The sequence below is a fragment of the Periplaneta americana genome, chromosome 13 (genome assembly GCF_040183065.1).
Source record: "Periplaneta americana isolate PAMFEO1 chromosome 13, P.americana_PAMFEO1_priV1, whole genome shotgun sequence".
Lineage (NCBI taxonomy): Eukaryota > Metazoa > Arthropoda > Insecta > Blattodea > Blattidae > Periplaneta > Periplaneta americana.
In genome coordinates this window covers 140,895,886-141,472,601 of record NC_091129.1, presented here as the reverse complement: position 1 = coordinate 141,472,601, position 576,716 = coordinate 140,895,886, and the positions used below count along the sequence as shown (strand labels likewise).

The following is a 576,716-nucleotide window of genomic DNA, read 5'->3' as shown; positions in this document are numbered from 1 at the left end:
CGTCCATACGTGCTACATGCCCTGCCCGTCTCAAACGTCTGGATTTAATGTTCCTAATTATGTCAGGTGAAGAATACAATGCGTGCAGTTCTGTGTTGTGTAACTTTCTCCATTCTCCTGTAACTTCATCCCTCTTAGCCCGAAATATTTTCCTAAGAACCTTATTTTCAAACACCCTTAATCTCTGTTCCTCTCTCAGAGTGAGAGTCGAAGTTTCGCAACCATGCAGAACAACCGGTAATAGATTTTATAGATTATAACTTTTCGATTTTTTGACAGCAGACTAGATGACAAAAGCTTCTCAACCGAATAATAAGTGGCACTTCCCATATTTATTCTGAGTTTAATTTTCTCTCGAGTGTAATTTATATTTGTTACTGTTGCTCCAAGATATTTGAATTTTTGTCCACACCTGTGGAGTAACGGTTAGCGCGTCTAGCCGCGAAACCAGGTGGCCCGGGTTCTATTCCCGGTCGGGACAAGTTACCTGGTTGAGGTTTTTCCCGGGTTTTCCCTCAACCCAATGAGCAAATGCTGAGTAATTTTCGGTGTTGGACTCCAGACTCACTTCACCGGCATTATCACCTTCATTCATTCAGACGCTAAATAGCCTAAGATGTTGATAAAACGTCGTAAAATAAGCTATTGAAATAAAATAAAATACCGTCGCGAGGGGTGACTTTGTGCCATGAGGGTGACTTTGTGCCATTCGCGAAAAACGTATGGAAGTATTCTTTAAGACCGTGACAAGGTTTTAAAGTCTACTTCCTTACGTTTAGTAGTCTTTAAAACCTTGTGACGGTTTTAAAGACTACTTCCTTACGTTTTTTTATGAAAGGCACGAATGGCACAAAGTCACCCTCATGGCACAAACTCACCCCGGTCGACGGTATTTGAATTTTTCCACCTCTTCGAAGGATACAACTCCAATTTTTATATTTCCATTTCTTACAATATTCTGGCCACGAATCATAATCATCTTTCCCTGTCACTTGAAATTCGTGGAATGATGTTGCTCCTCCACTATTTTTTTTCTATTCGACGTACACAATGGTACACAACAATACGTCTTTTTTAATAATTTCACAGTAAATTCACATACCAGTAGAAAGAAGCGCAATATAACTAAGTATAATCGTACAAGAAACCATACACACATTCCTCAGTGAACCTTGGGAGTCAGTGCCATCTTGCAGGAATTTCATCCTATTCTCGATTACAGCTTTAAGGCAGGGATCAAAATGAATTGTCAAGGCCGGTAAAGGAGAAGCGAAGCGATCATCAAGTCGACCGTGATGGTACCATCTCATCATTACAAATATTCCGCTAGATGGTAGTAGTGTGTTATGATTAGCTGTTCCCTTGTTACCAGTTGTGCCAACTATACAATCTTTATTGAACTAAATGGACGATTACTAGTCAAGAAGGAATTGTTGATTCAGTTTTGTTTTTATTAAAACAGAGTCAATGATAGTGATTTAATAATTCAATAGGACGCAAATTTACTTTTGACACATTATGAACAAAACCTGTTACTATGTTAACCAGAACAAATGAGTATGATAAATGAATAATTCCCGCTCTTCGATACATACAAATGTGTTATCATTTTATGTATACGTCAATTTTTTAAAATGTTATATCTATTTGAAAATGTAACTTACTTTGCGTAATCCCATACATTCCCATGTATTGTGGGTCCCTATCACCACGGCATGGCGCGTCCTCAGGTTGCGGATAGAGGAGACGGCCTCCAGATATGGAGGGTAGCTGCGAATATATTGAATAAGCAGTCGTGGACAGCCGATAAGGGGTGGTCCTCCAGCTTGGGGGTTGGGCGAAGGGCTAACAACCCATCACCGTAAAAAAACAGCTTGTTACGAAACCTAACACTAAGCCTCGGAATGGGGCTGATTCTCCGGCACGACCACAGCAAAGGAATAAGGTTATAAGATTTGGTACATGAAACGTAACTAGTCTTTATAGAACAGGAGGGGTAATATTAGTAGCAAAACAACTCGCTAGATATAGAATAGACTTCGTGAGAGTACAAGAGGTTAGGTTAGATGGGAATGGCATTTCACAAATAGGCGATTACTTGTATTATGGAGAAAGAAACACATTAATCACCAATTAGGAACGGGATTCTTTGTAATGTAGCACGTATGGGCGAATCCAGAAATGCATATAGAGTGTTAGTTGGGAGGCCAGAGGGGGAAAAGACCTTTGGGGAGGCCGAGACGTAGATGGGAGGATAATATTAAAATGGATTTGAGGGAGGTGGGATATGATGGTAGAGACTGGATTAATCTTGCTCAGGATAGGGACCAATGGCGGGCTTATGTGAGGGCGGCAATGAACCTCCGGGTTCCTTAAAAGCCAGAGTGTAAGTAATCCCATACATTCGCTTTACTACTATTCTGGGTCGCGGGCTATTTTTCATTGTTGTTTTAGATAGTCACAATACTGATTTGTAACGTCTGAACACACTGTACTTCACACTACTCCTGCTACAGTTGACTTTAAATAACGGAATTACAGTCTGTGTGTCTATTGATCGGGAGCGTGAAATGTTTTCAAACAACTCGAATAAATCAAATCGTGAGGTAGCACTATAGATCTTCTGATGTATGTCCTTCATGCACTCATATATTTCTTTTGCGAAGCTAACGAGCCACAATTTACATTCCAAGTAGCCATAACGTGGCAAAATAAAATCCAATATGGCCGACCGACTCATATAACTATAATATGTTACGTGACACGACCTAACAAAGGGTGTCCAAATTAAAGAATTGCAGTGTGCGTAATTACGTGACAGCTTACAACTGTGTAAATAAACCTCGTTTTCATGTATAAAATATAATCGTAAGCGGACTCCTAATGAAAGCTAAGGTTTCGATGGAATTTTATCTTTTTAGTAGTAGCTACAAACTAGTTCGATTAATTAAAATGTGTCTCAGTGAAACATACAGCAGAGTCCGTATAGGTCAGTTTCTATCTGATGCTTTTCCAATTCACTGCGGGCTAAAGCAGGGAGATGCACTATCACCTTTACTTTTTAACTTCGCTCTAGAATATGCCATTAGGAAAGTTCAGGATAACAGGCAGGGTTTGGAATTGAACGGGTTACATCAGCTTCTTGTCTATGCGGATGACGTGAATATGTTAGGAGAAAATACACAAACGATTAGGGAAAACACGGAAATTTTACTTGAAGCAAGTAGAGCGATCGGTTTGGAAGTAAATCCCGAAAAGACAAAGTATATGATTATGTCTCGTGACCAGAATATTGTACGAAATGGAAATATAAAAATTGGAGATTTATCCTTCGAAGAGGTGGAAAAATTCAAATATCTTGGAGCAACAGTAACAAATATAAATGACACTCGGGAGGAAATTAAACACAGAATAAATATGGGAAATGCGTGTTATTATTCGGTTCAGAAGCTCTTATCATCCAGTCTGCTGTCCAAAAATCTGAAAATTAGAATTTATAAAACAGTTATATTACCGGTTCTTCTGTATGGTTGTGAAACTTGGACTCTCACTCTGAGAGAGGAACATAGGTTCAGGGTGTTTGAGAATAAGGTGCTTAGGAAAATATTTGGGGCTAAGCGGGATGAAGTTACAGGAGAATGGAGCAAGTTACACAACACAGAACTGCACGCATTGTATTCTTCACCTGACATAATTAGGAACATAAAATCGAGACGTTTGAGATGGGCAGGGCATGTAGCACGTATGGGCGAATCCAGAAATGCATATAGAGTGTTAGTTGGGAGACCGGAGGGAAAAAGACCTTTAGGGAGGCCGAGACGTAGATGGGAGGATAATATTAAAATGGATTTGAGGGAGGTGGGGTATGATGATAGAGACTGAATTAATCTTGCACAGGATAGGGACCGCTGGCGGGCTTATGTGAGGGCGGCAATGAACCTTCGGGTTCCTTAAAAGCCATTTGTAAGTAAGTAAGTAAATGGTAGCTACACTAGAAACAGTTGCATTACTACTTATACGTTTTGTGACACACTTATCTTTTAAGAAGTACTTGTTATGTCGAAGGACATTATTTTGTACTCTTTTATTATTCCTTTTATAATATAATTTTTTAGTAACATGAGCTCCTGCCAGGAAGTCAAAAAGAGGATATCAATGGCAAAGGGAGCTTTTAGTACAAAACGGAGCATCTTTTGCTGACTTCTGGAAAAAGAACTAAGGATGAGAATAGTGGAGTGCTTTGTGTGAAGTGTGGCATTGTATGGGGCAAAACAGACATTACGACGAAGTGAAGTGAAGCGACTAGAAGCATTTGAAATGTGGATGTGGAGAAGAATTAAGCCTGTGAAATGGACAGACATAATAAGAAATGAGTCCACATATGTGGAGTAACGGTTAGTGCGTCTGACCGCGAAACCAGGTGGCCCGGGTTCGATTGCCGGTCAGGACAAGTTACCTGGTTGAGGTTTTTTCCGGGGTTTTCCCTCAACCCAATATGACCAAATGCTGGGTAACTTTCCGTGCTGGACCCCGGACTCATTTCACCGGCATTAACACCTTCATCTCATTCAGACGCTAAATAACCTAAGATGTTGATAAAGCATCGTAAAATAACCTACTAAAATAAAATAAGAAATGAAGCTGTGTTGGAAAGAGTGGGTAAAGAAAGAATGATGCTGAAACTGATCAGGAAAAGGAAAAGGATTTGGTTGGGTTATTAACTGAGAAGAAATTGTCTGCTGCAGGATTCACTGGAAGGAATGGTGAACGGCAGAAGAGTTCGGCGCAGAATATATCAAATTATAGACGACATTAAGATCCTATATGGCTCATATCCGGAGGCAAAGAGAAATGTAGAAATAATTGGAAAAGTTGGATAATGCTGGGTTTGCAGTGAAAGACCTGTCCTTGAGCGGAAAACTATGAATGAAAATGAATTGGGAAAGGGAAGGGTAAATAGAAAAAAAAGGGAGGAAAACAGAGGTGAGTGACGTAATAGAAAAGTGATCAGAGTCATTTACATGTAATAGCTGGATGTTTAAAAAAGCGTAAGCACAATATGTATCCAAGGCAGTGATGGCACTGTATACAGAAATGTGAAGGACCATCACGACCGATGTAAGCTGATAGAATAAATATATCATATCATATCATATCATATCATATACGCTCACTTACATTTGCTCTGTATATGCTTCGACGTGTGAAGTTTCTCTCTTCACTCAACTTCACTGGCGAATTCTCCCAATTTATTTTGTCGACTGCTGATCGTTGCTCAATTGAGACTGTAACCTGGTTCGTTGCTGATATTGTCAATTATGAGAATAATTTATTCTTAATCTACATAATCATTTTCCCTGACACTATTTTAACCTTCCCAATAATGGTGCCATCTATTGAGAACTAGCGGAACTCTTTCAGAGTTTGTTAATTTTTTATATCTTTGGTCTGACCAGCGTATAGGTAATTATACAGTATGGACACTTCGCGTCGGTACCTTTGATGTAGCAGGACTGATTTAAATGACCTTCAAACCAGTTTGAGCGTGAAATTCTGCTTTCTCCCTGGAGTTGGCACTGACATCACACCAACTAGCAGTCGACACAGCAGAAATATAACATACAATTAGTACATCTAGGTACATTATGTACTCAAAATAAATTGGACCGATGAAATAATAAATCCGTCATTAACTGTAATGTGTAGACTCTAGAGTTCCTTTATAATGAGAGTTAACCCCAACAACAATTATAATATGCAGTGATTTGATAGCGCTGAAAATGGAGAAAACAAAACTTCTATGAGAAGTGAAACTATATACCTATATTATATTGTATACAAATATTAAACGAATTTGATACATAATTTTATAATGTATTATATTATTTTATAATATAATTTATTATATATAAAATATAAAAAATTATTATTACAACTAGTTTTTCACTGAGAAATAAGGAAAAGCTATTAAATTGAATGTATTTGAAGCAAAGCGTTACTGGATTATGCAATAAGGTAGGCGATGTTTGGATCCTGTGTCTCAATTTTATACTCAATTATTAGCTTAGCGTTTGATCGATTACACTAACCTCTAGCGCTTGAAAGTGGAACTAAACGCCGGCGCACAGAGAAACAAAACACAGGAAAATTCGCTGAGTGTCCATTTTTGTAATCCCTATTCGCTGGTCTGACCTATTCCGTGGTTTGAAAGTTCGCTTACACCAGTGGTGTCAACTGGTGCCTATAGGAGCAAGCGCGCGCTTTAGAGCCCAGGAGAGCCTGAGCGCTTTACAGCGGAAAGGAAAGAGACAGACGAAGGAGGTAGTATATGTCGCTTGGTCGAGCTATATACAGGGATGGCCAGCACTGATTCAATGGATAATGGGAAGAGAACTTATTAAAACTGTATCCATGTTAATTTTTAGATTTGTCTGAGAAGTATAAGTGCATTTTAATGTTCATTTTTCACAAGTTTGCTTTTTTATTCAAAAGGAATATTTTCTCAACTTTTTTTTTACAGAAAAGTGAAATTTTCAGATATGTTTGTTTAGTAAGCTTACAGGTACTAAAACAATGTTTTCGTAAATATAATATATCGTAAATACGTATTACTGAAATGTTTGAAAATATTCTCATGGAAAATCTTTGTAAGGAAATGAATTAATAAAGCAAATACTGTTACATCAGAAACAAAAGATATGTGCCTATGTGTTGGTAAAACGTCAGCTCTATAGCTTCAGCAGATTTCGAGATAATTTAATATTCTAATAACAGAAAGTTGCGCACCAATATCACCTAAAATCATAATGCGATAAGAGTTTTATTATGTAATACTAGTTACAGTTAAAACATATACCTAGATAACTTTGCTTTGTACGAGTACTACAAAATTGTTTTGATTACTTTTATAAGGCTAAAGATACCACCAATATCAATTTCAACTTACGTCATACTGTGTCTTTCTTTGGGATAACACTTTATGTTTAATTCACTTAGTACAGTATAGTTATAGTTATAGTTATTACGGAATTTGTGTGAATATTCCTTCTTTACTCTTTATTATGTTATTAACGTTTAAAACACAACTGCAATATTAGGCTAAGAAATAGGTGTTAGTACTTTTGTTTTACAGACAATACAGAAAATAACAAACAGAAAGAAGCCATATAAAAATAACGACATAAAATTTCACGTTCCGTTTGAAGTTTGGGCACCACTGTTTTCTTAATCCAACAGGATGCTTATTCCTCCTAGCATACCTAGCGCTTAATGTCCGCGCACGACGTCAAGGTCAGAAAAACGGGCTTTTTTTTTTAGATAGATAGATATGCTTTATTAAGTTAGGCTTGTGTTTACAGACAATCAAACTAAGTCAAGAAACAATCAACATAAATCATAGCAACACATTCTTAAGCATACCATGAAAATCACTTATTCTATAATATGGATGATTAGTAAAATGTTTTTTTTAATACAATCTTAAAATGTCTCATATCCAGAAGTTTAACGTCATTATCCAACATGTTATAAAACTTTATACTTTGTTTCATAAATGAAGAATTTGTTTTTTCAAGTCTAATCAATGGTAACTGAATATCATTACAATATCTGGTAGCGTGCTCGTGATAGTCTTTACGTAAAGGAAGCTGAGATTCATTTCTTTTAACATACAACAAACATGCATAAATATACAAAGATGGAAGTGTCATAATTTGAAATTTAATAAACAATGGTTTGCAATGTGCTACATCATTACTGCCAGATAAAATTCTAACAGCCTTCTTTTGTAACAGAAAAATGTCATTAATACGTGAACAATTTCCTCGGAGTCTAATACCATAATTCAAGTGACAATGGAATAAAGCATAATATTTTTTAACTAGCATGTCTTGTGCAATTACAGGTTTGATTCTTCGAAGCAGATACAATGTCTGAGATAATTTATTGGATAATTCATCAATATGTTTATTCCAATTTAACTTACTATCAAAAGTAAGACCAAGAAGCTTAGCATAATTAATTTCAATATTACACATTTTAAATAACACATTTTGCGTCTTATATTTGTTAACATACAAACCATTGTTATCAAACCAATTTTCAGAAGCTTGTATTGGTTCATCAACTTTCAATTGCATTTCATTTATATTCTCACCAGTTATTATGAAAGTAGTATCATCTGCAAACATAACACATTCAGAAGTAGGTGCCATAAAAGCAAGTAAATCATTTACACCAATTACAAATAATAATGGACCCATAACTGAACCCTGTGGGACACCAGTTGTCATCGTTTTAAAATCAGACCACTTTCCTTTACAATAAACAGCCTGTAATCTACCAGAAAGATAAGAGTTTATAAGCTTAAGTACAGTACCACCAACACCATATCTTTGTAGCTTACCAATAATTATCTCATGGCTCAAACAATCAAAAGCCTTAGATAAATCTATCATACTTACAGTTATATTCTTATTTTCCTCCCATGCTTCAATAATAGAAGTATACACATTCTCTAATGCATCAATAGTAGATCTATGAGGCAAAAATCCATATTGTAATGGAGAAAATAATGATTGTGACTCAATAAACTCATACAATTGTTTCTTCATAATACGTTCAATCCCGAAAAGACTAAGTATATGTACGAAATGGAACTATAAAAATTAGAGATTTATCTTTCGAAGAGGTGGAAAAATTCAAATATCTTGGAGCAACAGTAACAAATATAAATGACACTCGGGAGGAAATTAAACGCAGAATAAATATGGGAAATGCGTCTTATTATTCGGTTGAGAAGCTTTTATCATCTAGTCTGCTGTCCAAAAATCTGAAAGTTAGAATTTATAAAACAGTTATATTACCAGTTGTTCTGTATGGTTGTGAAACTTGGACTCTCACTCTGAGAGAGGAACATAGGTTAAGGGTGTTTGAGAATAAGGTGCTTAGGAAAATATTTGGGACTAAGCGGGATGAAGTTACAGGAGAATGGAGAAAGTTACACAACACAGAACTGCACGCATTGTATTCTTCACCTACAATAATTAGGAACTTAAAATCCAAACGTTTGAGATGGGCAGGGCAGTAGTAGTAGTATTTATTTATTTAACCTGGTAGAGATAAGGCCGTCAGGCCTTCTCTGCCCCTCTACCAGGAGATTCCAACTACAATATCAACAATAAAATTACATGTAGCACGTATGGGCGAATCCAGAAATGCATATAGAGTGTTAGTTGGGAGACCGGAGGGAAAAAGACCTTTAGGGAGGCCGAGACGTAGATGGGAGGATAATATTAAAATGGATTTGAGGGAGGTGGGATATGATGATAGAGACTGGATTAATCTTGCACAGGATAGGGACCGATGGCGGGCTTATGTGAGGGCGGCAATGAACCTTTGGGTTCCTTATAGGCCATTTGTAAGTAAGTAAGTAAGTATGTTCAATAACTTTAGATAAAATTGGTACCAATGACAATGGCCTATAGTTTGTTATCTCGTTTTTACTTCCCTATTTGTACAGTGGTATCATTTTAGATATTTTTCGTTCCTCAGGCTTGCTTTGACATCACTGGCTTACACGATCAAAAAATCTTAAGTTAGATATCTTTGAACACCAGTGTACAGTGCAATAGAGGTACAGAGATAAGGGTCATTTAACATTGAAAGACAATTACATATACGCACTGAATGGAAGAGAAAAGGCGGAAGAGCAGCTTTTCATTTGAATTCAGCGTACGTAGTCCGTACCATGAAATGAGGATTGTAACAAAATCTGAATTATGTAGAATTTATTTCGCAAAATAAACACTTTATATGAAACAAGGCTCTTACACTCCAACTATCTCAATGTAAACAAACGCAACCTGTAACAGAGTGTCTGAATTATTGATATTTTTTCCGGCTGATTCATTGTCGCAACACACGCTGCTGCGATATACGAATAGTTATAGTGCCGATGAATTATTCATGTGTTTTGCGGGGCTTCCAATCCTTGGGCAGGCTAGATATATATTTTTTCCATCAGTCAACCTTAATTTTCGGACAGCCTCATGCATGAAATGCAGTATTTTAGGGTGGAAGCGTCACTACCAATTTACATTCTAATCCATTACATTGGAAGAGGTAAACATGTGGGATTTTCTATATTCAGTTTCTATAATTTCGCAGATAAGCTACAGAACAGTCGAATAAAAACGAGAGATTAAACATTTATTTCATGCACACGAGTGCTGGAAAACAAATTCTTGATGTTTTTATTTCTGTCCAAACAGATTTTCATTTCACAATATTTGTGTCAACTTAAAACTATTTGATTACTGAAAATAGTTGTGATAGACGTGACTTTTACACACTGTGATATCTAGTAATGTAACTTATGAATGTTATTTTTGTCGATGTGAAAAAGGGTATAAAAATTGTATGGAATTCATATTTGAATTTGCAAATTTTACACAATAGCAAAAAATATACACAGATTATACAACGAATACATGGATTGAGAAGAAATGTTCCGTAATAACATATTTCCTATACAATGTACGAGTAATACATAAAAGAAATTATAAAATTATGCTGTACCTTTTAAGTTGGTAATTTCCAAACAAATGTATATAAACAAACCAACAAATAGAGTGGATCGGGGGAAGATGCCACACTTTTTCTTTTATTGAAAATTTAAGACACTGTTCATTTAGTTTTGAATTTCATATTGAAATATCAAAGTCTGGAAGGTATTTTGAAACTACATTTTTGGTACAAAACTGAAAACATTAATTACCTTGTTTATAGATACAGGTTTTCTTCTTACTTGCACGGTAGGCATCTTTCCCCGGTAGTCGGGTAAGATGGCAAATGCAATTAACACATTTACTGATATATATATTTTACTTGAACTTGGTTTGATACATGTATATATATATATATATATATATATATATATATATATATATATATATATATAGGGTGTTTAAAAAATACGGGGCATAATTTCAGGTATGTATTTCCCACATGTAGACAATCAAAATAGTTCATTACAACATGTGTCCGGAAATGCTTTATTTCCGAGTTATGGCCTTCACAACATTGAAATTCACCGGAACGTTTATCCTTCCGCAGGTCGTTGCCGTCAAAGGAGACATTAAGAGGGCACTCTGACAGTTCATTCCGAGGCGAAGGTTACATTCAGTGTTGTGTAGGCGTTAGACTGTGCGACATGTATTCAAATCAACAGCTGGCAGAGATACACTTCATGTAGGCCTACGGTAAGGCGGACGGCAATGCTGCGCTGGCTCGTCGTTTGTACCAGGAGAGGTACCCACAGCGACAATGTCCAGATCGGAAGACATTTGTACGTCTCCATTACCATCTATGCGAGTATGGAAAATTTAACTCTCCTGGTTTGGGAAGGGGACGACCAAGATCTACAACTCCAGAAGTACAGGAGGAGATTCTGGAGGCTGTGAACATGACTCCTTCTATCAGCACACGAAGGGTAGCGTTGCAAGTCAATGTTCCTCATACGACTGTCTGGAGAGTGTTGAAAGAGTATCAATTGTCTCCTTATCATATCTGAGGACATACGCAATACTCTGGAGTTTGGGATCGTGTTCGCAGGTCAATGAGACATCGATGTGAGGTCTGTATTCAAGCAGGAGGTGGCCATTTTGAACATCTTCTGTAATGACAACGACCTGCGGAAAGAAAAACTTTCCGGTGAATTTCAATGTTGTGAAGGCCATAACTCGGAAATGAAGCATTTCCGGACACATGTTGTAATGAACTATTTTGATTGTCTACATGTGGGAAATACATATCTGAAATTATGCCCCGTATCTTTGAAACACTCTGTATAACAAAATTGACTTAATCTAAAGCTCATGGACACTTTCTCACTCGTTTATCACTACTTACGAACACAGTCATTGCACATATTTTATTGCCGTGTGCAAGACTCGTGAAATCACTTCTTGCACACAGTGAATTCAATCCATTACATTTTTTTGTCATCATTCTTTTTTAGGGGGCGTTTAAGGGTACGGTAAGAAATCCTGCATGCTTGCGATGTTCTGAAACAGTTCATACCCTCTGTTATAACATGTTCCATCGCAAGTTGAAGACTGTCCTCAATCCATTGACTTCTGTCAGAGGGTCTTACGTAATGCTTACATATTCCCTGCAATAAAACAAAAAATAAAACTCTTGCAACAAGTTGCCATCTTACCCCGAAAAAAGTGACCATCTTCCCCAAGTGTCCGGGTAAAATGCCTAGTGCTGTGACGCAACCTAAGATGGCGGAACAAGGTCGTTGGTTGTTAACAATACAAACTTTAGAACCTTTACTACAATATCCATTACAAAGGTTTGAGAGTTATTACAAATTCAAGATTGTATTAAAATTTTAACATATCTTTGCAATTATTTTATAGCAGAAAAATGAGCTGTTTTCTTGCATTTCTTCTTCTCACAACAAGAACACGGGGCAAAATGAGTTAGCTTCCACTCTACAGACATTCAACTGTCTCAGTGATCATGAAGACATGCGCGTGGCGTTCTCTCTTGGAAGAATGTGAAACTACAAAGAAATAAGCATCTTTCCCCGGTAGTCTTCTCCCCCCAATTCACTCTAATAATAATAATAATAATAATAATAATAATAATAATAATAATAATAATAATAATAATAATATATATTGATATACAATACGTTGTTGTTTTTATATGGAAGTAATGCCATACAAATGGTTTCTGAAAATTTCCACAGAGTATTTAACAATATTATTGTGACAATTATTTCATTCTGCAGTTATCTTCCTATTTTGTATTTATTTCTCCACTTAACAAAAGGTTTTTGAATTGTTCCCCTTGAATCGAATTAGACACCTGTAACTGATTTCAACGAATAATTTTGATATCCGTACTCATAAAATAATTTTAAATACCCTCCTTTTGCAGATGATCGGGTAATTTAGTGAGAAGCGAAAATGATTTACAGACAGCCATTTATAAATTTAGCAAAGCAGCCAGTGAATAAAATATTAAAATTTCACCAACAAAAACGAAAATATTGTATTAGTGAAAAGACTAATATAAGAACAAAAATTTAATGTAATGATAACGTGATGAAACAATTGAACAATTTTTTAATTTGAAGTATGTATATGTAGGTATATCTGAAATGCAGTAGAAGTAAAGATATAGAAGAAAAGTTATTAAGGGAGCGCGCTGTTTGGCCAACTAAGGAACTATTATGAAGTTGAAGTTGTATAAAGTTATATTTTGTACCTGTTTATAAATTAATTTACAGGAGAAATCAGTCAGTACCTATAGGAAAAGTTGAGTGTCTTTCAAGTCCGGAGACCGCACTGGCCAAGTGGCAAAACCTTTCATTCCGATCCATCGAAGTGGAAAACTTTCGGTTACGAACTGTATTTCTTTTGAATCCTTATCAGATTATATTTTATAACACTATTAGAAATCGATCGTTAATAAAAGTTAATCAAAGATGAAGTGAAATCGGAACAAACCTCCTTGAAGCTACACGTTTCAGAAAGAAGAAAATAGATGAGTCGAGTAATTTTTGGGTATCGAGATACTACTTTCAAGATAACGAACTTAGATCTTTTTTGGTAACTAGAAAGATTTAGTAGCTATACTGTTCCTATTCAGTATGCAGGAAGTTGTTAGCTGTTTTCTTCTACTTTACGATTCGAGACTGTGGAGAGTGAAAACTAAATAAGAAGTGTCTGTACTTAATGTGATTGTGAGTGTAAATGAGTCATTGGGTATCAAGTCGTCCACCCACTCGAAGTAGACGTGGATGGAAATGGACTCGGTATTAATGTTAGTGGAGAGAAAAAGGTTGCACGTTAGTTATCCCGAGATGCTGTAGAGGCGCTGCTCTGCTCTTATCCTCGCATCATTAAATAAAACAAGCGAAGGAGAGCCGCTAATAAATTGCTGAGAAAGGCAACTAGCGGAAGGAGCAAAGACACGCAGATGCGGCGCGCTGCATGCAACACCACCATTAGGGCCAGCGGGCGCCCAAGTGGCTTCACACCACGTCTGCTTTTTAATCTGATACAAGAGCATCAATAACAGAAGCGTGACCTTTAAATTGGAGTGGCAACTGCGTGAGTGACTTCGTAATCGGTTCACGAAATCCGCGGTTCGCCCCTTCGACTTAAGGGTGGGTCCACTTCCTAGTTATCCCTCAAACTCGGTGCAATATCGGTCTAAGTTCGTTCTCAGTTCTTGGAAATATTTGGAACGGAAATTTATAAAGGCTGTCCTTTTCCTTGCCAAGTTTTCAATCGCCATTTAATCTGTCCGTTCGATATCGACGTAAACAATTCCCTCCTCCTTCTTCTGGTGATACAGACTAGGCAGAAATAATTCTTACATTCTACATTTGTCCGCATTCCAGTTTTGAAACTCTGTGGTTGATCGTTGATCACAAGGAAACGCACATAACTGAGGACAAATTTAGTAAAATTGTGTGCATATCCTTCGAAGGGGTGGAAAAATTCAAATATCTTGGAGCAACAGTAACAAATATAAATGACACTCGGGAGGAAATTGTCGGGATGAGCCCTATAAGAAATGGGCCACGGACCTATATGCCCTTCCCCATATATATTCCACCTTTATTATAAACGATGAATGCCCTAGTTCAGATAATATTAATAGTCTATTAAATATACGAGGTCACTCAATAAGTCGCAAATTGAAAGGACAGGGACCTCTCATATTGCGGATTAGATTTCACGGCGCTTCTTCCGACGGCCTTCACATGCTTTGTCATTGAACAACAGATGACGGCGTCTTGCCATCCTAACGGCAAACACCAGCAAACTCCTCCTCGCCCCGTTCCGTGATCAATTGATCAATCTCAGCCCCCCTCGCGTATGTGGTACCTAAGAGGTTACGTCCAATTTCGGATTCCCCTTCAAAATTTTCTAGAGCTCCTTCAGGGGAGCAGCGTAACCCGGAGTGAGACTAGTGGCCAACAGGCTTGGAGCTCACATATTTAGTTTTGTACAGCCCCCAACCCCTTGCAAGGACGCGTTTTGCGTACCTTTTAAGTTTTTCTCCCAATTCTCCTTCGATTTTTCGATTTTTTTTTTCGAATTAAACGCAGAATAAATATGGGAAATGCGTGTTATTATTCGGTTGAGAAGCTTTTATCATCTAGTCTGCTGTCCAAAAATCTGAAAGTTCGAATTTATAAAACAGTTATATTACCGGTTGTTCTGTATGGTTGTGAAACTTGGACTCTCACTCTGAGAGAGGAACATAGGTTAAGGGTGTTTGAGAATAAGGTGCTTAGGAAAATATTTGGGGCTAAGCGGGATGAAGTTACAGGAGAATTGAGAAAGTTGCACAACGCAGAACTGCACGCATTGTATTCTTCACTTGACATAATTATGAACATTAAATCCAGACGTTTGAGATGGGCAGGGCATGTAGCACGTATGGGCGAATCCAGAAATGCATATAGAGTGTTAGTTGGGAGACCGGAGGGAAAAAGACCTTTGGGGAGGTCGAGACGTAGATGGGAGGATAATATTAAAATGGATTTGAGGGAGGTGGGATATGATGATAGAGACTGGATTAATCTTGCACAGGATAGGGACCGATGGCGGGCTTATGTGAGGGCGGCAATGAACCTTCGGGTTCCTTAAAAGCCATTTGTAAGTAAGTAAGTAAGTGTACATGTCTTACGATAGTGGCTGCAACGAATGATTTTTTAATCATTGTCTTATACAGAGTATTTGAAAAGTTCTGTCTCTTCAGTAAAAATTCCTCTCGTCATTAACTCTACAACAGTTATTCTTTCTGTGCTGGCATACCGGTGTAAATAGATGTAATTTAGCCGACATAAACGTGGCCCGCCGAAATGGTGTGCAACTTGAAAATGGGTCACATTTCTGCCATCTATCCGCAGTATGCGGAACCCGAATCACGCAAAGTGAAGTCAGTAGGCATTAGACACACAAACATTTTTATGAAGTATATTAAGTACGTTCCTTCTGTTACATCATGTCAGATATGAATTACAAATGACAAGAAATTTCGGACTCTACAGCTGTTCATTTAAGGGGAGAGAATAGTATCTTTTAAAACTTTTTTCCTATTTGGTGTAAATTATTAATTTTTTGTATGTAGAGAGCTCATAGCTGTGGCAACTCAACCAAATAAAAATGTTTTGAAAAAAAATTATTTGGGGGCCCAATTTGAAAAAAAAAATATACCCAATGCAGGATTGTACTAAAACCGATATATCTAAACCATTTTTAAAGATAGATTCAAACAGTTTTTGCAATGTATTTGCAAAAGTATGTTCTATAAACTGTCTACAACAGAATTTTGATATTAGTCCCTACGTTTGTAAAATAAACAATTAAAATTTAGTAACAATTTTCTGATTTCCTTTCTTGCAAACAAACGGACGTATTTTTAAAATGAAATCAATTAACAAAATTCTGATACAGAGAAAAGTTTCGTAATAGTCTAAAGAATGTGTGTTCTAAATTTCATGCATGTATCTTTAATAGTTCAGAAATTATATTTATTTTGTCTGGCAATGTAGCAAAAACAATTAAGTTACTGGAAACCGATAAAAGCGGGCGTGTGATTTAAAAATCCATAGCGCAGGAAGTTTAAAAATGACATCTCAACATCCGATAAGGGCACAAATACCCACAAAATGTTATGGAATGCATTCCACATATATCAAAGGGTATTTTAAAGAAAAAAAAACAATTTTTTGAAAATTTAATTTACCGGAAACAACAATAAAAGTGGGCGAGTGATTTAAAAATCCATAATGTAGGAAGTTTAAAAATGGCGATCCACACATATCACAGGGTATTTTAAAGAATATTTCATTTTTGAAAATTTAGTCATTTTTCATCAAAAATACCATCCTCTCACCTTAAAATACACATTACATACATAAATAAGTATTCTGCCCATGGGCACTACAATGCACTACAAATCAAGCATTCTCCAGTCTTTCCTATTTTCTGCCTTCATCTTAGTCTCTGCATATGATCCGTATATATTAATGTCGTCTATCATCTGATATCTTCCTCTGCCCTGAACTCTTCTCCCGTTCACCATTCCTTCCAGTGCATCATTCAGAGGGCAGTTTTTTCTTAGCCAGTGACCCAACCAATTCCTTTTTTCTCTTACTGATCAGTTTCAGCATTATTATTTCTTCACCCACTCTTTCCAACACAATATCATTTCTTATTCTGTCTGTCCATTTCACACGTTCCATTCTTCTCCATATCCACATTTCAAATGCTTCTATTCGTTTCTCTTCACTTTGTCGAAACATCCACGTTTCTGCCCCATACAATACCACACTCTCCACAAAGCACTTCACTAGTCTCTTTCTTAGTCTTTTTTCAGAGGTCCACAGAAGATGCTCCTTTTCATATTAAAAGCTTTCTTGGCCAATGCTATCCTCCTTTTGACTTCCTGGCAGCAGCTCATGTTATTGCTTATATTACACCCCAAGTATTTGAAGCTGTCCACTTGCTCTACTGCGTCATTTGGAATTCGCAAGTTTACCTTCTTTATTATTTTTATTCTTCTTCTTTATTTTATTTTATTTTTGTTTTCTTTCATAATACGCATTATGTTTTGTTTAGATGGTCATAGCCATTATTAGGCAAATAATTCATTAAAAACGATGTAATATTTTATCATGTCAGAGTTATTTGTAAATGTAAAAACAAATGTAAAAAGCCTCTCTCAGATAAAAATTTCTCCAATCAAAATCTCTGTAAGCATTATTCTTGTGATGCAGATATACCAGTGTAAATATATTTATTTTAACTCAACGTTTTCCTGAAAACAAGATAAAAAACAAAAATGGAAGCAACAGAAATGAGATTCTTAAGATCAGTTAGGTCGAGTATCACCACTAGAACAAAAGATATTACATACATTAGAAAAAATATGTACAGTAGTGGAAAAACAAACCAGACCGATCCTTGTAGCTGATTTCAGAGCCTTGTTCACTCAGAGCACGATTGACTGGTAAATAAGACTTTCGTGGTTCGAATTCTGCCTGGGAAGGAAACATTTTTTTGTTCCTTATTCTTTTCGATTCCTGGTAAAATTCATGTTCTGGGAATTAATTAAGTAGTAAAATATCGCTGCAATCGAAAAGTTTTGTGAATAACTTTAAATAAGGAACAAAAAAAAAGTTTCCTTCCCAGGCAGGATTCGAACCACGATAGTCATAGTTACCAGTCTATTTTGCTCTGGAGTGATCAAGTCTCTGAAATCAGCTATAAGGGTCGGTCCGGTTTTTTTTTGCCACTACTGTACATAGTATATTTTATAAAAATGGATAAGTCGCACAATACAAAGAAAAGTGGAAAGACTTCTCTAGAGAATAAAATTTTGATATGAAAATTCTATGCTACTTTCTCAAGCTTATTAGTTCTTAATGGAGATTGTCTTTATAATCACTAAAAGTATCCTCAAGGCTACTCAACGTAATAGTACTTAACTGTATTATAAATTTTAATCCGCTTAGTTAGTAAACTTCATAGCAATATGTTAAATAAATAAGGTACAAGAGAAACTCTTTCACAGACTGCATATTATTCTGAAATTGATAGCTCACTCCGTTATTGATTGCTCCATCGAGTTTCTTCTACATCAATTTACAGAAAGTAGTAGAATTGAAGGTTGTTCTGTGCTTTTGTATTCTGAAAAGCCATTGTGCTGCTCAAGACGAAACCTTTAAAGAAATAATTCACCTTTCTTTATCGAACATTCCCAAACTTTCCTTCCACAGTACTTGTTTTCTTATTATAAAAACCGCCTCTAAACACTTTGAAGGGTACGGTTCATGCCTCTAGGCACAGTGTAATATAACGAAATATAAGTTTTTTGTACAGAGAGAATCTCAGATAAGGAAAAGTGATTTCAGCTTCTCTGCAGAAAAATGAGGCAATTAGTAGCGCTTGCTCTGCGTCAGTGAATACTCCAACGGTTCATCTTAAATTTTAGCAGTTCGCAGGCGCCTTTGCAAATATTTGCAAAGAGATAATTAGTTTCGTGTCTGTCCATCCATCCATCTGTCTTGACTTTTTGCATGAAGTAACTAAACTCCAACTTAACAGATTTTCATGCCACTTTGTGCTTAGTGACTGTAACTAAAATAAATTGATAAATTAATTCGCCCATAGTCTTTCTCACCAGCTGACTAACTATGGGATATTATTATATTTCAATTTTATCGCTATTTCCGTTAAAATATCCCTTCTGGCACAATCACTTTAGTCGACATCATTGCTTCTCAGTTTATGTTACCAGTTCTAAAGTCTGTGTGATAAATCTTGTCTCACTGTGAAAAGAGAGAGAAAGGAGATATACCTCATCTGTAATGTTATTGCGATGGGGGGAGTGAAGCGATGCCAGTGGCGGAAGGGACTAGTTGATACATTCTGTAGCGCAAAATAAAGTAACAAAATATCTCTCTTCGTATTGTATAGTTCCGTCACTGAGTTTGTCTTTCAAGAAACTGAGTTCCGGTAGCCTGTACAATAACAAGGTTTTGAAAGGAATACTGAAAATTTACAACCCTCCTATAATCTCGACCCTCATTTGAAGGGACTTGGTTTTATTGCTACTGAGAAAAGTTAAACCTTACCAGGTATAGCATCTCTAACACACTCCATCCCCAGCAGATGCTGTAAGGTTTATGATACGGCTTACAATAGGTTTTCTATAAATACAGGGCTCTTACAAAAGACCTTTCCGGTTTCAAACACCTGTAATTTACGTTCCGTGAATCTGAGATGCGTGAAAATAGCACCAATGAAAAGAGAAACTTGAACAGTTTAGTTGTGGCAGCATTGTTTTCCTAGTTGGTAGAACTGCCTCATAATAGCGCATATAAAAATATTTGTTCATTGTTGAGGCGAAATGGCTGCTATAGAGGACAGAAAAGCTTGATTTTCATGTGAACCAGTAGGTTATTAATGTCCAGCGGCATTACCGAACAAAGTTTGGTGCAGATCCGCCCAGTGTGCCTACAATCCGTAAATGGTACACTTGAGTTTACGGCGAGATTCTTCGCAAGCGGTTCCGATTTCATCCGTACCGACTACAGTTGCTGCAAGCTCTAAAACCAGAGGACAAAGTGCTACGAAGAAATTTCTGCTTACAGTAAGTATGTAGACTTTAATAATTGAAATCGATGATGAATTTATTCGTTGCGTGGTGTTTCATGTCGAAGCTACTTTTCATCTTTCTGGTAAGGTGAATAGACATAACTCAGAATCTGGGGGTCGGAAAATCCCTGGTACTTGACTATAGGTTTGATGTGTGCCGTGTTATCAAGTGGGGACACATTGAACATCTTTAAGGTAAGGAACTAAACTTTTTGATACCATTAAGTACGAGAAAAATTCGTACCGGCACCGGGAATCGAACCCAGGACCTCTCAGCTGTGCGCGCTGAGTGCTCTCTAACCAACTGAGCTATGCCGGGACCCGATTCACGACGCCGGCCGAACTCCTCTCGTAGTATCGTGTTACGGCCCTACTGCCTGCACTTGAGACGATACACGTCATATATGTACAGGAGCGCATATTACATGACCGTAACACGATACTACGAGAGGAGTTCGGCCGGCGTCGTGAATCGGGTCCCGGCATAGCTCAGTTGGTTAGAGAGCACTCAGCGCACACAGCTAAGAGGTCCTGGGTTCGATTCCCGGTGCCGGTACGAATTTTTCTCGTACTTAATGGTATAAAAACAAACTGACTAGTCATACTAGTCGAGCAAAATATAATGAGGTGGGCGAGACCTCATTCATATTTGATACATAAACTTTTTGAGTTTCTCTTTCCATTGGTACTATTTTCATGCACCTCAGATTCACAGAACGTAAATTACATGTGTTCGAAACCGGAAAGGTCTTTTGTAGGAACTCTGTATGACGTTCATTTCTGATGTGCTCACACAACATGTCTGTCTTTTCAGTTCTCGTCTTATTCCTCCCATGAAAACAGATGACTTTATTTCAGAGAAGAGCTAGAATTTTTGTTCCTTGTATATTTTTACATTGCTCATTTTTCTTCAATAGTATTACTCTGCTTACTTTGATTTGTTACGACTTCTGTTTTGTTTTGTATTATCGAATATGACTTAATAGAAATAAATGAAATAAATAAATGAATTTATTTATTTATATTGCTAGTAAGTTTGAAATGAATACAAGTTAATACAATGTAAGATAAACTAGCCCACTCCTGAATGAGTAAGACTCGTACTCAGGAGGGGATTCCAATACAAACAAAAACAAAAAAAAAAAAAAACAACAACAAAACAAATTAAAGCATGAATCCTCTTTGAAACCAGATAACTTCTCGTTAACATAAAAAATAACTTCGAATTCATATTCGTATTTTTCGACCCGCGGAAGAGAGCAACTGCGTGTAAAAGTACTCGTATGCACGAATTCTGTTTTGTGTTGCGTTAACTTCATAAGAACGATCCTGTATAAATTTTCTCTTTACAGTTTTTATAAAACAACTCTGTTCAAGTCCTCCATATAGAGAAAAGGTCAAACCATTTCCAGGAAAAAGAAAACCCTTCCTAAGTTGTTCTCATCCCCTCCCTTTTTACCACCTCTTCACGATCAAGATCCGAACTTCGAGAAGGAGAAGGAAAAAGAGGGGGCTCCATCAGGCAACACGTACAGCCCAGTAACAGCCTTAACTCGATTCTCGATATAACAGACGCTGCCCCAAAACAACTCCACCCTGCACTCTCTTTCTCTTTCTCTCTTTGTTTTAAACCTCTTCCCATTCTCCTCAACGTGGAAAATAAAGAACTCTCTTCTCTAACACAGCCGTCTTGCTGGTTGGGTAAATTCTTACTGCGAAACACAATAATGTCGTCCTCTTCCCACCGTCGCGGCGCGGCGCTGTGCTTCGGGGTCACGGTTCCTTCTAATCCAGAAGGTGAGGCAACCAGATTCTTCCCTCTCTCTCTGGCAACTTACTTTAAAAAGGATTCGGTTAGCGATGACGAGGTTTGGATGCCACTGAAGAAGCTTCCCAAGATTAAGCCTGAATTTGATCAGATCCTAATTTAGTCTGTAGTAAGGATTTTGACTTCTAAAAAGTTGTTCTGTGTTTGAAACCAGTAAGAGAGACCAGTAAAGTGTAACTGCTATAGGAGAATTGAGACAAACGCATTACATCAGATTCTTGTTGTGGTTTGAGGGTGTGAGTTGTTAGAAGCTCCATTCACATATGGGCTGAACTCTAAATGATATCAATTATAAATGTTTCGTATGTGTAAATAAAGCTATTACCAATTTTGAAAAGGTAAAATTAATCTCCTTTAGAGTCACCAAGACTAGAAGGTAGAAATGTGGACTTTTACTTACGAAATATTTTAAACTTTAAAGAGCAGTAGATGAGATGAGATGGACTCTTTAGGATGGATCGAGGAGTGAGTGAATGCGTGGACAGGTGGATGGATGAATCGATAGGCTAATAAGTGGCTGTTAAACCTACAGTATTTGAATGAAAGCTGAATGGAAGATTGGATGGATGGATGGATGGATGAATGGATGAAGCAGTTGATTAATAAAAAGACTTAAAAGATTAGTATATGCATGGAAGGATGGATAGAGAGATATATAAAAGCGTGAATAAATAAATTAATAGATGGATGATTGGAGGAATGGATGGATGAATGAAAAAATGGAGATGGAGATAAAAGGGTGAATAAATGAATGGATGGATGGATGAAGCAGTTGATTAATAAAAAGACTTAAAAGATTAGTATATGCATGGATGGATGGATAGAGAGATATATAAAAGCGTGAATAAATAAATTCATAGATGGATGATTGGAGGAATGGATGGATGAATGAAAAAATGGAGATGGAGATAAAGGGTGAATAAATGGATGGTTGGATGGATGGATGGATGAAGCAGTTGATTAATAAAAAGACTTAAAAGATTAGTATATTCATGGATGGATGGATGGATAGAGAGATATATAAAAGCGTGAATAAATAAATTAATAGATGAATGATTGGAGGAATGGATGGATGAATGAAAAAATGGAGATGGAGATAAAAGGGTGAATAAATGGATGGATGGATGGATGGATGGATGGATGGATGAAGCAGTTGATTAATAAAAAGACTTAAAAGATTAGTATATTCATGGATGGATGGATGGATAGAGAGATATATAAAAGCGTGAATAAATAAATTAATAGATGAATGATTGGAGGAATGGATGGATGAATGAAAAAATGGAGATGGAGATAAAGGGTGAATAAATGGATGGTTGGATGGATGGATGGATTGATTGTTGTATGGTTAGTTGGTTAGATGAATGGATAAATGGATGGATGGTTGAATGGTTAGATGGATGGTTGGATGGATAGATGGTTAGATGAATGGATGGTTGGTTGGTTGGATGGATAGATGGTTAGATGAATGGATGGTTGGTTGGTTGGTTGGTTGGATGGATGATTGATTGGATGGTTAGATGGATGGATGGATGGTTGTTTGGTTGGATAAATGGATGGATGGTTGTACGGTTAGATGGATGGTTGGATGGATAGTGGATGGTTGGTTGGATGGATGATTGGTTGGATAGTTAGATGGATGGATGGATTGTTGGTTTTTAGTTGGTTGGTTTCTTGGTTGGTTGGTTGGTTGGTTGGATGGATGGATGGATGGATATATGGTTAGATGGTTGGTTGGTTGGCTGGTTGGTTGGTTGGTTGGTTGGTTGGTTGGTTGGTTGGTTGGACGAATGAATGAATGACTGAATAGGCATAGAGAAAAAAGGAGATGGTTGAGGAATGAATGAAGATAGAGATAAAATGATGAGTAAATGGATGACTGGATGGATGAAAGGTTGGAACTACGAGGTGTTAGATGAATGGATGGATGGAACTGCGGAGTGTTAGATGGTAAAATGGATGGGATCATACATGAATGGATGTACAGAAGGATGGATAGGCAAGTTAATACGATGTAAGAGATTATGAATGTGAGTACTCATGGATGAATGAGAAACGTATAAACTTACATGGAGGCATACATGGATGGAAGTATGGGTGGGTAGATAACATTACAGAGTATGAAAGAATGAATGATAGATGTCAAAGAACGAGAGGAATGAAATATGGTTAGGAAGGAGTGTGGACAGAATATTAGCAATAGTCTCTACCTGCTTGGATTTCAAGAATTCACTAAGGTGAAATTATGTTAATTTTGTTGAAAAGAAAAATCGATTTTTCGCTTTTAGCATTAAGAAATTGTTTATGGTTCAGAGAACCTCTCCACAGATTTTCACGCTCTGGATTTCCTGGTGTAACTGTTTAACAAAACTTTGTATGAGGATTTTCCTTAAACCACAAGATTTTCTCTTAGCGGTCACAATTTTTTCTGTTTTTGTATTTGACTTTATAAAATATAATTTGTTGTTGGTTCTTGTAGAATAATGTGATAAACGTAAATAGCAAACTATGTTTCAGGGAATTTAAAGGTATGTGGAGCAAATTTCAAGCGAATATATTTTTTTAATTTGTAAGGGTAGTAGTGATTTTTTCAGAATATAAGCTTAATTTAAATTTACAGAGATGTTAATTCATATAATTTTGGGCCAAATGAGATTAAATATTGTACAGAAGGTATTTATATGCAGCATAATACAGGGTGCGTCAGAAAGAACGGATGGATTTCACATGGCAAGAAAATTGTAAAGATTCATCAAATCAAAAATTTATTGTTATCAACATATTCACTAATACATGCAGTTTATTTATGGAAAACAACATTATCCATATGATGTCTTTGGCTTTCAATACAGGCATCGAGGCGTTTTCTGATGTTCGCCATCACTTTCACAGTCATAGCTGGTGCAATTGCCACGATTTCTTCACGAATCGCTGTCTTCAGTTCGTCCAGTGTATGTGATCGATGTTTACAAACTTACGCCTTCAAATGGTCCCAAAGAAAGAAGTCGCAGGGCGCGAGATCTTACCGTAGCCTCGGACAATCTCAGTGCAATAGAATTTCGTCCAGGTGATTTCTTCTTTAATGTTGAACCTGTGATACGAAATTAAGCCACCCACCGCAAAATTGTATTCCGAGTTGGAATCCTAGCGTGACATCCGATGTCGAAATGAGTCCTGAGTGGCGATCACAGACTCTTCATTTTAAAAAAATGTCTCTACGATGAAAGCACGTTGTACACCAGACCAACACCATATTCTCAACTGAAACTGCATTCTATGGCTGACCCAACAGTCGTGGTCCCCCTCACTATATCTCTCTCCTTGTTGCGTATCGATAGTTTGAAATCCATCCGTTCTTTCTGACGCATCCTTTATGTTTACTGATTTTCAAATATCTAGGTAGGTCAAACGATTGAAATAATTTGTAAATTCCACGTAAGTATTAGAGTAGTGATGCTTTCCAGAACTGTTCGATAACTTAATGTTTGTAATCTTAGCTTTAAACGTTTACATTAATGAAAAATACTTCAGTTGTAACCTAAAATCTTCATTTGTGATTATTTTAATGTAGTGGAGTAGAATATTTTTAGATACCCATAAATTTCAGAACGAATAGTCGAAGAGAACGTTTTTCCAAATATTAAACCATAAAATTTGAAGCTGGATTCCAATGTTCAGTTCCGAATCTTGCAAATGCGTCTCTTGCACTGAAGGTGTCAAGCCAAATCCTGACAAACTCTTCTTTTTTCTGTCCACTAGTGTGGAGGGGTTTAATGCAGGTTGAGTTGCGAATGAAATGGGAAATCTAAACAAGCCATGCAAATGCCGCTCCTTGCCGAGCCCTCACTCATCTGATTACACACTCAGTGATTGTGTACATTTTCTGCTACGCCCGTCGCAACACGATTCCACACATCAGATAAAGTTTTCCTGAATGTGGTAGTTGGCTCGACTCTTTCGAGTCAAAGAACTTGACGCTAAGAGCACCGATGTAATAGCAACCCAACCGACCCTCTGTAATGCTGTCTCGCATTTTTTGTGCCTTACTACAGAATTAACGAAGTTGAAATCAACTTCTCCTTTACACATCTGTTACAGACAACTCGTGCTACGTTAAACTGACGACGTGTGAAAAACGTAGTATTCGTTACCGTACGTCATATTATTATTGTTCCTGTAAAACAAAGCAGCTATATGAATTATCTTTGAAGGTTACTCCTTGTTCTTGTAACCATGAAAGAACAAAATCAGATACGTCATATTCCGCGTTAATGAAGAAAGCATGCGCCGCATGGCAAGAGGATGCTTCTTTGCTTCTTCCAACTAATGATAGGTAGGGTAAACTAGGTAGTTATTGACCAATATACGGTGATTGACCGCTTCCTTTTTTCAAGTATATTGTGAATAAACCACGATCGTGATTTCACTTTTTGCTGCATATACCTCTAGTAGCAACCCTTATTTGTGGTTAGTTGTCGCTGTTCATCCCACTGAGTTAGTGTCTGTTGTCTGAGAGGACTGAAATCGATTGGAAATGCAACTGAACCTAAACAAGTGTAAGTAACTAGAGAAATTGCTAAGAATAATGCATCCAATAATTTATTTATTCTGCAAAGGATACATAAATTCTGGTGCTCGTTTTTACACTCACAGTGTGAGAAAAGGTATAAGGTTTCCGTCCACAGAATATTATTTTGTTAAAGTTTTTATATGACATAAAAATACCCCGTGGTCAATCACTATAAAGTGAATGGCCGCAAACTACAGTGATTGGTCGTTCATAAATTATTTGTTATAATAATGACCAATTTGCTCAAATTCTATATATGTTATCGGTTAAATGATGGGGATTTTTACAGGACTGATACTATATTATAATGCCTAAGCCAGGTAAAGTGCATTATACAGGGGAAGCTTTACGAAACGCTACAGAACCTGTCCACAGTGGATTTGATTTAAATGAAGCTGCCAAGAAGTTTGGTGTCCTAAAAGCAACCTTAGCGTCCAGAAGCAAATATCCCGTTGAAGGAAAAGTGTTCTTTGGTCCTCGTCCAGTGCTGGGTGAAGCCATTTGTAATAACATCAGAGAAATGACACACACTTGCTTCTGATAAGGCACAAAAGAGAAAAATGGAAGAAGAGGCAAGAGAAGGAAGGAAGCGAATAAGAAATGAAAGAAAAGACAGCGAGAAGAGTTCTTTTCTTATTTTTTTAACTTGGTTATTTAACGACACTGTATCAACTATGAGGTTATTTAGCGTCGATGGGATTGATGGTAGCGAGATGGTATTTGGCGAGATGAGGCCGAGGATTCGTCATAGATTACCTGAAATTTGCCTTACGGTTGGGCAAAACCTCGGAAAAACCCAACCAGGTAATCAGCCCAAGCTGGAATTGAACCCGCGCCCGAACGAAACTTCGGATCGGCAGGCAAACACCTTTGCCGACAGAGCTACGCCGGTGGCGAATAGTTCTTAATGAGAAAGATCAGAAGAAGAGAAACGAAACAGACAAGAAAAAAGTGAAAATTGTGAAAATGTGTTGTTCAATCACTAATAAATGAGTATTCAATAACTGTGCAGTAGACGGTCAATCACTAATAAGCGTGTGGTCAATAACTGTGCAGTAGACGGTCAATAACTGTAAAAGTGGACTTGTTGTGTTTATTTAATTTATCTTTGCATTAAAATTTTATTTTTTCTTTTGTTTATTGATTTTGATTTGTTTCTGAATCTTCACTTGACCCAATGCCTTTAAAATTCTCTCAATAAGATACCACTGTTTTCCGCTATTTCATTGTTTTATTATTCATTAGCTTAAGTGGTCAATCACTATACAGTTTACCCTATATCGCTGTCGTTTTCAACGAACAATCCACTTGGAATAATAATCCGTTGTGTTTCTGTCAGGGAAATTAGGCAGAGTGGCCTCTTTCGCTTCCATACCATCTTTTTCTAGTTTTCCCAATCTTGTTTTTCTTTGTACCTGGTAGATTATAATTTGTGTCGGTATCAAGCAGCGTAAGCAGATTCCTAGTCTCCATACGATGGCAATAAGGTTAGCGCACTCCAGAAGGAATGCTGACAATAACGGAACAAGAAGCACAGGTGCTAGAAAAAAGGCGAGTGGTGATAAAAAGAGAAACCAAGAGTCAGGAAGTGATAGGGAAGAAAGTAGTGAAAAGATTAAGGGTGCGAGTGTAAGTGGAAATCTAGGATGTGGAAGTGAAAGCGTGGGGGGAAAATAAAAGAGGAATAGAAGAAGAAGAAGAAGAAGGAAATAGAAAGAAAGGCAGAGATAGAAATAAAGCAGAGACAAGCAGTAAAGAAAGGGCAGAACCTGCGACAGCTGAGGATATAGCAATGGTATTAGATATGATTAAAAAATGTGGGGATGTGATCAAAAAGTGCTAGTAAAGGGTAATTGTAATTCTAATGATAGAGAAGTATAGGGGAGAAAGAAAGTGTATAAGCTGATGTGTAGAGAGAAATATAAGTATTTATAGGAAGTGAGAGTATTGTGAAAGGATTAGGTGTAAGTGGAATAGAGAGAAAGTTGAAAGTGAGCGCAAATAGGAATGAGTGAAAAGTGAAAAAGGGTTAAGAGAAATGAACAAGTGACAGCATAAAATTAGTACTGACATTTGAACGTTGGAACAGTAAATGAATATAAGAGAAAGATAGGAGAAAAGGTCAAAGAACAAATAAGGCAAATAATTCAATATGATAATTTGTAGAGAATAAGTGAAATTGAAATCTTAGTGAATAGTAGTTAGAGGAAAAAGGGGGCTTGAAAGGCGTATATAAATTTAGATATATTACGATTAATGATCAAATAGAGAATAGCAAACGAAATGTAGGAGAAATACTGAAAGGGAGATTGAACAAGTAATAAAAAAAAAGGTACATAGTTTAATTGGGAGAATTTGTGTAGACGTGTACTGCAAATATGTGTTACTGTAAGTGTTAATGGTGGCACCGGATACAGAAATGTGAGGTATGCCATTATATGTAAAGAAGTGCTGTGACCAAATATATCAAATATATCAAATTTGTGTCGGAATCTTAAATTTTTCATTCTATTAATATCTTCGATCCAATTTGCTCTGTATTTTTTTTTTAGATTTTCTAACATAGGAGTAACTTTCTACAGTAGTCGGCTGGTCGGCCCTGGCCCTTCGTGGGCTGTCGCGTCACGAATCTTGATTACTCATGGGAAATTTTGTCTAGAGAATATTTCGATAAGAAGATGACAAAAGTGCTGAATATCTCTACCTTCAAATTCTAGTTCACGTCTAAATGTTATCTTGCAAATTGTTATGCTTTTTTGTTTTAATTTGATTCCATTATGACCGCTACGAACAATTGGCGAATGATACCTGGAGAAGATTAAACAAATATATGCATTATTTGTGAATCTGAAAAGGCTTTTGACAGAGCTAATTGAAATAAACAGATGGGGATCCTAAAGAAAATTGGTTTGGATTGGAAGGAGAGAAGGCTGTTCAGTAATCTTTATATGAAAAATGTCAAAGTCAGGATAGAAGAAGAAATATTAGAAGGAAATGAAATAGGGATGGAAGTACATCAAGGATGCCCTTCATCACCTACCGTGTTCAACATCTACTTCAAGGATTTAGTGAAGAACAGTTTTCAGAACATGGGATGGGTGATAGTAAGAGGAAGAAGAATAAAGTGCATAAGATTTGCTGATGATTTTTATTGGGTTATTTTATGACGCTGTATCAACATCTAGGTTATTTAGCGTCTGAATGAAATGAAGGTGATAATACCGGTGAAATGAGTCCGGGTCCAGCACCGAAAGTTACCCAGCATTTGCTCGTATTGGGTTGAGGGAACACCCCGGAAAAAACCTCAACCAGGTAACTTGCCCCGACCGGGATTCGAACCCGGGCTACCTGGTTTCGCGGCCAGACGCGCTGACCGTTACTCCACAGATGTGGACTTTGCTGATGATATGGCGTTGTTAGCAGAAGAGGAGATGATACTAAGGAATATGCTACTGGAGCTAAATGACAGCTGTGAACAGTATGGATGAAGTTAAATGCAAAGAAGACGAAGACCAAGGTCATGGGAAGAAAAATAAAGAAGGTAGACTTGCGAATTCTAATTGAGTCAGTAGAGCAAGTGGACAGTTTAAAATACTTGGGGTGCACTATAAGCAGTAACATGAAGTGCTGCCAAGAAGTCAAAAAGAGAATATCAATGGCACAGGAAGCTTTTAATAGAAAAAGGAACATCTTCTGCGGACCTCTGGAAAAAGAACTAAGAAAGAGACTAGTGAAGTGCTTTGTGTGGAATGTGACATTGTATGGAGCAGAAACATGGACATTACGACGAAGTGAAGAGAAGCGACTAGAATCATGTATTTGAAATGTGGATATGGAGAAGAATGGAACGTGTGAAGTGGACAGACAGAATAAGAAATGAAGCTGTGTTGGAAAGAGTGGGTGAAGAAAGAATGATCATGAAACATCAGGAAGAGACAAAGGAATTGGCTGGGTCACTGGCTGGGAACAAACTGCCTGGTGATTGGAAGAAGAGTTCAGAACAGAAGAAGATATCAGCTACGGTAATAGACAACATTAAGATATTTGGAGGCAAAGAAAAAGGCAGAAAATAGTAAAGATTGAAGAGTGCTGGGTTTGTAGTGAAAGACCTGTCCTTGGGCAAAAGACAATGAATGATGCTTAGACTGCGCAATATATAAAGGGAATTATTCCTTACTATTGGACAATAGAAGTTTATAATGTGTGCGGCATATAATCTTTACTCATTTTATACCGTCTGCGTTAAGTAGAACTGAAAGTTCAATTATAGAATTTTATTTCAACTGTGGAATTTCATTTATGATATGTAAACGTGTTCCTCTTTCCTCCACACAAGTAATATGCAGAATAAAATATTATGAAATATAATTCCCATGTGTTATTTTGACTTTACTAGTTTTCACTTCCTAATTGGTTTTCGGGTTTTAATTACAGAGGATTCGGCATTGATGACTTTTCGATCAGAGTTATAAATGAAACGGTCCGTCGCACGCACTCGTATAATTAATATAACTATTTCTGTGGCAGAATTTTTATGACATCTTTAATTGTGTGTTTAAATAAAAGAATGAAAGGGTTGTAGAAACAAATGCTTAGCATATATTTAACACGTACAACATAATAACGTATTTAACGTAATTTTAGGGGTGTAAAAATGTAAATTAATAAATTGGTAAGCGAGGACTAACAAAAACTAGGGTGAAATGCATTTTGACGATGAAAGCAAGAGATAAAATTAATTCATGAAATAACTGTTGCATTTACATGTACAATGACTATCATTCTATAACGAGAAAGAGTATAACACCAGGAGATTAAATATTCAAACCTTTCAGTAGGGCTTTTCTATAGAGCATTAGGGGTATTTGTCGTGCTAATAGTAATTGAGCTGTCACGCTTTCGAACTGCTCTTTTATTTCACTCCTTCCTGCATACAGTTATTTTTCTATGGTACTGTTTCCATATTCATTTAGTTATTTTCTATTTAATTGCTTATTTATTATTTGTTCGTGTACCCCAGTTAATCTCTTTCCATTTTTTCTTTTTCTTTCTTTCTTTCTTTCTTTCTTTCTTTCTTTCTTTCTTTCTTTCTTTCTTTCTTTCTTTCTTTCCTACACCTTCACTTATTTATATATTGTTGTACAAGCCAACACTTTATCTGACTGAAGTTTACATATAAATTATTATTATTATTATTATTATTATTATTATTATTATTATTATTATTATTATTATTATTATTATTATTAAGTTCAGGATAACAGGCAAGGTTTGGAATTGAACGGGTTACATCAGCTTCTTGTCTATGCGGATGACGTAAATATGTTAGGAGAAAATCCACAAACGATTAGGGATAACACGGAAATTTTACTTGAAGCAAGTAAAGCGATCGGTTTGGAAGTAAATCCCGAAAAGACAAAGTATATGATTATGTCTCGTGACCAGAATATTGTACGAAATGGAAATATAAAAATTGGAGATTTATCCTTCAAATATCTTGGAGCAACAGTAACAAATATAAATGGCACTCGGGAGGAAATTAAACACAGAATAAATATGGGAAATGCGTGTTATTATTCGGTTGAGAAGCTCTTATCATCCAGTCTGCTGTCAAAAAATTTGAAAGTTAGAATTTATAAAACAGTTATATTACCGGTTGTTCTGTATGGTTGTGAAACTTGGACTCTCACTCTGAGAGAGGAACATAGGTTAAGGGTGTTTGAGAATAAGGTGCTTAGGAAAATATTTGGGGCTAAGCGGGATGAAGTTACAGGAGAATGGAGAAAGTTACACAACACAGAACTGCACGCATTGTATTCTTCACCTGACATAATTAGGAACATTAAACCCAGACGTTTGCGATGGGCAGGGCATGTAGCACGTATGGGCGAATCCAGAAATGCATATAGAGTGTTAGTTGGGAGACCGGAGGGAAAAAGACCTTTATGGAGGCCGAGACGTAGATGGGAGGATAATATTAAAATGGATTTGAGGGAGGTGGGATGTGATGATAGAGACTGGATTAATCTTGCACAGGCTAGGGACCGATGGCGGGTTTATGTGAGGGCGGCAATGAACCTTCAGGTTCCTTAAAAGCCATTTGTAAGTAAGTATTATTATTATTATTATTATTATTATTATTATTATTATTATTATTATTATTATGAAAAGGGACCATAACATAGGTGTATTAAATTCCTTAATTTTTGCATTATACCACTAATGCAGAAACAAACTTTTATTTTTTTTTTCGTTGTTGGTAATTCTATAGCATCTATTAGATGCTTTATGGTTGTGCTAATAGATGGAGTTACTTGCCAACAATGTGACGCTGAAACGTGTGTTCAGGTTACTGCCCAGCGACAGTCCTGATGTATTTTATATTTTGATGATTGGTTAATTAATATTAACCCGACATACAATCATCACAATCACACTCAGATTCATACAAATTTCCAGACTCTCGACACCCAGGTAATTTTTCTTCTTCAAGAAAAATAAGAACAAACTTTGTTTCATACTATATCGAATTTTACTTCTTTCCGGATTTGAGGCCTACCAACATATGAATATACTACGATAAACCTAGTATAAGAAGACTCAATTGTTTTTTAGCATTATTTCATGTTATATGATATACTTTCGCTATACTGGAGAATTAGCACGGTCGCTTTGAACCGTGCCGTTACGTTTATCACCAAATTTAAGTAAATACACAATGTCACCAACATAAGAACATGACATTGGTGTGTGGCGTAGTTGGCGGGAGAAATTTTTTTCTCTCTCTGTCTACCTCCTTCGTTCTGAACATTATTGAGAGATAGCGCCACTGTTAGCGACAATGTGTATTTGCGTAAATATTGCGAGTAAATTATGACGAGTGCCTTAGAGGAGAGGCTCGGGACGTGATCCTTACTTGAATTTATTTTTGCGTGTACATTGCAGATTAAATGATTGAGATCCCTTCTTGCTCCGGTTACAGGCCTTGCATTTACGAAGGTTATGTTAGGTTAGATTAGCTTAGGTTAGCTTCGGTTAGATTAGCTTAGCTTAGCTTAGCTTTGGTTAGGTTAGATTAGCTTTGGTTAGGTTAGGCTAGCTTTGGTTAGGTTAGGTTAGGTTAGGTTAGGTTAGCTTTGGTTAGGTTAGGTTAGCTTTGGTTAGGTTAGGTTAGCTTTGGTTAGGTTAGCTTGATTTCATTCGTCCATGTAGTAGTTAAAATTATATAATATGACAGTTTTTGATTCGTAATATTGATAAAAAAAATAATAGGTCTATAATGAAAGCGGTGAATAATTTCATGGTCCCTACATTTTTTTTTCGTAAAAGGCTAGGTATTTTTCTTTAGGCCAGAAATAAAACAGCAACGCCGTCATAATTACGTACTTTACGCTTTGGCGAACATTAACCGGAAATTTACTTTCCGTCATTTTAATGGTATTCCGTGAAACACACCTTTTTTCCTGTTAATTTCCTAGTGATAACCTAGTTTATGATCTTATTACATCTTCATTTTCTTTTAATGCATTCTAAAAACCGCCGTTGTACTACATAAAACCTTGAACTTGACTAATGGAGTGAATTATTTAAGAATATAGTCGCGAATTTGACTACCACCATTTCGATTATATTTTGTTTGATACGGCTCGGTACGGCCCGGTGACTAGTGGCCAGCGAGTAGGGTCGACTATCGATATTGGTCTGCCGTGGGTATTATCCAGTTGCCTATACTTTTTATTTCACGCTTTGTCATAAGTCAAACGTCGTTCCTCAAAGTAATTAATAAATTCTTTTTTGGCACACTTTTTTGGACGGGTCTATGTTATTGGATGTTATTCCTATAACCACAACTATGACTTAAATATATAATATTTAAAAGCAATGAAGTAACATAACACAAAACATATACTTCAAATCATTTCTATGAAAACACAGACATAGAAAATCTTCAGTTCAGAGCGTTGCTTACGAGATTATACAAGCTGGCGCATAGCACGATCGAGAGTAGGTCTCTGAGAGTCATGACAATTTCTGCCGCTAGGTTCGCCTCGCTGTACTAAGAAATGATGAATAGTTCCATTACTAAGCATTGTGTATCGTGAAAATAGTTTGATTAATTGTGCATTATTGATCGAGTACGAAAATTATAAATATGCCAAGCATATTACAGTCTTATTTGAGATTTATTGATGACTTGTTAAATACCAGTATGCAGATTTTCAGCGTCATTTAATGGAATTTACAATTTTGTTTCCCGAAAGTCTGAATTTGTTGAATTAAAATTTTGCTTCCAAACTACATTGTTCATATGGTTCATTTACTTTGGCAAGTTGATTGTTTTCTTGTTTTCAGTTCCGTGTTTTTTCTTCAGATTTCGTTCCCTCTAATTTGTTATAATTGCTGAAAGTGAACTACACACACGCACACGCGCACGCACGCACGCACACGCACACACGCTCTCACGCTCTCACACACTCACACTCTCACACATTCACACTCACACACACACAGATATATATAGGAAAGTTCATGAATGAATATCGAAAATTTATTAATGCTATTGAGTTAGAGAATTTATAAGGTTATAAGTGTTACAATGTTAAGTGTCAAGATATCGGTATGTTAAAAACTATCACATTTTAAACAGTCTGTACGAACATATTGAAGAGAGAAGCTTCATTGCAGTGGTCATGAGGCTTCTATCTTATGTGTTGTGCATCGGTGTATTCTATGGGTGGAGATGAATGAGGGTAGAAGTGAGTGAAAGAGGAGGTGATGACATATGAATTAGAGCTTAATGGTGAATTAAGTATGCATTGTCTATCTGTAGCAGTATCTTTGTATTTTTTTTTTTAAGTATGGGCTATTGTTGCCTATAGTGATACATTTTCAAATGACAAGATAACGGATATGTTTATTTTTCTTTTTTTATTTTCTTTTTATTTATTTATTTTTTTTGACAAAAACAATAGTTATTATCTATGAATATGAACTATAAAACTGGCCAAACATCCCGAACATGAACTATTATTACAGCATAGTATATAAATAAGATAAATATTTATAAAAACCTAATAAGAAAACCAAGGCATGTAGTATTACGCTGTGTAATGGAACATGTTGTACGATGAAATAAAAAAAAACACACACACAGACACAGACACAGATTAATATAAAAATTGCCAAAGCTTATCGGACAATCTCTTACGACGCCTCATGTATCATAGCTGGAGTACTACCAATCAATATACTCATAGAACAAACAGTACAAACCTACATTGCAACGAAAGTTCACAATGGAAAATAAGATGCACCCCTGGAATTAACATTTTGGCGACATCCTTCAGAAATTCCTGAAATTCGTGAAGTGGAAAATGGCATCAAGTATACAATTGAGGCTTACACAGACGGCAGTAAATCCGGAGACAACGTCGGTAGAGATGGGTAAAAAATAACACAACAGTTATTTTGGAACTGTTCCGGTCTCGGAACTGTTGCAAAAATGAACAGTAGGTCGGAACCTCCTGTTCCGAAATAACAGTGTTCCGACTCCGAGCTGCTCACTTGCCAACTGTTGCGGGCTCGCAGTACCGCGTGGCACAAGGTATGTTCCGACTCCCTCGGAACTGTTGCAAAAATGAACAGTAGGTCGGAACCTCCTGTTCCGAAATAACAGTGTTCCGACTCCGAGCTGCTCACTTGCCCAGCTGTTGCGGGCTCGCAGTACCGCGTTGCACAAGGTATGTTCCGACTCCGAGATAACAGTCGGAACGTCGGAGCTTGTTCCGATGAACCAACGACAGCTGCAGTTACACTGTACTTGAAACTCTCACGTGGTTGGAGGGGGGCGCATGGACATTGAAATCCTTGCGGTGGCGCGAACTTTAATATCAACATTTGTAAGACTGGCCAATCATCTGTATTGTTATAGTAAGTATTCAATAATCTGTAATATTGATTCCCGCTTTATGGTTTATTTCACCATTAGTTGACTAATTCTGTTTTATAAACATTCTACAAAGTCATAAAGTACGCATACCATTATTAATTCATTGATCAGCTGATTCTATACAAAGGTTAAAGTCGTAAATGGTAATGAGTGGTTTAGTTACAATGTCTGTATGTCGTTTGTTGAGGTTAAGTCTGACAAGCACAAGTTTTTGTGCTATCTTCTCTGTTATCAAAGAACGACAAAAATGTTGTAGCATTATTTGTTGGAAACTACCCATATAAGTACTGATTTGGAGAGCGAGGTTTAATGCGAAGTTTAAATTACACTTTGGTAAAGATGCGATTCCAACATTTTACTAACCCACTGCGGGGTTTCCAGGTTTCAGTACTGCCAATATATATATTTTTTATTTATGAAATTGTAATATATATATATTATTATTATTATTATTATTATTATTATTATTATTATTATTATTATTATTATAACTGTGCATTAAGAAAAGTAAAAATAAAAATTAATGATTTGTTTTTTTTTATTATGTAATAGAGAGAACAGAAATTACATACCATATGTTTTAAATGTTTTGTTATTTTTTTTTAGTTGGCTACCATGTCTTTATAACTTTATGTACGAAAACAAAGTGTTGTATTCTGTCCTTGTAGTCAACAGCTGTGTAATTACTAACATTAAGCTTTTGAGTTCTGTCCGCATGCACAGCAATTTTCCAAAATCGATTCGAATGTGCATTGCAGTGCCATCTATAGATAAGAATGTGTACTATGTCATGCCTATGAGTGCTCCAGTGTGAGCAGCATGGTGAAGAGGGAGTGTACTGTACCGTTCGTTTGAACGACTCAACGACTCCGACTCATCACCACTGGTGACTGTTATTTCGGAACTGTTATTTGGAACATAGTATTTTTTCGGAACCGGAACCGTCGGAACTGTTCCGGGAAAAGAACAACTTCGCCCATCACTAAACGTCGGTGCAGCAGGAATTATATACGAAAATGGCACTCTAACAACCGAACTAAAATTCAAACTCCATAGCCAGTGTTCCAACAATCAAGCGGAACAAATCGCAATATTAAAAATACTGGAAAAAATAGAAGAAATTCAGAACGAAGACAACGACAAATCTGTTGCATTATATACAGATAGTAAAATTACTTTAGATTTATTGAAAAACAACTACAAAAGAAATAGATTAATAGAACTTATTAAAACAAAAATAATTAATTTGGCACATTCGAATTGGAAATTACATTTCGGCTGGATTAAAGGACATTCAGGAATAGAGGGGAATGAAATAGCAGATAGACTTGCCAAGCAAGCAGCAGCAGAAGACCGGGAAATCGTTTACAATAGAGTACCGAAAGAGGTTATTATAACACAGGAAAAAGAAAAAGGAATCGAAATGTGGCAGCAACAATGGACAGACTCAAGGAATGGAGCAATAAGTAAGGCTTACTTCCCATCAGTGAAAAATAGACTACGACAGAAAATTCCCTTCTTCCCAGAATTCACAGCAATAGTAACTGGCCATGGAAAGCTGAGGGCATACCTTCACAGATTTAGACTTTCAGACAACCCGATATGTCCATGTGGAGAAGAACAACAAACTGCAGATCACGTCGTATTGCAATGCAAAAGATTATATAAAGAAAGAAAGGAAATGAGTAAAAGAATAAGAAACATTGGCGGAGATTGGCCTACGACTCATGACAAGCTAGTTAGCAAGTATTTGCAAATATTCGTCCGTTTCATCAGCTCGATAAACTTCAATAATCTACAATAATATGCCAATTAATCATGACAGATTGCAATTAAAATATTATATTATACGATATCATAGTATGTATGAAGATTATAGCTAAACACGTGTATATTATAATACGTTAGATACTGTAAACTGATGAATTGAAATTACAAAGCATGTAGTATTACTATGTAATGGGGCATGCAGTTAATAAAAAAAAACACACACCACGCACGCACGCACGCACGCACACACACACACACTTCTTCAGAAGTCAGGAATTTTTAATTGTTTTGTTATTGTTGCTATAACAAATGGAACAAATAAACCGCAGTTCAAACTATTCTTGAGTAAATCAATATGTAGACCTATATATTTACAAATAAAACTAAAATATATAATATATATTTAAAATATTATTTTAAATGCTTAAAACCACTCAACATGTGATGATACATTTATAACCGACCTCAGGGTATAGAGATAATTTTAATTCGTCAAATTTTTCTTTTACGATCTTGCCAAAAAAAATCATCATACACAGCTTTATGTATGGTGTCGTAGTGGTGCATTATATTATGTTTTCGTCTTTTTTTTTACTTGGTTATTTAACGACGCTCTATCAACTACGAGGTTATTTAGCGTCGATGGAATTGATGATAGCGAGATGATATTTGGCAAGATGAGGTCGACGAGGATTCGCCATAGATTGCCTGACATTGCCTTACAGTTGGGGAAAACCTCGGAAAAAACCAATCAGGTAATCAGCCCAAAGCGGAAATCGAACCCGCGCCCGAGCGCAACTCCGAATCGGCAGGCAAGCGTCTTAGCCGACTAAACTACGCCGGTGGCTATGTTTTCGTCTTTCTTTTATAATTTTCTGACATATATAAGGTACTGAGAAAAATTAACAAAAAAAAATTAACACCTTTTCCATAGCATATGAAAAGAACATGGTTGGCGATCACATTTGTTTTGTTTCCCTACGTACATAATGCACTATGGGTAATTACAGGTCAAGATACAAGAGAATATTTAAGAATTCTGAACAGTTAACTAGAGTCCTCCAATCCTCCACCGCAACGATAGGTCTACCACCCTTACTCTGCGCTCACGAGTTATTTCTTCGACTCTCCTCCTTCAGCTGAGTCAGTAGCGGTTCCTCGGGGGAGGGAAGGGAGGAAAGTAAATACCAAATAAAATATGTGCCTTAAAATTCAAGGAAGATTCAATAATTTTTAAGTTCACACCTATAAGAAAACCTCGGTTGATCCAGTTTTAAATGATGCGCGTTCATGTGCTGCTAGAAAACATTTTTATTTTATTTGGTTATTTTACGACGCTGTATCAACATCTAGGTTATTTAGCGTCTGAATGAAATTAAGGTGATAATGCCGGTGAAATGAGTCCGGGGTTCAACACCGAAAGTTACCCAGCATTTGCTCGTATTGGGTTGAGGGAAAACCCCGGAAAAAACCTCAACCAGGTAACTTGCCCCGACCGGGAATCGAACCCGGGCCACCTGCTTTCGCGGCCAGACGCTCTGACCGTTACTCCACAGGTGTGGACTGTGAGAAAGATGCGAGATTGTTTATGTGGAGGAAAGTCAATCCATTCCTCCTTTACTGCAGTTAACACACATAGACAACAGCGCACTAGCGGCCAGAGAAAGAAGCAGAGTTTTAAAGCGAGTAAATGAACGGAGAGGGAGGAGATCCTCCTCTGAATCAGCCAGTGCATGGGCGGGAAATGGAAACCGACTGGTCGTGCAGCAAGCTCGCTACCGCTGCCATCTAACGATCTTGCATTCAACCAGACTATAACACATCTAGGAGGAGGCACAGTAAAAAACAGTTTTAACGCAACGCTATGAAAGACACCATATAAACTTTTTTTTTAAATTATAAATAAAAAATATTATTCATTGCACTTTATATAAGCTACTATTCATGGTTTGAAACTTTCAAGGATAAAGTCGGGTTTATATAAAACAAAGAGGAAGTAGTTCTGCGTTAGTATTGCAGATCTTTTTGGCCCCTGAAATTCACTTCCATTCATTGTGTACTAGACAGGGCAACAGCCAAATTTTCAGTTTTGTACAAATATATTTGAAATTGAAAGTAGTACTCCAAACTACATTATTTTTAACATAAAAAAAATGAATTGGCCACCGGCAACTTTGAACAATAATGGTAATATGACTTTACAAGAACTGATATTCTGCAAAAGCAAGTGATACTGAACTTTTAAAATGTACATGTAGCAACACAGACCACGTGGGTGGGTGCAGTGTTCTCGCTTTCCTCAGATTATTTCCCATTCCCATTTCCGCGGTTTCGATTACGTGTTAGTAGCTATAGTCTCTTCCAACACGTGTGATGCTGTAGTGTGCTCGAAAAATGCTGCGAGGTGAATTTCCTTGTAATTGTTAATTTGTGCAATTATTCAACAATGAATGGAAGTGAAAACATTATCTATTTTGTAAAATTTAGGAAACTCAGTTTACAAGAACAGATTATTGCTATACAGAAGGGAAGACCAACCCTAACACTACCTAGTCTTACATGTATGCATGTTGGCTAATTTGTAGCATGTTTCATTCAAGAAGGTGTCATTTCGTCCTGTTACCTTCTTTCCTCCTCTTATGAAATACGCAGGAGCCGCCACTGAGCTGAGTGCTCACCTTCAATGAGCACCGTTTGGACAGGGTTGTTCTGAACGGACCATACTATAGTCTTTTATCAATGTTTAATTTGTTTATTCTTAATGCTAACTACCCACTTTCACTGTAAATAGTGGAACGATGTCAAAATGAACATGAAAGGTCGTCCTATTTTGTTTAGAATCTATACTAATAATAAATCTGTAGCCGAAATTTTTCTGGTAATTTTCGATTTTCCAAAAATAATTGGTCCTAACATATATAATTAACCACCCTGAAACCGAAAATCGCTTTTTTGAAATGTTTGTATGTCTGTCTGTATGTTTGTTACTTTTTCACGCGATAATGGCTGAACCGATTTCGATGAAAATTGGAATATAAATTAAGTTCGTTGTAACTTAGATTTTAGGCTATATGGCATTCAAAATACATTATTTAAAAGGGGGGTTATAAGGGGGCCTGAATTAAATAAATCGAAATATCTCTCTTATTATTTATTTTTGTGAAAAATGTTACATAACAAAAGTTTCTTTAAAAATATTTTCCGATAAGTTTTATTCCTTGAAAAATTTTGATAGGACTGATATTTAATGAGATAAATGAGTTTTAAAATTAAAATAACTGCCATCTAAGGCTGTGTAATGAATTGAAAAACAAATGACTTCGTCTATAAGGGGTCTTGGACAGCAACAATCAAAAGCTATGAAAGATAGCCTACAGAAAATGTTTTTGTGTTTGTATGAAGTAATATCGGAAGCTAAATTAACCGATTTGTATAATTAATTATTTATTCACCATTGGAAAGTGTAGTTTCTCTAGATGGACATAATGCTATAATGTTATTACAGTAACTTCTGAGTGAATCGAGGACAGGTAAGATTAAAATAGCTTCTTATGCACAGAAAACTTGATAGGCTATTCTGTACATTCGTTTCCTGTATTTCCTAAAATAATTTTTATGACCAAATGAGTGGTCTCTGGATCAAAATGATCGCATTTTAATTATGAAAATACAATTTAAATTAAGTAACATAATAAACGATTTATCCTTATATCAAACACGAATGTCCCCTGGATCAAATGTCCTTTTTTAATTATATAATTACTTTATATTTATGTCTAACGGGTGCAGCGGAGCGCACGGGTACGGCTAGTACAGAATATAATCGTTGAGGTGTGAAAAATTGTATCAATATCCTGAAATTGTTTTATAATCATATTTCTGTTCGAAATTACCCCACGTCACCCAGTTTATAGTAATTGTGGACTTTCATGTTGTGGATATAAAATTTATCTGCACTCTTTTACTACAAAGTAACAGTAATATAGTAATTTCCTAGAATGGGAACAGAGTCTTACATTAGAACATAAAACCGCGGTACAATCTACCTCTTTGTTTTTCACATGGTTTATAAACGAATATAAAGCAAAACTTGATATTTCTGTGCTCCTTTTTTTTACGCCCATCTCTCGCTCCCCTTCTCTCTTATGATTAATCGACAGCGTTTACACGCCCGCTCGCTCACAAATACACCAAAACGTTTTGTAGAATGTAGCGCTCGTTTGAGGCCAGAGTACTGCAGGATTGCGCCGAATTATCAAGGCCTTTGTCATGTAAAAGTGCTTGCAGCCGTCCCATTTGTTGCCACTCCCTCGAAACAACGCGGCGCGACGGTGCTGCCCTCGAAACTCAAGCTGGACATTAAGTGCGTATCGCTCTGTTCAGCGTTATTTCTTGATTCGTTCTTCCTCTCATGGCCCGTAACACACTTGAAGACTTTTCGCTAGCGAGAAATGTGTTGCGAGAAAATTCATATATTGATAACATGGATTCAAATGGACGTCCACACACTGGAAGAGATTCTCGTTCGAGGCAAAAACCTCGCGCGAGTTTCTCGCTGGAATCAGTAGCTCAGCGAATTTTCTTACACATTTATCAAAGATGTTTGACATTTATACTCTTTATGACGATTGAATGTAGAAAAAGATATCACAGGTGGCTATGAATTGTATTGTTTTTATTTGAAAATGAGTAAAGATGGCTGATAATTGCAGTCAGAAACTTATCGAACTTGTACGATGTCTGCATATTCACTATGCGAATACATGACATGTGTCAAGTGAACGTGTATTCAGTTGTGTGTATTGCGGTGCTCGGATGCTACCGTGTGCAAAATATCTGGCGTAACATTTAACCAATTGTATTCAATTAGAATTAGAGTCTGACTGGGCGGAAGAGAAGACCTATTGGCCTTAGCTCTTCCAGATTAAATAAATAAATAAATTATTATTATTATTATCATTATTATTATTATTATTATTATTATTATTATTATTATTATTATTATTATTATTATTATTATTTCAAGTTTAGTACACGGAACCGCAAAATGTTCCAGTATTTCTCCCAACCGTAGGTATACCAGGTTAAATCAATGTAGGATAACATAAACTACATTATCTTGAAGTATTTTACCTACTTCATGAGACATCTTTATTTATTTATTTATTTATTTATTTATTTATTTATTTATTTATTTATTTATTTATTTATTTATTTATTTAAATCCACCACCAACAGAAGCAGGCTTCCAATTACAGGTGGCTTACATAGTTCATACACAAAATACACAATAAGAAAAAAAAAACAACACAAACGAAAGAAAGAAAATACGTAACGGTAATAGATGCTAGAATATAATATTGCAGTTAACATAGTGCCAAATGTCAATATAATGATGCAAAATTATTTAAAACCTAGAGTAAAAACATTATAATACACTTCTTCATAATTTAAATATCTAAGGAAATACAATTCTTTTTAATATTGAATGAAATTTTTCAACTGTTAAACTGAAATCTAATTGAGAATCACAGTTTAAAGACAGACTGAACTCTAATTGAGAATCACAGTTTAAAGACAGAGAGTTGTAAGTATTACACATAACAAACAATGGAGAGTTCTTGAAGAAAACAGTTCTAGGAATGGGAATAACAAAAGGTTGCCTATGACGTAATTCTGTTTTTTTTTTACATTGAACTGTAGGAATTTAAGAAAATCACAGTTATTCAATATACCGTTAACATCCATTTTGAATCTTGCGTACACTACTTTTAACACTTGAATATAATTAATTGATTAACTAGTGGACTTACTCGTGTTAATTATGTAAGATTTGTGCGGCTTACAGCTGTTTCAGTGCTTCATGCACCATCCTCAGAGCCTACACACACACACCCACTATTTGACTCCACTCTTCAACACCTTTCAACAATCAAACACACCCACATAACAGGCAGAGAAGTTCGAGATGACGCCGAGATCTTGTAGGCTCTGAGGATGGTGCGTGAAGCACTGAAACAGCTGTAAGCCGCACAATTCTTACATAATTAACACGAGTAAGTCCGCTAGTTAATCAATTAATTATACAGTTAACAGTCTTATAGAGTAAATTTGACTATTTATTAATCGTCGAGATGTTAAAGTTTTATAATTAAATTCAAAAAGTAACTGATTATATGAAATTTGCTTGTCATAAGACGACACGTGATGTTTCTTGTACAGGGACATCACTTTATTTTTACCAACATTTTTAACATTAACCTGGTTATACTCGGAAACACTGTTGCCCCCTTCCATTACAGGAGTTTGATGTTACTAGTGCAATATGTAAACAAATCATTTTACTAGGTATAGGAGGAGAGAAAAGTAGTGTATCCATTTATGTTGTAGGGAAATACGATATTACGATTTTCAGTTTGATCATCACTTTTACGGAATTTATCAAAGTACAGTAGAGTAGTAACATTTTTTTTTTCAAAAAACTCAACTTTTTAGGCGGCTATGTTCGTTATGTAATGTCTACTTTATTTAGCATATTAATTATTGATGTTAACATACAATATAGTGAGTGCATTTAAATTGAGGGGCTCATAAGTAAAGGGCTGTAAGTGCACTTGTTACTTTTGAGAAAATGGGGTTTACATATTTAAGCTTTCGTAAAACCGGTGAAATTTTTATTTAAATTTTAATGTGTGATGCCATTAATATATCCCTTTGCCACTAAAATTTTAGATACTTTGGCTTACACTGGATGCACTTAACTCATGTCATTACAAATTTCACTAGCATTCCTTTGCTTCTAGCCACCTCAATTAAAAATAAGCTAATCTGAATTTTTAAACAAGTTGCTGAAAATGGTTGCCGTTCATTACAATGCAGGCTTCAATTCTTTACGCATATTATTAAAAACATTTTGAAGCATATTCTCTGAAATTTAATTTATCGTTTCTTCAATATAATTTTTAGTACGATATTATTAATATAGGTTCTTTCTTCTATGGAAAACGCAACCATATTTCTGAAACACACTATACACTGCAGTGTTTACTTCACTGCTTGAAGACTTCGAATGCAACAGCGGCCGTAAGTTTGTGTGTCTGACGGGAGCAAGGACATTAGTGAAGGGGTGAGAGTGAAGTATATTCAGAAATGCGGGTACAATAAAAATGCAAGTAAAAATAAAATGATGTCCCTGTATATAATGGTATTAAATTTTCGATTTGTACTGTTGTAAAGCCGAACTTCATTGCAGAATAGCATTACCGTAAATATTCGTAGAGAACCTCCTCTTGATGCAGACAGTTTTGAAGTGAGGCCACTAAATTGCATCCCTCTCTATTCTCAATACGGCGCGGTGCATTTTAATTTTATATCCCAAGTGCAGCTATAACGCATTGTTTTATGACATAATTCATTGCCCAGAGATCTTGCATTGGCGGGGTCAAGCTCAGAAACAAAAGTCTCGTCGAGTCTCCCTCTTATCGGGCACTGAAACAAAGGGACACAACAACGTATGGCTAATAAATATTAGGATGTGAATGCCTGTATGGGACAACAGAGATAATAAATATGGGTAAGGAGGGTTGCGACTGACTGCCCCAATAAAACTATCCTTAAGGGAGGGCGAGGGTGTTGGAACACGAAGGGGTTAGGGGTGAGAAGAAACGTATAATTGAATAGAGCTCTAATGATAGTATAAGAGAAGCAGAAAGAGGATTTGAGAACGGGTACCAGAGAAGTTGTGTTGGAGAAGAATGGAGTTTGATTTATCGACCTCAGAATACGCAGAGACGAAGACTTACGCCGTGTAGGAAGGAGCAGAACATGCACTTACACTCCGCGCCACCGGCGAGAGGCGGTTAAATCTCCTCAATGCTAATTCGTTAACGACTATTCCAGAGTACAGCTTCTATTGCACTGCAATTGTTAAGTTTCCCTACTAATAGAAACCTTCCAATGTTTCGAAACCACTTATTGTTTCCATCTTCACGGACATATACAGGGTGGAAGGAAACTACTACATTAATTCACAGTGATAGTAGATCAAGTCAAATTTCTAGGCCCTATTTTATTTTTAATATATATTAATGACTTATTTTAAAATGTGTCTCAGTGAAACGTAGAGCAGAGTCCGTAGGGTAAGGTGGTACATTATGGATATAGGTACAATACGGATGACGCTAAGATTAGCGTAATTTTCTACAAGACTTTTGTTGGTAGAACTGTTTTGAGCAGTGCATCAAAAAGGAGGATCCTTGTTGTGTTTATGGTGTGAGTTTCAGTACAACTGTGCCTTTCATTGAAGCTCTACAATTTATTTTGCATAGGAAGGTAAATACTTGCACATGGAAAATATTCAATTTATAAAACTGCACAGTATTTAAGTTCCTGGTGTAGCTTCAAACATAGCATAATCATTTTCCTTTTTACACAGTCTTATGATGCCATGAAATAGACAACTGTAGGTGCAAGTGCTGTCACCTATTGTTGCATTGTAACAATGAATGAGCCCCATACATTTAACATTACTGAAGTACAATATGGATCAGTAGTCTAGCTACAATATGGATATAGCCTAGTAGTACAAATGGGATCGGGAGAAGTTAGACGATTACTTTTTGTTGTAATTATTTTTATATATAGTCCTACGCGTATATTTTATATATTACAATTTTTTTTTCGTTTTGTTGTTGATTTTAATATTTTTTTCTTACATGTTCATGGGTAGATGTCAAGGGTAAAAACAGAACCTAAATGCAGACGAAAGTGGAAGCCATCAGTAATGAACACTGCAATTAAGGAAGGGTATTTTTTTATATGTGAGGCTTTCGAGTTACTTTTACTGCACTCCATAGAAAACTGAAGTTTGAAGAACACAGAGCTACTGGGTGAAAGCTTCGTGTAGGAGACGCAATAGACGCAATTGTCTTGGTTTAACACGTCTTCAGGTGAGGCAAGCCGCATTTAACTTTGCAGAGGGAAGTCAGGTGGAATACGGAGAATAGAGTTGCAAGGATTGATAGGTTTCTCGCATTTCTAACGAGGCATTCAAATTCGAGTGTAAGGGAACCCGAGTGTCCTCACGTGCCAGAGCTCAAGGATTAAATAGGCAATCAGTTGCGCATTTTTTCGGCAACTTGCAAGAAGTTACGGACCAATTTTAATTGTGTGATAAGCCTTATAATGTGTCCTTTATGGATGAATGTGGTTTTCCACTTAATAACAGGCCTTCTAAGATAGTATATCAAAAGGGGAAATGAAAATTTGTTGCTATTACCAACGCAGAAAGAGAGGAAAATGTAACCATCGTTGCATGTTGTAACACATCCGGTGGATTCATCCCTCCAATAGTCATTTTTGAAAGTGTTAGGAAACACCCAGAATTTCAGGACAGCTTGCCTCCAGGCTCGATAGTGGCAATGAGCGAGTCAGGGTACATAAATGAAAATCTCTCTTGGCATGGTTGAATCACTTCAATACATACAAAACCCCAGGCAGAGTCTTGATAGTTCTGGGAAATCATTCAAGCCATGTAAGTTTGCAAGCCTTGGAATATTTTCAGATGAATGAGACAACCATTAGACAGAACATTGTTTAAGTCACTGAAGACCAAATACCATAAGAATGCAATTGAATGGTTTCATCCAAATGAAAATCTGTCGAAGAAAAGATTCTGTCCCATATTCAGCATGGCTTGGAACAGCACGAATTCCGTAGGTGCAACTATTAAAACGTTTCAATGTACTGGGATGTTCCCATTCAACGATGACATTGTTCCGGAGGAAAAATTTTAACGTGCAGTCACGTCTATATAATCAAATAATGATACCGAAAATAATTCTGGTCATGCAACCGCTAGCACTAGTAGGCCCCAAACCTCTGGAGAGCCCTCAAGCAGACACACAAATGCGACCAAGCCTATAGTTTCAGAAACTGGATCATCCACCAAAACTAGCGGCAACTTCTCAAGTGACAACTTCTCAAGTCATAAAAGTTGTTTTTCGTCATCAGAGGATACAATAAAAAATTTGTTCCCTTTTCTACCTAGAAAGGAGTCGTGCCGAAAACGGAAACTGCAGACCTCTGTCCACCTTCTTTCCCCACAAAACATTGACACCACTCGTGTTAAGATATGTGGCAATGAAACCACAAATAAAACCAAAATCCAAGGCGAGAAGCGCAACAGTGCTAAAAGGAAGTGTGTTGATGTCATCAAGGAATCACCAAAAAGAAAAGATGTATGTAGATTCTGTTTGCTGAATTATTATAGTCCGAAATCCATAAAGAAAGGGGACTGGATTTGTTGTCAAGGGTGCCAAATGTGTTATCATGAAATCTGTTTAGGTGGAAAAGGTAAAAAACAGTTTATTTGTGGCAAATGTCAGTGATTCTATATGTACTATGTAGGGACCTGAATTGTACCCACTGAGGTACATTATGGCTCATTTTTTGTTAATGTAATTTATTTTTCAGTGCTTAACTTAAGTGAAGTAATTTTGTTTAAACACTTGTATCATATCAGAAAATGTCCAAAGATTATTTAAACATAAAATCATAATGCACAGACATGCATTTTGGTTGGAACAATAAAATCTGTCTTTAGTGATCCATAATGTACCACCTTACCCTATAGGTCAGTTTCTGTCAGATGCGTTTCTAATTCATTGTGGGCTAAAGCAAGGAGATGCACTATCACCTTTACTTTTTAACTTTGCTCTAGAGTATGCCATTAGGAAAGTCCAGGATAACAGAGAGGGTTTGGAATTGAACGGGTTACATCATCTGCTTGTCTGTGCGGATGGCGTGAATATGTTAGGAGAAAATCCACAAACGATTAGGGAAAATACGAGAATTTTACTTGAAGCAAGTAAAGAGATAGGTTTGGAAGTAAATCCCGAAAAGATAAAGTATATGATTATGTCTCGTGGCGAGGATATTGTACGAAATGGAAATATAAAAATTGGAAATTTATCCTTTGAAGAGGTGGAAAAATTCAAATACCTGGGAGCAACAGTAACAAATATAAATGATACTCGGGAGGAAATTAAACACAGAATAAATATGGGAAATGCCTGTTATTATTCGCTTGAGAAGTTTTTATCATCCAGACTGCTGTCAAAAAATCTGAAAGATAGAATTTATAAAACAGTTATATTACCGGTTGTTCTTTATGGTTGTGAAACTTGGACTCTCACTTTGAGACAGGAACATAGGTTAAGGGTGTTTGAGAATAAAGTGCTTAGGAAAATATTTGGGGCTAAGAGGGATGAAGTTACAGAAGAATAGAGAAAGTTACACAACACAGAATTGCACGCATTGTATTCTTCACCTGACATAATTATGAAAATTAAATCCAGACGTTTGAGATGGGCAGGGCATGTAGCACGTATGGGCGAATCCAGAAGTGCATATAGAGTGTTAGTTGGGAGGCCGGAAGGAAAAAGACCTTTGGGGAGCCCGAGACGTAGATGGGAGGATAATATTAAAATGGATTTGAGGGAGGTGGGATATGATGATAGAGACTGGATTAATCTTGCTCAGGATAGGGATCAATGGCGGGCTTATGTGAGGGGGGCAATGAACCTCCCGGTTCCTTAAAAGCCAGTAAGTAAGTATTAATGACTTATTAAAAATTGTCTTACAACAATACAATGGTGTTCAATATTCTTATGCAGATGCACAGTTTTACTTTTTGGTGGAAAAACCTGGTATGATGCATATAATAATTCAAATAATCAACTTAAATTAATACAAAAAATGGTTTGACATAAATTATCTTTCTATCAACGAAAATAAAACCATACTTATTCCATTCTCATTATTAGAAAAATGTAACAAACCTCCTACATCTATATTAAGTAATAACTCTTAATTGTTGTCTTATACAGTGTAAATGTCCAATTATTAAGGAGTCCTCTGAAGTTAAGTATTTAGGCATAATTTTCGACAATCATTTAAAATGGAACCTCCACATTAATTACCTTTGTAATAAATTACGTAAAATAATATATTAGTTTGTTTTATTGAGGAATTACTTGTCAATACGTTTATTACGCTCAATATAACATTATTTCAATCGGCAATTATGTATGGAATTATAAGATGGGGTAGCTTATTTAAATCCAATTTTAGAACACACTATTTATTATAGAAGAAAATAATTAAAATATGTCGTCATAAACCTATTGATTTTCCATCTCAAAAATTGTTTTTAGACTTTAATGTTCTTAAAACAAGAGAAATTTAATATATTATATTAATAAAAATACATAACAATCGGAATAATTTTGAATTGTATTCGCATAGTTATGAAACAAAAGGTATGAATTCTTTAAGCTTGTTTGAACCAAAATGCAACACTGTTCCAGTAGCAATTTAGGCCCAAGAATATATAACAAATTTATATTTAAATATCCTAATCTTGTCAATTCTAATAGTTCTAATATTAAATTTAAAAAGTTATGTATGGATTTTATAAAAATTGAAAAATTGTCAATTTAAATTTATATATTCTTATTGCGTAGTAGACATAAGACAAATTGTATTGTATACTTCTTAATTTCAATTCAGTAATCCGCCCCTGAGTACGAGTTCTACTCTTTCAGGGGCGAACTAAATTTTTTCTGTTTATATTATATTTTATTTCGGAATATGTATGGTAAGACTATCCTGTGTTAAATTTCAACGTACCTCGTTTACATGTTTCGACCTATTTATGGGTCATCTCAACGCACAAACAACACAAACAAATACAACCACACAGGCGTCTACAAACTCAAATGTAACACCCGCAACAACTTCTACATAGGACAGACAGGCAGATCGTTTCAAACACGTTACAAAGAACACATCACAGCCATAACAAAATTACAAAACACCTCCACATATGCAGAACACATCACAAATGCTAACCACACCCAAAGAGACATCAACACAGACATGGAAATACTACACATCCAACCAAAAAGCCAGGAACTAAACATACTAGAACAATATGAAATATACAGACACACAAAAACACACCCCAACGAAATTCTCAACACAAAACTCAACATCAAAACACACACTCTTTGACTCTACACTAAACCACAGGAACACACCCTCACAGGAACAAGAACGACCAGTTCTGAAGATGATCCATAAATAAGTCGAAACATGTAAACGAGGTACGTTGAAATTTAACACAGGAAAGTCTTACCATATATATTCCGAAGTGATACAGTGTTAAAAGTTGTGTAATCAAGATGTATTATATTTTATGTTACAATTATTAGGAAAATAAATTCTACTCTTCTTTTGATGATGATGATGATGATGATGATGATGATGATGATGATGATGATGATGATGATGATGATGATGATGATTACGACTATTATGGGGTGCCGTATTTCGAAACGTTCCTTTCCATAAACAATCGCGTGACATGTTTTGTTAGATGTGACACTCGTCGGCTTGTGTGACAAAGACTTTTGGAGCATTCTGTAGCAGTACCGGCTTTATGAAAACCCGATTCATTAATTAAATATAAGTTTGCGTGCTCAGTATGTAATTGCAAATTAACTCATCTATGGGTAATGCTAATTGTGTTTGTATGAGTGGCAGGCCATCATTTACAGCGGCTAGCAATTCCACAGAGAAGAACGTTTTATCCCACTGCAGTTCAGACTTTGCTAATAATTGATCATACTTCAGGTTAGCTTCAAACTTGTTTTAATTAGGAAAATAACAATCGAGAACAGCTTAAATAATTGATGTTAATACCTTGGAAGTAACTTATTAAAAGTTAAAACTTGCACTTTCATTTATCATAAGTAATTTCCGAACTGTTGCTCATTTTGCGTAGCAAGAATTTACATTGCAGGACCTGAACAGTAGTTCCTACTATTTTAGTGGAATAACAACAGATCTTAAGCATCTCTTCTTAAGAGAAGTCATCAAGACTCAAAATGAAAAAAATTGACATTTTTATTTTAAACTAAGAGAATGTTGTTTCTATAAATCCTTTCGCTGTAAGAAAAATCCTAATATAAACAATGGCACGTGACTGAAGTGAGGCTTCATTGGCCACTGTTTGGCGCCATAGAATCTCAGTACATGTTCCCGCCTACTGTTGTACATTCTGTTCCATGTTAAACATTTCCCGTTACTCGTCAAGTAGGCCTAACCTCACTACTATGCATTCATTTGCTTAGGAAACAGTAATTGTAATTACTGTAATTAAAACTCACATAACTTATTACCGGTATATACATTTAAGACTATTTGTTTTTCTCCGCTTTTGAGAGGGTTTCTACTTTTATGTTTAATAACCACACACACCGAGGATGCAGAAGCCCACGTGCTTAAGTGAACACCTACGAGCTCAAGTGATGCCAGCTTGTTACAAGAACAGACTACCTTGGTATTACTGTTGGTATTCATCCGCGTTCATAGTGCATAACAAAATATAAAAGTAGCTTTTCTTTTACATATCGTTTTACATATGAGTGAAGTTATATGTTTCATTGTATTTAACAACTAGAATTCAATTTTTTTATTTTCAAATAATACAAGATGATAGTTTCCAAATACGGACTATATTTTCCTGCGTCATGTGTTTCGACTGGCAGCCAATCACGGGTATGACAGCCACGTGCTTGTGTTTACAGTAGGATTTTTCTTACAGCGAAAACAGTATACGTCATATGACGTTACAGGAGCATATTTATAGTCCATGTTGAATCTTTCGTACACTACTTTTAATATAAATAATTGATTAAATGGCGCTCTTACTCGTGTTAATTGTGTAAGCATGTGCGGCTTACAGCTGTTTCGGTGCTTCTTCACACCATCCTCAGAGGCTACTAGATCTCGGCGTCATCTCTAACTTCGCTGCCTGTTGTGTGGGTGCGTTCCATTGTTTAAAAGTATTGAAATGTGGTGTCAAATAGTGTGTGTGTTCTGAAATTGATCTGTGTGTTGAGAATTTGATCAGGGTGTGTTTTAGTGTGTGTGTGTATATTTCATATTGTTCTAGTGTGTTGAGTTTTTGGTTTTTGGGTTGTATATGTAGGATTTCCATATCTGTATTTATGTTACTGTATGTGTGGTTAGCATTGGTTATGTGTTCGGCATATGTAGATGTATTGTATCCTCTGGTTAATGCTTTAATGTGTTCTTTGTATCGAGTTTGGAATGATCTGCCTGTCTGTCCAATGTAGAAACTATCGCGACTATTGCATGTGAGTTTGTATACGCCTGTGTGGTTTGTGTTGTTTGTGTGTTGAGATGTTTCTGTAGTGTGTTTTCTGTTCTGTATGCTATGTTGTATTTCTGTTTTCTGAATGAGGATGCGATCTTGTGTGCGTTTTTGTTTTCGTATGTTAGTGTGATGTATTTCTCTATTATGTTTGGGTTGTAACCATTTTCTTGTGCTATGTATTTGATTGTGTTCACTTCTTCATTGTAGTGTTGTTGGCTCATGGGTATGTTGAGTAATCTGTGTACCATTGTCCTGAATGCAGCATGTTTGTGTTGTGTGGGGTGATTAGATGTGTTGTGTATGTGTGTGGTGGTGGTGGTTATTTATTTATAGTACATTACATCATTATTATTTAATGACCACATGCGTACCTGCTTGCAATTCGACCTTTCTTACGCATCCACGTGACGAAATAGACGTAGCTACCAGAAGAAACTACTCGATCCGCTGTACGTTTGGGAACGAAAATGCGCTGCATGTTGATCAGTGAGAGAGATATCCAGAAATACTGCTACTGATGGAGTCCACCGTTTTCCAAGAATTTGGCAACGTATTGTTGACATGACAGCAGACTATATTTGACTTATATAAAGTCAAAAGTGACCTAAATAAATTTCGTGTGAAACAGTAACTATGTTGCCATTACTTTTCGAATGTCCTAGTATAATTATCAAATATTTAGATTTGTACATGTAAGTGTTTAGTTATATACTGATAACTGCTTAATTTTTCAGCGTATTTTTATTTTATGCTCGACCATGCCGAAATGTAGTAATTATACACCTGGTAGCAGCCCTTTAATGGACCTCATTAAAGTACATCTATTCATTAAAGTTCAGGTGTTCCACCAATCAGAAAACACCATTGTAGCAATATTAAAGCGCAGGTATCGATTATTCTCAGATATGCAATCGAAAGACAACTAGCGAAACGTCACGAAGGCTGGAAATCCAATACTGTCGCAGAAGGTTATGTTCTGTTACTATAATAATTAGCGTTAATTGTAAATAATATTCAAATAAATTCAATTTTTCATCTCGTTTTTCAATGTCTAAATCAATTTCAAGGTTATATCAAGATTAATGTTTATTTTACTCTCTAGATTATATCAAGGTCAATGACATTTGTTTCTCGGAAAAAATCAATACTTTCACGTCTGCGGACATCTCACAATTTACGAGATATTGCACAAGGTCATTTCCGCTCCCCAGTCAGATAAGAATAACATGAATTATAAAAAACTCGTTTGCGCTCGTTTCATAAACATACTCGCATCTTAATTACTACCATTATAGGCTCGTTGCATAATGTACTATTTACATTTATTTATCTTTTTTGTTACCTACAAGTGTCATAGGAAGAAGACCCATTTGTAGTTAATAAATATTCATTCATTCATTCATGCACCCACTCATCTACGCACCCATCCATTCACTCAGTCAATTCATTCATACATTCATTCATACATACATTCATTCATCCATACATACATTCATTCATTCATTAGTTCATCGCACCCTAGATAATTTAAATATTGCAGTAATGATGGGTAAACTTAGTAACTTAATAATTATTTCACTTTCTAAAAGGAATGTAGCTTGATTAATAAAAGTTTGAATGATTAAATTACATAAGTTAGGTCAGATGCAACAGTGTTCATGAGTAAGATACATATTTATGAATAATTTCAAGTTAGAAATATGGTCGAGCATAAAAAGTCGTATGTAACTTGCCTATAATGGTAATTAAGACGCTCGTATGAAAATTATGAAACTCGCTTGCGCTCGTTTCATGAACATACGTCTTAATTACTACCATTATAGGCTCGTTGCATAATGTACTATTTACATTTATTTATATTTTTTGTTATCTACAGTCAGTCAGTCTTCCTTAAGCCACGTTACGCGGTCGAACATCTGTATCAGCGTCGTGGTACTACCACTGAAGATGGAGGAGCATTCCTCCGAAACATGTCTGGTTTTTAACCGATTTTATTAATGTTATTCAATCATTAAAAAGTGTTCCTATAACTGTATTATATTACTTTTATTATATATAAGGTCAGTCTTCCTTAAGCTACGTTACGCGGTCGAACATCTGTATCAGCGTCGTGGTACTACCACTGAAGATGGAGGAGCATTCCTCCGAAAAATGTCTGGTTTTTAACCGATTTTATTAATGTTATTCAATCATTAAAAAGTGTTCCTATAACTGTATTATATTACTTTTATTATATATAAGGTCAGTCTTCCTTAAGCTACGTTACGCGGTCGAACATCTGTATCAGCGTCGTGGTACTACCACTGAAGATGGAGGAGCATTCCTCCGAAACATGTCTGGTTTTTAACCGATTTTATTAATGTTATTCAATCATTAAAAAGTGTTCCTATAACTGTATTATTTTACTTTTATTATATATAAGGTCAGTCTTCCTTAAGCTACGTTACGCGGTCGAACATCTGTACCAGCGTCGTGATACTACCACTGAAGATGGAGGAGCATTCCTCCGAAACATGTATGGTTTTTAACCGATTTTATTAATTTTATTCAATCATTAAAAAGTGTTCCTATAACTGTATTATATTACTTTTGTTATATATAAAAGTTTGAATGATTTAATAATAACTATGGTTAATTTTAAAGTGATGATGATTATGATGATGGTGGTAAAAGTGATTAATGTTCTCTCCTCGGAGAGTGACATCTCTCAACTTCATGAATTATAATTCACGTCCGTGCAATTATAATCATGGGGAGGACATCTTCGCATATGTTTCGCTTAATGCGTGGTATTACCTGTACATATAATGTGAGACAGCGAGCTACTTATTCATAGCCGGCGAGACTGTAATTCGAAGCATTTCACTCGGCATTAACTTGGTATTACTCCCGAAGGACGTATTCCGGGTACTTACGCCCACAGTAACTATTATGCACCATCTGCCCCGACCCATTTTACCCGCACATATATCTAACATTCTGGACATCGGCTCGTCAGTCCATAAAACTTAAATTAGGATTCACTCCTCGACTGTGTCTCAACGAACATCCCTCCATTATCCTGTATTTTGTATCTGTCTTGTTTCTCCTATTGCTTTTCTGGTTTTCAAAATAAATTTGACTGATATTTTTGCCTGCCTCAATCGTAGCTCAGCTGGAGGCGGCTTCTCGCCAAAGTGCTCCGAGATACCAGGCAAACTCAGTGAGATTTGTGGTGAACAAAGTGGTTTTAATATAGATTTCTTCTTAGTACTTTGCTCCTATCTAAGATCTTGATCAGAGATCGCCATTCTATGAAACTTAAATGGCACTGAACAAAATAAAAAATTATATATTTTTTTCCGTAAGTTGTAGACAAAAGTGAGCTGATGACAGCATTCAAAACCGAAACGCAAAATATCAAATCGTTCTCAATATGCAAGAGAAGGAATTTTGTCCACCATTTCTGCTGAAGTCACACTGCCTCACCCATGGCTTGCATTGTATAAGCTCGCAGCTGCTTAACTCTTTGTTATGAAAAAAAAATTATTTTTCAAGATTTGTATATTAACTATAGTGAATGTAAAGTGATTATCTTAAAGCAAGAATGTACTCTCTGCGGTGTGGCGTTACAGCTCACCAGTATCCACATTTAGAGGTATGTACTCGGAAACCATTAGTCGTAGAAAGGAATGGTTTGCACCATTGTGTGTATAATTAAATGCATTCTGTTTAGAATCCATCATCCCAGAATGTGATTTTTAGGTCATTATCCCTTCAAGTCTTAAATTGAGATCTTCTCCTCGACTGATTGCTAAACAAATACGGGATGGGTGTGGGAGAAAGGAGAGAATAACAGGAGGAATGTATGGCGTAATGTTAAGATGCGTTTAATTGATATCGAGAGGCAAGAGATTGAGCTCCAATGTTCGGAAAAATCCTCACTACATTTACAATCAGATCTCATGCTTAACTGGGGGAGGTGTGACTACATAAATTCTTGTAACAAAGACAGCAGAGCAGGTTTAGCGTGGCTAAGATTGGGGGCATGGAAGGGTAATAAAATTGTCAACGAAGAAGGGGAGCGTGTTTGTCCGCTTTGCAAAGAAAAGGAATCTTATAAGCATATTTTATTACTGTGTGTCGAATTGGAACAGGTGCGGAGAAAATATTTACCATCCTCGATGCTAAGTCAGAGTAGGAGTTCGCTTGCATGTCTTGACCTCATTGGGAATAGAGAATGGGAACAAAAGACGGGATTGTTCCTCTTGAAGGTGAGAAAGATTAGAGCTGCAGCTGTCGAAATTTACGACGCGAACTGAGGAAGGGCTAATAGTATCCACCCAACTGTACACTTTTATGTCTTTTAGGCTAGGATATATTGTATAATGTGTTTTATTGTGTCAGTGTCATTTCCATTTTTAATGTGTGTTCTTTTAGAGAGTAGTTGGATGTAATTATAGGTGGGGGGAGAACCTACAAAGGAGAACTTGTTTTGGGTACAAAGCACGTACGGTCAGAAGACCCGTGCATTGGATTTTAGACAAAATTATGATAATATAAAATTTGTATGTATAATATTAGTCAATAAATCTATCTATCTATCTATCTATCTATCTATCTATCTATCTATCTATCTATCTATCTATCTATCTATCTATCTATCTATCTATCTATCTATCTATCTATCTATCTATCTATCTATCTATCTATCTATCTATCTATCTATCTATCTATCTATCTATCTATCTATCTATCTATCTATCTATCTATCTATCTATCTATCTATCTATCTATCTATCTATCTATCTATCTATCTATCTATCTATCTATCTATCTATCTACCTACCTACCTACCTACCTACCTACCTGTCTGTCTGTCTGTCTGTCTGTCTGTCTAAACAAATACTTCTTAAGAACCCTTTAACATGTCTCTGTCTTATACAGCATCCGGCAGTTGCTTCTGACGAATTACAGTACGTTGTTCTAAAGTGATTGTAAGGTTTGGAAATATCAAAATAATACACAATATGACTTAAACAATACAATTTATGACATGTTATTACTTTCCGAAAATTGCACATTTCAAGTGATCCCCTTGATATCTTATGATTTGTTGTAATCTTATTTTACAGTTGGGACTTTTTTCGAGAATTTCACTAACTATAAGGCCAATGTCTGGTGACCTCATAGCGAATCATTCTCGGACTCGCCAAATACCATCTATCACCAATTCAACCAAGAAGCTTATTGATCTTATGGGTTGCGGTGCATTCTGGACATAGAAAAAAAGAATCTCTGCAGGATATAATAGCCATAAAAATTACTTTTGCAGGATCTTTTCATTTTGTCATCTTCTTCACGCTAATTATATCAGATAGACGAAAATTGTTAGTGTCCAGTCGATCAGTCCTAGTGAAATGAAGGAGTACAAGAGAGCGGAATATGCAGACCTGATTTTCAAATACGGATGAGCCAATGGGAACAGTAGACAAGCTCACAGATTGTATCGGGACAAGTACCCACTTAGGAGACATACGGCCCATACCATCTTTCCACGACTGTTCCAAAGGTTAAAGGGAAGAAGGGCACGTGGTGCGAAATTACAATTTCATTTCCACATAACTATTTTTGCTTATAACTTTCGACTCAGTCATTTCCGGACCAGGGTTCCTTATCTCAAATTGATACATGTGCCCTTCCCCATCTTCCCTCAAAGTTTGTAACACCAGCCCGGAAACACTCTGTATATTCACTCCAAACTCTTCTACCAGTAAGTTAATTTCCAAACGCTTAGGATTTCTTTCTTTCTGAATAGTCATGACCTTATTTGCTGATATGAAATCCTGAATTGATTTTGTGTGAGGTGGAACGGATGAAGAGTTGAATAATTTCGAGGGAAAAATTGTTCCGGGGCCGGGTATCGAACCCGGGACCTTTGGTTAAACGTACCAACGCTCTCCCACTGAGCTACCCGGGAACTCTAATCGACACCGATCCAATTTTTCCCTCTATATCCACAGACCTCAAAGTGGGCTGACAACAGTCAAGCAACCAACATTTGAGTGCACACTGACTCTGTGTGACTTTAAATTGTGGATATAGAGGGAAAAATTGGATCGGTGTCGGTTAGAGTTCCCGGGTAGCTCAGTGGGAGAGCGTTGGTACGTTTAACCAAAGGTCCCGGGTTCGATACCCGGCCCCGGAACAATTTTTCCCTCGAAATTATTCCAATTAACTTTACAGGGAGTTGTTCCTGAAAGCTTAATTTGCGGATGAAGAGTTGTTTATGAAGTAATAGTATCATTAAATTTGTTGTAGAGGTCGATAACTTTAATCAGCCTGAGAATCGGTTAGCTTTAGCATGAAGAAAATGCACTGAAAGAGCAACTCGGCTATCAAGATAGCCCATACTTCACTATATTAAATCAGAAGCTGATTATACTAACTCTACAGCCTTGGTGTTGAGCTATACTCTGCACACAGCTAATCTGATTCCAGTTGGTCGGTGACCAAATGCTGGGCTCTACTAATAACCTTACCACATAGACACCGTGATCAAGAAGCATCCGACACCCTAAAGTAGAGCTTTTAACCGTCCAAGGAACAGATATAGAAACTGGAAGAAAATTCAGCGTAATCCTTGATCCGTTATTTATTATTTTTACTGTCATGTTTTCAGATAATCAGCTACGACTCACCACGAGGGGGAGTGAGTGTGATCACAGAGAAGGGGGAGACCACCACCAGCTTCCTGCTCATCCAAAAGGCTCGGCCGTCGGACTCCGGCCGGTACCAATGCAACCCGTCGAACGCTCAGTCGAAAAGCATCACGGTGCACGTCCTCAATGGTAAGGCTCTACCCCGCTTCACCTTACCTTCGGAAAATTTGTACTCACGATGACATCACTGGACGCAAGCTGCAATACATTAGATCACTCCGTTCGGATCCCACTGGCGGACTCTGACGTAGACTACTGGGTGTTCAGTACAAAATGTGTCTTGGCTCGCTGTATGCCGTCATGTGGCTAGCTGATGAGCCTAGAGAATTCAATCTTCCTACACTTCCGCAGCTCAAGTGTATAATCTAAGAGGCAGAGAAGTTGGCTAGCAAGTACGGCGTTCATTCTGAAGAGTACGTGCCGATACGTACGGTAACGCCGGTAGTGGCAGGAATGTGAACTGTTTGGAAATACGTACTGTCGGGATATGGGGAGAGGGTTAAGACGATTACTTACGTATTTGTTGACATTAACTTCGACGGTCAACATGGACACGGAGCATTTGATTTGTGTTGTGGAATGTTACCGTACGCAATCGAAGATAACAAATACCCTGCGTACGACTTGCCGGCGCAAAACACAGTTCGAAAGAGGTTATGGTAGCACACAGACCGTACAGACCGCCATCTGTTGCTACGACGTTCAAGTTATACCGTACACGTTCTCAAGTTCAGATTGAAGAACGCCTTGAATAATAGGCAACTTCTCTAACATATAAACTGAAACTCGCTTCAAATCGGTGACCCAACAACAGTGACGTCACGACACACTTTGAAATGAACACCCAGTACACAGTAATGATTTGAGCCGTTCAGAGCAAAAGTGGTGTAAGTCAAAATTGGGTAATGAGGTTAAAATAAAAATTCTGTAAAATACAGCGCAAGGTAGCAATTAATATGTCCACTGACTACTAATAGTTTAAATAAATTGAATATTAATTGCTACTTTGCGCTGTATTTTACAGAATGTTTACTTTAACTCTCATTACCCATTTTTGACTTCTGCTCTGAACGGCTCATTTATTGATGGACAAGATCTTATTTTATTTCACCTTAATTTTTACTGTGTCACAGACTAGTAAAATACGTCACAATTTGCCACTCTTAATGCAACTAGTAAATTTTCGTCTGCTAGTCACGATCTTTGTTTAGATTTTACAAATTTTCATTCAGAAAACTAATTGTTCAGGAATATACTGAATGTAGAGGCAAACATAGCAGCTATGTAGGGTAGCGGCGGGCGATAGGACTGCAAATATTTTTCTATGAAGAGTATTTTAAATAAACCTAAGCCAGTCTGGTGTGTTATACAATGGTAACATTTTATGTCTTCATTTATTTCCAGCTCTCTTAATAACATGTTAGTCCGTCTAGTATACGTTTTTAAAGTCATATTTCGAGTCCCGTCTGTTACTACAGATACAAGTTGTTTACATTCAGATTCATTTGTTCTACATATTTTCTTCACGCTTGGAATAACTCTTAGCCTGTTGTATTTCCTTTAAGTGCAATGACATCGGCCAAATATTTTTATACAGAGAGATCCTTCATAACTCCGCGGGTGAACATTACCAATTCTACTGTATCAATATCTGCGTTTTCACCTGAAGAGAGAGAGAGAGATTAGATCACAGTTTGGTACATCTTTGATTTAATTTCTTGTTCAGTTAATGTCTCAATATCCCTTATTCTCTTTTGTATTGTCCGTGTGGATAATTTCATATTGTTAAAAACATCAGATTATTCGGGACAAATAATGATAGCAACTTTATTTAATGAACTGTTCTTCTTCATAGCACTTCAATGATTTTACGATTTCCAAAGCAGTAACACAACTGGCATCGAGTTCTCCTTCACGAGACATACTCATACACTTTGTCTTTTCGAAATTTAATTTCAAACCTGTCTCTTCACTTGCTCCAAATAAAGTTTCAGTGTTGTCCTTAATAGTTTGTGGATTTTCTCCTAACATACTGTACTGTCATCCTCTGAGGAATTTAGTGCTGAGAGAAATGCGGTTCCGACTAGTCTAGCACGGTACTGGAGTGGGAGGGAACAGTGACATCGCCAGTCTGGAAGGAAGTACAATCATACTGAAAACATTCGCTCAATTTACGAGAGCAGTATGCCTATTAGTTTTGTAACGTATTTTTGGCGAGATAGAGATACAAGTATTGTAAAAATGTTTATTATTTCTTTATTTATATATTTATTTAATTAATTAATTAATTAATTAATTAATTTATTTATTCTGGTGAAGTTAATGCTATCACACCACCAGAAATACAAATACAATAAAATAAAAAGAAAAATCATAATACAACTACAATAATATAAATGAAAAGAAGAATCATACTATAAAATTTAGTGATTAGTAGAATTGAATTAAATTAGTAAAGTAATCAGTTTAAATATACTGTACTGCTGAAGTCACTTGAGAAGGAAAACTGCTTGATTTGTATTTTAAGATAGCACCAACAAACGATTTTCGCATGACATTATAGGAATCTGTTTTTCACGATACCAATCGCATATATTCTAAAATTCCAATAGAATAAAACCAAACACTTTTCCGCAGCATGTTTCCTTAAAAATGACTTGTAACGGTGAAATATTTAACATGAGTAATAAATTGATATAGTATTAACATAGCTAACATCAGGGAGACGTTTGAGCAAAAATTGCAACAATATATTTAATATATTAATAACAAAACCATATACTCCTAGGTAAACAATATGTATATGAAATATTCACACACTACTACAAACTGAAGACTGCATATTTTTGGACGATTAATACTTCCCACTCCGCTCGGCTCGACTTAGCTGTAGCAACAAAAGAATCTACCTGCAACCCCCCGCACCGATGCCAAGAATACCTCAGGTCCCAGCGCTAAACTCGTCGGAGGAAGACAGATTCACGTCATCAGTTCGATTCCAAATTCTTTCTCTTTTCCTTGACTGTTCTAATGGCATATTCTAGTGCGAAGTTAAGATAGTGCAACTGCTTGCTTTAGCCCGCAGTGAATTTCTATGTGAAATTGGTGAATTTTTGGTAGGGTAAAAGTTAATTCTTCGAGAAATTTTTTATATGGAGTGATGGCAATTACTGCCCAGATTGACTTGAAAAAATGACATTTTAGCCATTTAGGTAACGATTTATTAAGTCAGCTAGAGATAAAAATAGCAACACTTTGATTTCAAACTGGAACAGAAGCTAGAAACTATGTTTCGATGCGGCATTCTTAGTACTGTATAAAGTACTGCAAGACTTTCAAGACAATATCACGTGATAAGTCCACAGCAGTTACATCCAAGTGATTTACAGGTCTTGAGATATCTCTCTGGGATACTGCCGCCGAGATATTGCTCTTGTAAAATGAAACAAATGAAGATTATTATGACATTGCTGATGACTGATGATGTAATTTGTAAAAGGGTGCCCGCCCGAATATATATATGTGCTCAAAAATAAAACTTACAACTGGAATCTGAGAAAGGGTGAAATAATACAACTTGCAAACGCTAAACCCAAAGTTGCACGCCATCTTTGTTGAATCTGTGCGTCATATGAGAATGGTGGTGCACGAAATAAGGTGGAGTATAAGGGGTGGGATGGCAAAGACACAGTGGAGAGGAAATGAGGAAGGAAGGAAAATTGCTGTAGGCCAAAGCGTCGTAAAGACTGAGCCCCTCTTTCCCAGCGGAATGGGGGAGTGTCCCACCCCTAGTCAACTTTATCAGAGATAGTAGAGACACCCCCCTCACCCTTCGCCCCCCCCCCATATCTGTAATTAGCTGGGCCGGCGGCTGTAGTGCGCATCCAAGCTAAATTCAATCTCCCTCTCTCTTTGTGTATTCATCCCACTCTCCCACTCATTTACGTTTTACTTTCTAAATCTTCTACTACATCTCATTCACTTCAACCGCTATCGAACCTTACTTTACTTGGAGTTCTTTTCCACCCAGCCTTTACTTCGCTCCTCGGGCTATCTACTCCTTGTGAAGTTACAAACAGGGTGCGTGTATGCTTGTAAGACATCCAGGGTACAAATCTCTCCGGATTGTGGTTTACCTTACTCTGCAATACAAAGATCTAGGCAGGCATAAACGAATGCATTGAATTAATTTATTTTATCTTCTGATAAGCGAAAGTAATTCGAGCAGAAGCTTTCGCTATCGTGAGAGGTAATGTGTCGTGTCTGGTTACCATTTCTGTAGCAATATGTGACGTATTAGAAAATCACAAATTAATAAGAAATAACTATTGAAAGTACTATTATATTTCTTCATTGTTCTATATTGTGTGCAATATCCAACGATACGACCAACGATCGCCGCGGCCTCATGCTTAACCTGTTCACATCATACAATAACGTGCGGTGTGCTTTAAAACATAATTTTGCAGACCGATTATTGCTCTGTAGGTTTCACTCTAAGCGTCACGTTGTCACGTCTACTTCCTCGATAAGAATAAGCACTAGTTTGTTATATTGTTAAATGGTTATTATTATTATTATTATTATTATTATTATTATTATTATTATTATTATTTCATATACGAGTACGTTGACATTCTTAACTCTTAATAATAACTCTTTACTGTATTCCAACCACGAGAAAGTCTCTGCGGAATGAGACGCATCGGGGTAATGCTGTGAATGAATGTTGATGTCATAAGCTGTCATAAGGTCACACACGTGGGTACTCGTATCTCTATTGGCTAGCTCTCACAGCACAAACAATAACATTGATACACACATATTTATACTACCCTAGTTACAAAATTAGATCATGGTTAATTTCCTGGTCTTTTAATCCCTCCATACATGAAATAACATATGCAGGAGAGCGCATGTTTTTTTGAACTTACGTTATAACGGTAATATTATCTATCTACTTCTCTCCAATAGATGATGCAATAGTAAACACATTCCTTTCACGGTTGATCTCTTGGTTGGAGAACAGTAACAATAATTTTTAATCACATACCTTAATGTTCGTCCTCAGCACAAGACATTGCAACCTCGGCTTTAGTCCACGTAGATTAGACAAGTAGGTGTCATTTAATAATGGAAGCAGCTTATTGGTTGCAATATTGAAATTTAGGCGAGTGATTGGAACGGTGACATAAGAAATTCAAACAATAATACAATTAAATTTTAAAGACCTGCCGAATGTTATGCACGAGGCCACTCAAAGACCTGCCGAATATTATGCACGAGGCCACTCAAAGACCTGCCGAATGTTATGTACGAGACCACTCATAGATCTGCCGAATGTTATGCACGAGGCCACTCATAGATCTGCCGAATGTTATGCACGAGGCCACTCATAGATCTGCCGAATGTTATGTACGAGGCCACTCATAGATCTGCCGAATGTTATGCACGAGGCCACTCATAGATCTGCCGAATGTTATGCACGAGGCCACTCATAGATCTGCCGAATGTTATGCACGAGGCCACTCATAGATCTGCCGAATGTTATGTACGAGGCCACTCATAGATCTGCCGAATGTTATGCACGAGGCCACTCATAGATCTGCCGAATGTTATGCACGAGGCCACTCAAAGACCTGCCGAATGTTATGTACGAGGCCACTCAAAGACCTGCCGAATGTTATGCACGAGGCCGCTCAAAGACCTGCCGAATGTTATGCACGAGGCCACTCAAAGACCTGCCGAATGTTATGTACGAGGCCACTCAAAGACCTGCCGAATGTTATGCACGAGGCCACTCAAAGACCTGCCGAATGTTATGCACGAGGCCGCTCAAAGACCTGCCGAATGTTATGTACGAGGCCACTCAAAGACCTGCCGAATGTTATGTACGAGGCCACTCAAAGACCTGCCGAATGTTATGTACGAGGCCACTCAAAGACCTGCCGAATGTTATGTACGAGGCCACTCAAAGACCTGCCGAATGTTATGCACGATGCCGCTCAAAGACCTGCCGAATGTTATGTACGAGGCCTCTCAAAGACCTGCCGAATGTTATGCACGAGGCCACTCAAAGACCTGCCGAATGTTATGTACGAGGCCACTCAAAGACCTGCCGAATGTTACCCATGACAGCGCGGCGATAATACATTAATCAGACTTCAGATGTAGACAAACAATTGTTCTTCCTCTCACAGATATCGTCAAGTGAGATATACTGCCTGATAATAGATGTACATATCAGCCAAAGCCTCAATCAGACGATAAGTTCAAAATTAATGTACTGAAAATATAATGAGAAAACATGGCAACATATAAAATTATGGCAAGCATTAAATTATTTCAGTTATTTCATTAAAGTACATTGAGACTTTTTCAGCATTCTTTATTTCATTGATACTTTAACAACACGTTTAATCAAAAATGTATTTGTTTGATTTGATTTACGTTGTTGGACTTCAATACGTATACTAACGTTCCGAAAACTGCTGTGATTGCCAACAATGGGGTAATTTAAAGGTCACAGAAGTGAATTACACACAGCGACTCATGTATGGAATTGAGCGGAGTTCACATTTGAATAAAAGTAAACAGGACGTAAATCCATTACATCCTTATCTGCATATATTGAATGTGGGCAAACTGAGAGCATTGTTTTTAATTCTGTTGACGTTACGCTTGACAGCACATGTATGGCTCTGATATCCAGCTATCTTAGTTTTATTATGAAGCTTAATTTAGAACTCCAGTGTCGTTAATCGTCCAATTATGGAAGCTATTTGCTATTGGCTGTTAAAAGCCCGCAATTCCGACTGCAAATACGGGTTTCCCTGAAGGCAATGAATGGCACAAACACTATTCTGTGCCATGTTGTAAATATCATCGTTTGAGGTGTATTAAAATACGGCTGCCATTGTTTGGAATTGATTTCCCAAATGTATATACACATTAATAACGAAACTATTCATTGGCACTCAAAGTATGCTACAATTTCTGCAATATGAAGCTTTATAAAGTCTTATGAATTAATCGGCAGTATGGAATTTGAATGGTGCTGTAGAAATTAGCTTAAATAACAGTTGAATTTTAAAGATTCAATCGGCATTTAATCTTTTGATTTAGGGTGAGATTAGGTACATAGAATTCGTTAATGATTCCTTAGAACAAATGATCGAAGTTAATTTAAGTTGTTTTGTTAGTGGTTTAGTTAGGTTCACTCCTATTGCTATGAAAGTGACTTTTTATTCATTGTGTTAGACCATTGGTTCCCAAAGTGGAGGTCGTTTAAAGAGCTGAGGGGTGTCGCGACCATGATTTACAAAATAAAACAAAAATACCTTATTAACGTACACTTCCTGTGTGTTTAGAAACATAAACAACATTTACTTACTTACAAATGGTTTTTCGAGAACCCGGAGGTTCATTGCCACCCTCCCATAAGCCCGCTATCGGTCCATATCCTAAGCAAGATTAATCCATTCCCTACCATCATATCCCAACTCCCATAAATCCATTTCAGTATTATCCTCCCATCTACGTCTTGGCCTCCTCAAAGGTCTTTTTCCCCTCCGACTTCCCAACTAACATTCTATATGCATTTCTGAATTCGCCCTTACATGTTACATGCCTTGTCCATCTCACACGTCTGGATATAATGTTCCTAATTATGTTAGGTGAGAAATACAATGCGTGCAGTTCTGTTCATTCATTTCATTACCTAGTGTTCTGTCCAAGCGCCAGGTCTTTCACTGCAAACCCAGCTTTCTCCAATCTTTCCTATTTTCTGCCTTCGTCTTCGTTTCCCCATATCGTAGCGTCGTCTATGATCTGATATCTTATTCTACCATGAACTCTTCCCCCGTTCACCATTCCTTCCAGTGCATCCTTCAGTAGGCAGTTTCTTCTCAAACAGTGACCCAACCAATTCCTTTTCCTCTTCCTGATCAGTTTCAGCAACATTCGTTCTTCACCCACTCTTTACAACACAGCTTCATTTCTCATTCTGTCTGTCCACTTCATACGTTCCATATCCATATCCACATTTCAAATGCTTCTATTCGCTTCTCTTCACTTCGTCGTAATGTCCACGTTTCTACTCCATACAATGTCACACTTCATACAAAGCACTTCACTAGTCTCTTCCTTAGTTCTTTTTCCAGAGATCCGCATAAGTGCTGCTTTTTCTATTAAAAGCTTCCTTGGCCATTGCTATCCTCCTTTTGACTTCCTGGCAGCAGCTCATGTTACTGCTTATAGTATACCCCAATTATTTGAAGCTACCCACTTACTCTACTGGTTCATTTAGAATTTTTAATTTTATCTTCTGTATTTTTCTTCCTATGATCATGCTCTTCGTCTTATTTGCATTTCTTTTCATCCCATAGTGCTCACAGCTGTCATTTAGCTTCAGTAGCATATCGTTTAGTATCATTTCCTCTTCTGCTAACAACGCCATAACATCAGCAAATCTTTGCCTTTTATTTTTCGTCCTCCTACTATCACTCCTCCCATGTTCTGAAAACAGTTCTTTACTGAATCCACCAAGTAGATGTTGAACGGTGTAGGTGATAAAGGACATCCTTGACGTACCCTTCTCCCAATTTCACTTCCTTCTGACATTTCTTCTCCTATCCTGGCTTCCACTCGTTGCTTCATACATAAAGATTACTGAACAGTCTTCTCTCTTTCCAATCCACGCCAATTTTCTTTAGGATCCCCATCAGTTTATTGAAATCCACTCTGTCAAAAGCCTTTTTAGGTCCACAAATACTACATACACTTCTTTATTCCTCTCTAGGTATCTTTCACCGATTGTCATTGTTCATTTTATTCTTTTATGAATAAATAATCCTGTTCCTAATTGATGATTGTTGTTTACTTCCCCATGGTGCAACAAGCAATCTCCTATTTGTGATATGCCATTCCCATCTAACCTAACATTCTGTACTCCCACAAAGTATATTCTAACTAACATTTAAATTAAATTTACTAACCTTATCTTTGTCATCACTCAGTTCAAGATATGACAATGTTACATACTCTACGTAAAGTTGATAACGACATGCCAATTAAAAATGCTAACGCATCATTGGTAGACATGTTACCGCTTCTTGTGATTGGAGCGGCATCTGAGAAGACCTAATCAATAAAGAAGCCTTTATCTTACCTCTTCAAAGGAAATCATCGTCTTTGACACCGGCTGGGCATTAAATAAACGCGGATACTATAGTAATTATGTTGTGACTTGTGTTGATAGGCACCAGAGGTCTGCATCGGACGTTTTCGCTCGAGCGCCAAGTAGTTCATAGCATAATCCGATAGGTAGCCCATATGCATGATGGGTAAAATTGTCACGAGCGATAAATCCTCGAACGGTATAAACCGAGCGTTAGACATTCGTCCTTGTTACAGTGATGAACTGTGTAGTAACATCATAGATGTTTACCATTTCAAAACTTTGCAGTGTTTAACTAACCTCTACATAGTACAACTACAAAACTTGCTTTAAAATGTAATATACTGTAAATGTTGTAGGTGAATGTTCCGCCGCCCCCCCCCCACACACACACACAGGAGTGATTTTGTTTTTGCCACATCTGTTACATGTCATTGGATGTAAATGTAATTATTATAAACGGAGAACACAATCACGATAATGCAAGAGCTGTATTGAGTTTTCTAGTAATAATAATAATAATAATAATAATAATAATAATAATAATAATAATAATAATAATCATAATCATAATAATAATAATCTCTAATAATTAGTGTATCAATCTTTGCATCTGTAACAGTAAAGTTGTGCAGCATGATTATTCGTTTTATTATATTTTCTGTGACGTTATCTCTGTACTAATATTGTTATTAATCTACTGCTATATCAATAATATTTTGTAAAACGTTTCTACATTGTCGCAGTATATAGGCGAAACACTATGTATGGACCTATCATATTATATATGCGGTAAATCAAATATTGAATAATTATTAATTAGCAATAATAACTGTATATCGAAGTTTTTCATACTATTTTATTTATAACTTCATGTTGCTGTTTTGGTACGTTCCATTGACTGTTCCATTAAACGTTTGTCATAAACGTAGAAAATAAAGCCTTATTTTTACCGTGTGAGCAAAACATATTGTGAATTTTATTAGTAACAACAATGTAATTTATTCCTCACAACAATAATTCCTTTCTACAATTCGCCTTAAACGCTCTCGGCAACAATTGGAATTTTCACTCAACACAGTATTCGTTATAGCACTCCACTGACGACAATGACAATTTACTTGGACTAGTACGAACAACAATGAACTGTTAATCTTAACTAATATTTACAAAGCACTATTTACAAATCAGAACTATCAGTTCTCAGTTCACAGTTCTTCTATCTCAGTCACTGGAGTTCACAGTATCTCGAACCACAGACCTTCAGAGACAGTTCACTGTACTCGAACTCAGGTCCCTCCAACTGCGGTCCACTGCACTCGAACTCAGGTCCCTCCAACTGCGGTCCACTGCACTCGAACTCAGGCCTTCGGATGCTGACGCAGATGCGGACGCACACTCGAGTCGAACTCCGGTACGCAAGACTGGCTTGCTTGCCCTGGCTTTCTCACTGACTGGCTGACTAATCAACTGAAAACTCTGCTGTCGTTCCTTCGCGACCGTAATTTATAACCACAGCGACGTAGCCTCGAAAATTCGCGAGTCTTCCACTTCGACGGATTTCTGGAATAGTCGGGAAGGTCGTTCCACATTCACTGCGTTAAGTAGCAGCTGCGCGCGCAGCCTCCCCTCGCGTGTAGGCCCCTTTCCCCTTTCCCCGTGAAGCCCGCGCGATATGCTCTCTCGCGGGACGCTGGTCGTGAGTTCGAATCTCACGTCGCTGTCATAATATGAAGAGTCCACTGCAAGAATGATGGATGTCACTTTCTTGTCTAAAATGAACCAAGACTGTCAGTGCATAGCTTAAGACGTATAGAATGTACATACAGAGTTATATGGCATTAATACTGATAGTCATTGTCCAGTAATGATCGGAAAATCACAGTTAAGCTTTGAGCGCTAAGCATTTCAAACTTTCAATTGCTTCTCCTGCAAAATGTATTCCAAATGACATCCATCATTCTTGCAGTGGACTCTTCATATGTGTATCTTTTCTGTCGCCTTCCATACAAGACAAGACATGTCGGCGAGATGACCTTGTACTTTTTTTTTTCGTTGTTGGTAACTCTATAGCATCTATTAGATGCTTTATGGTTGTGCTATCAGATAGAGTTACTTGTCAACAATGTGACGCTGAAACGTGTGTTCAGGTTACTGCCCAGTGACAGTCCTGATGTACTGTACATTTTTTTATATTTGTGATGATTGGTTAATTAATATTAACCCGGCACACTCACAACCACACTCACATTCATACAAATTTCCAGACTCTAGACACCCAGGGAATTCTTCTTCTTCAAAAAAAAAAAAAAAAAAAATCACCGAGAGCCGAGCCCGGGACCTCTTGATCTAGAAGCCAGCATGCTGATCAAACAGATCACGGAGGCTTGACCTTGTACTGTGCTTCTACTGTATTTATTACGAGCGTATCACGACCGATCATATCTCACTCGAGGGTGCGACACTCGACCGAGTTCAAGCGAGCGATTTAACTCCAAAGCAGCATTCAGATAGGCGTAGTTTTAATGATGATGGAGTTAGTTTTTGTTACAAAGCAAAGCGGTGATAGATGCTAAATTTCCACACTTTTTTAAAAGATAAACACACTATGGACTTTGTTTCCTAATACGCGGCAAGTAGGCCCGTAAGCTGGAGGAGACAACTAGCGGACTGTCATATTAGCGAGCTGACGTCAGCCTACAGGATACAGTAATCCGATCCTGCTGTCACCACCCGGCATGTGACGAAACTGTGCGCTTTGCTGTGTATTTGCAGTGAGGAAGGAGGTAATAGATGGAAGCATCTGTGTGTGGATTTACACATGAGGCGTGCTCTCAGGAATCAGATAGATCAACAGCACCACTTGGAACAAAGTTGGCCAGGCTCTACCAGCAATAATACTCTGAAGTGGTATCCTAGGTCTGCGATATTTCCAACGTAACAGACCAGCCCCTGACAAAACTGCCTGTTTGAGGAAATAATAACATCCTGCCAGGATATGAAGAACGCGGACCCACGACTCAGGGCTGTCCAACATCCCGTTAATGTAACAGAGTTAAATGCCGGATAGAGGTGCTCCTGTGTCACACTGTCGCTATTGTTTTCGTCACACTCCTTAGCCCAGTGATTTCCAACCTTTTGAATGTAATGGATTCGTTGAAGATCATATTTCTCAAATTTTTTTTTGTATAATTTAGGTTGGTAATCATGTTCTACTCATTAAAAATATACATACTGTAGTGAATTAAATTTCTTAATAAATTGGCTGCGATATTAAACTGCAGTTTTAGCTTTTGAATATAATTTCAATATTATATCGTCGCCTGAATGGAAGAACTAGGTAACATGATTTTTCATATTTTGTGACATTGCCTATTTATTTATTTATTTATTGCACTAAGGAATATGTCTCGTTTTCTTTTACCTATTTGTTATATTGGAAAATAGATGTCGCTGGTATCGTTCGATCAGTTACCTAGATCCTGGATTACATTTTGTGCGATTTTTGCTATGCTATAAAAGAGGTAACTAAAAAACGCAAATTTCGAGTTACCTAGTTCTTGCATTCAGGCGACGATATTATGTTATAGGTACTCGTATAATACCTTTACTTTTTAACTTTGCTCTAGAGTATGCCGTTAGGAAAGTCCAGGATAACAGAGAGGGTTTGGAATTGAACGGGTTACATCAGCTGCTTGTCTATGCGGATGACGTGAATATGTTAGGAGAAAATCCACAAACGATTAGGGAAAACAGGGAATTTTACTTGAAGCAAGTAAAGAGATAGGTTTGGAAGCAAATCCCGAAAAGACAAAGTATATGGTTATGTCTCGTGACGGGAATATTGTACGAAATGGAAATATAAAAATTGGAAATTTATCTTTTGAAGAGGTTGAGAAGTTCAGTTGGAGTAACAGTAACAAATATAAATGATCCTCAGGAGGAAATGAAACACAGAATAAATATGGGAAATACCTGTTATTATTCGGTTGAGAAGCTTTTGTCATCCAGTCTGCTCTCAAAAAAGGTGAAAGTTGGAGTTTATAAAACAGTTATATTACCGGTTGTTCTTTATGGTTGTGAAACTTGGACTCTCACTTTGAGAGAGGAACATATTATGTTAAGGGTGTTTGAGAATAAGGTTCTTAGGAAAATATTTGGGGCTAAGAGGGATGAAGTTACAGGAGAATGGAGAAAGTTACACAACACAGAACTGCACGCATTGTATTCTTCACCTGACATAATTAGGAACGTTAAATCCAGACGTTTGTAATGGGCAGGGCATGTAGCACGTATGGGCGAATCCAGAAATGCATGTAGAGTGGTGGTTAGGAGGCCGAAGGGAAAAAGACCTTTAGGGAGGCCGAGACGTAGATGGGAAGATAATATTAAAATGGATTTGAGGGAGGTGGGATATGATGATAGAGAATGGATTAATCTTGTTCAGGATAGGGACTAATGGCGGGCTTATGTGAGGGCGGCAATGAACCTCCGGGTTCCTTAAAAGCCAGTAAGTAAGTGAATTAAATATTCTTAATAAATTGACTGCGACATTAAACTGCAGTTTTAGCTTTTGAATATAATTTTAATATTATATTATGTTATACTCGTACATCTTTGCTCTGATAAATGAAACCATTTTTTTTAGAGTTACCATAAGGTTGATGTCTTTGCGTTGAAAAATTAAACCAATTTTTTAGTCTTTCATTAAGGTAATCAGTGGGAAGGACTAATGTTCTTTGCGAAGTCTGGCTCAATTGAAGACTGAACATAAAAAAATTATAATTGCCTATATTGTTGAAAATTAGTTTCTTTTAAAGTCTCTATGTCTCTGGCTCAGTGCACTAAGAAAAATGATAAGTTCCATTGTAATTATATTTAGGCCTTAGCTTCTCCCATAGATATGCAAAAGTGTGATATTACATTTTTTTTTACTAATTGCATAAGAAAACACCGTTTTTTTACGGTTGTCTCTTTGGCACTTACAGCCTTTTTATATCCAGTCTTCAATTTTATTGTAGATATTTTAAATCGCAAGTCTCTATCAATAGCCTATTAAGTTCACTTCTATGTTTGTTCTTCAACAAGATCAGATCAGAAAACGTACTCTAATACAAGTATGCTGATGCAAATGGCAATAAAGTGTTGCATGTCAATTCGAGAAACATTGGACCATATGAGTAGAGTGACCAACTCTCCCGTATTTTCCAGGAACTCCCGTTTTTCAGCTAATATTTTTTTATTCTCATGGTTCCCGCATTGGTCTCCTAATCCTACCATATTTTTATTTATCAATTATGATCACTAATTTTTTATGCCATCTGATAGTAATACCCGCCAAATATATTTGGATGTAAATTGATATTATTGTCGATAGTTTAGTAGGTACCAATTAATATAATTTTGTTCCAGTGATCCTATAATTTGGTGTAACTACCGTATATGCATATATGATTGTAAATATTTTTTTTTTCAATTTGTAAGTATATAGCAAGATAAAAAATTAAATGTTCTGCACAATCCTGTTAACAATATAATATAAATAAGTTAAAAATAAGAAAGATGCGTATTTTTAAATGTTATTGCAATTGAAGGGATCTATAAAAATCGTAAGAAACCATATCTACAGTTATATAGATTGATCTCTTTGCTATGGCGATCTGCTCACTTAAGTTGGGTCTTGCAACTAGTGCTAAATAGACGACTGTGATCACCCAATAGCTAATAGATACTAGGGAATTTTATGTTTCTTCTGGAATTAATTATGTTTTGTTTAATCTTTTCTTTTTCTTCTCTATTGTTTTCTCTTTTTTCCATTATAACAACAATTTTATGGTAAGCTTTGTCTTCTAGGCAGCCTTCACTTGGAGGAAGCTGAATAAAATTTATTCGAAATAAAAAATTATGACCTGAATCATATTTGTATAATAATTAAATTCATAATTTAAGATTATAAATATAAAGTATCCCATTAATAAATTCTGGCTTCGCACCTCAAAAAATTACGCTAAAATTTGTCATAACCAGATCTCTTGTATTTTTGTAATTAGAATGTGGTCACGCTATATATGGGTGATACATTGCAGTCAAGATTGCTACAGGGACGTTAAAGGAAACACAATTTTGAACCTCGAATAAGATAATTCTAATCATTCTAACAGTCCTCCCTCCTTTCGTCACTAAGAACAGATTTTCATAAAATTATTATTATTATTATTATTATTATTATTATTATTATTATTTATTATTTTTTTTTTTTGCTGAAAGGTTGATATTCTTTTAATGTTAATGTCAATCAGTGAAAATGTTTTTATGCTTCCAAAGATATCGGACGAGAGATCATCATGTGCTGCTAGAAAGTCACAGAGAGTGGTAAATGAGTCGAATTCTCTATTGTTAACTCAACAAAACCCCAAGTTTAATTTCCTTATCGTTGCTTCAGTCGTATTTTGAACTGTGAACACAGTTAAAGTTGGAATCCGAAGATTATAATTAAAAAAAACTAGGAACATCGGATAGACTGGGATATGATTACAGATGACTGTTTTGCGTATCTTAATGTTATATATACTCACCCTAGTATACGACGTAACTCTCCACACAGATACACATCATGCATAATGTGGCCCGCCGAAGTGGTGTGCAACTTGAAAGTGGGTCACAGTCCTGCCATCTATACGCGACATGCGGAACGTGAATCATGAATGTGAATTATGTAGGTATTAGACCAGTAGTGTCGGAGTTGTAAGCTCCAAAACCAGTTGTGGAGCTAGATCGGAGCGTGAACTTGCTTATGTCTGTGGAAACACCGGAGCACGCAACCAGTCTAGTGGAGCGCTCCGCTCCGTTTAGTCTCTGTCTGACAACGCTGCATTAGACAAACACACACACAGACACCTTTTCTCCGGAAGGAGATGTACATCTCTGCTGAAAAGTCCCTCGTCCTTTGCCCATTGAAATCACGAACCTCGGATACAATGTTGAGCATAGTAAGGACTACACCACGATGGACGACAAACCCCTGCAAGTGGTATGGAAAACCCTCCATTAATCAGTTTAAATACCAGCAGTGGAAGGAGGAGGATAACGAAACTTCCATGTTAGTCCATAAAGCTGTACTGTCCCTAGCACAATCAATGGTTACAGCCACATTGCAAGATAAAGTTTATCATGCATCTATTACAGTGAGGGTTTATGCTTTAATGACGTTGTCATTTCGTTGGCATCCGGGGTTGAGAGGAGCTGAGGGGGGAACGAACTAATTGAGGAAGGGCTTCTGGCCGACTACAGATCTTGTGTGTTTGTTTCGTGTGATTCTGAAACGAAGCGATATATCAATTCAATAAACTGAATTCGATTCAAAATTAAGAGATTTTAATGAAGTAGGTAATGAAATCACATAACGGGATAAAATAAGAACTCAGCCCTTAAATATTAATATAGGGTTGTACAGAATGAAAATGAAATTTTTTCTACCCAAGAATTTCTTGCGCACTAACTATAAACATATTAATTTTTCTCCACAAGAATTCCTTGCACACTAACTATAAACGTATTAATTTTTCCCCACAAGAATTCCTTGCACACTAACTATAAACGTATTAATTTTTCCCCACAAGAATTCCTTGCACACTAACTATAAACGTATTAATTTTTCCCCACAAGAATTCCTTGCACACTAACTATAAACATATTAATTTTTCCCCACAAGAATTCCTTGCACACTAACTATAAACGTATTAATTTTTCACCACAAGAATTCCTTGCACACTAACTATAAACGTATTAATTTTTCCCCACAAGAATTCCTTGCACACTAACTATAAACATATTAATTTTTCCCCACAAGAATTCCTTGCACACTAACTATAAACGTATTAATTTTTCCCCACAAGAATTCCTTGCACACTAACTATAAACGTATTAATTTTTCCCCACAAGAATTCCTTGCACACTAACTATAAACATATTAATTTTTCCCCACAAGAATTCCTTGCACACTAACTATAAACATATTAATTTTTCCCCACAAGAATTCCTTGCACACTAACTATAAACATATTAATTTTTCCCCACAAGAATTTCTTGCGCACTAACTATAAACATATTAATTTTTCCCCACAAGAATTCCTTGCACACTAACTATAAACGTATTAATTTTTCCCCACAAGAATTCCTTGCACACTAACTATAAACATATTAATTTTTCCCCACAAGAATTCCTTGCACACTAACTATAAACGTATTAATTTTTCCCCACAAGAATTCCTTGCACACTAACTATAAACATATTAATTTTTCCCCACAAGAATTCCTTGCACACTAACTATAAACGTATTAATTTTTCTTCACAAGAATTTCTTGCACTCTAACTATAAACATATTTACTGCAATTTAACCATTTTATTACGAAAATACACATAATATCATCTCTACTTTCAGCTACATATAGAAAGAAAATTAAGGTCTTCTTCTGAATCATTACACTGAGAAATACGGGTAAATTGAACTATATTCATTGTTTTGTGTGGTTAGAAATTTACTACGAAATTTTCTGTCTTACCGGCAACTAAGAATAGGAAGCGAAAACATGAAGACAAGCATAACAACGATTGGTGAAATACTTTAAGAGCGAGCAAGAAACGTTCACGAATTCAACAAAAACTGAAATTTCCTGAAATGGGTTAAGAGCTACCTAGTACATAATTTTATTTACTCAACTTTCAAAAGCCTTTACTACAGTACAAAAAAGTGTTCATGGTATATCATTTTTATGTTGGGATAGTCTTATATTTGATTCTTTAAGGAAATTGAAGGGGTGGATTCCAAACTGGTATAAGTCCAAATGGCAAGTTATGAGAAATTTGACAAAAACTGATAAAATAAATTTGACGTCCTTAGATCCGTTTGAAAAAAACATATGAAGAGTTCGCGGGAAAAACGATGAATGTCACATTTCTATTAAGGATTAGATAATGATGTAATTGAGTCTATAACTGCAAGATGTAATGCTGTTTCTATAGAAAATAAAGGAAAGGACTACTGGCTTCGTGGTGATAATTCTCCTTTTTACCATTTTTCATAAGAATAACATTAAATTTCGCAGTGATCCATTGAATTAGATAATGACATCAACCTTAACAAAACTGTGACATTCATCGTTTTTCCCGCGAACTCTTCATATGCATACACTAAGTCAAGACTTAGGAGAGTGTGTTAAATAAACTTACACATATATTATACAGGTTTCCATCTCCGTGTTGACTTCTCAATATACATTTTGTGGCTATGTTCGCATTATTAAGAAACTCATGCGATGGCTTAATCTGTTATTTGCTTTTCTGTCATAACTAGTATCCAGAAATTGGCATTATTTTTACTATAAAGCTTTTAAAAACGCCTATATACTTAAATGATAACCAACAGCATATACACGTAATCAATGTTGGCAACCCTCCTGTTTGAAACTACGCTACGGAAAGTTAAAATATATATATATATATATATATATATATATATATATATATATATATTTTGTCAGCAAATATACTAAGACTGTGTTGTGCATTTAATAACTGTTACAAATAATTTATTTTCATCACATCTAACATTAAAATATATCCAAACAATAAAATTATCATTGGCACACTTGGGTGGCAACACTGGTCGCAACCGCAGCAAAAGTTTCGATTATGCGCACTGTTCAAAACATACAGAGGTGAGCCTGCCCGGAGAGAAATAAAAAATAGGTTGCAGCCGCCAAATTACTCTTCAAGGAACGACCACTCTTACAAATTGAGGGAAAGAAGACAGAGGACGGACACTGGAAAGTTTTCTTTTCTCAATCGTACTATCAGGGACTGGAATGCTTTACCTGCAGACTTACTAAAGGCTTTACCAACAACCAAAAATGTATTTAAAAATAGGCTTAAGGACTGTACTAATAGACGATAATTATACACAATATTTATAGGGTGAAATTGATATTTTGTTATTGAAGTGTTCTATCAGTGAATAATTATGTTGTTTCAGTGAAGTGTGTTGTGTCAGTGAAGTGTGTTGAGTAAGTGAAACGTGTTCCTGTCAGTGAAGCTTTATAGTTTATAGTGGCAGTGCAAAGTATTTGAACAGTGAAATGTTTTTGAAGTGTTAGTGAAATCATAATAGAATCAGTGAAATATGTCGTAGTTCTAGTGCAGTGAGTGAGTTGATAGCGAAATGAGTGTAGTGTTGAAAGGTACTTGTGCAGATATGAACATATCATACTCGTGGGTTTTAGTACGAACATAGGTTTAAGGTACAAATTAGATTTACTTTAAATGTTATTTTAACCGATCGTGCTTCATTTAATTTAGGATGTTCCCTGTTATTATTATTACTATTATTATTATTATTATTATTATTATTATTATTATTATTATTATTAATTATGGTTAGTATGAATTATTAGTATTATTATTAATTCCATTTTTTATTAATTGTGTTTATTATTGTCTTTATTGAGTGTAATTAGTTACCACTGCCACCGGATATATACCCACTGCAGTGTGAAGAAATACATATACACATACACATACAAAACCGATATCAAAAATGCTGCGTCTGCAACCCTGAGAACCCTGTTCTCACGTCGCAACTTCTAAGCTGCGCGCAGCATGAAAAAGTAGCGGGCAGCAGATTCGGTAGCCGCTACTTTTCGGGTTGCACCGTTGTTCACACGTCGCAGTACGAAAGTTGCGCAGTTTTTTTGTACTGCAGCGCTGCAAAAGTAGCGACGTGTGACCGTACCTTTAGGTGGAAGGTACAGTCGAGCCGTTCTTATTTCCGGCAGCAAATCACACTACAGCTTCTGGTCAGCTGACACGCTGCTTCACTGGCAGTGGTTGTCGTCAAGGTTATGCAGACGACATACCGCTTCTGGCTCACGGTGGATATTACTGTGTTGTCAAGTCTACCCTTGTACTCTTAACGAAGTTTTAGCACATGTCTAGTCTTAAACATCGAACGAAAAATTATTTCCTACGATAAATAATTAGTAATATATGAATACATAATATTGTATATTATTGTTATTGTTGATCCCAGCATCCCAGGACACACAAGACTAACCATGTTGTGCTATAATTGGTTTTTCCGACCATTTGAAATAACGATTTTCGTAAATACAGAAACAATATTAGAAATTATTAAAAAGGGAGAAAGCTGTAAAATATAATAAATAAAAATTTTTTTATGTGAATGAATAACTAAAACCACACAACCAGTAAATTAAGTAAAATATGTTAGTATTAGAAATTTTGTCATGATAAGTCATTGCTACATAAAAAAATTACACGAAGAACCTTGCCTACCGGTATTGTTGAATTTAGAGGTGCTACGCCTAGATCGCTACAATCATTGTTGGTACCTGCCGCCGCCATTTTTCTCAGTTTATTTTCTTCTTTACCGGATTGTCCGTACTTCTCTGTCGTTATCTGAGAAACCGTACACTTGTTCACATCACACGCATCAGCTGTTCTTTGCACCACTTGCATTAAAGGCAATAAACTACCCTTATTTTCACGTTCATTTTCGAAATAATCTCTGACGCTAAGAATCATTTCTCTGCTTTGCGAATTGATGGTCTTCCGACTCCTCCGTGGCATTACTGTTCGCGCAACTTATCTAGGCACTTGGGTTCCCTAGTGCTCTCTCGCTGCCCCTCTCCTTCCCTCTCCTGCCACGCTACCGCTACAAGCAACCTCGCTACACCCCGCTACCCGATCTTTTAGCTGCCCAGATAAGTTGCGTGAACAGTACGATGCTCAAACCTCAGCGCTAACAACAATAACACTGCACTACCGACTGATTGTTCGACAACCTACTATTAGAACTGCGTTCGTTCACTATTGGCTTGCCAGAGATTTAGCAACACCGCTATTGCCTACTAGAGATGGGTAAAAAATAACACAACAGTTATTTTGGAACTGTTCCGGTCTCGGAACTGTTGCAAAAATGAACAGTAGGTCGGAACCTCCTGTTCCGAAATAACAGTGTTCCGACTCCGAGCTGCTCACTTGCCCAGCTATTGCGGGCTCGCAGTACCGCGTTGCACAAGGTATGTTCCGACTCCGAGATAACAGTCGGAACGTCGGAGCTTGTTCCGATGAACCAACGACAGCTGCAGTTACACTGTTCTCGTTGTTCTTTATGTTATACTTGGAACTTCGTTGGATGAAGTTGGTACTTGAAACTCTCACGTGGTTGGAGGGGGACGCATGGAAATTGAAATCCTTGCGGTGGCGCGAACTTTAATATCAACATTTGTAAGACTGGCCAATCATCTGTAATGTTATAGTAAGTATTTAATAATCTGTAATATTCATTCCCGCTTTATGGTTTATTTCACCATTAGTTGACTAATTCTGTTTTATAAACATTCTACAAAGTCATAAAGTACGCATACTATTATTAATTCATTGATCAGCTGATTTTATACAAAGGTTAAAGTCGTAAATGGTAATGAGTGGTTTAGTTACAATGTCTGTATGTCGTTTGTTGAGGTTAAGTCTGACAAGCACAAGTTTTTGTGCTATCTTCTCTGTTATCAAAGAACGACAAAAATGTTGTAGCATTATTTGTTGGAAACTACCCATATAAGTACTGATTTGGAGAGCGAGGTTTAATGCGAAGTTTAAATTACACTTTGGTAAAGATGCGATTCCAACATTTTACTAACCCACTGCGGGGTTTCCAGGTTTCAGTACTGCCAATATATATATTTTTTATTTATGAAATTGTAATATATATATATATATATATATTATTATTATTATTATTATTATTATTATTATTATTATTATTATTATTATTATTATTATTATTATTATAACTGTGCATTAAGAAAAGTAAAAATAAAAATTAATGATTTGTTTTTTTTTTTTATTATGTAATAGAGAGAACAGAAATTACATACCATATGTTTTAAATGTTTTGTTATTTTTTTTTTAGTTGGCTACCATGTCTTTATAACTTTATGTACGAAAACAAAGTGTTGTATTCTGTCCTTGTAGTCAACAGCTGTGTAATTACTAACATTAAGCTTTTGAGTTCTGTCCGCATGCACAGCAATTTTCCAAAATCGATTCGAATGTGCATTGCAGTGCATCTATAGATAAGAATGTGTACTATGTCATGCCTATGAGTGCTCCAGTGTGAGCAGCATGGTGAAGAGGGAGGGTACTGTACCGTTCGTTTGAACGACTCAACGACTCCGACTCATCACCACTGGTGACTGTTATTTCGGAACTGTTATTTGGAACATAGTATTTTTTCGGAACCGGAACAGTCGGAACTGTTCCGGGAAAAGAACAACTTCGCCCATCACTATTGCCTACCTTCTTCGCGCCAAAAGTGGAGAAGGCGTGGCCACGCCGGAAATAAGAACGGCTCGACTGTAGTGACGTTGCATATACTGATAATGTTAAGCTCTGGTTCCGCTATGGCAGAGGAAGATGGCTCTGGCTATGGCGATTAAATAAATGGAGCTGGATTCTTTACAACGTGCAGCGCGGACTGAAGCGATCTGCTCTGGCGTTCATCGCTCTAGATTGACTTCGCTACAAATTGACAGCATGATCGAGGTTCATTTAGAAAACAAACGAATGACGATATCACAAATATGGCTGCAAAACATCGTGTATTTGCAATTTCTCACAAATAAGTAATTAAATTTTAATTAACCATGTTTCCAATCAGCCCGCTCTGTACGATGCGAGTTCAAAAATACAGATATGCCCGTAAAAAGGAAATGTTATGGAAGGAAGTTAGTGTAATTGTAGGTAAGATTGATAATGTCTCTGTATTTCAACACAGATTAATTCTACTTATATTCCAATTCATTAGAGAAAGAATAATTAAAATATTATCTATTTTTAAAGATTGTTTTAGTCTTGTTAGAGCAGGAACGTATATATAGACTATCAAACGAATTGGCTATCTTCCCCGGAATTCCAACCTTTAATAATGACAATAATATAACCAATTATTTGAGATCATTTTAAAATCCTAATGAAGTATGTTTTACAATTAGTTTTAAGTTGAATAGCTTGAACAAAAGCTTGGATATTGTAACCACTACAATTTAGAACGAATGATGTGTTTAATTTTGACACGGATGGCTCGCTCGAAAAATCATTTAAATATACCGTACGTCTCTGTTTAAAGTGGCATAAATACGACAATGCATCGCACTGATAACATTCAGCTCTTCCTTCTTTACTAGAAAAATAAGCCTTAACGTGTCTGCAAACTTCAATGCTAAATGATTCAGCAGAATTATTGCCTCCAAACTTAGTGCTATCTAATTTTCTGATGGCATAAGTCCTAATACCAGCGTATAGATAATTATACAGTATGGACACTTCATGTAGCAGGACTGATTTCAATGACCTTCAAACCAGTTTGAGCGTGAGATTCTGCTTTCTCCCAGGAGTTGGTACTGACATCACACCAGCTATAGTCGCGACGCTGTTATTCCCGACGTGACTCCTCCTCTTAGGAAGTGAAGGCTCTATGAAGTTTAGGTAGGTAGTATCGTTCGCCATTTTTGTTCTTTCGTTGCCGAGCTGCCAGATGAGGAATCTATTTGCCACACCGTTAAACATTATCATGTAGCTTCTATGATAATAAATCAAACACACTGTAATTCAGCAAATAATTCAGCGGCAAATAACGTCCCCGTGAGCTTTCTGCTAACGCCAACGAAAGAGCCAAAATGACGGGCGATTATATTAAGTATTTATCGAGCTTTAGGAAATGCATAACGTCATCATCACCGAATCACAAGACGCACACGTTTAAATATAGCCGACCTGCAACGTGATTGGCTACCGGAAATAAGAGCGACGGGACTATAGCTGTCGACACAGCGGAAATATAACACTTACAATTAATATATCTAGGTACATTATGTACTCAAATAAAATAAATTGGATCCATAAAATAATAACTGTAATGTCTAGACTCTAGAGTTCCTTTATAATGAGAGTTGAGACGTTGACCCCAACAACAATTAAAATATGTAATGATTTGATAGCGCTGAAAATGGAAGAACATGAGAATTAAAACCATATACCTATATTATATTGCATACAAATATTAAACGAAATTGATACATAATTTTATCATGTATTATATTATTTTATAATATAATTTATTATATATAAAATATAAAAAGAAATATTATTACAACTAGTTTGTCAGTGAGAAATAAAGAAAAGCTGTTAACTTGAATTTATTTGAAGCAAAGCATTACTGGATTATGCAATAAGGTAGGCGATGTTTGGATCCTGTGTCTCTACTCTGAACTCAATTATTGCCTTAGCGTGTGCTCGATTACACTAGCCTCTAGCGCTTGAAAGTGGAACTAAACGCCGGCGCACAAAGAAACAAAAGAGGAAACGGTCAACTGAATACAGAGATTTTCCCATCCATCTGTAAATGAATACGATAAAGACAAGGAAAACTAAAAAAATCACGTAATTTCGCATTTTTTATTCAATTTCGCGTTATATCACGGATAAAAAAATACACTAATATATTTAACATGCTTTCAAACATAAAATTACTTATTTTGGCAGCATTTGGGCTCTCTTCGCATTTATAGCCATCCCGAAAATCTACCGTCTCTAATAATTATAGAAGTTTATTCATGTCATAATTAATTATATTACACATACTGTACTGTAAATAATGTGATAAGCTAAGATCATTATTGAATTGTTGTGAAACTGTTTTGTTTCTTTCTTTGTACTTTACATTAATTTTGTCTTTATACTTACATACATAAGTGTTCTGCCCACTTGCAGGTCTTTCACTGCAAACCCAGCATTCTCCAATCTTTCCTATTTTCTGCCTTCCTCTTAATCATCTGATATCTTCTTCTGCTCCGAAATTCTTCCCGTTCACCATTCCTTACAGTGCATCCATCAAAGAGCAGTTTCTTCTCAGCCAGTGGACCAACCAATTCCATTTTCTCTTTCTGATCAGTTTCAGCGTCATTGTTTCTTCACCCATTCTTTCCAACACAGCTTAATTTCTTATTCTGTCTGTCTACTTCACACGCTCCATTCTCCTCCATATCCAATTTTCAAATGCTTCTATTCGTTTCTCTTCATTTCGTCGTAATGTCCATGTTTCTGCTCCATACAATGCCACGCTTCACACAAAGCACTCCACTAGTCTCTTTCTTAGTTACTTTTCCAGAGGTCAGCAGAAGATGCTCCTTTTTCTCTTACAAGCATCCTTTGCCATTGCTATCCTCCTTTTGACTTCCTGGCTGCAGCTCATGTTACTGTTTATACAATATCTACCAAAAAGTAATTGGGCACCTACGATTTTACGTGTTAAATGCCATGTTTCGGTGGCTACTATGCAGTGGTATGCAGACAATAATGTTCACCGGTTGGACTGGCTTGCACAGAGTCCTGATCTCAATCCCATTGAGCACCTTTGAGACGAATTGGACCGGCGATTGAAGTTTCGGGAAATTCGGCCAACTTCCATTGTCCAACTGAGTGCCATATTGCAAGAGAAATGGCGACGCATTCCAGTGGATATCCTACACAAACTAGTGGAGAACATTCCTGACAGAGTGGCTGCTGTTATAGCAACAAGAGGTGGTACCACGAGGTTTAAAGGGGCAAAAACAGTGCCCAATTACTTTTTGGTAGATAGTGTAGTACACTCCAAATATTTATAGTGTAGTACACTCAAAATATTTGAAGCTGTTCACTTGCTCTACGGTCTCATTTAGAGTTCGCAAGTTTACCTTCTTTATTTTTCTTGCGACAACCATGGTCTTCGTCTTGTTTGCATTTATCTTCATCCCATACTGCTCACAGCTGTCATTTAGCACCTGTAGCTTATCCCTTAGTATCGTCTCCTCTTCTCATAACAACGCCATATCGTCAGCAATCTTATACACTTCATTCTTCTTCTTCCTCCTACTTTTACCCCTCCCATGATCTGAAAACAGTTCTTCACCAAATTCTCCCAAGTAGATGTTGAACAGGGTAGATGATAAATGGCATCCCTGTCGTACTCCTCTCCCTATTTCACTTCCTTCAAACATTTCTTTTCATATCCTGACTTTGACTCGTTGTTTTATTTATAAGTTACTGAACAGCATACTATATTTCCAATCCACACTTGTTTTCTTCAGGATGCCCAGCAGTTTGTTCCAAACCACTCTGTCAAACGCCCTTTTTAAGTCTACAAATACTATATACACTTATTTATTCTTCTCTAGGTATCTTTCGCCGATTATTCGTAGTAGTGCAATTGCGTCCCTTGCGGTTACCTTCCATATTGGATCTGGACGTAACATTGCACCTGTGTATCTGATTGTGCCACGATAAACTAGGATACACATTGTGCCATCTCCTGAAGTGTCCACAGCTCCTTCACTGTCAGATTTCAGATTTCACTAAAATTCACACCTGCAACCAAAAACGCATTTCAGCAATCCAAGAAAATTCCCATAAAAACTTTAACAGTTTCTGAATATCATGCAGAAAACAGCATCTGGATATCTTGCCTCAATAATTTGTTATTTACATCTGAATTTGTAAATATTTCATGTGGACACCCTGCATTATTAATGGCTTGAGCAGCAAATGATGCATTAATTTTCTTGCACTGGTTACATTGTTCATTAAAAGTTCAAGCTCTTTGTTCTATGATTATGCTAAATTTTAAATCACGATCACGAACCACGCAATTACAGAGATTCTACTAATTCTCTGCCATCTTTTTTGATCCTATTGGACACCTATCCTGCTATTCGTATACAAGTTGCTAGTCCAAAAGGTAAAGGTAAAGGTATCCCCGTAACATGCCATGAAGGCACTTGGTGGGGCATGGAGGTAGAGTCCCATGCTTTCCATGACCTCGGCACTAGAATGAGGTGGTGTGGTCGGCACCACGCTCTGACCGTCTTTTACCCCCGGGAAAGACTCAATTTTATAGGAGGCTGAGTGAACCTCGGGGCCGTTCTGAAAGTTTGGCAACGAGAAAAAACCTGTCACCACCTGGGATCGAACCCCGGACCTTCCCGGGAGTAAAAGGCGGTCAGAGCGTGGTGCCGACCACACCACCTTCATGCCTTCATGGCATGTTACGGGGATATCTTTACAAGTTGCTAGTCTATTTAAGATAAGTGTAAAATAACCCTTGTTTTACAATTTATACTTTCCGTTCCTTTTCCTTGTTGCAGGGGAATATCCAGCTGCCATGCAACATGGTGGACAAGCGCACCACCGCTCATCGCACCTCTACTGTTTAATATTCTGCGTGTGTCTTCTGCTCTTAAGTCCCTAACACGTAACAAGAGCGCTGGAACAGGTTGACGCTGCGTTTCTTTCGACAAGCGAATGAAAGTGTCGGAAATGCGAGACCTCTAGAGACAATGGCAGTTATAGTTTTATTTTTCAATTATTTGATTTGCTCATGTGAACACTTTCTTAATAATCAGATGAAGCCTGACATCCCAGAAGTGGCAGTGATACTGAGTTATTGTATTGTGTGCGTCTAAAATAAATATATAATAATTATATCAAACGTATTTAAAAAAAAAAACGTGAAAATGTGCAATGCTTGTTTCCAGTTGTCGATGTTACATTACAGATTCAATATATTTATTTTCTAAGGGCAAATTGAAGTAAATTATATAAAAAAAAGGAACACTTGAGTGTGGAACGATATTATTGTTTTCTTTTTAGAGAAATAAGTAATATGGTGACAAGTCTGTTGAGAACACTAAGGAAAAAGTAATTTAAAATAAAAATCCAATCATATTATTACTTGTTCTTAAAATTGTGTTACATGCTCTCTCTCACACATTCAACGTAGAAACGAAAGTAAATAAAAAGTGCATTTGGAACAGAAAGATAAATTCATTCCATTTTACCGCCATTTTGTGTTGTCCAGTGACGTCACATTTCCTTTTATTATTAAACCGAAAGGGAATATCTGTGTGACTGTGACCTTTGATCAGACTATAAAAAAACACAACTTTTTAAATAGAGAAACTTATGTTTTATACAGTGAAATAAGGAACATGAATAGTTACAATACTGGTTACTAACATGATATCAGTGTACCGCAAGACTTTTTTTAAATATTAACACAATGAGGAAGATATTGGAGTGAAACTTATATCTGGTCATACGGGCTTGTGGTAGATAATACCTGGTTAAAGGAAGATGATTGAAAAAATGTAAGGAATTAGTGTAGAATCAAAACACATTGGTGATAATGAAGTTAAAGTTTGACCTATTTGAAAGTGAATTGTCTAAATTTTTAAAAGGGCCTACAACACATTTTAAGGGATCCAAGTTTCGAAGTCACGAGCGTTTGTGAATAATAATTCAAAAGGCCTCGTCTCAAGTTAGTGACTTACACTACGCTCTTCTATTAATCAGTCCTCTTTTTTTTCTTTCTCTTTTCAAGAATGTGGAAAGAGGTATCCTGACTTCAGAGACACGGAAGGCCTAATATAGATGAAGGTTTGGGGGAGACATACATTCCGATGTTGTTACCGTCTTTTTCACCATTGAATGTTCAAGCTCGACAGTCCAGTGTAGTTACCCTTCTATAGAAATAGGACATCGTCAGGACGAATCCACACAAGTTTCAGGATAATGTAGCAACAAGCCCAACAAATCTACAACAGGTAAGACATTTCTTACCTTCTCCAGTATCTTCTATTAATATGTATTGTAAACATGTTCCTTTTGCAGACTTATTGCATACTGTTGACCTGAAAATTAATCTGGAAAAAAATATATATATGCTTACAATATTCATTATATTCTTGAAAAGAAAATACAATTCCTAAAAATACAAAACGACCTTTTTAAATGTCTTCATACTAACATATGTTTCAGCCTCAGTATAGTGATAAGTCTGCAGTGATTGGTATGCTGCATTCAAAATGGAAACTTTGTATGTGAATCGCAGTGTACGATTGTATGAAGATCAGATTATTTTGTCATTTAACTACAAATAGTGATGAAGTGTTGGAAATCTTTAGATACTGTTGGATGAATCTGAGAAGTTAACAACAATATTTCAATGATGTAAATATCGTGTCATCACTTATGTATATCACAAATCATAAAAATAAATACGAAATTAAACAATATAGCCAGTGTACAAATAATATTAATAGCAATAACACACCGAAATGTTTTAGAGTATACAAAATCCTTTATTATTATCAGAGAATGGGCTAGGTAATCCAATTATTCACCATGCATATTATGAAAATATAATTTGTACTGCGTTGCTGACTCAAAAGATGAGAAAATGAAGTTTATACACTTAAGAGCAGCTGACAATGCTTGAATACAGAATGTAACTAAAATCCCTGATCACTATATAACAGATTGCTCAGTCTTATAGCTTTGACGGCAACAACCTTTATCAAGTTTACTATACTGCCATCTAGCGACAGTGGGAGGAATCACGTCATAACTCCCATTTGAAATGCATGGAGCAACTGTACTTCCATCTAGCGGTTTTACATCGACGGTGGCGATCCTGGTGGTTGTTATCTTCCACATGCTACCGTTTTTAACATTGTGATGGCCAATCTGTTATATACGTGATCAGGACTAAAATGTATGCCTATGTCAAAATAGGGACATATTCCTCTTATATAGAGGATGAACAAAGTTAATATGAACATTGATCCTAAAACGCTTTATTTCCGTTTTATAGCCTTTTTCATACAATTCTGCTTACATTGTATGATACGGTATTTTTCAATCCGTGGCGCTACAGCCCACGAAGAACCAAGACCGACCATCCGACTGCTGGCCTCACGGCCACGTGCCGAAGCAGAGGTGGACGATCATCCAACCAGAATGGAGGTATCATGTGGTTAGCACGATAAGCCCCCCAGCCGTTATAGCTGATTTGCGAAACCGGATTTCGCTACCTATCGTAGCTCTCCAAGTGCATCACGATGCTGGGTGGGCTCCGGTCCCGTACACTGGCCGAAATTTCATGAGAAAATTTCTCCCCCCCATGAGGACTCGAACCAGCATGCATTCCGTAACGCGAGTCCTAGACATGATGCCTTAGACCACGACGCCACGGCGCGGGACATGATACGGTATATTATGAAAAAAAAATAGCATACTACATGAAATTTCAATCTTTGGCCCGAGAATTGTTGGTGACGTTTTGGTGGAACCTCATGTTCTTCCATCCAGGCTCAAGAGAGGAAAATACAAAGTGTTCTTACAGCACACCTTGCTTGTTCTGTTACAGCAGGGGTTCTTAATCTATGGGTCGCGGTCCAAACAAGGGTCGCCGTAACTTCCCGAAAAAAAAATCAAATTAAAGAAATGTTAATTAAAGTAGTTTTGAAATTATAAAACATTTCAGAACTACATTTTTGCGAAAAATAATGAAAACAAGATATTGCCTGTTAATTAAAGAGATCTAGTAGCAATTTATTGTTTTTATTGTTTTCAGTGAACGGAGAAGAGGTGGTGTGTTCATTGAAAATTATTTGTCCAACAATATGTTATTACTCATACCACAGTCTAGTATATACAGTCACGAAGCTCAATACATAGTAAAATGCATCCATAGAGAGTTGCCAACCACTAGGATCACTAATATCGCCTCATTACAGACAATGCGAAATAGTACCGGCACAGTCTATTGTTCCTAGCACCCTCACAACTCAAGCTTCGTGACTGTATATACTAGACTGTGCTCATACCGTGCCACTATTTGACTATTGGGATTATGATTATATTTTATAATTATTGTTTATTATGAAATATTACAACTCTATATTAATAAATAGACTTCGTTGAATTGCCACACGAAGCAAGCAATCAGGTTGCCGATGTACGGTAGTAAGCGACCTCCCGGTCTCGTAGTATAAGCAGTTCATGTTAAGAGTTGTGACCAGTCCAAATAGATAGAGCAGCTACAGCTAATGTAAACCTATGTAAGCACTTGATTTTGCATTACTGTGGTTGGAATAGTCAAAGCTTAACATTTGTTCAGTGCAGACAAGAATTCAATCAAACATACTACAATGAGAGTGTTGCTGTTCCAAATAATTGCCCCTGGAATACCCTTACCTCCGCAGCCAGTCTTGACCCGTTGGGGAACGTGGTTGGATGCTATTCATTATTATGCAGAACATTACGGCAAAATAATGGAGGTAATTGATGCATTGAATAGCACAGACAGTTGCGCTGTTGCAGCTGTAAAATCATTGCCTTCTGAACAGCTATTTGAAGATATTCTGTTCATTGATTCTAATTTTTAAATCGTGTCCAAAAGCATCATCCTGTTAGAATCGTCTAAACTACAACTCTCAGAAGCCCTTAATATTGTGGATAAAGTATCACAAACCGTTATCCAAAATAACAATTCACTAATTTCAGAAAAAGTGAAATGTAAGTTGAGAAACGTTATTGCTAAAAATTCTGCCTCTTCACAACTTCGTATTATAAATGATGTACTATCAGGTCACGACAATACGTCTAAAGTTGGTGTACTAAAAGTAGTGACTTTCCGTTCTTCAAATATGTACGTATTACATCGTGTGATGTTGAACGTACATTTTCCCAAAATAAAAACTGTTTAAGTGACCATCGGAGGAGATTACTTTGCAGTCGCTCAAAATGTACGTAACTCTTCACTGCAATGCACATATTCAAGGATGATGTGAGTATATTACATTTAATTTTAAGAGTTAATATATCTCACTACAAAATAGTTGTGTATTTACATGTATAGACATTTCCTACTTCAATGATCATTCATTATATTTCTTGAATGCAGGATACAGGTTTTATTGTAACCGCAGTATACTGCTCAGTGTTTACATCAGAGGCATACTCCATCCGTTGCGCGTCCCGTTCTCATACAGTCTATACCGCGTGCGAAGTAAACCTTACGATTCTCGTGGCAATTCCACGAAGTCTATTAATAAATAATAAAATTGCTACAATTACTTGTCTTTATTACAATAATATTGTTTAACCTCAAAATAGGACCATGTGTCGCGGAAGTTTATCGCCCAGTTAATTTTGGGTTTTGGCCGAAAAAGGTTAAGAACCCCTTTGTTACAGCATGCGCCATTATCAATACGAAGAAACATGTAGACTACTTCAAGCACGATGGAGCTTCTGCTCATTTCAGTGTCAATGTTCGTAGATTTTAAAATCAGAGGTTCCGTGACAGAGAGATAGGTAGAGGATGGACCAATTCCTTGGCCTGTGCGCTCTCCGGACCTAAACCCACTAGACTTTTATTCGTGGGGTAATTTAAAAGAGTTTATGTAAGGAATCTCGGTGCAAGATGGAGAGAGTCTTCGGAGTCTTCGAGCCCTTATTTTGGAAAACGAGACAATACAACATTATCCAAGGATACATTAGTGCATCCGGGATTCAGTGCGACGGCGGGTTTATGCGTATATCCGTGCTAACACGATCCTTTTTTGAGCACTTCCTGTAAGGCAGATTTTCTTGTGGTATGCTATTTTTATTTCATAATATACCGCATCATACAATGTAAGCAGAGTTCTAGAAAGAGGACTATAACAAGGAAATAAAGCGTTTCCGAATGACTTTTCATAGAATATATTTTCATCCTCTATATGATAGGATTATGCCCCTAAATTTTTTACATACATTTCATTTACACACTATATAATGAAGTTATGGGGAAAAGTAATATCCAGGGTACAGAAACCTTACGAAACACCCTGCAAGTTTTGGGACATAAAAGTAGCAAGTCCATTAATTATCAAACTGAAGTTGGTGTGGGGAAAGAAAATGCCTCACAACTTTTGGCATGTGCTTTCCATCACACCCTCATTTACTACACCCTGCATCCAGGTCAGAAGCAAATGAAGAGTCCAGCAGCTTATTCTTAGAACCAATACCCGCACTGCGTTCTTTGAAGTTGTCATGGAAACTGTTGTAGTTGCAGGCTCTTTTGTGTAAGCACTATATAGGGCATACTTCGATACGTAGGAATGATTTAAACAGAATGGCAACGCTGTTCTCTACGAACGTGTTAAACTTCGAACATTTTCTCTAACCACACGAACTGTACAACTGGAAAATTAACAGGCTATCTTGTACAAGATGAAGTTACTAAAGCTGAAAGAAAATCTTTTGGCTCTGAACAATTAATGACTAGAGAACGAAGTTTGGACACCAAAACATTGCCTACAGGCGGCTACAGGTTTAAGGAACACTGGCTATAAGATGACGTCAGTTGTATAATGATGTACCTTCAGGATCATAGACAAAATGAAAGACGTCGCGTGAAGGGAGCTCTGTTCATTCGAAGTTATTAGGATTTCACATTAAGAAAAAAGCATTGAGCATATGGGGCTGTTCCATCAAATGATCAGTTGCCATAGAAACACCTACCTACCACACAGCTGCTACAATGTACTAGGCAAGGTCCATGAAACAAATGCTCTTTTCTTAACGTGGAATCATCTCGAGTTTTGTATTTTTTACTGTATTCTAATAGGTTTTTTTTTTTTTTGACACAGCATGCCTATGTTCCGTTCAAAAAGTAAACCTTTCGTAAGGAGTTCAGTAAATTGTGATCTAGTGAAGGTACTGTGAAGCTGTATTAAAAAGTCGCCATTAAAATCTGTAACTTTGTCTATGATTGTAAAAGACTTCGGAGATGACTATTTTTCAATCAAGGAGGATAATATATTATTATGGTGTAACGTTTGTAACTTAGACATAAAAGTTAATAAGCGTCGTGATTTAGAAAACCGTAGTGACTATAAAAAGGCACATCGAACATCTGAAATTCTTTAGTGATTCGATTTCGTATCAATCCACTTTTTATTATGATTTGTGTTTGATGATGATATGTGCGAATATGCCGTTTCAAAAACTTGAGAATCCCCATTTTTAAACACTTAATTGAAAATTATAACTCAAGAAAATTGCCGACTATGCGTACACAATACTTTCAAAACGTTAGAAATTTGAAGTTTGAGGACAGTACACGGTGGAATACCCGAAAACCTAATTCTAATGTCGTTCTTCATTTGAGGGGCTCGGGCGTAAAACATGTTAAGAGTCATTTTGGTCAAAAATGAGATATGTAGCGTATAATATGGTATCTTACATTCTGCGTCTAATGCAGTAGTTAGTTTTCCAACATCTCAACAGATGGCAGAAGTATACAGATTTTACTTTTCTGCTAACTATACAAACTGTTGCATGTATGAAAATGTTTACCTATCTAATAACCAGGCTTCGAGACTTTGGACCCGATACAATAAGTTTACTGTGCATGCACTATAGGTTGTTGACTCGCTGCAGGTAGATAGAGATGTGTTGAGGTAACAACGTTGCTATTTAAAGTAGAGTACGGTAGTATGGGGAACACACACATATATACATTCTGAAAGTTTAATATACATTACACAATGATAATGTCAAAAGAATATGAAAAGCATTTATTCTCCTGTCTTTTATAAGCATTTTTGTTTAATTATACACAGTGTTAATGGTGGAAATAAGCATGTAGCAATTTTAATTTTTTCATTTATCCTATTGGTCGTCTTTAGGAAGTGCAGTTACAGTACCGAATTGCAATGTACCTACTACAAAATAGGTAGTGTCAGTGTCTCAAACGTAAATCTTTTCCGGTTATCTGCCAAAGATTGTACTGCAGAAAGCTGCGCTCTACATCGCATGACGTGGTAGGAGCAAAACGAAAAAACCTAACATCATTGCAATCTCTAAGAGACAGTCCATTATTCTCGGGTGACTCTATGTCCACTAATTTGCTGTTTATGTTACACAATGTTTCATATCCGTTATTTTTACATAAAGTTAATTTCCACTTCTGTTTTACACGTTCAGTAACCGGCGTACTTGGTGTCTCATTAATTCTCTGCATCATTTTCTAAATTAATTTGAGGGCTTCCGGCATCTCTTGCTGTGACTTTTCTAACCGTGTAATAGTTTCAAACAAAGTTTTAAAATAGGTTTGCAGGCCTATGAAAACGAAATTATTCGTCAGAACCTTCAAATCCAGAGCGTTTTCCTTTGCGTATTTGTTGGCATTCATTCTACAGTACCCCCACCCACTGTACGCTTTACCACTATACTCAGTACGCCGTTATGCGGATTTCCCACTGAACTGCTCTATCGGGTCCGAAGTCTCGAAGCCTGCTAATAACTTCAAAACACTAGAACATCATTTACAATGTTTTACTCCTGAACCCCTCAATTTTGATAAAATTATTTTTTTTATCATATGTGGTTGGAAGTGTAAGACTTTTGAATAATTAATAATAATAATAATAATAATAATAATAATAATAATAATAATAATAATAATAATAATAACCTGTAAGCAATGTGCAATTTTGGTTTTAAAGTATTGTGTTGTATAATTGACATAGTACACCTAAATGTATTACAAAATAAATATAGAGAAACAAAAATAATTAGAAAGAGAGATTGCAAGAGGAGACACTGATAAAAGTGCCATGAGGTTGAGGGTGGGCATTCTCTCTTTCTAATTTTATTGCTTGTTTCGTTCCAGTCATGAAATAATTAACATATTGTGATAGAAATTCGGGAAAAGTTATGAAAAAATGGCTTGTTCAAATCTATAGACATTTAGCATTAACGAGAGGACAATTCACTTCTACTGCAAATATTAATTTACAATTAATTTCAGGACATCGCACAGTGTGTAGTTTTCTTAATCTAGCTGGACAAAATTAATAACTTCTCTCCTATTCAACAGATTTTCATGAAAATTTATGCAGAACTTTAATGTAGCGTATTTGATTTCATTATAAACTCTGATTACGTTTGTGAAAGGAGACTATCCCTTTATAGGGGGTGAATTTAAGCAAAATTAATAACTTCTTTCCTATATAACATATTTCCGTGAAACGTTGTGCAGAACTTAAAGGATTAGGTACAGCTTACAGCAGTAAAACTTTTGGAAATATTCAACATTTTTTCCTCCATTACTGTGTCTTGTACAATAATGACAATTAGTATGTGTAAAACACTGTCCTTCTGCTATATGAAAAAAATAGTTTCACGATTTAAAAAAAAAAATATATATATATTTTTTTTCAAAATTCAAAATGGTGGCAGTTCACTGTGCAGTGATGAAGCGTTTCCGTCATAACTCATAAACTTTTTAACGTTTTCATGTTCTCTCCCTTTTATTTTATTGCTGAAACTCATGTTTACAATATCATGCTCTTTCAACTATATTCCTTAATAAATAATATTTTTTTTTTGTGTTAGAAGAACATACTGATTACTTTTTATCTTAGTATATATATATATATATATATATATATATATATATATATATATATATATATAAGGACCTGTTTTAAATAATCAATTATTGATAAATAGATATAACATATATTTCTATATAAGTAATATATATACTAATAATTTAGATTTATATTGATATAAATCATATATATACCTACCATTTTTTAAATTAATTTACTTTTATTAGACAATCTAACACCATGTATTGTGGGTCCCTATCACCACGGCATGGCGCTTCCTCAGGTTACGGATAGAGGAGACGGCCTCCAGATATGGAGGGTAGCTGCGACTATATTGAATAAGCAGTCGTGGACAGCCGATGAGTGGTGGTCCTCCAGCTTGGGGGTTGGGCGAAGGGCTAACAACCCATCACCGTAAAAAACAGCTAGTTACGAAACCTTCAAATAAGCCTCGGAATGGGACTGATTCTCTGGCACGACCACAGCAAAGGAATAAGTGAGAATAAGGTGCTTAGGAAAATATTTGGGGCTGAGAGGGATGAAGTTACAGGAGAATGGAGAAAGTTACACAACACGCATTGTATTCTTTACCTGACATAATTAGGAACATTAAATCCAGACGTTTGAGATGGGCAGGACATGTAGCACGTATGGGCGAATCCAGAAGTGCATATAGAGTGTTAGTTGGGAGGCCGGAGGGAAAAAGATCTTTAGGGAGGCCAAGACGTAGATGGTAAGATAATATTAAAATGGATTTGAGGGAGGTGGGATATGATGATAGAGAATGGATTCATCTTGCTCAGGATAGAGGCCAATGGCGGCAATGAACCTCCGGGTTCCTTAGAAGCCAGTAAGTAAGTATTATTATTATCATCAGTTATCACTATCATCATTGCTATCTCTGTTTTCTTTCTTTTTTCTTGTATTAGCTCGATGAGAGCTCTATAGTGTTCTTTTGACTCTGGTGACCCTCTATAGGGCTCTAACTTAATTTGTAATATTTTCATCAGTGTTTGTATTTCTTTTTTGTATTTATATGTGCTATCTGGTAGGATGGAGGAGAAGGCCTTACGGCCTTAATCCTGTCAGATTAAATAAATAAATTACATAAATTAAAGCATGCTCTTTCAACTACATTACTTAATAAATAATATATATTTTTTTTATTTTGTATTAGAAGAAAATACTGATATTTGACCATTTTTTAAAATGAATTTATTTTTTATCAGACAATATACCAAAGATAGAGAAATGATTTTGCAGCATATTGTAGGTATGACATGCATAAATTCACACAAAAAAGTTCATTACAGAATGTTGGATAGTTTTTGAGTTATGAGGAAAACGCTTCATCACTGCACAGTGAACTGCCACCATTTTGAATTTTGAAAAAAAATATATACTTACTTACTTACTTACTTACTTACTTACTTACTTACTTACTTACTTACTTACTTACTTACTTACTTACTTACTTACTTACTTACTTACTTACTTACTTACTGGCTTTTAAGGAACCCGGAGGTTCATTGCCGCCCTCATATAAGCCCGCCATTGGTCCCTATCCCGAGCAAGATTAATCCATTCTCTATCATCATATCCCACCTCCCTCAAATCCATTTTAATACTATCTTCCCATCTACGTCTCGGCCTCCCCAAAGGTTTTTTCCCCTCCGGCCTCCCAACTAACACTCTACATGTATTTCTGGATTCGCCCATACGTGCTACATGCCCAGCCCATCTCAAACGTCTGCATTTAATGTTCCGAATTATGTCAGGTGAAGAATACAATGCGTGCAGTTCTGTGTTGTGTAACTTTCTCCAAATAGCAAGTACAAGCTTATAAATTTCGTTAGATAATGCGCTTCCACCCTCTTGTATTAATTCTGCTGGAATTTGATCGATACCTGGAGACTTGTAATTTTTCAGATTTTCTATCGCAATTTCGACTTCAGAAAGTGTGGGTTCGGATATAAATGGCTCAGCAGTTTGTATTTCAATTTCGTCCCGATCATTTCTATTTGGCCTATGTATATTTAGTAATTGTCCAAAATAGTTTTTCCATCTGTTCAGGATTGAATGAGCGTCTGCAAGCAAGTCACCATTCTCATCCTTGATCACGTTTACCCTTGCCTGATATCCATTCTTGAATTCCTTTATGCCCTTATATAAATCTCTAATATTTTTATTTTTACTATTTGTTTCTACGTCATTCAGTTTTTCATTCAAGTAATCTCTCTTTTTATTCCTAGGCGTACGATTTGCTTCCCGTTTTTTATTGAAATAATTATCTCTATTCACCTCAACTGGATCCTGTAAGAATTTAAATTTTGCCTGTTTCCTTCTTTCTACTACCATGCAACAATCTTCATCAAACCACGGTTTCTTTTTCTTAGTTTCATAATAACCTATGCTCTGTTCAGCTGCAATTTTGATATTATCTCGGAAAAAAATATATATATACGAGTATATACAAATAATTTTTTTAAATCGTAAAAATATATTTTTCATATAGCAGAAGGATAGTGTTTTACACATACTAATTTTCATTATTGTACAGATAAGAACGAGTGAAGGAATGAAGCGGCTACCAGATATTAGTGATTGTGAGGACAGAATAGATAGGGCTTTGGAGAGGTTATTAGCGAAGAAAAAGAGTGCTAAAAAGTGAGTGCTGGAAAGTTAGGGGTGGCGAAAGTGTAAGAAAAGGAACAGAGAAAAAAGTGTTAAGTGTAAGAAGATAGTGTAAGAGTGTAATAAGAGATTATCAAACGATGAATACAAGAGAATTAAAGTGAAAAAAAAACATCTGAACAAATGTGAAGTGGAATGAGAGAGAAATTGCAAGTGTAATTAAGTGAATTAGATATTTGATGTTTTTCAATGTTATGGGTTGAGAGTAGTATGAGGGGTACTATAACTGTAGGAGTATTATAGAAATAAATATATGGAAAGAGGAATAAAATAGGAAATTTAGGAGTGAAGCCAAGAGAAAGGGATCAATACGTAAATAAACAGAGGGTAAGAAAAAAAGTGATGTAAGTGTTGTAAAATAGAGTAAACGAAAAAGTCAGCAAGTAATGAAGGAGAAAATAGCTGGAAAACAATGATTAAGAGTAGTTAGGATTTGAGGGTAGAGAAGAAAATAAATAAATAACGCAAATTATTAAGGAAGGAATATGCAATATTTAATAGGTGAGCGAGAAATGGAAGGGAGACAGTCTAGGTAGGAGGGAGAGAATAGAAGAGGATGGAGGGGGAAGGACATATAGCAATTCAGTCTTAACAGAACATTAGAAAGTAATCAAGAAATTCTCGGCAAAGAATACAGTAATAGAAAAGAGTTATATGTATTAAAGGGATGGTGGATCCAAAAACAGAAATGTGAAGGCCCACCATAACTGTAAATAATTGTAAAGTTGACTGAAAAATAAATATATCATATCATATCATATTATCATATCATATCATATCATATCATATCATATCATTATTGTACAAGATACAATAATGGAGGAAAAAGATGTTGAATATTTCCAAAATTTTACTCCTGTAAACTGTATCTAACCCCTTAAGTTACATTGGAAGGAGCTGCATAACAATTTGGATCTTTCCTTCGAAGGTTTAGACACCCCAGCTTAGATTTTACACCAATGCTGTCGGCTGAATTAATTACTTGATTTTCGATAAGCAAATGCTCATATTAATTGTAAATGCGAAAATTTCAGAACTCGCCAAATTACAGCAGCAAGAAAGACAGTACGGGTGTAATCCAGTTTACGGATTGCGAACATAAATTGCGCTTTAAACAGCGTCGCAGATATTGCTTCTTTATGAATGAACCAGGTTTCCAAATCGATCCTGCATATTTGTTTGCGAGAGGATTGAGTTATGTGACTATTATCTCTTCTTTTTTACGCGACGATGGGCTTGCCTCATAACGAGTGGTCCTTGTCTCTGTTCCGTGTTTGTTTAGAATTTCAATGAACGTATTTGAATAATTGTAAGAGAGAGCTACACAACTCTCTCTCACACAAGGGCTTCCATTTTTTGTGGTGTTCGGGCTTTGTTTCGCTGTAACTTAATCCTTTTAATATAATAAAACATTTACAATCGCATGCATAGACCTGAGCCCCGTCCTCCGTTTCTAAATGCATTAGTGTTCCTTTTTTAAACCTTAATTTATTCTACATTTTTATTATGGTCATAATTCATGCATCATGAATAAGTCAAAAGTCAAACCTCGCAGCAGTCATATTGCTAATAATGTTTTTATCTTTAAAGATACACATTTTTTCTTTCATGAAATATTGATAGTTACAGACATGTATATAGATTGCTCTTTATGCATATGTCCATTACAAAGCCTGTTGTAATATCCTTCTTTGAAAGTTTCTCATTTTGCTTTCCTGATCCTTTTATTCAAATAAGAATCATTGAACATTTTTAGGAAAGGTCGAGTTGTATCTTAGTAATTATTAACTAATAGTTTTTCATTAAATATTATTATTGAAGTTCTACACCCGGGAAATTCTGTGAGATTTTTAGAGAACAAACAAATTTGCAGAAATATTTCTCCAAATTATTCGATTATCCTCCTATTGTAATTGAGGGATTTGCCGGAAGAAAGGCGGATAGACCTCTACGCCCTTCTTCGGGAAAACGGTTTAAAATGTAGTGAATAATTCGCTAATTATAGTAGCGAAATTTTGTTTTGATTGTACTGCACATACCTGCAGGACAGGGCTGCGTGCGTGCGTGCGCGCGCGATTTAGTCAGTCAGTCTACAAGCAGAGCTAGTGCTGCCCGTTACCGCATACTGTACTGTGTGTGTTTTCTCTTGGTAGAGACTAAGCAAATATATATAGTTCAATTTAGTCAGTCCAGTTGTTTCCTTTGACTACTTTTTATGTTCATTATTGTCCTTGCTTTAAGAGTAAACAAACTTACGAAACTCATAGATTCAGACGGAAATATTTTATGTTCTATAAAGAGATTTGTTACAATATTCAGATCTTTGGGCTTATTGTTATCAGGATTATACAAAGAATAAATTTTATTTATGTTCACACAAAATGGAGATTTTCTTTTTCTGTTACCCTATATTCAGAGATTTTGCTTTGCGTACTTTATGTCTACTCAGTATATCTGAAATAATGTAACTTACTTTAGAATTAGTAGATAATAATTGTCATAAAATGTATCTTTGTTTCAATTCCGTGTGAATTTAAATCTGAAATCTACATTAAATCCCCTAAGCAAATCATTATATGGATAAAGGGCGTATAGACCGAAGTTTTATATGGTACAAATATAAGGAAATTTAATAATATAAATTGCCTAAATGCTACAAAACATTTATACTCGCTAAGATTTTTAATTTAATGTGTAATTTTGTTCACTATCTCTATAACATTTCATTCAGGTGCGTTTTAAAATCTTAGATTGCCTGTATCTCAATTCACCATATTGACGTATACGCCCTTTTTCCGGCAAACCCCTCAATTACAGAGAATATTTTAACTGTCCCGGAGAGTTCCCGCTTCCAGGCGACCTTGTAACTATAACACGCTGATGATGCAGTTCTCGGTTGGCGGTCTCAAGGCTAGACTGGCTGCCGTACAGGATGGATGCATACTTCAGTGTTCTTTAATGTCTGAGCTGTTCTTAATTATAATTATTTGTGTGAAATTAGTGATTAGTGTGTAAAGTGTTTAGTTCCAATGCCATTTTCATTACGTTAGCTTTTGTATTTTTATAATACAGTACATAAAATACAGAAAATCTTGTGCGAAAACGCAACGCAAGTTCCGACAGATATTTCCAAACAGATCCGTATCTTGTGTAAAAACAATAAAAAAAAGCTAGCTAAGGAACAGATTCAATAAGTAAATAATCGTAAAATAATTGAAATGAAGTCAATCAGTGCTGCTGAACTTGTGAAAGTTAATAATTTTATAAGAAGGTGTTGGCAATGTGTAGCAGTCAACGGGGGACATTATGAGCATAAAATATGAGCTGGGTAAATAGAAATAACTGTACATTGTTTGCCTGCCAAGCGAACAGCGTGTGCATGAATAGCGGGAGACTGTCGCTCTGCGGCCGCGACCAGGAAATTCCAACTCTCCGGGACAGTTAAAAGATATTCCCTGTATATTGTGGCAGCACTATCCATTACATGGCACGAAAAAATTAAGTTTGTTGGCAGCATTTGATTTTACACAATATAAATTCACTAATGTTAATTGTTATCTGTTAGTTTCCCGTCTATTCAAATTGTAGCTTGTAGCCAGTGTTGCCAATCAGCGGTTTTGTAGCTAAATCTGGTGTTTTTAAGACTATGGTCAGCTACAGAATTTTACCTTCAGCGGCTAGCTAGCTATTTGGCGTTTTTTTATGATTCCGATAGAAGGAGACAATATTTTTAGTTTTTTTTTTCTGTAAAGATATAATTGTTTTTATATATACTTGCGGACAACAATAATAATTAATCATAAACCAGAGTTTAATATGATATTATCACAATTTTTCATTGTGTGAGTATAAAATATCAACGTTTTATGTTAACTCGATTTCATACAAACACGTCCATTTCCTGCCTCATCCATTGTTGTTGTACAAATAAGGTATGCCGCATTTGTTAAACTCTTAGTCTAATCATGTGCATTGTTTTTGTAAATGAATTGATATATTTAATCACTAGCCGTACCCGTGCGCTCCGCTGCACCCGTTAGAAATAAATATAAAGTAATTACATAATTAAAATAGAACATTTGATCCAGGGAACATTCGTGTTTGATAGAAGGATATATCGTTTAATATTTAATTTAAATTGTATTTAAAATATTAAAATGCGATCATTTTGATCCAGAGGCCACTCATTTGGTGCAATGACAATTCCTTTAACATGTTTCTTAATTGTTATTACCAATTATTTTTGGAAAAGCGAAAATTAACAGAAAAATTTTGGCTACAGATTTATTATTACCGGTATGTTTATATTATATTATGTAAAAAGTGTGTTGATAACGGATGTACTCGAATTAGAAAGTTTTTAATTTGTTGTGGGAGCTCTTGAATCTCAGGAGGAACAAACTTTTACAACAGCGCAACATAATCTGCTTGGCTCATTACCCAATTTTTTTGCATTGCATTTATTGCATATATATTTTATGTATTTTAACACGATTCAATTGAGCATAGTTAAAATTTGAATTATAAAATAGTGCATTGCTAAGCTAACGTACTATTACTGCATACTAAATCAATACACTCTCGTTGTTCGCTAATTCTCTGAGATAAAAATGAATATGTTCATAAACATTATTTTAAGAAATATAGGAAATGAATATACAGAATAACCTATCAAGTTTTCTGTGCATAAGAAGCTATTTTAATCTTACCTGTCCTCAATTCACTCACAAGTTACTGTAATAACATTATAGCATTATGTCCATCCAACTACACTTTCCAATGATGAAATAATAATTAATTATACAAATCGGTTAATTTAGCTTCCGATATTACTTCATAAAACACAGAAACATTGTCTGTAGGCTATGTTTCATAGCTTTCGATTGTTGTGTCCAAGGCCCCTTATAGACGAAGTCATTTGTTTTTTATTTCAATACACCGCCTTAGATGGCAGTTATTTTAATTTTAAAACTCATTTATCTCATTCAATATCAGTCCTATCAAAATTTTTCAGAGAGTAAAACTTATCAGAAATCATTTTTAAGGAAACTTTTGTTATGTAATTTTTTTTTACAGAAATCAATAATAAGCGTGATACTTCGATTTATTTAATTCAGGCCCCCTTATAACCCCCCTTTTAAATAATGTATTTTGAATGCCATATAGCCTATAATCTAAGTTACAACGAACTTAATTTATATTCCAATTTTCATCGAAATCGGTTCAGCCATTATCGCGTGAAAAGGTAACAAACATACAGACAGACAGACAGACAGACAAACAAAAATTTCAAAAAAGCGATTTTCGGTTTCAGGGTGGTTAATTATATATGTTAGGACCAATTATTTTTGGAAAATCGAAAATTACCAGAAAAATTTCGGCTACAGATTTGTTATTAGGATAGATAAAGAGTAGATAATGAACTGAATTATTATTTTCATTTATGATATATTATTTAATTTGTCATTCCGCATTATAGTTCATGCAACACAGTCATACTTAAAATTTAAAACCAAACTCATTGCTGGCAGGCACGTCTCAAACTCATGTGAAATCAGTGTGCGTGTGTGTGCGCGTGCGTGCGTGCGCGTACGTGTGCGTGTTTTTTTTTTTTTTTGCTCTGGATTTAACAATGAAGTCATCATCCTTCTTGCTTCCCAATATTTTGATGGAAAGTCCACAAATGCCCTAAGAGTTTCACAATTAGCCAGGTGCTCCATCTCCATGTCCGCTTCTGGTGTGATTGTGAATGTGATTGTTTCCGAAGTGTCCAGTATATTTCATTCAATTTTGAAACACAGGGAGGAAGAAGTTGCCGGTGATAGTTGGAAAGCTCGATGTAAATGATGTAAGGTGATATTGAATGCAAAATATTCAGATTTAATTGTCCATACGATTGATTTTGCATATAACATAGAGCCTACAAAATGATATACACTTTCCATAATTGTCTACATTTTTATAAAGTTCTTCAGTTCCTAAAACTTGTAGTTTGTATTTCAAATTTGGAAGTGATGTGTTAAGAAAAATCTGGAGTTTTTCAACTACAGTTTAGCGGTTTTTTAAGCTCGTGCAGCGGTAAATGGAAATCTGAGTTGGCAACACTGCTTGTCGCGTCTGTAGCAGGCCAAGTCGACCTTCCGAAGATGTAAGTTTTGTTTTATCAATAAACACAGTAAAACCTACAAAAACAAAGCTACTAACCGGTGTCCACCAATCAGGTTGATCCGACAGAATATTGCCGTCAACGAAGCGGTGCACAGCTCGAATGTCATTGTTTTAACAACTTCTCTGTCGTACAGTAATTACTTAAATTACTTATTATAAATAATCAAGTTATAACCATTATATCAGATCTTCGAAATGTTCATCCTCTGCTCTTAAAAATGTGGAATACGTCAATATTGCCATTTGTTCATAGTTTTTATTCAGCATTTACATTAACCCTGTCATCAGACACTACAGACTAAGAATAGTCTACATGAAATATTCAACTGTCAACCAGTAATAGTCTTGATACCTTATTATAAGCACATGGTCATCTTCTAGTTGCTAATAAAATGAAGATAAATTGCAGTATTCAATATCCAGGGTGGAAGTGAAATAATCCTGCAATGAAGGCACACTGCAGACCGTTTTGTGAATGAAAAAATAATGACTGTAACATCACTGTATATTTATCAAGCCCTAAATTATGTCAAAGATAATTCACAAATGTTGGCACATAGGAATGATGTTCATCTATACAACACCAGAAACCGTGATATTTTAACGTACCTAAGTGTAGGCTAACCAAAATAATGAATATTATTTTATTGTCTTTAAAAATTGCAAATAAATTTCCGACACATCAATCTGGAAAGGAAGTCTTTTAACAGACATGTCTCTGGTTGGTTAATCAACAAAATATTTTATGATATTAATGAGTTTTTTAATGTTAATGATTTGAGTGTTTCTGATATAATTTTATTGTTCTTTATGTCTCTGTTGTTTATTTTATTATGTATTACTTGACTTTGTCAATTGCAAAAATTTGTGTTCTCTGACTGTACAATACTGAATATACTGAATATTGAAAGGGATGATAGGGAATGCTTAAATGAATAGAAAACCTATATTACGTTTTGTGATTAAATGCACGGTTAATTAGAATATTAGGTTAGAAGTTTCAGTAGGTGTGTTTCTTAACTTCCCTGATTAACCCGAGTTAACTCGGGTTGCTAACTTGTGTCAAAATTTATTAACCCGAGTTAACTCGTTTGAGTCCCATTTTCGCTGCTAAGGATTATATCCCGAATATATGTTTCCATTTTTTCATTAACCTTTTCCTCACTAGATGGCTACAGAAGTTAGTGATATTGCTATATCTGGTGGTGTTTTTTGTACTTCTTCCTTGCGAGTGGAATTCTATGCTCATATAGCATTCACACACAGTAGTGAGTAGATGCTAGTTAGTTTTGGCGGTTTCTATTTGTGTTTAGTGTTTTTTGTGCTGTTTTATGTAAAGATGGATCAAATTAGTGATTCCGAAACTTTTGATCAGGAATAGGCTATATTCCTGTAGAAGACTAGGAAATGAAACATCGGTATCAGAAGACGAAGTTATAGACCAACAAACAAATTCAGATCAGTTGATGTCGCGTCTTTTCGACAGTGGTTTGAATAGGAGACATCTGGTACCACTTCTTCTGCACCTCCGGGGTCCCCATTCCCTGAAATTTTAACATTGTTTCTGATAACGTTAATTCTCAATTTTTAAAATAATTCTTTAATAATGACCTCATCAACATTATATTCGAGGAGACGATTCGGCATGCTAATAAGTGTTCATAGAATGCTGAAAATAATTCGTGGCGGCCTACTACAGACTCTGAAATACTTGCACTTTTGGGCATAGTGATACTGCAGAACATTATTCACAAACCTGAAGAACAGATGCACTGGTACAAATATTCAATGACTGCTACACCATTCTTCCCAAAACGCTCTCATATAGGAGAGCAGATACTACTGTCCGGAATGCAATATGCCACTGTGCGTAATACCCTGCTTTCGAGTCTATCACACGACAAGCAACATTTAACGCCTTGATAACAGCACTGGTATTGTACCTCATAAATTAATCCATAAAAACATAAGTTGGTAATAGTTCAGGAGAAAATCAAAGTGGGACAACTACCAGAGCTGGAATCAAAGTGCACGAGATAACTCGGGATAATAATTCAGGTATGAATGAATGTCTATTTCATAGTGATTTTTTTAGGTATGTAAGAAAATTAGTGATGTACAGTGATTTGCAATATTAAATGGCCTCTTTACGAAAATAAAAAATATGACACTTTTTTCACAAAACTGGTAAAATATATAGTAAGGGAAGAGGTTAATCAACAGTAGAGATTTACTTTAACCCAAACACACAATGTGATCCTAACTCTTTCAAGCGAAGAGGTAAAGTGACTATTGGAACACTTGGATTTATGTTACTCCTACATCCAGTCACTTCGAGAGTTAATAGATTGGAAACAACATTATGATAACACAGGTGCAATGTTCTGACCATCATTTTAATGGGTCCTGCTTAATTACAAGAGAAGAAGATATTTGTCGCTGTTATGTATTTTCCATTCGTGGCCAATGTTATGTGTTGTACATCTCAGTGGTCATGTAGAGAGGAAACTCTCCGACATGATAACAATTTGGTTTCTATGACACGCCAACTATTTGGAGCTGAGAATACAATTCCAGAGTCGCATTCCAACCAATCTGCATACAATGACGTGATTATGGCTTACACTGTTTGTACTTAGTCAGATTTCTAAGCATAGATATTCCACTTCTCTGTTTGTAGCAATGGCTTTCCTATTTCCTACGCATACAATGTCTAAGCACTTCAACCAAGAATTATTGTCACATAAGCACGCATCATTTCTCGGCATGTCTTGAGTCATAATGTAGTGGCGCGGTTTTCGAGTAACTGAACAGGTGACTCGCCAGATGATTTTATGAAAAATATAGCTATAGACAGGGGCGGACGCAGGATTTTTTTTCGGGGAGGGATTTGAGGATATAGTAAAAATGGAGTAATGAGAAATAAGTTTATATACTCACAGTTTGTTTGTGCGAGATCGTGCGTATTTGCTTGTTTTCCGCACAGAACCAATACGCGGTAAGTGTGAAATACCACATTCAGTATTCCCAACGTAACACACATAACAATTTCCCTCTTCTTACCGCTTAAGCGCGACATTCATTTTACTGCTTTAGGCTTTTAACATATTATTTTTAGAGACGTTTAACACAGTAATAATTATAAATTGGAAACTTACCACTGCAATTTCACCTAAATTGCAATGTTAATTATTGTTTTTAAATATTTGAAAAAATTAAGTAAAGTCTACTACTCCACGAAACTTACTGCATTCCTGATACAAGTAACATTAAGGAAGCCGTGAAAAAATCAACAAGATTCCAGATGCCGATGTTATTACTGCAATATGTTATATAAATAAAATTGTTAAAGTATTAAAATGAAAAATAAATCATTACATAACCTTACCGTTCGTTTTAAGTTCGCATTTATAGACTGGGGGAAAAAAAGACAGACGTATATCACGGCCTGCTGGAGTATAGTAAACACAGAAAACATTTTATAGCAACAATGTTGAAAAAAGATATTTCTGTTTTCCGAAGTTGCCGTCATTAAACAGAAACCAAGATGGAGATTTCATTGCAACTAATTAGAAATTCGTCTTTCAGGTATGTAATAAACGATCTTCGCACAAAATAATGTACGATACACGAGCGGTATGTTTGTTTTCATGTTCTCGGAAATTAAAAGAGCTCAACTACGTTTCGCTTTTTCAATCCTTTCCTCAACCATGAAAACGTCAACATACCGCTCTTGTAACGTATATTACTATTCCGAGTCACAAACATTTACAAGTTGGCCTGAGTAGTGTAGTCGGTATAGCCTTCTGTGCTCGAAGTTGCGGGTTCTACCCCAACCCAGCTCGATGGCATTTTAAGTGTGTTTAAATGCGACAGGCCTCATATCAGTCTATTTACTGGCATGTAAAAGAAGTACTGAGGGAAAAAATTCCGGCACACCGGCGACGCTGATATAACCTCGGCAATTGCGAGCGTGTTGAATAAACCATAATTTTTTAATTTTAACATTTACAATGACTGCAATACAAAAACAATGACAGAATGGCATTTACAGAAGAAGGCGACGAGGCTTCTTAGACATTTCATCCAGTACTTCATGAGCTTTTATTTCTACATTTTTATTATATACATCAAGGCCAGTACATTTAATCTGTCTGCTCCCATCGTGCTCCTCAAGTAAGTCTTCAAATACCGCAAAGTTCCAGCGCCTTGCGAGTGCAGGGAAAAATAATTTCATTGCACCTGTTCAAAGATGATATAAAATCAGTAGGTATTAGGTGAAGATTTTTCTGATCAAGGAAATTTCTTCTCCACGTCTTCAATTCATTGAAGAAAGACTCTGGTGATGCATCAACATCATTGGGCCACTGATTTACTATAGCCTCAACAGCAGTTTCTAAATCTTCATCTGATGCTCGCACTATGTTTTTAGGCAGCAAAGTTTGTATGGACTTTAGGATTCCCTTCTGATTTAAAAAATTGTCCTTGAGCTGACTAATGAAATAGCCTAAGAAGAGAAGGAAAATTAAAAGCCTAAAATACTTTTCATGACTCTCTGTCTTGAAGTAAGAACGCTGTAATTGTCTTCCTGCAGTTCTTTGAATTTAACATTTTAGCAAAGAGAATTTACGTGGAAAACTCTCTAATTCCTATGTACATTCACGAATTAAAATTAATATTATTTTTGTTTCTTGTTTCGTATTTTTTCTCAAAATTTCGAGAGGGGATATATCCCCTTAATCCCCCCTTTGCATCCGCTCCTGGCTATAGAATACCTCTAATTTTAGTGGTGGTGATGGTAGTAGTAGTAGTAGTAGTAGTAGTAGTAGTAGTAGTAGTAGCAGCAGTAGTAACTTACAAATGGCTTTTAGAAGTTTTAGAGAACTCGAGATGCATTGCCGCCTTCACATAAGCCCGCCATCGGTCCCTATCCTAAGCAAGATTATTCCAGTCTCTACCATAATATATCCAACCTCCCTCAAATCCACTGTAATATGATCCTCTCCTCTACGTCTTGGTCACCCCAAAGATTTTTTTCCTTCAGATCTCCCAACTAACACTCTATACGCATTTCTGGATTCACTCATACGTGCTACATGCCCTACCCATCTCAAATGTCTGGATTTTATGTTCCTAATTATATTAGGTAAAGAATACAATGCTTGCAGTTCTGCGTTGTGTAATTTTCTCCATTCTTCTGTAACTTCATCCCTGTTAGCACCTTATTCTCGAACACCTTTAACCTCTGTTACTCCCTCGAAGTGAGAGTCCAAGTTTCACAAGCATACAGAACAACCGGTAACATAACTTTTTTTTAAATTCTAATAATGATACTGCAGTTAGGTTAGTCAACTTTGCCACAAGAAAAAATTTAATTGTGAAAAGTACAATATTCCCACATAAGTACATGCTTAAATATACTTGGACTTCTCCAGACGGATTGACACACAACCTGATAGATCACGTCTTGATAAATAAACGAAGACATACTAGCATAGTAAGCATTCGATCCTTCAGAGGGGCAGACTATGATTCTGACCATTATTTGGTAATTGAAAAATTAAGAGAAAGATAAGTAGCCAAGCGAGTAGAGCAACAAGTTAATATTAGGAGATACAATATTCCGAAATTAAAAGACGAGGAAACTAAACAACATTATGAGGTCGAAATTTTAAATAGGTTTGCCACTTTAGGAAGTTCCTACGAAGTTGAGAAGGAGTTAGATATTAATAGCTTGTGAGAAAATATCAGAGATAATGCAGCTGAGCAGAGCATGGGTTATTATGAAACTTAGTAATAGCAATAGTAATTTTTATTAGGAATATTCCATTATATAGTGGTTCTCCTTCAACCCAAACCAATCTGCTGTCCCAGAAATCCCTATAATATTAATAATAATATAAAAATAGTAATACATTATTAATTTTCTCGATAGTTTCATTTTTGACGTAATGACTATTACACTTTTACTACGTCTTATTACTTTTGACCAATAAAACGGTACGAAAGGACGTGTTTTAACCAATCATAGCTGTTTACCGCTACACTTCCCTAGCATTTGTTTGTTTTTATCACTTCCCTAGCATTTGTGTCTTTGTTTGTCAACATTTCAAATTGCAAATTCTTACGGTATAGGCCAGCCAAGTTCCGATTACCGAACTACTGAGCTCGTTGCATGTTTCCTGTTTGTAGCGATAGTAGCAACCTCATCTCCAATCGGAAATAAGAAGTTGGTAGGCCTATATTATACAACATACTTTGCGATCGTCATTTGTTTTCCGCATAGATAGTCAACTGAAAATGGTGGCTCCGTTCAAACCTTTTGGTGAAGCTAATATTAATGAGATAGAATTTTAGTAAGTCAATGTTTTATTGTATTAAACTACTTTATTTCTTCTAATCTTTATATACTTTTTTCTAATCGTGTAATAGTCAATTAAATCCGTCAATCTGGTTGGCAAGTTGGTATAGCGCTGGCCTTCTATGCCCAAGGTTGCGAGTTTGATCCCGGGCCAGGTCGATGGCATTTAAGTGTGCTTATGTCAGTAGATTTACTGGCATGTAAAAGAACTCCTGCGGGACAAAATTCCGGCACATCTGGCGACGCTGATATAACCTCTGCAGTTGCGAGCGTCGTTAAATAAACATAAAATTTAAAAAATTCAATTAAATCCCACTCGAGTTTTGATTTTCTCTAATTAAATCAAAACCTCTAGTGAGATTACTGTAGATAAACACCGTGAAACAGGGAATAATATCCAGGATTGGAAGTAATATTGCATTTAGGATGGAGAAGGTGGGGATGCATTTCACCAAAGTACGAGTTAACTACTGTTTTCTATTTCAAACTACTCTACTTTTTCAAAGAATGTAACTCATCTCAGTATGCTTGTTTAGCTAAAATTAGTTCAAGTATTACATAAACATTTTACTGAAAAAAAAAAAAAGAAAAAAAAAAGAAACGCCTGTGGGTTAAACCGTGGATCGCAAAACGTGATAAGAGAGGTATCCATCAGAACTTATTGAAAGAGCTATAATGCGAGGACTTGAAAAGTTATACAAATCATTATAAAATAGACTATTGTTATCATATAATATCTATATATATATAATTTGAACTGGTTATGGAAATTACGGAAAAACGGCTGAATGGATTTTAATGAGTGGCCCCTCATTTTCATGCCTGGCATCCAATGTTTTTCGGAAAAATAGTAGTTTTCAGTGAAATATTAATTTTCCTACATAATTTTCCTATTTTCCAAAATCCATCTGTTGCAGTTTTGAGAACTAATTTTATTGAATCACGGCCGACTTGATTGAATTTTTAGAACAAAACACACACTACAATAAACAATACGCTATTACACGAAGGCCATGACCTGCAGGATTGCCGACATATTTAGAGCTCAATTCAATTTGTTATTAAAAACTGATTCTGCAGTGTATAATTTTCTGAGTACAGCTGTGTATTGGATATTCAAATCTACGAAACTTGAGGTGGTTTGATGACATTATTACCATTAGAAATTAAATATTATTATAGTTAGTATCATGATGCGTCTATTCTTCATTAATTGTACATAATATCGATGCTATATTGATGACATGAAAGTGAAACGTTTTGAGGTTATGTAAGTAAATGTAGAGAATATCTTAATTTAGATCTTCATTTCTATAATTTACTGAGTGACTGCTATATATAACTACAAAACTTAAGTAAGATAATAATATTATTATTAAAAATAAAATATTTTTATACTTATTAAACCAGTGGGGTTGGGTCTTTTTCATATACTTAATGGCGGTGTAGTGTATATATTGATATGTGTCATTGTCTTCAGTATTGGCTCGAGAGAGCGCAAAAATTACAGTTCCTAAGGAAAATATATAAAAAGATATTACTTACTGATAAAATAAGAGGCCTAGAAAATGTTGTAGTCTCCAGATCATTTCAGCAAGATCTCTTAGTAGGATAAAATGATTTTACGCTCTACATTTCAAGTTCTACATGCAGCAGCTATACGAAAATGCTATTGTTCGAAAGCTTAGCAAACCTGACATTTTTTTAACTTTTGCCTACAATCCACAATGACCTGAAATACCTACTGCTATCGTCCTGACATTGATACTTGCGTTTTCGCGTTGAAACTCAAAAACTGAACTTGGATAGGTTCAAGAAAAAGTATTTGGCCTAAAAAAAATCCATTCAGAGGGAGTATGTTTCATTATTATGGAAGCAAATAACTATCAAAGAGACAAGTATTCTTCATTGAAAATAAATATGAAAAATTTTTATTTGAACGTCTAACGAACTTAGTTTGCAGCAGCATTTGTTGCACAAGCTACTAGTTAATATTATATTATACAAATTATTTATTTACAACATTTCATTTCCTTCACACTCCGATATCAGAATTCTTGTGATAGCAACAATCCAGATATATTTGCGTTCCGTCATATTTGTTTCAAGGTATAGAAATCTTTTATCAAAGATAACAAGATGCATTTACATTTTATAAAAGTTATTTTATCAAAGAAACTTTTATAAAAGAAAGCCCAGTACTCTGTCATATATTTTATAAAAGATCTTTGTCAAAGAACTTTGATAGTGTAATAGCAGCCTTACTGCATAATGATTCGCAATGCATTGCCATACATATCCGCCAATTTAATTTTAATCCTTACCCCATGCAAAGGCCTTGTATCTAGGTGATATCGGTTGAAAGATATCTCACCTAGAAATTTCTGACCGTGTAAGCGAACTTTCTAACCACGAGTTAAGTCAGAACCAACGATATAACAAATTGACAAACTTTGAAGTAGTTCCTCTAGTTCGCAATAGGTGACAATATTATTCGGAAGGGTAAAAAAGTGTTGGGGAAAATTATAATGCAGATTAAGTATAAATTATTCTCATAATTGACAGTGTCAGTGGTTTCCCACTAGTCTAGTGCTTTTAAAATCTTTAGAGAGGGATGAAATTTTAAATTCTATATTGCGGGTAATTTTATGTTACTATTGGCGACACTGACCTCTATCTTCGTCATCTATTAGTGCAAGTAAGAACTAAAGAAGTCACATTAACACGAACAATGACTATCGATTAGTAGCGGTCATATCTTTGAACGCCATGGGCCGTGAAATGGAGCAGCAATAGTTTCAGGACAAGAACACAGTATCTGCGTAGAAATTAAAAACCACGTAATAAACTGCAAAATGAAATTTATTATAAAACTCTGTATATAATCTCAGTTCATAACATACTAAGATAATATTCTAATAGCGAATAACAAAGACGTCAAAATATCGACTTCGATGGATAGGACGTCTATAAAGCAAAGAATAGACAATAACTATAGTTGAGTTGGAATGGCAACTAACTTACTTCCTCATCCCTCCTCGGCTGGACATAGCGCTCCTGGATGCGCTACGTCTCACTCTCTGAAAACGTATCATAGTGTGCGGGTGCAGGTCAATGTGTAAGTTTAAGTGGTCGATCGTGAGCGCAAGGAGAGGGTTTATGATAAGTGTAATAGACACAGGCAATACAAAATTACAAATGCATCAACTTTGAAAAAAAAATATCTCATCAACCAAGAACCGCCACTGTAAATACAATGACATTCAAAGATGCCTGATCCTATACTAATCGATTGTGAGCGATAATTTGTTCCTTTAAGTTTTGCGTCTTAAGTTATTACTTCTATAAATAAATGGCGAAGATAATAATGTTATCAATAGTACATAAATATACCTGAATTATGGAATTCCGCTCTAAACGATTTAAAAAAACACTAGGTTTAACAGTAAATCGCTAATACTGTCAATTATGAGAATAATTATTTCAAATTCAATTCAATTTAGGGCATTTCAAAACCTAAGTGGTTTTTAGCCTCATTCACGATATATCGCCATTCATCTCTGTTCTTTGCATCTTCTTGTCGTCCTCCCGCTGTACAAAGATTATCACTTGGGGTATATTTTTGTACTACTGGCAATACTGACTCTCATCTTCGCCATCTATCCATGGAAGTAATAACTAAAGAAGCCAGACTTACTCTAACAGATTATTGATCACTATCGATTAGTAGAGGTCAGGTATTTTTGAACGCCACTGTGATCGTGTAAGCGAACTTTCCAATCACGGGATGTCAGAACGAAAGATATAACAAATTGACAAACTTTGAAATAGTTCAATCACAGTCTACTAATACAGTCGCGAAGCTTGTGTTTTGAGGATGCTAGAAACAATAGATTGTGCCGGTTCTATTTCGCATTGTCTGTAATGAGGCGATATTAGCGATCTTAGTGGTGAGCAACTATCTAATGTTTGCATATTTACTACGTATTGAACTTCGTAACTGTATATACTAGACTGTGGTTCAACTAGCTATCAATATGTCCCTATTTACACTAGCTATTTGTCGCGCAACATCAAGCGCTTTCTGTCGACTAAGTATCACCATTCACTCTTAGCAGATTTCTCGTCTGCTACTCGAGGCCAGTTGTCGAGTATATAATATATATCGTCTGTATCCATTCCACTCTTTTAGACTTTTCATTTTTTTTCTCTCTCTTGGATATTGACTCCTGATGTTCTTTATTTTTGTTTTGATGTCAGACGGAATAGTATTTGGGCGAAGAGAATCCAAATTTTTACAAATAACTCCAGTGCATTTTCCCTCCAAATTCTATTGTGATAGTCCTTACTTCTGATGGACATTGCTCGTAAAGCTCGATTAATGTCATTACTTGGTTTTTGTTCCACTCTGACATGATGCTACAAAGCGCGCGGAAACAGAGAAACAGCTGATTAAAAGTTGTCTGCTACGTTATATAGTAAGTCTATGGTCTGCTACTGCTTTTTCCGAACCATGTTCGGCTCCTGTCGCGTGAATTCGGCTGGCCCACCTGCGGAAATGTCGCACAGAAACAGCTTCTACTCAGCAGATGTCGAAAGGGGAGGAACAAAATCCGTACTGCGCATGCGCCCGCGCTAAAAGTCGAATGACATGGAGCAAGTGTAAAATAGGGACTAAGACCGAGAATTTTCTGATCGTATTAGCGAACTTTCTAACCACGGATTAAGTCAGAACCAAGGATATAAACAATTTAATAAACTTTGAAATAATTTCGCTAGTTCTCAATAAGTGGCACTATTATTGGGACGGTTAAAAATGTATTTAGGAGAATGTTGATGTAGATTAAGTATAAATTAATCTCATAATAGACATTATCAGCGGTTTCCCACTAAATCTAATGTTTTGTTTAATTGAATTTTATAATGCGGGTATATTTATGTGCTACTGATGACACTGACCATTAACTTCGCCATCTATTCATAGAAGTAATAACTAAAGAAATGATACTATCGAACACTATCGATTAGTAAAGTCAGGTCTCTTTGAATGTCAGTGTACAATCTCGTAAGTTATTACTATCATCTTTGTATGTATTCTATATTATTTATATGTTCATACTCTTTGTTGTAGTGTAAATATGGCGTAAGTACTGGATGTTCTGTGTTTACCTCCTTACAAGAAATTTTGGTGCTGAATCTCGAGAAGCAGCGTGTTTCTGGCCAAAGCAGTATGAAAAGACACCAGATGCTACACTGAACACTTCAGAACTGAACCAGTATAAGAAGGCAGCACGGTGAGTATCTATGAAATTAATTCAAAAGTAGCTTCCACGCCACTCAGTAAATATCTTATTGTACGTTGTTCATGGTATAAGTAGGTTGTTGTTGTTTAGTCAACTGTCCGAAGACTGATCTCAACCTCACAAATGATACCAAGAAGGCACCACTTATGAGGTAACTAGGCCAGGAGATAATAGGTTAGGGTGGCCAGTTCCTTTCCCCCTCCATTGCATACATCACCGACTTGCATATTACACTAGTCAGACTTCAGATGCACACAAACAATTGTTCTTCCTCACATTGTTGACACATATCGTCAAGTGAGGTGTACTGCCTGATAATAGATGTACATATCAGCCAAAACCTCAATCATAGTATAGTCTAACTAGGTATAGACTCAAAATTATTGACTTGGTCAGGCGTAGCTTGAGACAGTTTTACTCGAAATTATTTACGTGGTCAGGCGCAGTTTTATCATTTTTAAGCTCTGCCAAACGGACGTCCTTGATCATCGAAGTTTTTCTTTACAATTGCGTTACCAAAAAAAATTTAGCATGCTTTTACATAGGCCTACTTGGTTTCTAGTCGAGTCATACATACCGTAAATAAAAGAGCGGCGTCGCCAATTTCGCACAGGAATAAGGGTGGAAATTTCGGTGAATGTAGAGTATCCAACGCCCACTGAACGAATATTTCACTTTTATCACTGCCATTGTTGCGCTATAATCGTATATGCAAGGTAGGCTATAACAAAAACCTAAACTAACCAAACCTAACCTATCAAAGAAGCAACAAGTTATACTAAGGCCGTGTCTCAAAGCTACATTTTCAGCTGAAGTGAACTAGATTGTTGACTAAATAGCAGGATGTGGCGTCAGAAGTTACGATCCAAAGCTACATAGTGCATAGCAATCAAGTCCGTAGTAGCTAGTCAACGAAAATACTTGTTTGATTGCTGACTTGTTCACTAAACAAACATGGATACCTCATCAGCAATTGGGGTTATGAAATCTGAAAATGCTTTCGAAGTGAAATAATGTAAATATAGTGTAGAATAACACGTTAACTTTGAACACTGACATTGTTAGTACCTTCTGTACAATGTTTTAAACATTATTGTAATATATTAAGCCCTTATATTTTCCACATAACTCGTAATGAAACTGCATTAGGACACTGCCTTCTTAATTTAGTACTGCACCGTGATGTCATTGTTTTTAGAAAAATAATCTATGAAGAAGGCCGTGTTTCAAGCATACATGTTCAAAGCTCCCTAGTGTGTAGTTTACAAGTCACCTAGTTGCTAGTCATTAGTGTATAGTGTGGACTTGAGCTTTGAGACACGGCCTTAATATGTGTAAAATTGGTCTATGTCTCTATAGTGGGCGGGACATAAGTAACATTGATATTAATTTTAATATCATAATATACATTAAAGTAATAAGTATAATTAGCCAAAATGCAACACAAATACAAATATACAAAACTTGGGACTTAATTGTAGAAAATTACAGATCAGGTCGATTTCGGTTATAAGGGCAAGAGGACTAGCCCTCTTGTATAAGGCCCGTTTGCAGTATGTCTTAAAGTCAGGACCTGTAACAGAAGAATTCCAAGAATTCGTCAACACTATAAATCAGTGGCGTAATAACAAAGTGAATAAGACCCTTTTTTGGAGCACAGATATTGGTGAAATGAGCGTTGAGTGGATTCCGCCGATTTTGGAATAGACACCGACGTACTTGAACTGCCAACATAGAAAACAAAAAATCACACTCAATCGATTTCACCTTCATCTTGACGGCATAATAAAAGCCTAAACTAACCTAACCTAACCTAAGTGCGTCGGTGTCTATTTCAAAATCGGCGGAATCCGCTCAACGCTCGTTTAACCCAGATATTTCTTTCAGGTAACTAGGCCAGTATTTATACATTTTAAGACCAATTTGAATAGAAATATTTTTATATAATGTGGTATTAAAAGGAGTTTTGTGAATATAATTTTTCTTCCTGGTATAATGGACATCTTCATTTTTTGGATATTGGTCTAAATTAGTTTTTATATACACTTCATTCATTCATTCATTCATTCATTCATTCATTCATTTAGTCAGGGCTGGGCAAAATACTGACATCCAAGTATTTCAATACAAATACAAAATACTTTTAAAAAATTAACCAAAATACATTTGTATTTCAAATACTCAAAATACATTTGTATTTCAAATACTCGATAAAATATATACGCCTAAAGAAATAAGAATATTACTGGAAATCTAAAATATTTTATTAACATTAAAAGTATTTTTACCTCGAAGTTTTATATAAACACTGTAACTGAACTTCTTCCTTTTCCCAGTCAGCAATGAAATTATGCTACATATGAATAATTACTGCTCCCTTTGAAAACAACCAGTTCTTCAAATGTTCATAAGATAAGGATCCCCTTGCTTGTGAATGAATAAATCCTGCAAAACAGAACAGTCTTTCTATAGGCGTAGAGGAACACAAACTTGTATTACATTTATAAAAGCTTGTTTCACTGTTGGGTAATTCTCTAGAGTGCACTGGGTTGTCCCTTTGCCATTGATGAATTGTATGAGCTCATACTCCACAGCAGACAAGTTCTTTTGTTTTTGCTTTTCAAAGTCTGTTTTACGTGAGTTGAAAACATAAAAATTATTTTCATCGTCTGAACTGACCAAAGATGTAGCAGACAACTGCTAGCTGATTTCACACACATATTCTGTGTCCTCTTCTTATCATTTAGTGAGGCAATGTCAGGTAGCCATCTCATCTTCAATGATGAGTGGAGCAAGCTGCCAAAATAGCTCAATTTTCTTCTGGGATCAGATCAAACATCACTTTAAATCTTGATGAAAGTGAACTTATTAGGATTGGAGTTACTTGGAATAGATGGCGTAGATTACTAGGTAACAGAATATATAATCTGTTTTTAAGGGAAATTAATGTGGACAAAAGTTGGCTGTAATAGCACGTCTTCTCATTTTGCATTAAATTAAGGGCTACGGCAATGGGTTTCAGTACTGCACAATATTCTTCAAGGTACAGAAACTCATCTTTGAAGGTTGGCAATCCCAGTTTTTCGTATATACTGTTTATATCATGTTTGAATTGCAATATTTGAGAGATTGAGTCATAAAGAGAATTCCATCGAGTTGGGCAAGGGAACTTTAATGAATATTTCAAGACATCTGATATAATTTCTGAGTATTTGATCTCCTAGACGCATTCCATAATGCTAAACATTTAGCAAGTGTTGGGTGATGGATTCTTGATGCTGTTGGAGATTTCTTCATGGCATCAAGGAAATCAGTTGTGGCAAGAAAACTATGTGTATGGCTAGCACTTCTGAAATGGGTAGGCAAATAAGACAAAAATTCATTCTTCAAATCGAAATCCAAAACTTGAAGAACAACAAGAAGAGAAAAGTATTTTGAGTATTTGAAACATAAAATACATCAATTTTATGTATTTAAATACAAAATACATCAATTTTATGTATTTAAATACAAAATACAAAATAATTTCGAAAATCCTTACAAATTACAAAATACAAATGCATTTCAAATACTGCCCAGCCCTGCATTTAGTGTTCTGCGCAAGGGCAGGTCTTTACCTGTAAACTAAGCTTTTTACAATCTTTCCTATTTTCTACCTCTTAATATCGTCTGTCATCTGATATCTTCTCCTACCCCGAACTCTTCTCCCATTCACCATTCCTTCCAGTGCATCCTTCAGTAGGCAGTTTCTTCTCAGCCAACTAATTCCCTTTCCTCTTCCTCATCATTTTCAGCATCATTCTTTCTTCACCCACACTTTCCAACACAGCTTCATTTCTTATTCTGTCTCTCCACTTCACCCGTTCCATTCTTCTCCATATCCACATTTAAAATGTATGCTTCTAGTCCTTCATCGTAATGTCCATGTTTCTGCCCAGTACAATGCCACTTCCTTAGTTCTTTTTCCAGAGGTCCGCAGAAGATGCTCCTTTTTCTATTAAAAGCTTCCTTGACCATTGTTATCCTCCTTTTGACTTCCTGGCAGCAGCTCATGTTACTGCTTACAGTAGACCCCAAGTATTTGAAGCTGTCCACTTGCTCTACTGCCTCATTTAGAATTCACAAGTTTATCTTCTGTATTTTTCTTCCTATGACCATGCTCTTTTTCTTATTTGCATTTATCTTCATTCCATAGTGCTCACAGCTGTCATTTAGCTCCAGTAGCATAGCCTTTAGTATCATTTCCTCTTCTGCTAACAACCTCATATCATCAACAACTCTTATGTTATTTATTCTTCTTCCTCCTACTATCACTGCTCCTATTTTCTTAAAACAGTTTTTTGCTAAATTCTCTAAGTAGATGTTGAACAGGGTAGGTGGTAAAGGACATCCTTGACGTACTTCTCTCCCAATTTCACTTCCTTCTGACATTTCTTCTCCTATCCTGACTTTGATTCGTTGTTTCTTATATAGGTACAATAAAGTTTCAAAAATATATGTACATGATAGAGGTAAAATGCTAGAATTTTAAAATATTCTCTACAGCTATTCTTTGATTGATTTGTACTATTGACCTAATAATTCTTTTCTGTAGTTTGAATATGGTCTTCGCATTTGGTGAATTACCCCAAAACATGTACCAGTTTAAATGTTGATCCAACCATACCCCTAGGAATTTTGTGTTCTCACTATAACTAATGGTTTTGCTTTCAAATTCTGTAACAGCACATTCAGGGTATCTATTTTGTACATGACGAAATGTTAATGCCACTGTCTTTTCTTTGTTCACTATTAACCGATTTTGTTGAAACCAATAAAGTAATTGGTTTACTGTTTCCTTTGAATTCTGGTCAGCATAGTGGTTGTTTAGAAGAACCATACTTTTTTTTCTTTCTCTATAATTACAGCACAGATATTCCACCATGCAACCACCTCTTGAGCATATATAGAGATGCCAAAGTAGCACTGTGCCTGAAGGCTTAAAAAGAACTATTTTAAATTTTATCATCAAAAGTAATTAATGAATTGTGTATCTCAACTATAAAAAGAGCAACATTTATAAATTATAGATTTGTAAAACCATTTTAAATGTCACATTATGCTATATTGGTATATTACATCTGTGGTATAGTGGCAGCTTAGAGTGACCATAATTTTTTCTTAAATTGTGTGCAGAGTTAAAATAAAAAAAAAAAAAAAAAAAAAAAATTGAAGCTTTGTTATGGTTAAGGCTATGATTTTTATGACCTATAAATCATGAAAAAATGTCCTAAAAGCAATGCATTTATGACCTAAAAATCTTTCAGAAATGCCCTTAAAAATGCCCTAAAAATTGATCTTACATTTTATTTTATTGAGTTATTTTACGACGCTGTATCAACATCTAAGTTATTTAGCATCTGAATGAAATGAAGGTGATAATGCCAGTGAAATGAGTCCGGGGTCCAGCACCGAAAGTTACCCAGCATTTACTCGTATTGGGTTGAGGGAAAACCTCGGAAAAAATCTCAACCAGGTAACTTGCCCCGACCGGGATTCGAACCCGGGCCACCTGGTTTCGCGGCCTTGATCTTACATAATTGGCTTAGTTGGATAAGAGGTTTTGTACTACTTAATATTTAGACTAGTAATTAAATTAAATTCTAGTACCAACATTTAAGTTTATTTAATTTTACATATTTTTTTCTGAGTGGTACAATTTAATTAATTATTTTACCTGATGTAGTTTCCATGTAGTCCACCACAAGGCTACTCATCCCGAATTAGCAGGTATAGAGGAGTCTTTATTGAAGGGGTGGTTTGACTGATCCATTACATGGGGTGTACTACGTTAAAATGACAATACTTGTGTAGAAAAACGATTAAAATATACAAAATAATGGGTATTAATGGACAATATGTGTAGAGAAAATATCAAAGGATATAAACATTATTTTACATTAATAATGGGGATTTATGGCCAAAATTAAATGAAAATGCCTAAAAAATGACCGAATAAAACAAAAGATGCTCTTATGAGCCGAAACAGGCAAAAAAATGGAAAAAAAAATGCCCTAACAAATATGTCTTAAAACACTCAGTTCATCACATAACATATAAATACTATAGCAGCTATGTTTCTGGCTTACTAGAAAAAAGATGCAATTTCATCAAAATCCTAACCCTAGTTATGATCCAGGATATGAAAAACATAAAAAATTTAATCTTGTTTTCATTTTTGGCTTACTGTGCTGCAGGCGGTTAAACTGAAAAATTTAATTACAGAACCGATAGCGCTAAAACATATAAATTTCTGAAGAATATTTCCAATACACAGGAAAATATTAGCCAACCTATTATTCATAATAACAAAACACTAACAGATAGTAGAGATATAGCAAATGCATTTAATAAACACTACTCAAACTCTCACAGATTACGTCCCAATATAAAAAAAAACTGACAAATTTATCAAAAGAGAATTACATAAATATAATAAAAACAATATCACAAAACCTGAAATATTTCATCAAAATTTTACTTCCAAAGAATTAAGCATAGCTATACAAAATTTAAAAACCAAGAAATCTCCTGGTCCCGACAACATTCATTCAGAATTTTTTAAACATTTGGGGGGAAAAAGCCAAGTCTGTACTTTTATCCATTTTCAATTTATCATGGAACACGTCAATTCCTGCAGCTTGGAAGAAAGCAATCATTGTACCAATTCACAAAAAAGGGAAACTTGCTCATGATGTTAATAGTTATCGACCAATAGCACTATTAAGCATGATAGCAAAAACTATGGAGTCAATGATCTCCAACAGATTAACTTGGTATTTAGAATCTCAAAATCTTTTATCACCAAGACAAGCTGGCTTTCGACAACTACACTCTACTAATGAACAAGTCATATGCCTCAGCCAAGAAATAAAAGACAGTTTTAACAAACAGAAGATACCTTGGCAATATTTATTGACTTTCAATTAGCATATGATTCTGTTTGGAGAAATAAATTATTATTAAAACTCCAGAAATTAGGTATCTCCAGCAATATGTTCAGATGGATATCAGAATTCCTTAGTCAAAGATTCGTTGCTACTAAATTCAATAGCTCACTTTCTAGTTACAGACAAACATATCGAGGTCTACCCCAGGGCGCTGTCCTCAGCACAACTTTATTCAATATTTATATAAATGACTTACCCTCTCTATTAGAAGAATCAAACATGAAAACAGCACTATTTGCAGATGATATAGTTTTGTGGACTTCCGGATCTCACAGACATGGAGACAAAATTCAAAATTCTGCTCTTAAAGCTCTAAATCAACTACATGAATGGAATACATCAAATTTGATGACACTCAATTTAGGCAAAAGTAACTACCAAATATTTTCACTTGGTAAAAAAGAAAGAGAATTCAATATCCAATACAATGGCCGACACCTGCCTAGGACTTATGAATCCAAATATCTTGGAGTTATTTTCGACAGTAAGTTAACATGGAACAACCATTTGAAATATATTTCTGAAAAAGCTCATAAAAGATTCTCCCTTCTGAAAAGACTAGCAGGAAAGATATGGGGTTGCTCTAGAAATACTTTGAACACTACATACAAAATGTTTATACAGCCAGTGCTGACGTACTGCGGAGAAATTTTAATTACTTCACCTTTCATAAACGAAATAGAACGTGTTCAAAACCAAGCTCTCAGACTCATCACTGGTGGAATCAAAACAACTCCAATAGATTCTATGAGATTCCTCACTAATATTAACAGCATCAAAATGATAATAGAAGAAAAAGCACTGATTCAATATGAAAAACTTATCAGATTACCAGGAAACAATTGGCATTCATACAGTCCTCTCCATAGATTAAAAACTCAAAAAAGTTTCATATCTATGGTTCAAGAATTAAAACAGAAAATCGACGTCCCGAATTTAAAAGAAAACTTACAAATTAAACCAAACCCTTTAACACTATTAAATATAGAGTATAATCTAAATTTAACACAAGAAATACTAAAATCAGAAGTAAACACTGAAATAATGAAACAATTGTCTTTAGAGACAATTAATATTAGGTACCCTCCACAAAATTGGCTTCATTTATACACCGATGGATCCTTGATCTCCAGGGAACAAGGTGCCGGTGCAGGTGTTACGTGCTGTCTCTTTTCACTTTATAGATCTCTTGGATATGGAACAACAAGTTTTGATGGAGAAATCACTGCAATAAGTGAAAGTCTCAGGAATCTTCTCTGCCACAACAATAAATTTAAAAATGCAGTTATATTGTCAGACTCCAAAGCAGCTATTCTATCAATAGTCTCTAGGCACACACCTTCATCTCAAATAGCAGAAATAAATAAAATGCTCTCTCAACTAATAACACTCAATAAAAGAATTGTATTCCAATTGATACCATCCCATTGTGGAATCCTGGGAAAAGAGAATGCGGATGCTTTAGCAAAGAAGGGCAGCACTGCTACTTACAGACCTGTTACTAAATCTACGTATTCCTCTGTGAAAGGATTGATTAAATCTACATACTTAGACTTCAACAAACAAAATTTGATAACACAATCTCAAAGGAAAAAATGGAACTCTCTGCATCATAATCTGATTTCCCGATTTACCACGCAAATCGTCTGTAGCTGCATTTAGATTGGCAACAGGCCATGACTGGCCAAGCATCTGCATAGAATTGGAATATATCAGTCTCCTAACTGTCCATTGTGCAACTCAAATTAAGAAATGGATTTAGAACATCTCAAAATCTGTGCGTCAGTGCCTAAACATGACAATATCTTTGAAAAATATTGGAGTGCAATGCCTGGCATTATAAAACAACAACAACAACAACAACAACAACAACAACAACAAATGAGGGGGTAAGAAGCAAAATGACATTTCTAAGAACATGAGCCCAGGGCAAGCTAAAACATTTAAAATTAATGGCAAAGAGATACTTCTTTTAACTACATTACACACTAAATTTGAAATAAAACATTTCACGGAATTTACAAAATCTTAAGTACTTTCAACTACATTTTCTCACAAATAACTTAAGTGCACTTATGTCCCATTGCTTCTGACTCCTCAAAAGTATTCAAGGCATAAATTAAGTAAATATATCACGCTTAATGCATTACATTTACATAATTCCACCCAATAAACAATTCGCATATAACAAAATCTGCGGTTCCAAAGCAAAAGGTGATACGTGAATTTGTGGCGGAAATGAGATTTTGTAATTTGTGTTTACGGTTACCAACTCTTACTTACTTACTGGCTTTTAAGGAACCTGGAGGTTCATTGCCGCCCTCACATAAGCCTGCCATTGGTCCCTATCCTGAGCAAGATTAATCCATTCTCTATCATCATATCCCACCTCCCTCAAATTAATTTTAATATTATCTTCCCATCTACGTCTCGGCCTCCCTAAAGGTATTTTTCCCCTCCAGCCTCCCAACTAACACTCTATATACATTTCTGGATTCGCCCATGGTACGTGCTACATGCCCTGTCCATCTCAAACATCTGAATTTAATGTTCCTAATTATGTCAGGTGAAGAATACAATGCGTGTAGTTCTGTATTGTGTAACTTTCTCCATTCTCCTGTAACTTCATCCCTCTTAGCCCCAAATATTTTCCTAAGCACCTTATTCACAAACACCCTTAACCTATGTTACTCTCTCAGTGAGAGTGCCAACCCTGGTAGACCTAAATAAAATTGTCGACGATTTTACACATGCTACAAGTTTGCTTGAATAAAAGTATATGAGTAACCAAAGTATAGATTAGGCTAAGGAGACATTTCCTTTTTACTGAACTATATACATACTGGTGGCATCTGTTATGAGTGATAAACATTTTTGAGAAACAACCATCTTGCTTCAGTGCTCCAAATTCACATTTTTAATTTCTATTCGGAGCTTGTTGCCATAGCTTTAAGAAATTATTTTTCTTCTACTGTAAAGTGATAAAATTCTCTTCTTCTTCTTCTTCTTCTTCTTCTTCTTCTTCTTCTTCTTCTTCTTCTTCTTCTTCTTCTTCTTCTTCTTCAGTCCCTTCTGCTGCTATGCGTTGGGTTCGCCTCTCTCCATCCATTTCATCCATTTTTCCCGGTCTCTACACATTCTCTTCATCTCTACCATTGTTTTTCCTTTCTGTTGGCCTATTCTTTCTATTGTATCCTCCCATTTAATCCTTGGTCTTCCTCTTCCCTTTCTTCCTTCCACTCTTCATTTCAACTGCCTTTCATTAATCACATCTGTTAATGCTTTTCTCATTTTAACTTCTTCTCTTATCCTATCATTCCTTATCCTATCTCTTCTGGTCTTTCCTACAGTTCTTCTAAGATATTTAATTTCCACTGCTGTTAATTTAGATAAAATTCTCCACAACTAAATTTAAAGTTTTCCATGATAACAAAATTCAGCTTTTAGTATTTTCACATTTATACAATTATTCGTCTCATATTCCATAATTTGTTATTTGTGATACTCAATACATCCTCCACATGCACTGTTGAACTACTATTCTTATTTGTGGAGATTTCTTCGAGGCACTTTTACCCTGAAATATTTGCATCTAGTGAAAGACATAATTTTTGTCAAACACTTAAAAATGATATATTTTGACATGCAGCTACACAAATGTATTGACAGTTTTTTTTAAGAGAGATATCCAGCAGAATGCTTTTGAAATGGGTATCGAAGTGCTGTCAATAACTAAACAGGGAAATAAGCGATCAGTGACAGGTTTTGTTTGGTTTGTTTAGGCTTTTGCAAATACGTTTTTGATAGATAGAAAGCCGAGTTTTTGTAAGGCCAAGAATCAATGACGGATTATATTTGGTTCGTTCAGACTTTTGATAACTTACATATGTCTTGAATGTACGTTTTTGGTAATAATTTATCCATTCATTTCATTTCCACAAGTAAGTCAATTTTTTTAAGAAATGTCTTTCTACAGTATGATTTGATTGCAAAATTTATACTGTTCATATATACTGTTCATTATCCTTTTTGTTTACTTCATGTATTTTTCATTGTTTGTATTGTATTTTTTGTAGTCTATGTGAATTTTGTGATCGCAAAAGAATCCAACAGTTACGCGACCTAAAATAAATCTTAAAAAAGGAAATAAATACATTATTTATTTATTTATTTATTAAATAAAATTATTAAAAAATGATAAATAAGCTTTCGGACGAAGGAAAAACGTAAATACTAGCCTATATTCGCCAGATTAGGCCTACAATGTATTATCATCTCTCAGGTGTAAAACGTCATTTTCTTAGGTCTATAAACAATTATACGGAGCAATATTGTTTAGAGGTGATTTTTAAATATCCTTAATAATGATGATGATAATAATAATAATAATAATAATAATAATAATAATAATAATAATAATAGTACATTGTTATACTACTTTTTAGATCTTTCCAGTAACTTTTTATATCTATAGCAATATTTCATTCTGACCAGCCTCATGGTCTAGTGGTCAGAGCTCCTGGCTGTAGTTCATGAGGTCCTGGTTAGAGCACAGGAATTTTTTGTTAAAGGGGATTATTCCTGTGTTCGTCCATGGTCTGGAATTTAGGTTAAGTTTAGATTTAAGACCTCTCCTGGCACCACATTATCATAATCATCCTATCACATCATCGGGGTAATGTAACTCCGCCTTCCAGGCGCCCCAACCTCAGAAGTGGGTTACAACTAAGCCACGGGCAGGAGAGAAGACCAGAAATGTCGAAAGACAACCTGGTGGCATTGGATAAAAAAATATTTCATTCCTTAATAAAGAATTACATAATTACCTGGCTCGAATTCAGGAAATAATGACCTCACTAGTTTCAATTTACAGACAGATATTTAACGGAAGTGATGCGTTGTGTATACAAGTTTTTTATTTTTCCTGCAATTTTTATACCAATATTAAAGCATTACACAATTACAGAGCTCGAACTCAAGAATTAATGTCCTTGCCGTGTTCAAGTTCCAAACATACTTGACGGAAGAGGTGCATTGTGTATACAAGTTTTTAGATTTTCCAATATTTTTTTGATATATATATATATATATATACATACATACTAGGTTCAAAAAGTTCCCGGAATTTGCTAGTATCATATAAACAACGTACCTTAAACATTATTCTACAGCATTCCCTTCAAAATAGTTGCCTTCCGCAACAACACACTTTTGCCAACGCGTGTAGAGTTCCTGGAAGCGGGCCTGGAAGCCATTTTGTGAAACCCTTCTTAGTGCTCTCGTCGCGTTTGCGATAACCTCTTCAGCATTGAATCTCCATCCTTTCAGATGACTTTTCAGACGGGGAAACAGAAAGTAATCAGGTGGTGAGAGATCAGGAGAGTATGGTGGGTGATCCAAAGCAGTTATGTTGTGCCTGGCTAGAAAATTCTTTACAATAATTGCGCGATGAGCAGGTGCATTGTCATGCATAAGGAACCAGTTGTTTTCTACCCACTTTTCTGGACGTTTCCTTCTCACTGCGTCCCGGAGGCGACGGAGGATTTCTACGTACAATTCTTTCGTTACAGTACGACTTTCTGGAATGAACTCATGGTGGATGAGACCCCGAGAGTCGAAGAAAACCTCCAACATAACTTTGCTTTTGGAAGTGTCCCTAGGAAATTTTTGCTTCCGAGGAGATTTTTCGATTTCCACTCAGATGACTGTCGTTTAGGAACTGGGTCGTACAAGTAGCACCAAGTTTCATCACCAGCAATAATTTTGTTTAAGAAATCACCATCTTCATCAGCCATACTGATCATGTCCCCAGCAAGAGTCATTGTTGTTTCTTTCTGTTCTGCCGACAACATTTTCGGAACTAACTTCTGAGACACGTAATGCATGTTGAGATGCTTGTGAAGAACATTGTGTACACTTCCGACTGATATTCTGACCTCTGCTGCTATCTTTTTTATGGTTTTACGTCGGTCGTCCCTCACAACATTACGCACACGCTGAGCGATTGCTTCATTTGTTGCAGTTGTTGGTCGGCCGCTGCGTACGTCATCTTTGATGCTATCGCGGCCACTAGAAAAGCGTTAATGCCAGGCATACACTTGAGTTTTTTTTCATTGCTGCTTCGCCATATGCTTCTTCCAACAATCTTAATGTCTCTGCAGGAGTTTTGTGTAACAAAACACAGAACTTGATGTTTGTACGTTGCTCTGTGGACATAATTACAAAATGCGACGAACAAACAAAACACTATGATAAACAATTACCTACAACTCAAAACCAACAATCGCCATTATCAATAAACTTTAGGGAAATGACATCATGAATGTTACCAACAAAACAAATGTATACTATCCCTTGTTATATATTAATACGAAAAATGGTAGTAAAATTCCGGGAACTTTTTGAACCCAGTAGTATATATATATATATATATATATATATATATATATATATATATATATATATATTAAAGAATTATATATTTACGGTGCCTGAACTCATGAAATAATGCCCTCAATGGCTTGGAACTACTATTAATTATAATTTTTCCACCATTGAACTCAGCAAACAACGTCGTCGGCGTTTCCATAGATGAAACCATAAACGTTACAACAGAACTGAAAGTTATCTACTAAAACTGATTAAGTGCAATGTACTGTTGCTCCTTGCTCTATCCCAGGGATACGGAATAGGGAAGAAAGGGGTGGAAGCATGGGTAAAGAGTTTGTTCCCCCGTCCACAATCCTCCGGCCTTCAACGACGTATCTGTGACGTTTGGCAAGCACACTGAATACATATTTCTTCTCCCCCTACTATATCCAATGACGCAAGGATTGAAGGGGAGGGATGTTACGTGTTTTGGCTTGTGACGTCTGTCACAATTGTAGCATAGTTTTGCATCCCTGCTCTATCTTCCCTATGGCATGTTGGCCCACTTAAGCCGGGATTACGATCGACGTTCGTTTGCGTTACGTTACGTTGAAATACGTTGAAGTTTGGAAAATACAAGCTCCGTGTATTTCATTACGGTCAACGTTAGAATGAACGAACGCATGACGGCGTTGATACAACATTGCCAAGGACAAGCTTTCACAAACACTAATGAACGTCAACCAATCACGAATCAGAAGCCCTTCATATATTTTCACCTCTTCTATCGTTGTAGATGCGCCATATTGCTACTGAAATCTATACTAATAATAAATCTGTAGCCGAAAATTTTCTGGTAATTTTCGATTTTCCAAAAATAATTGTTCCTAACATATATAATTAACCACCCTGAAACCGAAAATCGCTTTTTTGAAATTTTTGTATGTCTCTCTGTCTGTATGTTTGTTACCTTTTCACGCGATAATGGCTTAACGGATTTCGATGAAAATTGGAATATAAATTAAGTTAGTTGTAACTTAGATTTTAGGCTATATGGCATTCAAAATACATTATTTAAAAGGGGTTTTATAAGGGTGTCTGAATTAAATAAACCGAAATATCTCGCTTATTATTGATTTTTCTGAAAAATGTTACATAACAAAAGTTTCTTTAACAATAATTTGCGATAAGTTTTATTCCTTGAAACATTTTGATTGGACTGATATTTAATGAGATAAATGAGTTTTAAAATGAAAATAACTGCCATCTAAGGCCGTGTAATGAATTAAAAAACAAATGACTTCGTCTATAAGAGGCCTTGGACAGCGACAATCGAAAGCTGTGAAAGATAGCCTACAGATAATGTTTCTGCGTTTCTATGAAGTAATATCGATCAGCATAGTTAATTATACATGTTAACTCCAATTATTTTTAGAAAATCGAAAATTACCAGAAACATTTTGGCTACAGATTTATTATTAGTATAGATAATGTTAGTTTGTAAACTGACTTACGTGATTTGCATGTACCATCGTATATCGATGCACAGATATGAAATGGTTCGACTATAGTAGAAACATTTGCAGTCACATTTACGTCACGGATTTGAGGAGATATCAATCCATTTACACCATGTATATATAGGTTTGTCTACATTAAAAACATTTGAACTTGCATGAAGTCACAAGTTGGGGGGAGAGTTTAAGACATATCGGTTCACTGGGTTCACATACACTTACGCTTATCACGGGGAAAAAAACTTCAAAATATTACATTGTGTAGACCAGTGTTTCTCAAACTATAGTCCTCGGACCACCTGTGCTCCTCGAGGTCTGCCCTTGTGGTCCTTCAAAAAAGATTAAAGAAAAAATAAAATTCAACCGAATTGCGTATTAGAATTGCATTTAAAATCTCAGAGTTTTGAAATGACGCATGGCAATCGAATTTCACCTTTTCTGTCAGTACTGACATTTTATGACATCTACCCATCTATCGACTTCCCACTCTACTCTCAGCAACAAAAGGGGGATTTAAAGTACTATACACGAGGTGTTTCTCGCCACCTTTTCCCTGCACATCTGGCGCCGCGCCTGTAACACAGCCAAGGACCACCCGAATTCATGACTGGGGACCAAAGAACTGAATCTTAATTTAATTTTAGAATATAAGTATACTGGTATTAAAATATGGTAAATTTGCTTTCGAAGGGAACAAGAGAAAGGTGGTCCGCGGAATTGTTCTAACTTTAAAAAGTGGTCCCCACTTCAAAAAAGTTTCAGAAACGCTGGTGTAGACAAAGGGCAAATAATGCAAGAACACTACTAGCATCAGCGATTAATCATTTGCTACTGAAAACTGTTTCGAAAGGACGAATTCTTTCTATGATTTTTAGAGTAATCGACAGTCATATCAGATATACCATTTTGAATACTTTTGTTGGTTGTATAGAACTATCTAAAAATATTGACTGTGGTGTGTATGTATGTACTGCATGTAGCCTACTATGCATGTTAAAATATTAGGTTTAAACTTTATTTCATTTGTTATATTTTTTAAACAGATTAAATAAACTATATGTGCTATTCCATCTCAAATCGACCGAAATATAGAAAAAACTGACCTTGCAATTTTTTAAATACAATGAAACTTTTTCTGTCCGTTGACAACTGTGATACAATGCTTTGTGCAAAGTTTGAGGCATCAGAACTTCGTAGTGTTTAAATTAAAAATATTTAAATTTATCGTATTTTCATAAAATTAACAATTTTAAACTGTTATGGCTCCGAAACCCTTTGACCCAATGATCAAAATCATGGTTTATTTTGATGCTGAGAAATTAAAGTTTATATTGACATGTAAACAGTTTTTCTTGCTTTTTATGGAAATAAAGAAATTTAGATTTTTCTTCAGTAAGACGCCTATTCCCACGAAGAAAAATTTTAAAATATATAGTTGGATTCCGCATTGAAAGTACAAATAAACACATATTTTTTTTACTGGTGCACCGTTGATAAGAAAGTATTGAAATTTCAAATAAAGAAAATAAATAGTACGCGCGTGAATTAACCAGCTGACTGTGAGGCGGGAGATAGCCGAGATAAGCAAGCCAGAAGACAAAAATGTGATGTTTCGTCGAGTAGCGCATATCTGGGCAAGCTTTGTCATAAGTTTTCATAAACACAGGAGCAAACTGACGCCCAACGCTCGCTTATCTTCAGCTCTCGGCCAGTGCGTGCGGTACTGCGCCGTTCAAGTCTAGGCGTGTGAAAATAATTTATTTAATACCCTTGAAACTTAATTGCCGTGACACTAGCAAACAATGCCGAATACGCCTTAATAATGCAAGGTTTTTTTCTCACTAATTTTTTTACATTCTCAGAAATTGGCAAAAAGGCTAAAAGTAAGTAAAATCAGATTATCTGTTTCTCTGTATACAATAAAAAGAAGGATTACTTCTTAACATAACCTACCAAATGTCAGCTTCAAAATGAGCTCCCGTTCAATGTTCTGCAGTAAATGGTGCCAGAGTTCTGAGCGCTGAAAGAGGCTTGTTTTTATAAAATACGCAAAATTTGTCTCTAAATAATACGAAAACCGTTTGACGTTCGATAGTATATTTTTGAAAATGCACTGTCCTCAGCACCTTGTATAAATAGGGAAAAAATTGGAGTATTAAAAAATGCGAGGTTTTTTAGTGTTCGATTTCGTATGGAATAGCCCGTATGTTAAAAATAGCAAATCGTTATCTTAATTTCAAAACTTCGTAACTCGCTCGGATGAGGGTTTTCACTTTTTTGGGTGTTTTTGAAAGTATATCCACAGATTCATCTACTGAAAAAGCAGTGAGGCTTAATTTAAAATACTAGCGCTAACATTGAGTTACTGTCCACCGAGTCATCTCTGTGGTAGTGCTCTGCCTCCAGACTCGCCGGCCCGGGTTCGATTCCCGAAGGAATCGGAAATTTTCATGTGAAATTTCTTCCTTGGAACAAGAAGAGATGACGGCGCACAATTTCTAATCACTAAGATATGCACCGATATGCCTGGGTTAAATTCCAAAAAATATTTCCGCAGTATATGTGAAGTGAAGGCATATGCCACTGTTGATAGTATTAGTCCGTAGGATGGGGACGTTAAGCCTGGCGGCCCCCTTGGTGCTATTCGACAGCAGTAGACTACGTGCCGGCACCGGGTTTTTCCTTCTCCCTTCCTCATCATCCTCCTCACCCATTGCCTACACTACACTTACACGCAAACTTACCCATATACTCACCCTAGTACACGACGTAACTGTTTATAGATACACATCGTGCATAGCGTGGCCCGTCGAAGTGATGACATGTGCGATTTTAAAAATGGGCCACAGTCCTGCCATCTATCCGCAATATGCGGAACCGGAATCACGGAAGTTAAGTGGGTAGTCATTAAATACACACACACACACACACACTCATACACACTGGGCTACTATGAAACCACTTAATTTCCTTCTCTGTGAATACACTTTCAATGTGCGAAAAAAGTGAAAATCGGCATCTGAGCGAGTTACGAGGTTTCTGAATTAAGTCAACAATGTACAAAATAAATAAAACTTTGAAATTGATGTGAAATTAAGTTCATTAAATTCATTAGTTTGCCTTATATGAAGTAAGTGAGCAATTTATTTATCAATAATTAAGGAATTTTAAAATAACTATATCATTAAAACTGGGGAGGCCCGGTCCCCTCCGGCCCCAGACTAGAACCGCCTGTGGCACTCAACGTTGCAAATGCTCTTCCACAAGTAAGCAATTTTTTTAAGAAATGTCTTTGTACAAAATGATATGATTGCAAAATTTATACTATTCATATACACTGTTCATTATCTTTTTCTTTTTTTTGTTTACTTCATGTAATCTTCATTGTTTGTATTATATTTTTTTGTAGCCTATGTGAATAATGTGGTCGCAAAAGAACCCAACACTTACGCAATCTAAAATAAATTAAAAAAACGGAATGAATAAATAAATAAATCAATTAACTAATTTAAAATAATTAAAAAAACAATAAATAAACTTTCAGCCGAAGGAAAAAAGTAAACACTAGCCTATATTCGCCAGATTAGGCTTACAATGTATTATCGTCTCTCCGGTGTAAAACACATTTTCTTAGGACTATACACAATTGAATCGTCGGCTGGAACAACGTTGTAAGTTAAAATTTTTCATTAGGCGTGTTTCCGTGTAATAATGTCGTATGTCATATTACTTTGCTATACTCCTTGCCTTGCAACTGTCAATCAATACAGTACGTGCAATTTGTCCACTCAGAAAGTTTGCTACCCTCATAAGAACAACGTTGTACGCGTACAAATTTTTGCAGCTCCTGTAAATTTTACAAAATGTAACTTATAACGTTGTTCCAGTCGACGCTTCAATTATACGGAGCAATATTGTTTAGAGGTGATTTTTAAATATCCTTCATAATAATAATAATAATAATAATAATAATAATAATAATAATAATAATAATAATATCACATTATTATACTACTTTTTATATATTTCTAGTACAGTAACTTTTAGTATCAATAGCAAATAATTATACATTTACGGGGGTTGAAGATTAGGAAATAATAACCTCACTGGCTTAAAATGACATGTTATTTATCGAATAAGGTGTATTGTGTATACAAGTTCTTTATTTTTTCCGCAATTGGTTTACTTATAATAAAAAATTACACATTTGAGGGGCTCGACCTCACTGGCTTCAAATTACACACCATTATTTACAGTAAATGCTGCATTGTGTATAGAAGTCTTTTTTTCCAGCAACATTTCATTTCTTAATAAAGAATTACACAATTACCTGGCTCGAATTCAGCAAATAATGATCTCACTACTTTCAAATTACAGACTGATATTTAACGCAAGAGGTACATTGTGTATACAACTTTCTAAATGTTTCCAGCAATTTGTATACTTATAAGAAATAATTATATATTTACGGGGCTGGAACTCGGGAAATAATGACATCACTAACTTAAAATTAGATACTGAAATTTAACGGAAGGGATGCATTGTGTATTCAAGTTTTCAGTTTTTTGCAGGATTTTTTTTTTGCGTGTGATAACGAATTATATGTTTAGTGGTAGTAGCAGCAGCAGTTTGCTTGGCAGGGTTAAGGCCATAGGGTCTTCTCTTCCACTCAACCAGGTTTCAATAATATACATAAAATATAAAATTATGTGATAGACTACAAAACAACAGAAAAGAAAATACCTTAGAGATAACATAAAATATTGTAGAAAATTTGAAAAAGTCAAAATCAGTTACATAATAAAAGGAAAATATAAAACAAAATAGAAAACTATATATAATCAAAGTCAGTTATATTTACAGAGCTCGAACTCAGTAAATAATGCCTTCACTGTGTTCTAATTACAGCCTGATATTTAGCGGGAGAGGTTCATTGACTATATAAGTTTTCTTTATTTCTACTGTAATTTTTATGCTATAATAAGTACACATTTAGAGGACTCGAACTCAGGAAATAATGTCATCAAAGTGTTCAAATTACAGTCTGATAGCCTATTTAACGGAAGATGTGGATTGTGTATGCAAGTGTTTTGATATTTCGAGCAATTTTTATAGTTATAATAAAGAATTACACATTTACGGTGATCGAACTCAGTAAATGATGCCTTCACTGGTTTCAAGTTACAGAGAGATATTTAACGGAAGTGTTGCGTTGTGTAGACAAGTGTTTTTATTTTTCCCCAATTTTTATACCTTTATTAAAGTATTACACAATTACGGAGCTCGAACTCAAGAAATAATGTCCTTGCCGTGTTCAAGTTAGAAACATATTTGACGGAAGAGGTGCATTGTGTATACAAGTTTTTAGTTTTTTTTTTTAATGTTTTTTTCATATATACATGTAATATTAAAGAATTATATATTTACGGTGCTCGAACTCAGGAAATAATGCCCTCATTGGCTTGGAGCTACTACTAATTATAATTTTTCCACCCTCGATCTCAGCAAACGACGTCGTCGGCGTTTCATAGTTGAAACCATAAACGTTACAACAGAACTGAAAGTTACCTGCTAAAGCTGATTAAGTGCAATGTACTGTTGCTCCTTGCTCTATCCCAGGGATACGAAACTGAGGAAGAGATGGGTGGAAGCATGGGAAAAGAGATTGTTCCCCGTCCACAATCCTCCGGCCTTCAATGACGTATCTGTGACGTTTGGCAAGCACACTCTATACACATTTCTTCTCTCCCTACTATATCCAATGACACAAGGGTTGAAGGGGAGGGATGAGTTACGTATTTTGGCTTGTGACATCTGCCACAATTGTAGCACAGTTTTGCATCCCTGCTCTATCTTCCCTATGGCATGCTGGCTCACTTATCCGTGTTTCGCGCATGCGCAGCGTCACAGGATTGGACTGGGATACACAGTGCAGTTTTCTGTACTTTTGGTTATATGGTTAGGTCATTTATCTCAATGTCATTTGATAGAGAAATATATAAGCTGGATAAACGTATAAAAGTAACATACTTTATATACAATAAAAAATTTGCAACAATTGTATAATTTTTATCTCTTGCGAATAGTAAGCGTAGCCTAACATTAATATATAAACACGAATTTTTTTATTACTATATTAGTAAGCAGGGGAATCTCGGTGTGAGAGATTAGAGGGCACTGCACGACCATCTCGAGGTAACCTCGACTGAGTTACGGTATACTGTGACGGTCTGGTTTCGAGTAGGTCTGGGGATGGCCGATTGTGGTGTTAGTTACTCGAGCTCCACGCGAGATCCAGGTTGTACTTAGACCGACAAAGTGCAAAACCTCCTTGTAATTCTTTTTTTCCTTTGTTTGTGTTGGTCCTAAACAATTCCCTGTTGTGATTATTATTAATATTTATTAACCCATATATTATGCCTGTAACTTTTATTTTTGAAAAAAGTCTTCATTTTCACAAATGTTGCTTCTTTTAGTCATAGTAAGAGAATGACAATGCAAAATCTCCGCTTACTTAATCATTAGTGCCCAATTAACCGTGGATCGAAAACGACCCTGTGGGCACATGAACAACCTTTTCAAGCATATTACAGTAAAGTAATCATAACGATTATTTACTGAATCTGTTGGACATAATTAATAAAAAAAATGGCTCGTTTGCTTAATATAATTCAAAAATTTATTATTACACTTATATTTTTTGTGTATAAAAATACAAAGGGACATTATCGTATGTACAAAACTACTATGCATATAAACTATCTCTGTTACTCAGATATTCCAGGTGGGTCCTATGTAATAGGGCGTATTTACTAAGGTTGTTGCATATAATTTAGTCAACCTTTTACATGTTTGATATAATAGGAATTTTTTTATTACTGTAAGGATTCAGTTTTTACAAATAGAAAATATAAAACAATAAATTTACAAAACTACTACTAGTAATGAAAAAAAATTGTTGCACAACTATAGCATCCTAAACCAAATAAAATATACCGGTAACCACTAACCAAATAAGTGCTGCCTTCATGAACTTACAAATGAAGTGAATGTAAATTGATGTACATCACAAAAAAAAACTATTCATGAAACATCAGTCCCTCCAATTCTCCCTGATGCTTCTACAGAGGAGGCCGAGGAAGATAGTTGTATTTCTACCACGTTTTCATTTTCACAATCTTTGTTACTTACTTACAAATGGCTTTTAAGGAACCCGAAGGTTCATTGCCGCCCTCACATAAGCCAGCGAGGGTCCCTATCCTGTGCAAGATTAATCCAGTCTCTATCATCATACCCCACCTCCCTCAAATCCATTTTAATAGTATCCTCCCATCTACGTCTCGGCCTTCCTAAAGGTCTTTTTCCCTCCGGTCTCCCAACTAACACTCTATATGCATTTCTGGATTCGCCCATACGTGCTACATGCCCTGCCCATCTCAAACGTCTGGATTTAATGTTCCTAATTATGTCAGGTGAAGAATACAATGCGTGCAGTTCTGTGTTGTGTAACGTTCTCCATTCTCCTGTAACTTCATCCCGCATAGCCCCAAATATGTTCCTAAGCACCTTATTCTCAAACACCCTTAACCTATGTTCCTCTCTCAGAGTGAGAGTCCAAGTTTCACAACCATACAGAACAACCGGTAATACAACTGTTTTATAAATTCTAACTTTCAGATTTTTGGACAGCAGACTGGATGATAAGAGCTTCTCAACCGAATAATAACACGCATTTCCCATATTTATTCTTCGTTTAATTTCCTCCCGAGTGTCATTTATATTTGTTACTGTTGCTCCAAGATATTTGAATTTATATTAATATATACTATATTATGCACCGATATGCCTGGGCTAAATCCCAAAGAATATTTCCGCAGTACATGCGAAGAGAAGGCATATGTCAGTGTTGATAGTAATTCGTCCGTAAGATGGCGACGTTAAGCTTGGCAACCCCCTAGGTGCTATTCGACAGGAGTAGACTACGTGCCGGCACCGGGTTTTTCCTTCTCCCTTCCTCACCATCATTCTCCTCACCCATTCCTTACACTACACTTACACGCAAACTTACACAAATACTCACCCTAGTACACGACGTAACTGTTTATAAATACACATCATGCATAGCGTGGCCGGTGGAAGTGATGACATGTGCAACTTTAAAAATGGGTCACAGTCCTGCCATCTATCCGCAGTATGCTGAACCGGAATCACGGAAGTGAAGTGGGTAGTCACTAAACACACAGACACACACACACACACACACATACACACTGGGCTACTGTGAAACCACTTAATTTCCTTCTCTGTGAATACACTTTCAAAATGCGAGAAAAGTGAAAATCGGCATCTGAGCGAGTTACGAGGTTTCTGAATTAAGTCAACAATATACAAAATAAATAAAACTTTGAAATTGATGGGAAATTAAGTTCATGAAATTCATTAGTTTGCTTTATATGAAGTAAGTGAGTAATTTATTTATCAATAATTAAGAAATTTTAAAATAGTTCATTAAAACTGGGGAGGCCCGGTCCCCTTCGGCCCCAGACTAGAACCGCCTCTGGCACTCAACGATGCAAATGCTCTTTCACATGTAAACCATTTTTTAAAGAAATGTCTTTGTACAATTTGATTTGATTGGAAAATTTATACTGTTCATATACACTGTTCATTATCTTTTTTGTTTACTTCATGTAATCTTCATTGTTTGTATTATATTTTTTTTTGTAGCCTATGTGAATATTGTGGCTGCAAAAGAACCCAACAGTTACGCGACCAAAAATATATCTTTAAAAAAGAGGATAAATAAATAAATATATCTATATATATTTATTAAATAAAAATTATTAAAAAATCAATAAATAAACTTTCGGCAGAACGAAAAACGTAAACACTAGCCTATATTCGCCAGATTAGGCCTACAATGTATTATCATGTCTCAGGTATGAAACACATTTTCTTAATTGTATAAACAATTATACGGAGCAATATTGTTTATAGGTGATTTTTAAGTATTCTTCATAATAATAATAATAATAATAATAATAATAATAATAATAATAATAATAATAATAATAAAAGGCACATTGTTATACTACTTTTTAGATTTTTCCAGTAACTTTTTGTATCAATAGTAAATAATTATACATTTACGGGGTTCAAACATCAGAAAATAATCTCACTGGCTTCAAATTACATAATTTTATTTATGCTCGACCATGCCGAAATGTAGTAATTATACACCTGGTAGCAGACCTTTAATGCATGTCATTAAAGTACAGGTGTTTTCAGCCAATGACAACTCAGCTTACAGGTGTTCAGCCAATAACGAGTCAGCTTTGTACCGCTATAAAACCACAAGTATCGATTATTCTCGGATATGCAATCGAAAGAGTATTAGCGAAAAGTTACAGAGGCTGGAAATCCAATACTTTGGCAGAAGCTTATGTTCTGTTACTATAATAATTAGCGTTAATTGTAAATAATATTCAAATAAATTCAATTTGTCATCTCGTTTTTCAATGTCGAATTCAATAATCAAGGTTACACCAAGTTTAACGGGATTACACAAGGTCAATGACATTATTGTTCTTCGGAAAAAATCAATACTTTCGCGTCTGCGCACATCTCACAATTCTCGACCTAGAACAAGGTCACTTCCGATCTTGTCAGATACAAATAAAATGTATCTGAATAATTTCAAGTTAGGAATATGAACGAGCATTAAAAGTCGTATGAAACTCGCCTATAATGGTAATTAAGAAGCTCGTATGAAAATTATGAAAGTCGCGTGCGCTCGTTTCATAAACATCCATACTCGCTTCTTAATTACTATCATTATAGGCTGGTTGCATAATGTACTATTATCGAATAAGGTGCATTGTGTATACAAATATTTATATATTCCCAGCAATTTTTTATACCTATAATAAAGAATTATACATTTACGGGTCTCGAACTCAGGAAATTATGCTATCACTGGGTCAAAATTCCAGACTGATATCTAACGGGAGAGATACACTGAATATAGAAATTTCTACTCCGGAAATAATGGCCACATTGAGCTAAAATTGTGGACTGATACACAACGGAAGAGATTAATTGTCTATACAATTTCTTTCCAGCAATTTTGTATACTTATAACAAAGAACTATACATTTATGGGGCTCGAACTCAAGGAATAATGTCCTCACTTGGTTAAAGTTACCAACTGGTATTTAACAGAAGAGGTGCATTATGTGTAAAAATTTTAAAATTTTCCCGCAATTTTTTGTATCTATAATAAAGAATTATGCATTTGCGGGGCTCAAACTCAGGAACTAATGACCTTACTAGTTTCAAATTACAGACTGATATTTAACGGAAGAAGTGCATTATGTATAAGTTGTTTGTACCTCTAATAAAGAATTATACGTTTATAGGGCTCGAACTTAGAAAATATTGCCGTCACAGAGTTAAAATTACGGACTGTATTTAACGGAAGACTTGCTTTGTGTACTCAAGTTTTTAGAGTTCTCCAGGAATTTTTTATTTTGTAAAACAGTTATATTACCGGTTGTTCTTTATTTATTTATTTATTTATTTATTTATTTATTTATTTATTATTTTGCTAATAATTATAACATAACATATATTATACATAGAAAAATCTTTAGCTCGCCCCTGAAAGAGGATAATTCATGCTCAGGGGCTGATTCCTGAATTGAAATTAATAGTATACACTGGAATTTGTCTTATGTCTACTATGCAATTATAGAATATAAATTTAAATTTACAATTTTTCAATTTTTATAAAATCTCTACATAACTTTTTAAATTACTAGAACTATTAGCACTGACAAGATTAGGATATTTAAATATAAATTTGTTATATATTCTTGGGCCTAAATTACTACTATGATTAACTACTGTAACTGTGTTCCATTTTGGTTCAAACAATCTTAAAGAATTCATATCTTTTATTTAATAACTATGAGAATACATTTCAAAATTATTTCGATTATGGTTGTGAAACTTGTACTCTCACTTAGAGAGGAACATAGATTAAGGGTGTTCGAGAAAAAGGTGCTTTGGAAAATATTTGGGGCTAAGAGAGATGAATTTACAGGAGAATGGAGAAAGTTACAAAACAGAGAACTGCACGCATTGTATTGTTCACCTAACATAATTAGGAACATTAAATCCAGACGTTTGTGATGGGCAGGGCATATAGCACGTATGGGCGAATCCAGAAATGCATATAGAGTGTTAGTTGGGAAGCCGGAGGGAAAAGATCTTTGGGGAGGGCGAGACGTAGATGGGAGGATAATATTAAAATGGATTTGAGGGAGGTGGGATATGATGATAGAGACTGGATTAATCTTGCTTAGGATAGGGACCAACGTTGGGCTCATGTGAGGGCGGCAATGAACCTCCGGGTTCCTTAAAAGAATAAGTAAAGAATAATTTATTCACGGTGCTCGAACTCAGGAAATAGTGTTCTCACGGGGTTAAAATTACAGACCGATATTTAATGGGTAGGCTAAATTGTGTATAGAAATTTTTAGATATCTCCAGCAATTTCTTAAAACTACAACAAAGTATTGTACATTAACGGTATTCAAATTAAGGAAGGAATACCCTCACTGGGTACAAACAACAGACTCATTTTCAACAAAAGAAGTGCATTGTGTATACAGTTATTTTTTATTTTCCCAGAAATTTTTTACCAACAACAAAGAATTGCATATTTAAAAGAGGCTCGACCTCACTGGCTTCAAATTACAGCTCATTATTTACCGTAAATGCTGCATTGTGTATAGAAGTCTTTTTTTTTTTCAGCAGCATTTCATTTCTTAATAAAGAATTACACAGTTACCTGGCTCGAATTTAGGAAATAATGACCTCACTACTTTCAAATTACAGACAGATATTTAACGCAAGAGGTATTTTGTGTATACAACTTTCTAAATGTTTCCAGCAATTTGTATACTTATAAGAAAGAATTATACATTTACGGGGCACGAACTCGTGAAATAATGACATCACTGGTTTAAAATTAGAGACTGAAATTTAACGGAAGGGATGCATTGTGTATTCAAGTTTTCAGATTTTTACGGGATTTTTTTTTTGCGTATAATGAAGAATTATATATTTAGTAGTAGTAGTAGTAGTAGTAGTAGTAGTAGTAGTAGTAGTAGCAGTAGCAGTAGCAGTAGAAGCAGTTTGCTTGGCAGAATTAAGGCCATAAGCTTTCTTTTCCACTCATCCAGGCTTCAATAATATACATGAGATACAAAATTATGTGATAGAATATGAAACAACACGAAATAAAATACCTTAGAGATTATATAAAATATTGTAGAAAATTACAAATACTCAAGATCAGTTACATAATAAAAGGAAAATATAAAATAAAGTATAAAATTATATATCATCAAAATTAGTTATATTGACGGAGCTCGAACTCAGGAAATAATGCCTTGACTGGGTTCAAATGAGAGACTAATATTTAACAAAACATGTGCATTGCGTATATAAGATTTTTAGATATTCCCAGCAATTATCTATGCCTATAATAAAGAATTATACATTTACGGGACTCAAACTCAGTAAATAATGCCTTCACTGTATTCTAATTACAGCCAGATATTTAGCGAATGTGGTTCATTGGCTATATAAGTTTTCTTTATTTCTACTACAGTTTTATACTGTAATAAAAAAGTACACATTTACGGTACTCGAACTCAGGAAATAATGCCATCGAAGTGTTCAAATTAGAGACTGATATTTAACGGAAGGTGTGTATTGTGTATGGAAGTGTTTTGATATTTCGACAAATTTCTATAGTTATAATGAATTACACATTTACGGGGCTCGAACTCAAGAAATAATGTCTTTGCCGTGTTCAAGTTATATTTGACGGAAGAGGTGCATTGTGTATACAAGTTTTTAGATTTTTCTAATAGTTTTTTTCATATATATATATATATATATATATATATATATATATACGTATATATTTACGGTGCTTAAGCTCAGCAAATAATGCCCTAATTGGTTTGGAACTGTGCTACAAATTATAATTTTTCTACCATCGAACTCAGCAAACGACGTCGTCGGCGTTTCCATAGATGAAACCATAAACGTTACAACAGAACTGAAAGTTACCTACTAAAACTCACAATGTACTGTTGCTCCTTGCTCTATCCCAGGGATGCGGAACTGGGGAAGAGGGAGGTGGAAGCATGGGAAAAGTGTTGCCCCGTCCACAATCCTCCAGCCTTCAAAGACGTATCTGTGGCGTTTGGCAAGCACACTGAATACATATTTCTTCTCCCTCTACTATATCCAATGACGCAAGGGTTGAAGGGAAGGGATGAGTTACGTGTTTTGGCTTGTGACGTCTGCCACAATTGTAGAACAGTTATGCATCCCTGCTCTATCTTCCCTATGGCATGCTGGCCCACTTATCCGTGTCTCGCTCATGCTCAGCTTCATATTATTGGACAGGGATACACAGTTAAGTTTTCTCTACTTTTGGTTATATTGTTAGGCCATTTATCTCAATGTCATTTGATAGAGAAATATATAAGCTGGGTAAACGTATCAGAGAAATATACCTTATATACAATAAAAAATTTGCAACCATTGTATAATTTTTATCTCTTGCGAATAGTACGCGTAGCCTAACATTAATATATAAACAGAATTTGTGCATATTACATTATAGCAGGGGAGTCTCAGGATGTGTGAGAGATTATAGGTCCCTACACGCAGACGACCTTCTCGAGGTTACCTGGGGTAACCCCAGGTAACGTCACCTGGGGTAACCCCAGGTAACCCGTCCCCCACGCGCACGGGATCAACTCTACAGACTGAGTTACACTGTGACTGAGTCTGGTCGGAGTAGGTCCGGGGATGACCAATATTGTCGTTGTGTTTGTACCTTGAGCTCCACGCGAGAAGAGGTTGTACTTAGACCAGCAAAGTGCAACCTCTCCCTGCATAATTTTTTCTCTTTTTTTCCTTTGTTTGTATTGTTCGTAAACAATTCCCTGTTGTGATTATAATATTTATTAATAACAAAGGAAAATTTGCTTTGGCGCCGGGAATCTAACCCAGCATCCTCAGTTCTACGCACTGGATACTCTACCACTGAGCACCCAGTGCGTAGAACTGAGGGTCCTGGGTTCGAGTTTTTCTACGTTATTAATAAAAAATAATCACAATAGAGAATTCTGTAGGAAAAAGTTGAATAACATCATCACAGAGATCATTGGTCTAACAGTGCATAACTGTTTTTTCCCTGCCATGAAAGTCACTCAGTTGAGTGCTCTCCTTTATGATGACAATAATAATATCAAACATAGGAAAAAAACAAATGATAGAAGTTCGGTCCGGTATTGCGGATTCAGCCTCGGCGTAGCACAGTGGTAGAGGACTAAGTGCGTAGAACTGAGGGTCGTGGGTTCGATTCCTGGCGCCGAATCGAATTTTTCTCCGTTAATAATGAATCATAATCAAGGATGTGACTTAAAAAGTGTGTGTGTGTGTTACCAATGCCTACTCACTTCACTTTACGTGATTCGAGTCTCGCATACTGCGGATAGATGGCAGGATTGTGACCCATTTTCAAGTTGCACACCACTTCGGCGGGCCACGTTATGCATGATGTGTATCTGTGAAGAGTAATGTCGTGTACTAGGGTGAGTGTATGTCAAGTGTTCATGTAAGTGTATTGTAAGGAATTGGTGAGGATGATGATGATGATGCTAAAGAAGGGAGAAGGGGAAACCCGGTGCCGGAACGTATCCCTACTCCTGTCGAATAGCATCAAGTGGGCAGCCAGGCTTAACATGTAGAAACTATAAATTTTTCCCATCACGTTCCTTAACATTTCTGCTACTAATTTGTCTACTCTGTGCCCCCTAGAGTACTATTGTTAATGTCGTTTATAACCTCTTTACAATTATTTAGGTTACTAGCCGTACGCGTGCGTTCCTCTGCACCCGTTAGAAATAAATATAAAGTAATTACAAAATTAAAATAGGACATTTGATCCAGGGAACATTCGTGTTTGATAGAAGGATAAATCGTTTAATATGTTACTTAATTTAAATTGCATCCTGTAATTAAAATGCGATCATTTTGGTCCAGAGACCACTCATTGGTGCAACGATAATTCCTTTAACATGTTTCTAATTTTTATTACATGCAACCATAGTTTAATGAACATTGACATCATTTAGATTTAATGTGTATACCGTCGCTTAAGAACCAATACCGCGTAACTGACAAAATGTAAATTTTACAGGAGAAGGAAAAAACTGAATAAAAACCATAAAAATAACGGAATAGTCTTGAAAACTGATGTATGGCTATGAAATGGTTTAACTAATTTATAACTAAGTGAAAATGGATGATCATGGCTGTAGACATTTGGCCATGTCACTTAGGCGGTATTGGAACTCTGCCGTTGACTACATTTTGTTAGTTACGCGGTATTGTGAGACAACTTTAGCAGCTTCAAGATACATGTTGACAAACGTTTTCTTTGCGTGAAAACTGCCTTCTGGAAATATTATTCGTGCTCTTGTATATGTCAATGTGTTATCTGAATTGTTGTCCTACCATCTGACTTGAGGTCAAGGTCGGTAGGCTGTAGCTTGAATCAGCACTATATTACGTTCCAGACAATGATTGCTGCATTCTTAGTCAATCAAATGCTGAAACTATGGGAAAGGAAAAACGAAGACACAGTTCAATGTTTATTGTTATAATAATAATAATAATAATAATAATAATAATAATAATAATAATCTGTTACTAGGTACTTTATTTTCACACTAAGTATTTCAATAGATAAGTAGAATTGTTACTAAAACCAGAGCGGGTAGAAGAGAAAGTGACGTTACTTCCTCTAGTTCAGTGGTTCGTCGCCGTGTGACTCTAGCGCTGTTTTTCGTGCCCAGTTTCAGGATCGCTATTCAAGTGAATGCAAAAGGTTTTTAAAAATAACTCATTAGATAAGGATGTATTGTAGTGTAATTAGTTACAATATTTTACTTTTTCAAATATGTAATATTACTACATTAACAAACTGTGAGTTATATAACACAACCCTGAATAGTAATTATAATAATTAACCTAAAAATGGAACATTGTGCCGGCTTCAGCCAGAAATACGCAAGAAAAAGTAGGTACAGCATCGCAAAACTTAACATTTTTATGGCATTATAAAGTACGCATTGACATGAAATTATAGTTTTTATACACAAGAAAGAATGTAATATAATAAAGGAGACACTTTATTTTCACCAATAGTTTTTATCTACTATTTAGTCATTAGTTGCAGTTGTATCTGGTTTATACGTAATTCAGGGGAACAAAAAATATTACGTGCAACTTAGACTCATTAATTAAGCTTCGATATTATATCTATGCTAATGTAAGTTTTGATCTTTTGAAATACCTAGGTTATTTTGTGTTTTGTAAAATTATAACAATTTGGTGGCACTGTATTAAGTAGTTGTATGCTTACTTATTGGAGAATATTAAATTAACGACTTTTCCATGAGATCTATTACTTTCTCATATGCTCGATTAGAAATCTCTTATGATGTGGAAACGTAATAAACAAATATCATAAAATTGTAAACCAGATTAAGTTCTAGCCTAGATGCAAAGTAAAATTGATACGGTACTGTACTCGTACTTTTGTTACCGAACTAACTTTTACGTTAATTACGACTAAAGTGCTATTATTAAAAATAAAGTAATTAATAATTAAACATGCATATTTAATGAAGTAGAAGCTAGGTGCTTGGATTCAATTAGGAGTTCACAATTAGCACTTTAATACAGCACATTTTTAACCGGCACATAGATTGAAAAATGTTCAGATGTAGAAAGTCTATGGTAATCATCACATGATAATCATTTTCTAATTCCAGAATGTCGCTCTAGAGGATCCTAGTTATTTTTTTTTTCTGTCAGAATATAGGCCTATTTAAATCTGCTATAATTAATATATTTCGCTAGTGCTCTGAATTGTCACTCTAAATAATTCAAGGGTTCTTTCTTAGGCAGACGTGTTCTTTGTATTGTCAGTTACGTGTCATATATTTTCTAAAATCATGTAATGCTAGAATCCTTTGTAGAGGGCAGACGAGGGAGTCTTTGAGTTCAGCGTATCTGCAAGGTCGTTCATTCACCTTTGAATTCTTTTGTATTTTCACTTTCCTCGAACCCATCATAGTTTATGGCTCTAAAAAATGTATCGATTTTGAAAAACTCATACTAAACAGCTGAAATGCTGGTCTGGAGTTCATTCACTGGAAGGAATTACGGTCAATGTAATTAGACATAATTTTGGGCATTCAGGTGTGGAGTAACGGCACGTAAATGTATACAAGCGCATGATTAACTAAGGTGTTCTTCTGATTTTCGCGTGTCACATCCAATTATTTTTTACTCTGATATTTCTGTAATGCTCGGGAAAAGTGACACAAGTCAGTTTCCACAAACCTTTTTTGATAATTTATTGACAACTTACGGAACATCTGTTCGCTTGGAAAAAAATACATAGGTATTCCTCCCATTACAATAATTCATACAGAAAAAAATCAAATCGACATAAACCAGTTAAGTTGTCAATAAATTATCAAAAAAGATTTGTGAAAACTGACTTATGTCACTTTTCCCAAGCATTGCAGATTTAACGATGTTGTATCAACTTCTGGGTTATTTAGCGTCAATGGAATTGGTCATAGCCAGATGGTATTTGGCAAGGGTACATTGTTATGAGAAAGGATTGATGTCCTCTTCGTTGGATATTTTCTCTTCTTTTCTTTTTGTAAGATATCTAGGCAAGTTTGGGAAAATATGTGTTATGGCATACGGTTTTGGTCGCCAGTTCTTGCGTGGAAGTCCTACCTCTTTACTGGCAATAATAAATTTATCGGCTCTTACAATCAAAAGTCACCCTCGGTAGTGCAATTTGTATAGCGCTGGCTTTCTATGCTCGAGGTTGCGGGTTCGATCCCGGCCGAGATCGATGGCATTTAAGTGTGTTTAAATGCGACAGGCTCATGTCAGTAGATTTACTGGCATGTAAAAAAACTCCTGTGGGACAAAATTCCGACACACCGACGAAGCTGATATAACCTCTGCAGTTCGAGCGTCGTTAAATAAATCATAATTTTAAAAAATCACAGTAAAAACCGCAGAAAAATGGATATCACAGTATAAGAATGAGCATACAGTTTTCTGTGTTCGTGGAATTTCTCTACACCACTTCTGAAAAATAGTCTAGTCTATGGATGGATAAAAGAAACGTCTCTTCCTTACAGATTATACAGTATAATTGGATTTACATCAAGAACAAAACAATTAGGCTTATTACTACTCACTCATATAAACGGCACAATAAAAATCACCCGAGCACCACAAGAAATATCTTCTTAATTCCATAGCAGAACGAGTTCTACCTGCTCTGTCCATAGTATTAAGAGGAAAACTGCAATCTTAGAACGATCGCCACGCCAATGTTTCGCTCAGTTGCCGTGGCGACACTAGGGGGTTTAAAAGTCCCATTAGATCCTTGCCGAGTTACCACACTTTCTATTCTAAACGCTCTGCTAAAACGTTGTTCACAAGTATAATTTTATAATAAAATAATTAATAATAATAATATTATTATTATTATTATTATTATTATTATTATTATTATTATTATTATTATTATTATTATTATTGACAATGGACTTGACTGACTTGCGAATAATGAAAAGAAAATCATATAAGAATATAATAATGATGATAACTTTTCAGGCACAATATTCGTTAAACACAATAAATAATTATAGGGCTATGCTGAAATCACAAAAAGTAATCCTTGAGTAACCCTAGTGTGGAATACTATCATAAAAACTATGGCACAATCGGTTCTACATACAGTAATGTGACGGTAATTTAGACAGGCTACTGTTGCTTTTTTTTTTCTGTGCTTTTGCACGAGAACATGACTTCTTTTTACTGAAGGGGCGCCATCAGTATTATTAGCTAACCAATATCGCACAGTTCATTCTTTAATTCCCAATGTACACAGAAACATCATTTTGCAAACCTGAATTTTTTTCTCATCTACTTTTAGATTGTAGACAAATGTTCTCTTTCTTCTAGATTCAGAATTTGTACTGCCAGGTCTTTTAGTAGGAGTGAAATTCACAAGATTTGATACGTGAACGGCCCTCTGTCCCCAAGTCATAGTTTTCCAGAATGCCTGAAAGATGTGTCTTCTCTCATTAGAAATTAAATTACAGCCTCTTACTTTCGAATTTTGGCACATTTTATAACTACACTCTGGCCCCAAATTCCTTGCATCTCTTTCCGTATCATGTGTCACTTTGCCATCTTTCGACCTCTTGCAGCTAAGATAAGCTTCCTGTTCCATTGCAAGTTTTCTATTTTTCATTTTCTTCCACTTAACCTTGTGTGGCTTTGAACTTATTTTTCTCTTTTCTGTCAAATTTCCATGAAACGCTTGAAGATTCTTCTCTTTACCTTTTTTCTGACGAATGTAAAAATGTAGAATAAGTAGCACTCACAAATTCTTCGGGGTCGTCTACATCTGAAGACGCATCCGAAATCATTGACGAGGTATTGTCTTCAGTTTCTGTCCTATCCTATTTTTAGCGGTATTATTTTATTAGTGTTGCTTTAAATCATACCAGACTGCATAATGTGATCATAACCTTACCGGTAACACTGGACGGACAATGCCTGATCTGCAGCAACCCATTTTCAGAAGGACGGTTTTCTTTTGCATTTGAATTATCAGGCAGTACACCTATGAATAAGATGAGATTACTAGTGTTTATAAATGTGATATAAATTGATTAAAAAACATGTGTAGTAAATATTATCATCAATTTAGATCTTCCTCCTACCGGAGGAAATGGAAGGGACCAACCTTAGGACCACTGAATGTAGCGCAAATTATTTTAGCGGCCCATTCATGATTATTTATATTAGGCTACTTAAATTAAGTTTGCTGTTATGATTCCGTAACTGAAGAAAAATAAATCTTTAATAACTGCGATACTTCTTATGCCATACCTTTCTTAATGTTCAAAGAAGTTTCTCCCGTCTTTAATGCAGAACATAGCACAGATAGGATTTCGTTCTCGCTAAACTGACCGTCGTCTGATTCATTGTCCATTTCTTTTCTTGTATCTGTAGGCCTATATAATAAAATATTAAATGTACTATATTTCAGTGAATGAACTTGCAATAATATTCTGCGGGAATTCAGCTCAACTAACATTCAATTGACATTAGTGAAATAATTCAGTTATATTTACCTTTTAAATAATTGAAACTGAACACTTTTTAATCTTCTCAGAATATCACACACTGTTGATACAATTTTACAAGGCAGTAACGAGAACCAGCTTCCGTACTGACGGCGCGCAGGGAATAGACATAACAGCCTATCTGTTGTCAGATACGCGGTATTTCCTACAGACTTCTCATGACTTCAGATACGCGGTATTGTACCCCCCTCCTTCGCACGCAGGCCATTCACGCTATCAAATTCCCGCGCTTGTCAATGCATGCAGATGACAGTGGAGGTACCATCTGTGCAAAAAAACAGTTTTGACCAAAAATGCCAGTTACGCGGTATTGGTTCTTAAGCGACGATACTTTATTTTACTTGTTATAGATTTCCATTGAATTATGTTAATAACTTAGTTTTAACCCTTGTTTTCTACGTATTCAGTAAATGGTGTTTGGCCCACTGTGGTTCTGAACCCTTCAAATAACTTAAATTCTATTATATAATATTACATTACATATATTATATTATATTATATCAGAAGTTACTATAATAACATTATAGCATTATGTCAATCTAGAGAAACTACACTTTCCAGTGGTGCAATAATAATTAATTATAAAAATCGGTTAATTTAGCTTCCGATATTACTTCATACAAACACAGAAACATTCTCTGTAGGGTCTCTTTAATAGCTTTCGATTGTTGCTGTCCAAGGCCCCTTCTAGACGAAGTCATTTGTTTTTTATTTCATTATACGGTCTTAGATGGCAGTTATTTTAATTTTAAAACTCATTTATCTCATTACATATCAGTCCTATCAAAATTTGTCAAAGAATACAACTTATCAGAATTCATTTGTTATGTAACATTTTATACAAAAACCAATAATAAGCGAGATATTTCGATTTATTTAATTCAGGCCACCTTATAACCCCCCTTTTAAATAATGTATTTTGAATGTCATATAGCCTAAAATCTAAGTTACAACGAACTTAATTTATATTCCAGTTTTCATCGAAATCGGTTCAGCCATTATCGCGTGAAAAGGTAACAAACATACAGATAGAATTAAACAATTCGAAATATCTTGCTAATTATTGAATTTTGTGAAAAATGTTACATAACAAACATTTCTTTAAAAATCACTTCCGTTAAGTTTTATTCTGTGACATATTTTGATAGGACTGATATTTGATGAGATAAATGAGTTTCAAAATTAAAATAACTGCCATCTAAGGCGGTGTAATGAAATAAACAAATGAATTCGTCTATAAGGGGCCTTGGTCAACAACAATCGAAAGCTATGAATCATAGCCTACAGAGAATGTTTCTGTGTTTTTATGAAGTAATATCGGAAGCTAAATTAACCGATTTATGTAATTAATTATTATTTCACCATTGGAAAGTGTAGTTTCTCTATATGGACATAATGCTATAGTGTTATTACAGTAAATTCGGAGTGAATTGAGGACATGTAAGATTAAAATAGCTTCTTATGCACAAACAACTTGATAGGCTATTCTGTGTATTCGTTTCCTGTATTTCTTAAAATAATGTTTATCTCAGAGAATTAACGAACCACAAGAGTGTATTGCTTTAGTATGCAGTAATAATGTGTTAGCTTAGCAATCCATTATTTTATAATCCCAATTTTAACTATGCTCAATTGAATCGTGTTAAAATACATAAAATACACATGCATTAAATGCAATGAAAAAAAATTGGGTAATGAGCCAAGCAGATTATTTTGTAAAATAAAATTTGTTCCTCCTGAGATTCAAGAGCCCCCATAACACATTAAAAACGTACTTATCGGTGTACATCCGTTATCAACACATTTTATATAATATAATATAATATAATTTAAGTTATTTGAAGGGTTCAGAACCATAGTGGCCCAAGCGCCATTTAATGAATACATAGAAAACAAGGGTTAAAATTGTTATTATCATAATCCAATGGAAACATATAGCAAGTAAAATAAAATATACACATTAATTCTAAATGATATGTCAGTCTTCATTAAAGTATGAATGCATGTAATAAAAATTAAGAAACATGTTAAAGGAATTGTCATTGCACTAAATGCGTGGTCTCTGGACCAAAATGATCGCATTTTAATTATTTAAATACAATTTAAATTAAGTAACATATTAAACGATTTATCCTTCTATCAAACACGTATCTTCCCTGGATCAAATGTCCTATTTTATTTATGTAATTACTTTATATTTATTTCTAACGGGTGCAGCCGAGCGTACGGGTACGGCTAGTTTGAGAATATAAGTACACTGGTATTAAAATATGATAAATTTGTTCTCGAAGGGACCAAGAGTAAGGTGGTCCTCGGAACTGTTCTGACTTTAAAAAGTGGTCCCTACTTCAAAAAAGTTTGAAAAACGCTGGTTTAGACAAAACGCAACTAATGCAAGAACACTACTAGCATCAGCGATTAATAATTTGCTACTGAAAACTGTTGCGAAAGGTAATTCTTTCTGTGATTGTTAGAGTAACCGACAGTCGATACTATCAGATATACCATTTTGAATACAAAATGCATTGTTGGTTGTATAGAACTATCTAAAAATATTGGCTGTGGTGTGTATGTATGTACTGCATGTAGTCTACTGTGCATGTTAAAATATTACGTTTTAACTTTATTTCATTTGTTATATTTTTTTAACAGATTAAATAAACTATATGGGCTATTCCATCTCAAATCGACCGAAATATAGAGAAATTTGACCTTGCAATTTTTAAATAGAATAAAAATTTTTCTGTCAGTTGACAACTGTGATACAATGCTTTGTGTAAAGTTTGAGGCATCAGAACTTCATAGTGTTTAAATTTAAAATATTTAAATGTATCGTATTTTCATAAAATTAGCAACTTAAAACTGTTATGGCTCCGAAACCCTTTGACCCAATGGTCAAAATCATGGTTTATTTTGATGCTGAGAAATCAAAGTTTATATTGACATGTAAACGGTTTTTCTTACTCTTTATGGAAATGGAGAAATTTAGAATTTTCTTCATTAAGACGCCTTTGCCCACGAAAAAAATTTTTAAAATATATGGTTAGATTCCGCATTAAAAGCACAAATAAACACATATTTTTTACTGGTGCACCGTTGATAAGAAACTATTGAAAATATCAAGTAAAAAAAATAAATAGTACGCGCGTGAATTAACCAGCTGACTGTGAGGCGGGAAGCTAGCCGAGACAAGCAAGGCAAGGAGACAAACACGTGGTTTTTTCGTCTAGTAGCGCATATCTGGGCTAGCTTTATCACAAGCTTTCATAAACACAGGAGTAAAATGACGCCCAACGCTCGCTTATCTTCAGCTCTCGGCCAGTGCATGCGGTACTGCGCCGTTCGAGTCTAGGCGTGTGAAAATAATTCATTTAATACCCTTGAAACTTGCCGTAACACTAGCAAACAATGCCGAATCCCTCTTAATAATGCAAGGTTTTTTCCTCAATATATATATATATATATATATATATATATATATATATATATATATATATATATATTACATTTTTACAAATTAGCAAAAACCCTAAACGTAAGTAAAATCAGATTATCTGTTTCTCTGTATACAATAAAACTAAGGACTACTTCTTAACCTAACCTACCATATGTCAGCTCCAAAATGAGCTCCAGTTCAATGTTCTGCAGTAAATGGTTTCAGAGTTCTGAGCGCTGAAAGAGGCTTGTTTTTATAAAATACTCTAAATTTGTCGCTCAATAGTACGAAAACCGTTTGACTTTCGATAGTATATTTTTGAAAATGCACTGTCCTCAGCACCTTGTAAAAATACGGAAAAATTAGACTCTTAAAAAATGCGAGGTTTTTTACTGATCGATTTCATATATAATAGCCCGTATGTTAAAAATAGCATAACGTTATCTTAATTTCAAAATCTCTTAACTCCCTCGGATGACGATTTTCACTTTTTTGCGCGTTTTTGAAAGTATATCCACAGATGCATTTACTGGCAAAGCAGTGAAGCTTAATTTAAAATACTAGCGCTAACATTGGGTTACTGTCCACCGAGTCATCTCTGTGGTAGTGCGTCTGCCTCCAGACTCGCAGGCCCGGGTTCGATTCCCGGCGGGATCGGAAATTTTAATGTAAAAATTTTTACCTCGGAACTAGAAGAGATGACGGCGCACAATTTCTAACCACTAAATTATGCACCGATATGCCTGGTTTAAATCCCAAAAAAATATTTCCGCAGTACATATGAAGAGAAGGCATTTGCCACTGTTGATAGTAATTCGATGGGGACGTTAAGCCTGGTGGCCCCCTTGGTGCTATTCGACAGGAGTAGACTACGTGCCGGCAACCGGGGTTTTCCTTCTCCCTTTCTCACCATCATCATCCTCACCCATTCCCTACACTACACTTAAACGAACACTTACACATATACTCACCCTAGTACACGACGTAACTGTTTATAGATACACATCATGCATAGCGTGTGGCCCGTCGAAGTGATGACATGTGCAACTTTAAAATGGGTCACAGTCCTGCCATCTATCCGCAATATGCGGAACCGGAATCACGGGAGTGAAGTGGGTAGTCATTAAATACACACACACACACACACACACACACACACACACACTGGGCTACTATGAAACCACTTAATTTCCTTCTCTGTGAATACACTTTCAAAACGCGAAAAAAGTGAAAATCGGCATCTGAGCGAGTTACGAGGTTTCTGAATTAAGTCAACAATATACAGACTAAATAAAACTTTGAGGTTAATGTGAAATTAAGTTCATTAAATTCATTAGTTTGCTTTATATGAAGTAAGTGAGCAATTTATTAATCAATAATTAAGGAATTTTAAAATAACTATTTCATTAAAACTGGGGAAGCCCGGGCGTTTCCGGCCCCGGACTAGAACCGCCTCTGGTACTCAACGATGCAAATGCTGTTCCAGAAGTACGCCAATTTTTTTCAAGAAATGTCATTGTACAGTATTATTTAATTGCAAAATTTATACTGTTCATATACACAGTTCATTATCTTTTTTGTTTACTTCATGTAATCTTCATTGTTTGTATTATTTTTTTTTGTCGCCTATGTGAGTATTGTGGTCGCTAAATAACCCAACAGTTATTTACACTGCAAGTTGGCAAGCACCTGGTGGCAGTGGTGCAAACAATATAAATAATACACAATATAATTACAATACAAAATACAATTATATACATAATACAATAAGAATACACAATACAATTTTACACAATAATTAAAATTAATAATATTACATAAAATAACGTAATTAATAAGTGAACCTAATTTTACAATACAACCTATATATGTAGAGGCCCTGCGTAAGTTTCACATTGACACGGATAATAATCTTTCACTTTACTCTCATCTCACTCACTGTGCTAGAATTATGGCACATTTCACTGAAACTTTAGAACACATTTCTCTGACACTATGTAACACATTTCACTGACACTATAGAACACATTTCATTGACACTATAAATTATCACTGATCGGAACTATTCACTGCACTGTAAAACCATAACATCACTGACTCACCACGCTTCACTGATACAACAGTTCAAATAAGACAAACAATTACACCCTTATTCACACTTATATACAAAACTACATTTAAATTAAACATTTCTGGTCTAAGACCCTCTTACAAGCTATTTTTAAATAATTTACAATTCCAACCAAGGGAGTAACTCGTCAGGCTAAATAAATACATGTCATCTTAATTTTAATTTGCACTTTATACACAACTTTTTAAGCTATTCTTGAATCTCCTTAAGAAAGGACTACCCTCAAAGACCGCTGCAGGTAGATGAAGGTGAAGAAGGGAGAAGGGGAAACCCGGTGCCGGCACGTAACCTACTCCTGTCAAATAGCACCAAGCTGGCCGCCAGGCTTAAGTAGAAAGTATAAATCACGTCCTTTAATATTTCTGCTACGCTGTGCCCTCAAGGCTAATGTTGTTTATAACCTCATTATAATTCTTTAGGTTATTATGGTAATTTGCTCATGATTGACTTAGTTAAAATATAATTAGCTTTAATTTTAGGCCGTTTTTGTCTTAGTAATTTAGTTATTATGGTAATTTGCTCATGATTGACTTAGTTCAAATATAATTAGCTTTAATTTTAGGCCGTTTTTGACTTAGTTCTAAAATAATGAGATTTTATTTTAGCCCTTATTGAGTTTCAGAAAATTAAGACGAACTTGCAGGTACCGCGGATGATATTTATATCAGGACAATTAGACGGTACGCTTGTGAATTTCGAGTAACTGTAGGTTTTACGCAATGATTTTGAAATATCTGATAGTGAGATAGAGCAGAAACGAAACTATAACTTTATCTTGTTACCTTTCTGTACTTTTCCTTACAACTCCAACTATAATTACCGGTACTAATACTAATACAAGACCTATGGTAGTAATCTCTACATTAAAATAATTCCCAAATCTTACTTATTTAACTTACAAGTGAGAGGGTCAGAAGCAAATGGATATAAGTACATTTTAATCTTAAGTATATTGAATAAATTAAACAGTCTATGCTTATCTAGTATTACATTTATAGCATTAACGTTTTCAGTACGCATGTACCATTTTCAAATGCGAGTGCCTGTTACATTTAATTAGGTCTGGTTAACTGTGGAATTGGAACATTCATGAACATCATTGATGCTATTAATAAACTACATAAAAATACAACTTAAGGATAAAATAGATAAAATACATATGTTAACAACAGTTCACGTGATCACTTTGATGACATGTTGTTACAGTAGTCTTCTCTTAATGTGGATCATCGTGGTTAAACATCCATCGGGAAACAAACATCATACCCAGACCATGCACGTAAGTCATCAACTCTATCTTTGCATTTCAACATTAGTATTTATCAACAGTAATCTCACTAGACGTTTTGATTTATCTAGAGAAAATCAAAATTCGAGTGGAATTTAATTGACTATTACATGATTAGAAGAAAGTATATAAAGATTAGAAGTAACGAAGTACTCCAATACAATAAAATATTAATTTACTTACGAAAATACAACTGTCTTCAAATGTATTATTGTAACATCTCAACATTACAAATATTACGCTAGATGCATTCTAGATGGCAGTAGTGTCTTTATACAGACACTGTAATGATTACTATTCAATAAATCTTAATATTAAACAATCTCTGATACGTGACTATCCATAATATCAAATAGCAGAAGTTCTTTTTATCCTCTCAGAGCAGAAGCTATAACATAACCTAACTAATATACACAAGTGTTAGAAAAGTTTTAATTAATGACGATGACATAAAAAATAAACATGAATAATTTTAAAAGGAATAATTATTGAATATACAATTTTCAAATTTGAATGTAGTTGGTGGTTCAATTGATGTTATATTGGACGTATGCGTAATAGAAGTGGAACTCGTTGATTTAGGCCTTCATGGTGTATTCAACTTATTCAGAATTTCCGAATGAATAATTTTAAAAGGAATAATTATTGAATGTACAATTTTCAAATTTGAATGTGGTTGGCAGTTCAATTGATGTTATATTGGACGTGTGCATAATAGAAGTGGAACTCGTTGATTTAGGCCTACATGGTGTATTCAACTTATTCAGGATTTCCGAATGGTGCTCTTCATTTATTTGTAAATCGGATTTCAGAAGATGCATAGGTATGATCAGTGATTTTTATTAATTCTTGTTCTTGAATGCCATATTTGAAACTGCTGTGCATCGACTGGAGTGGTTTGTAATTTTATATATATTTTTGACGTCCAGACCAGCGCAGTTTAAAATGTTGGCAAACAAAGAAACAAATGCTAGGGACGCGATAAAATTAAACAAATGCTAGGGACGCGATAAAATTAAACAAATGCTAGGGACGCGATAAAATTGTGCCATAAGCAGCCATGATTGGTTGAAATACGTCCTTTCGTACCGTTTTATTGGTCAAAAGTAGTATGACGTAGTAAGAGTGTAATAGTCAAACGTAAATTACAATATCAAATTTAATGTTCACAGCGCACAATGGCTAGACTGAAAACCGCACGAGGTCACTAAGAATTCTGTACTTATTTAACAACTCTCCCACCAAACTATAACCAGGTAATACAAAACCTACATTACGTACGACGTATCTAATTGGAAATAGTGCAACATATAGCATATATGAACATAAATGAACATCAAAACAACTCAACAAGACTACAGTGTTTTAAAGTGATTATCAGTGCAAGTTAATTTTAACATTTACCATTTTATTGGATATTTTATAATATTTAACCACGATGATCCACATTAAGATGTCATCGAAGTGATCTCGTGAACTATTGTTAACATATGTATTTTATCTATTTTATCCTTAAGTTGTATTTTTATATAGTTTATCAATGATGTTCATGAATGTTCCAATTCCACAGTTAAGCAGACCTATTTAAATGTAACAGGCATTCGCATTTGAAAATGGTACACACGTACTGAAAACGTTAATGCTATAAATGTAATACTAGATAAGCATAGATTGTTTAATTTATTCAATATACTTAAGATTATAACTTGCTTATCGGAAACTCCATACATAATGAAAGTACATTTTAGCTTTTTCAGAGAAAATGTGGTTGAAAGTACTTAAGCTTTCGTAAATTCCGTGAAATTTTTTATTTCAATATTGATGTGTGATGTGGTTAATAGATACAGATGCCTATATTCCTTTGCCACTAAAATTTTAGATGCTTTAGCTTGCCCTGAATGCATGATCTTAAGGATACCACTTGTAACCCTTTGCTTTTGACCCCCTCAGATGGTTTTTTAGAGAACTCGGAAGTTCATTGCCGCCATTGGTATATATCCCGAACAATATTAATCCAGTCCCTACCATCATATCCCAACTCCCTGAAATTCATTTTAATATTATCTTTCCCATCTACGGTTCGGCTTCCCTAAAGGGCCTTCTCCCAACTAATGGCTGGTTCACAATAAACCGGAAACGAGAATCGGAACGAAAACGAAAACGGTAAAATTGTTAAAATGTGTACATTTAAATGTGAGCATTCTCAATTAACGAAAAGCTTGCCGGAGCCCGGGATCGGGAACGGAGAGTTGGCCAAGTTTCAACTTTGTTGTTCACGTTTCCGATCACAGCCCACTAGATTCACTCTATTGCCATCTAAAAGCTATTTTGTCGTCGTATATTTTGTAGCAAGAAGACCGTGACATAATCTATGCATTATTTTGTTCTGTGCATCATGGAGCAAGTTTTATTTCATGAGATTCTAATATTGAGTGTTGAGGAAAATCCTCACGTTTACGATAAGCGGCGCGCCTCGTATAAAGATGAGAAAATGAAGGAGAATACGTGGCTTTCAATAACTGCATCTTTGAACACCGATCGAAAGTGAATCATATTTTATTACTGTATTGGTTGTATTACACACTACATATTCATGCTTCAATTCAATAACTACTGTTGTGTTCATTTTTGTTCTATTACAAATGTTTCTTCTCTAATTATTTTACGTTATGGTAGACTTAAAATAGGTTGTGATAATAAAGATGCATGGGCATATTTATAGTACCGTACCTAATGAAATGTTTCAGTTGAAATTTCGAAGTTGGTTAACCTGTGTTTATGTTGGCCAATTATACACAAATAACATCAGAATGCGTAATATCGACTTTACATATCGTTATTGACATACATATCGATATGCATAGTCGTCTACGTTCTCGGTTTATCGTGAATAAAATATTTTCATATTCACGTCCTCTGCTTCTCGTTTTCATTCTGGTTCTCGTTCCCGGTTTATTGTGAACCAGCCTTAACACTCTATGTATTTCTGGATTCACTCATACGAGCTATATGCCCTGCCTATCTCAAGTAGACGCTCTCTCAAAGTGAGAGAACAAGTTTCACAACCATACTGAACAACCAGTAGTATAATTTTTGTTTTATAAATTATAACTTTCATTTTTTTTTTAAATCAGACTGGATGACAAAAGCTTCTCAACGAAATAATAACAAACATTTCCCACATTTATTCTGCGTTTAATTTCCTCTCGAGTGGCATTAATATTTTTTAGCGTTTTACACCTTTTTGAAAGATACATGTCAAATATTTATATTTCCATTTCATACTATGATCTGATCACAAGTGTCGTAAACTTCCTTTCTTACCAAATAAAATAATGTTTTATAAAACTTAGAGCTGTGGCACGGAGACAGATTAAGCAAATCAAGCTTGAATCTTGGCTTAACTTTTTTTCCATTCTAAACAACCAAATATCACTATATAAAGTTTGGAATGGTATCACAAAAATTAAACGAATTAATAAGAACAGACAAATTGAAGTTCTTTAAAATGATCGACATAACACAACCGACCCTCAAGAGATAGCTGACTTACTTGCAAACACTTTTTTAGAAACCTCTAATGATAGAAATTATGATGCTGTCTTCTTAACAGTTAAATATGATACTAAAATAGATAAGAATGAAATATATGCGGATAGCAATCAAGATTATAATAAATTATTCACAATGGATGAATTGATCACTAGGGAGCGGATTTTTATGTGCTAAAAATTTAAATATATTTATTTTTTATGTGTTAAAAAGTACGAAAATATTTGCTAAAAATAATTTTTTTTAATAAGATAAAAATACCTGACTTAGCTTGGAAAAAAAAAATGTTACTATATATTCACCCACCACACTTGAGTGCTAGTAGTTGGCCGAGAATTGCAGTGAACAACAAAGGTCATCTCCAAATTCTCCATCACAAATGCATGCCGATTATCTCTGAACAACGACTTATACTGTGAAAACGATCTTTCCACATCACAGGACGTCAGACATGCATATTTAAAGAGAGGAATGACACAAACACAAACACCGTCAATTTCACCTACAGGCACACCCTCCAATACTTGAGCAACTTTACACATTTTTTTATATCCACTGCTTTTCCCAAAGACATTCTGGAACTTGTCCCTTAGTACTTGTACTTCTGAACCTGTACCGAGTCTAGTTTAATTTTCACGGCACACGCATCCCTGTTTCAGACAACAGGTTTTTGGATGTTTCGAGTTTTTTATGGTGTCACACAAAAAGCTTAGATTTGCTAATAGGAAAGCCAAATCGTTTTTTAAACAACCATCTTTCAGTATATCCTGAAGGATATCGATTGACGAAGCCCAATAACAGGGAATCACAATAAGACGTATTGCCTTACTTGATGGACATGTGCGAGAGGCGAGAGATTTGTTTAAATTCAATAATATTCATACCCGAGCTCTTATCTGTTGTGTTTCACAAACAAAGAGTGGAATGAAATCAACTTCAGCAACAATAAACATTCCTAATTATGTGTTGCAAGATCTCTCCTCCTTGTCCATGTTAATTTATTCTCTAATAATAACACTGATATGCTGTCTAGCAGTTCTCAGAACTTGTGGCGATACTATTACAAAAATGGATCACGGATACACCACACAGCGCTTAGAAACACGAAGCAACCAAGAATTCTTTAAAAGATAACGTATATACTTCTGAGTGACATAATTGATTTAGTTTTAAAATGTTTAAAAGTTCTTGTAAAAAATTATTAAGTAAAAAAACTCCAAGATTTATGTGTTTATATTAGATTTCCTGAAAATATATATTTACATATTTTTTTGTGAAAATATGTGTTTTTATGTGAAATAAAATTCGGGTTTTAAACTTGAAACTTCATGTTCGGAATTTTTAACTTTGTTAATTATGTTTTATCACACGTAAAAATAATATTTAATTACATAGGAATCCGCTTCTTATTGATCACATCTTTAGATAAATGTAAAAATCATAGTCCCGGTCCAGATAATATCCCCTATGATCTACTAAAACATCTACCTGAAAGAGTTCTAAATTATCTGCTTCATATACAGACTGCAAGCTGAATTATTAGCTATTAATGAGGCACTCATATGGACTAAACTTAATAATTACAATTCTTGCATGTACATTGATTCACAAACAGCCCTCAAATCTATAGATAATAAGTTTAACTTAAATCCTCAGGCAGTGGAAATCAGAAGAAATGCAATACATTGCGACAAACACAGCTTCACATCGGTGCGAGGACACAGTGGAACTGCAGGAAATGGAAGGGCTCATGAACTGGCAAAGAGTGCTGCAGTTTCGAACTTCAATTTGAGCTATAGTCTGTGTCCTTATTCATATGCAATGAGAAAAATAAATGAACACATAATGAGTAGGTGGAACAATCAGTGGCTATGCGGTACAAAGGGTTCAGTTACGAGAGAAATCTTCTTTCCTAGCGTCGACACCCGTTTAAATAGCAACCAAATTATACCAGATTTTATACTAACGCAATTTTTATCGGGTCATGGGAAATTTGAGTCTTATCTGGAACGATTAAAATTACATAAGGACAATGGCTATTTATGTATCTGTAAGCAACAGCAAACTGTGGATCACCTTTTGTTTCATTGTCCAGTGTTCGAAAACAAAAGATTTAATTTGGTCGGACATTTACATTTTTGTAATGTAATATATAACAAACCACTATTCAATGTGTTCACAAAAACTTGCTGTTATAAAGAGTTTTGTAATTTTAGGCCTATATGTAATATATTTAAGAACTTGTAAATAATTCAAATTATTGTAGTAGATATAAGTGTTAATTTTAAGTAGCAAGATTGGGTTACCCACGTCAAATGAATTCTCATTATCTATATATATATATATAATTTGAACTGGTAATGGGAATTACGGGAAAACGGCTAAACGGATTTTAATAAATGACCCCTCATTTTGAAGCTTGGAACTCAAAGTTTTTCATAAAAATAGTAGCTTTCAGTGAAATTTCAATTTTTTAACATAATTTTCCTATTTTACAAAATCCATCTGTCGTCAGTTTTGAGAACTAGCTAATTGCATTTCAGAATAAAACAAAACACACTACAGTAAACAATATTACACGAAGGCCATGATCTGCAAGAATGCTGACATATTTAGAGCTCAAATTAAATTGGTTATTAAATACTTAACTTACTAAAAATAATTTGCAGGTTCGATTCTGTGGTGTGTAATTTTCTGGGTACAGCTGTGTATTGGATATTAAAAACTACAAAACTTGGGGTGGTTTGATGGTATTATTACCATTAGAAATGAAATATTATTGTAGTTAATGCAATCATGTGACTATTTTTCATTAATTATATACAGAGTGATTTATATAGAACTGACACATTTCTTTCATTAATTGTTTCAAAACGAATTGTGCTAGCGACAACTTATTATACCTAAAATGTAGAGGAATTCTGGGAGATTATTTACCTCTATAGCAAATGTTGAAAATGTCCTCCATCCTGCATAAGGCACAACCCAACACGTCGTTCCATGTTACTGGCCACTCGGAGGACTCTGTCGTCAATAGCTTGAATCTCCTGTGTGATGTTGTGCTTCAGATCGTCCAATGTCTGGGGACGTGTGGCGTAAAACCTGTCTTTTAAGTAACCCCATAGAAAGAAGTCCGGCGTTGTCAAATCCGGAGATCTCGGTGGCCACAGTTCCATGAATTCATTTGATGTATGGCATGTAGCGCCATCTTGCTGAAAATATCCTTGACTCAGCTCTACATCGTCCAGTTGCTCAACAAACTCCATGAAAATCAGTCGGTACTCTGCAGTGTTCACAGTCTGGTTAAAAAAAATTGGCCCCACTATTCTCTGTGCGGATATTGCGCACCAAACTCCGATTTTAATCGGGTGCATAGGTGCTTCATGGATGACATGTGGATTTTTCGATGGCCCAATGGCGTGAGTTCTGTGAGTTCACATAACCGGATAAATGGAACCATGCTTCATCTGTGAACCATGTGATGGACAATATGGCAGGATTTTGCACAATGAACGTCTGAAACCAACGACAATAATTCAATCTTTTATCCTTATCTGGTTCCTGTAGCTGATGAACAACCGTAACCCTATATGGCTTTAGGCTGCCAACAATAGGAATAAAACATAAACATCTGCGCATCTAGTGACAAGGAATCGAAACTCCAGAACATTCTGCTTAATTTGGTGCTAAAATTGGGTCATTGAATGAATTTCCAACGGAATAATTAAAGAAAGAAATGTGTCAGTTCTATATAAATCACTCTGTATATTAATGCCATATTGATGATATGAAAGTGAAACGTTTTGGAGTTATATAAGTAGATGTAGAGAATAACTTAAATTAGATTTTGATTTCTATATTTTACTGAGTGGCGGCTATATAGTATATGTTACTGAAAGCTATAAAACTTACGTACGATAATAATATTATTAAAAATCAAATATTTTTATAGTTATTAATCAAGTGGGATTGGGTCTTTTTCATATATTTAATTGTGGTGTGGTGTAGGTATTTATATGCGTGGTTCTCTTCAGTATTGGCTCGAGAGAGAGTGTCTTTCGTTATTATGGAAGCAAATAACTTTCAGAATGTCTGGTATTCTTCATTTAAAATAAATCTGAAAAATGTTTATTTGAACGTCTAATGAACTTAGTTTGCAGCATTTGCTGCACAAGCCACTAGTAATAATATAAACTCAGGTTATAACTATAACCCTAATGTACTTTCGGGTAAAATAGGGTTCAAGAAATTGTATATTCAAATATACAGACTGGAAGTGAAATAACCCTGCAGATTTTCAGAGCGAATAGCTCATGTTGTATATAACAAAAAAGTGTAGCGACACATTGGTGGAAAGTTCATACTTTTCTAAAAAAAAGTTTTATCCCAAATGTTTAACACCCTCCTAATCGGTAATTATTGCGAGTAGTATCGTAATTATTGTCCATATCAATATAAAATGTAATAATGATTTTTTCCTCTGGCGTATTTTCATAGCGTGGACAGTTTTCGTGTAAATTTAATTTAATAACACTAATTTTAAGTCACTGAACGATCCGAACAGATAGAAACATTACGAGAGAGGGAGAGGTTCACCAAGGCCAGTCTTGTCAAGGTCACTCACCACTCGAGGGTTGTGGCTCGAGTGGCAATTGTAGCAGCTGTCTCCTATGAAAAGAATCTGCCGCGAACTACAATCTTGTCATACTTAGGAATGTTACAACTTTCTTACGTTAAATATTAAGTTTATGATACTATATAATATAAAGTCCAAAACTCTATGTAGAATATGTTCGTATTGAAATAGATTCATACAAGCGAATTACTCCGGAATTATAATATTAAACATGCTTATTGAAAAATACGTAATTATAATATAGTTAATTACATTTGTTCCCCTCACATAATGAATTATAAATGCTAAACCAGAGTTCCCAACCGGTGTGTCGCGACATACCTCCTGAAGTGCGTCGCGAAATTTTAGAATTGAAACTAAATTTTATGCCATCCAGGAAGTCTCTTTACAACGCATTTTTTATTTACAAAGAAGTCTTTGATATGGTACATTTATTTTTTGAGACAGACAATGAAACGTGAACACCTACAACAATGCTCAGTTTATAATTTTTCTGAGTGGCCGTAATTCGAATGAAGGTGAACGCCTGCAACAATGCATAGTAATTAATTCACACTTCCCACCGCTAAAAATAGAGTTTAAAATTGTGAGAAAATATTTTCAGTTTCAGTATAATATATGTGTGAGCGGGTCATAGTGCGACTATTTTTTTTATCAAAAATGCTTTATATAGATTTTATCATGGGCAAATTTTTAATTCGAAAAAGACAATCTGAATTAAGTTTTGGGTTAGATGACAGCAGTGCTGATTCAAATAGGCCTAATGTTAACGAAAATTCCCTTCAGGGTTCAGAAATTGATTGATGAATACTTGCAGTATGGTTCTATATGGCGTGACGATGAATATACAGTATATAACAGTCTTGTCTGTACAGCCCTTATTTTTGTGATAATGTACGTTTTAACTGTGAAATAAGATAAAAATTTTGTTTTCTTCTTCACGTATATAATTGTGTGCAGTTTATTCATAATATTCGCTATTAGATTTAATTATAATGTATCTTTATAACACATTTGTTGCTATTTTTTTTAAATCTCCATTATTCGTTGTGTTCGATATTCAACTTTTCTGTTCGCACACTTACAAGTCTTGCCCTATCTCACTGTTTCAAAATACGCTAACCGGTTCGTGCTTGCAGCTGCTGAGTGGTGGCTTCCCTTGTTTACATTTTCACCTTGCAAGCATGACAGTAGTGTACAAGATGGCGAATCGAAAGCAGTTTTCAGTAGATATGAACAAAATGATTGTTCAAATTGTCCTTAAAGGCAAATCTTTAAGGGAAGAGGATGGTATTTTTTGGTGAAAAATGAGTAAAGTTTCAAAAAACAATTTTTTTCCTTAAAATACTCTGTGACATGTGTAGAATACATTGTATAATATTTTGTGGGTATTTGTGCCCTTATCGGTTGTTGAGACGCGATTTTTAAACTTCCTGCGCTCTGGATTTTTAAATCACACCGCCCTTTTGTTTGTTGTTTCCGGAACTTTATTTTTTTTTTTCAAAACCAAATTTTTCTTTAAAATACTCTGTGATGTGTGTGGAATACATTGTATAACATTGTGTGGGTATCTGTGCCCTTATTGGATGTTGAGACGCCATTTTTCAAGTTCCTGCGCTCTGGATTATTAAATCACACCCCTTTGCTGTTTCTGGAACTTTACTTTTTTCGCTACATAGCCAGACAAAAATCGATATAATTTTTGAACTATTAAAGATATATAAATGAAATTTAGAATACACATTCTCTAGACTACTAGGAAACTTTTCTCTGTAACGGAATTTCCCTAATTGATTTCATTTTAAAAATAAGTCTCTGTTTGCAAGAAAGAAAATAAAAAAATGTTATTAAATTTTAATTGTTTATTTTACAAATGTAGGAACTAATATCAAATTTCTGTTACAGACAGTTTGTAGAGCGTGCTTTTACAAATAAATTGTAACATAGTGTTTGAATTTATCTTTAAAAATGGCTTAGATATACCGAGTTTAGTAAAATCCTGCATTGGGTACATTTTTTTTTCAAATCTGCCTCCCAAGTAATTTATTCAAAATATTTATATTTTGTTGAGTTGCTATAGCCATGAGCTCTCTACATACAAAAAATTAATATTTTACACCAAATAAGAAAAAAGTTTTAAAAATTACTATCCTCTCCCCTTAAGGGAAATAAGTAGAATTGTTGCACATATACATTCAACACTTCAGTACATTGTATACAAATTTAATTATGAAGGGTCTTGGAAGAATTTTAGGCGATAACCAAAAGAAAGGAGATTAAATGAAAGGGACGAAAGATACATTGTACAACAAATTCGTCGTTACCCTAGGTTAAGTATTGAAAAACTGCGTTCACAAGTAGAAGACACTATAAGAAAAGAAATGTCTAACCACAACATTCGTCGTGTACTATGAAAACACGGATATCATGGCAAGATTTCACGTAAGAAAATTTTTATTAGTGAGTCAAATAGAATAAAAAGACGTCTATTTGAAAATAAACACGTTTCTAAAGAGGGGGAGTATTGGGATCGTGTAATATGGTCCGACGAGACGAAGATAAATCTTTTCGGCTCAGATGGTTGCAACAGAATGTGGAGGAAGGCAAACTCTGCCTTCAGGAAAGAAAATACTATTCCTATTGTAAAACACGGAGGTCGTTCGATCATGATATTGGCCTGTATGTCTTCCTCTGGAGTCGGAAACGAACACTTCATTGATGGAATTATGGATAAAATGACGTACAAAAGTATTATTGTGACAAATTTGAAATAAAGTGCTAAAAAATGGGCTTCCAGGGTAGTTATATATTTTAACATGATAACGACCCTAAACACACCGCCGAAATCGTCAACACCTGGCTCATTTGGAACGTCCTTCATCGACTCAAAATGCCACTTCGATCAGGGGATTTAAATTCTATCGAACATTTGTGGCCAATTTTGAAAAGGAGGGTACGAAATAGCAAGGTAACATCCATTCCGGAGCTCAGAAGAATAGTGGCAGAAGAATGGCAGAATATCACCTCAGAGATTTGCAAGAAACTTGTCTCTTCAATGAAAAGAAGATGTGTGAATACTATTAAAGCCAAAGGATATGTTACAAGATATTAATTTTGTGTAATAGTTGCCAATTAAGACTTTGAAAAGTACAAAATGATTAGATGTACGAAGAGAAAAGTTGCATAAAATGTGCACATTTCTTTGATTTTGTATGTTTATTTATACTGAGTTGAAAAATTTGATGAAGCTTATTTTATATCCTGAAAAGAAGATATTATTTTTTCAAATTTGGTTTTACCCATTAAAATTAAATTATATTTTCGTTAACAAAATTATATATTTTAATAACAATATTACTGTACGAACAAGATTGTTACATACTGTACATACAGTGGAAGCTCTTAAGTTCGACAGAAATCAAGTTCGACACCTTATAGTTCGACTGCTTACGTAGGAGAATTAGACACGCCCCTATACGGGCACTAAGAAATGGGTTTGCCATTTGAATGGGAATTGGTTCTGGTCTTGTAGTGATACTTTTGTTAAAGGAAAACAGAATATTTTATTGATTAAGACATCCATATTGATCACTGATTTTAAATTAATGAACTCTTCTTTTTCTATTTGAGAATTGTGCCGTTTGTGAGACGGAACTGTCGAAACCCACTGTGGTACTAGACGCTCATACACGTCTCAGGGCGGGCAGGCAATGCAAGTACAGTACTGTATTCGTTGATGTATAACCAATAAGAATTTGTATTCATTTCACCTGCCACACCCACTGCCTTTATTTGACTGAACTTTCAATTCTGTTTTATCGAACTTAGGAGAGTCCACTGTAATTGCCTTTATTTAATGGGTTCCTGTTTATGTGATGCTCCTGGTTGATTTGGAGCTAATGGGTTGAAACTTAAGGGGAGAGGATGGTATTTTTCCGTGAAAAATGAGTAAATTTAAAAAAAATATATATATATATATATATATATATATATATATATATATATATATATATCTTTAAAATACTCTGTGGTATGTGTGGAATGCATAGCATAATATTTTGTGGGTATTTGTGCCCTTATCGGATGATGAGTCGACATTTTTAAACTTCCTGCGTTACGGATTTTTAAATCGCCCACTTTTATTGTTGTTTCCCTGCAAATTAGATTTTCAAAAAAAAAAAATAATAATTTTTCTTTAAAATACCCTTTGATATGTGTGGAATGCATTGCATAACATTTTTTGTGTATTTGTGCCCTTATCGGATGTTGAGATGTCATTTTTAAACTTCCTGCGCTATGGATTTTTAAATCACACGCCCGCTTTTATCGGTTTCCAGTAACTTCATTTTTTTTTTACTGCATTGCCAGACAAAAATGGATATAATTTCTGAACTACCAAAGATACATGCATGAAATTTAGAACACACATTCTTTAGACTTTTAGGAAACTTTTCTCTGTAACGGAATTTTGTTAATTGATTTCATTTTAAAAATACGTCCGTTTGTTTGCAAAAAAAAAAATCAGAAAATTGTTATTAAATTTTAATTGTTTATTTTACAAACGTAGGGACAATTCTGTTACAGACAGTTTGTAGAATATGCTTTTGCAAATACATTGCAAAACATTGTTTGAATCTATCTTTAAAAAGGGTTTAGATATATCGGTTTTAGTACAACCCTGCATTGGGTATTTTTTTTTTAATTTGGGCCCCCAAATAATTTTTTGTTTCAAAATATATTTATTTGGTTGAGTTGCCACAGCTATGAGCTCTCTACATACAAAAAAAATTATGTTTTACACCAAATACGAAAAGATTTAAAAAAAATACCATCCTCTCCCCTTAACAGAACTGAAAATCAGCGAATACTATTTTCATTAAATCATGTTCCTGATGAAACTATTTCAGAAGTTAAACTACATTAGACTCAAAGCTTGCTTGGGCGGGTCACATTGGGTCGTGTAAAAGTTTATCCCGTATATTATTTTGTGCGAGATCGTGCGTATTTGCTTGTTTTCCGCACAGAACCAATACGCGGTAAGTGTGAAATACCACATTCAGTATTCCCAACGTAACACACATAACAATTTCCCTCTTCTTACCGCTTAAGCGCGACATTCATTTTACTGTTTTAGGCTTTTAACATATTATTTTTAGAGACGTTTAACATAGTAATAATTATAGATTGGAAACTTACCACTGCAATTTCACCTAAATTGCAATGTTAATTATTGTTTTCAAATATTTGCAAAAATTAAGTAAAGTCTACTACTCCACGAAACTTATTGCATTCCTGATACAAGTAACATTAAGGAAGCCGTGAAAAAATCAACAAGATTCCAGATGCCGATGTTATTACTGCAATATGTTATATAAATAATATTGTTAAAATACTAAAATGAAAAATAAATCATTACATAACCTTACCGTTTGTTTTAAGTTCGCATTTATAGACTGGGGGGAGGGGGGGAAAGACAGACGTATATCACGGCCTGCTGGAGTATAGTAAACACAGAAAACATTTTATAGCAACAATGTTGAAGAAAGATATTCTGGTTTTCCGAAGTTGCCGTCATTAAACAGAAACCAACATGGAGATTTCATTGCTACTAATTAGAAATTCGTCTTTCAGGTATGTAATAAACGATCTTCGCACAAAATAATGTACAATACACGAGCGGTATGTTTGTTTTCATGTTCTCGGAAATTAAAAAAGCTCAACTACGTTTCGCTTTTTCAATCTTTTCCTCGAACATGAAAACGTCAACATACCGCTCTTGTAACGCATATTACTATTATCTCTTGTGTAAATTAGAAGCTCTTGTATCTAGTATTTATTTCAAACAGGCCTATTACGTATTTTTTCATATTTTATTTTATTATGTTATTCATTTGTGGGGTAACGGTGCTAATGTTAACAGTGTTCTAGTTTTGCAGAAAAAAAGCATTACCAATTATTACTGGAGTCGCGTCGCTGTTATTTCCGGCGTGACTCCTCCTCTTTGCCTACGCTTTTGGAAGTGAAGGCTCTATAAAGTCTAGGTAGGTAGTATCGTACGCTATTTTTTTTTCTTTTGTTGCCGAGCTACCAGACAAGAAATCTATTTGCCGCATCATTAAACACCTCGACATTTCCCCCGTTAAAATAAGTACAGTGCATATCCCTTTCAGTTCTTCGGTAAAAAATCTTGGCATTCACATGGATAATAATCTCAACTGGGATATGCAAATCACAGAAACCTGCAGAAAAGTATATTCTATTATTCATGTGCTAAAAAGGATAAATGTTCATCTTCCCTCTTGCTTAAAAAAGTCCCTTGTGCAGACGCTTGTATTTCCCTATTTTGACTATGCTGACATTTTACTGACTGACCTTTCCAGCGACAACAAAATGAAACTTCAACGTGCTCATAATTTGTGTGTACGTTTTGTAAGCAATGTTCGTAAATATGATCATATTACCCCATCCCTGGAAGCAATAGGTTGGCTTAAACTAGATAAGAAAAGAAATTTACATTCACTTCTCTTTCTCTTCGAAATCTTGAACTCTTCTATTCCTTCGTACCTGTCGTCTCGCTTCACTTACCTTTCTTCCCACCACAATCTGAACACACGCTCTCGCCATGAAACAATACTAACAATACCATCCCATCGCACCTCCTCATACTCATCCTCTTTCACAATAGCCCTGCCAAGACTCTGGAATTCGTTACCTGCTAGCATCAGGGACTGTCGAAATAAAATTCAATTCAAACGCAAACTTACTAGGCACTTGGTCAGTAATTGAGACTCGTTCAGACATGGTTTCTTGTAAATAGTTCTTTTAATCTACCACAAAATATCTCAATATCCGGTAATTTCATCACTATAGAATTTTGTTATTGTAGGTTTAATTTGTAATTTAGTAAATACAAAAATATTCTTTGTTCTTAACTTCTATGATAAAATGTCTAGCTTTCATTAATCAGGTATTCTTGTCGTACTTTAATTTCTATCGTAATTGTAATTGTAAATTTAATATTAATTGTAATCTTATTGTTCATGTTATAGTTGTAATCCCCTGGTAGAGGGGCAGAGAAGGCCTGACGGCCTTATCTCTACCAGGTTAAATAAATAAATCTAATCTAATCTAATCTAATCTAAAATCTAAACATTATCATGTCGTAGCTCCTACGATAATAAATCAAACGCACTGTAATTGAGCATATGATTGAGCGGCAAATAACGTCCTCGTGTGCTTTCTGCGAACGTCAACGAAAGAACGAAAATGGCGCGAGATTATATCAAGTATTTATCGAGCCTTAGGAAGTGCATAACGTCATCAGCAGCGAATGAAAAGACGCACACGTTTAAATGTAGTCGACCTGCAACGTGATTGGCTCCCGGGAAATAAGAGCGGCGGGACTATAATTCATTCTTTAGTGCTAATTGTTGACCTTTATTTCGTAATGCTAATATTCTTACTGTCACTAATGAATATATTTCCGACTGTTTAGTCCATACTAAGATTAATTTAAATAGTCATCCTTCTCAATCATATCTTTACAAGTATTTTACTAGGAATAATCATATTGTAACACTTAAGGTCAGGTTGACAAAGACTGAGAAATGGTTCAATGTTATTTCTTTAGATATGTTTAACACAATGGTTCCTAAACTTTTTGACGGTGCGACCCACTTTTAGGTGAGGCATTTGATTACGACCTCCCCCCTCATTAATACAAATGCCTGTAAGATCCTGAACAACGATAATTTACTCAAAACCAGAAGATACCACCCAACTTCTAATGTGCCGATACCTGCAAAATGAGGAATTGCAATATGCAAACCTATTTTGTGCGAGATCTGCGTATTTGCTTGGTTTCCGCACAAAACTAATCCGCGGTAAGTCTAAAATTCCACATTCAGTATTCCCAACCGAACACACATAACAATTTCCCTCTTCTTACCGCTTAAGTGACATATTCATTTTACTGCTTTAGGCTTTTAACATATTTTTAGAGACGTTCAATATAGTAATAATTATAAATTGGGAACTTACCACTGCAATTTAACCTAAATTGCACTGTTTTAAATATTTGCAAAAATTAAGTAAACTCTACAACTCCACTAAAGTTACTGCATTCGTGATGCAAGTAACATTAAGGAAGCCGTTTGCTTTAAGTTCGCATTTATAGAAAGGGGAAAAAAGACAGACGTATATCACGGCCTGCTGGAGTATAGAAACACAGAACAATTTAAAGCAACAATGTTGAAGATAGATATTTTTGTTTTGCAAATTTGCCGTCATTGAACAGAAACCAAGATGGAGATTTCATTGCAACTAATTATAAATTCATCTTTCAGGTATGTAATAAAGGATCTTCGCACAAAATAATGTACGATACACGAGCGGTATGTTTTCTTTCAATTCTCGGAAATTACTACTTTCGCTTTTTCAAACTTTTCCTCGAACATGAAAACTTCAACATACCGCTCTTGTAACGCATATTACTATTACAGCTGTTGTTGTTAGGCCTTGGAAGTTATAATTCTCACACATAAACTTGTTGCTAAGGAAACCACTCATCATAGCATAAAACTATACTGAAATAGACCCCTTACCATGCACATCTTTTTGTTACTTAGTTACCATTATAGTGCAGTCCTGCGAAGGTTTGGAATAATATTGCTTTAAATTAACCCTGAAGTTGAGGAATATGAACATCCTCGAAACGTCGGTGGATCATCAACTTATGACGTGGCTGGAAGCCCGAGAAAATTTTGAGCTATCACGTCGCCAGGAAAGCTTCAGCAGTTAAGAAATAAATAATTAAACGTCTTATCTATATACATAATTTGAAATGGTAATGGAAATTACGGGAAAACGGCTGAACGTATTTTAATAAATGACCCCTCATATTGAACCTTGGAACCCAAAGTTTTTCAGAAAAATAGCAGTTTTCAGTGAAATATCAATTTTCCTACGTCATTTTCCTATTTTCCAAAATCCATCTGTCGTCAGTTTTGAGAAATGATGGCTTTTCAGAATAAAACAAAACACAAACACACTACAATAAACAATAGGATATTACACGAAGGTCATGACCTGCAGGATTGCTGACATATTTGGAGCTCAAATTCAATTGGTTATTAAAAATTTCAAGGCTTACTAAAAAATATTTTACAGGTCTGATTCTGCGGTGTGTAATTTTCTGAGTACAGTTGTGTATTGGATATTAAAATCTACAAAATTTGAGGTGGTTTGAAGACATTATTACCATTAGATATGAAATATTATTATAGATAATGTCATGATGTGACTATTTTTCATTAATTATACATATTAATACTATTTTGATGATATGAAAGTGAAATGTTTTGGGGTTCTGTGAGTAGATGTAGAGAATATCTTAAATTAGATCTTCATTTCTATAATTTACTGAGTGGCGGCTGTAAGTATATGAAATGAAATGATTAGCCTAAAAATGTCCCGTTAAGGGAGAGCTCTATTTGTCTCACGCGGTGAGCTACTCCGCGTAAGAGTGGAATTGTTCACTTGGTTCACATTCTGCACTGTTTGGTATTGTTCGCTTGTTTCTGTCGCTGTTCACTTGTCTTCTTATGTTTTTTTTTTTTTTTTTTTTTTTTTCCCCCTATGTCTTGCTTTGCTTGACCAATGGCTTCCTACTCGTTCACTGAAGAGGTCGGCCCATCTTCGTCTTGGTCTTCCGGGTGATCTCTTGCCAATGCGGGGATCCCATAGTGTGACTTTCTGCGTCCATCTTCCGTCTCTAAGTCGTGCAACATGGCCTCCACATTTCCATTTGGTGTTGGTGGTAAGTATATATAAACTACAAAACTTGCATAACATACTAATATTGTTATTTAAAATCAAATATTTTTATAGTTATTAATCAAGTGGGGTTGGGTATTTTTCATACACTTAATGGCGGTGTGGTGTAGATATTTATATGCGTCATTCTCTTCAATATTGGCTCGAGAGAGCGCAAAAATTACAGTTTCTAAGGAAAGACCAAATGGTATTACTTACTGATAAAATAAGAAGCCTACAAAATGATGTCTCCCAATCATTTCAGCAAGATCTCTTAGCAGGATAAAATGATTTTACCCTCTAAATTTCAAGCTCTACATGGAATAGCTATATCAAGATGCTATGTCTATTTTTTGAAACCTTACATTTTTTTAACTTTCACCTACAATCAACAATGACCTGAAATAGCTATTGCTTTACTCACACATGAAAAACCCACTGATCTTCCTGACATTGTTACTTGCGTTTTCGCGCTGAAACTCAAAAACTGAAGGTGGATAGATTCAAGAAAAAATATTTGGCATAAAAACATTCAGAGGGAGTTTGTTTCATTATTACGGAAGCAAATAACTTCCAAAATGTCTGGTATTCTTCTTTCAAAATACTGTAAATCTGAAAAATTTGTATTTAAACGTCTAATGAACTTAGTTTACAGCATTTGCTGCACAAGCCACTAGTCTTTTATATATTTCACATGTAAAGTCTTTTGTAAAATTTTATGATTTGTTGTTGTTGTTAAACGTCTATCGGACCATATTAATTGAAGGGTTTGCTGCAAAAAGGAGGTAGCTCCACTTTTGGTTGTTTTAGCGTTCCATGTCTCATCTTGTGCAGAAAAGAATTAACAGTTTCTTTTGGTACCAGAAAGGTGTATGTAGCTGAAAATGCTAGTTCTCGCATTACTGAAGCATCGAAAAACGACTGAGGAAAGTTGAAAGATTTTTCATACATAGTGAATATGCTCGCATCATAGAGGAGACCAGCAAGAAGTTTTCCGTAACAGAAGTGAGTCAAGGGATGATCCATAATTTTGTTGACGTGTTAAAAGATTTCTTCCTGAAAGCTCCTTTTATCGTTACTAACGGAAGTAAAAGAGAAAAATTTTTCATTACAAAATGTAAAGTTTTACTTATGAAAAGTCTCATCGATGGAGGTTACATGCTATGCAGTGAGAGTGTTGAACTTCCCTCTCCCAAAACAGTGAAAATGTTTAACCCCCAGAACAGTAAGCCTACTATTTTGACATTACATAACCTACACCGAGGATACGACGGTCCCTAACTCTCAAGGCTACCAAATATTAGGATGTGCTGGAACTAGCCCGCAAAATGAGATGTGGTTCTACAACGGACTGAAAGCAGACAACGCACCAGATGAGCCAGATGTTACAGAAGGGGAATTTGATGAGTGACAAAATTTCTGTTTTCATTTAACTAAGGAATTATTGTACTTCCATTTCAGTTTTTTCCTAATAAATATTAAAAAAGGTAAATTTGTACTTTTTTTTTTCAAAATCTTTTCCCTAGACGTTAGTACATCACTGATTTTATGACAATAAAGAGATAGTTCCAACAAACAAACATGGGCCAGATCATCTAGAAGAGATATTTTTGAGTGAACATACTACCCTAATGTGTAAGAACCCCTAAGAAATTTATTGAAACTAATTATCTTCACTCAAGTTGAAATTTCAAATTTTAAAATGTTTTTTTCTCTCCATTTCTCGTAATATTTAATACAGTGAAGCTACCTCCTTTTTACAGCCAACCCTTCAATTGTCAGGACTTTAATCTAGATAAAGAACCGTTCAATTTAGGGATCCTGAAGTCAAGGTCAAATTATTCCATGGGGTGAGACCGCATTTTTTAAGGGGACACCCTACTAGATTTCTAATCTCCACAATTTTGATTGTAAGTTTTTGAAATTTTAAAATCGAATAGATGTTGATGAGTTACACGTGCAAAATTATCTCCACAGTTTTGATTGTAAGTTTCTGAAATTCTAAAATCGAATAGATGTTGATTAGTTACATGTGCAAAATTATCTCCACAATTTTGATTGTAAGTTTTTGAAATTCTAAAATCGAATAGATGTTGATGAGTTACATGTGCAATATTATCTCCACAGTTTTGATTGTAAGTTTCTGAAATTCTAAAATCGAATAGATGTTGATGAGTTACATGTGCAAAATTATCTCCACAATTTTGATTGCAAGTTTTTGAAATTCTAAAATCGAATAGATGTTGATGAGTTACACGTGCAAAATTATCTCCACAATTTTTATTGTAAGTTTTTGAAATTCTAAAATCGAATAGATGTTGATGAGTTACATGTGCAAAATTATCTCCACAATTTTTATTGCAAGTTTCTGAAATTCTAAAATCGAATAGATGTTGATGAGTTACATGTGCAAAATTATCTCCACAATTTTGATTGTAAGTTTTTGAAATTCTAAAATCGAATAGATGTTGATGAGTTACATGTGCAAAATTATCTCCACAATTTTGATTGTAAGTTTTTGAAATTCTAAAATCGAATAGATGTTGATGAGTTACACGTGCAAAATTATCTCCACAATTTTGATTGTAAGTTTCTGAAATTCTAAAATCGAATAGATGTTGATGAGTTCAACGTGCAAAATTATCTCCACAATTTTGATTGTAAGTTTCTGAAATTTTAAAATCGAATAGATGTTGATGAGTTACATGTGCAAAATTATCTCCACAATTTTGATTGTAAGTTTCTGAAATTCTAAAATCGAATAGATGTTGATGAGTTACATGTGCAAAATTATCTCCACAATTTTTATTGTAAGTTTCTGAAATTCTAAAATCAAATAGATGTTGATGAGTTACATGTGCAAAATTATCTCCACAATTTTGATTGTAAGTTTCTGAAATTCTAAAATCGAATAGATGTTGATGAGTTACACGTGCAAAATTATCTCCACAATTTTGATTGTAAGTTTTTGAAATTCTAAAATCGAATAGATGTTGATGAGTTACACTTGCAAAATTATCTCCACAATTTTGATTGTAAGTTTTTGAAATTCTAAAATCGAATAGATGTTGATGAGTTACACGTGCAAAATTATCTCCACAATTTTGATTGTAAGTTTTTGAAATTCTAAAATCGAATAGATGTTGATGAGTTACATGTGCAAAATTATTTTCAAAATTTTATGTTGAAAAATATACTCGGAAAAAAATAAAATATAAAAAAGTGTTTATAATTTTAGTAAACAAATATCTGTGTCTCATATAAAGATAATTTGTTTCTTAAACTTTTAAAATGATGCTAAGACTGCCTACAATGAAATGGTGCATGGGTTTGTTCCTAGTCAATACAGTTCATCAGTAAAAAAAAAAATAACTTTTAACATTGACCAACATTCAATGTTGTGTCTCAGTAGCGTGTCCCCTTAAAGTGATGAAATTGAGTGAAAAGGTTTATTTTTTTTTTTTTTTTGTCTAAAATGATCGATATGAAGGGGTTTTTAGGACTTCTGTTGTATTTTGGGACTGAAAGTGGGGTTTGGAAAATAGATGATAGACCTAAATTAAGGTTCTGCCTCACCGAGTTTACGAGATGACCAATAACCGGCATATGACATCTGACACAAACAAGGTAATGCATAAGTCACTGAATTATGTTTCACTACTGGTGATTGAGATAGTATTAATTAATTGTAGACTAATTAATTGAGCGATATGTAACGCGGTCCCGTTTCTGTATTGACAATAACAATATTCATTAATGAAGCCATTTGCGATACGTTAGCATGCTATGCAGTTGTTAAAATAAGTGCGGGTGTGCAGACATATTCCACTTACGCTTTAATGAGATATTTCAGTTGCAAAACTCACCCACAAATTACTTCTTGGAAAGTTAATATAATTCTAGTAATTATGAATATCAGTTTCATGTGAGAGAATTTTGAAAAGTAATTTTATTTTTGTTAGTAGTAGAAAGCTGATAATGCTGAAATTCATCTGCGGAGGGTAAGATTATTTTTCTCCTTGTTTACAGTCAAAAGCAGTGTTAGTCTTTATAACAAAGAGAAGGCGAAGGAATATAGTTTGAAATAAGTCACATTTCCTTCGTTAACACAAATCCCACTTCTTCTTCTTCTTCTTCTACTTCTTCTTCTTCTTCTTCCCCTCCTTTCTCAATAATTCTGTTCCAATTCAGTTGCATACATAGAGTATACATATACACACATGCATAAATATATACTTGAATAAATATAATAATAATAATAATAATAATAGTAGTAATAATAATAATAATAATGATTTATTTAACCTGGCAGAGTTAAGGCCATACGGGCTTCTCTAACACTCAACCAGGAGTAAAACTGCGATACAAAAAACACTACAAATTTACAAAGTACACTACAAATTTATACACAAAACTGAATAAGATAATAATAATAAAATGTAAACAACAAGTAAGTAGAAATCAGACATAATATATAACATACAGAAAGAAAGAAAAAAGCATAATAAAATGTGAAAGGCACGTCAAATTAAATGAGACATACAAAGTATAAAAAATAATAATAATACAATTATTGATAATAATAATAATAATAAAAAATAAGAATAGTAATAATAATAATAATAATAATAATAATAATAATAATAATAATCTATACTAATAATAAATCTGTAGCCGAAATTTTTCTGGTAATTTTCGATTTTCCAAAAATAATTGATCCTAACATATATAATTAACCACCCTGAAACCGAAAATCGCATTTTTGAAATTTATGTTTGTATATCTGTCTGTATGTTTGTTACCTTTTCACGCGATAATGGCTGAACCGATTTATATGAAAATTGGAATTTAATTAAGTTCGTTGTAACTTAGATTTTAGGCTAATGGCATTCAAAATAATTTATTTAAAAGGGGGGTTATAAGGGGGTCTGAATTAAATAAATCGAAATATCTCGCTTATTATTGATTTTTGTGAAAAATGTTACATAACATAAGTTTCTTTAAAAATGATTTCCGATAAGTTTTACTCTTTACAAAATTTTGATAGGACTGATATTTAATGAGATAAATGAGTGTTAAATTTAAAATAACGCCATCTAAGACGGTGCAATGAATTAAGAACAAATGACTTCGTCTATAAGGGGCCTTGGACAACAACAATCGAAACAGGGGCCTTGGACATCAACAATCGAAAGCTATTAAACATAGCCTACAGAGAATGTTTCTGTGTTTGTATGAAGTAATATCTGAAGCTAATTTAACCGATTTGTATAATTAATTATTATTTCACCATTGGAAAGTGTAGTTTCTCTAGATGGACATAATGCTGTAATGTTATTACAGTAACGTCTGAGTAAATCGAGGACAGCTTCTTATGCACAGAAAATTTGATAGACTATTTTGTACATTCGTTTTCTGTATTTCTTAAAATAATATTTATGTACACTCATTTTAATCTCAGAGAATTAACGAACAACGAGAGTGTATTGATTTAGTATGCAGTAATAGTACATTAGCTTAGCAATCCATTATTTTATAATTCAAATTTTAACTATGCTCAATTGAATCGTGTTAAAATACATAAAATAGACTATATATGCAATAAATGCAATGCAAAAAAAAATTGGGTAATGAGCGAAGCAGATTATCTTGCGCTGTTGTAAAAGTTGTTTCCTGGATCAAACGTTCTATATTAATTATGTAACTACTTTATATTTATTTCTAATAGGTGCAGCGGAGCTAGTAATAGTAATAAAATAGTGCAGTACGAAGCATACAATATTTTTAAGTACATACAGTAAGGAAAATTATGATTAGGGCCTATATATAGCTCAACTTATCACATTATCGGAAAATATGAAAACAAAAATATAAAAAAGTTAAATATATCTAGAACATAAAAAAATGTGAATACGTGGAAACATGCAATACAACACTTGTCATAATAGTAAGTTAGTTTGGCAACTCGTCATAAGATAATTTTCTAACTTGGATTTGAAAGATTTCAATGTTCGGCAGCCCTTGACTTCAGGCGGCAGAGAGTTCCAGTGACATACATATAAGCATACATACATAATGCATATGTGCAACATATAGGCTACGTACATACATACTGTACTTGAATAAATGTATACATGCATAAATATGTACGTACTTATACGCATACATACACAATGCATATGCTCAACACATACAGTACATATATATTTTGCACGTGCATAAATATTTGCATGGATAAATATGCAAATACATATATGCATGCACACATACATACATACATACATAAAATAAAGATAAAGATAGCTTATTGTGTCCCATGAAGGGCAGAGGCCTCCTTAAATAAGGGAAAGCTCTATTTGCTAACGTGATGAGCTAGATCACGTTAGACGTGATATTTAAGTCTAGGAACTTGAATTTCTTTAGCAATGATTTTCTCACTGCCGTTCACAACTTCCTGTCTATGCACAAATGTCTGTCGAGTAGTTTCCACTTTCTTCTGTCTCTTGCCTCTCTGGACCATTGCTGACCTGCCTGTTCTTTGAAGAAGTCTGCCCATCTGCGCCGAGGTCTGCCCTGAAGTCTCCTTCCTATACGGGGGTCCCACATGGTAGCTCGGTATGTCCATCTGTCGCCTGGTAGCCTGGCCTCGTGTCCACCCCATTTCCATTTGGATGTAATGGCTGCATGTGTGATGTCCTGTGTATCTGCTAGTTGGTACAGTGTCGCATTTGGGATTTTCTCCTTCAGTGATACGCCCATAATTTTGCGCATCATTTTCCTTTGACACGTTTGTACAGGGACATCATTTTATTTTTACTTGCATTTTTATTGTTCCTCCATTTCTGAATGTACTTCACTCTCACCCCTTCGCTAATGTCCTTGCTCCCGTCAGACACACAAACTTACGGCCGCTGTTGCATTCGAAGTCTTCAAGCAGTGAAGTAAACACTGAAGTGTATAGTGTGTTTCATAAATATGATTGCGTTTTCTATAGAAGAAAGAACCTATATTAATAATATCGTACTAAAAATTATATTCAAGAAACGATCAATTCAATTTCAGAGAATATGCTTCAAAATGTTTTTAATAATATGCGTACTGAATTGAAGCCTGCATTGTAATGAACGGCAATCATTTTCAGCAACTTGTTTAAAAATTCAGATTAGCTTTTTTTGAATTGAGGTGGCTAGAAGCAAAGGAATGGTAGTGACATTTGTAATAACATGAATTAAGTGCATCCAGTGTAAGCAAATGTATCTAAAATTTTAGTGGCAAAGGGATATTTTAATCGCATCACACATTAAAATTTAAATAAAAATTTCACCGGTTTTACGAAAGCTTAAATATTTAAACCCCATTTTGTCAAAAGTAACTTAAGTGCACTTACAGCCCTTTACTTATGACCCCCTCAATTTAAATGCACTCTCTATATTGTATGTTAACATCAATAATTAATATGCTAAGTAAAGTAGACATTACATAACGAACATAGCCGCCTGAAAAGTTGAGTTTTTGAAAAAAAAAAATGTTACTACTCTACTGTATTTTGATAAATTCCGTAAAAGTGATGATCAAACTGAAAATCGTAATCGTATTTCCCTACAACATACCTAAATGGATACACTACTTTTCTCTCCTCCTATACCTAGTAAAATGATTTGTTTACATATTGCACTAGTAACATCAAACTCCTGTAATGGAAGGGGGCAACAGTGTTTCCGAGTATAGCCAGGTTAATGTTAAAAATGTTGGTAAAAATAAAGTGATGTCCCTGTAGTTTGGTCCAGTGTTTTCCTGTTAGCGACCATGTTTGGCACCCATAAAGTAATACCATACATACATACATACATACATACATACATACATACATACATACATACATACATACATACATACATACATACATACATACATACATACATACATACAGTCGCCCTCGGTAGCGTAGTTGGTATAGCGCTGGCCTTCTATTCTCGAGATTTACTGGCATGTAAAAGAACTCCTGCGGGACAAAAATTTCGGCAAACCGGCGACGCTGATAATATAACCTCTACAGTTGCGAGCGTCGTTAAATAAACCATAATACATACATACGTACATACATACATACATACATACATACATACATACATACATACATACATACATACATACATACATACATACATACATACATACATACATACATACCATGGTTCAATAACGAAGGGCACTGGTCTAAACTCAGGTATAAATATATAGTGCTTAAATTTGAAATTTGTAGGACTACCAATTCATGTTATTATGTAGTTATCTTCACACAATTGTACGCATTCGTATTAGTAAAATCTGAAAAACTTAAGACTTCCAACTTTCTTGTATTAAGATACCCCTGCTGTCCCTTTACCATTAGTTGAAGCACTGAAGGACAGTCTCGTGATGCTAAAATTATATTTCCAGATTTCAGAAAATCAGTCTCTAACCTCGCGCTAATCCCGAAAAATTTGTTTCATACATTCCGTTTTCCAGCCTCTCTGTAAGTTCTTCTGTCTGTATTAGCGATTTCTCTTGAACTATCGGACGGGAATTGTACGAGTTATGATCATTTCAGTAGACAGTAATTCTATTGAGGAATTTGTATTTAAAAAGAAATATAGTATAAATTGGAAATGTTGTCGAATTTGGTTCCAATATTTTTATATTACGAGTATTTTACCTCTTATACAACTTTCAGTAATAAATGCAAAGATCCTGGCAGCATAATCCAAACATTAAGTATTTACCATTTACTTGTACATAATTATACCTGCAATCGAAAAGTTCTACAGACAAAAACACTCTCTCTATGTCTCTGTCTCTATCTCCCTCTCTCTTCCTCCCATTCTCTCTCTTCGTCCCTAATATGCATCCGTACAAGTGGTTTTCAGAACGCATTGTAATAGCAAAAATAATAATTTCCTTCTTTGGAAACGGAAATGATATAATGGATGCATAAATTTCCAAGATTCCATTAGTTTACGATATTTCATTCATAATCCTACACGCTTCTTATTAGAATACCGGTACGGTAGCCTATATTACAGGGACATCATTTTATTTTTACTTCAATTTTTATTGTATCTGAGTTTTTGAATGCACTTCACTCCCACCTCCTCTATTAGTACACTTCCAACCGTTCTCCACACAGAACCGAGGCCGAGTATGCAGTACTAAGTTAGTGAGTACAGTACGTTCCAGAAATATGTTCGCGTTTTCCAGTGACGATAGAGCTTTCAATATTGAATCATATTTTCGCACAGATACTGTCGTCCGTTTGCCTACGTCGCATCCCGGTTTCCCCAACCTGCTTCTGTTCGCCCCTCTGTAAAGCCTAGTAGCTGGGCTGTCTTAGCTTTTTTCTGAAAACATTAATTTCTGTTAGGAATTGGACGTCTACGTAATATTATACAACTGTTTAAAATAACTTAAATAAAAGGGCCTTACTTACAAATGGCTTTTAAGGAACCCGAAGGTTCATTGCCGCCCTCACATAAGCCCGCCATCGGTCCCTATCCTGTGCAAGATTAATCCAGTCTCTATCATCATATCCCACCTCCCTCAAATCCATTTTAATATTATCCTCCCATCTAAGTCTCGACCTCCCTAAAGGTCTTTTTCCCTCCGGTCTCCCAACTAACACTCTATATGCATTTCTGGAATCACCCATACGTGTTGTAGGGATTCGTAACAAGCTGTTTTTTACGGGCCTCGTTAAGTAATTAATTGTCACATGATTTCCTCCCCCCTTTCTACGACCCTGCGACAAAACCACTTGAACGGACAGTAGATAGCATTTCTGAGTAATTTTATCTTTTCGGATCGGCCAGAAGTGAAGATTAAATTTACAGTACGTAAGGTACTATTTTATAGAGTAGGTAAAGAATTATTTCAACATGAGTTACTCGTACGAAGGACGAAACTGGTACTAGTAAATGGAATTAGGTACAATAGTCTAGAGTGCGATAATATGCACAAAAGAACTGAAGCCTGTATCGAAATGAACTGCCACCATTTTCAAAAATGTGTTTAAATAACCATATTATGATTATTTTTCAATTTAACTTCATTCTCTATATTGTACGCTAATGTGCTGTAACACTACAATATACACTGCATAATTAACACGTCCGAATGGATATCTCAATTCGTGAGTAAAAACACTAAGTGTTAATACAGTACTGTATTTTGATTAAACAAAAACCTAATGAAAATTATCAAACTCAAAATTGCGATATTTCTCAGTTTACATAAATGGATGAACTACTTTTCTTCCCTCCTATACCTAGTAAAGTGATTTGTTTGGTTGTATTTTACGCCAGTATCATCTATCACCTTTACTTTTTAACTTCGCTCTAGAATATGCCATTAGGAAAGTTCAGGATAACAGGCAGGGTTTGGAATTGAACGGGTTACATCAGCTTCTTGTCTATGCGGATGACGTGAATATGTTAGGAGAAAATACACAAACGATTAGGGAAAACACGGAAATTTTACTTGAAGCAAGTAGAGCGATCGGTTTGGAAGTAAATCCCGAAAAGACAAAGTATATGATTATGTCTCGTGACCAGAATATTGTACGAAATGGAAATATAAAAATTGGAGATTTATCCTTCGAAGAGGTGGAAAAATTCAAATATCTTGGAGCAACAGTAACAAATATAAATGACACTCGGGAGGAAATTAAACGCAGAATAAATATGGGAAATGCGTGTTATTATTCGGTTGAGAAGCTCTTATCATCCAGTCTGCTGTCGAAAAATCTGAAAGTTAGAATTTATAAAACAGTTATATTACCGGTTGTTCTGTATGGTTGTGAAACTTTGACTCTCACTCTGAGAGAGGAACATAGGTTCAGGGTGTTTGAGAATAAGGTGCTAAGGAAAATATTTGGGGCTAAGCGGGATGAAGTTACAGGAGAATGGAGAAAGTTACACAACACAGAACTGCACGCATTGTATTCTTCACCTGACATAATTAGGAACATTAAATCCAGACGTTTGAGATGGGCAGGGCATGTAGCACGTATGGGCGAATCCAGAAATGCATATAGAGTGTTAGTTGGGAGACCGGAGGGAAAAAGACCTTTAGGGAGGCCGAGACGTAGATGGGAGGATAATATTAAAATGGATTTGAGGGAGGTGGGGTATGATGATAGAGACTGGATTAATCTTGCACAGGATAGGGACCGCTGGCGGGCGTATGTGAGGGCGGCAATGAACCTTCGGGTTCCTTAAAAGCCATTTGTAAGTAAGTAAGTAAGTAAGTATCATCGAACTCCAGTCTTGAAGGGGGAGCAAGCGGTGTTTCCGGTTCTAGACCTTTAATCCAAAGATATAGCCAGGTTGATATTAAAAATGTTAGTAAAAATAAAATGATGTCCCTGTAGAAATAACAATATACCGTACATTGTAATTAAGATAATTCTCCGACATGGATTATATGCACCGTAAATGTCGACTTAGGAATATCAGAATAACACTGGCATCATGATTAATTTCTTTCAAATGTAGCCTCATTTGCCCCACCAGTAAGCCGTGTTATGACGCCACTAGTTGCTGGCGGCAATGTGCTACACAGCACAACACCCTTGCATAATAATATGACAATCTGGTTTTCTTGTTGATCCGCCATTGAATCACACGCGCGGAGCCATGTTACATTTAGACACAGCTGCAGTCCTTAACGTACGTTGCAAAAACAGTCCATTATTTCGTTAACATCTCCGCCATGTCAGCTGATTGGAAGTTACAGGAATTGGAGTCAAACAATTTTCAAATAAAATTGTGATTTGTTTCATAATTACGTATTTACTTTTTTACACACACTAACCTTCCTTGTCAGAAATCAATTAAACTACACCGTGTCCCAAAAGTCATGGTGGCGTTTCAAAGGATTATACTTTTTGAATGAATACTTACTTACTTACTTACAAATGGCTTTTAATGAACCCGAAGGTTCATTGCCGCCCTCACATAAGCCCGCCATCGGTCCCTATCCTGTGCAAGATTAATCCAGTCTCTATCATCACACCCCACCTCCCTCAAATCCATTTTAATATTATTCTCCCATCTACGTCTCGGCCTCCCCAAAGGTCTTTTTCCCTCCGATCTCCCAGCTAACACTCTATATGCATTTATGTATTCGCCCATACGTGCTACATGTCCTGCCCATCTCAAACGTCTGGATTTAATGTTCCTAATTATGTCAGGTGAAGAATACAATGCGTGCAGTTCTGCGTTGTGTAACTTTCTCCATTCTCCTGTAACTTCATCCCGCTTAGCCCCAAATATTTTCCTAAGCACCTTATTCTCAAACACCCTTAACCTATGTTCCTCTCTCAGAGTGAGAGTTCAAGTTTCACAACCATACCGAACAACCGGTAATATAATTGTTTTATAAATTCTAACTTTCAGATTTTTTGACAGCAGACTAGATGATAAAAGCTTCTCAATCGAATAATAACACGCATTTCCCATATTTATTCTGCGTTTAATTTCCTCCCGAGTGTCATTTATATTTGTTACTGTTGCTCCAAGATATTTGAATTTTTCCACCTCTTCGAAGGATAAATCTCCAATTTTTATATTTCCATTTCGTATAATATTCTGGTCACGAGACATAATCATATACTTTGTCTTTTCGGGATTTACTTCCAAACCGATCGCTTTACTTGCTTCAAGTAAAATTTCCATGTTTTCCCTAATCGTTTGTGGATTTTCTCCTAACATATTCACGTCATCCGCATAGACAAGAAGCTGATGTAACCCGTTCAATTCCAAACCCTGCCTGATTTTTTGAATGAATAGTGGCATAAATGTAATATTGATGCCAAAAGGAAAATAAAAGTCTCTACGTTTTTCGTCTGTAAGTTTGAGGCACTAAAGCAGACGTCTCCAAAAGCGTACTCGCGAGTAAGCCCCTGAACGGAACCGAAGCCATTACGTAATGATTGCGCTCCGCCTCACCCATCTCCACCTGTACTGTACTCAGTGTTTATGCGCAAACGAAGAGCAGTGGCGAACTGCCATTATCACGTTGTTGGTCGGCGTGTTCCACCGTTTCACAATGTCTTCTAATCATGGACGTAGTACATTCAAGGATGAATAGGAAGAGACTTTTTTGAGTTAGGGGAAGAATGTGAAATGCTTAATTTGTTCGAACATTTTTAAGGATGTGTTAAAATTCAACATGCGACGACTCTTCACAAAGAATATGATACAATTACAGGCATGCTGGACATGTGAAAATAATTTATTTTGGGGCTAACTATATAACTTTTGGTTATACATAATGATCAGTATATTACAAAACGTTTCCACTGAGTTCCGTATGACATACATAGCCTATAGTTTTTCGTATAATTTTAGGTGAAGTGCGTAGGCCTACAAATATTTTGATAAATATAAAATAAGAAAATACAAACACAAATCATACACGTGTCCTCAGTCTTAAACAATAAAAGCCTCTTTCTAGTTGTGTTCTAGCTTGGAATATTGGAAAATCAATGAAGCCCTTTACAGAAGCATAATTTGTAAAATCGCGCATACACGACGTTACTAAAATACTGTGTCCAGAACAAAGTCAAAGTTTAAGAAAATTAAAATGTTTCCAATTACAGTTCAGAGAAGAAATTTCAAGATCGCAAATGTAATTGAATCTGAAGTCGAAACCACAATCAACCAGTTTGTAGCTTACTCACTTGCATTGGACGAAAGCGCAGATAGAAATGACAAAGCTCACCTAGCCATTTTTATCCGAAGAATTGAAGAACATTTTAATGTGTCTGAATGTCTTCTAGATGTAATTACAAAATATAACTGGAGAAGATTTTTTCCAGGCACTGAAAGGCACCATAGAACAGAAGAGGTTGAATTTGCAATGACTTGTGTCAATAGCAACAGACGGGGCTCCAGCTTCATATATATACAAACGTATGATATTTCTTATTCTTTTGATGTTATTATTTTTAAACATAAGCAGACTGTTGCCGCCATCCCCCACTGTTGAGGTACGAGCCTCTTGCCCTTTTCTAGCCTTACAGCACACTGTGTTCGGCGGGTAGCATCGAGAGCACGAATGACGATACGCTTTTTGGAGACCTCTGCACTAAAGGAAACACAAGACGGCAACAATCGAACAAATGCAATAATTTTCATTGTTACAATTAATTATAGAAGGTGGACGTTCAAAGAAAAATGCAATGTGTTTTGTGGCTGGCAAAATATGAATCTGTGACTCGTGTACGACGTGAATTTTGTCGCGTATTTAACGAAAAACCATCAAACGAGAATAACATTCGTCTTTGGGATTGACAGTTAAAAAAGACTGGAAGGAAATCAGTTCGTAAATGTGCCTACAATCAGGACTTCCGGAAACAACAGTTTATAGAGCAGACTCATACAGTAGCGTGCAAATTAATCCGAACACGACATATTTTTACATTTTCTGTCATTGTTGGCCTCACAGCTGCCCATACCGCTTTAATTGACATCTGTAGTACGTGTAATTCCATTGTTGAAGGTCTGTCGTTATTATTTTTTTATAATATGTGACATTTTGCCTGTCGTTTTGTACTTACAAGCATTTCAGTTGTGTTGAAGACTTAATACTGCAATCCTGTGTACATTCTGTCGTCTTCACAAATGGATACAACTCCACGAAAACGGTGTAAAATTATAACATTAGCAGAGCATTCTTCTATGACACAGAGGCAAATTGCTGCAGAATGTCACATCGGTTTGGCTACTGTTAATTCGATCATAAAACGATACAGGGAGACTGGATCCATCACACCCCAGAAAAAAGGAAACTGTGGCCGGAAAAGGAAGACCACCTGCAGATGATCGTTTAATTGTCAGGAAAAGTAAATTAAATCCTAGACTAACTGCTGTCGACTTAACCCGCGAGTTAATGGCTACCACTGGGGCGAATATTCACGTCACAACAGTGCGGCGTAGGCTTTTGGAAGCTGGACGAAGGGCTCTGTAAGCCTATTAAGAAGCAACTGCTAACCCCTGTTATGTGCAAAAAACGCTTAATGTGGGCAAAATTACATCAACACTGGACAGTGAATGACTGGAAGAATGTATGTACTTTTTTCCGATGAGTCTCATTTCGAGGTCCACGGCCACCGTGTTTCTTACGTACGGAAAGGATCCGAAAAAGTTACAGCAGCTCATCTCCAACAAGCACCCAAATACCCCCCTAAAGTAATGTTTTGGGGTTGTTTTGCACATGAAGGGCCTGGAGCATTAATACCTATGAAGGGAATGATGAATTCTGACAAATATATTCATTTATTGGAAACCAGAATCGTACCCCAGCAGCAAAAATCATTTCCGGATGGCAGAGGTGTGTTCCAACAAGACCTGGCACCATGCCATACGTCTCGAAAAACTACAGAATTCTTCAACAAGAAGAATATTCAGGTACTCCCCTGGCCAGGCAACTCACCCGACATCAACCCCGTTGAGAACTTGTGGTCAATTTGCAAAAGAAGAATGCAAAAAATGGATTGTTCTACAAAGGAGAAGATGATTTCTGCCCTTTGGTGTATGGTTTCGCGATGAAGAAATGAAGAATATTTGTGGGAAATTAGTGGAATCCATGCCAAATCGTCTCAGAGCTGTTATTAGGAACAAGGGAGGCCACATAGATTACTGAGGTATGTCTTAGATCCTTTTTTTTTATCCCGTTTGAGTGTTTTTGCATAAGTAATTACGTTGTTCGGGTTAATTTGCACGCTACTGTATCTTTTCTGATAATCATTTGGATGAAGTGCATGTAACAATTGAAGTTTTTAAGGAGACAGATGAAGACATTTTTACAGCTCTATGGACTGTTTACGGAAGTCCTAATTGCCCGGGCACATTATTTACGAACTGATTTCTTTGTACTCTGAACAAATGCTCTTCGGATGGCTTCCATCAGTACGCTTTTTCTCCAATAGGCTTCCAGTCTCTTTTAACTGTCTGTCTCAACGACGAATGTTATTCTCCTTTGGTGGTTCTTCATTAAATACGGACGAAATTCACTTCGTACATTAGCACAGATTCAAATTTTGCCAGCCACAAAACACATTGCACTTCTCTTTGGACAGCCATCTTGTATAAATAATTGTAACAATTCAAATTAATACATTTGTTCGGTTGTTACCGCCTTTTGTTTCCTTCAGTGACTGAAACTTACAGACGAAAAACTTCGAGAGTTTTATTTTCATCTGGCACCAAGGAAGAACCTAAGAAAGACTACTTATAAATTCATAATAAAGGGTGCGGAAAAACATCCTCCCTAATTTAAAGTTTAAATAAAAAACAGATGGATCAAAATAAGGAAACTGTATTAATATGAACTGTATCTAAACAGTGGGAAATTTAGGTTTACATGCGTTGCCATAGAGATATCAAATGACATGTGCAAATCAACAAGAATTGAATAGGACATTGAATACACGGAATTGACATTCAATTACTGCAAATTGTAATATGTAACGAATTCCAACTATGCCGTGGACGGGTGAAGAACGTGCTTACGCTGTGGTATCGTTTCTCGTAAGTGGTAATTCCGTTGTCGCTGCTAAGACGTTTCCCGGACGCTTAATTTCTTCACGTGGCGACGTCCCCTGGCCAGCACGATCACCAGACCTTGCACCCTGCGATTTTTTTTCTATGGGGACATCTTAAGGCTGAGGTGTTAAAACATCGGCCAAGGACTTTGCCAGACCTAAGAAATGCAATACAGGAAGAGATTGGTCTCATTCCTCACGAAATGCTAGTTAGAGTGATTCAGAATTTCCGAAGTCGCATTCAACAATGCATTGATAGTGAAGGACACCACTTGAGATACACGTTATTCAAAAAATGAAAAATTCCCACCGTTATGATACCAGTTTTATTAATAAAGTTTCCTTATTTTGATCCATCTGTTCTTTATTTAAACTTTAAATTAGGGAGGATGTTTTGCCGCACCCATTACTTCGAAATTTTATCACTAAGGAGGCATTGAGAATAATATTTTAGCTTTGGTACAATCATTAATACAGTATGGTATAATAAATTGGAGTGGAGTAGCATCGTCTGTACTTAATCCATTAATTTTATTACACAAAAGATTAATAAAAATTTGTCTCACCAAAAATATAGATTACCCAACAAATTTAATTTATATAGATTTTAATTTATTAACTATTGAAGAAATTTATAAATATAGTTTGCTAACTTACTACCACAGAAATCAAATAAAACATAAATCTAATCGACATGAATATCGTACTCGAAGACAAAAGTCTACTTTCCCATTAATTGAGCCTAAATGCCATACAAGTGCAGCTCTTAAACATGGTGCTAGTTTCGACCCGAGACTTTATAATAAAATTACAAACCATTTTCCAAATTTGAAATATTTTAAAATTTAAGCTTTTAAAAAATAAATTTATAAAATTATTCATGATATATAATATTAACAGATGTATTTTTTTTTACCTTTTATTTCTGTCGACTATATTCATGTTTTTATTGAATATCACTGGCTTCTGTCTGATTGTCAATTTATATTAAATATGTATTTTTCTCTCTTTTTCTCTGTCTTCTTTTTTTCTCTTGTGTGTTATTTATTGGTTTGAATTAAGTTACTTACTGTATTTAGAAAAGTATCCTTGTAAATTTTATTTGTATTATTGGCTAAGACCACACCGTACACGAGCCTGGCTCTTACGGTAGTGGCTAGAAACATTTTTGTTTTATGAATTTAATTTGTACTCACTAGCTAGCTAGTTAAGTAGGCCTACCGTACCTCTGTTGATTCAAAAATGCAGTCTTCTGAAACCTTTCCATGACTTTTGGGACACAGTGTATTTATTTCCCTCCACTTCAGATAAATTAAGAAAGGGATATTTCATCATGCATGTTGCGAACAAATAAAAATTTCAAAAGGAAAGAAAATAATGTATTTTGTAAGAAGTGAAATACGAGTAAGTGCACAAGTAAATGCTTTTTTTTACTAAGTTTAAGTAATATCATAGTAATTGTACCTAATCCAAAAATTAAAAAAAAAAATACACATTATTAGTGGGTGCTCCTGTTATGGCCATGTTCCTGATATGGCCTCCCCCCTATTGTGAGTTAGTTAACCAAAAAATCCGCTAAATTGCAGCAGCATCCAGTGAAAGGGCATCCTGGTATGTTACTTGATCGTTTTCCATCCAGTCAGGTTGAGCAATATGCCGTCAGTTGCCTGTTTTGCGGTTTTCATGTGACCTCTTCTTATTTTTCTCTGGTAGGTCTCCTTTGTTTTATGCATGTTTTTCAAAGACTTGTTTCATGAAAAACATCGTACTCCATTCACTTTTTAATGTTCTGTTGATTGGTGTTGTAATTGATGGCGTATCTTTTACGAGTTGTTCATAATCAAACGATTTTCGTCAAAGCTTACCTGCTCCTGATATGGCCACATCAAATGCACCATGGCCATTTCAAGTTCATTTCACTTTTATTTTTTCACCTGAAAAATTTACATGCCTCATAGCTGGGATTACGCAAAAATTTTGTATTTTAAGAAAAAAAACTTAATTTTTTATGGAAAAACCTGTTTTGACTACACTTTTAAATTATAAAAAAGATTATTAAGTGTCATGTTTATTCATTTTACACCAAAATTATGTAATTTTAGCACAACTGCGCCATCAAACTGAAAACAATCACGATTTGTAGAACATGGAACAAGGGTGGCCATATCATGTGCACATGTTCCTGACATGGCCATTAGGTAGACTTTTGGAATTTGGGACTTTTTGGATAATTAAAGCTATTTTTATGGGGAAAGGAAATTGTTTTAAGAAAGTCCATTAGACTGAGAACGAGTAAGAAAAAAGTGGTTTACATTTTTTTCATAATGGCGGCTAGAAAAATTCTCAAACATTAGCATGGCCATATCAGGGACACCTACCTTACTTATCTTGTTTCTAATCAGATGGAAACTTTATTGTACTTATAACAAATTAATGAATTTCTTAATTATTTAAGAGAATTGTTACGTCCTATTATGAAATAAACAATCAATTATAAAAAAATTAACACAAATTTCGTCGTAATGGTAGGAATTAAATGATTAACTTATTATATACTGTAGTTAATTATTAGCACGTAAATAAAACAAGTTAATACATTATGCAAAGTAAGTCGTAAATGGGTTTAAAAGCTTCATATGTGTGTTTCTGAACACAAAATAGGCTAATAAATAATTCTATAAACCTGGAGCAGCCAATATTTCTTCAACAGAATAATGACACAAATAATTTTCAATATTGACCTAGACGTACATCTATTAAAAAAGTCCACACCTGTGGAGTAACGGTCAGCGCGTCTGGCTGCGAAACCAGGTGGCCCGGGTTCGAATCCCGGTCGGGGAAAGTTACCTGGTTGAGGTTTTTTCCGTGGTTTTCCCTCAACCCAATACGAGCAAATGCTGGGTAACTTTCGGTGCTGGACCCTGGACTCATTTCACCGGCATTATCACCTTCATATCATTCAGACGCTAAATAACCTAGATGTTGATACAGTGTTGTAAAATAACCCAATAAAATAAAATAAATTAAAAAATACCACTTAATTGACACTAAAATGTTTTGACAAACTGTGAGAGAAGCGACAAATATTGAAGTAAATAAAAAAGATCATATTAATGAGATTGTTTCTCAAAATGGTTTAATTTTAAGTGATAAAAACATATTGCAACAGAATTTAATTCCTATTTTACAAACATTGGTTTGGATATTGTATCTTCTATAAAAAATAATTTTCTTAGCAATGTAACTTCATCAAATTTTTGTATGTATTTTTATTCCATAACAGATGACGAAATAATTAATATAGCCAAAACTTAAAAAAGCAATGTATCACCTGGTCCTGAAAACACAAGTGATAAAATAGCTACTTAAGATGGTTATAGGCCCTAAATTATATTGCCAAACCTCTAACTCATATTTTTAATTTATGTTTTCTAAATTAATGGCAAATACGAAAATAAATTAAGAAATCCAATTGTGTAACCTATTTTTAAAACAGGAGACAAAATAAATATGAGCAATTGTATACAAATATCGTTACTTTCATGTATTTCAAAATCTAGAAAAATATATTAAAGTTAGATTAATGAATAATTATCCTGATAAACATAGTGCTGTATATTAAGTGATAACCAATTTTGTTTTGACAAAAAAATCAGTATACAGATAATGCAATATATCAAGTTACTAAAAAATTTGTTACAGAATTTGACCAAGATAACAAATGTATTAGTATTTTCCTGGATATAAAAAAACTTTTGAAACAAGATATCTTAATTGACTTATTAGGAATCAAGAGTAATTCTTTAAACTTAATAAAATCGTATGTCAACGACAGAATTCAAATAATGAAAATTGACAATTATTCAAGTGAACTTTCATTAATTAATATACTTGTTCTCCAAGGCACAGTTCTTGGCCCTATTTTATTTTTAATCTATATTAATGACTTATTAAAAATTGACTTACAAAAATACAATAACGTTCATTATTCTTATGCAGATGACACAGTTTTACTTATTGGTAAAAAACAACTTGATATGATACCTGTATTAATTCAAATAATGGACTTAACTTAATAAATAATACGAGATAGTAGCAATAAAAAATGTTAGATTTAGTTGTAATTGCACGAAATTAATTTAAATTATGTCGATCATAATTCTTGTTAGGCATATAAACAAATGCTTTGACATAAGTTATCTTTCTATCAACAAAAATAAAACCATAATTATTCCATTCTCATTATCTGAAAAATGTAACGAACCTCCTCATTTGTATTGTGTAAAAATTACATATTGATTGCTGCCTTATACAATGTAAATATCCGATTAATAAGGAGTCCTCTGAAGCAGGCCTCTGAGCCGCTTCGTTCTTCTTGTGTAGAAAAAAGTCTATTTTGGAAGGTCAAAATGACCATTTTTTTTTAAATTTGCCGGCTTCTCCCGTGCAAATGCGCTGGGATAGAGACCTGTCCTTTATACTGAACATAGAGTTCGACGAGCTGTATACAACGCACTCATCGGCTGTGTTCTAGCTATAAGTACTGCGGATTTACGGCGGCTAGAATGTCGGCGGAATAGTGGTTTAAACCCTTCCCCTTTTTTTCTCGAAAATCAGAAAGTGTTCGCGATTGCCATTTTGATGCTATCGTGTAAGAGGTAAGTCAAGGGGGAAAACAGGGCCGCATCCCGTTCCTCGGTATGGCCATTATTTCCGGAATTAGAGACTCAAATATTTTAGGTACCCAAAAATTGGGGCTAGAAAAAAGTGCGACGGAATTGCTGGATTTTTGCTGTGATTACTAGAGAAGATGCGGGGATGCTACAGTTAAAAGGGCGGGCCTCTGAGCCGCTTCGTTCTTCTTGTGTAGAAAAAAGTCTGTTTTGGAAGGTCTAAATGACCATTTTTTGAAACTTTGCCGGCCTCTCCCGTCCAAACGCGCGGGGATAGGGATTTGTCCTTTATACTGAAGATAGAGTTCGACGAGCTGTATTCAACGCACTCATCGGCTTTGTTCTAGCTATAAGTACTGCGGAGTTACGGCGGCTAGAATGTGGTTTAAACCCTTCCCCTTTTTTTCTCGAAAATCAGAAAGTGTTCGCGATTGCCATTTTGATGCTATCGTGTAAGAGGTAAGTCAAGGGGGAAAACAGGGCCGCATCCCGTTCCTCGGTATGGCCATTATTTCCGGAATTAGAGACTCAAATATTTTAGGTACCCAAAAATTGGGGCTAGAAAAAAGTGCGACGGAATTGCTGGATTTTTGCTGTGATTACTAGAGAAGATGCGGGGATGCTACAGTTAAAAGGGCGGGCCTCTGAGCCGCTTCGTTCTTCTTGTGTAGAAAAAAGTCTGTTTTGGAAGGTCAAAATGACCATTTTTTGAAACTTTGCCGGCCTCTCCCGTCCAAACGCGCGGGGATAGGGATTTGTCCTTTATACTGAAGATAGAGTTCGACGAGCTGTATTCAACGCACTCATCGGCTTTGTTCTAGCTATAAATACTGCGGAGTTACGGCGGCTAGAATGTCGGCGGAATAGTGGTTTAAACACCTCCCCTTTTTTTCTCGAAAATCAGAAAGTGTTCGCGATTGCCATTTTGATGCTATCGTGTAAGAGGTAAGTCAAGGGGGAAAACAGGGCCGCATCCCGTTCCTCGGTATGGCCATTATTTCCGGAATTAGAGACTCAAATATTTTAGGTACCCAAAAATTGGGGCTAGAAGAAAGTGCGACGGAATTGCTGGATTTTTGCTGTGATTACTAGAGAAGATGCGGGGATCCTACAGTTAAAAGGGCGGGCCTCTGAGCCGCTTCGTTCTTCTTGTGTAGAAAAAAGTCTGTTTTGGAAGGTCAAAATGACCATATTTTGAAACTTTGCCGGCCTCTCCCGTCCAAACGCGCGGGGATAGGGATTTGTCCTTTATACTGAAGATAGAGTTCGAGGAGCTGTATTCAACGCAAATCAGAAAGTGTTCGCGATTGCCATTTTGATGCTATCGTGTAAGAGGTAAGTCAAGGGGGAAAACAGGGCCGCATCCCGTTCCTCGGTATGGCCATTATTTCCGGAATTAGAGACTCAAATATTTTAGGTACCCAAAAATTGGGGCTAGAAAAAAGTGCGACGGAATTGCTGGATTTTTGCTGTGATTACTAGAGAAGATGCGGGGATGCTACAGTTAAAAGGGCGGGCCTCTGAGCCGCTTCGTTCTTCTTGTGTAGAAAAAAGTCTGTTTTGGAAGGTCAAAATGACCATTTTTTGAAACTTCGCCGGCCTCTCCCGTCCAAACGCGCGGGGATAGGGATTTGTCCTTTATACTGAAGATAGAGTTCGACGAGCTGTATTCAACGCACTCATCCGCTTTGTTCTAGCTATAAGTACTGCGGAGTTACGGCGGCTAGAATGTCGGCGGAATAGTGGTTTTTCTCGAAAATCAGAAAGTGTTCGCGATTGCCATTTTGATGCTATCGTGTAAGAGGTAAGTCAAGGGGGAAAACAGGGCCGCATCCCGTTCCTCGGTATGGCCATTATTTCCGGAATTAGAGACTCAAATATTTTACGTATCCAAAAATTGGGGCTAGAAAAAAGTGCGACGGAATTGCTGGATTTTTGCTGTGATTACTAGAGAAGATGCGGGGATGCTACAGTTAAAAGGGCGGGCCTCTGAGCCGCTTCGTTCTTCTTGTGTAGAAAAAAGTCTGTTTTGGAAGGTCAAAATGACCATTTTTTTTTAATTTTGCCGGCCTCTCCCGTCCAAACGCGCGGGGATAGGGATTTGTCCTTTATACTGAAGATAGAGTTCGACGAGCTGTATTCAACGCACTCATCGGCTTTGTTCTAGCTATAAGTACTGCGGAGTTACGGCGGCTAGAATGTCGGCGGAATAGTGGTTTAAACCCTTCCCCTTTTTTTCTCGAAAATCAGAAAGTGTTCGCGATTCCCATTTTGATGCTATCGTGTAAGAGGTAAGTCAAGAGGGAAAACAGGGCCGCATCCCGTTCCTCGGTATGGCCATTATTTCCGGAATTAGAGACTCAAATATTTTAGGTACCCAAAAATTGGGGCTAGAAAAAAGTGCGACGGAATTGCTGGATTTTTGCTGTGATTACTAGAGAAGATGCGGGGATGCTACAGTTAAAAGGGCGGGCCTCTGAGCCGCTTCGTTCTTCTCGTGTAGATAAAAGTCTGTTTTGGAAGGTCAAAATGACCATTTTTTGAAAATTTGCCGGCCTCTCCCGTCCGAACATGCGCGGATAGGGATTTGTCCTTTATACTGAAGATAGAGTTCGACGAGCTGTATTCAACGCACTCATCGGCGTTGTTCTAGCTATAAGTACTGCGGAGTTACGGCGGCTAGAATGTCGGCGGAATAGTGGTTTAAACCCTTCCCCTTTTTTTCTCGAAAATCAGAAAGTGTTCGCGATTGCCATTTTGATGCTATCGTGTAAGATGTAAGACAAGGGGGAAAACAGGGCCGCATCCCGTTCCTCGGTATGGCCATTATTTCCGGAATTAGAGACTCAAATATTTTAGGTACCCAAAAATTGGGGCTAGAAGAAAGTGCGACGGAATTGCTGGATTTTTGCTGTGATTACTAGAGAAGATGCGGGGATGCTACAGTTAAAAGGGCGGGCCTCTGAGCCGCTTCGTTCTTCTCGTGTAGAAAAAAGTATGTTTTGGAAGGTCAAAATGACCATTTTTTGAAAATTTGCCGGCCTCTCCCGTCCGAACGCGCGGGGATAGTGATTTGTCCTTTATACTGAAGATAGAGTTCGACGAGCTGTATTCAACGCACTCATCGGCTTTGTTCTAGCTATAAGTACTGCGGAGTTACGGCTGCTAGAATGTCGGCGGAATAGTGGTTTTCCCTTTTTTTCTCGAAAATCAGAAAGTGTTCGCGATTGCCATTTTGATGCTATCGTGTAAGAGGTAAGTCAAGGGGGAAAACAGGGCCGCATCCCGTTCCTCGGTATGGCCATTATTTCCGGAATTAGAGACTCAAATATTTTAGGTACCCAAAAATTGGGGCTAGAAAAAAGTGCCACGGAATTGCTGGATTTTTGCTGTGATTACTAGAGAAGATGCGGGGATGCTACAGTTAAAAGCGCGGGCCTCTGAGCCGCTTCGTTCTTCTTGTGTAGAAAAAAGTCTGTTTTAGAAGGTCAAAATGACCATTTTTTTAACTTTGCCGGCCTCTCCCGTCCAAACGCGCGGGGATAGGGATTTGTCCTTTATACTGAAGATAGAGTTCGACGAGCTGTATTCAACGCACTCATCGGCTTTGTTCTAGCTATAAGTACTGCGGAGTTACGGCGGCTAGAATGTCGGCGGAATAGTGGTTCCCTTTTTTTCTCGAAAATCAGAAAGTATTCGCGATTGCCATTTTGATGCTATCGTGTAAGAGGTAAGACAAGAGGGAAAGCAGGGCCGCATCCCGTTCCTCGGTATGGCCATTATTTCCGGAATTAGAGACTCAAATATTTTAGGTACCCAAAAATTGGGGCTAGAAAAGAGCTAGACGGAATTGCTGGATTTTTGCTGTGATTACTAGAGAAGATGCGGGGATGCTACAGTTAAAAGGGCGGGCCTCTGAGCCGCTTCGTTCTTCTTGTGTAGAAAAAAGTCTGTTTTGGAAGGTCAAAATGACCATTTTTTGTACATTTGCCGGCCTCTCCCGTCCAAACGCGCGGGGATAGGGATTTGTCCTTTATACTGAAGATAGAGTTCGACGAGCTGTATTCAACGCACTCATCGGCTTAGTTCTAGCTATAAATACTGCGGACTTACGGCGGCTAGAATGTCGGCGGAATAGTGGTTTAAACACCTCCCCTTTTTTTCTCGAAAATCAGAAAGTGTTCGCGATTGCCATTTTGATGCTATCGTGTAAGAGGTAAGTCAAGGGGGAAAACAGGGCCGCATCCCGTTCCTCGGTATGGCCATTATTTCCGGAATTAGAGACTCAAATATTTTAGGTACCCAAAAATTGGGGCTAGAAGAAAGTGCGACGGAATTGCTGGATTTTTGCTGTGATTACTAGAGAAGATGCGGGGATGCTACAGTTAAAAGGGCGGGCCTCTGAGCCGCTTCGTTCTTCTTGTGTAGAAAAAAGTCTGTTTTGGAAGGTCAAAATGACCATTTTTTGAAACTTTGCCGGCCTCTCCCGTCCAAACGCGCGGGGATAGGGATTTGTCCTTTATACTGAAGATAGAGTTCGACGAGCTGTATTCAACGCACTCATCGGCTTTGTTCTAGCTATAAGTGTTGCGGAGTTACGGCGGCTAGAATGTCGGCGGAATAGTGGTTTTTCTCGAAAATCAGAAAGTGTTCGCGATTGCCATTTTGATTCTATCGTGTAAGAGGTAAGTCAAGGGGGAAAACAGGGCCGCATCCCGTTCCTCGGTATGGCCATTATTTCCGGAATTAGAGACTCAAATATTTTAGGTACCCAAAAATTGGGGCTAGAAAAAAGTGCGGCGGAATTGCTGGATTTTTGCTGTGATTACTAGAGAAGATGCGGGGATGCTACAGTTAAAAGGGCGGGCCTCTGAGCCGCTTCGTTCTTCTTGTGTAGAAAAAAGTCTGTTTTGGAAGGTCAAAATGACCATTTTTTGAAACTTTGCCGGCCTCTCCCGTCCAAACGCGCGGGGATAGGGATTTGTCCTTTATACTGAAGATAGAGTTCGACGAGCTGTATTCAACGCACTCATCGGCTTTGTTCTAGCTATAAGTACTGCGGAGTTACGGCGGCTAGAATGTCGGCGGAATAGTGGTTTAAACCCTTCCCCTTTTTTTCTCGAAAATCAGAAAGTGTTCGCGATTGCCGTTTTGATGCTATCGTGTAAGAGGTAAGTCAAGGGGGAAAACAGGGCCGCATCCCGTTCCTCGGTATGGCCATTATTTCCGGAATTAGAGACTCAAATATTTTAGGTACCCAAAAATTGGGGCTAGAAAAAAGTGCGGCGGAATTGCTGGATTTTTGCTGTGATTACTAGAGAAGATGCGGGGATGCTACAGTTAAAAGGGCGGGCCTCTGAGCCGCTTCGTTCTTCTTGTGTAGGAAAAAGTCTGTTTTGGAAGGTCAAAATGACCATTTTTTGAAACTTTGCCGGCCTCTCCCGTCCAAACGCGCGGGGATAGGGATTTGTCCTTTATACTGAAGATAGAGTTCGACGAGCTGTATTCAACGCACTCATCGGCTTTGTTCTGGCTATAAGTACTGCGGAGTTACGGCGGCTAGAATGTCGGCGGAATAGTGGTTTAAACCCTTCCCCTTTTTTTCTCGAAAATCAGAAAGTGTTCGCGATTGCCATTTTGATGCTATCGTGTAAGAGGTAAGTCAAGGGGGAAAACAGGGCCGCATCCCGTTCCTCGGTATGGCCATTATTTCCGGAATTAGAGACTCAAATATTTTAGGTACCCAAAAATTGGGGCTAGAAAAAAGTGCGACGGAATTGCTGGATTTTTGCTGTGATTACTAGAGAAGATGCGGGGATGCTACAGTTAAAAGGGCGGGCCTCTGAGCCGCTTCGTTCTTCTTGTGTAGAAAAAAGTCTGTTTTGGAAGGTCAAAATGACCATTTTTTGAAACTTTGCCGGCCTCTCCCGTCCAAACGCGCGGGGATAGGGATTTGTCCTTTATACTGAAGATAGAGTTCGACGAGCTGTATTCAACGCACTCATCGGCTTTGTTCTAGCTATAAGTACTGCGGAGTTACGGCGGCTAGAATGTCGGCGGAATAACCCTTCCCCTTTTTTTCTCGAAAATCAGAAAGTGTTCGCGATTGCCATTTTGATGCTATCGTGTAAGAGGTAAGTCAAGGGGGAAAACAGGGCCGCATCCCGTTCCTCGGTATGGCCATTATTTCCGGAATTAGAGACTCAAATATTTTAGGTACCCAAAAATTGGGGCTAGAAAAAAGTGCGGCGGAATTGCTGGATTTTTGCTGTGATTACTAGAGAAGATGCGGGGATGCTACAGTTAAAAGGGCGGCCCTCTGAGCCGCTTCGTTCTTCTTGTGTAGAAAAAAGTCTGTTTTGGAAGGTCAAAATGACCATTTTTTTAACTTTGCCGGCCTCTCCCGTCCAAACGCGCGGGGATAGGGATTTGTCCTTTATACTGAAGATAGAGTTCGACGAGCTGTATTCAACGCACTCATCGGCTTTGTTCTAGCTATAAGTACTGCGGAGTTACGGCGGCTAGAATGTCGGCGGAATAACCCTTCCCCTTTTTTTCTCGAAAATCAGAAAGTGTTCGCGATTGCCATTTTGATGCTATCGTGTAAGAGGTAAGTCAAGGGGGAAAACAGGGCCGCATCCCGTTCCTCGGTATGGCCATTATTTCCGGAATTAGAGACTCAAATATTTTAGGTACCCAAAAATTGGGGCTAGAAAAAAGTGCGGCGGAATTGCTGGATTTTTGCTGTGATTACTAGAGAAGATGCGGGGATGCTACAGTTAAAAGGGCGGGCCTCTGAGCCGCTTCGTTCTTCTTGTGTAGAAAAAAGTCTGTTTTGGAAGGTCAAAATGACCATTTTTTGAAACTTTGCCGGCCTCTCCCGTCCAAACGCGCGGGGATAGGGATTTGTCCTTTATACTGAAGATAGAGTTCGACGAGCTGTATTCAACGCACTCATCGGCTTTGTTCTAGCTATAAGTACTGCGGAGTTACGGCGGCTAGAATGTCGGCGGAATAACCCTTCCCCTTTTTTTCTCGAAAATCAGAAAGTGTTCGCGATTGCCATTTTGATGCTATCGTGTAAGAGGTAAGTCAAGGGGGAAAACAGGGCCGCATCCCGTTCCTCGGTATGGCCATTATTTCCGGAATTAGAGACTCAAATATTTTAGGTACCCAAAAATTGGGGCTAGAAAAAAGTGCGGCGGAATTGCTGGATTTTTGCTGTGATTACTAGAGAAGATGCGGGGATGCTACAGTTAAAAGGGCGGCCCTCTGAGCCGCTTCGTTCTTCTTGTGTAGAAAAAAGTCTGTTTTGGAAGGTCAAAATGACCATTTTTTTAACTTTGCCGGCCTCTCCCGTCCAAACGCGCGGGGATAGGGATTTGTCCTTTATACTGAAGATAGAGTTCGACGAGCTGTATTCAACGCACTCATCGGCTTTGTTCTAGCTATAAGTACTGCGGAGTTACGGCGGCTAGAATGTCGGCGGAATAACCCTTCCCCTTTTTTTCTCGAAAATCAGAAAGTGTTCGCGATTGCCATTTTGATGCTATCGTGTAAGAGGTAAGTCAAGGGGGAAAACAGGGCCGCATCCCGTTCCTCGGTATGGCCATTATTTCCGGAATTAGAGACTCAAATATTTTAGGTACCCAAAAATTGGGGCTAGAAAAAAGTGCGGCGGAATTGCTGGATTTTTGCTGTGATTACTAGAGAAGATGCGGGGATGCTACAGTTAAAAGGGCGGGCCTCTGAGCCGCTTCGTTCTTCTTGTGTAGAAAAAAGTCTGTTTTGGAAGGTCAAAATGACCATTTTTTTAACTTTGCCGGCCTCTCCCGTCCAAACGCGCGGGGATAGGGATTTGTCCTTTATACTGAAGATAGAGTTCGACGAGCTGTATTCAACGCACTCATCGGCTTTGTTCTAGCTATAAGTACTGCGGAGTTACGGCGGCTAGAATGTCGGCGGAATAACCCTTCCCCTTTTTTTCTCGAAAATCAGAAAGTGTTCGCGATTGCCATTTTGATGCTATCGTGTAAGAGGTAAGTCAAGGGGGAAAACAGGGCCGCATCCCGTTCCTCGGTATGGCCATTATTTCCGGAATTAGAGACTCAAATATTTTAGGTACCCAAAAATTGGGGCTAGAAAAAAGTGCGGCGGAATTGCTGGATTTTTGCTGTGATTACTAGAGAAGATGCGGGGATGCTACAGTTAAAAGGGCGGGCCTCTGAGCCGCTTCGTTCTTCTTGTGTAGGAAAAAGTCTGTTTTGGAAGGTCAAAATGACCATTTTTTGAAACTTTGCCGGCCTCTCCCGTCCAAACGCGCGGGGATAGGGATTTGTCCTTTATACTGAAGATAGAGTTCGACGAGCTGTATTCAACGCACTCATCGGCTTTGTTCTGGCTATAAGTACTGCGGAGTTACGGCGGCTAGAATGTCGGCGGAATAGTGGTTTAAACCCTTCCCCTTTTTTTCTCGAAAATCAGAAAGTGTTCGCGATTGCCATTTTGATGCTATCGTGTAAGAGGTAAGTCAAGGGGGAAAACAGGGCCGCATCCCGTTCCTCGGTATGGCCATTATTTCCGGAATTAGAGACTCAAATATTTTAGGTACCCAAAAATTGGGGCTAGAAAAAAGTGCGACGGAATTGCTGGATTTTTGCTGTGATTACTAGAGAAGATGCGGGGATGCTACAGTTAAAAGGGCGGGCCTCTGAGCCGCTTCGTTCTTCTTGTGTAGAAAAAAGTCTGTTTTGGAAGGTCAAAATGACCATTTTTTGAAACTTTGCCGGCCTCTCCCGTCCAAACGCGCGGGGATAGGGATTTGTCCTTTATACTGAAGATAGAGTTCGACGAGCTGTATTCAACGCACTCATCGGCTTTGTTCTAGCTATAAGTACTGCGACGTTACGGCGGCTAGAATGTCGGCGGAATAACCCTTCCCCTTTTTTTCTCGAAAATCAGAAAGTGTTCGCGATTGCCATTTTGATGCTATCGTGTAAGAGGTAAGTCAAGGGGGAAAACAGGGCCGCATCCCGTTCCTCGGTATGGCCATTATTTCCGGAATTAGAGACCCAAATATTTTAGGTACCCAAAAATTGGGGCTAGAAAAAAGTGCGACGGAATTGCTGGATTTTTGCTGTGATTACTAGAGAAGATGCGGGGATGCTACAGTTAAAAGGGCGGGCCTCTGAGCCGCTTCGTTCTTCTTGTGTAGAAAAAAGTCTGTTTTGGAAGGTCAAAATGACCATTTTTTGAAACTTTGCCGGCCTCTCCCGTCCAAACGCGCGGGGATAGGGATTTGTCCTTTATACTGCAGATAGAGTTCGACGAGCTGTATTCAACGCACTCATCGGCTTTGTTCTAGCTATAAGTACTGCGGAGTTACGGCGGCTAGAATGTCGGCGGAATAACCCTTCCCCTTTTTTTCTCGAAAATCAGAAAGTGTTCCCGATTGCCATTTTGATGCTATCGTGTAAGAGGTAAGTCAAGGGGGAAAACAGGGCCGCATCCCGTTCCTCGGTATGGCCATTATTTCCGGAATTAGAGACTCAAATATTTTAGGTACCCAAAAATTGGGGCTAGAAAAAAGTGCGGCGGAAATGCTGGATTTTTGCTGTGATTACTAGAGAAGATGCGGGGATGCTACAGTTAAAAGGGCGGGCCTCTGAGCCGCTTCGTTCTTCTTGTGTAGAAAAAAATCTGTTTTGGAAGGTCAAAATGACCATTTTTTGAAACTTTGCCGGCCTCTCCCGTCCAAACGCGCGGGGATAGGGATTTGTCCTTTATACTGAAGATAGAGTTCGACGAGCTGTATTCAACGCACTCATCGGCTTTGTTCTAGCTATAAGTACTGCGGAGTTACGGCGGCTAGAATGTCGGCGGAATAACCCTTCCCCTTTTTTTCTCGAAAATCAGAAAGTGTTCGCGATTGCCATTTTGATGCTATCGTGTAAGAGGTAAGTCAAGAGGGAAAACAGGGCCGCATCCCGTTCCTCGGTATGGCCATTATTTCCGGAATTAGAGACTCAAATATTTTAGGTACCCAAAAATTGGGGCTAGAAAAAAGTGCGACGGAATTGCTGGATTTTTGCTGTGATTACTAGAGAAGATGCGGGGATGCTACAGTTAAAAGGGCGGGCCTCTGAGCCGCTTCGTTCTTCTTGTGTAGAAAAAAGTCTGTTTTGGAAGGTCAAAATGACCATTTTTTGAAACTTTGCCGGCCTCTCCCGTCCAAACGCGCGGGGATAGGGATTTGTCCTTTATACTGAAGATAGAGTTCGACGAGCTGTATTCAACGCACTCATCGGCTTTGTTCTAGCTATAAGTACTGCGGAGTTACGGCGGCTAGAATGTCGGCGGAATAACCCTTCCCCTTTTTTTCTCGAAAATCAGAAAGTGTTCGCGATTGCCATTTTGATGCTATCGTGTAAGAGGTAAGTCAAGGGGGAAAACAGGGCCGCATCCCGTTCCTCGGTATGGCCATTATTTCCGGAATTAGAGACTCAAATATTTTAGGTACCCAAAAATTGGGGCTAGAAAAAAGTGCGGCGGAATTGCTGGATTTTTGCTGTGATTACTAGAGAAGATGCGGGGATGCTACAGTTAAAAGGGCGGCCCTCTGAGCCGCTTCGTTCTTCTTGTGTAGGAAAAAGTCTGTTTTGGAAGGTCAAAATGACCATTTTTTGAAACTTTGCCGGCCTCTCCCGTCCAAACGAGCGGGGATAGGGATTTGTCCTTTATACTGAAGATAGAGTTCGACGAGCTGTATTCAACGCACTCATCGGCTTTGTTCTAGCTATAAGTACTGCGGAGTTACGGCGGCTAGAATGTCGGCGGAATAACCCTTCCCCTTTTTTTCTCGAAAATCAGAAAGTGTTCGCGATTGCCATTTTGATGCTATCGTGTAAGAGGTAAGTCAAGGGGGAAAACAGGGCCGCATCCCGTTCCTCGGTATGGCCATTATTTCCGGAATTAGAGACTCAAATATTTTAGGTATCCAAAAATTGGGGCTAGAAAAAAGTGCGGCGGAATTGCTGGAAAGGGCGGCCCTCTGAGCCGCTTCGTTCTTCTTGTGTAGAAAAAAGTCTGTTTTGGAAGGTCAAAATGACCATTTTTTCAAACTTTGCCGGCCTCTCCCGTCCAAACGCGCGGGGATAGGGATTTGTCCTTTATACTGAAGATAGAGTTCGACGAGCTGTATTCAACGCACTCATCGGCTTTGTTCTACCTATAAGTACTGCGGTGTTACGGCGGCTAGAATGTCGGCGGAATAACCCTTCCCCTTTTTTTCTCGAAAATCAGAAAGTGTTCCCGATTGCCATTTTGATGCTATCGTGTAAGAGGTAAGTCAAGGGGGAAAACAGGGCCGCATCCCGTTCCTCGGTATGGCCATTATTTCCGGAATTAGAGACTCAAATATTTTAGGTACCCAAAAATTGGGGCTAGAAAAAAGTGCGGCGGAATTGCTGGATTTTTGCTGTGATTACTAGAGAAGATGCGGGGATGCTACAGTTAAAAGAGCGGGCCTCTGAGCCGCTTCGTTCTTCTTGTGTAGAAAAAAATCTGTTTTGGAAGGTCAAAATGACCATTTTTTGAAACTTTGCCGGCCTCTCCCGTCCAAACGCGCGGGGATAGGGATTTGTCCTTTATACTGAAGATAGAGTTCGACGAGCTGTATTCAACGCACTCATCGGCTTTGTTCTAGCTATAAGTACTGCGGAGTTACGGCGGCTAGAATGTCGGCGGAATAACCCTTCCCCTTTTTTTCTCGAAAATCAGAAAGTGTTCGCGATTGCCATTTTGATGCTATCGTGTAAGAGGTAAGTCAAGAGGGAAAACAGGGCCGCATCCCGTTCCTCGGTATGGCCATTATTTCCGGAATTAGAGACTCAAATATTTTAGGTACCCAAAAATTGGGGCTAGAAAAAAGTGCGACGGAATTGCTGGATTTTTGCTGTGATTACTAGAGAAGATGCGGGGATGCTACAGTTAAAAGGGCGGGCCTCTGAGCCGCTTCGTTCTTCTTGTGTAGAAAAAAGTCTGTTTTGGAAGGTCAAAATGACCATTTTTTGAAACTTTGCCGGCCTCTCCCGTCCAAACGCGCGGGGATAGGGATTTGTCCTTTATACTGAAGATAGAGTTCGACGAGCTGTATTCAACGCACTCATCGGCTTTGTTCTAGCTATAAGTACTGCGGAGTTACGGCGGCTAGAATGTCGGCGGAATAACCCTTCCCCTTTTTTTCTCGAAAATCAGAAAGTGTTCGCGATTGCCATTTTGATGCTATCGTGTAAGAGGTAAGTCAAGAGGGAAAACAGGGCCGCATCCCGTTCCTCGGTATGGCCATTATTTCCGGAATTAGAGACTCAAATATTTTAGGTACCCAAAAATTGGGGCTAGAAAAAAGTGCGACGGAATTGCTGGATTTTTGCTGTGATTACTAGAGAAGATGCGGGGATGCTACAGTTAAAAGGGCGGGCCTCTGAGCCGCTTCGTTCTTCTTGTGTAGAAAAAAGTCTGTTTTGGAAGGTCAAAATGACCATTTTTTGAAACTTTGCCGGCCTCTCCCGTCCAAACGCGCGGGGATAGGGATTTGTCCTTTATACTGAAGATAGAGTTCGACGAGCTGTATTCAACGCACTCATCGGCTTTGTTCTAGCTATAAGTACTGCGGAGTTACGGCGGCTAGAATGTCGGCGGAATAACCCTTCCCCTTTTTTTCTCGAAAATCAGAAAGTGTTCGCGATTGCCATTTTGATGCTATCGTGTAAGAGGTAAGTCAAGGGGGAAAACAGGGCCGCATCCCGTTCCTCGGTATGGCCATTATTTCCGGAATTAGAGACTCAAATATTTTAGGTACCCAAAAATTGGGGCTAGAAAAAAGTGCGGCGGAATTGCTGGATTTTTGCTGTGATTACTAGAGAAGATGCGGGGATGCTACAGTTAAAAGGGCGGGCCTCTGAGCCGCTTCGTTCTTCTTGTGTAGGAAAAAGTCTGTTTTGGAAGGTCAAAATGACCATTTTTTGAAACTTTGCCGGCCTCTCCCGTCCAAACGAGCGGGGATAGGGATTTGTCCTTTATACTGAAGATAGAGTTCGACGAGCTGTATTCAACGCACTCATCGGCTTTGTTCTAGCTATAAGTACTGCGGAGTTACGGCGGCTAGAATGTCGGCGGAATAACCCTTCCCCTTTTTTTCTCGAAAATCAGAAAGTGTTCGCGATTGCCATTTTGATGCTATCGTGTAAGAGGTAAGTCAAGGGGGAAAACAGGGCCGCATCCCGTTCCTCGGTATGGCCATTATTTCCGGAATTAGAGACTCAAATATTTTAGGTACCCAAAAATTGGGGCTAGAAAAAAGTGCGGCGGAATTGCTGGATTTTTGCTGTGATTACTAGAGAAGATGCGGGGATGCTACAGTTAAAAGGGCGGGCCTCTGAGCCGCTTCGTTCTTCTTGTGTAGGAAAAAGTCTGTTTTGGAAGGTCAAAATGACCATTTTTTGAAACTTTGCCGGCCTCTCCCGTCCAAACGAGCGGGGATAGGGATTTGTCCTTTATACTGAAGATAGAGTTCGACGAGCTGTATTCAACGCACTCATCGGCTTTGTTCTAGCTATAAGTACTGCGGAGTTACGGCGGCTAGAATGTCGGCGGAATAACCCTTCCCCTTTTTTTCTCGAAAATCAGAAAGTGTTCGCGATTGCCATTTTGATGCTATCGTGTAAGAGGTAAGTCAAGGGGGAAAACAGGGCCGCATCCCGTTCCTCGGTATGGCCATTATTTCCGGAATTAGAGACTCAAATATTTTAGGTACCCAAAAATTGGGGCTAGAAAAAAGTGCGGCGGAATTGCTGGAAAGGGCGGCCCTCTGAGCCGCTTCGTTCTTCTTGTGTAGAAAAAAGTCTGTTTTGGAAGGTCAAAATGACCATTTTTTGAAACTTTGCCGGCCTCTCCCGTCCAAACGCGCGGGGATAGGGATTTGTCCTTTATACTGAAGATAGAGTTCGACGAGCTGTATTCAACGCACTCATCGGCTTTGTTCTAGCTATAAGTACTGCGGAGTTACGGCGGCTAGAATGTCGGCGGAATAACCCTTCCCCTTTTTTTCTCGAAAATCAGAAAGTGTTCGCGATTGCCATTTTGATGCTATCGTGTAAGAGGTAAGTCAAGGGGGAAAACAGGGCCGCATCCCGTTCCTCGGTATGGCCATTATTTCCGGAATTAGAGACTCAAATATTTTAGGTACCCAAAAATTGGGGCTAGAAAAAAGTGCGGCGGAATTGCTGGATTTTTGCTGTGATTACTAGAGAAGATGCGGGGATGCTACAGTTAAAAGGGCGGGCCTCTGAGCCGCTTCGTTCTTCTTGTGTAGAAAAAAGTCTGTTTTGGAAGGTCAAAATGACCATTTTTTGAAACTTTGCCGGCCTCTCCCGTCCAAACGCGCGGGGATAGGGATTTGTCCTTTATACTGAAGATAGAGTTCGACGAGCTGTATTCAACGCACTCATCGGCTTTGTTCTAGCTATAAGTACTGCGGAGTTACGGCGGCTAGAATGTCGGCGGAATAACCCTTCCCCTTTTTTTCTCGAAAATCAGAAAGTGTTCGCGATTGCCATTTTGATGCTATCGTGTAAGAGGTAAGTCAAGGGGGAAAACAGGGCCGCATCCCGTTCCTCGGTATGGCCATTATTTCCGGAATTAGAGACTCAAATATTTTAGGTACCCAAAAATTGGGGCTAGAAAAAAGTGCGGCGGAATTGCTGGATTTTTGCTGTGATTACTAGAGAAGATGCGGGGATGCTACAGTTAAAAGGGCGGCCCTCTGAGCCGCTTCGTTCTTCTTGTGTAGAAAAAAGTCTGTTTTGGATGGTCAAAATGACCATTTTTTGAAACTTTGCCGGCCTCTCCCGTCCAAACGCGCGGGGATAGGGATTTGTCCTTTATACTGCAGATAGAGTTCGACGAGCTGTATTCAACGCACTCATCGGCTTTGTTCTAGCTATAAGTACTGCGGAGTTACGGCGGCTAGAATGTCGGCGGAATAGTGGTTTAAACCCTTCCCCTTTTTTTCTCGAAAATCAGAAAGTGTTCGCGATTGCCATTTTGATGCTATCGTGTAAGAGGTAAGTCAAGGGGGAAAACAGGGCCGCATCCCGTTCCTCGGTATGGCCATTATTTCCGGAATTAGAGACCCAAATATTTTAGGTACCCAAAAATTGGGGCTAGAAAAAAGTGCGACGGAATTGCTGGATTTTTGCTGTGATTACTAGAGAAGATGCGGGGATGCTACAGTTAAAAGGGCGGGCCTCTGAGCCGCTTCGTTCTTCTTGTGTAGAAAAAAGTCTGTTTTGGAAGGTCAAAATGACCATTTTTTGAAACTTTGCCGGCCTCTCCCGTCCAAACGCGCGGGGATAGGGATTTGTCCTTTATACTGCAGATAGAGTTCGACGAGCTGTATTCAACGCACTCATCGGCTTTGTTCTAGCTATAAGTACTGCGGAGTTACGGCGGCTAGAATGTCGGCGGAATAGTGGGGGAGAATAGAGAAGATGCGGGGATGCTACAGTTAAAAGGGCGGCCCTCTGAGCCGCTTCGTTCTTCTTGTGTAGAAAAAAGTCTGTTTTGGAAGGTCAAAATGACCATTTTTTCAAACTTTGCCGGCCTCTCCCGTCCAAACGCGCGGGGATAGGGATTTGTCCTTTATACTGAAGATAGAGTTCGACGAGCTGTATTCAACGCACTCATCGGCTTTGTTCTACCTATAAGTACTGCGGTGTTACGGCGGCTAGAATGTCGGCGGAATAACCCTTCCCCTTTTTTTCTCGAAAATCAGAAAGTGTTCGCGATTGCCATTTTGATGCTATCGTGTAAGAGGTAAGTCAAGGGGGAAAACAGGGCCGCATCCCGTTCCTCGGTATGGCCATTATTTCCGGAATTAGAGACTCAAATATTTTAGGTACCCAAAAATTGGGGCTAGAAAAAAGTGCGGCGGAATTGCTGGATTTTTGCTGTGATTACTAGAGAAGATGCGGGGATGCTACAGTTAAAAGGGCGGGCCTCTGAGCCGCTTCGTTCTTCTTGTGTAGAAAAAAATCTGTTTTGGAAGGTCAAAATGACCATTTTTTGAAACTTTGCCGGCCTCTCCCGTCCAAACGCGCGGGGATAGGGATTTGTCCTTTATACTGAAGATAGAGTTCGACGAGCTGTATTCAACGCACTCATCGGCTTTGTTCTAGCTATAAGTACTGCGGAGTTACGGCGGCTAGAATGTCGGCGGAATAACCCTTCCCCTTTTTTTCTCGAAAATCAGAAAGTGTTCGCGATTGCCATTTTGATGCTATCGTGTAAGAGGTAAGTCAAGAGGGAAAACAGGGCCGCATCCCGTTCCTCGGTATGGCCATTATTTCCGGAATTAGAGACTCAAATATTTTAGGTACCCAAAAATTGGGGCTAGAAAAAAGTGCGACGGAATTGCTGGATTTTTGCTGTGATTACTAGAGAAGATGCGGGGATGCTACAGTTAAAAGGGCGGGCCTCTGAGCCGCTTCGTTCTTCTTGTGTAGAAAAAAGTCTGTTTTGGAAGGTCAAAATGACCATTTTTTGAAACTTTGCCGGCCTCTCCCGTCCAAACGCGCGGGGATAGGGATTTGTCCTTTATACTGAAGATAGAGTTCGACGAGCTGTATTCAACGCACTCATCGGCTTTGTTCTAGCTATAAGTACTGCGGAGTTACGGCGGCTAGAATGTCGGCGGAATAACCCTTCCCCTTTTTTTCTCGAAAATCAGAAAGTGTTCGCGATTGCCATTTTGATGCTATCGTGTAAGAGGTAAGTCAAGAGGGAAAACAGGGCCGCATCCCGTTCCTCGGTATGGCCATTATTTCCGGAATTAGAGACTCAAATATTTTAGGTACCCAAAAATTGGGGCTAGAAAAAAGTGCGACGGAATTGCTGGATTTTTGCTGTGATTACTAGAGAAGATGCGGGGATGCTACAGTTAAAAGGGCGGGCCTCTGAGCCGCTTCGTTCTTCTTGTGTAGAAAAAAGTCTGTTTTGGAAGGTCAAAATGACCATTTTTTGAAACTTTGCCGGCCTCTCCCGTCCAAACGCGCGGGGATAGGGATTTGTCCTTTATACTGAAGATAGAGTTCGACGAGCTGTATTCAACGCACTCATCGGCTTTGTTCTAGCTATAAGTACTGCGGAGTTACGGCGGCTAGAATGTCGGCGGAATAACCCTTCCCCTTTTTTTCTCGAAAATCAGAAAGTGTTCGCGATTGCCATTTTGATGCTATCGTGTAAGAGGTAAGTCAAGGGGGAAAACAGGGCCGCATCCCGTTCCTCGGTATGGCCATTATTTCCGGAATTAGAGACTCAAATATTTTAGGTACCCAAAAATTGGGGCTAGAAAAAAGTGCGGCGGAATTGCTGGATTTTTGCTGTGATTACTAGAGAAGATGCGGGGATGCTACAGTTAAAAGGGCGGGCCTCTGAGCCGCTTCGTTCTTCTTGTGTAGGAAAAAGTCTGTTTTGGAAGGTCAAAATGACCATTTTTTGAAACTTTGCCGGCCTCTCCCGTCCAAACGAGCGGGGATAGGGATTTGTCCTTTATACTGAAGATAGAGTTCGACGAGCTGTATTCAACGCACTCATCGGCTTTGTTCTAGCTATAAGTACTGCGGAGTTACGGCGGCTAGAATGTCGGCGGAATAACCCTTCCCCTTTTTTTCTCGAAAATCAGAAAGTGTTCGCGATTGCCATTTTGATGCTATCGTGTAAGAGGTAAGTCAAGGGGGAAAACAGGGCCGCATCCCGTTCCTCGGTATGGCCATTATTTCCGGAATTAGAGACTCAAATATTTTAGGTACCCAAAAATTGGGGCTAGAAAAAAGTGCGACGGAATTGCTGGATTTTTGCTGTGATTACTAGAGAAGATGCGGGGATGCTACAGTTAAAAGGGCGGGCCTCTGAGCCGCTTCGTTCTTCTTGTGTAGAAAAAAGTCTGTTTTGGAAGGTCAAAATGACCATTTTTTGAAACTTTGCCGGCCTCTCCCGTCCAAACGCGCGGGGATAGGGATTTGTCCTTTATACTGAAGATAGAGTTCGACGAGCTGTATTCAACGCACTCATCGGCTTTGTTCTAGCTATAAGTACTGCGACGTTACGGCGGCTAGAATGTCGGCGGAATAGTGGTTTAAACCCTTCCCCTTTTTTTCTCGAAAATCAGAAAGTGTTCGCGATTGCCATTTTGATGCTATCGTGTAAGAGGTAAGTCAAGGGGGAAAACAGGGCCGCATCCCGTTCCTCGGTATGGCCATTATTTCCGGAATTAGAGACTCAAATATTTTAGGTACCCAAAAATTGGGGCTAGAAAAAAGTGCGGCGGAATTGCTGGATTTTTGCTGTGATTACTAGAGAAGATGCGGGGATGCTACAGTTAAAAGGGCGGGCCTCTGAGCCGCTTCGTTCTTCTTGTGTAGAAAAAAGTCTGTTTTGGAAGGTCAAAATGACCATTTTTTGAAACTTTGCCGGCCTCTCCCGTCCAAACGCGCGGGGATAGGGATTTGTCCTTTATACTGAAGATAGAGTTCGACGAGCTGTATTCAACGCACTCATCGGCTTTGTTCTAGCTATAAGTACTGCGGAGTTACGGCGGCTAGAATGTCGGCGGAATAACCCTTCCCCTTTTTTTCTCGAAAATCAGAAAGTGTTCGCGATTGCCATTTTGATGCTATCGTGTAAGAGGTAAGTCAAGGGGGAAAACAGGGCCGCATCCCGTTCCTCGGTATGGCCATTATTTCCGGAATTAGAGACTCAAATAGGTACCCAAAAATTGGGGCTAGAAAAAAGTGCGGCGGAATTGCTGGATTTTTGCTGTGATTACTAGAGAAGATGCGGGGATGCTACAGTTAAAAGGGCGGCCCTCTGAGCCGCTTCGTTCTTCTTGTGTAGAAAAAAGTCTGTTTTGGATGGTCAAAATGACCATTTTTTGAAACTTTGCCGGCCTCTCCCGTCCAAACGCGCGGGGATAGGGATTTGTCCTTTATACTGCAGATAGAGTTCGACGAGCTGTATTCAACGCACTCATCGGCTTTGTTCTAGCTATAAGTACTGCGGAGTTACGGCGGCTAGAATGTCGGCGGAATAGTGGTTTAAACCCTTCCCCTTTTTTTCTCGAAAATCAGAAAGTGTTCGCGATTGCCATTTTGATGCTATCGTGTAAGAGGTAAGTCAAGGGGGAAAACAGGGCCGCATCCCGTTCCTCGGTATGGCCATTATTTCCGGAATTAGAGACCCAAATATTTTAGGTACCCAAAAATTGGGGCTAGAAAAAAGTGCGACGGAATTGCTGGATTTTTGCTGTGATTACTAGAGAAGATGCGGGGATGCTACAGTTAAAAGGGCGGGCCTCTGAGCCGCTTCGTTCTTCTTCTGTAGAAAAAAGTCTGTTTTGGAAGGTCAAAATGACCATTTTTTGAAACTTTGCCGGCCTCTCCCGTCCAAACGCGCGGGGATAGGGATTTGTCCTTTATACTGCAGATAGAGTTCGACGAGCTGTATTCAACGCACTCATCGGCTTTGTTCTAGCTATAAGTACTGCGGAGTTACGGCGGCTAGAATGTCGGCGGAATAGTGGGGGAGAATAGAGAAGATGCGGGGATGCTACAGTTAAAAGGGCGGCCCTCTGAGCCGCTTCGTTCTTCTTGTGTAGAAAGAAGTCTGTTTTGGAAGGTCAAAATGACCATTTTTTCAAACTTTGCCGGCCTCTCCCGTCCAAACGCGCGGGGATAGGGATTTGTCCTTTATACTGAAGATAGAGTTCGACGAGCTGTATTCAACGCACTCATCGGCTTTGTTCTAGCTATAAGTACTGCGGAGTTACGGCGGCTAGAATGTCGGCGGAATAACCCTTCCCCTTTTTTTCTCGAAAATCAGAAAGTGTTCCCGATTGCCATTTTGATGCTATCGTGTAAGAGGTAAGTCAAGGGGGAAAACAGGGCCGCATCCCGTTCCTCGGTATGGCCATTATTTCCGGAATTAGAGACTCAAATATTTTAGGTACCCAAAAATTGGGGCTAGAAAAAAGTGCGGCGGAATTGCTGGATTTTTGCTGTGATTACTAGAGAAGATGCGGGGATGCTACAGTTAATAGGGCGGGCCTCTGAGCCGCTTCGTTCTTCTTGTGTAGAAAAAAATCTGTTTTGGAAGGTCAAAATGACCATTTTTTGAAACTTTGCCGGCCTCTCCCGTCCAAACGCGCGGGGATAGGGATTTGTCCTTTATACTGAAGATAGAGTTCGACGAGCTGTATTCAACGCACTCATCGGCTTTGTTCTAGCTATAAGTACTGCGGAGTTACGGCGGCTAGAATGTCGGCGGAATAACCCTTCCCCTTTTTTTCTCGAAAATCAGAAAGTGTTCGCGATTGCCATTTTGATGCTATCGTGTAAGAGGTAAGTCAAGAGGGAAAACAGGGCCGCATCCCGTTCCTCGGTATGGCCATTATTTCCGGAATTAGAGACTCAAATATTTTAGGTACCCAAAAATTGGGGCTAGAAAAAAGTGCGACGGAATTGCTGGATTTTTGCTGTGATTACTAGAGAAGATGCGGGGATGCTACAGTTAAAAGGGCGGGCCTCTGAGCCGCTTCGTTCTTCTTGTGTAGAAAAAAGTCTGTTTTGGAAGGTCAAAATGACCATTTTTTGAAACTTTGCCGGCCTCTCCCGTCCAAACGCGCGGGGATAGGGATTTGTCCTTTATACTGAAGATAGAGTTCGACGAGCTGTATTCAACGCACTCATCGGCTTTGTTCTAGCTATAAGTACTGCGGAGTTACGGCGGCTAGAATGTCGGCGAAATAACCCTTCCCCTTTTTTTCTCGAAAATCAGAAAGTGTTCGCGATTGCCATTTTGATGCTATCGTGTAAGAGGTAAGTCAAGGGGGAAAACAGGGCCGCATCCCGTTCCTCGGTATGGCCATTATTTCCGGAATTAGAGACTCAAATATTTTAGGTACCCAAAAATTGGGGCTAGAAAAAAGTGTGGCGGAATTGCTGGATTTTTGCTGTGATTACTAGAGAAGATGCGGGGATGCTACAGTTAAAAGGGCGGGCCTCTGAGCCGCTTCGTTCTTCTTGTGTAGGAAAAAGTCTGTTTTGGAAGGTCAAAATGACCATTTTTTGAAACTTTGCCGGCCTCTCCCGTCCAAACGAGCGGGGATAGGGATTTGTCCTTTATACTGAAGATAGAGTTCGACGAGCTGTATTCAACGCACTCATCGGCTTTGTTCTAGCTATAAGTACTGCGGAGTTACGGCGGCTAGAATGTCGGCGGAATAACCCTTCCCCTTTTTTTCTCGAAAATCAGAAAGTGTTCGCGATTGCCATTTTGATGCTATCGTGTAAGAGGTAAGTCAAGGGGGAAAACAGGGCCGCATCCCGTTCCTCGGTATGGCCATTATTTCCGGAATTAGAGACTCAAATATTTTAGGTACCCAAAAATTGGGGCTAGAAAAAAGTGCGGCGGAATTGCTGGATTTTTGCTGTGATTACTAGAGAAGATGCGGGGATGCTACAGTTAAAAGGGCGGGCCTCTGAGCCGCTTCGTTCTTCTTGTGTAGGAAAAAGTCTGTTTTGCAAGGTCAAAATGGCCATTTTTTGAAACTTTGCCGGCCTCTCCCGTCCAAACGCGCGGGGATAGGGATTTGTCCTTTATACTGAAGATAGAGTTCGACGAGCTGTATTCAACGCACTCATCGGCTTTGTTCTAGCTATAAGTACTGCGGAGTTACGGCAGCTAGAATGTTGGCGGAATAGTGGTTTAAACCCTTCCCCTTTTTTTCTCGAAAATCAGAAAGTGTTCGCGATTGCCATTTTGATGCTATCGTGTAAGAGGTAAGTCAAGGGGGAAAACAGGGCCGCATCCCGTTCCTCGGTATGGCCATTATTTCCGGAATTAGAGACTCAAATATTTTAGGTACCCAAAAATTGGGGCTAGAAAAAAGTGCGGCGGAATTGCTGGATTTTTGCTGTGATTACTAGAGAAGATGCGGGGATGCTACAGTTAAAAGGGCGGGCCTCTGAGCCGCTTCGTTCTTCTTGTGTAGGAAAAAGTCTGTTTTGGAAGGTCAAAATGACCATTTTTTGAAACTTTGCTGGCCTCTCCCGTCCAAACGCGCGGGGATAGGGATTTGTCCTTTATACTGAAGATAGAGTTCGACGAGCTGTATTCAACGCACTCATCGGCTTTGTTCTAGCTATAAGTACTGCGGAGTTACGGCGGCTAGAATGTCGGCGGAATAGTGGTTTAAACCCTTCCCCTTTTTTTCTCGAAAATCAGAAAGTGTTCGCGATTGCCATTTTGATGCTATCGTGTAAGAGGTAAGTCAAGGGGGAAAACAGGGCCGCATCCCGTTCCTCGGTATGGCCATTATTTCCGGAATTAGAGACTCAAATATTTTAGGTACCCAAAAATTGGGGCTAGAAAAAAGTGCGGCGGAATTGCTGGATTTTTGCTGTGATTACTAGAGAAGATGCGGGGATGCTACAGTTAAAAGGGCGGGCCTCTGAGCCGCTTCGTTCTTCTTGTGTAGGAAAAAGTCTGTTTTGGAAGGTCAAAATGACCATTTTTTGAAACTTTGCCGGCCTCTCCCGTCCAAACGCGCGGGGATAGGGATTTGTCCTTTATACTGAAGATAGAGTTCGACGAGCTGTATTCAACGCACTCATCGGCTTTGTTCTAGCTATAAGTACTGCGGAGTTACGGCGGCTAGAATGTCGGCGGAATAGTGGTTTAAACCCTTCCCCTTTTTTTCTCGAAAATCAGAAAGTGTTCGCGATTGCCATTTTGATGCTATCGTGTAAGAGGTAAGTCAAGGGGGGAAACAGGGCCGCATCCCGTTCCTCGGTATGGCCATTATTTCCGGAATTAGAGACTCAAATATTTTAGGTACCCAAAAATTGGGGCTAGAAAAAAGTGCGGCGGAATTGCTGGATTTTTGCTGTGATTACTAGAGAAGATGCGGGGATGCTACAGTTAAAAGGGCGGCCCTCTGAGCCGCTTCGTTCTTCTTGTGTAGAAAAAAGTCTGTTTTGGAAGGTCAAAATGACCATTTTTTTAACTTTGCCGGCCTCTCCCGTCCAAACGCGCGGGGATAGGGATTTGTCCTTTATACTGAAGATAGAGTTCGACGAGCTGTATTCAACGCACTCATCGGCTTTGTTCTAGCTATAAGTACTGCGGAGTTACGGCGGCTAGAATGTCGGCGGAATAACCCTTCCCCTTTTTTTCTCGAAAATCAGAAAGTGTTCCCGATTGCCATTTTGATGCTATCGTGTAAGAGGTAAGTCAAGGGGGAAAACAGGGCCGCATCCCGTTCCTCGGTATGGCCATTATTTCCGGAATTAGAGACTCAAATATTTTAGGTACCCAAAAATTGGGGCTAGAAAAAAGTGCGGCGGAATTGCTGGATTTTTGCTGTGATTACTAGAGAAGATGCGGGGATGCTACAGTTAATAGGGCGGGCCTCTGAGCCGCTTCGTTCTTCTTGTGTAGAAAAAAATCTGTTTTGGAAGGTCAAAATGACCATTTTTTGAAACTTTGCCGGCCTCTCCCGTCCAAACGCGCGGGGATAGGGATTTGTCCTTTATACTGAAGATAGAGTTCGACGAGCTGTATTCAACGCACTCATCGGCTTTGTTCTAGCTATAAGTACTGCGGAGTTACGGCGGCTAGAATGTCGGCGGAATAACCCTTCCCCTTTTTTTCTCGAAAATCAGAAAGTGTTCGCGATTGCCATTTTGATGCTATCGTGTAAGAGGTAAGTCAAGAGGGAAAACAGGGCCGCATCCCGTTCCTCGGTATGGCCATTATTTCCGGAATTAGAGACTCAAATATTTTAGGTACCCAAAAATTGGGGCTAGAAAAAAGTGCGACGGAATTGCTGGATTTTTGCTGTGATTACTAGAGAAGATGCGGGGATGCTACAGTTAAAAGGGCGGGCCTCTGAGCCGCTTCGTTCTTCTTGTGTAGAAAAAAGTCTGTTTTGGAAGGTCAAAATGACCATTTTTTGAAACTTTGCCGGCCTCTCCCGTCCAAACGCGCGGGGATAGGGATTTGTCCTTTATACTGAAGATAGAGTTCGACGAGCTGTATTCAACGCACTCATCGGCTTTGTTCTAGCTATAAGTACTGCGGAGTTACGGCGGCTAGAATGTCGGCGAAATAACCCTTCCCCTTTTTTTCTCGAAAATCAGAAAGTGTTCGCGATTGCCATTTTGATGCTATCGTGTAAGAGGTAAGTCAAGGGGGAAAACAGGGCCGCATCCCGTTCCTCGGTATGGCCATTATTTCCGGAATTAGAGACTCAAATATTTTAGGTACCCAAAAATTGGGGCTAGAAAAAAGTGTGGCGGAATTGCTGGATTTTTGCTGTGATTACTAGAGAAGATGCGGGGATGCTACAGTTAAAAGGGCGGGCCTCTGAGCCGCTTCGTTCTTCTTGTGTAGGAAAAAGTCTGTTTTGGAAGGTCAAAATGACCATTTTTTGAAACTTTGCCGGCCTCTCCCGTCCAAACGAGCGGGGATAGGGATTTGTCCTTTATACTGAAGATAGAGTTCGACGAGCTGTATTCAACGCACTCATCGGCTTTGTTCTAGCTATAAGTACTGCGGAGTTACGGCGGCTAGAATGTCGGCGGAATAACCCTTCCCCTTTTTTTCTCGAAAATCAGAAAGTGTTCGCGATTGCCATTTTGATGCTATCGTGTAAGAGGTAAGTCAAGGGGGAAAACAGGGCCGCATCCCGTTCCTCGGTATGGCCATTATTTCCGGAATTAGAGACTCAAATATTTTAGGTACCCAAAAATTGGGGCTAGAAAAAAGTGCGGCGGAATTGCTGGATTTTTGCTGTGATTACTAGAGAAGATGCGGGGATGCTACAGTTAAAAGGGCGGGCCTCTGAGCCGCTTCGTTCTTCTTGTGTAGGAAAAAGTCTGTTTTGCAAGGTCAAAATGGCCATTTTTTGAAACTTTGCCGGCCTCTCCCGTCCAAACGCGCGGGGATAGGGATTTGTCCTTTATACTGAAGATAGAGTTCGACGAGCTGTATTCAACGCACTCATCGGCTTTGTTCTAGCTATAAGTACTGCGGAGTTACGGCAGCTAGAATGTTGGCGGAATAGTGGTTTAAACCCTTCCCCTTTTTTTCTCGAAAATCAGAAAGTGTTCGCGATTGCCATTTTGATGCTATCGTGTAAGAGGTAAGTCAAGGGGGAAAACAGGGCCGCATCCCGTTCCTCGGTATGGCCATTATTTCCGGAATTAGAGACTCAAATATTTTAGGTACCCAAAAATTGGGGCTAGAAAAAAGTGCGGCGGAATTGCTGGATTTTTGCTGTGATTACTAGAGAAGATGCGGGGATGCTACAGTTAAAAGGGCGGGCCTCTGAGCCGCTTCGTTCTTCTTGTGTAGGAAAAAGTCTGTTTTGGAAGGTCAAAATGACCATTTTTTGAAACTTTGCTGGCCTCTCCCGTCCAAACGCGCGGGGATAGGGATTTGTCCTTTATACTGAAGATAGAGTTCGACGAGCTGTATTCAACGCACTCATCGGCTTTGTTCTAGCTATAAGTACTGCGGAGTTACGGCGGCTAGAATGTCGGCGGAATAGTGGTTTAAACCCTTCCCCTTTTTTTCTCGAAAATCAGAAAGTGTTCGCGATTGCCATTTTGATGCTATCGTGTAAGAGGTAAGTCAAGGGGGAAAACAGGGCCGCATCCCGTTCCTCGGTATGGCCATTATTTCCGGAATTAGAGACTCAAATATTTTAGGTACCCAAAAATTGGGGCTAGAAAAAAGTGCGGCGGAATTGCTGGATTTTTGCTGTGATTACTAGAGAAGATGCGGGGATGCTACAGTTAAAAGGGCGGGCCTCTGAGCCGCTTCGTTCTTCTTGTGTAGGAAAAAGTCTGTTTTGGAAGGTCAAAATGACCATTTTTTGAAACTTTGCCGGCCTCTCCCGTCCAAACGCGCGGGGATAGGGATTTGTCCTTTATACTGAAGATAGAGTTCGACGAGCTGTATTCAACGCACTCATCGGCTTTGTTCTAGCTATAAGTACTGCGGAGTTACGGCGGCTAGAATGTCGGCGGAATAGTGGTTTAAACCCTTCCCCTTTTTTTCTCGAAAATCAGAAAGTGTTCGCGATTGCCATTTTGATGCTATCGTGTAAGAGGTAAGTCAAGGGGGGAAACAGGGCCGCATCCCGTTCCTCGGTATGGCCATTATTTCCGGAATTAGAGACTCAAATATTTTAGGTACCCAAAAATTGGGGCTAGAAAAAAGTGCGGCGGAATTGCTGGATTTTTGCTGTGATTACTAGAGAAGATGCGGGGATGCTACAGTTAAAAGGGCGGCCCTCTGAGCCGCTTCGTTCTTCTTGTGTAGAAAAAAGTCTGTTTTGGAAGGTCAAAATGACCATTTTTTTAACTTTGCCGGCCTCTCCCGTCCAAACGCGCGGGGATAGGGATTTGTCCTTTATACTGAAGATAGAGTTCGACGAGCTGTATTCAACGCACTCATCGGCTTTGTTCTAGCTATAAGTACTGCGGAGTTACGGCGGCTAGAATGTCGGCGGAATAACCCTTCCCCTTTTTTTCTCGAAAATCAGAAAGTGTTCCCGATTGCCATTTTGATGCTATCGTGTAAGAGGTAAGTCAAGGGGGAAAACAGGGCCGCATCCCGTTCCTCGGTATGGCCATTATTTCCGGAATTAGAGACTCAAATATTTTAGGTACCCAAAAATTGGGGCTAGAAAAAAGTGCGGCGGAATTGCTGGATTTTTGCTGTGATTACTAGAGAAGATGCGGGGATGCTACAGTTAAAAGGGCGGGCCTCTGAGCCGCTTCGTTCTTCTTGTGTAGAAAAAAATCTGTTTTGGAAGGTCAAAATGACCATTTTTTGAAACTTTGCCGGCCTCTCCCGTCCAAACGCGCGGGGATAGGGATTTGTCCTTTATACTGAAGATAGAGTTCGACGAGCTGTATTCAACGCACTCATCGGCTTTGTTCTAGCTATAAGTACTGCGGAGTTACGGCGGCTAGAATGTCGGCGGAATAACCCTTCCCCTTTTTTTCTCGAAAATCAGAAAGTGTTCGCGATTGCCATTTTGATGCTATCGTGTAAGAGGTAAGTCAAGAGGGAAAACAGGGCCGCATCCCGTTCCTCGGTATGGCCATTATTTCCGGAATTAGAGACTCAAATATTTTAGGTACCCAAAAATTGGGGCTAGAAAAAAGTGCGACGGAATTGCTGGATTTTTGCTGTGATTACTAGAGAAGATGCGGGGATGCTACAGTTAAAAGGGCGGGCCTCTGAGCCGCTTCGTTCTTCTTGTGTAGAAAAAAGTCTGTTTTGGAAGGTCAAAATGACCATTTTTTGAAACTTTGCCGGCCTCTCCCGTCCAAACGCGCGGGGATAGGGATTTGTCCTTTATACTGAAGATAGAGTTCGACGAGCTGTATTCAACGCACTCATCGGCTTTGTTCTAGCTATAAGTACTGCGGAGTTACGGCGGCTAGAATGTCGGCGAAATAACCCTTCCCCTTTTTTTCTCGAAAATCAGAAAGTGTTCGCGATTGCCATTTTGATGCTATCGTGTAAGAGGTAAGTCAAGGGGGAAAACAGGGCCGCATCCCGTTCCTCGGTATGGCCATTATTTCCGGAATTAGAGACTCAAATATTTTAGGTACCCAAAAATTGGGGCTAGAAAAAAGTGCGGCGGAATTGCTGGATTTTTGCTGTGATTACTAGAGAAGATGCGGGGATGCTACAGTTAAAAGGGCGGGCCTCTGAGCCGCTTCGTTCTTCTTGTGTAGGAAAAAGTCTGTTTTGGAAGGTCAAAATGACCATTTTTTGAAACTTTGCCGGCCTCTCCCGTCCAAACGAGCGGGGATAGGGATTTGTCCTTTATACTGAAGATAGAGTTCGACGAGCTGTATTCAACGCACTCATCGGCTTTGTTCTAGCTATAAGTACTGCGGAGTTACGGCGGCTAGAATGTCGGCGGAATAACCCTTCCCCTTTTTTTCTCGAAAATCAGGAAGTGTTCGCGATTGCCATTTTGATGCTATCGTGTAAGAGGTAAGTCAAGGGGGAAAACAGGGCCGCATCCCGTTCCTCGGTATGGCCATTATTTCCGGAATTAGAGACTCAAATATTTTAGGTACCCAAAAATTGGGGCTAGAAAAAAGTGCGGCGGAATTGCTGGATTTTTGCTGTGATTACTAGAGAAGATGCGGGGATGCTACAGTTAAAAGGGCGGGCCTCTGAGCCGCTTCGTTCTTCTTGTGTAGGAAAAAGTCTGTTTTGGAAGGTCAAAATGGCCATTTTTTGAAACTTTGCCGGCCTCTCCCGTCCAAACGCGCGGGGATAGGGATTTGTCCTTTATACTGAAGATAGAGTTCGACGAGCTGTATTCAACGCTCTCATCGGCTTTGTTCTAGCTATAAGTACTGCGGAGTTACGGCAGCTAGAATGTTGGCGGAATAGTGGTTTAAACCCTTCCCCTTTTTTTCTCGAAAATCAGAAAGTGTTCGCGATTGCCATTTTGATGCTATCGTGTAAGAGGTAAGTCAAGGGGGAAAACAGGGCCGCATCCCGTTCCTCGGTATGGCCATTATTTCCGGAATTAGAGACTCAAATATTTTAGGTACCCAAAAATTGGGGCTAGAAAAAAGTGCGGCGGAATTGCTGGATTTTTGCTGTGATTACTAGAGAAGATGCGGGGATGCTACAGTTAAAAGGGCGGGCCTCTGAGCCGCTTCGTTCTTCTTGTGTAGGAAAAAGTCTGTTTTGGAAGGTCAAAATGACCATTTTTTGAAACTTTGCCGGCCTCTCCCGTCCAAACGCGCGGGGATAGGGATTTGTCCTTTATACTGAAGATAGAGTTCGACGAGCTGTATTCAACGCACTCATCGGCTTTGTTCTAGCTATAAGTACTGCGGAGTTACGGCGGCTAGAATGTCGGCGGAATAGTGGTTTAAACCCTTCCCCTTTTTTTCTCGAAAATCAGAAAGTGTTCGCGATTGCCATTTTGATGCTATCGTGTAAGAGGTAAGTCAAGGGGGAAAACAGGGCCGCATCCCGTTCCTCGGTATGGCCATTATTTCCGGAATTAGAGACTCAAATATTTTAGGTACCCAAAAATTGGGGCTAGAAAAAAGTGCGGCGGAATTGCTGGATTTTTGCTGTGATTACTAGAGAAGATGCGGGGATGCTACAGTTAAAAGGGCGGCCCTCTGAGCCGCTTCGTTCTTCTTGTGTAGAAAAAAGTCTGTTTTGGAAGGTCAAAATGACCATTTTTTTAACTTTGCCGGCCTCTCCCGTCCAAACGCGCGGGGATAGGGATTTGTCCTTTATACTGAAGATAGAGTTCGACGAGCTGTATTCAACGCACTCATCGGCTTTGTTCTAGCTATAAGTACTGCGGAGTTACGGCGGCTAGAATGTCGGCGGAATAACCCTTCCCCTTTTTTTCTCGAAAATCAGAAAGTGTTCCCGATTGCCATTTTGATGCTATCGTGTAAGAGGTAAGTCAAGGGGGAAAACAGGGCCGCATCCGGTTCCTCGGTATGGCCATTATTTCCGGAATTAGAGACTCAAATATTTTAGGTACCCAAAAATTGGGGCTAGAAAAAAGTGCGGCGGAATTGCTGGATTTTTGCTGTGATTACTAGAGAAGATGCGGGGATGCTACAGTTAAAAGGGCGGGCCTCTGAGCCGCTTCGTTCTTCTTGTGTAGAAAAAAATCTGTTTTGGAAGGTCAAAATGACCATTTTTTGAAACTTTGCCGGCCTCTCCCGTCCAAACGCGCGGGGATAGGGATTTGTCCTTTATACTGAAGATAGAGTTCGACGAGCTGTATTCAACGCACTCATCGGCTTTGTTCTAGCTATAAGTACTGCGGAGTTACGGCGGCTAGAATGTCGGCGGAATAACCCTTCCCCTTTTTTTCTCGAAAATCAGAAAGTGTTCGCGATTGCCATTTTGATGCTATCGTGTAAGAGCTAAGTCAAGAGGGAAAACAGGGCCGCATCCCGTTCCTCGGTATGGCCATTATTTCCGGAATTAGAGACTCAAATATTTTAGGTACCCAAAAATTGGGGCTAGAAAAAAGTGCGACGGAATTGCTGGATTTTTGCTGTGATTACTAGAGAAGATGCGGGGATGCTACAGTTAAAAGGGCGGGCCTCTGAGCCGCTTCGTTCTTCTTGTGTAGAAAAAAGTCTGTTTTGGAAGGTCAAAATGACCATTTTTTGAAACTTTGCCGGCCTCTCCCGTCCAAACGCGCGGGGATAGGGATTTGTCCTTTATACTGAAGATAGAGTTCGACGAGCTGTATTCAACGCACTCATCGGCTTTGTTCTAGCTATAAGTACTGCGGAGTTACGGCGGCTAGAATGTCGGCGAAATAACCCTTCCCCTTTTTTTCTCGAAAATCAGAAAGTGTTCGCGATTGCCATTTTGATGCTATCGTGTAAGAGGTAAGTCAAGGGGGAAAACAGGGCCGCATCCCGTTCCTCGGTATGGCCATTATTTCCGGAATTAGAGACTCAAATATTTTAGGTACCCAAAAATTGGGGCTAGAAAAAAGTGCGGCGGAATTGCTGGATTTTTGCTGTGATTACTAGAGAAGATGCGGGGATGCTACAGTTAAAAGGGCGGGCCTCTGAGCCGCTGCGTTCTTCTTGTGTAGGAAAAAGTCTGTTTTGGAAGGTCAAAATGACCATTTTTTGAAACTTTGCCGGCCTCTCCCGTCCAAACGAGCGGGGATAGGGATTTGTCCTTTATACTGAAGATAGAGTTCGACGAGCTGTATTCAACGCACTCATCGGCTTTGTTCTAGCTATAAGTACTGCGGAGTTACGGCGGCTAGAATGTCGGCGGAATAACCCTTCCCCTTTTTTTCTCGAAAATCAGAAAGTGTTCGCGATTGCCATTTTGATGCTATCGTGTAAGAGGTAAGTCAAGGGGGAAAACAGGGCCGCATCCCGTTCCTCGGTATGGCCATTATTTCCGGAATTAGAGACTCAAATATTTTAGGTACCCAAAAATTGGGGCTAGAAAAAAGTGCGGCGGAATTGCTGGATTTTTGCTGTGATTACTAGAGAAGATGCGGGGATGCTACAGTTAAAAGGGCGGGCCTCTGAGCCGCTTCGTTCTTCTTGTGTAGGAAAAAGTCTGTTTTGGAAGGTCAAAATGACCATTTTTTGAAACTTTGCCGGCCTCTCCCGTCCAAACGCGCGGGGATAGGGATTTGTCCTTTATGCTGAAGATAGAGTTCGACGAGCTGTATTCAACGCACTCATCGGCTTTGTTCTAGCTATAAGTACTGCGGAGTTACGGCGGCTAGAATGTCGGCGGAATAGTGGTTTAAACCCTTCCCCTTTTTTTCTCGAAAATCAGAAAGTGTTCGCGATTGCCATTTTGATGCTATCGTGTAAGAGGTAAGTCAAGGGGGAAAACAGGGCCGCATCCCGTTCCTCGGTATGGCCATTATTTCCGGAATTAGAGACTCAAATATTTTAGGTACCCAAAAATTGGGGCTAGAAAAAAGTGCGGCGGAATTGCTGGATTTTTGCTGTGATTACTAGAGAAGATGCGGGGATGCTACAGTTAAAAGGGCGGCCCTCTGAGCCGCTTCGTTCTTCTTGTGTAGAAAAAAGTCTGTTTTGGAAGGTCAAAATGACCATTTTTTTAACTTTGCCGGCCTCTCCCGTCCAAACGCGCGGGGATAGGGATTTGTCCTTTATACTGAAGATAGAGTTCGACGAGCTGTATTCAACGCACTCATCGGCTTTGTTCTAGCTATAAGTACTGCGGAGTTACGGCGGCTAGAATGTCGGCGGAATAACCCTTCCCCTTTTTTTCTCGAAAATCAGAAAGTGTTCCCGATTGCCATTTTGATGCTATCGTGTAAGAGGTAAGTCAAGGGGGAAAACAGGGCCGCATCCCGTTCCTCGGTATGGCCATTATTTCCGGAATTAGAGACTCAAATATTTTAGGTACCCAAAAATTGGGGCTAGAAAAAAGTGCGGCGGAATTGCTGGATTTTTGCTGTGATTACTAGAGAAGATGCGGGGATGCTACAGTTAAAAGGGCGGGCCTCTGAGCCGCTTCGTTCTTCTTGTGTAGAAAAAAATCTGTTTTGGAAGGTCAAAATGACCATTTTTTGAAACTTTGCCGGCCTCTCCCGTCCAAACGCGCGGGGATAGGGATTTGTCCTTTATACTGAAGATAGAGTTCGACGAGCTGTATTCAACGCACTCATCGGCTTTGTTCTAGCTATAAGTACTGCGGAGTTACGGCGGCTAGAATGTCGGCGGAATAACCCTTCCCCTTTTTTTCTCGAAAATCAGAAAGTGTTCGCGATTGCCATTTTGATGCTATCGTGTAAGAGGTAAGTCAAGAGGGAAAACAGGGCCGCATCCCGTTCCTCGGTATGGCCATTATTTCCGGAATTAGAGACTCAAATATTTTAGGTACCCAAAAATTGGGGCTAGAAAAAAGTGCGACGGAATTGCTGGATTTTTGCTGTGATTACTAGAGAAGATGCGGGGATGCTACAGTTAAAAGGGCGGGCCTCTGAGCCGCTTCGTTCTTCTTGTGTAGAAAAAAGTCTGTTTTGGAAGGTCAAAATGACCATTTTTTGAAACTTTGCCGGCCTCTCCCGTCCAAACGCGCGGGGATAGGGATTTGTCCTTTATACTGAAGATAGAGTTCGACGAGCTGTATTCAACGCACTCATCGGCTTTGTTCTAGCTATAAGTACTGCGGAGTTACGGCGGCTAGAATGTCGGCGAAATAACCCTTCCCCTTTTTTTCTCGAAAATCAGAAAGTGTTCGCGATTGCCATTTTGATGCTATCGTGTAAGAGGTAAGTCAAGGGGGAAAACAGGGCCGCATCCCGTTCCTCGGTATGGCCATTATTTCCGGAATTAGAGACTCAAATATTTTAGGTACCCAAAAATTGGGGCTAGAAAAAAGTGCGGCGGAATTGCTGGATTTTTGCTGTGATTACTAGAGAAGATGCGGGGATGCTACAGTTAAAAGGGCGGGCCTCTGAGCCGCTGCGTTCTTCTTGTGTAGGAAAAAGTCTGTTTTGGAAGGTCAAAATGACCATTTTTTGAAACTTTGCCGGCCTCTCCCGTCCAAACGAGCGGGGATAGGGATTTGTCCTTTATACTGAAGATAGAGTTCGACGAGCTGTATTCAACGCACTCATCGGCTTTGTTCTAGCTATAAGTACTGCGGAGTTACGGCGGCTAGAATGTCGGCGGAATAACCCTTCCCCTTTTTTTCTCGAAAATCAGAAAGTGTTCGCGATTGCCATTTTGATGCTATCGTGTAAGAGGTAAGTCAAGGGGGAAAACAGGGCCGCATCCCGTTCCTCGGTATGGCCATTATTTCCGGAATTAGAGACTCAAATATTTTAGGTACCCAAAAATTGGGGCTAGAAAAAAGTGCGGCGGAATTGCTGGATTTTTACTGTGATTACTAGAGAAGATGCGGGGATGCTACAGTTAAAAGGGCGGGCCTCTGAGCCGCTTCGTTCTTCTTGTGTAGGAAAAAGTCTGTTTTGGAAGGTCAAAATGACCATTTTTTGAAACTTTGCCGGCCTCTCCCGTCCAAACGCGCGGGGATAGGGATTTGTCCTTTATACTGAAGATAGAGTTCGACGAGCTGTATTCAACGCACTCATCGGCTTTGTTCTAGCTATAAGTACTGCGGAGTTACGGCGGCTAGAATGTCGGCGGAATAGTGGTTTAAACCCTTCCCCTTTTTTTCTCGAAAATCAGAAAGTGTTCGCGATTGCCATTTTGATGCTATCGTGTAAGAGGTAAGTCAAGGGGGAAAACAGGGCCGCATCCCGTTCCTCGGTATGGCCATTATTTCCGGAATTAGAGACTCAAATATTTTAGGTACCCAAAAATTGGGGCTAGAAAAAAGTGCGGCGGAATTGCTGGATTTTTACTGTGATTACTAGAGAAGATGCGGGGATGCTACAGTTAAAAGGGCGGGCCTCTGAGCCGCTTCGTTCTTCTTGTGTAGGAAAAAGTCTGTTTTGGAAGGTCAAAATGACCATTTTTTGAAACTTTGCCGGCCTCTCCCGTCCAAACGCGCGGGGATAGGGATTTGTCCTTTATACTGAAGATAGAGTTCGACGAGCTGTATTCAACGCACTCATCGGCTTTGTTCTAGCTATAAGTACTGCGGAGTTACGGCGGCTAGAATGTCGGCGGAATAGTGGTTTAAACCCTTCCCCTTTTTTTCTCGAAAATCAGAAAGTGTTCGCGATTGCCATTTTGATGCTATCGTGTAAGAGGTAAGTCAAGGGGGAAAACAGGGCCGCATCCCGTTCCTCGGTATGGCCATTATTTCCGGAATTAGAGACTCAAATATTTTAGGTACCCAAAAATTGGGGCTAGAAAAAAGTGCGGCGGAATTGCTGGATTTTTGCTGTGATTACTAGAGAAGATGCGGGGATGCTACAGTTAAAAGGGCGGCCCTCTGAGCCGCTTCGTTCTTCTTGTGTAGAAAAAAGTCTGTTTTGGAAGGTCAAAATGACCATTTTTTTAACTTTGCCGGCCTCTCCCGTCCAAACGCGCGGGGATAGGGATTTGTCCTTTATACTGAAGATAGAGTTCGACGAGCTGTATTCAACGCACTCATCGGCTTTGTTCTAGCTATAAGTACTGCGGAGTTACGGCGGCTAGAATGTCGGCGGAATAACCCTTCCCCTTTTTTTCTCGAAAATCAGAAAGTGTTCGCGATTGCCATTTTGATGCTATCGTGTAAGAGGTAAGTCAAGGGGGAAAACAGGGCCGCATCCCGTTCCTCGGTATGGCCATTATTTCCGGAATTAGAGACCCAAATATTTTTGGTACCCAAAAATTGGGGCTAGAAAAAAGTGCGACGGAATTGCTGGATTTTTGCTGTGATTACTAGAGAAGATGCGGGGATGCTACAGTTAAAAGGGCGGGCCTCTGAGCCGCTTCGTTCTTCTTGTGTAGAAAAAAGTCTGTTTTGGAAGGTCAAAATGACCATTTTTTGAAACTTTGCCGGCCTCTCCCGTCCAAACGCGCGGGGATAGGGATTTGTCCTTTATACTGCAGATAGAGTTCGACGAGCTGTATTCAACGCACTCATCGGCTTTGTTCTAGCTATAAGTACTGCGGAGTTACGGCGGCTAGAATGTCGGCGGAATAGTGGTTTAAACCCTTCCCCTTTTTTTCTCGAAAATCAGAAAGTGTTCGCGATTGCCATTTTGATGCTATCGTGTAAGAGGTAAGTCAAGGGGGAAAACAGGGCCGCATCCCGTTCCTCGGTTTGGCCAATATTTCCGGAATTAGAGACCCAAATATTTTAGGTACCCAAAAATTGGGGCTAGAAAAAAGTGCGACGGAATTGCTGGATTTTTGCTGTGATTACTAGAGAAGATGCGGGGATGCTACAGTTAAAAGGGCGGGCCTCTGAGCCGCTTCGTTCTTCTTGTGTAGAAAAAAGTCTGTTTTGGAAGGTCAAAATGACCATTTTTTGAAACTTTGCCGGCCTCTCCCGTCCAAACGCGCGGGGATAGGGATTTGTCCTTTATACTGCAGATAGAGTTCGACGAGCTGTATTCAACGCACTCATCGGCTTTGTTCTAGCTATAAGTACTGCGGAGTTACGGCGGCTAGAATGTCGGCGGAATAGTGGTTTAAACCCTTCCCCTTTTTTTCTCGAAAATCAGAAAGTGTTCGCGATTGCCATTTTGATGCTATCGTGTAAGAGGTAAGTCAAGGGGGAAAACAGGGCCGCATCCCGTTCCTCGGTATGGCCATTATTTTCGGAATTAGAGACTCAAATATTTTAGGTACCCAAAAATTGGGGCTAGAAAAAAGTGCGACGGAATTGCTGGATTTTTGCTGTGATTACTAGAGAAGATGCGGGGATGCTACAGTTAAAAGGGCGGGCCTCTGAGCCGCTTCGTACTTCTTGTGTAGAAAAAAGTCTGTTTTGGAAGGTCAAAATGACCATTTTTTGAAACTTTGCCGGCCTCTCCCGTCCAAACGCGGGGGGATAGGGATTTGTCCTTTATACTGAAGATAGAGTTCGACGAGCTGTATTCAACGCACTCATCGGCTTTGTTCTAGCTATAAGTACTGCGGAGTTACGGCGGCTAGAATGTCGGCGGAATAGTGGTTTAAACCCTTTCCCTTTTTTTCTCGAAAATCAGAAAGTGTTCGCGATTGCCATTTTGATGCTATCGTGTAAGAGGTAAGTCAAGGGGGAAAACAGGGCCGCATCCCGTTCCTCGGTTTGGCCATTATTTCCGGAATTAGAGACCCAAATATTTTAGGTACCCAAAAATTGGGGCTAGAAAAAAGTGCGACGGAATTGCTGGATTTTTGCTGTGATTACTAGAGAAGATGCGGGGATGCTACAGTTAAAAGGGCGGGCCTCTGAGCCGCTTCGTTCTTCTTGTGTAGAAAAAAGTCTGTTTTGGAAGGTCAAAATGACCATTTTTTGAAACTTTGCCGGCCTCACCCGCCCAAACGCGGGGGGATAGGGATTTGTCCTTTATACTGAAGATAGAGTTCGACGAGCTGTATTCAACGCACTCATCGGCTTTGTTCTAGCTATAAGTACTGCGGAGTTACGGCGGCTAGAATGTCGGCGGAATAGTGGTTTAAACCCTTCCCCTTTTTTTCTCGAAAATCAGAAAGTGTTCGCGATTGCCATTTTGATGCTATCGTGTAAGAGGTAAGTCAAGGGGGAAAACAGGGCCGCATCCCGTTCCTCGGTTTGGCCATTATTTCCGGAATTAGAGACCCAAATATTTTAGGTACCCAAAAATTGGGGCTAGAAAAAAGTGCGACGGAATTGCTGGATTTTTGCTGTGATTACTAGAGAAGATGCGGGGATGCTACAGTTAAAAGGGCGGGCCTCTGAGCCGCTTCGTTCTTCTTGTGTAGAAAAAAGTCTGTTTTGGAAGGTCAAAATGACCATTTTTTGAAACTTTGCCGGCCTCTCCCGTCCAAACGCGCGGGGATAGGGATTTGTCCTTTATACTGCAGATAGAGTTCGACGAGCTGTATTCAACGCACTCATCGGCTTTGTTCTAGCTATAAGTACTGCGGAGTTACGGCGGCTAGAATGTCGGCGGAATAACCCTTCCCCTTTTTTTCTCGAAAATCAGAAAGTGTTCCCGATTGCCATTTTGATGCTATCGTGTAAGAGGTAAGTCAAGGGGGAAAACAGGGCCGCATCCCGTTCCTCGGTATGGCCATTATTTCCGGAATTAGAGACTCAAATATTTTAGGTACCCAAAAATTGGGGCTAGAAAAAAGTGCGGCGGAATTGCTGGATTTTTGCTGTGATTACTAGAGAAGATGCGGGGATGCTACAGTTAAAAGGGCGGGCCTCTGAGCCGCTGCGTTCTTCTTGTGTAGGAAAAAGTCTGTTTTGGAAGGTCAAAATGACCATTTTTTGAAACTTTGCCGGCCTCTCCCGTCCAAACGAGCGGGGATAGGGATTTGTCCTTTATACTGAAGATAGAGTTCGACGAGCTGTATTCAACGCACTCATCGGCTTTGTTCTAGCTATAAGTACTGCGGAGTTACGGCGGCTAGAATGTCGGCGGAATAACCCTTCCCCTTTTTTTCTCGAAAATCAGAAAGTGTTCGCGATTGCCATTTTGATGCTATCGTGTAAGAGGTAAGTCAAGGGGGAAAACAGGGCCGCATCCCGTTCCTCGGTATGGCCATTATTTCCGGAATTAGAGACTCAAATATTTTAGGTACCCAAAAATTGGGGCTAGAAAAAAGTGCGGCGGAATTGCTGGATTTTTACTGTGATTACTAGAGAAGATGCGGGGATGCTACAGTTAAAAGGGCGGGCCTCTGAGCCGCTTCGTTCTTCTTGTGTAGGAAAAAGTCTGTTTTGGAAGGTCAAAATGACCATTTTTTGAAACTTTGCCGGCCTCTCCCGTCCAAACGCGCGGGGATAGGGATTTGTCCTTTATACTGAAGATAGAGTTCGACGAGCTGTATTCAACGCACTCATCGGCTTTGTTCTAGCTATAAGTACTGCGGAGTTACGGCGGCTAGAATGTCGGCGGAATAGTGGTTTAAACCCTTCCCCTTTTTTTCTCGAAAATCAGAAAGTGTTCGCGATTGCCATTTTGATGCTATCGTGTAAGAGGTAAGTCAAGGGGGAAAACAGGGCCGCATCCCGTTCCTCGGTATGGCCATTATTTCCGGAATTAGAGACTCAAATATTTTAGGTACCCAAAAATTGGGGCTAGAAAAAAGTGCGGCGGAATTGCTGGATTTTTACTGTGATTACTAGAGAAGATGCGGGGATGCTACAGTTAAAAGGGCGGGCCTCTGAGCCGCTTCGTTCTTCTTGTGTAGGAAAAAGTCTGTTTTGGAAGGTCAAAATGACCATTTTTTGAAACTTTGCCGGCCTCTCCCGTCCAAACGCGCGGGGATAGGGATTTGTCCTTTATACTGAAGATAGAGTTCGACGAGCTGTATTCAACGCACTCATCGGCTTTGTTCTAGCTATAAGTACTGCGGAGTTACGGCGGCTAGAATGTCGGCGGAATAGTGGTTTAAACCCTTCCCCTTTTTTTCTCGAAAATCAGAAAGTGTTCGCGATTGCCATTTTGATGCTATCGTGTAAGAGGTAAGTCAAGGGGGAAAACAGGGCCGCATCCCGTTCCTCGGTATGGCCATTATTTCCGGAATTAGAGACTCAAATATTTTAGGTACCCAAAAATTGGGGCTAGAAAAAAGTGCGGCGGAATTGCTGGATTTTTGCTGTGATTACTAGAGAAGATGCGGGGATGCTACAGTTAAAAGGGCGGCCCTCTGAGCCGCTTCGTTCTTCTTGTGTAGAAAAAAGTCTGTTTTGGAAGGTCAAAATGACCATTTTTTTAACTTTGCCGGCCTCTCCCGTCCAAACGCGCGGGGATAGGGATTTGTCCTTTATACTGAAGATAGAGTTCGACGAGCTGTATTCAACGCACTCATCGGCTTTGTTCTAGCTATAAGTACTGCGGAGTTACGGCGGCTAGAATGTCGGCGGAATAACCCTTCCCCTTTTTTTCTCGAAAATCAGAAAGTGTTCGCGATTGCCATTTTGATGCTATCGTGTAAGAGGTAAGTCAAGGGGGAAAACAGGGCCGCATCCCGTTCCTCGGTATGGCCATTATTTCCGGAATTAGAGACCCAAATATTTTTGGTACCCAAAAATTGGGGCTAGAAAAAAGTGCGACGGAATTGCTGGATTTTTGCTGTGATTACTAGAGAAGATGCGGGGATGCTACAGTTAAAAGGGCGGGCCTCTGAGCCGCTTCGTTCTTCTTGTGTAGAAAAAAGTCTGTTTTGGAAGGTCAAAATGACCATTTTTTGAAACTTTGCCGGCCTCTCCCGTCCAAACGCGCGGGGATAGGGATTTGTCCTTTATACTGCAGATAGAGTTCGACGAGCTGTATTCAACGCACTCATCGGCTTTGTTCTAGCTATAAGTACTGCGGAGTTACGGCGGCTAGAATGTCGGCGGAATAGTGGTTTAAACCCTTCCCCTTTTTTTCTCGAAAATCAGAAAGTGTTCGCGATTGCCATTTTGATGCTATCGTGTAAGAGGTAAGTCAAGGGGGAAAACAGGGCCGCATCCCGTTCCTCGGTTTGGCCAATATTTCCGGAATTAGAGACCCAAATATTTTAGGTACCCAAAAATTGGGGCTAGAAAAAAGTGCGACGGAATTGCTGGATTTTTGCTGTGATTACTAGAGAAGATGCGGGGATGCTACAGTTAAAAGGGCGGGCCTCTGAGCCGCTTCGTTCTTCTTGTGTAGAAAAAAGTCTGTTTTGGAAGGTCAAAATGACCATTTTTTGAAACTTTGCCGGCCTCTCCCGTCCAAACGCGCGGGGATAGGGATTTGTCCTTTATACTGCAGATAGAGTTCGACGAGCTGTATTCAACGCACTCATCGGCTTTGTTCTAGCTATAAGTACTGCGGAGTTACGGCGGCTAGAATGTCGGCGGAATAGTGGTTTAAACCCTTCCCCTTTTTTTCTCGAAAATCAGAAAGTGTTCGCGATTGCCATTTTGATGCTATCGTGTAAGAGGTAAGTCAAGGGGGAAAACAGGGCCGCATCCCGTTCCTCGGTATGGCCATTATTTTCGGAATTAGAGACTCAAATATTTTAGGTACCCAAAAATTGGGGCTAGAAAAAAGTGCGACGGAATTGCTGGATTTTTGCTGTGATTACTAGAGAAGATGCGGGGATGCTACAGTTAAAAGGGCGGCCCTCTGAGCCGCTTCGTTCTTCTTGTGTAGAAAAAAGTCTGTTTTGGAAGGTCAAAATGACCATTTTTTTAACTTTGCCGGCCTCTCCCGTCCAAACGCGCGGGGATAGGGATTTGTCCTTTATACTGAAGATAGAGTTCGACGAGCTGTATTCAACGCACTCATCGGCTTTGTTCTAGCTATAAGTACTGCGGAGTTACGGCGGCTAGAATGTCGGCGGAATAACCCTTCCCCTTTTTTTCTCGAAAATCAGAAAGTGTTCGCGATTGCCATTTTGATGCTATCGTGTAAGAGGTAAGTCAAGGGGGAAAACAGGGCCGCATCCCGTTCCTCGGTATGGCCATTATTTCCGGAATTAGAGACCCAAATATTTTTGGTACCCAAAAATTGGGGCTAGAAAAAAGTGCGACGGAATTGCTGGATTTTTGCTGTGATTACTAGAGAAGATGCGGGGATGCTACAGTTAAAAGGGCGGGCCTCTGAGCCGCTTCGTTCTTCTTGTGTAGAAAAAAGTCTGTTTTGGAAGGTCAAAATGACCATTTTTTGAAACTTTGCCGGCCTCTCCCGTCCAAACGCGCGGGGATAGGGATTTGTCCTTTATACTGCAGATAGAGTTCGACGAGCTGTATTCAACGCACTCATCGGCTTTGTTCTAGCTATAAGTACTGCGGAGTTACGGCGGCTAGAATGTCGGCGGAATAGTGGTTTAAACCCTTCCCCTTTTTTTCTCGAAAATCAGAAAGTGTTCGCGATTGCCATTTTGATGCTATCGTGTAAGAGGTAAGTCAAGGGGGAAAACAGGGCCGCATCCCGTTCCTCGGTTTGGCCAATATTTCCGGAATTAGAGACCCAAATATTTTAGGTACCCAAAAATTGGGGCTAGAAAAAAGTGCGACGGAATTGCTGGATTTTTGCTGTGATTACTAGAGAAGATGCGGGGATGCTACAGTTAAAAGGGCGGGCCTCTGAGCCGCTTCGTTCTTCTTGTGTAGAAAAAAGTCTGTTTTGGAAGGTCAAAATGACCATTTTTTGAAACTTTGCCGGCCTCTCCCGTCCAAACGCGCGGGGATAGGGATTTGTCCTTTATACTGCAGATAGAGTTCGACGAGCTGTATTCAACGCACTCATCGGCTTTGTTCTAGCTATAAGTACTGCGGAGTTACGGCGGCTAGAATGTCGGCGGAATAGTGGTTTAAACCCTTCCCCTTTTTTTCTCGAAAATCAGAAAGTGTTCGCGATTGCCATTTTGATGCTATCGTGTAAGAGGTAAGTCAAGGGGGAAAACAGGGCCGCATCCCGTTCCTCGGTATGGCCATTATTTTCGGAATTAGAGACTCAAATATTTTAGGTACCCAAAAATTGGGGCTAGAAAAAAGTGCGACGGAATTGCTGGATTTTTGCTGTGATTACTAGAGAAGATGCGGGGATGCTACAGTTAAAAGGGCGGGCCTCTGAGCCGCTTCGTACTTCTTGTGTAGAAAAAAGTCTGTTTTGGAAGGTCAAAATGACCATTTTTTGAAACTTTGCCGGCCTCTCCCGTCCAAACGCGGGGGGATAGGGATTTGTCCTTTATACTGAAGATAGAGTTCGACGAGCTGTATTCAACGCACTCATCGGCTTTGTTCTAGCTATAAGTACTGCGGAGTTACGGCGGCTAGAATGTCGGCGGAATAGTGGTTTAAACCCTTTCCCTTTTTTTCTCGAAAATCAGAAAGTGTTCGCGATTGCCATTTTGATGCTATCGTGTAAGAGGTAAGTCAAGGGGGAAAACAGGGCCGCATCCCGTTCCTCGGTTTGGCCATTATTTCCGGAATTAGAGACCCAAATATTTTAGGTACCCAAAAATTGGGGCTAGAAAAAAGTGCGACGGAATTGCTGGATTTTTGCTGTGATTACTAGAGAAGATGCGGGGATGCTACAGTTAAAAGGGCGGGCCTCTGAGCCGCTTCGTTCTTCTTGTGTAGAAAAAAGTCTGTTTTGGAAGGTCAAAATGACCATTTTTTGAAACTTTGCCGGCCTCTCCCGCCCAAACGCGGGGGGATAGGGATTTGTCCTTTATACTGAAGATAGAGTTCGACGAGCTGTATTCAACGCACTCATCGGCTTTGTTCTAGCTATAAGTACTGCGGAGTTACGGCGGCTAGAATGTCGGCGGAATAGTGGTTTAAACCCTTCCCCTTTTTTTCTCGAAAATCAGAAAGTGTTCGCGATTGCCATTTTGATGCTATCGTGTAAGAGGTAAGTCAAGGGGGAAAACAGGGCCGCATCCCGTTCCTCGGTTTGGCCATTATTTCCGGAATTAGAGACCCAAATATTTTAGGTACCCAAAAATTGGGGCTAGAAAAAAGTGCGACGGAATTGCTGGATTTTTGCTGTGATTACTAGAGAAGATGCGGGGATGCTACAGTTAAAAGGGCGGGCCTCTGAGCCGCTTCGTTCTTCTTGTGTAGAAAAAAGTCTGTTTTGGAAGGTCAAAATGACCATTTTTTGAAACTTTGCCGGCCTCTCCCGTCCAAACGCGCGGGGATAGGGATTTGTCCTTTATACTGCAGATAGAGTTCGACGAGCTGTATTCAACGCACTCATCGGCTTTGTTCTAGCTATAAGTACTGCGGAGTTACGGCGGCTAGAATGTCGGCGGAATAACCCTTCCCCTTTTTTTCTCGAAAATCAGAAAGTGTTCGCGATTGCCATTTTGATGCTATCGTGTAAGAGGTAAGTCAAGGGGGAAAACAGGGCCGCATCCCGTTCCTCGGTATGGCCATTATTTCCGGAATTAGAGACTCAAATATTTTAGGTACCCAAAAATTGGGGCTAGAAAAAAGTGCGGCGGAATTGCTGGATTTTTACTGTGATTACTAGAGAAGATGCGGGGATGCTACAGTTAAAAGGGCGGGCCTCTGAGCCGCTTCGTTCTTCTTGTGTAGGAAAAAGTCTGTTTTGGAAGGTCAAAATGACCATTTTTTGAAACTTTGCCGGCCTCTCCCGTCCAAACGCGCGGGGATAGGGATTTGTCCTTTATACTGAAGATAGAGTTCGACGAGCTGTATTCAACGCACTCATCGGCTTTGTTCTAGCTATAAGTACTGCGGAGTTACGGCGGCTAGAATGTCGGCGGAATAGTGGTTTAAACCCTTCCCCTTTTTTTCTCGAAAATCAGAAAGTGTTCGCGATTGCCATTTTGATGCTATCGTGTAAGAGGTAAGTCAAGGGGGAAAACAGGGCCGCATCCCGTTCCTCGGTATGGCCATTATTTCCGGAATTAGAGACTCAAATATTTTAGGTACCCAAAAATTGGGGCTAGAAAAAAGTGCGGCGGAATTGCTGGATTTTTACTGTGATTACTAGAGAAGATGCGGGGATGCTACAGTTAAAAGGGCGGGCCTCTGAGCCGCTTCGTTCTTCTTGTGTAGGAAAAAGTCTGTTTTGGAAGGTCAAAATGACCATTTTTTGAAACTTTGCCGGCCTCTCCCGTCCAAACGCGCGGGGATAGGGATTTGTCCTTTATACTGAAGATAGAGTTCGACGAGCTGTATTCAACGCACTCATCGGCTTTGTTCTAGCTATAAGTACTGCGGAGTTACGGCGGCTAGAATGTCGGCGGAATAGTGGTTTAAACCCTTCCCCTTTTTTTCTCGAAAATCAGAAAGTGTTCGCGATTGCCATTTTGATGCTATCGTGTAAGAGGTAAGTCAAGGGGGAAAACAGGGCCGCATCCCGTTCCTCGGTATGGCCATTATTTCCGGAATTAGAGACTCAAATATTTTAGGTACCCAAAAATTGGGGCTAGAAAAAAGTGCGGCGGAATTGCTGGATTTTTGCTGTGATTACTAGAGAAGATGCGGGGATGCTACAGTTAAAAGGGCGGCCCTCTGAGCCGCTTCGTTCTTCTTGTGTAGAAAAAAGTCTGTTTTGGAAGGTCAAAATGACCATTTTTTTAACTTTGCCGGCCTCTCCCGTCCAAACGCGCGGGGATAGGGATTTGTCCTTTATACTGAAGATAGAGTTCGACGAGCTGTATTCAACGCACTCATCGGCTTTGTTCTAGCTATAAGTACTGCGGAGTTACGGCGGCTAGAATGTCGGCGGAATAACCCTTCCCCTTTTTTTCTCGAAAATCAGAAAGTGTTCGCGATTGCCATTTTGATGCTATCGTGTAAGAGGTAAGTCAAGGGGGAAAACAGGGCCGCATCCCGTTCCTCGGTATGGCCATTATTTCCGGAATTAGAGACCCAAATATTTTTGGTACCCAAAAATTGGGGCTAGAAAAAAGTGCGACGGAATTGCTGGATTTTTGCTGTGATTACTAGAGAAGATGCGGGGATGCTACAGTTAAAAGGGCGGGCCTCTGAGCCGCTTCGTTCTTCTTGTGTAGAAAAAAGTCTGTTTTGGAAGGTCAAAATGACCATTTTTTGAAACTTTGCCGGCCTCTCCCGTCCAAACGCGCGGGGATAGGGATTTGTCCTTTATACTGCAGATAGAGTTCGACGAGCTGTATTCAACGCACTCATCGGCTTTGTTCTAGCTATAAGTACTGCGGAGTTACGGCGGCTAGAATGTCGGCGGAATAGTGGTTTAAACCCTTCCCCTTTTTTTCTCGAAAATCAGAAAGTGTTCGCGATTGCCATTTTGATGCTATCGTGTAAGAGGTAAGTCAAGGGGGAAAACAGGGCCGCATCCCGTTCCTCGGTTTGGCCAATATTTCCGGAATTAGAGACCCAAATATTTTAGGTACCCAAAAATTGGGGCTAGAAAAAAGTGCGACGGAATTGCTGGATTTTTGCTGTGATTACTAGAGAAGATGCGGGGATGCTACAGTTAAAAGGGCGGGCCTCTGAGCCGCTTCGTTCTTCTTGTGTAGAAAAAAGTCTGTTTTGGAAGGTCAAAATGACCATTTTTTGAAACTTTGCCGGCCTCTCCCGTCCAAACGCGCGGGGATAGGGATTTGTCCTTTATACTGCAGATAGAGTTCGACGAGCTGTATTCAACGCACTCATCGGCTTTGTTCTAGCTATAAGTACTGCGGAGTTACGGCGGCTAGAATGTCGGCGGAATAGTGGTTTAAACCCTTCCCCTTTTTTTCTCGAAAATCAGAAAGTGTTCGCGATTGCCATTTTGATGCTATCGTGTAAGAGGTAAGTCAAGGGGGAAAACAGGGCCGCATCCCGTTCCTCGGTATGGCCATTATTTTCGGAATTAGAGACTCAAATATTTTAGGTACCCAAAAATTGGGGCTAGAAAAAAGTGCGACGGAATTGCTGGATTTTTGCTGTGATTACTAGAGAAGATGCGGGGATGCTACAGTTAAAAGGGCGGGCCTCTGAGCCGCTTCGTACTTCTTGTGTAGAAAAAAGTCTGTTTTGGAAGGTCAAAATGACCATTTTTTGAAACTTTGCCGGCCTCTCCCGTCCAAACGCGGGGGGATAGGGATTTGTCCTTTATACTGAAGATAGAGTTCGACGAGCTGTATTCAACGCACTCATCGGCTTTGTTCTAGCTATAAGTACTGCGGAGTTACGGCGGCTAGAATGTCGGCGGAATAGTGGTTTAAACCCTTTCCCTTTTTTTCTCGAAAATCAGAAAGTGTTCGCGATTGCCATTTTGATGCTATCGTGTAAGAGGTAAGTCAAGGGGGAAAACAGGGCCGCATCCCGTTCCTCGGTTTGGCCATTATTTCCGGAATTAGAGACCCAAATATTTTAGGTACCCAAAAATTGGGGCTAGAAAAAAGTGCGACGGAATTGCTGGATTTTTGCTGTGATTACTAGAGAAGATGCGGGGATGCTACAGTTAAAAGGGCGGGCCTCTGAGCCGCTTCGTTCTTCTTGTGTAGAAAAAAGTCTGTTTTGGAAGGTCAAAATGACCATTTTTTGAAAATTTGCCGGCCTCTCCCGCCCAAACGCGGGGGGATAGGGATTTGTCCTTTATACTGAAGATAGAGTTCGACGAGCTGTATTCAACGCACTCATCGGCTTTGTTCTAGCTATAAGTACTGCGGAGTTACGGCGGCTAGAATGTCGGCGGAATAGTGGTTTAAACCCTTCCCCTTTTTTTCTCGAAAATCAGAAAGTGTTCGCGATTGCCATTTTGATGCTATCGTGTAAGAGGTAAGTCAAGGGGGAAAACAGGGCCGCATCCCGTTCCTCGGTTTGGCCATTATTTCCGGAATTAGAGACCCAAATATTTTAGGTACCCAAAAATTGGGGCTAGAAAAAAGTGCGACGGAATTGCTGGATTTTTGCTGTGATTACTAGAGAAGATGCGGGGATGCTACAGTTAAAAGGGCGGGCCTCTGAGCCGCTTCGTTCTTCTTGTGTAGAAAAAAGTCTGTTTTGGAAGGTCAAAATGACCATTTTTTGAAACTTTGCCGGCCTCTCCCGTCCAAACGCGCGGGGATAGGGATTTGTCCTTTATACTGCAGATAGAGTTCGACGAGCTGTATTCAACGCACTCATCGGCTTTGTTCTAGCTATAAGTACTGCGGAGTTACGGCGGCTAGAATGTCGGCGGAATAACCCTTCCCCTTTTTTTCTCGAAAATCAGAAAGTGTTCCCGATTGCCATTTTGATGCTATCGTGTAAGAGGTAAGTCAAGGGGGAAAACAGGGCCGCATCCCGTTCCTCGGTATGGCCATTATTTCCGGAATTAGAGACTCAAATATTTTAGGTACCCAAAAATTGGGGCTAGAAAAAAGTGCGGCGGAATTGCTGGATTTTTGCTGTGATTACTAGAGAAGATGCGGGGATGCTACAGTTAAAAGGGCGGGCCTCTGAGCCGCTTCGTTCTTCTTGTGTAGAAAAAAATCTGTTTTGGAAGGTCAAAATGACCATTTTTTGAAAATTTGCCGGCCTCTCCCGTCCAAACGCGCGGGGATAGGGATTTGTCCTTTATACTGAAGATAGAGTTCGACGAGCTGTATTCAACGCACTCATCGGCTTTGTTCTAGCTATAAGTACTGCGGAGTTACGGCGGCTAGAATGTCGGCGGAATAACCCTTCCCCTTTTTTTCTCGAAAATCAGAAAGTGTTCGCGATTGCCATTTTGATGCTATCGTGTAAGAGGTAAGTCAAGAGGGAAAACAGGGCCGCATCCCGTTCCTCGGTATGGCCATTATTTCCGGAATTAGAGACTCAAATATTTTAGGTACCCAAAAATTGGGGCTAGAAAAAAGTGCGACGGAATTGCTGGATTTTTGCTGTGATTACTAGAGAAGATGCGGGGATGCTGCAGTTAAAAGGGCGGGCCTCTGAGCCGCTTCGTTCTTCTTGTGTAGAAAAAAGTCTGTTTTGGAAGGTCAAAATGACCATTTTTTGAAACTTTGCCGGCCTCTCCCGTCCAAACGCGCGGGGATAGGGATTTGTCCTTTATACTGAAGATAGAGTTCGACGAGCTGTATTCAACGCACTCATCGGCTTTGTTCTAGCTATAAGTACTGCGGAGTTACGGCGGCTAGAATGTCGGCGAAATAACCCTTCCCCTTTTTTTCTCGAAAATCAGAAAGTGTTCGCGATTGCCATTTTGATGCTATCGTGTAAGAGGTAAGTCAAGGGGGAAAACAGGGCCGCATCCCGTTCCTCGGTATGGCCATTATTTCCGGAATTAGAGACTCAAATATTTTAGGTACCCAAAAATTGGGGCTAGAAAAAAGTGCGGCGGAATTGCTGGATTTTTGCTGTGATTACTAGAGAAGATGCGGGGATGCTACAGTTAAAAGGGCGGGCCTCTGAGCCGCTTCGTTCTTCTTGTGTAGAAAAAAGTCTGTTTTGGATGGTCAAAATGACCATTTTTTGAAACTTTGCCGGCCTCTCCCGTCCAAACGCGCGGGGATAGGGATTTGTCCTTTATACTGAAGATAGAGTTCGACGAGCTGTATTCAACGCACTCATCGGCTTTGTTCTAGCTATAAGTACTGCGGAGTTACGGCGGCTAGAATGTCGGCGGAATAGTGGTTTAAACCCCTCCCCTTTTTTTCTCGAAAATCAGAAAGTGTTCGCGATTGCCATTTTGATGCTATCGTGTAAGAGGTAAGTCAAGGGGGAAAACAGGGCCGCATCCCGTTCCTCGGTATGGCCATTATTTCCGGAATTAGAGACTCAAATATTTTAGGTACCCAAAAATTGGGGCTAGAAAAAAGTGCGGCGGAATTGCTGGATTTTTGCTGTGATTACTAGAGAAGATGCGGGGATGCTACAGTTAAAAGGGCGGGCCTCTGAGCCGCTTCGTTCTTCTTGTGTAGAAAAAAGTCTGTTTTGGATGGTCAAAATGACCATTTTTTGAAACTTTGCCGGCCTCTCCCGTCCAAACGCGCGGGGATAGGGATTTGTCCTTTATACTGAAGATAGAGTTCGACGAGCTGTATTCAACGCACTCATCGGCTTTGTTCTAGCTATAAGTACTGCGGAGTTACGGCGGCTAGAATGTCGGCGGAATAGTGGTTTAAACCCTTCCCCTTTTTTTCTCGAAAATCAGAAAGTGTTCGCGATTGCCATTTTGATGCTATCGTGTAAGAGGTAAGTCAAGGGGGAAAACAGGGCCGCATCCCGTTCCTCGGTATGGCCATTATTTCCGGAATTAGAGACTCAAATATTTTAGGTACCCAAAAATTGGGGCTAGAAAAAAGTGCGACGGAATTGCTGGATTTTTGCTGTGATTACTAGAGAAGATGCGGGGATGCTACAGTTAAAAGGGCGGGCCTCTGAGCCGCTTCGTTCTTCTTGTGTAGAAAAAAGTCTGTTTTGGATGGTCAAAATGACCATTTTTTGAAACTTTGCCGGCCTCTCCCGTCCAAACGCGCGGGGATAGGGATTTGTCCTTTATACTGAAGATAGAGTTCGACGAGCTGTATTCAACGCACTCATCGGCTTTGTTCTAGCTATAAGTACTGCGGAGTTACGGCGGCTAGAATGTCGGCGGAATAGTGGTTTAAACCCCTCCCCTTTTTTTCTCGAAAATCAGAAAGTGTTCGCGATTGCCATTTTGATGCTATCGTGTAAGAGGTAAGTCAAGGGGGAAAACAGGGCCGCATCCCGTTCCTCGGTATGGCCATTATTTCCGGAATTAGAGACTCAAATATTTTAGGTACCCAAAAATTGGGGCTAGAAAAAAGTGCGGCGGAATTGCTGGATTTTTGCTGTGATTACTAGAGAAGATGCGGGGATGCTACAGTTAAAAGGGCGGGCCTCTGAGCCGCTTCGTTCTTCTTGTGTAGAAAAAAGTCTGTTTTGGATGGTCAAAATGACCATTTTTTGAAACTTTGCCGGCCTCTCCCGTCCAAACGCGCGGGGATAGGGATTTGTCCTTTATACTGAAGATAGAGTTCGACGAACTGTATTCAACGCACTCATCCGCTTTGTTCTAGCTATAAGTACTGCGGAGTTACGGCGGCTAGAATGTCGGCGGAATAGTGGTTTAAACCCTTCCCCTTTTTTTCTCGAAAATCAGAAAGTATTCGCGATTGCCATTTTGATGCTATCGTGTAAGAGGTAAGACAAGGGGGAAAACAGGGCCGCATCCCGTTCCTCGGTATGGCCATTATTTCCGGAATTAGAGACTCAAATATTTTAGGTACCCTAAAATTGGGGCTAGAAAAAAGTGCGGCGGAATTGCTGGATTTTTGCTGTGATTACTAGAGAAGATGCGGGGATGCTACAGTTAAAAGGGCGGGCCTCTGAGCCGCTTCGTTCTTCTTGTGTAGAAAAAAGTCTGTTTTGGATGGTCAAAATGACCATTTTTTGAAACTTTGCCGGCCTCTCCCGTCCAAACGCGCGGGGATAGGGATTTGTCCTTTATACTGAAGATAGAGTTCGACGAGCTGTATTCAACGCACTCATCGGCTTTGTTCTAGCTATAAGTACTGCGGAGTTACGGCGGCTAGAATGTCGGCGGAATAACCCTTCCCCTTTTTTTCTCGAAAATCAGAAAGTGTTCGCGATTGCCATTTTGATGCTATCGTGTAAGAGGTAAGTCAAGGGGGAAAACAGGGCCGCATCCCGTTCCTCGGTATGGCCATTATTTCCGGAATTAGAGACTCAAATATTTTAGGTACCCAAAAATTGGGGCTAGAAAAAAGTGCGGCGGAATTGCTGGATTTTTGCTGTGATTACTAGAGAAGATGCGGGGATGCTACAGTTAAAAGGGCGGGCCTCTGAGCCGCTTCGTTCTTCTTGTGTAGAAAAAAGTCTGTTTTGGATGGTCAAAATGACCATTTTTTGAAACTTTGCCGGCCTCTCCCGTCCAAACGCGCGGGGATAGGGATTTGTCCTTTATACTGAAGATAGAGTTCGACGAGCTGTATTCAACGCACTCATCGGCTTTGTTCTAGCTATAAGTACTGCGGAGTTACGGCGGCTAGAATGTCGGCGGAATAGTGGTTTAAACCCTTCCCCTTTTTTTCTCGAAAATCAGAAAGTGTTCGCGATTGCCATTTTGATGCTATCGTGTAAGAGGTAAGTCAAGGGGGAAAACAGGGCCGCATCCCGTTCCTCGGTATGGCCATTATTTCCGGAATTAGAGACTCAAATATTTTAGGTACCCAAAAATTGGGGCTAGAAAAAAGTGCGACGGAATTGCTGGATTTTTGCTGTGATTACTAGAGAAGATGCGGGGATGCTACAGTTAAAAGGGCGGGCCTCTGAGCCGCTTCGTTCTTCTTGTGTAGAAAAAAGTCTGTTTTGGATGGTCAAAATGACCATTTTTTGAAACTTTGCCGGCCTCTCCCGTCCAAACGCGCGGGGATAGGGATTTGTCCTTTATACTGAAGATAGAGTTCGACGAGCTGTATTCAACGCACTCATCGGCTTTGTTCTAGCTATAAGTACTGCGGAGTTACGGCGGCTAGAATGTCGGCGGAATAGTGGTTTAAACCCCTCCCCTTTTTTTCTCGAAAATCAGAAAGTGTTCGCGATTGCCATTTTGATGCTATCGTGTAAGAGGTAAGTCAAGGGGGAAAACAGGGCCGCATCCCGTTCCTCGGTATGGCCATTATTTCCGGAATTAGAGACTCAAATATTTTAGGTACCCAAAAATTGGGGCTAGAAAAAAGTGCGGCGGAATTGCTGGATTTTTGCTGTGATTACTAGAGAAGATGCGGGGATGCTACAGTTAAAAGGGCGGGCCTCTGAGCCGCTTCGTTCTTCTTGTGTAGAAAAAAGTCTGTTTTGGATGGTCAAAATGACCATTTTTTGAAACTTTGCCGGCCTCTCCCGTCCAAACGCGCGGGGATAGGGATTTGTCCTTTATACTGAAGATAGAGTTCGACGAACTGTATTCAACGCACTCATCCGCTTTGTTCTAGCTATAAGTACTGCGGAGTTACGGCGGCTAGAATGTCGGCGGAATAGTGGTTTAAACCCTTCCCCTTTTTTTCTCGAAAATCAGAAAGTATTCGCGATTGCCATTTTGATGCTATCGTGTAAGAGGTAAGACAAGGGGGAAAACAGGGCCGCATCCCGTTCCTCGGTATGGCCATTATTTCCGGAATTAGAGACTCAAATATTTTAGGTACCCAAAAATTGGGGCTAGAAAAAAGTGCGGCGGAATTGCTGGATTTTTGCTGTGATTACTAGAGAAGATGCGGGGATGCTACAGTTAAAAGGGCGGGCCTCTGAGCCGCTTCGTTCTTCTTGTGTAGAAAAAAGTCTGTTTTGGATGGTCAAAATGACCATTTTTTGAAACTTTGCCGGCCTCTCCCGTCCAAACGCGCGGGGATAGGGATTTGTCCTTTATACTGAAGATAGAGTTCGACGAGCTGTATTCAACGCACTCATCGGCTTTGTTCTAGCTATAAGTACTGCGGAGTTACGGCGGCTAGAATGTCGGCGGAATAACCCTTCCCCTTTTTTTCTCGAAAATCAGAAAGTGTTCGCGATTGCCATTTTGATGCTATCGTGTAAGAGGTAAGTCAAGGGGGAAAACAGGGCCGCATCCCGTTCCTCGGTATGGCCATTATTTCCGGAATTAGAGACTCAAATATTTTAGGTACCCAAAAATTGGGGCTAGAAAAAAGTGCGGCGGAATTGCTGGATTTTTGCTGTGATTACTAGAGAAGATGCGGGGATGCTACAGTTAAAAGGGCGGGCCTCTGAGCCGCTTCGTTCTTCTTGTGTAGAAAAAAGTCTGTTTTGGATGGTCAAAATGACCATTTTTTGAAACTTTGCCGGCCTCTCCCGTCCAAACGCGCGGGGATAGGGATTTGTCCTTTATACTGAAGATAGAGTTCGACGAGCTGTATTCAACGCACTCATCGGCTTTGTTCTAGCTATAAGTACTGCGGAGTTACGGCGGCTAGAATGTCGGCGGAATAGTGGTTTAAACCCCTCCCCTTTTTTTCTCGAAAATCAGAAAGTGTTCGCGATTGCCATTTTGATGCTATCGTGTAAGAGGTAAGTCAAGGGGGAAAACAGGGCCGCATCCCGTTCCTCGGTATGGCCATTATTTCCGGAATTAGAGACTCAAATATTTTAGGTACCCAAAAATTGGGGCTAGAAAAAAGTGCGACGGAATTGCTGGATTTTTGCTGTGATTACTAGAGAAGATGCGGGGATGCTACAGTTAAAAGGGCGGGCCTCTGAGCCGCTTCGTTCTTCTTGTGTAGAAAAAAGTCTGTTTTGGATGGTCAAAATGACCATTTTTTGAAACTTTGCCGGCCTCTCCCGTCCAAACGCGCGGGGATAGGGATTTGTCCTTTATACTGAAGATAGAGTTCGACGAGCTGTATTCAACGCACTCATCGGCTTTGTTCTAGCTATAAGTACTGCGGAGTTACGGCGGCTAGAATGTCGGCGGAATAGTGGTTTAAACCCCTCCCCTTTTTTTCTCGAAAATCAGAAAGTGTTCGCGATTGCCATTTTGATGCTATCGTGTAAGAGGTAAGTCAAGGGGGAAAACAGGGCCGCATCCCGTTCCTCGGTATGGCCATTATTTCCGGAATTAGAGACTCAAATATTTTAGGTACCCAAAAATTGGGGCTAGAAAAAAGTGCGACGGAATTGCTGGATTTTTGCTGTGATTACTAGAGAAGATGCGGGGATGCTACAGTTAAAAGGGCGGGCCTCTGAGCCGCTTCGTTCTTCTTGTGTAGAAAAAAGTCTGTTTTGGATGGTCAAAATGACCATTTTTTGAAACTTTGCCGGCCTCTCCCGTCCAAACGCGCGGGGATAGGGATTTGTCCTTTATACTGAAGATGAGTTCGACGAGCTGTATTCAACGCACTCATCGGCTTTGTTCTAGCTATAAGTACTGCGGAGTTACGCCGGCTAGAATGTCGGCGGAATAGTGGTTTAAACCCCTCCCCTTTTTTTCTCGAAAATCAGAAAGTGTTCGCGATTGCCATTTTGATGCTATCGTGTAAGAGGTAAGTCAAGGGGGAAAACAGGGCCGCATCCCGTTCCTCGGTATGGCCATTATTTCCGGAATTAGAGACTCAAATATTTTAGGTACCCAAAAATTGGGGCTAGAAAAAAGTGCGGCGGAATTGCTGGATTTTTGCTGTGATTACTAGAGAAGATGCGGGGATGCTACAGTTAAAAGGGCGGGCCTCTGAGCCGCTTCGTTCTTCTTGTGTAGAAAAAAGTCTGTTTTGGATGGTCAAAATGACCATTTTTTGAAACTTTGCCGGCCTCTCCCGTCCAAACGCGCGGGGATAGGGATTTGTCCTTTATACTGAAGATAGAGTTCGACGAGCTGTATTCAACGCACTCATCGGCTTTGTTCTAGCTATAAGTACTGCGGAGTTACGGCGGCTAGAATGTCGGCGGAATAGTGGTTTAAACCCTTCCCCTTTTTTTCTCGAAAATCAGAAAGTGTTCGCGATTGCCATTTTGATGCTATCGTGTAAGAGGTAAGTCAAGGGGGAAAACAGGGCCGCATCCCGTTCCTCGGTATGGCCATTATTTCCGGAATTAGAGACTCAAATATTTTAGGTACCCAAAAATTGGGGCTAGAAAAAAGTGCGACGGAATTGCTGGATTTTTGCTGTGATTACTAGAGAAGATGCGGGGATGCTACAGTTAAAAGGGCGGGCCTCTGAGCCGCTTCGTTCTTCTTGTGTAGAAAAAAGTCTGTTTTGGATGGTCAAAATGACCATTTTTTGAAACTTTGCCGGCCTCTCCCGTCCAAACGCGCGGGGATAGGGATTTGTCCTTTATACTGAAGATAGAGTTCGACGAGCTGTATTCAACGCACTCATCGGCTTTGTTCTAGCTATAAGTACTGCGGAGTTACGGCGGCTAGAATGTCGGCGGAATAGTGGTTTAAACCCCTCCCCTTTTTTTCTCGAAAATCAGAAAGTGTTCGCGATTGCCATTTTGATGCTATCGTGTAAGAGGTAAGTCAAGGGGGAAAACAGGGCCGCATCCCGTTCCTCGGTATGGCCATTATTTCCGGAATTAGAGACTCAAATATTTTAGGTACCCAAAAATTGGGGCTAGAAAAAAGTGCGACGGAATTGCTGGATTTTTGCTGTGATTACTAGAGAAGATGCGGGGATGCTACAGTTAAAAGGGCGGGCCTCTGAGCCGCTTCGTTCTTCTTGTGTAGAAAAAAGTCTGTTTTGGATGGTCAAAATGACCATTTTTTGAAACTTTGCCGGCCTCTCCCGTCCAAACGCGCGGGGATAGGGATTTGTCCTTTATACTGAAGATAGAGTTCGACGAGCTGTATTCAACGCACTCATCGGCTTTGTTCTAGCTATAAGTACTGCGGAGTTACGGCGGCTAGAATGTCGGCGGAATAGTGGTTTAAACCCCTCCCCTTTTTTTCTCGAAAATCAGAAAGTGTTCGCGATTGCCATTTTGATGCTATCGTGTAAGAGGTAAGTCAAGGGGGAAAACAGGGCCGCATCCCGTTCCTCGGTATGGCCATTATTTCCGGAATTAGAGACTCAAATATTTTAGGTACCCAAAAATTGGGGCTAGAAAAAAGTGCGACGGAATTGCTGGATTTTTGCTGTGATTACTAGAGAAGATGCGGGGATGCTACAGTTAAAAGGGCGGGCCTCTGAGCCGCTTCGTTCTTCTTGTGTAGAAAAAAGTCTGTTTTGGATGGTCAAAATGACCATTTTTTGAAACTTTGCCGGCCTCTCCCGTCCAAACGCGCGGGGATAGGGATTTGTCCTTTATACTGAAGATGAGTTCGACGAGCTGTATTCAACGCACTCATCGGCTTTGTTCTAGCTATAAGTACTGCGGAGTTACGCCGGCTAGAATGTCGGCGGAATAGTGGTTTAAACCCCTCCCCTTTTTTTCTCGAAAATCAGAAAGTGTTCGCGATTGCCATTTTGATGCTATCGTGTAAGAGGTAAGTCAAGGGGGAAAACAGGGCCGCATCCCGTTCCTCGGTATGGCCATTATTTCCGGAATTAGAGACTCAAATATTTTAGGTACCCAAAAATTGGGGCTAGAAAAAAGTGCGGCGGAATTGCTGGATTTTTGCTGTGATTACTAGAGAAGATGCGGGGATGCTACAGTTAAAAGGGCGGGCCTCTGAGCCGCTTCGTTCTTCTTGTGTAGAAAAAAGTCTGTTTTGGATGGTCAAAATGACCATTTTTTGAAACTTTGCCGGCCTCTCCCGTCCAAACGCGCGGGGATAGGGATTTGTCCTTTATACTGAAGATAGAGTTCGACGAGCTGTATTCAACGCACTCATCGGCTTTGTTCTAGCTATAAGTACTGCGGAGTTACGGCGGCTAGAATGTCGGCGGAATAGTGGTTTAAACCCTTCCCCTTTTTTTCTCGAAAATCAGAAAGTGTTCGCGATTGCCATTTTGATGCTATCGTGTAAGAGGTAAGTCAAGGGGGAAAACAGGGCCGCATCCCGTTCCTCGGTATGGCCATTATTTCCGGAATTAGAGACTCAAATATTTTAGGTACCCAAAAATTGGGGCTAGAAAAAAGTGCGACGGAATTGCTGGATTTTTGCTGTGATTACTAGAGAAGATGCGGGGATGCTACAGTTAAAAGGGCGGGCCTCTGAGCCGCTTCGTTCTTCTTGTGTAGAAAAAAGTCTGTTTTGGAAGGTCAAAATGACCATTTTTTTAAACTTTGCCGGCCTCTCCCGTCCAAACGCGCTGGGATAGGGATTTGTCCTTTATACTGAAGATAGAGTTCGACGAGCTGTATTCAACGCACTCATCGGCTTTGTTCTAGCTATAAGTACTGCGGAGTTACGGCGGCTAGAATGTCGGCGGAATAGTGGTTTAAACCCCTCCCCTTTTTTTCTCGAAAATCAGAAAGTGTTCGCGATTGCCATTTTGATGCTATCGTGTAAGAGGTAAGTCAAGGGGGAAAACAGGGCCGCATCCCGTTCCTCGGTATGGCCATTATTTCCGGAATTAGAGACTCAAATATTTTAGGTACCCAAAAATTGGGGCTAGAAAAAAGTGCGGCGGAATTGCTGGATTTTTGCTGTGATTACTAGAGAAGATGCGGGGATGCTACAGTTAGGCTAAAAGGGCGGGCCTCTGAGCCGCTTCGTTCTTCTTGTGTAGAAACAAGTCTGTTTTGGAATGTCAAAATGACCATTTTTTGAAACTTTGCCGGCCTCTCCCGTCCAAACGCGCGGGGATAGGGATTTGTCCTTTATACTGAAGATAGAGTTCGACGAGCTGTATTCAACGCACTCATCGGCTTTGTTCTAGCTATAAGTACTGCGGAGTTACGGCGGCTAGAATGTCGGCGGAATAGTGGTTTAAACCCCTCCCCTTTTTTTCTCGAAAATCAGAAAGTGTTCGCGATTGCCATTTTGATGCTATCGTGTAAGAGGTAAGTCAAGGGGGAAAACAGGGCCGCATCCCGTTCCTCGGTATGGCCATTATTTCCGGAATTAGAGACTCAAATATTTTAGGTACCCAAAAATTGGGGCTAGAAAAAAGTGCGACGGAATTGCTGGATTTTTGCTGTGATTACTAGAGAAGATGCGGGGATGCTACAGTTAAAAGGGCGGGCCTCTGAGCCGCTTCGTTCTTCTTGTGTAGAAAAAAGTCTGTTTTGGATGGTCAAAATGACCATTTTTTGAAACTTTGCCGGCCTCTCCCGTCCAAACGCGCGGGGATAGGGATTTGTCCTTTATACTGAAGATAGAGTTCGACGAGCTGTATTCAACGCACTCATCGGCTTTGTTCTAGCTATAAGTACTGCGGAGTTACGGCGGCTAGAATGTCGGCGGAATAGTGGTTTAAACCCCTCCCCTTTTTTTCTCGAAAATCAGAAAGTGTTCGCGATTGCCATTTTGATGCTATCGTGTAAGAGGTAAGTCAAGGGGGAAAACAGGGCCGCAACCCGTTCCTCGGTATGGCCATTATTTCCGGAATTAGAGACTCAAATATTTTAGGTACCCAAAAATTGGGGCTAGAAAAAAGTGCGACGGAATTGCTGGATTTTTGCTGTGATTACTAGAGAAGATGCGGGGATGCTACAGTTAAAAGGGCGGGCCTCTGAGCCGCTTCGTTCTTCTTGTGTAGAAAAAAGTCTGTTTTGGATGGTCAAAATGACCATTTTTTGAAACTTTGCCGGCCTCTCCCGTCCAAACGCGCGGGGATAGGGATTTGTCCTTTATACTGAAGATAGAGTTCGACGAGCTGTATTCAACGCACTCATCGGCTTTGTTCTAGCTATAAGTACTGCGGAGTTACGCCGGCTAGAATGTCGGCGGAATAGTGGTTTAAACCCCTCCCCTTTTTTTCTCGAAAATCAGAAAGTGTTCGCGATTGCCATTTTGATGCTATCGTGTAAGAGGTAAGTCAAGGGGGAAAACAGGGCCGCATCCCGTTCCTCGGTATGGCCATTATTTCCGGAATTAGAGACTCAAATATTTTAGGTACCCAAAAATTGGGGCTAGAAAAAAGTGCGGCGGAATTGCTGGATTTTTGCTGTGATTACTAGAGAAGATGCGGGGATGCTACAGTTAAAAGGGCGGGCCTCTGAGCCGCTTCGTTCTTCTTGTGTAGAAAAAAGTCTGTTTTGGATGGTCAAAATGACCATTTTTTGAAACTTTGCCGGCCTCTCCCGTCCAAACGCGCGGGGATAGGGATTTGTCCTTTATACTGAAGATAGAGTTCGACGAGCTGTATTCAACGCACTCATCGGCTTTGTTCTAGCTATAAGTACTGCGGAGTTACGGCGGCTAGAATGTCGGCGGAATAGTGGTTTAAACCCTTCCCCTTTTTTTCTCGAAAATCAGAAAGTGTTCGCGATTGCCATTTTGATGCTATCGTGTAAGAGGTAAGTCAAGGGGGAAAACAGGGCCGCATCCCGTTCCTCGGTATGGCCATTATTTCCGGAATTAGAGACTCAAATATTTTAGGTACCCAAAAATTGGGGCTAGAAAAAAGTGCGACGGAATTGCTGGATTTTTGCTGTGATTACTAGAGAAGATGCGGGGATGCTACAGTTAAAAGGGCGGGCCTCTGAGCCGCTTCGTTCTTCTTGTGTAGAAAAAAGTCTGTTTTGGAAGGTCAAAATGACCATTTTTTTAAACTTTGCCGGCCTCTCCCGTCCAAACGCGCTGGGATAGGGATTTGTCCTTTATACTGAAGATAGAGTTCGACGAGCTGTATTCAACGCACTCATCGGCTTTGTTCTAGCTATAAGTACTGCGGAGTTACGGCGGCTAGAATGTCGGCGGAATAGTGGTTTAAACCCCTCCCCTTTTTTTCTCGAAAATCAGAAAGTGTTCGCGATTGCCATTTTGATGCTATCGTGTAAGAGGTAAGTCAAGGGGGAAAACAGGGCCGCATCCCGTTCCTCGGTATGGCCATTATTTCCGGAATTAGAGACTCAAATATTTTAGGTACCCAAAAATTGGGGCTAGAAAAAAGTGCGGCGGAATTGCTGGATTTTTGCTGTGATTACTAGAGAAGATGCGGGGATGCTACAGTTAAAAGGGCGGGCCTCTGAGCCGCTTCGTTCTTCTTGTGTAGAAACAAGTCTGTTTTGGAAGGTCAAAATGACCATTTTTTGAAACTTTGCCGGCCTCTCCCGTCCAAACGCGCGGGGATAGGGATTTGTCCTTTATACTGAAGATAGAGTTCGACGAACTGTATTCAACGCACTCATCCGCTTTGTTCTAGCTATAAGTACTGCGGAGTTACGGCGGCTAGAATGTCGGCGGAATAGTGGTTTAAACCCTTCCCCTTTTTTTCTCGAAAATCAGAAAGTATTCGCGATTGCCATTTTGATGCTATCGTGTAAGAGGTAAGACAAGGGGGAAAACAGGGCCGCATCCCGTTCCTCGGTATGGCCATTATTTCCGGAATTAGAGACTCAAATATTTTAGGTACCCAAAAATTGGGGCTAGAAAAAAGTGCGGCGGAATTGCTGGATTTTTGCTGTGATTACTAGAGAAGATGCGGGGATGCTACAGTTAAAAGGGCGGGCCTCTGAGCCGCTTCGTTCTTCTTGTGTAGAAAAAAGTCTGTTTTGGATGGTCAAAATGACCATTTTTTTAAACTTTGCCGGCCTCTCCCGTCCAAACGCGCGGGGATAGGGATTTGTCCTTTATACTGAAGATAGAGTTCGACGAGCTGTATTCAACGCACTCATCGGCTTTGTTCTAGCTATAAGTACTGCGGAGTTACGGCGGCTAGAATGTCGGCGGAATAGTGGTTTAAACCCCTCCCCTTTTTTTCTCGAAAATCAGAAAGTGTTCGCGATTGCCATTTTGATGCTATCGTGTAAGAGGTAAGTCAAGGGGGAAAACAGGGCCGCATCCCGTTCCTCGGTATGGCCATTATTTCCGGAATTAGAGACTCAAATATTTTAGGTACCCAAAAATTGGGGCTAGAAAAAAGTGCGGCGGAATTGCTGGATTTTTGCTGTGATTACTAGAGAAGATGCGGGGATGCTACAGTTAAAAGGGCGGGCCTCTGAGCCGCTTCGTTCTTCTTGTGTAGAAAAAAGTCTGTTTTGGATGGTCAAAATGACCATTTTTTGAAACTTTGCCGGCCTCTCCCGTCCAAACGCGCGGGGATAGGGATTTGTCCTTTATACTGAAGATAGAGTTCGACGAGCTGTATTCAACGCACTCATCGGCTTTGTTCTAGCTATAAGTACTGCGGAGTTACGGCGGCTAGAATGTCGGCGGAATAGTGGTTTAAACCCTTCCCCTTTTTTTCTCGAAAATCAGAAAGTGTTCGCGATTGCCATTTTGATGCTATCGTGTAAGAGGTAAGTCAAGGGGGAAAACAGGGCCGCATCCCGTTCCTCGGTATGGCCATTATTTCCGGAATTAGAGACTCAAATATTTTAGGTACCCAAAAATTGGGGCTAGAAAAAAGTGCGACGGAATTGCTGGATTTTTGCTGTGATTACTAGAGAAGATGCGGGGATGCTACAGTTAAAAGGGCGGGCCTCTGAGCCGCTTCGTTCTTCTTGTGTAGAAAAAAGTCTGTTTTGGAAGGTCAAAATGACCATTTTTTTAAACTTTGCCGGCCTCTCCCGTCCAAACGCGCTGGGATAGGGATTTGTCCTTTATACTGAAGATAGAGTTCGACGAGCTGTATTCAACGCACTCATCGGCTTTGTTCTAGCTATAAGTACTGCGGAGTTACGGCGGCTAGAATGTCGGCGGAATAGTGGTTTAAACCCTTCCCCTTTTTTTCTCGAAAATCAGAAAGTATTCGCGATTGCCATTTTGATGCTATCGTGTAAGAGGTAAGACAAGGGGGAAAACAGGGCCGCATCCCGTTCCTCGGTATGGCCATTATTTCCGGAATTAGAGACTCAAATATTTTAGGTACCCAAAAATTGGGGCTAGAAAAAAGTGCGGCGGAATTGCTGGATTTTTGCTGTGATTACTAGAGAAGATGCGGGGATGCTACAGTTAAAAGGGCGGGCCTCTGAGCCGCTTCGTTCTTCTTGTGTAGAAAAAAGTCTGTTTTGGATGGTCAAAATGACCATTTTTTTAAACTTTGCCGGCCTCTCCCGTCCAAACGCGCGGGGATAGGGATTTGTCCTTTATACTGAAGATAGAGTTCGACGAGCTGTATTCAACGCACTCATCGGCTTTGTTCTAGCTATAAGTACTGCGGAGTTACGGCGGCTAGAATGTCGGCGGAATAGTGGTTTAAACCCCTCCCCTTTTTTTCTCGAAAATCAGAAAGTGTTCGCGATTGCCATTTTGATGCTATCGTGTAAGAGGTAAGTCAAGGGGGAAAACAGGGCCGCATCCCGTTCCTCGGTATGGCCATTATTTCCGGAATTAGAGACTCAAATATTTTAGGTACCCAAAAATTGGGGCTAGAAAAAAGTGCGGCGGAATTGCTGGATTTTTGCTGTGATTACTAGAGAAGATGCGGGGATGCTACAGTTAAAAGGGCGGGCCTCTGAGCCGCTTCGTTCTTCTTGTGTAGAAAAAAGTCTGTTTTGGATGGTCAAAATGACCATTTTTTGAAACTTTGCCGGCCTCTCCCGTCCAAACGCGCGGGGATAGGGATTTGTCCTTTATACTGAAGATAGAGTTCGACGAGCTGTATTCAACGCACTCATCGGCTTTGTTCTAGCTATAAGTACTGCGGAGTTACGGCGGCTAGAATGTCGGCGGAATAGTGGTTTAAACCCCTCCCCTTTTTTTCTCGAAAATCAGAAAGTGTTCGCGATTGCCATTTTGATGCTATCGTGTAAGAGGTAAGTCAAGGGGGAAAACAGGGCCGCATCCCGTTCCTCGGTATGGCCATTATTTCCGGAATTAGAGACTCAAATATTTTAGGTACCCAAAAATTGGGGCTAGAAAAAAGTGCGGCGGAATTGCTGGATTTTTGCTGTGATTACTAGAGAAGATGCGGGGATGCTACAGTTAAAAGGGCGGGCCTCTGAGCCGCTTCGTTCTTCTTGTGTAGAAAAAAGTCTGTTTTGGATGGTCAAAATGACCATTTTTTGAAACTTTGCCGGCCTCTCCCGTCCAAACGCGCGGGGATAGGGATTTGTCCTTTATACTGAAGATAGAGTTCGACGAGCTGTATTCAACGCACTCATCGGCTTTGTTCTAGCTATAAGTACTGCGGAGTTACGGCGGCTAGAATGTCGGCGGAATAGTGGTTTAAACCCTTCCCCTTTTTTTCTCGAAAATCAGAAAGTGTTCGCGATTGCCATTTTGATGCTATCGTGTAAGAGGTAAGTCAAGGGGGAAAACAGGGCCGCATCCCGTTCCTCGGTATGGCCATTATTTCCGGAATTAGAGACTCAAATATTTTAGGTACCCAAAAATTGGGGCTAGAAAAAAGTGCGGCGGAATTGCTGGATTTTTGCTGTGATTACTAGAGAAGATGCGGGGATGCTACAGTTAAAAGGGCGGGCCTCTGAGCCGCTTCGTTCTTCTTGTGTAGAAAAAAGTCTGTTTTGGATGGTCAAAATGACCATTTTTTGAAACTTTGCCGGCCTCTCCCGTCCAAACGCGCGGGGATAGGGATTTGTCCTTTATACTGAAGATAGAGTTCGACGAGCTGTATTCAACGCACTCATCGGCTTTGTTCTAGCTATAAGTACTGCGGAGTTACGGCGGCTAGAATGTCGGCGGAATAGTGGTTTAAACCCTTCCCCTTTTTTTCTCGAAAATCAGAAAGTGTTCGCGATTGCCATTTTGATGCTATCGTGTAAGAGGTAAGTCAAGGGGGAAAACAGGGCCGCATCCCGTTCCTCGGTATGGCCATTATTTCCGGAATTAGAGACTCAAATATTTTAGGTACCCAAAAATTGGGGCTAGAAAAAAGTGCGACGGAATTGCTGGATTTTTGCTGTGATTACTAGAGAAGATGCGGGGATGCTACAGTTAAAAGGGCGGGCCTCTGAGCCGCTTCGTTCTTCTTGTGTAGAAAAAAGTCTGTTTTGGATGGTCAAAATGACCATTTTTTGAAACTTTGCCGGCCTCTCCCGTCCAAACGCGCGGGGATAGGGATTTGTCCTTTATACTGAAGATAGAGTTCGACGAGCTGTATTCAACGCACTCATCGGCTTTGTTCTAGCTATAAGTACTGCGGAGTTACGGCGGCTAGAATGTCGGCGGAATAGTGGTTTAAACCCTTCCCCTTTTTTTCTCGAAAATCAGAAAGTGTTCGCGATTGCCATTTTGATGCTATCGTGTAAGAGGTAAGTCAAGGGGGAAAACAGGGCCGCATCCCGTTCCTCGGTATGGCCATTATTTCCGGAATTAGAGACTCAAATATTTTAGGTACCCAAAAATTGGGGCTAGAAAAAAGTGCGGCGGAATTGCTGGATTTTTGCTGTGATTACTAGAGAAGATGCGGGGATGCTACAGTTAAAAGGGCGGGCCTCTGAGCCGCTTCGTTCTTCTTGTGTAGAAAAAAGTCTGTTTTGGATGGTCAAAATGACCATTTTTTGAAACTTTGCCGGCCTCTCCCGTCCAAACGCGCGGGGATAGGGATTTGTCCTTTATACTGAAGATAGAGTTCGACGAGCTGTATTCAACGCACTCATCGGCTTTGTTCTAGCTATAAGTACTGCGGAGTTACGCCGGCTAGAATGTCGGCGGAATAGTGGTTTAAACCCCTCCCCTTTTTTTCTCGAAAATCAGAAAGTGTTCGCGATTGCCATTTTGATGCTATCGTGTAAGAGGTAAGTCAAGGGGGAAAACAGGGCCGCATCCCTTTCCTCGGTATGGCCATTATTTCCGGAATTAGAGACTCAAATATTTTAGGTACCCAAAAATTGGGGCTAGAAAAAAGTGCGGCGGAATTGCTGGATTTTTGCTGTGATTACTAGAGAAGATGCGGGGATGCTACAGTTAAAAGGGCGGGCCTCTGAGCCGCTTCGTTCTTCTTGTGTAGAAAAAAGTCTGTTTTGGATGGTCAAAATGACCATTTTTTGAAACTTTGCCGGCCTCTCCCGTCCAAACGCGCGGGGATAGGGATTTGTCCTTTATACTGAAGATAGAGTTCGACGAGCTGTATTCAACGCACTCATCGGCTTTGTTCTAGCTATAAGTACTGCGGAGTTACGGCGGCTAGAATGTCGGCGGAATAGTGGTTTAAACCCTTCCCCTTTTTTTCTCGAAAATCAGAAAGTGTTCGCGATTGCCATTTTGATGCTATCGTGTAAGAGGTAAGTCAAGGGGGAAAACAGGGCCGCATCCCGTTCCTCGGTATGGCCATTATTTCCGGAATTAGAGACTCAAATATTTTAGGTACCCAAAAATTGGGGCTAGAAAAAAGTGCGACGGAATTGCTGGATTTTTGCTGTGATTACTAGAGAAGATGCGGGGATGCTACAGTTAAAAGGGCGGGCCTCTGAGCCGCTTCGTTCTTCTTGTGTAGAAAAAAGTCTGTTTTGGAAGGTCAAAATGACCATTTTTTTAAACTTTGCCGGCCTCTCCCGTCCAAACGCGCTGGGATAGGGATTTGTCCTTTATACTGAAGATAGAGTTCGACGAGCTGTATTCAACGCACTCATCGGCTTTGTTCTAGCTATAAGTACTGCGGAGTTACGGCGGCTAGAATGTCGGCGGAATAGTGGTTTAAACCCCTCCCCTTTTTTTCTCGAAAATCAGAAAGTGTTCGCGATTGCCATTTTGATGCTATCGTGTAAGAGGTAAGTCAAGGGGGAAAACAGGGCCGCATCCCGTTCCTCGGTATGGCCATTATTTCCGGAATTAGAGACTCAAATATTTTAGGTACCCAAAAATTGGGGCTAGAAAAAAGTGCGGCGGAATTGCTGGATTTTTGCTGTGATTACTAGAGAAGATGCGGGGATGCTACAGTTAAAAGGGCGGGCCTCTGAGCCGCTTCGTTCTTCTTGTGTAGAAACAAGTCTGTTTTGGAAGGTCAAAATGACCATTTTTTGAAACTTTGCCGGCCTCTCCCGTCCAAACGCGCGGGGATAGGGATTTGTCCTTTATACTGAAGATAGAGTTCGACGAACTGTATTCAACGCACTCATCGGCTTTGTTCTAGCTATAAGTACTGCGGAGTTACGGCGGCTAGAATGTCGGCGGAATAGTGGTTTAAACCCTTCCCCTTTTTTTCTCGAAAATCAGAAAGTGTTCGCGATTGCCATTTTGATGCTATCGTGTAAGAGGTAAGTCAAGGGGGAAAACAGGGCCGCATCCCGTTCCTCGGTATGGCCATTATTTCCGGAATTAGAGACTCAAATATTTTAGGTACCCAAAAATTGGGGCTAGAAAAAAGTGCGACGGAATTGCTGGATTTTTGCTGTGATTACTAGAGAAGATGCGGGGATGCTACAGTTAAAAGGGCGGGCCTCTGAGCCGCTTCGTTCTTCTTGTGTAGAAAAAAGTCTGTTTTGGAAGGTCAAAATGACCATTTTTTTAAACTTTGCCGGCCTCTCCCGTCCAAACGCGCTGGGATAGGGATTTGTCCTTTATACTGAAGATAGAGTTCGACGAGCTGTATTCAACGCACTCATCGGCTTTGTTCTAGCTATAAGTACTGCGGAGTTACGGCGGCTAGAATGTCGGCGGAATAGTGGTTTAAACCCCTCCCCTTTTTTTCTCGAAAATCAGAAAGTGTTCGCGATTGCCATTTTGATGCTATCGTGTAAGAGGTAAGTCAAGGGGGAAAACAGGGCCGCATCCCGTTCCTCGGTATGGCCATTATTTCCGGAATTAGAGACTCAAATATTTTAGGTACCCAAAAATTGGGGCTAGAAAAAAGTGCGGCGGAATTGCTGGATTTTTGCTGTGATTACTAGAGAAGATGCGGGGATGCTACAGTTAGGCTAAAAGGGCGGGCCTCTGAGCCGCTTCGTTCTTCTTGTGTAGAAACAAGTCTGTTTTGGAAGGTCAAAATGACCATTTTTTGAAACTTTGCCGGCCTCTCCCGTCCAAACGCGCGGGGATAGGGATTTGTCCTTTATACTGAAGATAGAGTTCGACGAGCTGTATTCAACGCACTCATCGGCTTTGTTCTAGCTATAAGTACTGCGGAGTTACGGCGGCTAGAATGTCGGCGGAATAGTGGTTTAAACCCCTCCCCTTTTTTTCTCGAAAATCAGAAAGTGTTCGCGATTGCCATTTTGATCCTATCGTGTAAGAGGTAAGTCAAGGGGGAAAACAGGGCCGCATCCCGTTCCTCGGTATGGCCATTATTTCCGGAATTAGAGACTCAAATATTTTAGGTACCCAAAAATTGGGGCTAGAAAAAAGTGCGACGGAATTGCTGGATTTTTGCTGTGATTACTAGAGAAGATGCGGGGATGCTACAGTTAAAAGGGCGGGCCTCTGAGCCGCTTCGTTCTTCTTGTGTAGAAAAAAGTCTGTTTTGGATGGTCAAAATGACCATTTTTTGAAACTTTGCCGGCCTCTCCCGTCCAAACGCGCGGGGATAGGGATTTGTCCTTTATACTGAAGATAGAGTTCGACGAGCTGTATTCAACGCACTCATCGGCTTTGTTCTAGCTATAAGTACTGCGGAGTTACGGCGGCTAGAATGTCGGCGGAATAGTGGTTTAAACCCCTCCCCTTTTTTTCTCGAAAATCAGAAAGTGTTCGCGATTGCCATTTTGATGCTATCGTGTAAGAGGTAAGTCAAGGGGGAAAACAGGGCCGCAACCCGTTCCTCGGTATGGCCATTATTTCCGGAATTAGAGACTCAAATATTTTAGGTACCCAAAAATTGGGGCTAGAAAAAAGTGCGACGGAATTGCTGGATTTTTGCTGTGATTACTAGAGAAGATGCGGGGATGCTACAGTTAAAAGGGCGGGCCTCTGAGCCGCTTCGTTCTTCTTGTGTAGAAAAAAGTCTGTTTTGGATGGTCAAAATGACCATTTTTTGAAACTTTGCCGGCCTCTCCCGTCCAAACGCGCGGGGATAGGGATTTGTCCTTTATACTGAAGATAGAGTTCGACGAGCTGTATTCAACGCACTCATCGGCTTTGTTCTAGCTATAAGTACTGCGGAGTTACGCCGGCTAGAATGTCGGCGGAATAGTGGTTTAAACCCCTCCCCTTTTTTTCTCGAAAATCAGAAAGTGTTCGCGATTGCCATTTTGATGCTATCGTGTAAGAGGTAAGTCAAGGGGGAAAACAGGGCCGCATCCCGTTCCTCGGTATGGCCATTATTTCCGGAATTAGAGACTCAAATATTTTAGGTACCCAAAAATTGGGGCTAGAAAAAAGTGCGGCGGAATTGCTGGATTTTTGCTGTGATTACTAGAGAAGATGCGGGGATGCTACAGTTAAAAGGGCGGGCCTCTGAGCCGCTTCGTTCTTCTTGTGTAGAAAAAAGTCTGTTTTGGATGGTCAAAATGACCATTTTTTGAAACTTTGCCGGCCTCTCCCGTCCAAACGCGCGGGGATAGGGATTTGTCCTTTATACTGAAGATAGAGTTCGACGAGCTGTATTCAACGCACTCATCGGCTTTGTTCTAGCTATAAGTACTGCGGAGTTACGGCGGCTAGAATGTCGGCGGAATAGTGGTTTAAACCCTTCCCCTTTTTTTCTCGAAAATCAGAAAGTGTTCGCGATTGCCATTTTGATGCTATCGTGTAAGAGGTAAGTCAAGGGGGAAAACAGGGCCGCATCCCGTTCCTCGGTATGGCCATTATTTCCGGAATTAGAGACTCAAATATTTTAGGTACCCAAAAATTGGGGCTAGAAAAAAGTGCGACGGAATTGCTGGATTTTTGCTGTGATTACTAGAGAAGATGCGGGGATGCTACAGTTAAAAGGGCGGGCCTCTGAGCCGCTTCGTTCTTCTTGTGTAGAAAAAAGTCTGTTTTGGAAGGTCAAAATGACCATTTTTTTAAACTTTGCCGGCCTCTCCCGTCCAAACGCGCTGGGATAGGGATTTGTCCTTTATACTGAAGATAGAGTTCGACGAGCTGTATTCAACGCACTCATCGGCTTTGTTCTAGCTATAAGTACTGCGGAGTTACGGCGGCTAGAATGTCGGCGGAATAGTGGTTTAAACCCCTCCCCTTTTTTTCTCGAAAATCAGAAAGTGTTCGCGATTGCCATTTTGATGCTATCGTGTAAGAGGTAAGTCAAGGGGGAAAACAGGGCCGCATCCCGTTCCTCGGTATGGCCATTATTTCCGGAATTAGAGACTCAAATATTTTAGGTACCCAAAAATTGGGGCTAGAAAAAAGTGCGGCGGAATTGCTGGATTTTTGCTGTGATTACTAGAGAAGATGCGGGGATGCTACAGTTAAAAGGGCGGGCCTCTGAGCCGCTTCGTTCTTCTTGTGTAGAAACAAGTCTGTTTTGGAAGGTCAAAATGACCATTTTTTGAAACTTTGCCGGCCTCTCCCGTCCAAACGCGCGGGGATAGGGATTTGTCCTTTATACTGAAGATAGAGTTCGACGAACTGTATTCAACGCACTCATCCGCTTTGTTCTAGCTATAAGTACTGCGGAGTTACGGCGGCTAGAATGTCGGCGGAATAGTGGTTTAAACCCTTCCCCTTTTTTTCTCGAAAATCAGAAAGTATTCGCGATTGCCATTTTGATGCTATCGTGTAAGAGGTAAGACAAGGGGGAAAACAGGGCCGCATCCCGTTCCTCGGTATGGCCATTATTTCCGGAATTAGAGACTCAAATATTTTAGGTACCCAAAAATTGGGGCTAGAAAAAAGTGCGGCGGAATTGCTGGATTTTTGCTGTGATTACTAGAGAAGATGCGGGGATGCTACAGTTAAAAGGGCGGGCCTCTGAGCCGCTTCGTTCTTCTTGTGTAGAAAAAAGTCTGTTTTGGATGGTCAAAATGACCATTTTTTTAAACTTTGCCGGCCTCTCCCGTCCAAACGCGCGGGGATAGGGATTTGTCCTTTATACTGAAGATAGAGTTCGACGAGCTGTATTCAACGCACTCATCGGCTTTGTTCTAGCTATAAGTACTGCGGAGTTACGGCGGCTAGAATGTCGGCGGAATAGTGGTTTAAACCCCTCCCCTTTTTTTCTCGAAAATCAGAAAGTGTTCGCGATTGCCATTTTGATGCTATCGTGTAAGAGGTAAGTCAAGGGGGAAAACAGGGCCGCATCCCGTTCCTCGGTATGGCCATTATTTCCGGAATTAGAGACTCAAATATTTTAGGTACCCAAAAATTGGGGCTAGAAAAAAGTGCGGCGGAATTGCTGGATTTTTGCTGTGATTACTAGAGAAGATGCGGGGATGCTACAGTTAAAAGGGCGGGCCTCTGAGCCGCTTCGTTCTTCTTGTGTAGAAAAAAGTCTGTTTTGGATGGTCAAAATGACCATTTTTTGAAACTTTGCCGGCCTCTCCCGTCCAAACGCGCGGGGATAGGGATTTGTCCTTTATACTGAAGATAGAGTTCGACGAGCTGTATTCAACGCACTCATCGGCTTTGTTCTAGCTATAAGTACTGCGGAGTTACGGCGGCTAGAATGTCGGCGGAATAGTGGTTTAAACCCTTCCCCTTTTTTTCTCGAAAATCAGAAAGTGTTCGCGATTGCCATTTTGATGCTATCGTGTAAGAGGTAAGTCAAGGGGGAAAACAGGGCCGCATCCCGTTCCTCGGTATGGCCATTATTTCCGGAATTAGAGACTCAAATATTTTAGGTACCCAAAAATTGGGGCTAGAAAAAAGTGCGACGGAATTGCTGGATTTTTGCTGTGATTACTAGAGAAGATGCGGGGATGCTACAGTTAAAAGGGCGGGCCTCTGAGCCGCTTCGTTCTTCTTGTGTAGAAAAAAGTCTGTTTTGGAAGGTCAAAATGACCATTTTTTTAAACTTTGCCGGCCTCTCCCGTCCAAACGCGCTGGGATAGGGATTTGTCCTTTATACTGAAGATAGAGTTCGACGAGCTGTATTCAACGCACTCATCGGCTTTGTTCTAGCTATAAGTACTGCGGAGTTACGGCGGCTAGAATGTCGGCGGAATAGTGGTTTAAACCCTTCCCCTTTTTTTCTCGAAAATCAGAAAGTATTCGCGATTGCCATTTTGATGCTATCGTGTAAGAGGTAAGACAAGGGGGAAAACAGGGCCGCATCCCGTTCCTCGGTATGGCCATTATTTCCGGAATTAGAGACTCAAATATTTTAGGTACCCAAAAATTGGGGCTAGAAAAAAGTGCGGCGGAATTGCTGGATTTTTGCTGTGATTACTAGAGAAGATGCGGGGATGCTACAGTTAAAAGGGCGGGCCTCTGAGCCGCTTCGTTCTTCTTGTGTAGAAAAAAGTCTGTTTTGGATGGTCAAAATGACCATTTTTTTAAACTTTGCCGGCCTCTCCCGTCCAAACGCGCGGGGATAGGGATTTGTCCTTTATACTGAAGATAGAGTTCGACGAGCTGTATTCAACGCACTCATCGGCTTTGTTCTAGCTATAAGTACTGCGGAGTTACGGCGGCTAGAATGTCGGCGGAATAGTGGTTTAAACCCCTCCCCTTTTTTTCTCGAAAATCAGAAAGTGTTCGCGATTGCCATTTTGATGCTATCGTGTAAGAGGTAAGTCAAGGGGGAAAACAGGGCCGCATCCCGTTCCTCGGTATGGCCATTATTTCCGGAATTAGAGACTCAAATATTTTAGGTACCCAAAAATTGGGGCTAGAAAAAAGTGCGGCGGAATTGCTGGATTTTTGCTGTGATTACTAGAGAAGATGCGGGGATGCTACAGTTAAAAGGGCGGGCCTCTGAGCCGCTTCGTTCTTCTTGTGTAGAAAAAAGTCTGTTTTGGATGGTCAAAATGACCATTTTTTGAAACTTTGCCGGCCTCTCCCGTCCAAACGCGCGGGGATAGGGATTTGTCCTTTATACTGAAGATAGAGTTCGACGAGCTGTATTCAACGCACTCATCGGCTTTGTTCTAGCTATAAGTACTGCGGAGTTACGGCGGCTAGAATGTCGGCGGAATAGTGGTTTAAACCCCTCCCCTTTTTTTCTCGAAAATCAGAAAGTGTTCGCGATTGCCATTTTGATGCTATCGTGTAAGAGGTAAGTCAAGGGGGAAAACAGGGCCGCATCCCGTTCCTCGGTATGGCCATTATTTCCGGAATTAGAGACTCAAATATTTTAGGTACCCAAAAATTGGGGCTAGAAAAAAGTGCGGCGGAATTGCTGGATTTTTGCTGTGATTACTAGAGAAGATGCGGGGATGCTACAGTTAAAAGGGCGGGCCTCTGAGCCGCTTCGTTCTTCTTGTGTAGAAAAAAGTCTGTTTTGGATGGTCAAAATGACCATTTTTTGAAACTTTGCCGGCCTCTCCCGTCCAAACGCGCGGGGATAGGGATTTGTCCTTTATACTGAAGATAGAGTTCGACGAGCTGTATTCAACGCACTCATCGGCTTTGTTCTAGCTATAAGTACTGCGGAGTTACGGCGGCTAGAATGTCGGCGGAATAGTGGTTTAAACCCTTCCCCTTTTTTTCTCGAAAATCAGAAAGTGTTCGCGATTGCCATTTTGATGCTATCGTGTAAGAGGTAAGTCAAGGGGGAAAACAGGGCCGCATCCCGTTCCTCGGTATGGCCATTATTTCCGGAATTAGAGACTCAAATATTTTAGGTACCCAAAAATTGGGGCTAGAAAAAAGTGCGGCGGAATTGCTGGATTTTTGCTGTGATTACTAGAGAAGATGCGGGGATGCTACAGTTAAAAGGGCGGGCCTCTGAGCCGCTTCGTTCTTCTTGTGTAGAAAAAAGTCTGTTTTGGATGGTCAAAATGACCATTTTTTGAAACTTTGCCGGCCTCTCCCGTCCAAACGCGCGGGGATAGGGATTTGTCCTTTATACTGAAGATAGAGTTCGACGAGCTGTATTCAACGCACTCATCGGCTTTGTTCTAGCTATAAGTACTGCGGAGTTACGGCGGCTAGAATGTCGGCGGAATAGTGGTTTAAACCCTTCCCCTTTTTTTCTCGAAAATCAGAAAGTGTTCGCGATTGCCATTTTGATGCTATCGTGTAAGAGGTAAGTCAAGGGGGAAAACAGGGCCGCATCCCGTTCCTCGGTATGGCCATTATTTCCGGAATTAGAGACTCAAATATTTTAGGTACCCAAAAATTGGGGCTAGAAAAAAGTGCGACGGAATTGCTGGATTTTTGCTGTGATTACTAGAGAAGATGCGGGGATGCTACAGTTAAAAGGGCGGGCCTCTGAGCCGCTTCGTTCTTCTTGTGTAGAAAAAAGTCTGTTTTGGATGGTCAAAATGACCATTTTTTGAAACTTTGCCGGCCTCTCCCGTCCAAACGCGCGGGGATAGGGATTTGTCCTTTATACTGAAGATAGAGTTCGACGAGCTGTATTCAACGCACTCATCGGCTTTGTTCTAGCTATAAGTACTGCGGAGTTACGGCGGCTAGAATGTCGGCGGAATAGTGGTTTAAACCCTTCCCCTTTTTTTCTCGAAAATCAGAAAGTGTTCGCGATTGCCATTTTGATGCTATCGTGTAAGAGGTAAGTCAAGGGGGAAAACAGGGCCGCATCCCGTTCCTCGGTATGGCCATTATTTCCGGAATTAGAGACTCAAATATTTTAGGTACCCAAAAATTGGGGCTAGAAAAAAGTGCGGCGGAATTGCTGGATTTTTGCTGTGATTACTAGAGAAGATGCGGGGATGCTACAGTTAAAAGGGCGGGCCTCTGAGCCGCTTCGTTCTTCTTGTGTAGAAAAAAGTCTGTTTTGGATGGTCAAAATGACCATTTTTTGAAACTTTGCCGGCCTCTCCCGTCCAAACGCGCGGGGATAGGGATTTGTCCTTTATACTGAAGATAGAGTTCGACGAGCTGTATTCAACGCACTCATCGGCTTTGTTCTAGCTATAAGTACTGCGGAGTTACGCCGGCTAGAATGTCGGCGGAATAGTGGTTTAAACCCCTCCCCTTTTTTTCTCGAAAATCAGAAAGTGTTCGCGATTGCCATTTTGATGCTATCGTGTAAGAGGTAAGTCAAGGGGGAAAACAGGGCCGCATCCCTTTCCTCGGTATGGCCATTATTTCCGGAATTAGAGACTCAAATATTTTAGGTACCCAAAAATTGGGGCTAGAAAAAAGTGCGGCGGAATTGCTGGATTTTTGCTGTGATTACTAGAGAAGATGCGGGGATGCTACAGTTAAAAGGGCGGGCCTCTGAGCCGCTTCGTTCTTCTTGTGTAGAAAAAAGTCTGTTTTGGAAGGTCAAAATGACCATTTTTTTAAACTTTGCCGGCCTCTCCCGTCCAAACGCGCGGGGATAGGGATTTGTCCTTTATACTGAAGATAGAGTTCGACGAGCTGTATTCAACGCACTCATCGGCTTTGTTCTAGCTATAAGTACTGCGGAGTTACGGCGGCTAGAATGTCGGCGGAATAGTGGTTTAAACCCTTCCCCTTTTTTTCTCGAAAATCAGAAAGTGTTCGCGATTGCCATTTTGATGCTATCGTGTAAGAGGTAAGTCAAGGGGGAAAACAGGGCCGCATCCCGTTCCTCGGTATGGCCATTATTTCCGGAATTAGAGACTCAAATATTTTAGGTACCCAAAAATTGGGGCTAGAAAAAAGTGCGACGGAATTGCTGGATTTTTGCTGTGATTACTAGAGAAGATGCGGGGATGCTACAGTTAAAAGGGCGGGCCTCTGAGCCGCTTCGTTCTTCTTGTGTAGAAAAAAGTCTGTTTTGGAAGGTCAAAATGACCATTTTTTTAAACTTTGCCGGCCTCTCCCGTCCAAACGCGCTGGGATAGGGATTTGTCCTTTATACTGAAGATAGAGTTCGACGAGCTGTATTCAACGCACTCATCGGCTTTGTTCTAGCTATAAGTACTGCGGAGTTACGGCGGCTAGAATGTCGGCGGAATAGTGGTTTAAACCCCTCCCCTTTTTTTCTCGAAAATCAGAAAGTGTTCGCGATTGCCATTTTGATGCTATCGTGTAAGAGGTAAGTCAAGGGGGAAAACAGGGCCGCATCCCGTTCCTCGGTATGGCCATTATTTCCGGAATTAGAGACTCAAATATTTTAGGTACCCAAAAATTGGGGCTAGAAAAAAGTGCGGCGGAATTGCTGGATTTTTGCTGTGATTACTAGAGAAGATGCGGGGATGCTACAGTTAAAAGGGCGGGCCTCTGAGCCGCTTCGTTCTTCTTGTGTAGAAACAAGTCTGTTTTGGAAGGTCAAAATGACCATTTTTTGAAACTTTGCCGGCCTCTCCCGTCCAAACGCGCGGGGATAGGGATTTGTCCTTTATACTGAAGATAGAGTTCGACGAACTGTATTCAACGCACTCATCCGCTTTGTTCTAGCTATAAGTACTGCGGAGTTACGGCGGCTAGAATGTCGGCGGAATAGTGGTTTAAACCCTTCCCCTTTTTTTCTCGAAAATCAGAAAGTATTCGCGATTGCCATTTTGATGCTATCGTGTAAGAGGTAAGACAAGGGGGAAAACAGGGCCGCATCCCGTTCCTCGGTATGGCCATTATTTCCGGAATTAGAGACTCAAATATTTTAGGTACCCAAAAATTGGGGCTAGAAAAAAGTGCGGCGGAATTGCTGGATTTTTGCTGTGATTACTAGAGAAGATGCGGGGATGCTACAGTTAAAAGGGCGGGCCTCTGAGCCGCTTCGTTCTTCTTGTGTAGAAAAAAGTCTGTTTTGGATGGTCAAAATGACCATTTTTTGAAACTTTGCCGGCCTCTCCCGTCCAAACGCGCGGGGATAGGGATTTGTCCTTTATACTGAAGATAGAGTTCGACGAGCTGTATTCAACGCACTCATCGGCTTTGTTCTAGCTATAAGTACTGCGGAGTTACGGCGGCTAGAATGTCGGCGGAATAGTGGTTTAAACCCCTCCCCTTTTTTTCTCGAAAATCAGAAAGTGTTCGCGATTGCCATTTTGATGCTATCGTGTAAGAGGTAAGTCAAGGGGGAAAACAGGGCCGCATCCCGTTCCTCGGTATGGCCATTATTTCCGGAATTAGAGACTCAAATATTTTAGGTACCCAAAAATTGGGGCTAGAAAAAAGTGCGGCGGAATTGCTGGATTTTTGCTGTGATTACTAGAGAAGATGCGGGGATGCTACAGTTAAAAGGGCGGGCCTCTGAGCCGCTTCGTTCTTCTTGTGTAGAAAAAAGTCTGTTTTGGATGGTCAAAATGACCATTTTTTGAAACTTTGCCGGCCTCTCCCGTCCAAACGCGCGGGGATAGGGATTTGTCCTTTATACTGAAGATAGAGTTCGACGAGCTGTATTCAACGCACTCATCGGCTTTGTTCTAGCTATAAGTACTGCGGAGTTACGGCGGCTAGAATGTCGGCGGAATAGTGGTTTAAACCCCTCCCCTTTTTTTCTCGAAAATCAGAAAGTGTTCGCGATTGCCATTTTGATGCTATCGTGTAAGAGGTAAGTCAAGGGGGAAAACAGGGCCGCATCCCGTTCCTCGGTATGGCCATTATTTCCGGAATTAGAGACTCAAATATTTTAGGTACCCAAAAATTGGGGCTAGAAAAAAGTGCGGCGGAATTGCTGGATTTTTGCTGTGATTACTAGAGAAGATGCGGGGATGCTACAGTTAAAAGGGCGGGCCTCTGAGCCGCTTCGTTCTTCTTGTGTAGAAAAAAGTCTGTTTTGGATGGTCAAAATGACCATTTTTTGAAACTTTGCCGGCCTCTCCCGTCCAAACGCGCGGGGATAGGGATTTGTCCTTTATACTGAAGATAGAGTTCGACGAGCTGTATTCAACGCACTCATCGGCTTTGTTCTAGCTATAAGTACTGCGGAGTTACGGCGGCTAGAATGTCGGCGGAATAGTGGTTTAAACCCTTCCCCTTTTTTTCTCGAAAATCAGAAAGTGTTCGCGATTGCCATTTTGATGCTATCGTGTAAGAGGTAAGTCAAGGGGGAAAACAGGGCCGCATCCCGTTCCTCGGTATGGCCATTATTTCCGGAATTAGAGACTCAAATATTTTAGGTACCCAAAAATTGGGGCTAGAAAAAAGTGCGGCGGAATTGCTGGATTTTTGCTGTGATTACTAGAGAAGATGCGGGGATGCTACAGTTAAAAGGGCGGGCCTCTGAGCCGCTTCGTTCTTCTTGTGTAGAAAAAAGTCTGTTTTGGATGGTCAAAATGACCATTTTTTGAAACTTTGCCGGCCTCTCCCGTCCAAACGCGCGGGGATAGGGATTTGTCCTTTATACTGAAGATAGAGTTCGACGAGCTGTATTCAACGCACTCATCGGCTTTGTTCTAGCTATAAGTACTGCGGAGTTACGGCGGCTAGAATGTCGGCGGAATAGTGGTTTAAACCCTTCCCCTTTTTTTCTCGAAAATCAGAAAGTGTTCGCGATTGCCATTTTGATGCTATCGTGTAAGAGGTAAGTCAAGGGGGAAAACAGGGCCGCATCCCGTTCCTCGGTATGGCCATTATTTCCGGAATTAGAGACTCAAATATTTTAGGTACCCAAAAATTGGGGCTAGAAAAAAGTGCGACGGAATTGCTGGATTTTTGCTGTGATTACTAGAGAAGATGCGGGGATGCTACAGTTAAAAGGGCGGGCCTCTGAGCCGCTTCGTTCTTCTTGTGTAGAAAAAAGTCTGTTTTGGAAGGTCAAAATGACCATTTTTTTAAACTTTGCCGGCCTCTCCCGTCCAAACGCGCTGGGATAGGGATTTGTCCTTTATACTGAAGATAGAGTTCGACGAGCTGTATTCAACGCACTCATCGGCTTTGTTCTAGCTATAAGTACTGCGGAGTTACGGCGGCTAGAATGTCGGCGGAATAGTGGTTTAAACCCCTCCCCTTTTTTTCTCGAAAATCAGAAAGTGTTCGCGATTGCCATTTTGATGCTATCGTGTAAGAGGTAAGTCAAGGGGGAAAACAGGGCCGCATCCCGTTCCTCGGTATGGCCATTATTTCCGGAATTAGAGACTCAAATATTTTAGGTACCCAAAAATTGGGGCTAGAAAAAAGTGCGGCGGAATTGCTGGATTTTTGCTGTGATTACTAGAGAAGATGCGGGGATGCTACAGTTAAAAGGGCGGGCCTCTGAGCCGCTTCGTTCTTCTTGTGTAGAAAAAAGTCTGTTTTGGATGGTCAAAATGACCATTTTTTGAAACTTTGCCGGCCTCTCCCGTCCAAACGCGCGGGGATAGGGATTTGTCCTTTATACTGAAGATAGAGTTCGACGAGCTGTATTCAACGCACTCATCGGCTTTGTTCTAGCTATAAGTACTGCGGAGTTACGGCGGCTAGAATGTCGGCGGAATAGTGGTTTAAACCCTTCCCCTTTTTTTCTCGAAAATCAGAAAGTGTTCGCGATTGCCATTTTGATGCTATCGTGTAAGAGGTAAGTCAAGGGGGAAAACAGGGCCGCATCCCGTTCCTCGGTATGGCCATTATTTCCGGAATTAGAGACTCAAATATTTTAGGTACCCAAAAATTGGGGCTAGAAAAAAGTGCGACGGAATTGCTGGATTTTTGCTGTGATTACTAGAGAAGATGCGGGGATGCTACAGTTAAAAGGGCGGGCCTCTGAGCCGCTTCGTTCTTCTTGTGTAGAAAAAAGTCTGTTTTGGAAGGTCAAAATGACCATTTTTTTAAACTTTGCCGGCCTCTCCCGTCCAAACGCGCTGGGATAGGGATTTGTCCTTTATACTGAAGATAGAGTTCGACGAGCTGTATTCAACGCACTCATCGGCTTTGTTCTAGCTATAAGTACTGCGGAGTTACGGCGGCTAGAATGTCGGCGGAATAGTGGTTTAAACCCCTCCCCTTTTTTTCTCGAAAATCAGAAAGTGTTCGCGATTGCCATTTTGATGCTATCGTGTAAGAGGTAAGTCAAGGGGGAAAACAGGGCCGCATCCCGTTCCTCGGTATGGCCATTATTTCCGGAATTAGAGACTCAAATATTTTAGGTACCCAAAAATTGGGGCTAGAAAAAAGTGCGGCGGAATTGCTGGATTTTTGCTGTGATTACTAGAGAAGATGCGGGGATGCTACAGTTAAAAGGGCGGGCCTCTGAGCCGCTTCGTTCTTCTTGTGTAGAAACAAGTCTGTTTTGGAAGGTCAAAATGACCATTTTTTGAAACTTTGCCGGCCTCTCCCGTCCAAACGCGCGGGGATAGGGATTTGTCCTTTATACTGAAGATAGAGTTCGACGAACTGTATTCAACGCACTCATCCGCTTTGTTCTAGCTATAAGTACTGCGGAGTTACGGCGGCTAGAATGTCGGCGGAATAGTGGTTTAAACCCTTCCCCTTTTTTTCTCGAAAATCAGAAAGTATTCGCGATTGCCATTTTGATGCTATCGTGTAAGAGGTAAGACAAGGGGGAAAACAGGGCCGCATCCCGTTCCTCGGTATGGCCATTATTTCCGGAATTAGAGACTCAAATATTTTAGGTACCCAAAAATTGGGGCTAGAAAAAAGTGCGGCGGAATTGCTGGATTTTTGCTGTGATTACTAGAGAAGATGCGGGGATGCTACAGTTAAAAGGGCGGGCCTCTGAGCCGCTTCGTTCTTCTTGTGTAGAAAAAAGTCTGTTTTGGATGGTCAAAATGACCATTTTTTGAAACTTTGCCGGCCTCTCCCGTCCAAACGCGCGGGGATAGGGATTTGTCCTTTATACTGAAGATAGAGTTCGACGAGCTGTATTCAACGCACTCATCGGCTTTGTTCTAGCTATAAGTACTGCGGAGTTACGGCGGCTAGAATGTCGGCGGAATAGTGGTTTAAACCCCTCCCCTTTTTTTCTCGAAAATCAGAAAGTGTTCGCGATTGCCATTTTGATGCTATCGTGTAAGAGGTAAGTCAAGGGGGAAAACAGGGCCGCATCCCGTTCCTCGGTATGGCCATTATTTCCGGAATTAGAGACTCAAATATTTTAGGTACCCAAAAATTGGGGCTAGAAAAAAGTGCGGCGGAATTGCTGGATTTTTGCTGTGATTACTAGAGAAGATGCGGGGATGCTACAGTTAAAAGGGCGGGCCTCTGAGCCGCTTCGTTCTTCTTGTGTAGAAAAAAGTCTGTTTTGGATGGTCAAAATGACCATTTTTTGAAACTTTGCCGGCCTCTCCCGTCCAAACGCGCGGGGATAGGGATTTGTCCTTTATACTGAAGATAGAGTTCGACGAGCTGTATTCAACGCACTCATCGGCTTTGTTCTAGCTATAAGTACTGCGGAGTTACGGCGGCTAGAATGTCGGCGGAATAGTGGTTTAAACCCCTCCCCTTTTTTTCTCGAAAATCAGAAAGTGTTCGCGATTGCCATTTTGATGCTATCGTGTAAGAGGTAAGTCAAGGGGGAAAACAGGGCCGCATCCCGTTCCTCGGTATGGCCATTATTTCCGGAATTAGAGACTCAAATATTTTAGGTACCCAAAAATTGGGGCTAGAAAAAAGTGCGGCGGAATTGCTGGATTTTTGCTGTGATTACTAGAGAAGATGCGGGGATGCTACAGTTAAAAGGGCGGGCCTCTGAGCCGCTTCGTTCTTCTTGTGTAGAAAAAAGTCTGTTTTGGATGGTCAAAATGACCATTTTTTGAAACTTTGCCGGCCTCTCCCGTCCAAACGCGCGGGGATAGGGATTTGTCCTTTATACTGAAGATAGAGTTCGACGAGCTGTATTCAACGCACTCATCGGCTTTGTTCTAGCTATAAGTACTGCGGAGTTACGGCGGCTAGAATGTCGGCGGAATAGTGGTTTAAACCCTTCCCCTTTTTTTCTCGAAAATCAGAAAGTGTTCGCGATTGCCATTTTGATGCTATCGTGTAAGAGGTAAGTCAAGGGGGAAAACAGGGCCGCATCCCGTTCCTCGGTATGGCCATTATTTCCGGAATTAGAGACTCAAATATTTTAGGTACCCAAAAATTGGGGCTAGAAAAAAGTGCGGCGGAATTGCTGGATTTTTGCTGTGATTACTAGAGAAGATGCGGGGATGCTACAGTTAAAAGGGCGGGCCTCTGAGCCGCTTCGTTCTTCTTGTGTAGAAAAAAGTCTGTTTTGGATGGTCAAAATGACCATTTTTTGAAACTTTGCCGGCCTCTCCCGTCCAAACGCGCGGGGATAGGGATTTGTCCTTTATACTGAAGATAGAGTTCGACGAGCTGTATTCAACGCACTCATCGGCTTTGTTCTAGCTATAAGTACTGCGGAGTTACGGCGGCTAGAATGTCGGCGGAATAGTGGTTTAAACCCTTCCCCTTTTTTTCTCGAAAATCAGAAAGTGTTCGCGATTGCCATTTTGATGCTATCGTGTAAGAGGTAAGTCAAGGGGGAAAACAGGGCCGCATCCCGTTCCTCGGTATGGCCATTATTTCCGGAATTAGAGACTCAAATATTTTAGGTACCCAAAAATTGGGGCTAGAAAAAAGTGCGACGGAATTGCTGGATTTTTGCTGTGATTACTAGAGAAGATGCGGGGATGCTACAGTTAAAAGGGCGGGCCTCTGAGCCGCTTCGTTCTTCTTGTGTAGAAAAAAGTCTGTTTTGGAAGGTCAAAATGACCATTTTTTTAAACTTTGCCGGCCTCTCCCGTCCAAACGCGCTGGGATAGGGATTTGTCCTTTATACTGAAGATAGAGTTCGACGAGCTGTATTCAACGCACTCATCGGCTTTGTTCTAGCTATAAGTACTGCGGAGTTACGGCGGCTAGAATGTCGGCGGAATAGTGGTTTAAACCCCTCCCCTTTTTTTCTCGAAAATCAGAAAGTGTTCGCGATTGCCATTTTGATGCTATCGTGTAAGAGGTAAGTCAAGGGGGAAAACAGGGCCGCATCCCGTTCCTCGGTATGGCCATTATTTCCGGAATTAGAGACTCAAATATTTTAGGTACCCAAAAATTGGGGCTAGAAAAAAGTGCGGCGGAATTGCTGGATTTTTGCTGTGATTACTAGAGAAGATGCGGGGATGCTACAGTTAAAAGGGCGGGCCTCTGAGCCGCTTCGTTCTTCTTGTGTAGAAAAAAGTCTGTTTTGGATGGTCAAAATGACCATTTTTTGAAACTTTGCCGGCCTCTCCCGTCCAAACGCGCGGGGATAGGGATTTGTCCTTTATACTGAAGATAGAGTTCGACGAGCTGTATTCAACGCACTCATCGGCTTTGTTCTAGCTATAAGTACTGCGGAGTTACGGCGGCTAGAATGTCGGCGGAATAGTGGTTTAAACCCCTCCCCTTTTTTTCTCGAAAATCAGAAAGTGTTCGCGATTGCCATTTTGATGCTATCGTGTAAGAGGTAAGTCAAGGGGGAAAACAGGGCCGCATCCCGTTCCTCGGTATGGCCATTATTTCCGGAATTAGAGACTCAAATATTTTAGGTACCCAAAAATTGGGGCTAGAAAAAAGTGCGGCGGAATTGCTGGATTTTTGCTGTGATTACTAGAGAAGATGCGGGGATGCTACAGTTAAAAGGGCGGGCCTCTGAGCCGCTTCGTTCTTCTTGTGTAGAAAAAAGTCTGTTTTGGATGGTCAAAATGACCATTTTTTGAAACTTTGCCGGCCTCTCCCGTCCAAACGCGCGGGGATAGGGATTTGTCCTTTATACTGAAGATAGAGTTCGACGAGCTGTATTCAACGCACTCATCGGCTTTGTTCTAGCTATAAGTACTGCGGAGTTACGGCGGCTAGAATGTCGGCGGAATAGTGGTTTAAACCCCTCCCCTTTTTTTCTCGAAAATCAGAAAGTGTTCGCGATTGCCATTTTGATGCTATCGTGTAAGAGGTAAGTCAAGGGGGAAAACAGGGCCGCATCCCGTTCCTCGGTATGGCCATTATTTCCGGAATTAGAGACTCAAATATTTTAGGTACCCAAAAATTGGGGCTAGAAAAAAGTGCGACGGAATTGCTGGATTTTTGCTGTGATTACTAGAGAAGATGCGGGGATGCTACAGTTAAAAGGGCGGGCCTCTGAGCCGCTTCGTTCTTCTTGTGTAGAAACAAGTCTGTTTTGGAAGGTCAAAATGACCATTTTTTGAAACTTTGCCGGCCTCTCCCGTCCAAACGCGCGGGGATAGGGATTTGTCCTTTATACTGAAGATAGAGTTCGACGAGCTGTATTCAACGCACTCATCGGCTTTGTTCTAGCTATAAGTACTGCGGAGTTACGGCGGCTAGAATGTCGGCGGAATAGTGGTTTAAACCCCTCCCCTTTTTTTCTCGAAAATCAGAAAGTGTTCGCGATTGCCATTTTGATGCTATCGTGTAAGAGGTAAGTCAAGGGGGAAAACAGGGCCGCATCCCGTTCCTCGGTATGGCCATTATTTCCGGAATTAGAGACTCAAATATTTTAGGTACCCAAAAATTGGGGCTAGAAAAAAGTGCGACGGAATTGCTGGATTTTTGCTGTGATTACTAGAGAAGATGCGGGGATGCTACAGTTAAAAGGGCGGGCCTCTGAGCCGCTTCGTTCTTCTTGTGTAGAAAAAAGTCTGTTTTGGAAGGTCAAAATGACCATTTTTTGAAACTTTGCCGGCCTCTCCCCAGTCCAAACGCGCGGGGATAGGGATTTCTCCTTTATACTGAAGATAGAGTTCGACGAGCTGTATTCAACGCACTCATCGGCTTTGTTCTAGCTATAAGTACTGCGGAGTTACGGCGGCTAGAATGTCGGCGGAATAGTGGTTTAAACCCCTCCCCTTTTTTTCTCGAAAATCAGAAAGTGTTCGCGATTGCCATTTTGATGCTATCGTGTAAGAGGTAAGTCAAGGGGGAAAACAGGGCCGCATCCCGTTCCTCGGTATGGCCATTATTTCCGGAATTAGAGACTCAAATATTTTAGGTACCCAAAAATTGGGGCTAGAAAAAAGTGCGACGGAATTGCTGGATTTTTGCTGTGATTACTAGAGAAGATGCGGGGATGCTACAGTTAAAAGGGCGGGCCTCTGAGCCGCTTCGTTCTTCTTGTGTAGAAAAAAGTCTGTTTTGGATGGTCAAAATGACCATTTTTTGAAACTTTGCCGGCCTCTCCCGTCCAAACGCGCGGGGATAGGGATTTGTCCTTTATACTGAAGATAGAGTTCGACGAGCTGTATTCAACGCACTCATCGGCTTTGTTCTAGCTATAAGTACTGCGGAGTTACGGCGGCTAGAATGTCGGCGGAATAGTGGTTTAAACCCCTCCCCTTTTTTTCTCGAAAATCAGAAAGTGTTCGCGATTGCCATTTTGATGCTATCGTGTAAGAGGTAAGTCAAGGGGGAAAACAGGGCCGCATCCCGTTCCTCGGTATGGCCATTATTTCCGGAATTAGAGACTCAAATATTTTAGGTACCCAAAAATTGGGGCTAGAAAAAAGTGCGGCGGAATTGCTGGATTTTTGCTGTGATTACTAGAGAAGAGGCGGGGATGCTACAGTTAAAAGGGCGGGCCTCTGAGCCGCTTCGTTCTTCTTGTGTAGAAAAAAGTCTGTTTTGGATGGTCAAAATGACCATTTTTTGAAACTTTGCCGGCCTCTCCCGTCCAAACGCGCGGGGATAGGGATTTGTCCTTTATACTGAAGATAGAGTTCGACGAGCTGTATTCAACGCACTCATCGGCTTTGTTCTAGCTATAAGTACTGCGGAGTTACGGCGGCTAGAATGTCGGCGGAATAGTGGTTTAAACCCCTCCCCTTTTTTTCTCGAAAATCAGAAAGTGTTCGCGATTGCCATTTTGATGCTATCGTGTAAGAGGTAAGTCAAGGGGGAAAACAGGGCCGCATCCCGTTCCTCGGTATGGCCATTATTTCCGGAATTAGAGACTCAAATATTTTAGGTACCCAAAAATTGGGGCTAGAAAAAAGTGCGGCGGAATTGCTGGATTTTTGCTGTGATTACTAGAGAAGATGCGGGGATGCTACAGTTAAAAGGGCGGGCCTCTGAGCCGCTTCGTTCTTCTTGTGTAGAAAAAAGTCTGTTTTGGATGGTCAAAATGACCATTTTTTGAAACTTTGCCGGCCTCTCCCGTCCAAACGCGCGGGGATAGGGATTTGTCCTTTATACTGAAGATAGAGTTCGACGAGCTGTATTCAACGCACTCATCGGCTTTGTTCTAGCTATAAGTACTGCGGAGTTACGGCGGCTAGAATGTCGGCGGAATAGTGGTTTAAACCCTTCCCCTTTTTTTCTCGAAAATCAGAAAGTGTTCGCGATTGCCATTTTGATGCTATCGTGTAAGAGGTAAGTCAAGGGGGAAAACAGGGCCGCATCCCGTTCCTCGGTATGGCCATTATTTCCGGAATTAGAGACTCAAATATTTTAGGTACCCAAAAATTGGGGCTAGAAAAAAGTGCGGCGGAATTGCTGGATTTTTGCTGTGATTACTAGAGAAGATGCGGGGATGCTACAGTTAAAAGGGCGGGCCTCTGAGCCGCTTCGTTCTTCTTGTGTAGAAAAAAGTCTGTTTTGGATGGTCAAAATGACCATTTTTTGAAACTTTGCCGGCCTCTCCCGTCCAAACGCGCGGGGATAGGGATTTGTCCTTTATACTGAAGATAGAGTTCGACGAGCTGTATTCAACGCACTCATCGGCTTTGTTCTAGCTATAAGTACTGCGGAGTTACGGCGGCTAGAATGTCGGCGGAATAGTGGTTTAAACCCTTCCCCTTTTTTTCTCGAAAATCAGAAAGTGTTCGCGATTGCCATTTTGATGCTATCGTGTAAGAGGTAAGTCAAGGGGGAAAACAGGGCCGCATCCCGTTCCTCGGTATGGCCATTATTTCCGGAATTAGAGACTCAAATATTTTAGGTACCCAAAAATTGGGGCTAGAAAAAAGTGCGACGGAATTGCTGGATTTTTGCTGTGATTACTAGAGAAGATGCGGGGATGCTACAGTTAAAAGGGCGGGCCTCTGAGCCGCTTCGTTCTTCTTGTGTAGAAAAAAGTCTGTTTTGGAAGGTCAAAATGACCATTTTTTTAAACTTTGCCGGCCTCTCCCGTCCAAACGCGCTGGGATAGGGATTTGTCCTTTATACTGAAGATAGAGTTCGACGAGCTGTATTCAACGCACTCATCGGCTTTGTTCTAGCTATAAGTACTGCGGAGTTACGGCGGCTAGAATGTCGGCGGAATAGTGGTTTAAACCCCTCCCCTTTTTTTCTCGAAAATCAGAAAGTGTTCGCGATTGCCATTTTGATGCTATCGTGTAAGAGGTAAGTCAAGGGGGAAAACAGGGCCGCATCCCGTTCCTCGGTATGGCCATTATTTCCGGAATTAGAGACTCAAATATTTTAGGTACCCAAAAATTGGGGCTAGAAAAAAGTGCGGCGGAATTGCTGGATTTTTGCTGTGATTACTAGAGAAGATGCGGGGATGCTACAGTTAAAAGGGCGGGCCTCTGAGCCGCTTCGTTCTTCTTGTGTAGAAAAAAGTCTGTTTTGGATGGTCAAAATGACCATTTTTTGAAACTTTGCCGGCCTCTCCCGTCCAAACGCGCGGGGATAGGGATTTGTCCTTTATACTGAAGATAGAGTTCGACGAGCTGTATTCAACGCACTCATCGGCTTTGTTCTAGCTATAAGTACTGCGGAGTTACGGCGGCTAGAATGTCGGCGGAATAGTGGTTTAAACCCCTCCCCTTTTTTTCTCGAAAATCAGAAAGTGTTCGCGATTGCCATTTTGATGCTATCGTGTAAGAGGTAAGTCAAGGGGGAAAACAGGGCCGCATCCCGTTCCTCGGTATGGCCATTATTTCCGGAATTAGAGACTCAAATATTTTAGGTACCCAAAAATTGGGGCTAGAAAAAAGTGCGGCGGAATTGCTGGATTTTTGCTGTGATTACTAGAGAAGATGCGGGGATGCTACAGTTAAAAGGGCGGGCCTCTGAGCCGCTTCGTTCTTCTTGTGTAGAAAAAAGTCTGTTTTGGATGGTCAAAATGACCATTTTTTGAAACTTTGCCGGCCTCTCCCGTCCAAACGCGCGGGGATAGGGATTTGTCCTTTATACTGAAGATAGAGTTCGACGAGCTGTATTCAACGCACTCATCGGCTTTGTTCTAGCTATAAGTACTGCGGAGTTACGGCGGCTAGAATGTCGGCGGAATAGTGGTTTAAACCCCTCCCCTTTTTTTCTCGAAAATCAGAAAGTGTTCGCGATTGCCATTTTGATGCTATCGTGTAAGAGGTAAGTCAAGGGGGAAAACAGGGCCGCATCCCGTTCCTCGGTATGGCCATTATTTCCGGAATTAGAGACTCAAATATTTTAGGTACCCAAAAATTGGGGCTAGAAAAAAGTGCGACGGAATTGCTGGATTTTTGCTGTGATTACTAGAGAAGATGCGGGGATGCTACAGTTAAAAGGGCGGGCCTCTGAGCCGCTTCGTTCTTCTTGTGTAGAAACAAGTCTGTTTTGGAAGGTCAAAATGACCATTTTTTGAAACTTTGCCGGCCTCTCCCGTCCAAACGCGCGGGGATAGGGATTTGTCCTTTATACTGAAGATAGAGTTCGACGAGCTGTATTCAACGCACTCATCGGCTTTGTTCTAGCTATAAGTACTGCGGAGTTACGGCGGCTAGAATGTCGGCGGAATAGTGGTTTAAACCCCTCCCCTTTTTTTCTCGAAAATCAGAAAGTGTTCGCGATTGCCATTTTGATGCTATCGTGTAAGAGGTAAGTCAAGGGGGAAAACAGGGCCGCATCCCGTTCCTCGGTATGGCCATTATTTCCGGAATTAGAGACTCAAATATTTTAGGTACCCAAAAATTGGGGCTAGAAAAAAGTGCGACGGAATTGCTGGATTTTTGCTGTGATTACTAGAGAAGATGCGGGGATGCTACAGTTAAAAGGGCGGGCCTCTGAGCCGCTTCGTTCTTCTTGTGTAGAAAAAAGTCTGTTTTGGAAGGTCAAAATGACCATTTTTTGAAACTTTGCCGGCCTCTCCCCAGTCCAAACGCGCGGGGATAGGGATTTCTCCTTTATACTGAAGATAGAGTTCGACGAGCTGTATTCAACGCACTCATCGGCTTTGTTCTAGCTATAAGTACTGCGGAGTTACGGCGGCTAGAATGTCGGCGGAATAGTGGTTTAAACCCCTCCCCTTTTTTTCTCGAAAATCAGAAAGTGTTCGCGATTGCCATTTTGATGCTATCGTGTAAGAGGTAAGTCAAGGGGGAAAACAGGGCCGCATCCCGTTCCTCGGTATGGCCATTATTTCCGGAATTAGAGACTCAAATATTTTAGGTACCCAAAAATTGGGGCTAGAAAAAGTGCGACGGAATTGCTGGATTTTTGCTGTGATTACTAGAGAAGATGCGGGGATGCTACAGTTAAAAGGGCGGGCCTCTGAGCCGCTTCGTTCTTCTTGTGTAGAAAAAAGTCTGTTTTGGAAGGTCAAAATGACAATTTTTTTAAACTTTGCCGGCCTCTCCCGTCCAAACGCGCGGGGATAGGGATTTGTCCTTTATACTGCAGATAGAGTTCGACGAGCTGTATTCAACGCACTCATCGTCTTTGTTCTAGCTATAAGTACTGCGGAGTTACGGCGGCTAGAATGTCGGCGGAATAGTGGTTTAAACCCGTCCCCTTTTTTTCTCGAAAATCAGAAAGTATTCGCGATTGCCATTTTGATGCTATCGTGTAAGAGGTAAGACAAGAGGGAAAACAGGGCCGCATCCCGTTCCTCGGTATGGCCATTATTTCCGGAATTAGAGACTCAAATATTTTAGGTACCCAAAAATTGGGGCTAGAAAAAAGTGCGACGGAATTGCTGGATTTTTGCTGTGATTACTAGAGAAGATGCGGGGATGCTACAGTTAAAAGGGCGGGCCTCTGAGCCGCTTCGTTCTTCTTGTGTAGAAAAAAGTCTGTTTTGGATGGTCAAAATGACCATTTTTTGAAACTTTGCCGGCCTCTCCCGTCCAAACGCGCGGGGATAGGGATTTGTCCTTTATACTGAAGATAGAGTTCGACGAGCTGTATTCAACGCACTCATCGGCTTTGTTCTAGCTATAAGTACTGCGGAGTTACGGCGGCTAGAATGTCGGCGGAATAGTGGTTTAAACCCTTCCCCTTTTTTTCTCGAAAATCAGAAAGTGTTCGCGATTGCCATTTTGATGCTATCGTGTAAGAGGTAAGTCAAGGGGGAAAACAGGGCCGCATCCCGTTCCTCGGTATGGCCATTATTTCCGGAATTAGAGACTCAAATATTTTAGGTACCCAAAAATTGGGGCTAGAAAAAAGTGCGACGGAATTGCTGGATTTTTGCTGTGATTACTAGAGAAGATGCGGGGATGCTACAGTTAAAAGGGCGGGCCTCTGAGCCGCTTCGTTCTTCTTGTGTAGAAAAAAGTCTGTTTTGGAAGGTCAAAATGACCATTTTTTGAAACTTTGCCGGCCTCTCCCGTCCAAACGCGCGGGGATAGGGATTTGTCCTTTATACTGAAGATAGAGTTCGACGAACTGTATTCAACGCACTCATCCGCTTTGTTCTAGCTATAAGTACTGCGGAGTTACGGCGGCTAGAATGTCGGCGGAATAGTGGTTTAAAACCCTTCCCCTTTTTTTCTCGAAAATCAGAAAGTATTCGCGATTGCCATTTTGATGCTATCGTGTAAGAGGTAAGACAAGAGGGAAAACAGGGCCGCATCCCGTTCCTCGGTATGGCCATTATTTCCGGAATTAGAGACTCAAATATTTTAGGTACCCAAAAATTGGGGCTAGAAAAAAGTGCGACGGAATTGCTGGATTTTTGCTGTGATTACTAGAGAAGATGCGGCGATGCTACAGTTAAAAGGGCGTGCCTCTGAGCCGCTTCGTTCTTCTTGTGTAGAAAAAAGTCTGTTTTGGATGGTCAAAATGACCATTTTTTGAAACTTTGCCGGCCTCTCCCGTCCAAACGCGCGGGGATAGGGATTTGTCCTTTATACTGAAGATAGAGTTCGACGAGCTGTATTCAACGCACTCATCGGCTTTGTTCTAGCTATAAGTACTGCGGAGTTACGGCGGCTAGAATGTCGGCGGAATAGTGGTTTAAACCCTTCCCCTTTTTTTCTCGAAAATCAGAAAGTGTTCGCGATTGCCATTTTGATGCTATCGTGTAAGAGGTAAGTCAAGGGGGAAAACAGGGCCGCATCCCGTTCCTCGGTATGGCCATTATTTCCGGAATTAGAGACTCAAATATTTTAGGTACCCAAAAATTGGGGCTAGAAAAAAGTGCGACGGAATTGCTGGATTTTTGCTGTGATTACTAGAGAAGATGCGGGGATGCTACAGTTAAAAGGGCGGGCCTCTGAGCCGCTTCGTTCTTCTTGTGTAGAAAAAAGTCTGTTTTGGAAGGTCAAAATGACCATTTTTTGAAACTTTGCCGGCCTCTCCCCAGTCCAAACGCGCGGGGATAGGGATTTCTCCTTTATACTGAAGATAGAGTTCGACGAGCTGTATTCAACGCACTCATCGGCTTTGTTCTAGCTATAAGTACTGCGGAGTTACGGCGGCTAGAATGTCGGCGGAATAGTGGTTTAAACCCCTCCCCTTTTTTTCTCGAAAATCAGAAAGTGTTCGCGATTGCCATTTTGATGCTATCGTGTAAGAGGTAAGTCAAGGGGGAAAACAGGGCCGCATCCCGTTCCTCGGTATGGCCATTATTTCCGGAATTAGAGACTCAAATATTTTAGGTACCCAAAAATTGGGGCTAGAAAAAAGTGCGACGGAATTGCTGGATTTTTGCTGTGATTACTAGAGAAGATGCGGGGATGCTACAGTTAAAAGGGCGGGCCTCTGAGCCGCTTCGTTCTTCTTGTGTAGAAAAAAGTCTGTTTTGGAAGGTCAAAATGACCATTTTTTTAAACTTTGCCGGCCTCTCCCGTCCAAACGCGCGGGGATAGGGATTTGTCCTTTATACTGCAGATAGAGTTCGACGAGCTGTATTCAACGCACTCATCGTCTTTGTTCTAGCTATAAGTACTGCGGAGTTACGGCGGCTAGAATGTCGGCGGAATAGTGGTTTAAACCCGTCCCCTTTTTTTCTCGAAAATCAGAAAGTATTCGCGATTGCCATTTTGATGCTATCGTGTAAGAGGTAAGACAAGAGGGAAAACAGGGCCGCATCCCGTTCCTCGGTATGGCCATTATTTCCGGAATTAGAGACTCAAATATTTTAGGTACCCAAAAATTGGGGCTAGAAAAAAGTGCGACGGAATTGCTGGATTTTTGCTGTGATTACTAGAGAAGATGCGGGGATGCTACAGTTAAAAGGGCGGGCCTCTGAGCCGCTTCGTTCTTCTTGTGTAGAAAAAAGTCTGTTTTGGAAGGTCAAAATGACCATTTTTTGAAACTTTGCCGGCCTCTCCCGTCCAAACGCGCGGGGATAGGGATTTGTCCTTTATACTGAAGATAGAGTTCGACGAACTGTATTCAACGCACTCATCCGCTTTGTTCTAGCTATAAGTACTGCGGAGTTACGGCGGCTAGAATGTCGGCGGAATAGTGGTTTAAACCCTTCCCCTTTTTTTCTCGAAAATCAGAAAGTATTCGCGATTGCCATTTTGATGCTATCGTGTAAGAGGTAAGACAAGAGGGAAAACAGGGCCGCATCCCGTTCCTCGGTATGGCCATTATTTCCGGAATTAGAGACTCAAATATTTTAGGTACCCAAAAATTGGGGCTAGAAAAAAGTGCGACGGAATTGCTGGATTTTTGCTGTGATTACTAGAGAAGATGCGGCGATGCTACAGTTAAAAGGGCGTGCCTCTGAGCCGCTTCGTTCTTCTTGTGTAGAAAAAAGTCTGTTTTGGATGGTCAAAATGACCATTTTTTGAAACTTTGCCGGCCTCTCCCGTCCAAACGCGCGGGGATAGGGATTTGTCCTTTATACTGAAGATAGAGTTCGACGAGCTGTATTCAACGCACTCATCGGCTTTGTTCTAGCTATAAGTACTGCGGAGTTACGGCGGCTAGAATGTCCCCTTTTTTTCTCGAAAATCAGAAAGTGTTCGCGATTGCCATTTTGATGCTATCGTGTAAGAGGTAAGTCAAGGGGGAAAACAGGGCCGCATCCCGTTCCTCGGTATGGCCATTATTTCCGGAATTAGAGACTCAAATATTTTAGGTACCCAAAAATTGGGGCTAGAAAAAAGTGCGGCGGAATTGCTGGATTTTTGCTGTGATTACTAGAGAAGATGCGGGGATGCTACAGTTAAAAGGGCGGGCCTCTGAGCCGCTTCGTTCTTCTTGTGTAGAAAAAAGTCTGTTTTGGATGGTCAAAATGACCATTTTTTGAAACTTTGCCGGCCTCTCCCGTCCAAACGCGCGGGGATAGGGATTTGTCCTTTATACTGAAGATAGAGTTCGACGAGCTGTATTCAACGCACTCATCGGCTTTGTTCTAGCTATAAGTACTGCGGAGTTACGGCGGCTAGAATGTCGGCGGAATAGTGGTTTAAACCCTTCCCCTTTTTTTCTCGAAAATCAGAAAGTGTTCGCGATTGCCATTTTGATGCTATCGTGTAAGAGGTAAGTCAAGGGGGAAAACAGGGCCGCATCCCGTTCCTCGGTATGGCCATTATTTCCGGAATTAGAGACTCAAATATTTTAGGTACCCAAAAATTGGGGCTAGAAAAAAGTGCGACGGAATTGCTGGATTTTTGCTGTGATTACTAGAGAAGATGCGGGGATGCTACAGTTAAAAGGGCGGGCCTCTGAGCCGCTTCGTTCTTCTTGTGTAGAAAAAAGTCTGTTTTGGAAGGTCAAAATGACCATTTTTTGAAACTTTGCCGGCCTCTCCCGTCCAAACGCGCGGGGATAGGGATTTGTCCTTTATACTGAAGATAGAGTTCGACGAACTGTATTCAACGCACTCATCCGCTTTGTTCTAGCTATAAGTACTGCGGAGTTACGGCGGCTAGAATGTCGGCGGAATAGTGGTTTAAACCCTTCCCCTTTTTTTCTCGAAAATCAGAAAGTATTCGCGATTGCCATTTTGATGCTATCGTGTAAGAGGTAAGACAAGAGGGAAAACAGGGCCGCATCCCGTTCCTCGGTATGGCCATTATTTCCGGAATTAGAGACTCAAATATTTTAGGTACCCAAAAATTGGGGCTAGAAAAAAGTGCGACGGAATTGCTGGATTTTTGCTGTGATTACTAGAGAAGATGCGGCGATGCTACAGTTAAAAGGGCGTGCCTCTGAGCCGCTTCGTTCTTCTTGTGTAGAAAAAAGTCTGTTTTGGATGGTCAAAATGACCATTTTTTGAAACTTTGCCGGCCTCTCCCGTCCAAACGCGCGGGGATAGGGATTTGTCCTTTATACTGAAGATAGAGTTCGACGAGCTGTATTCAACGCACTCATCGGCTTTGTTCTAGCTATAAGTACTGCGGAGTTACGGCGGCTAGAATGTCCCCTTTTTTTCTCGAAAATCAGAAAGTGTTCGCGATTGCCATTTTGATGCTATCGTGTAAGAGGTAAGTCAAGGGGGAAAACAGGGCCGCATCCCGTTCCTCGGTATGGCCATTATTTCCGGAATTAGAGACTCAAATATTTTAGGTACCCAAAAATTGGGGCTAGAAAAAAGTGCGGCGGAATTGCTGGATTTTTGCTGTGATTACTAGAGAAGATGCGGGGATGCTACAGTTAAAAGGGCGGGCCTCTGAGCCGCTTCGTTCTTCTTGTGTAGAAAAAAGTCTGTTTTGGATGGTCAAAATGACCATTTTTTGAAACTTTGCCGGCCTCTCCCGTCCAAACGCGCGGGGATAGGGATTTGTCCTTTATACTGAAGATAGAGTTCGACGAGCTGTATTCAACGCACTCATCGGCTTTGTTCTAGCTATAAGTACTGCGGAGTTACGGCGGCTAGAATGTCGGCGGAATAGTGGTTTAAACCCCTCCCCTTTTTTTCTCGAAAATCAGAAAGTGTTCGCGATTGCCATTTTGATGCTATCGTGTAAGAGGTAAGTCAAGGGGGAAAACAGGGCCGCATCCCGTTCCTCGGTATGGCCATTATTTCCGGAATTAGAGACTCAAATATTTTAGGTACCCAAAAATTGGGGCTAGAAAAAAGTGCGACGGAATTGCTGGATTTTTGCTGTGATTACTAGAGAAGATGCGGGGATGCTACAGTTAAAAGGGCGGGCCTCTGAGCCGCTTCGTTCTTCTTGTGTAGAAAAAAGTCTGTTTTGGAAGGTCAAAATGACCATTTTTTGAAACTTTGCCGGCCTCTCCCCAGTCCAAACGCGCGGGGATAGGGATTTCTCCTTTATACTGAAGATAGAGTTCGACGAGCTGTATTCAACGCACTCATCGGCTTTGTTCTAGCTATAAGTACTGCGGAGTTACGGCGGCTAGAATGTCGGCGGAATAGTGGTTTAAACCCCTCCCCTTTTTTTCTCGAAAATCAGAAAGTGTTCGCGATTGCCATTTTGATGCTATCGTGTAAGAGGTAAGTCAAGGGGGAAAACAGGGCCGCATCCCGTTCCTCGGTATGGCCATTATTTCCGGAATTAGAGACTCAAATATTTTAGGTACCCAAAAATTGGGGCTAGAAAAAAGTGCGACGGAATTGCTGGATTTTTGCTGTGATTACTAGAGAAGATGCGGGGATGCTACAGTTAAAAGCGCGGGCCTCTGAGCCGCTTCGTTCTTCTTGTGTAGAAAAAAGTCTGTTTTGGAAGGTCAAAATGACCATTTTTTGAAACTTTGCCGGCCTCTCCCCAGTCCAAACGCGCGGGGATAGGGATTTCTCCTTTATACTGAAGATAGAGTTCGACGAGCTGTATTCAACGCACTCATCGGCTTTGTTCTAGCTATAAGTACTGCGGAGTTACGGCGGCTAGAATGTCCCCTTTTTTTCTCGAAAATCAGAAAGTGTTCGCGATTGCCATTTTGATGCTATCGTGTAAGAGGTAAGTCAAGGGGGAAAACAGGGCCGCATCCCGTTCCTCGGTATGGCCATTATTTCCGGAATTAGAGACTCAAATATTTTAGGTACCCAAAAATTGGGGCTAGAAAAAAGTGCGGCGGAATTGCTGGATTTTTGCTGTGATTACTAGAGAAGATGCGGGGATGCTACAGTTAAAAGGGCGGGCCTCTGAGCCGCTTCGTTCTTCTTGTGTAGAAAAAAGTCTGTTTTGGATGGTCAAAATGACCATTTTTTGAAACTTTGCCGGCCTCTCCCGTCCAAACGCGCGGGGATAGGGATTTGTCCTTTATACTGAAGATAGAGTTCGACGAGCTGTATTCAACGCACTCATCGGCTTTGTTCTAGCTATAAGTACTGCGGAGTTACGGCGGCTAGAATGTCGGTGGAATAGTGGTTTAAACCCTTCCCCTTTTTTTCTCGAAAATCAGAAAGTGTTCGCGATTGCCATTTTGATGCTATCGTGTAAGAGGTAAGTCAAGGGGGAAAACAGGGCCGCATCCCGTTCCTCGGTATGGCCATTATTTCCGGAATTAGAGACTCAAATATTTTAGGTACCCAAAAATTGGGGCTAGAAAAAAGTGCGACGGAATTGCTGGATTTTTGCTGTGATTACTAGAGAAGATGCGGGGATGCTACAGTTAAAAGGGCGGGCCTCTGAGCCGCTTCGTTCTTCTTGTGTAGAAAAAAGTCTGTTTTGGAAGGTCAAAATGACCATTTTTTGAAACTTTGCCGGCCTCTCCCGTCCAAACGCGCGGGGATAGGGATTTGTCCTTTATACTGAAGATAGAGTTCGACGAACTGTATTCAACGCACTCATCCGCTTTGTTCTAGCTATAAGTACTGCGGAGTTACGGCGGCTAGAATGTCGGCGGAATAGTGGTTTAAACCCTTCCCCTTTTTTTCTCGAAAATCAGAAAGTATTCGCGATTGCCATTTTGATGCTATCGTGTAAGAGGTAAGACAAGAGGGAAAACAGGGCCGCATCCCGTTCCTCGGTATGGCCATTATTTCCGGAATTAGAGACTCAAATATTTTAGGTACCCAAAAATTGGGGCTAGAAAAAAGTGCGACGGAATTGCTGGATTTTTGCTGTGATTACTAGAGAAGATGCGGCGATGCTACAGTTAAAAGGGCGTGCCTCTGAGAAGCTTCGTTCTTCTTGTGTAGAAAAAAGTCTGTTTTGGATGGTCAAAATGACCATTTTTTGAAACTTTGCCGGCCTCTCCCGTCCAAACGCGCGGGGATAGGGATTTGTCCTTTATACTGAAGATAGAGTTCGACGAGCTGTATTCAACGCACTCATCGGCTTTGTTCTAGCTATAAGTACTGCGGAGTTACGGCGGCTAGAATGTCCCCTTTTTTTCTCGAAAATCAGAAAGTGTTCGCGATTGCCATTTTGATGCTATCGTGTAAGAGGTAAGTCAAGGGGGAAAACAGGGCCGCATCCCGTTCCTCGGTATGGCCATTATTTCCGGAATTAGAGACTCAAATATTTTAGGTACCCAAAAATTGGGGCTAGAAAAAAGTGCGGCGGAATTGCTGGATTTTTGCTGTGATTACTAGAGAAGATGCGGGGATGCTACAGTTAAAAGGGCGGGCCTCTGAGCCGCTTCGTTCTTCTTGTGTAGAAAAAAGTCTGTTTTGGATGGTCAAAATGACCATTTTTTGAAACTTTGCCGGCCTCTCCCGTCCAAACGCGCGGGGATAGGGATTTGTCCTTTATACTGAAGATAGAGTTCGACGAGCTGTATTCAACGCACTCATCGGCTTTGTTCTAGCTATAAGTACTGCGGAGTTACGGCGGCTAGAATGTCGGCGGAATAGTGGTTTAAACCCCTCCCCTTTTTTTCTCGAAAATCAGAAAGTGTTCGCGATTGCCATTTTGATGCTATCGTGTAAGAGGTAAGTCAAGGGGGAAAACAGGGCCGCATCCCGTTCCTCGGTATGGCCATTATTTCCGGAATTAGAGACTCAAATATTTTAGGTACCCAAAAATTGGGGCTAGAAAAAAGTGCGACGGAATTGCTGGATTTTTGCTGTGATTACTAGAGAAGATGCGGGGATGCTACAGTTAAAAGGGCGGGCCTCTGAGCCGCTTCGTTCTTCTTGTGTAGAAAAAAGTCTGTTTTGGAAGGTCAAAATGACCATTTTTTGAAACTTTGCCGGCCTCTCCCCAGTCCAAACGCGCGGGGATAGGGATTTCTCCTTTATACTGAAGATAGAGTTCGACGAGCTGTATTCAACGCACTCATCGGCTTTGTTCTAGCTATAAGTACTGCGGAGTTACGGCGGCTAGAATGTCGGCGGAATAGTGGTTTAAACCCCTCCCCTTTTTTTCTCGAAAATCAGAAAGTGTTCGCGATTGCCATTTTGATGCTATCGTGTAAGAGGTAAGTCAAGGGGGAAAACAGGGCCGCATCCCGTTCCTCGGTATGGCCATTATTTCCGGAATTAGAGACTCAAATATTTTAGGTACCCAAAAATTGGGGCTAGAAAAAAGTGCGACGGAATTGCTGGATTTTTGCTGTGATTACTAGAGAAGATGCGGGGATGCTACAGTTAAAAGGGCGGGCCTCTGAGCCGCTTCGTTCTTCTTGTGTAGAAAAAAGTCTGTTTTGGAAGGTCAAAATGACCATTTTTTGAAACTTTGCCGGCCTCTCCCCAGTCCAAACGCGCGGGGATAGGGATTTGTCCTTTATACTGAAGATAGAGTTCGACGAGCTGTATTCAACGCACTCATCGGCTTTGTTCTAGCTATAAGTACTGCGGAGTTACGGCGGCTAGAATGTCGGCGGAATAGTGGTTTAAACCCCTCCCCTTTTTTTCTCGAAAATCAGAAAGTGTTCGCGATTGCCATTTTGATGCTATCGTGTAAGAGGTAAGTCAAGGGGGAAAACAGGGCCGCATCCCGTTCCTCGGTATGGCCATTATTTCCGGAATTAGAGACTCAAATATTTTAGGTACCCAAAAATTGGGGCTAGAAAAAAGTGCGACGGAATTGCTGGATTTTTGCTGTGATTACTAGAGAAGATGCGGGGATGCTACAGTTAAAAGGGCGGGCCTCTGAGCCGCTTCGTTCTTCTTGTGTAGAAAAAAGTCTGTTTTGGAAGGTCAAAATGACCATTTTTTGAAACTTTGCCGGCCTCTCCCCAGTCCAAACGCGCGGGGATAGGGATTTGTCCTTTATACTGAAGATAGAGTTCGACGAGCTGTATTCAACGCACTCATCCGCTTTGTTCTAGCTATAAGTACTGCGGAGTTACGGCGGCTAGAATGTCGGCGGAATAGTGGTTTAAACCCCTCCCCTTTTTTTCTCGAAAATCAGAAAGTGTTCGCGATTGCCATTTTGATGCTATCGTGTAAGAGGTAAGTCAAGGGGGAAAACAGGGCCGCATCCCGTTCCTCGGTATGGCCATTATTTCCGGAATTAGAGACTCAAATATTTTAGGTACCCAAAAATTGGGGCTAGAAAAAAGTGCGACGGAATTGCTGGATTTTTGCTGTGATTACTAGAGAAGATGCGGGGATGCTACAGTTAAAAGGGCGGGCCTCTGAGCCGCTTCGTTCTTCTTGTGTAGAAAAAAGTCTGTTTTGGAAGGTCAAAATGACCATTTTTTGAAACTTTGCCGGCCTCTCCCCAGTCCAAACGCGCGGGGATAGGGATTTCTCCTTTATACTGAAGATAGAGTTCGACGAGCTGTATTCAACGCACTCATCGTCTTTGTTCTAGCTATAAGTACTGCGGAGTTACGGCGGCTAGAATGTCGGCGGAATAGTGGTTTAAACCCGTCCCCTTTTTTTCTCGAAAATCAGAAAGTATTCGCGATTGCCATTTTGATGCTATCGTGTAAGAGGTAAGACAAGAGGGAAAACAGGGCCGCATCCCGTTCCTCGGTATGGCCATTATTTCCGGAATTAGAGACTCAAATATTTTAGGTACCCAAAAATTGGGGCTAGAAAAAAGTGCGACGGAATTGCTGGATTTTTGCTGTGATTACTAGAGAAGATGCGGGGATGCTACAGTTAAAAGGGCGGGCCTCTGAGCCGCTTCGTTCTTCTTGTGTAGAAAAAAGTCTGTTTTGGATGGTCAAAATGACCATTTTTTGAAACTTTGCCGGCCTCTCCCGTCCAAACGCGCGGGGATAGGGATTTGTCCTTTATACTGAAGATAGAGTTCGACGAGCTGTATTCAACGCACTCATCGGCTTTGTTCTAGCTATAAGTACTGCGGAGTTACGGCGGCTAGAATGTCGGCGGAATAGTGGTTTAAACCCTTCCCCTTTTTTTCTCGAAAATCAGAAAGTGTTCGCGATTGCCATTTTGATGCTATCGTGTAAGAGGTAAGTCAAGGGGGAAAACAGGGCCGCATCCCGTTCCTCGGTATGGCCATTATTTCCGGAATTAGAGACTCAAATATTTTAGGTACCCAAAAATTGGGGCTAGAAAAAAGTGCGACGGAATTGCTGGATTTTTGCTGTGATTACTAGAGAAGATGCGGGGATGCTACAGTTAAAAGGGCGGGCCTCTGAGCCGCTTCGTTCTTCTTGTGTAGAAAAAAGTCTGTTTTGGAAGGTCAAAATGACCATTTTTTGAAACTTTTTTCCGGCCTCTCCCGTCCAAACGCGCGGGGATAGGGATTTGTCCTTTATACTGAAGATAGAGTTCGACGAACTGTATTCAACGCACTCATCCGCTTTGTTCTAGCTATAAGTACTGCGGAGTTACGGCGGCTAGAATGTCGGCGGAATAGTGGTTTAAACCCTTCCCCTTTTTTTCTCGAAAATCAGAAAGTATTCGCGATTGCCATTTTGATGCTATCGTGTAAGAGGTAAGACAAGAGGGAAAACAGGGCCGCATCCCGTTCCTCGGTATGGCCATTATTTCCGGAATTAGAGACTCAAATATTTTAGGTACCCAAAAATTGGGGCTAGAAAAAAGTGCGACGGAATTGCTGGATTTTTGCTGTGATTACTAGAGAAGATGCGGCGATGCTACAGTTAAAAGGGCGTGCCTCTGAGCCGCTTCGTTCTTCTTGTGTAGAAAAAAGTCTGTTTTGGATGGTCAAAATGACCATTTTTTGAAACTTTGCCGGCCTCTCCCGTCCAAACGCGCGGGGATAGGGATTTGTCCTTTATACTGAAGATAGAGTTCGACGAGCTGTATTCAACGCACTCATCGGCTTTGTTCTAGCTATAAGTACTGCGGAGTTACGGCGGCTAGAATGTCGGCGGATTTTGCTGTGATTACTAGAGAAGATGCGGGGATGCTACAGTTAAAAGGGCGGGCCTCTGAGCCGCTTCGTTCTTCTTGTGTAGAAAAAAGTCTGTTTTGGATGGTCAAAATGACCATTTTTTGAAACTTTGCCGGCCTCTCCCGTCCAAACGCGCGGGGATAGGGATTTGTCCTTTATACTGAAGATAGAGTTCGACGAGCTGTATTCAACGCACTCATCGGCTTTGTTCTAGCTATAAGTACTGCGGAGTTACGGCGGCTAGAATGTCGGCGGAATAGTGGTTTAAACCCCTCCCCTTTTTTTCTCGAAAATCAGAAAGTGTTCGCGATTGCCATTTTGATGCTATCGTGTAAGAGGTAAGTCAAGGGGGAAAACAGGGCCGCATCCCGTTCCTCGGTATGGCCATTATTTCCGGAATTAGAGACTCAAATATTTTAGGTACCCAAAAATTGGGGCTAGAAAAAAGTGCGACGGAATTGCTGGATTTTTGCTGTGATTACTAGAGAAGATGCGGGGATGCTACAGTTAAAAGGGCGGGCCTCTGAGCCGCTTCGTTCTTCTTGTGTAGAAAAAAGTCTGTTTTGGAAGGTCAAAATGACCATTTTTTGAAACTTTGCCGGCCTCTCCCCAGTCCAAACGCGCGGGGATAGGGATTTCTCCTTTATACTGAAGATAGAGTTCGACGAGCTGTATTCAACGCACTCATCGGCTTTGTTCTAGCTATAAGTACTGCGGAGTTACGGCGGCTAGAATGTCGGCGGAATAGTGGTTTAAACCCCTCCCCTTTTTTTCTCGAAAATCAGAAAGTGTTCGCGATTGCCATTTTGATGCTATCGTGTAAGAGGTAATTCAAGGGGGAAAACAGGGCCGCATCCCGTTCCTCGGTATGGCCATTATTTCCGGAATTAGAGACTCAAATATTTTAGGTACCCAAAAATTGGGGCTAGAAAAAAGTGCGACGGAATTGCTGGATTTTTGCTGTGATTACTAGAGAAGATGCGGGGATGCTACAGTTAAAAGGGCGGGCCTCTGAGCCGCTTCGTTCTTCTTGTGTAGAAAAAAGTCTGTTTTGGAAGGTCAAAATGACAATTTTTTTAAACTTTGCCGGCCTCTCCCGTCCAAACGCGCGGGGATAGGGATTTGTCCTTTATACTGCAGATAGAGTTCGACGAGCTGTATTCAACGCACTCATCGTCTTTGTTCTAGCTATAAGTACTGCGGAGTTACGGCGGCTAGAATGTCGGCGGAATAGTGGTTTAAACCCGTCCCCTTTTTTTCTCGAAAATCAGAAAGTATTCGCGATTGCCATTTTGATGCTATCGTGTAAGAGGTAAGACAAGAGGGAAAACAGGGCCGCATCCCGTTCCTCGGTATGGCCATTATTTCCGGAATTAGAGACTCAAATATTTTAGGTACCCAAAAATTGGGGCTAGAAAAAAGTGCGACGGAATTGCTGGATTTTTGCTGTGATTACTAGAGAAGATGCGGGGATGCTACAGTTAAAAGGGCGGGCCTCTGAGCCGCTTCGTTCTTCTTGTGTAGAAAAAAGTCTGTTTTGGAAGGTCAAAATGACCATTTTTTGAAACTTTGCCGGCCTCTCCCCAGTCCAAACGCGCGGGGATAGGGATTTCTCCTTTATACTGAAGATAGAGTTCGACGAGCTGTATTCAACGCACTCATCGGCTTTGTTCTAGCTATAAGTACTGCGGAGTTACGGCGGCTAGAATGTCGGCGGAATAGTGGTTTAAACCCCTCCCCTTTTTTTCTCGAAAATCAGAAAGTGTTCGCGATTGCCATTTTGATGCTATCGTGTAAGAGGTAAGTCAAGGGGGAAAACAGGGCCGCATCCCGTTCCTCGGTATGGCCATTATTTCCGGAATTAGAGACTCAAATATTTTAGGTACCCAAAAATTGGGGCTAGAAAAAAGTGCGACGGAATTGCTGGATTTTTGCTGTGATTACTAGAGAAGATGCGGGGATGCTACAGTTAAAAGGGCGGGCCTCTGAGCCGCTTCGTTCTTCTTGTGTAGAAAAAAGTCTGTTTTGGAAGGTCAAAATGACCATTTTTTGAAACTTTGCCGGCCTCTCCCCAGTCCAAACGCGCGGGGATAGGGATTTCTCCTTTATACTGAAGATAGAGTTCGACGAGCTGTATTCAACGCACTCATCGGCTTTGTTCTAGCTATAAGTACTGCGGAGTTACGGCGGCTAGAATGTCGGCGGAATAGTGGTTTAAACCCCTCCCCTTTTTTTCTCGAAAATCAGAAAGTGTTCGCGATTGCCATTTTGATGCTATCGTGTAAGAGGTAAGTCAAGGGGGAAAACAGGGCCGCATCCCGTTCCTCGGTATGGCCATTATTTCCGGAATTAGAGACTCAAATATTTTAGGTACCCAAAAATTGGGGCTAGAAAAAAGTGCGACGGAATTGCTGGATTTTTGCTGTGATTACTAGAGAAGATGCGGGGATGCTACAGTTAAAAGGGCGGGCCTCTGAGCCGCTTCGTTCTTCTTGTGTAGAAAAAAGTCTGTTTTGGAAGGTCAAAATGACCATTTTTTGAAACTTTGCCGGCCTCTCCCGTCCAAACGCGCGGGGATAGGGATTTGTCCTTTATACTGAAGATAGAGTTCGACGAACTGTATTCAACGCACTCATCCGCTTTGTTCTAGCTATAAGTACTGCGGAGTTACGGCGGCTAGAATGTCGGCGGAATAGTGGTTTAAACCCTTCCCCTTTTTTTCTCGAAAATCAGAAAGTATTCGCGATTGCCATTTTGATGCTATCGTGTAAGAGGTAAGACAAGAGGGAAAACAGGGCCGCATCCCGTTCCTCGGTATGGCCATTATTTCCGGAATTAGAGACTCAAATATTTTAGGTACCCAAAAATTGGGGCTAGAAAAAAGTGCGACGGAATTGCTGGATTTTTGCTGTGATTACTAGAGAAGATGCGGCGATGCTACAGTTAAAAGGGCGTGCCTCTGAGCCGCTTCGTTCTTCTTGTGTAGAAAAAAGTCTGTTTTGGATGGTCAAAATGACCATTTTTTGAAACTTTGCCGGCCTCTCCCGTCCAAACGCGCGGGGATAGGGATTTGTCCTTTATACTGAAGATAGAGTTCGACGAGCTGTATTCAACGCACTCATCGGCTTTGTTCTAGCTATAAGTACTGCGGAGTTACGGCGGCTAGAATGTCGGCGGAATAGTGGTTTAAACCCCTCCCCTTTTTTTCTCGAAAATCAGAAAGTGTTCGCGATTGCCATTTTGATGCTATCGTGTAAGAGGTAAGTCAAGGGGGAAAACAGGGCCGCATCCCGTTCCTCGGTATGGCCATTATTTCCGGAATTAGAGACTCAAATATTTTAGGCACCCAAAAATTGGGGCTAGAAAAAAGTGCGGCGGAATTGCTGGATTTTTGCTGTGATTACTAGAGAAGATGCGGGGATGCTACAGTTAAAAGGGCGGGCCTCTGAGCCGCTTCGTTCTTCTTGTGTAGAAAAAAGTCTGTTTTGGATGGTCAAAATGACCATTTTTTGAAACTTTGCCGGCCTCTCCCGTCCAAACGCGCGGGGATAGGGATTTGTCCTTTATACTGAAGATAGAGTTCGACGAGCTGTATTCAACGCACTCATCGGCTTTGTTCTAGCTATAAGTACTGCGGAGTTACGGCGGCTAGAATGTCGGCGGAATAGTGGTTTAAACCCTTCCCCTTTTTTTCTCGAAAATCAGAAAGTGTTCGCGATTGCCATTTTGATGCTATCGTGTAAGAGGTAAGTCAAGGGGGAAAACAGGGCCGCATCCCGTTCCTCGGTATGGCCATTATTTCCGGAATTAGAGACTCAAATATTTTAGGTACCCAAAAATTTGGGCTAGAAAAAAGTGCGACGGAATTGCTGGATTTTTGCTGTGATTACTAGAGAAGATGCGGGGATGCTACAGTTAAAAGGGCGGGCCTCTGAGCCGCTTCGTTCTTCTTGTGTAGAAACAAGTCTGTTTTGGAAGGTCAAAATGACCATTTTTTGAAACTTTGCCGGCCTCTCCCGTCCAAACGCGCGGGGATAGGGATTTGTCCTTTATACTGAAGATAGAGTTCGACGAGCTGTATTCAACGCACTCATCGGCTTTGTTCTAGCTATAAGTACTGCGGAGTTACGGCGGCTAGAATGTCGGCGGAATAGTGGTTTAAACCCCTCCCCTTTTTTTCTCGAAAATCAGAAAGTGTTCGCGATTGCCATTTTGATGCTATCGTGTAAGAGGTAAGTCAAGGGGGAAAACAGGGCCGCATCCCGTTCCTCGGTATGGCCATTATTTCCGGAATTAGAGACTCAAATATTTTAGGTACCCAAAAATTGGGGCTAGAAAAAAGTGCGACGGAATTGCTGGATTTTTGCTGTGATTACTAGAGAAGATGCGGGGATGCTACAGTTAAAAGGGCGGGCCTCTGAGCCGCTTCGTTCTTCTTGTGTAGAAAAAAGTCTGTTTTGGAAGGTCAAAATGACCATTTTTTTAAACTTTGCCGGCCTCTCCCCAGTCCAAACGCGCGGGGATAGGGATTTGTCCTTTATACTGAAGATAGAGTTCGACGAGCTGTATTCAACGCACTCATCGGCTTTGTTCTAGCTATAAGTACTGCGGAGTTACGGCGGCTAGAATGTCGGCGGAATAGTGGTTTAAACCCCTCCCCTTTTTTTCTCGAAAATCAGAAAGTGTTCGCGATTGCCATTTTGATGCTATCGTGTAAGAGGTAAGTCAAGGGGGAAAACAGGGCCGCATCCCGTTCCTCGGTATGGCCATTATTTCCGGAATTAGAGACTCAAATATTTTAGGTACCCAAAAATTGGGGCTAGAAAAAAGTGCGACGGAATTGCTGGATTTTTGCTGTGATTACTAGAGAAGATGCGGGGATGCTACAGTTAAAAGGGCGGGCCTCTGAGCCGCTTCGTTCTTCTTGTGTAGAAAAAAGTCTGTTTTGGATGGTCAAAATGACCATTTTTTGAAACTTTGCCGGCCTCTCCCGTCCAAACGCGCGGGGATAGGGATTTGTCCTTTATACTGAAGATAGAGTTCGACGAGCTGTATTCAACGCACTCATCGGCTTTGTTCTAGCTATAAGTACTGCGGAGTTACGGCGGCTAGAATGTCGGCGGAATAGTGGAAACCCCTCCCCTTTTTTTCTCGAAAATCAGAAAGTGTTCGCGATTGCCATTTTGATGCTATCGTGTAAGAGGTAAGTCAAGGGGGAAAACAGGGCCGCATCCCGTTCCTCGGTATGGCCATTATTTCCGGAATTAGAGACTCAAATATTTTAGGTACCCAAAAATTGGGGCTAGAAAAAAGTGCGGCGGAATTGCTGGATTTTTGCTGTGATTACTAGAGAAGATGCGGGGATGCTACAGTTAAAAGGGCGGGCCTCTGAGCCGCTTCGTTCTTCTTGTGTAGAAAAAAGTCTGTTTTGGATGGTCAAAATGACCATTTTTTGAAACTTTGCCGGCCTCTCCCGTCCAAACGCGCGGGGATAGGGATTTGTCCTTTATACTGAAGATAGAGTTCGACGAGCTGTATTCAACGCACTCATCGGCTTTGTTCTAGCTATAAGTACTGCGGAGTTACGGCGGCTAGAATGTCGGCGGAATAGTGGTTTAAACCCTTCCCCTTTTTTTCTCGAAAATCAGAAAGTGTTCGCGATTGCCATTTTGATGCTATCGTGTAAGAGGTAAGTCAAGGGGGAAAACAGGGCCGCATCCCGTTCCTCGGTATGGCCATTATTTCCGGAATTAGAGACTCAAATATTTTAGGTACCCAAAAATTGGGGCTAGAAAAAAGTGCGACGGAATTGCTGGATTTTTGCTGTGATTACTAGAGAAGATGCGGGGATGCTACAGTTAAAAGGGCGGGCCTCTGAGCCGCTTCGTTCTTCTTGTGTAGAAAAAAGTCTGTTTTGGAAGGTCAAAATGACCATTTTTTGAAACTTTGCCGGCCTCTCCCCAGTCCAAACGCGCGGGGATAGGGATTTCTCCTTTATACTGAAGATAGAGTTCGACGAGCTGTATTCAACGCACTCATCGGCTTTGTTCTAGCTATAAGTACTGCGGAGTTACGGCGGCTAGAATGTCGGCGGAATAGTGGTTTAAACCCCTCCCCTTTTTTTCTCGAAAATCAGAAAGTGTTCGCGATTGCCATTTTGATGCTATCGTGTAAGAGGTAAGTCAAGGGGGAAAACAGGGCCGCATCCCGTTCCTCGGTATGGCCATTATTTCCGGAATTAGAGACTCAAATATTTTAGGTACCCAAAAATTGGGGCTAGAAAAAAGTGCGGCGGAATTGCTGGATTTTTGCTGTGATTACTAGAGAAGATGCGGGGATGCTACAGTTAAAAGGGCGGGCCTCTGAGCCGCTTCGTTCTTCTTGTGTAGAAAAAAGTCTGTTTTGGAAGGTCAAAATGACAATTTTTTTAAACTTTGCCGGCCTCTCCCGTCCAAACGCGCGGGGATAGGGATTTGTCCTTTATACTGCAGATAGAGTTCGACGAGCTGTATTCAACGCACTCATCGTCTTTGTTCTAGCTATAAGTACTGCGGAGTTACGGCGGCTAGAATGTCGGCGGAATAGTGGTTTAAACCCGTCCCCTTTTTTTCTCGAAAATCAGAAAGTATTCGCGATTGCCATTTTGATGCTATCGTGTAAGAGGTAAGACAAGAGGGAAAACAGGGCCGCATCCCGTTCCTCGGTATGGCCATTATTTCCGGAATTAGAGACTCAAATATTTTAGGTACCCAAAAATTGGGGCTAGAAAAAAGTGCGACGGAATTGCTGGATTTTTGCTGTGATTACTAGAGAAGATGCGGGGATGCTACAGTTAAAAGGGCGGGCCTCTGAGCCGCTTCGTTCTTCTTGTGTAGAAAAAAGTCTGTTTTGGATGGTCAAAATGACCATTTTTTGAAACTTTGCCGGCCTCTCCCGTCCAAACGCGCGGGGATAGGGATTTGTCCTTTATACTGAAGATAGAGTTCGACGAACTGTATTCAACGCACTCATCCGCTTTGTTCTAGCTATAAGTACTGCGGAGTTACGGCGGCTAGAATGTCGGCGGAATAGTGGTTTAAACCCTTCCCCTTTTTTTCTCGAAAATCAGAAAGTATTCGCGATTGCCATTTTGATGCTATCGTGTAAGAGGTAAGACAAGAGGGAAAACAGGGCCGCATCCCGTTCCTCGGTATGGCCATTATTTCCGGAATTAGAGACTCAAATATTTTAGGTACCCAAAAATTGGGGCTAGAAAAAAGTGCGACGGAATTGCTGGATTTTTGCTGTGATTACTAGAGAAGATGCGGCGATGCTACAGTTAAAAGGGCGTGCCTCTGAGCCGCTTCGTTCTTCTTGTGTAGAAAAAAGTCTGTTTTGGATGGTCAAAATGACCATTTTTTGAAACTTTGCCGGCCTCTCCCGTCCAAACGCGCGGGGATAGGGATTTGTCCTTTATACTGAAGATAGAGTTCGACGAGCTGTATTCAACGCACTCATCGGCTTTGTTCTAGCTATAAGTACTGCGGAGTTACGGCGGCTAGAATGTCGGCGGAATAGTGGTTTAAACCCTTCCCCTTTTTTTCTCGAAAATCAGAAAGTGTTCGCGATTGCCATTTTGATGCTATCGTGTAAGAGGTAAGTCAAGGGGGAAAACAGGGCCGCATCCCGTTCCTCGGTATGGCCATTATTTCCGGAATTAGAGACTCAAATATTTTAGGTACCCAAAAATTGGGGCTAGAAAAAAGTGCGACGGAATTGCTGGATTTTTGCTGTGATTACTAGAGAAGATGCGGGGATGCTACAGTTAAAAGGGCGGGCCTCTGAGCCGCTTCGTTCTTCTTGTGTAGAAAAAAGTCTGTTTTGGAAGGTCAAAATGACCATTTTTTGAAACTTTGCCGGCCTCTCCCGTCCAAACGCGCGGGGATAGGGATTTGTCCTTTATACTGAAGATAGAGTTCGACGAACTGTATTCAACGCACTCATCCGCTTTGTTCTAGCTATAAGTACTGCGGAGTTACGGCGGCTAGAATGTCGGCGGAATAGTGGTTTAAACCCTTCCCCTTTTTTTCTCGAAAATCAGAAAGTATTCGCGATTGCCATTTTGATGCTATCGTGTAAGAGGTAAGACAAGAGGGAAAACAGGGCCGCATCCCGTTCCTCGGTATGGCCATTATTTCCGGAATTAGAGACTCAAATATTTTAGGTACCCAAAAATTGGGGCTAGAAAAAAGTGCGACGGAATTGCTGGATTTTTGCTGTGATTACTAGAGAAGATGCGGCGATGCTACAGTTAAAAGGGCGTGCCTCTGAGCCGCTTCGTTCTTCTTGTGTAGAAAAAAGTCTGTTTTGGATGGTCAAAATGACCATTTTTTGAAACTTTGCCGGCCTCTCCCGTCCAAACGCGCGGGGATAGGGATTTGTCCTTTATACTGAAGATAGAGTTCGACGAGCTGTATTCAACGCACTCATCGGCTTTGTTCTAGCTATAAGTACTGCGGAGTTACGGCGGCTAGAATGTCGGCGGAATAGTGGTTTAAACCCCTCCCCTTTTTTTCTCGAAAATCAGAAAGTGTTCGCGATTGCCATTTTGATGCTATCGTGTAAGAGGTAAGTCAAGGGGGAAAACAGGGCCGCATCCCGTTCCTCGGTATGGCCATTATTTCCGGAATTAGAGACTCAAATATTTTAGGTACCCAAAAATTGGGGCTAGAAAAAAGTGCGGCGGAATTGCTGGATTTTTGCTGTGATTACTAGAGAAGATGCGGGGATGCTACAGTTAAAAGGGCGGGCCTCTGAGCCGCTTCGTTCTTCTTGTGTAGAAAAAAGTCTGTTTTGGATGGTCAAAATGACCATTTTTTGAAACTTTGCCGGCCTCTCCCGTCCAAACGCGCGGGGATAGGGATTTGTCCTTTATACTGAAGATAGAGTTCGACGAGCTGTATTCAACGCACTCATCGGCTTTGTTCTAGCTATAAGTACTGCGGAGTTACGGCGGCTAGAATGTCGGCGGAATAGTGGTTTAAACCCTTCCCCTTTTTTTCTCGAAAATCAGAAAGTGTTCGCGATTGCCATTTTGATGCTATCGTGTAAGAGGTAAGTCAAGGGGGAAAACAGGGCCGCATCCCGTTCCTCGGTATGGCCATTATTTCCGGAATTAGAGACTCAAATATTTTAGGTACCCAAAAATTTGGGCTAGAAAAAAGTGCGACGGAATTGCTGGATTTTTGCTGTGATTACTAGAGAAGATGCGGGGATGCTACAGTTAAAAGGGCGGGCCTCTGAGCCGCTTCGTTCTTCTTGTGTAGAAACAAGTCTGTTTTGGAAGGTCAAAATGACCATTTTTTGAAACTTTGCCGGCCTCTCCCGTCCAAACGCGCGGGGATAGGGATTTGTCCTTTATACTGAAGATAGAGTTCGACGAACTGTATTCAACGCACTCATCCGCTTTGTTCTAGCTATAAGTACTGCGGAGTTACGGCGGCTAGAATGTCGGCGGAATAGTGGTTTAAACCCTTCCCCTTTTTTTCTCGAAAATCAGAAAGTATTCGCGATTGCCATTTTGATGCTATCGTGTAAGAGGTAAGACAAGAGGGAAAACAGGGCCGCATCCCGTTCCTCGGTATGGCCATTATTTCCGGAATTAGAGACTCAAATATTTTAGGTACCCAAAAATTGGGGCTAGAAAAAAGTGCGACGGAATTGCTGGATTTTTGCTGTGATTACTAGAGAAGATGCGGCGATGCTACAGTTAAAAGGGCGTGCCTCTGAGCCGCTTCGTTCTTCTTGTGTAGAAAAAAGTCTGTTTTGGATGGTCAAAATGACCATTTTTTGAAACTTTGCCGGCCTCTCCCGTCCAAACGCGCGGGGATAGGGATTTGTCCTTTATACTGAAGATAGAGTTCGACGAGCTGTATTCAACGCACTCATCGGCTTTGTTCTAGCTATAAGTACTGCGGAGTTACGGCGGCTAGAATGTCGGCGGAATAGTGGTTTAAACCCTTCCCCTTTTTTTCTCGAAAATCAGAAAGTGTTCGCGATTGCCATTTTGATGCTATCGTGTAAGAGGTAAGTCAAGGGGGAAAACAGGGCCGCATCCCGTTCCTCGGTATGGCCATTATTTCCGGAATTAGAGACTCAAATATTTTAGGTACCCAAAAATTGGGGCTAGAAAAAAGTGCGACGGAATTGCTGGATTTTTGCTGTGATTACTAGAGAAGATGCGGGGATGCTACAGTTAAAAGGGCGGGCCTCTGAGCCGCTTCGTTCTTCTTGTGTAGAAAAAAGTCTGTTTTGGAAGGTCAAAATGACCATTTTTTGAAACTTTGCCGGCCTCTCCCGTCCAAACGCGCGGGGATAGGGATTTGTCCTTTATACTGAAGATAGAGTTCGACGAACTGTATTCAACGCACTCATCCGCTTTGTTCTAGCTATAAGTACTGCGGAGTTACGGCGGCTAGAATGTCGGCGGAATAGTGGTTTAAACCCTTCCCCTTTTTTTCTCGAAAATCAGAAAGTATTCGCGATTGCCATTTTGATGCTATCGTGTAAGAGGTAAGACAAGAGGGAAAACAGGGCCGCATCCCGTTCCTCGGTATGGCCATTATTTCCGGAATTAGAGACTCAAATATTTTAGGTACCCAAAAATTGGGGCTAGAAAAAAGTGCGACGGAATTGCTGGATTTTTGCTGTGATTACTAGAGAAGATGCGGCGATGCTACAGTTAAAAGGGCGTGCCTCTGAGCCGCTTCGTTCTTCTTGTGTAGAAAAAAGTCTGTTTTGGATGGTCAAAATGACCATTTTTTGAAACTTTGCCGGCCTCTCCCGTCCAAACGCGCGGGGATAGGGATTTGTCCTTTATACTGAAGATAGAGTTCGACGAGCTGTATTCAACGCACTCATCGGCTTTGTTCTAGCTATAAGTACTGCGGAGTTACGGCGGCTAGAATGTCGGCGGAATAGTGGTTTAAACCCCTCCCCTTTTTTTCTCGAAAATCAGAAAGTGTTCGCGATTGCCATTTTGATGCTATCGTGTAAGAGGTAAGTCAAGGGGGAAAACAGGGCCGCATCCCGTTCCTCGGTATGGCCATTATTTCCGGAATTAGAGACTCAAATATTTTAGGTACCCAAAAATTGGGGCTAGAAAAAAGTGCGGCGGAATTGCTGGATTTTTGCTGTGATTACTAGAGAAGATGCGGGGATGCTACAGTTAAAAGGGCGGGCCTCTGAGCCGCTTCGTTCTTCTTGTGTAGAAAAAAGTCTGTTTTGGATGGTCAAAATGACCATTTTTTGAAACTTTGCCGGCCTCTCCCGTCCAAACGCGCGGGGATAGGGATTTGTCCTTTATACTGAAGATAGAGTTCGACGAGCTGTATTCAACGCACTCATCGGCTTTGTTCTAGCTATAAGTACTGCGGAGTTACGGCGGCTAGAATGTCGGCGGAATAGTGGTTTAAACCCTTCCCCTTTTTTTCTCGAAAATCAGAAAGTGTTCGCGATTGCCATTTTGATGCTATCGTGTAAGAGGTAAGTCAAGGGGGAAAACAGGGCCGCATCCCGTTCCTCGGTATGGCCATTATTTCCGGAATTAGAGACTCAAATATTTTAGGTACCCAAAAATTTGGGCTAGAAAAAAGTGCGACGGAATTGCTGGATTTTTGCTGTGATTACTAGAGAAGATGCGGGGATGCTACAGTTAAAAGGGCGGGCCTCTGAGCCGCTTCGTTCTTCTTGTGTAGAAACAAGTCTGTTTTGGAAGGTCAAAATGACCATTTTTTGAAACTTTGCCGGCCTCTCCCGTCCAAACGCGCGGGGATAGGGATTTGTCCTTTATACTGAAGATAGAGTTCGACGAGCTGTATTCAACGCACTCATCGGCTTTGTTCTAGCTATAAGTACTGCGGAGTTACGGCGGCTAGAATGTCGGCGGAATAGTGGTTTAAACCCCTCCCCTTTTTTTCTCGAAAATCAGAAAGTGTTCGCGATTGCCATTTTGATGCTATCGTGTAAGAGGTAAGTCAAGGGGGAAAACAGGGCCGCATCCCGTTCCTCGGTATGGCCATTATTTCCGGAATTAGAGACTCAAATATTTTAGGTACCCAAAAATTGGGGCTAGAAAAAAGTGCGACGGAATTGCTGGATTTTTGCTGTGATTACTAGAGAAGATGCGGGGATGCTACAGTTAAAAGGGCGGGCCTCTGAGCCGCTTCGTTCTTCTTGTGTAGAAAAAAGTCTGTTTTGGAAGGTCAAAATGACCATTTTTTTAAACTTTGCCGGCCTCTCCCCAGTCCAAACGCGCGGGGATAGGGATTTGTCCTTTATACTGAAGATAGAGTTCGACGAGCTGTATTCAACGCACTCATCGGCTTTGTTCTAGCTATAAGTACTGCGGAGTTACGGCGGCTAGAATGTCGGCGGAATAGTGGTTTAAACCCCTCCCCTTTTTTTCTCGAAAATCAGAAAGTGTTCGCGATTGCCATTTTGATGCTATCGTGTAAGAGGTAAGTCAAGGGGGAAAACAGGGCCGCATCCCGTTCCTCGGTATGGCCATTATTTCCGGAATTAGAGACTCAAATATTTTAGGTACCCAAAAATTGGGGCTAGAAAAAAGTGCGACGGAATTGCTGGATTTTTGCTGTGATTACTAGAGAAGATGCGGGGATGCTACAGTTAAAAGGGCGGGCCTCTGAGCCGCTTCGTTCTTCTTGTGTAGAAAAAAGTCTGTTTTGGATGGTCAAAATGACCATTTTTTGAAACTTTGCCGGCCTCTCCCGTCCAAACGCGCGGGGATAGGGATTTGTCCTTTATACTGAAGATAGAGTTCGACGAGCTGTATTCAACGCACTCATCGGCTTTGTTCTAGCTATAAGTACTGCGGAGTTACGGCGGCTAGAATGTCGGCGGAATAGTGGTTTAAACCCCTCCCCTTTTTTTCTCGAAAATCAGAAAGTGTTCGCGATTGCCATTTTGATGCTATCGTGTAAGAGGTAAGTCAAGGGGGAAAACAGGGCCGCATCCCGTTCCTCGGTATGGCCATTATTTCCGGAATTAGAGACTCAAATATTTTAGGTACCCAAAAATTGGGGCTAGAAAAAAGTGCGGCGGAATTGCTGGATTTTTGCTGTGATTACTAGAGAAGATGCGGGGATGCTACAGTTAAAAGGGCGGGCCTCTGAGCCGCTTCGTTCTTCTTGTGTAGAAAAAAGTCTGTTTTGGATGGTCAAAATGACCATTTTTTGAAACTTTGCCGGCCTCTCCCGTCCAAACGCGCGGGGATAGGGATTTGTCCTTTATACTGAAGATAGAGTTCGACGAGCTGTATTCAACGCACTCATCGGCTTTGTTCTAGCTATAAGTACTGCGGAGTTACGGCGGCTAGAATGTCGGCGGAATAGTGGTTTAAACCCTTCCCCTTTTTTTCTCGAAAATCAGAAAGTGTTCGCGATTGCCATTTTGATGCTATCGTGTAAGAGGTAAGTCAAGGGGGAAAACAGGGCCGCATCCCGTTCCTCGGTATGGCCATTATTTCCGGAATTAGAGACTCAAATATTTTAGGTACCCAAAAATTGGGGCTAGAAAAAAGTGCGACGGAATTGCTGGATTTTTGCTGTGATTACTAGAGAAGATGCGGGGATGCTACAGTTAAAAGGGCGGGCCTCTGAGCCGCTTCGTTCTTCTTGTGTAGAAAAAAGTCTGTTTTGGAAGGTCAAAATGACCATTTTTTGAAACTTTGCCGGCCTCTCCCCAGTCCAAACGCGCGGGGATAGGGATTTCTCCTTTATACTGAAGATAGAGTTCGACGAGCTGTATTCAACGCACTCATCGGCTTTGTTCTAGCTATAAGTACTGCGGAGTTACGGCGGCTAGAATGTCGGCGGAATAGTGGTTTAAACCCCTCCCCTTTTTTTCTCGAAAATCAGAAAGTGTTCGCGATTGCCATTTTGATGCTATCGTGTAAGAGGTAAATCAAGGGGGAAAACAGGGCCGCATCCCGTTCCTCGGTATGGCCATTATTTCCGGAATTAGAGACTCAAATATTTTAGGTACCCAAAAATTGGGGCTAGAAAAAAGTGCGGCGGAATTGCTGGATTTTTGCTGTGATTACTAGAGAAGATGCGGGGATGCTACAGTTAAAAGGGCGGGCCTCTGAGCCGCTTCGTTCTTCTTGTGTAGAAAAAAGTCTGTTTTGGAAGGTCAAAATGACAATTTTTTTAAACTTTGCCGGCCTCTCCCGTCCAAACGCGCGGGGATAGGGATTTGTCCTTTATACTGCAGATAGAGTTCGACGAGCTGTATTCAACGCACTCATCGTCTTTGTTCTAGCTATAAGTACTGCGGAGTTACGGCGGCTAGAATGTCGGCGGAATAGTGGTTTAAACCCGTCCCCTTTTTTTCTCGAAAATCAGAAAGTATTCGCGATTGCCATTTTGATGCTATCGTGTAAGAGGTAAGACAAGAGGGAAAACAGGGCCGCATCCCGTTCCTCGGTATGGCCATTATTTCCGGAATTAGAGACTCAAATATTTTAGGTACCCAAAAATTGGGGCTAGAAAAAAGTGCGACGGAATTGCTGGATTTTTGCTGTGATTACTAGAGAAGATGCGGGGATGCTACAGTTAAAAGGGCGGGCCTCTGAGCCGCTTCGTTCTTCTTGTGTAGAAAAAAGTCTGTTTTGGATGGTCAAAATGACCATTTTTTGAAACTTTGCCGGCCTCTCCCGTCCAAACGCGCGGGGATAGGGATTTGTCCTTTATACTGAAGATAGAGTTCGACGAGCTGTATTCAACGCACTCATCGGCTTTGTTCTAGCTATAAGTACTGCGGAGTTACGGCGGCTAGAATGTCGGCGGAATAGTGGTTTAAACCCTTCCCCTTTTTTTCTCGAAAATCAGAAAGTGTTCGCGATTGCCATTTTGATGCTATCGTGTAAGAGGTAAGTCAAGGGGGAAAACAGGGCCGCATCCCGTTCCTCGGTATGGCCATTATTTCCGGAATTAGAGACTCAAATATTTTAGGTACCCAAAAATTGGGGCTAGAAAAAAGTGCGGCGGAATTGCTGGATTTTTGCTGTGATTACTAGAGAAGATGCGGGGATGCTACAGTTAAAAGGGCGGGCCTCTGAGCCGCTTCGTTCTTCTTGTGTAGAAAAAAGTCTGTTTTGGAAGGTCAAAATGACCATTTTTTGAAACTTTGCCGGCCTCTCCCGTCCAAACGCGCGGGGATAGGGATTTGTCCTTTATACTGAAGATAGAGTTCGACGAACTGTATTCAACGCACTCATCCGCTTTGTTCTAGCTATAAGTACTGCGGAGTTACGGCGGCTAGAATGTCGGCGGAATAGTGGTTTAAACCCTTCCCCTTTTTTTCTCGAAAATCAGAAAGTATTCGCGATTGCCATTTTGATGCTATCGTGTAAGAGGTAAGACAAGAGGGAAAACAGGGCCGCATCCCGTTCCTCGGTATGGCCATTATTTCCGGAATTAGAGACTCAAATATTTTAGGTACCCAAAAATTGGGGCTAGAAAAAAGTGCGACGGAATTGCTGGATTTTTGCTGTGATTACTAGAGAAGATGCGGCGATGCTACAGTTAAAAGGGCGTGCCTCTGAGCCGCTTCGTTCTTCTTGTGTAGAAAAAAGTCTGTTTTGGATGGTCAAAATGACCATTTTTTGAAACTTTGCCGGCCTCTCCCGTCCAAACGCGCGGGGATAGGGATTTGTCCTTTATACTGAAGATAGAGTTCGACGAGCTGTATTCAACGCACTCATCGGCTTTGTTCTAGCTATAAGTACTGCGGAGTTACGGCGGCTAGAATGTCGGCGGAATATCTCGAAAATCAGAAAGTGTTCGCGATTGCCATTTTGATGCTATCGTGTAAGAGGTAAGTCAAGGGGGAAAACAGGGCCGCATCCCGTTCCTCGGTATGGCCATTATTTCCGGAATTAGAGACTCAAATATTTTAGGTACCCAAAAATTGGGGCTAGAAAAAAGTGCGGCGGAATTGCTGGATTTTTGCTGTGATTACTAGAGAAGATGCGGGGATGCTACAGTTAAAAGGGCGGGCCTCTGAGCCGCTTCGTTCTTCTTGTGTAGAAAAAAGTCTGTTTTGGATGGTCAAAATGACCATTTTTTGAAACTTTGCCGGCCTCTCCCGTCCAAACGCGCGGGGATAGGGATTTGTCCTTTATACTGAAGATAGAGTTCGACGAGCTGTATTCAACGCACTCATCGGCTTTGTTCTAGCTATAAGTACTGCGGAGTTACGGCGGCTAGAATGTCGGCGGAATAGTGGTTTAAACCCCTCCCCTTTTTTTCTCGAAAATCAGAAAGTGTTCGCGATTGCCATTTTGATGCTATCGTGTAAGAGGTAAGTCAAGGGGGAAAACAGGGCCGCATCCCGTTCCTCGGTATGGCCATTATTTCCGGAATTAGAGACTCAAATATTTTAGGTACCCAAAAATTGGGGCTAGAAAAAAGTGCGGCGGAATTGCTGGATTTTTGCTGTGATTACTAGAGAAGATGCGGGGATGCTACAGTTAAAAGGGCGGGCCTCTGAGCCGCTTCGTTCTTCTTGTGTAGAAAAAAGTCTGTTTTGGATGGTCAAAATGACCATTGTTTGAAACTTTGCCGGCCTCTCCCGTCCAAACGCGCGGGGATAGGGATTTGTCCTTTATACTGAAGATAGAGTTCGACGAGCTGTATTCAACGCACTCATCGGCTTTGTTCTAGCTATAAGTACTGCGGAGTTACGGCGGCTAGAATGTCGGCGGAATAGTGGTTTAAACCCTTCCCCTTTTTTTCTCGAAAATCAGAAAGTGTTCGCGATTGCCATTTTGATGCTATCGTGTAAGAGGTAAGTCAAGGGGGAAAACAGGGCCGCATCCCGTTCCTCGGTATGGCCATTATTTCCGGAATTAGAGACTCAAATATTTTAGGTACCCAAAAATTGGGGCTAGAAAAAAGTGCGACGGAATTGCTGGATTTTTGCTGTGATTACTAGAGAAGATGCGGGGATGCTACAGTTAAAAGGGCGGGCCTCTGAGCCGCTTCGTTCTTCTTGTGTAGAAAAAAGTCTGTTTTGGATGGTCAAAATGACCATTTTTTGAAACTTTGCCGGCCTCTCCCGTCCAAACGCGCGGGGATAGGGATTTGTCCTTTATACTGAAGATAGAGTTCGACGAGCTGTATTCAACGCACTCATCGGCTTTGTTCTAGCTATAAGTACTGCGGAGTTACGGCGGCTAGAATGTCGGCGGAATAGTGGTTTAAACCCTTCCCCTTTTTTTCTCGAAAATCAGAAAGTGTTCGCGATTGCCATTTTGATGCTATCGTGTAAGAGGTAAGTCAAGGGGGAAAACAGGGCCGCATCCCGTTCCTCGGTATGGCCATTATTTCCGGAATTAGAGACTCAAATATTTTAGGTACCCAAAAATTGGGGCTAGAAAAAAGTGCGGCGGAATTGCTGGATTTTTGCTGTGATTACTAGAGAAGATGCGGGGATGCTACAGTTAAAAGGGCGGGCCTCTGAGCCGCTTCGTTCTTCTTGTGTAGAAAAAAGTCTGTTTTGGAAGGTCAAAATGACCATTTTTTGAAACTTTGCCGGCCTCTCCCGTCCAAACGCGCGGGGATAGGGATTTGTCCTTTATACTGAAGATAGAGTTCGACGAACTGTATTCAACGCACTCATCCGCTTTGTTCTAGCTATAAGTACTGCGGAGTTACGGCGGCTAGAATGTCGGCGGAATAGTGGTTTAAACCCTTCCCCTTTTTTTCTCGAAAATCAGAAAGTATTCGCGATTGCCATTTTGATGCTATCGTGTAAGAGGTAAGACAAGAGGGAAAACAGGGCCGCATCCCGTTCCTCGGTATGGCCATTATTTCCGGAATTAGAGACTCAAATATTTTAGGTACCCAAAAATTGGGGCTAGAAAAAAGTGCGACGGAATTGCTGGATTTTTGCTGTGATTACTAGAGAAGATGCGGCGATGCTACAGTTAAAAGGGCGTGCCTCTGAGCCGCTTCGTTCTTCTTGTGTAGAAAAAAGTCTGTTTTGGATGGTCAAAATGACCATTTTTTGAAACTTTGCCGGCCTCTCCCGTCCAAACGCGCGGGGATAGGGATTTGTCCTTTATACTGAAGATAGAGTTCGACGAGCTGTATTCAACGCACTCATCGGCTTTGTTCTAGCTATAAGTACTGCGGAGTTACGGCGGCTAGAATGTCGGCGGAATAGTGGTTTAAACCCTTCCCCTTTTTTTCTCGAAAATCAGAAAGTGTTCGCGATTGCCATTTTGATGCTATCGTGTAAGAGGTAAGTCAAGGGGGAAAACAGGGCCGCATCCCGTTCCTCGGTATGGCCATTATTTCCGGAATTAGAGACTCAAATATTTTAGGTACCCAAAAGTTGGGGCTAGAAAAAAGTGCGGCGGAATTGCTGGATTTTTGCTGTGATTACTAGAGAAGATGCGGGGATGCTACAGTTAAAAGGGCGTGCCTCTGAGCCGCTTCGTTCTTCTTGTGTAGAAAAAAGTCTGTTTTGGATGGTCAAAATGACCATTTTTTGAAACTTTGCCGGCCTCTCCCGTCCAAACGCGCGGGGATAGGGATTTGTCCTTTATACTGAAGATAGAGTTCGACGAGCTGTATTCAACGCACTCATCGGCTTTGTTCTAGCTATAAGTACTGCGGAGTTACGGCGGCTAGAATGTCGGCGGAATAGTGGTTTAAACCCCTCCCCTTTTTTTCTCGAAAATCAGAAAGTGTTCGCGATTGCCATTTTGATGCTATCGTGTAAGAGGTAAGTCAAGGGGGAAAACAGGGCCGCATCCCGTTCCTCGGTATGGCCATTATTTCCGGAATTAGAGACTCAAATATTTTAGGTACCCAAAAATTGGGGCTAGAAAAAAGTGCGGCGGAATTGCTGGATTTTTGCTGTGATTACTAGAGAAGATGCGGGGATGCTACAGTTAAAAGGGCGGGCCTCTGAGCCGCTTCGTTCTTCTTGTGTAGAAAAAAGTCTGTTTTGGATGGTCAAAATGACCATTGTTTGAAACTTTGCCGGCCTCTCCCGTCCAAACGCGCGGGGATAGGGATTTGTCCTTTATACTGAAGATAGAGTTCGACGAGCTGTATTCAACGCACTCATCGGCTTTGTTCTAGCTATAAGTACTGCGGAGTTACGGCGGCTAGAATGTCGGCGGAATAGTGGTTTAAACCCTTCCCCTTTTTTTCTCGAAAATCAGAAAGTGTTCGCGATTGCCATTTTGATGCTATCGTGTAAGAGGTAAGTCAAGGGGGAAAACAGGGCCGCATCCCGTTCCTCGGTATGGCCATTATTTCCGGAATTAGAGACTCAAATATTTTAGGTACCCAAAAATTGGGGCTAGAAAAAAGTGCGACGGAATTGCTGGATTTTTGCTGTGATTACTAGAGAAGATGCGGGGATGCTACAGTTAAAAGGGCGGGCCTCTGAGCCGCTTCGTTCTTCTTGTGTAGAAACAAGTCTGTTTTGGAAGGTCAAAATGACCATTTTTTGAAACTTTGCCGGCCTCTCCCGTCCAAACGCGCGGGGATAGGGATTTGTCCTTTATACTGAAGATAGAGTTCGACGAGCTGTATTCAACGCACTCATCGGCTTTGTTCTAGCTATAAGTACTGCGGAGTTACGGCGGCTAGAATGTCGGCGGAATAGTGGTTTAAACCCCTCCCCTTTTTTTCTCGAAAATCAGAAAGTGTTCGCGATTGCCATTTTGATGCTATCGTGTAAGAGGTAAGTCAAGGGGGAAAACAGGGCCGCATCCCGTTCCTCGGTATGGCCATTATTTCCGGAATTAGAGACTCAAATATTTTAGGTACCCAAAAATTGGGGCTAGAAAAAAGTGCGACGGAATTGCTGGATTTTTGCTGTGATTACTAGAGAAGATGCGGGGATGCTACAGTTAAAAGGGCGGGCCTCTGAGCCGCTTCGTTCTTCTTGTGTAGAAAAAAGTCTGTTTTGGAAGGTCAAAATGACCATTTTTTGAAACTTTGCCGGCCTCTCCCCAGTCCAAACGCGCGGGGATAGGGATTTGTCCTTTATACTGAAGATAGAGTTCGACGAGCTGTATTCAACGCACTCATCGGCTTTGTTCTAGCTATAAGTACTGCGGAGTTACGGCGGCTAGAATGTCGGCGGAATAGTGGTTTAAACCCCTCCCCTTTTTTTCTCGAAAATCAGAAAGTGTTCGCGATTGCCATTTTGATGCTATCGTGTAAGAGGTAAGTCAAGGGGGAAAACAGGGCCGCATCCCGTTCCTCGGTATGGCCATTATTTCCGGAATTAGAGACTCAAATATTTTAGGTACCCAAAAATTGGGGCTAGAAAAAAGTGCGACGGAATTGCTGGATTTTTGCTGTGATTACTAGAGAAGATGCGGGGATGCTACAGTTAAAAGGGCGGGCCTCTGAGCCGCTTCGTTCTTCTTGTGTAGAAACAAGTCTGTTTTGGAAGGTCAAAATGACCATTTTTTGAAACTTTGCCGGCCTCTCCCGTCCAAACGCGCGGGGATAGGGATTTGTCCTTTATACTGAAGATAGAGTTCGACGAGCTGTATTCAACGCACTCATCGGCTTTGTTCTAGCTATAAGTACTGCGGAGTTACGGCGGCTAGAATGTCGGCGGAATAGTGGTTTAAACCCCTCCCCTTTTTTTCTCGAAAATCAGAAAGTGTTCGCGATTGCCATTTTGATGCTATCGTGTAAGAGGTAAGTCAAGGGGGAAAACAGGGCCGCATCCCGTTCCTCGGTATGGCCATTATTTCCGGAATTAGAGACTCAAATATTTTAGGTACCCAAAAATTGGGGCTAGAAAAAAGTGCGGCGGAATTGCTGGATTTTTGCTGTGATTACTAGAGAAGATGCGGGGATGCTACAGTTAAAAGGGCGGGCCTCTGAGCCGCTTCGTTCTTCTTGTGTAGAAAAAAGTCTGTTTTGGATGGTCAAAATGACCATTGTTTGAAACTTTGCCGGCCTCTCCCGTCCAAACGCGCGGGGATAGGGATTTGTCCTTTATACTGAAGATAGAGTTCGACGAGCTGTATTCAACGCACTCATCGGCTTTGTTCTAGCTATAAGTACTGCGGAGTTACGGCGGCTAGAATGTCGGCGGAATAGTGGTTTAAACCCTTCCCCTTTTTTTCTCGAAAATCAGAAAGTGTTCGCGATTGCCATTTTGATGCTATCGTGTAAGAGGTAAGTCAAGGGGGAAAACAGGGCCGCATCCCGTTCCTCGGTATGGCCATTATTTCCGGAATTAGAGACTCAAATATTTTAGGTACCCAAAAATTGGGGCTAGAAAAAAGTGCGACGGAATTGCTGGATTTTTGCTGTGATTACTAGAGAAGATGCGGGGATGCTACAGTTAAAAGGGCGGGCCTCTGAGCCGCTTCGTTCTTCTTGTGTAGAAACAAGTCTGTTTTGGAAGGTCAAAATGACCATTTTTTGAAACTTTGCCGGCCTCTCCCGTCCAAACGCGCGGGGATAGGGATTTGTCCTTTATACTGAAGATAGAGTTCGACGAGCTGTATTCAACGCACTCATCGGCTTTGTTCTAGCTATAAGTACTGCGGAGTTACGGCGGCTAGAATGTCGGCGGAATAGTGGTTTAAACCCCTCCCCTTTTTTTCTCGAAAATCAGAAAGTGTTCGCGATTGCCATTTTGATGCTATCGTGTAAGAGGTAAGTCAAGGGGGAAAACAGGGCCGCATCCCGTTCCTCGGTATGGCCATTATTTCCGGAATTAGAGACTCAAATATTTTAGGTACCCAAAAATTGGGGCTAGAAAAAAGTGCGACGGAATTGCTGGATTTTTGCTGTGATTACTAGAGAAGATGCGGGGATGCTACAGTTAAAAGGGCGGGCCTCTGAGCCGCTTCGTTCTTCTTGTGTAGAAAAAAGTCTGTTTTGGAAGGTCAAAATGACCATTTTTTGAAACTTTGCCGGCCTCTCCCCAGTCCAAACGCGCGGGGATAGGGATTTGTCCTTTATACTGAAGATAGAGTTCGACGAGCTGTATTCAACGCACTCATCGGCTTTGTTCTAGCTATAAGTACTGCGGAGTTACGGCGGCTAGAATGTCGGCGGAATAGTGGTTTAAACCCCTCCCCTTTTTTTCTCGAAAATCAGAAAGTGTTCGCGATTGCCATTTTGATGCTATCGTGTAAGAGGTAAGTCAAGGGGGAAAACAGGGCCGCATCCCGTTCCTCGGTATGGCCATTATTTCCGGAATTAGAGACTCAAATATTTTAGGTACCCAAAAATTGGGGCTAGAAAAAAGTGCGACGGAATTGCTGGATTTTTGCTGTGATTACTAGAGAAGATGCGGGGATGCTACAGTTAAAAGGGCGGGCCTCTGAGCCGCTTCGTTCTTCTTGTGTAGAAAAAAGTCTGTTTTGGAAGGTCAAAATGACAATTTTTTTAAACTTTGCCGGCCTCTCCCGTCCAAACGCGCGGGGATAGGGATTTGTCCTTTATACTGCAGATAGAGTTCGACGAGCTGTATTCAACGCACTCATCGTCTTTGTTCTAGCTATAAGTACTGCGGAGTTACGGCGGCTAGAATGTCGGCGGAATAGTGGTTTAAACCCGTCCCCTTTTTTTCTCGAAAATCAGAAAGTATTCGCGATTGCCATTTTGATGCTATCGTGTAAGAGGTAAGACAAGAGGGAAAACAGGGCCGCATCCCGTTCCTCGGTATGGCCATTATTTCCGGAATTAGAGACTCAAATATTTTAGGTACCCAAAAATTGGGGCTAGAAAAAAGTGCGACGGAATTGCTGGATTTTTGCTGTGATTACTAGAGAAGATGCGGGGATGCTACAGTTAAAAGGGCGGGCCTCTGAGCCGCTTCGTTCTTCTTGTGTAGAAAAAAGTCTGTTTTGGAAGGTCAAAATGACCATTTTTTGAAACTTTGCCGGCCTCTCCCGTCCAAACGCGCGGGGATAGGGATTTGTCCTTTATACTGAAGATAGAGTTCGACGAGCTGTATTCAACGCACTCATCGGCTTTGTTCTAGCTATAAGTACTGCGGAGTTACGGCGGCTAGAATGTCGGCGGAATAGTGGTTTAAACCCTTCCCCTTTTTTTCTCGAAAATCAGAAAGTGTTCGCGATTGCCATTTTGATGCTATCGTGTAAGAGGTAAGTCAAGGGGGAAAACAGGGCCGCATCCCGTTCCTCGGTATGGCCATTATTTCCGGAATTAGAGACTCAAATATTTTAGGTACCCAAAAATTGGGGCTAGAAAAAAGTGCGACGGAATTGCTGGATTTTTGCTGTGATTACTAGAGAAGATGCGGGGATGCTACAGTTAAAAGGGCGGGCCTCTGAGCCGCTTCGTTCTTCTTGTGTAGAAACAAGTCTGTTTTGGAAGGTCAAAATGACCATTTTTTGAAACTTTGCCGGCCTCTCCCGTCCAAACGCGCGGGGATAGGGATTTGTCCTTTATACTGAAGATAGAGTTCGACGAGCTGTATTCAACGCACTCATCGGCTTTGTTCTAGCTATAAGTACTGCGGAGTTACGGCGGCTAGAATGTCGGCGGAATAGTGGTTTAAACCCCTCCCCTTTTTTTCTCGAAAATCAGAAAGTGTTCGCGATTGCCATTTTGATGCTATCGTGTAAGAGGTAAGTCAAGGGGGAAAACAGGGCCGCATCCCGTTCCTCGGTATGGCCATTATTTCCGGAATTAGAGACTCAAATATTTTAGGTACCCAAAAATTGGGGCTAGAAAAAAGTGCGACGGAATTGCTGGATTTTTGCTGTGATTACTAGAGAAGATGCGGGGATGCTACAGTTAAAAGGGCGGGCCTCTGAGCCGCTTCGTTCTTCTTGTGTAGAAAAAAGTCTGTTTTGGAAGGTCAAAATGACCATTTTTTGAAACTTTGCCGGCCTCTCCCCAGTCCAAACGCGCGGGGATAGGGATTTGTCCTTTATACTGAAGATAGAGTTCGACGAGCTGTATTCAACGCACACATCGGCTTTGTTCTAGCTATAAGTACTGCGGAGTTACGGCGGCTAGAATGTCGGCGGAATAGTGGTTTAAACCCTTCCCCTTTTTTTCTCGAAAATCAGAAAGTGTTCGCGATTGCCATTTTGATGCTATCGTGTAAGAGGTAAGTCAAGGGGGAAAACAGGGCCGCATCCCGTTCCTCGGTATGGCCATTATTTCCGGAATTAGAGACTCAAATATTTTAGGTACCCAAAAATTGGGGCTAGAAAAAAGTGCGACGGAATTGCTGGATTTTTGCTGTGATTACTAGAGAAGATGCGGGGATGCTACAGTTAAAAGGGCGGGCCTCTGAGCCGCTTCGTTCTTCTTGTGTAGAAAAAAGTCTGTTTTGGAAGGTCAAAATGACAATTTTTTTAAACTTTGCCGGCCTCTCCCGTCCAAACGCGCGGGGATAGGGATTTGTCCTTTATACTGCAGATAGAGTTCGACGAGCTGTATTCAACGCACTCATCGTCTTTGTTCTAGCTATAAGTACTGCGGAGTTACGGCGGCTAGAATGTCGGCGGAATAGTGGTTTAAACCCGTCCCCTTTTTTTCTCGAAAATCAGAAAGTATTCGCGATTGCCATTTTGATGCTATCGTGTAAGAGGTAAGACAAGAGGGAAAACAGGGCCGCATCCCGTTCCTCGGTATGGCCATTATTTCCGGAATTAGAGACTCAAATATTTTAGGTACCCAAAAATTGGGGCTAGAAAAAAGTGCGACGGAATTGCTGGATTTTTGCTGTGATTACTAGAGAAGATGCGGGGATGCTACAGTTAAAAGGGCGGGCCTCTGAGCCGCTTCGTTCTTCTTGTGTAGAAAAAAGTCTGTTTTGGATGGTCAAAATGACCATTTTTTGAAACTTTGCCGGCCTCTCCCGTCCAAACGCGCGGGGATAGGGATTTGTCCTTTATACTGAAGATAGAGTTCGACGAGCTGTATTCAACGCACTCATCGGCTTTGTTCTAGCTATAAGTACTGCGGAGTTACGGCGGCTAGAATGTCGGCGGAATAGTGGTTTAAACCCTTCCCCTTTTTTTCTCGAAAATCAGAAAGTGTTCGCGATTGCCATTTTGCTGCTATCGTGTAAGAGGTAAGTCAAGGGGGAAAACAGGGCCGCATCCCGTTCCTCGGTATGGCCATTATTTCCGGAATTAGAGACTCAAATATTTTAGGTACCCAAAAATTGGGGCTAGAAAAAAGTGCGGCGGAATTGCTGGATTTTTGCTGTGATTACTAGAGAAGATGCGGGGATGCTACAGTTAAAAGGGCGGGCCTCTGAGCCGCTTCGTTCTTCTTGTGTAGAAAAAAGTCTGTTTTGGAAGGTCAAAATGACCATTTTTTGAAACTTTGCCGGCCTCTCCCGTCCAAACGCGCGGGGATAGGGATTTGTCCTTTATACTGAAGATAGAGTTCGACGAACTGTATTCAACGCACTCATCCGCTTTGTTCTAGCTATAAGTACTGCGGAGTTACGGCGGCTAGAATGTCGGCGGAATAGTGGTTTAAACCCTTCCCCTTTTTTTCTCGAAAATCAGAAAGTATTCGCGATTGCCATTTTGATGCTATCGTGTAAGAGGTAAGACAAGAGGGAAAACAGGGCCGCATCCCGTTCCTCGGTATGGCCATTATTTCCGGAATTAGAGACTCAAATATTTTAGGTACCCAAAAATTGGGGCTAGAAAAAAGTGCGACGGAATTGCTGGATTTTTGCTGTGATTACTAGAGAAGATGCGGCGATGCTACAGTTAAAAGGGCGTGCCTCTGAGCCGCTTCGTTCTTCTTGTGTAGAAAAAAGTCTGTTTTGGATGGTCAAAATGACCATTTTTTGAAATTTTGCCGGCCTCTCCCGTCCAAACGCGCGGGGATAGGGATTTGTCCTTTATACTGAAGATAGAGTTCGACGAGCTGTATTCAACGCACTCATCGGCTTTGTTCTAGCTATAAGTACTGCGGAGTTACGGCGGCTAGAATGTCGGCGGAATAGTGGTTTAAACCCTTCCCCTTTTTTTCTCGAAAATCAGAAAGTGTTCGCGATTGCCATTTTGATGCTATCGTGTAAGAGGTAAGTCAAGGGGGAAAACAGGGCCGCATCCCGTTCCTCGGTATGGCCATTATTTCCGGAATTAGAGACTCAAATATTTTAGGTACCCAAAAATTGGGGCTAGAAAAAAGTGCGGCGGAATTGCTGGATTTTTGCTGTGATTACTAGAGAAGATGCGGGGATGCTACAGTTAAAAGGGCGGGCCTCTGAGCCGCTTCGTTCTTCTTGTGTAGAAAAAAGTCTGTTTTGGATGGTCAAAATGACCATTTTTTGAAACTTTGCCGGCCTCTCCCGTCCAAACGCGCGGGGATAGGGATTTGTCCTTTATACTGAAGATAGAGTTCGACGAGCTGTATTCAACGCACTCATCGGCTTTGTTCTAGCTATAAGTACTGCGGAGTTACGGCGGCTAGAATGTCGGCGGAATAGTGGTTTAAACCCCTCCCCTTTTTTTCTCGAAAATCAGAAAGTGTTCGCGATTGCCATTTTGATGCTATCGTGTAAGAGGTAAGTCAAGGGGGAAAACAGGGCCGCATCCCGTTCCTCGGTATGGCCATTATTTCCGGAATTAGAGACTCAAATATTTTAGGTACCCAAAAATTGGGGCTAGAAAAAAGTGCGGCGGAATTGCTGGATTTTTGCTGTGATTACTAGAGAAGATGCGGGGATGCTACAGTTAAAAGGGCGGGCCTCTGAGCCGCTTCGTTCTTCTTGTGTAGAAAAAAGTCTGTTTTGGATGGTCAAAATGACCATTTTTTGAAACTTTGCCGGCCTCTCCCGTCCAAACGCGCGGGGATAGGGATTTGTCCTTTATACTGAAGATAGAGTTCGACGAGCTGTATTCAACGCACTCATCGGCTTTGTTCTAGCTATAAGTACTGCGGAGTTACGGCGGCTAGAATGTCGGCGGAATAGTGGTTTAAACCCTTCCCCTTTTTTTCTCGAAAATCAGAAAGTGTTCGCGATTGCCATTTTGATGCTATCGTGTAAGAGGTAAGTCAAGGGGGAAAACAGGGCCGCATCCCGTTCCTCGGTATGGCCATTATTTCCGGAATTAGAGACTCAAATATTTTAGGTACCCAAAAATTGGGGCTAGAAAAAAGTGCGACGGAATTGCTGGATTTTTGCTGTGATTACTAGAGAAGATGCGGGGATGCTACAGTTAAAAGGGCGGGCCTCTGAGCCGCTTCGTTCTTCTTGTGTAGAAACAAGTCTGTTTTGGAAGGTCAAAATGACCATTTTTTGAAACTTTGCCGGTCTCTCCCGTCCAAACGCGCGGGGATAGGGATTTGTCCTTTATACTGAAGATAGAGTTCGACGAGCTGTATTCAACGCACTCATCGGCTTTGTTCTAGCTATAAGTACTGCGGAGTTACGGCGGCTAGAATGTCGGCGGAATAGTGGTTTAAACCCCTCCCCTTTTTTTCTCGAAAATCAGAAAGTGTTCGCGATTGCCATTTTGATGCTATCGTGTAAGAGGTAAGTCAAGGGGGAAAACAGGGCCGCATCCCGTTCCTCGGTATGGCCATTATTTCCGGAATTAGAGACTCAAATATTTTAGGTACCCAAAAATTGGGGCTAGAAAAAAGTGCGACGGAATTGCTGGATTTTTGCTGTGATTACTAGAGAAGATGCGGGGATGCTACAGTTAAAAGGGCGGGCCTCTGAGCCGCTTCGTTCTTCTTGTGTAGAAAAAAGTCTGTTTTGGAAGGTCAAAATGACCATTTTTTGAAACTTTGCCGGCCTCTCCCCAGTCCAAACGCGCGGGGATAGGGATTTGTCCTTTATACTGAAGATAGAGTTCGACGAGCTGTATTCAACGCACTCATCGGCTTTGTTCTAGCTATAAGTACTGCGGAGTTACGGCGGCTAGAATGTCGGCGGAATAGTGGTTTAAACCCCTCCCCTTTTTTTCTCGAAAATCAGAAAGTGTTCGCGATTGCCATTTTGATGCTATCGTGTAAGAGGTAAGTCAAGGGGGAAAACAGGGCCGCATCCCGTTCCTCGGTATGGCCATTATTTCCGGAATTAGAGACTCAAATATTTTAGGTACCCAAAAATTGGGGCTAGAAAAAAGTGCGACGGAATTGCTGGATTTTTGCTGTGATTACTAGAGAAGATGCGGGGATGCTACAGTTAAAAGGGCGGGCCTCTGAGCCGCTTCGTTCTTCTTGTGTAGAAAAAAGTCTGTTTTGGAAGGTCAAAATGACAATTTTTTTAAACTTTGCCGGCCTCTCCCGTCCAAACGCGCGGGGATAGGGATTTGTCCTTTATACTGCAGATAGAGTTCGACGAGCTGTATTCAACGCACTCATCGTCTTTGTTCTAGCTATAAGTACTGCGGAGTTACGGCGGCTAGAATGTCGGCGGAATAGTGGTTTAAACCCGTCCCCTTTTTTTCTCGAAAATCAGAAAGTATTCGCGATTGCCATTTTGATGCTATCGTGTAAGAGGTAAGACAAGAGGGAAAACAGGGCCGCATCCCGTTCCTCGGTATGGCCATTATTTCCGGAATTAGAGACTCAAATATTTTAGGTACCCAAAAATTGGGGCTAGAAAAAAGTGCGACGGAATTGCTGGATTTTTGCTGTGATTACTAGAGAAGATGCGGGGATGCTACAGTTAAAAGGGCGGGCCTCTGAGCCGCTTCGTTCTTCTTGTGTAGAAAAAAGTCTGTTTTGGAAGGTCAAAATGACCATTTTTTGAAACTTTGCCGGCCTCTCCCGTCCAAACGCGCGGGGATAGGGATTTGTCCTTTATACTGAAGATAGAGTTCGACGAGCTGTATTCAACGCACTCATCGGCTTTGTTCTAGCTATAAGTACTGCGGAGTTACGGCGGCTAGAATGTCGGCGGAATAGTGGTTTAAACCCTTCCCCTTTTTTTCTCGAAAATCAGAAAGTATTCGCGATTGCCATTTTGATGCTATCGTGTAAGAGGTAAGACAAGAGGGAAAACAGGGCCGCATCCCGTTCCTCGGTATGGGCATTATTTCCGGAATTAGAGACTCAAATATTTTAGGTACCCAAAATTTGGGGCTAGAAAAAAGTGCGACGGAATTGCTGGATTTTTGCTGTGATTACTAGAGAAGATGCGGGGATGCTACAGTTAAAAGGGCGGGCCTCTGAGCCGCTTCGTTCTTCTTGTGTAGAAAAAAGTCTGTTTTGGAAGGTCAAAATGACCATTTTTTTAAACTTTGCCGGCCTCTCCCGTCCAAACGCGCGGGGATAGGGATTTGTCCTTTATACTGAAGATAGAGTTCGACGAGCTGTATTCAACTCACTCATCGGCTTTGTTCTAGCTATAAGTACTGCGGAGTTACGGCGGCTAGAATGTCGGCGGAATAGTGGTTTAAACCCTTCCCCTTTTTTTCTCGAAAATCAGAAAGTGTTCGCGATTGCCATTTTGATGCTATCGTGTAAGAGGTAAGTCAAGGGGGAAAACAGGGCCGCATCCCGTTCCTCGGTATGGCCATTATTTCCGGAATTAGAGACTCAAATATTTTAGGTACCCAAAAATTGGGGCTAGAAAAAAGTGCGACGGAATTGCTGGATTTTTGCTGTGATTACTAGAGAAGATGCGGGGATGCTACAGTTAAAAGGGCGGGCCTCTGAGCCGCTTCGTTCTTCTTGTGTAGAAAAAAGTCTGTTTTGGAAGGTCAAAATGACCATTTTTTGAAACTTTGCCGGCCTCTCCCGTCCAAACGCGCGGGGATAGGGATTTGTCCTTTATACTGAAGATAGAGTTCGACGAACTGTATTCAACGCACTCATCCGCTTTGTTCTAGCTATAAGTACTGCGGAGTTACGGCGGCTAGAATGTCGGCGGAATAGTGGTTTAAACCCTTCCCCTTTTTTTCTCGAAAATCAGAAAGTATTCGCGATTGCCATTTTGATGCTATCGTGTAAGAGGTAAGACAAGAGGGAAAACAGGGCCGCATCCCGTTCCTCGGTATGGCCATTATTTCCGGAATTAGAGACTCAAATATTTTAGGTACCCAAAAATTGGGGCTAGAAAAAAGTGCGACGGAATTGCTGGATTTTTGCTGTGATTACTAGAGAAGATGCGGCGATGCTACAGTTAAAAGGGCGTGCCTCTGAGCCGCTTCGTTCTTCTTGTGTAGAAAAAAGTCTGTTTTGGATGGTCAAAATGACCATTTTTTGAAACTTTGCCGGCCTCTCCCGTCCAAACGCGCGGGGATAGGGATTTGTCCTTTATACTGAAGATAGAGTTCGACGAGCTGTATTCAACGCACTCATCGGCTTTGTTCTAGCTATAAGTACTGCGGAGTTACGGCGGCTAGAATGTCGGCGGAATAGTGGTTTAAACCCCTCCCCTTTTTTTCTCGAAAATCAGAAAGTGTTCGCGATTGCCATTTTGATGCTATCGTGTAAGAGGTAAGTCAAGGGGGAAAACAGGGCCGCATCCCGTTCCTCGGTATGGCCATTATTTCCGGAATTAGAGACTCAAATATTTTAGGTACCCAAAAATTGGGGCTAGAAAAAAGTGCGGCGGAATTGCTGGATTTTTGCTGTGATTACTAGAGAAGATGCGGGGATGCTACAGTTAAAAGGGCGGGCCTCTGAGCCGCTTCGTTCTTCTTGTGTAGAAAAAAGTCTGTTTTGGATGGTCAAAATGACCATTTTTTGAAACTTTGCCGGCCTCTCCCGTCCAAACGCGCGGGGATAGGGATTTGTCCTTTATACTGAAGATAGAGTTCGACGAGCTGTATTCAACGCACTCATCGGCTTTGTTCTAGCTATAAGTACTGCGGAGTTACGGCGGCTAGAATGTCGGCGGAATAGTGGTTTAAACCCTTCCCCTTTTTTTCTCGAAAATCAGAAAGTGTTCGCGATTGCCATTTTGATGCTATCGTGTAAGAGGTAAGTCAAGGGGGAAAACAGGGCCGCATCCCGTTCCTCGGTATGGCCATTATTTCCGGAATTAGAGACTCAAATATTTTAGGTACCCAAAAATTGGGGCTAGAAAAAAGTGCGACGGAATTGCTGGATTTTTGCTGTGATTACTAGAGAAGATGCGGGGATGCTACAGTTAAAAGGGCGGGCCTCTGAGCCGCTTCGTTCTTCTTGTGTAGAAACAAGTCTGTTTTGGAAGGTCAAAATGACCATTTTTTGAAACTTTGCCGGTCTCTCCCGTCCAAACGCGCGGGGATAGGGATTTGTCCTTTATACTGAAGATAGAGTTCGACGAGCTGTATTCAACGCACTCATCGGCTTTGTTCTAGCTATAAGTACTGCGGAGTTACGGCGGCTAGAATGTCGGCGGAATAGTGGTTTAAACCCCTCCCCTTTTTTTCTCGAAAATCAGAAAGTGTTCGCGATTGCCATTTTGATGCTATCGTGTAAGAGGTAAGTCAAGGGGGAAAACAGGGCCGCATCCCGTTCCTCGGTATGGCCATTATTTCCGGAATTAGAGACTCAAATATTTTAGGTACCCAAAAATTGGGGCTAGAAAAAAGTGCGACGGAATTGCTGGATTTTTGCTGTGATTACTAGAGAAGATGCGGGGATGCTACAGTTAAAAGGGCGGGCCTCTGAGCCGCTTCGTTCTTCTTGTGTAGAAAAAAGTCTGTTTTGGAAGGTCAAAATGACCATTTTTTGAAACTTTGCCGGCCTCTCCCCAGTCCAAACGCGCGGGGATAGGGATTTGTCCTTTATACTGAAGATAGAGTTCGACGAGCTGTATTCAACGCACTCATCGGCTTTGTTCTAGCTATAAGTACTGCGGAGTTACGGCGGCTAGAATGTCGGCGGAATAGTGGTTTAAACCCCTCCCCTTTTTTTCTCGAAAATCAGAAAGTGTTCGCGATTGCCATTTTGATGCTATCGTGTAAGAGGTAAGTCAAGGGGGAAAACAGGGCCGCATCCCGTTCCTCGGTATGGCCATTATTTCCGGAATTAGAGACTCAAATATTTTAGGTACCCAAAAATTGGGGCTAGAAAAAAGTGCGACGGAATTGCTGGATTTTTGCTGTGATTACTAGAGAAGATGCGGGGATGCTACAGTTAAAAGGGCGGGCCTCTGAGCCGCTTCGTTCTTCTTGTGTAGAAAAAAGTCTGTTTTGGAAGGTCAAAATGACAATTTTTTTAAACTTTGCCGGCCTCTCCCGTCCAAACGCGCGGGGATAGGGATTTGTCCTTTATACTGCAGATAGAGTTCGACGAGCTGTATTCAACGCACTCATCGTCTTTGTTCTAGCTATAAGTACTGCGGAGTTACGGCGGCTAGAATGTCGGCGGAATAGTGGTTTAAACCCGTCCCCTTTTTTTCTCGAAAATCAGAAAGTATTCGCGATTGCCATTTTGATGCTATCGTGTAAGAGGTAAGACAAGAGGGAAAACAGGGCCGCATCCCGTTCCTCGGTATGGCCATTATTTCCGGAATTAGAGACTCAAATATTTTAGGTACCCAAAAATTGGGGCTAGAAAAAAGTGCGACGGAATTGCTGGATTTTTGCTGTGATTACTAGAGAAGATGCGGGGATGCTACAGTTAAAAGGGCGGGCCTCTGAGCCGCTTCGTTCTTCTTGTGTAGAAAAAAGTCTGTTTTGGAAGGTCAAAATGACCATTTTTTGAAACTTTGCCGGCCTCTCCCGTCCAAACGCGCGGGGATAGGGATTTGTCCTTTATACTGAAGATAGAGTTCGACGAGCTGTATTCAACGCACTCATCGGCTTTGTTCTAGCTATAAGTACTGCGGAGTTACGGCGGCTAGAATGTCGGCGGAATAGTGGTTTAAACCCTTCCCCTTTTTTTCTCGAAAATCAGAAAGTATTCGCGATTGCCATTTTGATGCTATCGTGTAAGAGGTAAGACAAGAGGGAAAACAGGGCCGCATCCCGTTCCTCGGTATGGGCATTATTTCCGGAATTAGAGACTCAAATATTTTAGGTACCCAAAATTTGGGGCTAGAAAAAAGTGCGACGGAATTGCTGGATTTTTGCTGTGATTACTAGAGAAGATGCGGGGATGCTACAGTTAAAAGGGCGGGCCTCTGAGCCGCTTCGTTCTTCTTGTGTAGAAAAAAGTCTGTTTTGGAAGGTCAAAATGACCATTTTTTTAAACTTTGCCGGCCTCTCCCGTCCAAACGCGCGGGGATAGGGATTTGTCCTTTATACTGAAGATAGAGTTCGACGAGCTGTATTCAACTCACTCATCGGCTTTGTTCTAGCTATAAGTACTGCGGAGTTACGGCGGCTAGAATGTCGGCGGAATAGTGGTTTAAACCCTTCCCCTTTTTTTCTCGAAAATCAGAAAGTGTTCGCGATTGCCATTTTGATGCTATCGTGTAAGAGGTAAGTCAAGGGGGAAAACAGGGCCGCATCCCGTTCCTCGGTATGGCCATTATTTCCGGAATTAGAGACTCAAATATTTTAGGTACCCAAAAATTGGGGCTAGAAAAAAGTGCGACGGAATTGCTGGATTTTTGCTGTGATTACTAGAGAAGATGCGGGGATGCTACAGTTAAAAGGGCGGGCCTCTGAGCCGCTTCGTTCTTCTTGTGTAGAAAAAAGTCTGTTTTGGAAGGTCAAAATGACCATTTTTTGAAACTTTGCCGGCCTCTCCCGTCCAAACGCGCGGGGATAGGGATTTGTCCTTTATACTGAAGATAGAGTTCGACGAACTGTATTCAACGCACTCATCCGCTTTGTTCTAGCTATAAGTACTGCGGAGTTACGGCGGCTAGAATGTCGGCGGAATAGTGGTTTAAACCCTTCCCCTTTTTTTCTCGAAAATCAGAAAGTATTCGCGATTGCCATTTTGATGCTATCGTGTAAGAGGTAAGACAAGAGGGAAAACAGGGCCGCATCCCGTTCCTCGGTATGGCCATTATTTCCGGAATTAGAGACTCAAATATTTTAGGTACCCAAAAATTGGGGCTAGAAAAAAGTGCGACGGAATTGCTGGATTTTTGCTGTGATTACTAGAGAAGATGCGGCGATGCTACAGTTAAAAGGGCGTGCCTCTGAGCCGCTTCGTTCTTCTTGTGTAGAAAAAAGTCTGTTTTGGATGGTCAAAATGACCATTTTTTGAAACTTTGCCGGCCTCTCCCGTCCAAACGCGCGGGGATAGGGATTTGTCCTTTATACTGAAGATAGAGTTCGACGAGCTGTATTCAACGCACTCATCGGCTTTGTTCTAGCTATAAGTACTGCGGAGTTACGGCGGCTAGAATGTCGGCGGAATAGTGGTTTAAACCCCTCCCCTTTTTTTCTCGAAAATCAGAAAGTGTTCGCGATTGCCATTTTGATGCTATCGTGTAAGAGGTAAGTCAAGGGGGAAAACAGGGCCGCATCCCGTTCCTCGGTATGGCCATTATTTCCGGAATTAGAGACTCAAATATTTTAGGTACCCAAAAATTGGGGCTAGAAAAAAGTGCGACGGAATTGCTGGATTTTTGCTGTGATTACTAGAGAAGATGCGGGGATGCTACAGTTAAAAGGGCGGGCCTCTGAGCCGCTTCGTTCTTCTTGTGTAGAAAAAAGTCTGTTTTGGAAGGTCAAAATGACCATTTTTTGAAACTTTGCCGGCCTCTCCCCAGTCCAAACGCGCGGGGATAGGGATTTGTCCTTTATACTGAAGATAGAGTTCGACGAGCTGTATTCAACGCACTCATCGGCTTTGTTCTAGCTATAAGTACTGCGGAGTTACGGCGGCTAGAATGTCGGCGGAATAGTGGTTTAAACCCTTCCCCTTTTTTTCTCGAAAATCAGAAAGTGTTCGCGATTGCCATTTTGATGCTATCGTGTAAGAGGTAAGTCAAGGGGGAAAACAGGGCCGCATCCCGTTCCTCGGTATGGCCATTATTTCCGGAATTAGAGACTCAAATATTTTAGGTACCCAAAAATTGGGGCTAGAAAAAAGTGCGACGGAATTGCTGGATTTTTGCTGTGATTACTAGAGAAGATGCGGGGATGCTACAGTTAAAAGGGCGGGCCTCTGAGCCGCTTCGTTCTTCTTGTGTAGAAAAAAGTCTGTTTTGGAAGGTCAAAATGACCATTTTTTGAAACTTTGCCGGCCTCTCCCCAGTCCAAACGCGCGGGGATAGGGATTTCTCCTTTATACTGAAGATAGAGTTCGACGAGCTGTATTCAACGCACTCATCGGCTTTGTTCTAGCTATAAGTACTGCGGAGTTACGGCGGCTAGAATGTCGGCGGAATAGTGGTTTAAACCCCTCCCCTTTTTTTCTCGAAAATCAGAAAGTGTTCGCGATTGCCATTTTGATGCTATCGTGTAAGAGGTAAGTCAAGGGGGAAAACAGGGCCGCATCCCGTTCCTCGGTATGGCCATTATTTCCGGAATTAGAGACTCAAATATTTTAGGTACCCAAAAATTGGGGCTAGAAAAAAGTGCGACGGAATTGCTGGATTTTTGCTGTGATTACTAGAGAAGATGCGGGGATGCTACAGTTAAAAGGGCGGGCCTCTGAGCCGCTTCGTTCTTCTTGTGTAGAAAAAAGTCTGTTTTGGATGGTCAAAATGACCATTTTTTGAAACTTTGCCGGCCTCTCCCGTCCAAACGCGCGGGGATAGGGATTTGTCCTTTATACTGAAGATAGAGTTCGACGAGCTGTATTCAACGCACTCATCGGCTTTGTTCTAGCTATAAGTACTGCGGAGTTACGGCGGCTAGAATGTCGGCGGAATAGTGGTTTAAACCCCTCCCCTTTTTTTCTCGAAAATCAGAAAGTGTTCGCGATTGCCATTTTGATGCTATCGTGTAAGAGGTAAGTCAAGGGGGAAAACAGGGCCGCATCCCGTTCCTCGGTATGGCCATTATTTCCGGAATTAGAGACTCAAATATTTTAGGTACCCAAAAATTGGGGCTAGAAAAAAGTGCGGCGGAATTGCTGGATTTTTGCTGTGATTACTAGAGAAGATGCGGGGATGCTACAGTTAAAAGGGCGGGCCTCTGAGCCGCTTCGTTCTTCTTGTGTAGAAAAAAGTCTGTTTTGGATGGTCAAAATGACCATTTTTTGAAACTTTGCCGGCCTCTCCCGTCCAAACGCGCGGGGATAGGGATTTGTCCTTTATACTGAAGATAGAGTTCGACGTGCTGTATTCAACGCACTCATCGGCTTTGTTCTAGCTATAAGTACTGCGGAGTTACGGCGGCTAGAATGTCGGCGGAATAGTGGTTTAAACCCTTCCCCTTTTTTTCTCGAAAATCAGAAAGTGTTCGCGATTGCCATTTTGATGCTATCGTGTAAGAGGTAAGTCAAGGGGGAAAACAGGGCCGCATCCCGTTCCTCGGTATGGCCATTATTTCCGGAATTAGAGACTCAAATATTTTAGGTACCCAAAAATTGGGGCTAGAAAAAAGTGCGACGGAATTGCTGGATTTTTGCTGTGATTACTAGAGAAGATGCGGGGATGCTACAGTTAAAAGGGCGGGCCTCTGAGCCGCTTCGTTCTTCTTGTGTAGAAACAAGTCTGTTTTGGAAGGTCAAAATGACCATTTTTTGAAACTTTGCCGGCCTCTCCCGTCCAAACGCGCGGGGATAGGGATTTGTCCTTTATACTGAAGATAGAGTTCGACGAGCTGTATTCAACGCACTCATCGGCTTTGTTCTAGCTATAAGTACTGCGGAGTTACGGCGGCTAGAATGTCGGCGGAATAGTGGTTTAAACCCCTCCCCTTTTTTTCTCGAAAATCAGAAAGTGTTCGCGATTGCCATTTTGATGCTATCGTGTAAGAGGTAAGTCAAGGGGGAAAACAGGGCCGCATCCCGTTCCTCGGTATGGCCATTATTTCCGGAATTAGAGACTCAAATATTTTAGGTACCCAAAAATTGGGGCTAGAAAAAAGTGCGACGGAATTGCTGGATTTTTGCTGTGATTACTAGAGAAGATGCGGGGATGCTACAGTTAAAAGGGCGGGCCTCTGAGCCGCTTCGTTCTTCTTGTGTAGAAAAAAGTCTGTTTTGGATGGTCAAAATGACCATTTTTTGAAACTTTGCCGGCCTCTCCCGTCCAAACGCGCGGGGATAGGGATTTGTCCTTTATACTGAAGATAGAGTTCGACGAGCTGTATTCAACGCACTCATCGGCTTTGTTCTAGCTATAAGTACTGCGGAGTTACGGCGGCTAGAATGTCGGCGGAATAGTGGTTTAAACCCCTCCCCTTTTTTTCTCGAAAATCAGAAAGTGTTCGCGATTGCCATTTTGATGCTATCGTGTAAGAGGTAAGTCAAGGGGGAAAACAGGGCCGCATCCCGTTCCTCGGTATGGCCATTATTTCCGGAATTAGAGACTCAAATATTTTAGGTACCCAAAAATTGGGGCTAGAAAAAAGTGCGGCGGAATTGCTGGATTTTTGCTGTGATTACTAGAGAAGATGCGGGGATGCTACAGTTAAAAGGGCGGGCCTCTGAGCCGCTTCGTTCTTCTTGTGTAGAAAAAAGTCTGTTTTGGATGGTCAAAATGACCATTTTTTGAAACTTTGCCGGCCTCTCCCGTCCAAACGCGCGGGGATAGGGATTTGTCCTTTATACTGAAGATAGAGTTCGACGAGCTGTATTCAACGCACTCATCGGCTTTGTTCTAGCTATAAGTACTGCGGAGTTACGGCGGCTAGAATGTCGGCGGAATAGTGGTTTAAACCCTTCCCCTTTTTTTCTCGAAAATCAGAAAGTGTTCGCGATTGCCATTTTGATGCTATCGTGTAAGAGGTAAGTCAAGGGGGAAAACAGGGCCGCATCCCGTTCCTCGGTATGGCCATTATTTCCGGAATTAGAGACTCAAATATTTTAGGTACCCAAAAATTGGGGCTAGAAAAAAGTGCGACGGAATTGCTGGATTTTTGCTGTGATTACTAGAGAAGATGCGGGGATGCTACAGTTAAAAGGGCGGGCCTCTGAGCCGCTTCGTTCTTCTTGTGTAGAAACAAGTCTGTTTTGGAAGGTCAAAATGACCATTTTTTGAAACTTTGCCGGTCTCTCCCGTCCAAACGCGCGGGGATAGGGATTTGTCCTTTATACTGAAGATAGAGTTCGACGAGCTGTATTCAACGCACTCATCGGCTTTGTTCTAGCTATAAGTACTGCGGAGTTACGGCGGCTAGAATGTCGGCGGAATAGTGGTTTAAACCCCTCCCCTTTTTTTCTCGAAAATCAGAAAGTGTTCGCGATTGCCATTTTGATGCTATCGTGTAAGAGGTAAGTCAAGGGGGAAAACAGGGCCGCATCCCGTTCCTCGGTATGGCCATTATTTCCGGAATTAGAGACTCAAATATTTTAGGTACCCAAAAATTGGGGCTAGAAAAAAGTGCGACGGAATTGCTGGATTTTTGCTGTGATTACTAGAGAAGATGCGGGGATGCTACAGTTAAAAGGGCGGGCCTCTGAGCCGCTTCGTTCTTCTTGTGTAGAAAAAAGTCTGTTTTGGAAGGTCAAAATGACCATTTTTTGAAACTTTGCCGGCCTCTCCCCAGTCCAAACGCGCGGGGATAGGGATTTGTCCTTTATACTGAAGATAGAGTTCGACGAGCTGTATTCAACGCACTCATCGGCTTTGTTCTAGCTATAAGTACTGCGGAGTTACGGCGGCTAGAATGTCGGCGGAATAGTGGTTTAAACCCCTCCCCTTTTTTTCTCGAAAATCAGAAAGTGTTCGCGATTGCCATTTTGATGCTATCGTGTAAGAGGTAAGTCAAGGGGGAAAACAGGGCCGCATCCCGTTCCTCGGTATGGCCATTATTTCCGGAATTAGAGACTCAAATATTTTAGGTACCCAAAAATTGGGGCTAGAAAAAAGTGCGACGGAATTGCTGGATTTTTGCTGTGATTACTAGAGAAGATGCGGGGATGCTACAGTTAAAAGGGCGGGCCTCTGAGCCGCTTCGTTCTTCTTGTGTAGAAAAAAGTCTGTTTTGGAAGGTCAAAATGACAATTTTTTTAAACTTTGCCGGCCTCTCCCGTCCAAACGCGCGGGGATAGGGATTTGTCCTTTATACTGCAGATAGAGTTCGACGAGCTGTATTCAACGCACTCATCGTCTTTGTTCTAGCTATAAGTACTGCGGAGTTACGGCGGCTAGAATGTCGGCGGAATAGTGGTTTAAACCCGTCCCCTTTTTTTCTCGAAAATCAGAAAGTATTCGCGATTGCCATTTTGATGCTATCGTGTAAGAGGTAAGACAAGAGGGAAAACAGGGCCGCATCCCGTTCCTCGGTATGGCCATTATTTCCGGAATTAGAGACTCAAATATTTTAGGTACCCAAAAATTGGGGCTAGAAAAAAGTGCGACGGAATTGCTGGATTTTTGCTGTGATTACTAGAGAAGATGCGGGGATGCTACAGTTAAAAGGGCGGGCCTCTGAGCCGCTTCGTTCTTCTTGTGTAGAAAAAAGTCTGTTTTGGAAGGTCAAAATGACCATTTTTTGAAACTTTGCCGGCCTCTCCCGTCCAAACGCGCGGGGATAGGGATTTGTCCTTTATACTGAAGATAGAGTTCGACGAGCTGTGTTCAACGCACTCATCGGCTTTGTTCTAGCTATAAGTACTGCGGAGTTACGGCGGCTAGAATGTCGGCGGAATAGTGGTTTAAACCCTTCCCCTTTTTTTCTCGAAAATCAGAAAGTATTCGCGATTGCCATTTTGATGCTATCGTGTAAGAGGTAAGACAAGAGGGAAAACAGGGCCGCATCCCGTTCCTCGGTATGGGCATTATTTCCGGAATTAGAGACTCAAATATTTTAGGTACCCAAAATTTGGGGCTAGAAAAAAGTGCGACGGAATTGCTGGATTTTTGCTGTGATTACTAGAGAAGATGCGGGGATGCTACAGTTAAAAGGGCGGGCCTCTGAGCCGCTTCGTTCTTCTTGTGTAGAAAAAAGTCTGTTTTGGAAGGTCAAAATGACCATTTTTTTAAACTTTGCCGGCCTCTCCCGTCCAAACGCGCGGGGATAGGGATTTGTCCTTTATACTGAAGATAGAGTTCGACGAGCTGTATTCAACTCACTCATCGGCTTTGTTCTAGCTATAAGTACTGCGGAGTTACGGCGGCTAGAATGTCGGCGGAATAGTGGTTTAAACCCTTCCCCTTTTTTTCTCGAAAATCAGAAAGTGTTCGCGATTGCCATTTTGATGCTATCGTGTAAGAGGTAAGTCAAGGGGGAAAACAGGGCCGCATCCCGTTCCTCGGTATGGCCATTATTTCCGGAATTAGAGACTCAAATATTTTAGGTACCCAAAAATTGGGGCTAGAAAAAAGTGCGACGGAATTGCTGGATTTTTGCTGTGATTACTAGAGAAGATGCGGGGATGCTACAGTTAAAAGGGCGGGCCTCTGAGCCGCTTCGTTCTTCTTGTGTAGAAAAAAGTCTGTTTTGGAAGGTCAAAATGACCATTTTTTGAAACTTTGCCGGCCTCTCCCGTCCAAACGCGCGGGGATAGGGATTTGTCCTTTATACTGAAGATAGAGTTCGACGAACTGTATTCAACGCACTCATCCGCTTTGTTCTAGCTATAAGTACTGCGGAGTTACGGCGGCTAGAATGTCGGCGGAATAGTGGTTTAAACCCTTCCCCTTTTTTTCTCGAAAATCAGAAAGTATTCACGATTGCCATTTTGATGCTATCGTGTAAGAGGTAAGACAAGAGGGAAAACAGGGCCGCATCCCGTTCCTCGGTATGGCCATTATTTCCGGAATTAGAGACTCAAATATTTTAGGTACCCAAAAATTGGGGCTAGAAAAAAGTGCGACGGAATTGCTGGATTTTTGCTGTGATTACTAGAGAAGATGCGGCGATGCTACAGTTAAAAGGGCGTGCCTCTGAGCCGCTTCGTTCTTCTTGTGTAGAAAAAAGTCTGTTTTGGATGGTCAAAATGACCATTTTTTGAAACTTTGCCGGCCTCTCCCGTCCAAACGCGCGGGGATAGGGATTTGTCCTTTATACTGAAGATAGAGTTCGACGAGCTGTATTCAACGCACTCATCGGCTTTGTTCTAGCTATAAGTACTGCGGAGTTACGGCGGCTAGAATGTCGGCGGAATAGTGGTTTAAACCCCTCCCCTTTTTTTCTCGAAAATCAGAAAGTGTTCGCGATTGCCATTTTGATGCTATCGTGTAAGAGGTAAGTCAAGGGGGAAAACAGGGCCGCATCCCGTTCCTCGGTATGGCCATTATTTCCGGAATTAGAGACTCAAATATTTTAGGTACCCAAAAATTGGGGCTAGAAAAAAGTGCGACGGAATTGCTGGATTTTTGCTGTGATTACTAGAGAAGATGCGGGGATGCTACAGTTAAAAGGGCGGGCCTCTGAGCCGCTTCGTTCTTCTTGTGTAGAAAAAAGTCTGTTTTGGAAGGTCAAAATGACCATTTTTTGAAACTTTGCCGGCCTCTCCCCAGTCCAAACGCGCGGGGATAGGGATTTGTCCTTTATACTGAAGATAGAGTTCGACGAGCTGTATTCAACGCACTCATCGGCTTTGTTCTAGCTATAAGTACTGCGGAGTTACGGCGGCTAGAATGTCGGCGGAATAGTGGTTTAAACCCTTCCCCTTTTTTTCTCGAAAATCAGAAAGTGTTCGCGATTGCCATTTTGATGCTATCGTGTAAGAGGTAAGTCAAGGGGGAAAACAGGGCCGCATCCCGTTCCTCGGTATGGCCATTATTTCCGGAATTAGAGACTCAAATATTTTAGGTACCCAAAAATTGGGGCTAGAAAAAAGTGCGACGGAATTGCTGGATTTTTGCTGTGATTACTAGAGAAGATGCGGGGATGCTACAGTTAAAAGGGCGGGCCTCTGAGCCGCTTCGTTCTTCTTGTGTAGAAAAAAGTCTGTTTTGGAAGGTCAAAATGACCATTTTTTGAAACTTTGCCGGCCTCTCCCCAGTCCAAACGCGCGGGGATAGGGATTTCTCCTTTATACTGAAGATAGAGTTCGACGAGCTGTATTCAACGCACTCATCGGCTTTGTTCTAGCTATAAGTACTGCGGAGTTACGGCGGCTAGAATGTCGGCGGAATAGTGGTTTAAACCCCTCCCCTTTTTTTCTCGAAAATCAGAAAGTGTTCGCGATTGCCATTTTGATGCTATCGTGTAAGAGGTAAGTCAAGGGGGAAAACAGGGCCGCATCCCGTTCCTCGGTATGGCCATTATTTCCGGAATTAGAGACTCAAATATTTTAGGTACCCAAAAATTGGGGCTAGAAAAAAGTGCGACGGAATTGCTGGATTTTTGCTGTGATTACTAGAGAAGATGCGGGGATGCTACAGTTAAAAGGGCGGGCCTCTGAGCCGCTTCGTTCTTCTTGTGTAGAAAAAAGTCTGTTTTGGATGGTCAAAATGACCATTTTTTGAAACTTTGCCGGCCTCTCCCGTCCAAACGCGCGGGGATAGGGATTTGTCCTTTATACTGAAGATAGAGTTCGACGAGCTGTATTCAACGCACTCATCGGCTTTGTTCTAGCTATAAGTACTGCGGAGTTACGGCGGCTAGAATGTCGGCGGAATAGTGGTTTAAACCCCTCCCCTTTTTTTCTCGAAAATCAGAAAGTGTTCGCGATTGCCATTTTGATGCTATCGTGTAAGAGGTAAGTCAAGGGGGAAAACAGGGCCGCATCCCGTTCCTCGGTATGGCCATTATTTCCGGAATTAGAGACTCAAATATTTTAGGTACCCAAAAATTGGGGCTAGAAAAAAGTGCGGCGGAATTGCTGGATTTTTGCTGTGATTACTAGAGAAGATGCGGGGATGCTACAGTTAAAAGGGCGGGCCTCTGAGCCGCTTCGTTCTTCTTGTGTAGAAAAAAGTCTGTTTTGGATGGTCAAAATGACCATTTTTTGAAACTTTGCCGGCCTCTCCCGTCCAAACGCGCGGGGATAGGGATTTGTCCTTTATACTGAAGATAGAGTTCGACGAGCTGTATTCAACGCACTCATCGGCTTTGTTCTAGCTATAAGTACTGCGGAGTTACGGCGGCTAGAATGTCGGCGGAATAGTGGTTTAAACCCTTCCCCTTTTTTTCTCGAAAATCAGAAAGTGTTCGCGATTGCCATTTTGATGCTATCGTGTAAGAGGTAAGTCAAGGGGGAAAACAGGGCCGCATCCCGTTCCTCGGTATGGCCATTATTTCCGGAATTAGAGACTCAAATATTTTAGGTACCCAAAAATTGGGGCTAGAAAAAAGTGCGACGGAATTGCTGGATTTTTGCTGTGATTACTAGAGAAGATGCGGGGATGCTACAGTTAAAAGGGCGGGCCTCTGAGCCGCTTCGTTCTTCTTGTGTAGAAACAAGTCTGTTTTGGAAGGTCAAAATGACCATTTTTTGAAACTTTGCCGGCCTCTCCCGTCCAAACGCGCGGGGATAGGGATTTGTCCTTTATACTGAAGATAGAGTTCGACGAGCTGTATTCAACGCACTCATCGGCTTTGTTCTAGCTATAAGTACTGCGGAGTTACGGCGGCTAGAATGTCGGCGGAATAGTGGTTTAAACCCCTCCCCTTTTTTTCTCGAAAATCAGAAAGTGTTCGCGATTGCCATTTTGATGCTATCGTGTAAGAGGTAAGTCAAGGGGGAAAACAGGGCCGCATCCCGTTCCTCGGTATGGCCATTATTTCCGGAATTAGAGACTCAAATATTTTAGGTACCCAAAAATTGGGGCTAGAAAAAAGTGCGACGGAATTGCTGGATTTTTGCTGTGATTACTAGAGAAGATGCGGGGATGCTACAGTTAAAAGGGCGGGCCTCTGAGCCGCTTCGTTCTTCTTGTGTAGAAAAAAGTCTGTTTTGGAAGGTCAAAATGACAATTTTTTTAAACTTTGCCGGCCTCTCCCGTCCAAACGCGCGGGGATAGGGATTTGTCCTTTATACTGCAGATAGAGTTCGACGAGCTGTATTCAACGCACTCATCGTCTTTGTTCTAGCTATAAGTACTGCGGAGTTACGGCGGCTAGAATGTCGGCGGAATAGTGGTTTAAACCCGTCCCCTTTTTTTCTCGAAAATCAGAAAGTATTCGCGATTGCCATTTTGATGCTATCGTGTAAGAGGTAAGACAAGAGGGAAAACAGGGCCGCATCCCGTTCCTCGGTATGGCCATTATTTCCGGAATTAGAGACTCAAATATTTTAGGTACCCAAAAATTGGGGCTAGAAAAAAGTGCGACGGAATTGCTGGATTTTTGCTGTGATTACTAGAGAAGATGCGGGGATGCTACAGTTAAAAGGGCGGGCCTCTGAGCCGCTTCGTTCTTCTTGTGTAGAAAAAAGTCTGTTTTGGAAGGTCAAAATGACCATTTTTTGAAACTTTGCCGGCCTCTCCCGTCCAAACGCGCGGGGATAGGGATTTGTCCTTTATACTGAAGATAGAGTTCGACGAGCTGTATTCAACTCACTCATCGGCTTTGTTCTAGCTATAAGTACTGCGGAGTTACGGCGGCTAGAATGTCGGCGGAATAGTGGTTTAAACCCTTCCCCTTTTTTTCTCGAAAATCAGAAAGTGTTCGCGATTGCCATTTTGATGCTATCGTGTAAGAGGTAAGTCAAGGGGGAAAACAGGGCCGCATCCCGTTCCTCGGTATGGCCATTATTTCCGGAATTAGAGACTCAAATATTTTAGGTACCCAAAAATTGGGGCTAGAAAAAAGTGCGACGGAATTGCTGGATTTTTGCTGTGATTACTAGAGAAGATGCGGGGATGCTACAGTTAAAAGGGCGGGCCTCTGAGCCGCTTCGTTCTTCTTGTGTAGAAAAAAGTCTGTTTTGGAAGGTCAAAATGACCATTTTTTGAAACTTTGCCGGCCTCTCCCGTCCAAACGCGCGGGGATAGGGATTTGTCCTTTATACTGAAGATAGAGTTCGACGAACTGTATTCAACGCACTCATCCGCTTTGTTCTAGCTATAAGTACTGCGGAGTTACGGCGGCTAGAATGTCGGCGGAATAGTGGTTTAAACCCTTCCCCTTTTTTTCTCGAAAATCAGAAAGTATTCACGATTGCCATTTTGATGCTATCGTGTAAGAGGTAAGACAAGAGGGAAAACAGGGCCGCATCCCGTTCCTCGGTATGGCCATTATTTCCGGAATTAGAGACTCAAATATTTTAGGTACCCAAAAATTGGGGCTAGAAAAAAGTGCGACGGAATTGCTGGATTTTTGCTGTGATTACTAGAGAAGATGCGGCGATGCTACAGTTAAAAGGGCGTGCCTCTGAGCCGCTTCGTTCTTCTTGTGTAGAAAAAAGTCTGTTTTGGATGGTCAAAATGACCATTTTTTGAAACTTTGCCGGCCTCTCCCGTCCAAACGCGCGGGGATAGGGATTTGTCCTTTATACTGAAGATAGAGTTCGACGAGCTGTATTCAACGCACTCATCGGCTTTGTTCTAGCTATAAGTACTGCGGAGTTACGGCGGCTAGAATGTCGGCGGAATAGTGGTTTAAACCCCTCCCCTTTTTTTCTCGAAAATCAGAAAGTGTTCGCGATTGCCATTTTGATGCTATCGTGTAAGAGGTAAGTCAAGGGGGAAAACAGGGCCGCATCCCGTTCCTCGGTATGGCCATTATTTCCGGAATTAGAGACTCAAATATTTTAGGTACCCAAAAATTGGGGCTAGAAAAAAGTGCGACGGAATTGCTGGATTTTTGCTGTGATTACTAGAGAAGATGCGGGGATGCTACAGTTAAAAGGGCGGGCCTCTGAGCCGCTTCGTTCTTCTTGTGTAGAAAAAAGTCTGTTTTGGAAGGTCAAAATGACCATTTTTTGAAACTTTGCCGGCCTCTCCCCAGTCCAAACGCGCGGGGATAGGGATTTGTCCTTTATACTGAAGATAGAGTTCGACGAGCTGTATTCAACGCACTCATCGGCTTTGTTCTAGCTATAAGTACTGCGGAGTTACGGCGGCTAGAATGTCGGCGGAATAGTGGTTTAAACCCTTCCCCTTTTTTTCTCGAAAATCAGAAAGTGTTCGCGATTGCCATTTTGATGCTATCGTGTAAGAGGTAAGTCAAGGGGGAAAACAGGGCCGCATCCCGTTCCTCGGTATGGCCATTATTTCCGGAATTAGAGACTCAAATATTTTAGGTACCCAAAAATTGGGGCTAGAAAAAAGTGCGACGGAATTGCTGGATTTTTGCTGTGATTACTAGAGAAGATGCGGGGATGCTACAGTTAAAAGGGCGGGCCTCTGAGCCGCTTCGTTCTTCTTGTGTAGAAAAAAGTCTGTTTTGGAAGGTCAAAATGACCATTTTTTGAAACTTTGCCGGCCTCTCCCCAGTCCAAACGCGCGGGGATAGGGATTTCTCCTTTATACTGAAGATAGAGTTCGACGAGCTGTATTCAACGCACTCATCGGCTTTGTTCTAGCTATAAGTACTGCGGAGTTACGGCGGCTAGAATGTCGGCGGAATAGTGGTTTAAACCCCTCCCCTTTTTTTCTCGAAAATCAGAAAGTGTTCGCGATTGCCATTTTGATGCTATCGTGTAAGAGGTAAGTCAAGGGGGAAAACAGGGCCGCATCCCGTTCCTCGGTATGGCCATTATTTCCGGAATTAGAGACTCAAATATTTTAGGTACCCAAAAATTGGGGCTAGAAAAAAGTGCGACGGAATTGCTGGATTTTTGCTGTGATTACTAGAGAAGATGCGGGGATGCTACAGTTAAAAGGGCGGGCCTCTGAGCCGCTTCGTTCTTCTTGTGTAGAAAAAAGTCTGTTTTGGATGGTCAAAATGACCATTTTTTGAAACTTTGCCGGCCTCTCCCGTCCAAACGCGCGGGGATAGGGATTTGTCCTTTATACTGAAGATAGAGTTCGACGAGCTGTATTCAACGCACTCATCGGCTTTGTTCTAGCTATAAGTACTGCGGAGTTACGGCGGCTAGAATGTCGGCGGAATAGTGGTTTAAACCCGTCCCCTTTTTTTCTCGAAAATCAGAAAGTGTTCGCGATTGCCATTTTGATGCTATCGTGTAAGAGGTAAGTCAAGGGGGAAAACAGGGCCGCATCCCGTTCCTCGGTATGGCCATTATTTCCGGAATTAGAGACTCAAATATTTTAGGTACCCAAAAATTGGGGCTAGAAAAAAGTGCGGCGGAATTGCTGGATTTTTGCTGTGATTACTAGAGAAGATGCGGGGATGCTACAGTTAAAAGGGCGGGCCTCTGAGCCGCTTCGTTCTTCTTGTGTAGAAAAAAGTCTGTTTTGGATGGTCAAAATGACCATTTTTTGAAACTTTGCCGGCCTCTCCCGTCCAAACGCGCGGGGATAGGGATTTGTCCTTTATACTGAAGATAGAGTTCGACGAGCTGTATTCAACGCACTCATCGGCTTTGTTCTAGCTATAAGTACTGCGGAGTTACGGCGGCTAGAATGTCGGCGGAATAGTGGTTTAAACCCTTCCCCTTTTTTTCTCGAAAATCAGAAAGTGTTCGCGATTGCCATTTTGATGCTATCGTGTAAGAGGTAAGTCAAGGGGGAAAACAGGGCCGCATCCCGTTCCTCGGTATGGCCATTATTTCCGGAATTAGAGACTCAAATATTTTAGGTACCCAAAAATTGGGGCTAGAAAAAAGTGCGACGGAATTGCTGGATTTTTGCTGTGATTACTAGAGAAGATGCGGGGATGCTACAGTTAAAAGGGCGGGCCTCTGAGCCGCTTCGTTCTTCTTGTGTAGAAACAAGTCTGTTTTGGAAGGTCAAAATGACCATTTTTTGAAACTTTGCCGGCCTCTCCCGTCCAAACGCGCGGGGATAGGGATTTGTCCTTTATACTGAAGATAGAGTTCGACGAGCTGTATTCAACGCACTCATCGGCTTTGTTCTAGCTATAAGTACTGCGGAGTTACGGCGGCTAGAATGTCGGCGGAATAGTGGTTTAAACCCCTCCCCTTTTTTTCTCGAAAATCAGAAAGTGTTCGCGATTGCCATTTTGATGCTATCGTGTAAGAGGTAAGTCAAGGGGGAAAACAGGGCCGCATCCCGTTCCTCGGTATGGCCATTATTTCCGGAATTAGAGACTCAAATATTTTAGGTACCCAAAAATTGGGGCTAGAAAAAAGTGCGACGGAATTGCTGGATTTTTGCTGTGATTACTAGAGAAGATGCGGGGATGCTACAGTTAAAAGGGCGGGCCTCTGAGCCGCTTCGTTCTTCTTGTGTAGAAAAAAGTCTGTTTTGGAAGGTCAAAATGACAATTTTTTTAAACTTTGCCGGCCTCTCCCGTCCAAACGCGCGGGGATAGGGATTTGTCCTTTATACTGCAGATAGAGTTCGACGAGCTGTATTCAACGCACTCATCGTCTTTGTTCTAGCTATAAGTACTGCGGAGTTACGGCGGCTAGAATGTCGGCGGAATAGTGGTTTAAACCCGTCCCCTTTTTTTCTCGAAAATCAGAAAGTATTCGCGATTGCCATTTTGATGCTATCGTGTAAGAGGTAAGACAAGAGGGAAAACAGGGCCGCATCCCGTTCCTCGGTATGGCCATTATTTCCGGAATTAGAGACTCAAATATTTTAGGTACCCAAAAATTGGGGCTAGAAAAAAGTGCGACGGAATTGCTGGATTTTTGCTGTGATTACTAGAGAAGATGCGGGGATGCTACAGTTAAAAGGGCGGGCCTCTGAGCCGCTTCGTTCTTCTTGTGTAGAAAAAAGTCTGTTTTGGAAGGTCAAAATGACCATTTTTTGAAACTTTGCCGGCCTCTCCCGTCCAAACGCGCGGGGATAGGGATTTGTCCTTTATACTGAAGATAGAGTTCGACGAGCTGTATTCAACGCACTCATCGGCTTTGTTCTAGCTATAAGTACTGCGGAGTTACGGCGGCTAGAATGTCGGCGGAATAGTGGTTTAAACCCTTCCCCTTTTTTTCTCGAAAATCAGAAAGTATTCGCGATTGCCATTTTGATGCTATGGTGTAAGAGGTAAGACAAGAGGGAAAACAGGGCCGCATCCCGTTCCTCGGTATGGGCATTATTTCCGGAATTAGAGACTCAAATATTTTAGGTACCCAAAATTTGGGGCTAGAAAAAAGTGCGACGGAATTGCTGGATTTTTGCTGTGATTACTAGAGAAGATGCGGGGATGCTACAGTTAAAAGGGCGGGCCTCTGAGCCGCTTCGTTCTTCTTGTGTAGAAACAAGTCTGTTTTGGAAGGTCAAAATGACCATTTTTTGAAACTTTGCCGGCCTCTCCCGTCCAAACGCGCGGGGATAGGGATTTGTCCTTTATACTGAAGATAGAGTTCGACGAGCTGTATTCAACGCACTCATCGGCTTTGTTCTAGCTATAAGTACTGCGGAGTTACGGCGGCTAGAATGTCGGCGGAATAGTGGTTTAAACCCCTCCCCTTTTTTTCTCGAAAATCAGAAAGTGTTCGCGATTGCCATTTTGATGCTATCGTGTAAGAGGTAAGTCAAGGGGGAAAACAGGGCCGCATCCCGTTCCTCGGTATGGCCATTATTTCCGGAATTAGAGACTCAAATATTTTAGGTACCCAAAAATTGGGGCTAGAAAAAAGTGCGACGGAATTGCTGGATTTTTGCTGTGATTACTAGAGAAGATGCGGGGATGCTACAGTTAAAAGGGCGGGCCTCTGAGCCGCTTCGTTCTTCTTGTGTAGAAAAAAGTCTGTTTTGGAAGGTCAAAATGACCATTTTTTGAAACTTTGCCGGCCTCTCCCGTCCAAACGCGCGGGGATAGGGATTTGTCCTTTATACTGAAGATAGAGTTCGACGAGCTGTATTCAACGCACTCATCGGCTTTGTTCTAGCTATAAGTACTGCGGAGTTACGGCGGCTAGAATGTCGGCGGAATAGTGGTTTAAACCCTTCCCCTTTTTTTCTCGAAAATCAGAAAGTATTCGCGATTGCCATTTTGATGCTATCGTGTAAGAGGTAAGACAAGAGGGAAAACAGGGCCGCATCCCGTTCCTCGGTATGGGCATTATTTCCGGAATTAGAGACTCAAATATTTTAGGTACCCAAAATTTGGGGCTAGAAAAAAGTGCGACGGAATTGCTGGATTTTTGCTGTGATTACTAGAGAAGATGCGGGGATGCTACAGTTAAAAGGGCGGGCCTCTGAGCCGCTTCGTTCTTCTTGTGTAGAAACAAGTCTGTTTTGGAAGGTCAAAATGACCATTTTTTGAAACTTTGCCGGCCTCTCCCGTCCAAACGCGCGGGGATAGGGATTTGTCCTTTATACTGAAGATAGAGTTCGACGAGCTGTATTCAACGCACTCATCGGCTTTGTTCTAGCTATAAGTACTGCGGAGTTACGGCGGCTAGAATGTCGGCGGAATAGTCCTTTTTTTCTCGAAAATCAGAAAGTGTTCGCGATTGCCATTTTGATGCTATCGTGTAAGAGGTAAGTCAAGGGGGAAAACAGGGCCGCATCCCGTTCCTCGGTATGGCCATTATTTCCGGAATTAGAGACTCAAATATTTTAGGTACCCAAAAATTGGGGCTAGAAAAAAGTGCGACGGAATTGCTGGATTTTTGCTGTGATTACTAGAGAAGATGCGGGGATGCTACAGTTAAAAGGGCGGGCCTCTGAGCCGCTTCGTTCTTCTTGTGTAGAAAAAAGTCTGTTTTGGAAGGTCAAAATGACCATTTTTTGAAACTTTGCCGGCCTCTCCCCAGTCCAAACGCGCGGGGATAGGGATTTGTCCTTTATACTGAAGATAGAGTTCGACGAGCTGTATTCAACGCACTCATCGGCTTTGTTCTAGCTATAAGTACTGCGGAGTTACGGCGGCTAGAATGTCGGCGGAATAGTGGTTTAAACCCTTCCCCTTTTTTTCTCGAAAATCAGAAAGTGTTCGCGATTGCCATTTTGATGCTATCGTGTAAGAGGTAAGTCAAGGGGGAAAACAGGGCCGCATCCCGTTCCTCGGTATGGCCATTATTTCCGGAATTAGAGACTCAAATATTTTAGGTACCCAAAAATTGGGGCTAGAAAAAAGTGCGACGGAATTGCTGGATTTTTGCTGTGATTACTAGAGAAGATGCGGGGATGCTACAGTTAAAAGGGCGGGCCTCTGAGCCGCTTCGTTCTTCTTGTGTAGAAAAAAGTCTGTTTTGGAAGGTCAAAATGACCATTTTTTGAAACTTTGCCGGCCTCTCCCGTCCAAACGCGCGGGGATAGGGATTTGTCCTTTATACTGAAGATAGAGTTCGACGAACTGTATTCAACGCACTCATCCGCTTTGTTCTAGCTATAAGTACTGCGGAGTTACGGCGGCTAGAATGTCGGCGGAATAGTGGTTTAAACCCGTCCCCTTTTTTTCTCGAAAATCAGAAAGTATTCGCGATTGCCATTTTGATGCTATCGTGTAAGAGGTAAGACAAGAGGGAAAACAGGGCCGCATCCCGTTCCTCGGTATGGCCATTATTTCCGGAATTAGAGACTCAAATATTTTAGGTACCCAAAAATTGGGGCTAGAAAAAAGTGCGACGGAATTGCTGGATTTTTGCTGTGATTACTAGAGAAGATGCGGCGATGCTACAGTTAAAAGGGCGTGCCTCTGAGCCGCTTCGTTCTTCTTGTGTAGAAAAAAGTGTGTTTTGGATGGTCAAAATGACCATTTTTTGAAACTTTGCCGGCCTCTCCCGTCCAAACGCGCGGGGATAGGGATTTGTCCTTTATACTGAAGATAGAGTTCGACGAGCTGTATTCAACGCACTCATCGGCTTTGTTCTAGCTATAAGTACTGCGGAGTTACGGCGGCTAGAATGTCGGCGGAATAGTGGTTTAAACCCTTCCCCTTTTTTTCTCGAAAATCAGAAAGTGTTCGCGATTGCCATTTTGATGCTATCGTGTAAGAGGTAAGTCAAGGGGGAAAACAGGGCCGCATCCCGTTCCTCGGTATGGCCATTATTTCCGGAATTAGAGACTCAAATATTTTAGGTACCCAAAAATTGGGGCTAGAAAAAAGTGCGACGGAATTGCTGGATTTTTGCTGTGATTACTAGAGAAGATGCGGGGATGCTACAGTTAAAAGGGCGGGCCTCTGAGCCGCTTCGTTCTTCTTGTGTAGAAAAAAGTCTGTTTTGGAAGGTCAAAATGACCATTTTTTGAAACTTTGCCGGCCTCTCCCCAGTCCAAACGCGCGGGGATAGGGATTTGTCCTTTATACTGAAGATAGAGTTCGACGAGCTGTATTCAACGCACTCATCGGCTTTGTTCTAGCTATAAGTACTGCGGAGTTACGGCGGCTAGAATGTCGGCGGAATAGTGGTTTAAACCCTTCCCCTTTTTTTCTCGAAAATCAGAAAGTGTTCGCGATTGCCATTTTGATGCTATCGTGTAAGAGGTAAGTCAAGGGGGAAAACAGGGCCGCATCCCGTTCCTCGGTATGGCCATTATTTCCGGAATTAGAGACTCAAATATTTTAGGTACCCAAAAATTGGGGCTAGAAAAAAGTGCGACGGAATTGCTGGATTTTTGCTGTGATTACTAGAGAAGATGCGGGGATGCTACAGTTAAAAGGGCGGGCCTCTGAGCCGCTTCGTTCTTCTTGTGTAGAAAAAAGTCTGTTTTGGAAGGTCAAAATGACCATTTTTTGAAACTTTGCCGGCCTCTCCCGTCCAAACGCGCGGGGATAGGGATTTGTCCTTTATACTGAAGATAGAGTTCGACGAACTGTATTCAACGCACTCATCCGCTTTGTTCTAGCTATAAGTACTGCGGAGTTACGGCGGCTAGAATGTCGGCGGAATAGTGGTTTAAACCCTTCCCCTTTTTTTCTCGAAAATCAGAAAGTATTCGCGATTGCCATTTTGATGCTATCGTGTAAGAGGTAAGACAAGAGGGAAAACAGGGCCGCATCCCGTTCCTCGGTATGGCCATTATTTCCGGAATTAGAGACTCAAATATTTTAGGTACCCAAAAATTGGGGCTAGAAAAAAGTGCGACGGAATTGCTGGATTTTTGCTGTGATTACTAGAGAAGATGCGGCGATGCTACAGTTAAAAGGGCGTGCCTCTGAGCCGCTTCGTTCTTCTTGTGTAGAAAAAAGTGTGTTTTGGATGGTCAAAATGACCATTTTTTGAAACTTTGCCGGCCTCTCCCGTCCAAACGCGCGGGGATAGGGATTTGTCCTTTATACTGAAGATAGAGTTCGACGAGCTGTATTCAACGCACTCATCGGCTTTGTTCTAGCTATAAGTACTGCGGAGTTACGGCGGCTAGAATGTCGGCGGAATAGTGGTTTAAACCCTTCCCCTTTTTTTCTCGAAAATCAGAAAGTGTTCGCGATTGCCATTTTGATGCTATCGTGTAAGAGGTAAGTCAAGGGGGAAAACAGGGCCGCATCCCGTTCCTCGGTATGGCCATTATTTCCGGAATTAGAGACTCAAATATTTTAGGTACCCAAAAATTGGGGCTAGAAAAAAGTGCGACGGAATTGCTGGATTTTTGCTGTGATTACTAGAGAAGATGCGGGGATGCTACAGTTAAAAGGGCGGGCCTCTGAGCCGCTTCGTTCTTCTTGTGTAGAAAAAAGTCTGTTTTGGAAGGTCAAAATGACCATTTTTTGAAACTTTGCCGGCCTCTCCCCAGTCCAAACGCGCGGGGATAGGGATTTGTCCTTTATACTGAAGATAGAGTTCGACGAGCTGTATTCAACGCACTCATCGGCTTTGTTCTAGCTATAAGTACTGCGGAGTTACGGCGGCTAGAATGTCGGCGGAATAGTGGTTTAAACCCTTCCCCTTTTTTTCTCGAAAATCAGAAAGTGTTCGCGATTGCCATTTTGATGCTATCGTGTAAGAGGTAAGTCAAGGGGGAAAACAGGGCCGCATCCCGTTCCTCGGTATGGCCATTATTTCCGGAATTAGAGACTCAAATATTTTAGGTACCCAAAAATTGGGGCTAGAAAAAAGTGCGACGGAATTGCTGGATTTTTGCTGTGATTACTAGAGAAGATGCGGGGATGCTACAGTTAAAAGGGCGGGCCTCTGAGCCGCTTCGTTCTTCTTGTGTAGAAACAAGTCTGTTTTGGAAGGTCAAAATGACCATTTTTTGAAACTTTGCCGGCCTCTTCCTTCCAAACGCGCGGGGATAGGGATTTGTCCTTTATACTGAAGATAGAGTTCGACGAGCTGTATTCAACGCACTCATCGGCTTTGTTCTAGCTATAAGTACTGCGGAGTTACGGCGGCTAGAATGTCGGCGGAATAGTGGTTTAAACCCCTCCCCTTTTTTTCTCGAAAATCAGAAAGTGTTCGCGATTGCCATTTTGATGCTATCGTGTAAGAGGTAAGTCAAGGGGGAAAACAGGGCCGCATCCCGTTCCTCGGTATGGCCATTATTTCCGGAATTAGAGACTCAAATATTTTAGGTACCCAAAAATTGGGGCTAGAAAAAAGTGCGACGGAATTGCTGGATTTTTGCTGTGATTACTAGAGAAGATGCGGGGATGCTACAGTTAAAAGGGCGGGCCTCTGAGCCGCTTCGTTCTTCTTGTGTAGAAAAAAGTCTGTTTTGGAAGGTCAAAATGACCATTTTTTGAAACTTTGCCGGCCTCTCCCGTCCAAACGCGCGGGGATAGGGATTTGTCCTTTATACTGAAGATAGAGTTCGACGAGCTGTATTCAACGCACTCATCGGCTTTGTTCTAGCTATAAGTACTGCGGAGTTACGGCGGCTAGAATGTCGGCGGAATAGTGGTTTAAACCCCTCCCCTTTTTTTCTCGAAAATCAGAAAGTGTTCGCGATTGCCATTTTGATGCTATCGTGTAAGAGGTAAGTCAAGGGGGAAAACAGGGCCGCATCCCGTTCCTCGGTATGGCCATTATTTCCGGAATTAGAGACTCAAATATTTTAGGTACCCAAAAATTGGGGCTAGAAAAAAGTGCGACGGAATTGCTGGATTTTTGCTGTGATTACTAGAGAAGATGCGGGGATGCTACAGTTAAAAGGGCGGGCCTCTGAGCCGCTTCGTTCTTCTTGTGTAGAAAAAAGTCTGTTTTGGAAGGTCAAAATGACAATTTTTTTAAACTTTGCCGGCCTCTCCCGTCCAAACGCGCGGGGATAGGGATTTGTCCTTTATACTGCAGATAGAGTTCGACGAGCTGTATTCAACGCACTCATCGTCTTTGTTCTAGCTATAAGTACTGCGGAGTTACGGCGGCTAGAATGTCGGCGGAATAGTGGTTTAAACCCGTCCCCTTTTTTTCTCGAAAATCAGAAAGTATTCGCGATTGCCATTTTGATGCTATCGTGTAAGAGGTAAGACAAGAGGGAAAACAGGGCCGCATCCCGTTCCTCGGTATGGCCATTATTTCCGGAATTAGAGACTCAAATATTTTAGGTACCCAAAAATTGGGGCTAGAAAAAAGTGCGACGGAATTGCTGGATTTTTGCTGTGATTACTAGAGAAGATGCGGGGATGCTACAGTTAAAAGGGCGGGCCTCTGAGCCGCTTCGTTCTTCTTGTGTAGAAAAAAGTCTGTTTTGGAAGGTCAAAATGACCATTTTTTGAAACTTTGCCGGCCTCTCCCGTCCAAACGCGCGGGGATAGGGATTTGTCCTTTATACTGAAGATAGAGTTCGACGAGCTGTATTCAACGCACTCATCGGCTTTGTTCTAGCTATAAGTACTGCGGAGTTACGGCGGCTAGAATGTCGGCGGAATAGTGGTTTAAACCCTTCCCCTTTTTTTCTCGAAAATCAGAAAGTATTCGCGATTGCCATTTTGATGCTATCGTGTAAGAGGTAAGACAAGAGGGAAAACAGGGCCGCATCCCGTTCCTCGGTATGGGCATTATTTCCGGAATTAGAGACTCAAATATTTTAGGTACCCAAAATTTGGGGCTAGAAAAAAGTGCGACGGAATTGCTGGATTTTTGCTGTGATTACTAGAGAAGATGCGGGGATGCTACAGTTAAAAGGGCGGGCCTCTGAGCCGCTTCGTTCTTCTTGTGTAGAAAAAAGTCTGTTTTGGAAGGTCAAAATGACCATTTTTTTAAACTTTGCCGGCCTCTCCCGTCCAAACGCGCGGGGATAGGGATTTGTCCTTTATACTGAAGATAGAGTTCGACGAGCTGTATTCAACTCACTCATCGGCTTTGTTCTAGCTATAAGTACTGCGGAGTTACGGCGGCTAGAATGTCGGCGGAATAGTGGTTTAAACCCTTCCCCTTTTTTTCTCGAAAATCAGAAAGTGTTCGCGATTGCCATTTTGATGCTATCGTGTAAGAGGTAAGTCAAGGGGGAAAACAGGGCCGCATCCCGTTCCTCGGTATGGCCATTATTTCCGGAATTAGAGACTCAAATATTTTAGGTACCCAAAAATTGGGGCTAGAAAAAAGTGCGACGGAATTGCTGGATTTTTGCTGTGATTACTAGAGAAGATGCGGGGATGCTACAGTTAAAAGGGCGGGCCTCTGAGCCGCTTCGTTCTTCTTGTGTAGAAAAAAGTCTGTTTTGGAAGGTCAAAATGACCATTTTTTTAAACTTTGCCGGCCTCTCCCGTCCAAACGCGCGGGGATAGGGATTTGTCCTTTATACTGAAGATAGAGTTCGACGAACTGTATTCAACGCACTCATCCGCTTTGTTCTAGCTATAAGTACTGCGGAGTTACGGCGGCTAGAATGTCGGCGGAATAGTGGTTTAAACCCTTCCCCTTTTTTTCTCGAAAATCAGAAAGTATTCGCGATTGCCATTTTGATGCTATCGTGTAAGAGGTAAGACAAGAGGGAAAACAGGGCCGCATCCCGTTCCTCGGTATGGCCATTATTTCCGGAATTAGAGACTCAAATATTTTAGGTACCCAAAAATTGGGGCTAGAAAAAAGTGCGACGGAATTGCTGGATTTTTGCTGTGATTACTAGAGAAGATGCGGCGATGCTACAGTTAAAAGGGCGTGCCTCTGAGCCGCTTCGTTCTTCTTGTGTAGAAAAAAGTCTGTTTTGGATGGTCAAAATGACCATTTTTTGAAACTTTGCCGGCCTCTCCCGTCCAAACGCGCGGGGATAGGGATTTGTCCTTTATACTGAAGATAGAGTTCGACGAGCTGTATTCAACGCACTCATCGGCTTTGTTCTAGCTATAAGTACTGCGGAGTTACGGCGGCTAGAATGTCGGCGGAATAGTGGTTTAAACCCTTCCCCTTTTTTTCTCGAAAATCAGAAAGTGTTCGCGATTGCCATTTTGATGCTATCGTGTAAGAGGTAAGTCAAGGGGGAAAACAGGGCCGCATCCCGTTCCTCGGTATGGCCATTATTTCCGGAATTAGAGACTCAAATATTTTAGGTACCCAAAAATTGGGGCTAGAAAAAAGTGCGGCGGAATTGCTGGATTTTTGCTGTGATTACTAGAGAAGATGCGGGGATGCTACAGTTAAAAGGGCGGGCCTCTGAGCCGCTTCGTTCTTCTTGTGTAGAAAAAAGTCTGTTTTGGATGGTCAAAATGACCATTTTTTGAAACTTTGCCGGCCTCTCCCGTCCAAACGCGCGGGGATAGGGATTTGTCCTTTATACTGAAGATAGAGTTCGACGAGCTGTATTCAACGCACTCATCGGCTTTGTTCTAGCTATAAGTACTGCGGAGTTACGGCGGCTAGAATGTCGGCGGAATAGTGGTTTAAACCCCTCCCCTTTTTTTCTCGAAAATCAGAAAGTGTTCGCGATTGCCATTTTGATGCTATCGTGTAAGAGGTAAGTCAAGGGGGAAAACAGGGCCGCATCCCGTTCCTCGGTATGGCCATTATTTCCGGAATTAGAGACTCAAATATTTTAGGTACCCAAAAATTGGGGCTAGAAAAAAGTGCGGCGGAATTGCTGGATTTTTGCTGTGATTACTAGAGAAGATGCGGGGATGCTACAGTTAAAAGGGCGGGCCTCTGAGCCGCTTCGTTCTTCTTGTGTAGAAAAAAGTCTGTTTTGGATGGTCAAAATGACCATTTTTTGAAACTTTGCCGGCCTCTCCCGTCCAAACGCGCGGGGATAGGGATTTGTCCTTTATACTGAAGATAGAGTTCGACGAGCTGTATTCAACGCACTCATCGGCTTTGTTCTAGCTATAAGTACTGCGGAGTTACGGCGGCTAGAATGTCGGCGGAATAGTGGTTTAAACCCTTCCCCTTTTTTTCTCGAAAATCAGAAAGTGTTCGCGATTGCCATTTTGATGCTATCGTGTAAGAGGTAAGTCAAGGGGGAAAACAGGGCCGCATCCCGTTCCTCGGTATGGCCATTATTTCCGGAATTAGAGACTCAAATATTTTAGGTACCCAAAAATTGGGGCTAGAAAAAAGTGCGACGGAATTGCTGGATTTTTGCTGTGATTACTAGAGAAGATGCGGGGATGCTACAGTTAAAAGGGCGGGCCTCTGAGCCGCTTCGTTCTTCTTGTGTAGAAAAAAGTCTGTTTTGGAAGGTCAAAATGACCATTTTTTGAAACTTTGCCGGCCTCTCCCGTCCAAACGCGCGGGGATAGGGATTTGTCCTTTATACTGCAGATAGAGTTCGACGAGCTGTATTCAACGCACTCATCGTCTTTGTTCTAGCTATAAGTACTGCGGAGTTACGGCGGCTAGAATGTCGGCGGAATAGTGGTTTAAACCCGTCCCCTTTTTTTCTCGAAAATCAGAAAGTATTCGCGATTGCCATTTTGATGCTATCGTGTAAGAGGTAAGACAAGAGGGAAAACAGGGCCGCATCCCGTTCCTCGGTATGGCCATTATTTCCGGAATTAGAGACTCAAATATTTTAGGTACCCAAAAATTGGGGCTAGAAAAAAGTGCGACGGAATTGCTGGATTTTTGCTGTGATTACTAGAGAAGATGCGGGGATGCTACAGTTAAAAGGGCGGGCCTCTGAGCCGCTTCGTTCTTCTTGTGTAGAAAAAAGTCTGTTTTGGAAGGTCAAAATGACCATTTTTTTAAACTTTGCCGGCCTCTCCCGTCCAAACGCGCGGGGATAGGGATTTGTCCTTTATACTGAAGATAGAGTTCGACGAGCTGTATTCAACTCACTCATCGGCTTTGTTCTAGCTATAAGTACTGCGGAGTTACGGCGGCTAGAATGTCGGCGGAATAGTGGTTTAAACCCTTCCCCTTTTTTTCTCGAAAATCAGAAAGTGTTCGCGATTGCCATTTTGATGCTATCGTGTAAGAGGTAAGTCAAGGGGGAAAACAGGGCCGCATCCCGTTCCTCGGTATGGCCATTATTTCCGGAATTAGAGACTCAAATATTTTAGGTACCCAAAAATTGGGGCTAGAAAAAAGTGCGACGGAATTGCTGGATTTTTGCTGTGATTACTAGAGAAGATGCGGGGATGCTACAGTTAAAAGGGCGGGCCTCTGAGCCGCTTCGTTCTTCTTGTGTAGAAAAAAGTCTGTTTTGGAAGGTCAAAATGACCATTTTTTTAAACTTTGCCGGCCTCTCCCGTCCAAACGCGCGGGGATAGGGATTTGTCCTTTATACTGAAGATAGAGTTCGACGAACTGTATTCAACGCACTCATCCGCTTTGTTCTAGCTATAAGTACTGCGGAGTTACGGCGGCTAGAATGTCGGCGGAATAGTGGTTTAAACCCTTCCCCTTTTTTTCTCGAAAATCAGAAAGTATTCGCGATTGCCATTTTGATGCTATCGTGTAAGAGGTAAGACAAGAGGGAAAACAGGGCCGCATCCCGTTCCTCGGTATGGCCATTATTTCCGGAATTAGAGACTCAAATATTTTAGGTACCCAAAAATTGGGGCTAGAAAAAAGTGCGACGGAATTGCTGGATTTTTGCTGTGATTACTAGAGAAGATGCGGGGATGCTACAGTTAAAAGGGCGGGCCTCTGAGCCGCTTCGTTCTTCTTGTGTAGAAAAAAGTCTGTTTTGGATGGTCAAAATGACCATTTTTTGAAACTTTGCCGGCCTCTCCCGTCCAAACGCGCGGGGATAGGGATTTGTCCTTTATACTGAAGATAGAGTTCGACGAGCTGTATTCAACGCACTCATCGGCTTTGTTCTAGCTATAAGTACTGCGGAGTTACGGCGGCTAGAATGTCGGCGGAATAGTGGTTTAAACCCTTCCCCTTTTTTTCTCGAAAATCAGAAAGTGTTCGCGATTGCCATTTTGATGCTATCGTGTAAGAGGTAAGTCAAGGGGGAAAACAGGGCCGCATCCCGTTCCTCGGTATGGCCATTATTTCCGGAATTAGAGACTCAAATATTTTAGGTACCCAAAAATTGGGGCTAGAAAAAAGTGCGGCGGAATTGCTGGATTTTTGCTGTGATTACTAGAGAAGATGCGGGGATGCTACAGTTAAAAGGGCGGGCCTCTGAGCCGCTTCGTTCTTCTTGTGTAGAAAAAAGTCTGTTTTGGAAGGTCAAAATGACCATTTTTTGAAACTTTGCCGGCCTCTCCCGTCCAAACGCGCGGGGATAGGGATTTGTCCTTTATACTGAAGATAGAGTTCGACGAACTGTATTCAACGCACTCATCCGCTTTGTTCTAGCTATAAGTACTGCGGAGTTACGGCGGCTAGAATGTCGGCGGAATAGTGGTTTAAACCCTTCCCCTTTTTTTCTCGAAAATCAGAAAGTATTCGCGATTGCCATTTTGATGCTATCGTGTAAGAGGTAAGACAAGAGGGAAAACAGGGCCGCATCCCGTTCCTCGGTATGGCCATTATTTCCGGAATTAGAGACTCAAATATTTTAGGTACCCAAAAATTGGGGCTAGAAAAAAGTGCGACGGAATTGCTGGATTTTTGCTGTGATTACTAGAGAAGATGCGGCGATGCTACAGTTAAAAGGGCGTGCCTCTGAGCCGCTTCGTTCTTCTTGTGTAGAAAAAAGTGTGTTTTGGATGGTCAAAATGACCATTTTTTGAAACTTTGCCGGCCTCTCCCGTCCAAACGCGCGGGGATAGGGATTTGTCCTTTATACTGAAGATAGAGTTCGACGAGCTGTATTCAACGCACTCATCGGCTTTGTTCTAGCTATAAGTACTGCGGAGTTACGGCGGCTAGAATGTCGGCGGAATAGTGGTTTAAACCCTTCCCCTTTTTTTCTCGAAAATCAGAAAGTGTTCGCGATTGCCATTTTGATGCTATCGTGTAAGAGGTAAGTCAAGGGGGAAAACAGGGCCGCATCCCGTTCCTCGGTATGGCCATTATTTCCGGAATTAGAGACTCAAATATTTTAGGTACCCAAAAATTGGGGCTAGAAAAAAGTGCGACGGAATTGCTGGATTTTTGCTGTGATTACTAGAGAAGATGCGGGGATGCTACAGTTAAAAGGGCGGGCCTCTGAGCCGCTTCGTTCTTCTTGTGTAGAAAAAAGTCTGTTTTGGAAGGTCAAAATGACCATTTTTTGAAACTTTGCCGGCCTCTCCCCAGTCCAAACGCGCGGGGATAGGGATTTGTCCTTTATACTGAAGATAGAGTTCGACGAGCTGTATTCAACGCACTCATCGGCTTTGTTCTAGCTATAAGTACTGCGGAGTTACGGCGGCTAGAATGTCGGCGGAATAGTGGTTTAAACCCTTCCCCTTTTTTTCTCGAAAATCAGAAAGTGTTCGCGATTGCCATTTTGATGCTATCGTGTAAGAGGTAAGTCAAGGGGGAAAACAGGGCCGCATCCCGTTCCTCGGTATGGCCATTATTTCCGGAATTAGAGACTCAAATATTTTAGGTACCCAAAAATTGGGGCTAGAAAAAAGTGCGACGGAATTGCTGGATTTTTGCTGTGATTACTAGAGAAGATGCGGGGATGCTACAGTTAAAAGGGCGGGCCTCTGAGCCGCTTCGTTCTTCTTGTGTAGAAACAAGTCTGTTTTGGAAGGTCAAAATGACCATTTTTTGAAACTTTGCCGGCCTCTCCCGTCCAAACGCGCGGGGATAGGGATTTGTCCTTTATACTGAAGATAGAGTTCGACGAGCTGTATTCAACGCACTCATCGGCTTTGTTCTAGCTATAAGTACTGCGGAGTTACGGCGGCTAGAATGTCGGCGGAATAGTGGTTTAAACCCCTCCCCTTTTTTTCTCGAAAATCAGAAAGTGTTCGCGATTGCCATTTTGATGCTATCGTGTAAGAGGTAAGTCAAGGGGGAAAACAGGGCCGCATCCCGTTCCTCGGTATGGCCATTATTTCCGGAATTAGAGACTCAAATATTTTAGGTACCCAAAAATTGGGGCTAGAAAAAAGTGCGACGGAATTGCTGGATTTTTGCTGTGATTACTAGAGAAGATGCGGGGATGCTACAGTTAAAAGGGCGGGCCTCTGAGCCGCTTCGTTCTTCTTGTGTAGAAAAAAGTCTGTTTTGGAAGGTCAAAATGACCATTTTTTGAAACTTTGCCGGCCTCTCCCGTCCAAACGCGCGGGGATAGGGATTTGTCCTTTATACTGAAGATAGAGTTCGACGAGCTGTATTCAACGCACTCATCGGCTTTGTTCTAGCTATAAGTACTGCGGAGTTACGGCGGCTAGAATGTCGGCGGAATAGTGGTTTAAACCCCTCCCCTTTTTTTCTCGAAAATCAGAAAGTGTTCGCGATTGCCATTTTGATGCTATCGTGTAAGAGGTAAGTCAAGGGGGAAAACAGGGCCGCATCCCGTTCCTCGGTATGGCCATTATTTCCGGAATTAGAGACTCAAATATTTTAGGTACCCAAAAATTGGGGCTAGAAAAAAGTGCGACGGAATTGCTGGATTTTTGCTGTGATTACTAGAGAAGATGCGGGGATGCTACAGTTAAAAGGGCGGGCCTCTGAGCCGCTTCGTTCTTCTTGTGTAGAAAAAAGTCTGTTTTGGAAGGTCAAAATGACAATTTTTTTAAACTTTGCCGGCCTCTCCCGTCCAAACGCGCGGGGATAGGGATTTGTCCTTTATACTGCAGATAGAGTTCGACGAGCTGTATTCAACGCACTCATCGTCTTTGTTCTAGCTATAAGTACTGCGGAGTTACGGCGGCTAGAATGTCGGCGGAATAGTGGTTTAAACCCGTCCCCTTTTTTTCTCGAAAATCAGAAAGTATTCGCGATTGCCATTTTGATGCTATCGTGTAAGAGGTAAGACAAGAGGGAAAACAGGGCCGCATCCCGTTCCTCGGTATGGCCATTATTTCCGGAATTAGAGACTCAAATATTTTAGGTACCCAAAAATTGGGGCTAGAAAAAAGTGCGACGGAATTGCTGGATTTTTGCTGTGATTACTAGAGAAGATGCGGGGATGCTACAGTTAAAAGGGCGGGCCTCTGAGCCGCTTCGTTCTTCTTGTGTAGAAAAAAGTCTGTTTTGGAAGGTCAAAATGACCATTTTTTGAAACTTTGCCGGCCTCTCCCGTCCAAACGCGCGGGGATAGGGATTTGTCCTTTATACTGAAGATAGAGTTCGACGAGCTGTATTCAACGCACTCATCGGCTTTGTTCTAGCTATAAGTACTGCGGAGTTACGGCGGCTAGAATGTCGGCGGAATAGTGGTTTAAACCCTTCCCCTTTTTTTCTCGAAAATCAGAAAGTATTCGCGATTGCCATTTTGATGCTATCGTGTAAGAGGTAAGACAAGAGGGAAAACAGGGCCGCATCCCGTTCCTCGGTATGGGCATTATTTCCGGAATTAGAGACTCAAATATTTTAGGTACCCAAAATTTGGGGCTAGAAAAAAGTGCGACGGAATTGCTGGATTTTTGCTGTGATTACTAGAGAAGATGCGGGGATGCTACAGTTAAAAGGGCGGGCCTCTGAGCCGCTTCGTTCTTCTTGTGTAGAAAAAAGTCTGTTTTGGAAGGTCAAAATGACCATTTTTTTAAACTTTGCCGGCCTCTCCCGTCCAAACGCGCGGGGATAGGGATTTGTCCTTTATACTGAAGATAGAGTTCGACGAGCTGTATTCAACTCACTCATCGGCTTTGTTCTAGCTATAAGTACTGCGGAGTTACGGCGGCTAGAATGTCGGCGGAATAGTGGTTTAAACCCTTCCCCTTTTTTTCTCGAAAATCAGAAAGTGTTCGCGATTGCCATTTTGATGCTATCGTGTAAGAGGTAAGTCAAGGGGGAAAACAGGGCCGCATCCCGTTCCTCGGTATGGCCATTATTTCCGGAATTAGAGACTCAAATATTTTAGGTACCCAAAAATTGGGGCTAGAAAAAAGTGCGACGGAATTGCTGGATTTTTGCTGTGATTACTAGAGAAGATGCGGGGATGCTACAGTTAAAAGGGCGGGCCTCTGAGCCGCTTCGTTCTTCTTGTGTAGAAAAAAGTCTGTTTTGGAAGGTCAAAATGACCATTTTTTTAAACTTTGCCGGCCTCTCCCGTCCAAACGCGCGGGGATAGGGATTTGTCCTTTATACTGAAGATAGAGTTCGACGAACTGTATTCAACGCACTCATCCGCTTTGTTCTAGCTATAAGTACTGCGGAGTTACGGCGGCTAGAATGTCGGCGGAATAGTGGTTTAAACCCTTCCCCTTTTTTTCTCGAAAATCAGAAAGTATTCGCGATTGCCATTTTGATGCTATCGTGTAAGAGGTAAGACAAGAGGGAAAACAGGGCCGCATCCCGTTCCTCGGTATGGCCATTATTTCCGGAATTAGAGACTCAAATATTTTAGGTACCCAAAAATTGGGGCTAGAAAAAAGTGCGACGGAATTGCTGGATTTTTGCTGTGATTACTAGAGAAGATGCGGCGATGCTACAGTTAAAAGGGCGTGCCTCTGAGCCGCTTCGTTCTTCTTGTGTAGAAAAAAGTCTGTTTTGGATGGTCAAAATGACCATTTTTTGAAACTTTGCCGGCCTCTCCCGTCCAAACGCGCGGGGATAGGGATTTGTCCTTTATACTGAAGATAGAGTTCGACGAGCTGTATTCAACGCACTCATCGGCTTTGTTCTAGCTATAAGTACTGCGGAGTTACGGCGGCTAGAATGTCGGCGGAATAGTGGTTTAAACCCTTCCCCTTTTTTTCTCGAAAATCAGAAAGTGTTCGCGATTGCCATTTTGATGCTATCGTGTAAGAGGTAAGACAAGAGGGAAAACAGGGCCGCATCCCGTTCCTCGGTATGGGCATTATTTCCGGAATTAGAGACTCAAATATTTTAGGTACCCAAAATTTGGGGCTAGAAAAAAGTGCGACGGAATTGCTGGATTTTTGCTGTGATTACTAGAGAAGATGCGGGGATGCTACAGTTAAAAGGGCGGGCCTCTGAGCCGCTTCGTTCTTCTTGTGTAGAAAAAAGTCTGTTTTGGAAGGTCAAAATGACCATTTTTTTAAACTTTGCCGGCCTCTCCCGTCCAAACGCGCGGGGATAGGGATTTGTCCTTTATACTGAAGATAGAGTTCGACGAGCTGTATTCAACTCACTCATCGGCTTTGTTCTAGCTATAAGTACTGCGGAGTTACGGCGGCTAGAATGTCGGCGGAATAGTGGTTTAAACCCTTCCCCTTTTTTTCTCGAAAATCAGAAAGTGTTCGCGATTGCCATTTTGATGCTATCGTGTAAGAGGTAAGTCAAGGGGGAAAACAGGGCCGCATCCCGTTCCTCGGTATGGCCATTATTTCCGGAATTAGAGACTCAAATATTTTAGGTACCCAAAAATTGGGGCTAGAAAAAAGTGCGACGGAATTGCTGGATTTTTGCTGTGATTACTAGAGAAGATGCGGGGATGCTACAGTTAAAAGGGCGGGCCTCTGAGCCGCTTCGTTCTTCTTGTGTAGAAAAAAGTCTGTTTTGGAAGGTCAAAATGACCATTTTTTTAAACTTTGCCGGCCTCTCCCGTCCAAACGCGCGGGGATAGGGATTTGTCCTTTATACTGAAGATAGAGTTCGACGAACTGTATTCAACGCACTCATCCGCTTTGTTCTAGCTATAAGTACTGCGGAGTTACGGCGGCTAGAATGTCGGCGGAATAGTGGTTTAAACCCTTCCCCTTTTTTTCTCGAAAATCAGAAAGTATTCGCGATTGCCATTTTGATGCTATCGTGTAAGAGGTAAGACAAGAGGGAAAACAGGGCCGCATCCCGTTCCTCGGTATGGCCATTATTTCCGGAATTAGAGACTCAAATATTTTAGGTACCCAAAAATTGGGGCTAGAAAAAAGTGCGACGGAATTGCTGGATTTTTGCTGTGATTACTAGAGAAGATGCGGCGATGCTACAGTTAAAAGGGCGTGCCTCTGAGCCGCTTCGTTCTTCTTGTGTAGAAAAAAGTCTGTTTTGGATGGTCAAAATGACCATTTTTTGAAACTTTGCCGGCCTCTCCCGTCCAAACGCGCGGGGATAGGGATTTGTCCTTTATACTGAAGATAGAGTTCGACGAGCTGTATTCAACGCACTCATCGGCTTTGTTCTAGCTATAAGTACTGCGGAGTTACGGCGGCTAGAATGTCGGCGGAATAGTGGTTTAAACCCTTCCCCTTTTTTTCTCGAAAATCAGAAAGTGTTCGCGATTGCCATTTTGATGCTATCGTGTAAGAGGTAAGTCAAGGGGGAAAACAGGGCCGCATCCCGTTCCTCGGTATGGCCATTATTTCCGGAATTAGAGACTCAAATATTTTAGGTACCCAAAAATTGGGGCTAGAAAAAAGTGCGGCGGAATTGCTGGATTTTTGCTGTGATTACTAGAGAAGATGCGGGGATGCTACAGTTAAAAGGGCGGGCCTCTGAGCCGCTTCGTTCTTCTTGTGTAGAAAAAAGTCTGTTTTGGATGGTCAAAATGACCATTTTTTGAAACTTTGCCGGCCTCTCCCGTCCAAACGCGCGGGGATAGGGATTTGTCCTTTATACTGAAGATAGAGTTCGACGAGCTGTATTCAACGCACTCATCGGCTTTGTTCTAGCTATAAGTACTGCGGAGTTACGGCGGCTAGAATGTCGGCGGAATAGTGGTTTAAACCCCTCCCCTTTTTTTCTCGAAAATCAGAAAGTGTTCGCGATTGCCATTTTGATGCTATCGTGTAAGAGGTAAGTCAAGGGGGAAAACAGGGCCGCATCCCGTTCCTCGGTATGGCCATTATTTCCGGAATTAGAGACTCAAATATTTTAGGTACCCAAAAATTGGGGCTAGAAAAAAGTGCGGCGGAATTGCTGGATTTTTGCTGTGATTACTAGAGAAGATGCGGGGATGCTACAGTTAAAAGGGCGGGCCTCTGAGCCGCTTCGTTCTTCTTGTGTAGAAAAAAGTCTGTTTTGGATGGTCAAAATGACCATTTTTTGAAACTTTGCCGGCCTCTCCCGTCCAAACGCGCGGGGATAGGGATTTGTCCTTTATACTGAAGATAGAGTTCGACGAGCTGTATTCAACGCACTCATCGGCTTTGTTCTAGCTATAAGTACTGCGGAGTTACGGCGGCTAGAATGTCGGCGGAATAGTGGTTTAAACCCTTCCCCTTTTTTTCTCGAAAATCAGAAAGTGTTCGCGATTGCCATTTTGATGCTATCGTGTAAGAGGTAAGTCAAGGGGGAAAACAGGGCCGCATCCCGTTCCTCGGTATGGCCATTATTTCCGGAATTAGAGACTCAAATATTTTAGGTACCCAAAAATTGGGGCTAGAAAAAAGTGCGACGGAATTGCTGGATTTTTGCTGTGATTACTAGAGAAGATGCGGGGATGCTACAGTTAAAAGGGCGGGCCTCTGAGCCGCTTCGTTCTTCTTGTGTAGAAAAAAGTCTGTTTTGGAAGGTCAAAATGACCATTTTTTGAAACTTTGCCGGCCTCTCCCCAGTCCAAACGCGCGGGGATAGGGATTTGTCCTTTATACTGAAGATAGAGTTCGACGAGCTGTATTCAACGCACTCATCGGCTTTGTTCTAGCTATAAGTACTGCGGAGTTACGGCGGCTAGAATGTCGGCGGAATAGTGGTTTAAACCCCTCCCCTTTTTTTCTCGAAAATCAGAAAGTGTTCGCGATTGCCATTTTGATGCTATCGTGTAAGAGGTAAGTCAAGGGGGAAAACAGGGCCGCATCCCGTTCCTCGGTATGGCCATTATTTCCGGAATTAGAGACTCAAATATTTTAGGTACCCAAAAATTGGGGCTAGAAAAAAGTGCGGCGGAATTGCTGGATTTTTGCTGTGATTACTAGAGAAGATGCGGGGATGCTACAGTTAAAAGGGCGGGCCTCTGAGCCGCTTCGTTCTTCTTGTGTAGAAAAAAGTCTGTTTTGGATGGTCAAAATGACCATTTTTTGAAACTTTGCCGGCCTCTCCCGTCCAAACGCGCGGGGATAGGGATTTGTCCTTTATACTGAAGATAGAGTTCGACGAGCTGTATTCAACGCACTCATCGGCTTTGTTCTAGCTATAAGTACTGCGGAGTTACGGCGGCTAGAATGTCGGCGGAATAGTGGTTTAAACCCCTCCCCTTTTTTTCTCGAAAATCAGAAAGTGTTCGCGATTGCCATTTTGATGCTATCGTGTAAGAGGTAAGTCAAGGGGGAAAACAGGGCCGCATCCCGTTCCTCGGTATGGCCATTATTTCCGGAATTAGAGACTCAAATATTTTAGGTACCCAAAAATTGGGGCTAGAAAAAAGTGCGACGGAATTGCTGGATTTTTGCTGTGATTACTAGAGAAGATGCGGGGATGCTACAGTTAAAAGGGCGGGCCTCTGAGCCGCTTCGTTCTTCTTGTGTAGAAAAAAGTCTGTTTTGGAAGGTCAAAATGACAATTTTTTTAAACTTTGCCGGCCTCTCCCGTCCAAACGCGCGGGGATAGGGATTTGTCCTTTATACTGCAGATAGAGTTCGACGAGCTGTATTCAACGCACTCATCGTCTTTGTTCTAGCTATAAGTACTGCGGAGTTACGGCGGCTAGAATGTCGGCGGAATAGTGGTTTAAACCCGTCCCCTTTTTTTCTCGAAAATCAGAAAGTATTCGCGATTGCCATTTTGATGCTATCGTGTAAGAGGTAAGACAAGAGGGAAAACAGGGCCGCATCCCGTTCCTCGGTATGGCCATTATTTCCGGAATTAGAGACTCAAATATTTTAGGTACCCAAAAATTGGGGCTAGAAAAAAGTGCGACGGAATTGCTGGATTTTTGCTGTGATTACTAGAGAAGATGCGGGGATGCTACAGTTAAAAGGGCGGGCCTCTGAGCCGCTTCGTTCTTCTTGTGTAGAAAAAAGTCTGTTTTGGAAGGTCAAAATGACCATTTTTTGAAACTTTGCCGGCCTCTCCCGTCCAAACGCGCGGGGATAGGGATTTGTCCTTTATACTGAAGATAGAGTTCGACGAGCTGTATTCAACGCACTCATCGGCTTTGTTCTAGCTATAAGTACTGCGGAGTTACGGCGGCTAGAATGTCGGCGGAATAGTGGTTTAAACCCTTCCCCTTTTTTTCTCGAAAATCAGAAAGTATTCGCGATTGCCATTTTGATGCTATCGTGTAAGAGGTAAGACAAGAGGGAAAACAGGGCCGCATCCCGTTCCTCGGTATGGGCATTATTTCCGGAATTAGAGACTCAAATATTTTAGGTACCCAAAATTTGGGGCTAGAAAAAAGTGCGACGGAATTGCTGGATTTTTGCTGTGATTACTAGAGAAGATGCGGGGATGCTACAGTTAAAAGGGCGGGCCTCTGAGCCGCTTCGTTCTTCTTGTGTAGAAAAAAGTCTGTTTTGGAAGGTCAAAATGACCATTTTTTTAAACTTTGCCGGCCTCTCCCGTCCAAACGCGCGGGGATAGGGATTTGTCCTTTATACTGAAGATAGAGTTCGACGAGCTGTATTCAACTCACTCATCGGCTTTGTTCTAGCTATAAGTACTGCGGAGTTACGGCGGCTAGAATGTCGGCGGAATAGTGGTTTAAACCCTTCCCCTTTTTTTCTCGAAAATCAGAAAGTGTTCGCGATTGCCATTTTGATGCTATCGTGTAAGAGGTAAGTCAAGGGGGAAAACAGGGCCGCATCCCGTTCCTCGGTATGGCCATTATTTCCGGAATTAGAGACTCAAATATTTTAGGTACCCAAAAATTGGGGCTAGAAAAAAGTGCGACGGAATTGCTGGATTTTTGCTGTGATTACTAGAGAAGATGCGGGGATGCTACAGTTAAAAGGGCGGGCCTCTGAGCCGCTTCGTTCTTCTTGTGTAGAAAAAAGTCTGTTTTGGAAGGTCAAAATGACCATTTTTTTAAACTTTGCCGGCCTCTCCCGTCCAAACGCGCGGGGATAGGGATTTGTCCTTTATACTGAAGATAGAGTTCGACGAACTGTATTCAACGCACTCATCCGCTTTGTTCTAGCTATAAGTACTGCGGAGTTACGGCGGCTAGAATGTCGGCGGAATAGTGGTTTAAACCCTTCCCCTTTTTTTCTCGAAAATCAGAAAGTATTCGCGATTGCCATTTTGATGCTATCGTGTAAGAGGTAAGACAAGAGGGAAAACAGGGCCGCATCCCGTTCCTCGGTATGGCCATTATTTCCGGAATTAGAGACTCAAATATTTTAGGTACCCAAAAATTGGGGCTAGAAAAAAGTGCGACGGAATTGCTGGATTTTTGCTGTGATTACTAGAGAAGATGCGGCGATGCTACAGTTAAAAGGGCGTGCCTCTGAGCCGCTTCGTTCTTCTTGTGTAGAAAAAAGTCTGTTTTGGATGGTCAAAATGACCATTTTTTGAAACTTTGCCGGCCTCTCCCGTCCAAACGCGCGGGGATAGGGATTTGTCCTTTATACTGAAGATAGAGTTCGACGAGCTGTATTCAACGCACTCATCGGCTTTGTTCTAGCTATAAGTACTGCGGAGTTACGGCGGCTAGAATGTCGGCGGAATAGTGGTTTAAACCCTTCCCCTTTTTTTCTCGAAAATCAGAAAGTGTTCGCGATTGCCATTTTGATGCTATCGTGTAAGAGGTAAGTCAAGGGGGAAAACAGGGCCGCATCCCGTTCCTCGGTATGGCCATTATTTCCGGAATTAGAGACTCAAATATTTTAGGTACCCAAAAATTGGGGCTAGAAAAAAGTGCGGCGGAATTGCTGGATTTTTGCTGTGATTACTAGAGAAGATGCGGGGATGCTACAGTTAAAAGGGCGGGCCTCTGAGCCGCTTCGTTCTTCTTGTGTAGAAAAAAGTCTGTTTTGGATGGTCAAAATGACCATTTTTTGAAACTTTGCCGGCCTCTCCCGTCCAAACGCGCGGGGATAGGGATTTGTCCTTTATACTGAAGATAGAGTTCGACGAGCTGTATTCAACGCACTCATCGGCTTTGTTCTAGCTATAAGTACTGCGGAGTTACGGCGGCTAGAATGTCGGCGGAATAGTGCTTTAAACCCCTCCCCTTTTTTTCTCGAAAATCAGAAAGTGTTCGCGATTGCCATTTTGATGCTATCGTGTAAGAGGTAAGTCAAGGGGGAAAACAGGGCCGCATCCCGTTCCTCGGTATGGCCATTATTTCCGGAATTAGAGACTCAAATATTTTAGGTACCCAAAAATTGGGGCTAGAAAAAAGTGCGGCGGAATTGCTGGATTTTTGCTGTGATTACTAGAGAAGATGCGGGGATGCTACAGTTAAAAGGGCGGGCCTCTGAGCCGCTTCGTTCTTCTTGTGTAGAAAAAAGTCTGTTTTGGATGGTCAAAATGACCATTTTTTGAAACTTTGCCGGCCTCTCCCGTCCAAACGCGCGGGGATAGGGATTTGTCCTTTATACTGAAGATAGAGTTCGACGAGCTGTATTCAACGCACTCATCGGCTTTGTTCTAGCTATAAGTACTGCGGAGTTACGGCGGCTAGAATGTCGGCGGAATAGTGGTTTAAACCCTTCCCCTTTTTTTCTCGAAAATCAGAAAGTGTTCGCGATTGCCATTTTGATGCTATCGTGTAAGAGGTAAGTCAAGGGGGAAAACAGGGCCGCATCCCGTTCCTCGGTATGGCCATTATTTCCGGAATTAGAGACTCAAATATTTTAGGTACCCAAAAATTGGGGCTAGAAAAAAGTGCGACGGAATTGCTGGATTTTTGCTGTGATTACTAGAGAAGATGCGGGGATGCTACAGTTAAAAGGGCGGGCCTCTGAGCCGCTTCGTTCTTCTTGTGTAGAAAAAAGTCTGTTTTGGAAGGTCAAAATGACCATTTTTTGAAACTTTGCCGGCCTCTCCCCAGTCCAAACGCGCGGGGATAGGGATTTGTCCTTTATACTGAAGATAGAGTTCGACGAGCTGTATTCAACGCACTCATCGGCTTTGTTCTAGCTATAAGTACTGCGGAGTTACGGCGGCTAGAATGTCGGCGGAATAGTGGTTTAAACCCCTCCCCTTTTTTTCTCGAAAATCAGAAAGTGTTCGCGATTGCCATTTTGATGCTATCGTGTAAGAGGTAAGTCAAGGGGGAAAACAGGGCCGCATCCCGTTCCTCGGTATGGCCATTATTTCCGGAATTAGAGACTCAAATATTTTAGGTACCCAAAAATTGGGGCTAGAAAAAAGTGCGGCGGAATTGCTGGATTTTTGCTGTGATTACTAGAGAAGATGCGGGGATGCTACAGTTAAAAGGGCGGGCCTCTGAGCCGCTTCGTTCTTCTTGTGTAGAAAAAAGTCTGTTTTGGATGGTCAAAATGACCATTTTTTGAAACTTTGCCGGCCTCTCCCGTCCAAACGCGCGGGGATAGGGATTTGTCCTTTATACTGAAGATAGAGTTCGACGAGCTGTATTCAACGCACTCATCGGCTTTGTTCTAGCTATAAGTACTGCGGAGTTACGGCGGCTAGAATGTCGGCGGAATAGTGGTTTAAACCCCTCCCCTTTTTTTCTCGAAAATCAGAAAGTGTTCGCGATTGCCATTTTGATGCTATCGTGTAAGAGGTAAGTCAAGGGGGAAAACAGGGCCGCATCCCGTTCCTCGGTATGGCCATTATTTCCGGAATTAGAGACTCAAATATTTTAGGTACCCAAAAATTGGGGCTAGAAAAAAGTGCGGCGGAATTGCTGGATTTTTGCTGTGATTACTAGAGAAGATGCGGGGATGCTACAGTTAAAAGGGCGGGCCTCTGAGCCGCTTCGTTCTTCTTGTGTAGAAAAAAGTCTGTTTTGGATGGTCAAAATGACCATTTTTTGAAACTTTGCCGGCCTCTCCCGTCCAAACGCGCGGGGATAGGGATTTGTCCTTTATACTGAAGATAGAGTTCGACGAGCTGTATTCAACGCACTCATCGGCTTTGTTCTAGCTATAAGTACTGCGGAGTTACGGCGGCTAGAATGTCGGCGGAATAGTGGTTTAAACCCTTCCCCTTTATTTCTCGAAAATCAGAAAGTGTTCGCGATTGCCATTTTGATGCTATCGTGTAAGAGGTAAGTCAAGGGGGAAAACAGGGCCGCATCCCGTTCCTCGGTATGGCCATTATTTCCGGAATTAGAGACTCAAATATTTTAGGTACCCAAAAATTGGGGCTAGAAAAAAGTGCGACGGAATTGCTGGATTTTTGCTGTGATTACTAGAGAAGATGCGGGGATGCTACAGTTAAAAGGGCGGGCCTCTGAGCCGCTTCGTTCTTCTTGTGTAGAAACAAGTCTGTTTTGGAAGGTCAAAATGACCATTTTTTGAAACTTTGCCGGCCTCTCCCGTCCAAACGCGCGGGGATAGGGATTTGTCCTTTATACTGAAGATAGAGTTCGACGAGCTGTATTCAACGCACTCATCGGCTTTGTTCTAGCTATAAGTACTGCGGAGTTACGGCGGCTAGAATGTCGGCGGAATAGTGGTTTAAACCCCTCCCCTTTTTTTCTCGAAAATCAGAAAGTGTTCGCGATTGCCATTTTGATGCTATCGTGTAAGAGGTAAGTCAAGGGGGAAAACAGGGCCGCATCCCGTTCCTCGGTATGGCCATTATTTCCGGAATTAGAGACTCAAATATTTTAGGTACCCAAAAATTGGGGCTAGAAAAAAGTGCGACGGAATTGCTGGATTTTTGCTGTGATTACTAGAGAAGATGCGGGGATGCTACAGTTAAAAGGGCGGGCCTCTGAGCCGCTTCGTTCTTCTTGTGTAGAAAAAAGTCTGTTTTGGAAGGTCAAAATGACCATTTTTTGAAACTTTGCCGGCCTCTCCCCAGTCCAAACGCGCGGGGATAGGGATTTGTCCTTTATACTGAAGATAGAGTTCGACGAGCTGTATTCAACGCACTCATCGGCTTTGTTCTAGCTATAAGTACTGCGGAGTTACGGCGGCTAGAATGTCGGCGGAATAGTGGTTTAAACCCCTCCCCTTTTTTTCTCGAAAATCAGAAAGTGTTCGCGATTGCCATTTTGATGCTATCGTGTAAGAGGTAAGTCAAGGGGGAAAACAGGGCCGCATCCCGTTCCTCGGTATGGCCATTATTTCCGGAATTAGAGACTCAAATATTTTAGGTACCCAAAAATTGGGGCTAGAAAAAAGTGCGACGGAATTGCTGGATTTTTGCTGTGATTACTAGAGAAGATGCGGGGATGCTACAGTTAAAAGGGCGGGCCTCTGAGCCGCTTCGTTCTTCTTGTGTAGAAAAAAGTCTGTTTTGGAAGGTCAAAATGACAATTTTTTTAAACTTTGCCGGCCTCTCCCGTCCAAACGCGCGGGGATAGGGATTTGTCCTTTATACTGCAGATAGAGTTCGACGAGCTGTATTCAACGCACTCATCGTCTTTGTTCTAGCTATAAGTACTGCGGAGTTACGGCGGCTAGAATGTCGGCGGAATAGTGGTTTAAACCCGTCCCCTTTTTTTCTCGAAAATCAGAAAGTATTCGCGATTGCCATTTTGATGCTATCGTGTAAGAGGTAAGACAAGAGGGAAAACAGGGCCGCATCCCGTTCCTCGGTATGGCCATTATTTCCGGAATTAGAGACTCAAATATTTTAGGTACCCAAAAATTGGGGCTAGAAAAAAGTGCGACGGAATTGCTGGATTTTTGCTGTGATTACTAGAGAAGATGCGGGGATGCTACAGTTAAAAGGGCGGGCCTCTGAGCCGCTTCGTTCTTCTTGTGTAGAAAAAAGTCTGTTTTGGATGGTCAAAATGACCATTTTTTGAAACTTTGCCGGCCTCTCCCGTCCAAACGCGCAGGGGTAGGGATTTGTCCTTTATACTGAAGATAGAGTTCGACGAGCTGTATTCAACGCACTCATCGGCTTTGTTCTAGCTATAAGTACTGCGGAGTTACGGCGGCTAGAATGTCGGCGGAATAGTGGTTTAAACCCTTCCCCTTTTTTTCTCGAAAATCAGAAAGTGTTCGCGATTGCCATTTTGATGCTATCGTGTAAGAGGTAAGTCAAGGGGGAAAACAGGGCCGCATCCCGTTCCTCGGTATGGCCATTATTTCCGGAATTAGAGACTCAAATATTTTAGGTACCCAAAAATTGGGGCTAGAAAAAAGTGCGACGGAATTGCTGGATTTTTGCTGTGATTACTAGAGAAGATGCGGGGATGCTACAGTTAAAAGGGCGGGCCTCTGAGCCGCTTCGTTCTTCTTGTGTAGAAAAAAGTCTGTTTTGGAAGGTCAAAATGACCATTTTTTTAAACTTTGCCGGCCTCTCCCGTCCAAACGCGCGGGGATAGGGATTTGTCCTTTATACTGAAGATAGAGTTCGACGAGCTGTATTCAACTCACTCATCGGCTTTGTTCTAGCTATAAGTACTGCGGAGTTACGGCGGCTAGAATGTCGGCGGAATAGTGGTTTAAACCCCTCCCCTTTTTTTCTCGAAAATCAGAAAGTGTTCGCGATTGCCATTTTGATGCTATCGTGTAAGAGGTAAGTCAAGGGGGAAAACAGGGCCGCATCCCGTTCCTCGGTATGGCCATTATTTCCGGAATTAGAGACTCAAATATTTTAGGTACCCAAAAATTGGGGCTAGAAAAAAGTGCGACGGAATTGCTGGATTTTTGCTGTGATTACTAGAGAAGATGCGGGGATGCTACAGTTAAAAGGGCGGGCCTCTGAGCCGCTTCGTTCTTCTTGTGTAGAAACAAGTCTGTTTTGGAAGGTCAAAATGACCATTTTTTGAAACTTTGCCGGCCTCTCCCGTCCAAACGCGCGGGGATAGGGATTTGTCCTTTATACTGAAGATAGAGTTCGACGAGCTGTATTCAACGCACTCATCGGCTTTGTTCTAGCTATAAGTACTGCGGAGTTACGGCGGCTAGAATGTCGGCGGAATAGTGGTTTAAACCCCTCCCCTTTTTTTCTCGAAAATCAGAAAGTGTTCGCGATTGCCATTTTGATGCTATCGTGTAAGAGGTAAGTCAAGGGGGAAAACAGGGCCGCATCCCGATCCTCGGTATGGCCATTATTTCCGGAATTAGAGACTCAAATATTTTAGGTACCCAAAAATTGGGGCTAGAAAAAAGTGCGACGGAATTGCTGGATTTTTGCTGTGATTACTAGAGAAGATGCGGGGATGCTACAGTTAAAAGGGCGGGCCTCTGAGCCGCTTCGTTCTTCTTGTGTAGAAAAAAGTCTGTTTTGGAAGGTCAAAATGACCATTTTTTGAAACTTTGCCGGCCTCTCCCCAGTCCAAACGCGCGGGGATAGGGATTTGTCCTTTATACTGAAGATAGAGTTCGACGAGCTGTATTCAACGCACTCATCGGCTTTGTTCTAGCTATAAGTACTGCGGAGTTACGGCGGCTAGAATGTCGGCGGAATAGTGGTTTAAACCCCTCCCCTTTTTTTCTCGAAAATCAGAAAGTGTTCGCGATTGCCATTTTGATGCTATCGTGTAAGAGGTAAGTCAAGGGGGAAAACAGGGCCGCATCCCGTTCCTCGGTATGGCCATTATTTCCGGAATTAGAGACTCAAATATTTTAGGTACCCAAAAATTGGGGCTAGAAAAAAGTGCGACGGAATTGCTGGATTTTTGCTGTGATTACTAGAGAAGATGCGGGGATGCTACAGTTAAAAGGGCGGGCCTCTGAGCCGCTTCGTTCTTCTTGTGTAGAAAAAAGTCTGTTTTGGAAGGTCAAAATGACAATTTTTTTAAACTTTGCCGGCCTCTCCCGTCCAAACGCGCGGGGATAGGGATTTGTCCTTTATACTGCAGATAGAGTTCGACGAGCTGTATTCAACGCACTCATCGTCTTTGTTCTAGCTATAAGTACTGCGGAGTTACGGCGGCTAGAATGTCGGCGGAATAGTGGTTTAAACCCGTCCCCTTTTTTTCTCGAAAATCAGAAAGTATTCGCGATTGCCATTTTGATGCTATCGTGTAAGAGGTAAGACAAGAGGGAAAACAGGGCCGCATCCCGTTCCTCGGTATGGCCATTATTTCCGGAATTAGAGACTCAAATATTTTAGGTACCCAAAAATTGGGGCTAGAAAAAAGTGCGACGGAATTGCTGGATTTTTGCTGTGATTACTAGAGAAGATGCGGGGATGCTACAGTTAAAAGGGCGGGCCTCTGAGCCGCTTCGTTCTTCTTGTGTAGAAAAAAGTCTGTTTTGGATGGTCAAAATGACCATTTTTTGAAACTTTGCCGGCCTCTCCCGTCCAAACGCGCGGGGATAGGGATTTGTCCTTTATACTGAAGATAGAGTTCGACGAGCTGTATTCAACGCACTCATCGGCTTTGTTCTAGCTATAAGTACTGCTGAGTTACGGCGGCTAGAATGTCGGCGGAATAGTGGTTTAAACCCTTCCCCTTTTTTTCTCGAAAATCAGAAAGTGTTCGCGATTGCCATTTTGATGCTATCGTGTAAGAGGTAAGTCAAGGGGGAAAACAGGGCCGCATCCCGTTCCTCGGTATGGCCATTATTTCCGGAATTAGAGACTCAAATATTTTAGGTACCCAAAAATTGGGGCTAGAAAAAAGTGCGACGGAATTGCTGGATTTTTGCTGTGATTACTAGAGAAGATGCGGGGATGCTACAGTTAAAAGGGCGGGCCTCTGAGCCGCTTCGTTCTTCTTGTGTAGAAAAAAGTCTGTTTTGGAAGGTCAAAATGACCATTTTTTGAAACTTTGCCGGCCTCTCCCGTCCAAACGCGCGGGGATAGGGATTTGTCCTTTATACTGAAGATAGAGTTCGACGAGCTGTATTCAACGCACTCATCGGCTTTGTTCTAGCTATAAGTACTGCGGAGTTACGGCGGCTAGAATGTCGGCGGAATAGTGGTTTAAACCCTTCCCCTTTTTTTCTCGAAAATCAGAAAGTATTCGCGATTGCCATTTTGATGCTATCGTGTAAGAGGTAAGACAAGAGGGAAAACAGGGCCGCATCCCGTTCCTCGGTATGGGCATTATTTCCGGAATTAGAGACTCAAATATTTTAGGTACCCAAAATTTGGGGCTAGAAAAAAGTGCGACGGAATTGCTGGATTTTTGCTGTGATTACTAGAGAAGATGCGGGGATGCTACAGTTAAAAGGGCGGGCCTCTGAGCCGCTTCGTTCTTCTTGTGTAGAAAAAAGTCTGTTTTGGAAGGTCAAAATGACCATTTTTTTAAACTTTGCCGGCCTCTCCCGTCCAAACGCGCGGGGATAGGGATTTGTCCTTTATACTGAAGATAGAGTTCGACGAGCTGTATTCAACTCACTCATCGGCTTTGTTCTAGCTATAAGTACTGCGGAGTTACGGCGGCTAGAATGTCGGCGGAATAGTGGTTTAAACCCCTCCCCTTTTTTTCTCGAAAATCAGAAAGTGTTCGCGATTGCCATTTTGATGCTATCGTGTAAGAGGTAAGTCAAGGGGGAAAACAGGGCCGCATCCCGTTCCTCGGTATGGCCATTATTTCCGGAATTAGAGACTCAAATATTTTAGGTACCCAAAAATTGGGGCTAGAAAAAAGTGCGACGGAATTGCTGGATTTTTGCTGTGATTACTAGAGAAGATGCGGGGATGCTACAGTTAAAAGGGCGGGCCTCTGAGCCGCTTCGTTCTTCTTGTGTAGAAAAAAGTCTGTTTTGGAAGGTCAAAATGACCATTTTTTGAAACTTTGCCGGCCTCTCCCGTCCAAACGCGCGGGGATAGGGATTTGTCCTTTATACTGAAGATAGAGTTCGACGAGCTGTATTCAACGCACTCATCGGCTTTGTTCTAGCTATAAGTACTGCGGAGTTACGGCGGCTAGAATGTCGGCGGAATAGTGGTTTAAACCCCTCCCCTTTTTTTCTCGAAAATCAGAAAGTGTTCGCGATTGCCATTTTGATGCTATCGTGTAAGAGGTAAGTCAAGGGGGAAAACAGGGCCGCATCCCGTTCCTCGGTATGGCCATTATTTCCGGAATTAGAGACTCAAATATTTTAGGTACCCAAAAATTGGGGCTAGAAAAAAGTGCGACGGAATTGCTGGATTTTTGCTGTGATTACTAGAGAAGATGCGGGGATGCTACAGTTAAAAGGGCGGGCCTCTGAGCCGCTTCGTTCTTCTTGTGTAGAAAAAAGTCTGTTTTGGAAGGTCAAAATGACCATTTTTTGAAACTTTGCCGGCCTCTCCCCAGTCCAAACGCGCGGGGATAGGGATTTGTCCTTTATACTGAAGATAGAGTTCGACGAGCTGTATTCAACGCACTCATCGGCTTTGTTCTAGCTATAAGTACTGCGGAGTTACGGCGGCTAGAATGTCGGCGGAATAGTGGTTTAAACCCCTCCCCTTTTTTTCTCGAAAATCAGAAAGTGTTCGCGATTGCCATTTTGATGCTATCGTGTAAGAGGTAAGTCAAGGGGGAAAACAGGGCCGCATCCCGTTCCTCGGTATGGCCATTATTTCCGGAATTAGAGACTCAAATATTTTAGGTACCCAAAAATTGGGGCTAGAAAAAAGTGCGACGGAATTGCTGGATTTTTGCTGTGATTACTAGAGAAGATGCGGGGATGCTACAGTTAAAAGGGCGGGCCTCTGAGCCGCTTCGTTCTTCTTGTGTAGAAAAAAGTCTGTTTTGGAAGGTCAAAATGACAATTTTTTTAAACTTTGCCGGCCTCTCCCGTCCAAACGCGCGGGGATAGGGATTTGTCCTTTATACTGCAGATAGAGTTCGACGAGCTGTATTCAACGCACTCATCGTCTTTGTTCTAGCTATAAGTACTGCGGAGTTACGGCGGCTAGAATGTCGGCGGAATAGTGGTTTAAACCCGTCCCCTTTTTTTCTCGAAAATCAGAAAGTATTCGCGATTGCCATTTTGATGCTATCGTGTAAGAGGTAAGACAAGAGGGAAAACAGGGCCGCATCCCGTTCCTCGGTATGGCCATTATTTCCGGAATTAGAGACTCAAATATTTTAGGTACCCAAAAATTGGGGCTAGAAAAAAGTGCGACGGAATTGCTGGATTTTTGCTGTGATTACTAGAGAAGATGCGGGGATGCTACAGTTAAAAGGGCGGGCCTCTGAGCCGCTTCGTTCTTCTTGTGTAGAAAAAAGTCTGTTTTGGAAGGTCAAAATGACCATTTTTTTAAACTTTGCCGGCCTCTCCCGTCCAAACGCGCGGGGATAGGGATTTGTCCTTTATACTGAAGATAGAGTTCGACGAGCTGTATTCAACTCACTCATCGGCTTTGTTCTAGCTATAAGTACTGCGGAGTTACGGCGGCTAGAATGTCGGCGGAATAGTGGTTTAAACCCCTCCCCTTTTTTTCTCGAAAATCAGAAAGTGTTCGCGATTGCCATTTTGATGCTATCGTGTAAGAGGTAAGTCAAGGGGGAAAACAGGGCCGCATCCCGTTCCTCGGTATGGCCATTATTTCCGGAATTAGAGACTCAAATATTTTAGGTACCCAAAAATTGGGGCTAGAAAAAAGTGCGACGGAATTGCTGGATTTTTGCTGTGATTACTAGAGAAGATGCGGGGATGCTACAGTTAAAAGGGCGGGCCTCTGAGCCGCTTCGTTCTTCTTGTGTAGAAAAAAGTCTGTTTTGGAAGGTCAAAATGACCATTTTTTGAAACTTTGCCGGCCTCTCCCGTCCAAACGCGCGGGGATAGGGATTTGTCCTTTATACTGAAGATAGAGTTCGACGAGCTGTATTCAACGCACTCATCGGCTTTGTTCTAGCTATAAGTACTGCGGAGTTACGGCGGCTAGAATGTCGGCGGAATAGTGGTTTAAACCCGTCCCCTTTTTTTCTCGAAAATCAGAAAGTATTCGCGATTGCCATTTTGATGCTATCGTGTAAGAGGTAAGACAAGAGGGAAAACAGGGCCGCATCCCGTTCCTCGGTATGGCCATTATTTCCGGAATTAGAGACTCAAATATTTTAGGTACCCAAAAATTGGGGCTAGAAAAAAGTGCGACGGAATTGCTGGATTTTTGCTGTGATTACTAGAGAAGATGCGGGGATGCTACAGTTAAAAGGGCGGGCCTCTGAGCCGCTTCGTTCTTCTTGTGTAGAAAAAAGTCTGTTTTGGAAGGTCAAAATGACCATTTTTTGAAACTTTGCCGGCCTCTCCCCAGTCCAAACGCGCGGGGATAGGGATTTGTCCTTTATACTGAAGATAGAGTTCGACGAGCTGTATTCAACGCACTCATCGGCTTTGTTCTAGCTATAAGTACTGCGGAGTTACGGCGGCTAGAATGTCGGCGGAATAGTGGTTTAAACCCCTCCCCTTTTTTTCTCGAAAATCAGAAAGTGTTCGCGATTGCCATTTTGATGCTATCGTGTAAGAGGTAAGTCAAGGGGGAAAACAGGGCCGCATCCCGTTCCTCGGTATGGCCATTATTTCCGGAATTAGAGACTCAAATATTTTAGGTACCCAAAAATTGGGGCTAGAAAAAAGTGCGACGGAATTGCTGGATTTTTGCTGTGATTACTAGAGAAGATGCGGGGATGCTACAGTTAAAAGGGCGGGCCTCTGAGCCGCTTCGTTCTTCTTGTGTAGAAAAAAGTCTGTTTTGGAAGGTCAAAATGACAATTTTTTTAAACTTTGCCGGCCTCTCCCGTCCAAACGCGCGGGGATAGGGATTTGTCCTTTATACTGCAGATAGAGTTCGACGAGCTGTATTCAACGCACTCATCGTCTTTGTTCTAGCTATAAGTACTGCGGAGTTACGGCGGCTAGAATGTCGGCGGAATAGTGGTTTAAACCCGTCCCCTTTTTTTCTCGAAAATCAGAAAGTATTCGCGATTGCCATTTTGATGCTATCGTGTAAGAGGTAAGACAAGAGGGAAAACAGGGCCGCATCCCGTTCCTCGGTATGGCCATTATTTCCGGAATTAGAGACTCAAATATTTTAGGTACCCAAAAATTGGGGCTAGAAAAAAGTGCGACGGAATTGCTGGATTTTTGCTGTGATTACTAGAGAAGATGCGGGGATGCTACAGTTAAAAGGGCGGGCCTCTGAGCCGCTTCGTTCTTCTTGTGTAGAAAAAAGTCTGTTTTGGATGGTCAAAATGACCATTTTTTGAAACTTTGCCGGCCTCTCCCGTCCAAACGCGCGGGGATAGGGATTTGTCCTTTATACTGAAGATAGAGTTCGACGAGCTGTATTCAACGCACTCATCGGCTTTGTTCTAGCTATAAGTACTGCTGAGTTACGGCGGCTAGAATGTCGGCGGAATAGTGGTTTAAACCCTTCCCCTTTTTTTCTCGAAAATCAGAAAGTGTTCGCGATTGCCATTTTGATGCTATCGTGTAAGAGGTAAGTCAAGGGGGAAAACAGGGCCGCATCCCGTTCCTCGGTATGGCCATTATTTCCGGAATTAGAGACTCAAATATTTTAGGTACCCAAAAATTGGGGCTAGAAAAAAGTGCGACGGAATTGCTGGATTTTTGCTGTGATTACTAGAGAAGATGCGGGGATGCTACAGTTAAAAGGGCGGGCCTCTGAGCCGCTTCGTTCTTCTTGTGTAGAAAAAAGTCTGTTTTGGAAGGTCAAAATGACCATTTTTTGAAACTTTGCCGGCCTCTCCCGTCCAAACGCGCGGGGATAGGGATTTGTCCTTTATACTGAAGATAGAGTTCGACGAGCTGTATTCAACGCACTCATCGGCTTTGTTCTAGCTATAAGTACTGCGGAGTTACGGCGGCTAGAATGTCGGCGGAATAGTGGTTTAAACCCTTCCCCTTTTTTTCTCGAAAATCAGAAAGTATTCGCGATTGCCATTTTGATGCTATCGTGTAAGAGGTAAGACAAGAGGGAAAACAGGGCCGCATCCCGTTCCTCGGTATGGGCATTATTTCCGGAATTAGAGACTCAAATATTTTAGGTACCCAAAATTTGGGGCTAGAAAAAAGTGCGACGGAATTGCTGGATTTTTGCTGTGATTACTAGAGAAGATGCGGGGATGCTACAGTTAAAAGGGCGGGCCTCTGAGCCGCTTCGTTCTTCTTGTGTAGAAAAAAGTCTGTTTTGGAAGGTCAAAATGACCATTTTTTTAAACTTTGCCGGCCTCTCCCGTCCAAACGCGCGGGGATAGGGATTTGTCCTTTATACTGAAGATAGAGTTCGACGAGCTGTATTCAACTCACTCATCGGCTTTGTTCTAGCTATAAGTACTGCGGAGTTACGGCGGCTAGAATGTCGGCGGAATAGTGGTTTTACCCTCCCCTTTTTTTCTCGAAAATCAGAAAGTGTTCGCGATTGCCATTTTGATGCTATCGTGTAAGAGGTAAGTCAAGGGGGAAAACAGGGCCGCATCCCGTTCCTCGGTATGGCCATTATTTCCGGAATTAGAGACTCAAATATTTTAGGTACCCAAAAATTGGGGCTAGAAAAAAGTGCGACGGAATTGCTGGATTTTTGCTGTGATTACTAGAGAAGATGCGGGGATGCTACAGTTAAAAGGGCGGGCCTCTGAGCCGCTTCGTTCTTCTTGTGTAGAAAAAAGTCTGTTTTGGAAGGTCAAAATGACCATTTTTTGAAACTTTGCCGGCCTCTCCCGTCCAAACGCGCGGGGATAGGGATTTGTCCTTTATACTGAAGATAGAGTTCGACGAGCTGTATTCAACGCACTCATCGGCTTTGTTCTAGCTATAAGTACTGCGGAGTTACGGCGGCTAGAATGTCGGCGGAATAGTGGTTTAAACCCCTCCCCTTTTTTTCTCGAAAATCAGAAAGTGTTCGCGATTGCCATTTTGATGCTATCGTGTAAGAGGTAAGTCAAGGGGGAAAACAGGGCCGCATCCCGTTCCTCGGTATGGCCATTATTTCCGGAATTAGAGACTCAAATATTTTAGGTACCCAAAAATTGGGGCTAGAAAAAAGTGCGACGGAATTGCTGGATTTTTGCTGTGATTACTAGAGAAGATGCGGGGATGCTACAGTTAAAAGGGCGGGCCTCTGAGCCGCTTCGTTCTTCTTGTGTAGAAAAAAGTCTGTTTTGGAAGGTCAAAATGACCATTTTTTGAAACTTTGCCGGCCTCTCCCCAGTCCAAACGCGCGGGGATAGGGATTTGTCCTTTATACTGAAGATAGAGTTCGACGAGCTGTATTCAACGCACTCATCGGCTTTGTTCTAGCTATAAGTACTGCGGAGTTACGGCGGCTAGAATGTCGGCGGAATAGTGGTTTAAACCCCTCCCCTTTTTTTCTCGAAAATCAGAAAGTGTTCGCGATTGCCATTTTGATGCTATCGTGTAAGAGGTAAGTCAAGGGGGAAAACAGGGCCGCATCCCGTTCCTCGGTATGGCCATTATTTCCGGAATTAGAGACTCAAATATTTTAGGTACCCAAAAATTGGGGCTAGAAAAAAGTGCGACGGAATTGCTGGATTTTTGCTGTGATTACTAGAGAAGATGCGGGGATGCTACAGTTAAAAGGGCGGGCCTCTGAGCCGCTTCGTTCTTCTTGTGTAGAAAAAAGTCTGTTTTGGAAGGTCAAAATGACAATTTTTTTAAACTTTGCCGGCCTCTCCCGTCCAAACGCGCGGGGATAGGGATTTGTCCTTTATACTGCAGATAGAGTTCGACGAGCTGTATTCAACGCACTCATCGTCTTTGTTCTAGCTATAAGTACTGCGGAGTTACGGCGGCTAGAATGTCGGCGGAATAGTGATTTAAACCCGTCCCCTTTTTTTCTCGAAAATCAGAAAGTATTCGCGATTGCCATTTTGATGCTATCGTGTAAGAGGTAAGACAAGAGGGAAAACAGGGCCGCATCCCGTTCCTCGGTATGGCCATTATTTCCGGAATTAGAGACTCAAATATTTTAGGTACCCAAAAATTGGGGCTAGAAAAAAGTGCGACGGAATTGCTGGATTTTTGCTGTGATTACTAGAGAAGATGCGGGGATGCTACAGTTAAAAGGGCGGGCCTCTGAGCCGCTTCGTTCTTCTTGTGTAGAAAAAAGTCTGTTTTGGAAGGTCAAAATGACCATTTTTTTAAACTTTGCCGGCCTCTCCCGTCCAAACGCGCGGGGATAGGGATTTGTCCTTTATACTGAAGATAGAGTTCGACGAGCTGTATTCAACTCACTCATCGGCTTTGTTCTAGCTATAAGTACTGCGGAGTTACGGCGGCTAGAATGTCGGCGGAATAGTGGTTTAAACCCCTCCCCTTTTTTTCTCGAAAATCAGAAAGTGTTCGCGATTGCCATTTTGATGCTATCGTGTAAGAGGTAAGTCAAGGGGGAAAACAGGGCCGCATCCCGTTCCTCGGTATGGCCATTATTTCCGGAATTAGAGACTCAAATATTTTAGGTACCCAAAAATTGGGGCTAGAAAAAAGTGCGACGGAATTGCTGGATTTTTGCTGTGATTACTAGAGAAGATGCGGGGATGCTACAGTTAAAAGGGCGGGCCTCTGAGCCGCTTCGTTCTTCTTGTGTAGAAAAAAGTCTGTTTTGGAAGGTCAAAATGACCATTTTTTGAAACTTTGCCGGCCTCTCCCGTCCAAACGCGCGGGGATAGGGATTTGTCCTTTATACTGAAGATAGAGTTCGACGAGCTGTATTCAACGCACTCATCGGCTTTGTTCTAGCTATAAGTACTGCGGAGTTACGGCGGCTAGAATGTCGGCGGAATAGTGGTTTAAACCCTTCCCCTTTTTTTCTCGAAAATCAGAAAGTGTTCGCGATTGCCATTTTGATGCTATCGTGTAAGAGGTAAGTCAAGGGGGAAAACAGGGCCGCATCCCGTTCCTCGGTATGGCCATTATTTCCGGAATTAGAGACTCAAATATTTTAGGTACCCAAAAATTGGGGCTAGAAAAAAGTGCGACGGAATTGCTGGATTTTTGCTGTGATTACTAGAGAAGATGCGGGGATGCTACAGTTAAAAGGGCGGGCCTCTGAGCCGCTTCGTTCTTCTTGTGTAGAAAAAAGTCTGTTTTGGAAGGTCAAAATGACAATTTTTTTAAACTTTGCCGGCCTCTCCCGTCCAAACGCGCGGGGATAGGGATTTGTCCTTTATACTGCAGATAGAGTTCGACGAGCTGTATTCAACGCACTCATCGTCTTTGTTCTAGCTATAAGTACTGCGGAGTTACGGCGGCTAGAATGTCGGCGGAATAGTGGTTTAAACCCGTCCCCTTTTTTTCTCGAAAATCAGAAAGTATTCGCGATTGCCATTTTGATGCTATCGTGTAAGAGGTAAGACAAGAGGGAAAACAGGGCCGCATCCCGTTCCTCGGTATGGCCATTATTTCCGGAATTAGAGACTCAAATATTTTAGGTACCCAAAATTTGGGGCTAGAAAAAAGTGCGACGGAATTGCTGGATTTTTGCTGTGATTACTAGAGAAGATGCGGGGATGCTACAGTTAAAAGGGCGGGCCTCTGAGCCGCTTCGTTCTTCTTGTGTAGAAAAAAGTCTGTTTTGGAAGGTCAAAATGACAATTTTTTTAAACTTTGCCGGCCTCTCCCGTCCAAACGCGCGGGGATAGGGATTTGTCCTTTATACTGAAGATAGAGTTCGACGAGCTGTATTCAACGCACTCATCGGCTTTGTTCTAGCTATAAGTACTGCGGAGTTACGGCGGCTAGAATGTCGGCGGAATAGTGGTTTAAACCCTTCCCCTTTTTTTCTCGAAAATCAGAAAGTGTTCGCGATTGCCATTTTGATGCTATCGTGTAAGAGGTAAGTCAAGGGGGAAAACAGGGCCGCATCCCGTTCCTCGGTATGGCCATTATTTCCGGAATTAGAGACCCAAATATTTTAGGTACCCAAAAATTGGGGCTAAAAAAAAGTGCGACGGAATTGCTGGATTTTTGCTGTGATTACTAGAGAAGATGCGGGGATGCTACAGTTAAAAGGGCGGGCCTCTGAGCCGCTTCGTTCTTCTTGTGTAGAAAAAAGTCTGTTTTGGAAGGTCAAAATGACCATTTTTTGAAACTTTGCCGGCCTCTCCCGTCCAAACGCGCGGGGATAGGGATTTGTCCTTTATACTGAAGATAGAGTTCGACGAGCTGTATTCAACGCACTCATCGGCCGTTATTTAGAACTATATTGTTCCCGTCCTCCTCCTGTCCCCCGTAGTATTGATTCCCTTAACCCAAATGTAATCTTTTCCAATGTTCCTATTTTCTATGATGAAAAGGGGTTGTATTATGCTTTGCTACAAGAAAATGATTTTTAAAATAGCACAGGAAAAAATTCATTTTTATCCTCTGTCCCACAGATGTCACCGAATTTTCAGCAGTGCATCACCACAGTCTTGCAGCTTTTTCTCTATGGAAAGACGAAGGTAGCAGTCGATCTCTGTGACCGAAGAATCATAGGAGCAGATCGACCGCCGATTTAGTATCGTCCTTACGAGAAAAAAATTATTGGATCTTCAGTCTTCCAAATAGTATGAATGTTACTCAAATCTGTAGAGTTTTGAACAACACTGGTCTAGTGTTGACTACTTTTGTATTCAATGGTACAGGGATATTGAATGCTTCCGTAAATTGTTACTTTTATTCAGACAAGTTCAAATTACTTCCTCATGTTTTGGTAACTTATACCCAGTATTTGAACCAAATGTTACTTCTGAGATCTTCAAGTAAGACTTGAGTACGTCCAATGAAGATGAGATGTTTTAAAGTAATATTTTTGCAGAAATAAAAATTTTAAGGAGGAAGTAACCACTCTGCATGAAATAACGCAAAAGTTATAAGAAGTAAAATTAAAATTAAGAGAACCCGTTGTAGCCAAAGGAATAGATGCATGAAATATACTTTTTATTCTATATTTCATTGTTTAAATTGTATTATTCATGTTATAGGGACACCATAGACATCAAGATGTAACGAGCAGACCCTGTTTCCCCGTCTGGAATCAAAAGGAGACCATCAGCCACTAGGTGCCTTTAGTACTGCATCCACCAGCACCTACCATGGTGGCCCGATATTGTCCCACTTGCCGACCTGGATCCATCGCATAATGTACCTGTGATCGGCGCATCCGTGATCCTGTCCAACTTTTTAGGCACAATTAGTGTGCTACGGACGGTACAGAAGCAGCAGATCTCTTAAACTCTTTTCCATATGTGTAATGAATGACGATAGAGGCCGATAATGCATTGTAATCCAGTATAATGCTATATATCATTGTTATTTGTATGTGTCTTAGACAGAGACTCCTCAGCTGATGTCATATGTTAAGCCATGAGTCAAACTACGCGATAAGCCATGAGTTAGCTCGCAAACCATAGCCTGAAGTAACAAAGCCGTGTATTTGGTAAAAGGAAGCTTTGACCCAAAATCTGTTGATTAGTAACTTTGCGTAATAGGACAAAAGGATAGTATTCTACTATACAGACCATACAAATCAATCTTCCAAATATAAGGAAAGTATACAAGAAGGCGCCCGATTTGAACACCCACAAAATATATTTTGTCAGTGGATAATGGCCAATGACGTGGACTAACACCCCCTAAGCCTGGGTGAAATAGAAGGAATTTTCTTTCAGATCCTATCGTGAGGTTAGTTCCTCCGTAAACTACAAGTCTTATTGAATGAATGTAGACCTAATCTTGTTCTTTCCTAGGACCGAAATGGCGAAAACCTTGATAAAACGCACGTGCCAGTAGGCATCGTATTTTTTTAAAAGAAGGGAATATTGTCGTGCCCCGACAGGACAACAACGACCAACGATCTTTTTAACATTAATTTGATCATGGGATATGGTTAGGAAATAATTATTTTACTCATTAATTGAATCGAATGACACATTTTGCACTTGTTGGCTAAGATTCATGATAGTTGCTTCGAAGCCCGTTACTAGAGACAGCGACAGGCGGGATGAGGTCAGACGAGGTCGTCCAGTCACCAATGGTTAGAGGCAGCAGCACAACCATTTATTGTAAGAAGAAGTTATATTTTCATGTACTTCAAGTTCCAGACTTAGTTTAAATAAATGTTGTGTTGTGAACTAGACTTCAGTTTCTAGAAGTGCAAACTTCTAAATAAATTACTAATAACCTCAAGTTATTACCAAGTAGGAATCCTCATCTTAATCCTTAGTAAGTCTATTGATTGCAATAGTAGTGTCAGATCCTTATAGTAGAACATTAAGTGTAATCGGAGTATAATCTGAAATAATGAATACAGTGCTCACAGCTCGAACCATCCGCCCTTCTGGCGTGGGGGGGGGGCACGATAGTAGTAAACATGCGGGGATTCTACAGTGAAAAGGGCGAGTCTCTGAGCTCCTTCGTTCTCCTTGTGTCAAGTAAAGTCTGGTTTGGAAAGTCAAAATTACCATTTTTTGAAAATTTGCCGGTCTCTACCGTCCATATGCCTGAGGGCAGAGGATTGCCTCTATACTACAGATAAGAGTTCGAGGAGCTCTATTCGCCGTAATGACCAGCTTTGTTCTCTCTACTCATACGGCGGAGATATGGCGGCGAGAATGTTGGCGGAATAGAAGTGGGTCAAAGGGGAATACAACACCGCATCCCGTTCCTCAATATCGCCATTATTTCCGGAGACTAAGAGACTGAGGTAGGCAAAAAATAAGGCTAGGAAAAAGTGCAATAGAATAAAATAAATTGAATGATTTATTTCTGAACTTGTTACTCGTACAATAAATGTCATACAAAAATTGCATGAATATGCCTTGTGACATAAGATTTACAGTGCATATGATGGAGTTATATAAACTGATGTACATTGTACTCCACATACATAAAACTAAATACAAATATTTACACACAGAATACTTAATAAATTTTACAGGAGAAAGAGTTCGTCCAAAGAGCTAGATTTTGGAAGAGTACCTAAAACGCCCATTGCATTTCTGCGTTGAATAACAATAATAACGCGTTGACGCGTCACTCCTGATTCACTCCCAAGTCACTGCCGACTCACTTATACAATCCCGATTCATTCCCGAGTCACTCTTGATTCATTCCAGAGTCACTCCTTATTCACTCCTGACTAACTCCCGAGTCCCACCTTATTCACTCCCAAGTCACTCCTAATTCACACCCAATACACCACTCATTCACTCCCGAGTCACTTCAGAGTTACTCCCGGGGCACTTCAGAATTACTCCCGAGGCACTCCAAATCCACTCCGAATACACTCCCTTTTATACAATCCGTTTGCACCCGAGTCGCTCCTGAGTCACTCCTTCACTTCCAACTCACTCCTTACTCATACTCGAGTCACTTAGGATTCACTCCCAGGTCATTCATGATTCACTCCCAAATCACTCATTCACTCCAGAGAAGCTTCTGAATCACTCCCGAGTCACTCCCTGGTTATTCCTGTTTCACTCCCAAGAACTCCCGATTCACTCCCAACTCACTACTTACTCAAATTAGAGTATCGCCTGATGAAGTCTCAAGTCAAACCAGATTCACTCTTAAGTCACTCCCTACAACCTCTAGAGTAACACCTGAATCACTCCCATGTCAATCCATATTCACTCTCGAGTCACCCCTGGTTCATTCCGTAGTAACAATGATTCACTATCGATTCACTCCAGATCCAAACTCTAATAACTCCTCAATCATTCCCGAGTCATTCCTGATTCAACCCCAAGTCACTGCTGATTCACACCAGAGTCCGTCATTCACTCCCGAGTGACTATTGATTAACTCCCGATCTACTCCTGATTCACTCCCGAGTCACTCTTGAATCACACCCGTCACTCCTTATTCACTCCCAAGTTACTACACATTCACTCACCAGTCACTTCTGATTCACTCCCGAGTAACTCACGATTCACTTCCAAGTCACTAATGATTCAGTCCCGATTAAATTCTAATTCACTCCCAAGTCACTACTCATTCACTCCCCATTATCTCTAATGATTCACTCTCGATTAACTCCTGATCCACATTCGATTCACTAACGAGTCACTCATGAATCACTTCCGTATCACTCCTAATTTAATCCCTGATTCATTCATGTTTCACTTCCGAATCACTCCTGATTCATTCCCGAGACACTCTAGATTCATTCCCGAGTCTCCTAATACACTCCAACTCTTCATTCACTACACTTTCACTCTTGATTCAATCCAAATTCACTCCAGATTCACTTCCGAGTCAATCCAAATTCAATCCTAAGCCACTCATTTACTCTACAAACACACCCGATTCTCTCCAAAGTCACTCCTGATTCACTCCCAAGTCACTCCTGATTCACGACCGATTCATTCAGTATTCACTCCCGATTCATTCCATATTCACTACTGATACACTACAGAGTCACACCAGATTCACTCACAAGTCACTCTTGATTCACTCCTGACTCACTCCAAATTCAGTCCCCAGTCATTCATAATTCACTCATTTACTCCCTTTATTCGCTCTTAATTTATTCCCATGGCACACAATCACGCTTGTCACTTTTTATCCACTCCCAAGAAAATCCTGATTCAATTCCGAATCCCTCCTAAGTTGTTCCTGATTCACTCCTCACGTACAACAGAGTCACTCTCCATGTCGTTCCTAATTCACTCCCAGTCACTCCTGATTCATTCCCAGTCACTCCTGATTCATTCCCAATCACTCCTGATTCACTCCTTAGTCACTCCTAATTCACAATCTGTTCAATCCTAATTCACTCCTCATTCTCCCAAGATTCACTATTCTCTCATGATTCACTCCTTTGTCACTCCTAATTCACTCCCTGGTAAAACTTGATTCACTCTCGAGTCACTAGAGACTCACTACAAACTCACTCTTAATTTATTAAAATCCAAGACATTCATTCACGCCCAAGTCACTCTCGATTCACTCCCTAGACAATCCCGATTCAATTCCAAGTCACTCCTTAGTCGCTCCTGAATCACTCCTCATTCACTCCAGAGTCACTCCCACTGTCGCTCCTAATTCACTCTCAGTACACTCCAGATACACTCCCGAGCCACTTCTCATTCACTCCCGGGTCACTCCTGATTCGCTCAAAGTCACTCCTGATTCACTCGCTAGTCACTCGTAATTCACTCTCTGGTCACTTCTAATTCACTCTTCATTCTCCACAGATTCACAGTTCTCTCATGTTTCACTCCTAATTCACTACCTGGTCAAACTTGATTCAATCTCGAGCCACTCCAGACTCACTCCTTACACACTCTTAATTTATTAACCTCCAAAACACACATTCACGCCCAAGTCACTCTCGATTCGATCCCAAGACAATGCCGTTTGAATTATGAGTCACTCCTAAATCACTCTTTAGTCGAACCCCATTCACTCCAGAGTCACTCCCCATGTCGCTTCTCATTCACTCCCGGGTCACTCCTGATACACTCCATAGTCACTCCTAATTCGCTCTCTGGTCACTCCTAATTCACTCCCTGGTCAATCTAGATTCAATCTCGAGTCACTCCTGACTCACTCCTTACTCACTCAGTTTATTAACCCCCAAGACACTCATTCACAACAAAGTCACTCTTGATTCACTCCCAAGACAATCCCGATTCAATTCCGAGTCACTCCTAAGTCACACTTTAGTCGATCCTGATTCACTCCACATTCATTCCAGAGTCACTCCCCATGTCTCTCCTTATTCACTCCCAGTACACACCGGTTTCACTCCCGAGCCACATCTCATTCACTCCCGTGTCACTCATCTCTCTAGTTACACCATGTTCTCTCACAATTCACTCTTGTCACTCCTAATTCACTCCAGGTCATTCCTGGTTCATCTAGTCTCACCTTATTTATTCTCTAGTCACTCCTGATTCACTCTCAAGTAACTCCCAATAATTCCTGATTCACTCCTTTGTCACTCCAAGCTCACTCATTCACTCCACACAAAAGTCGTGATTCACTCCATAATCACTCATTCACTACAGATTCACTCCCTAAGTCGCTACCCATTCACTCCCAAGATACTCCTCATTCACTCTCGTGTCACTCCTAATTCACTCAATTCATCACAAGTCACTCCTTATTTTCTCATTATTCACTCCTGTCACTCCTAATTCACTCCCGAGTCACTCATCATTTCAAATTTTTTTTAAATTTTCAAAACTTCAAATCTCAAAAAAATCTTTCTAAATAAAAAAAAATTAAAAAAAATATCAAACTACTCAAAAATTAATATTTTTTAAAATTTTCAAATTTTTCGAAAGTAAAAAAATTACCAAAATTTACAAATTTTTCTAATTTAAAAAAAAAATAAAAATTTCAAATTACAAAAAATTATTGAAAATAATCGAAATCTTTCAAAATTGAAAAAATAAAAAAAATTTTAATTCGAAAACATTCAATATGTTTAAAATTATTCAATTTCCAATATTTTCAAAACAATTTCAAAATTAAATTTTCGAAATTTCAAAACTTTTTACAAAATTCAAAATAGCTGAAATTTTTGAAAATTAAAAATGTACAAAAAATTTCAAAATTTTCATATTTTAAAATTATAAAAAATTTTCCAAAATTTTTAAAAATATATTATAGGATTTTCAAAACATATTTGAACAATTAAAAAAAATTTTTCAAAATTTAAAAAAGAATTTAGAAAAGTTAATTTTTTTGAATATTTAAAAAAAATTTTGAAAACAAAAAAATTTTGAAAATTAAAAGAAAACTTTTTGAAAATTTAAAAGAAAAATTTTCAAAATTAAAAAAAATTTTTTTGATAATTAAAAAAATTTGAAAAATAAAAAAAAATTAAGGAAATTTAAAAAATTTTTTTTTGAAAATTTAAGAAAAACAATTTTGAGCATTAAAAAAAATTATTTCAAAATTTTTAAAAAAATTTCAAAAATTTTAAAATAAATTTTTCATTTTTTTTTATTAAAAAAAATTATTTCAAAATTAAAAAAAAATTAATTTTGAAAATTGAAAAATAAATTCAAAATTATTTTAATGCGAAATTTGTAAATAATTTTTAAAATAAAAAAAATTTTCAGAATTAAAAAAAAATTTCATTTTTCCAAATTCAAAAAAAATTCAAAATTTTCTGAATGCCAAATTTGCAAATATTTTTTTAAATTTTATAAAAAGTTTTTGAATTTTGAAAATTTTTAAAATTTTTTAAAATTTTCAGTTTTTATTAAAAAAATGGAATTCTTTCATTTTGAAAATTTTTAAATAGTTTTTTAATTTGAAAATTTTAGAAAAATTTTTAGTTTTTGATAATTTTGAAAAAAAATTTTATATTTTGAAAAATTTCTAAATTTTTAATTTATTATTTCTCGTGATTCACTCCCAACCTACTTCTCATTCACTCCGGATTCTCTCCCAGTCACTCCTGATTCACTCCCTAGTCACGCCTAATTCTCTCTCTGGTCACTCCTAATTCATTCTTCATTCTCCCCAGATTCACTGTTCTCTCATTATTGACTCCTTAATCACTCCTATTTCACTCCCTGGTCAAACTAGATTCAATCTCGAGTCACTCCTGCGTCACTCCTTACTCACTCATAGTTTATTAACCTCCAAGACACTCAATCACAACCAAGTCACTATCGATTCACTCCCAAGACAATCCCGATTCAATTCCGAGTCACTCCTAAGTCACACCTTAGTCGCTCCTGATTCACTCCACATTCATTCCAGAGTCACTCCCCATGTCGCTCCTAATTCACTCCCTGTACATACCTGATTCACTCCCGAGCCACGTCTCATTCACTCCCGGGTCACACATATCTCTAGTCACTCCATGTTCTCTCACAATTCATTCTTGTCACTCCTAATTCACTCCAGGTCACTCCTGTTTCACTATGGTCTCACCTTATTTATTCTCTAGTCGCTCCTAATTCACTCTCAAGTCACTCCCAATAATTCCTGATTCACTCCTTTGTCACTCCAAGTTCACTCTTTCACTCCACACAAAGTCGTAAGTCACTCCATAATCACTCATTCAATACAGATTCACTCCCTAAGTCGCTACCCATTCACTCCCAAGATTCTCGTTCACTCTCGGGACACTCCTAATTCACTCCTCAATACATCACAAGTCACTTCTTATTTTCTCATTATTCACTCCTGTCACTCCTAATTCACTCCCGAGTCACTCATCGTTCCAAATTTTTTAAAAATTTTCAAAACTTCAAATGTCAAAAAAATTCAAAATGTTTCTAAATTAGAAAATTCAAAATTAAAAAAATATCAAAGTATTCAAAAATTAATACTTTTTAAAATTTTCAAATTTTCCGAAAGTAAAAAAATTATCAAAATTTACAATTTTTTTCTAAATTAAAAAAAAATAAAAATTTCAAAATTACAAAAAATTATTGAAAATAATCGAAATTTTTCAAAATTGAAAAAATAAAAGAATTTTTATTTTTTTTTAATTCAGAAACATTCAATATCTTTAAAATTTTTCAATTTCCAATATTTTCAAAACAATTTCAAAATAAAATTTCCGAAATTTCCAAAATTTTTACAAAATTCAAAATAGCTGAAACTTTTAAAAATCTTCATATTTTAAAATTATAAAAAATTTTCCAAAATTTTTAAAAATATATTATAGGATTTTCAAAACAAATATTTGAACATTTAAAAAATTATTTTTTTTTTATATTAAAAAAAAATTTTGAAAACAAAAACAAATTTGAAAATTAAAAAGCTTTTTGAAAATTTAAAAGAAAAATTTTGAAAATTAAAAAAAAAATTTTTAGATAATTAAAAAAAAATTTCGAAAATTAAAAAAAAAAATTTTTCACAACTAAAAAAATTTTCAAAATTTAAAAAAATTTGAAAATTAAAAAAATTTTAAAATATAAAAAAAATTTTGAAAATTTGACAAAAAAAAATTTTTGAGAATTAAAAAAAACTTTCAAAATTTAAAAAAAAAATTCAAAAATTTTAAAACAAAATTTTTCATTTTTTTTTTCAAAATTAAAAAAAATTATTTCAAAATTTTAAAAAAAATTTCTTTTGAAAGTTGAAAAAATAACTTCAAAATTTTTTTAATGCGAAATTTGTAAATAATTTTTAAAATCAAAAACAATTTTCAGAATTAAAAAAAGAATTTCATTTTTCCAAATTCAAAAAAGATTAAAAATTTTCTGAATGCAAAATTTGCAAATAATTTTTTTAATTTGATAAACAATTTTTTGAATTTTGAAAATTTTTTAAATTTTTTAAATTTTTTAGTTTTTTTAAAAATGGAATTCTTTCATTTTGAAAAATTTTAAAGTTTTTTATTTTGAAAATTTTAGAAAAACTTTTAGTTTTCGATAGTTTTGAAAAAAAAATTGTATTTTGAAAAATTTCTAAATTTTCAATAATTTAATATTTCTCGTGATTCACTACCAAACCTACTTCTCATTCACTCCATAGTCACTCCTAATTCGCTCTCTGGTCACTCCTAATTCACTCCCTGTTCAAACTAGATTCAATCTCGAGTCACTCCTGACTCACTCTTTACTCACTCAGTTTATTAACCTCCAAGACACTCATTCACAACAAAGTCACTCTTGATTCACTCCCAAGGCAATCCCGATTCAATTCCGAGTCACTCCTAAGTCACACCTTAGTCGATCCTGATTCACTCCACATTCATTCCAGAGTCACTCCCCATGTCGCTCCTTATTCACTCCCAGTACACACCGGATTCACTCCCGAGCCACTTCTCATTCACTCCCGTGTCACTCATCTCTCTAGTTACACCATGTTCTCTCACAATTCACTCTTGTCACTCCTAATTCACTCCAGGTCATTCCTGGTTCACTCTCGTCTCACCTTGTTTATTCTCTAATCACTCCTGATTCACTCTCAAGTAACTCCCAATAATTCCTGATTCACTCCTTTGTCACTCCAAGTTCACTCATTCACTCCACACAAAAGTCGTGAGTCACTCCATAATCACTCATTCACTACAGATTCACTCTCTAAGTCGCTACCCATTCACTCTCAAAATGCTCCTCATTCACTCTCGGGTCACTCCTAATTCACTCCTCAATTCATCAGAAGTCACTCCTTATTTTTTCATTATTCACTCCTGTCACTCCTAATTCACTCCCGAGTAACTCAGCATTTCAAATTTTTTTAAATTTTCAAAACTTCAAATCTTAAAAAAAATTCAAAATCTTTCTGAATTAAAAAAATTTAAAAAAAATATCAAAATACTCAAAAATTAATATTTTTTAAAACTTTCAAATTTTTCCAAAGTAAAAAAATTACCAAAATTTACAAATTTTTCTAAATTAAAAAAAAATAAAAATTTCAAAATTACAAAAAATTATTGAAAATAATCGTAATTTTTTTTAATTCGAAAACTTTCAATATATTTAAAATTATTCAATTTCCAATATTTTCAAAACAATTTCAAAATTAAATTTTCGAAATTTCAAAAATTTTTACAAAATTCAAAATAGCTGAAATTTTTCAAAATTAAAAATGTTGAAAAAATTTCAAAATTTTCATATTTTAAGATTATAAAAAATTTTCCAAAATTTTAAAAAATATATTATAGGATTTTCAAAACAAATATTTGAACATTTAAAAAAAATTTTTCAAAATTTAAAAATGAATTTAGAAAAGTTAATTTTTTTTTTGAATATTTAAAAAACATTTTGAAAACAAAAAAAATTTGAAAATTAAAAAAAAACTCTTTAAAAATTTAAAAGAAAAATTTTCAAAATTAAAAAAAATTTTTTTGATAATTAAAAAAATTTGAAAAATAAAAAAAAATTAAGGAAATTTAAAAAATTTTTTTTTGAAAATTTAAGAAAAACAATTTTGAGCATTAAAAAAAATTATTTCAAAATTTTTAAAAAAATTTCAAAAATTTTAAAATAAATTTTTCATTTTTTTTTATTAAAAAAAATTATTTCAAAATTAAAAAAAAAATTAATTTTGAAAATTGAAAAATAAATTCAAAATTATTTTAATGCGAAATTTGTAAATAATTTTTAAAATAAAAAAAATTTTCAGAATTAAAAAAAAATTTCATTTTTCCAAATTCAAAAAAAATTCAAAATTTTCTGAATGCCAAATTTGCAAATATTTTTTTAAATTTTATAAAAAGTTTTTGAATTTTGAAAATTTTTAAAATTTTTTAAAATTTTCAGTTTTTATTAAAAAAATGGAATTCTTTCATTTTGAAAATTTTTAAATAGTTTTTTAATTTGAAAATTTTAGAAAAATTTTTAGTTTTTGATAATTTTGAAAAAAAATTTTATATTTTGAAAAATTTCTAAATTTTTAATTTATTATTTCTCGTGATTCACTCCCAACCTACTTCTCATTCACTCCGGATTCTCTCCCAGTCACTCCTGATTCACTCCCTAGTCACGCCTAATTCTCTCTCTGGTCACTCCTAATTCATTCTTCATTCTCCCCAGATTCACTGTTCTCTCATTATTGACTCCTTAATCACTCCTATTTCACTCCCTGGTCAAACTAGATTCAATCTCGAGTCACTCCTGCGTCACTCCTTACTCACTCATAGTTTATTAACCTCCAAGACACTCAATCACAACCAAGTCACTATCGATTCACTCCCAAGACAATCCCGATTCAATTCCGAGTCACTCCTAAGTCACACCTTAGTCGCTCCTGATTCACTCCACATTCATTCCAGAGTCACTCCCCATGTCGCTCCTAATTCACTCCCTGTACATACCTGATTCACTCCCGAGCCACGTCTCATTCACTCCCGGGTCACACATATCTCTAGTCACTCCATGTTCTCTCACAATTCATTCTTGTCACTCCTAATTCACTCCAGGTCACTCCTGTTTCACTATGGTCTCTCCTTATTTATTCTCTAGTCGCTCCTAATTCACTCTCAAGTCACTCCCAATAATTCCTGATTCACTCCTTTGTCACTCCAAGTTCACTCTTTCACTCCACACAAAGTCGTAAGTCACTCCATAATCACTCATTCAATACAGATTCACTCCCTAAGTCGCTACCCATTCACTCCCAAGATTCTCGTTCACTCTCGGGACACTCCTAATTCACTCCTCAATACATCACAAGTCACTTCTTATTTTCTCATTATTCACTCCTGTCACTCCTAATTCACTCCCGAGTCACTCATCGTTCCAAATTTTTTAAAAATTTTCAAAACTTCAAATGTCAAAAAAATTCAAAATGTTTCTAAATTAGAAAATTCAAAATTAAAAAAATATCAAAGTATTCAAAAATTAATACTTTTTAAAATTTTCAAATTTTCCGAAAGTAAAAAAATTATCAAAATTTACAATTTTTTTCTAAATTAAAAAAAAATAAAAATTTCAAAATTACAAAAAATTATTGAAAATAATCGAAATTTTTCAAAATTGAAAAAATAAAAGAATTTTTATTTTTTTTTAATTCAAAAACATTCAATATCTTTAAAATTTTTCAATTTCCAATATTTTCAAAACAATTTCAAAATAAAATTTCCGAAATTTCCAAAATTTTTACAAAATTCAAAATAGCTGAAACTTTTAAAAATCTTCATATTTTAAAATTATAAAAAATTTTCCAAAATTTTTAAAAATATATTATAGGATTTTCAAAACAAATATTTGAACATTTAAAAAATTATTTTTTTTTTATATTAAAAAAAAATTTTGAAAACAAAAACAAATTTGAAAATTAAAAAGCTTTTTGAAAATTTAAAAGAAAAATTTTGAAAATTAAAAAAAAAATTTTTAGATAATTAAAAAAAAATTTCGAAAATTAAAAAAAAAAATTTTTCACAACTAAAAAAATTTTCAAAATTTAAAAAAAATTTGAAAATTAAAAAAATTTTAAAATATAAAAAAAATTTTGAAAATTTGACAAAAAAAAATTTTTGAGAATTAAAAAAAACTTTCAAAATTTAAAAAAAAAATTCAAAAATTTTAAAATAAAATTTTTCATTTTTTTTTTCAAAATTAAAAAAAATTATTTCAAAATTTTAAAAAAAATTTCTTTTGAAAGTTGAAAAAATAAATTCAAAATTTTTTTAATGCGAAATTTGTAAATAACTTTTAATTTAAAAAAATTTTCACAATTAAAAAAAGAATTTCATTTTTCCAAATTCAAAAAAGATTCAAAATTTTCTGAATGCAAAATTTGCAAATAATTTTTTAAATTTTATAAACAGTTTTTGAATTTTGAAAATTTAAATTTTTTTAAAAATTTAGTTTTTTTAAAAATGGAATTCTTTCATTTTGAAAAATTTTAAACTTTTTTTATTTTGAAAATTTTAGAAAAATATTTAGATTTTGATAGTTTTGAAAAAAAAATTGTATTTTGAAAAATTTCTAAATTTTCAATAATTTAATATTTCTCGTGATTCACTCCCAACCTACTTCTGATTCACTCCATAGTCACTCCTAATTCGCTCCCTGGTCACTCCTAATTCACTCTTCATTCTCCCCAGATTCACTGTTCTCTCATTATTGACTCCTTAATCACTCCTAATTCACTCCCTGGTCAAACTAGATTCAATCTCGAGTCACTCCTGACTCACGCCTTACTCACTCATAGTTTGTTAACCTCGAAGACACTCATTCACAACCAAGTCACTCTCGATTCACTCCCAAGCCAATCCCGATTCAATTCCGAGTCCCTCCTAAGACACACCTTAATTGCTCCTGATTCACTCCACATTCATTCCAAAGTCACTCCCCATGTCGCTCCTAATTCACTCCCAGTACATACCAGATTCACTCCCGAGCCACTTCTCATTCACTCCCGGGTCACTGATCTCCCTAGTCACTCCATGTTCTCTCACAATTCACTCTTGTCACTCCTAATTCACTCCAGGTTACTCCTGGTTCACTCTAGTCTCTCCTTATTTATTCTCTAGTCGCTCCTGATTCACTCTCAAGTCACTCCCAATAATTCCTGATTCACTCCTTTTTCACTCCAAGTTCAATCATTCACTCCACAGAAAGTCGTAAGTCACTCCATAATCACTCATTCAATTCAGATTCACTCCCTAAGTCGTTACTCATTCACTCCCAAGATTCTCATTCACTCTCGGGTCACTCCTAATTCACTCCTCAATTCATCACAAGTCACTCCTTATTTTCTCACTATTCACTCCTTTCACTCCTAATTCACTCCCGAGTCACTCATCGTTCCAAATTTTTAAAAAATTTTCAAAACTTCAAATCTCAAAAAAATTCAAAATGTTTCTAAATTAGAAAATTCAAAATTAAAAAAATATCAATGTATTAAAAAATGAATACTTTTTAATATTTTCAAATTTTCCGAAAGTAAAAAAATTATAAAAATTTGCAAATTTTTCTAAATTAAAAAAAAAATTTCAAAATTACAAAAAATTATTAAAAATAATCGAATTTTTTCAAAATTGAAAAAATAAAAGAATTTTTAATTTTTTTAAATTCAAAAACTTTCAATATCTTTAACATTTTTCAATTTCCAATATTTTCAAAACAATTTCAAAATAAAATTTCCGAAATTTCAAAAATTTTTACAAAATTCAAAATAGCTGAAACTTTTCAAAATTTTCATATCTTAAAATTATAAAAAATTTTCCAAAATTTTTAAAAATATATTATAGGATTTTCAAAACAAATATTTGAACATTTAAAAAATTAATTTTTTTTAATATTTAAAAAAAAAATTTGAGAAAAAAAAATTTGAAAATTAAAAAAACTTTTTGAAAATTTAAAAGAAAAATTTTGAAAGTTAAAAAAAAAATGTTTTTGATAATTAAAAAAAATTTCGAAAATTAAATTTTTTTTTTTTCAAAACTAAAAAAATTTTCAAAATTTAAAAATAAATTGAAAATTAAAAAAAAATTTGAAAATATAAAAAAATTTTGAAAATAAAAAAAAAAAATATTTGAAAATTTGACAAAAAAAATTTTGAGAATTAAAAAAAATTATTTCAAAATTTAAAAAAAAATTTCAAAAATTTTAAAATAAATTTTTCATTTTTTTCAAAATTAAAAAAAAATTATTTCAAAATTTAAAAGAAAAATAATTTTGGAAGTTGAAAAAATAAATTCAAAATTTTTTAATGCGAAATTTGTAAATAATTTTTAAAATAAAAAAAATTTTCAGAATTAAAAAAAATAATTTCATTTTTCCAAATTCAAAAAAGATTCAAAATTTTCTGAATGCAAAATTTGCAAATAAATTTTTGAATTTTATAAACAGTTTTTGAATTTTGAAAATTTTTTAAATTTTTTAAAATTTTAAGTTTTTTTAAAAATGGAATTCTTTCATTTTGAAGAATTTTGAAGTTTTTTTATTTGGAAAATTTTAGAAAAATTTTTAGTTTTTGATAGTTTTGAAAAAAAAATTGTATTTTGAAAATTTTCTAAATTTTCAATAATTTAATATTTCTCGTGATTCACTCCCAACCTAATTCTCATTCACTCCTGATTCACTCCATAGTCACTCCTAATTCGCTCTCTGATCACTCCTAATTCACTCCCTGGTCAAACTAGATTCAATCTCGAGTCACTCCTGACTCACTCCTTACTCACTCAGTTTATTAACCTCCAAGACACTCATTCACAACAAAGTCACTCTTGATTCACTCCCAAGACAATCCCGATTCAATTCAGAGTCACTCCTAAGTCACACCTTAGTCGATCCTGATTCACTCTACATTCATTCCAGAGTCACTCCCCATGTCGCTCCTAATTCACTCCCTGTACATACCAGATTCACTTTCGAGCCTCTTCTCATTCACTCCCGGGTCACTGATCTCTCTAGTCACTCCATGTTCTCTCACAATTCACCCTTGTCACTCCTAATTCACTCCAGGTCACACCTGGTTCACTCTAGTCTCCTTATTTATTCTCTAGTCGCTCCTGATTCACTCTCAAGTCACTCCCAATAATTCCTGATTCACTCCTTTGTCACTCCAAGTTCACTTATTCGCTCCAAAGAAAAATTCGTAAGTCACTCCATAATCACACATTCACTACAGATTCACTCCCTAAGTCGCTACCCATTCACTCCCAAGATTCTCGTTCACTCTCGGGTCACTCCTAATTCACTCCTCAATTGATCACAAGTCACTCCTTATTTTCTCATTATTCACTCCTGTCACTCCTAATTCACTCCCGAGTCACTATCGTTCCAAATTTTTAAAAAATTTTCAAAGCTTCAATTCTCAAAAACATTCAAAACGTTTCTAAATTAGAAAATTCAAAATTAAAAAAATATCAAAGTATTAAAAAATGAATACTTTTTAATATTTTCAAATTTTACGGAAGTAAAAAAATTATCAAAATTTACAAATTTTTCTAAATTAAAAAAAAAATAAAAATTTCAAAATTACAAAAAATTATTGAATATCGAAATATTTCAAAATTGAAAAAATAAAAGAATTTTTAATTTTTTTTAATTCAAAACCTTTCAATATTTTTAACATTTTTCAATTTCCAATATTTTCAAAACAATTTCAAAATAAAATTTCCGAGATTTTAAAAATTTTTACAAAATTCAAAATAGCTGAAACTTTTCAAAATTTTCATATTTTAAAATTATAAAAAATTTTCCAAAATTTTTAAATATATATTATACGATTTTCAAAACAAATATTTGAACATTTAAAAAATTAATTTTTTTTAATATTTAAAAAAAAATTTGAAAACAAAAAAAAAATTCGAAAATTAAAAAACTTTTTGAAAATTTAAAAGAAAAATTTTGAAAGTTAAAAAAACATTTTTTTGATAATTAAAAAAAAAATTCGAAAATTAAAAATTTTTCTTTTTCAAAACTAAAAAACTTTTCAAAATTTTAAAATAAATTTTTCATTTTTTTTTCAAAATTAAAAAAAATTATTTCAAAATTAAAAAAAAAATAATTTTGGAAGTTGAAAAAATATATTCAAAATTTTTTTAATGCGAAATTTGTAAATCATTTTTAAAATAAAAAAATTTTCAGAATTAAAAAAAGAATTTCATTTTTCCAAATTCAAAAAAGATTCAAAATTTTGTGAATGCAAAATTTGCAAATAATTTTTTAAATTTTATAAACAGTTTTTGAATTTTGAAACTTTTTTAAATTTTTAAAAATTTTTAGTTTTTTTAAAAATGGAATTCTTTCATTTTGAAAATTTTTAAATGGTTTTTTTATTTTGAAAATTTTAGAAAAATTTTTAGTTTTCATAATTTTGAAAAAAAAATTTTGTATTTTGAAAAATTTCTAAATTTTCAATTCATTATCTCTCGTGATTCACTCCCAACCTACTTCTCATTCACTCCGGATTCACTCCCAGTCACTCCTGATTCACTCCCTAGTCACGCCTAATTCGCTCTCTGGTCACTCCTAATTCATTCTTCATTCTCCCCAGATTCACTTTTCTCTCATTATTGACTCCTCAATCACTCCTAATTCACTCCCTGGTCAAACTAGATTCAATCTCAAGTCACTCCTGAGTCACTCCTTACTGACTCATAGTTTATTAACCTCCAAGACTCTCATTCACAACCAAGTCACTCTCGATTCACTCCCAAGACAATCACGATTCTATTCCGTGTCACACCTAAGTCACACCTTAGTCGCTCCTGATTCACTCCACATTCATTCCAGAGTTACTCCCCATGTCGCTCCTAATTCACTCCCTGTACACAACTGATTCACTCCCGAGCCACGTCTCATTCCCTCCCGGGTCACTCATCTCTCTAGTCACTCCATGTTCTCTCACAATTCACTCTTGTCACTTCTAATTCACTCCAGGTCACTCCACTTTCACTCTAGTCTCTCCTAATTTATTCTCTAGTCGCTCCTAATTCACTCTCAAGTCACTCCCAATAATTCCTGATTCACTCCTTTGTCACTCCAAGTTCACTCATTCATTCCACAGAAAGTCGTAAGTCACTCCATAATCACTCATTCACTACAGATTCACTCCCTAAGTCGCTACCCATTCCCTCCCAAGATACTCCTCATTCACTCTCGGGTCACTCCTAATTCACTCCTCAATTCATCACGTCACTCCATATTTTCTCATTATTCACTCCTGTCACTCCTAATTCACTCCCGAGTCACTCATCGTTCCAAATTTTAAAAAAAGTTTCAAAACTTCAAATCTCAAAAAAATTCAAAATGTTTCTAAATTAGAAAATTCAAAATTAAAAAAATATCAAAGTATTCAAAAATTAATACTTTTTAAAATTTTCAAATTTTCCGAAAGTAAAAAAATTATCAATATTTACAAATTTTTCTAAATTAAAAAAAAAATAAAAATTACAAAAAATTATTGAAATTAATCGAAATTTTTCAAAATTGAAAAAATAAAAGAATTTTTATTTTTTTTTAATTCAAAAACATTCAATATCTTTAAAATTTTTCAATTTCCAATATTTTCAAAACAATTTCAAAATAAAATTTCCGAAATTTCAAAAATTTTTACAAAATTCAAAATAGCTTAAACTTTTCAAAATTTTCATATGTTAAAATTATAAAAAATTTTCCAAAATTTTTAAAAATATATAATATAGGATTATCAAAACAAATATTTGAACATTTAAAAAATCAATTTTTTTTAATATTTAAAAAAAAATTTTGAAAACAAAAAAAATTTGAAAATTAAAAAAAACTTTTTGAAAATTTAAAAGAAAAATTTTGAAAATTAAAAAAAAATTTTTAGATAATTGAAAAAATTTCGAAAATTAAAAATTTTTTTTTTTCAAAACTAAAAAAATTTTCAAAATTTAAAAAAAAATTGAAAATAAAAAAAAAATTTAAAATATAAAAAAAATTTTGAAAATTAAAAAAAAATTTTTTTGATTTTTTGACAAAAAAATTTGAGAATTAAAAAAAATTTTCAAAATTTAAAAAAAAAATTTCAAAAATTTTAAAATAAATTTTTCATTTTTTTTTCAAAATTAAAAAAAATTATTTCAAAATTAAAAAAAAAATAATTTTTGAAAGTTGAAAAAATAACTTCAAAATTTTTTTAATGCGAAATTTGTAAATAATTTTTAAAATCAAAAACAATTTTCAGAATTAAAAAAAGAATTTCATTTTTCCAAATTCAAAAAAGATTAAAAATTTTCTGAATGCAAAATTTGCAAATAATTTTTTTAATTTGATAAACAATTTTTTGAATTTTGAAAATTTTTTAAATTTTTTAAAATTTTTAGTTTTTTTAAAAATGGAATTCTTTCATTTTGAAAAATTTTAAAGTTTTTTATTTTGAAAATTTTAGAAAAACTTTTAGTTTTCGATAGTTTTGAAAAAAAAATTGTATTTTGAAAAATTTCTAAATTTTCAATAATTTAATATTTCTCGTGATTCACTACCAAACCTACTTCTCATTCACTCCATAGTCACTCGTAATTCGCTCTCTGGTCACTCCTAATTCACTCCCTGGTCAAACTAGATTCAATCTCGAGTCACTCCTGAGTCACTCCTTACTCACTCATAGTTTGTTAACCTCGAAGACACTCATTCACAACCAAGTCACTCTCGATTCACTCCCAAGCCAATCCCGATTCAATTCCGAGTCCCTCCTAAGACACACCTTAATTGCTCCTGATTCACTCCACATTCATTCCAAAGTCACTCCCCATGTCGCTCCTAATTCACTCCCAGTACATACCAGATTCACTCCCGAGCCACTTCTCATTCACTCCCGGGTCACTGATCTCCCTAGTCACTCCATGTTCTCTCACAATTCACTCTTGTCACTCCTAATTCACTCCAGGTTACTCCTGGTTCACTCTAGTCTCTCCTTATTTATTCTCTAGTCGCTCCTGATTCACTCTCAAGTCACTCCCAACAATTCCTGATTCACTCCTTTTTCACTCCAAGTTCAATCATTCACTCCACAGAAAGTCGTAAGTCACTCCATAATCACTCATTCAATTCAGATTCACTCCCTAAGTCGTTACCCATTCACTCCCAAGATTCTCATTCACTCTCGGGTCACTCCTAATTCACTCCTCAATTCATCACAAGTCACTCCTTATTTTCTCACTATTCACTCCTGTCCCTCCTAATTCACTCCCGAGTCACTCATCGTTCCAAATTTTTAAAAAATTTTCAAAACTTCAAATCTCAAAAAAATTCAAAATGTTTCTAAATTAGAAAATTCAAAATTAAAAAAATATCAAAGTATTAAAAAATTAATACTTTTTAAAATTTTCAAATTTTCCGAAAGTAAAAAAATTATAAAAATTTACAAATTTTTCTAAATTAAAAAAAAAATAAAAATTTCAAAATTACAAAAAATTATTAAAAATAATCGAAATTTTTCAAAATTGAAAAAATAAAAGAATTTTTAATTTTTTTAAATTCAAAAACTTTCAATATCTTTAACATTTTTCAATTTCCAATATTTTCAAAACAATTTCAAAATAAAATTTCCGAAATTTCAAAAATTTTTACAAAATTCAAAATAGCTGAAACTTTTCAAAATTTTCATATCTTAAAATTATAAAAAATTTTCCAAAATTTTTAAAAATATATTATAGGATTTTCAAAACAAATATTTGAACATTTAAAAAATTAATTTTTTTTAATATTTAAAAAAAAATTTGAGAACAAAAAAAAATTTGAAAATTAAAAAAACTTTTTGAAAATTTAAAAGAAAAATTTTGAAAGTTAAAAAAAAAATGTTTTTGATAATTAAAAAAAATTTCGAAAATTAAAAATTTTTTTTTTTCAAAACTAAAAAAATTTTCAAAATTAAAAAATAAATTGAAAATTAAAAAAAAATTTGAAAATATAAAAAAATTTTGAAAATTAAAAAAAAAAAATTTTTGAAAATTTGACAAAAAAATTTTGAGAATTAAAAAAAATTATTTCAAAATTAAAAAAAATTATTTCAAAATTTAAAAGAAAAATAATTTTGGAAGTTGAAAAAATAAATTCAAAATTTTTTAATGCGAAATTTGTAAATAATTTTTAAAATAAAAAAAATTTTCAGAATTAAAAAAAGAATTTCATTTTTCCAAATTCAAAAAAGATTCAAAATTTTCTGAATACAAAATTTGCAAATAATTTTTTGAATTTTATAAACAGTTTTTGAATTTTGAAAATTTTTTAAATTTTTTAAAATTTTAAGTTTTTTTAAAAATGGAATTCTTTCATTTTGAAGAATTTTGAAGTTTTTTTATTTGGAAAATTTTAGAAAAATTTTTAGTTTTTGATAGTTTTGAAAAAAAAATTGTATTTTGAAAATTTTCTAAATTTTCAATAATTTAATATTTCTCGTGATTCACTCCCAACCTAATTCTCATTCACTCCTGATTCACTCCATAGTCACTCCTAATTCGCTCTCTGGTCACTCCTAATTCACTCCCTGGTCAAACTAGATTCAATCTCGAGTCACTCCTGACTCACTCCTTACTCACTCAGTTTATTAACCTCCAAGACACTCATTCACAACAAAGTCACTCTTGATTCACTCCCAAGACAATCCCGATTCAATTCCGAGTCACTCCTAAGTCACACCTTAGTCGATCCTGATTCACTCTACATTCATTCCAGAGTCACTCCCCATGTCGCTCCTTATTCACTCCCAGTACACACCGGATTCACTCCCGAGCCACTTCTCATTCACTCCCGTGTCACTCATCTCTCTAGTTACACCATGTTCTCTCACAATTCACTCTTGTCACTCCTAATTCACTCCAGGTCATTCCTGGTTCACTCTCGTCTCACCTTGTTTATTCTCTAGTCACTCCTGATTCACTCTCAAGTAACTCCCAATAATTCCTGATTCACTCCTTTGTCACTCCAAGTTCACTCATTCACTCCACACAAAAGTCGTGAGTCACTCCATAATCACTCATTCACTACAGATTCACTCCCTAAGTCGCTACCCATTCACTCCCAAGATACTCCTCATTCACTCTCGGGTCACTCCTAATTCACTCCTCAATTCATCAGAAGTCACTCCTTATTTTCTCATTATTCACTCCTGTCACTCCTAATTCACTCCCGAGTCACTCATCATTTCAAATTTTTTTTAATTTTCAAAACTTCAAATCTCAAAAAAATTTTCTAAATTAAAAAAAATTAAAAAAAAATATCAAACTACTCAAAAATTAATATTTTTTAAAATTTTCAAATTTTTCGAAAGTAAAAAAATTACCAAAATTTACAAATTTTTCTAATTTAAAAAAAAATAAAAATTTCAAAATTACAAAAAATTATTGAAAATAATCGAAATTTTTCAAAATTGAAAAAATTAAAAAATTTTTAATTTTTTTTTAATTCGAAAACTTTCAATATATTTAAAATTATTCAATTTCCAATATTTTCAAAACAATTTCAAAATTAAATTTTCGAAATTTTAAAACTTTTTACAAAATTCAAAATAGCCGAAATTTTTCAAAATTAAAAATGTACAAAAATATCAAAATTTTCATATTTTAAAATTATAAAAAATTTTCCAAAATTTTTAAAAATATATTATAGGATTTTCAAAACAAATATTTGAACATTTAAAAAAAATTTTGAAAACAAATAACATTTTGAAAATTAAAAGAAAACTTTTTGAAAATTTAAAAAAAAATTCGAAAATTAAAAAAAAAATTTTTTCAAAATTAAAGAAATTTTCAAACTTTAAAAAAATTTGAAAATTAAAAAAAATTGAAAATATAAAAAAAATTAAGAAAATTAAAAATTTTTTTTTTTTAAATTTCAGAAAAAAAATTTGAGAATTAAAAATAATTATTTCAAAATTTAAAAAAAAAAAAAAATTTAAAATAAAATTTTCATTTTTTTTAATTAAAAAAAATTATTTCAAAATTTAAAAAAAAATAATTTTTAAAATAAAAAAAATTTTCAGAATTAAAAAAAGAATTTCATTTTTCCAAATTCAAAAAAAAATCAAAATTTTCTGAATGCCAAATTTGCAAATAATTTTTTTAATTTTTTAAAATTTTTAGTTTTTTGAAAAATGGAATTCTTTCATTTTGAAAATTTTTAAATAGTTTTTTATTTTGAATATTTTGGAAAAATTTTTGGTTTTTGATAATTTTGAAAAAAAAATTTTGTATTTTGAAAAATTTCTAAATTTTCAATAATTTATTATTTCTCGTGATTCACTCCCAACCTACTTCTCATTCACTCCCTAGTCACTCCTAATTCGCTCTCTGTTCACTCCTAATTCACTCATTCTCCCCAGATTCACTGTTCTCTCATTATTCACTCCTTCATCACTCCTTATTCACTCCCTGTTCAAACTAGATTCCATCTCGAGTCACTCCTGATTCACTCCTTACTCATAGTTTATTAACCTCGAAGGCACTCATTCACAACCAAGTCAATCTCGATTCACTCCCAAGAAAATCCCGATTCTATTCCGAGTCACTCCTAAGTCACACCTTAGTCGCTCCTGATTCACTCCACATTCTTTTCAGTCACTCCCAATGTCGCTCCTTATTCACTCCCTCTATACACCGGATTCACTCCCGAGCCACATCTCATTCACTCCCGCGTCACTCATTTCTCTAGTCACTCCATGTTCTGTCACAATTCGCTCTTGTCACTCCTAATTCACTCCAGGTCACTCCTTGTTCACTCTAGTCTCCTTATTTATTCTCTAGTCGCTCCTGATTCACTCTCAAGTCACTCCAAATAACTCCTGATTCACTCCTTTGTCACTCCAAGTTTACTCACTCACTCCACACAAAGTCGTAAGTCACTCCATAATCACTCATTCGCTACAGATTCACTCCCTAAGTCGCTACCCATTCACTCCCAAGATACTCCTCATTCACTCTCGGGTCACTCCTAATTCATTCCTTATTTTCTCATTATTCACTCCTGTCACTCCTTATTCACTCCCGAGTCACTCATCGTTCCAAATTTTTAAAAAATGTGCAAAATTTCAAATCTCAAAAAATTTTAAAATGTTTATAAATTAAAAAATTCAAAATTAAAAATATATCGAAGTATTCAAAAATTAATACTTTTTAAAATTTTCAAATTTTTCGAAAGTAAAACAATTACTAAAATTTACAAATTTTTCTAAATTCAATGAAAAACTAAAATTTCAAAATTACAAAAAATAATTGAAAATAATCGAAATTTTTCAAAATTGAAAAATAAAAGAATTTTTAATTTTTTTTTATTCTAAACCTCTCAATATCTTTAAAATTTTTCAATTTCAAATATTTTCAAAACAATTTGAAAATTAAATTTCCGAAATTTCAAAAATGTTTACAAATTTCAAAATAGCTGAAACTTTTCAAAACTAAAAATATTTTTAAAATTTCAAAATTTTCATATTTTAAAATCTAAAAAATTTTCCAAATTTTTTAAAAATATATTAGAGGATTTTGAAATCAAATATTTGAACATTTAAAAAAAATTTTTCAAAACTTAAAAAAGAATTTAGAAACGTTAATTTTTTTTAATATTTAAAAAAAAATTTTGAAATCAAAAAAAAATTTTGACAATTAAAAAAAAACTTTTTGAAAATTTAAAAGAAAAATTTTGAAAATAAAAAAAAATTTTTTGCTAATTAAAAAAAATTTCGAAAATTAAGAAGAAAATTTTTTCAAAATTAAAAAAATTTTCAAAATTTAAAAAAAATTTAAAATTAAAAAGAAATTTGAAAATATAAAAATTATTCAGAACATTTAAAAAAATTCTTTTTGAAAATTTAAGAAAAAAAATTTTGAGAATTAAAAAAAATTTTAAATTTTAAAAAAATTTCAAAAATTTTTAATAAATTTTTCAAATATTTCAAAATTAAAAAAAAATGATTTTTGTAAATTGAAAAAATAAATTCAAAATTTTTTTAATGCGAAATTTGTAAATAATTTTTAAAATAAAAAAAATTTCTGATTTAAAAAAAGAATTTCATTTTTCAAAATTCAAAGAAAATTGAAAATTTTCTGAATGCCAAATTTGCAAATAATTTTTTAAATTTTATAAATAGTTTTTGAATTTGGAGAATTTTTAAATTTTTTTTAATTTTTAGTGTTTTCAAAAATGGAATTCTTTCTTTTTGAAAATTTTTAAATAGTTTTTTATTTTGAAAATTTTAGAAAAATTTTTAGTTTTTGATAATTTTGAAAAAATAAATTGTATTTTGAAAAATTTCTAAATTTTCAATAATTTATTATTTCTTGTGATTCACTCCCAACCTACTTCTCATTCACTCCCAGTCACTCCTGATTCACTCCCTACTCACTCTTAATTTCCTCTCTGGTCACTCCTAATTCACTCCTCATTGTCCCCAGATTCACTGTTCTCTCATTATTGACTCCTTAATCACTCCTAATTCACTCCCTGGTCAAACTAGATTCAATCTCGAGTCACTCCTGACTCCTTACTCACTCATAGTTTATTAACCTTCAAGACACTCATTCACGACCAAAACACTCTTGATTCACTCCCAAGTCAATCCCGATTCAATTCCGAGTCACTCCTATGTCAGACCTTAGTCGATCCTGATTCACTCCACATTCACTCCAGGTCACTCCTGGTTCACTCTAGTCTCTCCTTATTTATTCTCTAGTCACTCCTGATTCACTCTCAAGTAACTCCCAATAATTCCTGATTCACTCCTTTGTCACTCCAAGTTCACTCATTCACTCCACACAAAAGTCGTGAGTCACTCCATAATCACTCATTCACTACAGATTCACTCCCTAAGTCGCTACCCATTCACTCCCAAGATACTCCTCATTCACTCTCGGGTCACTCCTAATTCACTCCTCAATTCATCAGAAGTCACTCCTTATTTTCTCATTATTCACTCCTGTCACTCCTAATTCACTCCCGAGTCACTCATCATTTCAAATTTTTTTTAATTTTCAAAACTTCAAATCTCAAAAAAATTTTCTAAATTAAAAAAAATTAAAAAAAAATATCAAACTACTCAAAAATTAATATTTTTTAAAATTTTCAAATTTTTCGAAAGTAAAAAAATTACCAAAATTTACAAATTTTTCTAATTTAAAAAAAAATAAAAATTTCAAAATTACAAAAAATTATTGAAAATAATCGAAATTTTTCAAAATTGAAAAAATTAAAAAATTTTTAATTTTTTTTTAATTCGAAAACTTTCAATATATTTAAAATTATTCAATTTCCAATATTTTCAAAACAATTTCAAAATTAAATTTTCGAAATTTTAAAACTTTTTACAAAATTCAAAATAGCCGAAATTTTTCAAAATTAAAAATGTACAAAAATATCAAAATTTTCATATTTTAAAATTATAAAAAATTTTCCAAAATTTTTAAAAATATATTATAGGATTTTCAAAACAAATATTTGAACATTTAAAAAAAATTTTGAAAACAAATAACATTTTGAAAATTAAAAGAAAACTTTTTGAAAATTTAAAAAAAAATTCGAAAATTAAAAAAAAAATTTTTTCAAAATTAAAGAAATTTTCAAACTTTAAAAAAATTTGAAAATTAAAAAAAATTGAAAATATAAAAAAAATTAAGAAAATTAAAATTTTTTTTTTTTTAAATTTCAGAAAAAAAATTTGAGAATTAAAAATAATTATTTCAAAATTTAAAAAAAAAAAAAAATTTAAAATAAAATTTTCATTTTTTTTAATTAAAAAAAATTATTTCAAAATTTAAAAAAAAATAATTTTTAAAATAAAAAAAATTTTCAGAATTAAAAAAAGAATTTCATTTTTCCAAATTCAAAAAAAAATCAAAATTTTCTGAATGCCAAATTTGCAAATAATTTTTTTAATTTTTTAAAATTTTTAGTTTTTTGAAAAATGGAATTCTTTCATTTTGAAAATTTTTAAATAGTTTTTTATTTTGAATATTTTGGAAAAATTTTTGGTTTTTGATAATTTTGAAAAAAAAATTTTGTATTTTGAAAAATTTCTAAATTTTCAATAATTTATTATTTCTCGTGATTCACTCCCAACCTACTTCTCATTCACTCCCTAGTCACTCCTAATTCGCTCTCTGTTCACTCCTAATTCACTCATTCTCCCCAGATTCACTGTTCTCTCATTATTCACTCCTTCATCACTCCTTATTCACTCCCTGTTCAAACTAGATTCCATCTCGAGTCACTCCTGATTCACTCCTTACTCATAGTTTATTAACCTCGAAGGCACTCATTCACAACCAAGTCAATCTCGATTCACTCCCAAGAAAATCCCGATTCTATTCCGAGTCACTCCTAAGTCACACCTTAGTCGCTCCTGATTCACTCCACATTCTTTTCAGTCACTCCCAATGTCGCTCCTTATTCACTCCCTCTATACACCGGATTCACTCCCGAGCCACATCTCATTCACTCCCGCGTCACTCATTTCTCTAGTCACTCCATGTTCTGTCACAATTCGCTCTTGTCACTCCTAATTCACTCCAGGTCACTCCTTGTTCACTCTAGTCTCCTTATTTATTCTCTAGTCGCTCCTGATTCACTCTCAAGTCACTCCAAATAACTCCTGATTCACTCCTTTGTCACTCCAAGTTTACTCACTCACTCCACACAAAGTCGTAAGTCACTCCATAATCACTCATTCGCTACAGATTCACTCCCTAAGTCGCTACCCATTCACTCCCAAGATACTCCTCATTCACTCTCGGGTCACTCCTAATTCATTCCTTATTTTCTCATTATTCACTCCTGTCACTCCTTATTCACTCCCGAGTCACTCATCGTTCCAAATTTTTAAAAAATGTGCAAAATTTCAAATCTCAAAAAATTTTAAAATGTTTATAAATTAAAAAATTCAAAATTAAAAATATATCGAAGTATTCAAAAATTAATACTTTTTAAAATTTTCAAATTTTTCGAAAGTAAAACAATTACTAAAATTTACAAATTTTTCTAAATTCAATGAAAAACTAAAATTTCAAAATTACAAAAAATAATTGAAAATAATCGAAATTTTTCAAAATTGAAAAATAAAAGAATTTTTAATTTTTTTTTATTCTAAACCTCTCAATATCTTTAAAATTTTTCAATTTCAAATATTTTCAAAACAATTTGAAAATTAAATTTCCGAAATTTCAAAAATGTTTACAAATTTCAAAATAGCTGAAACTTTTCAAAACTAAAAATATTTTTAAAATTTCAAAATTTTCATATTTTAAAATCTAAAAAATTTTCCAAATTTTTTAAAAATATATTAGAGGATTTTGAAATCAAATATTTGAACATTTAAAAAAAATTTTTCAAAACTTAAAAAAGAATTTAGAAACGTTAATTTTTTTTAATATTTAAAAAAAAATTTTGAAATCAAAAAAAAATTTTGACAATTAAAAAAAAACTTTTTGAAAATTTAAAAGAAAAATTTTGAAAATAAAAAAAAATTTTTTGCTAATTAAAAAAAATTTCGAAAATTAAGAAGAAAATTTTTTCAAAATTAAAAAAATTTTCAAAATTTAAAAAAAATTTAAAATTAAAAAGAAATTTGAAAATATAAAAATTATTCAGAACATTTAAAAAAATTCTTTTTGAAAATTTAAGAAAAAAAATTTTGAGAATTAAAAAAAATTTTAAATTTTAAAAAAATTTCAAAAATTTTTAATAAATTTTTCAAATATTTCAAAATTAAAAAAAAATGATTTTTGTAAATTGAAAAAATAAATTCAAAATTTTTTTAATGCGAAATTTGTAAATAATTTTTAAAATAAAAAAAATTTCTGATTTAAAAAAAGAATTTCATTTTTCAAAATTCAAAGAAAATTGAAAATTTTCTGAATGCCAAATTTGCAAATAATTTTTTAAATTTTATAAATAGTTTTTGAATTTGGAGAATTTTTAAATTTTTTTTAATTTTTAGTGTTTTCAAAAATGGAATTCTTTCTTTTTGAAAATTTTTAAATAGTTTTTTATTTTGAAAATTTTAGAAAAATTTTTAGTTTTTGATAATTTTGAAAAAATAAATTGTATTTTGAAAAATTTCTAAATTTTCAATAATTTATTATTTCTTGTGATTCACTCCCAACCTACTTCTCATTCACTCCCAGTCACTCCTGATTCACTCCCTACTCACTCTTAATTTCCTCTCTGGTCACTCCTAATTCACTCCTCATTGTCCCCAGATTCACTGTTCTCTCATTATTGACTCCTTAATCACTCCTAATTCACTCCCTGGTCAAACTAGATTCAATCTCGAGTCACTCCTGACTCCTTACTCACTCATAGTTTATTAACCTTCAAGACACTCATTCACGACCAAAACACTCTTGATTCACTCCCAAGTCAATCCCGATTCAATTCCGAGTCACTCCTATGTCAGACCTTAGTCGATCCTGATTCACTCCACATTCACTCCAGGTCACTCCTGGTTCACTCTAGTCTCTCCTTATTTATTCTCTAGTCACTCCTGATTCACTCTCAAGTAACTCCCAATAATTCCTGATTCACTCCTTTGTCACTCCAAGTTCACTCATTCACTCCACACAAAAGTCGTGAGTCACTCCATAATCACTCATTCACTACAGATTCACTCCCTAAGTCGCTACCCATTCACTCCCAAGATACTCCTCATTCACTCTCGGGTCACTCCTAATTAACTCCTCAATTCATCACAAGTCACTCCTTATTTTCTCATTATTCACTCCTGTCACTCCTAATTCACTCCCGAGTCACTCATCATTTCAAATTTTTTTTAATTTTCAAAACTTCAAATCTCAAAAAAATTAAAAATCTTTCTGAATTAAAAAATTCAAAAAAAATATCAAAGTACTCAAAAATTAATATTTTTTAAAATTTTCAAATTTTTCGAAAGTAAAAAATTACCAAAATTTACAAATTTTTCTAAAATAAAAAAAATAATAAAAATTTCAAAATTACAAAAAATTATTGAATATAATCGAAATTTTTCAAAATTAAAAATGTTCAAAAAATTTCAAAATTTTCATATTTTAAAATTAAAAAAAATTTTCCAAAATTTTTAAAAATGTATTATAGGATTTTCAAAACAAATATTTGAACATTTAAAAATTAATTTTTTTTAACAAAAAAAAATTTTGAAAACAAAAAAAATTTGAAAATTAAAAAAAACTTTCTGAAAATTTAAAAGAAAAATTTTGATAATTAAAAAAAATTTTCGTAAATTAAAGAAAAAAATTTTCAAAATTAAAAAAAAAGTGAAAATTAAAAAAAAATTTTGGGAATTAAAAAAAATTATTTCAAAATTTAAAAACATCTTCAAAAATTTTTAAATAATTTTTGAAAATTGAAAAAAGAAATTCAGAAATTTTTTAATGCGAAATTTCAAAATTAAAAAAATTTAATTTTTCCAAATTCAAAAAAAATTCAAAATTTTTAGTTTTTTTAAAAATGGAATTCTTTCAGTTTGAAAAATTTTAAATATTTTTTTTATTTTGAAAATTTTAGAAAATTTTTAGTTTTTGATAATTTTGAAAAAAATTTTTGTATTTTCAAAAATTTCTAAATTCTCAATAATTTATTTTCAAATTTTAAAAATTCTTGGAATTTTCGATTTTTTATTTTAAAAATTTTAGGAAATTTTGAAATTTTTTGGAGCTTTGAAGAATTTTGAAATTTTTTTGCAAATCAAAAATATTTTCGAATTTCTATTTTTTTTAATTCTTAAGAATTTCTTAAAACTTTTTAAGGAGTGAGTCTGGAGTGACTAGAGATTGAATCAAGTTATAACAGGGAGTGAATTAGGAGTGACAAAGGAGTGAATCATGAGAGAACAGTAAATCTGGGGAAAATGAGGAGTGAATTAGGAATGACCAAACGGTGAATTAGGTGTGACTAGGGAGTGAATCAAGAGTGACTTGGAGTGACCCGGGAGTGAACCATGTTTGACCACGTAGTGAATTAGGAGTGACATAGGAGTGAATAATGAGAGAACAGTGAATCTGAGGAGAATTAGGAGTGACCGGAGACTCAATTATGAGTGAATCGGGAGTGAATGAGAAGTGGCTCGAGAGTGAATCAGGAGGTTACTGGGAGTGAATTTGGAGCGACTGGAGTGAATGAGGAGTGCATCGGGAGCGACTAAGGAGTGACTCGGATTTGGATCGGTATTTTCTTGGGAGTGAATCGAGAGTGACTTGGGCTTGAATAAGTGTCTTGTAGGTTAATAAGTCAGGAGTGCGTTTGGAGTGAGTCTGGAGTGACTCGAGAGTGAATCAAGTTTGACCAGGGAGTGAATTAGGAGTGACAAAGGAGTGAATCGTGAGAGTATAGTGAATCTGGGGATAATGAGGAGTGAATTAGGAGTGACCAGAGACCGAAATAGGAGTGAGTGGGAGTGAATCAGGAGTGACCCGGGAGTAAATGATAAGTAGCTCGGGAGTGAATCAAGAGTGTACTGGGAGTGAATTAGGATCGACATGGGGAGTGACTCTGGAGTGAATGAGGAGTGAATTAGTATCGACTAAGGAGTGACTCGGGATTGTCTTGGGAGTGAATCGAGAGTGACTTGGGCGTATATGAGTGTCTTGCGGGTTAATAAATTAAGGGTCAGTTTGGAGTGAGTCTGGAGTGACTCGAGAGTGAATCAATTTTGACCAGGGAGTGAATTAGGAGTGACAAAGGTTGAATCATGAGAGAACAGTGAATCCGGGGAGAATGAGGTGTAAATTAGGAGTGACCGGAGAGTGGTTTATGAGTGACTAGGGAGTGAATCGGAAGTGACTGGGAGAGAATTAGGAGTGAGGTGAAGAGTGACTCTGGAGTATGTGAGGAGTGAATCAGGAGCGACTAAGGAGGGATTCGGAATTGAATCGTGAGTGTACCAGGTGTGAATAAGGCGTGAATCGGGTTGTGAATACGGAGTGACTCGGGAATTAATCAGGAGTGACTGAGATCGAATCTGGGCGATTGTAAAGTGAATCAGGTGTGAGTTGAGTGTGAATCAGGAGTGACTCGTGTGTTAAACAGAATTGACTGGGGAGTGAACCACGAGTGACTATGGATTGGATCAGGAGTTACTTGGGAGTTAATCTGGAGTGAATCAGAAGACACTGGGGAGTGGACGAGGAGTGACTAGGGAATGAATCAGGTGTGACTTGGTGCGACTCTAGAGTGAATTAAAAGCGACTCGGGATCTAATGAGTAGTGACTGAGGAGTGACTTGAATGAGTCAGGAGTGAGTCTGGTGTGAATCATGAGTATCTCGTGAGTGATTGGAACGGATGAGTGACTGGGAGTGACTTAGGAGTGACTCGGTATTGACTCTGGTGTGATTTAGGAGAGACTCTAGAATGAGTAAGCAGTTTCTTGAGTGACTCAAGAGTGACTTGATTGAATTGGGAGTGTATCAGTAGTGACTCGTTAGTGTATGAGGAGTGGCTGGGGAGTGAATCATTTGTGACTTGGTAGTGAATCAGGAGTGACTCGGGATATAATCAGGAGTGAATGGAGTGAATCGGGAGTAACTCTGATGTGACTTGGGAGTGAATCAGGAGTGACTCTGTAGTGAATCGGGAGTTACTCTGATGTGACTCGGGAGTGAATCAGGAGTGACTCGTGATTGAATCTGGAGTGAATGGGAAGTGACAGAAGTGGACCGAGTGTGATTCGGGGGGGAATAGTAGTATGTTTTTAGATTGGTATACATATGTAATCCAAATCTGTGTGGATTACATTTATGGATAGATTACATATGTGATCCGAATACGTGGACATGTAATCCAATTATGGATGAATTACATACGTCATCCAAATCTGTGTGGATTGCATATGTAATCCAATTATGGATGGGTTACATATGTGATCCAAATACGTGGATATGTAATCTAAATTTAAAGTGGTATACATATGTAATCCAAATCTGTGTGGATTACATATGTAATCCAATTATGGATAGATTACATACGTCATCCAAATCTGTGTGGATTACATGTGTAATCCAATTATGGACGGATTACATATGTAATCCAAATCTGTGTGGATTACATATGTAATCGAAATATGGACTGATTACATATGTAATCCAAATCTTTGTGGATTACATATGTAATCCAATTATGCATGGATTACATTTGTGATCGAATTTATTTAATTTCGTAAAACTGTAACTTCGACTACTGAACATAGGTTGTGTGCTATAAGTACTGCGGAGTTATGGCGGCTAGAATGTCGGCGGAATAGTGGTTTAAACCCTTCCCCTTTTTTTCTCGAAAATCAGAAAGTGTTTGCGATTGCCATTTTGATGCTATCGTGTAAGAAGTAAGTCAAGGGGGAATACAGGGCCGCATCCCGTTCCTCGGTATGGCCATTATTTCCGGAATTAGAGACTCAAATATTGTATGTACCCAAAAATTGGGGCTAGAAAAAAGTGCGACGGATTTGCTGGATTTTTGCTGTGATTACTAAAGAAGATACGGGGATGCTACAGTTGAAAGGGCGGGCCTCTGAGCCGCTTCGTTCTTCTTGTGTAGAAAAAAGTCTGTTTTGGAAGGTCAAAATGACCGTTTTTTGAAAATTTGCCGGCCTCTCCCGTCCAAACGCGCGGGGCTAGAGATTTGTCCTTTATACTGAAGATAGAGGTCCACGAGCTGTATTCAACGCACTCATCGGCATTGTGCTGCGGAGTTACGGCGGCTAGAATGTCGGCGGAATGTCGAAAATCAGAAAATGTTCGCAATTGCCAATTTGATGTTATCGTATAACGAGTAAGTCAAGAGGGAATACAGGGCCACATCCCGTTCCTCGGTATGGCCATTATTTTCGGAATTAGAGACTCAAATATTTTAGGTACCCGGAAATTAAGGCTAGAAAAAAGTGCGGCGGATTTGCCGGATTGTAGCGCTGATTATTAGTGAATACATATATACGTAGACGTACCGTTGAAGTCAGTCGACCGTTATTTAGAACTATATTGTACCCGCCCTCCTCCTGACCCCCGAAGTATTGATTCCCTTAACTCAAATGTAATCTTTTCCAATGTTCCTATTTTGTATGATGAAAAGGGGTTGTATTATGCTTTGCTACAAGAAAGTGATTTTTAAAACAGCACAGGAGAAATTTAATTTTTATTCTCTGTTCCACAGATGTCACCGAATTTTCAGCAGTGCATCACCACTGTCTTGCAGCTTTTTCTCTATGGAAAGACGAAGGAAGCAGTCGATCTCTGTGACCGAAGATTCATTGGAGCAGATCGACCGCCGATTTAGTATCGTCCTTACGAGAAAAAAATTATTGGAGCTTCAGTCTTCCAAAAAGTATGAAGGTTACTCAAATCTGTAGAGTTTTGAACAACACTGGTCTAGTGTTGACTACTTTTGTATTGAAGGGTACAGGGATATTGAATGCTTCCGCAAATTGTTACTTTTATTCAGACAAGTTCAAATTACTTCCTCGTGTGTTTGGTAACTTATACCCAGTATTTGAACCAAATGTTACTTCTGAGATCTTCAAGTAAGACTTGAGTACGTCCAATGAAGATGAGATGTTTTAAAGTAATATTTTTGCAGAAATAAAAATTTTAAGGAGGAAGTAACCACTCTGCATGAAATAACGCAAAAGTTATAAGAAGTAAAATTAAAATTAAGAGAACCCGTTGTAGCCAAAGGAATAGATGCATGAAATATACTTTTTATTCTATATTTCATTGTTTAAATTGTATTATTCATGTTATAGGGACACCATAGACATCAAGATGTAACGAGCAGACCCTGTTTCCCCGTCTGGAATCAAAAGGAGACAATCAGCCACTAGGTGCCTTTAGTACTGCATCCACCAGCACCTACCATGGTGGCCCGATATTGTCCCACTTGCCGACCTGGATCCATCGCATAATGTACCTGTGATCGGCGCATCCGTGATCCTGTCCAACTTTTTAGGCACAATTAGTGTGCTACGGACGGGACAGAAGCAGCAGATCTCTTAAACTCTTTTCCATATGTGTAATGAATGACGATAGAGGCCGATAATGCATTGTAATCCAGTATAATGCTATATATCATTGTTATTTGTATGTGTCTTAGACAGAGACTCCTCAGCTGATGTCATATGTTAAGCCATGAGTCAAACTACGCGATAAGCCATGAGTTAGCTCGCAAACCATAGCCTGAAGTAACAAAGCCGTGTATTTGGTAAAAGGAAGCTTTGACCCAAAATCTGTTGATTAGTAACTTTGCGTAATAGGACAAAAGGATAGTATTCTACTATACAGACCATACAAATCAATCTTCCAAATATAAGGAAAGTATACAAGAAGGCGCCCGATTTGAACACCCACAAAATATATTTTGTCAGTGGATAATGGCCAATGACGTGGACTAACACCCCCTAAGCCTGGGTGAAATAGAAGGAATTTTCTTTCAGATCCTATCGTGAGGTTAGTTTCTCCGTAAACTACAAGTCTTATTGAATGAATGTAGACCTAATCTTGTTCTTTCCTAGGACCGAAATGGCGAAAACCTTGATAAAACGCACGTGCCAGTAGGCATTGTATTTTTTTAAAAGAAGGGAATATTGTTGTGCCCCGACAGGACAACAACGACCAACGATCTTTTTAACATTAATTTGATCATGGGATATGGTTAGGAAATAATTATTTTACTCATTTATTGAATCGAATGACACATTTTGCACTTGTTGGCTAAGATTCATGATAGTTGCTTCGAAGCCCGTTACTAGAGACAGCGACAGGCGGGATGAGGTCAGACGAGGTCGTCCAGTCACCAATGGTTAGAGGCAGCAGCACAACCATTTATTGTAAGAAGAAGTTATATTTTCATGTACTTCAAGTTCCAGACTTAGTTTAAATAAATGTTGTGTTGTGAACTAGACTTCAGTTTCTAGAAGTGCAAACTTCTAAATAAATTACTAATAACCTCAAGTTATTACCAAGTAGGAATCCTCATCTTAATCCTTAGTAAGTCTATTGATTGCAATAGTAGTGTCAGATCCTGATAGTATAACATTAAGTGTAATCGGAGTATAATCTGAAATAATGAATACAGTGCTCACAGCTCGAACACCTCAATCACCTCAATCATTCCCGATTCAACCCCGAGTAACTGCTGATTCACACCAGAGTCCGTCGTTCACTCCCGAGTGACTATTGATTAACTCCAGATCTACTCCTGATTCACTCCCGAGTCACTCCTGAATCTCATCCGGCACTCCTGATTCACTCCCAAGTCACTCCACATTCACTCACCAGTCACTTCTGATTCACTCCCAAGTCACTCACGATTCACTTCCAAGTCACTAATGATTCAGTCCCGATTAAATTCTAATTCACTCCCAAGTCACTACTCATTCACTCCCCATTATCACTAATGATTCACTCTCGATTAACTCCTGATCCACTTTCGATTCCCTCCAGAGTCACTCATGAATCACTTCCGTATCACTCCTAATTTAATTCCTGTTTCACTTCCGAATCACTCCTGATTCACTTCTAAGTCACTCCTAATTCACTCCTAAGTCACTCCTGATTCATTCCCGAGACACTCTAGATTCATTCCTGAGTCTCCTAATTCACTCCACCTCTTCATTCACTACACAGTCACACTTGATTCACTCCCAAGTCACTCCAGATTCACTCCCGAGTCAATCCAAATTCAATCGTAAGCCACTCATTTACTCTACAAACACCCCCGATTCTCTCCAAAGTCACTCCTGATTCACTCCCAAGTCACTTCTGATTCACGAACGATTCATTCAGTATTCAATCCCGATTCATTCCATATTCACTCCTGATACACTACAGAGTCACACCTGATTCACTCACGAGTCACTCTTCATTCACTCCTGACTCACTCCAAACTCAGTCCCCAGTTACTCATAATTCACTCATTTCCTCCCTTTATTCGCTCTTAATTTATTCCCATGGCACACAATCAAGCTTCTCACTTTTTATCCACTCCCAAGACAATCCTGATTCAATTCCAAATCCCTCCTTAGTCGCTCCTGATTCACTCCTCACTTACACCAGATTCACTCCCCATGTCGCTCCTAAGACACTTCTGGTTCATTCCTAGTCACTCCTGATTCACTCCTAGTCACTCCTAATTCAAACGCTGGTCACTCCTAATTCTCTCTGTTCTCTCATGATTCACTCCTTTGTCACTCCCTGGTCAAACTTGATTCACTCTCGAGTCACTTCAGACTCACTCCAAACTCTTAATTTATTAACCCCCAAGACATTCACGCCCAAGTCACTCTCGATTCACTCCCAAGACAATCCCAATTCCGAGTCGCTCCTGATTCACTCCTCATTCACTCGAGAGTCACTCCTATCGCTCCTAATTCACTCCTATTACACTCCTGATTCACTCCAGATCCACTTATCATTCACTCCCGTGTCGCTCCTGATTCACTCCAGATCCACTTATCATTCACTCCCGTGTCGCTCCTGATTCACTCCAAGTCACTCCTGATTCACTCCTACTTCACTCTCTGGTTACACCAAGCCACTCCTGATTCACTCATAATTCACTCTCTGGTCACTCCTAATTCACTCATTCTTCCCAGATTCACTGTTCTCCCATGATTCACTCCTTTGTCACTCCTAATTCACTCCCTGGTCAAACTTGATTCACTCTCGAGCCACTTCTCATTCACTCCCGGGTCACTCCTGATTCACTACCAGTCACTCTTGATTTACTCCCTAGTCACTCCTAACCAACTCTCTGGTCACTCCTAATTCACTCCTCATTCTCCCCAGAATCACTGTTCTCCCATGATTCACTCCTTTGTCACTCCTAATTCACTCCCTGGTCAAACTTGATTCACTCTCGAGCCACTTCTCATTCACTCCCGGGTCACTCCTGATTCACTACCAGTCACTCCTGATTCACTACCAGTCACTCCTAACCAACTCTCTGGTCACTCCTCATTCTCCCCAGATTCACTGTTCTCTCATGATTCACTCCTTTGTCACTCCTCACTCGCTCCCTTGTCAAACTTAATTCACTCTCGAGTCACTTCAGACTCGCTCCTTACTCTTAATTTATTAACTTCCAAGACACTCATTCACGCCCAAGTCACTCTCGATTCACTCCGCAGACAATCTCAATTCAATTCCGAGTCACTCCTTAGTCGCCCCTGATTCACTCAACTCCAGAGTCAATCCCCATGTCCCTCCTAATTCACTCCCAGTACAATCCTGAATCACTCCCCAGCCACTTCTCATTCACTCCCGGGTCACTCATAATTCACTCATTCTCTCTAGTCACTATTTTCTCTCGCAATTCACTCTTGCCACTCCTAATTCACTCCAGGTCACTCCTGATTCACTCTAGTCTCTCCTTATCATTCTCTAGTCACTCCTCATTCACTCTCGAGTCACGCCCAATAATTCCTGATTCACTCCAAGTTCACTCAGTCACTCCAGAGACAGTCATAAATCACTCCATAATCACTCATTCACTACAGATTCACTCCCTAAGTCGCTCCCCATTCACTCCCAAGATACACTTCATTCACTCTCGGGGTCACTCCTAATTCACTCCACAATTCCACAAGTCACTCCTTATTTTCTCATTATTCACTCCTGTGTCACTCCTAATTCACTCTCGGTTGTCCGCAGTCATTTTTGCTTCACTCCAGATTCACTCCCGTGGTAATTCTCACTCCCAAAACACTCATTCACACATCAGTCGCTCCTCATTCCCTCCCGGGTCACTCATCGTTCACTCCCGTGAATTTCAAATTTTCCAAAAATTTTCCAAACTTCAAATCTCAAGAAAATTCAAAATCTTTCTAAATTAAAGAATTCAAATTTTAAAAAAATATCAAAGTATTGAAAAACAATTTAAAATTGCAAAAAAATTTTCAAATTTTTCGAAAGTAAAAAAAATTATCAAAATTTACAAATTTTTCAAAATTAAAAAAGAAATTAAAAATTTCAAAATTACAAAAAATTATTGAAAATAATCGAAATTTTTCAAAATTGAAAAAATAAAAAAAATTTTTAAATTTTTTTTTAAAATTCAAAATCTTTCAATATGTTTAAAATTTTTCAATTTCCAATATTTTCAAAACAATTTCAAAATTAAATTTTCGAAATTTCAAAAATTTTTACAAAATTCAAAATAGTTGAAATTTTTCAGAATTAAAAAAAATTCAAAAAATTTCAAAATTGTCATATTTTAAAATCATAAAAATTTTCCAAAGTTTTTAAAAATATATTAGAGGATTTTTAAAACAAATACTTTAACATTTTTAAAAAATTTTCAAAATTAAAAAAAAAATTTAGAAAAATTAATTTTTTTTGAATATTTAAAAAAATTTTGAAAACAAAAAAAATATTTTGAAAATTAAAAAAAAGTTTTTGAAAATTTAAAAGAAAAATATTGAAAATTACAAAAAAAACTTTTTTTAATTAAAAAAATTTTTGAAAATGTAAAGAAATATTTTTTCAAAATTAAAAAAAGCTTGAAACTTAAAAAAAATTTTGGAAAATTTAAAAAAAATTTTGAAAATTAAAAAAGTTTTTTGAAAATTTAAGAAAAAAAATTTTTTATAATTAAAAAATTTTTCCAAAATTTAAAAAAAAATTTTCAAAAATGATTAAATAAATTTTTATATATTTTTTTTCAATTTTCAAAATTAAAAAAAAATACTTCACAATAAAAAAAACAAATTTTGAAAATTGAAATAATAAATACAAAATTTTTTTAATCCCAAATTTGTAAATAATTTTTAAAATTTTAAAAATCTTCAAAATTAAAAAAAGAATTTAATTTTCCCTAATTCAAAAAAAAATTCAAAATTTTTTGAATGCCAAATTTGTAAATAATTGTTAAAATTTTAAAAGAATTTTTTTAATTTTCAAATTTTTTTTAAATTGTTCGTTTTTTGAAAAATGGAATTCTTTTATTTTGAAAATCTTTAAATAGTTTTTCTATTTTGAAAATTTTAGAAAAATTTTTAGTTTTTGATAATTTTGAAAAAAAAATTTTCTATTTTGAAAAATTTCGAAATTTTCAATAATTTATTTTTAAATTTAAAATTTCTTGGAATTTTCGACTTTTTTAATTTAAAAAATTCTAGAAAATTTAGAAATTTTTTGGAGCTTTGAAAAATTTTCAAAATTTTTTTGGAAATTAAAAATATTTTTGAATTATTTTTTTAATTCTTAAGAATTTTTAAAAACTTTTTAAGGAGTGAGTCTGGAGTGACTCGAGAGTGAATGAAGTTTGACCAGGGAGTGAATTAGGAGTGACATAGGAGTGAATCATGAGAGAACAGTGAATCTGGGAGAATGAGGAGTGAATTAGGAGTGACCAGAGTGAATTAGGAGTGTCTAGGGAAGTACACCAAAAGTGACTGGGAGTGAATCATTAGTGACCCGGGAGTGAATGAGAAGTGGCTCGGGAGTGGAACAGGAGTGTACTGGGAGTGAATTAGGAGCGACATGGAGAGTGACTCTGGAGTGAATGATGAGTGAATTAGTAGCGACTAAGGAGTGATTCGGAATTGAATCGGGATTGTCTTGGGAGTGAATCGAGTGACTTGGGCGTGAATGAGTGTCTTGGGGTTAATAAATTAGAATTAAGGAGTGAGTCCGGTGTGCCTCGACAGTGAATCAAGTTTGACCTGGGAGTGACAAAGGAGTGAATCATGAGAGAACAGTGTATCTGGGGAGAGAGAGGAGTGAATTAGGCGTGACCAAAGAGTTGATTAGGAGTGACTAGGGAGTAATCAGGATTGACTAGGAGTAATTAGGACCGACATCGGGAGTGACTCTGGAGTGAATGAGCGACTAAGGAGTGACTCAGGAGCGACTCGGAATTGAATAGGGATTGTCTTGGGATTGAATCGAGAGTGACTTGGGCGTGAATGAGTGTCTTGGAGGTTAACAAATTAAGAGTGAGTAAGGAGTCAGTCTGGAGTGACTCGAGAGTGAATCAAGTTTGACTAGGGAGTGAATTAGGAGTGACTTAGGAGTGAATCATGAGAGAACAGTGAATCTGGGAGAATGAGGAGTGAATTAGGAGTGACCAGAGTGAATTAGGAGTGTCTAGGGAAGTACACCAAAAGTGACTGGGAGTGAATCAGGAGTGACCCGGGAGTGGATGAGAAGTGGCTCGGGAGTGAAACGGGAGTGTACTGGGAGTGAATTAGGAGCGACATGGAGAGTGACTCTGGAGTGAATGATGAGTGAATCAGTAGCGACTAAGGAGTGACTTAGGAGTGACTCGGAATTGAATCGGGATTGTCTTGGGAGTGAATCGAGTGACTTGGGCGTGAATGAGTGTCTTGGAGTTAATAAATTAGGATTAAGGAATGAGTCCGGAGTGCCTCGAGAGTGAATCAAGTTTGACCTGGGAGTGACAAAGGAGTGAATCATGAGAGAACAGTGTATCTGGGGAGAGAGAGGAGTGAATTATGCGTGACCAAAGAGTTGATTTGGAGTGACTAGGGAGTAATCAGGATTGACTGGGAGTGAATTAGGACCGACATCGGGAGTGACTCTGGAGTGAATGAGGAGCGACTAAGGAGTGACTCAGGAGCGACTCGGAATTGAATAGGGATTGTCTTGGGATTGAATCGAGAGTGACTTGGGCGTGAATGAGTGTCTTGGAGGTTAACAAATTAAGAGTGAGTAATTAGTCAGTCTGGAGTGACTCGAGATTGAATCAAGTTTGACCAGCGAGTGAATTAGGAGTGACAAAGGAGTGAATCATGAGAGAAGAGTGAATCTGAGGAGAATGAGCAGTGAATTAGGAGTGACCAGAGAGCGAATTGGGAATGACTAGATAGTGAATCAGGAGTGACTGAGAGTGAATCAGGAGTGACCCGGGAGTGAATGAGATGTAGCTCGGTAGTGAATCAGGAATGTGCTGGGAGTGGTTTAGGAGCGACATGGGGAGTGACTGGAGTGAATGAGTTCTGATTCAGTAGCGACTAAGGAGTGACTCGGAATTGAATCGGGATTGTCTTGGGAGTGAATCGAGAGTGACTTGGGCGTGAGTGAGTGTCTTGGAGGTTAATAAATTAAGAGTGAATAGGGAGTGAGTCTGGAGTGACTCGATATTGAATCAAGTTTGACCAGGGAGTGAATTAGGAGTGACAATAGAGTGAGTCGTGAGAGAAGTGAATCTGGGGAGAATGAGGAGTGAATTAGGAGTGACCAGAGTGTGAATTAAGAGTGACTGGGGAGTGAATCACGAGGGACTGGGAGTGAATTAGGAGCGACATGGGGAGTGACTCTGGAGTAAGTGGGGAGTGAATCAGGAGCAAGGAGGGATTCGGAATTGAATCAGGATTGTCATGAGTGGGAGTGGCTTAGGAGTGACTCGGAATTGACTCTGGTGTGATTTAGGAGAGACTCTAGAATGAATAATGAGTTTCTTGAGTGACACAAGAGTGACTTGATTGAATCAGGAGTGTCTCGGGAGTGTATCAGAAGTGACTCGTTAGTGTATCAGGAGTGGCTGGGAGGTGAATCATTTGTGACTTGGCAGTGAATCAGGAGTGACTGATTTGATTCAGGAGTGACTCGGGATCGAATCAGGAGTGACGAGTGAATCGGGAGTAACTGATGTGACGCGGAAGTGAATCAGGAGTGGCTCTGTAGTGAATCGGGAGTTACTTTGATGTGACTCGGGAGTGAATCAGGAGTGACTCGGGATTGAATCAGGAGTGACTATGGAGTGAATGGGAAGTGACAGAAGTGGACCGAGTGTGATTCGGGAGCGAATAGGAGTAAGTTTTTAGAATGGTATACATATGTAATCCAAATCTGTGTGGATTACATATGTAATTCAATTATGGATAGATTACATATGTGATCCGAATACGTGGACATGTAATCCAATTGTGGATGGATTACATACGTCAACCAAATCTGTGTGGATTGCATACGTAATCCAATTATGGATGGATTACATATGTGATCGAAATACGTGGATATGTAATCCAAATTTAGATTACATATGTGATCCAAATCTGTGTAGATTACATACGCAATCCAAATATGAACGGATTACATATGTAATCCAAATCTGTGTGGATTACATGTGTAATCCAATTATGGACGGATTACATATGTAATCCAAATCTGTGTGGATTACATATGTAATCCAATTATGGATGGATTACATATGTGATCCAAATACGTGGATTACATATGTAATCTAATTATGCATGGATTACATATGTAATCCAAATATGGACGGATTACATATGTAATCCAAATCTGTGTGGATTACATATGTAATCCAATTATGGATGGATTACATTTGTGATCCAAATACGTGGATTACATATGTAATCCATTTATGTATGGATTACATACGTAATCCAAATCTGTGTGGATTACATATGTAATCTAATTATGGACGGATTACATATGTAATCCAAATCTGTGTGGATTATATATATAATCAAAATCTGTGTGGATTACATATGTAATCCAAATCTGTGTGTATTACGTATGTAATCCAATTATGGACGGATTACATAGATGAATTACATGAGGGGCTCATAACCAGAGTGGACCAAGTCCACCTGTGGTCAGTTTGTATATTAATACAATCTCGGTTGAAGAAAACTTTGCTTTATTCATTCCCGTAACAAACCAAGTCCATAACTCATTTGTTACTCCACGAAGGACGGCATTTCCTATGGGAGGTGCAGGTTGCTAAGCGTGACACAGGAACTTTAAGACTCATTATCTCAGAACTATTGCAGATGGACTTGGTCCTCTCTGGTTGTGACCCCCCTCACAACCTAAGTGAAAAAATGAAATAAAAATAAAATGAAAAGTTTGAGGAAAATTCAAAAATGAAGCTTCTCAATTGAAAGAAAAATTCAATAATAATTCTGATGAAAAGAAAGAGAATTTCGAAAAAAAAAGATGAAATATTTGAAAAAAAAATAAAAATTGATTTTGAAAAGAGAGAAAATTGGAAAAATTTTGGAATAGATATTCTGAAAAAGAAATACAATAAAAAAATTAATTCATTACAATTTTGTTTAATTATTTTTATTGTTTTATTTTGACTCGGGAGTAAATCAGTAGTTAATCAGGACTGACTCGAGTGCGAATGAGACGTGACTTAGGAGTGACAAGGGAGTGAATTAGGAGTAACTCGGGAGTGAGCCAGGAGTGACTCGGTAGTGAACCAAGAGTGAATCAGGGATTCATTTGGGAGTGAAACATGAGTGAGTTGTGGGTGAATCAGGAGTGTTTGGGGAGTGAATTATTGGCTTGGGATTGAATTAGAAGTGACTCGGGAGTGAATCAGGAGTTACTTGGGAGTGAATAAAGACGGACGGAAGTGAATGAGGAGCGGCTTTGGAGTAAATTAGGAGTGTTTCGCAGGTGAATCGGGGGGGAATCTGAAGTGACTGGGGAGTGGAACATGAGTGACTGGGGAGTGAATCAAGAGTGACTTGGAGAGACTCAGGTGTGAATCAGGAGTGACTCGGGATCGATTGAAGGGTGACTCAGAAGTGACTGGTGAATGATTCAGGAGTCACTCGGGAGTGTATCTGTATTGACTCGGGAGTTATATAGAAGTGGCTTGGGAGTGATATAGGAGTGGCTTGGGAGAGAATCATGAGTGTCTCAGGAGTGACTGCAGTGGATCAGGAGTGACTCGGAAGTCTATCTGGAGTGTGTCAGGAGTGACTCTGGAATGAATCAGCAGTGACTTGAGTGACTCAAGAGTGACCTGATTGAATCAGGACTCAGGAGTCTCTCAGGAGTGACTCGATAGTGTATCAGTAGTGGCTGGCAGTGAATCATGACTGACTCGGGTGTGAATCAGGAGTGACTCTGGAGTGAATCAGAAGTGACTCGGATTTGAATCAGGAGTTATTCGGCAATGACCCATGTAATTTGGGAGTTACTAGAGAATGAATCAAGAGGATGGAGAGATTCTGGATTAAGTAGGAAGTTTTGTTACACGGGAGTGACTCGAGTGTGAATGGGAAGAGACAAAGAAGTGGACCGAGAATGAATTGAGCGGGAATGGGGAAAAGAATGGGAATGAATCGGAAATCTATAGCGGCTCGGGAGTGAAACGGAGTGACTGTGGTAGTGAATCGTGAATAAATCCTGTGTTATTCGAGAGAAAAAGGGGAGTGAATCGAGTGTGAATGGGGAGTGAATATATTTATTTGCTATTAATTTGCGCATCTTCGTGGTCATCCTTCATTAAGGCCGGACGATTTATTTCTCTCTCTCTCTTTCAATTTAATTTCATGCCTTTTAATTAATTTATTATATTTTATTATGTTTTACTTTAATTTATCTCATTTTAATATATTAATTTTAATGTAATTTATTTGAATTTATTTAATTTCGTAAAACTGTAACTTCGACTACTGAACATAGGTAGTGTGCTATAAGTACTGAGGAGTTATGGCGGCTAGAGTGTCGGCGGAATAGTGGTTTAAACCCTTCCCCTTTTTTTCTCGAAAATCAGAAAGTGTTCGCGATTGCCATTTTGATGCTATCGTGTAAGAGGTAAGTCAAGGGGGAAAACAGGGCCGCATCCCGTTCCTCGGTATGGCCATTATTTCCGGAATTAGAGACTCAAATATTTTAGGTACCCAAAAATTGGGGCTAGAAAAAAGTGCGACGGAATTGCTGGATTTTTGCTGTGATTACTAAAGAAGATACGGGGATGCTACAGTTAAAAGGGCGGGCCTCTGAGCCGCTTCGTTCTTCTTGTGTAGAAAAAAGTCTGTTTTGGAAGGTCAAAATGACCGTTTTTTGAAAATTTGCCGGCCTCTCCCGTCCAAACGCGCGGGGCTAGAGATTTGTCCTTTATACTGAAGATAGAGGTCCACGAGCTGTATTCAACGCACTCATCGGCATTGTTCTAGCTATAAGTACTGCGGAGTTACGGCGGCTAGAATGTCGGCGGAATGTCGAAAATCAGAAAATGTTCGCGATTGCCAATTTGATGTTATCGTATAACGAGTAAGTCAAGAGGGAATACAGGGCCGCATCCCGTTCCTCGGTATGGCCATTATTTTCGGAATTAGAGACTCAAATATTTTAGGTACCCGAAAATTAAGGCTAGAAAAAAGTGCGGCGGATTTGCCGGATTGTAGCGCCGATTATTAGTGAACACATATATACGTAGACGTACCGCTGAAGTCAGTCGACCGTTATTTAGAACTATATTGTACCCGCCCTCCTCCTGTCCCCCGAAGTATTGATTCCCTTAACTCAAATGTAATCTTTTCCAATGTTCCTATTTTGTATGATGAAAAGGGGTTGTATTATGCTTTGCTACAAGAAAGTGATTTTTAAAACAGCACAGGAGAAATTTAATTTTTATTCTCTGTTCCACAGATGTCACCGAATTTTCAGCAGTGCATCACCACTGTCTTGCAGCTTTTTCTCTATGGAAAGACGAAGGAAGCAGTCGATCTCTGTGACCGAAGATTCATTGGAGCAGATCGACCGCCGATTTAGTATCGTCCTTACGAGAAAAAAATTATTGGAGCTTCAGTCTTCCAAAAAGTATGAAGGTTACTCAAATCTGTAGAGTTTTGAACAACACTGGTCTAGTGTTGACTACTTTTGTATTGAAGGGTACAGGGATATTGAATGCTTCCGCAAATTGTTACTTTTATTCAGACAAGTTCAAATTACTTCCTCGTGTGTTTGGTAACTTATACCCAGTATTTGAACCAAATGTTACTTCTGAGATCTTCAAGTAAGACTTGAGTACGTCCAATGAAGTTGAGATGTTTTAAAGTAATATTTTTGCAGAAATAAACATTTTAAGGAGGAAGTAACCACTCTGCATGAGATAACGCAAAAGTTATAAGAAGTAAAATTAAAATTAAGAGAACCCGTAGTAGCCAAAGGAATAGATGCATGAAATATTTCATTGTTTAAATTGTATTATTCATGTTATAGGGACACCATAGACATCAAGATGTAACGAGCAGACCCTGTTTCCCCGTCCTGAATCAAAAGGAGACCATCAGCCACTAGGTGCCTTTAGTACTGCATTCACCAGCACCTACCATGGTGGCTCGATATTGTCCCACTTGCCGACCTGGATCCATCGCATAATGTACCTGTGATCGGCGCATCCGTGATCCTGTCCAACTTTTTAGGCACAATTAGTGTGCTACGGACGGTACAGAAGCAGCAGATCTCTTAAACTCTTTTCCATATGTGTAATGAATGACGATAGAGGCCGATAATGCATTGTAATCCAGTATAATGCTATATATCATTGTTATTTGTATGTGTCTTAGACAGAGACTCCTCAGCTGATGTCATATGTTAAGCCATGAGTCAAACTACGCGATAAGCCATGAGTTAGCTCGCAAACCATAGCCTGAAGTAACAAAGCCGTGTATTTGGTAAAAGGAAGCTTTGACTCAAAATCTGTTGATTAGTAACTTTGCGTAATAGGACAAAAGGATAGTATCCTACTATACAGACCATACAAATCAATCTTTCAAATGTAAGGAAAGTATAGGCCTACCAAGAAGGCGCCCGATTTGAACACCCACAAAATATATTTTGTCAGTGGATAATGGCCAATGACGTGGACTAACACCCCCTAATCCTGGGTGAAATAGAAGGAATTTTCTTTCAGATCCTATCGTGAAGTTAGTTCCTCCGTACTCTACAAGTCTTATTGAATGAATGTAGACCTAATCTTGTTCTTTCCTAGGACCGAAATGGCGAAAACCTTGATAAAACGCACGTGCCAGTAGGCATCGTATTTTTTTAAAAGAAGGGAATATTGTTGTGCCCCGACAGGACAACAACGACCAGCGATCTTTTTAACATTAATTTGATCATGGGATATGGTTAGGAAATAATTATTTTACTCATTTATTGAATCGAATGACACATTTTGCACTTGTTGGCTAAGATTCACGATAGTTGCTTCGAAGCCCGTTACTAGAGACAGCGACAGGCGGGATGAGGTGATAATATCTGAGCTGGTTTCCAGTGCTGGCGTGAGATTTGAACGTCAGCATTTTAGCGTGAACTGCGTGTGGAATCTGTTACATCTACATCAGGAAATGACTGCAGCATGTACCTCGGAGGAGGCTTAATAATCATTTTCTTATAAGCAACTCCCGAAAGGCGTGATTGTATGAAACTATTGGTCTAATTAATATTTACGTCATTGATCACGTGATTGTAACTCGTTTAGGACCTTTAAGACGTTCTTTTCATAGAAATATCTTAATGACGGACAAAATTGGCATATAAGCCCTTTGGCTTCGCTCACCCATCCCATCCAGAGTAGGCGTTGAAAGGCCGCTATTCAGAAGTGAAGAGTCCGGTATGTCTCGAGAGGCAGTCGACAGCAAGCGGTCATCAGTTAGGAGGCGACGAGTGAGTTCGATTCTCGAAGTCAGAAGCCAGAAGGCTGGACTTCGAGACCAGGCAATAACTATGGCGTCAGACGAGGTCGTCCAGTCACCAATGGTTAGAGGCAGCAGGACAACCATTTATTGTAAGAAGAAGTTATATTTTCATGTACTTCAAGTTTCAGACATAGTTTAAATAAATGTTGTGTTGTGAACTAGACTTCAGTTTCTAGAAGTGCAAACTTCTAAATAAATTACTAATAACCTCAAGTTATTACCAAGTAGGAATCCTCATCTTAATCCTTAGTAAGTCTATTGATTGCAATAGTAGTGTCAGATCCTGATAGTATAACATTAAGTGTAATTGGAGTATAATCTGAAATAATGAATACAGTGCTCACAGCTCGAACCATCCGCCCTTCTGGCGTGGGAGGGGGCACGATAGTAGTAAACATGCGGGGATTCTACAGTGAAAAGGGCGAGTCTCTGAGCTCCTTCGTTCTCCTTGTGTCAAGTAAAGTCTGTTTTGGAAAGTCAAAATTACCATTTTTTGAAAATTTGCCGGCCTCTACCGTCTATGTGCCTGAGGGCAGAGGATTGCCTCTATACTACAGATAGAGTTCGAGGAGCTCTATTCGCCGCAATGACCAGCTTTGTTCTCTCTACACATACGGCGGAGATATGGCGGCGAGAATGTGGGTCAAAGGGGAATACAACACCGCATCCCGTTCCTCAATATCGCCATTTATTTCCGGAGACTAGAGACTGAGGTAGGCAAAAAATTATGGCTAGGAAAAAGTGCAATAGAATAAAATAAATTGAAATAAATTGAATGATTTATTTCTGAGCTTGTTACAATAAATATAATACAAAAATTGCAAGTCACTCCTTACTCATACAAGAGTCCCTTAGGATTCACTCCCAGGTCATTCCTGATTCACTCCCAAATCACTCATTCACTCTATTCACTAAAGAGAAGCTTCTGAATCACTCCCGAGTCACTCCCTGGTCATTCCTGTTTCACTCCCAAGAACTCCTGATTCACTCCCAACTCACTACTTACTCAAATTAGAGTATCACCTGATGAAGTCTCAAGTCAAACCAGATTCACTCTTAAGTCACTCCCTACACACTCTAGAGTAACACCTGATTCACGCCCATGTCACTCCATATTCACTCTCGACACACCCCTGGTTCATTACCCGGGTAACAATGATTCACTGTCGATTCACTCCAGATCCAAACTCTAATAACTACTCAATCATTCCCGAGTCATTCCTGATTCAACCCCGAGTCACTGCTGATTCGCACCAGAGTCCGTCGTTCACTCCCGAGTGACTATTGATTAACTCCCGATCAACTCCTGATTCACTCCCGAGTCACTCCTGAATCACACCCGTCAGTCCTGATTAACTCCCAAGTCAATCACGATTCACTTCCAAGTCACTAATGATTCAGTCCCGATTAAATTCTAATTCACTCCCAAGTCACTACTCATTCACTCCCCATTATCTCTAATGATTCACTCTCGATTAACTACTGATCCACATTCGATTCACTCCCGAGTCCCTCATGAATCACTACCGTATCACTGCTAATTCACAGCCTGATTCATTCCTGTTTCACTTCCGAATCACTCCTGATTGACTCCTAAGTCACTCCCGATTCATTCTCGAGACACTCTATATTCATTCCCGAGTCTCCTGATTCACTCAAACTCTTCATTCACTACATAGTCACTCTTGATTCACTCCCAAGTCACTCCAGATTCACTCCCGAGCCACTCCTGATTCACGACCGATTCATTCAGTATTCACTCGCGATTCATTCCATATTCACTCCTGATACACTACAGAGTCACACCTGATTCACACACGAGTCACTCTTGATTCACTCCTAACTCACTCCAATTTCAGTCCCCAGTCACTCTTAATTCACTCACTTACTACCGATTCATTCACCCCTTATTCGCTCTTAATTTAATCCCATGGCCCACAATCACGCTTCAGTCACTTTTTACCCACTCCCAAGACAATTCTGATCCAATTCCGAATCCCAAGTTAGTCGCTCCTGATTCACTCCTCACTTACTCCAGCGTCACTCCCCTTGTCGCTCTTAATTCACTCCCAGTCACTGATGTTTCATTCCCAGTCACTCCTGATTCGCTCCATACTCACTCCTAATTCACTCTCTGGCAACTCCTAATTCACTCCTCATTCTTCCCAGATGCACTGTTCTCTCATGATTAACTCATTTGTCACTCCTAATTCACTCCCTGGTCAAACTTGATTCACTCTCGAGACACTCCAGACTCACTTCTTACTCACTCTTAATTTATTAACCTCGAAAACACACATTCACGCCCAAGTCACACTGATTCACTCATTCACTCCAGAGTCACCCCATGTCGCTCCTAATTCACTCCCAGTACACTCCTGATTCACTCTCGAGCCACTTCTCATTCACTCCCGGGTCACTCCTGATTCACTATCAGTCACTCCTGATTCACTCCCTAGTCACTCCTAATCAACTCTCTGGTAACTCCTAATTCACTCATTCTCCCCAGATTCACTGTTCTCTCATGATTCACTCCTTTGTCACTCCTCATTCACTCTCTGGTCAAACGTCATTCACTCACGAGTCACTTCAGACTCACTCCTTACTCTTAATTTATTAACCTCCATAACACTCATTCACGCCCTAGTCACTCTCGATTCACAATTCACACTTGTCACTCCTAATTCACTCCAGGTCACTCCTGATTCACTCTAGTCTCTCCTTATTAATTCTCTAGTCACTCCTGATTCACTCTAGAGTCACTCCCAATGATCCCTGATTCACTCCTTTGTCACTACAAGTTCACTCAATCACTCCAGAGACAGTCCTAAGTCACTCCATAATCACTCATTCACTACAGATTCACTCCCTAAGTCGCTCCCCATTCACTCCCAAGATACACCTCATTCACTCTCGAGTCACTCGTAATTCACTCCTCAATTCCTCAAGTCACTCCTTATTTTCTCATTATTCACTCCTGTGTCACTCCTAATTCACTCTAGGTTGTCCCCAGTCATTCTTGCTTCACTCCAGACTCACTTCCGCGGTAATTCTGACTCCCAAAACACTCATTCACTCATCAGTCGATCCTCGTTCCCTCCCGGGTCACTCATCGATCACTCCCAAGAATTTCAAATTTTCCAAAACTTCAAATCTCAAGAAAATTCAAAATCTTTCTAAATTAAAGAATTCAAAATTTAAAATATATCAAAGTATTCAAAAACAATTTAAAATTGCAAAAAAAAAAATTTCAAATTTTTCGAAAGTCAAAAAATTATCAAAATTTACAAATTTTTCAAAATTGAAAAAAAAATTAAAATTTCAAAATTACAAAAAATATTGAAAATAATCAAAATTTTTCAAAATTGAAAAAATAAAAAAAATTTTTAAATTTTTTAAAAATTCAAAAACTTTCGATATCTTTAAAATTTTTCAATTTCCAATATTTTCAAAACAATTTCAAAATTAAATTTTCGAAATTTCAAAAATTTTTACGGAATTCAAAATAGTTGAAATTTTTCAGAATTGAAAAAAAATTCAAAAAATTTCAAAATTGTCATATTTTAAAATTATAAACAAATACTTGAACATTTAAAAAAAATTTTCAAAATTAAAGAAAAATTTAGAAAAATTAATTTTTTTTAATATTTAAAAACAATTTTGAAAACAAAAAAAATTTTTTGAAATTTAAAAAAAAAATTTTAATAAAAAAAAATTGAAAATTTAAAAAAAATATTTTTTTCAAAATTAAAAAAAGTTTGAAACATTAAAAAAACTTTGAAACTTTAAAAAAATTTGAAAATTTAAAAAAAATTTTGAAAATTAAAAAAAATTTTTTTTTGAAAATTCAAGCAAAAAAAATTTGAGAATTAAAAAATTATTCAAATATAAAAAAAAATTTTCAAAAATTTTTAAATAAATTTTTCATATACTTTTTTTTTAATTTTCAAAATTAAAAACAAATATATTTCACAATTAAAAAAACAATTTTTGAAAATTGAAATTATAAATTCAAATTTTTTTTAATCCCAAATGATTCAGTCCCGATTAAATTCTAATTCACTCCCAAGTCACTACTCATTCACTCCCCATTATCTCTAATGATTCACTCTCGATTAACTCCTGATCCACATTCGATTCCCTCCAGAGTCACTCATGAATCACTTCCGTATCACTCCTAATTCAATTCCTGTTTCACTTCCGAATCACTCCTGATTCACACATAAGTCACTCCTGATTCACTCCTAAGTCATTCCTGATTCATTCCCGAGACACTCTAGATTCATTCCCGAGTCTCCTAATTCACTCCACCCCTTCATTCACTACACAGTCACACTCGATTCACTCCCAGGTCACTCCAGATTCACTCCCGAGTCAATCCAAATTGAATCCTAAGCCACTCATTTACTCAACAAATACCCCCGATTCTCTCCAGTCACTCCTGATTCACACCCAAGTCACTCCTGATTCACGACCGATTCATTCAGTATTCAATCCCGATTCATTCCATATTCACTCCTGAAACACTACAGAGTCACACCTGATTCACTCACGAGTCACTCTTCATTCACTCCTGACTCACTCCAAACTCAGTCCCAGTCACTCATAATTCACTCCTTTACTCCCTTTATTCGCTCTTAATTTATTCCCATGGCACACAATCACGCTTGTCACTTTTTATCCACTCCCAAGACAATCCTGATTCAATTCCGAATCCCTCCTTAGTCGCTCCTGATTCACTCCTCACTTACTCCAGAGTCACTCCCCATGTCGATCCTAATACACTCCCAGTCACTCCTGATTCACTCCCTAGACACTCCTAATTCACACTATGGTCACTCGTAATTCACTCCTCATTCTCCCCAGACTCCCTGTTCTCTCATGAATCACTCCTTTGTCACTCCCTGTTCAATCTTGATTCACTCTCGAGTCACTTCAGACTCACTCCAAACTCGTAATTTATTAACCCCCAAGACATTCACGCCCAAGTCACTCTCGATTCACTCCCAAGACAATCCCGATTCAATTCCGAGTTACTCCTTAGTCGCTCCTGATTCACTCATTCACTCGAGAGTCCCTCCCGTCGCTCCTAATTCACTCCCAGTACACTCCTGATTCACTCCCAGTCACTTCTCATTCACTCCAAGCCACTCCTGATTCACTCATAATTCACTCTCTTGTCACTCCTAATTCACTCCTCATTCTTCCCAGATTCACTGTTTTCTCATGATTAACTCTATTGTCACTCCTAATTCACTCTCTGGTCAAACTTGATTCACTCTCGAGTCACTCCAGACTCACTTCTTACTCACTCTTAATTTATTAACCTCCAAAACACACATTCACGCCCAAGTCACTCTGATTCACTCATTCAATCCAGAGTCACCCCATGTCGCTCCTAATTCACTCCCAGTACACTCCTGATTCACTCTCGTGCCACTTCTCATTCACTCCTGATTCGCTACCAGTCACTCCTGATTCACTCCTAATCAACTCTCTGGTCACTCCTCATTCTCCCCAGATTCACTGTTCTCTCATGATTCACTCCTTTGTCACTCCTCATTCACTCCCTGGTGAAACTTGACTCACTCTGGAGTCACTTCAGACTCACTCCTTTCTCTTAATTTATTAACCTCCAAGACACTCATTCACGCCCAAGTCACTCTCGATTCACTCCCAATACAACCTCGATTCAATTTCGAGTCACCCCTGATTCACTCATTAACTCCAGAGTCACTCCTCATGTCGCTCCTAATTCACTCCCAGTACACTTCTGAATCACTCCCGAGCCACTACTCATTCACTCCCGGGTCACTCATAATTCACTCATTCTCTCTAGTCACTATGTTCTCTCACAATTCACTCCAGGTCACTCCTAATTCACTCCAGTCACTCCTGATTCACACCAGTCTCCTTATTAATTCCATAGTCACTCCTGATTCAGTCTCGAGTCACTCCCAATGATCCCTCATTCACTCCTTTGTCACTCCAAGTTCACTCAATCACTCCAGAGACAGTCCTAAGTCACTCCATAATCACTCATTCCCTACAGATTCACTCCCTAAGTCGCTCCCCATTCACTCACAAGATACACCTCATTCACTCTCCGGTCACTCCTAATTCACTCCTCAATTCCTCAAGTCACTCCTTATTTTCTCATTAATCACTCCTGTGTCACTCCTAATTCACTCTCGGTTGTCCCCAGTCATTCTTGCTTTACTCCAGATTCACTTCCGCGGTAATTCTCACTCCCAAAACACTCATTCACTCATCAGTCGATTCTCATTCCCTCCCGGGTCACTCATCGATCACTCCCAAGAATTTCAAATTTTCCAAAACTTCAAATCTCAAGAAAATTCAAAATCTTTCTAAATTAAAGAATTCAAAATTTACAATATATCAAAGTATTCCAAAACAATTTAAAATTGCAAAAAAAAATTTCAAATTTTTCGAAAGTCAAAAAATTATCAAAATTTACAAATTTTTAAAAATTAAAAAAAAAATAAAAATTTCAAAATTAAAAAAATTATTGAAAATAATCGAAATTTTTCAAAATTGAGAAAATGAAAAAAAAATTTAATTTTTTTAAAAATTCAAAAACTTTCAATATCCTTAAAATTTTTCAATTTCCAATATTTTCAAAACAATTTCAAAATTAAATTTTCGAAATTTCAAAAATTTTTACAAAATTGAAAATAGTTCTTTTTTAAAACAAATTCTTGAACATTTTTAAAAAATTTTCAAAATTGAAGAAAAATTTAGAAAAATTAATTTTTTTTTTAATATTTCAAAACAATTTTGAAAACAAAAAAAATTTTTTTGAAAATTAAAAAAAAATTTTTGAAAATTTAAAAGAAAAATATTGAAAATTAGAAAAAAATTTTTTAATAAACAAAATTTGAAAATTTCAAAAAAATATTTTTTTCAAAATTAAAAAAATTTTGAAACTTTAAAAAAATTTGAAAATTTAAAAAAATATTTTTTCAAAATTAAAAAACGTTTGTAACTTTAAAAAAATTTGAAAATTTAAAAACATTTTGAAAATTTGAAAAATTTTTTTTTGAAAATTTAAGAAAAAAAATTTTGAGAATTAAAAAACTAGTCCAAAATTTAAAAAAAAAAATTTTGAAAATTAAAAAAATTAATTCAAAATTTTTAATCCCAAATTTGTAAATAATTTTTAAATTTAAAAAAATCTTCAAAATTAAAAAAAAAGAATTTAATTTTCCCTAATTCAAAAAAAATTCAACATTTTTTGAATGCCAAATTTGTAAATAATGTTTTAAAATTTAAAAAAATTTTTTGAATTTTTAAATTTTTTTTAAAGTTTTCGTTTTTTGAAAAATGGAATTCTTTTATTTTGAAAATCTTCAAATATTTTTTTCTTTTGAAAATTTTAGAAAAATTTTTAGTTTTTGATAATTTTGAAAAAAAAAATTTGTTTTTTGAAAAATTTCGAAATTTTCAATCATTTATTTTTAAATTTAAAATTTCTTGAAATTTTCGACTTTTTTTAATTTTAAAATTTCTAGAAAATTTTGAAATTTTTTGGAGCTTTGAAAAATTTTGAAAATTTTTTTAGTAATTAAAAATATTTTTGACTTATTTTTTTAATTCTTAAGAATTTTTTTAAACTTTTTAAGGAGTTAGTCTGGAGTAACTAGAGAGTGAATCAAGTTTGACCAGGGAGCGAATTAGGAGTGAATCATGAGAGAACAGTGAATCTGGAGAATGAGGATTGAATTAGGAGTGACCAGAGTGAATTAGGAGTAACTAGGGAGTGCATCAAGAGTGACTGGGAGTGAATCAGGATTGACCCGGGAGTGAATGAGAAGTGGCTCGGAAGTGAAACAGGAGTGTACTGGGAGTGAATTAGGAGCGACATGGAGAGTGACTCTGGAGTGAATCAGGGGCGACTAAGGAGTGACTTAGGAGTGACACGTAATTGAATCGGGATTGTCTTGGGAGTGAATCGAGAGTGACTTGGGCGTGAATGAGTGTTTGGAGTTTAATAAATTAGAATTAAGAAGTGAGTCTGGTGTGACTCGATAGTTAATCAAGTTTGACCTGGGAGTGGCAAAGGAGTGAATCATGAGAGAACAGTGAATGTGAACAGAGTGAGGAGTGAATTAGGAGTGACCAGGGAGTTGATTAGGAGTGACTACGGAGTAATAAGAGGATTGACTGGGAGTGAATTAGGAGCGACATCGGGAGTGACTCTGGAGTGAATGAGGACTGTATCAGGAGCGACTAAGGAGTGACTTAGGAGCGACTCTGAATTGAATAGGGATTGTCTTGGGACTGAATCGAGAGTGACTTGGGCGTGAATGAGTGTCTTGGAGGTTAACAAATTAAGAGTGAGTAAGGAGTCAGTCTGGAGTGATTCGATATTGAATCACGTTTGACCAAGGAGTGAATTAGGAGTGACAAAGGAGTTAATCATGAGAGAACAGTGAATCTGAGGTGAATGAGCAGTGAATTAGGAGTGGCCAGGGAGCGAATTAGTAATGACTAGATAGTGAATCAGGAGTGCCTGGGAGTGAATCAGGAGTGACCCGGGAGTGAATGAGAAGTAGCTCGGGAGTGAATCAGGAGTGTGCTGGAAGTGGTTTAGGAGCAACATGGGGAGTTATTTAGGAGTGACTCGGAATTGAATCGGGATTGTGTTGGGAGTGAATCGAGAGTGACTTGGGCGTGAGTGTGTGTCTTGGAGGTTAATAAATTAAGAGTGAGTAAGGAGTGAGTCTGGAGTGACTCGATATTGAATCAAGTTTGACCAGGGAGTGAATTAGGAGTGACAAAGAAGTGAGTCATGAGAGAACAGTGAATCTGGGGAGAGCGAATTAGGAGTGACTACGGAGTGAATCAGGAGTGACTGGGAGTGAATAAGCAGCGAGTTAATGAGAAGTAGCTCGGGAGTGAATCAGGAGTGTACTGTGAAGGAATTAGGAGCTACATGGGGAGTGGCTCTCGAGAAAAAGGGGAGTGAATCAGGAGCGGCTAAGGAGTGACTTAGGAGTGATTCGGAATTGAGTCGGGATGGTCTTGGGAGTGAATCGAGAGTGACTTGCGCGTGAATGTCTTGTGTTTAACAAATTAAGAGTGAGTTTGGAGTGAGTCTGGAGTGACTCGAGAGTGAATCAAGTTTGACCAGGGAGTGAATTAGGAGCGACAATAGAGTGAGTCGTGAGAGAAGTGAATCTGGGGAGAATGGGGAGTAAATTAGGAGTGACCAGAGTGTGAATTAAGAGTGGCTAGGGAGTGAGTTAGGAGTTACTGGGAATGAATCAGGAGTGACTGGGAGTGACTGGGAGTGAATTAGGAGCGACACGGGGAGTGACTCTGGATTAAGTGAGGAGTGAATCAGGAGCAAGGAGGGATTCGGAATTGAATCAGGATTGTCATGATTGTACCAGGAGTGGATAAGGCGTGAATCGGGAGTGAATACGGAGTGACTGGTGAATGAATCAGGAGTGACTGGGATCGAATCAGGGCGATTCTGGTGTGAATCAGGAGTGATTTGTAAGTGAATCAGGACTGACTCGGGTGTTAAACAGAAGTGACTGGGGAGTGAACCACGAGTGACTATGGATTGCATCTGGAGTTACTTGGGAGTTAATCGGGAGTGAATCAAAAGTGACTGGGGAGTGGACTGGGAGTGACTAGGGAATGAATCAGGTGTGACTTGGTGCGACTCTATAGTGAATCAGAAGTGCCTCGGGAACGAAGGAGTAGTGACTCAGGAGTGACTAGAGTGAATCAGGAGTGAGTCGGTGTGAATCATGAGTGTCTCGTGAGTGACTGGAGCGGATAAGGAATGACTGGGAGTGACTTAGGAGTGACTCGGAATTGACTGGTGTGATTTAGGAGAGACTCTAGAATGAATAATGAGTTTCTTGAGTGACTCAAGAGTGACTTGATTGAATCAGGTTTGTCTCGGGAGTGTATCAGGAGTGGCTGGGAGGTGAATCATTTGTGACTTGGCAGTGAATCAGGAGTGACTTATTTGATTCAGGAGTGACTCGGGATGGAATCAGGAGTGACTCTGGAGTGAATCGGGAGTAACTCTGATGTGACTCGGGAGTGAATCAGGAGTGGCTCTGTAGTGAATCGGGAGTTACTTTGATGTGACTCGGGAGTGAATCAGGAGTGACTCGGGATTGAATCAGGAGTGACTATGGAGTGAATGGGAAGTGACAGAAGTGGACCGAGTGTGATTCGGGAGCGAATAGGAGTAAGTTTTTAGAATGGTATATATATGTAATCCAAATCTGTGTGGATTACATATGTAATCGTATTATGAATAGATTACATATGTGATCCGAATACGTGGACATGTAATCCAATTTTGGATGGATTACATACGTCATCCAAATCTGTGTGGATTGCATACGTAATCCAATTATGGATGGATTACATATGTGATCTAAATACTTGGATATGTAATCCAAATTTAGATTTCATATGTGATCCAAATCTGTGTGGATTACATACGCAATCCAAATATGAACGGATTACATATGTAATGCAAATCTGTGTGGATTACATGTGTAATCCAATTATGGACGGATTACATATGTAATCCAAATCTGTGTGGATTACATATGTAATCCAATTATGGATGGATTACATATGTGATCCAAATACGTGGATTACATATGTAATCTAATTATGGATGGATTACATATGTAATCCAAATATGGACGGATTACATATGTAATCCAATTACGGATGGATTACATTTGTGATCCAAATACGTGGATTACATATGTAATCCATTTATGTATGGATTACATACGTAATCCAAATCTGTGTGGATTACATATGTAATCTAATTATGGACGGATTACATATGTAATCCAAATCTGTGTGGATTATATATATAATCCAAATCTGTGTGGGTTACATATGTAATCCAAATCTGTGTGTATTACGTATGTAATACGGATTACATGGATGTATTACATGAGGGGCTCATAACCAGAGTGGACCAAGTCCACCTGTGGTCAGTTTGTATATTAATACAATCTCGGTTGAAGAAAACTTTGCTTTATTCATTCCCGTAACAAACCAAGTCCATAACTCATTTGTTACTCCACGAAGGACGGCATTTCCTATGGGAGGTGCAGGTTGCTAAGCGTGACACAGGAACTTTAAGTCTCATTATCTCAGAACTATTGCAGATGGACTTGGTCCACTCTGGTTGTGACCCCCTCACAACCTAAGTGAAAAAATGAAATAAAAATAAAATGAAAAGTTTGAGGAAAATTCAAAAATGAAGCTTCTCAATTGAAAGAAAAATTCAATAATAATTCTGATGAAAAGAAAGAGAATTTTGATAAAAAAAAAAGATGAAATATTTGAAAAAAAATAAAAATTGATTTTGAAAAGAGAGAAAATTGAAAAAATTTTGGAATAAATATTCTGAAAAAGAAATACAATAAAAAAAATTAATTCATTAAAATTTTGTTTAATTATTTTTATTGTTTTATTTTGACTCGGGAGTAAATCAGTAGTTAATCAGGACTGACTCGAGTGCGAATGAGACGTGACTTAGGAGTGACAAGGGAGTGAATTAGGAGTAACTCGGGAGTGAGCCAGGAGTGACTCGGTAGTGAATCAAGAGTGAATCAGGGATTCATTTGGGAGTTATTCGGAAGTGAAACTTGAGTGAGTTGGGGGTGAATCAGGAGTGTTTGGGGAGTGAATTAGTGGCTTGGGATTGAATTAGAAGTGACTCGGGAGTGAATCAGGAGTTACTTGGGAGTGAATAAAGACTGACGGAATTGAATGAGGAGCGGCTTTGGAGTAAATTAGGAGTGTTTCGCGAGTGAATCGGGGGGAATCTGAAGTGACTGGGGAGTGGAACATGAGTGACTGGGGAGTGAATCAAGAGTGACTTGGAGAGACTCGGGTGTGAATCAGGAGTGCCTCGGGATCGACTGAAGGGTGACTCAGAAGTGACTGGTGAATGATGCAGGAGTCACTCGGGAGTGTATCTGTAGTGACTCGGGAGAGTCTCAGGAGTGAGTCGGGAGTTATATAGAAGTGGCTTGGGAGTATATAGGAGTGGCTTGGGAGTGAATCATGAGTGTCTCAGGAGTGACTGCAGTGGATCAGGAGTGACTCGGAAGTCTATCTGGAGTGTGTCAGGAGTGACTCTGGAATGAATCAGCAGTGACTTGAGTGACTCAAGAGTGATCTGATTGAATCAGGACTCAGGAGTCTCTCAGTAGTGACTCGATAGTGTATCAGTAGTGGCTGGGAGTGAATCATGAGTGACTCGGGTGTGAATCAGGAGTGACCCTGGAGTGAATCAGAAGTGACTCGGATTTGAATCAGGAGTTATTCGGCAATGACTCGTGTAATTTGGGACTTACTAGGGAATGAATCAAGAGGATGGAGAGATTCTGGATTAAGTAGGAAGTTTGTTACACGGGAGTGACTCGAGAGTGAATGGGATGAGACAAAGAAGTGGACCGAGAGTGATTCGTGAGGGACTCTGGACTAAATCGAGATTGACTTCTGTGTGAATTGGGAGTGAATCTTGACCGACTCAGAAATGCCTCGGGAGTGACTCGGAAACGAGCCGGGAACGAGTCGGAAGTGAACCGAGATTGAATCGAGCGGGAATGGGGGAATGAATGGGAATCAATCGGAAATCTATAGCGGCTCGGGAGTGAAACGGAGTGACTGTGGTAGTGAATCGTGAATAAATCCTGTGTTATTCGAGAGAAAAAGGGGAGTGAATCGAGAGTGAATGGGGAGTGAATATATTTATTTGCTATTAATTTGCGCATCTTCGTGGTCATCCTTCATTAAGGCCGGACGATTTATTTCTCTCTCTTTCAGTTTAATTTCGTTCATTTTAATTAATTTATTATATTTTATTATGTTTTACTTTAATTTATTTCATTTTAATATATTAATTTTAATGTAATTTATTTCAATTTATTTAATTTCTTAAAACTGTAACTTCAACTACTGAACATAGGTAGTGTGCTATAAGTACTGAGGAGTTATGGCTGTTAGAATGTCAGCGGAATAGTCGTTTAAACCCTTCCCCTTTTTTTCTCGAAAATCAGAAAGTGTTCGCGATTGCCATTTTGATGCTATCGTGTAAGAGGTAAGTCAAGGGGGAATACAGGGCCGCATCCCGTTCCTCGGTATGGCCATTATTTTCGGAATTGGAGACTCAAATATTTTAGGTACCCAAAAATTGGGGCTACAAAAAAGTGCGACGGATTTGCTGGATTTTTGCTGTGTTTACTAGAGGAGATGCGGGGATGCTACAGTTAAAAGTGCGGGCCTCTGAGCCGCTTCGTTGTTCTTGTGTAGAAAAAAAGTCTGTTTTGGAAGGTCAAAATGACAATTTTTTGAAACTTTGCCGGCCTCTCCCCGTCCAAAGGCGCTGTGCTAGAGATTTGTCCTTTATACTGAAGATAGAGTTCAACGAGCTGTATTCAATGCACTCATCGGCAGTGCATCACCACTGTCTTGCAGCTTTTTCTCTATGGAAAGACGAAGGAAGCAGTCGATCTCTGTGACCGGAGAATCATTGGAGCAGATCGACCGCCGATAGTATCGTCCTTACGAGAAAAAAAATTAAACAAAAAAAATTTTGATTATTAAAAAAAATTTTTTTGAAAATTTAAAAATAAATTGAAAATTTAAGAAAAAATTCTTGAATTAAAAAGAATTGAAAATTTAAAAAAAATTTGAAAATTAAAAAAAATTTTGAAAAATTAAAAAAAAAATTGAAAATTAAAAAAAAAATATTTCAAAATTAAAAAAAAATCAAAAATTTTAAATAAATTTTTCATATTTTTAAAAAATTTTCAAAATTTAAAAAAACATTTGAAAATTTAAAAAAATAATTTTTCAAAATTCAAAAAATAAATTCAAAATTTTTTTAATGCCAAGGTTGTAAATAATTTTTAAAATTAAAAAAAAATTTCAAAATTAAAAAGAGTATTTAATTTTTCCAAATTCAAAAAAATAAATTCAATATTTTTTGAATGCCAAAGTTGTAAATAATTTTTAAAATTTTAAAAAAATTTCAATACTGAAAATTTTTTAAAATTCTGAAATTTTTTTTTGTATCTTGAAAATTTTTAATTTTTTTCAAATTTTTCGTTTTTTGAAAAATGGAATTCTTTCGTTTTGAAAATTTTTTAATTTTTTTTTATTTTGAAAATTTTAGGAAATCTTTGAGATTTTGATAATTTTGGAAAAAAAATTTTGCATTTTGAAAAGTTTCGAAATTTTCAATTATTTCTTTTTAAATTTAAAAATTCTTGGAATTTTCGATTTTTTTTCAATTTTGAAAATTTAAAAAATTTTGAAATTTTTTGGAGCTTTGAAAAATTTTGAAAATTTTTTTGCAAATTAAAAAAATTTTTGAATTTCGATTTTTTATTAATTCTTGAAATTTTTTAAAATTTTTTTTAATTTTGAAAATTTTTTAATATTTTTATATTTTTAAAATTTTTAATTTTTAATTTAGAAATTGTTTGGAATTTTCAATTTTTTGATGTTTTTTAATTCTTTTTAATTTTGTAGAATGTTTAATTTTTTAGTTTTGATCTTTTGAAAATTTTTCGAAATTTTGAAATTCTATTTTGAAAAAAAATCGAAAGTATTATAAGTTAATAGGGAGTGACTTGGGAAAGTATCAAGAGTGACCGATTAGTGAATTGTGAGTGACTGAGTGAAGCAGGAGTGACAGTGGAGTGAATCGGTGGTGTCTGCGGAGTGAATAAGGAGTGTGTCGGCAGTGTATCAGAAGTGACTTTGGTGAGAATCAGAAGTGACTTGGGAGTGAATCACGAGCTGCTTTTGGGATGGATCTGGAGTGACTGTGGAGTGACTGGAATCGTTGGGGGTGACTCGATAGTGAATCAGGAGTGACTAGAGAGTGAATCAGGTAGTGACCTGGAGAGAATTAGGAGTGAAACAAGAGTGAATTATGAGAGAACAAGGAGTGACTAGAGAGAATGAGTAAATTATGAGTGACCAGGGAGTGAATGAGAAGTGGCTCTGGAGTGAATCTGGAGTTTACTGGGAGTGAATTAGCAGCGACATGTGGAGTGACTCTGGAGTGAATGAGGAGTGCATCAGGAGCGACTAAGGAGTGTCTCGATTTTGAATCAGGATTATCTTGGGAGTGAATCGAGAGTGACTTAGACGTGAATGAGTGTCTTGTGGGTTAATAAATTAAGAGTGTATGAGTGAGTCTGGAGTGACTCGAGAGTGAATCAATTTTGACCAGGGAGTGAATTAGGGGTGAATCATGAGAGAACAGTGAACCTGGGGAGAATGAGGAGTGAATTAGGAGTGACTAGAGAATAAATTAGAAGTGACTAGGGAGTGAATCAGGTGTGACCCGGTAGTGTGCCAGGAGTGAATAAGGCGTGAATAAGGAGTGACTCGGGAATGAATAAGGAGTGACTGGCATCGAATCAGGGCGGTTGTGGTGTGCATCAGGAGTGAATTGAGAGCGTATCAGGAGTGACTCGGGTGTTTAACAGAAGTGACTGGGGAGTGAACTTGGAGTGCCTGGATTGGATCAGGAGTTATTTGGGAGTGACTCGAAATTGAATCAGGATCGTCTTGGGAGTGAATCGAGAGTGAGTTGGGCGTGAATAATTGTGTCTTGGAGGTTAATAAATTAAGAGTGAATAAGGAGTGAATCTGGAGTGACTCGAGAGTGAATCAAGTTTGACCCGGGAGTGAATTAGGGGTGCAAAGGAGTGAATCATGAGAGAACAGTGAATCTGGGGAGAATGAGGAGTGAATTAGGAGTGAGCAGAGAGTGAATTAGGAGTGATTAGAGAGTGAATCAGGTGTGACCCGGTAGTGTACCAGGAGTGAATAAGGCGTGAATCGGGAATGAATACGGAATGACTCGGGAATGAATCATTAGTGACTGGGATCGAATCAGGAGTGACTCGTGTGTTAAACAGAAGTGACTGGGGAGTGAACCAGGAGTGACTCGGGTGTTAAACAGAAGTGAGTGGTGATTGAACCATGAGTGACTATGGATTGGATCAGGAGTTACTCGGGAGTGAATAGGAGTGAATCAGAAGTGACTAGGGAATGAATCAGTTGTGACTTGGTGAGACTCTAGAGTGAATCAGAAGTGACTCGGGATCGAATGAGTAGTGACTCAGGAGTGACTTGAACGACTCAGGAGTGACTTTAATGAATCAGGAGTGAGTCGGGTGTGAATCATGAGTGTCTCGTGAGTGACTGTAGCGGATAAGGAGTGACTGGATGTTAATTATGAGTGACTCGGAATTGACTCTGGAGTGATTTAAGAGTGACTCTAGAATGAATAAGGAGTTTTTGAGTGACTAAAGAGTGACCTGATTGAATCAGGATTGACTTGGTATTGTATAAGGAGTGACTCGTTAGTGTATCAGGAGTGGCTGAGGAGTGAATCATTTGTGACTTGGTAGTGAATCAGGAGTGACTGATGTGATTCAGGAGTGACTCGGGATCGAATCAGGAGTGACTCTGGAGTGAATCGGCAGTTACTCTGATGTGAATCAGGAGTGACTAATTAGTGAATTAGGAGGACTCTGGAGTGAATGGGAAGTGACAGAAGTGGACCGAGTGTGATTCGGGAGCGAATCGGAATAAGTTTTTAGAGTGGTATACATATGTAATCCAAATCTGTGTGGATTACGTATGTAATCCAATTATGGATGGATTACATACGTCATCCAAATCTGTATGGATTGCATACGTAATCCAATTATGGATGGATTACATATGTGATCCAAATACGTGGATATATAATCCAAATTTGGATTACATATGTGATCCAAATCTGTGTGGAATTCATAAGTAATCCAATTATGGATGGATTACATACGCAATACAAATATGAACGCATTACATATGTAATCCAAATCTGTGTGGATTACATGTGTAATCCAATTATGGACGGATTACATATGTAATCCAAATCTGTGTGGATTACATATGTAATCCAATTATGGATGGATTACGTATGTGATCCAAATACGTGGATTACATATGTAATCCAATTATGGATGGATTACACATGTAATCCAAATCTGTTGGATTACATATGTAATCCAAATATGGATGGATTACATTTGTGATCCAAATACGTGGATTACATATGTAATCCATTTATGTATGGATTACATACGTAATCCAAATCTGTGTGGATTACATATGTAATCTAATTATGGACGGATTACATATGTAATCCAAATCTGTGTGGATTACATATTTAATCCAATTATGGACGGATTACATGGATGAATTACATGAGGGGCTCACAACCAGAGTGGACCTAGTCCACCTGTGGTCAGTTTGTATATTAATACAATCTCGGTTGAAGAAAACTTTGCTTTATTCATTCCCATAACAAACCAAGTCCATAACTCATTTGTTACTCCACGAAGGACTGTATTTCCTATGGGAGGTACAGGTTGCTAAGCGTGAGCCAGGAACTTTAAGACTCAATATCTCAAAACTATTCCAGTTGGACTTGGTCCACTCTGGTTGTGAACCCCTCACATGTGATCCAATTTAAAAACAAAAATTTAAAGAAAAAAGTGAAAAAATGGAATAAAAATAATATGAAAAATTTGAGGAAAATTCGAAAATAAAGCTTCTCAATTAATAAATTGAAAGAAAAATTCAAGAAAAATTCTGATGAAAAGAAAAGAAAATTTTGAACAAAAATGATAAAATATTTGAAAGAAAAAATAAAAATTGATTTTGAAACGAGAAAGCATTGAAAAAATTTTGGAACAATATTCTGAAAAAGAAATAAAATAAAAAAATTTAATTCATTTCAATTTAGTTTAATTATCATAATTGTTTTATTTTGACTTAATTTTATTTAACTTATTTTAATTTATTTTAATTTAATTTATTTTATTTTCATGTTGTAATTTATTTCATTTTTAATTCATTTTAAATTAATTTAACTTAATTTATTTAATTCAATTTTAATTTTTTATCTTAACCTATTATAATTTAATTTATTTTTTCAATTTAGCTTTAATTTATTTTGTTTTAAGTAAATTTGTTTTGTTTTATTTCATTTTAATTTCCTTTAATTTATTTTCATTAATATGATTTTGTTTTAATTAAATTAAATTATTTCAACTTATAATTTCAATCTAATATATATTAATTCGTTCTAAATTATTTTAGTTTAATTTATTTTATTTTAATATTTTTCACTCTTCTTTCAAAATTTTTTCAATATTTTTTAGAATTTTAAATTTTTTTTTCAATAGATTTTCCCTCCAAATTTTTTTCAACTTTTCCAAAATTAAAAATTCTTTTTTTTTTTTTTTAATTTTTCAATTATTTTTAAAGTACGTCCATTATTTCTTTTAACAATTATCATTCCAAATTTTTTAATTTTTTTTTTTTTGCAATTTCATTCAATTTTTTCTATCAAATATTTTTCTCAAATTTGTTTGAAAACTATTTCCAATTTTTTATTTTTTTTTTTCAATTTTCCAATATTTTAACCCATTTTTTCAAAAAACGTTTTTCAATTTTTTTTTTTCAAAATTTTTTTATAAAAAAATATTTTGAATTTCTTTACAACATTTTTTTTTTCAATTCTTTATATCTAAAGATTTTTCATTTCGTTTTATCAATTTTTTCAATTTTCTTCAGGCGTTACTCTAGAGTGAATAATGAGTGACTTTGGAGTGAATCAGGAGTGTCCAGGGAGTGACTCGGGACTGAATATGGAACTTCTTTGGAGTGAATCAGGAGTGACTCGAGATTGAACATGGAGTGACTTGGGAGTGAATCAGGAGTGGCCCGGCAGTGAATCAGGAGTGACTCGAGTCTGAGTAAGTAGTGACTTGGGAGTGAAAGAGTGACTCAGGAACGACTCAGGTGCAAAGAGAGAGTGTCTAACAGGGCGTGAATCAGGAGTGACTTGGCAGTGGATCAGGAGTGCCTCGGGAGTGAATAGGGAGTGCCTAGAAAATGACTAATGGAGTGAGTCGGGAGTGAATAAGGAGTTGAAGAGTTTCCCCGGGAGTGAATCATTAGTGACTTGGGAGTAAATCAGGAGTGACTCGAATGAATAAGGAGTTGCTTGGGAGTTAATCTGGAGTGAAAGAGGAATGGCTCGGGAGAGAATCAGGAGTGAATCGGGGTGAATGAGGAGTGACTCAGGAGTGAATAAGGAGTTACTCGGAAACGATCCAGGAGCGAGTCGGGAGTCAATCGAGCGGTAATGGGGAGTTACATGAGAGTGAATCGGAAATCTACAGCGGCTCGGGAGTGAAACGGAGTATTTTGGGAAGTGTTATTCGAGAGTGACGGGGAGTGACTCGTGCGAGGCACAGGAGTGACTCGGGGTTGACAGGAGCGATTCGAGTGATAAGTCTGGGGTGACTCGGGAGTGAATCTGGAGTGAGTCGATAGTGACTGGTGTGAAACGGATGTAGTGGGAGTTAATAGCGAATGAGTCCGCATTCAGTCGAGGGTTTTCCGGGAGTGAACAGGAAGTGAATAGTGACTCGAGAGTGAATAAGGGTTGACTCGTGTGAGAATCGAGAATGACCCGAGTGTGAGTCGGGAATGAATCAGAAGTGACTCGAGTGTGAATTGTGTGTGAAACGGTATGACTGCGGAGTCAATCGCTAACGACTCCGGAGTGAGTAGGATTTATACGAGAGTGAATAGCGTAACTCGAGAGTGAAAGGGGAGTGACTAAGGAGCGACTCGTGTGAGAATCAGGAGTGACTCGAGTATCAGTCGGGAGTGATTCGAAAGTGAATAATGTGTTATTCGGTAGTGAACCGGGAAAGTTTTAGGAGTGAATCGGGAGTGATAATAGTGTGATTCGGGAGTGAAACGGAGTGACTTGGGAGTGAACCGAGAGTAATTCGGAAGTGACTTGAGACTAATCGGGAGTGACCCAGGAGTGAATCGTGTGTGACTCGGGAATGACTGGATGCTGGATGCTGGATGCCAATTGATCTACTTTCGTTCAATGGCAGTAGCCTTCGAGCGAAAGTAGGTCACTTGCCATCGAGCGAAAATAAACTAGATGAGTTGCTATTGAGGGAATGTAGTTCACTTGCCATCAAGCGAATTAGGTCACTTGCCCTCCAGCGAAAGTAGGTCACTTGCCATCCAGCGAAATTAGGTCACTTGCCATCCATTGAAATTAGTTCACTTACCGTCCAGCGAAAGCAGGTCACTTGCCATTCATCGAAATTAGGTCACTTGCCATCCATCGAAATTAGGTCACTTGCCATCCAGCGAAAGTAGGTCACTTGCCATCCATCAAAATTAGGTCTCTTGCCATCCATCGAAATTAGGTCACTTGACCTCCAGCGAAAGTAGGTCACTTGCCCTCCAGCGAAATTAGGTCACTTACCATCCATCGAAATTAGGTCACTTGCCATCCATCGAAAATAGGTCACTTGCCCTCCAGCTTAAGTAGGTCACTTGCCATCCATCGAAATTAGGTCACTTGCCCTCCAGCGAAAGTAGGTCACTTGCCATCCATCGAAAGTAGGTCACTTGCCATCTAGAGAAAGTAGGTCACTTGCCATCCAGCGAAATTAGGTCACTTGCCATCCATCGAAATTAGGTCACTTACCGTCCAGCGAAAGTAGGTCATTTGCCATTCATCGAAATTAGGTCACTTGCCATCCATCGAAACTAGGTCACTTGCCATCCAGCGAAAGTAGGTCACTTGCCATCCTGCGAAATTAGGTCTCTTGCCATCCATCCAAATTAGGTCACTTGACCTCCAGCGAAAGTAGGTCACTTACCATCCAGCGAAATTAGGTCACTTACCATCCATCGAAATTAGGTCACTTGCCATCCATCGAAATTAGGTCACTTGCCATCCAGCGAAAGTAGGTCACTTCCCATCCATCGAAAGTAGGTTACTTGCCATCCAGCGAAAGTAGGTCACTTGCCATCCATCGAAATTAGGTCACTTGCCCTCCAGCGAAAGTAGTTCACTTGCCATCCATCGAAATTAGGTCACTTGCCATACAGCGAAAGTAGGTGACTTGCCATCCATCGAAATTAGGTCACTTGCCATCCATCGAAATTATGTCACTTGCCCTCAAGCGAATGTAGGTCACTTGCCATCCATCGAAATTAGGTCACTTGCCATCCATCGAAATTAGGTCACTTGCCATCCATCGAAATTAGGTCACTTACCATCCATCGAAATTTGGTCAATTGCCATCCAGAGAAAGTAGGTCACTTGCCATCCATCGAAATTACGTCACTTGCCATCCAGCGAAATTACGTCACTTGCCTTCCAGCGAAAGTAGGTCACTTGCCATCCATTGAAATTAGGTCACTTGCCATCCATCGAAATTAGGTCACTTGCCTTCCAACGAAAGTAGGTCACTTGCCATTCATCGAAATTAGGTCACTTGCCATCCATCGAAGGTAGGTCACTTGCCGTGTATCGAAATTAGGTCACTTGCCCTCCAGCGAAAGTAGGTCACTTGCCATCCATCGAAATTAGGTCACTTGCCATCCATCGAAATTAGGTCACTTGCCATCCATCGAAATTAGGTCACTTTCCATCCATCGAAATTAGGTCACATGCCATCCATCCAAATTAGGTCACTTGCCCTCCTGCGAAAGTAGGTCATTTGCCATCCATCGAAATTAGGCCACTTGCCCTCCAGCGAAAGCAGGTCACTTCCCATCCATCGGAAGTAGGTTACTTGCCTGCCATCGAAATTAGGTCACTTGCCATCCATCGAAATTAGTTCACTTGCCCTCCAGCGAAAGTAGGTCACTTGCCATCCATCGAAATTAGGTCACTTGCCATCCATCGAAATTAGGTCACTTGCCATCCATCGAAATTAGGTCACTTGCCATCCATAGAAATTAGGTCACATGCCATCCCTCCAAATTAGGTCACTTGCCCTCCTGCGAAAGTAGGTCACTTGCCATCCATCGAAATTAGGCCACTTGCCCTCCAGCGAAAGTAGGTCACTTGCCCTCCAGCGAAAGTAGTTCACTTGCCATCCATCGAAATTAGGTCACTTGTCATCCATCGAAATTAGGTCACTTGCCATCCATCGAAATTAGGTCACTTGCCATCCATCGGAATTAGGTCACTTGCCCTCTAGCGAAAGTAGGTCACTTGCCATCCATCGAAATTAGGTCACTTGCCATCCATGGAAATTAGGTCATTTGCCCTCCAGCGAAAGTAAGTCACTTGCCATCCATCGAAATTAGGTCACTTGCCCTCCATTGAAATTAGGTCACTTGCCATCCAGCGAAAGTAGGTCACTTGCCATCCATCGAAATTAGCTCACTTGCCATTCATCGAAATTAGGTCACTTGCCCTCCAGCGAAAGTAGGTCGCTTGCCATCCATCGAAATTAGGTCACTTGCCATCCATCGAAATTAGGTCACTTGCCATCCATCGAAATTAGGTCACTTGGCCTCCAGCGAAAGTAGGTCACTTGCCATCCATGGAAATTAGGTCACTTGCCCTCCATCGTATATAAACCCAAAAGGTTTCACTTTAATGCCATCAGTAAAGCATTAATCTGTGTAATTAATGGCAAATACATCATGGCATTCACTATAATAATATTTTATTTTTAATGGTAATAATGTCATCAAACATTCTTAAGTTCTGTAGTTTTTAATATCCAATACACAGACAGCTGTACTGAGAAAATTACACACCAGAGAATCTGACTTGTAAATTCTTTTTAATAGTCATGAAGTTTTTAATAACCAATATTACAGAAACGTTCTGAAAAAGTTGCATAAATGAAGATAAGACATGTTGGAATTATGATGTCAGAGAATCTGAGCCATCTGAACTCTAAATTTGTTAGCAATCCTGCAGGTCGTAGCCTTCGTGTGATATTGTTTATTGTAGTGTGTTTGTGTTTTGTTTTATTCAGAAAACCCATTATGTATTTCTCAAAACTGACGACAGATGGATTATGGAAAATACGAAAATGATGTAGAAAAATTGACATTTCACTGAAAACTACTATTTTTCTAAAAAAAACTTTAGGTTCCAAGCTTCAAAATGAGGGGTCATGTATTAAAATCCGTTCAGCCGTTTTCCCGTTATTTCCATTACCAGTTCAAATTATATATAGATGTAATTTTCCGCCCAAAATCCGTAAATGTATGAAGAATGAGAGTTAAAAATAAAATGTGTAAAAGTTGCCCCTTCTCAAAATGTATAAACAATTAAAATGACTACTACTTGATTATGTCTCGTGACCAGAATATTGTACGAAATGGAAATATAAAAATTGGAGATTTAGCCTTCGAAGAGGTGGAAAAATTCAAATATCTTGGAGCAACAGTAACAAATATAAATAACACTCGGGAGGAAATTAAATGCAGAACAAATATGGGAAATGCGTGTTATTATTCGGTTGAGAAGCTTTTATCATCTAGTCTACTGTCAAAAAATCTGAAAGTTAGAATTTATAAAACAGTTATAATACCTGTTGTTCTGTATGGTTGTGAAACTTGGACTCTCACTCTGAGAGAGGAACATAGGTTAAGGGTCTTTGAGAATAAGGTGCTTAGGAAAATATTTGGGGCTAAGAGGGATGAAGTTACAGGAGAATGGAGAAAGTTACACAACGCAGAACTGCACGCATTGTATTCGTCACCTGACATAATTAGGAACATTAAATCCAGACGTTTGAGATGGGCAGGGCATGTAGGACGTATGAGCGAATCCAGAAATGCATATAGAGTGTTAGTTGGGAGACCTGAGGGAAAAAGACCTTTGGGGAGGCCGAGACGTAGATGGGAGGATAATATTAAAATGGATTTGAGGGAGGTGGGATATGATGATAGAGACTGGATTAGTCTTGCACAGGATAGGGACCGATGGCGGGCTTATGTGAGGGCGGCAATGAAGCTTCGGGTTCCTTAAAAGCCATTTGTAAGTAAGTAAACTACTTGAATGTGGTCATATAGTGGTATGCAATTTTAAAGAGGGAAAACCAAATAATATGTTGAAAAAACTGAGATTAAATCAACATTTACATCGAAAATACTATAATCCCGTTTCCCTTTAATCATGGTTAAATGTCCTATTTCACTGTCAACAACCTACTAAACTCATGTTCCGCCATGCGGGTGGACAATGATAAAGTCAAGTCTATTTTCTTGACTTAGAATTTGCTGAACTTGATATTGATTTTAGTCCTTAAGGCGATACGCTATTGAAAATAGTCGAATTTTTTAAAAATTGTATATATATTTTTTTATTTTCGCGCTAAAAAGTGCACGGTTTCATGAAAATTTTATCTCAATATCTTAATTATAAGTATACTTTTATACCTTTGATAGAAGTTGTGTTAATGTATGAGTTATGTGTAACCAAAACTTTAAATTCAATTATCTCAAAAAAGAAATTTTCTACGTTTTCAACGACAAGTTTTCATTTTATTTCTCAGTGGTTAAACCTGGAATGATGAAACTTGGCATACTTATTCATTAATATCTCTGTTGTAAACTGGAGCATTTTATTGGCTGTATTCAGCATAGCCTTATTGCTAGAGAATTATACTAAACGCAATATTATTTTCTTATTAATATTTCAACATTGAAGAAATTTTATTTTTTTTTCACAAGTGAATAAACTAGATTAGGGAATTACTAATGCTCCATTGCACAATATGCAGTGTTATCTTTAATGAAAGAAATTAGGTTAAAAAATAATAATGTTTTTAGAAATAGGATTTTCATTAATAAAATTTGAAAAAAAAAAAGTTTAATTTCTTTAAAGTGTTTATGAGAAAAGATTGAAATGCACAATGTATCATTATTAGGGAGCGGATTTTTATGTGCTAAAAATTTAAATTTAAAAATTTAAATATGTGCTAAAAAGTATGAAAATATTTGCTAAAAATAAAAAAATATTTATTTTAAACCTGACAAAAATGCCTTACTTAGCTTGAAAAAAAATGTTACTAGGTACTCACCAACCACACTTGAGTGCTAGTAGTTGGCCGAGAATTGCAGTGAACAACAAAGGTCATCTCCAAATTTTCCATCACAAATGCATGCCGATTATCTCTGAACAAACTGTGAAAACGATCTTTCCACATCACAGGACGTCAGACATGCATATTTAAAGAGAGGAATCTCACAAACACATACACCGTCAATTTCACCTACAGGCACATCCTCCAATATTTTAGCAACTTTACACATTTTTTTTATATCCACTGTTTTTCCCAAACACATTCTGGAATTTGTCCCTTAGTAATTGTGTTTCTGAACCTGGTAGCGAGTCTACTTTAATTTCCACGGCACGCACCTCCCTGTTTTAGACAACAGGTTTTTGGATGTTTCGAGTTTTTTATGGTATCACACAAAAACTTAAATTTGCTAATAGGAAAGCCAAATCGTTTTTTTAAATAACCATCTTTCAGTAGGCGTATATCTTGAAGGATATCGATTGACGAAGCCCGATAACAGGGAATCACAACAAGATATACTCGATATACATGAGCGAGAGGCGAGAGATTTGTTTAAACTAAATAATGTTCATACCCAGCTCTTATCCGTTGTGTTTCACAAACAAAGCGTGCAATGAAATCATCTTCAGCAACAATAAACATTCCTAATTATGTGTTGCAAGATCTCTCCTCCTTGCCCATGTTAATTTATTCTCTAATAATAACACTGATATGCTGTCAAGTAGTTCTCAGAACTTATGGCGATACTATTACGAAAATGGATCACGGATACACCACACAGCGCTTAGAAACACGAAGCAACAAAGAATTCCTAAAAGAGATAACGTACTTCTAAGTGATATAATTGATTTTGTTTTAAAATATTTAAAAGTTCTTGTAAAAAAAATACTTAAGTAAAAAAACTCTAAGATTTATGTGTTTATAATAGATTTCCTGAAAATATGTATTTACATAATTTTTTTGTGAAAATAAAATAAAATTCGGGTTTTAAACTTGAAACTTCATGTTCGGAAATTTAACTTTGTTAATTGTGTTTTATCACACGCAAAAAGAATATTTAATTACATAGGAATCCGCTCCTTATTATGATATTGACATGCATATTCAGTAAAACTTTCAACTCTGTATCTAAAAAATTGTGGAGTTCAGAAACTTCAAATTAGGCTACATCGCACAGTGTGCAATTCTCCCGATCAAGACGTACAAAAATCAAATTTCGACTTGTTTAGTTATACATAGGTGAATATGAATTCGTGTCCTTCAATATTTGAAGAATGTTGTGAGAAATAGCTTTTACTGATTTATCAGCGGCAAGCTATATTTAGAAGGATATAAACTTTGAGTTCTTCCCAACACTTCTAGCTGCGGTTGAGTCATAGAGAGAGAGGTTTAATATATGGGTGAAAAAGAGCGAATTTTTAGTGATTTATTGTGTTCTGAAATATGGAATTTGTTCATATAGGTACGTTCTTACTAATGTAACTTCAGTTACAAGTTTATGAAGAATTGTCCTTCTTACAGTAGGGTTTAAATATTAAATTGAAAAACATGTTTTTAAAGTTCTCCAAATATAATGTGAGTTTTGGTATAGGCGGTTACGTCCGGTTACAACAATTCTTTTACCATTTAATACAGCATCATTTAGAGTGTTCAATCCTTGTTTTAAAGTTTGCGCATTCTTGCGCGTTTATTAGTAATTAATTTTTTTTCAGTAGTAGGGCGTACGGTAACTGTTCCATGTTTGTCTTAACAGCAGAAAAGAACCATTGACTAAGGAACATTTTAATCACTGTGAGAGTGTTTTAGGCCTACAATATTATTCAAATATGGAATATTAGTTTAAAAATACATTGGACACATTTTTATCTAACCTTAACAAGCGCACAGTGAATCAGAACGAAAATCATTAGCTGGACAAAATTAATAACTTCTCTGCAGTCTAACGCATTGTTATGAAACTTAGTGCATGACTTACAGGTGGCACATATGATTTGTGTACAAACTCTGATTGTGTTTGCACAAGAAAAACCACCCCTTTATAGTGGGAGCATTTAGACAGAATTAATAACATTTTTATGATACATTGTACGGAAGTTATAGGTAGCATATATTTTTTTTGTGCACAAACTATATTTACGGTTCCATAAGTGGAACTAAAAAAAAATGGGATCTGTAGTTATACTGTTACTGGAGATGGAATTATATTTATTATTTGTCATTATTAAGGGGTAATTTTGAAATAGAAATTATTTCTTTTCTTGTGGTTATTGCTGCTATAACTAAAAGAGCTCAAATTCCATTCTACTCCTTTTAGGGATGCATTTAAACAAAATTAATAAATTCTCTCCTATCTAACAGATTTTATGAAACTTTATACAGAAGTTTCAAGTGGAATATATTTTTTGTCTACAAAGTCTGATTATGTTTTATAAGAGGAATTGACTCTTTATAGTGGTGCATTGAGACAAAATTAACAATTTCTCTTCTATGTAATATATTTTCATACAACTTTGTACAACTACTAGGCCTACAGGTAGCATACAGATGTAATCAGAATTTATACACAAAAAAATATATGCTACCTGTAACTCCTGTACAAAGTTTCATAAAATCTGTTATGTAAGAGAGAAGTTAATCTTATGTAAATACACCCCCTGTAAAGAGGTATTTCCTCTTTTGGAACTGTAATTATAGTTTATACATAAAAAATATATCCTACCTGTAACTCCTGTACAAAGTTTCATAAAATCTGTTATGTAAGAGAGAAGTTAATCTTATGTAAATACACCCCCTGTAAAGAGGTATTTCCTCTTTTGGAACTGTAATTATAGTTTATACATAAAAAAAATATATCCTACCTGTAACTCCTGTACAAAGTTTCATAAAATCTGTTATGTAAGAGAGAAGTTAATCTTATGTAAATACACCCCCTGTAAAGAGGTATTTCCTCTTTTGGAACTGTAATTATAGTTTATACATAAAAAATATATCCTACCTGTAACTCCTGTACAAAGTTTCATAAAATCTGTTATGTAAGAGAGAAGTTAATCTTATGTAAATACACCCCCTGTAAAGAGGTATTTCCTCTTTTGGAACTGTAATTATAGTTTATACATAAAAAATATATCCTACCTGTAACTCCTGTACAAAGTTTCATAAAATCTGTTATGTAAGAGAGAAGTTAATCGTATGTAAATACACCCCCTGTAAAGAGGTATTTCCTCTTTTGGAACTGTAATTATAGTTTATACATAAAAATATATCCTACCTGTAACTTCCGTACAATTTTTCATAAAAATCTGTTAGATAGGAGTGAAGTTAATATTTTTTTTTTCTGAAACCACCCCATGTAAAGGGGTAATTCCTCTTACACAATCGTAGTCACAGTTTGCACACAAAGAATATGTGCTATCTATAAGGACTGTACAAAGTTTCATAAAAATCCGTTCGAATGCAGAGAAGTTATGAATTTTGTCCAGCTAGATTTCCGTTATTGCTCACTGTGCACCGCCTGAATCTGACTGAAAGTATGGAGCTGAAGTTTGGCAGACTGTACATGTTGCAGGCACGAAAGTGTGTAGTTGCTGTTCCTTCCAGGAGGTTCGTGTGGGAAGAAGTTTAGAGAATACCTTACCTTCTTTATGAGGCGTTAAACCCAGCAGTGCTCATAATTGCTCCTGTATTTCCGCTTCTCTCCGCCTTTCCTCCCGTCCTCCTTCATCCTCTTCTTATTCCCGCTATCCCTCTCTTCGCAATATGTATTCCTTTTTGAGGAAGGGTTAACAATACGGTTTTCTACGGAAATGCGGTTTCTCTGTTGTGATATTCGTGGCATATAGTCCTGTGGGACTTCAGAGAATTGCGGGGGAGGAGGTTTGAGATATGTAGGAGTCCTTGAAGGATAGAACCTTGCTGGAGGGACATGGTACGCAGTACAAATTCGACTGGGGAAGAATAGAGAACTGGCACTTGTGAGGGCATGCAAGATGTTTTACACATCAGTGAACGTCGAAGCTTCCAGCTACACAGAACCCTGGCGAGCGGGCCCTTGCCTTTCGTAACCGAGCCCGCTGCTCTTGTCAATACCAGAGAGAGAAAATTAGATTAATTTTGTTGCTTCTATGGATATCAGGAAAAAAAAGAAAGGTAAGCAAAACCTGCAAGCTACGGCGATGCGGCATTCTGTATGAATTGGAAAACAGTATGCGTGTACATTTCCTATTAAACAAACAAATAGACAATTCCCGGAAATATCTATAGGGCAAATTTTCTCGTATTTCCAGCAATAGAAAGAAATTTGCTCAATTTATGAGCTACTTCAAGTGGAGCGAATTCTGTACATTTTGAAATGTACAAAACTGCTTGACTTGATATTAATTAAATTACACGATGAAAGAGTAATGGAACGGATAAAAATTCTCTCCGGCGCCGGGATTTGAACCCGGGTTTTCAGCTCTACGTGCTGACGCTTTATCCACTAAGCCACACCGGATTCCACCCCGGCGTCGGAAGAATCGTCTCACTTTTAAGTTCCAACTCTTGGGTTCCCTCTAGTGGCCGCCCTCTGCACTATGTCATAGATATCTATGAAACTAGGACCGAAGTCCACATATGTGCTGAGGTGCACTCGTAATGAGTGACTAGTTGGCTGGGATCCGACGATTCTTCCGACACCGGGGTGGAATCCGGTGTGGCTTAGTGGATAAAGCGTCAGCACGTAGAGCTGAAAACCCGGGTTCGAATCCCGGCGCCGGAGAGAATTTTTCTCCGTTCCATTACTCTTTCATCGTATGAAGACGCAGAATATCTGCATGGAAATATCATATGTACTTCGGTACATTATAATAATGTATAAATTACATGAGTTTAATTGAAAACTGTATGCCCTGGGGCCGTTCACAGCAAGAAAACACAATTTCTTGGGAAGATGTATTGTAACAGACAGCAATTCTGCAGTCCTTGGGAAAAGTGACATAGGGGAGACTGTTGTACCTTTAGCATAGTGTACCTTTGAACATTTTTTTGTTTTTTTTTTTTTTATTTTTTGCTACTACCTAGAGGACTCAAACTGAAGTAGATTGTAGGGAAAGCCGCTAAGTAGCTCTGGTCGTAGTTTCAGTTTGATTTACTGCAAAGTGTTAGTTCCATGGGCAAAAGAAGTTTTTTAGTACCAAAAGTAAACATTTCGTTCACTGGTATATGTTATCTAATATAAAACCAGATTGTATTTGTTACCATCCATGAAGTACAATGTGTCCCGTATTATCTGGTGAGTAATAACATATTTTAATGTCCATGATTTATTCGAATGTATAGTTTTGGTAGCCACATTTGTTTAAACGTGCACCCTCTTGTACCTTTGAACACAGAACATCTTGTACCACGGAACATGTTCCAAGGTACATAATACTATTGGTTTTTGTTTTTATTTTATTTTAAGATCATGCCACGAACTAAATCTGGAATTAAGAGGTCCCCATTTGATCCGGATTCCTTGAAGAAAGCTGTTGAAGCAGTTATTGCTCCTCCAGGAAATAAAATCTCAACCAGAGCAGCCTTCTCTGGTTTATGATTGCAAAAACATTTTAAATATGATTGCCAGTTCTTACAACTATATTCCCACCTATATTACATGTATTCCAACTTACAAGACGGTATGTTCTAAGATACATGAACCTGTTGTACCTTTGAACATATTACATTTTATTTTTTCCATCCTTAATAGATGTGTAGAACAGTAAAATATATACACGAAGTTGTAAAGGAATCTTCAATAATTATTTGAAGTATTTTTAATTAAAAAATATAATTTCCCAAAATTAAAAAAAAAAAAAAAAATGTGAAAAGTGTTTAAAGGTACAACAGTCTCTCCTAAGTCAGTTTCCACAAATCTTTTTTGATAATTTATTGACAACTTACACTGGTTTATGTCGATTTGATTTTCTTCTGTATGAATTATTGTAATGGGAGAAATACTTATGTCTCTTTTTCCAAGCGAGCAGATGTTCCGTAAGTTGTCAATAAATTATCAAAAAAGGTTTGTGGAAACTGACTTATGTCACTTTTCCCAGGCACTGCAGAATTGTTGAGCTATTTTTCAACATATTCTTCATCGGAAATGAGACAATTGTCATACCGTAGAATCAAAATAAATTTTGAAAAAATTGTAGAATCACTAATTTCCGAGAATCAACATGGATTCAGGAAAGGAAGGTCATATGCAGATTGTATATTTATCATCACACAACTAATTAAAAAGCGACGAGAATTCAATCTTCCTACATATTTTGCCTTTATAGACTACGAAAAGGCTTTTGACAGAGTTGATCGTAACATACTATGGAAAGTACTGATGAATCGTGGAATCCCATCTCAACTAATTAGTGCTATACAGGGCCTTTACAAAAACAATAAAATAATGGTTAAAATACCGAACAGTACAAGCGAAATGGTAGAAATAAATCAGGGAGTGCGACAAGGGTGTCCCCTCTCACCCACTATGTTTAATATATACATGGACGAAGTCATACAAATATGGATGACGAAGATTGAACATCTTACCATTAATAAGCTAAATTTTACAACAGTATTTTATGCAGACGATCAAGTGATAATTAGTGGCAGTGAAAATGAACTACAGAAAGCAATTTTCAGATTGAATAAAGTAGCCAGTGATTTTAATATGAAAATCTCAGCAGAAAAAAACAAAAACTATGGCATTTGTAGGATCACAACCATTACGGGTGAAAATTGAATTAAATAATATAATTGTACAACAAGTAAATACATTTAAATACTTAGGCTGCAATGTGACTTACAAGGCAAACTCAGAGATTGAAATTAAAATCAATGTTTTTAATCATTTTTGCGGAACTATACGACGGACATTGGGCAGAACAGTGAGGAAGGAAACTTTATTAAAATTTTACAAAGTTATGGTTCTACCAGCATTCCTTTATGGCAGTGAGAGTTGGACATTAAGAAAAGATCAAGAACGTAGAATTGTAGCCAGCGAAATGAAGTTCTTAAGATATGTGGCAGGTTACACCTTGATAGATAAGAAGAGAAATGAAGATATAAGGAAGGAGTTAAAAATGGAAAGTTTAATCGAGACGATTAACAATTATAGAACTAACTGGATACAACATGTAGACCGAATGCCTGAAACACGCATAACAAAAGCTACTCTACAGTATACAGAATGTTTAAAAAATACGGGGCATAATTTCAGGTATGTATTTCCCACATGTAGACAATCAAAATAGTTCATTACAACATGTGTCCGGAAATGCTTCATTTCCGAGTTATGGCCTTCACAACATTGAAATTTACCGGAACATTTTTCTTTCCGCAGGTCGTTGTCATTACAGAAGATGTTCAAAATGTCCACCTCCTGCTTGAATACAGACCTCATTGACCTGCGAACACGATCCCAAACTCCAGGAGTATTGCGTATGTCCTCAGAACATGCCACAATTCGATTCCGAAGGTATTCCAAATCAGGCACCGGAGACGAATAAACCAATGATTTTAAATGGCCCCACAAGTAGAAATCGAGAGAGTTCAGATCAGGTGAGCGTGGAGGCCAAGCAATTGGGCCACCTCTATCTATCCATCGATCAGGAAACCTTCGATCCAAGTACCGGCGAGCCGTACGACTGAAGTGTGCAGGAGCGCCATCATGCAAGAAGTGAATGTGTTGACGATTGATCAGTGGAGTGTCTTCTAAAACATGAGGTACTGTATGGTGTTTTCCAGGAATTTTGTGTACGCCTGCCCCGTAAGTCTGTTTACAAGTACATGGGGTCCAACTAATCGATCACCAATGATACCGGCCCACATGTTGAGGGAGAACCGCACCTGGTGATGAGACGGAACAGTTGCACGTGGGTTTTCATACGCCCATACATGCTGATTGTGGAAATTTGTTATGCCATCTCGTGTGAACTGTGCTTCATCTGTAAATAATACTAAGGCAGGAAAGTTCGGATTTACACCACACTGCTTCAAGAACCACTGACAGAACCTAACTCGTGCAGGGTAATCTGCTGGTGACAGGGCCTGTACACGTTGCAAATGATAAGGATACAATTGATACTCTTTCAACAGTCTCCAGACAGTCGTATGAGGAACATTGACTTGCAACGCTACCCTTCATGTGCTGATATAAGGAGTCATGTTCACAGCCTCCAGAATCTCCTCCTGTACTTCTGGAGTTGTAGATCTTGGTCGTCCCCTTCCCAAACCAGGAGAGTTAAATTTTCCATACTCGCACAGACGGTAATGGAGACGTACAAATGTCTTCCGATCTGGACATTGTCGCTGTGGGTATCTCTCCTGGTACAAACGACGAGCCAGAGCATGCATTGCCGTCCGCCTTACCGTACATGAAGTGTATATCTGCTAGCTTTTGATTTGAATACATCTCGCACAGTCTAACGCCTACACAACACTGAATGTAACCTTCGCCTCGGAATGAACTGTCAGAGTGCCCTCTTAATGTCTCCTGTGACGACAACGACCTGCGGAAAGAAAAACGTTCCGGTGAATTTCAATGTTGTGAAGGCCATAACTCTGAAATAAAGCATTTCCGGACACATGTTGTAATGAACTATTTTGATTGTCTACATGTGGGAAATACATGCCTGAAATTATGCCCCGTATTTTTGAAACACTCTGTATGCCTAGAGGAAGAAGATCGCTGGGAAGACCTAGAAAGAGATGGCGAGATCAGTTGTGAGGAGACGTAACAGGCCATTCGAGAGGCCTAATACTTGTTGAAGATGATGATGATGATGATGATGATGATGATGATGATGATGATGATGATGATGAAAAGAGATTACAAACTTTCATAATAAATAGTATTCGCCAAAATAAATAAAAACTTTTAATAAACATAGTCCAAAAAGCTAACTCTGAAAGTTACAGACATTTCTTCTTCTTTTTAACATTTCAAGGGACGGTAGGGTATGCTACAGTACATCTAATGTAAAGGGCAAACCCTCTCACTTACATTTGCATCTTAGGTTGAAGATCTTCTCAATATACTGACAGTGTACTCTCTTTTGAATGCAACATGTTTCTAGCTCGTATCGTTACAATTACTCAGTTTTTATCAATCAATGCCGTGGAATTTAACATCTAAAAGCTCCGAACCGCCTCTAAAAAAATTTAATATTTCTAAGAATTCAAATTTTATTTGTGGAGAAGAAATCCGAACTGTTTACTCGATTGTTCTTTGTTTTTCTATCTTCATACTCAAATAACCTATAATCTATCGTGGATATTTTTCTCCAAATGCTTCGATTTTCCTAGAGCTCTTCCATGACAGTCTTTGAATAAATTTTGTAGCCTATATAAAATTATAAAACTTTAAAATTCCACCGTGTTGAAATTTATTAAAAATGTAATAGGCTTTAAACATGCCATAAGCCATGTCGAAGTTGTGTACTAAGTCGTTAACGATCTATTGCTACTTTGATCTTGCATCTTCGGATTACTTTCTTCTATCGAAGCAAGTAACTATATGGATGTGGTAATGGGAGGTATTAACACATCACCTTTCTAACACATTTCAACACAGTAAAATTTTAAGTTCTACATCTTGATCACAACTTTTAACACTATATCGCTTCGGAAAACGTATTATGTGTCTGACTCCACATCACACTACACAAACACATCCCCATAGGAAACAAAACAAAATGCGCCAAGACCAGCAACAACCAGTTCTGAAGATGACCAATAACAGGTCGAAACATCCCAGCAAGGTAATATAAAATTTAACACGTGAAAGACACATAATACGTTTGTGCGAGATCGTGCGTATTTGCTCGGTTTCCGCACAAAACCAATCCGCGGAAAGTCTAAAATTCCACATTCAGTATTCCCAACCTAACACACATAACAATTTCCCTCTTCTTACCGCTTAAGTGACATATTCATTTTACTGCTTTAGGCTTTTAACATATTATTTTTAGAGACGTTCAGTATAGTAATAATTATAAATTGGAAACTTACCACTGCAATTTCACCTAAATTGCACTGTTAATTATTGTTTTTAAATATCTGCAACTCTACAACTCCACTAAAGTTACTGCATTCGTGATGCAAGTAACATTAAGGAAGCCGTGAAAAAATCAACAAGATTCCAGACTCATCATAGACTGGGAGAAAAAAAAAGACAGACGTATATCACGGCCTGCTGGAGTATAGTAAACACAGAAAACATTTTAAAGCAACAATGTTGAAGATAGATATTTTGTTTTGCAAATTTTCCGTCATTGAACAGAAACCAAGATGGAGATTTCATTGCAACTAATTAGAAATTCCTCTTTCAGGTATATAATAAACGATCTTCGCACAAAATAATGTACGATACACGAGCGGTATGTTTGTTTTCATGTTCTTGGAAATTAAAAAAGCTACATTTCGCTTTTTCAAACTTTTCCTCGAACATGAAAATTTCAACATACCGCTCTTGTAACGCATATTACTATTGTAATTTAAAAGGGTACAGTTACAGCCTGTTTCTACTGTACATCCATTGCTTGTGCATGGTTTATTAGTAAATTTTTCTGTCTCAACTCTGCATAAGTCTCGTATAAAAACTGTACACGGTTTATTAGTAAGGCTGTTAAGCAATAAAAATGTCCATTTTTGTCTCAATTTCGCGTCTGTTTACTCTTAACAAATACTGAAAACCTATAGGGGTACGCAAACAGAAAACGTTGGACCAGACAACAAATGTAACTAGAGGAAAAAATCCTACAGGTGTATGAAAACCTCTGGGAGACAGAGAAAGATGATGCTATGGATATTCATCAAGCTTTATCTGTGAAAGCTTTCTCCCTTCGAAGGCAGAGGGTTAGTGCCTCCCCCCAGCGGACGCTGAACTTCGGGTGTTTTTTTTAGTGCTGAGAAGTGTGGTCTGGCCCGCGTAAGCTCTCGCTTCCTGCGGTTCGAACCGCCCGTGTTCTACGCAGATTGTGGTCTAGCAAGGAACACGTTCGTACTAACGGCACGTCCTCTCGCGCTGTTGCAAAAACTATAGCGAGAAACTTGCAGGGAACTAATCAAGTGCCACCGCTAGGTATCAGAATCTGTCGTTGTATCGCACGATCACTTCGGTCTGCGTCCTCGTTGACAAGAAGTGCACACAAGTTTAAAACCATTCCCAACACACACAAAAGACGCAAAATAACTTCAATCGATTACATTAAATTTAAAACTATGTAGAAACCACTTCAAACTCATGGATATTTGAGGCGCCTAGCATCAAAGACGGACAAGAGCCATTTTTATTTTTTATTTCTTTAGTAGGTTATTTTACGACGCTTTATCAACAGCTTAGGTTATTTAGCGTCTGAATGACATGAAGGTGATAATCAGGCTTCGAGACTTTGGACCCGATACAATAAGTTTACTGTGCATGCACTCGCTCCAGGTAGGTAGAGATGTGTTGAGGTAACAACGTTGCTATTTAGGGTAGAGTAGCGTACGGTAGTATGGGGGAAACACACATATGTACATTCTGAAAGTAAATATACATTACACAATGATAATGTCAAAAGAATGTAAAAAGCATTTATTCTCATGTCTTTTATAAGCATTTGTGTTTAATTATACACAGTGTTAATGGTGAAAATAAACATGTAGCAATTTTAATTTTTCATTTATCCTATCGGTCGTCTTTAGGAAGTGCAGTTACAGTACCGAATTGCAATGTACCTACTACAAGATACATTCTCAGTGTCTCAAACGTAAATCTTTTTGGGTTATCTGCCAAAGTTTGTACTGTAGAAAGCTGCGCTCTACGTCGCATGACGTGATAGGAGCAAAACGAAAAAACCTAGCATCATTGCAGTCTCTAAGAGACAGTCCTTCATTCTCGGGAGACTCTATGTCCACTAATTTGTTGTTTATGTTACACAATGCTCCATATCCGTTATTTTTGACATAAAATTGATTTCCACTTCTGTTTTACACGTTCAGTAACCGGTGTACTTGATGTCTCATTAATTCTCTGCATCATTTTCTAAATTAATTTGAGAGCTTCCGGCATCTCTTGCTCTGACTTTTCTAACCGTGTAATAGTTTCAGACACAGTTTGTATGAAAACCAAATTATTCGTCAGAACCTTCAAATCCAGAGCGTTTTCCTTTTCGTATTTGTTGGCATTCATTCTACCCATACAGTACCCCCACCCACTGTACGCTTTACCACTATACTCAGTACGCCGTTATGCGGATTTCCCACTGAACTGCTACATTGGGTCCAAAGTCTCGAAGCCTGATGATAATGCCGGGGTCCAGCACCGAAAGTTATCCAGCATTTGCTCATATTGGGTTGAGGGAAAACCCCGGAAAAAACCTCAACCAGGTAATCCATTTTTATTATTTTTGTCATTAGAGTCATATTTTTGTTTCAGTACGTTAACTTTTAGCAGAAGATATAAAAATGTTTGTATGTTTTATTGGTAATTTTATTAATAAATAATTCAGGTTCCCACTTTAAAATATTAGTATAAAGCACATCAAAACATGCCTATAAATGATATTGTTCACTTTTGAAACTAAGATTGATTTCGCCCCTTTTTTTTAACAAACTCACAACTGAGAATCAGGATAATCCTATGGAAATTATAATAAAATTTTATTCTAAAACTAATATTGTCTATGCGGATGACGTGAATATGTTAGCAGAAAATCCACAAACGATTAGGGAAAACACGGGAATTTTTCTTGAGTCAAGTAAAGAGATAGGCTTGGAAGTAAATCCCGAAAAGACAAAGTATATGATTATGTCTCGTGACGAGAATATTGTACGAAATGGAAATATAAAAATTGGAGATTTATCCTTTGAAGAGGTGGAAAAATTCATATACCTGGGAGCAGCAGTACCAAATATAAATGATACTCGGGAGGAAATTAAACACAGAATAAACATGGGAAATACCTGTTATTATTCGTTTGAGAAGCTTTTATCATCCAGTCTGCTGTCAAAAAATGTGAAAGTTAGAATTTATAAAACAGTTACTGTATATTACCGGTTGTTCTGTATGGTTGTGAAATTTGGACTCTCACTTTGAGAGAGGAACAGAGGTTAAGGGTGTTCGAGAATAAGGTGCTTAGGAAAATATTTGGGGCTAAGAGGGATGAAGTTACAGGAGAATGGAGAAAGTGACACAACACAGAATTGCACACATTGTATTCTTCACCTGACATAATTAGGAACATTAAATCCACACGTTTGAGCTGGGCAGGGCATGTAGCACGTATGGGCGAATCGAGAAATGCATATAGAGTGTTAGTTGGGAGGCCGGAGGGAAAAAGACCTTGGGGAGGCCGAGACTTAGATGGGAGGATAATATTAAAATGGATTTGATGGAGGTGGGATATGATGATAGGGACTGGATTAATCTTGCTCAGGATAGGGACCTATGGCGGGCTTATGTGGGGGCGGCAATGAATCTCCGGGTTCCTTAAAATCTATAAGTAAGTATATCTCAAAGAATAACACCCTGAAATTAATGACATTATTTACGGTTCACCTTGTATATATAACATTGACTTCAGATAAAATACCTTCCCTTATAAACAAAGGTTCATAATGGACATCCTATGGAAAATTGGTGAATAGCCTTATATCCCTTTTTGTAATTTAAAAATCTTAGAAATTCCAGTTTCGTTGCCCCAAAGAGTTATACCATAAGTCATAACTGGATTTAAAAAGGCAAAATAAGCACTTTTAAGGCAATATTTATATACCAGAGGTCTTAAATGTCTAAACAAATGAATAAATCTTGACAAACTACAACACCAATTCCATCGACGCTAAATAACCTAGTAGTTGATACAACGTCGTTAATTAACAGATGAAAAAACACTGAGATATGAACAGTTATCATGTCGATGTGAATAGTACAAAAAATAAAAATAGTGGTGGATCACATATAATATACAGGGACATCACTTTATTTTTACTTGCATTTTTATTGTACCTGCCTTTCTGAATGTACTTGACTCCCACCCCTTTCACTAATGTCCTTGCTAACGTCAGTCACACAAACTTACGGCCGCTGTTGCTAGCAGTGAAGTAAACAGTACAGAGTACAGTGTGTTTCAGATATATGTTGCATTTTCTATAGAAGAAAGAGCTTACATTATTGAAATTTATTTTCACACAGGTACAGTGTGTAACACAACTGAATTTATGTGTGTGGACTGAGCACAAGTGAAGATTAGAGTTACCGAAAGTACGGTACCCTATAATATGGTACGGCACTTAACAGCATTATTTTTTTTATTTATTTATTTATTTCAAATATACAGAATAAAGAAATATAATTACAAAACAAACAAAGAGAATACAAATAAAATAATACAAGCAATATAAAAAGAAGATACAGTAGTATTAACAAAATTTGAGACCGAATGAGCAGCGCTCGTGCTCGGTCGCAGTTCAGATATAATATTAAAATAAAAAATAATAATATAAATAAATAAGTAAAATAAAATAGGAACTAAAATATAATTACAGCGGCAATGGAATTATATAATATAATATTAACACTATAGAAGAATAATATCGCACGTGAAAAGTAGGACTAATATATATTTCAAAATTATAGAATACAAATATAATATAGGTTGATTAATTCATACACGTAGGCTATAAATTTATTTAATCAAATTGAAGATATTAACACGTTTCTAATTTTCTTGTTATATGTTAGTGGGTTACATGTTAGAAGTTCTGGGTGTAATTTAGTTAAAGCATTGTACAACCGAGGGCCAAAATTTATGCTATGCTTTAGACCAGCAGATGTGAGACATTTAGGTTCTACTAATGTTGAATTCATATTTCGTCTTGTGCCATAATTAAACAAGAGTTTTGTTTTACTGTTTGTAGGTATGAAGGACGATGATGGAAACTGGAATTACAATATAACCGAAAGTGAACAACGGTTTTTTTTCCTGACTATATCATTACGGAATACTTTGGTAGAAATTTCATTAATCTGGTAGATAAATTTAGAGCAACAGTGTGTACAGAAAGGAAGAAAAGTGTAAGATGGCCTACAAAGATGATAGAAGATGCTGTAGAAGATGCTAAAGAAAGGATGCAGCGAAGTCCTATTAAGTCGGTCAAGAAGTTAGCTGTAGAAATTGGGTTTTTTTACGGAAATGCTCACAAAATTCTCAGGAATTAATTAGGTTAGTAATATGCTGAATAAGGTAAACGTTACATAATGAATATAACCGCCTGAAGAGTTGAGTTTGTGAAAAAAAATGTTACTACTCTACTGTTTTGTTTTATCAAATACCGTAATAATAATGATCAAACTGAAAATCGTAATAGGCTACTGTATTTCCCTGTAACATAAATGGATACACTACTTTTCTCTCCTCCTATAGCTAGTAAAATGGTTTGTTTACATATTGCACTAGTAACACCAAACTCCTGTAATGAAAGGGGGTAAAAATGTTTCCGAGTATAGACAGGTTAATGTTAAAAATGTTGGTAAAAATAAAGTGATGTCCCTGTATTATCACATCCCGTACATTTTATTATTCCTCGCAAATTGGATACGATGTATACAGCAAGTGTGTTCAGTTGTATTTGCATCACACTCATGATTCTCGTTGTTTCTTAGGCAGGCTATTCCTTCTAACAACTAGTAAGAAAAAACAATCGCATTCAATTTTCTCTTAATAAGGCAATTTGTATTTAAGCTGAGATTTAAAGCAAGGCACGACATTTCCTGTGTAGCTTCCGAATTATAAAACAGATAAAATATATTCCGAGTTTGTCTGCCTTATCACCTCGAAACTTTGCTCACATGTTGCAGGAAATGACGTGTATATACATCCTCAGTCCTCACATCGCCATCGCCTTCATACTCCCCTGCTAAACGAGAAGACGTAACATGCAATTTCTGTTGTTGTGAGGGTTACATATGAGTAAGGGGGTGGAAGGATTGTAGAGGGGGGACTTAACAATGGAGTATTCTGCATGACGAAACTACTACTGTTTTCCATCAAATGTACCGTACAAGTTAGTCGCCTGAATTCCTTTTCACAATAGTCCCCAGTGACTCCTGGCGGACGGACGGACGGACGAGCATCCTGATTATGCTCCTAAGTGGAGCTTAAATAAAGTTGGGTGCAGGGCGGGGGATGTTACTAGGAACTGAGCAAGCCTGGCTCATCCCGAAAACTGCTGCCTAATACATATGTAGATTAATACTTTACATAAGCGGATCCTGGACTCGGCTAGATGGCTTGTTCAGGATACGCATATATATCGATATGATTGATCGAGCCAATATCCGCCACTATTAACTTTTCATGCATTTTGATATGGAACAATATGTCTACCTTCTTAAAAGAACTCATATGTGTTCCTATAATTTAAGTACGAAAGTACAGGACTTTATATTTTGATATTATTAGCATACAGTAATAAACTACAAGATTAGCTCATGCGTAATGGATTCAAAGTGACATACAGTACCCCCCCCACCTATCCACATAAATCAAGTCAACAAGTACAGTGTGCAAAGGAAGTACTGTTCACAACCCTGGGACTCTCTGACAAGTGATAAACTTCTGTATTCGATTAGAATGACTATTACACTTTTACTTAGAAACAAATAGTAAGAATAAAAACATTCGAGATTTATATAAGGGTACAAAGGAATTTAAGAATGGATATCAGCCAAGGGTAAACGTGATCAAGGATGAGAATGGTGACTTGCTTGCAGACTCTCCATCAATCCTAAACAGATGGAAAAACTATTTTGCGCAACTACTAAATGTACATAGGCCAAATAGACATGATCGGGACGAAATTGAAATACACACTGCTGAGCCATTTATACCCGAACCCACGCTTTCTCAAGTCGAAATTGTGATAGAAAATCTGAAAAAGTACAAGTCTCCAGGTATCGATCAAATTCCAGCAGAATTAATACAAGAGGGTGGAAGTGCATTATATAGCGAAATTTATAAACTTGTACTTGCTATTTGGGAAAAGGAAATTGTACCAGAACAATGGAAGGAGTACATAATTGTACCTATTTTAAAAGGGGGGACAAAACCAACTGTGGTAACTTTCGAGGAATATCACTTTTGTTGACGTCGTACAAAATTTTGTCCAATATTCTTTTGAGAAGATTAACTCCGTACGTAGATGAAATTATTGGGGATCATCAGTGCGGTTTTCGGCGTAATAGATCGACTATTGATCAGATTTTTTGTATTCGACAGGTAATGGAGAAAAAATGGGAGTATAAGGGTACAGTGCATCAGTTTTTCATAGATTTCAAAAAGGCATATGACTCGGTTAAGAGGGAAGTATTATATGATATTCTTGTTGAATTTGGTATTCCCAAGAAACTAGTTCGATTAATTAAAATGTGTCTTAGTGAAACTTACAGCAGAGTCCGTATAGGTCAGTTTCTATCTGATGCTTTTCCAATTCACTGCGGGCTAAAGCAGGGAGATGCAGTATCACCTTTACTTTTTAACTTCGTTCTAGAATATGCCATTAGGAAAGTTCAGGATAACAGGCAGGGTTTGGAATTGAACGGGTTATATCAGCTTCTTGTCTATGCGGATGACGTGAATATGTTAGGAGAAAATCCACAAACGATTAGGGAAAACACGGAAATTTTACTTGAAGCAAGTAAAGCGATCGGTTTGGAAGTAAATCCCGAAAAGACAAAGTATATGATCATGTCTCGTGATTAGAATATTCTACGAAATGGAAATATAAAAATTGGAGATTTATTCTTCGAAGAGGTGGAAAAATTCAAATATCTTGGAGCAACAGTAACAAATATAAATGACACTCGGGAGGAAATTAAACGCAGAATAAATATGGGAAATGCGTGTTATTATTCGGTTGAGAAGCTCTTATCATCCAGTCTGCTGTCCAAAAATCTGAAAGTTAGAATTTATAAAACAGTTATATTACCGGTTCTTCTGTATGGTTTTGAAACTTGGACTCTCACTCTGAGAGAGGAACATAGGTTAATGTTGTTTGAGAATAAGGTGCTTAGGAAAATATTTGGGGCTAAGGGGGATGAAGTTACAGGAGAATGGAGAAAGTTACACAACACAGAACTGCACGCATTGTATTCTTCACCTGACATAATTAGGAACATTAAATCCAGACGTTTGAGATGGGCAGGGCATGTAGCACGTATGGGCGAATCCAGAAATGCATATAGAGTGTTAGTTGGGAGACCGGAGGGAAAAAGACCTTTAGGGAGGCCGAGACGTAGATGAGAGGATAATATTAAAATGGATTTAAGGGAAGTGGGGTATGATGATAGAGACTGGATTAATCTTGCACAGGATAGGGACCGCTGGCGGGCTTATGTGAGGGCGGCAATGAATCTTCGGGTTCCTTAAAAGCCATTTGTAAGTAAGTAAGTATTACACTTTTACTACGTCACACTACTTTCGACCAATAAAACGGTACGAATGGACGTCTTTCAACCAATCATGGATGCTTATCGCACAATTTTATCGCGTCCCTAGCATTTGTTTAATTTTATCGCGTCCCTAGCATTTGTTTATTTTTATCACTACCCTAGCATTTGTTTCTTTGTTTGCCAACATTTCAAACTGCACTGGTCTGGACGTCAAAAAACAGAAAATTACAAACCACTCCAGTCGATGCACAGTACTTTCAAATGTGACTCGCATTGGCATTCAAGAACAAGAATTAATAAAGATCACTGGTCATAGCTATGCATCTTCCCTGAAACCCTATTTACAAATAAATGAAGAGCACCATTCGGAAATCATGAATAACTTGAGGTATACACCATGTACATCAACGAGTTCACTTCTTTTACGTACACGTCCAATATAACATCAACTGAACCACCAACCACTAAAACATTCAAATTTGAAAATTGTACTTTCAATAATTGTATCTTTTAAAATTATTCAGGTTTATTTTTTATTTCATCATCGTTAATTAAAACGTTTCTTGTTTATATCATCATCTCTAATTAAAGCTTTTCCAACACTCGTTTATATTATTTAGGTTATGTTATAGCTTCTGCTATATGATATTATGAATAGTCACGTATCACGTTTAATACTATCACGTTTAATACTAAGATTTATAGAAAATCATCTGTCAAGTGACGTTGATTACTGGGATCGGGATAATTGAAGTGGAATGCAACTGTTTTAATAAAAATGAAACTGAACCAACAAAGCCTTCTTGACTAGTAACCGTTCACAGAATTCAATGAAGATTCCATAGTTGGCACAATTGAATAACTGATAACAAGAAAACAATTAATCATAACACACTACTGCCATCTACTAGCGTAATATTTATAATGTTGAGATGGTACAAATTTGAAGACAGTTTTGTATTTTCATAAGTCAATTAATATTTTATTGTATTGGAGTACTTCGTTACTTCTAAGCTTTATATACTTTCTTCTAATCGTGTAATAGTCAATTAAATACCACTCGAGTTTTGATTTTCTCTAGATAAATCAAAACCTCTAGTGAGATTACTGTTGATAAATATTAAGTTCCACAAATGCAATAGAGAGACTGAAAGTGCAACTGAGAGATCAAGAACACGATAAAATTGAGAGATCGAGAGTATAATTGAGACCAGAATGTTCAGAGATCGAGAGTATAATTGAGAGATTAAGGAGATCGAGAATATGATAGACTGAGAGTAAAATGAGATTCCAAGAGTACAATACAGAGACCAAAAGTGCAATTGAGAGATCGAACTGAGAGAACGAGACTACTATAGATAGACAGAGATTCATGCGGTTTAGTTTAATTTAAAGTTGGCATCCCCAGAGTTTTTCGCTTTCCTTATGGTTTGTAATTTTATTATATGCCTGAAATGGAATCCCATATAGTCCTAATCTCAACATACTCGTATTCTAAAGTTACTTCTAATTATTATATACTGTATGTCCATAATATAATTTTAGCCCATCGCTGTGCAGTAATGTTTAGCATACCTGACTGTAAAGCGAGCGGGCCCGAGTTCAATCCTGGTTGGTACAAGTTATGTGGCCGAGGCTTTTTCCGGGGTTTTCCCTCAACCCATTAAGAGCAAATGCTGGGTAACTTTCGATGCTGGATCCTGGACTCATTTCGCTGACATTATCACCTCCATATCATTCAGGCGCTTGACAACCATAGATGTTCGAAAAATCGAAAGGGGATAATTGGGAGGAAAGATTTAAGGTACGCATAACGCGTCCTTGCAAGGGGTTGGGGGCTGTACGAAACTAAATGTGAGCTCCAAGCCTGTTGGCCACTAGTCTCACTCCGGGTTACGCTGCTCCACTGAAGTACCACATACGCGAGGGGGACTGAAATGTGATCAAGTGATCACGGGACGGGGCGAGGAGGAGATGGCTGGTGTTTGCCGTTAGGATGGCAGGTGTCATCTTGCACATTGAAAGGGGCTTAGCCATTTCGCAGTGCAAGTGGAGTCGTGAAGACTCTGTCATCTGTTGTTCGATGACAAGGCAAGTGAAGGCCGTCAGAAGAAGCGCCGTGAAATCTAAATCTGCAATCTAGAGGTCCCTGTCCTTTCAATTGCGACTAATTGAGTGACCTCGTACATTTAATAGACAATTGATAGCTTCTGAACTAGGGCATACGTCGTTTACAAGAAAAGGGGGAATATATATGGGGAAGGGCATAAAGGTCCGTGGTCCATTTCTTATAGGGCTCATCCCGACATTTGTCTTACGCCTTAGGAAAACCACGGAATACCTTAGGCAGGATGAGTTGTCTCATACAAGAGACTAGCCAGTTTGGCTATTAGGTAGGAGGTGATTGTTGTCATGAGCCTTGTTGAATCGTCTCAATTTAGAGACCAGCCATTTGGCTTTATGGTGACTCAATTACGAAGAGAGGGGAGAGATGTAATTATTAATTAATTTAGAGTAATCAGGGGGATTCATGGGGATATGAGTGCAGGTCGGTGGCCCATTTCTTTTAGGGCTCATCCCGACATTTGTGTTAGCGCCTTAGGAAAACCACGGAAAAACCTTAGGCAGGATGATAAATGCAAAGTTTCTTGTATTTCTTACTTTATTTAATTGCTAACTAAATTACAATAGGCCTATAGTCAATCAGCAGACGAAGTAATCTCATTTAAGGGAAGAGGATGGTATTTTTTGGTGAAAAATGAGTAAATTTAAAAAAAAAAAATCTTTAAAATACCCTGTGATATGTGTGGAATGCATAGCATAACATTTTGTGGGTATTTGTGCCCTTACCGGATGTTGAGTCGCACATTTTTAAACTTCCTGTGTTATGGATTTTTAAATCACTCGCCCACTTTTATTGTTGTTGCCGGTAAATTAAATTTTCAAAAAAAAAAATTTTTTTCTTTAAAATACTCTTTGATATGTGTGGAATGCATTGCATAACATTTTGTGGGTATTTGTGCCCTTATCGGATGTTGAGAAGTCATTTTTAAACTTCCTGCGCTATGGATTTTTAAATCACACGCCCACATTTATCGGTTTCCAGTAACATCATTTTTTTTTTTTTTGCTACATTGCCAGACAAAAATGGATATAATTTCTGAACTATTAAAGATACATGCATGAAATTTAGAACACGCATTCTTTAGACTACTAGGAAACTTTTCTCTGTAACAGAATTTTGTTAATTGATTTCATTTTAAAAATACGTCCGTTTGTTTGCAAGAAAGGAAATCAGAAAATTGTTATTAAATTTTAATTGTTTATTTTACAAACGTAGGGACTAATATCAAAATTCTGTTACAGACAGTTTGTAGAACATGCTTTTGCAAATACATTGCAAAAACTGTTTGAATCTATCTTTAAAAACGGTTTAGATATATCGGTTTTAGTACAATCCTGCATTTGGTATATGTTTTTCAAATTTGGGTCCCAAAAAAATTTTTTTTTTCAAAATATTTTTATTTGGTTGAGTTGCCACAGCTATGAGTTCTCTACATACAAAAAATTAATATTTTACACCAAATAGGAAAAAAGTTTAAAAAAATGCCATCCTCTCCCCTTAAATGCTAAACTTAGCGTTAGGAATGCAAATTCCTGAACCAAAAAACAAACAACGTAAATTAAAACTTCAATTCTATATCTCCGTGAACTTTTTCATTGAATCTCAATTAGTCGTGTGCACCATTTCCTTCATTTGTTATTTTATCGCCGACATAAGTTACTTTCGCTTTTGAAAGTAATACAGCCAACTGAAGCTTGAATCCCTCCCTCCCTTCCAATACCGAATTTGTTCCGAATTGACGTGTCTCTGTACTTTCAAATAAAAATGTCTAACACGTCTAACGATTTATGTTTTCTTTGTGGAGAGATTACAGCAGAAAATAACTATAACGATATCGGATAAAAAAAAAACTGTTCGAGTGCATATAAGAAACAAAAGATAAAAAACATTGGATGGCAAGAAGAAAAAGGGGTCAGGTACTAACAACTGAGAACCCCACCAGATGGCAGCAAAAGAACAGGCTTCAGTTACTAGAAGTAGGATACCTCTCTATATTACAGTATTGATCGCCAGGATGAAAAATTAATGAAACTTCTTCCACTGAGGTGGAATGGAGGAAACAAGCAAAGCGAGGAAGTGCTGCAAGGTGCAAAGAAGTTCTACTTGAATCCGCTAGAGCGGGGAGATATGGCGCAGTTAAAGATAATGCCGGGAGACTACACCTAAACCGAAGAATTAAATTGAAATCCGAGAAGAACAAGATGGGAAAAGAAACGCGAACACAAGTGCAGGAAATCAGGAAAGGAACGTTCTTAGTATAAACTGGAATAATTTAAAACGAGACGGCGAACGTGCTGCAACAGTAAGAGGAACTGGTGTTACTGGGATAGTTCACGAAATATGAAGCCGGGTTCAAGGCTCAGATTGTCGACGAACAGAGTTGTTCCTTCCTAGAATACGTCTTGCTACGAAACGACTTACAACGACAACACTTCCTAATTGAAAGATCAGGGTTCAGACATTGAAATCGACTATCTGGGGCCCGTTTCACAATCCTTACAAATTACAAATTAATAATTTACAAATAACAAGTAAAAGTTTACAAATGCTCGTAAATACTATTTTATTAGTTTGTAAAGTCTGACGAATTTTACAAAATCAGCTAAAGAAATTTACAAATACGCATTATATTATTGGTTACACAATATCGCCAACGACAGTTTACAAAAATCGCTAAGGAGCAGAGCTGAAGTCGCAGTATTTTTACTACTATCGATACATATGTTTATATTTTGTACTAAAATAGATCATTCTAAGCTTGCTGATTCATATTTCACCAACAGAAAATATAAAGTATTGTTTAAAAAAAAATAAAAGTATTTAGATTTTTATATATTGGCGACAATGGAGTTTCATGTGATGTGATTGGTCGAGTATACCAATACGTCCATTACTTAAATGATCAAAGTTAGCACAAAATTCATTCAAATAAGTAAATAACAGATTTGGTCCACGTACAAATATGCAATTTATAAATTAATTACGATGTCTGAACACAAAATCAGGTTAATTTTTTGTGTTGATCCATCAGTATTTATTAATGTTGCATTCCTAACCTCTCAAACATTAGTGATCCCATCAGCAGCATAAAAATTCTGTGCTATAGTAAATAACATTTTGGTGATCAAAAACCTGCCCCGAATTTAACTCTTTTAACAACATCAACTACCCTGTGGACACTTTTGTACACTGATATCTTAGAAATTCCATGCTTATCTCTAACCCACAGAACTGACAGCTAGTATGCATCCAATGCAAAACAATACAGTTCTCGCTTTGAGGTTTAGGGTATCACTTTTCTCTTTTGGATGTTGGATATGATGTCCCATATCTTGTAGGAGAGATTCCAGCGAAACGGGACTCGAAACGACTTCAGAATACCGCGTAAGTAGTGTCGCTATTGTATTATTGAATTATTTATTTTTGGTGCAAGGAACTTGTTTATTAAGTGCGAGTATTTATTAAATACAGTCTTCGTATATAAATACTTACGCGGTATTCTGAAGTATAGCGCGGGACTCATTCGAAACCTTTCATTAAATTTATACAATGATACGAACTTGTTATTAATTCTTTCCCGGAGAATTTTACGTATACGTCTTCGTTTGATTAGGCTTAAATTCAATATCTTTGTCTGAGTCATTAGAACTCCTTAATAACATCAAAACTGCTTTAGTTTAATTCTTAATATTATCCAGTTACTCAAAAATTAATTTAATAAGTATTTCTTTATTGTATTTTTTCATAATTTGTTGCAATGTCAAACTTCACATCTCAGAGGTATTGTAGACAATGTGCTAATTTTACAAGTAAAATTTACACGTTTGTAAAATTACTCTTCATTGTGAAACAGAATACTTGTAAAGTGAGCAAAATTTAATTTGTAAAGATTTGATTTCCTTTTTAAAGTTCAACATTACAAACAAAGATTGTGAAACAGAAGTTTACAATTTAAAAGCAAAGTTTACAATTTACAAAGATTGTAAACATTGTGAAAGAGGCATTTTGACGTTCCATTCAATTTCTACCGTAAACAGTTCATTTCATTTATTATATTCCATAGATCTTACATTAGGAATGAAGATTTAAGATGTGGAACAAGTCAAAATTTTACAAGATTACAATTACAATTACAATTTTTACAGTATTTTATAATTTTTACAATCTCACAATTTTTACAATCTTACAATTTCTTACAATTTTTTACAATATTTTGGTGAGATGTAGTGAGATGAGGTGAGGTGAGGCCCGAGGATTCGCCAAAAGATCACCTGGCATTTGTCTTATGGTTGGGAAAAACCTCGGAAAAAACCCAACCAGGTAATCAGATCAAAGGGGGTGAAATGAAGTGAGGCCGAGGACTCTCCATAGACCATCCGGTATCAGTCCCAGGGCTGGGGAAAACCTCGGAAGAAACCAATGGACCCAAACGGGAGATCAAACCCAAGCAAAGTTAAGTCAATTTATGGGATGACCAATTCAATCAGTTGAGATACACAGAAATTAAATAATACATATCATGCAAATTACTTCAAATTACAAACATAAACAATTCATCAATAGAGCTATACAGATTACTATTCAATTTAAAGCATATATAATTCATCAGCCATACTATACAAACATTTACAATACAAAGTAAAACAGATTAATTGTACAATTCATATCAAGTAGATTAATTCAATTTATATTCATAAACAATTCATCAGTTGAGCTATAGGCCCTATAGACTACTATAGAATTTACAGCATATACAATTCATCAGTAGAGCTATACAGACTACTATTCGTTTTAAAAGCATATACAATTCATCAGCCAAACTATACGAACATATACAATACATAGTAGACAAATTAATTCAATTTACAAATATATTTTCATTAAGCTATACAAAATTGTACAATTCATATCAAGTAGATTAATTCAATTTATAAGCTTAAACAATTCATCAGTTGAGCTATACAGTGTACTAGTCAATTTACAACATATACAATTCATCAGTTATGCTAAACAAAAACATACAATGCATAGTAAACAGATTAAGTCAATATAAAAACAGTACAATCCTTAGGTTTTCAGCGGGTTACTTAATGGCGGTTTGTCAACTACTACGTTATTTAGCGTCGATGGAATTGATGATAATTAGGGCTCGGAAGTTGAGGCCTAAAAATCACAGAAAAATGACCTATAAATGGCCTTCAATTTCTGAAAATATGACATTAAAATGTAAAAAAAAAAAAAAAAAAAAACACCACGATTTTAATAGAAAAATACAAACAAAATAGTAGACCTATAGGGTTAAGGTTGGTAATAGGCCTACTGTGATACGAGTAGGCTAATATTGTGATAGTTCTTTTTGAAAATGTATTACAATTTTACTGAGCGAGAGAAGGACCGGTTTTGTGCAGCAACTTCTTCACGAACATTCCCTTGATATGCTGACGCAAAAAACCGACTTCCCTCTCACTCAGTAAAACTGTAATAAATTCTCAAAAAAAATAATAACTATCACAATATTACTCATATCACAATATTACTCATATCACAATATTATCAAACTTTCAATTATAAGTGCAGTGTAAGTAACTAAATTGTGTCATGTAATTAATTAAGTTGATATGTAATTAATTAAGATGATATGTAATTAATTAAGATGATATGTAATTAAGTTGATGTGTAAATAAATTAAGGTGATACGTAATTAATTCAGATGATACGTAATTAAGTTGATATGTAATTAATTAAGATGATATGTAATTAAGTTGATGTGTAAATAAATTAAGGTGATACGTAATTAATTCAGATGATACGTAATTAAGTTGATATGTAATTAATTAAGTTGATATGTAATTAATTAAGATGATATGTAATTAAGTTGATGTGTAAATAAATTAAGGTGATACGTAATTAATTCAGATGATACGTAATTAAGTTGATATGTAATTAATTAAGTTGATATGTAATTAATTAAGATGATATGTAATTAAGTTGATGTGTAAATAAATTAAGGTGATACGTAATTAATTCAGATGATACGTAATTAAGTTGAGATGTAATTAATTAAGGTGATATGTAATTACTTAAATTGGTAATAGTTGGATGAAATAGAAGTACTTAGGCCTATAAGTTAGGTTTACTTTTGCTTATTGTAGGAGTTATTATAGCATAGTTTTTATTTATAGTCTTAGGTTTATTTCATCCATTTATTTATAGTTAGAAGTAAATTTACGTTTATTTTATTTTTTTGCTGTAATTATTGTATTATTGTAATGGTATTATTGTATATTATATATCACTGCCACCGAGTGTATACCCAATTGTAGTGTTAATAAATACATACATACTCTACTTCCAAATGTGAAAAATACATTGTCACCAAACTCAGTCACTAACTGTCGCAAAAAGCTTTGCCTGCCATTTTTACTTTCGACATTTTTACGTCTTCACTTGTGAGATACAATATACTGACTGAGGGTACTGCGGCTGCAGTATTTGTTCTTTTGCGTTGAATGGGGGAAGCACGTAACACACGTGATCAGGAGTCAAGGCTGAAGCAACAATAAGGAAAATTCCTGTAAGATGCAATCGAGTTGAGTAAGCAATCTGCTGTAGGTTCTCGAATATAGACTACAGCACTGTAAAAAAAAATTCGTTCATAAACAGAAAAAGGCAAAAATGCAACAAAAAGTAGAATATTTCCTGAGAAATTAACAATAGACAATAAAAGACCGAAAAAAATAAAAAAATTAAAATTAAAATAGACTATATTGGTTCATGTTGAAGTGAAACGAGTTTGTACTGTATCCTGCATTGTATGTGATATCTCAGAAAAAAAAAAAACTCGTATTATATTTCATCAGCTTCCGAATCCTAGTGATAATGAGATGATCTATTTGGCGAGATGAAACTGAGAATTCGCCGTACTATTACCAGACCTTCACCTTATAGTTGGGAATCCAACCAGGTAATCAGCCCAAATAGCAATCGAATCCACATCCTAGTGGATCAATAGCCAACAAGCAAACATTCTCACGGGGGGGAGGACAGATAAAAAGTTAATTTTTTTCTTCTACCATGTTAATACTGTCAAAACAAGTGCTTATACAAATTTTGGCCACTCGAATGCAATTACGAGGGCTCCCCAGAAAGTAAGTTTCCCTGGGGCCGTTTACAGAAAGAAAACACAATTTCATGGGAAGATTTATTGAAACAGATACAACAGTTGCTGAGCTATTTTTCAACCTCACCCGAATTGAGACATTTCTCATACCGTGGGGTCGACAGAGAGGTGCAGACGGCTGTCACACACTGGTTGTGATTCCAGGCGGTAGACTTCAAATTACGTTATGTTTATGTCATGCCGTATTATGTTATAGCCTATTACGTCATACCATATCATGTCATATTATGTCATGTCATGTCATGTTATATGTTACATATTACGTGTTGTGTTGTGTAATGTAGCTTATTCTAAATGTCAATTATTTCCCCAAAAACATTAAATTATTATTATTATTATTATTATTATTATTATTATTATTATTATTATTATTATTACTGGAATTGAAGCAGCTACTCAAAAAGGGATCCAACTAGTAATTTTTTTTCAAAACCCCCTCTTTTGATTTTATTGCACGTCTTTAGAAGGTTCATCTGGTCAGTAGAAAAAAGACCCAGTCATAACTACAATTCCAATAGAAATCACATAATGAATATATTGGTTAGTGGAAGAGGGACCCAGATATTTGTTTTGGGACCTTAGTGCAACACCGTATTTCACTTTGTAGAACTTCCCTGTTATTTACAGTTGGACTCTTCTTCTGTCCGCTTCAATCCATAAAAATGATATTTCATTAATACCACTCAGTAAGTTCACAATGTGGTGCAATGTGTACCAGTTTGCTTAGTCTGATGTCTCATATGTTTGAACTTACTTAATGTAATAGCTTAGAATTTGATTTATATTCAAATAATAATAATAATAATAATAATAATAATAATAATAATAATAATAATAATAATAATAATAATACTTACTTAATTACTTACTGGCTTTTAAGGAACCCGGAGGTTCATTACCGCCCGCACATAAGCCCGCTATTGGTCCCTATCCTGAGCAAGATTAATCCAGTCTCTATCATCATATCCCACCTCCCTCAAAGCCATTTTAATATTATCTTCCCATCTACGTCTCGGCCTCCCCAAAGGTCTTTTTCCCTCCGGTCTCCCAACTAACACTCTATATGCATTTCTGGATTCGCCCATACGTGCTACATGCCCTGCTCATCTCAATAATAATAATAATAATAATAATAATAATAATAATAATAATAATAATAACTTACTTACTTACTTACTTACTTACTTACTTACTTACTTACTTACTTACTTACTGGCTTTTAAGGAACCCGGAGGTTCATTGCCGCCCTCATATAAGCCCGCCATTGGTCCCTATCCTGAGCAAGATTAATCCATTCTCTATCATCATATCCCACCTCCCTCAAACATATTTTAATATTATCTTCCCATCTACGTCTCGGCCTCCCTAAAGGTCTTTTTCCCTCCGGCCTCCCAACTAACACAATAATAATAATAATAATAATAATAATAATAATAATAATAATAATAATAATACTTTAAGAGGAATTTTGTTTCTAAAATGGTAATACTGTTATTTTCAAACTATAATTAAACACTCTTCAAGCAGTTACAGATAATACAATTATATCACATCTTCTTGGAAGTGCTATAAATATAAGATGTTAAAAATTGACTTTGTGTCAGTATTTGATGCTAAGATATTCAGTAAAATTTCAAAATGACGAGTTGGGTCCTTCTTTGAATAAGCGCTTCATTTGCAAACATAAACCGCAGGCACTCTTAAAAATAGCCTTTACAACGGCCTTATTTACACCAAGGCTAATCAAGTCTAAATAATCAAACAAATCTCTTAATCATGGATTTTAGAGAAATAATTCACTGAATGGGAGACATCCAAATATTTAATTTTCCTCGGAGCTGGATTATTTGAATGAGAAATATGTTATAATTTCATAATACATATTCTAAAATGTGAAATCTCTATACCTCTTGTAAATATTTTAATAAAATGCGATAAATATTTTAAAGTATCACATGACTCGAAAACGTCATTTCATTTAGGCTACGTGACGTCACAACAACTGTTATTTTTTTTCTAGTCAGACCTGGTGAATGTTTGCTCTTCACTTTTTAATTCCTTCCATTTGCTAGTTCTTCGTCTATTGTAGAAGTCTTTCTAGGACACGATATGTATTCTTTCTGAAAAATTGTGCAATGAGGAAATTTTACGTCTGGTGCATTGTGTGCAGTGTGCGAGAACAGATAGCTGTCATCAACTGTGCTCAGGTGTACTCGAGACTTTAGTTTCCAGTACACTTTCTTATTTTTATTACAACGTCCCTAGATTACTAGAATAACTTAGGTCGCTAAGAACTAATCTGACACCTAATATCCTCTCTATCCACCTGCGACAACTGATGATAATGGCGAGTTTAACACAGTAACGGCAGACGGCTGTGAATATACGCTCTCGAACTACAAACAGCTGCCAATCAGATCTCCCGAGATACTATCCACAAGAAAGTGACTATAAAATAATATCTCGTGATATTATCCTTTATAAAAGTAATAATAATAATATTAATAATAATAATAATAATAATAATAATAATAATAATAATAATAATAATAATAATAATAATAATAATAATAATAATAATGGTTTATTTTAATTGGCAGAGTTAAGGCCATTCAGCCTTCTCTTCCACTCAACCCGTATGATAGAAAATTACTACAAGGCTATAAATATAACATAATTAATACAATACAATTCAAAGCAATGCAATACTACAATACAAGACAATATAATACATAATTAATATAATACAATGACAATTCTTTTCATCTTCATAACACCAATAAAATAATTATGTAATAATAATAATAACAATAATAATAATAATAATAATAATAATAATAATAATAATAATAATAATAGTAATGATAGTCATACCTAAATTAAATTAAATTATTAAACTCGATCACAATTATAACTTCAATTTGACTGCGCCCGTAAGAAATCGTTTAGTCTTTTCTTGAAATAGTTATTGTCTGGTAGCCCCTAATCTTCTGAGGTAGAGAATTCCATTCACAGGGGGACTGAGATAGTGAAAGAAGATGAATAGTGGGATGTTCTATGGGCAGAAATTGCTAGGATTTGGCTCTCCTGTGACCTAGTGTAGGCTAGACCCCATAAATACATGGGAAACCGCCTATTTGTACAAAGCGTATTATGTTGCCTGTATGTTTCACAAAAAAATCTTATAAGGAAAAATATTAAGGGTGCTATTCATAGACATTTCGCAGCACGCGCTACGAGCGTACTAAGCTAGCCCCGGCTATCCACTGGTTATTTGTACAGAATTCAAATCATATCCTATCGCTAACACTGGTTTATGAATGCGAAAAACGCTGATCATCCACCGGAAGCCCGCGCTAAAAATGACTATGAATACGGCCCTAAGAGACTAAAAATACATCGAAATGCATTGACAACTATTTTATTTTATTAATAGGTTCAGAGGAATTAATTAAACACTAAATACAAAAAGTCTGAAATGTCATAAGTGCAACAGCCTCCTACAGTAGTGTATGTGAGCCGACGGTCTATTTCACTTGGGGAGCCAGTCCAAGAGGGCTTACACTATACACTTATAAACGAAACACAAACTATACAAGTTAAATACATAAACTATACGAATACACAATGATACACAGTTTACGTAGTGTGCATAATACGTCTTTCAAATATTTCTTATGCCTGCTATCCCTCTCTAGAGATGGGAAAAGTTGTTCATTTTCTCGTAACAGTTCAAACTGTTCCTTGAAAATACTAGGTTCCAAATAACAGTTCTTAAATAACAGTACCATAACTACACAGGTGCACAGTGGTATTTAGAACATGCACTTAAACGATATGTTTTATTTAACGACGATCGCAACTGCAGAGGTTATATCAGCGTCGCCGGATGTGCTGGAATTTTGTCCCGCAGGAGTTCTTTTACATGCCAGTAAATCTACTGACATGAACCTGTCGCGTTTAAGCACACTTAAATGTCATTGACTTAGCCCGGGATCGAACCCGCAATCTTGGGCATAGAAGGCCAGCGCTATACCAACTCGCCAACTAGTCATGCACTTAAGACTATTATGACATGTAACAGTGGTGTTTAGGACAATTGTGACCAAAATATTGAGAGATCGAGTATAATTGAGAGATCGAGAGTAAAATGAGATTCCGAGAGTACAATAGAGAGACAAAAAGTACAATTGAGAGATTGAACTGAGAGATTGAGACTACAATAGAGAAAGACCGAGATTCATGAAGTGCACAGTGGTATTTTGGAACATGCATTTACGAGTATTATGTAATGTAACAGTGGTATTTAGAACGCTAAAAAAATCACATACTTCCTGTATGCCATGTGATGCAGTATGGTGTCATAATGAGCTGAGATGTGAATTCGTGGAAAAATGTTTTCTAATGCCAAACTGAATTCGTAGATCAGGTCTGTTCGAAGCAGAAACTTTAATGTAATTTTAAACGATTTGTAGATTGGTCACGAAATCGAAATGGATCCAAAACTATACTAATAATGAATCTGTAGCCAAAACTTTTCTGGTAATTTTCGATTTTCTAAAAATAATTGGTGTTAACATGTATAATTAACCATCCTGAAACCGAAAATCGCTTTTTTTTATTTTTGTTTGTATGTCTGTCTGTCTGTCTGTCTGTCTGTATGTTTGTTACCTTTTCACGCGATAATGGCTGAACGGATTTCGATGAAAATTGGAATATATATTAAGTTCGTTATAACTTAGATTTTAGGCTATATGGCATTCAAAATACGTTATTTAAAAGAGGGGTTATAAGGGGGCCTGAATTAAATAAATCGAAATATCTCGCTTATTATTGATTTTTGTGAAATATGTTACATAACAAAAGTTTCTTTAAAAATGATTTCTGATAAGTTTATTCTTTGACAAATTTTGATAGGACTGATATTTAATGAGATAAATGAGTTTTAAAATTAAAATAACTGCCATCTAAGGCGGTGTATTGAAATAAAAAACAAATGACTTCGTCTATAAAGGGCCTTGGACACAACAATCGAAAGCTATGAAACATAGCCTACAGACAATGTTTCTGTGTTTGTATGAAGTAATATAGGAAGCTAAATTAACCGATTTGTATAATTAATTATTATTTCATCATTGTAAAGTGTAGTTTCTCTGGATGGACATAATGCTATAATGTTATTACAGTAACTTGTGAGTGAATTGAGGACAGGTAAGATTAAAATAGCTTCTTATGCACAGAAAACTTGATAGGTTATTCTGTATATTAATTTCCTGTATTTCTTAAAATAATGTTTATGAACATATTCATTTTTATCTCAGAGAATTAACGAACAACGAGATTGTATTGATTTAGTATGCAGTAATAGTACGTTAGCTTAGCAATCCATTATTTTATAATTCAAATTTTAACTATGCTCAATTGAATCGTGTTAAAATACATAAAATATATATGCAATAAATGCAATGCAAAAAAATGGGTAATGAGCCAAGCAGATTATGTTGCGCTGTTGTAAAAGCTGTTCCTCCTGAGATTCAAGAGCTCCCACAACAAATTAAAAACTTTCTAATTCGAGTACATCCGTTATCAACACACTTTTTACATAATATAATATAATATAATATAATATAATATAATATAAACATAATAATAAGTATGTAGCCAAAATTTTTCTCTTAATTTTCGCTTTTCCAAAAATAATTGGTAATAACAATTAATAACATGTTAAAGGAATTGTCATTGCACCAAATGAGTGGTCTCTGGATCAAAATGATCGCATTTTAATATTTTAAATACAATTTAAATTAAGTAACATATTAAACGATTTATCCTTCTATCAAACACGAACGTTCCCTGGATCAAACGTCCTATTTTAATTATGTAATTACTTTATATTTATTTGTAACGGGTGCAGCGGATCGCACGGGTACGGCTAGTTATAAATAAAACCTAATCTATTCTTTCTCTTCTGTCCAGTTCAACTTCACAATAATGTTCAATTTCTCCAAAAATTAGTAAATAAGAAACTGTAATAATTTCGGCCGTGATAAAATTCATAATATCGTCATGAAGAATAATAATTTCATTGTAATGAAATAGGAGAATTTGCAATCTTTGTATTTAGGTAAATAAAAAATCTTCAAAAATATTCATGTTTAAACAGAATTTAATTTAATTTCAAGAATTGGTAATGACACTAAAAATGGAAAATATTTGTAAATAAAACATAACGTATATATTTTTACATCCCTTGATCAAATTCACAACGCAGTTACTATATTGTAAGTTTTATTAGTTACAACAATGTAATTTATTCGTCACAACAATAATTCCTTGCTACAATTCGCCTTAAACGCTCTCGTCAACAATTGGATTTTCACTCAACACAGTATTCGTTATAGCACTCCACCGACGACAATGCCAGTTTACTTGGACTATTACGCACAACAATGAACTGTTAATCTTAACTAATATTTACAAAGCACTATTTACAAATCAGAACTATCAGTTCTCAGTTCACAGTTCTTCTATCTCAGTCACTCGAGTTCACAGTATCTCGAACCACAGACCTTCAGAGACAGTTCACTGTACTCGAACTCGGGTCCCTCCAACTGCGGTCCACTGCACTCGAACTCAGGTCCCTCCAACTGCGGTCCACTGCACTCGAACTCAGGCCTTCGGATGCTGACGCAGATGCGGACGCACACTCGAGTCGAACTCCGGCACACAAGACTGGCTTGCTTGCTCTGGCTCTCTGACTGGCTGACTAATCAACTGAAAAACTGGAAACTGCTGTCGTTCCTTCGCGACCGTAATTTATAACCACAGCGACGTAGCCTCGAAAGTTCCACGCGTCTCTAGAGATGGCACTCCAGAGAAATCCAGAGCCCTCTCCTCTCTACCAGCACCAGATGCGCGCGCAAACTCGTCGCGTTGACGTAATACACCCTCTCTCTTCTCTCCACCGCGCGACGTCACTCAATGTTCCGTGGAGCCTGTGCGATCTGCTTTCTTGCGGGACGCTGGTCGTGAGTTCGAATCTCACGTCGCTGTCACAATATTCTAATATGGACATTATGTTAATAATTGTTTGATAGAATCCTTCCGAGCAAGGAACTGTTCCACAATAACCGTTACGTTATTTTTTCTCCATCTCTACTGTTCTCGTTTATAGTACACTTTCGAAACTGCGATAAAAATGGAAATGTAAAAAATGATTATTTACGCCCTTTTAAAAAAATCAATTCATAAGTAATGGAATAAACAAGCAAATAGGAGGGGATAAGATTTAATGAGTCATTAATTTTGATAATATACTTCTTGAGCAACTATGAACATTTTCCAGATATGAATGAATGAAACGAATATTCTGTACTTTACTGTACATAATATTTCAGCATAATAATTAAGTGATATATATATATATATATATATATCATATATATATCAATAAATTATTCAGAGACCGGAAGTTTAGGCATTATGAATCATTAAAATAGGCAGGCAAAAAGGCATCATAAATAGCTAAAATAGGCAGGCAAAAAAGGAATCATAAATAGCTAAAATAGGCAGCCAAAAAGGCATTATAAATAGCTAAAATAGGCAGGCAAAAAAGGCATCATAAATAGCTAAAATAGGCAGGCAAAAAAGGCATCATAAATAGCTAAAATAGGCAGGCAAAAAGGCATCATAAATAGCTAAAATAGGCAGGCAAAAAAGGCATCATAAATAGCTAAAATAGGCAGGCAAAAAGGCATTATAAATAGCTAAAATAGGCAGGCAAAAAGGCATCGTAAGTAGCTAAAATAGGCAGGCAAAAAGGCATCATAAATAGCTAAAATAGGCAGGCAAAAAGGCATTATAAATAGCTAAAATAGGCAGGCAAAAAGGCATCATAAATAGCTAAAATAGGCAGGCAAAAAAGGCATTATAAATAGCTAAAATAGGCAGGCAAAAAGGCATCGTAAATAGCTAAAATAGGCAGGCAAAAAGGCATTATAAATAGCTAAAATAGGCAGGCAAAAAAGGCATCATAAATAGCTAAAATAGGCAGGCAAAAAGGCATCATAAATAGCTAAAATAGGCAGGCAAAAAAGGCATCATAAATAGCTAAAATAGGCAGGCAAAAAGGCATCATAAATAGCTAAAATAGGCAGGCAAAAAGGCATCATAAATAGCTAAAATAGGCAAGCAAAAAGGCATCATAAATAGCTAAAATAGGCATGCAAAAAGGCATCATAAATAGCTAAAATAGGCAGGCAAAAAAGGCATCATAAATAGCTAAAATAGGCAGGCAAAAAGGCATTATAAATAGCTAAAATAGGCAGGCAAAAAAGGCATCATAAATAGCTAAAATAGGCAGGCAAAAAGGCATCATAAATAGCTAAAATAGGCAGGCAAAAAGGCATCATAAATAGCTAAAATAGGCAGGCAAAAAGGCATCATAAATAGCTAAAATAGGCAGGCAAATAAGGCATCATAAATAGCTAAAATAGGCAGGCAAAAAGGCATCATAAATTTCTAAAATAGACAGGCAAAAAAGGCATCATAAATAGCTAAAATAGGCAGGCAAAAAAGGCATCATAAATAGCTAAAATAGGCAGGCAAAAAGGCATCATAAATAGCTAATATAGGCAGGCAAAAAATGCATCATAAATAGCTAAAATAGGCAGGCAAAAAAGGCATTATAAATAGCTAAAATAGGCAGGCAAAAAAGGCATCATAAATAGCTAAAATAGGCAGGCAAAAAGGCATCATAAATAGCTAAAATAGGCAGGCAAAAAAGGCATCATAAATAGCTAAAATAGGCAGGCAAAAAGGCATCATAAATAGCTAAAATAGGCAGGCAAAAAGGCATCATAAATAGCTAAAATAGGCAGGCAAAAAAGGCATCATAAATAGCTGAAATAGGCAGTCAAAAAGGCATCATAAATAGCTAAAATAGGCAGGCAAAAAGGCATCATAAATAGCTAAAATACGCAATAAAAGGCAATTAAAAAACCTTGCACTAGACCCACAACCTTGCAATTTCCACAAAGGGATTTCGGCGGCAAGAAAAGCTTTACATAAGTCGAATGCAAATTGAGATTTTCGACTCGATGTTGCAATTACTGTTGGAAGCAAAGAAATCTTCTTCCCAGTAGGCTTGGAAAGTGCATTTTTGTGTTTGGTTGTACTGATAACATGTTGCGATATGAAATATTTAGCTAGCTACAACAGCGTCGCAATGAAAACTGAAAGAAAAATAACCGTTAAAATTGACGTTAGACCCGCACTCATTGTTGCCTTCTCTAATAAACACAAGCGATAATTAAAACACTTACTGTTATACATTTTTGCACGGAAGCACTCCTTTTTGCAAAGAGAATATGAACTGACTGAAAGACAATAATATACATTCGGTGAAGTCACTTTCATTGTAGCGTTTATAGAAATACATTAAAATATACCTGTAGGCAATTTTAATAATAAATTAATAAATAATAGATAAATAATCAAATAAAGGCAAAAAAAGCATTTATCTTGTAAATTATGCATTTATATTAAAAAAATGCAGAAAAGGGCAACTGTGACGTTTCAATCACAAAGGTATAATTCGTACAGATTTACTTTCAACATGAATATAGATTTAACACAGTTGAAAAAGCATTCTGCCAAATTTCCGGTCTCTGAATTTATTATGTTAAAATATTTTTGAAGGAATAAAACCGTTTCACCGAGATATTAATGTAGAAGTTTTTAGGTTTTGTTCATTTTTGTTCTCAACAATGCAAAGACGGTTATCTCCATTCGTTACTGGGTCTTGTGTGGTATATAAACGAGATAAAGCTACGGGATGCACGTCGACAAACAAAAGAACGCACAACAAAGACACTAGCAAAGATACAAAATACTGGATTAGTGATAAGGAAGGCGGCATTGCGGAAGTGATAAGAATGTTTCTTGGAGTCGTTCTGTTAGGTTCAGCGGCGGGATAGCTTAAAGCAGAGGTGACCAAACTGGGTATCGTGATTGCATCATTCATACTAGACATTCATACTAGTAAGGGGAGTTTCCTGTACATTGCTCTCTGTCTCGCTCACGTACTGAAGGTAAGCAGTGTCGGTACCATGTCGCTCTACAAACCCTCTGTCTCTACGAGCAGGAACAGAAGGTTTCGTACAGAATGGGAACAGGAATTTATTCGCTGTTCTTTCGGAGAAAATGTAATATGTTGCTTTGCTCAACGGTTCAATTAGTAGTAGTATACAGAAGAGACATTTCATACCATAATTCTTATATTCATGCCTCAATATACAAGGCCTACATCTTCCTTTGAATGATAAAATAATTACTACGCTATATGTCCATTTTAATTTATTTTTTAATCTTATGATGACTATTATCAGTTATTTACTAGTTATTGAGTTAATAATAATAATAATAATAATAATAATAATAATAATAATAATAATAATAATAATAATACTGATAGCTTCATCAGTAGCAGTAATAATAATAATAATAATACTTACTTACTTACAAATGGCTTTTAAGGAACTCGAAAGTTCATTGCCGCCCTCACATAAGCCCGCCAGCGGTCCCTATCTTGTGCAAGATTAATCCAGTTTCTATCATCATACCCCACCTCCCTCAAATCCATTTTAATATTATCCTCTCATCTACGTCTCGGCCTCCCTAAAGGTCTTTTTCCCTCCGGCCTCCCAACTAACACTCTATATGCATTTCTGGATTCGCCCATACGTGTACATGCCCTGCCCATCTCAAACGTCTGGATTTAATGTTCCTAATTATGTCAGGTGAAGAATACAATGCGTGCAGTTCTGTGTTGTGTAACTTTCTCCATTCTCCTGTAACTTCATCCCGCTTAGCCCCAAATATTTTCCTAAGCACCTTATTCTCAAACACCTTTAACCTATGTTCCTCTCTTAGAGTGAGAGTCCAAGTTTCACAACCATACAGAAGAACCGGTAATATAACTGTTTTATAAATTCTAACTTTCAGATTTTTGGACAGCAGACTGGATGATAAGAGCTTCTCAACCGAACAATAACACGCATTTCCCATATTTATTCTGCCTTTAATTTCCTCCCGAGTGTCATTTATATTTGTTACTGTTGCTCCAAGATATTTGAATTTTTCCACCTCTTCGAAGGATAAATCTCCAATTTTTATATTTCCATTTCGTACAATATTCCCGTCACGAGACATAATCATATATTTTCTCTTTTCGGGATTTACTTCCAAACCGATCGCTTTACTTGCTTCAAGTAAAATTTCCGTGTTTTCCCTAATCGTTTGTGGATTTTCTCCTAACATATTCACGTCATCCGCATAGACAACAAGCTGATGTAACCCGTTCAATTCCAAACCCTGCCTGTTATCCTGAACTTTCCTAATGGCATATTCTAAAGCGAAGTTAAAAAGTAAAGGTGATAGTGCATCGCTCTGCTTTAGCCAGCAGTGAATTGAAAAAGCATCAGATAGAAACTGACCTATACGGACTCTGCTGTATGTTTCACTGAGACACATTTTAATTAATCGAACTAGTTTCTTGGGAATACCAAATTCAATAAGAATATCATATAATACTTCCCTCTTAACCGAGTCATATGCCTTCTTGAAATCTATGAATAACTGATGTACTGTACCCTTATACTCCCATTGTTTCTCCAATATCTGTCGAATACAAAAAATCTGATAAACAGTCGATCTATTACGCCGAAAACCGCACTGATGATCCCCAATAATTTCATCTGCGTACGGAGTTAATCTTCTCAAAAGAATAGTGGACAAAATTATGTACGACGTCAACAAAAGTGATATTCCTCGAAAGTTACCACAGTTGGTTTTGTCCCCCTTTTTAAAAATAGGTACAATTATGGACTCCTTCCATTGTTCTGGTACAATTTCCTTTTCCCAGATAGCAAGTACAAGTTTATAAATTACGCTATACAATGCACTTCTACCCTCTTGTATTAATTCTGCTGGAATTTGATCGATACCTGGAGACTTGTAATTTTTCAGATTTTCTATCGCAATTTCGACTTCTGAAAGCGTGGGTTCGGGTATAAATGGCTCAGCAGTTTGTATTTCAATTTCGTCCCGATCATTTCTATTTGGCCTATGTACATTTAGTAGTTGCGCAAAATAGTTTTTCCATCTGTTTAGGATTGATGGAGAGTCTGCAAGCAAGTCACCATTCTCATCCTTGATCACGTTTACCCTTGGCTGATATCCGTTCTTAAATTCCTTTATACCCTTATATAAATCTCGAATGTTTTTATTCTTATTATTTGTTTCTACCTCATTCAGTTTTTCCTTCAAGTAACCTCTCTTTTTATTCCTAAGTGTACGACTTGCTTCCCGTCCTTCATTGAAATAATTATCTCTCTTCTCCTCAACTGGATCCTGTAAGAATTTCAATTTTGCCTGTTTCCTTCTTTATACTACCATGTAACAATCGTCATCAAACAACGGTTTATTTTTCTTAGTTTCGTAATAACCTATGCCCTGCTCAGCTGCAATTTTGATACTATCTCTGATATTTTCCCACACGCTATTAACATCTAATTCTTTCTCAACTTCGTCGGAACTTTCTAAAGTGGCAAACCTATTCGAAATTTCGACCTGATAATTTTGCTTAGCTTCCTCGTCCTTTAATTTCAAAATAATGAATTTAGTAATATTAACTTGTTGCTCTACTCGCTTGGCTACTGATAATCTTTCTCTTAATTCTCCAATCACCAAATAATGGTCAGAATTACAGTCTGCACCCCTGAAAGTTCGAATATCTACTATACTAGTATGTCTCCGTTTATCTATGAAGATGTGATCTGTTTGGTTGTGTGTCAATCCATCTGGAGAAGTTCAAGTATATTTATGTATATCCTTATGGGGGAATGTTGTACTTTTGACAATTAAATTTTTCGATGTAGCAAAGTTGACTAATCTAACTCCATTGTCACTACTAATTGCGTGTAGGCTCTGTTTTATAACAGTTGGTCTAAAAATATCCTCCCGTCCTACTTTAGCATTGAAATCCCCCAATAAAATTTTCATGTGATATCTAGGGAACTGATCAAAAGTATGTTCCAATTCCTTATAGAAGCTATCCTTTATATGGTCGTCTTTCTCTTCTGTAGGGGCGTGAGCATTTATAACTATGATGTCGCACCATCTACCCTTAAGTACTAAATATGATAACCTGTCACTGATAAATTCGACCTTTTTTACTGCTGATTTTATTCTTTTATGAACAAAGAATCCTGTTCCTAATTGGTGATTATTGTTTCCTTCCCCATAATACAACAAGTAATCTCCTATTTGTGATATGCCATTCCCATCTAACCTAACCTCTTGTACTCCTACGAAGTCTATTCTATATCTAGCTAGTTCTTTTGCTACTAATGTTACCCCTCCTGTTCTATAAAGACTAGTTACGTTCCAAGTGCCAAATCTCAAAACCTTATTCCTTTGCTGTGGTCGTGCCAGAGAATCAGTCCTATTCCGAGGCTTATTGTAGGGATTCGTAACAAGCTGTTTTTTACGGTGATGGGTTGTTAGCCCTTCGCCCAACCCCCAAGCTGGAGGACCACCCCTTATCGGTTGACCACGACTGCTTATTCAATATATTCGCAGCTACCCTCCATATCTGGAGGCCGTCTCCTCTATCCGCAACCTGAGGACGTGCCATACCGTGATGATAGGGACCCACCATACATGGAATAATAATAATAATAATAATAATAATAATAATAATAATAATAATAATAATAATAATAATAATAATAATAATAATGTAGAGAAACTGATTGAATAATACGTGCTAGTGTAGTAATTTAACGAGGTATTAAACTCCAAGAACTGAAATCAGCCTTCAATCATCGTCACGAAGAGAAAATGACATAAATAAACGTAAAGAAGCCAGCTATCTAGTGGCGAACGAAATAGCTCGTTCTCTTAAGCCTGCCAACGAAGGAGAGTTTTATAAAAGCGTAATGATCAAGGTGGCTGAAATAATTTGTCCAATGAAAGTTGTTAATTGATTTTGAAAAACTACGCATTTCTCGACTAAATATCCAGAAGAGAATTCAGGAAATTTCTGATTGTATTCATTGAGGATTATTAAAAAAAAACAAGAAAATTTGTATATATTTTTATTGCTTCTTGATGACAATAGTGACACTACTGATACAGAAAAGCTTGCGATTTTTATTCCGGGGTTGATGAAGAACTCAATGTTAGTGCACAAACCACCACTGGTTGTAGTTTCCTTGCCAAGTACCTCTCTCCTGTCTCATTACTTCTTAGACTGTCTTTCGCGTGTAATCACTGCCGTTCGAGTTTTGGTCAACGCTGGCTTAAAGATAGGGAAGTGGGTTAGAATTCAAGGATTAGCGCCAGTTTCAAAATTATCCACCGCTTCTTTTCATTCTGAAGATATCAGCTTCCTTTCAGATTGTTCGGTTCAAAAATGACGTGTTTGATCTTCGTAAGTCCATTTCGAATCACAACTTCATGTTTGTTCATTTTGTTTCAGTAGTAACGTCTGAATATTTGATAGTAAAGTAGCTACTATCACATGATGATTGATAATGATAATAATATTGCGCAATTGTTTAAAAAATAGGCTAACAAGGTATTTACAAAGGCTCTTGTATCTAATTTAGGCCCTACATACATTTTAAGCAGAGTTGTCAGATGTCCCGATTTGGCGGGACATGTCCCGATTTTCATATAACAATCCTGAGTCCCGCTTTGATTCGAGGCGGGACGCAAAAAGTCCCTCCTTTAGAAAATTAACATTTACTTGTATGACCTTATGGTTACCTAGTAACTATTTTCTTCTAGGCCTAAACAATTAAATTACATTAAAAATTTTTGTTTTTTTTTTTAACATCGGAAAAACGAATATTTTGGCAAGTGTAAGGTTTGTAGCAGCGAATTCAGTGGTGAATATATTTCTAAACATTTAAAAAGAGACGTTCATCAGAAATGCGTGGCACAGGGAATGGAAAAAGCTTGTTGAAAATGCTAAACTCCAGTGATAATTATGTAGGGCCTATATAAACTCTGTAAATGTATACTGTATGTTAAATGATGGGTTTTGAGCAGTAGTATGTTAAGGCACAAAATAAAATGTCAATTTAGATATTAATAAATTTTATGCTCGACCATGCCGAAATGTAGTAATTATACACCTGGTAGCAGACCTTTAATGAATGTCATTAAAGTACACCTACTCATTAAAGGTCAGGTTTTCAGCCAATGACGACTCAGGTTACAACTGTTCAGCCAATGACAGGTCAGCTTTCTACCGTTATAAAACCGCAAGTATCGATTATTCTCGGATATGCAATCGAAAGAGAATTAGCGAAAAGTCACGGAGGCTGGAAATCCAATACTGTCGCAGAAGGTTATGTTCTGTTACTATAATAATTAGCGTTAATTGTAAATAATATTCAAATAAATTCAATTTGTCATCTCGTTTTTCAATGTCTAATTTAATTTCAGTGTTATCTCTGTAGGTTCTTATGGCCTAGCAAGGTCAATGTGAACATCTATTCCTCGGAAAAAATCAATACTTTCGCGTCAGCGCACATCTCACAACATACGGGACATTGGTCAAGGTCAGATACAAAGAAAATTAATAATATCAAGTTAGAAATATGGTCGAGCATAAAAAGTCGTATGAAACTCGCCTATAATGGTAATTAAGAAGCTCGTATGAAAATTATGAAACTCGCTTGCGCTCGTTTCATAAATATCCATACTCGCTTCTTACTTACCTTCATTATAGGCTCGTTGCATAATGTACTATTATGTCATTGTAATCAATTAATAAACATTGAAAATTAAATATTTTGTCACACGTGATCAATCTTTTGGTATTTGTGCTTTATTGTTAATAATAAACAGCAGGGGAAAACTATGAGACAGAACTGCTATTAAATCATTAAGTTAATAATTTTTCATAAATATATTATCGCCACAAGCCTTCAAAAAGATGCCAGATAAATACTGCTTTGTACAGACGTGGACAAATTATTAGCAAAATTGAAGATTTTTATTATATATTTTTACAAAATATGATTCTTCAATTTAGACTACAGTTCATATTTTTGTGTATTTCCAAATAATTAGCCAAATTGAAGATTTGTATTGTATATTTTTCAAAATTTAACTCTTCAATTTGGACTACATTAGATATTTTTGCATATTTACAAATTATTAGCAAAGCTGAAGGTTTTTATTGTATATTTTTACAAAATTCGATTCTTCAATTTGGACTACAGTTGACATTTTGGATATTTCCAAATTATTAGCAAAACTGAAAATTTTTGTTTTATATTTTTACAAAATTTGGCTCTTCAATGCAGTTGAAATTTTTGCTAATTTATAAATTATTAGCTGAATTGAAGATTTTTATTATATATTTTTACAAAACTTGACTCTTCAATTTAAACTACAGTTGACATTTTTGCATATTTCTGTCTACTGTAATGATGGAAATATGCAAAATTGTCAACTGTAGTCTAAATTGAAAAGTCAAATTTTGTAAACAGAATTATCATAAAAATCGTCAATTTTGTTAATAATTTGTCCACGTCTGTACTTGGAAACCTGTACCTACAATTTGACTTTTATTAAAATTGCTATTCATAATAGTCACTAACTGCATATATGTAGAGAGATAATTTTTATTATTTTTTTAAGACAAAAGTAAGTGCTGTATTATATGATGGATAAAAGATGTCCCTCTTTGGTATATCTAAAATCTGGCAACCCTGATTTTAAGAAATCCATCATCTTTCTCCGAAAGTAGGGATGTCAACAGAAGTGACATAAATCAAGGTAATTTGGTTCAAATGAATAACGATATTCGATTTATTTTAAATTCGAAAGAATATTGTTTTATTACTGTTGGATTCCGTGTATTGAGCAAGCAGGAGCTACATAATAATTGCTATAATTAATATTGGCTTTACTGTACACTTGTGTGGAATGAAATTATGCATCAGAAATTAAGTATCTTGTAGTAGCTACTGAGGGATTGCGTACAGTCTATCATAATGTTAATTACTTACTCACTTTTCCCTCCCATATCACATTTGATCGTAATCGCATACTGTAATTACATTTAAATGGATGCCACAAAGGATTCCCCGCAGAAACCTCTCCCACAAATATGAACGTTGGGTTGCATAGCCATTCAGGCCACATCCCGGTCCCACACATTCTGTTCAGATTTCCCTTGTAATAGGCCCACAGTTACGGTTATGTTTCTCGTATTGTTTCAATAGAATACAATTTGAATTACATTTTATAAAACTGCCTGCAAAAAATCACAGCAAAAGGTCTCAATTATCCATCTATAAACAAAAGCCATTAGTTAAAGCTTTCATTTTTAACAGAAACACCAAGAGCAATAATAATAATAATAATAATAATAATAATAATAATAATAATAATAATAATCATCATCATCATCATCATGATACCGGTAACAATAATGGTAATAACAATAGTATTATATTATATTATATTATATTATATTATATTATATTATATTATATTATATTATATTATATTATATTATAAAAGATAAAAGGTAAAGGTATCCCCGTAACATGCCATGAAGGCACTTGGTGGGCATGGAGGTAGAGCCCCATGCTTTCCATGACCTCGGCACTAGAATGAGGTGGTGTGGTCGGCACCACGCTCTGACCGCCTTTTACCCCCGGGAAAGACCCGGTACTCAATTTTATAGGAGGCTGAGTGAACCTCGGGGCCGTTCTGAAAGTTTGGCAACGAGAAAAAATCCTGTCACCACCTGGGACCGAACCCCGGACCTTTCAGTCCGTAGCCAGCTGCTCTACCAACTGAGCTACCCGGCCGCCCATTATATTATATTATATTATATTATATTATATTATATTATATTATATTATATTATATTATATTATATTATATTATATTATATTATTTATCATATTATATTATATCGAAAATCGAAAAATCGAAAGAGAATTGGGAGGACAAATTTAAAAGGTACGCAAAACGCGTCCTTGCAAGGGGTTGGGGGCTGTACAAAACTAAATATGTGAGCTCGAAGCCTGTTGGCCAATAGTCTCACTCCGAGTTACGCTGCTCCACTGAAGGAGCTCTAGAAAATTTTGAAGGGGAAGCCGAAATTGGACGTAACCTCTTAGGTACCACATACGCGAGGGGGACTGAGATTTGATCAAGTGATCACGGAACGGGGCGGGGAGGAGATGGCTGGTGTTTGCCGTTAGGATGGCGAGACGCTGTCATCTGTTGTTCGATGACAAAGCATGTGAAGGCCGTCGGAAGAAGCGCCGTGAAATCTAAATCTGCAATTTGAGAGGTGCCTGTCCTTTCAAATTGCGACTAATTGAGTGACCTCATACATTTAATAGACAATTTATAGGTTCTGAACTAGGGCATACGTCGTTTACAAGAAAAGGGGAATATATATGGGGAAGGGCATATAGGTCCGTGGCCCATTTCTTATAGGGCTCATCCCGACATTTGTCTTACGCCTTAGAAAAATCACGGAATACCTTAGGCAGGATGAGTTGTCTCATATATAAGAGACTAGCCAATTTGGCTATTATGTAGGAGGTGATTGTTGTCATGAGCCTTGTTGAATCGTCTCAATTTTGAGACCAGCCAATTGGCTATATGGTGGCTCAATTACGAAGAGAGGGGAGAGATTATATTATATTATATTATATTATATTATATTATATTATATTATATTATATTATATTATATTATATTATATTATATTATATTATATTACATTATATTATATTATATTACAGCTTTAAATACTTGGGTTGTATTATAAGCTACAACAACCATACAGCGTCAGCAACTACAAGCGTTAGGCCAACTATCGATATTAAATCGAGGTTAAGAACGACGTAAATAGCATCGAACTTATCGGAAGCTTGGAATCGATATGCGATTTATTTCTTAGTTCTGCCAAGTAAAGCGCTGATAGCCATAGAGCGAAATTCAAACACTTAAATTTTTTTATATATGAATATTAATGAAATTATGTTCCAAAATAGCCTTTTATACAAGATAAAATATTCTTATACTCCAGTGAAAAGGTGCCGGAACGTTGTTCCGGAGTGTTCCGGCTAAAAACCCCTAATTATCATTAAGAAGAAATGGCCGTGGTTATCAGAAAAGACTCTTCTCCGAGCACACGCAGACTTTTGACTCTGTTCACCTTTTAGGGGCCAGTTCAACCCGACAAGGTCCGAGTTTTATTTACTTGAGAAAACAAGCCTAATAACGGAGCCCGCGCGCCACAGGGGCAGATTAGACCATTAGAAACAAAACAACATCGCGCAAGTTGGAGGTAACGCGCAGCCGTCGCCGCGCCAAAAGGCGATTCTCCTCGGATTTACTCCGGGTTTCCGGGGACAGATTTCTATAAAGATAGATGCTTGGTGCGAGAGTTAAGTTGAAAGCGAGCGAGCTTCAAGGAATGAGGGTGGAGGGGAGGGGAGTGGCGAGGGAGGAATATGGCGGAAATCTCCTCTCCCTCTTGTCTTCTTGGAATGTTCAGTTGTTGGTAGAATGACCCCACGGGGACGTGTAAATCTGACCTCTGGTGACGTAGGAGAGCTTTTACCCCCTAGCATTCTCCCTCCCACCCTTTTCCCTCTCTAGCGAGATTCAACTTCTGATGATGCTCTTATAGTTTGTGAACAGCATCCTACTACCTGTTTCAAATACATTCAGCCCTTCCATATGTATGTATGTATTTATTTACACTGCAAGTGGGCAAGCACCCGGTGGCAGTGGTATACACAATATAAAAAATACACAATAAAATCATAAACAATACACAATAAAATCATAAACAATACATAATAAAATTATAAACAATACACAATAAAATCATAAACAATACACAATAAAATTATAAACAATACACAATAAAATCATAAACAATACACAATAAAATCATAAACAATACGCAATAAAATCATAAACAATACACAATAAAATTATAAACAATACACAATAAAATTATAAACAATACGCAATAAAATCATAAACAATACGCAATAAAATCATAAACAATACGCAATAAAATCATAAACAATACGCAATAAAATCATAAACAATACACAATAAAATCATAAACAATACGCAATAAAATCATAAACAATACATAATAAAATCATAAACAATACACAATAAAATCATAAACAATACACAATAAAATTATAAACAATACGCAATAAAATCATAAACAATACGCAATAAAATCATAAACAATACGCAATAAAATCATAAACAATACGCAATAAAATCATAAACAATACGCAATAAAATCATAAACAATACACAATACAATCATAAACAATACACAATAAAATCATAAACAATACACAATAAAATCATAAACAATACATAATAAAATTATAAACAATACACAATAAAATCATAAACAATACGCAATAAAATCATAAACAATACACAATAAAATTATAAACAATACACAATAAAATCATAAACAATACGCAATAAAATCATAAACAATACACAATAAAATCATAAACAATACACAATAAAATCATAAACAATACACAATAAAATTATAAACAATACACAATAAAATCATAAACAATACACAATAAAATCATAAACAATACACAATAAAATCATAAACAATACACAATAAAATCATAAACAATACACAATAAAATCATAAACAATACACAATAAAATCATAAACAATACATAATAAAATTATAAACAATACACAATAAAATTATAAACAATACACAATAAAATCATAAACAATACACAATAAAATTATAAACAATACACAATAAAATTATAAACAATACACAATAAAATCATAAACAATACACAATAAAATCATAAACAATACACAACAAAATCATAAACAATACACAATAAAATCATAAACAATACACAATAAAATTATAAACAATACACAATAAAATTATAAACAATACATAATAAAATCATAAACAATACACAATAAAATCATAAACAATACGCAATAAAATCATAAACAATACACAATAAAATCATAAACAATACACAATAAAATCATAAACAATACACAATAAAATCATAAACAATACACAATAAAATCATAAACAATACGCAATAAAATCATAAACAATACGCAATAAAATCATAAACAATACACAATAAAATCATAAACAATACACAATAAAATCATAAACAATACACAATAAAATTATAAACAATACACAATAAAATCATAAACAATACACAATAAAATCATAAACAATACGCAATAAAATCATAAACAATACGCAATAAAATCATAAACAATACGCAATAAAATCATAAACAATACGCAATAAAATCATAAACAATACACAATAAAATCATAAACAATACACAATAAAATCATAAACAATACACAATAAAATTATAAACAATACACAATAAAATCATAAACAATACGCAATAAAATCATAAACAATACACAATAAAATCATAAACAATACACAATAAAATTATAAATAGTACACAATAAAATCATAAACAATACGCAATAAAATCATAAACAATACGCAATAAAATCATAAACAATACACAATAAAATCATAAACAATACACAATAAAATTATAAACAATACACAATAAAATCATAAACAATACACAATAAAATCATAAACAATACACAATAAAATCATAAACAATACACAATAAAATCATAAACAATACACAATAAAATCATAAACAATACACAATAAAATCATAAACAATACACAATAAAATCATAAACAATACGCAATAAAATCATAAACAATACACAATAAAATCATAAACAATACACAATAAAATCATAAACAATACACAATAAAATTATAAACAATACACAATAAAATTATAAACAATACACAATAAAATTATAAACAATACGCAATAAAATCATAAACAATACGCAATAAAATCATAAACAATACGCAATAAAATCATAAACAATACACAATAAAATTATAAACAGTACACAATAAAATTATAAATAGTACACAATAAAATCATAAACAATACACAATAAAATTATAAACAATACACAATAAAATTATAAACAATACACAATAAAATCATAAACAATACACAATAAAATTATAAACAATACACAATAAAATTATAAACAATACATAATAAAATTATAAACAATACGCAATAAAATCATAAACAATACACAATAAAATTATAAACAATACACAATAAAATCATAAACAATACACAATAAAATCATAAACAATACACAATAAAATTATAAACAATACACAATAAAATCATAAACAATACACAATAAAATTATAAACAATACACAATAAAATCATAAACAATACACAATAAAATTATAAACAATACACAATAAAATTATAAACAATACACAATAAAATCATAAACAATGCATAATAAAATTATAAACAATACACAATAAAATCATAAACAATACATAATAAAGTCATAAACAATACATAATAAAATTATAAACAATACACAATAAAATCATAAACAATACACAATAAAATCATAAACAATACACAATAAAATCATAAACAATACACAATAAAATTATAAACAATACACAATAAAATCATAAACAATACACAATAAAATTATAAACAATACATAATAAAATCATAAACAATACACAATAAAATTATAAACAATACACCATAAAATTATAAACAATACACAATAAAATTATAAACAATACACAATAAAATTATAAACAATACACAATAAAATCATAAACAATACACAATAAAATCATAAACAATACACAATAAAATCATAAACAATACATAATAAAATCATAAACAATACATAATAAAATCATAAACAATACAGAATAAAATCATAAATAATACACAATAAAATCATAAACAATACACAATAAAATCATAAACAATACACAATAAAATCATAAACAATACACAATAAAATTATAAACAATACACAATAAAATCATAAACAATACACAATAAAATCATAAACAACACACAATAAAATTATAAACAATACGCAATAAAATCATAAACAATACACAATAAAATTATAAACAATACACAATAAAATCATAAACAATACACAATAAAATCATAAACAATACACAATAAAATTATAAACAATACACAATAAAATCATAAACAATACATAATAAAATCATAAACAATACATAATAAAATCATAAACAATACATAATAAAATCATAAACAATACACAATAAAATCATAAACAATACACAATAAAATCATAAACAATACACAATAAAATCATAAACAATACATAATAAAATCATAAACAATACATAATAAAATCATAAACAATACATAATAAAATCATAAACAATACACAATAAAATCATAAACAATACACAATAAAATTATAAACAATACACAATAAAATCATAAACAATACACAATAAAATCATAAACAACACACAATAAAATTATAAACAATACGCAATAAAATCATAAACAATACACAATAAAATTTACAATAGACAATACAATTATACAATACACAATACAATAAGAATACACAATACAATTTAACACAATAATTACAATTAATAATAAAACATAAAATACCTAATTTTACAATACAACTTACATATGTACTGTATATGCCCTACATAAGTTTCAATAGTCCTTCACTTTACTCTCATCTCACTCACTGTAGTGGCACTATGACGCATTTCACTGACACTTTAGGACAAATTTCACTGACACTCTATAACACATTTCACTGACACTATAGAACACATTTCATTGACGCTATAAATTATCACTGATCGGAACTGTTCACTGCACTGTAAAACCATAACTTCACTGACTCACCTAGCTTCACTGATACGACAGTTCAAATAAGTCAAATAATTACACCCTTTTGCATACTTATAAACAGAACTACTTTTAAGCTAAACATTTCTAGTCTAAGGCCCTCTTACACGCTAGTTTTAAATAATTTACAATTCAAACCAAGGAAGTAACTCGTCAGGCTAAATAAATACATGTCACCTTAAAAAATTAAATGTTAAATGTCACCTTAATTTTAATTTGCACTTTATACACAACTTTTTAAGTTATTCTTGAAAGTCCTTAAGGAAGGACAGCCCTCAAAGACCGCTGCAAGTAGGTCATTCCAATAATTTATAGTTCTATTTAAAAATGAGAATTTACCTACATCCGTTTTCTGTTTCCTACATTTGATTTTAAAATCATGATCGTTCCTACCATAGTACGTTGGCTTTTCTAACCGAGCCGTTATGTCTACCCATGCTTTCTGACCTAGATGTGCTCTATACAATGATATTATTCTAGTTTTCCTACGTCTGTTTTCCAAAGTTTCCCATTTAAGTTCTTTTAGCGTATCGTTTCCATAGTTCCTAAGGCGTAACATTTCATACGGTTTCCAATTTCATACACAATCTTCAATTCGTCTTTGAAACTCTGCGAGGTAAAGTGAATTTCAGCTGGAAATACACTACTTATTAAATATGAAGAACCCGGTAGTTTGAGTAACATGAGATTTAATTCACATAAACATTTCTCTAACAAGTCTATTCTATCAGTCCCCATTCAGGGTAAGAGCACGAGCTGAGGACTTCCCTCGTTCTGAAAAGGAATTTTAAAATGTTAAATTTGTTCCGGTCAAATTTCTGGATATTTAAAGGACAAAACTAAAATTCTTTGAATCATTTGTCATCATAATACTCTACTCTCTTAAATTGACTTAGCATATTGGGAATTAAATGAATGGCTTTCCCAAAACACGCTATGAAATATTTCATATAAAACAATTTTTACTTCGTAAAGGAAGCAAAAACGAGAAAAATTGTATTGAACTTTGTTGTTTGAAATGTGTCAAAGAATAACCTCCTGAAATTAATGACATTAGGGGAGAGTTGGGTAGTATCAGACATCGGGTAATATCGGACAGTGCGTTTCTTTCATCTACAACCAGATGGTAGTACCTGAATAACATGGTTACGTTTCTGTATGCGACATCACAGAAACGTAACCATGTCATTCAGGTAATATCATTTTGTGGTAGATGAAAGAAACTCACTGTCCGATATTACCCGATGTCCGATACTACCCAACTCTCCCCTACTTACGGTTCAACCTGTATATTGTAAACATTGCAAAAATAAAATAATTATATAATTAATAATTTACCTGCAAGATGTATATTTGAGCCTAGATAATATTATCTTGATAAGGTTATGTTATTTTTTGCCAATATATCATAAAAAAATAATTTCCAATTTACTATAACTTGGTTTAAGAGGATATAACTTGTTTTCTGCCATCTGATTATTTACTTAACTTTCAAAATCAATTTAATGAATATCCTATAATATTGTAGAGTTCCTTTCGACTGTAATTGGTACAAATCTATGATTTTCTCTTCTTTACTCATTTCTGTTTAAGTGATTGTAATTCCTAATACATACTAGGTTCAAAAAGTTCCCGGAATTTGCTAGCATCATAGAAACAACGTACCTTAAACACTATTATACAGCATTCCCTTCAAAATAGTTGCCTTCCGCAACAACACACTTTTGCCAACGCGTGTAGAGTTCCTGGAAGCAGGCCTGGAAGCCATTTTGTGAAACCCGTCTTAGTGCTCTCGTCGCGTTTGCGATAACCTCTTCAGCATTGAATCTCCGTCCTTTCAGATGACTTTTCAGACGGGGAAACAGAAAGTAATCAGGTGGTGAGAGATCAGGAGAGTATGGTGGGTGATCCAAAGCAGTTATGTTGTGCCTGGCAAGAAAATTCTTTACAATAATTGCGCGATGAGCAGGTGCATTGTCATGCATAAGGAACCAGTTGTTTTCTACCCACTTTTCTGGACGTTTCCTTCTCACTGCGTCCCAGAGGCGACGGAGGGTTTCTACGTACAATTCTTTCGTTACAGTGCGACCTTCTGGAATGAACTCATGGTGCATGAGACCCTGAGAGTCGAAGAAAACTTCCAACATAACTTTGCTTTAAGTGTGCTTAAATGCGACAGGCTCATGTCAGTAGATTTACTGGCATGTGAAAGAACTCCTGCGGGACAAAATTCCGGCACATCCGGCGATGCTGATATAACCTCTGCAGTTGCGAGCGTCGTTAAATAAAACATAACATTTAAAATAACTTTGCCTTTGGAAGTGTCCCTAGGAAATTTTTGCTTCCGAGGAGATGTTTTCGATTTCCACTCAGATGACTGTCGTTTAGGGACTGGGTCGTACAAGTAGCACCAGTTTCATTTTGTTTAAGAAATCACCATCTTCATCAGCCATACTGATCATGTCCCCAGCAAAACACAGAACTTGATGTTTGTACTTTGCTCTGTGGACATAATTACAAAATGCGACGAACAAACAAAACACTATGATAAACAATTGCCTACAACTCAAAACCAATAATTGCCATTATCAGCAAACTTTAAGGAAATGACATCATGAATGTTACCAACAAAACAAATGTATAATATCCCTTGTTATATATTAATACGAAAAATGGTAGTAAAATTCCGGGAACTTTTTGAACCTAGAGTATATCCCTCATACAAGAAGCCTACGTCGGCGAATATCGTTGCACCCAGAAGGTTGTGAATCACTTAAATTTTTGAATCTACATATTCTCACTTATTTCTTACTTCCACAATAAAAATTATTGTTACTGTTGTGATATACAAGGTTTCCAAGAATGAATTATGGGGTTTTACTACCGTAGTTCACTGTGAAGCATGTATTATTTGTAATGGATTGAAGACGCTTGTAATTAGTTCAGTAACTCAAACAGTTTCCAAATAACGTTAGTAAATTTCAACATGATTACCATTACCAGTACGACAGACGTCTAAACGAAATTCAATTTCACTCGCATTCTGACAAGAACATCTGGCGTAATACTTGTGATTACTTGTCTGATTCTTCGTTTCAGGTGATCAAGATGATCAGGTGATCAGGTGATCACTATAGACTTCATTTTTGACACAGCTCCAAAAGTAGAAGTCCAATGGAATGAGATCCGGACTTCTAGCGGGCCATGCGATGAGTCGATTTCTACCAATCCATCGGTCTGGAAATCGATGATTTAACTCTTCTCGGACATTGTTTGCGAAATGGGACGGTACTCCATCTCGTTGAAAGATGAATCTTGTTGCAAAATATTTAACTCTTGTAACATTTGAAGATATAGAATAGTCTATTGCTTTAATTGGTTATTTAACGACGCTGTATTAACTTACTAGGTCATTTAGCGTCGATGGAATTTGTGACAGAAAGATGGTATTCTGCGAGATGAGGCCGAGATTTCGCCATGTGATTACCTGGCATTCGCCTGATGGTTGGGAAAACCTCGGAAAAGCCCAATCAGGTAATCAGCCAGGGCGAGAATTCGAATTCATGCCGGAGTGCAGCCTCGGATTGATAGATAAATGTGCCAACCGCTTGAACTGCGCTAACCTATTGTGTAGGGGTTATCTGTGAAAACAATTTTCGCATCTTTTCTTTGTAATCTCTTAATATGCAATTCTTTACCTGACCGAGTTGGGACAAGTTACAAGTTATCTGGTTGAGTTTTTTTCCTGAGTTTTCCCTCAACCCATTAAAAGCAAATGCTGGGTAACTTATAGCGCTGAACCCTGGAATATTTTACCGGCATTATCACCTTCATCTCACTCAGACGCTAGATAATTATAGCAGTTGATAAAGCGCCGTAAAATGACCAATTAAAATATTTATTTATTTAGTATTTATTTATTTAACCTGGTAGAGATAAGGCCGTCAGGCCTTCTCTGCCCTCTACCAGGGGATTATAACTATAACATGAACAATAAAATTATAATTAATATTAAATTTACAATTACAATTACAAGAAAAATTAAAGTACGACAAGATTACCTGATTAATGAAAGCTAGACATTTTATCATAGAAGTTAAGAACAAGGAATATTTTTGTATTTACTGAATTACAAATTAAACCTAGAATAACAAAATTCTATAGTGATGAAAATACCGGATATTGAAATATTTTGTGATAGATTAAGAGAACTATTTACAAGAAACCATGTCTGAACGAGTCTCAATTACTGACCAAGTGCCTAGTAAGTTTGCGTTTGAATTCAATTTCATTTCGACAGTCCCTGATGCTAACAGGTAACAAATTCCAGAGTCTTGGCAGGGCTATTGTGAAAGAGGATGAGTATGAGGAGGTGCGATGGGATGGTATTGTTAGCATTGTTTCATGGCGAGAGCGTGTGTTCAGATTGTGGTGGGAAGAAAGGTAAGTGAAGCGAGACGACAGGTACGAAGGAATAGAAGAGTTCAAGATTTCGAAGAGAAGGAGAAGCGAATGTAAATTTCTTTTCTTATCTAGTTTAAGCCAACCCATTGCTTCCAGGGATGGGGTAATATGATCATATTTACGAACATTGCTTACAAAACGTACACATAAGTTATGAGCACGTTGAAGTTTCGTTTTGTTGTCGCTGGAAAGGTCAGTCAGTAAAATGTCAGCATAGTCAAAATAGGGAAATACAAGCGTCTGCACAAGGGACTTTTTTAAGCAAGAGGGAAGATGAACATTTATCCGTTTTTAGCACATGGATAATAGAATATACTTTTCTGCAGGTTTCTGTGATTTGCAAGAGACTAAGAGGGAGGTAGAAAATAGGAAAGACTGGGGAATGCTGGGTTTGCAGTGAAAGACCTGCCCTTAAGCAGAAAACTATGAATGAATGAATAATAAATAAATTCTTGCAATCAAATCAAAACATTACTTGAATATCAAGGGGATAATATAATCAAAATTATTCATAAACTTGCGTCTAACCATCATCCCACCCATGCATTTACTCAATAATTCATGCCATTTCCAAAACCATCCCCTACTTCCTTGATCTCGCTCTCTGTAGCCTACATAATACACGCACGTACTATGTAGAGTCTCTTGTACGAATTGAACCCTTAGCATCTGCCTTCGTCTTCCCGTCTCCGTATTTCCTACAGCCGGCCTCCTTCCTTCAGACTCATCTAATATATTCTGAGGAACACGAGTATAACCCACCCTTTGAACGCATCCGACCCCTATATTCACTCCGCAGGCCTGTGTGTGCGTAAGGTCAAGGTCGTTTTATAAATCATACAGCTTCGTATCCTCTGCTCACTGTGCACTTCCACTGGGTCAAAGTCTTCCCAACAATTTTTCTCTTCAAACGTAAAGCGAGCTAGTCCTCGAGAAAGTCAACTTGAGTCACCTTCCACGTTTAGTTCTTCCTTCCATAGCATCTTCACAGAGCGTCAGTGTAGATTGAATTATTATAAAATGAAATCCTGTTATTTTTATTGGTTATTTTACGATGCTTTATCAACTGCTACGGTTATCTAGCGTTTGAATGATATGAAGGTGATAATGCCAGCGAAATGAGTCCAGGGCCCAGCGCCGAAGTTACCTATCATGCTCTTAATGAGTTGAGGAAAACGTCCGGGAAAAACCTCAACTTGGTAACTTGTCCCAAACAGGATTTCATCCCGGGCCCACTCGTTTCACCGTCAGACATACTTCTCCACAGCGATGGACATCATATCATTTCGTTTACGTACTAAAGAGTCCAAGTTTTATAACCATACAGACAACCGGTATATATAACTATTTTATGAATTCTAACTTTCAGTTTTTTTGAAAGCAGACTAGATGACAAAAGTTTCTCAACCGAATAATAGTAAGCTTTTTCCATATTTATTCTCCTTTTAATTTCCTCTCGAGTGTCACTATCACCTTTACTTTTTAACTTCGCTCTAGAATATGCCATTAGGAAAGTTCAGGATAACAGTCAGGGTTTGGAATTGAACGGGTTACATCAGCTTCTTGTCTATGCGGATGACGTGAATATGTTAGGAGAAAATCCACAAACGATTAGGGAAAACACGGAAATTTTACTTGAAGCAAGTAGAGCGATCGGTTTGGAAGTAAATCCCGAAAAGACAAAGTATATGATTATGTCTCGTGACCAGAATATTGTACGAAATGGAAATATAAAAATTGGAGATTTATCCTTCGAAGAGGTGGAAAAATTCAAATATCTTGGAGCAACAGTAACAAACATAAATGATACTCGGGAGGAAATTAAACGCAGAATAAATATGGGAAATGCGTGTTATTATTCGGTTGAGAAGCTCTTATCATCCAGTCTGCTGTCGAAAAATCTGAAAGTTAGAATTTATAAAACAGTTATATTACCGGTTGTTCTGTATGGTTGTGAAACTTGGACTCTCACTCTGAGAGAGGAACATAGGTTAAGGGTGTTTGAGAATAAGGTGCTTAGGAAAATATTTGGGGCTAAGCGGGATGAAGTTACAGGAGAATGGAGGAAGTTACACAACACAGAACTGCACGCATTGTATTCTTCACCTGACATAATTAGGAACTTGAAATCCAGACGTTTGAGATGGGCAGGGCATGTAGCACGTATGGGCGAATCCAGAAATGCATATAGAGTGTTAGTTGGGAGACCGGAGGGAAAAAGACCTTTAGGGAGGCCGAGACGTAGATGGGAGGATAATATTAAAATGGATTTGAGGGAGGTGGGGTATGATGATAGAGACTGGCTTAATCTCGCACAGGATAGGGACCGATGGCGGGCTTATGTGAGGGGGGCAATGAACCTTCGGGTTCCTTAAAAGCCATTTGTTGTTGTTGTTGTGTCATTATATTTATTACTGTTGCTCCAAGGTATTTGAATCTTACATGATAAGAAACTTTTTTCTTATAATTATTGTAATTTTGTTTCTTAAAGACAATATTATATTTGAATCTTTTGAATGAACATACTAAAATCATTTTTCGTTGGGAAATATTGTATTTTTTCTTATTTACTTCTCTTAAGTTTATAAATTTGAGGGCTTTTCCCATTTCATAATTTTGGTTTGGAATATCCGAAATTTCAGATAGCGAGTTTCTAGAGTAATCTAAATAAATGTAATAAATAAAATGACTCTCGTACCTATAGAGGTATCTCTCCTAGTGCCAATCTAGTAAATGTTGCTTCGAATCCAACAGAGAAGCGCAGTACCTAGTACTAGTATTAGGTGAGTAAATTATCTCCCAACCGAAGAGCGAAAACATTGGAGTTCGGCGGTCCTGCTCCCACATGCTCGTTACGGAGACAGCAAAGTATGGGTGATTCAAAAACCAATAAATATTAATGTAAAATATTAAATATGGAATTAAAATTTTAATATATTCACTCAAATTAAGGAAGGATATTCTGAGACCGTCTGACTTCTATCTCTGTGGAACTTTAAAAGAAAATAATCCACATGCCCTAAAAGAAACAAAAAATTTCACCCTACAAAAGATCGTCTCCATTTCTCTCTTTCCTTCCCGGAAGAAGAACTGCTAAGAATGTTATCGCTTTTTAAATTCCATTGGCTTTAGCTGGGCTTGAACCCGCAAACCTTGGATCCAACGGTTAACATGGTGGCCAATAAAACACCGAGAACGAAAAAATATATATACAAATATTGTAAATTTGAACACAATAGCGTATCAGACCCAAGAGTGTTTAGTGGTCTTCCATAATGTTTTGGTAACAGCAATTTCTTTCCCTTAAAAAGATTCTGAACTTTCAGAATAAATTTATTTTGAGGTTATTTGACAAGTAATAAACGTTTACTGCGTGAAGTATTCTAATTTTTAGTGTGAGGTTTAAATATCTTAGGACAGATTCAATATTTGTTTAATGAAATACAGAATGAAAGTCGAATTGATATATCTTATCCTTCAAATGATCGTAATTTGCGAAGATATGTTTGGAGTAGGCTTAGTAGAAGAACCGTACATTTTTATTGCCAAGAGAAGTGAAGTTCAGTGGAAGCCACTAGAGCGCATAAAAGAAATATAAACATTTCGATTGTCTTTTTATGGCCGTGTCCTCTGAATTCTCTTTTATCTGAATCTTGGGTGATTTGAATATTGTATCTTCAAGCTTTGGAACATCTACTGAAGCAGATGAGGAGATTTGAAATACCTTACATTTAACATAATTGCAATTTTTAACATTGCCATAATTATTGTGGCTTTTATTAGTATAGTATATGAATCTAACTCATTATATGAAATTTTAAATCTAGACGTTAGATCACGTGTATATTAAGCAGACCTATCCAGAATACTGTGTAGGGACTATTTGTATGGATCTTGTATGTGTCAGCATATAGAACACTTGTTTTGTTTGCCATGTATGTCGATTATTATTATTATTATTATTATTATTATTATTATTATTATTATTATTATTATTATTACTAGCCGTACCCGTGCGCTCCGCTGGACTCGTTAGAAATAAATATAAAGTAATTACATAATTAAAATAGGACGTTTGATCCAGGGAACATTCGTGTTTGATAGAAGGATAAATCGTTTAATATGTTACTTAATTTAAATTGCATCCAAATAATTTAAATGCGTTCATTTTGGTCCAGAGACCACTCATTGGTGCAATGACAATTCCTTTAACATGTTTCTAATTTTTATTACATGCAACCATAGTTTAATGAACATTGACATCTTTTAGATTTAATGTGTATACTTTATTTTACTTGTTATAGGTTTCCATTGAATTATGGTAATAACTTAATTTTAACCCTTGTTTTCTACGTATTCAGTAAATGGCGTTTGGCCCACTATGGTTCTGAACCCTTCAAATAACTTAAATTATATTATATAATATTACATTACATATATTATATTATATAATATTACGTTACATATATTATATTATATTATATTATATTATATTATATTATATTATATTATATTATATTATATTATATTATATTATATTATATTATATTATATTATATTATATTATATTATATTATATCAGAAGTTACTGTAATAACATTATAGCATTATGTCCATCCAGAGAAACTACACTTTCCAATGGTGAAATAATAATTAATTATACAAATCGGTTAATTTAGCTTCCGATATTACTTCATACAAACACAGAAACATTCTCTGTAGGCTATCTTTCATAGCTTTCGATTGTTGCTGTCCAAGGCCCCTTATAGACGAAGTCATTTGTTTTTTAATTCATTACACGGCCTTAGATGTCAGTTATTTTAATTTTAAAACTCATTTATCTCATTAAATATCAGTCCTATCAAAAGTTTTCAAGAATAAAACTTACCGCAAATTATTTTAAAGAAACTTTTGTTATGTAACATTTTTCACAAAAATCAATAATAAGCGAGATATTTCGATTTATTTAATTCAGGCCCCCTTATAACCCCCCTTTTAAACAATGTATTTTGAATGTCATATAGCCTAAAATCTAAGTTACAACGAACTTAATTTATATTCCAATTTTTATCGAAATCCGTTCAGCCATTATCGCGTGAAAAGGTAACAAACATACAGACAGACAGACAAACAAAAATTTCAAAAAAGGGATTTTCGGTTTCAGGGTGGTTAATTATATATGTTAGGACCAATTATTTTTGGAAAATCGAAAATTACCAGAAAAATTTCGGCTACAGATTTATTATTAGTATAGATTATTATTATATATCTATATGTATTCATTAATTAATTAATTTATTTATTTAATAATAATAATAATTTAATAATTATTTATTTATTTACTTATTTATTGATTTAGTATTTAGTAGTAGTAGTATTTATTTATTTAACCTGGTAGAGATAAGGCCGTCAGGCCTTCTCTGCCCCTCTACCAGGAGATTCCAGGTATAATATGAAGAATAAAATTACAATTAGCATTAAATTCACAATTACAATTACAAATAAAATTACAATTACTTATGATTTACTTATTTACTCAGGCCTTCTCTGCCCCTCTACCAGGAGATTCCAGGTATAATATGAAGAATAAAATTACAATTAGCATTAAATTTACAATTACAATTACAAATAAAATTACAATTACTTATGATTTACTTATTTACTTATTTATTTATTTAATAAATTATTTATTTATTTATTTATTTATTTATTTATTTATTTATTTATTTATTTATTTATTTATTTATTTATTTATTTATTTATTTATTTATATTTGCAGAGTTAAGGCAACTCTACCAGGCGACAAAGTATACGAGTGAAAATTTAACAAAAAGTTAAAGATCAGGATACTAACATATTACAAATTTACTTATTTATTTATCTATTTATTTATTCAGCCATTTATTCACATATTTATCCATTTATTCATTTATTTCTTTATTATTCTATTTTATGGATAGATATATCTAGAAAATAAAATTGACTTGTATTAACGTTGTATCAGATTCACTTTTATAATGAATTAACAACTCTTAAATATCCATTTCCGTATGATCGATATTTTTCCTGTCAATATATTCCTGGATTTTCATGCTATACCTAAACATGACGCTTACCGAATGCATGAGACTTGCTCCGTGTATTATATCCAACTAGATATACTTTGATTGATTTATGATTTATTGATACAAACAGTCGTGGTATCATAGATACATATACAAAGTCAAAAGAAAAACAAAGAAACAAACAATCTAATACTATATCAACACTAGTTTCCATAAATTCTTTTATATCATAAAAAGAGTTTTTGATTACCCAGTCACGAAACACGCCAAAATCTATTAAAATTAACAATATGTGCACTATAAGTAAATTTATTAAACATACACAATGCAATTGATGTAAACAATTGTTTACACTTGCTAATCTAAACCTATGAGTCACAAAGTGGTAATTATGTCTTGTACCATAATTATGAATCTCACTAATCTCACTATATGGATAATAACTGTTTAAATTTGATTTAATTTTGATCAAACATGGAAAATATACAAATTAACAACAGTTAAATTTTTTTCAGAAATAAATAAACGTTTGTAGTGAGTATCAAAATCAGAATCAGTCAAAATTCGTATTGCCCTTTTTAGCAAAAGAATAACTTGATCAATTTCATGGCAATTTTCACACAAATGAATACTATAAGTAATTATATTATTTAAAAAAAGCAAAATATGAGATTTTAAGAAATTTTTTAGGTGCAAGATATCTAAGTCTCCTTAATAAATAGATTACTCTTGACAATCTAATACACAGGTTGTAATATGACCTTCTCAGGTTAACTTAGAATCAAGAAAAACACCCAAGAGTTTGACTTGTTGAAGGGTATTATCACAAAGGCTATCTCTCTACTCAACGAAAATAAAATTATCTGAGTCTTGTTGTGATTAAGTCAAAGACCATTAGCCAAAAACCAAGAAGCAGCTTTGTCCTGTATCAACGAAGCAATGTACGTAGGCTATATCCATCACAACGATTTAGGCTATGTTTCCTTTTCCGTTTTCTAAACGAAAACCTTTGAATGTGCACCCTATTGCTATGCAATGCATTTTCTTAAGATTTATAGTCAGATCCTATTTCCCATATTCCTCTTAGAGTCCTTGTCATAACTCTACATCTTCATATTCTTCTCCAATACCAATTATTGATCAGCACCAAATATCAGTGAATATATATTATCATCTGTTAGTAATAATCCCATTTGCGAACATTTCTTTTTTTCAAACTTCTAGGACATTGCTTCCGATGATCGTGGGTTCAAACCCGGCTCAGAGCGATGCACTTTAAGAGAGAGAAGATCCTTAAGGGTTTAGGTACAGCTTACAGCAGTAAAATTTTGGGAATATTCAACATTTTTCCTCCATTATTGTACGTTGTACAATAATGAAAATTAGCATGTGTAAAACACTGTCCTTCTGCTATATGAAAAAATATTTTTACGATTAAAAAAAAAAAAAAAAGATATTTACATTTTTTTTTTTTTTTTTTTTCAAAATTCAGTTCACTGTGCAGTGACAAAACTTTTCCCGCATAACTCAAAAACTATCCAACATTCTTTGATGAAATTTTTTGTGTATATTTATGCATGTCATATCTACAATATGACGCAAGATAACTTCTCTATCTTTGATAGATTGGCTGATAAAAAATAAATTAATTTTTAAAACAGGTCAAAGATCAGTACTTTCTTCTAACACAAAATAAAAAAGATATTATTTATTAAGGAATGTAGTTGAAAGAGCATGATATTGTAAACATGAGTTTCAGCAATAAAATAAAAGAGAGAGAACATGAAAAAGTTAATAAGTTTATGAGTTATGAGGTAAAAACTCTATCACTGCACAGTGAACTGCCACCATTTTGAATTTGAAATATATATATATATATATATATATATATATATAATTTTTTTTAATCGTAAAAATATATATATTTTTTTTTCATATAGCAGGACAGTGTTTTACACATACCAATTTTCATTATTGTACAAGATGCAGTAATGGAGGAAAAAAATGTTGAATATTTCAGAAAAATTTACTGCTGTAAGCTATATACCTAACCCCTTAACACAAATAGACCTATGCAGGAAATTCAATACATACAAAAGTCACATGAGACTGAAGCGATACTCATTACAAATTAAAATCTGAAGATCATTTACGAGTATGTTATCGGGCCCATTCTGGTTGGCCTAAGAAACTGAACAAACATACGTAACTGACCCCACATAGTAGCTATTCTTCAGGTTTTGCTTGACGAGACCCTGGTTATGGAATGTGTAAGTAGTTCCAAAATATCACATATATTTAACCTCAATTCAATACTTCTCTTCTGAATACAATCACTGTGATGGCCTAAATCAGTGATGTCAACTGATGCCCATAGGAGCAAGCGCGCGCTTTAGAGCCCAGGAGAGCCTGAGCGCTTTACAGAGGAAAGGAAAGAGACAGACGAAAGAGGTAGTATATGCCGCTTGGTCGAGCTATATACAGAGATGGCCAGCACTGATTCAATGGATAAAGGGAAGAGAACTTATTAAAACTGTATTCATGTTAATTGTTAGATTTGCCTGAGAAGTATAAGTGCATTATAAGAATGTAAGTTTTAATTTTAATGCTCATTTTTCACAAGTTTGCTTTTTTATTCAAAAGGAATATTTTCTCAACTTTTTTACAGAAAAATGAAATTTTTAGATAAGTTTATTTAGTAGCCTTACAGGTACTAAAACAATGTTTTCGTAAATCTAATATATCGCAAATACGTATTACTGAAGATAGTGTATTAAAATGTTTGAAAATATTCGTATGGAAAATGTATGTTAGGAAATGAATTAACAAAGCAAATACTGTTACATCACAAACAAAAGATATGTGCCTATATGTTGGTAAAACGTCAGCTCTATAGCTTCAGCACATTTCGAGATAATTTAATATTCTGATAACAGAAAGTTGCGCACCAAAACCACCTAAAAAATAATGCGATAAGAGTTTTGTTATGTAATATCAGTTACATATACCTAGACAACTTTGCTTTGTACTATAATACTGTTTTGATTACTTTTATAAGGCTAAAGATACCATCAATATCAATTTCAACTTATCATGTCATATTCAGTGTCTTTCTTTGGGATAACACTTTCTTTATTAATGATGTGTTTAATTCACTTAGTAGAGTATAGTTGTAGTTATTATGGAATTTGTGTCAATATTCCTTATTTATTCATTATTATGTTATTAACGTTTAAAACACAACTGCAATATTAGGCTAAGAAATAGGTGTTACTACTTTTGTTTTACAGACAATATAGAAAATAACAAATAGAAAGAAGCCATATAAAAATAACGACATAAAATTTCACGTTCCGTTTGAAGTTTGTGCACCACTGTTTTCTTAATCCAACAGGCTGCTTATTCCTCCTAGCATACCTAGCGCTTGATGCCCGCGCACGACGTCAAGGTCAGAAAAATGCGCTTGCTTTGACATCACTGGCCTAAATGATCACAGCCTCTTTTTCTTCACACTTCAAAGGAGCTGAGAAACTAAACCTTTGTTATGGATGTGTATGTCCCTGGAATTAATCCTACATATTGATCAATGTCATTATGGGAAAAGGAGAAAAGAAATGTGCAATTGCAACGAGTGCATACATAGCTACCGTGCTGAAAAGAGGGTAATTCAAGAGAAGTGGGATGTAGTCAATTTTGTCGCTGGAAACTCTGGCACAGCTATCCATCGTAAGGGATGGAGTCTGCTCTCCTCTATCAACTATCCCACGGGACTGTCCGATGAAACGGGCAACGTCTAAACGATCTCTTACACAACCGAGATAGAGAGCTACTTTTTCTTCTTTCTTATCCCTTTTTATCTTCTCGTCTTTTGATAGTCTATGAAGTTGTTAAGAAGTTTGTAATGGATACAGTCTACTAAAAACATATCGATAAAGTTTCTTGCAGGCCCCGATACAAGCATTAAGAACTGTTAGGAAAGGAGCTTATGCCTTGGATTACAAGTCTACTCAAAATAGAGAACTGCATATAAAATTTACTAGTTCTGCTGGTACAAAAATTCATGTACAGATATAAAGACTGCAGTGTATATTAATGTCTGATTAAATATGTATTTTGTTTTTATTTTTAAGGAAAAGTGAAGTACAGTGTGTGTTACAAAACGCTGCATCTTTTTTTTCAGGTCACCAACGCTAAATCGACACAAGTACGAGGCCGTAGGACATAAGGTATCCCCGCACATCAAGGAAAGACTACTGAACAGACTTCAAAGGTGAGATGTTTGCATGGAATATCTTTAGATGCCTGTACATTGGCGTTCAAAGATATGTGACCTACAATTTTCTAATCGTGTAACCGAACTTTCTAACCACGGGATAAGTCAGAACCAAAGATACAACAAATTGACTTACTTACTGTACTTACTTACTGGCTTTTAAGGAACCCGGAGGTTCATTGCCGCCCTCACATAAGCCCGCCATTGGTCCCTATCCTGAGCAAGACCAATCCATTCTCTATCATCATATCCCACCTCCCTCAAATCCATTTTAATATTATCTTCCCATCTACGTCTCGGCCTCCCTAAAGGTCTTTTTCCCTCCGGCCTCCCAACTAACACTCTATATGCATTTCTGGATTCGCCCATACGTGCTACATGCCCTGCCCATCTCAAACGTCTGGATTTAATGTTCCTAATTACGTCAGGTGAAGAATACAATGCGTGCAGTTCTGTGTTGTGTAACTTTCTCCATTTTCCTGTAACGTCATCCCTCTTAGCCCGAAATATTTTCCTAAGCACCTTATTCTCAAACACCCTTAACCTATGTTCCTCTCTCGAAGTGAGAGTCCACGTTTCACAACCATAAATAACAACCGGTAATATGACTATTTTATAAATTCTAACTTTCAGATTTTTTGATAGCAGACTGGATGATAAAAGCTTTTCAACCGAATAATAACACGCATTTCCCCATTTATTCTGTGTTTAATTTCCTCCCGAGTATCATTTATATTTGTTACTGTTGCTCCAAGATATTTGAACTTCGCCACCTCTTCAAAAGATAAATTTCCAATTTTTATATTTCCATTTCGTACAATATTCTGGTCACGAGACATAATCATATACTTTATCTTTTTGGGATTTACTTCCAAGCCTATCTCTTTACTTGCTTCCAGTAAAATTTCCGTATTTTCCCTAATCGTTTGTGGATTTTCTCCTAACATATTCACGTCATCCGCATAGACAAGCAGCTGATGTAACCCATTCAATTCCAAACCCTCTCTGTTAGCCTCAACTTTCCTAATGGCATACTCTAGAGCAAAGTTAAAAAATAAAGGTGATAGTGCATCTCCTTGCTTTAACAATTGACAAAACTTTTAAATAGTTCCGCTAGTTATCAATAGGTGACACTACTATTGGGATGGGTAAAAAAGTGTTAGTGGAAAATGACGATTTAGATTAAGTATAAATTATTCCCATAACTGACAATATGAGCTATTTCCCGCTTAACCTAGGGATTTTTATAATCATTAGAGGAATGATGAAATTTTAAACTCTATAATCAGGCATATTTATGTACTATTAGCGACACTTCGCCATCTATTCATAGAAGTAATAACTAAAGAAGCCATACTTATACGAACAAATTATCGATCACTATCGATTAGTAGGGATCAGGTATCTTTCACAAAAGTTAGGGACAAACCACTTGAGATGCAAAATAGTGATTAACGGAAAAATAATAGAACAAGTAAATAACTTTAACTATTTGGGATGCAATGTATCCTAATCCCAAAAAAATGATATCAATATAAAAATAAATAGATTCTATAATATGTATGTGGAACAATAAGAAGAATATTAAAAAATAAAACATTAAGAACCACTCAACTAAAATTTTACAAAACAATGGCAGTACCTATGATAACGTACGCCTGTGAGAACTGGACACTTAATAGATCGGACAGAAGAAAAATAGAGACAGCTGAAATGAAGTTCTTGCGTTCCGTAGCGGGTTATACACTTTTAGACAAAAAGCATAATGAAGATATAAGAACACAATTAAATATATACAACGTAAATGACAGAACAAACCAAATAAGAACTAACTGGTTAAAATATATTGAAGGATGCCACATAATAGATTTCCACAGCTGACACTTCAATATCAACCCAAAGGCAAAAGGAAAGTAGGACGTCCAATTACAAGATGGAAAGATACAATCTCTTGAAGCGGAAACAAGTCAAAGGCCTAATTCCACGAGGAGGAGGAAGAAGAAGAAGAAGATGAAGAAGGTATCTTTCAATGCCAGTGAACATTCATAACCAGAGTTGGCGGTTCCAGAACCAAAACAAAAAAATAAGTTATGTCCACATATAGTTGTGACTACTTGTCTATGTCATGCAGTCCCTGTTTACACTCAGCATAAGACAACCACCGATTACAGTGATCTTAAGAAGGCGGTGATATATGATGGTACCGAGAGTTCAGTTGTTTAGTGTATACAGCGGAAACAATTATGCTCCAACGAATAAACATTAAGTAAAATATTGTGAAGTGGAAACTTGTTAAACGTAAAATGTATCAGAATTACTTAATTTAGTCTATAAAATTACTTGTGGCGAAAAGTTATGAAAAGTTTCCAGCATAATAAAATATGAAACTATTTTTCCCCCGTAGCCGCTGTCCGGAGATTAATTTCTGTACTCAATAAAGTTTCTTAATATCCTGACTATTGGTAATAAAATGTGCTGCAAAATTGAAAATGAACCAATACATGGAAAATCGTTCAATAAACATTCTCCACAACTTCAGAAATCTTACTCTTAGACGTAAACTTCCTGTAATGGATTCTTCACTATATTCTAGGTCTTTATCATTTCATATTTGGTACTTCTTTTATCATAGTGCTTATGACGATCATCTACTGAAGTATGTTATCAGAATGTCATCCACTTCATTTAATTTATGTTTTTGTCAACAAAAGTTTTCAGTTTCTCATTATATGACCTTTAAAGGGAATGTACTGTTAAAGAATCCCATTTCGAGACGTTCATTGAAATGCAGATTTCGGCTTCTCCTGTACCGATAAAATGGCTTTGAGTAACCATATATGTATGTATGTATAGCCTATTTCTCTGTCGACCTGTGTGAACAAATATTTCCCCTAAACAAATCGCAGATTTTGTACGCATTTAGTACCTGCGAGCCATTTTATCCAGCAATAATGCAAATCAAATGTAACAATTTCATTTAAAATTTATTTATCTATTTATTTATTTATTTATTTATTTATTTATTTATTTAATCTGGCGGAGTTAAGGCCATCAGGCCTTCTCTGCCACACCACCAGAATACAAATACATAAGAAACAAATGCAGAGAGAAGAAGGAAATGAGAAATAGAAGTAAAATACAAAATAAAAAATACTAATACAAAAAGAATGAGAGAAATAATATATATACTAGTAGAAAGATAAGATCACAATGGGTACAAAAGTTACTAATAGAGTATATTGTTTACTTACAGTCTTACTAATAAACCGTGTATAGTTTTTATACGAGACTTATGCAGAGTTGAGACAGAAAACTTTACTAATAAACCGTGAATAAGCTATGGACGTATAAACAGGCTGTAACTATACAATGGGAATTGCTTTGCAGTAGTTATATACACGAAACCCCTTGTTTAAGCGTTGTATATAGCGAAAAAATGGCCGCCCCTTTAACAGCTGTTCGTATCGACTGTCATTTTATGATGATGTTTACCCTATTTACCTTATAACCACAGAAGAACAAACCAAAGATTATAGAATTATTAGAATAATATTGCTGTAGCTTGTACTCTTTGACCAAAATGTAGTGTGGTAATAGATTAGAGCCAGTTGTACTATCGATATTTAACACGCCACACTAGAGCGCTCTACCGTATCCAGTAGAGAACCTCAGATATTCTATTACCTTTCGTAACGAAGTAATGACGAAACTATGACGTAGCTGTGTAACAGTTATACTGTTATACACGACGTATGTAGTGATTATTAGTAAGGAATTTACACACGACTTATAAACGAGCTACTCATTGTATAAGTATAAGACAGTTAAACGTCTGTATATAGAGTTTTTATTAGTAAGACCGTTAATATATTAGTGATTAAGAATAATGATTCAATATCTAGAAGTAAGTAGCTGACTCTGTAAATGTAAAGCGGAACAAAATAGTAACAATTTCGAAACATTTGCAACACAGACATGGAAATACTGCACATCCAACCAAAAAGCCAGAAACTCAACACACTAGAACAATATGAAATATACAGACACACGAAAACACACCCCAACGATATTCTCAATACACAACTCAATTTCTAAACACATACACTCTTTGACTGTACACTACGAACGCACCCACACAGGAAACAAGAGGCGCCAAGACTAACAACGACCAGTTCCGAAGAAGGCCGAAAATAGGTCGAAACATGTAAACAAGGTACGTTAAAATTTAACACAAGAAAGTTCTTACCATACATATTCCGAAAATGTACAGAGATTATTCAAAAGACAGGAAAAATTATTGGGCCTAATGGCCCGTTACGGTCTCAAGCCATCTCTTTAAAGGCCTTCCTAGTGTTCTCTTCCCTCTTGGACAGTATTTTATTTATTTATTTATTTATTTATTTATTTATTTATTTATTTATTTATTTATTTATTTATTTATTTATTTATTTATTTATTTATTTATTCTGGTGGAGTTAAGGCCATCAGGCCTACTCTTCCACACCACCAGAAATACAAATACAATAACAGAAATAAAAAGGAAAAAAAAACACTATAAACAAAGTTAAGTCACACAAAAATATACACAGGTTGCAGTCACACAAACTTTAAATGAGTGATTAAGTACAATTAATTGTATCCTAATTAACTAACATAAACAAGAAACTTGCGATTTTAAAACACAAATCAACACTTCTAGCAATACCTAAAAAGCATTAAACATGACAAAATTTTCCAATTTAATTTTGAATTTTGATAAAGTCCGGCAGTCCCTGACATCATTAGGTAACTGTATTTCTACAGTGTAGGAGGATGAGTATAGAGACGTTCTGTGATGAGGGATAGAAAGAAGTGCTTGATGTCGGTTTCGAAGAGCTGTAAGAAATTGAAAGCGCGATAAGAGATAATTCGGAGTAGAAGTATGCATGATCCTAAATAGAAGAGACAGTGAATGTATTGTTCTTCGTTCCTTCAGACGCACCCATGAAAGTAACTGGAGGGAAGGTGTTATATGGTCAAATTTACGAGTATTGCAGATGAATCGTATGCACACATTATGAACACGTTGTAGTCTCTCAGCTAAGAGTGAACTTACATTAGTTAGTAAGGAATCGCAATAATCAAAATGGGGCATTACAAGCGTCTGAATAAGATTCTTTTTTAGACTAAGAGTAGAAATTCTTTCATATGAAACAAAGAGTGAAGTTGAGAAAATATTTTTTTGCAAATGTGTGTTACTTGAGCGTTCCAATTTAGATCGCTATCCATAAAAATGCCAAGATTTTTAACTGTTTCACTGTATTTAGGTAGGTAGAAATGTGACAAGGAATACGAGTCCTTTCCGTGCGGTGAACATGTTGCTTCCAGTTACTTCTGTAACTATAGATGTAATCCAAAATAGAAGATATTTCAAGCTACTGAAGAGCATCTTCGTTCCGCTTGCGGTCTAATCTAGTATAGCCAGCTGTTCTTCGCAGGAATTTCATCTCGTTGGCTACTATTCGGGTTTTATCTCTTTCCCTCAAAGTCCAGGCCTCACAACCATAACTTAGTATAATAAGACAGGTAAGTGTTTAAGAGTGTTATTATTTTCATTTATTAATATTGTTACATGCCGTATTATTGAGCATAGTTAGGGAGAAATCCGAATATCGTATTCAGTCAATTCAAGTCTGAAAGTTGCTAAGGTAAAAACAAAGAAAAATCACTTATTCGTGCTTCATTACCTAACTAATCATTTTATTACGAAATGCTGGACACTAGAAATGAACAAAACTAACTGCCGCTCTCGCTCGCTGTGTTCGCTGCATTTGTCTTTCGAGTCTCGGCTCGTTATTCTCGTGCACTTCGAGTCTCGCTCGTCATTCTCGAAATAGCATTTGGTCGGCGTGGAAAGATTTCGGAACTTTGAATAACATAACTTACATCATTGGAATAAATAACATAAATGTTTAAATGAGACAAAAAGACAAAACAGAACAGTATCTTAGTTATCAAAATGTTCTGGTTCTTTTATATGATATGACTTATGGTTATATAAATAAAAAAAAAAAACAATTCTCAAATAAATTTGTATTTCTAAGAAACATAAAACATGGCATTAATATCTTTTTACTTGAGATTGCACACTTGATCTTAAGCATGTCAAAAGAAAATGCCTAGCCTTTTAATCAGTGACGTCGCCAGGATCAGGGCAAGAGGGGTGCGGATGGGGTGCGAGATTTAAAAATGGGGTGCGAGCTGTAAAAATGTGGTACATAAAAAATCCAAAATGTTCCTTCATGCACTTGAGCGCATACTATACATCTGTTTATTAATATTACTATGTATTATTATTATTATTATTATTATTATTATTATTATTATTATTGATCAGGCTAAGAGGGATGAAGTTACAGGAGAATGGAGAAAGTTACACAACACAGAACTGCACGCATTGTATTCTTCACCTGACATAGTTGGAACATTAAATCCAGACGTTTGAGATGGGCAGGGCATGTAGCACATATGAGGGAATCTAGAAATGCATATAGACTGTTAGTTGGGAGGCCGGAGGGAAAAAGACCTTTAGGGAGGCCGAGACGTAGGTGGGAAGATAATATTAAAATGGATTTGAGGGAGATGGGATATGATGATAGAGAATGGATTAATCTTGCTCAGGATAGAGACCAATGGCGGGCTTATGTGATGGCGGCAATGAACCTCCGGGTTCTTTAAAAGCCAGTAAATAAGTAAGTATATCTATAACGATATATTAAGGGACGTAGTTTTTTCACATTCAAGAAATTGTTTTTGTTCTTCAAAATAACTTATGTCTAGTATTTTTTTTAATAAATTGCCCTTTGGGGTGCGGAAAGGGGTGCTCCTATTTTTATGGGGTGCTTGCGCACCCTTTCGCACCCCCTAGCGACGTCCCTGCTTTTAATAAGAGCCTAGTGATGAAATAAAGACTAGGGAACGGATTATTATACACTTAAAGACAGAGATGATGTTTCAAATAGGCTACTTGATTGTTTATAGATATATAACAGTTGCCAAAGGAGATAAAAGTTCAGTCAGATATGAACAACTGCTGACTTTGGGACTTCGGGATATGAACAATATCGAGTCTCGGAAGACTCACAAGCAGTCTTTACGTCAAGGACGCGACGTAATAGGTTCGTTCCAACAAGCGGTTCATGGATCAGTTCACATACGGTTCCTGTACCATCTTATGTGCATGCGCTAGTTGAGCATCTGCTATGGGATTGAAACTGGACTGGACGCTGTTGGAACGCTTTCGCGGATCGTTATGTGCTAAATCCAGAGATGCTATAACTGTGATCATCTTTGCTAAGAACGGGATGCTTAATTATTATCGTTTCGCAGCTAATTCTAATTGCAGAAAATAGAATTTCGATCATTTTCTATAAAAAAAATATGACAAAAAATATGGAAGGCAAGAATTCCGATAATTCAACGTCGTGAATTGGGGGACTCTCATCTAAAAATAGTTCTTTTTTTAATTATTAATGTATGTACGTTATTTATTATATTTTTAATCAAAGCTGCATGTTGAAATTGTAATTAACTGTTTCAATACTCAAATAATTTCCATTCCCTTTCTTTTTGGCGAAACTTTAAATTAAATCTCTAGTTTTATTATTCGTCTGTACTGTCACTTTTCATCTTTAACCTCAATGATGTGAACAGTCGATCATGTCTTTCTTCAGTATCCAGGAGACGTTGGTGAGCTTATGCGCATGCGCGTCTTGCGTACTCTTCCGTACATGCCTCAATCCGCGGACTATTTCTGACCGTTCCGAACCCGTGTCAAAAGCTTGTTGGAACGCCCGACTGCAGTACATGTTTCCGGTTCAGGACTGGTTCGGATTGTGTTGGGACGCTTTTTTTGTACTGCTCATGCTCACGATGGTTACGGACGGTTCCTGACTGCTGTTGGAACGAACCTAATACAACATTGTCGTGCGGATTTTCTGCTTTGCAGGCGCTGTTACTCTCGTTTTCTCGCCCGTTGTTCATCTCTACTGGACACCTTAATCGTCGAACTGTAAACGAAACAAGCTATTTGTACAGACGAAGGACTTGCTTTTGATCCGGGCTGCAGTGTAAACGTTGAAGTTATTTACATAGTTCTGAACTCTGAGACGCAATGGCGTGGGGTTCTCGGTTGTCATTTATATGCGAGGTTAATCTGCAATAAAATTGTGGTTACTGTATGGACGTTCGTGACAATTTGCCTTACTGTGCTGCCATCTGCAAGCTCGCACTGTAACTTGACGGACTGACGTAACAGTGTCGCGTTGTAGCCCTGAATAACGATTTGAGTCCGTCCCGTGCTGGTGTGGGTAGATAGCGGATTGCAGGAAGACAGACACTTGACCGACGACACTCGCATGAAAGTTATAATAAACTCGGACATCTACTGGTTGTTCATTTCAAAGTGTGTCATGACGTCACTGTTGTGAAGCGAGTTTCAGCTTTTATGTCAGAGAAGTTGCCTATTAATCAAGGCGTTCAATCTGAACTTGAGAACGTGTACGGTATAACTTGAACGTCGTAGCAATAGATGGCGGTCTGTAAAGTCTGTGTGCTACCATAACCTCTTTCGAACTGTTTTGCGCGGGCAAGTCGTCGCAGGGTATAAAAGTTATCATCGGTTGAGTACGGCAACATTCCAAAATACAAATCAAATGCTCCGTGTCCTTGTTGACCGTCGAAGATAAAACAAAAACGTAAGAAATCGTCTTAACCCTCTCCTCATATCCCGACAGTAAGAAAAAAAACTCATCTCAGTACGTGGTTCCAAACAGTTCACATTTCTGCCACTACAGGTGTTACCGTACGTATCGGTAAGTACTCTTCAGAATGAACGCCGTACTTGCTAGGCAACTTCTCTGGCATGTAGGTAATACACCTCTGCGGAAGTGTAGGAAGATTGAATTTTCTAAGCTCATTGGCTAGCCACATGACGGCATACAGCGAGCCATGACACATTTTGAACTGAACACCCAGTAGTTCAAAACTGAGATTCCGGGAATCAGAAATAGATGCTTTTTCAAAGGAATCAAACTACAAATAAAATAAGGCTATTATTTCCTGGTATCATATCATCATCAGTTACTTCTTGATCTTCGTTTCCCCTTCCCTCACAATACGTTAGAACGTTTCTTTCCATCTACGCCTTTTCTTTTATTCTTCCTTTCTTTACTTGTTCATTTCTTCTTATTATTATTGTTCATTCGTATTCTTATTTATTTCTTTTTTCTTGATTTGCTTCTTATTTTGTCTTCCGCTTGTTATTCTTGTTTTCTTCCGTTTGCTTTTGTTCATTCTTCGTTTCTTTCTTGTTTTTGTTCATTATGTTCTTCTTCAATTTCATTCTTCCCTTTTTCCTTTCTTGTTTTCCTCTTTCCAAGTTTTATTGTCGTTGTCTTCTTTCTTCATTCTTTCGTTTCTTCTCCTACCTCTTATTTACGCTTTCTCCTTTCATCTCTATTCTCATTAATTTTCTTCTTGTTTTTCTTCTCTTTATTCCTTTTCCTTCTCTTCTCCAGCAAGAAAGGTGGCCAGTTTCAGCAACTCCTTGATTTTATTCTATAAATTAAGGAATAATCTGAACGTAGAACTTCGCACTCTTTGTCTTTACACTTTCTAATTCTGCACACCTCAACACCAAATTACCTTTCGTCTCGTTTCTCTTTTCTATACTCTAACCACGACGTATATACCAGAACACTTATCTGTGGCACGCTAAATATATCTCTTCATAGAACATCTTGTACGTAGATGAAATTACTGGGGATCATCAGTGCGGTTTAGGCGTAATAGATCGACTATTTATAAGATTTTTTGTATTCGACAGATGTTGGAGAAAAAATAGGAGTATAAGGGTGCAGTACATCAGTTATTCGTAGATTTCAAAAGGCATATGACTCGGTTAAGAGAGAAGTTTTATATAATATTCTTATTGAATTTGGTATTCCCAAGAAACTAGTTCGATTAATTAAAATGTGTCTCAGTGAAACTTACAGCAGAGTCCGTATAGGCCAGTTTCTACCTGATGCTTTTCCAATTCACTGTGGGCTGAAGCAAGGAGATGCACTATCACCTTTACTTTTTAACTTCGCTCTAGAATATGCCATTAGGAAAGTTCAGGATAACAGACAGGGTTTAGAATTGAACGGGTTACATCAGCTTCTTGTCTATGCGGATGACGTGAATATGTTAGAAGAAAATCCACAAATGATTAAGGAAAACACGGAAATTTTATTTGAAGCAAGTAAAGCGATAGGTTTGGAAGTAAATCCCGAAAAGACAAAGTATATGACTGTCTCGTGACCACAATATTGTACGAAATGGAAACATAAAAATTGGAGATTCATCTTTCGAAGAGGTTGAAAAATTCAAATATCTTGGAGCAACAGTAACAAATATAAATGACACTCGTGAGGAAATTAAAAACAGAATAAATATGGAAAATGCGTGTTGTTATTCGGTTGAGAAGCTTTTGTCATCTAGTCTGCTGTCAAAAAATCTTAAAGTTAGAATTTATAAAACAGTTACCATATATTACCGGTTGTTCTGTATGGTTGTGGAACTTGGACTCTCACTTTGAGAGAGGAACATAGGTTAGGGTGTTTGAAAATAAGGTTCTTAGGAAAATATTTGGGGCTAAGAGGGATGAAGTTACAGGAGAATGGAGAAAGTTACACAACGCAGAACTGCATGCAGAACACCTGACATAATTAGGAACATTAAATCAAGACGTTTGAGATGGGCAGGGCATGTAGCACGTATGGGCGAACCCAGAAATGCATATAGAGTGTTAGTTGGGAGACCGGAGTGAAAAAGACCTAGTGAGGCCGAGACGTAGATGGGAGAATAATATTAAAATGGATATGAGGGAGGTGGAATATGACGATAGAGAGTGGAATAATCTTGCACAGGATAGGGACCGATGGCGGGCTTATGTGAGGACGGCAATGAACCTGCGGGTTCCTTAAAAGCCATTTGTAAGTAAGTAAGTTGTAAGAAAGTATATTTTTATTTTCATATTTAAATGCATATTTTAACATCTTTCCTTGCTCTGCTCAATTTATTATCTAACAAAAGTAAGAAAATTTCCAAGACAAATAAAAATCATATGACAAATAAAATCAATAGTTAGTTAATTAATGCTGAGAACATAAATTGCTGTCGACATGTCGTTTTAACAGTTTTATTGCGATTATTAGTAAGGAATTTACACACGACTTATAAACGAGCTATTCATTGTATAAGTATATAGTACATTATGCAACGAGCCTATAATGAAGGTAATTAAGAAGTGAGTATGGATATTTATGAAACGAGCGCAAGCGAGTTTCATAATTTTCATACGAGCTTCTTAATTACCATTATACGCGAGTTTCATACGACTTTTTATGCTCGACCATATTTCTAACTTGATATTATTAATTTTTGAGCAATGTCCCGTATGTTGTGAGATGTGCGCAGACGCGGAAGTATTGATTTTTTCCGAGGAACAAATGTCCACATTGACCTTGCTAGGCCATAAGAACCTACAGAGATAACATTGAAATTAAATCAGACATTGAAAAACGAATGACAAATTCAATTTATTTGAATATTATTTACAATTGACGCTAATTATTATAGTAACAGAACATAACCTTCTGCGACAGTATTGGATTTCCAGCCTCCGTGACTTTTCGCTAATTCTCTTTCGATTGCATATCCGAGAATAATCGATACTTGCGGTTTTATAACGGTAGAAAGCTGACCTGTCATTGGCTGAACAGTTGTAACCTGAGTCGTCATTGGCTGAAAGACCTGACCTTTAATGACATGCATTAAAGGTCTGCTACCAGGTGTATAATTACTACATTTCGGCATGGTCGAGCATAAAGATAATTAAACGTCTGTATAAGAGTTTTTATTAGCAAGACCGTTTATGTTTTGGTTCCTCTTTCTATCTCTTCATATAACATATTTCGTCAGAGATCTCAAGAATTGCATCACATTGCCTGAATGCTACTCAGATATACCTTGCTATGTATTTTAAAACTTTTAATTTTGATATGTGCTCTATTTATATGTTATTGACGTATGTACGTGTTCCAAACGCTTTAATCTTCCAAACTCTTAGAGCTCACCGTGTTACTCAGTGCTTATCATCACGAGTAAAGTCACAAAAGTAACATTTAACTTACTCTGAGTCGGCTGTCAAGTTAGTTCAAGTTCCACAACACCTGTTACTTTCTGTTAAACGCCAGTACCGCGTTTGCGAATAATTGAAATGAAAGGTTTGCATGGTGGGAAGCGACACTCTGAATAACTGCTGCGATTCCCATAGGGTAAACAATGGACGTGCGAGAAATGACGTCATACCCCGCATCATGAAAACTACAGCGCTTAATGGGTAAGGATGTCGTAAATCCAAATTTAATTTCGTTTCATGCGATCACAAATTTGCATAGTTTGTACACTAAACACGTCAAACATAGAATTACCAGAATATATGATATTTCGATTATTAAAAACCAATGATAATACACGTATTAATTTAAAGTTACTACATTTCGGTTGGGTTTTATTGTAACTTTTGGATTAGGGAAGCGAAGTGAATATTTCTGCGACTCATTTATATTTTTGCATTAATATTAATGGACTGCAATGAAATAGAATAAAAGATGTATTTCCTGTTTATTTGGAGCGCTCGCCCATTAGGAAGTTCAGGATACATTGCAGCTTATCCGTTCATTTTGTTGACCTTCATCCATCCTCTTTTATTTCCTGCATTGTCTGTCAGAGGTCTCAGGAAACGTTTACCTGCAGACACACCTGCAGATTTAATATAAACTTTTTTGACCTGCAGCGACATCTATAAACAACAGGAAGCTTATAAGAAGATGCTGGTAAATTTTACCTAGAGTAGGAGTAGGGTTACTTACATGTCAAATATCTACAATATGAGAATTGAAACTTTTTCATTTTCCGAAAAAGCTCTCCTAAGAATTTTATCGTTCTTAAAAATCAATCGACCTAGGCCGCGTTTGAATCCATGAAGTCTAGACTTATTGGAAAGTACGGTTACCATCACACATTGTTTTTAAAAATAGGTAACAATATATTCGGAAATATATATTAATTTTGTTGGAACAGTATGTGTGTTCAAAATGAAAACATCACGTGCCACACATTGTTCATAAAGTTTCTGAATATTATTGAACGTGTTAATGAACAAAGGTTGCTGGAAGGACACAAAATTACATTATTTTCTCTCGCGTAATTCGGAAATACGAGGGAGGATGGAAAAGTAACGCACAACAATTTTTTTTACGGTATACTATTTCTGTTAGGACGTTTAAAGTTGGCAGATAGTTAATTTGAATCTTGCGCTACAGACAGCAATGGCTTGGTCAGGTGTCATCCTGGCACAACGAGCGATAAACACCGAGTAAAGATGGTGTGTGTGCTAGCATTGTCTACTTGTTTTTATTAGGTTATTTTACGACGCTGTATCAACGTCTCAGGTTATTTTAGCGTCTGAATGAAATGAAAGTGATAATGCCTGTGAATTGAGTCCAGCACCGAAAGTTACCCAGCATTTGCTCGTATTGGGTTGAGGGAAAACCCCGGAAAAACCTCAACTTGCCCCGACCGGGATTCGAATCCGGGCCACTGGTTTCGCGGTCAGACGCGCTAACCGACACTTCACAGGTGTGTACTCGACTACTTGTGTAGTTCTTTTTTGTGGGTAAAACGAAGAGGTCCGATTTAAATCCACAGGGAAATGTTGGAGGTGTATAGTGCTGAGTGTCTAGACCATAGCAACATCTCCAGGTGGTGCAGGTTCTTCGAAGAGGGGCACCGACGAAGCATGCTCCGGCTGAACAGTGACCGCTGGAACACCATTCAATATCAGAGGCACTGAGGCGGCAATCATCCACCCTACAGTCCAGACTTAGCACCGCCTAACTTTCACCTCTTCGGACCAATGAAGAAATTCCTATGAGACCAACGCTTCGGTTCAGATGAGGAAGTGAAATAAATCAGTATGAAGAAAACGGGGTTTTATGATCGACATGTACTGAATGTAGTATCACGATGGGAGAAATGAGTCGAGAGACTTGGTTCCAATGTCGAAGAAATGAGCAGTGGCGGTGATAGGGGTTGCATTTTTATCTGACGGTCAATTTCCAAGTTATCCCCCCTCCGTACCTAATGAAGAGAAAGACGTAATTCAAGTCAAAAAACCGCATTCGTGGGTTAAAGCCGATAATTGTGAACGCCTACATGACGTTTTATATAATCACTATATCTAAAACTAGCTATTTACAAGTATAAATCACCTAATTTGTCACGTTTAATAAACTCATTAATCACATTTTGACAAAATCCAAATTTCGAGAATAGGAGATCATTGAGGTTTCATCGAATCCACTTGATGCAGTGTCGTTAAATAACATATTAAAAAGAAATTCTCACTATAGGAAAGACAAAACAGGCAAGCAGATGAAGAAGCTGGTGGCGAAGCAGAGGCGTAAGTAAGGGGGTGTTACCGGGTTAAAAAGTTCAAAAGAGGGGGGGGCCCCTCTTTTGAACTTTTTAAAAAAATTACATAGGGTAAACATTGGTAATTTCGTGGCAGTGGTTATTTCGTGATACTTTTTCTTTGCTATTTTGTGAACTAACCAATGGTGTTACGAGATCCAAATTTCCGCCAAGGGATTGCATATATTGTCCAGTTTCCAGAAACATACTGCTAAGCTTTGTGTGACTATTGTAGTTGCTTCAGTGATCTTTCATGTTTGGAGAGAGCAAGTTTGCGTCGACTTGTCAGGCATACAAATTTTGTGGATGTTTGTAATTACATTACAGGCTTAGCTTTACTGATAGAAATCTTAGCTGTGCTTGGTTCTGCGCCACGTTCGAATTATAACAATGCTATCTTTATTATAGATAGACTGCCTAGTACCGACCTTATAACAAAATGAAGCTGACACAATATGAACTTTAACTCGTTGTGAAACATATTGAAAAGGTTGTTTTGGCAGTTCTGCAGTGGAGATGTTGAATATCGTGCATTGTCGATTTTAAATTCATTTTAAGAGCATTTACCCGTTAGTTAGTTTGAGTTCTGACTTTATTGTGAAACGTTCATTTAACGTTTTGTGCATCTGACATTTCATATTTTTAATATCAATAATAATAATAATAATAATAATAATAATAATAATAATAATACTTACAAATGGCTTTTAAGGAACCCGGAGGTTCATTGCCGCCCTCACATAAGCTCGCCATCCTGAGCAATATTAAATAATAATAGTAATAATAATAATAATAATAATAATAATAATAATAATAATAATAATAATAATAATAATAATAGACTAATAATAATACACGACATTTAAAAAACCGAAAATGTAAATTGTAAACAATTTTAATAATGACCCCTCTTGACAAAATTCTGAGTACGCTACTATGAAGTATGATTTATTCTGGCATATTATGTAGTAAGCGTGTCATAGCTGAACGTCAATTTGAAATGAAAACATAGTTAAAGGAGAGAAACAAAATGAGTTTCAAAGTTATTTTTTGGTTCTAGGTGTAGACAAAAGGACTATTTGAAAATGTATGTCATATACTGGTAATCCAGAGTCAAATATGGGAATATTTCAGGTTTTCCAAATATAACACTTTTCCCGAAGCACTACTTGACCGCAGTGCCATCTAGAGACGAGATAAGAAAACAGCGGATGCATAACCCCTCTATGTACTAGAAGGCAACAAAATGGTGTTCTGTGCATTCATGTTTCTTTTGGTAAACGAAAGGCATGCACGTTTAGTATCCTATTCAGAAATACTGCTCTTCCCTCCTTTGCTAACCTTAAACCATTTTCGTGATGTTATGGTCCCTTTTATTGCCTCTTTGAATTGATGCCCACAATTTTCTCTATCGTCCATAAGGAAGAGAGAAATAGCAGCCTCCTTTTTTGTTTAAATCTCTCTTCCGTTCTGTCGTCTACGATCTTCCTAAAGACAAAAGAGAGAGGATTCCCACGGTCAGACAAAAACAAGGATGAGGATCTCGTAAACCGGAACAAAATTTCCTGTGATGTTTTTCGTCTGAAAATAGAGAAATAGACTGACTTTTTATCCCTAACAACTTCAGCTTCGAGTTATAGCATATTAGCAATTTAACTTTTTTTTCTTTCTTATACAATTCTTATTTGTTCTCTCATATTGCGACTTCGCAGTTTGGAGGTTGAAGACTCTCTGGAAATAGCTGGAAATTTAGAAATATTGCACAAGTATTCTTTCCTCCATGTCTTATTTCAAGCAATCACTTTTCCGAATTCCCTAGAGTGGATATTCTCTTATTTCTTCATACTTACTGCATTTGCATAATTTAATATTTATGAGAAAACATTTCTGCAATTCACTAGTTCTCCTAAATTTATTGCTTTGTCAACTTACTCTAATATTTCCGGCGTGGAAGACGAGATTTAGTTCCCTCTAAACATATGTACTTATCCTCTACTTGTATCAAAAATCTATTCTTGTCCACGCTGACATGACCGGAAGTCCCTATAATTTTGACTTTTAATTGCTCATTGAACGATGGTATCTAAACCATGAAGTTATTTAGCGTCGTTCAAATTGGTAATAGCTAGATGGTATATTGAAATCGAGGTATCGCCATGAGATTACATGACTTTCGCCTAAGAGTTAAGGACACACCTGAAAAGATTCAAATAGGAAGCGGAATTTGAACCCGCGCCCGAGCGCAGCCTTGGATAACGTACGGTGGTATTGTTCACGCAAATCCAATGCCGTCTATATGCCAGGCGATGAACTTCTGAAACAACCCTCGTATTTATTTATTTATTTATTTATTTATTTATTTATTTATTTATTTATTTATTTATTTATTTATTTATTTATTTATTTATTTATTTATTTATTTATTTATTTATTTATTTATTTATGTATTTATTTATTTATTTATCTATTTATTTTTATTTATTTATTTACTTAGTTCTTTATCATTTACTTATTTCTCTATCATTTACTCATTTCCTTATTTATTTACGTATTTATTTATTTATTTATTTATTTATTTAACATTTACTTATTTATTTATTTACGTATTTATTTATTTATTTATTTATTTACTTACGTATTTACTTATTTACTTATTAATTAATTAATTAATTAATTTATCATATACTTATTTCCTTATTTATTTACGTATTTACTTATTTATTTAATTATTTATTTATTTATTTACTTATTTAATTATTATTTACTTAATTCTTTATTTCTTTACGTATTTATGTATTTATTTACTTATTTATTATTTATTTATCACTTACTTATTTCTTTATCATTTACTTATTTCTCTATTTATTTATTTATTTACTTATTTATCATTTACTTATTTCTTTATTTGTTTACTATTTAATTATTTATTCACTTATTTATGTATATATTTATTTACGTATTTATTTTTTTGTTTATTTATTTATTTATTTATCTATTTATTTATTTAGTCGTTTATTTATTAACTTACATAATTACTTATTTATTTACTTACATATTTCCTTACATATTGATTTACTTACATATTTCCTTACATTTTTATTTAATAGCGTATTTATTTATTTATCATTTACTTATTTCTTTATCATTGTCTTATTTCTTTATTAATTTACGTAGGCCTAGCTATTTATTTATTTATTTTTTATTTATTTATGTATTTATTTACTTATTTCCTTATTTTATTTATTTCGTTATTTATTTATCTATTTATTTATTTAGTCGTTTATTTATTAACTTACATATTTACTTATTTATTTACTTACATATTTCCTTATATATTTATTTAGTTACACATTTATTTATTTATCATTTACTTATTTCTTTATCATTTACTTATTTATTTATTTACGTAGTTATTTATTTATTTACGTATTTATTTATTTATTCATTTATTTATTCATTTATTTATTTATTTATTTATTTATTTTATTTATACGTCTGTCTGTCTATTTATTCATTCTGGCTGAGTTAAGGCCATGGACCACCATGCCTTCTCTACCACCCAGTCAGTAACAAAAGAATAAAGTAATGTACGTACATGTAATTGTGGTGGTAATAGTAACAATGGTATGAGTAGTGATAACATTAGTAGTAGTATTCGTAGTGACAGTAGGATAGTAGTAGTGGTAACAGTAGTGGTGAAAGAGGTAGTAATAGCGAAACTGTTGGCACTAATAGCAGCGACAATTTCTATAATAGCAGTACGAATAGTGGAGCAGTAGTACTGTTTAACCGAAGATTAATAACTTTTTATATATGGCTAACAATAGTATTGCAATCAGTCTAGGTACAGTACCAACCTGTTCTATAATAAGAAGTGTCGTACTGTCATGTTGCGAACTTTGAACAGCGTCTGTAGTGTGAAAGGCCGTCAAGTAAAGGAAAACATCACCGCTTCTCGTCTTCCATTATTAAAGTGTTATTTTACAGTATTTTCGAAAATGTTGTAGAACTGCAGAAGTTTGGAGATATCCTGAGAGAATTCGACTGCTGGAACTCCTAGATGTCTGCTGCGGTTGTCACAGAGAGCGTCTCCCAGGAGCGATACAGAACAGAACGTGATCCCAAGACACGCAGGAAGCAGAGGAACAAAAGTGTCTATTGCTTTCTGTTCTATATACGTAACAGCTTAGTGAAATCTTACAGCCGCACATCTTCGCACTTCTTGACTGTCTTGGTGCCATAAAAATATTCTGCTTTTTCATGTTCTGTTTTAAATAGATCGTATTATTCTCTAGCACAACAGCAAACACCCTATTGAACTGTGTGTGAACCTACGTACTAATGCAGTCATGGAGGATAGTTCTTTGTTACATATCAAATCTTCCCTCATAATGGAGCTTAGTTGTAACTCCGAAACGTTGGATTTCTCTGCGTCTATTACACGGGAAAGAAAGCAAAATCTCATACAAGAGCCACTTTTGTCTATACAGAGTGAACCGTAAGTAATAGGCCTAGCATTAATTTCAGGAGGTTATTCTTTGACATATTTCAAACAAAAATGTTTAATTCAATTTTGCTCGTTTTTTTCTTCCTTTTCGAGATAATTGTTTTATATAAAACATTAGTCTGTTCTGGGAAAGCCATTGATTTAATTCCCAATATCCTCAGCCAATTTAAGAGAGCAGTGTATTATGATAATACAGTAAATGATTCAAAGAACTTTAGTTTTGTCCTTTAAATGTGCAGAAATTTGATCCGAACAAATGTAATTTTTCGTTCAGCAAAGGAACTGTACAGTGTTACATTTGTTCAGAAGAAATTTTTTCACATTTCAAAGGACAAAACTAAAATTATTTTCGGAATAAGTAATTTATTTCCTTTCGCGTGTTAAATACTAGATACGGTACCTTGTTTACTAGTTTCAGCCTGTTGTGGGCTATCGTCAGAACTAGTGATGAGCAGAAAATCACTGACCTGTGATTTTATCACGGTGATCGAAAAATCACGATCACATCTGTGATTAAACAGCTCTTTAAACAGTGATCACAGTTTGAGAGCTAAACTGCTCACCAGCTGAACAGTTCACGTTCTTTACTCACTGCGTGCGCTGCGCTACCTAGTGACAAAACTGGGAACAACTACGCCCGCGAACTGTGAGCGCCCGATTTTAATAATACATTCAGTGTAGCCAACTCAGTAGATTTCAAGCTGATCCTGGCAGATTTCAATTTCTTAAAGCCGGAAAATATATTATTGTCAGCCGACAGCCGAAAATCTGGCAGGTTTTTACATTGCTTAATTGATTCCATTATTTTAAGCAGTGATATTATTAATTGGCTACACTAATCAACCAGTAAAATTACAATAATAACAAAATTTTACCAAATAGGACAATGATTTAAAAATAACAATGTTTCATTCATCTTCTGAGTGATGTGTGAATTCACACCACACACACACACACACACACACACACACACACACATTCACTGTCAAAATTACTAATTTTCCATTTTTTCCCTTATAATATTCCACTTCAGGAATAGTGGACAACACCAAATGGAAATCATTATATTGGGTAGCCAGACGACAACTGTTCAGTTTGTCTATAGCATTAGATTAAATGAATGAATAAATAATTAAATAAATGACTAAGTAAATAAATGAATATTGGCTTTTAAATCTTTAATCTGTTTTTAAAATGATGAAACGCCTGTATTTACATCTCAGTATTGTGCTTACACTTGACTTCTGTGAAGTACTAACACATAACCTCAACATTTTCTCGCCTTCTCCTACCATGTGCGAAATATCGAGAGCATTGAAACATCGCAGTGAGACGCTTTGATGAGCGGGGAAGAATAAACTGTTCAGTGTTCACCTCGAATAAGTTCACAGTTCAATCACTGTTTCACTGTCTAAGAACACCGTGATCATAAATGAGCAATCACAGGTCGAACAGTGATCACAAAAGAGCAGTTTATCTCATCACTAGTCAGAACTGGTTGGTCCTGGTTTTCGCGTCTTCTGCTTGCGTTTCCTGTGGGGATGTGTTCGTGTAGTGTAATGTGGAGTCAAAAAGTGTGTGTGCTCTGAAATTGTGTTGTGCGTTGAGGATTTTATTTGGGTGTGTTTTTGTGCCTGTATATTTCTTATTGTTCTAGTGTGTTTAGTTTCTGGTTTTTCGGTTGAATATGTAACGTACCTAGACTACATATTCCGAAGTGATATAGTGTTAAAAGTTGTGTAATCAAGATCTATAAAATTCTTTCAATGACTTTCCCAAAACACGCCATGAAAAGTTTCATATAAAAAAATTTATTCTCGAAAAGGAAGAAAAACAAGCAAAATTGTATGGAACTTTTTTGTTTAAAATATCTCAAAGAATAACCCCCTGATATTAATGCCATCACTTTGGTTCATCCTGTATATTCATCTGACCATCCATTCATCCGCCTGTCTGCCTCTATGCCTGTACATCCATCTATCTAAAGAACTAAGAGCAATGGATTCCGTAACTTCTAATAACATTTAAACAAAAGTGTTCAGTTGTACATAAGCACGTACCTAAAATAACCCAGGAACAAATGGAATTCCACTTTTTTTTTTCATTTTTGGATTCTACAGGTCTCAAATCGTACATTATAATATTTCTTATCTATTATAAACTATTATTTTGTAAAAATTGCTTTAAATTTATGATCCCAATGTATTTGTTCATAACAAAGAAAAATGCTTCAGCATATTAATTTATCACTATGGAGAATAAGGGGGCCATAAATTTTATTAAACCTATTTTTTATTCATCGTCTTTGCTGTTGAAACGATAGGCTCATGGTGTAGAGAAGTAAAAGACCTGGTTTCCGAAATTGGTAGAAGTTTGGTGACTATTACTGGAGACCTTCACCGCACAAATTATCTACTACAACGAATAAAAATAGCCATCCAACGTTGAAACGTAGCGAGCATTTTGGGGACCCTCCCAGAGTTCAATTATCTGGACTATCACACTCTTACTACGTCATACTACTTACTTTTGACCAATAAAACGGTACGAAAGGATGTATTTCAACCAATCATGGTTGCTTATGGCACAATTTTATCGCGTCCCTAGCCTTTGTTTAATTTTATCGCGTCCCTAGCATTTGTTTAATTTTATCGCGTCCCTAGCATTTGTTTCTTTGTTTGCCAACATTTGAAACTGCGCTGGTCTGGACGTCAAAAAAATATATATATATAAAATTACAAACCACTCCAGTCGATGCACAGCAGTTTCAAATATGACTCGCATTGGCATTCAAGAACAAGAATTAATAAAAATCACTGATCATACCTATGCATCTTCTGAAATCCTACTTACAAATAAATGAAGAGCATCATTCGGAAATCCTGAATAAGTTGAATACACCATGTAGGCCTAAATCAACAAATTCCACTTCTATTACGCACACGTCCAATATAACATCAATTGAACCACCAACCACATTCAAATTTAAAAATTGTACATTCAATAATTATTCCTTTTAAAATTATTCATGTTTATTTTTTATGTCATCGTCGTTAATTAAAACTTTTCTAACACTTGTGTATATTAGTTAGGTTATGTTATAACTTCTGCTATATGATATTATTGATAGTCACGTATCAGAGATTGTTTAATATTAAGATTTATTGAAATATCATCTGTCAATTGACGTTGATTACTGGGATTCGGATAATTGAAGTGGAATGCAACTGTTTTAATAAAAATGAAGCTGAATACACAAAGCCTTCTTGACTAGTAGCATTGCCATCGTGTATAGATCGAGAACTTCTCGACGAGAAGGCATTGCTAGTAATCACAACTCACTACTGCCATCTAGCATGCATCTAGCGTAATATTTGTAATGTTGAGATGGTACAATAATACATTTGAAGACAGTTGTATTTTCGTAAGTCAATTAATATTTTACTGTATTGGAGTACTTCGTTACTTCTAATCTTTATATACTTTCTTCTAATCGTGTAATAGTCAATTAAATCCCACTCGAGTTTTGATTTTCTCTAGATAAATCTTCTCGTGTTCCACTCGCAGATTTATCGATAAAATCAAAACGTCTAGTGAGATTACTGTTGATAAAATTTTCTTAATGAATATCGGATGTTATAATTCTCAATATCGTAAGTATAATATTTTTACAGTCTTTGTGATTCATGGGTCAAGACTACCTATAAGTTAATAGAGAAGTAGCTAAAGGATGTTATGATTAGGCTTCGTATTCCAGCTACCTAAAGACTGAAGTTAAAGACACATTGGATTTATAGTACGCCGAACACAGGTAATACAACAGATAAGGATATAGGCCTAGTTGTAGTTTATAGGCAGTTGCAATACGGAGCTTAGTTATGATGTAATACAACTTGAAAATGAACATCTAGATATACATATTTGTGCATTGATATAATAATTACATTATTTTGTCAATAATTGAGCAATAAAAATTAGATTGTATGATAATTTTATAATGAAAATTCAATTAAATTTACCTAAGTTTTTGTCTGTGATTATTTATTTCATGGCCTTCTTATTCACCATTGTGATAAATTGATATAGGTCTATTGAACCATTTATCTTTGTTATGTACCTACACGTACATTAGGATTATAAATTTTAGATAATGTTTATAAAAAATATTGTTAATTTTGTACGTTTGTAAGATCAGAAAAAATGGAAAAATAAGTACATGGTGCCATTTAATAAATACTCGTAATCTCTTTGGCACACTCTTTATAAATAAAAAACATAGTCTTTGAAAATATGTTTAAAATATTTATTTTTTCACATCTTTAACATTTTATATAGAGTTTCTTCACAAATAAAAAATAGGAAAGCTACAAGTGATGCTCCATACTATCTACTCACCAGGTAGATTCTCACTATTTGAAATTACAGAAGCGGCCAAGTTCTTCCTAAAGATATGAGTATTTAAAAGTGGTTATGTTACTACTGTTGTTTATGTTACATTACTGAATTCTGGATTTTTTTACGTAAATCTCTACTCTGCATGTGGTCGAAAATATACCAAAAGCATTTCATGTATCAACAATTTTTTTTTCTTTTCAGTGGCAATGAATAAAACGACATGAATGAAGAAAAATTGTGTCTGCCTCTTCAAAGGACATCGTTGCTTACAAAGCGTACACAAGCAATGAGCTAACATTTATTCAGAACAGGAAATGTGCGGATAAAAAGAGTACAAATATGAAAGAGATTATAGCGAATATTTATTTTATAAAAATACGTTCAAAATGTTTGTACTTATGCTTATTTCCAAATTGAGTAGTAGGCTGAATTAACCCCATTGTCTCGCTAAGTCAGGGATCTACAAACATCGATTGCAGCACTAAAAAAATAAGTAAAAAAACAATCAATGCTGCATACCAGGACTGCACACGATTTGTACTCATTGAGCAGACTCGCGAGCGAGCGGAACAGATTGATTAAAACGCTCGGAAAAGGAGTGAGAGGGAATAAGAAGTAAAAGAAGGGTTGAGAGTTTACATGCGACTGAAGATGTATACACATACACGGAAGAAAGAGCTTCTTCATGTTAAGTTAGAATTAATTTGATTTTCTTTGTATTTATTTTGAGAATACAGTAGAACTTGGTTATATCGACATCCAAGGGACCTTAAACATTATGTTGTTATAAACGAGTGTCGTAGTAACCGAGATTGACATTATCAATCTAGTGAGGTGGAAAATGAAAAATAACAAACTTAATTAGACTTATTTTAGATTTATGTATTGACTTTTAAGCCTACAATGGACAAAAATAAAATACACGTAGGCCTACAATTATAAATACAGTATTGTGTATTAAAACAGTTTGTTCAATAGTCACCAAACTACTTTACTTAGAAGGGAAGTAATCAGTCATTTTACTCTGTTGTCTTCTACTTGCCCAATACACACTTTCTAGGGCTGAATTACGTTCTATGTTCATAATTTCAGTTGCAATTTCACTGATCCCTTCCCTAGCTTCACAGAACATGTTCATAATTCTAATGACTTCTAAAGCGTCACTCACTTCTTTTAGTGGCCATATTGCATTAAAATGCGTGCACTTAGTGAAAACTTCCTGTCGAAACTGATCTAATACCGCATGAATTCGGGCAGGTTGCAATGGGGTGGGGAATCCGTCTGCATTCCAGAGGTCTATGACAGAAGGAGACTGTAAAGAATTTGTCAGGGCCAGATTTCAACAAAATATTTCTTAAAATACTTTGGTTCTTAGAAAATCTTATTCCAAACTGAGGTTGAAAACGACGTTATATGCGAGGTAGACACATATGCGTTTGTCGTATTAAGCAAGTTAGAAAAGCATATGTCTTATGGGGAATTAGTTGGGACCACAGAATATTTGACGTTATAGGCGAGGTGTCGCACAAAACGAGGTCGCTATAACCAAGTTCTACTGTATGTTGGTCAGAGTCCTATATTTTGAAAGAACTGAAAAGAAATAAAGTTTTCTACCTAAGCAATTTTGAATTTAAGTTCATTAATTTAATTGTCACTCCAGATAATACTTTTTTTCAATGTTCAAGTGCCAAAAAGATCTACGACATTTACACTACATTATCATCCGTATCGTGACACTTTTACAATAATTACAATTAAAAATATATTTAGCTCAACTATGTCAATGCACGTGCATGAAAATAAAAATATGAATTGAATAGCTTATCACCCTAGACATCCTTGACTTTCATTCCACTGTATCATGAAAAAATGCACAGTATATATTATAACTAGGGTCATGACATCGGTATATTTGTATTAGTTTGAAGGTGAACATACGGCGCCGGACAGAATGTAGTCGACGTGTTTCAAGTACAGGCAGCGGAAGCGAATTTGACACACGCCTAAGTAAGCACGTTCCGTGTTTTGTATGCGATTTTTGCGTATTATAAAATCAAGACAATACAATTATTGTATATAAAGGTTAACATCGGAAAGATGTAAAATGTTGACATCGAGAATAATTGTTGGAAATCATACTTAAATTGTCACAAATGTGGTAAAACATAAGTCTGGAAAAATGTTTATTTTTTAATATTTAGAGTTTTGCATTACAGTTTTGGAATTCCGAAAACGTATATGGCGTATGATGATATAAGCAAAAAGGTGTGTGCGAAAATAAACACAGTAATACAAAAAAAATTGTGGTTTCAATACATTATGCAAAATTGCAAGAGTTCTGTCAGATGACAAGGTGCCATTTTTATGAACTTTGTAGAAATGGATGATGTGAAATATTTTACATATGCGCCCTTGGTTTCAGCCGATGTAGAACGCAGTTTTTCCGCATACAAGGTTATACTAGCCTACACTCGGCGGCCATTTTCATTTGAAACTTTGAAAATGAATGTTGTTGTTTATTGCAGCAGGAACCGAAACCTGGCAAAAACAACATGCAAGAAAAGTAAGGTACGGAATAGATATGATAAATAAATTAATATAACAGTTAAATATAGGGAAAGCAAAATTATACGCCATATACCTTTTCGAAGTTCTAAAACTGTAGTGCAAAGGTCTAAATATTACAAAAAAAAAAAAAAACATCTTTTCAGACTTATGTTTTACCACTTTGTGACAATTTAAGTATTATTTCTCAACCTCACCAGCATTTTAGACCTTTCCGATATAATAATAATAATAATAATAATAATAATAATAATAATAATAATAATAATAATGATTTATTTAACCTGGCAGAGTTAAGGCCATACGTTCTTCTCTAACACTCAACCAGGAGTAAAAACTGCGTTACAAAAACACTACAAATTTACAATGTACACTACAATTTTACACACAAAACTGAATAAGATAATAATAATAAAATGTAAACAACAAGTAAGAAGAAATCAGACATAATATATAACATACAGAAAGAAAGAAAAAAGCATAATAAAATGTGAACAGCAGGTCAAAATAAATGAGGCGTACAAAGTAAAAAAATAATACAATTATTGATAATAATAATAATAATAATAATAATAATAATAGTAATAAATAAGAATAGTAATAACAATAATGATAATAATAATACTAATAATAATAATAGACCTAAAAGTAATAATAATACTAATAGTAGTAATAAAATAGTGCCGTACAAAGCATGCAATGAATACAATATTTTTAAGTACACACAGTAAGGAAAATTATGATTATATATAGCTCAACATATCACATTAGAGATATACCATTATCGGAAAATATGAAAACAAAAATATAAAATAAGTTAAATATCACTAGAACATAAAAAATGTGCATACATGGACACATGCAATACAACACTTGTCATACTAGTAAGTTAGTTTGGCAACTCGTCATAAGATAATTTTCTAACTTGGATTTGAAAGATTTCAATGTTCGGCAGCCCTTGACTTCAGGCGGCAGAGAGCTCCAGTGACGAGAGGTAGCAACAGTGAAAGATAAGGAATACAGAGATGATGTGTGAAGTGGAATTTCTAGCGTGCTATCGCGTTGTGATCGAGTATTAATATTATGATAGCGAGAGAGAGTATGAAAACGAGCAAATAAATAATAGGGGGATGAAGTGTGCATAATTCGATATAAGAGAGAAAGTGAGTGCAGATTTCTCCTCTCATGTAACCTAAGCCATGATAACTTCTCGAAAGAAGGTGAGATATGATCATAGTAGCCTATCGAACATTACAAATGAAGCGGACGCACGCGTTATGAACACGCTGTAGTTTCTGAGCGGAATCAATCCTGAGATCACTGAACAAAACGTCGCAATAATCGAAGTGAGGTAGAATTAGTGTCTGTACCAGCGTCTGTTTTAATTTAGATGGATAATGGTACAATCTTTTTAGTGAATGGAGAATAGGGAATGCCTTCTTACATGTATATTTAATATGCGTATCCCAATTGAGATTAGATTCGAAATGCACTCCGAGATTTTTTACGGTAGAGCTAAACGGGATGATTGTTTTATTCAGTTTCACAGGTGGAATATTTAGGTCGTTGACTTCAGGAATTAATCTACGGTTCGCGAACAGAATAGCCTGTGATTTACATGCGTTTAGGTTAAGCCCAAATTGTTGAGACCAGGAAGAGATGGAATCAAGGTCTTCATTAAAACTATTACTGCTATCATTTAGTGCATCAGGACGGGCTGAAATATACAATTGAACGTCGTCTGCATTAATATACAGGGACATAATTTTATTTTTACTAAAATTTTTAATATTAACCTGGCTATACCTTTCTATTAACGATTGAAACAGGAAACACCGTTTGCTACTCTTTCCACGACGGAGTTCGATGATACTGGCGTAAAATACAAATCACTTTACTAGGTATAGGAGGGAAGAAAAGTGGTTCATCCATTTATGTAAACTAGGAGATATCGCAATTTTGAGTTTGATAATTTTCATTAGGTTTTTGTTTAATCAAAATACAGTACTGTATTAACACTTAGTGTTTTACACACGAATTGAGCTATCCATTCGGAAGTATTGATTATGCAGTGTATATTGTACTGTTACAGCACATTAGCGTACTATATAGAGAATGAAGTTAAATTGAAAATTATAATATGGATATTTAAACACATTTTAGAAAATGGCGGCCGTTCATTTCGATACAGGCTTCAGTTCTTTTGTGCATATTATCGCACTATAGACTATTGTACTTAATTCAAATTACCAGTTTCGTCCTTCGTACGAGTAACTCATGTTGAAATAATTCTGTACCTACTCTATAAAAGAGTACCTTACGTATTGTAAATTCAATCTTCACTTCTGCCCGATCCGAAAAGATAAAATCACTCAGAAATGCTATCTACTGTCCGTTCAAGTGGTTTTGTCGCAGGGTTGTAGAAAGGGGGGGGGGAAATCACGTGACAGTTAATTACTTAAGGAGGCCCTTTTATTTAAGTTATTTTAAACACTTGAATAATATTACGTAGACGTCCAATTCCTAACAGAAATTAATGTTTTCAGAAAAGAGCTAAGATAGCCCAGCTACTAGACTTTACGAAGGGGCGAACAGAAGCAGGTGGGGGAAACCGGGATGCGACATAAGGAAACGGACGACAGTACCCGTACGAAAATATGATTCAATATTGAAAGCTCTTTCGTCGCTGGAAAACGCGAACATATTTCTGAAACGTACTATACTCAGTAACTCAGTACTGCTTACGCGCCCTCGGCTCTGTGTCGTGAACGGTTGGAAGTTTACTAGCAGAAGGGGTGGGAGTGAAGTACATTCCAAAACTCAGGTACAATAAAAATTGAAGTAAAAATAAAATGATGTCCCTGTATAATAATTGTATTGTCTCGATTTTATAATACGCAATAATCGTATGCAAACACGGAACGTGCTTGCTTAGTCGTTGTCAAATTCGCCTCCGCTGCCTGTACTGAAACGCCGACCTCATTCTGTCCGGCGTCGTATGTTCACCTCAAACTAACACAAATATACCGATGTCACGGCCCTAATTATAACACTTTTACAATAATTTAATTGGCAATACGATATTGTCACTCTTGCACATAGAAGTTGAAATGACCGATTTTGTATGGATTGGTAATTGCAACACATACAAAGTGTTGGAAATGTCCGTTTTTGATTAAAGACGATAATGAAAATATTGACATTAGTATGATTTGGAATTATCCTGTTTTGGTTGTAAATACTGATTTTACCATACTGTTTCTCATGGAAATGACCGAGTTAGAATAAAAACAGTAACACATTCATAAAGATGCCTCTCTAAACATATCGAAACCGTAAAAAAAACTCATTTTCTGTTTTTGGTGGAAATGACCGGATTTGCTCGCAACCTCCAAAATTTATAAATTTTTCGAACATGTGCGCTTATAAATCTCAGCTCTATTATTGGGTTTCAAAATAGAAACACTGTCCTGAAACACTACACAGTTTATTTTATTATCACACAATGAGGCAAATGTGAAATGTATACAAACAGATACTGTAAATACATCTATAAAAATTACAAATCAATTATAAATCTGACTTAGTAACATTCATGTCACGCCTAGAACTTTTCGCGGCGTTCATGCTGGCATGTCTATACTGATTATAAACCTTCGAAAATGTTGCTGATTTTCTGGATGAACAGAAGAAAAGTATTCTGAAAAGTCGTTGACTTTTGTTAACTTCAGCAATATTTCCTTGTCACAGACCGTTTCAAGTTAACCCGAACTGAAGTCTGCACATTTTCCTTTCATGATGAATGTTTCGGTCATCAAGTTACTCGACCTCTTCTTTGCCGTTATTGTATTCCCTCTGTATTCTCATTATCTTTGAAGCGGTGACCTTCCATTTTTCTTTCTTCTTTGAGATAAAAGCAAGGTTCTTTAGCTTTGAAAACGCTGTATTGTAATCCTTAAGCATAGATTCTTTTATGCCAAAAATTTCAAAGTTTTTTTTTTTTTTAACGGTTCCTCATTTTTATCAATTCATCTGCAAATTATATTGTGTAATGCTTTCTTTTATATCATATGAGTGAGTTTTCTTTGGATACAAATGATCAAATCTTATAATTTACGTTAGATACTCAAAATATTTTATGACAGAACTTTTCTGTTTTGAGCGTACAGGCAATATTGCAAACATTTCTATAAAAAAAAGTGATCTACAGTCACTAATCGTCGAAATGTTTAACGTGAAACGTTTACGCTCAATGGTTAATTGGATCAAAAGTTACAGAAAATTCAAAACCTGGCGTCACTTGCTTAGCAACGGCAATGAGTTGGATACACAATTGTATCACTTGCTTAGCAACGGATCATACGTTTGCATTTGTTTGCTAGAGATATACCGTATATTAATTTTCTTCCACGTTTTATATTTCTTATTTCTTTTATCACAGAACCATACTAACGGCCCTCTAACAAACCAATAATTCAGATGAAACACAGTAATTCCATTGTAAATACTTGTACATTATACTGGGACTTTTATAAGTAACTGATCACTCAAAAAATGACTAATTTTTACAATTTTTGACTGTGTTGTACATCTCTGATAATAAGAAACTTTCTCGGTGCACAATCCTTTCCATCAAATCTGGTATTGTGCGAGGTTTATCTGCAAACGCGCGATCCTTAACAAATCCCCATAAAAATAAATCCAGGGAGTTAAGTCCGGAGATCGTGGCGGCCAAACAATTTAAAACATATTGTCAAGCAAGGTTCGAACATCCCGTGCATAATGGGAAAGATCCGCTCATTTGTTATACTAAAACTGCTTCTAAGACGATGTAAGTAAATCAGTTTAAGTTTAAGAATCTATAAATTAGCTTAGAGAACAGCCGCTTCCCAACGGATGCGGTACCTAATGATGGCGCTCCAGCGAGATTCGCACACCCGGTACGTCAGTGGTTAGACCAGCATTTCGCAGCACCTCTGTATCATGGCCAACACGGTCTCAATTAACTCCGTTGGATTTTATTTTTCCTTTGAAGTTTCTTATCAAGAAAATGCTGTACAGTCCCACAACAGAAGGTATGAGATCAGCCTGTGCAAAGGATTCATGCAGCTTTAGCAAATAGGAGAATGGTGTGACAATATGCAACATACAACTCAACAGCGCGCTGGATTATATTTGCTCAAGAGAATGACAACATTTTGGATATACACCACCACTGGAATAAATCATAGCCAGAGTTATGGGCTACAGGCATAGAACTCTATTTTAATAATAAATCCTGACCTAGGTTATTTTGATTTTAATAAATTTAAAAGAAAAATTAAGCATATTATTTAGTATTCATTTCCCACTTTCCCTTTCCTCTTTCTCTTAATTTCAATACACTTATTCATTCCAACTACCATTTTGTTCTTGACTTGATTCTCTACTTTTATCGTCCTGTTTTGTAAGAATTGTATTGGTTTTGTAATTTTATTGAATCTTGTTAGTTTCATTTAGTACAAAATAGTTATTTATAGGATTTGCCCTCGAACACGAGATTGCTCAGAAGGGTGTGTGCTACTTTTTAAATAAGACGAAAATAGTTGTGGAAATATAACTTTGCAATGTAATAAAACAGAAAATTAATTCTGCATTAATATACAGTAGAACCCCGATTATCCGTCACCCTATTAACCGATTGACGGATTATCCGACTGTCTTTCTGTCACTTTTTTCTTTCTTTCTTTCTTACTGCCGAAAGAAACATGTAAGAAACTTAGTACTATACCTCTATTAGTACCTATTTTCTCTAGTGTTTTTTTATTACAAGCCTTTACCCTTACATACTACTATTGCCAGGAATAGGAATAGTTACTTGAAGGTGTTTTTCCCAACTTGTGAAATAGTCACTCCCTGCTTTCAAAGAAATAGGCCTACTCTCTTTCCAGCTAAAGATTGAAGTAAATGTAAATAAATGCACGTGGCATAATGGTTCCTGATTGGCTATTGGACGCACAACGCCTCCAAACTCATGCTTGTCATCTTCTTCCTCATATTAAAATAGTTCCTTCCAAAATAATAAACTGTATAATATACATGGAATACGAGTGAATTAAACATGCTTATAAGAACACTTTCTTACGATTTAAACAACATGTTTATATTAGTAGTTTCAGACATTGCGTGTTAAATCATTGTAACGTGTATTATGGCAACGCGCATGCGTAATAGGCATTAAATCCCTCCCAAGGTGACTTGCAGCTTCACAGAGCACATCAGCACGGCTGGTATAACGCAGTGCGAGATTCAGTGTTGTCAACCTCAAATAAATTTCTGTAGAATTAAAGAAATTCTCCACTCTTCAAAGAATAACATTTAATCACGAATGTACAGAAAAAGAAAATCCACTATTCCCAGTAGAGAAATAATAAATATTAACAATCTGTGAGCATTTTACGGGTTAGTTCAATGAATGTGTTGAAATGTCTGTAATATATCAGACGGTGGCTGACCTGCGTGCTCACTTGCTGAAAATAATGCGCCCTGGTGGCTGCTTTGGTAGCTAGCTTGCGATTGCGGATTAATACATTTCGGTTTTGTTTACGTCTACTCCAATCTTTAGTTGGAAATAGTTTAGTCCCAAGAACTTCCGCACAATATATAGCAAACCTGTGCAGCTTTCAGTCCTTGTCCTACTGTTTGAGTGCCCGTACTTTATAACTTCTATGCAAGATATCTTCCACGGGTGTTAAAAGTGTTTACTAAGTATCGAAATAAAAACGCAAATAATTGAGAGGTTTGGAAAAAGAAAAACCACGGCCGATTTCGCATCAGAATACGTGATTGGCGTTGCAACTGTGCACGATTTAATGCAAAATAAGGATAAAGTGTATAACGTAACTTATGTAGATATACAACAGGAGACCTTTACCTATCCTTCCGCAAACAACCATCACAAGGAATTTCCTTGGTCCTTATAAACCCGTCGTTGACAACCAGAATTAGATTAGTGAACTTCTGATCCACTATCTAGCATGTTAAACACAACACCACGGAGAAAATTATGAGACTCTAGTATGCACTTATAAAAATATTTTATGGTACGGGTTATCCGATTTCTTCGATTAACCGTCCAGTCCACCCCCTTCATTGCTACGGATAATAGAGGTTCTACTGTAGATTAATAAGTCGTAGACTGAACCTACACAATTACAGTTTAATAAGAGTTGTGCAACCCTTGAATGTGTATTCTTTTAGACAATATAAAATTGTAGTTCGAAGGCTAGAAGAGTATTTCAGAAATAAAATTATATGTGTAAACATTCCAGACATATTGCACGATCGGGGCTTCATAATGGCATTACATTCCGTTGTGTATCACCAGCTGTTTCATTCGCCTGTCCTCGAAAACATGATAATGTACGCGTGACAGAGGTATGGATATGTGGCGAAGAAATATACGAGAAATTTTGATTATGTTCTTGCATTAATGTTGCATGTTGGAAACAGAATGTGTCTTACAGACGAGAGTGAAAAACCAACCTATATAAAATGTTTGTACTGTTCAATGGCTTTTTGTCCCATCACTTCATTTCGAAGGTGTGTCACAAAGTTAATATATATTTTAAATTGAAATTGAATTTGTATTTCAGTAAGAGTACTGTATTAATGTGAGTTTAGAAAAAAAAAATAGACTAGACACTAGAGTATTAATGTGGGAGCTGAACTATGAGGACACGAGTGTGCGCAAGAAGCGGCATAAGTAGCATCGATTTTCAAGTCATTATATTTCGTAAATGAGGAAAATCGAAACGAACTAACACCACGTTTCTTAACGAACGAAAATTAGCTGGAATATGCATTATCATTAAATTCAAGCACCGTGACCTGGGACGGTTAATTTATTAGTCTAGATTTGTGAAGAATTATGACTAGAGGGCGGACGTTGATGAAAAGTCATCTTCTTATTTTTCACATTAGGACGATGCCTATTAATATAGAAATCCTTTCTATGTTAATATCAACTTAAAAAATAATTTCTTATATTGCATTTTTTGCATTTTTCTATGTTTTTTAACTAATAAGACATTTTTATATTTTTGTTCGGCGTTTTTGGTCATTTTTAATACTGTGAAGAACTTTTAGATCATTTGTAATGCTTTTTATTTTCTTCTTTACCGATAGGTCTGTTAAATCTTTTTCTAAGCAAATAGACCAGTACTGATTACCTACTGATTAAGTGAATAACACTGAAGTTTGAGTTTTATAGTTTGGAACAAACTCTAAAGTTCATTCCTCATTTCACTGAAGACTTCCCTTCACACAACGAAATTAATATAAAAATGCTTAACAACAGCTTAATTTACGCGAAGACTTTGACCGCTACTGTTCCTTTGTCGTTACGAGGATGTCTTTAGAATTTATGTTTGGAAGGGGGGAAACTTTCACCGTGTCCCGGACAGGACGTTGTGTCCCCAACATGGTTCGGAAGGGATGTGTACTGTAGTAGACAGTATTGTTAACACAAAGATTACAAGAATGCACGCTGCGCCCACAATTTGTTTTGTCATTCACACTCCCTCATGTGGAAGATCTGATAACAAAAGTGAAGAGCGGAAGGTGGAAGAGACGGAGAAAGAAGGCACTGACATGGACCACTGCTGATAGAAACACATTGTAAACCCTCATTAAAATCTATAGTTTTCCCTTAAAACCTTCATTTTGTTGGATGCTCTTTTCCTTTATCTTAGCCAAATTCCAGGTAGTTGCCTTCTCTCTCTCTCTCTATCTATCTATATATCTCTCTCTATCTCTATATATATCTCTCTCTATATCTATATATCTCTCTCTATCTATATATATCTCTGTCTATCTATATCTCTCTCTATCTATATCTCTCTCTATATCTCTCTATCTCTCTCTATATCTCTCTATCTCTCTCTATATCTCTCTATATCTCTCTATATCTCTCTCTATCTCTCTCTATCTCTCTCTATCTCTCTCTATCTCTCTATATATCTCTCTATCTCTCTCTATATCTCTCTCTATCTCTCTCTATCTCTCTCTATCTCTCTCTATATATCTCTATATCTCTCTCTATCTCTCTCTATATCTCTCTCTATCTCTCTCTATATCTCTCTATCTCTCTCTATCTCTCTCTATATCTCTCTATCTCTCTCTATCTCTCTATATCTCTCTCTATCTCTATCTCTCTCTATATCTCTCTATCTCTCTCTATATCTCTCTATCTCTCTCTATATCTCTCTATCTCTCTCTATCTCTCTCTCTATCTCTCTCTATATCTCTCTCTATCTCTCTCTATATCTCTCTCTATCTCTCTCTATATCTCTCTATCTCTCTCTATATCTCTCTCTATATATCTCTCTCTATCTCTCTCTATCTCTCTCTCTATATCTCTCTCTATCTCTCTCTTTATCTCTCTCTTTATCTCTCTCTATCTCCCTCTATCTCTCTATCTCTCTATCTCTCTCTATTTCTCTATCTCTCTATCTCTCTCTATCTCTCTATCTCTCTCTCTCTCTCTCTCTGTCTCCGAGATTTGCAGGGCAGTCATTGAAAAAAAAAGTTACTAATTTTTAAGAAGTTGTGGTGCGAGTACGGTGAATAATATTTAAATGTCATTTTCTTTTAATCTTATATCATTTTTCCATTAGTTTAAGGACATTCTAATGATCATTTTAAGTAGATTTTTAGGTATCAACAGCCGCCCTCTAATTATGACGATGACGATGACAATGATGACTTCAATATTGAAAGCTAATTTTTACATTTAACTTTTCAAGGAGTTTCATCTAGTGGTTTTGGAAAAATATCTTCTTAGTTGTTAATAGACCTATAGAGAGAAACATGTCTACAAAAAATACAGAATATCTTTACGTTTGTTGCAATGTATTTAATTTTCTGGCTGAATGGTAGCAATGTAACACACTTCGAGAACAAATCTGTATACTTGGCTCGAAAACATGACGACCTTCCCTCATCCCCTTCACCATTTAACTGCAGGCACGCGCAAGGGATAAACCCTTAGCTGAGTTGCCAATTCTTGAAGTCATTGTCATATGCAAAAGTTTTACAAACGTGTTCCGTGAAACCGAGATTTTCAGCGATACCATGATCTTTGTAATATACGTTAATTTATAATTACTAAAGCAAAATCGGTATAAAAATTAACAAACTTACTTACAAAAATGTGTACTTATATTTCCACTAATGTTTTTCCCAAATAATAAACAAAGATATTCAAAATTATATAATGTGTAAAAGGCTTATGTTATTCAAGTTTCATATTTAACTAAAGGTTTTGCGCGGGTAAAATTTTCGGAAACTTTGATCATAGAATAGTAATTTATAGTTCTGTTTACTCTCGTGTGCTACACAATATTTTATCCATTACTGGTGTCTAAATTTAATTTCAAACTGTAGGCCATTTTTTGTGATGTGTTGTTTGTGAAGAAGCTATAAATTAAAGAATATGAATTCTGTTGTTGCTAGTGTATTGGTTGCCATGGAGAGAGTAACTTAAAATTTTAATTCAATGCTATGAGTTAACTTTTAAGTCACTGCTATGAATAAAGTCATTGTTAGGTTGCTAAGGACGGTGAAATAAAGACGAGTTTAGATACCAGTTGTGAATAAATTCCTTGTGCATCCTTTCTTTCATAACACAAAAATCATACTAAACCACAAAATAACACACTTATTTCTCTGCTAGTTTAGTTGCCTGATGTCGATGCAAATTTTCTGTAAGCCTAAGAAATGTTATAAGATGCGAAATGCGAATTAATTATTTATTAATTAAGAGAATGTGTACAGTTTTTACACCTTAAAAGTCTGTTATATAAAATACAATAAAACATTTAAATTTCTACACCAACTTCTCGTAAAAGAAGCTGTATTAGACCTGAAGTTATGATTTTTAATGTGAGGTGCGGCATTGGTTATAGAGATGTAAGTGGAAAACGGTATGAGTTTTTTTATAACAAACTATATTTCTGAAATCCGTTTCTCTGATAATTCCGAAACTACTGGATAGAACCGAATGAAATTTTTCTGCATTCTTAACACAACGTACAATTCAGGCCAGAATCATGCATCTATAAAATTTACATTTATAACATTTTGTCTAAAAAAATAAGCAATAAAACACCTTGAAAGTTTATTACAAATAAATTAAAAGTATAATTAATTTCGTTAGAAACATGTAGATGTATGGAGCTATCTTTAAGCTTCTAAACACACAAAAAAATTATTTAACGACGCTCTATGAACTATTAGGTTATTTAGCGTCGATGGGATTCGTGATAGCGAGATGGTATTTGGCAAGATGAGGCCGAGGATTCTCCATATATTGCCTGACAATCGCAAAAAACCAAACCAGGTAATCAGCCCAATCGGGAATCGAACCAACGCCCGAGCGCAACTCCGAACCGGTAAACGAGCGCCTCAGCCGACTGAGCTATGTCGGTGGCTCACGAAAAAGTTAAACTTTGTTTGAGTTACAAGGAAATAATCAATTTGTGACATAGAAAATAAAAATGGCTATAGTATATTATGGTCCAGCATCTTCAGGTGAATTAGAAGGCCCTGGCTGCGGATAACCTACTCCACCACTCGTTAACCACGGCCGAAAAAAATCAGACATATCGAAGCGGCGCACAACAGTATGAAACAAGACCTCGACTAATAGCTGAAACGACTGACTGTAAGTGGGTAAAAGCCATCAGGTATTAGAGGCAAAGACAGCTAGATTTGGCAATGCTGGGATCTATTGTATTTCTGCCACGCGGCTAGGGGTTGAGTAGAGGATGGGGGTTTATGAGGGATTACCAATTCCAAGAACAGAGGCCGTCATGTTTCCGAGCCAAGTATACTGTGCATTTCCTGCACAACACATTGGAGACGTAGGAATCACGTCACACGGACAAACCCTGACACCACTCCCCATTTATTGCCTGTGACACGGTACCGCATGTAAGAGAGGGCCCTTAATCACACGGGCTGCGAGACACTAAAGCGGGTGGACACTGTAAAACCAACTTGACATAGTAAAAGCACCGCAGGGCGCCCCCTCCCCAATATCTCCAGAAAGCCCAGAGGAAACACGGTATCACTCATCAAGGGAGTTTGCCCCTTAGCGTAATGAAAAGGGACAGCGAAATTTCCACGCACACAAGCAGAAGAGACATACAAGTAGCTTGCCTCTTCTTCCCCCTCAACTCAAACCGAATGGAAACAATAATTGTTGCTCGGTTAATACATAAACCTGAAAAACAGACTACAGCTGTCGGTTGTCGGCTCGTCGCAATATGGACTTGGCAGATCTGAGTGTGTGGTGACGAATGGTAGGTATGGATCTCTATTTTCTGCCCCTAAGTACTTTAATAATACCAGTGTCCTTGAATAACACCTTTGGATAAGAACAGACTTTACATAAGTTATTAAGGGGTTAGGTACAGCTTACAGCAGTAAAATTTTGGAAATATTCAACATTTTTTCCTCCATTACTGTATCTTGTACAATAATGAATATTGGTATGTGTGAAACACTGTCCTTCTGCTATATTAAAATAGTACATTATGCAACGAGCCTGTAATGGTAGTAATTAAGACGCGAGTATGTTTATGAAACGAGCGCAAGCGAGTTTCATAATTTTCATATTAGCGTCTTAATTACCATTATAGTCAAGTTTCATACGACTTTTTATGCTCGACCATATTTCCAACTTGAAACTATTCATAAGTATTCATGTTATTCTTATCTGACTGAGGAGCGGAACTGACCTTGTGCAATACCTCGTAAATTGTGAGATGTGCGCAGACGCGAAAGTATTGATTTTTTTCCGAGAAAAAGATGTCGACATTGACCTTGACATTGAAAAACGAGATGACAAATTGAATTTATTTGAATATTATTTACAATTAACGCTAATTATTATAGTAACAGATCTGACTTTATATCAAATATAGATGATTTATTGTTGTATTTCGATTGCATATCCGAGAATAATCGATACTTGCGCTTTCATATTACTACAGTGGTATTTTCTCATTGGTGGAACACCTGAACTTTAATGAATAGGTGTACTTTAATGAGGTCCATTAAAAGGCTGCTACCAGGTGTATAATTACTACTGTACATTTCGGCATGGTCGAGCATAAAAAAATTACGATTTAAAAAAATTATTTACATTTGTTTTTTTTTTTTTTTTTCAAAATTCTGTTCACTGTGCAATGATGAAGCGTTTCCCACATAACGCAAAAACTAACCAACATTTTGTGATGAAATATTTTGTGTGTATTTATGCATGTCATATCTGCAATATGATGCAAGATCACTTCTCTACCTTTGATAGATTGATAAAAAATAACTTCATTTTAAAAATGGTCAAATATCAGTACTGTCTTCCAACACAAAATAAAAAACTATATTATTTATTAAGTAATGTAGTTGAAAGAGCATGATATTGTAAACATGAGTTTCAGCAATAAAATAAAAGAGAGAGAACATGAAAAAGTTAATAAGTTTATGAGTTATGAGGGAAACGCTTCATCACTGCACAGTGAACTGCCACCATCTTTAATTTTGAAGAAAATATTTATAAATAATTCTTTTAATCGTAAAAATGTATATATATATTTTTTTTCATATAGCAGAAGGACAGTGTTTTACACATACCAATTTTCATTATTGTACAAGAGACAGTAATGAAGGAAAAAAATGTTGAATATTTCCAAAAATTTTACTGCTGTAAGCTGTACCTAACCCCGTAAAGCAAAGACAGATTCATTAAAATTATCTTCTTATACATTTAAATAGAAGAAAATTGGTGTAGATTGGAAAGAGAGGAGACCGTTATAGTCTTTATGTGAAACAACCAATCAAAGTCAAGATAGCAGAAAAAATGTCAGAAAGAAGTGAAATAGGGAGAGGAGTAGACAAGAATGTCCTTTATCATCTACCCTGTTCAACATCTACTTTGAGGATTTAGTGAATAACTGCTTTCAGAACATTAAAAGGAAGATAGTACTGTAGGAAGAACAATAATAAAATGCATAAGATTTGCTGATGATATGACGTTGTTAGCAGAAGAGGAGACGATACTAATATCCTACTGGAGCTAAATGACAGCTGTGAGCAGTATGGGACGAAGATAAATGCAAACATAACGAAGACCATGGTTATCGAAAGAAAAATAAAGAAGATAAACGTGCGAATTCTAAATGAGGCAGTAGAGCAAGTGGGCACATTCAGATACTTAGGGTGTACTAACATGAGTGCTGCCAGGAAGTCAAAAAGAGGACAGAAATGGCAAAGGAAGTTTTTAATAGAAAAAGGAGCATCTTCTACGGACCTCTGAGAAAAGAACTAAGGAAAAGACTAGTGAAGTGCTTTATGTGGAGTATGGAATTTTATGAGGCATAGACATTACGACGAAATAAAGAGAAGCGACTAGAAGCATTTGAAATGTGGATACGGAGGAGGATGAAACGTGTGAAATGGACAGACAGAATAAGAAACGAAGCTGTGTTGGAAAGAGTAGGTGAAGAAGCTGAAACTGATCAGGAAGAAAAAACAGGAAATAGTTGGGTCACCGACTGAGAAGAAACTGTCTACTGAATGATGCACTGGAAGAAATGGTGAACGGGAAAAAAGTTCTAGGCAGACTGAAGAAGATATGAGAAAATTGAAATTAAGATATATGGATCATATGAGGGAAGATGAAGAGGAAGGCGAAATAAAGGGGAATTTGGAGAATGCAGAGTTTGCAGTGAAGAACCAGCCATTGAACAGAACACTATCAATTAATGAATATTTTAATATCACAAGTCACATTATTAAATTAAATATTACTTCCCTACTTACTGCCTATGTACAGACCGTTCAGTTTGGCCCTCGGCTGCGAACACACGCATTAGACATCTTTATATGGCCGGCGCAGAATGTGTCATTATCGACCCCTAACCTCCGGCGTATTTTTAATCATATAACTTTTATTAACAATAGCATGCGCACAATTCTAATCTTATTTCACACTGAGCACTAACCTGTATTGTAGACGTTGTTCAAAATAGTGTCCGTCTGGATTCACATATTCCCGACATATTTTAATGAATTTGTTGTTATTCACACGCAAAATTTCTATTTATTTTCGTAATGCTTGCAATTTCTCTTCGTACACATATTGTCTCAAATTTTGTTTATAATAGCATGGGGTTTTTCTTGTGTGCCCTATTTCTTAGAGCTGAATAACAAAATAATTTGTCCAGTGTTGTGGAGTATGGTTAGCATGTCTGACCGTGAAACAAGCGGACCCGGATTCAAATCCTGGTTGGGACAAATTACTTTGTTGAGGTTTTTTCCAAGATTTTCCTTCAACCCATTAAGGGCAAACGCTGGGTAACTTTCGGCGCTGAACCCGGGACTCATTTCGCCGCCATTATCGCCTTCATATCATACAGACGCTAGATAACGACAGCAGTTGATAAAGCGTAGTAAAATAACCCACTACAAAAAAAAACAATTAATTCCATCAAAAGATGTCGGGAAGGTATGATTACAGACAGATACCACTTTGAACAAGTCTTGTAACACACAGATTAGTACTCATTACGCAATAAAAGTACAACCTTATGCATGTTCATATCAATCAAAGATATGCAGATTGATTCGCGAGAATTTACCGTCACTTACGGAACTTATTTCCGAAGACATTCTAAGCAAAAAAAAGTCATGTAAACATTTGTCCTAATCTCAATATTTTCAGGGTTACACTATTTTGAAGTTGTTTATAATATACCTCTTTTCTTTAGTTTTAAGGGTAAAAAAATATTACAAATAGGGAATTAAATATTCATCATTCCTACGTATTTATCACAAAAAATGTTACAAATCAGACGACTTTAGGAACTTGATTCTTTACAGTTTAATTATGCATCTTAATGTACAGTCTTAAAGAGTTTACAAGAAAGGCGTGATTTGTAACAACTATTGTGATAAATGCGTAAGAAAATGTAATTTTGTAGTTAAAAATCGAAAAAAGAAGCAACTATGGAATTCACAACAAATTATTAGCTTCAGAATATTAGTAATTAAATAAATGACACTACTGAATAGTTCATTCTTTATCTATACTAATAATAAATCTGTAGCCGAAATTTTTCTGATAATTTTCGATTTTCCAAAAATAATTGGTCCTAACATATAATTAACTACCCTGAAACCGAAAATCGCATTTTTGAAATTTTTGTTTGTATGTCTGTCTGTATGTTTGTTACCTTTTCACGCGATAATGGCTGAACCGATTTATATGAAAATTGGAATATAAATTAAGTTCGTTGTAACTTAGATTTTAGGCTATATGGCATTCAAAATACTTTATTTAAAAGGGAGGTTATAAAGGGGCCTGAATTAAATAAATCGAAATATCTCGCTTATTATTTATTTTCGTGAAAAATGTTACATAACAAACGTTTCTTTAAACATGATTTCCGATAAGTTTTATTCTTTACAAAATTTTGATAGGACTGATATTTAATGAGATAAATGAGTTTTAAAATGAAAATAACGCCATCTAAGACGGTGTAATGAATTAAGAACAAATGACTTCGTCTGTAAGGGGCCTTTGACAACAACAATCGAAACAGGGGCCTTGGACATCAACAATCGAAAGCTATTAAACATAGCCTACAGAGAATGTTTCTGTGTTTGTATGAAGTAATATCAGAAGCTAAATTAACCGATTTGTATAATTAATTATTATTTCACCATTGGAAAGTGTAGTTTCTCTAGATGGACATAATGCTATAATGTTATTACAGTAACGTCTGAGTAAATCGAGGACAGGTAAGATTAAGATAGCTTCTTATGCACAGAAAATTTGATAGGCTATTTTGTACATTCGTTTTCTGTATTTCTTAAAATAATGTGAATTTTATTAGTAACAACAATGTAATTTATTCGTCACAACAATAATTCCTTTCTACAATTCACCTTAAACGCTCTCGTCAACAATTGGATCTTCACTCAACACAGTATTCGTTATAGCACTCCACCGACGACAATGACAATTTACTTGGACTATTACGCACAACAATGAACTGTTAATCTTAACTAATATTTACAAAGCACTATTTACAAATCAGAACTACCAGTTCTCAGTTCACAGTTCTTCTATCTCAGTCACTCGAGTTCACGGTATCTCGAACCACAGACCTTCAGAGACAGTTCACTGTACTCGAACTCGGGTCCCTCCAACTGCGGTCCACTGCACTCGAACTCAGGTCCCTCCAACTGCGGTCCACTGCACTCGAACTCAGGCCTTCGGATGCTGACGCAGATGCGGACGCACACTCGAGTCGAACTCCGGCTGGCTTGCTTGCTCTGGCTTACTCACTGACTGAATAACTGAAAAACTCTCTGTCGTTCCTTCGCGTCCGTAATTTATAACCACAGCGACGTAGCCTCGAAAGTTCGAATTCGCGAGTCTTCCATTTCGACGGATTTCTCGGCCTCTCTAGGCAAGCAGAAGATGCGCGCGCAAACTCCCTCTCCACTCTCTCGCCGCGTTGGCCCTCTCCCCTCTCAGCCGCGTGCCATTCCAAAGTGCTCCGCGCGATCTTCTCTCTTGCGGGACGCTGGTCGTGAGTTCGAATCTCATGTCGCTGTCACAATAATATTTATGTACACTCATTTTAATCTCAGAGAATTAACGAACAACGAGAGTGTATTGATTTAGTATGCAGTAATAGTACGTTAGCTTAGCAATCCATTATTTTATAATTGAAATTTTAGCTATGCTCAATTGAATCGTGTTAAAATGCATAAAATATATGTGCAATAAATGCAATGCAAAAGAAATTGGGTAATGAGCGAAGCAGATTATCTTGCACTGTTGTAAAAGTTGTTCCCTGGATCAAACGTCCTATTTTAATTATGTAATTACTTCATATTTATTTCTAACAGGTGCAGCGGAGCGCACGGGTACGGCTAGTCTGTAATATTCTTTTACTCTTAAAACTCAAGAATAATAGTATTTTACAAACAACTTCAAATTAGTATAATTCTGGAAATATTGAGATTAGAACATGTTTATATGACAATTTTTGCTTATAATGTCTTCAGCAATAAGCTCCGTAAGGGACGGTAAATTCTCGTGAATCACCCGGTATGATCAAAAAAACGTACACGGGATGTTGTGGATCAATGCAGTCTACGCCGCCCATGTAAGCATGTCCGACGCTCGTGTTCCCGGCTGAAAACCAAGTTCAGTGCTTGTACTTCTAAAATGAGTAGCTCGAAAAATGGAGGATATAATTTTAAGGAAATCAATGACATTTTTTTTTCTAATTAGGGGAGAGTCGGGTAGTATCGGACATCGGGTAATATCGGACAGTGAGTTTCTTTCATCTACCACACGATGTTAGAACCTGATTGACATGCTTACGTTTCTGTGATGTCGCATAGAGAAACGTAACCATGTCATTCAGGTACTACCATATGGTGGTAGATGAAAGAAACGCACTGTCCAATACTACCCGACTCTTCCCTATTTTATTTTGTTAATTACTACTTAATTTCACAACTTTTATTTAATAATTTTACGATCATTATTATATTCAAGAGAAATATAATGCTTGTAACCGTGAGAGGTCAATGAACCTAATACGCAGTATGGATGGTGGTATTTGAACGTAACCTCTATCCCACGCTGAGTAAACCTAAATACAACATGCTTTAATCTGGAATACAATTTATTGTACAGCATAAACTATACACACACATTTAATTTGCTTCCATTTCTGTTGTATATTTGAACAAAAGGGCTATTTGGAAAATGATATGTGTACATGTACGCACGCTGTTACATACGACTGTAGTATTCATATTACCTGTCTATTAATACTAGTTCAAACAAATACCAATACGCGGCGGTGTTGGGTTACACTTCCGTAAACATAATAACCGATAATAGAGATAATAAATAATTCTGCAGCCTACAGTTCACTTATTCGCTGATAAATATACATTTAGACCTAATTTACGGAAACTCTTGACCAGTAGAATTAAATTCGCCACTGCTGAGGTGTACCAGAAATAGGACATAGTTTAAGTCCGACGATGAGCAAAAAATTAAAATGTAGGACTTGTTCAGAAACATTGACAGCTGTTTTTTTAGTGCCGCTTATCCTTTGAAAGTGATTACTCGATCTTAAAAAAAAAAAAAAAAAAGGTAAAGGTATCCCCGTAACATGCCATGAAGGCACTTGGGGGGCATGGAGGTAGAGCCCCATGCTTTCCATGACCTCGGCACTAGAATGAGGTGGTGTGGTCGGCACCACGCTCTGACCGCCTTTTACCCCCGGGAAAGACCCGGTACTCAATTTTATAGGAGGCTGAGTGAACCTCGGGGCCGTTCTGAAGATTACTCGATCTTACAGTTAAAATTATTTTAGAACTAATATACATTTGAGGCGGTGCACAGTGGTCTAGAATGCAAATTTAGCGGGACATGTTAATAACTTTTCAGCTACCTAACAGATTTTTATGAAATTTTACACAGTAGTTACAGGTAGCATATATGTTTTGTATGCAAGCTCTCGTTACGTTAATATAAGGGGAACTACCCCTTATAGGGGGGCACATTTAGACAAGATTAGAAACTTTTCTCCTATCTGACAGATTTTTATGAAATTTTACGAAGCAGTTACAAGTAGCATATATATTTTGTATACAAGCTCTGATTACGTTCGTATAAGGGGAACTACCCCTTACAGGGGGCGCAATTAGACAAAATTAGTAACTTTTCTCATATTTAACAGATTTTTATGAAATTTTACACAGCAGTTACAGGTAGCATATATGTTTTGTATACAAGCTCTCGTTACGTTGATGTAAGGGGAACCACCCCTTATAGTGGGGGCGCAATTAGACAAAATTAGTAACTTTTCTCCTATTTAACAGATTTTTATGAAATTTTACAAAGTAGTTACAGGTAGTGTGTATGTTTTGTATACAAGCTCTCGTTACGTTGGTATAAGGGGAACTACCCCTTACAGGGGGGCGAAATTAAACAAAATTAGTAACTTTTCTCCTATTTGATAGATTTGTACGAAATTTTACAAAACAGTTACAAGGAACATATATGTTTTGTATACAAGCTCTGATTACGTTGGTATAAGGAGAACTACCCCTTTTAGGGGGCACAATTAGACAAAATTAGTAACTTTTCTCCTATTTAACAGATTTTTATGAAATTTTACAAAGTAGTTACAGGTAGCATGTATGTTTTGTATACAAGCTCTCATTACGTTGGTCTAAGTGTAACTACCCCTTATAGGGGGGCGCAATTAGACAAAATTACTAACTTTTGTCCTATCTAACAGATTTTTATGAAATTTTATACAGTAGTTACACTTAGTACATTTGTTTTGTGTACAAACTCTGTTTACGTTGGTATGAGCAGAAGTGCCCCTTACAGGGGAATGCATTTAGACAGGGGCGTATTTTGCGGACTACCGGGGCTACCGGCGGTAGCCCAAGGAAATTACAAAAGAAAAAGTTTATAATATAACATAATGTAATAATTTTGTATTATTAGTTTTACCACAGTAATTAAAATTAAGGTAATCGTTAGATTTATATGCGCTCTCTGCTCTCGAAAAGAAACAAGTTGTCAAGGCGGCATCACTGGAGAAACCGCTGCTACAAGGGGTAGCCTGTGACCGTTCCGCTCACGCACAACTGTCTCACAACTGCCCATCCCCCGCTCCCCTCTGTTTCCATCTGTAGGCCGGGTGACTTGCCGCTCTCGTGATCGGTTTCTTCGCAGGCGCGAAGCAACATTACGCTTAGTACACTAGCTCATGAATGTGATGTGTTCTTGCAGTGCAGTATTTTAAATTTGTGATTTGTTCAAGTGTCTAAGAGTTATATTAATTGTGAATTATTAAGTTTTTAATTTCCCAATTAAGTGATATTGTGAAAAATATGGCAGAACAAGTTTCTGGAGAGGTTTGTGTTGAAAATTACTGTGTAATAGAAGGTTTATTAAAAGTGCCTTTTAACCGTCGTACATACAACGAGAAAGTTGAAATTGTGAAAATGGAAAGACCAACTCCTGAGTTAAATTTGTCATGGACGTAAAAGAAAAACAGCGTGAGTACACACGCCATTTCACTTCAACATCATATGGTAAGTGGAATTGGTTGTGTGGTAGTTCTAAACTGTCTAAACTATTTTGCTGGCCATGTTTGTTATTTAGCCGCGAAACTAATGTGTGGTCAAAAGAGGGGTTTTCTAATATGAACTCCCTTCGAACGGCAGTCTTAGAATACGACAAATCAAAAGCTCATATTTGTAGTAGCATGAACTTTGCAAACTTTGGGAAGACAAGAATTGATTAACAGCTAGATAAGCGAAAAGCTCTACACATCAACCAACACAATGGTCTTGTGAAAAAAAAATCGGGAGATTTTACTGCATCTTATTAACGCAGTCTGCTTTCTAGGAAAACAAGAATTGGCTTTTCGGGGTCATAACGAGATTGTGGAATCAGACAATATAGGAAATTATATTGAATATTTAAGTTCCTTAAGTGAATTTGACCATTTACTGGCCAATCATCTTGAGAGTTCAACAGCATTTCGTGGTACTTCTCTCGCAATTCAGAATGACTTAATATTTGCTATAAGTGGGGTTATGATAAAGAACATAAAACCTTTTGTGGCCATTGTTGTTGATGAAACAAGTTACTGCTCTAATCAGAGTCAATTGTCCACTGTTTTAAGATACGTCGACAGTACTGCCATTGTTCAAGAACGGTTTATAGGATTCACAAATGTCAGTTCGGACAAAACTGCTGCTGCTTTGTTTCAGCATGCGGAAGGTGTTATAGCAGAATACAATGTCGGCAATAAGTTAATTGCACAGACATACGATGGTGCTTCAGTTATGGCGGGAAATATTAATGGCTTAAAAACAAAAGTTCAGGAAAAGTATCCTCAAGCACTATTTGTCCATTGTTACAGCCATGTTCTCAATTTAGTTTTGCAACAAACTACTTCATCCATTCCAGAATGCCGCATTTTTTTCAAAACACTGACGGGTTTAGCTGCATTTTGCTCATCATCTCCTAAAAGATCAGAAAACTCAAGGAATTTATGAACAAGAAACTCCCAAACGTAGCACCAACTAGATTGAATTTTACATCTCGGCTTGTAAATACAGTAAAGGAATACAGAGAAAAACGGACTGCTTTCTTTAAAAATATTAAAAATATCATTTGTAATGACTCTGAAGAAAACTGGGATGATGGTGTAAATGTGCAGGCTCAAGGATATTTGAATTTTTTTCACACAGTTTCAGAATATATTTCTTCTTGAAGTCTATGCTAGAGTGTTCGCACATACAGATGTGCTCTACAATATTCTTCAGACAAAAAGTCTAGACATAGCATACTACTTGCAAGAGGTATCAAAGTTAAAAAAAAATACTATATCCGAGTTCAGACGTAGTGGGTTTCCGTCCATATGGAGTAATATGGAAAATGAAAATTCTTCAGCCAATACAATGGAACCACCATTAAAGGGAAGAAAAGGAGATGATGAATTGAAATACAGGCAGCTGCACTACAGCATACTAGATCGTATGCACATGGAAATTACTGACAGATTTTCTGATTATGGAAAGCTTCAGTTCACACATCTTCTAGATTCTCAAAAATTTTCTGCTTATAGAGAAAACTTCCCGAATGAGGCACTAAACAAATTATTTCAGTCCTATAACAGTCACTTTGATCAAGTACGTTTTAAAAATGAATTAAGTGTAATATATTCAGCAGAAGTCTTTGATTTTTCGAACAAACCTATCCATAAAATATTATCTGCCATATATGAAAACCAGCTGAACCAAGTTATTCCTGAAGTCCTTAAATTGGCAACATTAATTGTGACAATACCAGCTACGTCAGCATCGGTAGAAAGAACATTTTCTGCATTGAAGAGAATAAAATCCTACTGTAGATTAACTCATACACAAGAACGTTTATCCGGCTTGGCGCTAATATACATTGAAAAGTCATTTCTACAGAAACTTTGCAAGTGGCCCAACTGTAATTTCAAGGACGAAGTCATCAACGTATTTTCGTCCCAATCAAGACGTCTGGAATTCACATAAATATGTAAGGAATTTTATTATAGGGATTTTAAAATATATTTTGTGTAATAATAGGGTCAGTGGTAGTCCAAACCCTTTAACCAGTATACGCCACTGCAAGACAAAATCTTATAGGGGGGGGGGAAATAAAACATTTTAGGTACTATTGCACCTTTTGGACACTCGGAAAGCTTATTTGGTACATAATTAACAAGCTGTCATCTTGAATTCCCTGAATTATACTGCAGAAGTAGATTCGGTTCACAAATATTCAAATAACTGCAACCGAGAAAAATTGCACTACTGCACCTCGAAAGAATAGTGCTCATGAATTATTACTTCCGCAAATCTGCGCACCTTAAGACTAGATTTAAAATAGAGGTAAAGAGTGGAGGAAGTGAAAAAAAATCATTTTTGGACGAACCAAAGGGGTTTCTTTTTCTCTACCTTATCAAAGTCTGCACTCAGTGGTTATATTTATATTTTGTCCCGTGTCCATTCATGCTAATTTTACATGCTATAATAGCATTAAATGTAACACAAACAAACAGTGTTACATACCTAAAGAACTGCTTGACATGTTGATACCAAATATGAATGGAATCGACCACTTACAACAGAGTTACAGCACAAGGAAAACGGCAGACTCGCGGCGCTTGCTGAGTAAGAATGCTGGGTGGCGAAATGTGGGATGTTACCGGCTTCTTATCTCGCTATGCAGCCACCTCCGCTGATTAAGATTATCAATTCAGTGTTACTCAGTTATATAGGAAAAATAATTTAAGGGTTTAATTTCATTTTTTACATGTCATTTTTCTCCATTTGTCCTCCTAAATATGGATTTTAGACCACTGTGTGGTGGCTGGAAAAAGAGCATTCAGACAGAAACCGTGCTTTGATATAAACAGCTTTGGAATTCTCTTTCTATTTGAGAAAGTTAATTTGTTTTTCTATGACTATAATTCTCACATTTTGAATTACTTCTAAGCTTTCTCATTACAGTAACTTTATTTTCTTGATTTTATATAACAATATAATAATTTAAAGCTCTTACTTATATTTTTTCTAATGTGGGTTGTGTTAATATGTATATTAATTACTAGTGGCTTGTGCAGTAGATGCTGCAAACTAAGTTCATTAGAAGTTGAAATAAAATACCAGACATTTTGAAAGTTATCTGCATCCATTATATAATACATACTACTTCTGAATGATTTTTATGTCAAATACTTTTTCTTGAACCTATGTATCCTATGTATCTTGAGTTTCAACACGAAAACGTAAGTAACAATGTCAGAGCGACCAGTTGTTTTTCATATGAAAGTAAAGCAGTAGCTATTTCAGGTCATTGTGGGTTGTAAAAGTCAGGTTTGCTATGCTTTCGAACAACAGACATAGCATTTTGGTATACCTGCTGCATGTAGAGATTGAAATGTAGAGAGTAAAATCATTTATCCTGCTAAGAGATCTTGCTGAAATGATCGAGAGACTACAAAATTTTGCAGGCCTCTTATTTTATCAGTAAGTAATACCGTCTTTCCTTAGGAACTGTAACTTTTGCGGTCTCTCGAGCCATTACTAAAGAGAATGACGCATATACATAAGTATCTACACCACACGCCATTAAGTGTATGAAAAAGATCCAATCCCACTTGATTACTAACTATAAAAATATTTGGTTTTTAATAACAATATTATTATCTTACGTAAGTTTTATAGTTATAGCCACCACTCAGATAATCAGATCTAATTTAAGATATTCTCTATATCTACTTATATAACCCCAAAACGTTTCACTTTCATATCATCAGTATAGCATTAATATGTAGGCCTATATAGTTAATGAAAAATAGGCACATCATGGCATTAACTATAATGAAATTTAATTTCTAATGGTAATAATGTCATCAAACCACCTCAAGTTTTGTATATTTCAATATCCAATACACAGCTATACTCAGAAAATTACAGACCGCAGAATCAGACCTGTAAATTATTTTAGTAAGTCTTGTAGTGTTAAATAACCAATTGAATTTGAACTCTAAATATGTCAGCAATCCTGCAGGTCATGGCCTTCGTGTAATAGCTATTGTTTATTGTAGTGTGTTTTTTGTTTTATTCTGAAATCACGGCCTTGCTGAAATGCCATAGTTCTCAAAACTGAAGAAAGATGGATTTTGGAAAATAGGAAAATTATGTAGGAAAATTGATATTTCACTGAAAACTACTATTTTTCCGAAAAACTTTGGGTTCCAAGCTTCAAAATGAGGGGTCATTCATTAGAATTCGTTCAACCGTTTTCCCGTAATTTCCATTACCAGTTCAAATTATATATATACTGTAGATTTAAACTTGAATAGCTTATATTGCAGAGCGTAACATTGAAGATGTCAATGAGATTTATTAAATCTTTAAGTGCTATTTATAAAAGTTTTCTTTATTTATACAGTGAAAGTGTAGTGTTTTGTTATTATTAAACTATATACACTTATTTTAATAGTACAAGGCTTTAAAAAAAGAGTGTTATGTGCCTTCCTTCCACCCATCGGACACTAAAAACAATTGAGGACACAATGAAGACAAAAATATTTATTCAGGTAATATAATTACTGCATTTTTAATTAATACCAATTTTAGAAATATATATAAACAGTTACAATGTAATAAGTTAGTAAGTATATAAAACTTGTGTCGTCGTCTTCAATATCAGAAATTATTACTTCCTGTTTTTTCCGAAACAGCTGGGTCTGTATCTACTCCGTACCGATTATATCACATATTATGAGTTCATAAAACATTAAATAGTCCTGGAAGATAGCTATCATCATTCTGCAGGAGGAATCAGCTGTGCAGTCCTTCATTCCAGCCGCTGACCTTAACCTCTACAGTTGCTTGATTGGTACGCTGGCGTTCTAAGATATTTGGC

At 38.3% G+C, this 576,716-nt stretch overlaps 1 protein-coding gene and 1 long non-coding RNA gene across 4 annotated transcripts in view; both read left to right on the top strand.

The window, feature by feature from the left end:
* LOC138712516 (neurotrimin-like) overlaps positions 1 to 89,623 on the top strand; it is a 1,014,780-nt gene extending 925,157 nt beyond the window's left edge. Inside the window, exons 4-5 of one of the 2 annotated variants that reach the window (XM_069844403.1) lie at positions 60,221 to 60,389; positions 87,692 to 89,623. In XM_069844403.1, coding sequence (XP_069700504.1) covers positions 60,221 to 60,389; positions 87,692 to 87,798 — 276 coding nt within the window. In that variant the 3' untranslated portion in view covers positions 87,799 to 89,623. The remainder of the gene's footprint in view (positions 1 to 60,220; positions 60,390 to 87,691) is intronic. The other variant, XM_069844402.1, reaches the window with a different exon arrangement.
* A 27,284-nt stretch (positions 89,624 to 116,907) lies between these two features.
* On the top strand, positions 116,908 to 433,306 carry LOC138712514 (uncharacterized). Of its 2 annotated transcripts, XR_011335727.1 has the most exons (6): positions 116,908 to 117,063; positions 117,179 to 117,292; positions 177,256 to 177,390; positions 418,871 to 419,041; positions 431,095 to 431,265; positions 431,668 to 433,306. It is a non-coding gene; the product is annotated as an uncharacterized lncRNA (long non-coding RNA). The 2 variants fall into 2 exon arrangements; XR_011335726.1 differs by lacking the exon at positions 116,908 to 117,063 and having other exon boundaries at positions 117,104 to 117,292.
* Positions 433,307 to 576,716: the final 143,410 nt, after the last annotated feature.